Source organism: Geotrypetes seraphini, chromosome 13 (genome assembly GCF_902459505.1).
Source record: "Geotrypetes seraphini chromosome 13, aGeoSer1.1, whole genome shotgun sequence".
Lineage (NCBI taxonomy): Eukaryota > Metazoa > Chordata > Amphibia > Gymnophiona > Dermophiidae > Geotrypetes > Geotrypetes seraphini.
Window position 1 is genome coordinate 12,276,940 of NC_047096.1, and position 518,253 is coordinate 12,795,192.

Below are 518,253 nucleotides of genomic sequence, written 5' to 3' on the forward strand. Positions count from 1 at the left end.
ACCAGAGCAAGGCTGATCAACACTCATTCCTAATCATGCCAGGTCCATTCTCAAAATGGCAGCCACAACCTCTTATTTGAAGTCACAGCAGCCATTTTGACAACAAAGCCTGTGGGGCAGAAGCAAGCAGGAATCACTTTGCCCCAGCTGCATCACCTGACCACCAATGCTTATAAGGTAGCTGTGGGGTGGGGGGAGAGCGCTATAGGTGGTGGTGAGATATAGGCATGAGTAGGGGTTGCATCAATTTCAGGACCACTGCGTAGTTTTGGTTTCAGCTGAAAACACACTTGCTTGTTCGAGCAAAACAAGACCAAATTCAAATTTCAGATAAGTTTTGGCACCTAAAGTAAACCCTTTAGTTTCTTTACGGTCCATGGTAACAGATGACCATTAACTTTCATCAAGCTTGGGAAAAAATGGAAAAGCGCATGTAAAAATTAGGAGTTTCTTTAACACTCAGTACAATCAGTTTTCACAGTCAGAACTTTAGATTCCTGGGTCTCTGCCTCTCCTCCCCCACAACAAAAACAGCATTTTCCCCTGGAGTCCATATGCTTGTGTGTATAAACAGGCTGTAAAGGGTCATGAGAATTAAAGTTCTGTAAGCAGTTTATATCTTCCCAACTTCCCTATTCCCAACAAAAAACAGCATCGGCCCCTGCAGTCCATGTGCTTGGCTGCATCGAAAGGTTATGCAAATTCAAGTCTTGAATGAAGTATGGACTGAATTTTATGCCTTCTGTATCCTTTCATTGGAATGGATTCCGTCCACGCCACGGTCACTGTGTTATAGACATCCCACTTCGTCTCTTTGAATCTTTCCTCGCAATGGGCTTGAAGCTGACAATTTCTTTGTAAATTAATCCTGGAAACAAAAGTGCAGATTTTATATAAAAAAAATAAATAGCCACATGAATGCACTTCACCAAACAGTGAAAACTGGAGACAAGTATTAATACACTTCCCCCTCTCCATTCGCGGTTTCGACTCTCGTGGTTTCACATATTCGTGATTTTTTCGTTCCCGCCTCTCTCTAGCCTTCCGGCATCCTGGCCTTACCTGGTAGTCTAGCAGGCTTTCGGGGCAGGAGCAATCTTCCTACACTCCTGCCCCGTGTAGATTGGCAATAGGAAATGGCTGCCGTGAGCTCCCGCCGTAGTCTCGAGAGACTACGGGAACTCACGGCAGTCATTTCCTATTGGCAATCTGCATGAGGCAGGAGCATAGGAAGATCGCTCCTGCCCCGAAAGCCTGCTAGACCACCAGGTAAGGCCGGGATGCCAGGAGGAAGGCTGGAGAGAGGCAGGGGTGGGTCAGAGCCGGATGAGAAGTTATTCGCGGTTTTTCTCAATTCATGGTCCAGCTCTGCCCCTATCCCCCGTGAATACCAAGGGAGAAGTGTAGAAGGGTTGATTTTAAAAGGAATTAACTAGGTAGGTGTGGCTCCTACCTGGGGAATTCCTGCTCACCAGGTCTAACCTAGATTTTCAGTGACATTTATTCAGAAAGTGTTAGCACCAGGGCAGTCTGGGAGGAGGTGGATGCAGGAATTATCTAGGTACCATCAATATTTAGCAACAGTACCTGGATAGCCAGTGGTGCCGTTCCTGCCCGATACCTATGCCGCACACGCACCCCCGTTCCTCTTAAAATTTTTTCGGCACGAGCAGCATTACAAACTTGCTGCCCGCATTGTGTTGGCTCTCCCTCCGAGGTCATTTCCTAGGCACAGGACCAGAGAGAGAGCTGACAAGGGAGCAAGTTCGTGCTTCTGCTCACGCTGGGAAAATTAAAGCGTTATGAGGGATGGGAAGGGGCACCCCCACCAAGATGCCCCTTACTACGCCACTGTGGATAGCTATCCCATTAGCTACAAACAGGAAACAGGCTATCCTAATTTAGCCAAGTCGATATCTGAGGACTGCTTCTGAATATTGCTGGTAGTCAGGTAATTCATTTAAGCAATGCCCACATCTACTTCCAGTTCCTCTCTGGTCATGGCAGCTGCTTGGTTTGCCTTGGATCTTATAGAGATCATTATCATCATAAAGGCAGGACAAAGTGCTTTGGGCCACAACTCAAATAGTCATATCCATAGCGTCACTAAGAACCCCACTGAGATATATCAGGAGGACCTACCCAGGTTGTTACCCTGAACACAGCATGAAAGACCTTGTTTGAGGTCACAATCCACAGTTTGGGATGCCCTGATGTAGAAGGTAATGGCAGATAAGGAATGTGAGGCCCATATTGAATGCCTGTGTTTTCTAACGATTGTAGAACTATAAAATGTTATTTTATCTGTGGATTTATCCAGGGCTGGTGTTGGGGGGAGTGTGAACAGGACAATTGCCCTGGGCTTCTATGCTATAAAGAGCCTGAAACCCTGATGCTGAAGAAGATATAGCCTGCTAGTGGACTTTGGGGCCCTATTCCAAATTTCTGCCCGGCCCCATGTTTTACACCATCCCTGGATTTACCCTAATTTCTCCAAAACTAAGAATCCTTTCTTCCCTCCATCATCAGTGGGAGAATTCTACCACTCTTTCTACAAATAAACAGTTCTTTATATTTCCCCTTTCCAGCCTCATACCATGATCTGTTACATCTGCTCTACTTCCTACTGCTCTGTTGGACTGCTTCAATTAAATGTTATTTGTTGCCATCCTGGTTCATGGCACGTTTTCTTTTTTGAGTTAGAAAACCAAGGAAAAGTCAGACAGGTCTGAAGATGCTAAAGAAGAGATGGTGGGGAGGGTGGTGTCAAGGAACAAAAGATTGGGTTCATAAGAGGGAAGAGCCCTCACTTTTCCACTCATCCACTGAAAGTTTTTCATTGTCCATGGAATCATCATAGGTCGGTGCCTCGGTCAAATCTTCTGGGTCTCGCAGTTGGTCGAAGTATGGGTGTTCCAGGGTCTCTGCTGCTGTAAGGCGCTTTTCTACATCAAGTTCCAACATTTTCTCTAGCAGGTCGACAGCTGCAGGTCAAGCGGAAAAATGCCATCATTATCACATTCTCATTCGGGACAGCCTCTATTGGCTTACAAAGATGTTACAAAGATGTTCCTTCTAGGAGTCTTGATTTCAATTATGGTGGTCTTTATCTGCTACCAAAATGTTAACCTTAAAAAGCTCCCTTTCTATAGAAGCTCCAAAGCAGTATGCTCCTCGTTGGTCAAAACCAATTACTGATCATTTCCAGAGTTAACCCCCCCCCTCCTGTGGTCAAGGCCCACCCACTTGGGATCACCCCCACCCAGTAGCAGCACATCTGAGGTAGTGGCTGGGAATCCCCAAGTTATGCGGGTGTTGGCCTGATATTCAATCAGGGCCCACATAAGCTCCAGCTGTCTGCCTGCCCATATGGTGCCCAGACATAGCCTGGCACTGAATACTGGCCACAGTAAGAGTTAAAAAAAACCCGCTGACTGCTGCCAGATGAATATTGGCTAAATAGAAACCAACTTAATATATTCACCAATGTTTTTTTTGTTTCTCTTTGAGTAGGGTCTTTGGGCTGCCAGTTAAAGGATTATTGCTAAATTTTCTCTCCTTCAAATGAGCTCATTATTAGTAAAGTCCCTGCCAGTTCATTTTAGGTTTGCCTCAGTAAAACGGAGCAGAAAAGTGCACAAGCCATTATTAAGATGGATAAGGGGATAAGCAGCATGAAATCTTGTTTTATTCTTTTGGGATTTTGCCAGGTACTTGTGTCCTGGATTGGCCACAGTTGGAAGCAGGATGCTGGGCTTAATGGACCCTTGATCTGTCCCAGTATGGCGATGCTTATGTACTTAGGGTGGTTCGAAAGGTTTGGTAAGAAAAGCAAGTTAAACCCCATCCTCTCCATCGAGGGCTATGCCCTTAGGGTTCCTTTTACTAAGGTGCACTAGCGTTTTTAGCGCACGCACAAGATTAGCGCACGCTAGCCGAAAAATTACCGCCTGCTTAAAAGGAGGCGGTAGCGGTTAGCGCACGGTAGCCCTTTCAGGACCAAGGGACATATTTGTCCCATAACTTTAAAATCCTATAAATTTTGATTGGGATAGTCTACAGTTCTAAATTTGATATGTACGGATTCCATATGATACTGCCTTTATGTAAACAAACTGGTTCCGACATTCATTCATTAGCGTCGTTGCCAGATTGACGAGAAGATTCACTTGCCACACTGTCCATAAGCCAGAAGTTTGATTTTTTAAATAAAAATAATGATATTTCACAAAAAAAATCAATTTTTTGGCATCTGCAAGCCCTTTTTACCATAAAAATGTCATCAAAACCACAAAAATTGGCCTACGATCCTTATGGTCCTGAAAGGGTTAAGGCCCTAACGCACCTTTGTAAAAGGAGCCCTTAGTCCAGAGAGTTTCCAGGGTTTTTTTTTCATATAAGCGTATAGCCCTCAACGGAGACCACGATGCTCAACTTGGTTCTTTTTTTACCAAACTTTTCAAACCACCCTCGTATGTACAACTATGAGTATTATTCTGGAGAGGGCTAACGTATTTTAGAATGTGATCAAAATACGGCAGAGAAGAGAAGTAATATATTCCCCCTCCCCCCCTCCCTTTTTACAAAACTGCGCCAGAGGTTTTTAGTCCAGGCTGGTGCACTGAATGCTCTGCATTGCTCCGACGCTATTAGGAATTCTATGACAGTCGGAGCAGTGCAGAGCATTCAGTGCGCCGGCTGGCGTTAAAAACCTCCTGCGCGGTTTTTACTTTATAACATTTTATTGAAGAAATGCAATAAATACACAATAATATATCACAGTAAAATTGTCATTACATTTAAATTGACCATATTAACTTCTAATAAATGTTTATCATTCCTTCAAAATAAATCTAAACTATTTTTTCCCCTTATATCCCCCCTTATTACTTCATATATATATATATATATATATATATAAAAATTCCTGCGTGGTTTTATAAAAGGGGATATTTTTAATTTATTAGGATTTATTTACCCCCCCTTTTTGAAAGGAATTCATGCTTGGCGGTGTACAGCGGGAATATGTATATACACTACATACCCAAAGGACTGGCATTGGGAAACAGCTGCGAGAAATCTTTCCGGGGAATCTTAGGCAGGGACTGAATGTATTTCTTTGCCTGTAGACAAAAGAGTTCAGATCACCACAAGTTACAAAAATGAACCATATCTGCTACTTTCTGGAAGATTCATAGCTCCAAGTTAAGAACATGCAGTCCATTCAGAAGACTACCGATGCGGTTGGGGTTGGTTTCCACATCTACAGTCGTTCATTCCCAAACTGAGGTGCAGTGGAATCGATCTGCATCCTGTGTTTGTTTTTAATTTCTTCAATCCCCCTGGCTCTACCTCCAGCCTCTATTCAAACTGTCCTCTAATCTGCTATAAGCTCTGGAATAGTCAGGGCCTATACAAATCACACTGCAAATAGTAGACATATGTGCAAACTATCTTTACATACAGCCATAGACAAAAGGTAGGCTGAACCTCAAAGGTTTTAGAAGGCTTAAGCTGCTCTTGGTTCCTACTCTGAAATTCACTACTCTCTGGCAAAGTTTGCCTTTACTATTAATAATCATTTCTATAGTGATGTACATGACATTAACCATGAAGAGATTCCTACAATCCAGAACTTACAGAGTTAAAACAAACTAAGAAAAATCCGAGCCATGGTCTAACCCCTGTGGAGTACCTTAAGGATCACCTCTTTCTCCCACACTCTTCAACCTATACATTGCCTCCCTCGGCTCCTACCTACACAAACAAGGTCTAACTTCCTACAGCTATGCAGACAACATCACCATTCTCCTTCCTTCCGATCAGCCAACACCATCCATGGCAGACACAATACACAGAACACTTGAAACAGTGGCAGCATGGATGAAAGACCACAAACTGAAATTGAATCAGGACAAAACAAACTTCATCCTACTCAAAAATAAACCCCAACCGTAACAAACCTTGTCATAAACTCTACAACATACCAAAACCAACCCACTTTAAAACTCCTGGGAGTGCTAATAGACAGAGGCTGTACAATGCAGCCACAAATCAACAAAACAATAAAAAAATCATTCGCAGTCATGAGAAACCTGAGGCAAGTCATAAAATTCTTCAACAGAAAACAATTCCAACTCTTGGTGCAATCCCTAATCCTAGGTCTCATAGACTACTGCAATATACTATATCTCCCCTGTACAGCAACCATGATAAAACAACTACAAACAATACAAAACACAGCCCTAAGATTGCTCTACTCACTGAAGAAATTCGACCACATCACAGAGGCATACCACGACTCATACTGGCTCCCAATACAAGCGAGAGTACACTTCAAATTTTACTGCCTACTATTTAGGTTCAAACAATTTTTATGGATGCAAACAATAGTGCAAAATATAGAACAAAACACAATGATTCAGAATACAAACAGTGATGCATTGATCATATCCAACACAATTCAATGAAATATTGGGAATGGTACAAGAATAAACCCCCCCTCAAAATGACTCATGCCAATGAGGCCAGAGTCGGCAGAAAGGCCCTCCGGGATGGACTCTTATGAGCCCTGAAGGTGCCACTCCACCTCCCACTCATCCCCCATACAGAACCCTGTACCCAGTGCCTGAACCATAGGAACCCCCCTCCCCCCAATTGCCTACTATTTAAAGCAATAAATGGAGACAGCCCAGCTTATTGTAACAATCGATTAATTCAATCCATCTCAACCAGACATAGGAGAATTCACGCACTATTCAAACACCATACAACCAAAAGCATGGATTAGTGAGAGACAACGTGGATTTAGTCAAGAGAAATCTTGTCTCACCAATCTATTACATTTCTTTGAAGGGGTAAATGAACAGCTTGATAAAGGTGAGCCGGTTGATTATCATGTATTTGGATTTTCAAAAGGCATCTAACAAAGTACCTCATGAAAATCAAAGCAGTACAAAAAGCCAAGAAAAAAAAAATATACAGCAAACATCATAACCGATTCCTCCCCCTCCCACAACCCAAAACAGCAAACTGATGTACAGGAACTCTTCAGTACAATGTGCAATAAGACAACCCCAAAAGAAACCCACCCACCCCATCCTCCCCACCCCAGAGGCCAAGATACATAATACAAAAGACAAGAGAATGGATGCAGCAGAGGAAAACCACATTCAACAAATCACAAAAGAGATTAAATAAGCCTCAGGAACCCTAATCCAAACTCAAGGGGAGTGCTGTCGCCAGCGTACATAAGAGTCCCAAATTTTAGAATAAGAAGCAAGTGTATTATGCCTCAATGCTGTCAGTTCATTTGACTTTCTTACCGCCAAATCCTCAAGTTTCTGCACAAATTCGGCTCCAGGAACTCCAGTCACTTTCAGGATCTGTGTCAGCTGGTCTAAGTCTGTCAGGCTGGGTTAAGGTTAGTGAATCCTATGCTTTTTAGATAGTAACAGAGTAAATGCCAGTAGCAATTTGCCCAAGTCAGATGGGAATACAAAAATCCCAATAAGAAATCAAATACTCCTTCTCGCTTCCTTCCTCGCATTTTAGGCTTTAACTGTCACTTGGTACAGGTTACCACAATGCTTTCTCATAAATCCAGAGGAATCATACCATTCCTAATTAGGGTTTAGTATGACTGTGGGAACACCTTCCCCTCTTCTCCTTTCTGATATACTGGTACTCTACTGTGGTTGTCTAAAAGATCGACATCGCCTTGTGACTAATGTGAATCCAGGAACCAAAAAGAAACGGGAAAGTTGTACCCCATGCAGTAGATGCACAAGCAGAAAAAAGTGAGGACGAGAGGATAGTTCTTCCTTAGGAACACACAAACTTTATTGGAGAACCACTTAAGACAGATTACAGCTCAGCTCGAAACGGCCAGTGTTTCGACACATAATATGTCTTCATCAGGAGTCGTTACGAATCCTCTCAAAGGCGTGAGAATGATAAACAGAAGGGAGTAATCCACAAATTGAGCAATAAACCAGAGCAGCAAAAGAAACCCACTTCCATCTTGCATCCTGCTGCTCTGGTGAATTGCTCAGTTTGTGGATTACTCCCTTCTGTTTATCATTCTCTCGCCTTTGAGAGGATTCGTAACAACTCCTGATAAAGACACTTGGAGAAGCATATCAAAAGAACCGTCCAAGTCTGATTCGGATATATGGTGCTAAGCGCCCAAAGTCAGCAGTGGTAAAATGTCCATTCTCGAAAAATATGTTTAGAATGTATATATATTTTAAATTATCCATCTGGACGTCCAGGCCATTGATCGTCCAGATCGCCAGCACGTCTATCTTTATACCACATTTTCGACCAAAAATTTGTCTAAGTCCAAAACACCCAGAATAAGACCATTTGGATGTGGGAGGGGCCAGCATTATGATGGACTAGCCACTTAGGCATGGCAACAGAGCAGTGGGGCACATTACAGGGCACTGTTGTGAACTTCACAAAAAGGGTACCACATAAACATCTCACCAGAACTCCCTTATAGGATATGATGAACTCCCCAAAACCTACTATACCCACCTGTCTATAACCCCAATAGCCCTTATGGATGTAGGTGGCACCTATATGACAGTACAGTTTGGGGGGAGGGGGTTGGTGGACTCATATTTTCCACCGTGAATGTAGTGGTTAGAGTGGCTTATGGGCCTGGGTCCTTCTAAAGTTCACTAGCCCACCCCCCAGGCTATTTAAGAGACCTGCGTGCAGATCTCCTAGGCTTTCCTATAGTAGGTGCTGATGTTCTGGAGACAAGTATATATGTTTTTATGCCGATCTTTGCTGGGGATGTGAGGGGGTCAGTGAACACTGGGGGAGTGTGTGGGGGTCTTTACTTTGTCTCTGCAGTGGTTATCTGGTCACTTTGAATATCTTTTGGGCATATATACCTTCTTTTACATCATCTAAGTTACAATGTTTAAGTTCGGTCCAAGAAGTCTCATAAAACCTTCGATTATCCCTGCAGGACAACTAAGTCTAGGTCGGCCCTCATCCTACCCACACCACTCCAGATACGTCCCTTTTTTCTCTAGGCACACAGCGGCATTCAGAGGCCTAAAAGGTCCCTAGATATGTCCAAAAAAATAGGTTTGATTATCAGTACTTGGACAACCTGTCTTTTAGGTCGTCCAAGTGCCGATTTGGGCAGGTTTTTAGACGGTGTTTAAGTTTTGATTATGAGCCCCATTATTTATGTGTCGAAACACTGGCCGTGTTGAGCTGAGCTGAGCTGAGCTGAGCTGTAATCCATCTTATGTGATTCTCCAATAAAGTCTGTGGACTATCCTCTCATCCACACTTTTTTTTGCAATGTGAATCCAAGTCACAAAGGGTCAAGGGTCATGGATTTGATACATTGCTTTTCTGTGGTACAACCAAAGCAGTTTCCATTTATTATATACGGGTATACCACAGTGGGAATCCATCCCAGCTCTCCAGGTTCTCCACTCACTGCACTAACTATTAAGCTACTTCTCACAAGAAACAAACTCTGAATTCTCCAATGAAAGCTCCAAGCTTTGGTAGTAGTCTTAAGAAAACAACCCCAAAACTTAGGGATTAGATAATCAAAGGACAGGGCTCCTGCCCGGTTAAACCCATCCAAACTAAAACAAGAATTACATTTCAACTTTGAAGTAATAGATTAAACGATGAGATAAAATTTAAAGGGAGAATTATGGGTTTTAGATAATGTTTGGTAACTAGAAAAATTAAAGAGTACTAAGGGTTTATATAATTCGTTGTAATTCGCTTAGTAAATCATGGATAAGCGATTCATCAAATCAATAAATAAACTTGAAATTTGATCTCATTTAGAATATTGTGAACAATTCTGAAGGCAGATATATAAAGGATGGATTTGGTCCAAAGGAAGGCTACCAAAATGGTGCGTGGTCTTCGTCATAAAGCGTATAGGGAAACACTTAAAGATCTCAATCTGTTTACTTTGGAGGAAAGGTGGGAGACGGGAGATATAATAGAGACATTTAAATGCCTACGTGATGTAAATACACACGATTCGAGTCTTTCATTTGAAAGGAAACTCTGCAATGAGAGGGCATAGGATGAAGTTAAAAGGTGATAGGCTCAGGACTGATCTAAGGAAATACTTTTTTGCCGAAAGGGTGGTAGATGCGTGGAACAGTTTCCCTGTAGATGTGGTGGAGACAGAGACTGTGTCTGAATTCATGAAAGCTTGCGATAGGCACGTAGGATCTCTTAGAGAGAGGAAGAGATAATGGTTACTGCGGATGGGCCATTTGGCCTTTATCTGTCATAATGTAACTATGTTTCTATAACCATAAAGTTCTATGACATCACAATGCAGGTGTAAAGAGCCTTAGCCAATAGGGTGAGGAGGAGATAGTGGATGCTGCAGATGGGCCATTTGGCCTTTATCTGTCATAATGTAACTATGTTTCTATAACTATAAAGTTCTATGACATCACAATGCAGGTGTAAAGAGCCTTAGCCAATAGGGAGAGGAGGAGATAGTGGATGCTGCAGATGGGCCATTTGGCCTTTATCTGTCATAATGTAACTATGTTTCTATAACCATAAAGTTCTATGACATCACAATGCAGGTGTAAAGAGCCTTAGCCAATAGGGAGAGGAGGAAATAGTGGATGCTGCAGATGGGTAGACTGGATGGGCCATTTGACCTTTATCTGCCATCACATTTCTATTTTTCTATCAACCCACAAAGCCAGATATATTATGAAAAGGATACAGTCTTTCCCTTTAAAAAGTGTTTTTCCAGTCAGCATCTCTCCCATAATGCAGCCAACAGACCAAATATCCACTGTACAGACAAAAAAGAAGGAAATATTAAGGCTTTATTCTTCTCACACTTCCCCTCATTAGGGGACAAAGGGACAGATATCAAGAAAGATATCTGCAGTTTAGCTGAAGGATTCCCACTGCAGGGTAGAGAAGGACTGGAAGGGAAGCAAAAAGCAACCCTCACACTGACTGCTTCCTGGGACTCACCAGTCTGGTTATAGTGCATCCAGCTAAGAATCACCTCAGGAGCTCGGTACCATCGTGTTACCACATAACCAGTCATCTCCGAGTCAGCATGCCTAGCCAGGCCAAAGTCCAAAATCTGCAAGAGAGAAAAGACAACATAATGCTAGTGGCCTAAGGTGGACCATGAAATGCAACAGAATAATAAAAACACATTAAACCTATCCAGCACTACAATCCTAACCCAACATCCAACACTCTATAAACCCTTAGTACTCTCTAATTTTTCTAGTTACCAAACATTATCTAAAACCCACAATTCTCCTTAAAATTTTATCTCATCGTTTAATCTATTACTTCAAAGTTGAAATGTAATTCTTGTTTTAGTTTGGATGTAATCCGCCTTGAACCGCAAGGTAATGGCGGAATAGAAATCACTAATGTAATGTAATAATATTTCAGCATAGTAGATTACTGCAAATAAGGGAACATGCCCATCCAGTCTACCCAATTCTTCCCATATGACCTGCTCTGACAGGATCTCCCAAGTGTCATCTACACATAATGGACCACCCACAGGAGATCAATTCCTTATCCAAGTTAGTTCTATTCTCTCTCCTTTGGTCCTCTACCATTCTGTGCCTTGTCTCAAGAATTCCTACAGTACTATGATTTCCCCTTCCCCCGGTATTTACATATACTTAGGGCAGGATTAAGGAATAGACAAACTAGACATATGCCTGGGGCCCAAAGTCAAGATATGGTCCACAGATCTATCATGTCTCCAACCTGAGAATGGTAAATATATGACATGAAATAGCCGAGACCAAGAAGCAATTTTTAACTAAGGAAAACCACCGGCTGGCAGAGTCTTTTAATTTGGCAATATAATTGCCTGTATTTATTTACCACAAGTACTTGATATATCCCAGAAGATGCAAAACCATCTCTCAACGGTTTGCCACACTGTCAAACAAAGCATACATCAACACAAAAGAAGGGAAAACAACCAACATGCACAACAAGACAAAACAAAGGACCTACCGTTCCAAAGACCTGGGTACAGGGAGCCATCAGTGAATAGACATCGGCATCCCTAGCAGCAGACATCTACTATGCTCTCCTCTTCCCCTCTGAATGGCTCCATTCCCTCCCCAGACCTCCTAAATCCACATCTTACCTCATTGCCTGCCTATCTACTTTCGTTCTCCTGTTCCTCTTGCCACACCTTCACTATTCCATTCAACAATGTGTCTTATTGCTTTTTTTTTTTTTTTTTTCTACTTAGGTGGAAATACTTATATCAAAATGTCACCTATGTGGTTGATATCATTGAGGACGTATGAGGAAAGACTGGAAGCCCTGAATATGTACACCCTAGATGAAAGGAGGGACAGAGGAGATATGATTCAGACGTTCAAATACTTGAAAGGTATTAACGTAGAACAAAATCTTTTCCAGAAAAAGGAAAATGGTAAAACCAGAGGACATAATTTGAGGTTGAGGGGTGGTAGATTCAGGGGCAATGTTAGGAAATTCTTCTTTACGGAGGAGGGTGGTGAATGCCTGGAATTCGCTCCCGAAAGAGGTGGTGGAGACGAAAATGGTGACAGAGTTCAAAACAGCGTGGGATGAACACTGAGGATCTCGAATCAGAAAATAATAATAAATATTGAAGAACTAAGGCCAGTACTGGGCAGACTTGCACGGTTTGTGTCCGTATATGGCCGTTTGGTTGAGGATGGGCTGGGGAGGGTTTCGATGGCTGGGATGGTTTAGTTGGGCTGGAGTAAGCTTTGACGGAAACTTCAGTAGATGGAGCCTAAGCACAGTACCGGGCAGAGCTTTGGGATCTGGCCCAGCAATAGCTAAGAAGGAAAATTTAAATTAAATCAGTAATTTAAAAAGTGGGTAAGGTTGGGCAGACTGGACGGACCATTCGGGTCTTTATCTGCCGTCATCTACTATCTTATAAGTTTATTTAAAAAGTACATTTCCACACAGCCTTCTTACCCCCTGCTTTTGCACATGACGGGCTCTTTCTTTCCTGCCTCTGAGCGCAGCAGAACCTCACTCTCAGCCTTCAGGTGTGATGGGAACCCCATCCTCTGCTTCCGAGTGCAGAACATTCTCTGCTCTCTACAGCACCGCCATTTCTGATTGTGCCAGGAGGTGCCCTCCTTGCTTTCAACTGTAGCATGCTTTTGATTCATATCCCTGAACATTTCCTCTGTGGCCTCTTTCTTCCCAAAACTTTTACCTCTTACCTTCAGCTCGCAGTCCTCATTCACTGCCAAGTTTCCTGGTTTCAGATCCTGAAAAGAAAAGGAACAAAATAAGGGGGACATCCAGAAGAGGAGAGCTGAAAAAAAAAAAAAAAAGCCCATTGCAAGGTGCGTGGGATATCATTAAGACAAAGAAAGCCAAGAATTAACCTTTTTAAACGGCAGAAAGACCCAAAATATGTCACAATGGTTGTAGTAAGAGCTGGTGCTACTTTTACTCATGATTTCAGTTTAAAATATATATATATGATCTTTCCTGGAAGAATTTCTTTCTTTGTCTCCTCCCTCCTTTATTGAGGACTATGGTTAAAAAAAAAAAGTATGGGTTTCTTCCTTTTTGTTATATTATATTGATCCAATAGGAAAATGGACTTATCTCTGTATTACCTTTTTGACTTATTAAGATTACTAATAGAAATATTGGATGTACTAATATCGTATGTTGCCTGTTAAGCACAATTGTTGTTTATTTCAAAAAATTTAAATAAAGAATTAAAAAAAAAAATATATATATATTTTTTTCTTTGAACAGTATCTTTGGGTCAATCCCTTCCACTGCTTTTATATTTGAACCTTAGTTCTTTTTCTGTAGCCTCCCCCCTCCCCCCCCAGCTCTTTCATATCAAGTTTTCATTATATTACACTGTGTCAACATTTATCCCTTGTATTACCTGCTTGTGAAACCCAGTCATGCAGGAGTGTCATGGAGGAAAGCGGGTGGCCATGATCAGTCAGGCCAAAGATCTTTCATGCCCAGGATCCTGAACCTAACAGGGGCCACTTCAGGTCACTAGGAGGAAAGTCCAAACCAAACCCAAGTCTATCTGGCTAAGAGTCAATTGTGGACCCGTCCTCCAAACCGTTTTAGGTGCTTTCTGCTCGAATGAGAGTGCCTATCACCAACAGCGATGTCATCCGTCCAAAACACAGCACGCATCTTTGGGCCATGCTTCAAGTGCACACTTTCCAGAAGTTCGTCCTGTCCACACACCAAGGGCATGGTGACAGTCCATCATTTTCTCCCCCCCCCCCTCTCCACCCTACTCTTTTGGACAAATGCATAAAAGCAACAGAAGTTTCTGCCAGACTGGAAATCGCACACACTTGGCAGCACAAACTTTACCAACAGCGAGAACGTTATTCTGCTGACTTTCTGTATCATCACGTTCTGACCCTCAGCATCTATTTATTTATTTTTTTTTCTATTTCTCCTCCTTATCTCGCCTCTGATCCTTGCTTTCCTCTGTGCTGCTGGGACCTTTTTTAATATTTCCTTCTTACTATGCAAACTACCCACTCTTTTGGAAAGAAATAACATGATAAATGTCTCGGTACTCACTCGGTGGACGATCCCAGCAGAATGGATATACTAGAAAAATAAGAGAAGAATGTCTGTGAGAAACTTAACTCTCTCCCCCCAGGTCACTTCCATTCCCGCTCTATGAGAAGAATCTAACAACCAAATCACGCAGTATGTGATGTCCATATCAGCTTCTTGATGAAAACCTGCTGTCCAGGGCTTCTCTGTTCCAAAATCTCTCATACTTTACAGAATGACACAGGGGCAAAGTTTGTTCCCCAAACCCGCAGTCTCTGTCTCTGCCCCATCCCCGCGGACCCTGTAATCATGTGCACAAGCCTTGAACACTTATGATTTTATATGTAAATCTTTTTCCTAAAGTATAAAAAGGGACAATATGCTATACAACTGTTTATAAATCACAACTAGAGCCTTTCATTTCTATCTGGTTTTGTTACAACCTTCCCAAAGATTCAGTTGCCTATGTTTTTACATCATCTGGGAAGGTGATTGGATTGTCTTTCAGACATGGGTGCAGATGTAGTGGATGAAGAGGAAAGAAAGTGTCTATTAAATGTTGGAAATGCTCCTTGATATAGTAAATATACTTGTAATTACCCATTTTTTCAGTTTCGCTATAGGGTGATGACACTTCCCCGTGCTTCTACTTTTCTTTTTACATTTGAGCTTTCTTTTTGCTGCCAGGATGTGATCCATAAATGCAAGACTTAACTTGAATGTTGATATGTTGTAAGTTTTCCTGCACATGCTAGAGGGCATGACTTTTGCTTCTGACTCATGCCTCTGCGTGTCAGTTCTCCTTTGGTCACAACTACAATCTATCTTCAAATATGTATATGTTTCATGACCCGTTAGTTTTTTTCCTGTTTGTATAGTTTAATGAAAAACTCAATAAAAAAAAGTTTTAAAAATGGAAATGCTCCTTGATGCCAGCAACGATGGATGAATCTGTTGCAGTAACAGCAAGATGCTTGAGCAACTGGGCACCTGATGGAAGGATGTTGCAGGTGGGAGGAGTCTGATCTGCAGTCAAGACTCTTGTTGCCACATCAAAGGCAGGCAAGACACAAATGATGTATTTTAACATTTAGATCCAAAGGCAGCTTCTGCAGTTTTATTTAATCATTAAATTAAATTCAGTTGCCAGTTTTTACGTATTGACATCTAGTTGGAACAGCCTTTTTAAGGCTAGTCTCGAGACAGGGACAAAGTTTGTCTCTGACCCTGCCCCATCCCTATGGGCTCTGTCCCTATCCCCACCCCGCAGTTATCCGTGAATCTCCATCTCATAGTCAAATGCACCAACAACCAAACAGTCTCACTCCCTATCTGCAATCTTCATACCAGCGTTACTTTCATTTGGTGCCCGAGTCACTGGTCATCTCACCTCTGGCTTTTATTTAGATGGTGTATAACTTTTAAAAATGAATTTCAGGAACCTAAGCAGGGTTCAATACTTGTGGGGGGGATTCTTGAAAAATGTCTAGGTGTGGCAGGATGTTGATGGTCCCGTTGATATTCAGCCAATCCTGTCACAACATCCTCCCATCAAGGGTTAAAGGAATCTGTGCTGCTGACAGAGCTGCTTTTTCATATCTCAGTTCTGTGTCAGAAATGACAGGAAACTTGAGATATTACATTACATTACATTAGTGATTTTTATTCCGCTTGTACCTTGCGGTTCAAAGCGGATTACATAAGAAGAGAACTGGACATTTCCAGAAGGGTACATGACATTGGAGAATACAGATTGAGGGTATAGACTTAATAACAGAATGAGTGTATGCTGGAAGGAGATTCCTGGGAACTCTTAAGAACTCCTTGTTATTTTAAGAAAACATGGAGTGGAACAGGGCTGGAAAGGCCCCTTAATAAGAAAGTAGCATTGCATCCCCAATAGAGAATTTATCCTGCTGTTGACATGACTGAATGCTAAACACAACGGGCTTCCATAGGCAACGTTTCAGCAAAATGCTTGAGTCACAGGGTATCAATATCGATAGTACCAGAAGATTAAGAATCTTTTGTTCGGTGTGAAGCCATCTGCACAGTGCGCAGCAGCCTCGAAAAAAGCCAACAGGATGCTGGGCATCATAAAGAGGGGCATCACAACCAGGACGCGGGAAGTCATCATGCCATTGTATCGAGCGATGGTGCGTCCGCATCTGGAATACTGCGTGCAGTATTGGTCGCCATACCTCAAGAAGGACATGGCGGTGCTTGAGAGAGTCCAAAGGAGAGCGACGAAACTGGTAAGAGGGCTGGAACACTGCCCATACGCCGAGAGGTTGGATAGGCTGGGGCTCTTCTCCCTGGAAAAAAGGAGGCTCAGGGGAGATATGATAGAGACCTTCAGGATCATGAGGGGCATAGAGAGGGTGGATAGGGACAGATTCTTCAGACTGAAGGGGACAACAGGTACGAGGGGGCACTCGGAGAAACTGAAGGGAGATAGGTTCAAAACAAATGCAAGGAAGTTTTTTTTCACCCAAAGGGTCGTGGACACTTGGAATGCGCTACCGGAGGAGGTGGTCGGGCAGAGTACGGTACAGGGATTCAAACAGGGATTGGACGGATTCCTGAGGGATAAAGGGATCGTGGGATACTGAGAGAAGTATCCAGGAAATAAGTATAGAAACCCGACCAGGTCGTGCATGTGCAAAACCGGAGGGTTAGGACTTCGATGGGAAGATAGGACTTAAATGGGAAACCAGGGTGGCAAGGGGGGCCCCTTCTGATGATTCTGACAGGTCGTGACCTGTTTGGGCCGCCGCGGGAGCGGACTGCTGGGCAGGATGGACCTATGGTCTGACCCGGCGGAGGCACTGCTTATGTTCTTATGTTCTTATGTTTCTGAATTGCACTAATAACGGACAGCAAGATGCTTTTTGCACATTTCCCATTGCTTTCAGGTTACTCTTCCTCGGAGAAATTGTTCCTCAGTAAGTGTTTTATTTTGGGGAAGGAATGTATCCTGTGTGGTTGGCTTGCTCCTGAGCCGCCTACCTTTTGGTTTTGGAGAAACAGGCCGCATGAACTCATGGGCTGGGAGGCCCCGGCTGGCATCTTCTTCTCGCCGCCGCAGTAAAGCCTTTGTGGACACCTGGACTCCATATTTGGACACCTTGTCACCGCTGAGTCGTAGTCATGCTCTGAATCGATTGCAATGGTACTCTGCCTTACCTACTTAATGTCTGTACGCTGCCTATGCACATTGATTATCTCTGTTGGGAGAGGGGGGGAGGTTTGGGAGTTCGGGAGGGGGTTTCTATGGGGTAGGGAGGGTGTATTGTTTGTAACCACGGAGGACATAGAAAACATAAAAAAAGATGGCAGATAAGGGCCGCGGCCCATCTAGTCTGCCCACCCCAATGACCCTCCCCTATTTATCTCTGTGCAGAGATCCCACGTGACGATCCCATTTCTTCTTAAAATCAGGCACGCTGCTTGCCTCGATCACCTGAAGTGGAAGTCTATTCTAGCGATCAACCACTCTTTCGGTGAGAAAGTATTTCCTGGTGTCGCCGTGCAATTTCCCGCCCCTGATTTTCCATGGATGTCCTCTTGTCGCCGTCGGACCTATGAAAAAGAAGATATCTTCTTCTACCTCGATACGGCCCGTGAGGTATTTGAACGTCTCGATCATGTCTCCTCTCTCTCTGCGTTCCTCGAGTGAGTATAGCCGCAATTTATCCAGCCATTCCTCGTACGGGAGATCCTTGAGTCCCGAGACCATCCGGGTGGCCATTCGCTGGACTGACTCAAGCCTCAGTACATCCTTGCGGTAATGAGGCCTCCAGAATTGTACGCAGTATTCCAGATGGGGCCTCACCATGGATCTATACAATGGCATAATGACTTCAGGCTTGCGGCTGACGAAACTCCTACGTATACATCCTATGATCTGCCTAGCCTTAGATGAAGCCCGCTCCACTTGATTGGCAGTCTTCATGTCTTCACTGATGATTATCCCCAAGTCCCGTTCTGCAACAGTCCTTGCTAGGATATCGCCATTTAGGGTGTAAGTCTCGCATGGATTTAGACTGCCAAGACATCAGAGAAAAGTCCTCCGCGGAGTCCGCTCTTATTGTTAAACATGGTTTTCGGTTGGTGTTCTTTTTGTAGTGTTCTTTGTTTAATAAAAAAGGATTTCACCTAATAATGGACAGCAAGTTTACTTGGCCTGACGCAAATGGTTGTATAGGCACATTTGCTTTACTAGTGCAATTCAGAAACTCTGAACAGAAGATTCTTAACCTTGTGATACTACCAATATTGACGACTCCTGATGCAGCCTGGCTTCCTGAAATGTACTCAGTCCAGAAACCTGCTCAAGTTAAGCTTCAAAAAACATTTGTCCCTTCTTCTCACATATGCAATTCTACAGCACTTTGGATAAAAAGCCATACTTTATACATAAATAATATTTTCATGAACAATTTATCTTAATTTATTTAAAACTTTTTTATACTGTTAAAAAAAAACCTGAACGGTTTACATCAATTAAAACATACATAAGATAAAAACACCTGGCAAGATCATTCGTGTACATAGCACCTGGAGATATTCTGCAGTGGGCCTTCTTACATTTTGTGAGATCTGCTTCCCGCCCCACACCTCTACCGATACCCAAATTATTCTTCCGCTCTTTCATTCCCAGTACGTCATAGGATAGACTCTGTATAAGCAAGATTGCATTTCATACTAGAGGGCTATATACCCGATTTTGTACAATGAACTGGAGATCCAGGAAAATCTCTCCTCAGCATTAAAGTCCGGATTCTCGTCAGGATGCTGAAAGTTAGGTGGCGGTAGGCGTCCTACCTCTGCCTAACTTAATAGTTTTAATTGGGGCTAAACAACGTGGTAATTGACCATGTCGTTTAAAACCAATGAAAAAGTAATTACAAAAAAAAAAAAAAGGCAGCGCTACGTGGTCTTCGGGACCGGCACCTAGGTTCCTGGCAGCTAGGGGTGCATAGTGAGGCTGAAGCCTGGAAGTGGGCATGGTTAGAGGGCGGTGCCAGCCTTCAGCTTCACTGGACGCAATTCTGACAGGCCTCTAGGGCACTGGAAATGTAGGCCTGTGAAACCCTGGTCCACCTTTCTGGGTCAACAAAGTAAATGCAAGTGCCACCACAGGTTGATACTAATTGATATATAGCCTAAATGGAGGAAAAAAGATCTCAGAATCACCTTTTGGGGATCATAGACTCCTCACCCCAAAATTGTACGGTGACGAGTCTCTATCATTGATCAAAAACCTCCATCCTATCCTACACGATATTCGTTAGATTTTATAAATTAATTTCTTTTATTATCTTTTTAATTTCTCGTTTTCTTATATTTTTTAAATTCTCATGCTATAAATAAATCAATGTAGCTGAAACCAGCAATAAAGTGAATTTAAACACTTATCTGAAGGTGATGGTAAATCAAAGTGTCTTTCTGCAAGGGTAAAATACCCAAAACGGAAAAAGGGTCGTTGCTTTCTCCGACTCTATGCTGGACTCAGTTAAAGTGCTCAGTGCATTATTGATCATCGACGGGTCCCGTTTCACCCCAATATCTGGGCTTTATCAAGAAACGAGTGCACGTATCTGGACGCAATTCTGACAGGACTCTAGGGCACTGAAAATGTAGGCCTGTGAAACCCTGGTCCACCTTTCTGGGTCCCATCAAGCCGCGATTCTGGAAGTAGTGCCTGTCGGTGATTGACACATGGCAGGTGCTGCTTACAGAATCAGCCCCTAAATACCTTAGACCAGGGGGTCTCCAAAGTCCCTCCTTGAGGGCCGAATCCAGTCAGGTTTTCCCCAATGAATATGCATTGAAAGCAGTACATGCACATAGATCTCATGCATATTCATTGGGGAAATCCCGAAAACCTGACTGGATTCGGCCCTCGAGGAGGGACTTTGGAGACCCCTGCCTTAGACTCTGCCTCCTCAGCTATGTCACACTCATATGAATATAACAGGTTTTGTGTGTAATCTAAAAAGTTTGAGCTAAAGGAGGAAGGTGTCTCCATACCCTGTGAGCGAATCAGCAGCGGAAAGACCAGCTCTAGTCTTCTCTTCACCTACCTTTAGGCCAGTTAGCATCTGGTAGACTAGAAATTGAATCTTGTCCTCTGACAGGTTTAACCCCATGATCTTTTGTAAATCTATCTGCATGTAAGGCATGACTAGGTAGCTGAAAGGCAAAGAAGAGAGAGTAGGATGAGCTCCAGATCATGAACTAAGTCCTATGCAGCTTTGCCTGTCCATCAGACCATTTCATAAGCATCTGTATTGCTCCATGCTGCGACCTTTAGTACTGCGTTCAATTCTGGTTGCCTTTATCTCAAAAAAGATATACAAGAACTAGAAAAAGTTAAAAGAGGGACCAAGATGATAAAGGGGATGGAACTCCTCTCGTATGAGGAAAAACTAAAGAGGTTAGGGCTCTACATCTTGGAGAAGAGACAGCTGAGGGGAGATAGGATTGAAGTCTACAAAATCTTGAGTGGTGTAGAATGGGTACAAGTGGGTGGATTTATTATTCCATTAAAAGTTACAAAGACTAGAGGACACTCAATGAAGTTACAGGAGAATAGTTAAGCTCTGGAACGCATTGCCAGAGTATGTGGTAAGAATGGTTAGTGTAGCTGGTTTTAAAAAAGGTTTGGACAAGTTCCTGGAGGAAAAGTCCATAGTCTCCTATTGAGACAGACATGGGGGAAGCCACTGCTTGTCCTGGATCGGCAGCATGGAATGCTGCTACTATTTGGGTTTTTGCCAGGTACTAATGACCTGGATTAGCCACGGGATTCTGGGCTAGATGGACCATTGGTCTGACCCAGTAAGGCTATTAGGATCAGCTGCAAATAAAAAAACAACAGAATCAATTCTTTTTCTCCTCCCTCTCTTCTCCATTCATCATTTTGCTGCATCTGTCCATATGCTTCCTCTGTACTTTCTCTTCCCACCAACTCTCTCAATCTGTCATGATTTTCAGGAGTGGGCACCCCAAAAAACGTTTGGTTTTGTGTGTGTTTGTTTTTTTTAAATCATTGTCAAATGAATGTCATTAAGAGTGTACACTTCCCCCTCCCTATTCGCGGTTTCGATGTTCACGGTTTCGATTATCCGTGTTTTTTCCCCCAGGCCCCCCCCTCAGAATCACTCATTGGCATAGAAAAAAAACAGCCCCGGGACTTGAAGGGAAGCGATCAGAGACGGCCGGGGGGGGGGGGAGGGGGGCAATCGGAGCATGGACCTTACCTGGTGGTGTGACGCGGGGCAGGAGTGATCTTCCTACACTCTTGCACACCAACTGCCAATTTTAAGTGCTACTGTTTACGCCAGCCTTTGACCTGGCGTAAATGCTTGTACCTGCAGTTGGGTGTGCGCATGCTGACTTATACTCTAAATTGCCAATTTTGTACACAATTAGGGGGGGGGGGGAATTCTATAAACAGCGCCTTAACTTAAGCGCCTATGTTAAGAGGGAAACACCATTTAAAACGGTATTAAATAAAAATTCAAAGCTCCGATCAGCACCTCCGCAGGTGCGTTTCACATCAAAGGTAGGTGCCAGAAATGTAGGCCTGGAAAACCCTGGCCTACATTCCCAGCGCTTATCGTCGCCGGAGACGAGATTCCGTCTCGCAATTCACGCACAATCGACGGCCGCTGACGATGCGGCTATAAAATTGGTGCTTAGCAGCCGTATTTTTTTGCACCTAATTTTGGGCGCTCTGTCTTAAAATCTATCCCCATGTACAAACAGTGCACCCTCTTCAAGAAAAGTGTTCAGTAGCCCCCCGAATTCTACAAAGTGCACCTGAAGTTAGGTCCCTACATCTGTGCGCCTAGCTGACGTAGGTGCCTAACTTAACTTATTAATAGGCTAAACCGGCACAGCACCTCCTAATTGGCTTTAATTGGACTTAATTGAAAGTTAGAAAAACCATGATTCTATAAAAAGTATGCGCCTAGTCCAAAGCGCCTTCCTGAAAGTGGCATGGGCATGTTTTGCAGTTAGGCGCCACTGTGCCCCTAACTTAGACAGGCATTTAGGCCAAGAAAACCCTGCCGTAAATACGGCGCCGTAAATACGGATGCCTAGTGACACCTAACGCCGCTTAGGCAGCACTAAGCGCGATTCTATACTGCACGCACTAGTTTGTACTGATTTTTTGGGGCGACTTATACAGAATCGGGGCTTAGGTGCATATGTATACTCAAACCCACTTTACATAAGAATAGCCTTACTGGGTCAGGTCAGTGGTCCATCTAGCCCAGTATCCCGTTTTCACAGTGGCCAGTCCAGTCACACATCTCTTCAACCGCATTGTCTCCTGCCACCCTGTCTCTCTCTCTCCTTTTATCACTTCCCACATTTAATCTTTTCTCCTTCGCCATCCTAAAAGTATTTGATATCTATAAGAATACAAGCTCTAGAGAAAAAAAAACAATCTTACAAGTCCTGGAATCCATGGAGAGAGGTGGCTGACGTGAAGACATCCAGTAGTCCAATGACCTGCAGAAAAGGAAGCCCTTAGGATCAGCGATGTTTGCACAGCACAAAGACTTCCTTTCATTAACTAGTAACAGTCACTTCCACACAAATGAAAGTACCAGGCTCAGTGCCCGACTGCCAGATGAGAACATCCGGATTCTCACTCTCTATTCACCTTAACACAATCCACAAGGACAGCAGGAGACCAAAGCACTCAATAAGATTAGACTTGAATGAATATGAGATTGGCTTCCAGCTTCATTCTGAGAGGCAGGCTGGCACTGCTAGTAAATGAAAAAACCTCGAATTGGAGGTGCCGGAGAAAAAAAAAAAATCACGCTCAAAAAATTAAACAACTCCAGTAAACTATTCTGCTGGGTATAACTGCCTTCACAACTCTACTCCTTGGCCCCTACTCATAGCTCTGGTGCAACGTTCGGCTTCTGAGGCCTTCCCAACTCTAGTATAGCCTGGCAGAAAAGGGTAGAGTTGTGAAGGCAGAATAGTTTACTGGAGTTATTTAATTTTTTGAGACTGCTAGTAAATAAATATAACATAAGGCCTTCCTTTTTTTCCTTTAAGCTTCTGTTTAAAGCAGATCCTCATTTCCCTCCTGGGTATCAGTTCTGTATACCTGCATGGAGGAGGTACGAAGGTGTCTTTATCGATATTAGGTGTTCTGTATTTATTTGGGCTGATGGGAGTATTGCAAGTTCATTGTCTCTATGGTATGTCTACTACTAGTACTACAAGAAAGCATAGAAGAGACGGTCCCTGCTCAAAAGAGCTTACAATCTAGTCAAGACAGACAAACTGGACAAGAAGGTGCATCAGGTGGAAATTACAGAGGGAATGATAAGGCAGATATTGGAGTTAGCAGTCGGGTTGGAGTTTGGAATTGAAAGCAGCTTCGAGTCTGGATTTGAATACTGCCAGAGACGGAGCCTGACGTATTGAGTCGGGCAGTTTGCTCCAGGCATACGGTGCAGCAAAGTAGCAGGGACAGAGTCTGGAGTTGGCTGTAGAGGAGAAGGGTACAGATAAGAGAGACTTATCTAGGGTTACCAGATTTCACATATGTATAATCCCGACCCATAGACCCGTCCCCCAAGCACACCCAGTTCCACCCATTCCTACCCTGTTATGCCAACACCACCCCCAGACTCGCCCTAGCCCCGCCCCCCTCGGTCGGGAAGGCATCCGCGCATGCACGGATGCCCCTCTTGACGCGATCTGCTTTTCAAAAGCCGCCAGACGCCCAGACATGCCCTCTAAAAAGAGGCAATCCGGAAATCTGGTAACCCTAGACTTATCCAATGAGCAGAGTGCCCAGAGGGGAGTGTGGGGAGAGATGAGAGATATGCATTATAATGAAATATGTTTTGTCTTTTGCTGCTCAGGTTACATGCTTGATAAACAAATACACAAATAGGTAGATACATAAGGTGTCACCTCGACTGTTCACTCACATTTTCATGGGCCATGTGCTTTAGCAGGGTCAGCTCTCTGTATGCTCGCTTAGCAAAGATCTCAGACTGGAATGGCCTGCTCAGCTTCTTAATTGCAACCTTCTCACCCGTTTTCATGTCCACGGCTGAGCTGCACAGAGAAGAAAGGAGAAGTGAACAGGAGGGACGAGGTCCTCAGATGTGGAATCAGAAGTTCTCTGGCTTGAGCAGCTATCTGCCTTTTAAGGGAGCTGGGCATAGGCGCCATCTCTGTGGGTGCTAGAGCACCCCCGATATTTTTTTCCAGCACTACCCAGACGTCAGAGCTGAAATCCTCTGGATGTGGAGCTGCAGGAGAATGCAGGAAGTAATAGGAACTAGCAACAAGATATTTTGTAGACTTCTATGCTCCTGGTTAAAATCAATCAGCCGCGCCCCACAACTGAGCAACCCAAGAATCACTGAGTGGGAGATATATTGCTAATTGCACTGGATAAGTTTTGGGTAGCTGCTGGTATCTGCTCTTTTCTTTTCCAGCCTAGCAGTCACTGGGGGTAAATAAGGTACTGTGTTTCATTAGAATGATGGGGAAAGGGGAGAAGGTTCTGGAAGGATGGACTACGATGAAGTGAAAATCTCCCTTTTAAAACTTGCTTTCTCTTGGCAGCTCTGATATTGAGAGGATCTACAATCGGAGATTGAACCAAGTGAGAATGGAGAGTAGCACTGTTCCCATTCCTCACAAAAATCAATCATATTATTACCCCCATTACATTTCACAGGGGGTAGAATGGGGGGGGGGGGTACTGGGCTATGTGAGCCTAAAGAAGCAGCAGGAAGAGTGGCAGGAGACCATTGACAGTGTTGGAGATGGGATTGAAGGGACATCTGTCTCACAAATTGTGCGTTTCCTGGTTTGGTTCCCTGGCTGTCTGCTTGCTTAATTGCTAAAATTCTGCAACCACTTCCCAGGTCTCAACTCAGCTTCTTGAGCTGGATGTTCCTTGACCACTGGAGCAAAATCCTGCAGGCAGCCCAAAACACAATGGCTCAGTGGCACAAAGGCACAGTGACAACCACCTCCCAGGTCTCAACTCAGCTTCTTGAGCTGGATGTTCCTTGACCACTGGAGCAAAATCCTGCAGGCAGCCCAAAACACAATGGCTCAGTGGCACAAAGGCACAGTGACAACCACCTCCCAGGTCTTAACTCAGCTTCTTGAGCTGGATGTTCCTTGTCCACTAGAGCAATATCCTGCAGGCAGCCCAAAACATGGAGGCTCAGTGGTGCATGCTCCTCTGCCCTGGACTGCTAGAACATGTTCTCCCATTCAGCATTTAATTTTTGAGGTGGCTCTTTGAAAATTTGACATTGGAGGGAACTGCTTACATTGTCTATATATAAATGTGGGTCTTCCCACATCAACAGGTATTATCAGAAGGTGATGTGTAAATAGGATGATGCAAATCTTACTATTAAAAATCAGTCAAGAAACTAGTGATGCAGAAAGATAATGGAATGTGAGGATGGCAGGAGATGACAAAGGGGAAGGTGCAATGACAAACAGAGGAGAGGATTACTAGTTAGCAAAAACTGTAGGGATGGGGAGGACAACCAGAGTAATGACACTGTGAACCATTAGCTGCCACTGACATCAGGATATAACCATCAGGCCCAGGCTCTGGAGCTTATGCTACAAAGAGTTGCATGTACTGTACAACCATCCTTTGACAAAGAGTCTGATAAAAGGGATGAACATTTCACTGTAAATGCGGTTGTTCCACAGTAGTCATTTCTGCTTCTACCAATCTATCCTGGACCAGCATTTCTCAATACTTATACTCACGGCCTCTAAAGAGGATATTTTTTTAAATATCTATAATAACTATGCATGAGAGCATTTGTGCACATTTGTTCTAAAACCCAAGTAAACTTGCGTCTATTGCAGGGGTAGGCAATTCCGGTCCTCGAGAGCCGGAGCCAGGTCAGGTTTTGAGGATATCCACAATGAATATGTATGAGATGGATTTGCATGCACTGCCTCCTTGAGATGCAAATCCATCTCATGCATATTTATTGTGGATATCCTGAAAACCTGACCTGGCTCTCGAGGACCAGAATTGCCTACCCCTGGTCTATTGGTTTGGGAAATCTGTCAGTCTGTGGAGGAAAGTTCTCTCAGTCCCGCTAGAAAGACCATGTCAACTCCAGCTATCCTCTGGTTCCTTATTTAAATCTTATCATGTGCTGGGAAATTTCAGGATTACAAAGTAGTATGACTCAACAGTCAAACTTGCAAGGGTTTCCTCTTGTGAAATCCCCTGGATCACTCTGAACCTCAAAAATAAAACAAAAACCCCCCCAATTCTAGTAAGTGGGAGGCAGTACTGTTCTGGTTATGTGGAAGGCCCGTAAACTAAAAGCAGTGTTTCTCAACTCTGTCCCTTGCTAGTCAAGTTTTCAGGATATTCACTATGAATTTGAGTTAGATTTACGTACCATGCAGGTAGTGCGTGCAAATCTATCGCATGTGAATATCCTGAAAACCTGATGGGACTTGGTGTGCCTCAAGGACTGGGTTGAGAAGCACTGTTCTAGAGCTGTGTTTTAGAGAATGACACGATGACAAAATTCATCACCGTTCCAGTCCCCGCGGATAACCGCGGGAAATAATCCCATGTCATTTTCTAGTATCTATTTCAATCTCAATCTTTCTACACCAGCATTCTTCAAAGCAAAGCTTGCGGGTCAGTGGTTGTGGCCATTCATACTCTGATTCTTATGGGATCCAAGGATAATGAAGCCATTGTGACATCTCTGATGTGATTGGCTCTTAGGCACTGGTGGAATGAGGCATTATGACATCACAATCTCTGCTCTGGATACCAGAGACTGTCATTCTGTAGTGTCTGTTTCAACCTCAGTCCTTCTACACCAGCATTCTTCAAAGCAAAGCTTGCGGGTCAGTGGTTGTGGCCATTCATACTCTGATTCTTCCCTCTCTCCTTAAAGAATGACATGAAGATGGTTTCCCTCGGATATCCGCAGGGACGGGAACGGTGATGAATTTTGTCACCGTGTCATTCTCTACTGTGTTTCCCCAAGCCAGACCCGGATCAGCTGAGCTGGCAGGACTCGCCAAAACCGTGGCTTTGGGGAGTCCTGCCGGCTCAGCTGATCGGGGATTCCCCTGCTGCAATCAGCTAATGGCAAGCTGCGGCCCAGTTTCAGGCAAAGATAGGCGGCTGAAATGTAGGCCAGGGTTTTCCAGGCCTACAAAGGCGCTTTAGGCTGCCTAACGCCACTTCCAGCATTGGTCACGCCTACTTTGGGGTTTAGTGGTCTAACGCACCTAAGCAGGCGCAATTCTGGCACCTTTTATTTAGGTGCTGGTTGGTGCCTCAGCCTAACCATTTGTTGCTGGGGTTTTTTCATGCCATTTTACAATTAATTTAGGCATCGATAGGGCACCGGTTTTAGAATTTCCCCCTAAAGGTCTACTCAGTTCAACGATAATGCTATCAGCAATCCACTACCTATGAAAATGCTATCTGTAAATTGCCGTTTCAGAAATATCTGTTAAGGATATCATCTGATTCTGCCATTTATTGTATGTATATAAGTTCTATATAATGTTTATGTTATTTGTAACCCACCTAGAACTCCAATCTGTGAGAATTTGGTGGGATATAAGACTTCATATAACATAACATATGTGCTGGAATATTATTTCACACAGAAATGTATTGCATTATGATGTCAACAATCCTGCACTTTACTATTTATTCCTGAACATCTTCCCCTAAGCTCCTGATCCTCTGCCGTTTTATTTATCTACTAGTCTTTAAGCCCGTTACATTAACGGGTGCTAGAGCAGATGTCTGTCTGTCTGTTTTGTTTTCTTTGTCTCTCTCTCTTTGGACGCTGTCTGTCTGTCTGTCATTCGTTCTGTCTGTGGCTCTCCCTGGCCCCCTTTGTCTGTCTGTCTCTCTCCCTGGCCCCCTTCTGTCTCCCCCCCAAAGCAAACCAAGATTGCTCCCTGCCCCCCAGCACACCCCTCCCCCCTAAAGCAAAGCAAGTTTGTTCCCTGGCCCCCTTTCCCCCACCCCAACTTCCCCGTGCAGCAGCAGCATTTCCCTCCCACCCTTCCCTGTGAAGCCGCAGCATTTCCCTCCCCCCTCCATTTCCCTGTGCAGCAGCATTTCCCTCCCCTCCCCCCACCCCACTTCTCTGTGCAGCAGCATGTTTGTTTCTGGCCGGCTTCCTTATCCTTTCAGCGCACAACAACCAACCTTCCTCTTCCCCGGACCCGATCTTCACGCTCTTGCCCCTGTACCGCGGAACACGTGAAGCGTCCAGCAGGTCAGGCAGTGCCCCATGCCGCCACCTCAGCCAGCAACCAGGCGCAGTACCGCGGGGTCAGCAGCCCGTAAGCTCAACTGTAAGGCGGTCGTCGCCGGGCGCCGTTGAAAGAGCTGCAAAGTCACACGCCTCCAGCTAGCGTAGGTGCCATGAGCACTGGCACAGAAGCACACCTCATGGCGCCAGGAATCTCAAGAGCGCATGCGTGCTCTAGGGATTTATTATTATAGATTCTTTTCAACAGGCCATGGTCCTTCATGCTTGCAGTGAGGATTTATTCTGGTTTTTATTGCAATTTATAAACCATTAATACAATATACTGAGAACAACAAAATAGTCATACTGGGTCAGACCAATGGCCCATCTAACCCAGTTATCCTGTTTCTAACAATGGCCAATCCGGGTCACTGTACCTGACAGAATCCCAAAGAGTAGCAACATTCCATGCTACCGACCCAGGGCAAGCAGTGGCTTCCCCCATGTCTACCTCAATAACAGACTATGGACTTTTCCTCCAGGAATTTGTCCAAACCATTTTTTTAAACCCAGCTATGCTAACCGCTATTACCACAGACAAAGGAACCCAACAATGAAATATCTGGTTTGTTAATAGGCAGCTTTCCCAATGCTCTATGCACCCACTTAAAACTGAAATGGTATTAATGATGAAAGGAAAAGAATAAACGCAAAGGAACTAACCCCCTCCTTTACAATGCCGTGCTAGCATTTTTAGAGCCGGCCATGGCGATAACAGCTCAGACTTATTCATATTGAGATGGCAAGAAATCTATTATCACGAGTGAAATGATGGTCACATGCTCTACTGAGCGTCTCCGTTTTGCTCAAATCTGAGCTTCATCAGATTTGCACACGGACAATATTTTAATTGCTTGCGATTAATTTAATGTTTCAAGTTTATTTAAAATTTCTTATACCGGCCCAATCAGCTCTCACAATCGCACTTATAGCCCGAGTGGTTTACATTCAGGTACTCAAGCAATGTTTCTCATCTGTCCTGGCGGGCTCCCACTTTATCTAATGTACCTGGGGCAATGGGGGATTAACCCCCACTAACAAGATAAAGAAGATGATGAAGTGAGATTCGTTGGAACCATCTACAAAAACAAATCACCCGGCTTCAGAGTGTCCAATATAAGAAAGGAGGGTAAAAGGTCTCAGAAACCCACTTGATGTCAATACATAAATGTATAATATCAAAGTTAAAATGGGTTGAAGTCTTAATCATAGATCCATTTTTTTTTTTGCCACCTCCTCCTTGATGTTTTGCTTGAATCTTAGTGTTACTAATTTGTTAATTAACCAACTTTTAATGAAACATCATAACAGTAAGTATTGTCATGTATCTTTATTGTGCAGAATCACTACCCTGCCCCGATGGGACCCGTTTCGCCATACAAAGGCTTTGTCAAGGGTTCTAAAGCATCCATCATCATTTAGGGGCTAGGATCCTGTTACCACCGCGGCCGGTGCTAAAAACTGCACTATGCTTTTGTAACAGGGGAAGTAAATGGGTTGCCCAGGATCACAAGGAGCAGCCTGGGATTTGAGCTCACAACCATTATACTGTACATATAGCTCTCTCAGGGCACAACAGTCTTGACCTGTAAAATCCCCCATTATTCTAGCACAAATCTTCCCCAAACCCCATCTAAATCACTGTCTATCTAATTTCAGACTTGCAAGTGTGATCCACTGAGCTAAAATGTACCAAAAGTGGGGTAAGTGACCTAATAATACCACAAGTTAGAGGGATATTAACTGCATAATACAGCAAAATGTAGGCCTCAGGACTAATTAGGTCTCCAAAAATTAGAAGCATTTATCAATAAAAAGTATCTAAACCCCCGACCTTCAGGTTTTATAACATTAAAAAACATTTAAGCTGTGTAAACAATTTATATAGTGAGCCTACAGTACCAAAAATTTGCCCCTCTAAGCTTTTCCAGCCTTTGTTATTTTGGTCCCTTTTCACTCAGTCCCTGTTGGGTCATTTCTTCCCTTCCTTTTGAACTTGCTGCCCCTGGAACTGTGGTAGTTGTAGTGCATATTCCCATAATGCAATGGGGGGTCATTTGGAAGCCCCGCCCTCCCCAACAGGGCAGGGGGGGGGGGGTCGCCAAACGTGGTAGCCGTTTCCTGTTGAACTAACCTGCAACCACACACACAAGCAGGAAGTGCCTGGATTGCCACCCCCTCCCCCCCCCCTTCCAGGACTCACCAGACGGTGCCGTAAGCCCCACTTCCCACCGGGCTGATGGAAGCGTAGATTTTGGGGACCTCCCAGACGGTCTTGTTCACCTCCTCCCTGTGGAAGGCTCTCCTCTTCGAGAAGCTCATCCCGATGGGAGCTGTCCGGTCCGGCAGCTTCGTCGGAGCTCTGCAGGTTCCCGGTGGGGTCCGCCCTGCCCCGAGTCGCTCTCCTCCTCCCTGGCCCCGAGGGCGGGCTGTCAGCCGCAGAGGCTCCAATCTCAGGTGGCAGGAGGCTTGCAAAAAGGGCGCCGCTCCTTCCGATTGCGTGCACAAAGGTGAACTTGTTCAGACTTCACCCACCCTTCCTGGAGCTCCAGCACCTGGATTCATTGGAGCCACTCGCAGGTGAGTCCACATCGGGCTTTAGCTACCACTTGCGCTTGAACTGCTTTGTAAGCTGTAGATTTGATCGATTCTCTTTTCCACACCATTCACGAGTCTGTTAAATAACCCCAAACCACCAAAAACTAAAGCTAAAAAACACGCCACTGTGGTTAGAACTACAGCCTCAGCACCCTGAGGTTGTGGGTTCAAATCCCACGCTGCTCCTTGTGACTCTGGGCAAGTCACTTCATCCTCCAGGGCCCCAGGTACAGATAGGGAAAATGTTTGTAAACTGCTTAATATACCTCGTCCAAGCAGTATTTCAAATCCCATTCCCCTCCCCGTCTAGAATCAGTCATTTATGGTATCTAGAATAAGAATAGAACCAAAGGCGAAGGAAGGTCCAACCTTGTCTGCAGTAAAAAAAAAACAACAACAACCAGGAACAAACAAAACAAAACTGCAGATATGGACAACCATATAGGCAAAATTTATTGTGACAACCAAAATATATCTAAAAACTTTTTTACCAAACAAGGGACCCAACACGGTCCGTGTTTCGGACAACCTTCATCAGGGGGTCCTAGAATAAGAATAGCACTCGCCAATCATTTTGGGGCCATGACTATCCACAGCAACATCTGCAACTCTGCCAAGGTGCAGCACAACCTATGCACTTCTGCTCTGGGTCATAACTAGAGGCGTGCATGGGGACAGGGACAACAGGAAACACACAGAAATCAGCAAAAATCCACAATAATGGGGATAAAAAAAAAAGTCGTTACAATCAGGGCAGGGGTAGGGAACTCTGGTCCTCGAGAGACATATTCCAGTCGGGTTTTCAGGATTTCCCCAATGAATATGCAGGAGATCTATTTGCATGCACTGCTTTCAATGCATATTCATTGGGGAAATCCTGAAAACCCGACTGGAATACGGCTCTCGAGGACTGGAGTTCCTTACCCCTGTATCAGGGGAATGAGAGGGGGCAGATTATGTCCCTAAACTGTATACACATTGACTCAGAAACCTGACACCAACACCTCAGCATAACAAAAAAAAATAAAATTGTGAGGAGCACACCTTGATGAATATCCATGTAATATTCAGTAATTTGAGCAACAAGGGGATATCATTGATAAATTGGTGAAAATATTTGTCAATTTGTTTCCAAGCATTTTGGTAGAGTATAATCTCCACCAAGCTAGTCTCATTCACATGTCTGATAATGCAGTTAAAATGAAAGCCAGAAAATGCATCAGGCAAGAAAATAGTACCAAAATGGACAGATTGGAAGGGTATCATGTATTCACTGCTTTGATGAGAGCCGATTTGCATAGGGATAATCCTGTGGCTTTATTACCATCATCTATCCAACAGACACATGTTTGGATTTGGGGTCCAAGATGTCCAGTATAAGGCACTTAAATAGGGCCATATGATTGCCCAAAATTGTTGTATTTGGACAGAAGAGATGGCTGAGGGGAGATAGGATTGAAGTCTACAAAATCCTGAGTGGAGTAGAATGGGTACAAGTGGATAAATTTTTCATTCCGTCAAAAATTACAAAGATTAGGGGATGCTCAATGAAGTTACAGGGAAATACTTTTAAAGCCAATAGGAGGAAATTTTTTTTTCACTCAGGGAATAAAGCTCTGGAACGTGTTGCAGGGGCATAGAACCCTCCAACCACATCATGACCCAATCATTGCTTAATCCTTCATACATTTAAGCCGATTTTAAAAAAAAAAATTTTTTCAAAAAATATTTATGGTGAATATCTCAAATTTATTAAATATGTGCAAAAAGTGACTCAGCTAAAACTTGGTTTCTTGGTTTTCGACATGGCACGTTTCGTTACTCTGTGTCAGGAAACCAACCAGCACTTTAATCAACTGTTCTTGCTAAAGGAGAAGCAATGAACGGTATATTTCTCTCAAAAAAGTTTTGGAATTTTTTTTAATATCAGTTTAAACGCATGAAGGATTAAGCCATACCTGTCACTTCCATTATATGCAAATCCCCCCAGCCAGTCAGGTTTTCAAGATATCCCTAATGAATATGCATGAGAGAGATTTGCATACCTGCCACTTCCATTATATGCAAATCTCTCTCATGCATATTCATTAGGGATATCTTGAAAACCTGACTGGCTGGGGGTCCCCCAGGACAGGTTTGGGGACCACTGGATTAAGCAATGATTGGGTCTACAGACTTGGTAGTCGGATATTCTTTCTAGAATTCCACTCAAAATTGACCAAATCCTCCATGTTCCTTTGATTAGAAGGGGTACAGTGGAAAGGGAATTTGTATATTGCCTTTGGCCTTCAAAGTGGTGTGTATTTGAGGATTTGGTGACTTGCACAGGGTCACAAGGATTCACTGGGATTTGAACTCACAACCTCTGGGTGCAAAGGCAGATCATGATGTGGTTGGAGGGTTCTCCCTCCTTGATGCCCCTGCATGGCTCTGAGCTATCCTATCATATGTAAAGCTGTCATTGATAGATTTCTATTATCTTTTGTGGGTAGTGTTTTTTGTTAATATGAAAGCAGCATTTGAATGAGGTCTGGATAGATTGCACGGGTCATAATCTCAGTCTTGTACTCTCTCACGGACTTCAGCCAGCAAAACCTGAAGTTGATCCTCAGCAATATCACTTACAAAATTGTTAACAAGAAAGGTGGAACAGTGCCATAAACAGACTGCGCACACTGACAGCAAATCAACACAAGTTTGAAAACTAGAAGACTCGGAGGCAGGTTTTTTTTCTTTTCTTAAAGAGCCAGGAAACAGCTTGTGTGATCAAAGTGGATACATACATATGGAGCTCAGACGAGGAATTATGCTTGTCTCTTACTACCTACTGGCATCAAAGGTTCCATGTATGGCCAAAACTGACACATCTTCTATGAGTACCTGACTGGAACACCCGTTATCAGCACATAGGATTAGATTCACTAAGCCCACCGATCCGATCCGATCCGTGGCCGGGCGACTGATTCACAACACATCCTCATGCAAATTATTGCAATCGGAGGTACGTCCCCAAACCAACCACACGGATCGCTGAAGAGCGATCCCAACGCATGCACAGCCCATCTTCTTTGCCTGTAGATGGTCTGTGCATGCTCTCCGCGCAAGGACGAGCTGGAAACCTTTATTGCAGTGAAACTGGGCCATTACATTTAATCTCATTTCTTGATATGACTTGAGTATATTGCTCATTGAAGTACTGGATTCCCTTGTGCACTTTTGCTATAAAACTTTCCTAAGGAGCTGGATATGTAAAGGATGGGAAGAAGTTTGCAATCCCTGTTGCCAGTAAACTTCTACAGTTTTTATGAATTGTGTCTAGTAAGAAGTTTTCCTATCGGCAACATATTCTGCTTGGCATTAATCCCCGGTGGCTGATAATTGATTCTTTTCCTTTTTGCGAGCCCGTGCCACCCCCGATTCTCCTTTCTGCCACCCTTCCCCGCAGTGCAGCCCTGCTTTAAACCTGCGGGCTCGCACTGCGGGTAAGGGCGGCAGAGAACAGGAGATGTGCCTCAGCTGATTCGGTGTCTCAAAGAAAGTTTTCCTGTTTACTGAAGCAACAACAGAAACTCCCCGCTTGATTTCAAACCTTGCAAAGCACATTGGATAGGATATTCCTAACAAATTAAAGGAGAAGAAAATATTCTCTAGTTTTTTTTGTTGGGTTTTTTTTAACTTGCAGCTTGATCTGAATTTCAAAAGTGAGGCAGAAGAGTCGGTAAGGACGTGAGCGACTGGGCCTCAGCAGTCGCTTCTTTTTTGATTGGCCAGCCCAGTCGGTGTTCCTTTTTCAATTTAGTGAATCGCTGCCTTTCTACTTTGCAGGCCATTTCCCCTCATTTGCATGATCGAATCTGGTTGGGGTCGCAAAGTGGTCGGGACACGATCGGTGTCCTTAGTGAATCTCTAGCCCAGGGGTGTCCAACCTTTTGACTTCCCTGGGCCATATTGACCGAAAAAAATGTTTCTGGGGCCGCGGAAGCGCTGCAGCAAAACAGAGGAGGGAGCCGGCAAGACGGTAAACACCGAGGGGCAGCAGAGGAAAACACTGCATCACCCTCGACCGGGGTCGCAGGTTGGACACCCCTGCTCTAGCCCATAATCAGAATGTTCTTTTCAGTTTCAAGACGAACAATCAAGGAATGTAAAAAGGTGCCGAATTCTGGCTCTGTAGATAGATGGTTTATTTATTTTTTTATCATAGTTTGAAATAATTGTTTTCTTACAGTTCATGTTAATAGTATGGTTTTCTTACATATTTAATAAAGTTATGCTTATTCGGTTAAATTTTAATGAGTTATAGGATGTATTTGATATTTTGCTTGAATTTACAAAATCTTTTAAATGTGACTTGGGTATATGATGGGGGACGGGGTGGGGAGAGAGACCAGAGTCACCAAATTACATCTCTCTGCAAAACTCTATTCATAACCCACAGTTTGGGTAGCCCTGATCTAGAAATTTTACTGTCCAAATATGCCCTAATGAGAAATTCACTCCATATTAGAATAACTGAAATCTAAATAAATTAACTACTCAATGAATGTGTGGTAAGCGCTTCTAGACGGTTCAAATTTCTAAGCAGACTTAATAAATTTTGCCAGAAAATGAAGCATGAAGACAAAATAAAAAAAAGCTAGCAGAGCAACCAACTTCATAAGTGTCCCATTGTTTGTGAAAAAAATTGATATTATCATATTATCATTGGTCAGAGATAATTTTGAAGAGCTGGTGTGGTAATGTGTATTTCCCTGATACAGCTTGCCCAGCACAGATAGTGCATGAGCCTACTACTGGGAGAACGAGAGGGCATAGATTCTGTAAAAACGTAAGGAAGTTCTTCTTCACCCAGAGAGTGGTGGAGATCTGGAACGCTCTTCCGGAGTCTGTTGTAGGGGAAAACACCCTCTAGGGATTCAAGACAAAGTTAGACAAGTTCTTGCTAAACTGGGACATACGCAGGTGAGACTGGACTCACTTAGAGCACTGGTCTTTGACCTGGGGGCCGCTGCGTGAACGGTCTGCTGGGCAGGATGGACCACTGGTCTGACCCAGCAGCAGCAATTCTTATGTTCTTATAGCACTGAAAGGGGTACACAGTGCTGTACATTTAATACTGAATAGAAGGTCCTTGCTCATAAGAGCTTACAAACTAATTTGGACAGACAGGACAGCTCAGGGTTGGGGGGGTTTCTGGTAGAAGGAATGATACAATATATATGGGTATCTGACAGTAAATGGGACTTAAGAGTTGAAAGCAACAGGCAGTATGTGCTCACACATATTTTTTAAATAGCTGCGTGCTAATGGCAACATTAGTGCATTGCCAATTAATTATAAAAAGGGCAATTTTTATGGCTGCAGTAAAAATAAATAGCTTTAGAGTGTGTGGGAAACCCCAAGTAAGGGCACACTAAGGCCACTTTTTACCGCAGCTTAGTAAAAGTACCCCTAAGATAATTATTCTTTTTGCTACTAATTTTTAGTGTTCTTGAATGTTTTGAAGACACAAATTTACTGTATTATTAATTATTTTAAGGCACAAACATGGGTGGGTTAAAGGTCTTCTAGTTTTGGTTTTCATATTTGCCTTTTAATCAGTGGAATTTTTCTCTGGCATACAGATAATACATTTTCCCAACATACAACAGGACACTACGAGGAAGCTGGTTGAGATGTTGACTTTGAAGTCTTTTTTTTCCTTCTCTCCACAAAGTTTATTAAATCTAACTAGAAGTTTGGACTTGGTTGGATATTAGAAGACCATCATGGTGTGGAGTATTGCTCATTCTTCATTTAAATAGATAATTTAAATCTCCCATAATAATTGGGTTTCCATATTTAGTAACCTAATTGCCCTTAACATTTCTAAATCGCTTATGCACATGTTCAGGTGGATATTAAAGATGCATTGCTCTACTCCTCCTAGCCTTGTATGGAAATTAAAATTACTCCCTTTCCTGTCTAAGACAAACAAACCCAGCCCTACTAAACTGTTTACAATACTAAACTTCAGTCCATGGAGATTCTAGAATGCAGTTTTCCTTAATTTGTATGCTACTTGATTTATGGAATCCATGACCTTTTAGTGCCACATCACATCGGCACGTTTATCTACAATACATTTTGGTCTCTGGTTCTAAGTGTAGCCCACAAGGTCTCACTTATCATGCAGTCTAACTTTCTTATCTACTCCAGGGCTACTAGAAAACAATAGTTCCATATATACTGCTCAAGATTGGCAAAGGTTGGGGTTTTTTTTGGGGGGAAGGGGGCTCATAATACTTTACCTTTGATATACATGTTGAAAACGGTAGCGGGCAGACTTGGGAAAGGACAAAAGCTCAGTAGTAATAGGAAAGCAGTCAAAAACCAACACCTAGTGTACTGTACTGAGTAATGGTATAGCTTCATCAGCCTTCCGAGACTATGAGGCAAAGTCAAGTAACATGAAAACACACTCCATTATATGCTTTCTATTGTTGTATTGTTTAAATCAGTGTCTCTCAAACTTTTTTTTAGCTCTGGCATACTAAACAAAGCAAATGTTTTTTTACAGCACATAATTGAAATTATAATTGAAAGATTTGGAGGCCATTGACAAATTATTGTAATGATTAGACATCATTTTCCATTGACATTATATTTATACATAGGGGGAGGGGATGGTATAAAGTTCTATTAAAGGTTTAATCAATAGATAAGAATACAATATTTATATGATAATTTTTATTGAAATTTTTGTGGGAAGGATGGGTAGGGAGGGAATAAATTTATGTATTTACGATGACAATAGAAAGAAATTCAAGTAATATGTAAAAGTTTTAAATGATGTAATATTGTGTACTTGATGTAACATGAAAAAATGAATAAAGAATTTAGAAAAAAAAAGAAATTATAAAGTTGCAAAACCGATAAATTAGAAAGTTATTTAAAGTTCTTTAAGCAATGGATAGGTAATTGTAACAATGGTGAAACTAAAGTAGATAGAATTGTTAATCAATGCAGTGATGGATGTGCTTCTTTTTGAGTGCAAATCAACTCAAAATGCAGCTCAATAGTCGATGAGCAAACATGCATTTCTTTTTTTTTTATATATTCTTTATTCATTTTTAAAAACTTTCAATAAGTGCAACATAAGATACAATCACTTTACACTTTAACATCACTTAATATTCCATCAGTCTAATTCACATCAAATGTCCCTTCCCCCCTTATACCCAACAATTATTCTTAAGCATAAGAAAATATAAAATAGAGGAGTGATACTGTACATAGGATAACAGGAGGAGAGGATGGTGAGATGAAGGCAGGGAGATGGGCATAGGGGAAATGCTAGAAACGGAAGTATAGGAGACATAGAGAAGGGAGATGCTGATCATGGGGAACAATACATACACAGAGATAGAAGATGGATGGTGAGCATGGAGAAAGAAGAAATGGCAAATGGTCAGGAGACCCTGGCAAATGAGTTAAGAGAAGACGAAAGAAAACAGAGACCAGCACCTGAGATCAACGTGATTTGAAGAATAAATGACGAGACAACACAAGGTGTTTCTTTAGCTTCCAGCTGGCTTGGGCTCTCTCTGACCAGGGGGCAGTTGCCCTAGTTGCACTCCCCTAACAGTCCTGTTATGTGCGACACTGGTATTCTGTTAGCATGATTTTTCTGTGTAGTATTCTGTAATAATTTGGCTTATTCAGTTTTCTCGATAGGGGGAAGGGATATTTGTGAAGGGGATGGGAGACAGGGGTTTTGTTGATCCTTGCTGTGTATTATTTATGCTTATAAAATGACAATTTTACAAAATATAGTTTCTTTCTTAAGTTTAGTATAATATATCTGAGGCTTGTGCGGATGGTTATCATATGGCTTGCGGGGATGGGGACAAATTTTTTCCCCGTGTCATTCTCTAGTTACTTTATGTGCTCTTTTTGTTTTAGGGATTTATTTTGAGCTCAGCCTTTCAGGTGGTCATATACAAGTGCTTCTGTTTTCTTCTTGGGGCTGTGACTGCTTTTTTAATCAGCAGCCACCCATAACTGAAGAGCAAAGAACCAACAGTGAAACACAGATCTCGTGCTTATTTATATAACAGGTCAAGGTTATCAAGCTAACCTGCATTTTTGGACATTAAGTGGGTGCCAGGACATCACAGTGCAAGAAACATAACTACCACTGTGGATCAAGCAACAACTCCATAAACGAACCATAGTATCAAGGACAAAAATGTAATTCTCTCTTCCTTAAATATTTTGGCTTATGTTTGGAGAGCTCTTCAAAATGACTAAAAATTCAGTAACAGATCTTGGCAGCTTTGGTGAGGCAAATTTTTCAAAATTCTGGGGCAGTTAGGGAGCATATTTGCTCTGCATGCTTAGTGTTTCTTTCAATAAAGTAGAATATCAAATTAAGTTGTTTTCTGATAATTTTGGTGCAACTGGTTAATTTAGTTTCTGTTTTGTTGGGGGTAAGGAAGCCTTAATCATGATAGTGCTAGGAAGAAGTAAAAGGGATAGAAAAAGGGGGGAGGGATCTAGGCATGAGAAGATAAAGGAAAAGAAGATGGAGAAAAATGGTGACGGGATCTCAGAGAGGAGAGAATGGGAATAAGTAGGATACATGGAATCTTTTAAGGAGAGAAGACAGTGGTTGCTGCAGATGAGCAGACTGGATAGGCAAACAAGATGATAGGAATTATTTAAAAAGGGATGGTTAACAAGATTAAAAATATTATAATGCCTCTGTATCGCTCCATGGTGCAACCTCATCTGGAGTATTGCGTCACTAGAAAAGGTTCAAAGAAGAGTGACCAAGATGATAAAGGGGATGGAACTCCTCTCATATGAGGAAAGACTAAAGATGTTAGGGCTCTTCAGCTTGGAAAAGAGAAGGCTGAAAGGAGATATAATTGAAGTCTACAAAATCCTGAGTTGGAGTAGAATGGGTACAAGTAGATCGATTTTTCACTTTGTCAAAAATTACAAAGACTAGGGGACACTCGAAGTTACAGGGAAATACTTTTAAAACCAATAGGAGGAGATATTTTTTCACTCAGAATAATTAAGCTCTGGAACGTGTTGCCAGAGGTTGTGCTAAAAGTGGATAGTGTAGCTGGTTTTAAGAACGGTTTGGACAAATTCCTGGAGGAAAAGTCCATAGTCTGTTATTAAAACACCTCTGCTTGCCCTGGATTGGTAACATGGAATGTTGCTACTCTTTGAATTTTGGCCAGGTACTAGTGACCTGAATTGGCCACCATGAGAATGGGCTACTGGGCTTGATGGACAATTGGTCTGACCCAGTAAGGCTATTCTTATGTTCATTTGGTCTTTATCTGCCGTCATGTTTTTAATGACGCTTCTAAATCAAGAGCAGATCCCCCACCAACACTCCAGACTGGTTGTCTATCCAATAGGTAGAGAAGCATAACCAAGGCATACAATTAAAAGTGCCTAACGGGACATAGGGGAAAGGAGGAGGGACCCGGCCACTCGGGTATGACACCCCCAGGTCTAAAGAGACCCCCCTCAGGCTTCAACCCCAGTCCAACGCACTCTACACAGAATGGCCCCAAGAGGGAAAATTTGATATTTTTTTTGTAAAAACAGATAACCAAACCACTTAGTCTTTAAAAAAAAACAACAACCCTATACCTGAACAGGACTGCAAAAAGCTGGCTGGCTTAAGGGACTGCACAGCAGGCTTATAACTAGGAATCAGTGTTTAGTTATTCTCAGTCTCCACCTTCTGGTTGGAGTGCACGTACCCATCTGTGCTGGTCTGGAAACACTATGGAACTTTTGTTAATCTTATCTACAGTATAGGTACCATCTTTGCTTACACCCTATGTTTTATTGCATATTGTGCTGGCATTGTAATATCGCATACATCATATCTTGCATTATTTAAACATTTTTACTTTACTGCTGTAATTGTCTCTGTTTGACTTATTCTTAACGTATATCGCCTTGAGTGTAGTAAAAAAAAAAAAAAAAAGGGCAGTTGACCTATAGCATCTTCCGGAAAGAACTAAAGACCACTTTAAGAAATTCTTGTGCTAGCCAGACACTCTCCCGCGAACATAACTTCCACACCTTATCCTGAATTTTTTCCTCACACATTCCCTGTCTGCTAAAATGCCCTCTTCATAATTGTATCCTGATATTCGCTGGTGTCAGACTATTTTCAATTGTAAGATGTAAAATAGTTAATTTCTTATAATTTAACCTATGTATAATTTTCCTTTCAACCACCTTGTATTCATCTTCTGTAATTCGCTGATTGTACAGCTCTTCTTCTTTGTGAACCGCCTAGAAGTCGCAAGATTGTGGCGGTACAGAAAAATAAAGTTATTATTAAATAAATCCTAATCAATAAATGGCTAGAGTAAGTCCCAAGGACTGGGTTGAAACCCTCTGTTTTGCATCATTCTTCATGAGCATCAATACCTTTACAATTTTAGCTCTTTTCAAATATTTCTTTCATTAGGAAATTAAAGAGGAAAAAATATACTGTATGCATAAATGCTTTGTTTTGTTTTTCTTTCTAAATAGTTAATGTCAACTACTAGACTAAAGATGAAGACACGTACATGAGCTTAAATTAAGAGACAATTGAGAAAAATTGTGACATAAACCCAATACATTTGAAAAATAATGTTTTATTTAACCAGTGGTATTGTGTAACATCTTGTATCATTACAGAAATGAAAATAGTAAACACCATAGGTACATGAAAATAGCAATTTCTCTCTCCTATATTAATGCATCTTCTCTTAACATTAGACACAATTCAGAAGCATCTCAGTGACAGCAAACAAGTTGGGTATGACAGCACCCAGCTGTGAAGCACCTGGGTGAAAGACAGCAAGCAGTGAATGACAATGGCTGTTATAGTCAGACTTGGAAGATTAAGGGGCCAGGAGGCAACATCACTGGTCCTCATGTTACAGCCTATGGTCAAACTCTCCTGGTTGACTGTGTATGCAGTGAGTCACAATACCCGTCCTGGGATTATATCACACATGCTGGATTAAAAAAAAAAAAAAAATCCTTAGTGACTGCACAAGAGCAGGAAGTGGCAGGGCCTATTCTCCAATTAGTGTCTGCATCTATTTGTAATCCAACAGTCTTACCAATATCTCACACACAGACTTGCACACATCTTCATGCACACACATAAAATACCAATACTAAAATATTGCTTGTGTGGACTCAAGGATGGCATCTATATGGAAAATTACAATGATGTCTAGAACTCAATACATCAACATTTACAGTGGAATACCTTATACTGTGTGTCCCAGAGTAATTTCCCCTATATCTTTCCCATGCTTTGAGAAAGGTAGATCACAGTTTAGCTCTAGAAAACTGTGTGTATCCTCCATTTCTTTGCCTCATCTCCCACACCCATAGTTAATGTTGCACAGTATTTTATAGACATTACATAATCACAAAAGATACTCAATTTTATATACCTTGGAAAGATGAAAAACTGGAATGGCCCTCTCAGTCTATTGCAAATTTTGGGGCAGGGACAGACTCAGGAAGTCACACAATCCAAGGGCCTGAGCCAGATTCTGTTTGCTCTACTCTCCAACCATCTGATATAGATATGCATATTTCAATTCCTGCAGTAAACAAAGAACACTACCACAAATTTGCTTAACATCTCACAAAAAACTGCCAAAAATCTCTTCTTCCTGCACAAAGCAGATGATACTATTAACATGTTACATAAAAAGTGTGTAACACAAATACATTTAAGAGCCACTTAGCTAAATGGAAACACAAAAGGAAATCTCTTGCTTTTCTTTGCAATTTGCTTTCTTCAGTTTGGGATGAAAGTCCACAAACTCCATAATTAAGGTAGACTTTGAAAATCCACTGCTTATCCCTTGGGATAGTCAGCATGGAATCAATTATTTTGGAATCTTGCCAGGTATTTGTGACCTGGATTAGCCACTGTTGGAAGCAGGATATTGGTCTGATCCAGTATGGTAATTTTTTTGTTTTATGTATCTTCTTCAGAAACAATTCTCCTTGGAGGCTCTTTTAGCTCACAAGCCCTCATTGCTTTTTCTGCAGGATAAATTCTCCTCTTCAGATAAGGGAATATTTGAAAGCAAAATATTCAAGACTCCTTTAAAAAGGAAAGAAAACTAACTATAAGTGTTCAATAACAGAAAAATGATAGGTGGGGGCGAAATAGTAGCCTCTAACACTGAGGAGTGTAAAGAAAACTGAATGGGGTAGTAGATCAAATTGCACTGTAATGTTCAAAAGTTGAATTAATTTACAATTGCCTCTGTTAGATATACATGAAAGGTATTGAACTATAATGTTACAATTTTGTTTTGAAATAAATGCTAAATTTAAAAATAAAAAGGTCAGGGAATAAAAAGTGAGGTGGACCTCTGTATTCCATCAAGCATCTGCCATTACAGCTATTAGATCATCTATTTTTTTCCAGATAAAGTGAAGAAAGCAGGTTAGTTAAGTGCACCAAGAGGAGGAAAGGAAGGAAGACTACCTAAGTGCAGTACCGTATCCTGGGACAAGTTGATCCACACAGGCCAAAAGGCAGCAGATGCAACATCTTTTGAAGTGCTGCATAATGAGCCTCCCCTATCTGATAAACAAAACATACATGCTGCTGACAATATACTTTATGAGATGCTAAATAGTGAGCCTCGTCAGCTGATAAACTGAGGAACAGCTCATGGTTACTGCGGCTGGGCCATTTGACCTATATCTGCCATCATGTTTCTATAGAACAGGCACACTTTGGGGCAGTCGTGTCATATTCATAACTCATGATGGTTGGAGTTGGGTCTAGTAGCAGCAATATTCCATCAGTGTAAAGCTGCAGAATCAGCCTTCACACCCTTCCTCCCCTTTCTTTAAGGCACAAATACTGCTAGAGTTTAAGACTTCTCACCAGGCCATCATTCTTAAGAAGCAGGGGACTTCTCAGTCCAGTACTAAGTAACTGTTCATCTTTCCTGCCACACACATTGATCAAAAATTACAGCAAATGCATAGCACACTCCATAAACCAAAAAATATGTATTATTCCCACAATACACATCAAAAGGCAGTCAGATATATGCCTGTAAATGTGTTATCCTATCATGCAGGTGCAAACATTACAGACAATCTTGGCTTGCTTTCTCTGCATGGCAGAAGGTGTCTCAACAGTGATGGTGGTAATGGTGGGGGTGGGCAAGGCAAAATTAGTCCCAGTTCTCTCTTTCACTAGCTGAAGCAAGAAGGCACAAAGTGCCAGAGGATGTAGACAAAAATGAAAGAGGGATGCATGCATGCTGCAGGTTTATATATTGTTTCTATATAAACTCTTTTTTCTATCCTTCCCACACTCCCCCCCAAAAAAAACAAACAAAACCACCCTCTCCCTCAATGCCACCACCAAGGAGAATGGTTGAGAAATGAGGCACTTGAATGAAACAGAACCCAAGCTGGTCCTTAGGACTCCATGTCTGCTGGAGGTTCAAAGCTGAGCACCTCGTCGTAGGTCAAACCTGTAATTAAAGTTCAAGATTAAGAGCAAGTAAGCATGAGAAATGAAGATCCAGGAACAGAAGCAGAAAGGATGATCTATAATTGTGAAAAATCTAGCATGACATTTACAGGGGGTGGGGGGAATCACCAAAAAAATAGGAGATAAGAAAATTAGAAAAGGCATGGAAACCCCCCCCCCTGAGTGCCTTCAACAACAAAAAAGTTAAATAGCAAATTTCCCCTCCATTCCCTTTCAAATAACCAACATGCCCAAAAATTACAATTGTTCAATGTTTAGTGTAGATTCAACATACCAAATTTTATCATAGATAAAAAATGACAGAGAAAGCAGAAGAAATTCAAGCTTCTGAGAAAATGATGCCTCTCCCCCCAAAAAAACAAAACAAAACACGATCAGTTGGAAAAGATAAAAGAAAAGCATTGGTACTTGGTGATACACCTGTTAAAAGTACATTGTTTTATTTTATTTTTTTCTCGTCTGTGACTCACTTTTCCATTCTTCTATCTCCAGATCCCTGCTTTCGAAAGACTGGTCATAGGGGTCTGCCACAGGCTCATCATCTGGGTCATGATACTGTGCAAAGTAGGGATGGGCCAAGGCCTGTGCAGCAGTGATCCGCTTATCTGTGTCCAGCACCAGCATCTTCTCAAGCAGGTCTACAGCTACAATCATATAGTAAAGAGAGAGGAAAAAGGTAGTAAAACAGGCAGCCTGCAAAGTTTGAAGGAACTCCTCCTATGTATTTTCCATTTGAATATTTGAAATCTAAAGAAATCCTAACACCCGTGTTTACAAATCCCCCCTCAAGTCCCTATATAGTGAGTATACAAATAAATTTAGGGCTATGTTTACCATTTGGATTAAAGTTATTTCGTGTTGGTATTAGAATGGCTCAATAATCACTTGTTTAAAGGAGGGAAGGCTATAACCCTGCGCTTACCATGACCTTAATGATGGTTGCTAAACTGGTTCCAGAAGGTTTAGCGTGGCAGTATTTTACCGAAAGATTAGGTTCTTACTTTTAGTTATTTTTTTTCTTGTAAAGCCTCCCTTTATTCCAGGACCATTGGGTTATGCATCCTTTGCCACCAGGCACTGTAGGAAGCCTCAGATGATTGAAGTCTTAACTCCTCCCTTTGCTAGCATATCCTGGAGCATGCCCCTTGGACACCAGTCCATCGTCAAACAGCCAGAAACATCTACAGAAGATAATAATCATGAAAGAGAGGGAAATGTGGAACTCCCTGCTAAAAAAATCAATTTTGCTCATATTAACATCTGCAAAACAGTAACAAGGAAAACTAAAAAACAGGTTATGAAACATTAGAAACCTGAACGACAAAAACAGTGCTATAGGGAGACACAATCTGCACTATCAGAAGGGGGCACTAAACCAGGGACCCCCCTCTCCCAAAAAAATTTAGTGCTAGATCCAGTCAGCTGGCAATCTTATAAAGGCTGTTCTGAAACTTAAATCCTGCTTACCAGTACTTCAAGGCAGGCGATTAGCGAATCAGGAATACAAAGGATGGGTTCCCGGAATAAAGGGAGGATTTACAAGAAGATTAGCAAAGATAAGAACCTAATCTTTTGTTCTTGTACAATCCCCCTTTATTCTGGGACCATTGGGACATAACAGAGCAGTCCTGAAAACATCAAGGTGGGACTCATGAGCTCACTGCCAACACCAAGGCACCAAAAGCGGCATCATGCTTGGCTGCTACATCAAACCTGTAAAACTTGGTGAACATGTGTAAGGGGAACCACGTAGTAGCCCTGCAAATTGCACTCAGAGACACCGCTGAAGACTTGGCCCCTTTAGTAGAATGAGCCCACACCCCGAGAGGGGGCTTCTTTCCAGCCGCTACATAAGCGACAGAAATGGCCACTCTAATCCATCTCTATCTTGTTCACCACGGTTGCCATGAGGTTGAACACTGGTGCCCCCCATTGGTGCACTATGCACTCGAATGCTCTCCGGGAGAGAGACCACTCTCCAGAGTTCAGTGTCTGGCAACTGAGAAAATCTGCCTGAACGTTATCAATGTGAGCCGCAGACAGTGCTACCAGGTGTCTTTCTGCCCAGAAAAAGAGCAACTGAGCCCCATGCTCAAGGAGGGACTCCTCATGCCCCCCTGCTGGTTGACGTAAGCCACTGTTGTAGCATTGTCCGAAATGCAAGAGGGCCAGCCGAATTGCCCTCAGTTGCAGGCGATTGATCGACCACCGGCCCTGCATAGAACAAACATACAGATTGCCTCCCCCCTTGCCAGAGAGACTAGCATCTGTTGAAAGTCACCCAATCTGAAATCTGCAGCGGAAGGTCCCTGGGCAGTGATAAGGGATGCAAGCACCACACCTTGCTGCTGTGCGCTGCCGCCGTAGAAGGCAGGAGGGCAAGCAATGAATCCTGCTGTGGATTCCAGCGGGACAAGAGTCTCCTGCAAGGGACGTAGTCTGGTTCTGGCCCACGGAACTACATCGATATTTGCTACCATGAACCCCAGGACCTGAAGATACTGCCAGGCCATCAGTCTGAGTAACCAAAAGTTCTCCAATGACTTTTGGAATCTGCTTTTGACAGGATATGGGAAGGAACACTTTGTTCTGTCCCGTGTGAAAGTGGACCCCAGGTACTCCAAATCCTAAATGGGCTCCAAGTGACTCTTCTGAAAGTTGTTCACCCAGCCCAGATGCTGCAGCAAGTGAACCACCTGCTAAACTGCCTGGATCCCTCAAGGGGGAGCTCTGGTCAGCCAATCGTCCAGATACGGATGGACCAGGACACCCAGAGAACAGAGATTCGCTGCCACTACCACCATCACCTTGGTGAAAGTCCTGGGTGTCGTTGCCAATACAAAGGGAAGAGCCGCAAACTGAAAGTGCTGCTCCAGGACGTGAAACCACAGAAACTTTCTGTATGCCGGAAAAATGGGGATACGAGATCCAGAAACTCCCCCGGTGCCACCAAGGCAATGACGGAACGTACTGTCTCCATGCAGAAGCGGGGCACTTTCAGTGCCTCATTGACCACTTTGAGATCCAGGATCGGTCTCCAATCTTTGGAGCTTTGCTTTGAAATGATGAAGTATATTGAGTATCTCCCAGAGCCCAAGTCGCCCTCTGGCACGGGCTAGATTGCCGCAAGATCGAACAGTCTGCAGACCATGGCCTGCACGGAAATCTAGAATGTACTCTGAAAGAGGATGGAGAAACTCCAATTTGAGCCTGTCGCGGAGTAACTCTAAGACTCAGCAGTTGGATGTGAAGGTCTCCCGTTCTGCCAGGAAGGCTGACAGCCCCCCTCACAATTCACGGGAGAGGGACCAGAGGCCTGATGTCAGAACTGTTTCTTAGGGGAGAGGACTTCAGACAACTATCCTCCCCCCAAAATGGAGTATGGAGGATGAAGGGTATCTCTGCCCTGAGGAGGGAGGTCTGGGGTACTGGTGAGGATGTTAAAACAAACAAAAATTAGAATGCCCCAAACTCCTGGCAGAACATGACCTTTTCCCGGGCAAAACCTTGGGTTTGCGGTATTGTACACTTGCCATGAGGTCATTCAGACCCTGGGTGAACAGAAGCTGTCCCTTAAAGGACAACTTGCTCAGGGTGGCCTTAGAAGAGGTGTCCCCAGATCACTGCCTAAGCCACAGCATCCTCCGGGTGGACACTGAATAAGCGCCCAGCTTGGCAGCACACCAGGGTCATGGCGTAGTTTGGAGTGGCACACCTGAGCAATGAAGGACGAGGCTGTCGTTGCCTTGACACCGGCCACAGCCAAATCAAAAGAGGTGCTTAAGGATGAAATCCACACGCCTGTCCTGAACATCCTTCAGGACCACCTCTCCGTCAGCCACAGTTGAATCCACCTTTGGAGAAGCAAAGAGCTTAGTAAAACTGACCGCCATGGGATAAAGCCTTGCCATAGCCCGAGTGTATTTTAAGGGACCCTCTGGGTTATTCCAAATCTCTGACAGGATGCGAACCGCATCAGGGTTATCAGGAAAGGAGGCAGTTAGCTACCTCTGATCACTCATGAGAGAGCATTCTGCCTAGACCGGCTGATCTGGCTGCAGCTGTAATTCCTGTGGCTGCAGTTTTAATTCCTGCAGATTCTGTAATGAGGGCCTCTAAACGAGCAGGTTTGAAAAACCTGTGTACTGTGGTTTTTGTCAGCCAGGTCCCGGGACTCACACAGATCCTGATCGTGGAGCTCCGCCAAATTTGCTACATCTGTGGACGCCGCTGAACCTCCCTGCGAAAGCAGAGGGACTGAAAGAGTGCCCGATGCAATCATGGACATCGTTCTTTTCTGCTTCGGGGTCCCTGCTGGTTAACAAAGCAAAAGACTTGGGCCCAGCGGAGGCGTAGTCCCCATTGATGGCCCAGACATTGGTGGGTTGACACACAGGCATTGACTTCTTAACTAAGTATGCCTGATAGAGCATACACAAATTCTGGGGGTAAAATATCTCCTGTGGCAAGAGCTGTCCTGTGCACCTTAGACAGAGTGCTTGAAAGACTTATGAGGGTTTTCTCCGGAACCACGCTTGCATTTTACCGATACGCCACCAGTGCTCTCCCGAGAGTCCTCAGATGTGATTTTCGCGGATATTGGAGCAGAAGACTTGAGGAAGGTCTCCCCAGAGGTGGAAGGCACCGCATCCGTGCAAATTTCACCCCCCTCGTAGGCCGCAGTGCAAGTGGAACATGGCTGCGCATCCACCAGCCATAATGAGGCATGAATCCGTTCTGTCTCGACCTGGGGAGGCCATCTGTGAAGTTTGGAGCAAAACAAAGCTCTTAACTACAAAAAAATATAGTTTTATTCAAATTGGGAAAAATCCAAGATGGCCGCAGTAGGTGCCAATTTTGCAATAAAATGGCCTGGGAAAGAAACAGGAATCCTTAGAAAATGGTGATTTTGGGATTTTAGAGCTGGGGAGGGGTAGGGCATGCAAGGAAACCACCCAAATACCCCTTTGTAAGACCCTCCAAATCGTTAAAACTGTCTGTTTACTCACTGTTCCATTGTGCTGAATGGGAGAAACTAAACTAAACTAAACCTTAAGTTTGTATACCGCATCATCTCCACGGAAGTAGAGCTCGACACGGTTTACAGGAATTACTAAAGAAAGGAACTCCAATGGGAGGAAGGAGGGCTTGGTAAAAAGGAAGGAAGGATGGGGACTAAGTAGAGTGGAGAGGGAGGGAGTGGTTACATTTTAGAGAAAAGCCAAGTTTTCAAATGTTTTCTGAAACGTTGGAGTGAGGGAGAACTTCGAAGAGGGGCAGATAAGCTGTTCCATAGCTCGGTGATCCTGAAGAGGAGGGATGTTCCAAGTCTTCCTGTATGGGAGATGCCCTTCAAAGAGGGGAATGACAGTATGAGTTTTTGAGTGGATCTGGTGGAGTTAGGATTCGGGGAGAGCCAAGATAGTGGAAACAGGGGAGGAAGGATGCCGTGTAGAGACTTGAAGGCAAGGCAGGCGCATTTGTAGTGAACCCTGAGGAGCACTGGGAGCCAGTGAAGCTTAGACAGAAGCGGGGAGACGTGGTCGAATTTGCTTTTTACGAAGATTAATTTAGCCGCGGTGTTCTGAATCCGCTGAAGCCTGAGAAGACTTTTCTTTGTTAGGCTTAAGTAAATGGAGTTGCAGTAGTCCAGTCTAGAAAGAATAATGGATTGAACGAGGATAGCAAAGTGTTGTTGGTGGAAGCAGGATCTGACTTTCCTTAGCATGTGAAGGTTGAAAAAGCATTTTTTTACTAAGGAGTTAAGGTGATCGTTGAAGGACAGTGTAGAGTCGATGATGATTCCCAGAACTTTGCTTGAGTGCTCAAGCTGCAGTTTGGTGCCAGAGGATAATGGGATGACGGTGGGCAGCTGATCCAATTTTGGGCCTAGCCAGAGTAGTTTAGTTTTGGTTTCATTAAGTTTCATTTGAACGGTGAGAGCCCAGGATTGGAGATTCGTTATACAAGAGGAGATGTTGTCAGAGAGGTTGGTGAGGTTGGGATCAGTCTCAAGGAGGACAAGGATGTCGTCGGCGTAAGTGTAAAGTGTCTCAGAGAGGGATAGTTGGAGGAGTTTCAGGGAAGACATATAAACATTGAAAAGAATCGGAGATAGAGGTGAACCCTGAGGAACTCCACAAATCGGTTTCCAAGGGGAGGATGAGGTACCGTTCATGTTAACGAAGTAGGAGCGTGAACGTAGGAACTTCGAGAACCAGTCTAAGACTGTGGAGTGTATGCCAATTTCCGAAAGTTGGAGGATAAGAATGTCATGATGGACAATGTCGAAGGCTGCAGAAAGATCAAATTGAAGAAGGACAGCGAACTTGTTGCAAGAGTGAAGATGTTGGACTTTAGAAATTAAAGAGGCCAGAAGGGATTCAGTGCTAAAGTTGGGTCTGAAGCCATGTTGGTAGGGTAGAAGAATGGAAAATCTCTCAAGATAGGATGAGAGTTGGGTAGCTATGATGGACTCCAGCATCTTGGTCAGAAGAGGAATGTTAGCTATTGGGCGGTAGCTGGACGGTGTGGAGGGGTTTAGCTCAGCTTTTTTCAGTAGGGGGGATAATGCAATGTGTCCCATTTCTACAGAAAAAAGGCCTGAGAGTAGGGCGGAATTTATAAGTTTGGTGAGAGATGAGATGGCTTGTGTGGGAATATTTTCGTATAAGTAGGAGGGGAAGGGATCCAAGGTACAGTTGCAGGATTTTAATTTGAGGCAGAGTTTGGAAACTTGGGAGTCGGAGACGGGATCGAAGGCGGTCCAGGATCTATCGGCTGGGATATGGTTGGCTTCGGATGGATTAGTGTTGGAGGCGGCGAGCACCAGAGAGTTGTAGGAGGGTGTTGGAGGGAAGGAGCATCTTAAGGTGGTGACTTTCTCATTGAAAAATTTAGCTAGTTCATCGGCAGATGGGGAGGAGGGGGGTGTGGCGGGATCGTGTTTGGAGGATATGGAACGCCAAATGTTGAACAGTGTATTGCTTTGGTTGTTGGATCTGGAGATTTTGTTGCCGTAGTAGTTCTTCCTTGATTTTTTTAATTCAGTGTTGTAGAATTTAATATTCACCCTCCAGGTCTGTCTGTCGGAGGGGGATTTAGATTTTTTCCATTTGCGTTCCAGTATTCGACAGTATTCGGAGAAAATGCTGGAACAGCATGTAGGGTAATCTAAAGTCTCAGGACGCTGGAAAGCTGGATTTCAAGTCTTCTGACTGCCCCACCGGCCTGACCACCACGTGGAGGCACACAGACTGGCTCCAATCTCAGTCGTGCCTCCATGGAACCGCTCAGCCTGCACTACACCCACTAGTGGACGAACCTGGGGTGAGCTAGCTCCCGGTCCCAGAGCCTTGATCTGTCCTGCAGGCTGTCCAGGGGACTTATTGCAGTGCAAGGAACCCTCCAGAAACAGAAATTCTATAACAATCTGATCTCCCGCCGCAAGGATGTCCCTGCAGGGAACCTCCAAAGCACAAGGACAAACCCAGGAAGGAAATACCAAAAAAAAAAAAAAAAATACTGAAAACTAGCAAAAGAAACACAAGCAGAAGAGATAAGCTCCTACAGGCTGGCTTGTAGAAAGCAAGCTTGTAGAAAGCAGGATATGCTAGCAGAGGGAGGAGTTAAGACTTCAATCACCTGAGGCTTCCTCTTGTGTCTGGAGGCAAAGGATGCATAAACCCAATGGTCCCAGACTAAAGAGGGATTGTTCAAGAATGATCAATTATCAAGTTTCAAGTTTATTAGGATTTTTATATACCGCCTATCAAGGTTATCTAAGCGGTTTTACAATCAGGTACTCGAGCATTTTCCCTATCTGTCCCGGTGGGCTCACAATCTATCTAACATACCTGGGGCTATCAGAACGGATTCCTAGCAGTCTCTGACTCTGCCATGCAAATGTAATACAAGGTCATTAATATTAAAATAGTAGTAAAATAAACTCATTCATATTTAAATGAGTACTCCGGGTGATTCCCTATCATCACCAGGTGATTCTCTAACCTTGTTGTGCCACATTTGTGGGCAAAATTTTCTGGCAGGGTCTGAGCTGCCATCGTCTTACTTTCTGGTCAGTGCCTGAGCGCTGATTGGCTCAGGCACTGACAGGAAAATAAGGCGATGGCATCTCAGACCCTCCTCTCCCCCCCAAAAAAGAACCCCCAATGATGCCAATGTCCCCCACACCTTTAATTTGAAGGACAGCAGGAGGGATGTCCATTCCCTCCTGTCAATGGGGTCCCTTGACGCCCAAGACGAAGGCCAACACGAGGGATGCCTATTCCCTTCGGAAAGCAGGCCTGCTTCTTTCAAAATGGCTGGCCTTCCTGGTACATTCTGAGATGCACTGGTGAGGGGCCTAAAGCCTCTCCCACTACATCAACTTGCTGGATTGTACCAGTGAGTTTTGAGAATCCGGCCCTGAGATAAAGATGAGTTTACTATTTATTTATTGGGATTTATTAACCGTCTTTTCATGAAAAGTCACCCAAAGTGGTTTACAATACATTGAGTAGTAATCAGGTACTATGCGAGTTAATAGTGGAAATTACCATGTTAGAAATGGATTAACACACAGTAACTAAAGACAAATCAGTATGAACAGGAAGAAAGGAGACTGAGCTAAAAGATCTCAGTAAGCAGCATCACATAGTTAAAATATTTAACAAAATGATCATGGAAATCATTACTTGGAAGCCTAGTCGGCCTTGTGGTCATGGGGGAGGAGCCAGATGTATTCCTGGCTCTTCTGGGAGCTAAAGTAGAGACCAACAGGCCAATGCTCTGAACCTAACTCTGTGGTAGAGACAATTAGCACTGGACTAGTGCCAGCATTAGGCTTCACACAATGTTCAGAGGGCACCAGCGCAGGAACAGCATGGATGATGAAGATCAGCACAAATAATATGTAGATGTAGTGAAACAGATGTAAACAAGGTGTTAGCTATTCCCTCCCACTGCTCAGACAACGGTGCACAAATCAAACCTAACGTTAGCTCGAACCTGGAGTTAGGATACAATTTCCAGGGAACATGTGTGTTTAATAGCTGCAGCTTTAGGGGCCTGTTTAACCAGGCCCTCATCAAAATGTTAGTGGGAATGAACTGATCTTTCTGGGAGAAGAATCACGGCTGCACAGCTGGCAAATGCATTATAGGATTGACTGTCTTCTTCCCAGCTACTTCGTCTAGTGTGCACAGAAGAGCTTTGCTTACCACATAGCTCTTGTGCGCATGTACCAGGAATGTTCACCCTCTTTAACGAAAAATAACTTCCCAAAGCTTAACACTAATAGCGCACATATGAGTTGCAGATTATTAGTGTTTAACACTGGGAAGTTATTTTTCAGCCCTGTTCTCTTGGTATTCTCCTGCACTGTGCAGGAGTTCTGAGCATCAGCCTGCAAGAGAGATCAGGTAAGGATGTTGGGCCTTGGAGCTACCATGCAAAGGGGAGGGGGCACCTTCTGTGCATTGGTTGAAAGCCCTGTAAAACATGTCACAGTGCTGTGGTTCTAGCTGTTCATGGTTATTTTCCCCCCTTTTTTAAATTGAGTGAGGCACTGTTGATGGCTGTGACCAGCATGCTAGCATAGATGAGGTAAAATGACTAACAAAGCAAGAATTTCCTACACATGCACACAAAATTTGAACTTGCTAGGGGAGAGTTCTAGAACTTTGGTCCTCTCAGATGCCACCACCAACTAGTGTGCTTTTGCGTAGAAAGATGTTTTTATTTTCAATTTTTACTAGAGAGCAATAATGACAAAACCTCAGGCGCATGACGTGTAATGTGACCCTTAAATCCAATTACTACTGGCACCCACTTTAAGGCAAGACCAAAAAGATTTGCTATCCCTGATACAAATACTTAGCTCACTGCTGTTAACTACCCCCTCCTCAAATAAATTATGTAATATAGCAATTCCATAAACTAGGCACTCGTATTACATATATCAATTTTTCAAATTACATGTGCATACACACACACACACACAAATATTCTGCTTAACTTGCATAGTGTGTATTTGTAAGACAGCTGTACATAGGGGTGCAGAATAGGCAGGGCTCCCACTTAAGTATGTGTCTTACAGAATACTGCAAATTACATGTGCATCTGCTGCATTTAGGCTCCTGCACTTGTGCCAACTTTATAACTGGTGTGAGTGCCTAGATGTTAGGTGCACTGATACTGGGTTATACTAGTATTCTATAATGCAGGGGTTCTCAAACACACCTTGCCCAGTCTGATTTTCAGGCTATCCCTAAGGAATATGCATGAGATTTGCATGCACCACCTTAACTGTATGCAAAAGCATTTCATATATATTACTGGAGATACCAGACTGGTTAGTTGTGTCCCAAAGACTGGACTGAGAAGCACTGCTATAATGGTATCTGGGCACCTAAGTTCCACTATAGAATAAGCTCCTATTATGTGGCCTTGGGATGCCTAAATGGAGGAATCCAGTTATAGAATTGTTCCCAGAGTTTATATTCTCTTCTCACCCAGAGGTTTTTAGTGTTTAAAGTCTCACCTTGTGGATTAGCTCCAATGAATACATCTTCAAAGTTCATCTTCGGCATGTACGGAAGTGACTGAATATAATTTCTTGCCTATGAAAGGAAAGTGTTTTAGAACTATTTCTGTATATGCTTTGCTAACTCTTCATCCTGCCTCCCAGATCCAAGCCACATGCACCATTTCAGCTGTAAATTCTCTATATTTCTTTTCACGTCAAATGATCATTTAAAAAGATAACCACAGCCTACATATCTGAAATTCACTGATCTTCTTTTTTCCCTACCAGGACTGAAAAACTTGGCCCAGTAAAAGACAATATTCGCAGGCTGTCTGATCAGATCTGAATTGTATATAGTGCAGGCTAGAATGCTTTTCCAAACATGAAACTGACTAGAGCCAATATTAAAACTTAAAATGCTCTTAGATCAGACTGGTGATAAATCTGGTTTAATATATGTGGGCTGCTACAGACTTAAGCAAATATCTGTTTTCTACTAAAGCAAAAAATAAAAAACCAAACCAAAAAATAAACTCTAGCTCCTTTAATTCTGAATTCCTATCACGAGTGTGAATTATTCCATTTCCCACCCTCTAACACATGCAAGGATTCTATTATGTTGCATTTACAAATAATGCATGTTAACAGGGCCAGGTAACTTCCTTGCATGCAGTCTCACCTCATGGCTGGGCATCCTGTTAATAAGATAGGCAGGGGGTGTCCCCGTCAGGCGCAAGATCTGCTGAAGCTGGTTAATATCTTAGGTGCCTTGTCAAGGGCTTTGTTAAAAAAAAAAAAAACAGTGCAAAAAATAAAAACTGCCCCAAACATATGCATACAAAGCATCTCTTCAGCTTATAACATGACCTGCACATTCTACCAAGGTTCACTTCCTGATACTACCTAAATATGTAATATTAGAGTTTGGTCCACTGAAGCATGTGAGCCAGTGACGTTTCCTTTGCTTTGTGGTGCAGTATGCTTTACAATTTAACTTCTTTAGGGCTACAGGTTTGGTATCGTCAGTTCTCAAGGTGAGTATTAGCAACATACTACTTAACTGATCATAAAAGGATTTGATGATTAAAAAATTAGCAAGTTCTGGCTTGCTTTTCCATTCAGGAGTTGCCCTGTCAATATTTAGTAATCTAGTTTGGTTCTTCTATAGTTCTTCCCTTTTTTTCATTTATGAATGCAGAGAGGCTTATGGATAGATGGTAGAAGAGGCAGTACAGCATTAGCCATGCACAACAAATCAGTACTTACCCATGGTGGTTAACACAGGTGGATTATTTTTTTTAAATGTAATGATGAATTAAATCCATGCATGTGTTATGGATACAACCAATTCAAAGGATGAAGTAATGCCCCCTAGTGTGCTGCCCTGGACTTCACTGCACAAGTACATGCACATCTTTTAACCAGTCTAGACCAAGCTTTCAGTAACATTTTTTTTTACCATGTTTGGTTAGATTTGATGTTTTATTATTCTGGCCCAGATTAAATCTGAGAAAAAGATGCAGGAAGGACGAGTAGCAAAGTAGTTCAAATATAATAACAATGCTATTAATACAAAATCCCAACCACCAATATCAGTTTCAGGACACACAAATCGGTTCATAGACAACCCCGCGAAAGACAAAGATGCGCGCCGACAACTGAGCACAAGACGGAGGTGCGCGCCGAAGAAAATGACAGTTTTTGGGGGCTCCGACGGGGGGTTTTGTTGGGGAGCCCCCCCAGTTTACTTAATAGAGATCGCGCCGGCGTTGTGGGGGGTTTTAACCCTCCACATTTTACTGTAAACTTAACTTTTTTCCTAAAAACTGAAAAAGTGAATGTAAAATGTGGGGGGTTACAACCCCCCAACCCCCCCACAAATGCCCCCACAACACGGCGCGATCTCTATTAAGTAAAGTGGGGGGGTTCCCCCCCACGCCCCCCCCGTCGGAGCCCTAAAAACAGTAATTTTCTGCAGCGCGCACCTCCGCACTGCGCTCAATTATCTGCGCGCGCCTTTGTCCCGGTGCGCTTTTGACCTGACACCCACAAATCACTGTGGGCTACTTTTACTAAACAGCAGAAGAGCTTCTCATAGCGGGCTGGTGAGGTAAATGCTCCAATGCTCATTCAATTCCTATGAACGCCAGAGCATTTATCTCATCGGCCTGCAGTAAGCAGCTCTTCTATGATTTAGTAAAATCTAGCGTGTGATCTCTACATAAATAAAAGTCAACAAAAATATATAAGGTGATGCTTATAAGATTAACATATGTTTTTTGGCTAGCTTCTAGGTGCTAGCACTCCCTCAGGTCAGAATGGATTGTTTTCACTAAAGCTAGTAAAGAACATATTATAAAACATATTTCCTTATTTTTATTGTTGATCTTTATTTATGTGCATTCAAGTAGACTAATACAGCAAACACACACTCCTCATGCATTCCAGAACGTTTATTGATAAATATTCAATCAATGGCCATAGAAGACATCTTCTGCAATTTAAATAGTTGCTGGTAGTCTATCAGCAGCAAGTAAGGTAAGTTAGTTATGTCAAGTAAAGGTTGACAAAACTTGTACAGATACAGGAGGGCCTAAGCTAATTTTTGCATGACATAGAACCCCCCTCCCTCCCCCAATATACCAAGGCTCTTCCATACCAATATAGTTAGCAGAAAAAGGTGATGTGTTTTTCTGGGGCTGTAGCAACTACCCTTTATTATAGAGAAGACCTTATTAAAGAGATGAGGAACCAAAATATCTGAATCAGTACTAATCAAGCACAGCCTGGAACTTTTAAGATGATCATTTTAGGTGTAAATCGAGTGTTAACATTTCTAATAGTGAGTTTCAAATTAATTCCAAATGGGGAAATTGCCAAGAGTTTCATGCATTACCCTCTTAACATGGGGAATAAAACAAGTAGGAGAATGGAGAGAAGGCAAGCTAATAGCTAATCAGTCACTTAAGTGAGCCAGAAGGGGTAAAAACAAGCAAGCAAAATGAATTAACCCCCCTCCCCCACTAAAAAAAAAGAGAGCCCAAACCAAAATTTGCTGAGCAGGCAAAGAATACAAGCAAAGAACCAACTCACAGACTCGGAGGAGATTTTCTTCATGAGCTCAGGCCCTGGGGTTCCAACCAGTCTCAAAATGAGCTTCAACTGATCAATATCTATTGTGGAGCATAAAGGAAAATGCTGGGAGAGATTACAATCCATCCAAGCAAAGCTCAAGATGGGAAGGGGGCTCAGCATTGCTTTCACCAGTACATGCCTAGGGGATTCTCCTCCTGCACCGCAGTTAAAACCAAAGCAGAAACATAACCTCTGCAGCCTTAAGCCAATTAGCCACAGCCAAGGTTAAAAGACAAAGCAAGCAAGAGTGCAGATAGCCAGTTCACATAGTGCTGCTTGTGAAATCTCTTGAGGATATATATGGCATCAGACCATGCATGTTTCTAAAAAACATATCCAGGTTTGGAAAAACTTAGTTCAAGGTTTTACCCTAGATTCTGATGATCTCTATACAATTACATGTGAAACCACTACAAATAACTATGGAGAACTAGGGATTGGGGTGGAGGGGGGGGTGTAGATTCAGTCTCAGTGAGTATGTTGGGGGGCAATGGAGGATCCACATGCAAATTTTCTCTAGGAGTCAAACTACACATGGGCAGTTACCTGGCACAGGATTGTGTGAGAATGAGTGGTTTCCATGCAATCAAATCCCCATTTAAGAAACTGCTCATGGTGGCACAGGAAAGCAGTAGTGTTATTTCCACACAAGTGTATATTCTACCTGTAGGCATGTGTCCTGCTACAGTGCAAAATTAAGAGCTATGGTTTTAAAAAGGAAGTTCAGACAGTTTTAAACTTGTACAAAGTAAGAAATCAGAACACAACTACAGAACTTTAATTATGTTCATATTAGCATAATTTTGAGGATTTAGCTAATGTCTTTACAGTAGTAGCTCAAGGCATGTCGCATGCAGGTATTATTTCCCTATCCCCAGAGGACTTACAGTCTAAGGGCCTCTTATCAAGCCTGATAAGACAAGCCGACCTAGCAAATGCACTGAAGCCCATTCAATCCCTATGGGCTTCAGTGACTTTGCTGCATGTCACCCGCTCCCACGGCTTGATATAAGAGGTCCTAAGTGTTGTGACTTACACAAGACCACAAGAAGCATCAGTGGAATTCAAACCTCCTCCCCTCCTCAAAATAGGGAGGATCTTCCACCTTTATCTCAGCCCAGACTGACCAATAGGCTGACAGGTTGGCCCCTGTCCTGGCATCATTGTGCTTTCTTGGAAGCTGGAGAGGGGCGAGAACCAGAGGCTTATTGTTTCCTGCCCCCACTGAACCTTTGCCATGATACCTGAAAGGACCTCTGCGAGAGGATTATGCAGCCAGCCCACTATTAATCTCGGCCAAGTCAGGAAGGATCCAAACAGCTTGTGCTCAAGCTCCTGATAAATAAGGGATGTGACACAGGGGACTGCTCCTGAGTGCCAAAAAATACCAAAGCAGGCTAGCTAACTAGGTGTTCTCGAGGACTGATCCTGCTAGCAGCAGATTTCTGCAACGTAAGTCTGTGTCTTCTCCCAGGAAGAGGTTCCAACTAGTAGGAAATCTGCTGAACACTAACAAAATAATACCCCAAAATAATAAAACCAAAAAGCAGAAACACTTTTGAGAAACTTGCTTACAGCAGAAAACTGAGGGGGCAGGAACAGCTGTTTGGGAGGTTCAAAGATTATTGACAGCATTCTGAAAGCAACTTGTGGGTTCAGATGCATAACCCTACAGTTCAGGACTACTAGATACATTGCACTAGAAAGTGTCATTATTGACAATCTTAGTAGAACAAACATTTGAGACCAATTTCCCAAAGCTTTTCTGAAACATATAAACGTTTATAAATTCATTAATAAGCATACTATTAGAGTGAAGAAAATCAGTTAACAAGCAAGTCATCTTATTGGTTTCAACTGTAAACTGATATGAAAAAAAAAGTTGCAAGAAAATTTATAGATCATACAAAATCAAGTTTGCTTTGCATATTCACAAGTGAAATGGCAGGGATCCAGTGGCCCTCTGTAAAACTTTCTGCTATCCCTAACTCCAGTAGAAGAACATTATTAAAACCCATGTAATAAATATGCCTATCTTTATGGCTTTTTTGTTCTTATTCCCTACCATGTGCTTTGGAACCCCTCTCTTTTTGTTGGTTAGCCTTCTTCTAAACTCCTATCAGTTTTTGAGTTTCTTGTTTTCAAGAGCACTGCTGGATTTGCTGGAAAACATTCCTGCACATAGCTGGCCTTACATTATAATGTACCGTACTCCTAAGTGATACCATAAGAACATAAGAAACGCCTCCACCGGATCAGACCGAGGTCCATCCAGTCCGGTGCTCCACACACGCGGCGGCCCATTTAGGTACTCTTTTTTGGAGACCCGACTTTACCGTATCCCTCAATATGATATGCAAGAAGGTGTGCATCCAACTTGCGCTTGAATCCCAGTACAGTAGTTTCTGCCACAACCTCCTCCGGGAGCGCATTCCAAGCACCCACCACTCGCTGTGTGAAGCAGAACTTCCTGACATTTGTCCTGAACCTGCTGCCACACAGTTTCAGGCTATGACCTCTTGTCCGTGTCACCTCTGAATATGTTAGCAATGCTGCTTCCTGGTCTATTTTATCAAATCCTTTTAATATTTTAAAAGTCTCTATCAAATCCCCTCTCATTCTTCTCTTCTCGAGGGTAAACAGTCCCAGTTTCCTGAGTCGTTCTTTGTAGCTCAAATGCTCCATCCCTTTAACAAGTTTCGTTGCTCGCCTCTGCACTAGGCTTAGCGTTAGAGAGCAAGCTAATGGAGAAAAAATGGCATGCACATCCAATTTAGAAGTGAAGACATACACATAAGAACAAAGCATTTAAGGGTCATTTACCATTGGTTAATGCACACTATCTGCTATGGGGCCCACTGGAATAAGATAGACCCTGCAGCAAATAGAGAGCATTTAGTAAATTACCTTCTTAATGATTACAGATCTGGAAGGTGTGGGGGAAACCACACAACAGATTGATTTCAAAATTATCAGGAAGTTATTGGTGGCAGTTGTGTAAAAATTTTAAGAATTTAGCACATACACTTTATGCACAATAACGCATACTCAAAGCATTCTAAGGTACAGTATAAGGCAGAAATGCACAGAAATGTCATAGCACATAAGTGCCACAGACAGACCACAAATGTAGCAATATTGGCAGGGCTACTAAAATGTAAACTTACAAGATCATGAAGGGCATAGAGAAAGTGGACAGGGACAGATTCTTCAAACTTTCGAAAACTCCAAGAACGAGAGGGCATTCAGAAAAATTAAGAGGGGACAGATTCAGAACCAATGCTAGGAAGTTCTTCTTCACCCGACACCTGGAATGCGTTTCCAGAGAGTGTGATAGGACAGAGTACGGTATTGGGGTTCAAGAAGGGATTGGATGATTTCCTGAAGGAAAAGGGGATAGAAGGGTATAGATAGAGGATTGCTATACAGGTCCTGGACCTGATTGGCCGCCGCGTGAGTGGACTGCTGGGCATGATGGACCTCTGGTTTGACCCAGCAGAGGCACTGCTTATGTTCTTAAACAGATGAAATTTATGTTCAAAATCAGTTTGCGTAGCTTTACTAAACCAATGTGAGAGCTATTTGGAGCCAAGTGTTCAGGAGCAGGCTCAGCAGTTGTAAGCCAAACCTAGTGCTTTTTTCCCCTTCAGTTTTTCTACAACACACAGGAAAAGGAAAGCAAAACTGATAGGCCAAGGCACAGGACATAAAATAGTAGACATGTGCATTTGTTTGAACTAACAATTCCCATATTTCATGTTATTTTTTGTCCAAAATGACAGAAGTACCCCCACAAACTGTTTTTTTTTCTCCTTTGTCCTAGTTTGCACTACTAAAGATATTAATTTCAAAAAAGTTAAAAAAAAAAAAAAGTGAAACAATTTCCATAAACACAGTAAACAAAATAAATTTTTTGGATTCACATACCTATAAAAATTTTCAGCTCATTTCACTCAGTATACAATATTTTATTTAAATTTTAACCTTATATATACTGACATCTGTCAACATTTGCTTATTTCTGATCTGAAAGGGTTACCTTCAAAAGCTAATCATAAAATGCATTGAGTTAGTCCAATAAAAAAGGTATTACCTTATTTTCTTTGTTTTATTTCTATATAACCTACATAGAGAGCAGAATTAATTGGTCACAATTTTTTTTGCTATTCATTATCTCTGACACCCAAATAACAAACAAGCTCATCTGCATGTAGTCACAAGCATCACACAAACATAGAAACATGATGGCAGATAAAGGCCAAATGGCCCATCTAGTCTGCCCATCCGCAGTAACCATTATCTCTTTCTCTGAGAGATCCCATGTGCCTATCTCAGGCCCTCTTGAATTCAGACACAATCTCTGTCTCCACTGTTCCATGCATTTCTGTAAAAAAGTATTTCCTCAGATTACTTCAGAACCCATCACCTCTTAACTTCATCCTATGCCCTCTCACTGCAGTTTCCTTTCAAATGAAAGAGACTCGACTCATGCGCATTTACATTATGTAGTTATTTAAACATCTCCATTATATCTCCCCTTCTCCCGCCTTTCCTCCGAAGTATAGATTGAGATCATTAAGTCTGTCCCCATACGCCTTATGATGAAGACCACATACCATTTTAGTAGTCTTCCTCTGGACCGACTCCATCCTTTATATCTTTTTGATATAAGATGCCACCGGGAGGTTAGAAAAGCAAAAGGGAAATACGAAGAGGGGCTGGCCAAGGAGGCGAAAAACTTCAAGGCATTCTTCAGTTACGTTAAGGGGAAGCGACCAGCGAGAGAGGAAGTAGGGCCGTTGGACGATGGGGACAGGAAGGGAGTGATTAAGGAGGATAAAGAGGTAGCTGAGAGGTTGAACACGTTCTTCTCGTCGGTTTTCACGAGCGAAGACAAATCTAATATACCAGACTCAGAGGAACTCATGAGTGGGGAACAGACTGAAAAATTAGAGCACATAGAGGTAAGTAGGGAGGATGTCCTCAAACAGATAGACAGGTTAAAATGCGGCAAATCACCGGGCCCGGACGGGATCCATCCAAGGGTTCTGAAGGAACTAAGACAGGAAATAGCGGGCACAATACAACATGTTTGCAACCTATCCTTGAAAACTGGTGAGGTGCCGGAGGACTGGAAATTGGCAAATGTCACACCCATCTTCAAGAAAGGATCGAGGGGTGACCCCGGGAACTACAGGCCGGTGAGCCTGACTTCAATTATAGGGAAGATTGTTGAAGCTATGATCAAGGACGGCATTTGCGAGCACATCGAGAGAAATGGCCTACTGAGAACAAGCCAGCACGGATTCTGTAAGGGAAGGTCGTGCCTAACGAACCTTCTGTACTTCTTTGAGGGAATAAGCAGTCGGGTGGACAATGGGGAGCCCATAGACATCATTTACCTCGACTTTCAAAAGGCTTTCGACAAGGTGCCACATGAAAGGCTACTTAAGAAGCTGTGGAACCACGGGGTGGGAGGGGATGTGCACAGATGGATCAAGCACTGGTTGTCGGGAAGACTGCAGAGGGTTGGAGTAAAGGGTCAATATTCTGACTGGCGGGGAGTCACGAGCGGTGTGCCACAGGGATCGGTGCTGGGGCCTTTACTCTTTAACATATTCATCAATGACCTGGAAAAGGAGGCAAAGTGCGAGGTTATAAAATTCGCAGACGATACCAAACTGTGCGGCAGAGTTACGACCAGGGAGGAGTGTGAGGACCTACAAAGGGACCTGGACAAGCTGGAAGACTGGGCAAACAAATGGCAAATGCGCTTCAACGTGGACAAATGCAAGGTCATGCATATAGGGAAAAAGAACCCGTTGTTCAGCTACAAATTAGGGGGGGTATTGTTGGGAGACAGCAGACTCGAGAGAGACTTGGGTGTGCTGGTGGATGCATCACTGAAGCCATCTGCACAGTGCGCAGCAGCCTCGAAAAAAGCCAACAGGATGCTGGGCATCATAAAGAAGGGCATAGCAACCAGAACACGGGAAGTCATCATGCCTTTGTATCGAGCGATGGTACGTCCACATCTGGAGTACTGCGTTCAGTATTGGTCGCCGCACCTCAAGAAGGACATGGCGGTACTTGAGAGAGTCCAAAGGAGAGCAACGAAATTGGTAAGAGGGCTGGAACACTGCTCATATGCCGAGAGGCTGGATAGGCTGGGGCTCTTCTCTCTGGAGAAAAGGAGGCTCAGGGGAGATATGATAGAGACTTTCAAGATCATGAGGGGCATAGAGAAGGTGGATAGGGACAGATTCTTTAGACTGAAGGGGACAGCAAATACGAGGGGACATTCTGAGAAACTGAAGGGAGATAGGTTCAAAACAAATGCAAGGAAGTTTTTTTTCACCCAAAGGGTAGTGGACACTTGGAATGCGCTACCGGAGGAAGTGATCAGACAGAATACGGTACAAGGATTCAAACAGGGATTGGATGGATTCCTGAGGGATAAAGGGATCGTGGGATACTGAGGGAGGAGCTGGGAGGTAACACAAGTATAGGAAGTAAATCAGGTAATGAGTATAAACTAACCTGGTCGTGCATGTGCAAGACCGGAGGGCTAGGACTTCGATAGGAAGGCAGGACTTAAATGGGAAACCAAGGTGGCAAGGGAGCCCCTTCTGATGGTTCAGACAGGTCTTGACCTGTTTTGGGCCGCCGCGGGAGCGGACTGCTGGGCGGGATGGACCTGTGGTCTGACCCGGCGGAGGCACTTCTTATGTTCTTATGTGGCCTCCAGAATTATATACAATATTCTAAATGAGGTCTCACTTAATCTTATACAGGGGCATCAAAACCTCCTTTTTCCGACTGGCCATACCTCTTCCTATGCATCGTAGCATCCTTCTAGCTTTTGCCGTCACCTTTTCAATCTGTTTAGCCACCTTAAAATCATCACATATAATCACACCTAAATCCCGCTCTTCTGTCATGCACATAAGTTCTTCACCCCTACACTATACCATTCCCTCGGGTTTTTGAAGATCATGAAAGGGACAAGCAGCAGGCATAGGTGGACAGAATACATCAGATGGATATAAAGGCATGCTTACCAGTACTGTCAATAGATGCCATACTTACATATGTAAGTATGCACACACAAACTGATACTAAAATTAATAGTGCATCCCATCCCAATAGTTAGAGATCAATATGCATAAATGTATACCAATATGACTTATGCTTTCCTGCTGGTTAACACATCTTTCTTTAATTCTTCTTTAAATGAAAAATCTGACTCCATTCCATCATTCTGGTCTTGCCGGAATCATCTCCATGTGCTTTTATTGCTAGAACATAAATTGGCTAGAACTACCCCTAATAGGAAAAAGCATTTCTTTCTATTTGGATTCCGTATATCCAATCCTTGAGTCTCAGAGCTCGCAGTGACATCTTAAATGTCTTATGATTTGCTGTTTTGCAGCTCTTTTGAGGGGTTCCTGGGGAGCACATGGGAGATGCAGAGGTTGTGTTTGGGGTTTTTTTCTCTCTTCTACTTTCTCTTTTTGCTGTATAGTGGTTGGATATTGTTTTCTCCAGGTATCTTTTCTGTTGTTCTTCGGGTGGGGGGTAAAGTCCTACATTTGGATATTACTACAGACTGTTTTGCAGGGCCCTTTAAACTCCGTCCACAAGGTTTTCCGGGGCCCATAAGAGTCCAGGGTCTTGGAACACTATTTTTTTTACCACTTGGTTATGTATAAGGACACAACTGTTTCTTCACCTGTATTTGTCTCTTCTGCTGACAACCACGTTACTAAGTTCATACAGTAGTTCTTTGACAGGTTTTATCTGTGTTGCTTGTCTATTTTATTGGTTTTCTGGGTGTACTAATTGGCAGAATCTTTTTTTTCCAGTTGTCCGTTTATCCAGGAGAGCTCTTTCTGAGGGGAGGGAGGGTTCATATGCTTTGGGAACTGGTAGGAGTCTACTGTGTACTTACCTTTTTCTTGAATATCTCAACAGACATTAATATTTGATTTTTTTTTTGTTTTGTGGGTGGGGGAGAGAACTTTTTTGGGGGGAGGGGAACTGGATGACCAGAATTGTTATATTCTGTTTATTGTTATTTTTCTGTGCAGTCATCAATAAAATCAGCTACATAAACTTTAGAGAACTGATTCTTGAAGATTTTAGACCCTCAGAAGGAGTGGCCAAGGCAGCACAAACCTGGTGAGCTCTATGCTCTCCTCTCTTGCTTCAGCACCCCATTATGAAAGGGGTAGTGTGGTTGACCTCCTCACCAGAGCAGTGAAGAATGGAGATTCGTCACTGGGACTGCAGCTGGACAAACTGTGGAAGAGGGCTCTATATTGAGGCAATTAGAAGGAGCTGCTACCTCTTTGGGGCATGATGTTTCTTTATCCATCCCCCTACCCCAGGGTTTCTAGTCATTTGCCATGCCTGACATCTACAGTATAGCAGTGAGAATGCATGAATTATAGGCAGCTGCAGGATTGGTGCTGTTGAATACTTTGGGCAAGGGCAGAGTTCCATCTGAGAAATGCCGAGAGTTGGAAATCGTTGAAAGAGCAGATATTTCTGGGTCCCCTGTGGCAATAAAGCACAGTTACTTACCGTAACAGTTGTTATCCAGGGACAGCAGGCAGATATTCTCAACAGTGGGTGACATCACTGACGGAGCCAAGCAGCGGACAGCCAAGCATGCCTTGGCTTTCTACTTGCAACACACTCAACCTCACAGAACAGCCCCACAACTTTTCATCTCCTTCGATCCAAATAAGTTGGGGCATCCTGTCTCTAAGCGAAACATCTCCAACTGGATGGCTGCTTGCATCTCTTTCTGCTATGCTCAGGCTGGTCTCCCTCTGCAGGGTCGAGTCACGGGCCACAAAGTTAGAGCTATGGCGGCATCTGTACTTTCCTCAGATCAACTCCTATTGAAGAAATCTGCAAGGCTGCCACTTGGTCCTCGGTTCATACATTCACCTCTCATTACTGTCTGGATACTTTCTCCAGAAGAGATGGCCATTTTGGCCAATCAGTTTTGCAAAATTTTTTTTCTTAACTTGCCAACTCTCCCTCCATCCCATTATATTTAGCTTGGAGGTCACCCACTGTTGAGAATATACTGCCTGCTTGTCCTGGGATAAAGCACAGTTACTTATCGTAACAGTTGTTATCCAGGGACAGCAGGCAGATATTCTCACAACCCACCCTCCTCCCCTGGTTGGCTTCTTAGCTAGTTATCTGAACTGAGGTTCCTCACAGGAGACGCGCGCCCTAACTCGGGCGGGAAGGCACTTGTACATGCGCAGTGGAGTACTAGGAAGCTCTTACAAAGATCTACAAGCAAGTCTGCTTTCGAGGCTGTCCACTGCTTAAAGCGTGAAGAACAGGTGTAATCGATGAAGGTCGTTCTGGTCGCCCATTGACAAGGAGGATGCCTTGATTAGAGAAGACCGACTGATAACGGTGTCAATTGGCTGCAAATTTGGATATCAGCTATGGATTTGCATTTGCCATAATGCATAATGACTTGGGATATAGGGAAGTCTGTGATGGGTTCCCAAACACCTTATTGATCTGCACAAACAACAGTGTGTGGAGGATGTGACCCAGTTCCTGAGATGGTATGAAGATCATCTGAATATTTTAGAGAGAATTGTCACCAGCAACAAGATATGGATGCATCACTCCAACCCGGAGAGCAAAAGACAAAGCATGATGAAGTAAAGGAAGCGGTGCTCACCTGGCTTCAGGATCAGCCAAAAAACTTCTTGAATGATACAACAAATATGTCATCTTGCATGGAGACTATGTGGAAAAGTGATATGTTCAATTGCTCACAGTTACTTTTACTAAAGCTGTTAAATGTATTTTACCTTTACTTTTTGATTTAAGGGCAGAATGGCTGAGAGCAGGCAGGGTGTGTGTAAGGCAGAGTGGCTGAGGGCAGGTGGGATATGAGTAAGTGAGTGAGAAAGAGAGAGAAGGGCAGAGTGGCCAAGGGTAGGTGGGATGTGAGTGAAGTCACCAATCAGACTTCATGTTTCATTTTCCCAGAGAAAATATGAAAATATATTGGTCACTAATAGCAACTTTTTTGGAGATCTTTCTTTTCTCCTGTTCTTATAAATATGCCCTATTTAAGTGTTATTGATCAGTTTCACTCAGTTTGTAAGATTGGCACACCACCTATCAAGAGGCCAGTTTGTATGAGACTGAAATATAACAGATCATGCCAAGTACGCCTTGATCTGTACACCAGTTGTATTAAACTGTATTTGTATGTGGAGGAGAGTTTGGCGTAGTGGTTAGAGCTACAGCCTCAGCACCCTGAGGTTGTGGATTCAAACTTCAATCTGCTCCCTATGACTCTGGGCAAGTCACTTAAGTCTCCACTGCCCTAGGTACATTAGATAGCTTCGGAACCCACTGCGACAGACAGGAAAAATGCTTGAAGGACCTATATGTAAGCCGCTTTCAGTGTTATCGTAAAACTACAAAAAGGCAAGTCCCAATCCCTCCCTTATGTACGTTGCCTAGTTACTATTTACTGTATATACTCAAATATAAGTCGAGACCCCCTTTTTCCCCGAAAAATGGTTGACTTGAATATAAGTTGGGCGGCTTAATATTCAAGTGCTCTGCCCTGTCAAGCTCTGCACCCAGCTCCCTTTCTGCCAGGCACTGCACCCAGCCCCCTTCCTTCCTTCCCTCCCCTCTCAGACTCTGCACCCAGCACCTTTTCTTCCCTCCCTCCTTCCCCTGTCAGGCACTGCACCCAGCTCCCTTTCTGTCAGGCACTGCATCCAGGACCCTTCCTTCCCTCCCCCGTCAGACTCTGCACCCTTCCTACCTCCCAGGCTCTGTACCCTGCCGCTCTCCCTGTCCTAGCCTCATACCTCTACTGCCGATTGTCGGTGGAGGTGTAGCGGGCAGGAGCGAACTTTCCAAGTTCCTGCCCCACTGTTAACTGGCTGCCGTGAGTGTCTTTGGCCGCTAAGAAGCACAAGCAGGTGCGCAATTTAGCGCTGATGCTCAGTGCGAGAATTTGCAGTAGCCATTAAGGAGGATGCTCAGCACTGAGCAGCAGCGCCAAACTTTTTTAATCTAGGGGTAATTTGGCTTGAAGCAGTTGGGAAACACTGCTCTATAGATTACTCACCAACCTAAATTAACATCACAGTTCTGTACCAAATTCCTTCCCATGAACAATTAGATACCACATGCTCTTATTCTCATGTTATCCATGATTGCATCTTATACATGCTGCTGCTGCTAAGAAAAGTCTAAAGCTTTATTTTTCCCCAATGACTATGATGCAGGAGGATCTGATTGTGCAATGGGAGAAATGGAAGAAAGAGCAAGCAATAAAAAGCTGCAAAACACAGTGAGCAAGGAGTCATGGAAACAAAATGAAAGAACAAGTGAGAAAAGGCAGCAAAAACAAAATTCTTATTTAGATCTATGCATGAATGATCCCATTCACAATAAAAGGATACGGTCAGTACCGGGAAATAAGGTTCGTCCAGTTAACAGCTCGGCCATAATGCATCCCACAGACCAAATATCAACTGGGCAAGAAACCAAAATTAAGAAAAAAAAATGATCAGCTGCAAAAGAAAACTATACAGGTAACCCTCACAGTGACATATCCCACCAGGACCACATAAGGTTGATTGGCTATGTGCTGAAGGGGATCCCTGCTAGCACAATGGATAGCTCTAGAGGTTAGTTTCATAGGTCAAAAGGGACAAATGAGCACCAAAAGTGATAGGAAACTGTACTGTGAGCAAGATCACTGGGATCGAAAGATTAGGTTCTTATCTCTGCTAATCTTCTTTCTTGTACATCCATCCTTTATTCTGAGAACTGGTGGGAAGTATTTATCCCCTATTGCCAGGGACTGTAGGAAACTTCAATCAACAGAATTGAGCCCCTCCCATTGTGCTTTTCTCCTGGATCCCAGTTAGTCGACAGCCAAGAAACTCTATAGTAGTGATAAATCTCTCAGGTTTTAAACGTTATGATAACAAATAAACTATTGTCATCAATTCCTAACATTCACTTTTTTATACGTCTCTATTGATGTTCTTATTCCCTCTCTGGGCAGTTAAACTTGTGGTGGACATATCATAACTATACAGACATCGGGCTTCAGGACCTCTTATGATATATATATCATTTCAAGTTCCTGTCTTGCATATTTTTATAATCATTTATATCCATCAACATTGATGGTGCAGGATCCACCGAATTTCAAGATAAGTTTTCAATTAGAATTAGAAGTTTTTGTTCACACGATTCATGTTTTTAAAGAAAATATTTATGGGTATTATTAATTTAAAAATAAATTGAAGGATTATAAATAAAGATTCAATAGGGATTAGTAGAAGGTGGTGGACATAAATGATTATAAAATTACCAGTGTTTAAGCCGTTACATTAACGGATGCTAGAATAGATGTGTAGACTTTTAGCACAATTGGGGGTTGAGGCGTTTCTTTCTGTCTGTCTTTCTTTCTCTCTCCCTGACCCCTTTCTTTCTTTCTTTCTGTCTGGCTGTCTTTCTCCCTGGCCCCCCATCTGTCTCTCTCCCTGCCCCCCTGTCTTTATGTCTCTCTCCCTGACCCCGTCTGTCTCTTCTCCCTTCCTTTTACCCCCCCATGTCCAGAAGCACCCCTTCCCTGCTCCCCCTGTCCAACAGTAACCCTTCTCCCTTCTTTTTACCTCCCCCCCTGTCCAGCAGCACCCCTTCCCTGCTCCCCCTGTCCAGCAGTAAGCCCTTCTCCCTTCCTTCTACCTCCCCCCTGTCCAGTAGTACCCCTTCTCCCTTCCCTGCTCGTCCTGTCCAGCATCCGCTAGCCCAGGCAGCCTCGGGGCTTTTGCTAGGCTGCACGCTCTACTATGCATGCGGAAACCGTGGGTGAAGCGTTTGAAAGCAGCACACTGAGAAGTCTCCTGGTTTTTGTGGTGGTCTGCAGTGGTTCTGGGCTCGGAAGGCAATGTTTAAACTGCCGCAGGCTCCTAGTGATGGGGAAACCGCCACACGCTCATTCTTGAGATGGGAAAACTGCCGCATGCTCTACTGCGCATGCGGAAACCGCTGAATGAAACAGCCGCACTCTCCTTTTTCTGCCTCCTTCTTCTGCGCATGCGGAGGCATGGACGCACGGAGTTTGAAGTGCGCTTGCATGCTAAGAGTTTTATTATAGCAGATACAAGACAGGAACTTGAAATGATATATACATCATAAGAGGTCCTGAAGCCCGATGTCTGTATAGTTATGATATGTCCACCACAAGTTTAACTGCCCAGAGAGGGAATAAGAACATCAATAGAGACATATAAAAAAGTGAATGTTAGGAATTGATGACAATAGTTTATTTATTATCATAACGTTTAAAACCTGAGAGATTTATCATTAAAATTGTCCATTTTTGATCATCTGGATAACCCCCTTTTTGCTATAAGTCACTTAAACTCACTGGCAGGTTTTTAGGACATTACTGGAAAAATAGCTGTGGTGAAATCAAATGGCTCAATTATGAAAAAAAGTGAAGTAATTTCTACCAAGAGGTAACCTAGACAGAACTCAGACCTAAAAATGACTGTGAAAAAATGAAAGAAAATAACAGGGCCAAAAAGCTAAGAAAAACAGAGTAAGGGTAGAAAACCCTTACAAAACAAAGAAAAATCCCATGCTACTTACAAAACTGAAGAAGCAGGATGGCAAAAACACAAAAGAAAATATTTTTCTGGCTGCCGCAACAAAAGACACATCTCAGCTCTGGAGAATGTGAAACTATTGGCCCCACTTGACTCAAGCAGGCGGTGAGGTACTCATACAGACCTACTGAAGGCTTTTGGAAGAGTTTGGAACTCAGGGGCTCTGTTGGGGGACATCACCCACATTGTTCTCAGAGAATCAATTTGCCATGATGGATCAATGCAGGGAGGAATTGCTGCAATTATATTAAGAACTTCATATGTTCTACTCTGAGAACAAGTTGAAAACCTGAGAGTTTGGTCACCTGTTTGATTGTAATGCATCCAGTTCAGCATAATCTCTGGAGCTCGATACCACCGAGTAGCCACATAACCAGTCATCTCATCATCTGTGTGCCGGGCCAGTCCAAAATCCAGGATCTACAAGAAAGCAGAGAATTGCATTTCCCTTGCAGAAAGGGTTCTTACTGTTGACTGGTCACACAATCTATAAGAGTGGCAAGGTAGAATGATCTTGTGTGGATGGGATGATGTGTGTGGAACAGATCAAGGAGGGGAGCTGAACAGTCCAAATAGGACATGGACATGAAGGAAGAGAATTAAAAATCTAAAATCATAACAGACATGATCAGTTTATGCAAGAGATAGAGACCATGCCTGCTTACTCACCATCCCAAAAATCTAAAAAAACTCATTCATCCACGGCCCTGTACAGAGAATCACACAGTTTGCCAAACCCACAAGTCAAACATGCTGGTGACTTACTGCAAATGCCTCACCTTGAGTTCACAGTCCTCATTTACAGCCAGATTACTAGGTTTCAGATCCTGAGGAGAAAAAAAAAATCCCCATCAGTCATGCATTCCCTGCTAACAGATGCAGTAGGAGCAAAGTCTAAATACTTCTTTGAATATAGCATTTCTAGCTGTTTATGTGATTAACATAAGGCTTTCCCTTCTTTTATAAACAATCTGTATCGTTCTTCATGCCCCAGTATTTGATAATCTATTGCTGTTTTTCTTTCCTCTATACTGTTCCCGTCTCTAGATTCCAGTGCAGTTTCTCCAATTCAGGAAAAAATTTTCAATTCGATTTGATTTTGCCAATTGGATCAATTCTTCAATTCGATTTGATTTGCTTTCTATGATATAGCTTTAAAATTAGCTGGCAAGTTTATTTTGCAGCCTCTTCACCCACCCCACCCCCTTTCTGTCTGCAACCCCACTGTAAAACTAAACAAGCCAGATTAGTACAGATCAATCCTGCACAGTTAATGCCAACAGAAAAGCATGTCTTTTTCTGCACACACAGAACACAGATACACTCTCACCAAGCATAGAATAAGTAACTGCAAACTAAAAATAGACTATGTAGACAACAATGAAACGGCACCTAAGAAGCCAGATTCTGCATACAATACAGCACCACAGAAACAGTGATGCATGTTCCCGAGTACTGTGCAAAATATAAAGACAGCAGATGTAAATTTGAAGACTGATAAATACCAATCACCACACAGAAAACAAAAATGAAAATAAGATACCATATTATTGAACTAATACATTTTTCTATTAGCTTTCAGAGGCCAAAATCTCTTTCCTCAGACCAGTACAATAAAAAATGGTTGCCCGTGGAGGCACAAATTCTTTTAAAATTGGGATGTCTTTATTATAAAGGTACTGATGGGTCTGGTCCCTTCCTACTTGACAGACTTGTTTTGTTACTCTTCTACACATTATTCGCGTACTATTAAAGCTTTCTTTGGTTTTCCACCATTCAAGGGCTTTAAATATAAAAGATGTCCTGATCATGATAAAACACTCTTTTCAGATTGCTTTATGGGACAAAGATTTTAAGCGTCTCTTATTGTCATCTATTTCTTATCTTCACTATAGTAAACATCTCAAGACTTTCTTGTTTTCTAAGCTTCTCGGTTCTTAATATTAACATATCTATCAATTTGAATTATGTTTTGTAGCTAGTCTTTTGTAAACCGCATTGAACTTTATGGTAACTGCGGTTTAGAAATAAATTCTTATGTTATTTATGTACCCAAGCTTTTCTGCCAGCAAATTTACCAAAGCAAAAATTTGCCTTGGGAGCCACTGAATTAATACATCTGAGAGAACCCCTCCTATATATTTAGGCCATAAGCAAGTGGATGGAGTGCATGCAAGGTGAAAGCGACTGGGAGTGTCCAATGGATCCAGTGAAAGCAAGAAAAGGAATCGGCTTCAGGAGGTGGTGTATAACACTGGATCCTCGCTTCCTTCTCCTGATCCTGGAGTGTCTGCTTCCTATACCATAATATCGCCATTTCTTTTAGAAACATGATGGCAGATAAAGGCCAAATAGCCCATCCAGTTTGTCCATCTGCAGCATCCACGATCTTCTCCTCTCCCTAAGAGATCCCATACATCCTTATTCCCCTTCTCTCCTCTCAGATCCCTTCACCATTTTTCTCCATCTTCTTTTTCTTCCCATGCCTAGATTTCTACCCTTTTTTTCCTATCCCATGTATCTCTTCCTATCACTAGCCATTAAGTTTTCCTTACCAATCACCCCAACAAAAAGAGAAACTAAATTAACTAGAAGCACCAAATGGCGTAGTGGTTAGAGCACTGGTTATCCCATGGAAAATTTTATACTGGGGAGACTCTTCATTGGATTGATAGTGTCTTTAGAGAGGAAGTCTGTCTGAACTTAAGACTAAAGCATTCCCACATATTTTGCATTCTTACATCAGTTCTTGAAGATATTTAAATAGTGTGCCATCAGATGAAAAATTAGAACACTTATCCACGCCCTCATCACCTCATGCTTAGACTACTGAAATTCACTACTCTCAGGCCTTCTGCTTAGCCATCTCGATCCCCTTCAATCCATCCAGAATTCGGCTGCATGACTTATATTCCAGGAGAGCCACTATACTCATGTTACCCTTCTCCTAAAGTCACTTCATTGGCTTCCCATCCATTTCCGAATACAATTCATACTCCTCTTACTGACCTACAAATGTACTCACTCAGCTGCCCCTCACTATCTCTCTTCACTTATCTCCCCTTATGATTCCTCCCCCCCCCCCCCCCGTGAGCTCCGCTCAGCTGGCAAGTCCCTCTTCTCAGCTGGCAAGTCCCTCTTCTCTGGGCCCTTCTCTTCAACTGCCAACTCCAGATTCTGTCCCTTCTGCCTTGCTACACAATATGCTTAGAACAAGCTGCCTGAATCCCTATGACCTGTACAATCCCCCCCCTCTCATGCTCACCTTCATCATCCTCGTTGCTTGTAATTCTGATCAATTGTAATTACTTGTTAAATCTTGTTTATTTGTTGTGAAAACTCCCCTCCTCATGCTCACCTTAATATCTTCATTACTTGTAAATCTGGTTAATTGTAATTTCTTATTAAATTTTGTTTAATTGATGTGAACCGCCTAGAACTCCCTGGGTATGGCGGTATACAAAAATAAAGTTATTATTATTATTATTAGCTACAGCCTCAGCACCTTGAGGTTGTAGGTTCAAACCCCGTACTGCTCCTTGTGACCCTGGGCAAGTCACTTAATCCTCCACTGCCCCAGGTACATTAGACAGATTGTGAGTCCGACAGGAATGACAGGAAAAATACTCGAGTACCTGATTTGTAACCTGTTCTGAGCTCCTTTGGGAGGACAGGCTAAAAAAAATTGAATAAATAAGTAAATTGTACTTTATTGAAACAAACACCAAGCATTGAAAGCCAATAAAATTTACACAAATATGCTCCCTAACTGCCCCAGAATTTTGACAATCTGTCCCACTAAAGCTGCCAAGATCTGTTATTGAACTTTTAGTCATTTTAAAGAGCTCTTAACACATAAGAACGTAAGAATTACCAGTAGTCCATCGTGCCCAGCAGTCCACTCATGCGGCGGCCCTTAGGTCATAGACCAGTGCCCTAACTGTGACTAGCCTTATCTGCGTACGTTCTGGTTCAGCAGGAACTTGTCTAACTTTGTCTTGAATCCCTGGAGGGTGTTTTCCCCTATAACAGCCTCCAGAAGAGCGTTCCAGTTTTTTACCACTCTCTAGGTGAAGAAGAACTTCCTTACGTTTGTACAGAATCTATCCCCTTTTAACTTTAGAGAGTGCCCTCTCGTTCTCTCTACCTTGGAGAGGGTGAACAACCTGTCTTTTATCTACTAAGTCTGTTCCCTTCATTATCTTGAATGTTTCAATCAAGTCCCTTTCAGTCTCTTCTTTTCAAGGGAGAAGTGGCCCAGTTTCTCTAATCTCTCACTGTATGGCAACTCCCCCAGCCCCTTAACCATTAGTCGCTCTTCTCTGGACTCTTTCAAGTAGTACTGTGTCCTTCTTCATGTATGGCGACCAGCGCTGGATGCAGTATTCCAGGTGAGGGCATACCATGGCCCGGTACAGCTGCATGATAACCTTCTCCGATCTGTTCATAATCCCCTTCTTAATTATTCCTAGCATTCTGTTCGTCCTTTTCACTGCTGCTGCGCATTGTGCGGACGGCTTCATCGACCAGTACTCCCAAGTCTCTTTCCTGGGGGGGGGGGGGGTCTCTACAAGTAATGCACCAGACATCCTGTATTCGTGTATAAGATTTTTGTTACCGACATATATCACCTTACATTTATCCACATTAAACCTAATTTGCATGTTGCAGCCCATTTCTCGAGCGCGTGTATATCACGTTGCAGGTCTTCGCAATCCTCCCGCATCTTCACTACTCTGAATAACTTCGTATCGTCTGCAAATTTAATCACCTCACTCGTCATACCAATTTCCAGGTCGTTTATAAATATGTTGAAGAGCACGGGTCCAAGCACCAAACCCTGTGGCACTCCACTCGTAATGCTTTCCCAGTCCAAATATTGTCCATTTATCCCCACTCTCTGTTTCCTATCCGCCAGCCAATTTTTAATTCACATGAGTATTTCACCCTCGATTCCATGGCTCGCAATTTTTCAAAGTAGAAGTTCATGTGGAACCTTGTCGAATGCTTTCTGAAAATCCAGATATGCAATGTCGACCGAGTCACCCTTATCTATCTGCTTGTTTACTCCCTCGAAGAAGTGCAGCAAGTTTGTCAAGCAAGATCTTCTTTTGCTGAAGCTGTGCTGGCTGGTCCTTATCAGACTGTGTCCGTCAAGGTGATCAAAGATGTGGTCCTTTATCAGTGCCTCTACCCTCTTTCCCGGTACCGAGGTCAGACTCACTGGTCTGTAGTTTCCCAGATCTCCCCTCAAACCTTTCTTGAAGATCGTCATAACATTTGCCATTTCCAGTCTTCCGGAATCCTTCCCGATTTGATCGACAGATTGGATATTAGTTGACACAGTTCAGCTATAGCCCCTTTCAGTTCCTTGATTAGCCTTGGATGGATGCCATATGGTCTCGGGGATTTATTGTTTTTAAGCCTATCAACCTGCCTGCATACCTCTTCTAGACTGACCGTCAACCCTGTCAGTTTCCCATCTTCGTTTCCTGCATATAGCCTGTTGGCTTCCGGTATGTTGTGTATATCCTCTTCGGTAAATACAGATGCAAAAAATGTGTTCAGGTTGTCGGTGATGGCTTTGTCCTCCTTTAGCACTCCCTTTATTCCATGGTCATCCAACAGCACCACCGCTTCCTTTGCGGGTTGTTTCCCCTTAATATATCTAAAGAATGGCTTGAAGTTTTTTGCCTCCTTGACTATTTTTTCCTCGTAGTCTCTTTTGGCCTCTCTTACCGCCTTATGGCACCTGCTTTGATGTTGTTTGTGCTTTTTTCCAGTTTTTGTCCGTTTCCATTCCTTAAACAAAGTCTTCTTGTCTCTGATCGCTTCCTTCACTGCTACAGTGAGCCACGTCGGTTCTTTGTTCTTTTTCCTCTTGGATCCCAAATATTTAAGGAAGAGAGAATTACATAGATTTTTGTCCTTGTTACTGTGGTTTGTTTATGGAGTTGTTGCTTGGTCCACAGTGGTAGTTATGTTTTTTCCTTACACTGTGATGCCCTGGTGCTTACTTAATTTCCAAAAACAGGCTAGTTTGATGGCCTTGAAATTGTTCAATATAAATACGCATGAGATCTGCATTTCACTGTTGGCTCTTTGTTCTTCAGTTATGGGTGGCTGCTGAATAAAAAGCAGTCAGAGACCCAAGAAGAAAACCAAAAGGCACTTCCTTTTATATGACCACTTGAAGGCTGAGCAAAATCAAAACAACCTACAACAAAAACACCACATAAAATAACATTAAGGAGGGAGGCATTTTCTTTTCTCAGTTATGGTAGAACATTTTAGTACCTGCTTAATTATGGGAGGAAAATTAGGAAGAACATTGAAAGTAGTTATTAAGTCCCAATAATGTAAGTTAAAGGATAAATCTAAGCCACAGAAAAACAAACAAACAAACATGCATATGAAGATCAATTATCAATTTGTATAGCAAGTATTCCTGCTGAGAAGTTTATCTTAAACATAGCTTTAAAAAAAATGAGGATAATTATGTATATTTTCATACCTACCCTGTGAATAATGCCAGCTGAATGGATATACTGCAGACAGGGAAAAGGAGGAGCAGGAAACAAAAAAACAAAAATCACATATTACTAGTAAAAATGCTGAAAGTTATCTAGTTAGAAAATGAAGGGTTTAATGGGAGGGTTTATGATCTTATAATGAATAATGGGCTTAGAGGGAGGGTGGAGGGAGGGTTGCATTTATATTTATAAGATACAATGATAAGATGTTCAAGTGCTCTAATTAATAGTGTTTATTATGAATTCTGTACACTTGATGAAAGTTTAAAAATGAATAAAGAATTAAAAAAAAAAAAAAAGAAAATGAAATTCCTGGTAAAGTTTCCATTCTAAACTTTACTTCTAGTAATCATTTCTATATAGCTACTAGACATATTGAGCACTGTCTCTTTGTTTCACCCAGTGCAACCATGAATGTGTCAGGATGTTTTAGAAAATGTTAAGGGGACAATTCTCCAAGGCTCATGGAAGCCGAGTACTAGCAGCTTTTCCACTCAGATTATTTATAGGCTTGAGCCTGGCGCTGGCAGCAGCTCTAATTCACAGCTTTAATGTGCAATTTTTATTGACTACTGCTTTCAGTAAACTACTATTACCGTATTTCCCAACGATAGGCCGTGGCTTATACACTGATTTTACAAACCTGCCTATGAGTGTGGCTTGCTTAAATGGGGCGGCCTAAACATATGAAAACTCTTTTTAAAATCACATACCTTTTAAAATCACCCCCCCTGTACCTTTTTAAATCCTGGCTCGCTCCTGTCTTTCCCTCGCTGGACGTCTGCCTCCTCCAATCTCACGGCCAGCGGTGCAGAGCAGGAGTGAGCTTTCGTGCTCCAGTGAGGGAGGTATTTAAGGGTGATTTAAAAAGGTATGGGAGGGTTTGATTTAAAAATGTACAGCTACTCCAGTAATGCCGCGGCTAATAACATGGGGCGGCTTATCTAACAGTTTTAAAACATAAATCAGCATTTTCTGCGGCCTATAGAATGGGGCAGCCTATCATGTGGTGTGGCCTAGTGCTACTAGATCTACACAGCGCTGTACATTAAACACATAAGAGACCGTCCTTGTTCGACAGCGCTTACAATCTAATCAAAACAGACAAACAAGGGATTAAGGAATGGTATTTGGTTGATTTTACCCAAAGCAGAGACTGAAAAGTCACCAAGATACAGATAATAAGCTGACAAATTTCTATAGCATTTGCTAGGAAAGCCAACACCAGCACAAGATCCTGGCCTACTAGTGTCTAAAGTCAAAAAAATATATTGTGAGATTTAGCTAAGAGCAGCATGCTGGTCAGCATTTTGAAGGTTAATATTTCAAAAGGCCAGAACAATAAATTAGCATAAAGCTGAAAACTAGTAAACAAAATGAAGAAACTTGCTGGAAGTAATAACAAAGCACACTGACCAATAACTTTCACATCATATAGTTGGTCACCACAGTTAAGAGACAGCAGGTGGATGACAGATTTTCTAACCTCCTATTATCTCTAAATTCCTGCAGTACAGAACAACGGTAGGCTATGATGCACTGCAGTTTGTTTTCACATTCAAGAGTCTAACTCAAAGGATCAGAATCAGACGTCAATAACTAATTATACAAAAAATACTATCCTCCCCTCCCATTAATGGATGGCATTTTGGAACAAGAAACTTATAATGCTCCTGAAGCAACTGCAGTGATAATAAATAGGCTCAAAATAAGGCAGTCTTAATATAGCCCTACAAAGAAATTTTACTGATAAATCTATCACAGTATACTTACTAGCCAGATCTTCCATGAGTATCAATAATACTGTACCTTTAAGCCCCTAAGTATTTGATAGATAAGGAACTGTACATGATCATCAGTAAGTTTCTGACACTTCACAATGTTGTTCAAATCTGCACCCATGAGATGTGTCACCAAGTACCTGAAACACAATATAAGCAGCATCTGGAATCATAGACAACAGAATAGCAGACATCTCAGGATATCATATAGGATGCTACCTACTAAACTGTTTAATAGTAAAGACTAAAAATATTCATAAGATAAATCAACACCAGAGATTCTATAAAGCAAGTTTCCAGCTTAATACAGAGAAAAGACCTCAGTGTTTCCCAGAAACACACCTGAGAAACTTTTTATGGCAAGTATATAGTTGCCATAGAGAAATACATCCTCGGTCCAAGAAAAACTCCGTTTCAAAAACTATATACAGCAGTCAAAAAACTTTTTTTTTTTTTTATAGATTTTCTTAGAACAATAGGAAACCAACACTTATCTTAGATGATCACTCTGTATCCTCTGGTATTGAAAAAATCTCTGCAGTTGAAACAAAACCCCTAGTGCTATATAATTGCAACGCACAGGGGAGTGACTGCCATGAAAAGAGGAGTCACTTTTGATTGGTGGCTTCTTTCCCCTTAGTTGTTTCCTATTGGCTATTAATAACACCAGCAAGTTCTTTTAAGAAGCTTTGGCAGGCCGAGTCGCCATTTTTTTACATGAGAATCTTTTAAGGGAACTATACTTAACATCGTAATTTTAAGTAAATGTTCTAACCAATAAGTTTTTTGAGCATTTTCTTTTGTTTTTTAGATATTTCCCTGATGCAGCATTTATGCAAAACAGGGCCTGTGGGAAATCTAAATCACTCCCTGTGCATTGTAATTATATAGCACATGGGGTTTTGGTTAAACTGTGGAGAGTTTTTCAATACCAGAGGATATAGAGTGATCATCTAAGATAAGTCTTGGTTTCCTATTGTTCTAAGAAAATCTATTAAAAAAAATTTTTTTTTTGACTGCTGTTTATAGTTTCTGAAATGGAGTTTTTCTGGACCGAGGATGTATTTCTCTATGGCAACTGAATACTTGCCATAGAAAGTTTCCCGGATGTGTTTCTGGGAAACACTGAGGTCTTTTCTCCATATTAAGCTGGAAACTTGCTTTATAGAATCTCTGGTGTTGATTTATCTTATGAATATTTTTGGGTGGTTACATATTTAGTATAATATTCAGCTTGTATAAATTTATTTTTGTTAATAGTAAAGACTGACACAGCATAAGAGATCACAGACAATGCTTCTTAAAGAACCTATTTCCTTCCAACCTAACCTCTTCCCATATCAGAAGCACCAATCACAGAATAATCAATGACTTAAATATCTCAAAAGTACAATCTCTAGGTATAGCTCTACAATTGTCTCTCTTGCAATGTGCAAGATGAAAATATAAGGTGTTACATGAGCTCTTTGAAGGATAATGCTTTTAAACCTATAAACTCAATGTTTGCCTTTACTTGTTCTATCCAACAATACCCTGAATGCAAATGCAAAAACACAAATAAAGCACATGCAATATATGATTATACAAATTAAAATGACAAAATTAAATATGCACCAACCACTTGTGAATGCAAAAATGAGGATTGTTTTATAAGCCATCTCTCACAGATGTGTTTTCATTTTAATAAAGCTTTGGCAATTGGCCAATGTGGATCTCACCTCTTCTCTGACTCTTTCTGGTAGCCAATCAGTGCCTCAGAGAACATCAAAGACCATAACCTTTCAAAAGTAAACATCCCAGAAGGTCACACAAACATAACTGTATGTGTAACCTTCTATACATGCAGACTTCGACAAGTCTAAAGTAACTACCAATCCTCCCAAATACTGCAAGAAGATAGAGTGCTCTGTTGTGCTGTGGCTCTATCAGAGTTTACACTTACACATCATTGAACTCCTCTAGCGATTTATCAGGCGTAAAAACGTCCAACAGACCAATCACCTGGAAGACAAAATTGAAATGCAAGCTGAATAAGAAAGCCACAGAGATAAATATTAAGAGTAAGTTGACTGGATCCTCTCCATCTAACCTTGCACCTACTGCACCAGCCCGGACAACAAAGATATTTACCTATAGCAGCTGTTCTCCAATGACAGCAAAACAATAAAAGATTGTGTAAAAGAAAATCGGATGTACCACTTTGTAGTTTAATAAGTGTTAAAAAAAGCCCTTAAAAACAAGTCACAAATGACCCACATAATGAAAACCAAATTATAAAATACAGATGACCCAACACAGGCTGTGTTTCAGCAAAATAAAAATGCTTTCCTCAGGGGTCTTATTGGGTCCTAAAAGATGGAGAGAGAAAAGATTAAAAATTTGTTATTTTTTAACCAAGAATAAGTGATGAAATGATGAAAAAAATGATGGAAAAAGAAGACAAGTTGTGATCATTAAGCCACAAAAAACCCAAAAGAAAAAATAGAGTGGTAATAAGAACTCAAAAAAAAAGTGAAAAACAATACAAAATTATGGAAAACACTCAAGACCCCAATGCACAATGCTCCAACCAAGTTTCCAAGTTTCCAAGTTTTTTAGTTTTTTAATATCCCGACCATCAAGTGAATATCTGGCCGGTTAACAAAGTTTTGTATTGGCTAAAAATATTATAAAATAAAGTGAACATAGAAGACATAGACTAGACAAACTGGATAGTGAGGAAAGTGGGGGGAGGAGGGGAGAAGTTACAAAGTTTAGAGAAAGAGGGGGGGTGGGGAAAGGATAGAACGAAAGGGATAGGGTGGCATTGTTGAGGCAAGTACTTATTCGCAGGGGGAGGTAGAAAAATGGAGAAAGAGAAACAAAAAAGAGAAGATTTGAAAGGAGAAAAAAGTGATTCTAGGTTCAATTGAAAGCATCTTGAAATAAGAATGTCTTTAAGCCTGACTTGAATTTAATTAGATTTTGTTCGTCCCGTAGGAATTGTGGGAGAGAATTCCATAGTGTGGGGGCGGTTACTGCGAAGTTGGTTTTTCGGGTGTAGTAGAATTCTTTTAAAGAAGGAATAAACAGGAGTTTTTGGTCGGTAGATCTTAGTATACGAGGGGAACTTTGTGGAATTAGTAATTTATCGAGGAATAGTGGTTGATGAAAAAGTTTAATTTTGAAAGCGAGTAAAATGATTTTGTAGGTGATGCGATGATTGATGGGGAGCCAATGGGCCTCTTTAAGGAGGGGAGTGACATGTTCATATTTGCCTTTTTTATATATTAGTTTTATTGCGGAATTTTGTATTAATTGCAGTCGTCGTAGTTCTTTTTGAGGGAGTCCGTTAAGGAGGGAGTTACAGTAGTCCAACTGGGAGATGACTAGGGAATGGGTCAAGATGTTGATAGAGTCAGTGTTTTCTCTGTCGAAGATGACGCCGAGGAGTTTGATTTTGGTTAGCATTTGTAGGGGTAAAGATTTGATTGTAATTGTTCCCAACAATGATTCAAATGATTTGATGGGAAGAAGAAGTCCACAGGATTTATCAATGTTGAGTGAGAGTTTGTTTGAATGTAGCCAGTCGCTTATGGTGTTTAATTTATTGTTTATTTCGGTTATGTCTGAAGCGTTAGTAGTATTGATAGGATGAAGGAGTTGAATGTCGTCGGCATAAGCGTAAATAGTAAATCCTATGGATTGAGCCAGAGTAAGAAGTGGGGATAGGAATAAGTTGAAAAGTAGAGGAGATAAGATTGAACCTTGAGGAATTCCAAATGTTTGGGGTATGGTAGGAGCAGTTTCGTTTTTTGCTTGAACTTTAGAGCAACGTTCGTGGAAATAGGATGTAAACCAAGAGAGGGCACTTCCGGTTATACCACAGTCTTTTAATCTGAGGAGAAGAAGGGAGTGATCGATAGTGTCAAAAGCCGCGGACAGGTCGAGGGAAATTAAAATAGTAGATTTCTGATGATCCTGGTAATAGTGTATGGTTGAGATAAGTCCTAAGAGTGATAGTTCTGTGGAGTGTGAAGAGCGAAAACCGGTTTGACATCATCAAGGTGGGAGTGATTTTTCTGTGTCAGGTGATGTTTAGCATGAAGACCATGCAAATTATATGCATGCTATTCTTGCAGAGCAGCCCCATTAAAAGGGGAAGGAACTGTATTTGGCACTTGCTCAGAAGAGCAATCACTAGGCATAGGTCCTCCCCCTGCCGCCATCCCTCAGCTGATGGGGAGTCCCTAAGCTGTGATCAGCTGAACTGCTGTTTTTTGGGGGGTTTTAATGGGCATGTGGGTTTTGTGAGCACAACTATGTCCATTAAAAAAATGAAAAATAGGAGCAAGCCCCCTTTACCCCCTCCTGCAGAGCCCGCCCAAAAACAAAGCCTGGTGGTCTTGTAGCCCCCTCTGATGCCACACCCTCCCACTAAGCCCCTGTCTCCCCACCCCCACTGAGCCCCCAACTGACCCAATACCCGCACCTGCCTGAAGGATGACCCCCCCACCACCCCAGGACAGACGACCCCACCAATACCACCTGTACCTTTTCTCCAAACCGGTAGGAGGGATTCCCACTCCATCCTGCCTGAAGGATACTATCCCACCGGCCCGGGGCCCCGTGACAATGTCCTGCCTACAACCCCATATCTTTTAGATGAAAATCCGGCAGGAGGGATGCCCACTCCCTCTTACTGGCAGGCCCGCCTCTTCAAAATGGCAGGCTTTCCCCTTTCTGGTACATCCTGGCAGGAGCATGGATGGAGGAGGATATGTGGGTTGGAGGAAGAGATTTGGGGGGGGGTCTTTTTTTTTCTAAACAGCAGGGTCTCCTGTCAAAGCCTTACTTTCCTGTCAGTGCCTGAACCAATCAGCATTCAGGCACTGACAGGAAAGTAAGGCTACAACAGCTCAGACTCTGCCATTAAAGTCTACATGAGAAAACAACGCATTTCCCTACTGTGCATTACACGACGTGTTCAATAGAACAGTACTGAGCTCCTTGTAATACATTAGCATGACTGCTACAATAATCGGTAGCAGCCACAGAGACTCCTTTTGTGTATTGGCAGGGCAGCTTTCAGTGCCAGTAAGAGTACTTTAACAACTCTTATTGTCATAAAAGTTTTGAGCACTGGGGCCTCAGTGAAACATGCTCAGTGAAAATAACCCACTGATATAGTGACCAGTGAGACTAATTAAACAGAAAATTAACTGGTGAAGAGAAGAGTTTTAAAGGTTTCTTTTGGACACCTATTAAACTACAAACTGGTACATCCGATTTTCTGTTTCACAATCTTTTTGTTTTGCTGCTTCATTTCCTTTGTGGATTCTTATTGTGCTATTTGCATTCTCATCTGTGGGTAACATCATTCACAGAACCTGGTAGACACTACCAAGGGTCAGATGCTCTAAAATCACAGTTAAAATCCTATGGTTGCTGTATTGCCAGTAAATGGTCCGATTTGAAAGTGGTGACCAATGTAGAAACAATTTCATATGGAAATGAGTTTTGCGGAGGTCCACTGTAATACTATTCTATCAGTTGTTGGAAAGAACAACTGACATGCGCAGGGCCGACAGGGGAAGCCCCAAAGAGCTGGGTGGCAGGGGAACATAAGATTTGCCACTGCTGGGTCAGACCAGTGATCCATCGTGCCCAGCAGTCCGCTCACGCGGCGGCCCTTAGGTCAATGACCAGTGCCCTATTTGAGTCTAGCTCAGTTGTTTGAGGCAAGAAGTGTAGTTTTTTTTTTTTTAATGGACAGAGATGTTGTGCATATTTTACACATGCACAACATCTGTGCCTATTAAAAAAATAAAAATAAAAAAAAGGTGTCTGGGAACCCCCCCGCCCCCCAAAAAAAAAAAATACAAAAAAACAAAACAAAAAAACCCATGGCAAGAGGGAAGCCCACACCCTCCTGCCTTGGTCACCTGGACCCCTCCAAAACCCCACCTTTAAACTGAAGATCGGCAGAAGAGATGCTCATTCCCTCCTGCTGGCAGGATGCACTAGGAGGGGTCTAACTGTTCAAGTAACTCCTAGGAAACTAGTCATAATGTACAGAATTCAAATGTATTCAGGATTTGACAGAAATCAACTTCAACAACAACATCATTCCATTAGTTGAAGATCTGTCCTTAAGCGTTCAGACAGTTCACACAGATCTTACGCATTTGTCAGGTGTTTCAGAATTATTATTCTAAGTTATATGCTGTGCCCCCTGATTTGGGGTTGGAGAGCTCTCAGTATTTAGAGAATATTAACTTGCCGAGGATTGGAGAAGGTGGCCTTGGACAAACTGAATGCTCCGATTACTTCTGGCGAGGTGGAGTGGGCAATCTCTGATAGTGCATTGAGCAAGGCACCGAGGGTGGATGGTCTAAGAGCAGAAACACTCCACAAAAGAACCGCTTCTATGAAGCGACACCCATTCCCTGATGTTTTTCCCCCTCCCCATAAACCTCCATTTATTATTATTTTTACGATGTAATTATAAACTTTCCTTTCCCCCACTCCCTCAAGTCCAGGTATGTCATCGTCTACTTTATGTTTCACCTTTTCTTTTTACCCCATTTTTACATTTACTTTTATGCTTTTAGCTTTGTAAACCGGCCAGATACACGCTGACGGTCGGTATATTAAAATGTAAATAAACTTGGAAACTCTTCAGCTTGGAGAGGTGATGGCTCAGGGGTAATATGATGGAGGACTATGGAATGCTGAGTGAAGTGGAAAATAAGATCGCTAAAAAGTCAAGATGGCTGCCGTCACAAAATTCATGCCAAAATCGCAATATTTTTCACACTTCCCAAATTCTAAAAACAGCAATTTTAGGATTTTTCAGGAGGGGAGGGGAAATAAAAGAGAATATTCCGAAACACTTAAACTCCCACTTTTTCATCCTCCTCTGATGTCTCTCACAGGGTGTCAGCCTGTGTGCTCACACTATGACCTGACAGGATCAATGCTGCAGCCTACTTTCAGTTCTCACAGAAGCTGAATGAGAAATTTCACTGCCACAATGATGGGAATGGTTCAGGAAAGCTGATCTTCGGGCTGTCAGTCAAACTACTATGTCTGACTACACCTCAACCCTGCGGTCCAAAGGATGCTTAACAGTAGGTGGCCCTGATCTCTGGAGAAAACTATGCAGGCTGGCTAACTGGTACCCAGTGGGATCAGCCTGTCAGCTATAGACAGAAGTTTGTGAATTTTCAAGCAAGTAGAGCTTCAAGACCACTCCAAGCACTAAAATATCCGAAAAGGAAACAAAATTACATTGAATTAAAAATAATAAAATGGGGAGAGCAGAGAAAACTCATCTGCAGTCATGCATGCAGAATGAAAGAACTGAAGGTGGAGCTAGAGAGCACAGTGAAATATCTGGAGTGCATTCCTTCTGCAGCATGCAGCTAAAGGGAAATAACCCTACTGTCTAGAATGTCTCACCTATTGCAATAGAATAAGTATTAGGACAAGGGTCCTTTTCCCCTCAGGGCAAAAAAACCCTATCCACTCATATTAACTGTTGTCTCACATTTTTCTATTTTAAAATGCTCCAAGAATAAAGCTACTCATATTACTAACTTGTTTTTAAAACCACCAACAATGTGGTCAAAGCTTTCCTAAGTTTTCAAATCACAGTCCTAGAATTCACAACAAGTTATGAGGCAAGGATGTACTGTTATGGAAAATTATTATTTGTAAGATGTGTCAAAATTTCCAACTCGCTCTTCAAAAACAATGCAGAAAGTCAGCAGATGAATGTTGCCAGAGCCTGGGAAGTAGTGCTGCCCGATTTCCGATTTGAATCGATTCACCGATTCGAATTGGGTGAACCGATTCGCTAAAAAAAAAATAAAAAAATTCTGCCTCCCAATTCGATGACCGACCCTCCTCCCCGTGCCTTCCTAAAGCAGGAGCGGCAGCGTTGCCTGTCTACTGCCGTTGCAGGAGGCAAGGGGGACGGATCAGTCGGGAAGGCCTACCCCTCATCTCCGAAGGCCTGCATCCCCCCCGAAGGCCTGCATGTTCATCCAGCTTTCCCACTCTTACCTTAACATAATATGGCAGCCTGCAGGATTGCTGGTGCTGCAGCGATCCTTACAGCTGCTGTCGTTGTCAGCGGCACGCTCCCTTTGCCGCGATCCTGCCCCTGATGTCAGAGGAGGGGTGGGATCGCGGCAGAGGGAACGTGCTGCTGCTGTTGATGGTAGCTGCAAAGATCGCAACAGCACCAGCAATTCTGCATGCTGCCGTATTATGTTAAGGTAAGAGCGGGGAAGCTGGCTGAACATGCAGGCCTTCGGAGGGGGAGGGCAGGCCTTTTGGGGGGGCAGGCCTGGCCTTCAGGGGAAGCTGGGGGAACGGGCAGGCCTTCAGGGGGGGCAGACCTTTAAAAGAAGCTAGGGGAACATGCAGGCCTTCTGGGGAGGGTGGCCCTGGTGTAGAAGTACACGGAGGGAGGGAACAGGGTGTTCAAAGAGACGTGCATATAATGAAGGGGGGGGGAAATAATGGGTCTAAAACAGAGGAGAGGGAGAGAAATGGTTGGCAATGGGATTTAGGGAAGGAAGGAATAGAAAGGGAGAGAAGTTGGACACAAGGGATGGTGTGGAGGGGGGTAAGAGAGAGATACTGGATTGGAGGGTAGTTGGGAAGAGAAAGGGAGAGCTGGTGGACCCTTGGATGGTGGGGAAGGAGGGAGAGATGCTGGATGAAGGGTAACTGAGAAAAGAAAAGATGGTGGATCTGGGGATGGTGGGGTCTATCGCTGCAACTGCGGGGGGATGGAGATGAAAAAAAAAGGAAAGATGCCAGACTTCTGAGGGAGGGAAGGGAAATGGAAGGGGAAGACAGTGATGGAAGATGGCTGGTTAGCACGGAGAAAGAAGAAAGAAGGAGACCCTGATCAAAAGACAACCAGCGCCTGGGACCAACATTATTTGAATAATGACCAGACAACAAAAGGTAGAAAAAATAATTTTATTTTCTGTTTTGTGATTACAATATGTCAGATTTGAAATGTGTATCCTGCCAGAGCTGGTGTTAGACCATGAACGTGAGCTAGGATTTAACAGAGAGAGGAAAAGTATTTTTTGTTTATTTTGTTTACACCACAGCGCCAGTGTGGGTAGGGGAGGGCAAAGGGCATGAAAAGTCTGTAAAAGGGGCGAAGAGGCTATAAAATAAACCCACCAGGATGTTTGAAAAAACACCCAATTGGGCAGGAAAATCGAATCGAATAAAAATAAAAAAAATCGATTCAGTAGGCTGAATCGAATCAAAATTTTTTTTTTCCTGAATCAGGCAGCACTACTGGGAAGATGCTGGCAGCTGACCTAAAATGCTAAGCACAAAAATTAGGACAAGAAATCTGCTTACTTTGTATTTTGGGACCCACTACAATTAGAACAATTTCTAAAAGACCATGAGAATGTCCAGTCCTGAGTGGAATCAAACTAATTAGTAACATTGATAATCTTTAGGATCTTTTGATTCAGTTATTATTTTAGTGAGATTTGTTTTTCTTTAAATTTAAGAAAGACTCTTTCCTTGACGAGGACTTGATGGATATTCTTTAAAAAAAATTTGTAATTTTTTCTTTGACAGAAGTAATAATGATCTCCATTTTCTTTAGCTTTATGTATAAGATGTTTTGAAAGTTCAATTTAAAAAAAATGAAATCTGCTTACAGCACCTGTTTAGAATCTCTCAACTTTTAAAGGAAGAGGTGGAGCAGCTACATTTAGTTCTTCATTTTCCTTTACTCTGAGCTAAACTTACTCATAAGAAAATATTTGCTATCCTTTACACAAAGGCTCTGATTCTATAAATGATGCCTAAAGTTAGGCAGCTAGATTGGCGCATCTAACTTATTAAAAAAAGTTTAATTGGTGCTGATAATTAAAAATTAGCACAAAGACAGAGCGGAATTGTCCCAATCAGAATGATGCGCACCAAAAAAGTGTCCTTCAACTTATCTGATGAATTCAAATGCCTTTATTCGTGCAAAGTTTCATAAATACATCCATGGACTCAATGAGCCTTTATTCGTTCAAAGTTTCATAAATACATCCATGGACTCAATGAGCCTTTATTCGTTCAAAGTTTCATAAATACCATTTTATACTTCCCAACACCACACTGAAAAGGCAATATAGTGCTCACTGAGAACAAAATATACAAGTCCTAAAACTCATTCAAATACCCATCCAAGTCAAAATTTATGCAACCCTTACATGGAAAAGGCAAATAAATTAGGTGTTTCAAAGAAAAATAACTGCATCAAAAGACAGACAATATGGGCATTTAAAATTCCAAAAACATGATCAACGCAGCACTCAAATTCATGGCATTCTGCCCTGACTTGCAAACTTGCAGGAGCTTGAAAACGCTTTCTATTTGAATGCTGAACAGTGTGTTACAAAGACCTAGCTCTGAAGATCTGTAGCTTACTTAGAAACTCCTACCCCTTGCATTGTCCCCAACTCACATTTTCATGTTTCATATGCTTGAGCAGCCGTAGCTCTCGGTAGGTTCTTTTAGCATGGATGATGGACTGAAATGGTCGGGATAGCTTCTTCACTGCTACCCTAAGACCACTTTTTAGGTCAAAAGCAGAACTGCAAAGGAAAAGAATGAACAAAAACATTTTTTTCAAAATGCAATTTAAAAGAATAGCCAGAGATGTAACCCAAATCTTCAGTCATAGTGATAAACAAAACATAGCCAATTAATCTGTAATTTGTATTTCAGCTAAAAATTAATTATGCATTATTATCACACAAAAAGAGATTATGTACTTACCCTGGTAAGCTCTTTTCCAGTACATAGATGAGACATTCTAGACCAGGGGTGTCAAAGTCCCTCCTTGAGGGCCGCAATCCAGTCAGGTTTTCAGCATTTCCCCAATGAATATGCATGAGATCTATTAGCATACAATGAAAGCAGAGCATGCAAATAGATCTCATGCGTATTCATTGGGGAAATCTTGAAAACCTGACTGAATTGCGGCCCTCAAGGAGGGACTTTTATACTCCTGTTCTAGACAGATGTATTATATCCCCATAGCTGTGTGCATCTGCAAAAGGAATCCACTCTGGATTTTTCCTCTCGTTTCTGCTGTCCATCACTGAGCTCCTTAGTATCACCTACAGTTAGTATCCAAGCACTGAGAGCAACCCAATACATGCAGCTATGGGGATATAACCCATCTGTCTAGAATATCTCACCTATTATACTGGCATCTAGCTGTCCCTTATACCTGGAATAAATTACCCGAGTTTGTCCGCCAAGCCTCTTCCCTTACTTTGTTTAAAAGCAGACTGAAAACCCACCTTTTTGATATAGCCTTCAATCCTTAACCCTACTCCTCTGCCCTCCAACCCAGCCAGCTGATTAACCCTTCCCCTTAACTGTATCCATGACATCCTGTTTCAGTCTTTGGGAAGCTGAGCCGAGATTGTGATGTCATAATGCCTCATTCCACCAATAAAAGTCAACCTCATCAGTGATGTCACAATGGCTTGATTGTCCTGTACTCCCCTCTGCCCTCCAACCCAGCCCACTGATTAACCGTTCCCCTTAACTGTATCCATGACATCCTGTTTGTCTGTCTTGCCTGTTTAGATTGTAAGCTCTTTCAAGCAGGGACTGTTTTCTTACTCTTTGTGACTCTGTACAGCGCTGCATGCATCTGGTAGCACTATAGAAATAATTAATAGTAGTAATAGTAGTAGTAAAATAGTTTTATACTCAGTGTGTACTCTCCCTATTTAGGATATCAGCCAATTATCAATTGTCTGATGATACAAATGATGATAAAAATGTCCCTCCAACAGAATATATACTGCTGTCAATTTCATCGCAGGGACATTTTTTGAGCTACTGAATTGTTTCCAATTCACCATCACAGTTGATCATGATGCTATGAAAGCATCATCTGTTGGATATCAATTGTACCCCTGAGGCAGACTCCCAAGCCAAAACACGGACCGTGTCGGGTCTATGACACACAGTGTAGACTGTTACATTGTTATCTTAATGAATATTATTCTATTTGACCTATTCCGGGTTGATGTGTACATTTCCCAACCCCACTTGATCATTCTTGATATTACCTGCACCATTTGGAGCATTTGCAAAGTATTATTACAATAAACTTTGGCATCAAGTACCTTGTATCCATAGTACTGCTTTTGTTTTTGGTTGTCCACTTCTAGGGCACATTAAAATAGTGGTCCGATATCAGCAGACATACTTAAAATGTTAAAAAAGTAAGTCCTCACAACCACAGCTTAAGGTGTTCTGAACTGAAACACTAGGGGGGGGGGGGGAGAACAAAATACTGTGAACTTTCAGTAGAATTACTACAGTTTTAAGTTTATTTTGTCAGCCAACTATATTGCACAAGAGGTTTTTAATAGCCAGAAACCGTGCATAGCTGCATTTCAACTGCAAAAAGTCTGGAAACAAAGCAAACATCTAGAGAGTCTCAAGACAAAAAGATAGTTTTAGGGGGAGGAGAAGCACATGGTGTATAAATGTTTTGTGGAAGACCTTGGTTTGTTTTCCAAACTAGCAATGCTGCAGAGGAAATATTCATAGGTCCTTTTTGTAAATATTTATTGGCCAGACAAAGGGTCCAAACTAGAGGTCTGCACGGGAATGGGGATCACGGGAATCCTCCCTAACCCACAGGGACCCCCCTCTGGCTCACGGTACTCCCACGGAGACCCCCCTCTAGCCAACGGGACTCCCACAGGGATGGAAGGCTTTGGAAGCAGGGTTCGTCCATATAATATAATGGACACGTCAGCCTTAGTAAAAGAGGGGGTTTATAAGTTAATTACCTAAACAGAAAACAAAAAAAAGGGTTCCACCAAAGAGATTCCACAAGGAAAACAGCAGCGTAAACACAAAAGAAACTGTGGAATTGATGATCCTGTCAGAAGTAATTGCTGCTTTTTATGGGGACGGGCGGGGATAGAGGTAATTCCTTGCGGGGACGGGTGGGGACGGAGAGGATCCTAGCGGGGACGGGCAGGGATGGATGGAATTTCTGTTCCCGTGCAACTCTCTAGTCCAAACTAGCAGGACTGTGGAAGGAGATACTGCTTCTGGTTCGCAGCCAAAGAATTGTCACAATGCCTGGGTTGAATTGGAAAAAGGGTACAAAATAGGGGAAACCCCTAATGTAACTTCAAATGAAGGCTTACGGTGCTGTAGAATGAATGATAATTCTGATAGAACTGAAAGCCCAGAGAAGCAGGAAGAAATTATTGGGGAGGAGGGAGAAGTTTTATTTACAAAAAAATAATATGAAATAGTCCTACAGGCTTTCAAAATGTGCTGAATATCCAGCCTCTGCTGCAGCTATGTATCAATGTAAGCACAGAAAGCACAGCTACTTACTATAACAGGTGTTATCCTGGGACAGCAGGCAGATATTCTCACAAATGGGTGATGTCATCCATGGAGCCCCAGTACGGACAGTGAAAAGTATAGTATCGCTTTAAGCTTTATCCTTAGACAAGCAGGCAGCACATTCTCACAAATGGGACTCCTTAGCTCGAATAAATGGGATGGAGGGAGAGTTTGGTTCCAAAAACTCAGAAAAACTCAAGTTGCCTCATAAACTTAGACCTAATGTCTGATGCGAGATCGCAGAGACAAGGGAAGGAACCTAATGGACAAAATGAAAAAAGGAAACCTATGTTTCACTAGAGATAAACGGAAATATCCGATAAAACCTGTGTGGCATGGAAGTTGAAAGATAATAAATGACCTCCTAGAGTCAGTTGAATCTAAATATATGCGATGGATATCCCCAAAAGATTTACGAACCAAATAAGAGAGGCTACTGGCTAATGCACCTACCTATATGGAGAAGCTGACCCAACGAACAATTGAAATCAGTCCTATCCTTGAGTAGATACGAATGAAAAGGGAAAGGAACTTGTAACCTATTCTGAGCTCTTTGGGGAGAACGGGATTGAAAAGGAATTAAATAAATAAAGGTCATCCAAGCCGTGATTTCTTGTACAGTGGAACCTTGGTTTATGAGCATAATTCGTTCCAGAAGCATGCTCGTAAACCAAATTGCTCGTTTATCAAAGCGAGTTTCCCCATAGAAAGTAAGGGAAACTCACTTGATTCGTTCCAACCCCCCGAGGCCAGCAGCACTGCTCTATCCCCCCGAGAACTGGCATTGCTCTCCCCGCTCAAGAAGGCCCCCCCGCGTGATCCAGAATCCCCCCACGCCACGATCTGGCACCCCCCACCCACCCGAACACTTTGCTTACCCTCCATCTGGCACCCGGCACCGATGCAAAGGACATGCTGGTGCCCGAAGATCTACAGTCCTTTTTGCTGGGCCTTGAGCATCTGCGCATGCTCAAGGCCTTCGAGTTTCCGCTCTCTCCAAAATTAGGCACCCCCATTCTGCCTTTCAACTTGGGTTGATACAATATGGCCCATCGGACCCTTGGTAGTTTTTCAAGCCATATATATATATATATATATATATATATATATAGCACAGTTACTTACCGTAACAGGTGTTATCCAGGGACAGCAGGCAGATATTCTTTACGCATGGGTGACGTCACCGACGGAGCCCACGGTACGGACCTTTTTACTAGAAAGTTCTAGTTGGCCGCACCGCGCGTGCGCGAGTGCCTTCCCGCCCGACGGAGGAGTGCGTGGTCCCCAGTTAGTATAAGCCAGCTAAGAAGCCAACCCGGGGAGGTGGGTGGGACGTAAGAATATCTGCCTGCTGTCCCTGGATAACACCTGTTACGGTAAGTAACTGTGCTTTATCCCAGGACAAGCAGGCAGCATATTCTTTACGCATGGGTGACCTCCAAGCTAACAAAGAGGGAGGAGGGATGGTTGGCCATTAGGAAAACAAATTCTGAAGTACAGATTGGCCGAAGTGCCCATCCCGTCTGGAGAAAGCATCCAGACAGTAGTGAGTAGTGAATGTGTGAACTGAGGACCAGGTGGCCGCCTTGCAGATTTCCTCAATGGGTGTGGAACGGAGGAAAGCAACAGAAGCGGCCATAGCTCTTACCCTGTGGGCCGTGACAGCACCGTCCAGTGACAGACCGGCCCGAGCGTAACAGAACGCGATGCAAGCTGCAAGCCAGTTGGATAGCGTCCGTTTAGAGACCGGTCGACCCAAACGATTCGGGTCGAAGGTCAGGAAGAGCTGAGGGGACAAGCGGTGAGCCCTTGTACGATCAAGATAGTAAGCCAGGGCACGTTTGCAGTCAAGACTGTGCAATGCCTGTTCTCCGGGATGTGAATGAGGTTTCGGGAAGAAAACAGGCAACACAATGGACTGGTTGAGGTGAAAAGCTGAGACCACCTTTGGAAGGAACTTTGGATGGGTGCGTAGAACCACCTTGTCATGGTGAAAAATAGTGAACGGTGGATCGGCAACCAGTGCATGAAGCTCACTAACCCTCCTGGCAGAGGTGACGGCAATGAGGAAAAGAACCTTCCAAGTTAGAAATTTGAGCGAAGTTGTGGCAAGTGGCTCAAAGGGAGGTTTCATGAGGGCAGACAAAACCACATTCAGGTCCCAGACGACCGGAGGAGGCTTCAGAGGTGGTTTGATGTTGAAGAGGCCCCTCATGAATCGGGAAACCAGAGGGTGAGCCGTGAGGGGTTTTCCTAGGACAGGCTCATGAAATGCCGTGATGGCACTGAGATGGACTCTGATTGAGGTAGACTTGAGGCCTGCGTTGGACAGGGAGAGTAAGTAGTCCAGGACAGTTTCCACAGCTAAAGAGGTGGGATTATGATGATGACGGAGGCACCAAGAGGAGAACCTGGTCCACTTCTGATGGTAACATTGGAGGGTGGCCGGTTTCCTGGAGGCGTCCAGAATGAGACGTACAGGCTGAGACAGATTTCCTGAAGAGGTCAGCCCGAGAGAAACCAAGCTGTCAGGTGGAGCGAAGACAGATTGGGATGTAGTAGAGACTGATGTTGCTGTGTAAGTAGAGTAGGAAACACAGGTAGAGGAATGGGCTCCCTGGAGCTGAGCTGAAGTAGAAGGGAGAACCAGTGTTGACGCGGCCACCGGGGAGCTATGAGGATCATGGTGGCTCCGTCCCTGCGGAGTTTGGATAAAGTCCGCAACATCAGAGGTAGCGGAGGAAAGGCATAGAGGAACCGATCCGTCCAGTCGAGAAGGAATGCATCCGGGGCCAGACGATGAGGAGAGAAGAGTCTGGAGCAGAACTGGGGCAGCTGATGGTTGTGAGGAGCTGCGAATAGGTCCACCTGCGGAGTGCTCCAGCGAGCAAAGATGGAGTGGAGCGTGGGAGGATCCAAAGTCCACTCGTGAGGTTGAAGGATGCGGCTGAGATTGTCGGCCAGGGAGTTCTGCTCGCCCTGGATGTAGACAGCCTTGAGGAAGAGACTGCGGGCCGTGGCCCAGGTCCAAATGCGAAGAGCCTCCTGGCAAAGGAGGCGAGATCCGGTGCCGCCCTGTTTGTTGATGTAGTACATGGCAACTTGGTTGTCCGTGCACAGGAGCAGAACCTGAGGGCAAAGAAGGTGCTGGAAGGCCTTGAGAGCATAGAACATGGCTCGTAGTTCCAGGAAATTGATGTGATGAAGGCGCTCCTGCGGGGTCCAAAGACCTTGGGTGCGAAGGTCCCCCAGGTGAGCTCCCCATGCATAGGGGGAGGCATCCGTGGTGATGATCATGGAATGCGGGGGCAGATGAAAAAGAAGGCCCCTGGAAAGATTTGAGGAGTCCAACCACCATTGTAGAGATTGCTGAAGAGACAATGTCACAGAGATGGGATGAGAAAGAAGATTCGAGGTCTGCGACCATTGGTTGGCCAGAGTCCATTGAGGTGTCCTGAGGTGGAGTCGTGCCAGGGGAAGCACATGCACCGTCGAGGCCATGTGGCCCAGGAGGACCATCATCTGTCTGGCAGAAATGGAGTGATGAAGGAGCACCTGACGACACAGGCGGAGCAGGTTCCGCTGACGGTCGGAGGGGAGAAACGCCCTCATTAGTGTGGTGTCGAGAACTGCTCCAATGAACTGAAGGCGCTGCGTGGGAAGCAGATGCGACTTGGGGTAGTTGATCTCGAACCCCAGGAGGTGGAGGAGAGAGATGGTCTGATGAGTGGCTTGTAGCACAAGCGGAGACGTAGGTGCTTTCACCAACCAATCGTCCAAGTAGGGAAACACCTGGAGGTTGTGAGACCTGAGGAAGGCCGCCGCCACAATGAGGCATTTGGTGAACACCCTGGGTGATGAAGCGAGGCCAAAAGGTAGCACTTTGTACTGATAATGGCGATGGTGCACCTGGAATCTTAGGTAGCGACGTGAAGCTGGATTGATTGGTATGTGAGTGTAGGCCTCTTTGAGGTCCAGGGAACATAGCCAGTCGTTCTGAGAGAGATGAGGGTAAAGCGTGGCAAGGGAGAGCATTCTGAACTTCTCCTTGACAAGACATTTGTTGAGGTCCCTGAGATCGAGAATGGGACGTAGGTCTCCTGTCTTTTTTGGAACCAGAAAGTAACGGGAGTAGAATCCCCGGCCCCTTTGTTCCAGAGGTACTTCTTCGATGGCATTGAGGAGAAGGAGGGATTGGACCTCCCTCAGGAGGAGGGGGGTTTGAGTTGAAAGAGAAGCAGACTCTACGGGAGGATTGTCTGGTGGAAGAGTCTGGAAGTTGAGAGAGTAGCCGTGGCGGATGATGTTGAGGACCCACTGGTCCGATGTGATGACCTCCCAACGGCTGAGAAAAATGTGGAGCCTGCCTCCGATTGGTTGAGGGAGAGGCAATGAGGGTGGAAGACTGGCTAAGCCCTGGAGAGAGGAGTCAAAAGGGCTGAGAAGGTTTGGCAGGAGGAAGAGGTTTGGCAGGTTGATTAGACTGTGCACGAGCCTGGTTGTGGTGTTGTTGGCGAGCCCGCCTAGGTTGCTGTGAAGGTGGGTTAAGCGGCCTAGCGGAGAACCTGCGCTGGTATGAAGACTGTGGTTTGTAAGGCCGAGCAGGAGGGGCCTTCTTCTTTGGTTTAATGAGAGTATCCCATCTGGTCTCATGGGCGGAGAGTTTTTGTGTGGTGGTCTCCAGAGACTCTCCGAACAATTCGTCTCCTGTACATGGGGCGTTGGCTAGTCGGTCCTGATGGTTGACATCCAGATCAGAGACCCTGAGCCAGGCCAGGCGGCGCATGGCCACAGCGATGGCAGATGCACGAGAGGTGAGCTCAAAGGAGTCATAGATGGAGCGTACCATAAATTTCCTAAGTTGAAGCAGGCTGGAGATGTGCTGCTGGAATAGTGGGACCTTGTGCTCCGGCATGTACTTTTGCATGGCGGAGAGTTGCATTACCAGATGTTTCAGGTAGAATGAAAAGTGGAAAGAGTAATTGTTTGCCCTGTTGGCAAGCATGGCATTCTGGTAGAGCCGCTTGCCAAACTTGTCCATAGTTTTGCCCTCCCTGCCAGGAGGGGTAGAGGCATATACACTGGAGCCTTGAGTCTTTTTTAAAGTGGACTCAACCAGGAGAGATTCATGGGGCAGCTGGGGTTTATCAAATCCCGGGATTGGAATAACCCTGTAAAGGCTATCCAGTTTACGGGGTGCCCCAGGGACAGTTAATGGATTTTCCCAATTTTTATAAAAAGTTTCCCGTAGGATGTCATGCACGGGTAACTTCAGGAACTCCTTAGGGGGTTGATCGAAATCTAATGCCTCCAGGAAAGCTTGTGATTTCTTGGAATCAGATTCCAGAGGCAAAGATAAGGCCCCCGATAACTCCCTGAGGAATTTCGAAAAAGAAGATTGCTCAGGTTTAGATGTGGTATCGGGGGCCGAGGGCTCTTCGTCCGACGACGATGCATCCTCCTCGGTACCGAGGGGAGATTCCTCCCAGAGGTCCGGGTCTCTGACATCGGTGTGTGCGTGCCGAGAGACTGGAGTGGAAGGCTCGGTATGATGAGCTTTAGACCGAGACTTGCCTGAGCGTACCGAGACGGTACCGGGGGATGAAGACCTGTGTCTGTCTCGGTCCCGGGAAGAACGGTGCCGGTCAGGTTCGCGGGAAGACCGGTGTTCCGCTCGGTCCCGAGGAGGATCGGATGTCGTCAGAGCGACGGCCTCGGCATGGGCATGGATATGCGGTGCCGAGAGAATGGGCATGGATGGGTCCATAGGTACCGATGGCGTGGATACCGGTTGGACGGTGTGGGGCTCGGGCCGGTCTGGTACCGAAAGCAGCGGTGCCAGGATAGAGGGCAAGAGCTGTTTAAGTTGCGTTTGGAGTTGTTCCTGCAACTTATCCTGGAGGATGGCCGCAATGCGGTCATCCAGGGGTGGCACCGGAACCACTTTTTTCTGCTTTGGTTCCATGGGTGCCGCTCTACGCTCCGGCGATGAGGAGGCCGATGACGAGGCACTCACCGATATCGGAGCGGAGCGCTTTTTAGTTCGGCATGGAGCCGAAAGAGCCGGTGTCGCCACCGAGGTGGGAGGGCGCTCAAGGGTGGAAGGCTTCTTAGCCGGCTTACCTGGCGCCGATGTGATGTCAGGCGGTGTCGAGGTGGTCGGTGCCGACTTCGATGGTGCCGCAGTTGAAGAAGTCGAGTCCATAGTCGGGCCGGTGCCGAACAGCAGACTTTGCTGGATTTGGCGATTCTTCAAAGTGCGTTTTTTAAGAGTGGCACAGCGGGTGCACGAGTCCGCCCGATGCTCCGGTCCCAAACACTGTAAACACCAATTGTGTGGGTCAGTGAGGGAGATCGGGCGTGCACACCGCTGGCACTTCTTAAAACCGGGCTGCGGGGGCATGAATGGAAACACGGCCTCCGCAAAATCAAACCCCGAGGCCTGGATCGTGACAACAGGCCCCGCCGGGGCAAAGACAAAAAACGAAACTGGGGACCACGCACTCCTCCGTCGGGCGGGAAGGCACTCGCGCACGCGCGGTGCGGCCAACTAGAACTTTCTAGTAAAAAGGTCCGTACCGTGGGCTCCGTCGGTGACGTCACCCATGCGTAAAGAATATGCTGCCTGCTTGTCCTGGGATAAATATATATATATATATATATATATACAAACACTTTACGTGTCATGGTCCAGAAAAAGACCTTAGAAATCCCGATCGGAAGAGCCATAAACAGGTACAGCAATCATCTTTACTATAGCAATATGGCCCAGCCAACTCAAGGTCAACCCATCCCATTTATCCAAATACCCAAAGAGATGTGTGAGGAGACCTGGGTAATTTGCGGAATATAACTGCAGGATCTGCTGTTAACTGGACTGGTAAATATTTGAGGAAATGTGTTACCCAGTTAAAGGGGAATTGTACTTCTTTTTTAAAAATTCATTTATAACCTATTTTTTTTTACAGAGCGGTTTACAGTAAAAACATATACAGTATTTAAAACACATGTACACAAACTAAACATGGTTAAAACATCAATAAATTAGTGACCAGCGCTTACACTTGCAAAGCTGTTGCATCTGTGTGGGAGAGGTTAACATTAAGAATTTCTGACTTGGACATGTTGACTTTAACACCAGAAGCTGCACAAATAAAATCGCATAATCCACAGAGCGCAACAATTTATACCTCCAGGTTCCCAGTTGTATATCGTAAAACCCACCATGCTCACATATCTGGCAATCTAGAAGTTCAATAGATAGGGCAAATAATAAAAGCAAGAAGGCACAACCCTTTCTAATTCTATGGGGGCGGTGATGCTACCATTTATCTTAAAGGGGGATAAAGGCAAATTATAGAGAAGTAGGAGCCAAGACAGAAACCTGGAAAGGGTGGGAGCCAGCAGGCCTTGAGTATACGCAGACGCTCAAAGCCCTTTAGCCCACCACAGAGCATTGGGACTAAGTAAGTCTGTCTGGGGCAGGGAGGAGTGGATAGTGGAATGGTCAATGAGGGGGGGATAGGAGTGCCAGTCATCGGGGGGGAATAGCATTGTTAGTCATCAGGTGGGGAGGAGAGGAAAAAAAAAAGCAGCAGCTTCCAAAGGAGGCTCGAATATATACAGAGACCCTTATTTCTGGGCCATATTTTTGGCCCCAAAATCTTGGTTTATATTTGAGTATATATGGTATCTGTTTATTTATTTAAATCAATTCATTTTGTATCCCGTTTCCCCTAAAGAGCTCAGAACAGGTTACAGGTTATACATACATAATATGCAATTAACAGGTAATGATTTGCACTGGATTTATCCTAATTTGACACATACTAGAGATCTGATACCAGTATATAGTTTGTTGCTGTTGTTAGGTGCCATTGACTCATGCCCGAGTCCTGGCGACTTGATGAATTGTGGATCTAAAAAGAAATCGGTTTTGTGTTAGTCCAGAAAGGTCCTCCCCATGGTTGTTTTCAAACTTGTCCAGCCATCTGACTGCAGATCACCCTCTTTGCCTGGTTCCTTCGATCTTCCCAAACATGATGTCCTTCTCCAGTGATCTCTCTCTTCTGATGATGTGACCAAAATAAGACACAGTCATAACTTCATTATTTGTAGCTTCAAGTGACATTTGTTAATTCTTCTGGTGGTCCACGGCACAACCCAAATGAATCAATCTTCTTTCTGTCTTGTTTCCTAGTGTCCAACTTTCGCATCCAAAACTGACCACTGAGAAAATGAGTGCATGGACAAGTCTGACTCTGATCTTCGTTTGGAGTGTTAACTCCTTGCCTTTGAATACTTTGTCGAGAGCCTTGTGGAGTATTTCCTCCCTACTAGTTGCTTCTTTGCATACAATTTACAGGTTACAATTTGCTATAATTCCAGTCAAGGTTTTTCAATACAAGTTTTAACCTACTTGACACATACTAGGACCTAATACCAATATACATAATATGCAGTTTACAGGGTAAATTTGACATCATTATAGTGCAAAATTTTATCAAATATAAGTTTTTACCCTATGACAAAATTGATATACAGCAATATTTCTTTGTAATCCATCAGCTTTAGGCAGGGGAGTTAGGTGAAGAGGTTTGTTTTTATTGCTTTTTTAAAACTGAGGAGTCCTTTAAGGGATTTGATCTGTGTAGGCAGTTGATTCTAGTGGCTCGGTATACAGTGGGAGAAGGAACATCGTTTGGCGGTTTGCAGTTGAAGGGCACGACCAGTAGATGTTTTGAGGCCTATTTCATCCTGGGAGTGGAGGGACTTTTTCGGCATGTACAGAGGAAGCTTAGTCATCATGTAGCACAGTGCCATATCATGCAAGGTTTTGAATGCTAGTATAAAGCCCTTGAATACATGACATTTGGCTATGGCAGGGGTGTCAAAGTCCCTCCTCGAAGGCCGCAATCCAGTCGGGTATTCAGGATTTCCCTAATGAATATGCATGAGATCATTTAGCATACAATGAAAGCAGTGCATGCAAATAGATCTCATGCATATTTATTGGAGAAATCCTGAAAACCCGACTGGATTGCGGCTCTCAAGGAGGAACTTTGACACCCCTGGGCTAGGGGTAGCCAGTGAGTCGACGATAGAGCTTGGGAGACAGGGTCGCAGGCATGGGGTTTTTTAGAAGTCCAATTGCCATGTTTTGTACATACTGGAAACATCATATGTTCCTTATTTTTCAAAGTTGACGTAGGTAGTAAAATGATGACGATACCACCTGAGAGATATGGTTGGAAAGCAACAGGTTGGAGTCCAGGAGTTTTGGCTAGGTTGTGTGCTTGGTCCTTCACAGTTATGGTAGTCAAGTTCCAGTGTTGTGAGGGATGGGCACAGTTCCAGTTTTCTTTGTGGATCCAAAGGGGTTCCGTTTTGGAGGTGTTTAGTTGCAATTTGTTGATGGTCATCCAGTTTTTGATTTCTGAGAGGCATTTTCGGGTTTCTCCTAGTGGTAGGTATTACTACTATTTATCCCTTATATAGTGCTGAAAGATGTACACAGCGCTGACATTTATAGACGGTTCCTGCTTGGAAGAGCTTACAATCTAACTTGGTCAGAAAGACATGACATATAGGGTTGGGGATGCAGAACCCAAGGTGAGAGGAGTTAGGAGTCAAAAGCACTCTCAAAGAAGTGGGCTTTTAACTGGGCCTTGAACACTGCCAAGATGGAGCCCGCCGCAGGGATTCGGCCAGCTTGTTCTCAGCAAATGGCACAGCAAGGCAGAAGGGATGGAGTCTGGAGTTGGAAATTGAAGAGAAGGGCACAGATAGGAGGGACTTACCTGCTGAGCGGAGCTCACGGGGGGTGAGGAGGGTAGGGATGGGAGGGGGGGAATCATAGGGGGAGATAAGTGAAGAGAGGTATAGCAGCTAAAACCTCTTTGACCGTAATAGGCTGTGACCTCGCTCTCTGTAAGTACCTCCCATGGCAGGGTATCTAGGTAGGCATCTATCTCTGGGTTCTTAAGTCTGTCCTCCAATTGATACAAGTCTTTGCAGTAAACTCGGAAGGCCTCTCCAATGGTCTGCGGAGTGGTGTAAACAGTACCAGAAGACCTCATAATACAGGTGATGGTATTTCAGGAGTCCTGTTGCTTGAGCTTGTTAGCCAATAGCTTACTTGCCTTGATATTAAATTCAAAATATTCCTGATGCACTCACTGTACAGCCTCCTTGTTAATTCCAAATCTTTTAAAGCGAGACTGAATTGTTGCAGCTGGGTTCTTTTCTTCCAAGGACAGGGCCTACACTTTTGTTTTTCCCTCCAAAGCTATTAATTCTGTTCTAAGATCCTGCCCCTTGACATCTGGAAAATTTGGAGAGGTGGGCTTGCAAAGAAATTATCTTACTAAGCAAGACTGCCTTTAAGGCATCCCATAGCAATAGAGGCTTGATACTAGCCCCATCATTAAGCGTCAAGTAATCCTGGATTTCCATAGCTATAATCTCCAAGGTGGCAGGCTCTACAAGGTGGGTATCAGGGACCTCCATGTGGACTTCAGTTGCTGCTTGGGTACACCTCTAACACTAATATGAGGACATGATCAGAAAGCACACTGGATAAAATGCTACACTCCCTCACTTGTCAAAGGAGCAATACATCCCCCCACTAGAGGTCAATACAAGAATAAAGTTGTGTAAAGGTGAATAAGTATAATCTTGAACAGTGGGTTGAGTGTGCCACCAAAAGGAAAAGGAGGAGAGAAAAATCCCAGCAAGAGACTTAAGATGGAAGAAAGCAGAAACCAGAGAAATAAATGGCCAGAAAACAAAGGCAGAAAAATGTTTTATTTTTAATTCAGGATAGGGTGGTACTTGTTTTTATAAGGGTTAATAAATATTAACAGAAATAGAATTAAGATATCTTTTCATTGGACTAATTTTAATATATTTTTAACCAACTGTCAGAGACCTCCATTGGTTGCAAGACCCTGCAGAAGGCATCAATCACATTCTTTCATCCGCCTCCTTCGTCAGTGGGCTGTGTCCCAGATCCTCAATTCATACCAAAGCAATGTCAAACTCTATAAAAATAAACAAGAAGGAAGGGTATGGGAACCTCCCAGTCTACATCAACTCAGTTCTGCTCTGTAACGATCAGTGAACAAAACACATCAATTTGAAAACGCTTGGTAAATAAGATGGAAACAAGAACCAAGGTGGAATAACAAACAAGCCACCTAGCTAAGCGCAACCTGCACTAATAACTATGGAGCTTTACACTCCCTTATTTGTTTCTTAATAACTTAATTTCATCTCATACTTTGATCCTGTTTGACAGTGAAAAGGCAAACATCTGGCAATGCATGCATGTCTGAGACAGGAAGCAGGCTAGTTGAAAACTGACAGGGCGGGCCTTCAAGACTCAAATGCCTTTTTACTAGAAAGATTATCGAGGTAAAATCCTTATCTTCCCTTCCAGTCTTGAACATCTGGGGCGTACCAGAGCAGTCCCTTGAATCTAAGTTGGGGCAGACAAGCCTGCTAGCACCGAGGACCCAAATATGGTGTCCAATATTGCCACCACGTCCATCCTATAAAACTTTGCAAAGGTATGAAGAGTGGATCAAGTGGCTACCCTATAAATCTCTTCAGGCCCCATAGCCCTGGCCTCTGCACATGAAGAGGCCACACTCCTAGTTGAATGCGCCCACATGGAAACTGGTGATGATTTCCCATACCTGATATACATGGATGAGATTGCCACACGAATCCATCAGGATTTAGAAGCCTGTCTACCCCAGCAACTTGGATTCGCTAGCACAAACAGATGATCAGACAGACAAAATTTCTTCATCACTTCAAGGTAAACCAGAAGAGCTCTTCTGATATCTAGTCTCTTTAGAGATTTATCCTTACTATTCGAGTCTGTAGAACTAAACGCAGGCAGACAAACTTCACAATTGACTTGGAAATCCACAACCACATTTGAAAGGAAGGGACCATGCGCAATGACACACCAGCCTCCGTGAATCTGAGAAAAAGGCTCTCTGAAGGACAAGGCCTATAGTTCTGAAACTCTTCTCACTGAGGCTACAGCGATCAGGAACACTGTTTTGATCATAAGATCCATGAGCAACAACTCCTGCGAAGGCTCATATGGAGTTCTTTTGAAAGCCTGCAACACAATGTTGAGGTTCCACATTGGAAACAGCTGATGCACGGGAGGATGCAGCTGTTAATGCTCCCTTCAGAAATCTGTACACATTTAGATGAAATGCCAAGGAAAATTTCTCCATTTGAACTCTAAAACATGATAGCCCTGTAACTTGTACTTAGAGAGAACCGCTCCGTCTAGGCACGGGTGAGTGTTTTCAATGTCTGTAGTTCAATAGCCTGTTTCCGATGGATGTCATCCAGATATGAAGCTTGAGTTTTGAGGTCTGTAGTGTGGCATGTGCTGCAATTGCTCAGACAGGCAGTCCAAGCCCAGTTGCATTGCTGTTGACATCACCTGGGGAGCTCTTGCAGCGCCGAAAATGAGAAATGACTAACCTCTGCCACCTTGTCATCCAAAGAATGCAGTTGATCTCTGTCTTTTTTTGTTGATTTGGTGGACATATCAACCACTTGTCGAGTTAAGCATTTGTCAATAAACCGCCTTCACCCAGAATATGCAGTTGGGCTCATTGTATTACTTGCTATGTGCAATTATTGAAAGAATGAAGGCTCGGGGCCTGGGAGCTAGGTCAACTCACGTCTACCCCGGCTCACAGCATCACATGATCCTCCTCAAAATAGAGGCTTTTAATTCAAAATTGAGATATCCAAGATGGCCACATCAGTGATATTGCTAAAAAAAAAAAAAAAAAAAAAAAAAAAAAGTAAAAATGGGCCCAGGGGAAGCTAAATCAAAGTTCAAAAAACTGCAAAAAAGGAATTTTTGGAGTGTGGGGGATCTGAATTCTGGACCCAGAAACTACAAAAATGCAATTTTCAGACACCCCCCCCAGACACACATACTTTCCCCCATAGGCTTCTATAACCTGTACTTACTTGTGCCTGCACTGGTGCTGAGCTTCAGGGAAATCTGCCATAAGACGACTCTGCCTCAAACAAGTATGTAGGAAGCTCAGAAGCCTCAGATACCTGTTTCTTCGAGCTGCTAGCCAGACCAAAGCCTGGACTGAACCTCTGACCCTCCCCCAGTTCCTCTCAATGACTGAAGGGGGACGCAGCCGGCACCCACTAGAACTGCAAAGGCCAACTTGAGGCCACACAGCCTGTACTCAAGCTCCAGATGAATCTGTATCAAACAAAGCTCCCAAGGGAATGGTCTCTAAGCCTAAAATCTGACTAATTCAGGCTGGCTAGGCAGGTGCCCTGTACAAGAGGGAATCCTTTGCTCGTAACCTTGGAGTTGTCATCAATTCCAACCTTTTATTTTCTACTCATATCCAAGAGACTGCTAAATAATGTTGCTTCTATCTCTATAACACCACCAAAATTCACCCCTTCCTCTCCGAGCACACTAACAGGGACCCTTGTCTACGCCCTCGTAACTTCATGCTTAGACTACTGCAATCTACTTCTAACGGGTCTCCTGCTGAACCACCTCTCCTCCCTGCAATCTGTACAAAGCTCTACTCCATGATAGAGAATGACAGAGGGACCCATTCCCGCAATAAAACCATGAGGATGGGATAAAAATTGGGCCGTCTAACACAGAAATAGGAGAAAGGCCTTTTACTACCCTGTGGAAACAGTAAAAAGGTCTTGCTCCCCTGGTAAAAAGAAAAGAAAAAATATCACCTGGGTCAGCATCTCAGCGAGTCGGCACATCTAAACCTTCCTCCTCAATTCTCCTCTTGGTCTTTGCCTATTTTACCTTTATTAACCTCAGCCACAAGGGAGAATAATTTTCAATGGCCTGATCCAAGGCCTTCCCTCTGCAGAGTCCCTCATTGATGAAACTTCCTATGCTCCTGCCCTAAAGTTATTCACAATTTTTTTTAATTTGTGGGCGGGTTTTGCCCCTAACCCTCATAAATATGGAGGGGGGGAATATACAGACCCACACATATACATACATCTAAAAACGATATACGAGGGGGTACTGAAAAGTTCTCAGCCCAACAAGAGAATGAGGTGGATATGGTTCAATCAGTGATCTGAAACAATGTCAGATAGAATTTCCTTTCTGCAAATTATAACTTAATGAAACACGATAACACTCTTTTCAGCTACAGTGGCAAAATAATGCTCAATTTTAGAAAGTTGGTTGGTTGGGCTGAGAACTTTTCAACACCCTCTCGTAGATCTATTTTAGCTTTCTGCAATATGTTATACAGGTTAGAAGTTCTTTAGCTTATGCTAAAATTACCTGCTTCAAAGTGCTTTAAGGGAGGTGCTATTCAGGGAGTGGTCTTATTACCTTACAATTTACAAGGACACAACATGTTTTTAATGACACAATCACCAGTGACTCAACTGTATATACATTTCACCTTTATTTAACATATACTGTAAATAAAAACTAAGGGCTCCTTTTACTAAACAGCAGTACAGGACGCTGGCTGGTGAGGTAAATGCTGCAACACTCATAGGAAATCTATGAGCATCTGAGAATTTACCTCGTCGGCCCATGGTGATAGCGATGGGCACATGTACAGAATAAACGTTTAAAAAAGCCCAAAAAACAAACAACCCACCCAACAACAAATCAAGCCATCGAAGTCAAGCAACCCTCCACCTGACATCAGGAGAGATGCCCACTCTCTCCCACCACCAAGCAACATCCCCTCGGCAGCGTGAGAGAGATGTCCACTCTGTCCCACCGTCATGCAACACCCCCCCCTTGTGCCTCCGACGACCCCCACCCTCTCCCTCTTACCTTACTTAGATGGCTGGCCGGAGAGATGCGTACTCTCTCCAGCCAGCAAACCCCCCTCTTCAAAATGGTGGGCTTCCCCTCCCTGGTGCATCCTGGGATGCACCAGAAAAGAGCCTGAGGTTCTGACTGGCCCAGACACATAAGACCCCGCCCATAGGAGGAGCCTTAAACAACCTGGGCCAATCAGGGCCTCATGCTCCGGAAGAGGAAGGTCTACCATTTTGAAGAGGCGGGCCTGCTGTCCAGAGGGGGTAGGCATCTATCTCCCTGGCCAGCCATCTAAGTAAGGTAAGGGGGAAAGGGCGGGGGTCGTCGGAGGCACAAGGGGGGGTGCTTTTTCAATCTTCACATGCTAAGAAAAGTCAGATCCTGCTTCCACCAACAACATTTCGCTGTCCTCGTTCAATCCATTATTCTATCCAGACTAGATTACTGCAACTCCATCTACCTAAGCCTAACAAAGAAAAGCCTTCTCAGACTTCAGCGGATTCAGAACACCGCAGCTAAGCTAATCTTCGCAAAAAGCAAATTCGACCATGTCTCCCCGCTTCTGTCTAAGCTTCACTGGCTCCCAGTCCTCCTCAGGGTCCACTACAAATGTGCCTGTCTAGCCTTCAAATCTCTTCACGGCATCCTTCCTCCCCTCTTTCCACTATCTTGGCTCTCCTCGAATCCTAACTCCACCAGATCCACTCAAAAATTCAAACTATCTTCCCCTCTTTAAAAGGCATATCCCATACAGGAAAATTTGGAACATCCCTCCTCTTCAGGATCACCGAGCTGTGGAACAGCTTTACTGCCCATCTTCGAAGTTCAACCTCCCTCCAACGCTTCAGGAAACATTTGAAAACTTGGCTTTTCTCCAAAATGTAACTACTTCCTCCCTCTCCATTATACTAAGCCCCCTCTTTCCTTCCTTTTTACCAAGCCCTTCTTCTTTCCATTGGAGTTCCTTTCTTTATTAATTCCTGTAAACCGTGTCGAGCTCCACTTCTGTGGAGATGATGCGGTATATAAACTTAAGGTTTAGTTTAGTTGCATGGTGGCAGGAGTGGGCATCTCTCCTGCTGACGAGGGAGGGGGTGTTAGGGATGCGTTGCTTGGTGGCGGAGGGGAGATGCAACATTGGCTTTTAACAAGTGCACATAAGTGCCTTTTCTCCCACAAAAACTACTATAATTCATAAGACATGGCTATAATACTCGCGCTCAAGAAGCATGCTTTTTACCACTCCCCCTATAATTTATGTAATTTTTATTTTGTTACATTAGTCATAGTCAAAACACATGCCACGAGATGCACTTTTAACAGTGCTGGCACTGTACCGGCACTTTGGGGGGGAAGAGTAGGGGGGAGAGAGAAGAGATACTGAAGAGCTACGAAGTAGGTCAGTAAGAGCTATTTGAACTGTATGCGGAAATGGATATGGAGCCAATGAAGTGACTTGAGGAGAGGGGTAATGTGGGCACAGCAATACTGGCGGAATATGAGGCGTGCGGTAGAGTTCTAAACAGATTGAAGGAGAGAGATGGTTTAATAGTTGTACTTGGGAAGCGGAAGATCAGAGAATGAAGAAGAGCAGGGCTGATCAACAGACTTCCAACAAGAGCCAGAAGAGTAGCCAGGTAGCAAATTTACTGTATAAATCCACAAGAACAAATGCATGCAAGTGTGCGCAAAATCTTCTCTCTTATTAAAAACAATTACACATTATAATTACACTCCTTCTGCAATTTCAAAGTGTAAACTTATGTGATCCAGTTTAAAGTGTTTGTTAGATTCTCAGTCAGAACTCCTTGTCCTGCTAGCTAAAAGAATATTCAGTCCCTAAATGAAGGGCTGAACCACCACAATTTATGCAAACATCTCATATACAGTCAGAACACATCACTTGGCAGGAACAGAAAAGCTGCGTCCTGCTGACAATCACCAAGAGGCCAATGAAGAAAGCTACTACAATCTAGCTGCATAGTTACCATGGGTTGTATAAGAACATTACTGACTGAGCAACACAGAAAAGGATTGAATATGGGTGTTAACTCACACAGAAGAGATGGGAACACACAGCATTAAAATGAATAGTAATGAGACCATTAAACATGCAATGCACAAAAACAGTGACTTTTGAAGCATATACAGTTAAATAAATGTTTTCCATGTCTACAGTACAACGTATACAAGGGTTGATTTGAGAGGATTTCATGCCCTATCTGAATTTAAAATGCCTCATTTTAGTTTTTGTTCAGCCAAAACTGGTATCTGCAACTTTAAGTCACTGTCAGGAGGTAAAATTAATGCATGAATGTCTGAATAAAAATGGAAGTGCCTCTGTGGCTATTGTACTGCATACAGAAGTTATTACCGTAACTTTGCAAAAACTATGTGCAAGAAATGTTTGCAAGGTTAATATTTTTGTGCATTACAGCCATTGCTGGCACTTTTATTTTCTTTGAACAAGCACATACTGCTGAACCTATGTTCCCATGACTCAGGCAAGCATCCACTAATTAGTGTGCGAGTTTTGTGTGCATAAAGTTTGCATAGAAATTAGCTTTCTGAATGGTGTGGTTTTAAGCTTGTGGTAGCAGCTGTGTACAGTTCTACTGCATCGCTTTCTTCATCAACCCCTAAATCACTGTTGTACATAGTTTCAAGTTTCTTTATTTTTGATATATCATTTTATCATACAGATATCTAAATGGTTAACAATAAAATAGAATATAAAAATTAAAGAATAAAAATAAAAACATATCTAAGCTAAAAGAAGGGAAGCACTTACGTATTGATGTACATGATACAAAAAGGAGAAAATGGGGAGAGGGAAATTATTAAATACATCGAGATGGAAAATAAAAATAAAAGGAGGAAAGTGGAAAAGGGAAGTACATTTGGGTAGGGGGGTCGCTTCAAAGGAACGCGTTGTGTCAAAGAAGTTCTGCAAAAGAGGAACAATTGTCATGGAAGTCTGGGTTTACAGGGTATAGGCGTCTTTAAAAAGGAAGGTTTTAAGTTTGATTTTAAATTTATCTAAAGAGTTTTCTAATTGAAGGTCGGCAGGAAGGGCATTCTACAGGGTGGGAACTATAACAGAGAAGATGGATTTGCGAGTAGTGTCATAGAAGAGTTCTCATATCGAAGGGATGGTGAATAGATTTTGGTTACTAGATCAAAGAGTCCTACAAAAGATGCATACGGAATTAGAAGTTTATCAATGAAAGCTGGTTGGTGTGAGTTTTTTGTGTAGAAGGCAAGATGTAGTATTTTATAGGTGAGGCGATGTGTGATGGAAAGCCAGTGTGCTTTGCGGAGGAGAGGGGTGACGTGATTGTATTTTTTTGCATGGTAGATTAGTTTTACCGCAGTGTTTTCTATTAATTGGATGCAACAAATTTCCTTCTGGGTTATGCCTTGGTAGAGAGCGTTACAGTAGTCTATGGTCAAAATTACAAGGGAATGGATCAGTATATTAATTGTTGGAGAATCGAGAAGAGAGGAGATAGAGCAGATGAGTCATAGTTTGTGAAAGCATTTTTGTGTTACGGTACTGATTTGCTGATGGAATGCCATCAGTAATGTGGCAGAGTGAAATCCCCGACAGACAAGGCCAAGCAGCCTGTTTAGAGTGCTGCCGGCCCGACGCTGCTTTGGTTGAAGGTAGGGCTTGCTCGCGATCAGTGCGAAGGGAAGGATCGTCAGCAGGGGTTCGGCTGCGCGGTGGGGGCGGTGATCAAGGGTTCTGCTGCACAAGGGATGGGAAGGAAGGATAGAAGCTGGATAAACTTCTGCTGCACAGGGGGATGGGAGGGAGGGAGGAGAGGAAAGATGCTGCACATGTGGGGGAGAAAAAGGAAAGAGGAAGAATTGGGTTGAAGAAGAGGGAGGGAGAAATGATCATGTGCATACCTCGAAAATAAGACCTAGTGCCTTTTTTGGGCCCCAAATGAATATAAGACACTGTCTTATTTTCGGGGAAACATGGTAGTAAGAATGGGCCAAAGATTGAGAAGTGTTTTTTTTGAGTACAATAGGAGGTAAGCTTTCGAAAAGTAGGTCTTGAACATACTAGAGTAGGTCTTGAAGAATATCAGGAAAAACGTTGCCGGCCATGAGCAATGGCTCTTCAGTAAAACTCATATGGAAAAGCAAATATATTCAGAAAAAACACCTATTAGCATACAAGGGCTTTAGTACATTTGGGCTGAATATTTAATCATGCGACTTTTTTTTGCAGGAACTATTAGACTTCAAGAAGCAGCACATAAAGGGGGAAAGGGGATGGGACTTGTATACCGCCTTTATGTGGTAACACATTCAAAGTGGTTTACATATATACAGGTACTTATTTTGTACCTAGGGCAATACATGTCACAAGAAGGATGAGGTTGATCCCTTCAGGGTGATGAGGTACCACTAGGACAGATAAAAGAGTTTTGAAGGCACACATTTCTCCCAAGTACAACTATTAAGATTTATAAATTACTTGCCAAGCTGAACAGTTATACATACAGCAAAACTATTTAATACTTGCACAAATGTTTTATTTTTCAAAGCCGATATTTTTATTTACAGATTTGTATTGGAGAAAACAAAAGGCAGCAACAACTGTATGGGTATACCAGTTCTCCCATGTTTTATATTCTGAAATCATCTGAACATATGCTTCCTTCTCTGTGCACCTGATAATCAGAAGTCTATAGATCAGTGTCTTGCAAACTTTCCGGCTGGCAGCACATTAAATCCAGTGCCCCGGCTGGAAGACACTCGGAAGTGCGTGGAGGTCAATCTGGCTGTGACCCGCTTAAGTGGAGGTATCCGGGAGGTGCGGGGAGAGGAGGAGAGACACCAGCCAGAAGGAGAGTCATCCACACCAGCTGACTTCCTACAGGACGTATCTCTTGCCATAAGAAGCATGTCCTGTAGGTAGTCAGCTGGTATAGATGACTCTCCTCCTCACCGGTGTGTCGTGGCATACCTGAAATCTCAGCAGGCACACAGTTTGCGATACACTGCTGTAGATACAGAGGCATTGTCTATTAAAACTATGCATGAAGGTCTCCCATGCATGGCAGTGTGCTAGAGAATCTCTCAATAGGTTTTCCTTCTATCCCAAATTGCTCAGTTCTCAGGAAAACTATCAAGCATGGCTCCAATTCAGATTACTTGGATAATTGTTTCAGCTTTTAAATTTATACTTGTAAACTTACAGTACATACTAAAAAAGCTACTACAAATGGTATTTTTGCCTCAACATTTTATACCACCTCTATGTTTAAATCATTTTTATTGAACAAAAGAAACAAGCAATGAGAACACAAACACAGCGAATCCAAACCAAGTAACAAGAACAGTGGGTAGCTTGCTCAAACAATTTCAATAGGTAGACACCAAACCAACCCCCCTCCATCCAAAGTCAAGAGAAAGATAGGCAAGGGAGCAAACGAAAGAAAAGAAGCAAAGAAGGAAAAGAGAAAAGGCATGAGAGAGCAGCACTACAAAACGATACGTCACCTAAGGCATACAACAGCTCAGCAGTTTATCAGTCTACTTTTCGCAATGGGGGGAAAAAGTATTCCAGAAGGGTCCCCAAATTTGTAGAAACCGCCGACCAGCTGGAGACTCCAAGGAGCAAAGCTGCGTGCGTTCCATTTTCAAGAAGGTAATCATGTGTTGTCGCCACTGTTGAAGAGTAGGTGGCCTCTGCTCCAACCACAGCACCAGAATGGTCTTTTTGCCCTGAAGCAGCGCCCTCCGCAGGAAAGCAGGATAACCCTTTGGTGTAGGGGATTGCAGGGAAAAAACATCAAACAGAATGTGGGCCTCTAACTTGACTCCACAGTTCCAAAGGGAGGAAAGGGCCCGCAACAAGAGTTCCCAGAAGTGCTGCACCGGAGGGCACTGTTATACCACCTCTATAACCCGATTTTAACAATCCTTTGGAAGCAGGCAAATATTATGAGGAGAACCTGAAAATCAAGTGTTTAATGTATTTTCAGTCCCCATCTACTCACCTCAGCAAAAACTACATTTTACCCTCTCTTACATTCCCTCCCACAGACAATATGTGATAAGGCAAAATAATAACTGGGTGGAAAATGAGCAACCATGCTCAACAGGATCTGCTAGATAGTCTTCATACCAGTATTTGGATTAAGCAAGAAATCCTGCCTCTGCTAGTGGTACCCATTTCTGCGTTTGTTTGTGCTCTTCATGATTTCAAGAAACCTATGTGCTTTCAAAATGGGTGAAAGCTTGGTTCCTGAACTTTATACTGTACTTTTTTTTTTGAGATATAGCCTTCATGGGGCACAAGTGAAAACCTATAAACTTCCTCCTCCCCATTCGCGGTTTCAGCAATCGTGATTTCACATATTCACAATTTTTTGGGGAGGGGAAAAAAAAGAAAAAAACCCCATGGTGGTCTAGCGGACTTTCCTGGCAGGAGCGATCTTCCTACACTCCTGCCCCGTGTAGATCGCCAATAGGAAATGGCTGTGGGGAGTTCCCATCGGAGTCTCGAGAGACTACGGGAACTCACAGTTCTAAATAAATATTCCTTGCATATAAGGTTTCATATGGTGTTAACTGTATGATCACAACAAAGAGAAAAACTGCAGATGCGATGTACAAGGTGAAAAAATCTTTATTGAAAACACAATGTAGCATTCCAAAAAAGAAAAAATGGTTCTCTAATAATAAACAGGACCCAACAGTCCATGTTTCAGAAAACATTCCTTCCTCAGGGGTTATATAGGAAGATTGTGATAAAGAGAATGTAAGATACTGTATATACTCAAATATAAGTCGATCTGAATATAAGTTAAGACAAGAAGACATGCACAGGAAAAAGACAGCAAACTGCTAGAAAAACCAAGTCTGGAGGCATAAAACAAATTAAAATGAGGCAAAACAAAATTATGATAATAAGATAATACTACTAAAATGGAGCAGACAAAAGAAGGTAACAACTAAAAACTATGGTGGTACAAAAAGGGACTAAAAGCCATGATGATAGAGACTTGACACGAGAAAAATAGCATTAAGAGAGAGGAGCAGGCACTGGACAACCAAAGTATTAAGCTTATTGAAGCACTAAAACAAGGTAAAACAAAATAAAATATGATCCACACCTTGAACAAATTGACAACCTAGAGCTCCTGACCAGATGCAACTCAAAAAACTTGCAGAAAGCGAAAGTGAAAGTAAAAAACCTCTGTGGGAAATGGCTGTTTAAAAGAAAGCTGCGATGACGTGTGACGTATGATAGCAAGTGATCTTAAGGAGATTTCCGACTACTGAGTTAATTTATTTGATGGTTTTCTTGTGTTTGATTAGGATTTTGATTTTGAAGAGCCATGTTTTCAGACTTTTCCGGAAGACAATATATTCTGGGATGGCCCAGATTTCTACAGGTAGTGAGTTCTAGGTTTAGCTATGATAGTTGAGTGTTTTGCAGTGGATTGACTTGCATTTTATGTGTTTCATGGTGGGAATGATAAAATCAGGCATTACGACGATTGGTAGATCTTCCTAGTAATTCAGTAAATCTGGGAAAGCTGTTTGGTGTGTGTCTCCCTGCAATGACTTGAAAGCTAGGCAGCATAGCTTGAATTCCATATGTTTTTCTACAGGAAACCAGTGGAGTTCCATGAGAAGTGGTGTAATGAATGCTCAACAAGTCAGAGCACAAAGTATGAAAGCACACTGCACCCATATATTTAACCTCAGTGAACACAACACATCAGAGCACACGAGATCATCATCAAGCCATAGGTGTACTTATATTGCACAATTTCAAAATGATCAAAAGAGAGGGAGAATGAATAAAGTTCAGCAGCCTCTTACTCAACTATCAGGAAAATGGACAGGGTGTGTTGCTTCATTTCCCCCACATAAGCTCCAAACGGTTCCTTAAAGCTGCAGCAGTTACTTCCTTTAAAAAAAGTTATTTTGTACCAGATTTTGAGGGTTTCAGATACAACATGAACCACAGACAGACTTTATAACCAAAGTTCTGATCATAGCCCATTGGCGACACTGATATTTGGAAAGACTAAAGTGGGACAGAGCAGTGAAGTTTAAATCCTTGGGGAGGAGGGACAGACACCCATGTCAGCACAGTAAAGGGACAGTAAGGCACTTTAAGAACTTTTTCACTGTGTCGCTCTGATGCAGCTGCATCAGCTGACTCCCCCCACCATCTCCAACCCCCAGTACCTTTGTCATTGATGGTATTTACAATGAACAAACAAGGCAATTACGTGCACCAACACAATACAACATACTAAACTACTTTATATCAGCTCTCTTACTATTATTTTCTCTCTTATTTCGATGGATTGTAAATTTTAGGACACACCCAGGCAGCTTGGAAGCAGTGCATGCAAATCTCTCTTATATATGGTGGATATCTTGAAAACCTAACTGGCCAAGTGTGGTCTGAGGACCTGGTTAAAAAGTGTTGCACTAACATAGGCCAATGAATTAATAGCCAAACATTGAAACTTCAAAAGACAAGCTTTACACTCTTCTACAGCAGCATAACTAGTAAACAGATAAAACACATGCGATTTGATGTAATAAATTAAAAATTCTTAGCTAAAAATAATATGCCAATATTACATTAAGCAAAAGCACCCCTAGTCTCAAATCAGCAGTTCCCAAAATCACTAATTTCTCTCATGAATATTCATTGTGAATATCATGAAAATTTGACTCACTACAGGTTCTCCAGGATAAGGTTTGTAAAAGAAGCATTAATCCAAACCACTCACAGTTCTGAAAAAATCAGTTCAATGAAAAGTTACTAAATCAATTCACCCAATGTTTTACAGTCAGATTTCTCACAGATCATTTTAATCTCTCAATTTCCTGAACAGCACAATATCGTCACAAGGAAGAGTACTATTAAACAACTCACTTTACAAATTAACATCAGAAGAGAGTTGAGAAAACTGGCCACATTCAGAGAGTTTGTCAGAATATAGAAACAACTACATACAGGGATAGAAATATATTTAAAAACATTAGATATGAGTCCAAGATTTAGGGCTCCTTTTACTAAGGTGCGCTAGTGTTTTTAGCGCATACGCAAGATTAGTGCGCGCTAGCCAAAAAATGACTGCCTGATTAAAAGGAGGCAGTAGCAGCTAGCGCGTGGGGAAAATTAGCACATGCTAAAACCGCTAGCGCACCTTTGTAAAAGGAGTCCTTAGAGCCAAAGAACTATTTTCCTCATTCCTTATTTTATTAAACACTATTTTACCTTTTGTTTTCCTTTTAATCCCCTTACACTACTTTTCTTTATAAACGTGTGTGTATATATATATATATATATATATATATATATATATATATACATACATACATACGACTCCCCCTCCCGATTCGCGGTTTCCCCAATCACGAATTCAGTTATTCGTGATATATTTTTGTGCCTTGATTTTTAATTGAGAAACGCTGCCTCAGACATTTCATTGTATTGTCTACGATGACACCCAGATCCTTTTCTTGGGCGCTAATCCCTAAGGTGGACCCTAGCATCCGGTAATTGTGATTCAGGTTATTCTTCCCAGTGTGCATCACTTTGCATTTGTCCACATTAAATTTTATCTGCCTTTTGGAAGCCCAGGCTTCCAATTTCCTAAGGTCCGCCTGCAATTTTTCACAATCTGCATGCGTTTTAACAACTTTGAACAGTTTAGTGTCATCTGCAAATTTAATCACCTCACTCGTTGTTCCAATTTCCAGATTATTTATATATAAGTTAAATAGCACCATCCCAGTACAGACCCCTGCGGCACTCCATTGTTTTCTTTCCTCCATTGAGAAAAATGACCATTTAACCCTACCCTCTGTTTTCTATTCGATAACCAATTCCTAATCCATAACTGAACTTTGCCACCTATCCCATGACACTTTAATTTTCTCAGGAGCCTCTCGTGAGGAACTTTATCAAAAGCTTTCTGAAAATCTAGATAAACTATATTAACTGGCTCATGTTTATCCACATGTTTATTCACTCCTTCAAAGAAGTCAAGCAAATTGGTGAGGCAAGATCTCCCTCGGGTGAACCCATGCTGACTCTGTCTCATTAAATCATGTTTGTCTACATGTTCCACAATTTTATTTTTTATAATCATTTCTACCATTTTGCCCGGCACTGAAGTGAGGCTTACCGGTCTGTAATTTCCCAGATCTCCCCTGGAGCCCTTTTTAAAAATCGGCGTAACATTGGCCACCCTCCAATCCAATATACACACACACACATCCATACATACCGTATTTTTTACTCCATAAGACGCACTTTTTGCACCCCCAAAAAGGGGGTGGAAAAGTGAGTGCATCTTAAGGAGTGAATATTTAAAAAACAAAACAAAAAAACCCCATCCCCCGTACCTTGTTTTTTGCATCCTGGCTCCCCAACGTGCTTTCCGTGCTCCTGCCTCAGTTCCACTGCTCTCGCGACACAGCGGTGCACGAGGCAGGCATGCCGGCAGTTTTCAAATTCAGCAGTCATTAGAATCGTGAAGTTGCTTAATGTGGGGTTTTGTTTTTCTATAATTGGAGAAGGTGGGGGGGGGGGGGGGTCACGTGATGCTATGATCAGGAGAGGATGCAGAAAATCGCCTCTCCTGCCACCTGCCTGAATAAACCCAATTTTGATGGCTAAAAAGTTCATCTAGCAGTATGGGGAAGCATGGGGACTCCGCATTGCAGCATTATACCACTGAGCCTTTATAGCGACTTATGGCTGCAAAGGCAGTGTGAAAGGACAGTGAGTGGAGCTGAGCTGTGGAGGATAAGATGGTGGCTGTCCTGAGCCCAACGGGCCCCTCTATCGCATCCATGTGGGTGGCAGAGATCACCGCTGAGGTTACAGCGGCCCTAGAATTGTAGCTGATTGACACAAAATTGTAGAAACTTTAAGGGAAGTTAGATGGAGTGGCTGCGACCTTGAACATTTCCAGTAGCGGGTCGGCAAAGTGGAAGACTGTATGACTGAACGGACAGCCCAGACATCAGCGCCCTGAGTTTCAGCAGCACAGAGCACGCCGGCCACAAAGACATCATCCATGGCACCTCCCCTTCAGGGCCCAGATAAGGTACTGCCAAGGGAGAAAAGCCCGACGATGCCACTACAGTTACCGTCAAACAAAATTCAAATGGAACAAGCGGCCAACGGGAAGAAATCTAAACCAGCTTCGTGGCCTAACTCGCCAGCTCCGGTGAAAACAGCGCAAGGCTATCACAAGCAGCCTGTGTCTGCTTCCAGTTGTCGGCAGTCACAGGAGAGGCCTCCTGCGGTCACTGGTACTGCCTCGCAATCCTCATTTCAGACAGCATTGGATACTGCAAGTACTAATTTAGCATCAACTTCTGGCTTAGGGTTGGCTGGGGGCTGTCTGGGGGTTGGCTGGCTGGCTTGGGACTGGCTGGCTGGGGCCTGGCAGGCTTGGGACTGGCTGGGGGCTGGCTGCCAGTACACGTGCCTACCATTAGACGTGCTCACCACTAGACATGCCCTGTACCCTGTCTCGGCCTACCACTAGACCATCAGAGGGGGGACAAGGTACACCATTTGGTTCAGAATTTTTTTTTTTTCTCTTGGTTTTTCCTCCTCTACAGGTGGGTGCGTTTTATGGTCAGGTGCGTCTTACAGAGTGAAAAATATGGTATACACACACAAACACTTTCCTAGTCATTTTCTGGCTCCCGACACGATGTAGCCATATCTAGGACAACAAAGCGGATTTACTGGAGGGGAGGGGGAAGCTTATTTCTGCAAATGTTTGGAATCTAGGGGAAGCAGGACCTTAGTGGGCTATGTACAGGTAGTGTAGCTGCACATGGTGCAAGGGAGGTGGAGGCTCCAAAATTGTGTCCTATCCATTGCTTTTCCTAATTAGCTGTGATGCAGTAGTGGGTGGGACATGAGCTCAGGGGGCCGTAGGTCACACAAGTTCCATTTCCAAAGCAGGATGATCTTGCAGAGGAGGGCTATGGAAAAACTTCCAAATTTAGTGACAAAAAAAAAAAAAAAGTAGCCTGTGGATTTACTAGTCATGCAGTATTTCATTAGTATTTTGCTAACATAATATCTTTTTTTTTTTTTTTAATTCAGTACTGTTAAGTGTATATTTTGACACTGTTTTCTTGGTAGTCCTATTATTGGTTTTCAATTTGCTGTTTTCAAATTTACTTCATTTATTGAATTTATGTTTATATTTAATCATTTTACTATTGTTAAGCTGTTAACATAAATTGTAAGTTTTACATTAAACTGAAACCTGCTGTACACTGCTTTGGGTGAATATCTTCCATAAAGACGGTTAATTAATAAGGTCATCAAACAAAATGGGCCAGAATACTTAAAGAACAAGCTAACCCTTTACAAACCTTTGAGACCTCTGAGGTCCTCTCAAGGAGCATCACTATTTGTACCGTCATCAGAAGAAATTGTACAATGTGATACCTGCCAGCAAACCTTCTCAGAAGTAGCCCCATGCTCTGGAATTCACTCCCAGAGGAAGCAGGTGAAAGCCTGGTTCTTCCCCCAAGCCTTTTAAATAGGTTGAATTTTGTTTCTCCACCGGTTAAATTTAAAAGTCATCATCAACATCTTTTCTCATATCATGGGGTAAAGATCTGGAACAATTACTTATGCTTGCTAATATTTATGGGGAATTAAGGAGACACCTAAAAACATATCTGTTCCTGAAGTACAATCTCTCCCTACAATAACTGATATCTAGAGCTGTTAGTCACTAGTTTTTAACTTGTTAGTTCTACTCAATTTGATGCATTATTATTCATTGTAAACCGCATCGAACTTCACTGTCCTGTGGTATATAAACTGTTAGTATTATTATATACACTCCATTTTGCACCAGGATTAGTTTGCTACACACACTAACTAAATCTGTCCCTTACACCTTGTTTACTGTATAAACAACTTGCCCTGAGTTTAGCTTCTCGTTTATCCCAATGGAGTGGACTCTGTACCACCCATCTTGCCCCTATCTAATATCTGCACCTGGCCCCTAGGCTATATAATAAGCTGTATTGTAGAAAAGCATTAGCGTCATATCTATGCTATTTGAATGTTCTGATGTGTGCTTATTAAGTGTTTCATAAATATTATGCTGGCATTGTATTATACCTTTTTTTCAGTGCTGTTAATATATTTTTCAAACTATTTTATGGTAGCACCATTAAGTTTCAATTTGCTGATTTTGTGTTTACCCCATTCATCGTATTTAAGTTTGTATTTAGTCTTTTTACTACTGTTATGTTTTTACTACTGTTATGTTGTTATCAAAATTGTTATGTTGAATAGTACTTGCTGAACACTGCCTTGGGTGAATCTCTTCATAAAGGTGGTCAATAAATCCTAATAACAAAAACAACAGAGATCCTAGTTTATATATTTACTTCAACATTCTTTCACAAGTAGGAACGACTAATAAATAAAGTAAGGAAGTACTTTTTTTTTTTTTTAAGAGAGAGTGATAGATGCCTGGGATGCCCTCCTGTGGGAGGTGGAGTAGATAAAAATGGTATAACATGATATTTTACGTTTCATTAAGGGTGAACAGTTTAATTAGCATTTGATAATTTTAGCGAGTATATGTGGAAGTATTATGCTAGTTTTAGCTATTATCCGTGGAAGAATAGGATAGGATGCATATATTATATGGAAATCTGGATGAGATGTATATGTAGTAAGATATTCGAGAATGCCATGAATATGTATGTTTTCTACTGTAACCCACTTAGGTGTTAAGCGGGGAAGAAATTTTAAAAATAAATAAATAAAAATGCATGGGATAAATATAAGGAATCCTGTATGGAAAGCATAAAACGAAACAAGTTTAATGAAGATCAGATAGGAACATAAACTTCTCCCTCCGTATTTGCGGTTTCAGCAATTGCGGTTTCTAGCTTGCTGGCTCCTCCCCCCAATTTACATCAGCTTGCATTGAGAAATCGCTGATTTCAAGCGTTTACAGAGAAAATCGCTGATTCACAGCACTTTCTTCACCGTGCTTTGCCTCTCCTTCAGGAACTGGTCAGGTCTCCCACCATGTTATTCACGGTTTCACCATATTCAGGATGGTTTTTAATAGAAAACAGCGAATAACATATGAAAAAGTTATTTGCGGTTTTTTTGTATTTGCGGGTCTGTTAATCCCCTATCACGGAGAATACGGAGGGAGAAGTGTAGTAATATAGAAGCAAAACCAGTGCCAGGCAGACTTCTATGGGTCTGTGCCCCGAACATGAGAAGGACAAGCATATGTAGCATCACATCAAACGTTATGAGTTTATCTTGTTGGGCAGACTAGAGATGGATTGTACAGATCTTTATCTGCTGTCATCTGTTAAGTTAACATTTACATTTAGCATGATTTATTTCATTTTTACTGTACTGTTTCCATCACCTCTTCATGATTAAGTGTGTATTGGGGGAAGGGGGGAGATGTATTTTCTTCTGATAGGCACCAGTAGTGTCGACCCTTGGAGACCCATATCATCATCACTTATTTTTCTGCAAACGGTTTGCTTCTGATGCATTTATAGACACGTTAAAATATGACATATTATATCCTAAGCCTTATTTATTTATTCAATTTTCTATACCGCTCTCCCAAGGGAGCTCGGAACGGTTTACATGAATTTATTCAGGCACTCAAGTATTTTTCCCTGTCTGTCCGGGTGGGCTCACAATCTAACTAAAGTACCTGGGGCAATGGGGGGAATTAAGTGACTTGTCCAGGAGCAGCATGGGTTTGAACCCACAACCCCAGGGTGCTGAGGCCGAGCTTTAACCGCTGCGCCACACACTCCCCCTTATACCCTTTCTATTCTCTAAGTCAGTGGTTCCCAACCCTGCCCTGGGGGGACCAACAGGCCAGTCGGGTTTTCAGGATCGCCCTAATGAATATGCATGGAGCAGATTTGCATGCCTGGCACCTCCATTATATGCAGATCGCTCTCATGCATATTCATTAGGGCGATCCTGAAAACCCAACTGGCCTGGTGGTCCCCCAGGCCAGGACAGGGTTGGGGACCACTGCTCTAAGTTATACATATTAAGTCCTTAAACCTGGTACAACTTTTGTTAAATATCCTGTACCATTTTCTGCATACCTCCAGAGAAGCTTCACCAATTGCCCCTGGACGACCGTGATTTTTTTTTTTTTTCCCCAGGCAAAAGTCTTCCGAGCCATGCACAGAGCAACAACATTCAGATGCCGAGTTGCAGGAAGAGAACCGAAAGACCTGCTCTGCAGCAGCTGCACGGTCTCCTTATGTCTTGATTCCTCAGCAAGCGTGCAACCCCCGAGAGCACCGGCCCGCACCCTCCCCCTCGCTTCGGGCATTAAACGAGGAAGCCAAGCTATTTTACTCACCAGACAGAGCCGTAGGCGCCCGAGCCCACAGGAGACAGGTTCTGGTACCTTTGCGGCACCTCCCAGATAGTCTTGCTTAGGTCCTGCCGATAAAACGTCGGCCTTTCTTGCGACATCCTCCTGGAATTACCGGCGGTGCCGTTGCCTGGCACCCCTTTGCCCCCTTCTCCAGGTGGTTCCCCAAGACGGGAGGTGACCCCGGAACCAGGAAGAAAACAGTAAGAGTCCCCCACCCCCTCCCCACCTGGGGGTCACGTACGTGCACGCACAACCCCCCCTCCTCCTCCTCCCCCCAACTCCCTGCACTCGCGCGGGCTTCTCGCGCTCCCTGCAGAGCGAGGACTCTATGCACGCGCGCGGTGTCTCGCGCCCAGAAAGTTCCGTTGGCTCCAGTCTTCGCGCTAAGCTGCTGTGAAGACAGTAGTCGTCGCCGCTGCTCCCCACGCACGGACGCCGAAAACACCCGAGGGAGACAGCGATAAAGAAAAAAACAACAACGAAAGACAAACCGAAATCGAGGTAATAAGGACTGCAGCTTTGCTCAAACACTAGTACTTCAACTCGACTCTCCTCATCCTCTCTCTCCCTCCCCCCCCCTCCAGCTAGAGCTGAGTAACGCGACTGACGACCGGGTGACGTCACGCCATCCTCCACTCCCGAAGGAACTGCTTAGGCTTATCTCGCGAGATCTCTGGCAGTTTTAGTTGGAGTGGAGGGTGTACCCTGGGTCGAATGTCTTTCTCTTCTCGCGGGAAGTGGCGGTTATGTGGTCAACTTTAGGAGACTTCAGTGCTTGAGGGAGACGCCTGTAGTTCTTGCAGGTGGAACTGGCTTCAAAGCCTAAAAGCGATTGGATAAAGTTATTGCAAGAAAAGGACTTCGGCCCCTTTCTTTGAGGAGTGACAGCTCTTGCATTTATTACTAGACGTTGTGATTTTATTTATTGTAACCTTGGTCTCGCTCATGGATGCTGGCTGAGCTCTTCTGGCCGAATCAAGATATACGAAACAGGGTAGGTTGTTGGGCTGGGCGCAGGCGGGGGCCGGAAGCAATCCCCCTTTTTTTCTCTGGGTATTTCCAACACTTCCACCTTGCAAAAAAAAAAAAAAAAAAGGATCGGTAGACGCAGATGAACTCCAAACTTGTTTTTATTATGGCAAACTCAATAGGCAACAGTTCATAAAACATAGACTTCTATGTACAACTCAGGTAAATGAAAAAGCTATGTACAACTCAGGTAAATGAAAAAGCCAAGTCACATCCAGTGATAGTAAAACACAAGACCTTTACAGCCCTAGGATAATGTCCTCAGGTAGTGTTGGCACAAACTTGTCTGAACTGAGACCCGTCTGTTCTCACTCCTCTCCTGCCACGCATTTCACCTTGATTCCAATTCCCCAAGTAGGAGAACTGTTATGTAGAGTAGACACAATTTTGGTCAATAGTCCTGGTTCCATCTTCTTGCTCCAAGATTCCCCCTTGATGCTACAGGTCTCATCAGGAGCTGGGCAACAAGACGGTATGAAGGGTTGCTAGATACTTTTCTAAAATCCCGCCCATTTACCTTTAAAAAGCAGCAATGTATTTCTTCATATTCCCAACAGTAAATAAGTCTACAATAACTGCAGATAGGTGCCCATGCCATACATTTTTCTATACTTCAATTTTCTGCTAGGTTTCACTGCAGTTTATAACAAATTTAAGATCAGGACATGTACATTGGATGTAGAATTCAGGAATCAAATGGTTCCTGCAATCATTCTGGAGCCCTAAAAAGGTTCAGATCTCTGATAGTTTTCTATGAGCACAGAAAGTACCACAGATCTCACATCTGCTTTCACCCTGCAGGATCTGGCAAGTAAAGATAAGATTGTGAGCCCACCCAGATACATAGGGAAAATGCTTGAGTACCCGATTGTAAAACTGCTTTGATAACCTTGATAGGCGGTATATAAATACCAATAAATAAAGGACCCCTTGTAAAATAGCTGTTTCTTCCCTAGGACTTACTGACATTGTAGACTTAAAATGAGAAACCAGACCAAAAAAACACAATTGCTCAAAATTTCCCACAACCAACTTTGGAAAGCAGCCCAACTGGGCGAGAAAACTGCAGACCTGGCAACACTGTGAGTCACAACACAATCCCTTTTTTCAGTGCAATAGGTGAGACATTCTAGACATGTGGGTTATCGCCCAATGACCGTGTGCCTTTAGTAAGATTTATGGTGAACTAATCAGTTACATAAACAAATACATGCCTATTCGTTTTCTAGGGAAGACCATAATATCTCATCCAGGTTCAGCTAGCTTTACTTACTTACACGACGCAGAGACCCAGGCATTATGAAATACTTTTATTATGAAAATAAAAAAATATAATTCATAAGCCAGCAGCAATAACTAATTATTGTTCACAAAATATCTGAATACATTTATGAAACTCAGTACATAATTATTACAACACACTTGCTAGATAAATAAGTAAAACTAATTCTTATACTCTAAATAATTCCTTATAATAATAATTCCTAATTAGCAGCAAACTGTTACAGTTATTACCAAGAGTAGCTTTACAAATCCTTGTCCTATAGACAATAGAATTCCCTCTCTAACCCAGCTGAAAAGATAGATGAGTTTCTTACTTTCACCATCCAATTAGGCCTTAGCCCGGGAGACAGAATTATTCTTCTCAGCACGAAAGATAGAATCCCCTCGGTACAGGACAAGAGTTCGTCAGCCACTGGTCCAGCTGTAAATTAGGTTGGCAGCAAAGGTTTCCTTTATGTGATGGAATCCAGATCTGTTTAAAGTCTGGTTCTCTCCCTCTCAGGCAGAGAGTCACAAGAGGTAACTTTCAGGTCTTAATTATTATAGAAGATACACAGAGAAACCTATGATAAGATGCAAGTTCACTCACATCCCAGCATAGACTAAAATTAATAATCAGCACATTTCACTTGGATCTCGTCAGATGACCTCTCCAGACCAATCCAGAAACAGAACTTAGATGAATAGCCTTTCTGTATAGAGTCTCACTTAGGCCATGAAACAGAGGCGCCTTCATTAGATAAGAAGCACATGAGTCATAACTCCCCCAAGAATCAAATAGGCAGAGCATGTAGGTATAGCTGGATGTCCTTGACTAGAATACAGTTCTGGTACATACCCAGAATGCATCAGGCAGAAACAGCAAAGATGTATTCTTCTTTCTCTTCTTGCTAGATTTAGGCTGGAATGATTTTTTGCAAACAATGGTTCAGGCTTGATGATGTCAGAGAGGCCTAACCTTCAGGTGCAAATAAGGAAACACCCCTACATGTCATATGCAGAAGGAATCCACTCTGGACTTTTTTCTGTGACTCTGCTCTACTTCACTGGGTGCTCTAGCACCATCTGTAATTTTTCCCTTATGCACGTGTGCCTGAAGGAGTGCTTCTGTTCTGCTCTCCCTTGTTTCTTATTTTATTCGGTGTTTTCGTCCCCTTTTTAGGATTTCTTTGTGCTTGGAGCGATTTTTAAGCTCTGCCTGTGTTGAGAACACACAGACTTCAATCTGCAGCTGACAGGCCAATCCCAGAGGGTATCTGTTAGCCAGCCTGCATTGGTTTCTTAGGAGCTTGGGGCGGTCCCCACTTTTTTTCTCCCACTGCCGAACATTGGTTTGAGTGCAGGCTGTTAGGCATAGGAGACTTAGCGGTGTCTCGCAGGATGCTGGCTGCAGTTTTTTGCCTCTGCCCTTTCCTGAGTATGTCTGTCGGTCTGCAAGAGTGGAGGCACGGTCAGACACTGTTTCTGACTGAAGAGACATTCCCAGCATGAGGCAGTGGTTCTCAGATTCCAGCTACTTTAAGAGGGCTGAGGCAGGCTGCAGTACATTTCCAGCACAGGTCACAGTGAGTAAGACTGTCACAGCCTGTGAGGTGGAGGGGGGTGTCTGAATTTGGCAGTTTTGAAGGTTTCTGCACATCTCCCTATGTTCCCCTACCTGAAAAATCCTAAAATTTGTGTTTTTGTGACTTGCTATATAGGGAAAATATCGTGATTTTGGCTCAAATTTCTTAACGGTGGCAGTCTTGGATTTTTAACTATCTTTTTTCAAAAGCTCCCTGCACTTCCAAAACTACAATCTTTGCCTCAAAACTTGTTGGGATGGAGTCCTTGGGCTCTCCTATTGTGAATTCTTAACATGGTTGCGCAAATTTAGTGCCTCAGGAGCATCCTTGTACTGTGTGGCACGGCTGGAAGAGGCAGCGGTGGCACAAAGCTTAGCCTCTTCCCTGACTGAGCAGGGGACAAGACGTTCAGCTAGCCCATTGAGGCGGCCTTCTCTCTATTCATGGCTTACCAGGGCTGAGGATTCCGCACAACAGAACACGGACCTTCCGCAGCCCAAGAAATGTAAGGTGCAGTCATTTAATGGTGACTCTCTGCCCCAGTATCCACAGGATTTACCACAGGATTTCATGAAATATCTGTGAAATGTGTTTCAGAGCAGCTGTTCTTCTTGTGCACATTCCCACTCCACTGCAGACTTGTTTTTGTCTGGCGTTACTTCTTTAGATATAGCCTCTTCACAGCTGCTGTTCAGGGGCTGGCTGACCCCGGCCTGGGGGATACTGTTGATGATATTGACCAGCTTGTGGACCCCTTGTTTCCCAGCACTATGCTTCCTGAGCCTGTGGATCCAGGGCCGTATGCCAGATCTTCGGATCCCTCAGAGCAGGGCTGCCCAAGTCCGGTCCTCGAGATCTACTAGCAGACCAGGATATCCACAGTGAATATGCATGAGAGAGAGATTTGCATACCAAGAAGGCAGTGCAAGCAAATCTCTCTCATGCATATTCATTGTGGATATCCTGAAAACCTGGCCTGCCAGTAGATCTCGAGGACCGGACTTGGGCAGCCCTGCCTCAGAGGCTTTGAACCTTGGGAAGATCCTATGGTTCTTCATTTATTTAAATCTATGGCTTTGTCCCCTCACCTCGGCATCTTTGCAAAAGTTGAACTTAGTCACTCAGCTGGCTCCTTTTGAACCAATGTCTACGGCTCATCTCAAGTACCTTACTTGGAAAGTGGTCTTTCTCGCTGTTACTTGGTTCTCAGTTCATACATTTACATCACATTACTGTCTGGAATCCTATTCCAGGCGGGATGGTCACTTCAGCCAAGCAGTTTTGCAAAATGTATTTTCCTAATGGCCAACTCTCCTTCCGTCCTATTCTAGTAAGCTAGGGAGTCCCACATGTGAGAATATGCTTCCTGCTTGTCCTGGGATAAAGCACAGTTACTTACCATACAGGTGATATCCAGGGACAGCAGGCAGATAGTCTCACAACCAACCTACCTCCCCTGGTTGGCTTCTTAGCTTGCTTAAGGAAATGAGGAGCTGCGAGCGGTGTCGGGCAGGAAGGCACTTACATATGCGCGATGCAGACAGCTCGCAAACTCTCAAGTTCTTAAAGTGGCGATGCACTTTTAAAGCTGTCTGTACTGGGGCTCCATGAATGACATCACACACATGTGAGAATATCTGCCTGCTGTCCCTGGATAACACCTGTTACGGTAAGTAACTGTGCTTTTCAGCCTAATGATATAGGCTTATTGTTCTAGGCTGGGTGTCTAGAGTTTATCATGATTTTCAGTAAATCTCCTTGTTGGGTAAACCTACATCTGCCATAATTTTTTTCTGCATATTTTGTTATTTGTGGAAATCTTTAAGAAATCCATTACAGACTGTCCCCAGGTTAAGAACAAGTTACGTTTTTAAAACTGTTCTTAAATCAGATTTATATGTAACTCAGAACTTGTAGATTTTAAGATTCTTGCTGCTTACCTCTGCTCCCAGCTGATAAAAGGACCAACTGTCCTTACCAGTGTTCCCTCTAAGGTACAGCATGCGCAACTACACACTGTTATTAATGTGTCCATGCATCATTCCTGAATCTGTAACAGGAGAAGTGTAGGAGTCTATGCCACTGGAAATACTGCTCAGTGAAATCAAATGAAGCCGCAACCGCGTTCTTAAGTACAAATCATACTTAAGTTGAGCGTCTGTAACTTGGGGATTGCCTGTATATTAGATTAATATAATAAATATGATAATGATCTCCTAGAAGCTAATATTGATCATGTGTTTGTGTGAAGGATCAGTGTAACATCATGGAGCAAAGCCCTGAGAGCTCTGCAGTAAAGCCAATTCTGTACAAAGTGAATAGAGAAGTGTACAGCGAAGAGAAGTTTGAGAGAGCACATCCAAGAAGTCCTCCTTTACAAAAGACCATCAAAACTACACTAAAATCATATTTCAGGTAAGGTACAGTGGTCAAAAATGCTTCACTGATAGGCAAGCACTTGAACCATTTGCTTATAATCTAATTTTTTAAATTAAACAGAAATTCCACAGTCTGCAGTAGGGTGGGTGAACCTGATGTGGTGCATTTTTCACTCCTAAACCTTGTACCCAAGGCAGTTAAGGAAGAAGAAGAAAGAGAAGACCTTTAGCCTGAATGTCAGGAGCTGCTGACCATTGTAAAGAGCAAGACACGAACGCATCTGGGGATGATGGAAGACAGTGACACGCAAGCAGAAGAACCCCGCTGACCCCCACCAACCCATCCCCCTGCGCATCTTTCCATCTCTCCCTCCCATCCCTCACGTGCAGCAGAACCCCGATGACCCTGCCAACCCTTCTCCCTGCACAGCACCTTTCCATCTCTCTCTCCCACCCCCCACATGCAGCAGAACCCAGACAACCCCGCCAGCCAATCCCCCTGCGCACCTTTCCATTTCTCCCACCCATCCCCCACATGTAGCAGAACCCCGATGACCCTCCAACCGCGAGGCCCCGCTAACCTCCGTTCTGAAAAGCAGCAACAGCAGCAACACTAAAGAGGCTGCTTTGCTGCTTTCCCCACCAGGGCCTTCCCTCTGCTGCCGCATCACTAATGATGTCATCAGTGATGCGGTAGCAGAGGGAAGGCAGCAATGCAGCCTGTTAAGTGCTGCCGCTGCTGCTGCTTTTCAGAACAGAGGTCAGCATGGTTCTGCTGAGGGATGGAGGATCTCTCGCGGCTCGGCTTTCAGACGGCCACGGCCCGCTAGTGGGCCACGGACTGGAGGTTGGGTCCCCTGATCTATAGTACATTTTATACCCAGTTTCTATATAATTCATGGATAATATCAGCTTAAATAGGCCTTTGTAGATTGATTCCCAACTAGGTAACACCCGCCTGGTCTCCAGATCCTGCTCCCATCGTGCTTTATAGAGGTCTCATGGAGAATCTCTTTGTAACTAAGCTCGATACACCTGAGAAACACCTCCCCTCCAGGACCCAACCCACAAAGCCTATTCCAGCAATGTTTCCCCTAAGGAGAACTCAAACAAACCCTGTTTATATAAAAAGGTATGTAGGCGCATATAGGGAAAGGAGTCTTGCACCTCTAACCTGTACTGTTCTTGTAAAACATCAAAGGGAAGCATTTGTGTCTCCTCCCAAAGTTGTCCCAAGGTACTTAAGCCTGCTTTAATGCAACAGTGGTTAACTACTTTCTCTCTCCCTGGGGAAAAAGCTTTCAATGAAGCTATAGCTATTTGGGAAAAGTATAGGCGTTTCAGGAACATTTGTTTCCGAATTGTATACCAAACATTGAACATGGCCTTTAAAAATGGGTTGGGGAGCTTCATCGCTGCCCATAACTGCTCCACTGGAGCCCAAGGCAATTTCCAAAGGGAAATGTGTGGGATAAACGTCTGCTCAATATGTATACATGGGCGGTTCTCATAAGTTAACTACATTACTATTTCCTGTAAGAGCGCTGCCTTATAGTACAGGTAAAAATTTGGTATCCCCATTCCCCCATCTAATTTAGTCTAATACAATACCGCACAGCAGACCCTGGGGGCTTCTTCCTCCGAATGTATGCAAACACTTTGGATGACAGTTGACAGAAGAAACCGCTCTGGTATGGCAATGGGAAGCACTAAAAAATATATAGTAATTGGGGTAAGATCATCATTTTTATAGTTGAAACTCAGCCTATTCTACTGAGATTCAACCCTTCCCTTCTTTCCAGTTCAGCAAATAACAAAAGGTGCAGGCTCCCGTGTGTCCATTCTTGGACTTACGGTCCTCTCCTGATTTAACTTCTCAACTTATGGCTCCTGCAGGTACCAGTGTAAAACCTAATAAGAGCACTCCTACTTTTTTCTCTCAGGAACCTCTAAATGTTTCTGTCTGCCTATTCTCCAGCCTGAACCTTCTACTCAGAGCTCAGACTCCATGCAGGCTATCTCTATTTTTTTCACACTTCTTTAGAAATTCTTGCAGGATAGTGCTTCTTTGCTTCAGGCTTCTTCCCATCCTCCTCCAGTATTAGAAAGCCAGCAATGTTTAGCCTGTGTTCAACAACCTAAATGTCCAAATCCTGTAGCGACATCTCCAGAGATAACTTGGGCTCCATGTACTGTTTGCTCTTTTCCAATGCAGGACCCTCATTCTCCTCCAGATTGGTCAGAGCCAGATATACTTCCAGCTATGGATCCTGACCTTCCTCCTCCACCATCTCAAGCTAGTCATCTTATTTCTACGGAGGAATTTTCTTATACTAAATTTTTGCAGAAACTGGACTCTCAATACAAAATCATTCCCATTCCTGGTTTCAATTGGCCTCAATTTTCACATCAATTATTCCTAGTAGAATCCACTCTCAAAAAATCTGCTCCTTCTAAAGTCTATGCCACAGTTCCCCCAGGCCGAGAAGGTCGAACAATGGACAGATTTGGGAGACGTCTATACCAGAATTCCATACTGGCTAATAGAGTCGTCAATTATAATTTTTATTTTACCTGTTATCTCAAATATTTGGTAAAATAGATGCCAAATTATTTCAAGTATCTTCCTTCTCATAAGAAGTCAGAGTTCCAACACCTGTTCAATTCTCTCACTCAACTCAGGCAGCAGCAATACAGCATCAATATTCAGGCAACTCAATACAATCAGCATACAATGCCTTTGAACTGTCTTCTAGAGTTTCTTCAAAGTATGTGGCCGTGAGGAGGCTGGCATGGCTAAGGATAGTGGATATGGACGTTAACCTCCAGGATTGCTTGGCTAATATTCCCTGCCTTGGAAATTAGCTTTTTGGAGATACTATTCATAATGCAACTAAAAAACTTTCAGAGCATGAAAAGTCTTTTAACTGACTGCTCAGACCTAAATCTAAGACCTCTGCCTCCAAGTCTTTCATAACATACCGTAACAATCAGCTTATTCAGTTGAATAGAATCAAGATTAAATGACCAGATAATTTAATCTTGATTCTATTCAATTGTATATCTTTTTAGTAAATTTTTGTTAACCGCATAGAACTTCACGGTCCTGCGGTATAAAACAAGTTACTGAAATTTTAATATCCACGTGTATGCAAATTAATTACCCAAGTATTTGGAGAACAAATGTGTTTTTAGATTTCTCCTAAATTCTTCATAGGCATTAGAGGACATTATCAGATGTTCCAAATTCTTACCCCATAAAGTTGCCTGATATGACAAAAGGTGCTGATAGTATTTTTTAAGTTTACAACCTTTAACAGAGGCGTTATACACCAAAGTCTACTCCTCTTTCCAGGCCACAGCGGAAAAATCAGTGTCCACAGCGCCCTCAAAAGCTTCAGACTTCTGCTGCTCCTAAGTCCAATCAACCTTTTTGACCGACTACTCGAGAGCATAATCTCAATCAACATAACTCTGCCTCTGCCTCTCCCTCTCCCTATTGGAGGTCATCTAACACATTACCATGCTCGTTGGCAGTTAATCACCTCTGATCTCTGGGTTCTCAATATCATTCAAGAAGGTTATTCTCTTCATTTCCTTGACGTTCCTCCAGATCATCCTCCAAGAGAGTTTCCTTTCAATCCTCTGCAGTCCTCTCTTTTTCTCCAGGAAGTCAAATTTTTGCTCATTCTCAATGCTATCATAGAAACATGATGGCAGATAAAGGCCAAATGGCCCATCTAGTATACCTATCCATAATAACCATTTTCTCTTTCTCTCTCTGATAGATCCCACGTGCCTATCTCAGGCCCTCTTGAATTCAGACACAGTCTCTGTCTCCACCACCTCTTCTGGGAGACTGTTCCTTTGGACCAGAAAAACACAGGGTTTTATTTCCGGTATTTCCTCATTCCAAAGAAGACGGGAGGTCTTCGCCCGATATTGGACCTCAGAGCTCTCAGCAAATTTCTTGTTAAAAAGAAATTTTGGATTCTGTCTCTGTACCCACTACTGGATCACAATGATTGATTATGTTCTCTGGATCTCAAGGAAGCTTATACTCACATTCCCATTCACTCAGCCTCTCGCAAGTTTCTCAGATTTCGGGTGGAAAATCATCATTACCAATACAAGGTTCTGCTCTTCGGTCTCGCATCATTTCCCAGAGTTTTCACCAAGTTCCTGGTGGTGGTGGCCGCAGCCTTGAGAACTCATGGTTTCCAAGTCTTTCCCTATCTAGACGATTGGCTCATCAAAGATCCTTCATCTCAAGGTGTTACTGTAGCGACACAACAGACTATATTGTTCCTGCAAAATTTGGGATTCAAAATCAACTTTCCCAAATCTCAGTTGCAGCCTTCTCAGACTCTTCAGTTTATCGGAGCTCTCATAGATACTGTTCAACTCAGGGTGTTTCTTCCTCAACAATGTAAAGATGCTTTGATACAGCTTTGCCATTAAGTTGCTCTCCTAACTCACTCTCAGCGAGACACTTGATGGTCCTTGTAGGTCACATGGCCTCTACAGTTCACGTGATTCCTTTTGCCAGACTTTACCTCCGGATCCTTCAGTGGTCACTGGCTTCTCAGTGGTCGCAGGCTCTAGATCCGCTTTCCCAGCACATTATAGTAACATCTTCTCTAGGGCAATCTCTTCAGTGGTGGATGCTCTCTTCCAATCTTTCCAAAGGTTTGCTGTTTCAAACACCTCATCAGAAGGTTTTCACTATAGATTCGTCAACTTACGCATGGGGAGCTCACCTAGATGTTCTCCGTACTCAAGGTCATTGGTCCACCACAGATCGTCATGATCACATAAATCTATTGGAACTCAAAAGCGATTTTCAATGCTCATAGGGCTTTTCAGCATCTTCAAGATCAGGTAATTCTCATTCGTACCGACGATCAAGTAACCATGTACTACGTGAACAAGCAGGGAGGAACAGGATCTCTTCTCCTTTGCCAAGAAGCCCAAAATATCTGGAAATGGGCAATTCTTCACAACATTTTTCTGAAGGCTGTTTACATTAAAGGAGAGAAAAATTCTCTGGCGGACAAACTAAGCCTCATCCTCCAACCTCACGAATGGATGCTCAATTCACCAACTCTTCATCAAATTTTTTCTCAATGGGGGATTCCTCAGGTAGATCTTTTTGCGTCTCCCCACAACAACAAACTACACCAGTTCTGTTCAAGACTATACTCGCCTCATCGCCTGGAGGCAGATGCTTTTCTCCTGGACTGGATGAATAAGTTCCTCTATGCGTTTCCTCCATTTCCACTTATTCTCATGATGCTTGTCAAACTCAAACATGAATCTGCCACCATGATTCTGATAGCTCCTCGGTGGCCCAGACAATCATGGTTCTCCCTTCTACTTCAACTCAGCAGCAAGAAGCCATTTCTTCTGCCGATTTTTCCTTCTCTTCTTACACACAGTCAAGGTTCTCTTCTTCATCCCAACCTGTAGTCTTTACACCTGACAGCTTGGTATCGTTCGGGCTGACTTCATCTGAACTGTTCTTTCAGCCTATCATAGACAGAAAACTAGCCACAAGACAATGTTATACTCAGAAATGGACTCGGTTTTCTGCTTGGTGCATTCTTCATCATGAGGAGCCACAATGCACCTCCTTGTCCTCGATTTTAGATTATGTTTTTCATTTATCCACATCTGTTAGAGTCCATCTCAGTTCATTACGGCTTTTCATCAACCACTGAATGGAAAACCTCTTTCTGCTCATCCTGTGGTTTCCAAATTTATGAAAGGACTACTCAATGTTAAAACATCTCTCAAACCACCTCCAGTAGTTTGGGATCTCAATGTGGTACTTGCTAAACTGATGAAGCCTCCATTTGAACCAATGTCTACGGCTCATCTTAAATACCTCACTTGGAAAGTAGTTTTCCTCATTTCTCTAACGCCTGCTCACAGAGTAAGTGAACTTCAAGCCTTGGTAGCGGATTCACTATTTACAGTATTTCATCATGATAAAGTGGTACTCCGCACCCATCTGAAGTTCTTACCTAAAGTTGTCACTGAGTTTCGTCTCAATCAATCCATTATTCTTCCAGTATTTTTTCCCAAGCCTCATTCTCATTCTGGAAAAACTGCTGTTCATACTCTGGACTGCACACAAGGATTAGCCTATTGTTTGCAACGGATTAAATTGCACAGATCTTCTCTATAACTTTTTGTCTCCTTTGATTCTAACAAGTTGGGACATCCTGTTTCCAAGAGGACAATTTCCAACTGGTTGGTTGCTTACATCTTGTTTTGTTATGCTCAGACTGGGCTGCTACTGAAGGGTCATGTCACAGCCCACAAAGTTAGATCCATGGCAGCTTCAGTAGCTTTCCTACGTTCTACTCCTATAGATGAAATATGAAAAGCTGCTACTAGGTCCTCGGTTCATACCTTCACTTCTCATTACTGTCTGGAATCGTATTCCAGATGGGATGACCATTTTGGCCAAGCAGTATTACAAAATTTATTTTCTTAATGGCCAACTCTCCCACCATCCCATTTTTGGTTAGCTTGGAGGTCACCCACAAGTGAGAATATGCTGCTTGCTTGTCCTGGGATAAAGCACTGTTACTTACCGTAACAGGTGTTATCCAGGGACAGCAGGCAGATATTCTCACAACCCACCCACCTCCCCTGGTTGGCTTCTTAGCTGGCTATCTGAACTGAAGAGCTGCATGCCTATGTCGGGCGGGAAGGCACTCGTGCATGCGCGGTGTGGTCAGTCGTGAACTTTCTAAAGTTCTTAAAGTGCAAGAAGGTAGGTGTAAGAATAGTAACAGGGTGGGAGGGATGGGGAGGGAGGGATTTCTTATTTATGTAAAGAACAATATGATAAGATTTTCAAGTGATTTGTTAATTGTTGTTATAATTTTTGTACACTTGATGAAAGATTAAAAAATGAATAAAGAAAAAAAAAATATGATATATTGTACTTAAAGTATTCATGAAGGAAAATCAAGTGTGTGTTTATAAGATTATATGTATTTTTCTGATACACTTGTTGTAATATGAAAAAATGAATAAAGAAATTAAAAAAAAAAAAATGAATAAAGAATTAAAAAAAAAAAAGTGCAAGAGCACTTTAGCAGCTGTTCGAACCGGGGTTCCGTGGATGACATCACCACATGTGAGAATATCTGCCTGCTGTCCCTGGATAACACCTGTTATGGTAAGTAACTGTTCTTTCTGTGGCAGCCCTTAGTGAAGGAATGTAGTTAGGGTCTTGAATATACAGTGGATTGCAGCAGTTTCTGCTCTTCTTCTTTTGTATATCCATTTTCCATGGAAGTTATCCTTGACTCCTCTTCCCTCTCTGTGGACTATGTATAATAGTGATTTTGATTTTAGGAATTTTGTGCTAATGATTTTAACAACTTTGATTTTTCAGTTATTTCTTTTTTTTTTTTCAGTTTTACCTTAATGTATTCAATAAATTCAAAAAAAGAAAAGGAGCTAAACAACATCTAGAATTGTAAAACCAAAAGGGGAACAAAAGCTCCATATTAAGGGCTCCTTTTACTAAGCGGTGATAGCGGTTTTAGCGCGTGCTTAATTGCCGCGCACACTAGACCCTAACACCAGCATTGAGCTGGCATTAGTTCTAGCCATGTAACGCGGGTTTAGCGCATGCTAAAACTCTGCGTGCGCTAAAAACGCTATCGCAGCTTAGTAAAAGGAGCCCTAAACGTCAATTTTAATAAGAAAAGAAATATATCCTAGATGGTATCTTAAAATAGTGTTTCCCGTGAGTGCAATCATATGAAACCTTCTTTACAAAATAAAAAAAACCTTAATAAATGGCAAATTAAAAATGATAATGAGCTGACCATTTCAAAGCATAAGTCTTTAAAACATATGCAGTATTTAACTGGGAGCCAATGTAATTGAATAAAGATAGGAGTGACATGATTATGCTTCTTTGCATTACATTGTAACCAAATTTGTTGACAGAATGAATGGAAGAAATGCCTCTTTAAACAATATTATAATAGTCAATATATGAAAGTATAAGTGAAGTAGGTCATTTGAAAATTATATGCTGCTATTCTGGCATTCATCACTGTTCTGGAATATTATTTTCCCAAGTGCTGGGATGATTTCTTAAACTCTTGCCTTCTTAAACTAATTCTACAATTATGTGGTGGCCACTGGTATTCAAAAACCTACTGACCACCCTTGGTTGAATATTGATCTGATATTTTTCAAATTGCAAATATTTTCTGATTCTGAAAAAGACAGGGGGATTTCATCTGCTATTAGATTGTCAAGGTATGAACAAGGTCTGACATTTGTAGTGCAAAGACTAAATTTTTAACATTAACAGTTTAAACACTACTCAAAAAATATTTCTTGTTTCTTCCAGGTTTCCTCAGAGGAGATTTTTAGATGGTCTTTATAAGGCATTCCCTTTCTTATACTGGATTAGAAGATATCAGATTAAAAGCTGGTTGCTTGGGGATTTATTTTCTGGCATAAATACAGGGGTTGTACAAATTCCACAAGGTAAGCAAACAAACAAAAAAAGACAACTCTAATAGCCTGTATGTAATTTATTTTCTGCAAGGCTAAGCAACATGAGCAACTGGATTACATCGGCCCAATGGAGTCCATATAGGAATGCTTCCCAATCTATTCTGGAAGCCTTTGGAAGCTTTATACCACATATATATGTACCTTCCTACCTGCTGCTGTCACATGGGACCCTATTAGTCTTTGTTATTCTGGGAAGCAAGACATACATATGTTCAAGTCCTCAGCTTGTGTTTGTTTGGTGTGTGGGAAATGAGGAAGTAATGTCTGTGCTAGCGGAAACAAATATACCATACCTCCCCCTTCTGGCTCTTAATTCTCACTCGCTACTAGTAATGAGGAAATTGAGATATCAGCTCTATTCACGGGGCAGTATATTGTGAGAAGAAAATGAAGAACAAATGGCAAACTTTGGCCACAATATGAACGGTGTTTCTCAGAAACTGTTCGGATGTAATGACCTCTATTTGCACAACTACTAAATTCTGACTTATAGGGCCAGATTCTGCAAACAGTGCAGTTATTGGTGACTGCCTACAAAAGTGGCGCCATTTACAAAATTAAGGCCATGTCAAAAGTAGACACTGAAAATGTAGGCCATGGTTTTAGAGGCCTACATTTACGGCACCTTCCTGTGACAAGAATTGTGTCTACAGAGGTGCCTATCGACACCTAAGTCCACTTCCAGTGCAAACCATGCCTACTTTTAACATATGTGCTAGTAAGCTCCTTTATAGACAGAACTTGGATGGTGTTCTTTGTAGGCTCTTGCAGATGTCTCCATTTTTAAAAAAATTACTTTTTAATTTGTTTTCAATAACACGGTCAATTAAGATAGATGGCGGTAAGGCACCTACCACTACCTAACTTATGCCACGGTTTTGAGAATCAGGCCCATAATGCTTATCTATTCCTATCCTAGCTGAGATAATATTCAACTACCTTTCTTTTTTTTTTTTTTTTTTTATAATTTCTTTATTCATTTTTAAACTTACATCAAGTATACAATAAATATCAACCAAATATAATACAACATCACTTGAAAAATTTTCAATATCATACACCAAGAAGATTTAACCCCCACCCCCCTCCCAAATTCATATACAACTAATATATACCACATGAAAATAATATCTTACGACAATCATCTATATATTCTTAATGGAAAAACAAGAAATCCCCCCCCCTCAAATCCACATGTGTATTAAGATTGGGAAAAGTTAATCTAATAGATGCTTGCACTGTAATCTAGAAGTGGGGACATTGGATCATCTAATTTTTTATTGCCCCTGCATTAGGAATTTTTGGAATTCAATTTGGTCTCAAATAAATTGCTTATTGGAAAATCATGTGGAAATATCATATGATACTGTTCTGTTCGGTATGTCTATGAGGAAAAAAAGTCAATTAGCACATAACAATAAGCTTTTGATGATAAAGACAGGTGTTGCTATGCAACATATTACTAACAACTAGAAAAATTATAGTAATCTCAATTATACATTTTGGTGGAATTCCCTGTGTCATATTTACAAGATGGAAAGAGCAATTGCAATACAGAAAGGAAATTATAAAAATTTTTTAAAGATATGGAGACCGATGGTTGATTTTTGTAGTGAATAGGCATCATTTTTCTTTGATAATATATATAGGGGGGGATTGGAAGATAAGATGTAGCGAAATTGAAATTTTGAAGGAATATGATAGTTTTAATGATTGTATAGAAAGATGGGAGGGGGGAGGGTTTTTAATTAATTTACATATTAAGAATATAATGTATGATGTTCAAGTGTTATATGATAGTATTTCATGTTGTTCTTTTTATAGTGACGGATCTTGATGTCGCTCATACTTCGCTGCCACTATACAGTTTCTTTGTGACTTTTTGTTTTTTTCCCTCTATTTTTATTTTTACCATGGACCCCTGACGAAGGTTTGTCTGAAACACGGACCGTGTCGGGTCCCCTGATTGGTAAAAGGGTTTGCATATAATTTTTTGTCACAAATAAATTTTGCCTGCGTCTTGTACAGATCTGCAGTTTTGTCTTGTTTGCTCTTGGTTGTTTTTTACTGCAGTTTAGGTTGGAACTCTTCTTTTTTGTTTTGTTGCTTTGAAAAAGAATAAAGAAATAAAAAAAAAAAAGATTGGGAAAAGTGTAACTTATTCATTACTATAATTTAATAAAGGTCCCCACACATCCTTAAATTTATTATAATAACCTTTTTGAACAGCCAACGCTCTTTCCATTTTATACACATGACAAACTGAAGACCACCAAAAACAATAATTCAGTCTTTTACAGTCCTTCCAATTATGTGTTATTTGTTGGATGGCAACTCCTGTTAATATCAATAAAAGCTTGTTATACGGATTTTTAAATAAAAAAAAGAAAACAGGTCTTAGGGATATTTGGAGTATTGAGATTGGTCAGACAATTTCTGAATCTCAATGGCCACGATTTTGGTCCTGGAGATTAAGATCTACAAGGTCAGCATCTATGAATCAAACATGGTTGTTTTTATTACATAGAGTGTTCTGGACCCCAACGCGCCTGCAAAAAATAGATAGTACTAGATCTAATAGATGCTGGCATTGTAAATTGGAAATTGGGACGTTAGATCATTTAATCTTTTTCTGTCCCTGTGTAAACGCATTTTGGAATTCAATTTGGCCCCAAATTAATAAGTTACTAGAAAATCATGTAGGACTCTCATATGACACTATATTATTTGGCACTGCAATGAGAACTAAGAGTCCGATTTCAGCAAACAATAATAAGCTATTACTAATATTAACAGGAGTCGCCATGCAACAAATTACTCAAAATTGGAAAGATTATACCAAATTAAATTATACGTTCTGGTGGAATTCTGTCTGTCATATTTATAAAATGGAAAAAATAATAGCGTTACAACAGGGAAATCTTCCTAATTTCAAGAAAATTTGGCAACCATTGACAAATTATTCTAATGATTAGTTTCTTAGCACAATGATAAAAATTATATATGAATGGGGTGGGAATTGATTAATTAATGGAAACATATTATATAAAAAGGGGAAGGGATTTATATTCTATATGTTATTGTATAATCTTTATCATATTATATTTTAAATAATATGAATTATTAATGATAAAATTTTGATATGTAATAATTGATAATATTATATATGAATCAAATATTGTAAGAATGGAAAATTTATAAATAAAAATTAAAAAAAAATAAAATAAAATAAAAGCTTGTTATTATTAGCAGATATTTGACATTTAGCTCTCATAGATATGCCAAATAAAATTGTGTCATGTGACAATGCTACCTTTCTTTAAATTAGGCCCCTTATTTTCTAACTGCTGTTACTCTTTCTTATTTATCTATATGTTCCATTTTTGCTTACACCTTTATGCTATCTATATTTTTTTTATTGTGTATTGTGTTGACATTGTTACGTAGCAACTATAGCATACTTTGTATTGTCACTTGTATGCTATAATTGTCTATTGCCTATGTTTGGCTTATTCTTGCTGTAAACCACCTTGAGTTAATTCCTTCAGAAAGACAGTAAATAAAACAATAAAAAGCCCACTGGGACCAAAGTATCAATCTGCCCTCTTCTCACATTTTATAAGTAAGGCATTTTGAGTATCTAACTCTATCTTTTCTAGGAGTTTACATTAATCTGCTATACAACCTTTTAATGGTTGATATATCATTTCACAGTCCTGGCTGGAATTCTCTTCTCATACAGACTACAAGTTGCCTAGATCCTTAGAACAGTGTTCTTCAACTGCTGGTCCTCATAATTTTCTGCCGGTCCGGCACCTTCATTGGGCCCAAGACAGTGTTCTGCAGCCGCCGGTCCACGGTGCGATCAACGCTGGCTCCCTGAGTACTGCAGTGCACAAAGCCGTGGGAAAAGGCTCCGATGCGCGTCCTGCACCTGAACCGGAAGCCATATCTCTGATGTTGGAACGTTAGAGAGAGGCTTCCAGATGAGGCACGGGATGTGCACGAGGAGCCTCTGCCCACAGCTTTGTGCAATGCAGCACTCGGGGAGCCAGCCCGAAGACGCCGCGTTGATCGCACCATGGGGGCATGTTAGAAGGCAAGGCACAGCATGGAGGGAGAGAGATAACAACGGTAGGGGGAATGCTTTTATTTTTTTTATTTAGTGATTGATTTACATCTGCTGTCTGTTCAGGAAGAAATGCATTTGTTTCTTTTCCTCTGGGGTTGTACTGCTTGCAGAGTCTTGCATCTTAGGGTTTGTTTGTAAATATTAGTACTTTTAGTTTTTGGTCCTGCATTTGCTTGGGGTTATCTGTTTTCTGGTAGGAATGAATGTTGAAAAGCATATAGTGTGCTTTGTGTATTTTAATTTTGTGGTTAACCATTATGTGTTGTTAATACGATTATATTGTGTGTGTGTGTGTGTGTGTGTATATATATGAAAAATGAATGGAAAAAATGGTGTTACAATTAGTACTATTATGGGGGCGGGGTCTGGGGCAGAGATTGGGTGGAGATAGGCAAGACTTATCCCAGTGTTCTTCAACTGCCGGTCCATGGACCAGTGCTGGTCCACAAAATAATTATTTTATTTCCGCCGGTCCATAGGTGTCAAAAGGTTGAAGAACACTGCCTTAGACAGTGAGTCAGGTTGGACCACTGAGGTTCACAGTGTTGCAGAAGGAATGCCAAATTTCAACACAGTGTGCTTCTTCAGAAAGCTCAAGTTTCAAGTTTAATTAATTTTAATATACCGACCATCGACGTGCACCTGGCCAGTTTACAATGCTAAAAATGAAAGGTTAAAATAAATTTTTGTAGGGGGGGGAAATGTGAACATTAAATAGACAAATTACAAATACGAACATGAACTTGAGGGTAAAGGGGGAGGGGAAGTTTATAATTACATCATTAAAAACAAATTAATTAAAGGGAAGGGGGGGAGGATATAACACCAGGAATGGGGGTTGCTTCTTAAAAGCAGTTCGTGTTTATTTTGCAGACCGTTGGAAAGGAAATATTTAGATGCTATGGTATGCATCTTGGAATAAGAACGTTTTTAGTTTAGTCTTGAATTCATAGAGTGAATTTTCGAGGCAGAGTTGAGGTGGCATGGCATGCCATAAAGTTGGAGCTACAATGGAAAAGTTAGTTTTTCTAGTGTAGTAGAATTCTTTGATGGAAAGTATGGTCAGTAAATTCTGATCAGCCAATCTAAGGGTCTGGGGAGGGTAAAAGGAGATGATGAATTTATCAAGAAAAGATGGGAGATGCGAAAGTTTGATTTTAAAGACCAGCATTAAAGTTTTATAGGTGATGCGGTAGATGATGGGTAGCCAGTGAGCTTCTCACAGAAGAGGAGTAACATGATCATATTTACTAACCTTATAGATAAGTTTGATTGTCGTATTTTGAATGAGCTGCAGGGGAAGGGGAATCAATAATCTAAAGAGATGCGGGTTGATATTTAAAGTGATTTAACCGTCCAGGAATGGCTCCTAGCTGGTTAAATTGCCTGTTCAGAGCTAATCGTTAATTTTCTGCAGCATTTAACCGGTTAGTGTTGCTGAAAATATCAAGTTAGCGCCAAACCGAAAGCCAACTATTTTGGGGGTGTTTTGGATGCGGAGTGCTGATATTCAGCCCTTACCAACCAGATTAATGGCATAAATGGGACCACCTATCTTTATGTGGTAACCCATTGCTGATTAAGGGCTAACTCACTTAATAGGTTATATGTTAGCTGGCTTCGCAAACCTGGCTATTCACTGCTGATGACCAGACATGGCCTGGCATTGAATATCTGGGTTTAATGCCAGTGGTGGTCAGCAAAATATTGATCTCGGCTGGTTGAATATCAGGCCCAAGGAAATTTTTCTATTAGTTGTTTGAACTGGTGTATGTTCTTATTTACAGAGATGATAGCAAGCATGTTAATGAAAACTCCACCTATCAATGGAATCTATTCATCTTTTATCAGTTCAGTGATATATGCCCTATTGGGAACCTCTCGACATATCTGCTTGGGTAAGTAGTCTGCAGTCTGCAGGTCATGATTGAGACATGTTTGCAGAGCTGTGCAAGGTTTAGTTTTTTATTTTTCTTGAGGCACCGTATGGATTAAGGACTTTATAGACTGATTTAAGTCAGTGAAATTTAATTAATGAGTACAGGGTGTTTGATCAGTTAAAGGGGACTTATATGCAAATTTATCTCAAGTTCACCAGGGATTATCATCGCAAATAGCACCGCAAAATGCCAGGCAGGAATCACTCACAAACATCATATTAAACACCCTGTGGCCAATCAAATCTATAATAGTAAAAATTTCATTACATATTTAATTTAATGTTTTAAAACGTACTATACCCTGGTGCCTGAATAATTTAATTCAAGAAATCAAAATCACTGTTACAGTATTGCATCATTTGAAAATCATTCCTACAGTGCCAAAATAATTTATCAGTCTTTCAGCAATCAATAAGGCTACTGAAAGAAGGAACTTAACTTAATCAAAAGACCACTATCATTCGTCAGTCAAGGAATGTTTGTATTAGGGAGTGCCAGCTGATCGCCCTACAGAGCCCCTTTTCATGTCCTTCATCAGGGGCAACTCCTGTTGCAATTTGAGTGAAAATGCTGGTTCTCTGCGGCACAGCTTGGCTGTAAATGAAAGCGAGAGTACTTAAGTATTCAGGAGAGCTTCGTGCCCTCGCACTCCAGCCGATCCAGATTCTAACTAAGGCAGAACGGGACTTAAATCTAATATAATAAAACGCTAGGCCGCGCATGCGCATTCCCATCTGCGTGTGCCGATTTTCTGTGAGCTGTAGGGCACCGCAGATAGGAGTGCGCATGCGCGCGAAACTCTCTCTCTCCCTCCCCCCGAGGTGGATGTCGGCCGCGGCGGCTGTTGGCTGCCCTAAGCTCGCGCTCTCTTCCTCCCCCCCCCCCCGAGGCGGATGTCGACCGCGACGGCCCGAGTCGGATGTCGGCCGCGGCGGCTGCTGGTCGCGGCGGCTGTCAGTGGCTGCAGGCCGCGGCAGCCAACCCGGAAAGCATTTTAACATAAGTAGGGCATGGAGTTCAGGAGGAAGGTATGGGGGGAGGAAAATACTGCACAGGGAAGTGGGGTGGGAGGGAAATGCTGCAACACATGGAAATGGAGGGGCAGAAAAGGGGTTGATGGACAGGGGAAGAGGTGCTGATGAACAGGGAGAGGGCAGAAAAATGAAGACAGGCCTACTGCTGGACAGGGGGAGCAGGAAGGAGGTGATGATGGACAGGGGGAGGTAAAACAAAGGAAGAAGGGCTTCTGCTGGATAAGGTGAGCAGTGATGGGGTGGTGGAGGACACAGGGGAGGTAAAAGGAAGGGAGAATGGACAGGGGGAGCAGGCAAGGGGTGGTAGTGGACAGCCAAGGAAAAAAAAAAAAAGACAGACAGAAATACAGAAAGCGGCTAAGGAGAGAGAAAAAAAATAAAGACAGACACACACACATATATTCTAGCACCCGTTAATGTAACGGGCTATAAGACTAGTCAGTCTATAAAGCCCTTAATCCATAAGGTGCCTCAAGAATAAGAGAGCAGGTATTTTATTATTCACTTGAGTATCTTGACCCCCTCTCATTTAGAGTAGGCTTTAAAATTTTTAGTTTTTCATTTACAAGTAATCTAAATGTTTTCCATATTTGAATCAATGTAGCTTGCTATAAAAATATAATGTAAAATGAGAAAGAAGGGATTCCTGCTTACAGATGCTGGTCAAAATTCAACCCCACAATTTTCTAAAACTGATGTAGATACTGTACTGCATGTTTGTTAACTTTGGAAAATCAATAAAGATTTAAACAAATGTCTTACATACACTAGTTACAGGTATTCCTACCTTGGTCCCTTTATTTTCTAAACTTTCAGCTACAGGTCATATAGCTTCAAAAATATATAAGATATTCATTAAATCCCTTCCTTACAAATCACACTTCCTTACAAAAATCTTGGGAACAAGACCTGGACTGCCGTAAACAGGACAGACAATGGTCTGTCATCTGGTCTAAAATCATCAGAGCTATCCTCTCTGCTAACTCGATACAATCCATGTTTTTCTTATATCATAAAACAAATTGGGGCATGGCTTGGAGGTGCACGCGAATGGTTGGGTGAAGAGAGAGCTCCCGCTGAATACAGACATTTCTTAACAAAATAGTGTCGGAAAAGTTTTAAATAGCTGTTTTTATAAAAATAATAGGGTACTATGGCATCTGGGAAGCAAAGCAAAGCAGAAGCCACGATGCTAAGTGCTGGAAAAAGATCGAAACCAGATCCAGAACCGGTAACTCTGTTGAAGGCTACTTTACCAAAAGACTGTAAATGTGATGTGGAAATAATTAAAGAGCTTAAAGCAATTAAAAAAATTGTTTTGATGAACTCAAAAAAATTAAGCGATTTACAAGAGGAAGTCTCTACGCTAAATAAGAGAACGGAGGTAATAGAAATAAAAGTAAGCCAACTGGAAAAGAATGTGGAGAGTTTTGAAAAGGAAAGAAGGCAGTTTAAAGTGGACAGAGAGAAACTTACAATCCTTACCAAGGAGCTGGAAGAGTGTTCAAACAAAATGCGAAGGTCTAATTTACGACTATTAGGTGTACCGGAAGGGGTGGAAAAAGGGAACCCGATTTCCTTTGTGGAAAATTTCATCATGAAAGTCCTGCCTTTAAAAACAAAACATCCAATTGAAATTGAGCGTGCGCATAGGGTGCCTATGAGAAGACCAGAAATATTTGTAGGTCCTCGCCTGATTATTTTTAAGCTTTTCAGATATCAGCACACCTTAGAAATCATACGGCTGGCAAAAGAGAATCAAAACTTAAGGTGCCAAGATGCGAGGATACATATTGTACCGGACTTTGCAAAATCCACTGCAGAAAAAAGGAAACAGTTTTTGGACTTAAGACCATCTTTAAGGGAAATTGAAGCAAGGTACGGTTTACTGTATCCTGCTATCATGAAAGTAACGGTAGACAATAAAACACTTAGTTTTAACCATCCTGATAAACTAAAGATGTTTTTAAATCAACAGGAACAACCTATGAATGAATGAAGATATCTATTATGGTGCGATTTCCTTAGATTTTGTTTATTTGAGCTTATATATTTAAAGTATAAAAGTTGGTATTTCAAAGGATTATATGATTTCTAACGGGTAAAGAATGTTTGCGAGGAACCTGAGGTTAACGGAATTCATTTGGAATCCTAAAGTTTACTAAGTAGAAGATGGAGTTCAATGCAAATATAGGGGCTTTTGTTGAAATACCCCCTAAGGTGACTGAGGTGAAATAAATCTGGCTTGTCAAAATGATCATTCTGTAACATAATAAATGATGAAGCGGCTATTCTAGAAATTAAAGTTTTCAGAATTGAATACAGGTTATACATAATGTAATATGAGTGTCATATTACAGATGGAAAGGGAATGACATCTTCAGCCATGAAATGGTTGTAGCCATCTTCAATTAGTACTTCAGAGGAATGGAAATGTATGCAATCAGTATCAGCCATTCTGGAAGAAGACTCTAGATCAGTTCATTAAAGGCAAGCTGAAGAAGAATCTGAATTCTCACCTAAATCCTAGCATATTGCTGGTTTGCTCTCAGGATATTATTCTGTTTATTCTGCTTTACACTCAGTGTATATCCTAAGATTATTGCTAGATCATCTTCAAGAAAGTGTCGGCATTGGGATAGCATGTCCTGATGGTACAGTTTTATGGTTCCCAAGCCTGGTTGAATATGTGATCAAATGTGATATATCTGCTCTTCAGAAAATTCTATACCATCACATGAAAGCTAAGGGAAGCCTTTTTACAGCTGGCTATGAGAAAGACAAAAAGGGGGAATGGTGGTGCAAAGTCACTAATGATCACCATTATGCAGTTGAGAAAAAATGTAATTATCCTTATATGTTTTCAGCATATTGAGGTAAAGTGATAGCACCCCGCCCCAATAGATTAGAAAAGCTTTGAAGGCTGGGATACAAGGCTGAATGAGATTATGTTATCTGCTGTATTTATGTTTGCTGAAATGGACACAAATGCCTTATTACATTAGGGACTTCTATTCCGCAGTTCAAGGCGGATTACAAAAGAGCTAACTGGACATTTCCAGTGAAGTTACAACAGTTTTGGGTTTTGTTTTGTTTTTTGATTAGAAGGGAGGAGAGGTACCTGGATTAATTCCGGAAGAACTTGCAAATTGGATATTAAATTGACTGTACGTTACTGTGTGATATAACAAATAGATTACAGTTAGAGTACAAATAAGATTATGTTACATTTCAGGGATCTGGTTGGTGTTTTGGGGAGGAAGAGATTATTTAAGTGGAAGTTTTGGGGGAGAATTTATCTAGGAGGAGGGGGAAGGGTTAGGTTAAGATATCTGGATAAATTTTTTGAAAAGTAGGGTTTTGATTTCTTTTCGAAAAGTTTTGAAGTTGCCCGTTGCCATCAATTGAAACTCCATATGGTAAGGAAACTCCATATGGTAAGGAAACTCCATATGGTAAGGAAACTCTATATGGTAAAACCGTTCATCAGGACTTCAATCAAATCAAATTTCCATGCAGTATGTAGTCACTTACTGAGGAGCGTTGGCTCTGTGGAGGTTTGAGAGTACTTAACTCATTCTGGGATGGTGAAGATTCCACGTACAGGTTCTTTGAGATTATCCTTTTTGACCCATTTCACAAAGTCATAAGTCGCAACTTTGATACTCAGTAGTTCACAAAGTCAGTCCACAATCATAGTGAGAAGCGGGACTAGCATTAATTGGCAATGAAGAGCCCTAGCCTTGACAAGTGCCACAAGTTACATATCATCTTTGGTGGTTCATCATGTGCAGTATGGGAAAGACGCAATACCCTACAACTCCATCGATATAGATATTGTCCGGAATTTGATATAATATGAACTATTATCTCTTGACTGAGTTTTTATCTCTGCAGCAGGGTGACAGATAATTTTCAAAATATATGCAATGGTAGAAGATAGTATATGCATATTTGTACACTTGCTTATAATAACCTCAGGTTCACTGGTTATGAGGAAAAGATCTTGAATGAAATGTTTTATATGAAGGGATTTATTTTTTAAGTATTTGAATGTATGTTGTTTTTATTTCTTGGGATATTCAATTTATATTAATTTTATTTAGTTCTCTTGAGTGTGTAAGATCAACTTTTGATTTACATTTTATGTATATTTTTATTTAAGAAAATAGGATAAATGAATTTATTAGGTCAAGTACTAATTGAAGGATATCTATGGAGGAAATATAAAAAGAGAAAGGGAAAAAAGAAAATATATATATATAGTTAAAATTATATACAATAGTATATTTTAGTTACTACAATTATAAGTGATCAATTATTTTGTTATGGTTCTGAGGGGCTGTTATTATCTTATTTACTAAATATAAGTTTCAGTATTGATTGAAAACATAATGATAGTAGATGTCAAGGGCTTTGATTGATTTCATGATATATTACAAATAAGATTGATATAAAATTGATTATTTTAATATATAAATGATTTATTTTTGAGGTCTGTTGGGGATTTATCTTGATTTATCTGATATTATATGTGCGGTTCCAAGTTTTTAAAGTTATTATTAAGGGAGGGTAAGGGTGGGTGGGATGTTAAGAGGGAAGGGATTGATTTGATGAGGTGTTTTATGCAAGAGGGAAGTATATGGAAAATGGTGTATATTCTGATTTTATTAATTGTTTTATTCTATGATAAATGGAAGAGTCTTATTAGAATTATTATATATAATGGAGATTAAATTATTTTTTCTTAATGTTAATGGCCTCAATCACCCAGTAAAAAGAAAAAAAATGCTTACATTCTTGAAAAAACAAAGGGCTGATATATATTATATACAAGAGACGTATCTTTCGGCTATAGAATCGAAGAAACTCGAAGGGGATTGGGTGAAACATTGTTTTTTTGCCCCTGCAGTTGGAAAAAAAGCGGGATTGCCATCTTAATAAATAAAAAATGTTTATCTTCCTTTCAATTGATTGATTTTGATCATTTGGGAAGGTAGATTAATGTAGAAATGAGTATGGGAATTAATACCTTGGCTTTATTTAATGTTTATGCCCCTAACTTGAATCAAATGTAATTTTTTAAGAATTTACAACAATTATTACTTCCACTGGCTGCTTCTAATTTGGTTGTAGCTGGAGATTTTAACGCTGTAATGGATCCTTTTATGGATAAAAAACTAAGTAAAAATATAAAATCATTAGGTTTAGATAATCTGACACAATCTTGTGATTTGAAAGATATATGGCGTATACTTCATTTTAATGATCAGGAATTTTCTTTTTGTTCACAAGTTCTTTTCAAGAATTGATTATATTTTTGTATCAAATTCATTGGTACAAGAAGTGAAGCAAGCTTCCATTGACCCAATTATTTTATCTGATCATGGAGGAGTGTGGATTGATTTTAAACTTTAAGATAAGATTAATAATAGATCGATTTGGAGGTTTGATAATACATTGATTGCAGATTCAATATTTCTTGAGGAATTTAAATGGAAGATAATTGAATTTTTTCAAATAAATACTATAGAGGAGATTAGCAAGGAAATATTATGGGATGCATTTAAAGCCATTATAAGAGGTAATATTATTTCATATTCTGCATATATTAAAAAACAAATTGAAAAACAATTTTCTAATTTGGAAAAATAAATTAAACAATTGGAAGCTAAATTAGTAATTAAATGGAAACAAGATACTTTACAGACTTTTAAAAGCAAAGGGTAAATATAATGAGTTATCCTCAAAATTAGTAAGAAAATATATATTTTCTCAGCAAACACTGTATTATGGAAACTCAAATAAGGTGGGAAGATTACTAGCAAATTATCTTAAAGCAAAGAAAAGAAGAACAAAAATTATAGCAATAAAAGGTGAGAAAGGATATACATACTCTCAGATAGAAAATATATTAAAGCAATTTTTAAATTTTTATAAAGATTTGTATTCTTCCGAGTCTTATGATGATAAAACTAAAGATGGCTTAGAATTTTTAAATCTTATTGAGGGTCTGAGGATTCCTGATCACATAAAAAAAAGTTTAGATGAGCCTATATCATTAAAAGAATTAGAAAACAGCATTGAAGTCTCTTAGAGTTGGATCCGCTCCAGGTGGGGATGGTTTTATAGTGGAATTTTATAAGTTATTTCAAAATTATCTATTATCCCAATTATTAAATTTATATCAGTCTCAACTAAGTAAAGGTTGCATTACAGGTACTATGGCAGAATCCATGACTATTGTTTTGCCAAAGCCAAATAAAGACCCAACTTTGGTTTCAAATTACTATTTCTTTAATCAATGTGGATGGAAAATTATTAGCTAAAGCATTGGCAATGCGGTTGGCTAAGGCTCTCCCTTTCATCATTGATGTGCATCAAACGGGATTTATTGCGAATAGGCATTCTTCTAATAATACCAGATTGGCTTTTCACACATTAAATTTAACAAAAGACATGAATGAACCAGCGTTTATGGTTTCTTTGGATGCAGAGAAAGCCTTCAATAGAGTGGAATGGACATTCATGTATCAAGCAATGGAATGGTTTGGTATAGGTTCAGGATTTATACAAATGATTCAAATACCGACCTCAGCAGTTTACATTCCAAGTTACAGTAAATATAGGCCGAGGCGGTTTATATTCTAAATTATATTCCATATCAAAGAAAAATCAATTCCTAAAGAGAGGAGATGAAAAGAAATGAAAGAAAAGAAATTACAGCTTCCAATATGTAAACAGGTCTATAAATACTGATAGAAATATGTCTATATTATTATAAAATATGAATATAAGAATGATATGTTGTATTTAAAGTGTTACATGAAGGAAAATCAAGTGTGTATTTATAAGATCATATGAATTTTTCTGATACACTTGTTGTAAATATGCAAAACTGAATAAAGAAATTCAAAGCGAAAAAAGAAATATGTCTATACATTTTGAGCATATCAATGTTTCATTTTGCATTTGCATGCTTTTTTGTAGAGGTGCTACACAGATGCATATTCTGCATTTCAAATGCAGCAATTTGAGAAGAGTTTTTGAGGTCCCATTCAACTGGGTCACTGCTTTGCTACATTCCACAGGTCCTAGATTGCTCTGATAAGGATGTTAAGGAAAGCGAAATTAGGTCTTACCTTCTAATTTTCTATCCTTTAGTCCTATAAGGCCATCCAGATTCTCTCTTCAGTATCTCACAAGCTACACCATTCAGGTTCTAGACTGAACTAGGCACTAATTCAGAGAGCATCAGTTAAAGTAGGCCTAACCTTCCTGAGACTAAATAAAGATGGTACGCCCCCACCTGGAATACTTCATCCAACACTGGTCGCCATATATGAAAAAGGACATAGTACTACTCAAAAGGGTCCAGAGAAGAGTGACAAAAATGGTTAAGGGACTGGGGGAGTTGCCATCCAATGAGAGGCTAGAGAAACTGGGCCTCTTCTCGCTTGTAAAGAGGAGACTGAGAGGGGACATGATTGAAACATTCAAGATGTTGAAGGGAATTGACTTAGTAGAGAAAGCGAGATTGTTCACCTCTCCAAGGTGAAGAAAACGAGAGGGCACTCTCTAAAGTTAGAAGGAAAAAGATTCCGTACAAACGTAAGGAAATTCTTCTTCACCCAGAGAGTGGTAGAAATCTGGAACGCTCTTCCGGAGGCTGTTATAGGGGAAAGCACCATTCAGGGATTCAAGAAAAGGTTGGATAAGTTCTTTCTGGAACAGAGCATATGCAGATAAGGCTAGACTCAAATAGGGCACTGGTCTTTGATCTAAGGGCTGCCACGTTTGCGGACTGCTGGGCACGATGGACCACTGGTCTGACCCGGCAGCGGCAAATCTTATGTTCTTAAGATGTCTGCAAGTGAGAAAAATATGTGAAGGCATACTTGGAGGAGTCCAAGTACTTTCCTTCATACTCCTCCCTTGTTTTCCCCTTGTGAAGATTTTCTTGGGGCTGACGATGTAGGCTATTGGTATGATAGTTTACTTGAAAGAAGAAATAATTAGTTCCATTGCTTTTCATTTGAAATACTGATGACAAGATGCTTTTACTTCTCTGTCTCCATCCACCGGTTGATGGACATGACCCATTGATTTGATAGGTAATAATGGTATACAAGAATTCATATTAAATACTCTGGATCATCGGTTTGAGGACACGGCAGGATTAAGGCAAATTAGGTGCACTGGCCATGATTCTATAAAGTCCGCCTAAAGTTAGGTCCTGATATAGGCACTGATTCTATACTTATTTATTTAAAATGATTTATAACCCGCCTGTCCACATGCTTTTTGTAGAGGTGCTACAGATGCATATTCTGCATTTCAAATGTATCCATTATAGAATCACACAGCGTCGCCTAAGTATGCTTAGGTGCCGCTCAGCATCCTAACATTTAGGAGTCCCCAATTTATGCCTAAAATTAGGCACCAATTATCAGAGCCTAACAGCACCTGATTCATAAATAGGTGCCTAACTTGAAAACATGTCCATGAACCACACCTAACCATGCCCACTTTTAGTGTAGGCGCTTTGGGCTAGGCAAATACTTTTTATAGAATTGAGTTTTTCAAGTTAGTTGCTTAACTTTCAATTAACTCCAATTAAAGCTTATAGTGTGGTGTTGAGTGCCAGTATAGGCACTGGGGGTGGATGGGGGGTTATTATTGATAAAGCCTGGGAGTACTTTTAAAGACCCACATTCATATGATGTAATTAGATGGTGTTAATTTATTTGTAGGGGTTTAAAAATGTATATTTATGTTATGCTGGGGCCCACCAAAGGGTTAATCCTGCTCCATAGAAGCCAATCCATCTGTCTTCTACCACATTTGCAGCATTGCACTGCATTATGCAACTGAGGGTAGATGAGAATCACAGCACTCTGTGTAATAGGGGTAGGCAGAAAGAAAATTTTAGATTTTTTTCAGGTTTAACATTTTTTATTGATTTTTTTTTTTCATATAACAAGTGTGTCATAAAGATTCAAACAATTACCTTAAATATACACTTGATATCTCCATAACATACTTTACATACAACATATCTTATACAAACCTACCTTACGAAGCCATTTAAAAGGCCTCTAGCCATCTCCCCCCTCTCCCCCAGTTAATCTTGCATGTTCACTAACTCAAATGTCAACATTTTAAAAATTATTGGGGTTGTCAAACCTAATAAAAATTGTTGCTTCTTCTATATGATGAAAGAGCCTGATCAATATTGGGGATGCTCAGTACCTACAAAGAGCTAGATGCACTAAAAATGATCATTAAGATCTTGCAGGTTGCTATGGGCTGATTTATTTTGGCCGATTTCTAAATGGTGATTGATGTTCAAATGGCTGCCATGCAATTGAATTTTGTGGAGGGCAGTTGTAATCCCATCCGATTGCCCATTTAGAAACCGGCTCTCACACATGTGCAGAGGCAGTTTGGGGAAGTCTGAACAGTTGAGTGGCTGGGGAAGCCCCAAAGCGACCTCCTGTTCAGGACTTTTTTTTAAAAGGCATAGATGTGCATGTGTTACACATGCACAATAACTGCCCCATAAAAAAAAGGCAAGTCGAGCCGCTCCCCCCCTCAATGACTCCCATAAGAAAAATAAAGAGAGGCAGGAGGGATGCCCACTTGTCATGCTGCCGCAACATCCCCCCCAGCCGAGCCGAACCAACCTCCCCTGATAGGACCCCCCTCCCTGTCCCCACTCTGTCATTAGAAAAAATCGGCCTGTGGGATGCCCACTCCCTGCTGCCATCGTATGCCCCATCCGTGGAACTGACCCCCCTGGAATCAACTGACCCCCCCATACCAGGACCCCTTCCCCATTCATACTTTACAAAAAAATTGGCAGGAGGGACACCCACTCCCTCCTGCCACCAGATGCCCCCGGCCCCCCCAAACCATCCCCGTAACTATACGGGAAGCAGACAGCAGGAGGGGATGCCCAGTCCCTCCTGCTTGCAGGCTTGCCACTCCAAATTGGCAGACCTTCTTCCTAGTTCATCCTGGGATGCACAGGAAGGGGTAAGGCTCAGACACCTAAAACCTTTCCCAGGGTAGGGGCCTTGGGCGTCTGAGCCAATCAGGGCCTTAGGCTTCTAGTGTATCCCATGATACACTAGGGCCTAAGGCCCAGATTGGCTCAGATGCCCCTGTGAAGAGCTTTAAGTGTCTGAACCAATCTGGGCCTTAGGCCCCCTCAAAGGGGAAGGCTCGCCATTTCGGTGACCTGTCATTTTTTTCGGGGCAGTATTAGCAATCCGCCTATGACATTGCAATGTTAGACCATCGATCGAATGGCTCATTTTAATATTGATGACCTCATTTTAATAGTAATAAGATCGTTTGCATGCCAGAGTTGGAGAATATATGAACACATGGAAAACCACGCGGTGAGCTGTTTTGAATATTGGGTTGGCAAATTTGGACGGTTGCTAAACCAGTCAAATTGGTTAGCGACCATCAGTATACGATCAGAGCATTTTGTGTATCTAGGCCAGAGTTGGTTTCTGTGATCCCCAAGATTCAAGTGAAGAGGATAGATTCCCGGTTACACCAGTGTTGTAATCCAAAATGTCAATGACATTTTCTATGGCCTTATAAATAAAAGGTCCCTACCACAATCTCTTTCTGTGTATCATTTGTGATGACATACTACTGCAGCTAATGTACAGATCAATCTTATGAAGAACTTTGAATAAAGCTTGGAATCAAGATCATCGTTTCCACAGTTATTATTTTTGTGTTTGCACCTTATGAATAAAGGCACATCCCTTCTGTCTAATAAGATGTACTACCAGGCCATGTATTAGCTAGGCCTGTGGTTCCCAATACTTATCTTGGAAGCACTTCAGCCTTTTGGGTTTTCTGGATATCCACAGTGAATATTCATGAGAGAAATTTTTATTCAGTGGAAGCAGTGCAGGCGAACTGTTCTCATGGATATTCACTGTGGATATCCAGAAAATCTGATTAGCTGAGGTACCTCCAGGACCAGCTTTGGGACCCACTGAGCTACTCTAATACCCTCTTCTACGAAACTGCGCTAGCAGTTTCTAGCGTGGGTAGCCGCGCTGAATGGCCTGTGCTGCTCCCAAAGCCCATAGGAACTCAATGAGCGTCGGGAGCAGCACAGGCCATTCAGCATGGCTCTCTGCGTTAGAAACTGCTATCACAGTTTTGTAGAAGAGGGGGTAAATTTCTATATTTTTGAAAAAGAAGAAAGGCAGAACTGTACATGAAAGTGTAACACTGATGGTATTGATCAGCCCAAATATAAAATACTAAGGCAAGCAAAGTTCAAGAAATTTCTTCACATATAGCAATTAATTTTAGTCCTGAACTACCATACCATCCCTTCTTGTTCTATTGATCACTCTCTCCTCAAAAATGGATTTCCTGTCCTATTAACCCTCTTTCTTCCTCCCCTCTTAAAGTCAATCAATTTGTACCTTGGCTTAATCTTTGTAAACCGCATAGAACTTCACGGTATTGCGGTATATAAGCTGTTGTTATTATTATTATTATTATTACAACAGTAACATCCCCAAACTGCCACCAGTCCTACCCTGCTGGAATCTCTGTTAATTCAGTTATTTTTTGGATTTGAATTTTGAATGTAGCTCAAGGAAAATTTCATTCCGGTACACTAAGTACTTTCCTGGCCCCAGAGAGCTTACAATCTAAGGTCCTTTTTTACAAAGGTGCGCTAAGCATTTTAGCGCATGATTAGTGCACGCAAAATCAATGCATGCGCTAAATGCTAATGCATCCATAAGATAACATGCACGCATTAGCGTTTAGCATGTGTTTAGCGCACGCTAAAAAGCATAGGTCACCTTTGTAAAAGAGGGGGTAAGTTTGTATCTGAGGCAATGGAGGGTTAAATGACGGCCAAGATCTTACAGAGTCGCAGTGAGATTTGGACGAGGCTTCCTTGGTTCTCAATGGAGACTAGTACAATGCTAGGAATTACAATTCAAGTGTTTCTCTGTGGTTTAATCTCTCTCAGGTTCCTACAGCAGCCTGAATATAATGATATCAAATATTCAAAATCATCTGCAGTATGAGGCATATAATAATGTGTCTGGCTACAATTACACAAGCAATGAGCTGGAAGCAATAGCTTTGACTGCAACAACCACTTTCTTGGCTGGAATCATCCAGGTAACATTCCCTAGGCTTCTCTCTAGTACTCCTTGAGAGCTGATGTCTGTTTTAGCTATAAAAGTGGACTTGTGGTGTGTTGGCAGGGAGGGAACCAGGTTAGAATATGTAGTGACTATACATGGAATAAAGACTTGGAGAAGGAAGGTACATGTACTTGTGACTGCAGGAATGAAGTCTGCAGGTATACGTGTGGTGATATAAATTAAATTCTCTGTGAAGAGGAGGATTAAATTTGTCTGATTTTAAAAGATAACAAACAAACTTTACACAGGTTCCAAATGCAATTGTCTAGATACTTTTGAAAAATTCTTAAATTTTTGAGAATTTTTTTAAAATTTTTACTCTTGAATAGGAGGGGAAGACCTCAGAAGCCTGCACCATCAAGAATATCGATTCTCTAATGATAGAGAATCGATATTCTTGATGGTGCAGGCTTCTGAGGTCTTCCCCTCCTATTCAAGAGTAAAAATTTTAAAAAAATTCTCAAAAATTTAAGAATTTTTCAAAAGTATCTAGACAATTGCATTTGGAACCTGTGTAAAGTTTGTTTGTTATCCACAGTGAGGAGGTTCAATTCCATTTCAATCGTATGGTGATTTTAAAAGATACCATTTAGCCTTTAGGTTTGCTCAATGCCTAGGCTGGTTTCAAAACCTGGATAATTGGAGTGCTCCAAGATGGTTGGTATTTGAAAAATTACTAATTTCTCCTATACCTATACATTTACTACCATTTATGGATAAACTTCCATATAATACACCTTTAAGAATCCTCAAATCATCAGCTTTAAACATTCTTACATTTTACAAGTCTATAAATAATAACCAATCAAACGGATATAATTTTAAAGCAATTTCTAAAATTTTATAAGGACCTGTATTCTTCCGAGCCTTATTTGGAGAGGCAAAAAGATGGTAAAAATTTTTTAGATTTAATTATTGGACCTAAGGTTCCTGATCATATAAAACGGAGTTTAGATGAACCTATATCATTAAAAGAATTAGAAACAGCGTTGAGATCTCTTAGAGTTGGATCCGCTCCAGGTGGTGATGGTTATACAGTAGAATTTTATAAAACATTTCAAAATGTCCTTTCCCCATATTTACTTCCCCATATTTACTTCCCCAAATTTATATCAGACACAACTTATAAAAGGTGATATTAAAGGTACTATGGCTGAATCAATAGTAATTGTTTTGCCTAAGCCAAATAAAGATCCTACTTTGGTTTCAAACTACAGGCCTATATCTTTAATAAATGTGGATAATAAACTTTTGGCGAAAATTTTGGCTTTGAGATTAGCCAAAGCTCTCCCACATATTATAGGCACGCATCAGACGGGTTTCGTTGCTAAAAGACATTCCTCTAATAACTCTAGATTATTGTTTCATATGTTAAATTTATCAAAAAAAATGGATGAACCGGCTTTTACAGTTTCCTTGGATGCAGAAAAAGCGTTTGATAGGGTAGAATGGAATTTTATGTATCAGGCTTTAGAATGGTTTGGTATAGGTTCTGGATTTATACAAATGGTAAAAACATTGTATAGCTTCCCGATTGCAAGATTAAATATTAATAATATGATATCTGATGGTTTTCAATTGCAGAGGGGAGTTAGACAAGGTTGTCCTTTATCTCCTTTGTTATTTGATGTTGTATTAGAACCCTTATTGTTAGCAATACAGCAAGCAAGGGGGATACAGGGTATTCCATATTCTGATATGGAATATAAAATTTCGGCTTATGCGGATGATATTTTACTTTATTTGAGGAATCCAGAGTCTACCTTATCTTGTCTATTGGAATTAATTGATATGTTTGGCAAATTTTCAGGTTATAAAATTAATTGGAGTAAGTCTGAACTTATACCTTTAAATGTTCATTGTGTAAAAGGATTATTTGACGCTTTTCCGTTCATATGGAAAGAAGAAGGATTTAAATATCTTGGCATTCAAGTTAAAAATACAATTGAAGATACAGTAAAAGAAAATGAAAAATTTGTATTGAAAAGAGTTACAGAGTTATGTGAGCAACGGAATCCGTTACATCTTTCTTGGTGGGGGAGAGCTGAAACTATTAAAATGATGATCTTGCCTGTAGTTTGCTACCAAATGAGTATGATACCTATTTATTTTCAGGGGTCCTTTTATAAAAAGCTTAATAGCATTTTAACGAAATTTCTTTGGCTTGGTAAAACACATAGAATAGCTTTGGTATCTTTGCAAAAATCAATTAAGGAGGGAGGGGTAAATTTTCCAAATTTTTATAGGTACCATCAAGCCTATATTTTACGTCAGGGTATGTATTGGATCCTCCCAGAACTGATAGATAATGCACCGGATTGGTTATATTTGGAATGGCGCCTTATGTTTCCCCTAAATTTAGTTCATCTTCCAAGTATCAACATGCCTAAAAGATACAGAGAAAATAAGATATTAATGGATACTTGGAAAACGTTGAGGTTTATTAGTAAATTAACACCTGTCCCAATAAACAAGTCAACTAATCAGTCTTTATGGATAAACTCCAAGATTAAAATTGGCGGAGCTCAAATCCTTTGGAAGGACTGGATTATTGCAGGCATTAGATCTCTGAATGATGTTATTTCGGAAGGTAAACTGCTGGAATTTTCACAATTGCAACATAGATTTGGTCTTAGTAAAAAACAAAGTTTTAAATGGTTGCAATTGAAGCAGGCCATTCAGGTTGGGTTCCCTGAATGGAAAACATTGAATAATCAATATAGTTTAGAGTTCTTATGCTTCCAAGCAGACTTCCTAGGACATCAAGCCGCATTGTGGTATAAATTAATATCTGGATATTTGAATAAAAAACCAAAAAATGGTCTAAGAGACATTTGGAGCATTGAGATTAAGCATCAAATTACTGCATCTCAATGGCCACTAATTTGGTCTTGGAGAATGAGATGTACAGTGTCAACATCTATGAGACAAACTTGGTTCTTTTTATTACATAGAGCTTTTTGGACCCCTACACGTTTGCAAAAATTAGATAGTTCTAAGTCCAATAAATGCTGGCACTGTAATCTGGAACCTGGGACGTTGGATCATTTACTATATCATTGTCCCTACATTAAAAGTTTTTGGAATGCAATTTGGCCACAAATTAATAAATTGATGGAAAATCATGTAGCAATATCATATGATACAGTGTTATTTGGAATGATGATGAGAAAAAAAAGTCAAATTTCACCAGAAAATAACAAGCTTTTACTAGTCATGACAGGGGTTGCCATTCAGCATATAACCAATAACTGGAAGAATCATAGTAACCTTAATTATACATTTTGGTGGAATACAATTTGTCATATATTCAAAATGGAAAGAGTAATAGCAATACAAAGAGGGACATATCCTAAATTTATAAAAATATGGGGGCCATTGACAAAGTATTGTACTGAATGAATAGTAGGATTTATCTTCTTCTTTTCTTTTTCTTGTCTTCTTTATGGCACACATGGAGGGGGTAGTGAAAATAATTTTACATAACATGTTATAATATGGTATACAATATGTATAAGGTGATTGGAAAGTACTTGAAGGGTGGGGGGTGGGAGAGGGGATAATAAAAATTTGTTCAGAATATTATGTAATAGATATAAAAGTGATATTGTGTATTCATTAGTTGTAACTCAATATTTTGTACACTTCATGTAAAATATGAAAATGAATAAAGAATTATATATAAAAACAAGTCTATAAATGATAGTTTATGGATTTTGAACATATTTCTTTATGGTTTAACAGTGCTATTGATTCTCATGTTATCTCTGGTATTAAGGAAATATGCCAGTCAAAAAATATATGAGCTATCTCTCAGATAACCTTTTAGGGTGAAATTATGCCAATAAATGACTTGAGTCAAAAAAGATTCAGGGTAAAGGAGTAAAGATACCTCAAAAAGAAAAGAAAACAGGCAGTGAAAAACTTTGTATATAATAATATCAGAGCACTGCCCAAAAAATTACCTAAATAAAGCTATACATATGTAAAGATCAGCTCAGAGACATGGAGGGGCTTTTTCAGAAGGTAAAATCCTCTTATTTTGCCACCTCACCACCCAATCATTGCTGAATCTTTCATACTTTAAAGCAATAAATAGTGCCAAATTCATACCAAATAAATATTAGAAACCAAAAAATTGCTTAACTTAAAGCTTGGTTTCTTGGTTTCAACGTGCACACGTTTCGTGCTCCTGCTTCAGGAAACCAAGCAGCATTAGAATACAGCCACACTCAACTGAATGTACTGGGCAGCAGGGAATACTCTAAAACTTTAAAGCAGCTCAAATCTTCAATCAGACGCTCTCACAAGTCTCTTAACGTCTCCCTCTGTGTCCACCCTCATTCAGCACCCCTCAGTGCTGGTTTTGACCCCATCCCCCACTTTCATCCAAGTGGCCAAGGGTCTCTTGGGACGATGATGATGTTTTGTAAGGGAAACTCTAGGATCCTCTAGGAGGGATGGATGCCGCTGGCAGAGGTTTTTCGGTTCCGCCAGCTGGAGAGGATGCGTCTGTGGTGTGCATTTTTCAGCGGGAAGCGCTCCTGGAGCTTATTCTTCAGACGTCCTCTGTTTTGTGCTTCAAGGAGGATGCAATGAAGCCCCTGTGTGTTGTGGACCCCCTGCTTCGGGGGATCCGCTCGGCCTCTCGCTCTTTTCCTATGCATCAGGATATTCGGGAAATTGTGCTTGCACAGTGGAAGGCGCCAGAAACGCCGTTTCATTTTTCTTGTTCTATGGCTCTACTGTATCCCATCCCGGAGGGGATAAGGATACCTTGCAGGCACTGGTGGTGGATGCGGTGGTTTCGGCCATCACGAAACGGCATACGGTGCTGGTAGAGGGCAGCTCAGCTTTTAGGGACTCTGAGGAGCGTGGGTTGGAGTCTTTAAGCAGAGTTTTGATGTAACTGTCCTAGCTGTCCAGACGATGATGTGTGGCGTTCTGGTGGCTCGGGCTTGTTTTCAGTGGGCCAAGTGTGTCCTTGACCGTGAGTCTGATGACTAGTCCTTGGTGGAACAGGAAGTAGTTAAGATTGAGATGGGTGCTTCCTGTGTCTTGGATGCCATGTATGATCTGTTGCATGCTTCAGCCAAATTCATGGCTCTTGGTGTGGCCGCACCTTGTACTCTGTGGCTCTGGGCTTGGTCGGCGGATGCAGCATATAAGGCTAAGCTTATGAAATTTCCCTTTCGGGGGTCTTTCTTTTTGGCGAGGATTTGGACAAGTTAGTTCAGACCTTGATGGACTCTAATGGACCTTGATGGACTTCCTGAAGACCATGCTTGCCAGCCTGCATGGGGTGGCGTTACTCGGGGGCGTTTGTGTGATTTTTGCAGATACCGCCCTGATCGTGGGGTAGTTTCCTTTCCTTTCTCTGGGTCTCCCCAAGGCCGTTTCTTTCAGTGCATGCAGTCCTTTCAGGGGGCCTGTCGGTGTGGGGGAGCATGATCCCCCCTCTGGTCCCTCTGTCCACCCTGCCCAATGACTCCTTTCCGGCTCTTCCCCTGGTGTGTGTGGTCTCCCGGTTGCGGGAGTTTTACCAGGGTTAGGCCAAGATCACCATGGATCAGTGAGTCCTGGAGGTGATTTGGGATGGTTATGCTCTGGAGTTTTCTCGGCCCTTGCTAGATTGCTTTCACACTTCTCCTTGTCAGGTGAATTGGATTCTCTGAGTTTTGAGGATGGATTTAATTGCTGACAAGAAATCAGGATACGCAATTTTTGATTTATTCCTCTTTGTGAATAACAGTCTGAGTGATGATTTGTTGGTTCACGCCACACCATGGGTACAGCAAAAGGTATCTTCTTCCATTTCCCATTCAACCACTGTGTTAATCTGGAATAGCAGACAGTGCAGCACACATGAAGTGCCCATGCTTTATCTTGGTCGCCAATTTTACAGCCAAAATAATGCTTGTATGCACTTTGAAGTGTGCTGGACAGATTCTTTCACTGATCTTGTGCAGACAACAGAAATTATCAGGATGGTTAACACAACCTTGTCTGTTCATATTAATTATAATATCTTAGACAAAAACAAACAAATTCACAGGTAGAAAAAGCAGTACAATCACTTTTTAGTATAAACTTTCAAATTACTGGTACATGTGATCGATGAGCTGTCCTAAAATGCAATATTATGTTACAGAAATAGTAAAATACCGACGCTTCACAGTAGTGTTATTGACAAAAATGATATAAACACAAACTGACGCATAACTTAAAAACAGGATGTGATAGACGAAAACTGTTTCCAGATTTAGAGTCAACATGTGGCCCTTGTTAAGGTACAGGTAACAGAACTCCAGGGGCAAAATGCTTGTTAACTAGTGTTATTGCAGAAAAATGTCATAAACCTGCCGTAATCCGGCCCAAACCATGCCCCAAAACACCCTCTTGAGATTTAGACACACTGCAGATAAACTACATAGAGAAGCGTTTGAAAATAGTGATTTGGATGGTTTAGCAAGAAAAATGTCCAAATCCACTTTATGCCATATGTTTTGAAAATGAGCTCCATAGTGAGATGGAAATCACCATTTATATTACTAGGTTTGTATTGTCACCACTTGATGCTGATGCAATATTAGTTCATAGTATTTATTGTTATGTTCAATCATTTTATTGTTTTTCTCAGATTATCATTTCAATTCCTATAGGTAATTTTAGGCTGTTTCCATGTTGGTATCCTCACTGCATACCTATCAGAAACATTGATGAGTGCTTACCTCACAGCTGCAGCAATCTTTATCATGGTATCTCAATTCACGATGATTTTTGGAATTCCACTCAGTTTCCATACAGGCCTTTTCGCTATAATCAAAGTGAGTAAAAATGTTTTTGAAAATGGTCTTGTGTGCACATATGGACTGACAAAGAAATCAATGAAGGGTTGGGGGCACATGGAATCCAACCATGGTTTCCAAAGCAAGGCAGTATATATGGTTGAAATAGAAATAATAGACTATTATTTTCTGTGAACAATGTGTTTCCTTCTAAAGAAGGAAGAATGAAGACTCTTGTGCTAAAGCTCATCATTGTCCTGCAGCAGTGTACATGTTTTTCACAGATCCTTACTTTAAAGATTCATCAGTTGCTGTTTGCAATTTTAGTGCAAAGTATTTGGGTTTATTCTTGCCATTATTTGTTTTGTGTTCTTTCCCATATGATTGACTACTTACAAAACATTGCCCCAATTTGAGGGATAGTATTCCATTAGGACAATTTTTACAAGTTAAACGATTATTCTCGTTCTGGAAAACATTTCAAAGGCATGCAAAAGGCTTGGCATATCAATTTAATCTGAGGGGATATCCAGATCAGATAATCAAAAGAGTTTATAAAAGGGCTCGATATATGCACAACCAATGGAATACAAATAATGAGAAAAATAATTAAACCTCCATGGTGTGCATTTTATCATATAGTGTTAATGCATATCTAATTCAAAATGCAATTCGGAAACACTGGTATGTGCTTAGTTTACACCTACAACTGCAGGAGATGCTGAAATTTGCACATACCTTTAATAGGAATCTTGGAGAATTATTAAAAAAATCCTTATCAATATAAGGAGATTAACCCTGGTCATTTTGCATGTGTCCATTGTTTCGCATGTACAATGGCCATTCAAACCAAGGAGATTAAGATTCCTCACTCAAACCAGATGTTTATGTTAAGGTGTCATACTGATTGTACCACGGCATGAGTGGTTTATACCATCATTTGTCCATGTGACCTGTATTACATCAGTCAAACACAACACCCAATTAAGAACAGAATATCAGAACATTTGAACACTATCCGAACTAGAAAAATGGAGGCATCATTAACACAACATTGGGTTCAGGCAAACCACTCATTACACCAACTACGATTTGCGGATATCTCTACAGGAGTTCAAGCCCGAATTTCGGTCTGCATTTACAACATTGCCGCTTGGATGTCTCGCCACCATCTCAAACTGAATATGGCTAAAACTGAACTCCTTATCTTTCCGCATAAACTCACCTGCCCCCTCCCGCTGTTCTCTATTTCTGTGGATAACACTATCCTCCCCCCTGTCTCGTCAGCTCGCAACCAGTCATTAGTAGCAGTATAGAAACTAACAATAAAATATTCTCTGTTTTTAAAAGTGTTTCCATTAATTTACTTACCACAGAAGTCAGACTTACTGGCCTGTAGTTCCCTACCTCTTCCTTACTTCCACTTTTCTGGAGAGGGACCACCTCTGTCATTCAGTCCTCTAGTACCACTCCCTATTCTAGAGAAGCATTAGAAAGGTCAGAACTTCACTAACAGCCTCTTTTACAAAGCCGCGCTAGTGGCCCCGAAGCCCATAGAGATTTAAAGGGCTTCGGGGCTGTTGCCATGCGGCAGCTGCTAGCGCGGCTTTGTAAAAGAGGTCATAAGTTCCTTCAATACCTTTGGAGTATGTCATCCAGCCCCATCGCTTTGTCCACCTTTAGCTAGCTCCTCATGAATTTGTAGGGATGGCTTTGAAAAATTTCCCTTAAATTTTTCACTAATGGTTTGTACTTGCTCTGAATTGCTTGTACATCATATTGTTATCTAATTTAGAAAAACAGAACAAAACTCAAAATAAGTTGCACATTTAGCAACCAGTTAACATATACCGTGTATATTCAAATATAAACTGGGGTAACATAGAAACCACACTTGCAGTGTCTGTTTTCACTGATATATTTTCACAGCTCTTTTGGATGGATGGTAGCATTTTCCCCCCCCCCTTTTTATGGGAAAAATGTTAACTCAAATATAAACCAATGATTTATATTCATGTATAGGTAATCCTCTCTCTCTTTCCTTCTCTGCTTTCCTCCTTCTCCCATGACATCCGCATTCCTGTTTTCCCTCCCTTCCGCAAGGTATTCTGTCCTATCTTATCCATCTCTGCACCCTGCACTCATCTCTTCCCTCGATCCACCACAGGCCTCTTCCTAGAACTAATTTACATCCCTAGTAATCCAGTGGTGAGTCAGAGCAGAAGTGATCTCTTCATTCTCAAAGGTGAGGTGTTGTGTTGTGTCCTGTCCCAGCCAGCTCTGCATTCCAGACCCACTGTAGGCCTCTCTCTGGGATTACCTTATAACCCTAGAGGTCCAGCGATGAGTCAGGGAAGGAGCAATCTTCCTAATCTCCTACTCACGGAGTCTCTCTATGAAAAAGGTCTGCTGCAAGTTTCTGCGGCAGTAGGTTTACCAGATGTCTGGATTAACCCCTGACATGGTCCTGAGGATGAGAACAGGTTGAGGTAGGCGGGACAGGGGGGGGCAAGGCTGGGACAAAACGGGGCATGACTTTGGCAGAACGGGGCAGGGCTGGGTGGAACTGGGCAGGCCTGGGCTATGGGTCTAGATTTTCCAGGAGTAAAATCTGGTAACCCTATGCGGCAGTCATGTGTGGTTGCCACAGGAACTCGCAGCAGCCATTTTTAGTAGAGAGATTGCACAGGCAGGAGAGTAGGAAGATTACTCCTGCCCCAGCTTATCGCTGAACCACCAGGGTTGTAAGGTAGGCTTAGGGAGAGGCCTGCCATGGGGTTCAGAGCCAGCCAGGACAGTATCCTGCTTCCAACAGTGGCCAAACCAAGTCACAAGTACCTGGCAAGAATCGAGGAGTAAAACAGATTATCTCCAGGACAAGCAGGCAGTATATTCTCACAGACGGGTGACATCATCCACAGAGCCCCAGTACAGACAGTGCAAAAGTGTACTGTTGCTTTAAGTTTCTTAGAGGTCTCAAGACCGCCCATACTGCACATGCGCCAGTGCCTCCCACCCATCAGCTCATGGGACCATCGGTTCTTAGTTTTCTGTGGAGCTAAGAAGTCATGGGGGTTTTTTTTGAATCATTCCAAAAGAGCCTAAATATTTTTGTGCCTTCCCCAGTTAATTTTTTTCTAACTTTCTTCAGTTTTAAGAACATAAGAATTGCCGCTGCTGGGTTAGACCAGTGGTCCATCGTGCCCAGCTTCAAGAGGTGTACTCAGTGTAACAGGGCTATCTCAGTCACGGAGCCACACAATTGGTGCCTTCAATGCCATGGTCCTGAACACCAGGTGGACTCTTGCTCTCGCTGCTCAAATCTTCAAGAAAGATCTTTGAAGGCTCGACTGCTTCAGCAAGAAAAGCTGTTTGGAACATCGGGAATATTACAAACATTGACAATGTCCACCACATCAGACACTGAAAAACACCAATCAGCATCGACATTGACACCATCATTGGTGTCCCACTCGACATCGGCTTCTTCAGTACCACCATCAGGATCAACTACTGAACAGGCCATATTTCTCCATCCTAATGTACTTAAGCGGTGTTCCAGGCGTCGACTCCATCTACGAATGCTAAACATCGATGCAAAGAACCACACTATCCATCTTTTACAGCTGGTGTCTCCTTAAAGGCATACCTCCTTATCGAGGTCACTGATGATATCCATGGTACTAGTGCTTTCGATACAGGACCAGATCAGAGAGTTAGTACAAAAGGAGTTAGCTATCGTGCTACAAGCACAAACAGCCCAAGCTCCTGCTTCGACTCCATCGGTACTGGCCGAGCCTGAGCATCACTCTACAAGGCCTTCAGGTACCAGATCATACACTCATCATCACCATGCATCAAGGTTCAGATCATCCAGGCAGCAAATCACTTCCTTTTGTTCGATGTTGGACCGGCATTGAAGAAGATTTAGGAGTACCTCTCGACACGCGCCTCGACACTATAGCTGATGCTCATCCTGAAGTTGCCATTCCTCTAGGGGGCACCACTCCAGATGATCCCCATCTACACCCCCAGGCATTGAGGAGTATGACTCTGACCTCTCTCATCATTTCTTATTCTGACCCAGAACTGTCAGCTCCAGAGTCTTATGGTTTCTCTTCAGACCCATCTCCACCACCTAGAAGGAGATCACTACCGTAGAGCCTTTCTTTTACTAGGTTCATAAGGCAGATGGGACAGGCTCTGCCCATTAAGATGGGATCTGCATCAGACTTCAATGCACTGGACTATGAACAGATTCCTATTTGAAGCTCCCATTTCATAATCTAATGACAGACACTATGTACAAGAATTGGGAGACACCCTTAACAATTCCTGTGGCATCTTGCTCAGTGTCAGCTTCAACAGTACCATCGACTTCATCATCTAAGAAGTGAGCACAAGCTTTTCTCTTGACCCATACATAGGCATCTTCTCACATCAAGTAAGTCTATGCATGCCAAAAGCCAACGTAAAAAGTTGAGGTCTCATTCACTGCAGTTAGTGTCTTCTCAGAGGCTTGCCTCCTCATCAAGGTCACCAACACTTCGACCCACTGCAGCACCAATGGCACCATCTGTACAGACTACATCTACAGTACCAGTGCAATCCTTATAGGAGCAACTTAAAGAGTTTATTTCAAGGAAGTTGGCACGCATGTTGCAGTCGCAACCAGCCCCTGTATCTCCCTCAGCTCCATCGGTACTGTCCCAGCTGAGCATCGCTCTACCAAGGACTCCGGTACCAAGCCTATCATCCATTATAACTATCACAATTATTCATCGCGCTCAATATCGGATCAGTACCAAGACACCGATTGGAGCTGTTCCAGTCACTACAATCATAGGTCTTTGCATCAACACTGATTTAAATCAAAAGATTTCTGCTTTAGATGTGCATTGTTTCATTAAAGAAAACTAATTATGATACAGATCTCTTGGATCCTACATAATTAGATCCAAAACTTTCTACACCAGAATATTACCTCTGATTCTTCTCCTCTATCTCCTTGAGAGTTTGTCATTCACCAGATTCGTATACCAAATGTGGCATACCCTACCAGTGAAAATGGAATCTGAATCTGAACCAAGAAGTGAGTTATTTGATGCCTTGGACTTTGAACAAATCCCTAAGGATTGCTTGAAATTTCCATTTCATCATCTTATGAAAGATACCATGTATAAAAATGGGGGGGGGGGGAGGCGCCTCTACTTGTGCCTGTAACCTCTATGAGGAATTCTATGAGCATCAAAGCTTTTACTGCTACAGTCTGCGATTTTAATAAAACCCTTATGGTTTTTTCTTTTGCGTAGAGCTTTTTGGACCTCTGTTCGTTTACAAAAATTAGATAGCTCTAAGTCTAATAGATGTTGGCATTGTCATCTTGAAGCTGGGACATTAGATCATCTTTTATTCTATTGTCCATTCATATTATTATTTTGGAAATCAATTTGGCCTCAAATAAATAGGATGTTGGAAAATTCGGTAGCCTTGACATATGATACTATTTTCTTCGGCACGGCAATGAGAGCAAAGAGTCAAATTTCGTCAAATAACAGCAAATTTTTATTTATTTAGACTGGAGTAGCAATTCAACAAATAACATACAATTGGAAAAATTATGACAGATTAAATTATAACTTTTGGTGGAATTCTGTATGCCATATATATAAAATGGAACGTACAATAGCAACACAGAAAGGATATTTTGGTAAATTTCAGAAGATCTGGAGACCATTAATAGACTTTTGTAATGAATGATAACATTTTCCCAAAGTAAGATATTTGATAGGAGAAAAGGGTGGGTATTATTTTTACTCATCTCATAATGTATATGAATATATCAATAGTTTCACTGTATTGTATGTAATTTTGTAACAGGAGGGAATGGGATGGGAGGGTTTTCTATTTAATAATAATTGTATAGATATTAGGTGTATTACATAATATTCAAGATATTATAGAATATAAATATGTAATGAAATGTTGTATTTAACGTGTTATATGAAAGTTAATCAAGTGTGTATTTATAAGTTCATATGATTTTATCTAATACACTTGTTGTAATATGCAAAAATGAATAAATAATTTTTTTAAAAAACCCTCAAAAACCCCTTATGCAGCTTGATAAAAGGGGGCTAAAATGAGCCATTTGAAAACTACTCACTCTGAGTATAGGTAAAAATACATATGGTGTGGTAAAATGCATGAACTTTTTTTTACCTGTATTGATGGAAGTATTGTAGGGATGAGAATAGGATTTATGGTCTTTACTTAAAAAAAGGTTTGGACTTTTTTTTCTATTAATTTTGCTCATTCAAATTATTACATTTTTTAATAGTATTAAACATTTCTAACATGCAAAACGCTCTGTGACGGGGCCAGGGGTAAGCCTAGTGCTGGCAATCCGGCTCCCACCCCAGGCACAAGTATTAGCGCTCTTTGGAGGACAACTCTGGAATAAGCACAGCAGTGGGAAAAAAAAACAACAACTTTCCACCAATAATTTCCAGTTCCAAGTTTTATTATCCAGTTCAGTTTGCACTGGTTCTAATACAGCCACACCGGCTGATGGTACTTGGAGGAGATTTATCACAAACAAAAGTTCTCCTTACAGCCACTTTTTGTATCAATCAGAAAAAAGAAAAAAACCCCAAACAAGTCCCTTTTAATCCAGGTTTCTTTCTCACAGTTTGACTGCCATGCTTTGCACAGTTCTGGGCAGCATTCTGGTTTCAAGAACTTATATACAAGAGCCCCTGTGGACCAGCCAGCTCTGGGCTTTAGCTCCACTCTTTTTAGGCTTGGCACAATTATTGTATTGAGCCCCGTTTCTTCAGGAAGTTCTCCCCACCTGTCTACCTGAAGTATAAATACCCCCACTACCCTTCTTATTTCTGGGCAGGAGGCTGGGAACCATCCACTCTTGCTTTAATGGTCTAAGATTCCCCTCCCAAAATTGGCATAAATTGGTTTTAAGAGTGTTAGTTTGATTTGGTGCACAGTACCATCCATGGCGAGCAGCACTGTTGGTATCTGCTTCTGGCGTTAAACTGAGATAGTCAGTTTAACCTATAGTCAATTCCACCTGTAAATAGGATATACTATCTTCCCAAGAAAGCTGATTCTTCATCACAAGACGCACAGGCTGTTGGACCACAACCTTTGGATTTAAATAATTTAACTGACATTTACTAAATTTATATCAAACACAACTCATAAAAGGTGATATTAAAGGTACTATGGCTGAATCAATAATAATAGTTCTGCCTAAGCCAAATAAAGATCCTACTTTGGTTTCGAACTACAGACCTATATCATTAATAAATGTGGATAATAAAATTTTGGCGAAAATTTTGGCTTTGAGATTAGCTAAAGCTCTCCCACATATTATAGATATGCATCAGACGGGTTTCGTTGCTAAAAGACACTCCTCAAATAACTCTAGATTATTGTTTCATATGTTAAATTTATCAAAAAAAATAGATGAACCAACTTTTACAGTTTCCTTAGATGCAGAAAAAGCGTTTGATAGGGTAGAATGGAATTTTATTTATCAAGCTTTAGAATGGTTTGGTATAGGTTCTGGATTTATACAAATGGTAAAAACTTTGTATAGCTTCCCGATTGCAAGATTAAATATTAATAATATGATATCTGATGGTTTTCAATTGCAGAGGGGAGTTAGACAGGGTTGTCCTTTATCTCCTTTGTTATTTGATGTTGTATTAGAACCCTTATTGTTAGCAATACAGCAAGCAAAGGGGATACAGGGTATTCCATATTCTGATATGGAATATAAAATTTCGGCTTATGCTGATGATATTTTGCTTTATTTGAAAAATCCAGAGTCTACCTTATCTTCTTTATTAGAATTAATTAATAAGTTTGGTAAATTTTCAGGATATAAAATTAACTGGAATAAATCTGAAATTATACCCTTAAATGTTCATTGTGCAAAAGGACTATTTAAAAATTTTCCGTTTATATGGAAGGAAGAAGGATTTAAATATCTTGGCATTCAAGTTAAAAATACAATTGAAGATACAGTATAAGAAAATGAAAAATTTGTATTAAAAAAAGTTACGGAGTTGTGTGAGCAATGGAACCCCTTACATATTTCTTGGTGGGGGAGAGTTCAAACTATTAAAATGATGATCTTGCCTGTAGTTTGCTACCAAATGAGTATGATACCTATTTATTTTCAGGGGTCCTTTTATAAAAAGCTTAATAGCATTTTAACGAAATTTCTTTGGCTTGGTAGAACACCTAGAATAGCTTTAGTAACTTTGCAAAAATCAATTAAGGAGGGAGGGGTAAATTTTCCAAATTTTTATAGGTACCATCAAGCCTATATTCTACGTCAGGGTATGTATTGGATCCTCCCAGAACTTATAGATAATGCACCAGATTGGTTATATTTGGAATGGCGCCTTATGTTTCCCCTAAATTTAGTTCACCTTCCAAGTATTAACATGCCTAGAAGATACAGAGAAAATAAAATTTTAATGGATACTTGGAAAACCTTGAGATTTATAAGTAAACTAACACCTATCCCAATAAACAAATCAACTAATCAATCTTTATGGATAAACTCCAAGATCAAAATTGGCGGAGCTCAAATCCTTTGGAAGAACTGGATTATTGCAGGCATTAGATCTTTAGATGACGTTATTTCAGAAGGTAAACTGCTGGATTTTTCACAATTGCAACATAGATTTGGTCTTAATAAAACACAAAGTTTTAAATGGTTGCAATTGAAGCAGGCCATTCAGGTTGGGTTCCCTGAATGGAAAACATTGAATAATCAATATAGTTTAAAGTTCTTATGTTTTCAAGCAGACTTCCTAGGACATCAAGCCGCATTGTGGTATAAATTAATATCTGGATATTTGAATAAAAAACCAAAAAATGGTCTAAGAGATATTTGGAGCATTGAGATTAAGCATCAAATTAATGCATCTCAATGGCCACTAATTTGGTCTTGGAGAATGAGATGTACAGTGTCAGCATCTATGAGACAAACTTGGTTCTTTTTATTACATAGAGCTTTTTGGACCCCTACACGTTTGCAAAAATTAGACAGTTCTAAGTCCAATAAATGCTGGCACTGTAATCTGGAACCAGGGACATTAGATCACTTACTATATCATTGTCCCTACATTAAAAGTTTTTGGAATTCAATTTGGCTACAAATTAATAAATTGATGGAAAATCATATAGCAATATCATATGATACAGTATTATTTGGAATGATGATGAGGAAAAAAAATCAAATTTCACCAGAAAATAACAAGCTTTTATTAATTATGACAGGGGTTGCCATTCAGCACATAACTAATAATTGGAAGAATTACAATAACCTAAATTATACATTTTGGTGGAATACAATATGTCATATATTTAAAATGGAAAGAACAATAGCAACACAAAGAGGGACATATACTAAATTCATAAAAATATGGGGGCCATTGACAAAATATTGCAATGAATAAAAAGTAGAATTTTTCTTCTTCTTTTCTTCTTTTAAATATCTTCTTTGTGACACACATAGAGGGAGGGCAGTAAAAATAATTTTACATAACAGACTATAATATGATATATAATATGTAATGTATGATTGAAAAATAATAGAAGGGTGGGGGGAGGGAGGGGGGATAAAATACATTTAGAATATAATGTATTAGATATAAAAGTGATGTTGTGTATTTATCAATTGTATTTTAATATTTTGTACACTTTATGTAAAATTTGAAAATAAAAAATAATATAGAAAAAAAATAACTGACATTTTGGAAAACTCCCAGGAAGAAATACTGGGTACTTTGATAATATATTTTGTGTTTGAACAAGACCTTAATGCTATATTGAAAATATTCTTCTGACATGTTCAGAGTTTATTCCTGGGTCAGAGAATTTGGATATTCCCTGACGTTACAAAATCTACTCAAGATCGGAGGAAATTGTTTCTATTTATGAGAGAAGAAGTTAAAGCCCTGGGAGCTACCTTTGTACTAAGCTATCCTTGTAAATGTTTAGTAAGATACACTGGAAGTAAATATGTTTTTTTCCTTCCCGAGCACCTTCGAACCTTCTTGGACACTAAGAAAATGCTATAGGGTTGCAGAAAATTAGGGCTGTGAAAAGCACGATAAGCTATTTCTTTTGATAATTGTGATTTTTTTCTTAAGACCTCCTTGTCTTTTCTTAAATTGCTTTCCCAATCTTTTTGAGGGCTAATTAAGAGTTTAAGATTAGAAACTCAGAAACATAGAAAAGGGCCATAGCCCATCAAGTCTGCCCACACTAAAGACCCACCCCCCTAACTTTACCCTCTTAGATATCCCATAGCCCATCAAGTCTGCCCACTCTGATGACCCTCCCCCCAACTTTACCCTCTTAGAGATCCCACATGTGTATCCCATTTATTCTTAAAATCTGGCACGCTGCTGGCCTTAATCACCTGCACTGGAAGTTTATTCCAATGATCGACCACTCTTTCGGTGAAGAAATACTTCCTGGTGTCGCCATGAAATTTCCCGCCCCTGATTTTTAGCGGATGCCCTCTTGTGGCCGAGGGTCCTTTAAGAAAGAAAATATCATCTTCCTCCTCGATACGACCGGTGATATATGATTAACTGTTATATATAATTCTAATTGTGATTAGATTTGAATTCTTTATTAACTTTGGGAACCTTTACTTTTATTGTATACTCTATATTACTGCAACAGGTGGATACTTGTGATTTCATTTGAAAATGATAAATAAATAAAGACCATATCTGAACACTGGCATTAAATATCCATTTTTTTAAAGACAGCTAATGAATGCCTGGTTAACTCGATATTTAGAGCTGACTGGCCATACATTAGTGCATAAAGATAGGACAGCTATTTATGCAGTCCCATTTATGCGCTAACTAGCCAGCTAACTTTGAAAATTGGGAGCTAACTGGATTCTTCCCCTGAAATGTCCCTGAATACCTCCCCCCCTACACACACACACACACCATTTTGGTGCTAACTGTTCATTTTTAGTGAAATAACCAGTTTAGTGCCACTGAAAATGGCTGATTAGTTGCTTACCAATGAATTAAATGCCAGGTAACAAATGCATATCCTTAAGACATTCCCAGGGGAGAGGTTAGGGCAGGGTTTGAAACGATGTACATGATTCTGGTGAAAGAAGGTACCCACAAGAAAAGCAGATGAAGTATCAGTGGGTGCTTTTCCCTTAGGCAATTTTCAAAGTGAAAGAATGTATACTGGAGCAAAAGGTATCTTTGGATTTTGCAGCTCTGCAAGCAGTATGAAAATTGCTATCAGTGTATGAATGATGTGCTTGTTGTAGGGTTCTATGCCTTTCATAATCTTTATGATGTATCCTCTTTCATTTTTCTTCTTTAGAGCATAAGAAGTTATATATCTGCTTTACAAGAATCTAATTCTGCCAACACTCTGATCTTTCTGATCAGTATGCTTCTTCTCTGGTTCAGCAAGTGTTGGAAATTCAACCATAAAGATGTTGCCATTGAATTTCCAATGGAGATTCTGCTAGTAAGTATATTCCATTCTCTGATTTCCTATTTGCCACAGGTTTTAAATGATTTTGGACATATCTTCTCATTTGCTTAAAATAAACTATGTAGACCATCCATACATTATTAGCTTGACCAATGTTCAGAAAATCATAGAAAATGTTGTGCTTGATTTATGCTATAGACTAGCTGATATCCAATTAATTTCTTTGGAGCAGCCTGTTGACACAACTTACATAGAAACATGACGGCAGATAAAGACCCAATATCCAGTTCAGTCTGCCCATCTGTAGCATCCACTATCTCCCACTCTTCCCAAGAGATCCCACGTGCCTGTCCCATGCTTTCTTAAATTCAGACACTGTCTTTGTCTCCGCCACCTTGCCTGGGAGACTATTCCATGCATCTGTAAAAAAGTATTTCATTACATTATTCCTGAGTCTTATCTAATATCATGCAATGAATAGAGGTGTACACTAAGGTTCAGCCCTTAGTGCATTGCTTTTTAATTTGTATAAGTCATCATTAAGCGAGAGGCTTCTCCACCAAATTCTGCACCTCAAACCTTACCATCTCCTACCATTAGCTGTTAACCTTCACGACTTATCACCCTCTTCCCTGACCCCTACCAGTCACTACCCGTACGTTTAGGAACCTTTAGGCTATCTAATATAATAAAGAGCTAGCCGCGCATGCGCATTGCTATTTGCGTGTTCCGTGCGTGTAGGTCTGTGGCTGAAGGAGTGCGCATGCGCGCTAATACGTCACCAGCCGATCGCCTCCACAGGCCGCACCGCAGCCAGACGGACCGCGGGAAGGGAAAGGGGGGAGGAGGGTTTCGAGGGAGTCGGCTGGCCGCATAAATTATTTTCATTTCAAATCTGCCGCCGCCGCCGCCGTGGCTCCTCTCTCATCTTCCGACATAATATAAGTGCAGCTCATGAGAGGAGCCACGGCGGCGGCTTTGAAAACGGCTCCCTTAGTTCTTCGCTGGATTTTTTTTTTTAAGTTTAAAACTGCCACTGTGGCTCCTCTCACAATCCCGGCCTGTTTCAGAGAAGGCTTCTGACGCAGGCCGGATCGTGAGAGGAGCCGCGTAGGCATCTTTAAACTTAAAAAAAAAAATCCAACAAAGAACTAAGGGAGCCGTTTTATCTCCATGCTGCTACGAAGGAACAGGTGAGGGGGAGGGAAATGCTGTTGCTGATGCACAGGGAGCAGGCAGGCATGGCAGGCAAGCAGTGGGAGAGGGAAAGGGGCTGCTTTGGGGGTAGGGGGTGTGCTGGGGGTACACAGCAATCATGGGCAGGGGATCACAGAGCAGGCAGCCATGGCTCAACAAGGGGAGAGGGAAAGGGGGCTGCTTTGGGGTGAGGGGTTTGCTGGGCCAGACAGCAATCATAGGGGGGAAACAGAAGGGGGCCACGGAGCAGGCAGGCATGGCACAAAAGGGGGCAGGGGCATTGGGAAACGGGGCTGCTTTGGGGGGAAGGGTGTGCTGGGGGCACATACCAATCATGCCGGGGAAGAGAAGGGGGCCACAGAGAGATAGGAAAGCATGGCACAATGGAGAAATATAGGCAGGCAGGGCGCAAGACAGAGACACAGACAGAAAGAATGACAGACAGACAGACAGCATCCAAGCACAGAGAGAGAAAGGAAAAAAAACCCAGTCGTCTACTCTAGCACCCGTTGGACAGGGGGAGAACGAAAGAGATGCTGATGGACAGGGGGTTGAAGAAAAGGAACGGAGGACTAATGTTGGACAGGGGGAGAAGGAAAGAGGTGCTGCTGGACAGGGGGGAGGTAAAACAAAGGGACAAGGGCTGCTGCTGCATAAGGAGAGCAGTGAAGGGGTGGTGGTGGACACAGGGGAGGTAAAAGGAAGGGAAAATGGACAGGGGGAGCAGGCAAGGGGTGGTGATGGACAGCCAAGGAAAAAGATAGGCAGAAAGAAAAAAAGCGGCTAAGGAGAGAGAGAGAAAGAAATAAAGACAGACACACACACATATGTTCTAGCACCCGTTAATGTAACGGGCTTAAAGACTAGTTAGAACATAAGAACATAAGCATTGCCTCCGCTGGGTCAGACCCGAGGGCCATCGCGCCCAGCAGTCCGCTCACGCGGTGGCCCAACAGGTCCAGGACCTGCACAGTACTCTTCTATCTATACCCTTCTATCTCCTTTTCTAGTAGGAAAATGTCCAATCCTTTCTTGAACCCCAAAACCGTACTCTGCCCTATTACGTCCTCTGGAAGCGCATTCCAGGTGTCTACCACACATTGAGTAAAGAAGAACTTCCTAGCATTTGTTTTGAATCTGTCCCCTTTCAACTTCTCTGAATGCCCTCTTTTTCTTTTATTTTTCGAAAGTTTAAAGAATCTGTCCCTGTCTACTCTCTCTATGCCCTTCAAGATCTTGTAAGTCTCTATCATATCCCCTCTAAGTCTCCTCTCCCTGATACGCTCTCTACTGCTGTCTCATCTCTCCTTTCTACTACTATGTCGAACGAGTCTGCCAATGAAGCTGTCCTCTGCCTATAACTCCATTCTCTCATCTTCTTTTGATACCCTTGCTCCTTCCACTTCCCGTCCTGTAAGACATGCCAACCCCAGCCCTGGTTGACCCCCAAAATCCATTACCTGCGCTCCTGTGCCCGAGCTGCTGAACGTCTTTGGCTTAAATCCCGCACACTTGCTGACTTCATTCATGCTGACATTCTTCCAATCTACCCTCTCGCTTGCCAAACAGGATTACTACAACCGTTTAACTAACTCTCTTAATGCCAACTCTCGCCGTCTCTTTGCCACGCTCAACTCTCTACTGAAAGTGCCTCACCTCCCATCCCCTCTTTGCTCTTCCCCAGATGATGGCAGAGTTCTTTCACGACAAGATTTGCAAGAGCCACCTTGAATTCTCAACAATATTGCCTTCCCCGCCGCCCCTTCCAACTGCTCTGTCGACCTCCCTTCGACAATCCTTATGACCCTTTCTTCCTTTTCTGAAGTTATGGAAGAGGAAACTGCTCACCTTCTGTCCTCCTCCAACCCCATCACCTGATCCTCTGATCCAATTCCTACCTGCCTACTCAGATCCATCGCTCCCGCTGTGACCCTTCCCATCTGTCACATCCTCAACCTTTCACTCTCCACTGCTATGGTTCCTGATGTCTTCAAATATGCTCTAGTTACTCCCCTCCAACTACCTCCCTACCTCCCTCCTCCCCTTCCTATCCAAACTATAAAACGTGCTGTTCACCGCCATTGTCTGGACTTCCCTTCTTCTCATAATATTCTTGACCTGCTTCAATCAGGCTTTCGCCCTCTCCACTCTACGGAAACTGCCCTTACTAAAGTCTCTTAACGACCTGATCCTGGCCAAATCTAATGGACTCTACTCTATCCTCATTCTTCTCGATTTGTCTGCTGCCTTTGACACTGTTGATCACCGCCTCCTTCTCAACATGTTGTCCTCGCTGGGATTCCGGGGTTCTGCCCTCCTGGTTTTCTTCCTATCTCTCTCATCGTACCTTCAGAGTATGTTACAGTAGATCCTCCTCTGCCGCCATCCTGCTGTCTATTGGCGTACCCCAAGGCTCAGTCCTGGGCCCTCTCCTCATTTCCCTATATACCCTCTCTCTTGGTGCACTGATCTCCTCTCATGATTTTCAATATCACCTCTATGCTGATGACTCCCAGATCTACCTTTCCACACCGGATATCTCTGCGGGAGTTCAGGCCTGAATTTCAGCCTGCCTGTCCGACATTGCCACTTGGATATCTCGCTGCAATCTCAAACTGAATATGGCTAAAACTGAATGCCTTATCTTTCCCCCAAACCTGCCTCCCCTTTCTCGCCGTTCTCTATCTCTGTGGATAACACTATCCTCCTCCCTGTTTCGTCGGCTCGCAACCTTGGGGTAATCTTTGACTCCTCTCTCCTTCTCTGCTCAGATCCAACAGACCGCCTAATCCTGTCGCTTCCTTAGACTACTGCAACGTACTTCTCTTGGGCCTCCTGTGTACCTGTCTCTTGCCTCTTCAATCCATTCAAAATGCTGCTGCATGACTCATATTCTGTGAGAGCCGCTATTTTCACATTACCCCTCTCCTCAAATCACTTCATTGGCTCCCCGTCCATTTCCAAATACAGTTTAAACTCCTCTTGCTGACCTACAAATGCATTCGCTCTGAAGACCCCCGATATCTCTCCTCGCTCATCTCCCCCTATGCTCCCCCCACCCTGTGATCTCCGCTCATCGGGCAAGTCCTTCTTATCTGTACCGTTCTCTTCCACTGACAACTTCAGACTCCGTCCCTTCTTTCTTGCGGTGCCCTATGCCTGGAACAGGTTGACTGAATCAATACGTTGTGCTCCGTCCCTGGCAGTGTTCAAATCCAAGCTAAAGGCCCACTTTTTTGAAACTGTTTTCAACTCTTAACTCCTCCTCACTGCTGTCAGATACCTATACCCACTATAATCTCCCCAACCCTGCTGCTGTCAGATACCTATACCCTCTATAATCTCCCCAACCCTGAAATGTCCTGTTTAAATTAGATTGTAAGCTCTTCTGAGCAGGAAATGTCTATTGCATATTAAAATGTACAGCGCCACATACACCTTTCAGCACTATAGAAATAATAAATAATAGTAGTAGTAGTAGTAGCGGCATATCGTCTTTATGCTGAAGATATCCAACTTTTCTTCCTAATGCAAGATTGGAAAAGTGAGTTGATGAAAGATTGTCTGGATGTATGAAAAGTGTAAATGAGTGGATGATGAAACATAAATTGGTTTTGAATCTTGCAAAATCGGAACTTATGTTGGTTGGGAGAAAAGATGATCCACAATGGCCTAGAGAGATTAAGGTTTGCGACAAGATCTTACTGATACAACGAAAATTGAAAATCTTAAGAGTCTGGTTGGATTCTACCCTCAGGATGAAGGATCAAATTTTGTCTGTAGTTAACGCTGCTTTTTTCCAGTTCGATTATTAAGATGTTTAAAATCAATGATGTCGATATACGATTTTCATATAGTGGTACAAATGATAGTCCTATCAAAACTGGACTATTGTAATGCCCTTTATTTAGGGATTACAATACAGTGTAAAGCCCTGCAAATGATACAAAATGCTGCTGCAAGGTTAATTTGTGATGTTAGAAAGTTTGAACACATAACACCTTGGTTAAGGAAACTCCACTGGCTCCCTGTATGCTCACAGAATTATTTTCAAGACACTTGTACTTGTGTTCAAAGTCATCTATCATGGAATTCCCTGGTATCTGTCACAGGTTATGGCAATCTACTGACCACTTAGAACTTTGAGATCTGAGGGTGCAATGTGACTGTGGGTGATGGACTTCTCAAAAATGCACTATGAGAATACGAGAGCGTCTGCTTTCTCAATCATAGGAGTAACTGTGAGGAATAAATTAACTGGACCACAAAGAGCTCTCACTGATATTCAGAAGTTCAAGAAAATGCTTACAACTACACCCTTTGTAGAAGCATTGTAATGAATGATGATTCTTGTTTACACTGGTCCTGATTGCTATATAACTGCACTGTGGATAAATTGTTCTTACTGAAGGACTTGAAATGTTTATCGACTGTATAAATTTTGTTTTTTGTATGTTTTTAGTTATATATTTTTTTAAATTCTTTATTCATTTTTAAAACTTCAATTGTGCACAAAAGATGATGCATTTACATAAAATATTATCATTACAGCACAATATATTTAATAGAATAAAAACAAGACTTATTTTCTCCCACCCACTATTTTATGAATGTTGCTATTTGTAAGGCATCTAGTAATAGGTGGTTGAGAAATTTGTTAAATAAAATATCACTTATTAACTCATTCTATGCTCTCTCACTGTGGTGTTTCCTTTCAATTGAAAGATACTTGCCTCATGTATTTATGCCACATAAGTATTTAAACGTCTCTATCATATATCCCCTCTCTTTAAAAGTCTGTCCCCGTACACCTTATAGCGTAGAACAGTGGTTCTTAAACCTGTCTTGAGAGACCCTGGTTGAGTTTTCAAGATATTCCTAGTGAATATGCATGAGAGAAATTTGCATGCCTACTACCTACTTTAAAGGCAAATCTTGCTCATGCATATTCATTAAGGATATTTTGAAAATCCGACTGGATGGGGGTCCCCCAGAATCAGTTTAAGAGCCATTGACATAGACCATCAACCATTTTAATTACCTTATTCTGGACCACTCCATCCTGTTTATATCTTTTTAAGAACACAAAAATAGCCTTACTGGGTCAGACCAATGGTCCATCTAACCCAGGATCCTGTTTTCGCGGAGGCCAATCCAAGTCACAAGTACCTGGCAAAAACCCAAATAGTAGCAGCATTCCAAAATTGCACACAATATTCTAAATGTGGTCTCACCAGAGTCTTATACAGGTGCATCAATACCTCCTTTTTCCTACTGGTCATTCTTCTCCCTATACATCCAAGCAACTTGCTTCTAAGTCACCTTTCTTCAGCTTGACCCCATTTCCTCGGTCCTAAACATTTGGTTCTATAACATAACATCGTGCTTTTTAACCGCGTAACCGTAAGTTCAACGTGGTTTACCAAAAATTATAAACAATATCATAAAGAACAAGAAGAGTTATTTGGCCAAGCATTTTGAGAAAAGATAGGTTTTCAACTGAGTTCTAAAATGTTTATAAGAACAAGCTGTAAGCAATAACGTTCAAAATTCTTTATCGTGGGAAGCTGCTTGAAATGCTAAAATATGATCAAGAAATTTCTTGCTTTTACAACCCTGTATAGATGGAAAAGTGAACAGGGCGTGAGATCTTTCTTTTATTTTAAGCAATGCATCCTCCCTATTTGCCCATGTGTATCATGTTGCGTCTGTATTGTAATTGTTTATGCGTTCCCTGTATGTTATATTTGTTTTATATTTTAAACTTTTTAACACTTTGTATTAATTGGAAACCGTTTTGATCATAAAAGCGGTATATCAAGACTTAAATAAACTTGAAACTTGAAACATTGGCCATATAGAACGGAGCAGTGCCATACATAACCTTATAACAGAGACAGCCCAACTTATAAAAAGACATGAGCCTCCATCAGGAGTCAATGCAACTTGCATAAACATAAACTCAAAGGCAACAAACCATTTTGTAAGGAAAGTAAGAAAAAGTAAGAGGAAAAGAAGGCCACTCAAAGGTAGTAGGAGAAGGTAAAGAAAAAGAGGTTAGCCTTCATAAACTACAAAAGATCACAGAAAGAGGAAGATAGGCAAAAATATTTGGAAAAATTAGAGACTGGTCAAGTAGTCAGGAAAGCAAATAAGCAAATGGAAGAAAAAAGAGCTAACATGGCAAAATGGGAGGACAAGACATTTTTTTAGATATATTAGTGATAGGAAGAAGTGCAAAAGTGGCGGGCTCAAAGGTGAAGGGAAGGTATATGTAAAAGCTGATAAAGATAAGGCTGAATTGCTTAATAAATGTTTCTGTTCTATGTTCATAGTGAAGCGCCCGGACCAAAACCGTAGAAGACAAATGCAAGTAGGGATGGAGGTGTGGTAGACCCTGATCGATTTTCAGAGGATTGTGTTCATGAGGAGCTAGCTAAACTAAATACCTGCTACTTCCTTCTGATATTAATATTCTCATCTATTCCTTAGTAATCAGTACACTTGGTTATTATAATTCTCTATATTATGGCATTAGACAAAATGATTTAAATTGTCTACAATTAGTACAAAATACTTCAATAAAAATGATTACAGGAAAAAGGAAATTTGATTATGTTACTCCATTACTTAAGTCAGCGCAACGTCCAGAGCGTCATAGATTTGGCTTTAAACTGAGGAAGAGGGGAAAGCCGACAGTCGATCTGACACATCAGACAAAAGTATCAAGTAAGGATACTGAGCAAGGACATTGTAAAAAAGGGCTCAGGACTGAATGGAAATTTTTGGACAAGGACCTAAGGATGCATTACAGGGGCCCAGAGCCATGGACATGGAGCAAGGACATTGTAAAAAAGGGATCGGGACTGAGAGGGAATTTTTGGAAAAAGAACCTAAGGACGCAATGCAGGGGACACGGGCCAAAGATATTGAGCAAGGACACTGTAAAAGAGAGCTCAGGACTGAGTGGGAACTTTTTGAAAAAGGACCTAAGGGAGAAATGCAGGGGTCTAGTGCACAAATAAAACTGGCAAGCAGCACTAATAGAGAACAATGGATTCCAGAGGGACAACCAAAAACAGGGAAACAAGCTGAGGACGAAACAGACACACCACAGGAGGAGGATGACCGAGACGAGGCTTGGGGTCTGGCTACTCACGAGGGGGACGCCAGGAGCACCAAACCACGAGGAAAAACAGCAAGAAAGGCGAACAAACGGGACTTACTTTGCTTATACACTAATGCTAGGATCCTAAGGGCTAAAATGGGAGAGCTGGAAGACCTAGCCAGCAAAAAGGGACTAGACATAATTGGAGTCACAGAAACGTGGTGGACTGATGACAATAAATGGGATGTGGCTTTACCAGGTTTTAAACTATACAGGAGAGATAGGTCACACAAGAAGGGTGGAGGAATAGCGTTATACATAAAAGAATCCATACCTTCAACCAGGATGGAAACAACAGTAAGGGCGGTGACTTGGAATCACTATGGGTTAAGCTACCAGGAGGAACTGGAGCAGACACAAAATTGGGTCTGTACTATCGCCCACCTGGACAAATGGAAGAAATCAACCAGGATCTGGAGGCTGAACTGAGGCAGGTATGCAAAAGCGGAAGTGTGGTGGTGATGGGAGACTTCAACTTCCCAAACTGGAGTATTGGGCACTCAAACTGCATGAGGGAGACCAAATTCCTGGAGGTCACGAGGGATTGTTTCATGGAACAGCTGGTCACGGAACCAACACGGGATGATGCCACTCTTGACCTAATCCTCAATGGACTAGGGGGACCCGCTAAGGAGGTGGCGGTACTAGCCCCACTAGGAAACAGCGATCACAACACGATCCAGTACAGGCTAGAGATTAGATCATCAAAGGTAAAAAGAACTACCGTATTTTCACGCATATAACGCGCGCGTTATACGCGTTTTTACCTACCGCGCATACCCCTCGCGCGTTATATGCGTGAGCGCGGTATACGAAAGTTTTAAAACATAGTTCCCACCCCGCCCGACGCCCGATTCACCCCCCCCCAGCAGGACCACTCGCACCCCCACCCCGAACGACCACTCGCACGCGCTCCCACCCGCACCCGCATCCACGATCGGAGCAAGAGGGAGCCCAAGCCCTCTTGCCCGGCCGACTCCCCGACGTCCGATACATCCCCCCCCCCGGCAGGACCACTCGCACCCCCACCCCGAAGGACCGCCGACTTCCCGACAATATCGGGCCAGAAGGGAGCCCAAACCCTCCTGGCCACGGCGACCCCCTAACCCCACCCCGCACTACATTACGGGCAGGAGGGATCCCAGGCCCTCCTGCCCTCGACGCAAACCCCCCCCCCCCCCAACGACCGTCCCCCCCCCCCAAGACCCTCCGACCGCCCCCCCAGCCGACCCGCGACCCCCCTGGCCGACCCCCATGACCCCCCCACCCCCCTTCCCCGTACCTTTGGAAGTTGGCCGGACAGACGGGAGCCAAACCCGCCTGTCCGGCAGGCAGCCAACGAAGGAATGAGGCCGGATTGGCCCATCCGTCCTAAAGCTCCGCCTACTGGTGGGGCCTAAGGCGCGTGGGCCAATCAGAATAGGCCCTGGAGCCTTAGGTCCCACCTGGGGGCGCGGCCTGAGGCACATGGTCGGGTTGGGCCCATGTGCCTCAGGCCGCGCCCCCAGGTGGGACCTAAGGCTCCAGGGCCTATTCTGATTGGCCCACGCGCCTTAGGCCCCACCAGTAGGCGGAGCTTTAGGACGGATGGGCCAATCCGGCCTCATTCCTTCGTTGGCTGCCTGCCGGACAGGCGGGTTTGGCTCCCGTCTGTCCGGCCAACTACCAAAGGTACGGGGAAGGGGGGTGGGGGGGTCGTGGGGGTCGCCAGGGGGGTCGCGGGTCGGCTGGGGGGGCGGTCGGAGGTTCTTGGGGGGGGCGGTCGTTGGGGGGGAGGGGGGTTTGCGTCGAGGGCAGGAGGGCCTGGGATCCCTCCTGCCCGTAATGTAGTGCGGGGTGGGGTTAGGGGGTCGCCGTGGCCAGGAGGGTTTGGGCTCCCTTCTGGCCCAACTACCAAAGGTACGGGGAAGGGGGGTGGGGGCGTCGTGGGGGTCGCCAGGGGGGTCGCGGGTCGGCTGGGGGGGCGGTCGGAGGTTCTTGGGGGGGGCGGTCGTTGGGGGGGAGGGGGGTTTGCGTCGAAGGCAGGAGGGCCTGGGATCCCTCCTGCCCGTAATGTAGTGCGGGGTGGGGGTAGGGGGTCGCCGTGGCCAGGAGGGTTTGGGCTCCCTCCTGGCCCGATATTGTCGGGGAGTCGGCGGTCCTTCGGGGTGGGGGTGCGAATGGTCCTGCCGGGGGGGGGATGAATCGGACGTCGGGGGGGGGTGAACGGAGAGTCGGGACAGCGCACGGAGAGGCGGGGCAGTGCACGGAAGTCAGGGGGGTGAACGGAGAGTCGGGACAGCGCACGGAAAGTCAGGGCAGTGCATGGAAGTCAGGGGGGGGTGAACGGAGAGGCGGGGCAGTGCACGGAAGTCAGGGGGGGGGGGTGAACGGAGAGTCGGGACAGCGCACGGAGAGGCGGGGCAGTGCACGGAAGTCAGGGGGGGTGAACGGAGAGGCGGGACAGCGCACGGAAAGTCAGGGCAGTGCACGGAAGTCAGGGGGGGTGAACGGAGAGTCGGGACAGCGCACGGAGAGGCGGGGCAGTGCACGGAAGTCAGGGGGGGTGAACGGAGAGTCGGGACAGCGCACGGAGAGGCGGGGCAGTGCACGGAAGTCAGGGGGGGGGTGAACGGAGAGTCGGGACAGCGCACGGAGAGGCGGGGCAGTGCACGGAAGTCAGGGGGGTGAACGGAGAGTCGGGCAGCATGCGCGGTATAATCGTGAGCGCGTTATACCAAAGTTTTTGTGCTTATCATCGTGATTTCTGCGCGCTATACACGTGTGCGCGTTTTATACGGGTGCGTGTTATTTGCGTGAAAATACGGTACAACGACTGCACTTAACTTCAAAAAAGGGAATTATGACGCCATGAGGAAAATGGTGAGAAAGAAACTCAACGACAGCTCAAGGAAGATGGACTCCGTAGAAAATGCCTGGGCCCTACTCAAGGGCACAGTGCACGAAGCACAGAACCTGTGCATCCCCAAGTACAGGAAAGGGTGCAAAAAAAAAAAAAAAGAACAAAAAACCCAGTGTGGATAACAAATGAAGTAAAAAAGGCGATAAGTGACAAGAAAGCATCATTCAAAAAATGGGAAAAGGACAAAACAGAGGAGAACCAAAAGGAGCATAAAAAACATCAAAAGGAGTGTCACCGAGTGGTTAGGAAAGCAAAAAGAGAATATGAAGAGAGACTGGCGGGGGAAGCAACAAACTTCAAATCATTCTTCAGGTACGTTAAGGGGAAGCAACCAGCAAGGGAGGAAGTGGGACCCTTGGATGATGGGGACAGAAAGGGAGTGGTAAAAGAAGAAAAGGAGATAGCTGACAGGCTAAATAAGTTCTTCACGTCAGTCTTCACGAGGGAGGACACAACCAACATTCCGGAACCTGAGGAGATCGTAAAGGGGGAGCAGGATGAAAATCTGGTTCAACTAGAGGTAAGCAAGGTGGATGTCCTCCAGCAGATAGACAGGCTAAAGAGCGACAAATCACCAGGTCCGGATGGCATTCACCCAAGGGTACTCAAGGAACTAAAGAACGAAATAGCTGAACCACTTCGACAAATATGCAACCTATCCTTAAAAACTGGAGAGATTCCGGTAGACTGGAAAATAGCAAATGTCACGCCCATCTTCAAGAAAGGCTCAAGGGGAGACCCAGGAAACTACAGGCCGGTGAGCTTGACCTCGGTCCCGGGAAAGATGATGGAAGCACTGATTAAAGACAGCATCTGGGAACACATCGACAACTATGGGCAGCTAAATTCGAGCCAGCATGGCTTCTGCAAGGGCAGGTCATGCCTCACAAACTTATTATACTTCTTTGAGGGGGTAACCAGCCAGGAGGATAAAGGGGAATCCATAGATATCATTTACCTTGACTTCCAAAAAGCCTTCGACAAGGTGCCACATGAAAGACTACTAAGGAAGCTATGGAACCACGGGGTGCAAGGGGAGGTCCACCAATGGATCAAAAACTGGTTGGCGGACAGGAAACACAGGGTTGGAGTAAAGGGCCATTACTCAGACTGGCAATGGGTCACGAGCGGAGTTCCATAGGGGTCGGTGCTGGGACCGCTACTTTTCAACATATTCATTAACGACCTGGAGGCAGGAACAAAATGTGAGGTTATTAAATTTGCGGATGACACCAAACTATATCGCAAGGTAAATAACATGGAGGACTGCGAAGATCTCCAAAAAGATCTGACAACACTGGAAGAATGGGCCAAAAAATGTCAAATGAGTTTCAACATAGGGAAGTGCAAAGTCGTACATATAGGGAAAAAACCCCCGATGTTCACTTACAAAATGGGGGGATCAGCGCTAGGGGTGAGCGACCTTGAAAGAGACCTGGGAGTGATGGTAGACACAACATTGAAGGCGTTGGCGCAGTGTGCAACAGCCTCAAGGAAAGCAAACAAAATGTTGGGTATCATTAAGAAGGGTATCACGACCAGAAAGAAGGAAGTCATCCTGCCACTGTTTCGTGCTATGGTGCGCCCGCACCTGGAGTACTGTGTTCAATTCTGGTCGCCGTACCTCAAGAAGGACATGGAGGTACTTGAGAGAGTTCAAAGAAGAGCAACTAAGCTAATAAAGGGTATGGAGGACCACTCATATACTGACAGATTGAAAAGGCTAGGGCTTTTCTCCCTGGAAAAGCGGAGACTTAGAGGAGACATGATAGAAACCTTCAAGATCATGAAGGGCATAGAAAAAATTGACAGGGACAGATTTTTCAAATTAAGGGGATCAACAAGTACAAGGGGGCACTCAGAGAAATTGAAAGGGGAGAAGTTTAGAACAAACGCTAGGAAGTTCTTTTTCACACAGAGGGTGGTGGATACATGGAACGCGCTACCGGAGAATGTGATAAGCAGGAGCACGCTACAGGGGTTCAAAGAAGCTTTGGATAGGTACTTGGAAGACAAAGGGATTGAGGGGTACAGATAAGAGTAGAGGTAGATTATAGGGATGGGATTAGAGGTAAGTTATAAAATTAATCAGGGATCACTGTTCAGGCACTAGGCCTGATGGGCCGCCGCGGGAGCGGACCGCTGAGCAAGATGGACCTCTGGTCTGACTCAGCGGGGGCAACTTCTTATGTTCTTATTAGTTGCCGATTAAACATCATTTAACATATAAGATTCTACTTTTAGTTTTCAAGACATGACGCAAACTAATCAATCTGCTTCCTATCTTGAAAATTATCTGATACCATATTTACCATCTTGTACACTTCATTCTCTTCAGCAGAATCTTATGATTACTTGTACAAGACACATTACATATTAATCTATTAGAGATCACATTTTTTCAGTTAATGGTCCACATCTTTGGAAATGCTCTTCCAAATTATATTTGATTAGAACCTAAACTTGAATGTTTTTAAAAACTCTTTAAAAAACTTTTTTGTTCGTGGATGCATTTGGCTGACAAATTAATAAATTCCTGATCAATGCAGAGCTACGTGAGGATTAATCTGAAATTGGGAGCATTTATTCATCTTTTAATTTTATCTTTTCTTACTTTACTATTAATTATGTAGTTCTATTTCTTATTTTATTTTAATTTTAAAATTATTTTAAACTATTTTTATCATATGTAAACTGTAAAGATGTTTTGCCATTGCGATATATTAAATAATCTTGGAATCTTGGAAACAAAATGATAGGGCTGGATGTTGTTCATCCGAGGGTACTGAAGGAACTTAGGGAATTTCTGGCGGATCCACTGGTTGACCTTTTCAATGCTTCTTTAGAGTCGGGAGTGGTACCAAAGGACTGGAGAAGGGCAGATGTGGTCCCTCTACACAAAATTGGAAGTAAGGAAGAAGTAGAGAACCATAGGCTAGTAAATCTGACTTCAGTGGTAAGTAAATTAATAGAAACACTTTTAAAACAGAGAATAGTGATGTTTCTGGAATTAGGTGGATTACAGGATCCGAAACAACATGGATTCGCAAGAGGAAGGTCTTGTAAGACAAATCTGATCAATTTCTTTGACTGGGTGACTAGAGAATTGAATAGAGTGAGTGTGCTAGATGTGATGCAAGATGTGGTGCAAGATGGACGCTTGAATCTTTCTCTCTTCATCTATCTGTCCTGCAATACTAAATCATACTTTTTTTTCCAACGTCTTCACAACTTAAATCTCAACGACTGACTTCTTGATCATATCCACTTCTAAATCAGCGAAGTTAGATGCCTCAAACAACCTACCATCTGGCCTAAAGTGGACAAAGTACGATCTGCAAACCCCAGAAACAATGACTTCCTCTCCAAACAGCATCATAGAAACATAATGGCAGATAAAGGTCAAATGGCCCATCCAGTCTTCCCATCCACAGCACCCATAATCATGATTTAGGAAATGCGAGCTCTCAGGGATCTTCTTAGCTTTTCGAGACTACTAAAGAACTCAAGACTTGGCAGCAATTAACACATCTTTATCAGCGCTTAAGCTGAGAATTGAATAAATGGAAGCATGTGCTGATAACTCCGTGCTGGAAATAGTGCGATATCAGGAAACCACTGACAGATGCATTAAAAAAATTGGATCAAGATTTGGAAGATCTAGTAAATTGAAAATGGGTGGGAAAATAAGTTTTGTCTTTATTCTATTAAGTATATTGTGCTGTAATGATATTAATTTATGTAAATGCATCATCTTTTGTGCACAATTGAAGTTTTAAAAATGAGTAAAGAATATTAAAAAAAAAAGGATTTGGAAGATCTAGCTAATGGAAGCTGGTGCAACAATATCATGATCATCGGATAAGTTACTCTTTTTACTAAAATGTCTACCAAAAGTGCTAAAACTGGATCTTTCACAGGAATTTGATATAGACTGAGCCCACCAGGTTCCATCTCATCTTCGGCAAAACCAACCCTTTCCTCGCGCAATTGTTGCTAAACTACTAAGATTTCCACAAACTAAAAGTTCTCACAGCGGTCAGAAACCATCCAGGTCTGCGTATCGATGACAGGAAAGTATTAATACTCCCTGATCTCACTAAAACAACCGCAAGGAAACAAAAATCTTTCCTTGCAATGCAACCACGCTTGAAGTCAAGGGGAGCTCGTTTCGGCCTGCAATACCCTGCACAGTTGATGATAACATTAAATAAGTCCACTAAAGTGTTTGATTCTTCTGAAATTTTGCAAAATCATTTGGATCAGCTTCAGTCTCAAGGATGGGCACTTGACTCTCAGGTTGACTGTAGATAACTAAAAGTTTTACTTATTTAATAATGTTTTCAATGAATGGAAGAGCAAATGAAAACCCTTAGGCCCAAGTGTGTAAGTGTATATGAGTGAATTTGGAAGACTGGGAATAATATTTGTAAGGAGTAAAGACGAGAATATATATAACTTTTAAAACTGGTATGTGGAAGAAATTAGCAGTTTGACCTAGTTGACCTTTAGCTTTCCTCTTTGTTCCTTTACTAGTAGGGGGCCTTTGACTTTTGCTTATCTTTATTACCTTTTAGACCACTTGCCATGGAGGCTGTCTGTGGAATGTGGAGGGGATGGGCTATAGAATTTATCTTTCTATCTTTGAAGGCTGCTTTGTTTTAACTTTAAGAAATAACCTTTGATCTCGGTTTAGCGACAATCACTGGCTACCCACCCGATTAACTAAATGGCCAACTGCATGTTTTTCCCCATTGTCCGATCCAACCCATGGAAATTAGTAAAACCCCATGCAAAATAGCCAAGCGATTGATTCACTTACATTTGCTTGGCAATTTTTTGAATCAGGTTTACTATCCTAAAACCCGACTGCTGCAGACCTAAGGCCCGCATTGCATTGCTGGAGGCTGGAGGAGCAGAAGGGACTGAGCACCCCTTGTGCTCCCAACATAAAGGTACCGGCGAGAGGGCCAGACCGATGGAGGTGGTGGGGTTCTGACAGCAGGAGGTAGTGGGCATCCCTCCTGCTGTTTGTTTTTTATTTGGGGTGGGGAAGGAGAGGGGCTGATGGCATGAGGGAGTGGGCATCCCTCCTGCCATATTTTTAAGCATGGGTGTTTGGTGGGCAGGGGGGTGTTCTGCCGGTGAATCAATCGCTGTTTCAAAATCGGCCAGAAAATCGGCCAACAGTGATTGAATCACTATCTTTAGTGAATCTGGGCCTAAGACTAATAGTATTTCAGTTTAGAATATGTTTTATACTTCTTTAGTAAACAATAGGCAGAATGGTAAAGGTAAATTATCTTGACTTATAATCCAGCATTAAGGTTAGAAAGATATGCTGATTCATGAAAGATATTTTCATATATTTTTCTAAGGACAACATTATTGTTTATCTTCAATAATGCATTCTTCCTGGAATCTTTTGAGAATAAGGATCTTTTGCTTTCCTATAAAAAGATACTGTTTAAGGATAAGATATATCATTTCTTTCTAAAAACAAGTTTTGTATTCCTTTGGTAAATTGGTAGCTTTATTACACTAAGATAGTGGTGCTAAGGAGTTTTCCTTTTAAGAGTGCATATTATTATATGATTTTGTATAATTCTAAATACATATTTAGAAAATTTTAGAAATAGTTATAACAGAAATACGTATATTTAACTAATATACTTTATAAACTTTTCTTTAAGCTTTTTATCTTTCAAAGCTTAAGGAATTTTCTTTGAACTAATCCCATCTTCTAAGGCAGACATGGGCAACGAATCCAATCGGGTTTTCAGGATTTCCTCAATGAATATGCATTGAAAGCAATGCACGCAAATAGATCTCATGCATATTCAATGGGGAAATCCTGAAAACCCGATTGGATTCCGGCCCTTGAGGACTGGAGTTGCCCATGTCTGTTCTAAGGGGATGAGCTGATTAAGGATTGGAGCTAGGAGTGATGACGTGTTAGAATTATATAAGCAACTACACATCCCTGATTCTGTAGAGATCTTTCTCTATGTGCATAGACAATTTTGTCTCATGTGTAACAGGTCTCCCTCATGCAAAATATAATTACGGGGTTATGTTTTATGAAAATGCATATAATTAATTGTCATTTTAATATTAATTTTAACCTCAAGTTTAATTTTGATATAAATTGAATAAATATTATTATGAAAATGTATACCTTTGTGTGAGTTATTGGCGTCAAAAGGTACCATATGTTGAGCCAAGATGCAGTAATCGTGCTCACATCGTGGGATCTCTTAGGGAGAGGAGATAGCAGAGGCTATGGATGGGCAGACTGGATGGACCATTTGGCCTTTATCTGCCATCATATTTCTATGTTCTATGTTTCTATAAGATTTTGACCCTTCTGTAATGGCAGTAACTAGCTCAAACCATTGGCATCATTTTTTTTTTTTAAATTTCTTTATTCATTTTATAACTTACATTAAGTATACAGTAAATATCAAACAATTATAATACAACATCACTTGAAAATCTACAATATCATACAACAAGAAGATTTAACCCCCACCCCCCTCCCAAATTCATATATAACTAAAATATACCACATGAAAATAATATCTTATGTCATTCATATATATATTCTTAGTGGAAAACCAAGAAACTCCCCCCACCCCAAATCCACATGTGTATTAAAATTGGGAAAAGTGTAAATTATTCATTTATAATAATTTAATAATGGTCCCCACACATCCTTAAATTTATTATAATAACCTTTTTGAACTGCCAACGCATTTTATATTAGTGACAAACTGAATTCCACCAAAAACAGTAATTCAGTCTTTTACAATCCTTCCAATTATATGTTATTTGTTGGATGGCAACTCCTGTCAATATCATCAAAAGCTTGTTATTATTAACAGATATTTGACATTGGCATCATTTTGTTGATCTTGCTTCACTATCCACTTCTAAATGGGAAGACACCTGCTGTTCCTAGGATTTGGGATAATGTACATGAGATAAATTTTAATAAACTATAAATTTGTGACTCCCATTATTCAGAACATATATGCAAGAGATATGAGTTACAGATGTGCTAATAATACTTACTTATTGCATTCATACTATGGGCCTCTTCTATCAAACTATGCTAGCAGTTTGTAGTGCGGTGAGCCATGTTGAATGGCCCGTGCTAAAAACTGCTAGTGCAGTTTAAAAGAAGAGGCCCTGAGTGTGCAACTCAGGCTTTGTACCCCATTTTGAAAATATTTCTTGTATGTGAACTGTGTGCCCCTTTTCTGATTAGTTGCTATCAACTTAAACTTAAACACTATAACAAACTGAACTTGACACTCACTAAGTCAGCCTGATCTGTTTATCCTGTTTCCTTATATAGATTCTCACCTTTACTTTCCTGTCCAGCAAATTTGAGCTGGGTCATAAACACCAACTAAATATTGCTGGGATGATTTCCATTATGTAAGTAATCTGTTTAATTTCTCTTTTATCATTGTAACAAAGAGTCCATACATAAATGAAGCAATGTGGCCACCAGATTAGTTAATTTTAATACATAAAATAAAGATCAGCAAAGAAATTGTAAAAGTAAGATGACCTATTAATAGAACTGAACTAATACTTTATTTTTTATTTGGGGGGGCAGTAGCAATTTTCAGACTGCCTACACTGTCTACAGGTATATTCGGGGTAAATATTCAGCCAAAAATAGCTATTTTTTTTCACCAGCAGTAGCTTTCTTTCCAAATATTTCAGTGCTGGACCCTAAGTTATGGAACCAGAGACCAATAGTTGCAGCTCTGTAGTCCTTCCTTTACCGATGCAGAGCAAGGACCGGGACTGTATATGTTCCAAGGTGTCATTGCAATTGAGCTGCAGTCAAGTTTCAAGTTTATTATTAGCATTTGATGAATCGCCTATTTGAATTACTAAGCGATGAACAAAATTTAAAAAATAGCATAAATTACATAAAAACAAACCAAATAACAAAATTCTATAATTTAATACAAACATGAGAAGGAAGGGAAGGAGGAAAAGTTACAATTTATCTTAGAAGAAATGGACAAACAAGGAAAATACAAAAGGAATTGGGGGGGGGGGTTGAAACTAGAGCACATTTTAAATTTATGGTAAATTTAAATGTTAAAAGCATCTTTAAAAAGATAAGATTTTAGCGATTTTTTTAAAAATGTAAGTCCAAAGGCTGCAAGCGGTGTACCACCTTAGATGTCACTGCCAATATAGTGCCTGCATCCATGTTGGTGAGAGCACTGTTAGATATGCTGTGCCCTTTTTGAAACTCCCTTTATCCCAGGACAAGCAGGCAGCTATTCTTGACTGATGGGTGACGGCACCGACGGAGCCCCGGTACGGACAATTTTAGAGTGATTGCACTCTAAGAACTTAGAAAGTTCTGGTAGGCCGCACCGCGCACGCGCGAGTGCCTTCCCGCCCGACAGAGGCGCGCGGTCCCCAGTTTCTTAGTTTCCGCGGAGCTAAGAAGACGCGTCTCTCTCAACGGCTGTTGTGAGAGGATTTTTTGTGAACTTCCCGCTCGCGTAAACTTTTTGAGGAATATTATTTCCTTTCCTTTTTTCTTTATTTTCTTTCTTAAAAAAAAAAAAAAAAAAAAAACTTTTTGTTTTTTTGCCTGTTTTTCGGCCTTGCCCCGGCGGGGCCTTTAGCCATCATCGAGGCCTCGGCCTTCGATTTGGCTGAAGCCGTTTTTACATTCATGCCCCCCCAACCCGGCTTCAAAAAGTGCCAGCGGTGTGCACGACCAATTTCACTAACTGATCCTCATAATTGGTGTCTCCAGTGTCTTGGTCCCGACCATCGAGCGTCAACCTGCACCCGCTGTGCAACTTTAAAAAAGAGAACTCTTAAAAATCGAGAGATTCAACAAAAATTATTGTTTGGTGCCGAGATGTCTGATTCTACACCGGCACCGACATCGGCACCGGCGCAGTCGGCACCCACATCATCGACACCACGCGATACCGCGGCGGTGTCGACTCCAGGTAAGCCGGCTAAGAAGCCTTCCCCGTTGGAGCGTCCTCCGGTCTCGATGGCAGCGAGTCCAATTCTGTCGACCTCGAGGCGCCCACGGAAGCGCTCCGCTCCAATAGAGGTGAGCCCCTCGACATCGGGGTCCTCATCCTCGGAGCGTAGAGCGGCACCGAAGGTACCATTAAAGAAAAAGACGGTACCGGTGCCTTCCCTTGAGGAGCGTATAGCTGCTGTTCTGAAGGAACAACTTAAAGAACAGCTACAGCACCTCCTACCTCCAGCCCTGGCATCGAATTTGCCGGTACCAGTCCGGTCTGAGCCACCGGTACCGATAGTGGACCGTCCTATTTTATCGACGTCCACTCTATCGGTACCGGTACAGTCGGTTTCCTCGGTCTCCATGCCGATTCTGGCGCCGGAGCCGAGAGCTCACCATCAAGCTGTACAAACTTCGGCTCCGGTGCGTACTGTAGCATCTCCCGGTACCGAATCGGGCAGGTCAGGGAAGTCTCTTCACAAGTCCCGGCATTTAGAGCCTTCCACTCCAGAGTCTCGAGACCGGAGTTCTCAGGTTCGAGACCCTGACTTATGGGGTGACTCGGAGGATCCTCTTCTTTCGGAGGGAGAATGCTCTTCTGGTGATGAGGACCCGTCTCTTTTAGAAGCCTCCTCTAAACCAGAAGTATCTTCCTTTTCTTCATTTTTGAAGGAAATGTGTGATTCTCTCTCCATTCCTTTGGAGGCTGAGTCAAAGAAATCCAAGGCTTTCCTTGATGCCTTGGACTTTGACCAGCCTCCAAAGGAATACCTTAAACTCCCTCTCCATGATATATTGAGAGAGACGTTTTATAAAAATCTGGAATCTCCTTTAACTATTCCTGGAGCGCCTAGAAAGTTGGATTCCTTGTATAAAGTCATTCCTATTCCTGGGTTTGACAAGCCCCAATTAGCTCATGAGTCCCTTTTGGTTGAGTCCACTTTGAAAAAGTCCAAAGGGGCTAGTGTATATGCCTCAGTCCCTCCTGGCAGAGAGGGCAAATCTATGGACAAGTTTGGTAAAAGGCTATACCAAAATGCTATGTTAGCAAATCGATCAGGAAATTATGCATTCCATTTCTCTTTTTATCTTAAGCACTTAATACAAAATATCACTGCTTTTGAGAAATATCTTCCTGATAGGAAAAAGTCTGCTTTTCACCACACTTGTTCATCTCTTTTACAGCTTCGAAAATTCATGGTAAGATCTATCTATGATACTTTCGAGCTGACCTCCAGAGCCACGGCCATCTCAGTGGCCATGCGAAGGCTAGCCTGGCTTCGTGTTTCAGAACTGGACGTTAATCACCAGGATAGGCTAGCCAATACACCTTGCTTAGGGGATGAGCTGTTTGGAGATTCCATGGACTCCACTACCCAGAAATTATCAGCTCATGAGACCAGATGGGACACGCTTCTTAAACCTAAGAAGCCTCCACCAACTAGGCCCTTTCGTCCACAATCAACCTACCAACGTAGATTTGTGGCTCGCCCTCTGCCTCAAACTGCTCAACAACCTAGGCGTCAGAGGCAACAGCGTCCAGCTGCTAGACAACCTCAGCAACAACAGCAGGTAAAATCTACTCCTGCACAAAAGTCTACTCAACCCTTTTGACTTGGTTCTCCAGAACATAGCCAGTCTTCTCCCTCCTACTCAACTTCCACAGCCTATAGGAGGACGTCTTTCTTATTTCATAAGCCGTTGGGAACTTATCACGTCAGATCAGTGGGTTCTGAACATCATCCACCACGGCTACTCTCTCAACTTTCAAACTCTACCTCCTCCAAGTCAACCAAAAGAGTCTGCTTCGCACAATCAGTCTTTCCTTCTTCTCCAGGAGGTTCAATCCCTTCTCCTTTTGAACGCCATAGAGGAGGTTCCTCTAGATCAAAAGGGACAGGGATTCTACTCCCGTTACTTTTTAGTCCCCAAAAAAACAGGAGATCTCAGACCAATTCTAGATCTCCGCGATCTCAACAAATGTTTGGTCAAAGAAAAGTTCAAAATGCTCTCTCTAGCCACTCTTTATCCTCTTCTAAATCAAGGCGACTGGCTATGTTCTCTCGATCTCAAAGAAGCATACACTCATATACCGGTCAATCTGGCCTCCAGACAATACCTACGCTTCATGATCAATCGTTGTCATTACCAATACAAGGTGCTACCCTTCGGTCTTGCCTCCTCTCCGAGAGTATTCACCAAATGTCTGATTGTGGTGGCTGCCTTCCTGCGATCTCACCACCTTCAGGTCTTTCCTTACCTGGACGATTGGTTGATAAAGGCCAATTCATCTCAGACTGTTCTCCTGGCCACCAACCAAACCATCAGGTTTCTTCAACTTCTGGGGTTCGAGATCAATCTACCCAAATCTCATCTCATCCCCACTCAGAGACTTCAATTCATAGGAGCTGTCTTGGACACAATCCTCATGAGAGCGTTCCTGCCGTCCAATCGTCTTCAAACGCTTCACTCTCTATGTCAGCAGGTGCTTCCACAGCGTTCCATCACAGCAAAGCAAATGATGATTCTCTTGGGTCACATGGCCTCCACAGTTCATGTCACGCCTCTTGCACGTCTTCACCTGCGCACTCCTCAATGGACACTAGCTACCCAGTGGTCCCAAGCGACGGATTCTTGCTCACGTCACATATCTGTGACATCATCTCTTCGTCAGTCTCTACAATGGTGGTTGGTATCCTCAAATCTGTCCAGAGGTCTGCTGTTCCATCAACCTCCTCATCAACTAGTCATCACCACCGATGCCTCCCCTTATGCATGGGGAGCTCATTTGAACGAGTTCCAAACTCAAGGTCTTTGGACTGCCCAGGAAAAGAAGCGTCACATCAATTTCCTGGAACTCAGAGCGATGTTTTATGCCCTCAAGGCCTTCCAACATCTTCTTTTTCCTCAAGTTGTCCTGTTGTGCACAGACAATCAAGTTGCAATGTACTACATCAACAAACAGGGTGGGACGGGCTCTCGCCTCTTATGCCAGGAAGCCCAAAAGATCTGGACTTGGGCCATAAATCACCATCTATTCCTGAAAGCTATTTACATTCAGGGAGAGGAGAATTCCTTAGCGGACAAGCTCAGCAGAGTTCTCCAACCTCACGAATGGACAATCGATCCGGTAACTCTACAATCCATCTTCGCTCAATGGGGCACCCCTCAGATAGACCTCTTTGCAGCTCCGCACAATCATCAGCTGCCCCTATTCTGCTCCAGACTCTACTCACCTCACCGTCTGGCAGCGGATGCTTTTCTCCTCGATTGGTCCAATCTGTTCCTGTACGCTTTCCCTCCTCTGCCTCTCATGTTGAGAACATTATTCAAGCTCAAGAGGGATCAAGCAACCATGATTCTGATTGCTCCGAGGTGGCCCAGGCAACATTGGTTCTCCCTTCTACTTCAACTCAGTTCCAGGGAACCTTTTCTTCTGCCTCTGTATCCTTCTCTGCTTACTCAGCATCAGGAAACTCTCCTACACCCCAACCTACAGTCTCTGCACCTGACAGCTTGGTATCTCTCGGGCTGACTTCTCATGATACACTCTTGTCTCAGCCTGTTCGTTCAATTCTGGATGCCTCCAGGAAACCGGCCACTCTTCAATGTTACCATCAGAAGTGGACACGGTTTTCTTCATGGTGTTTTCTCCATCATTATGATCCCACTTCCCTTGCAGTGGAGACATTGTTGGATTATCTCCTTTCTTTGTCAGACTCTGGCCTCAAGTCCACTTCAATCAGAGTCCATCTTAGTGCTATAGCAGCTTTTCATGAGCCAATCCATGGAAAACTCCTCTCAGCTCATCCCTTAGTGTCCAGGTTCATGCGGGGTCTTTTTAATGTGAAACCACCTCTTAAAGCCCCTCCTGTTATCTGGGATCTTAATGTAGTTCTTTCCGCTTTAATGAAGCCTCCATTTGAACCCTTGGCTACTGCTTCTTTCAAGTTTCTCACTTGGAAGGTGCTTTTTCTTATTGCTCTTACCTCTGCCAGGAGGGTCAGTGAGCTCCATGCACTAGTGTCGGATCCACCTTTTACAGTCTTTCATCATGACAAGGTGGTTCTGCGTACTCATCCAAAGTTTCTCCCGAAGGTTGTCTCTGAATTCCATCTCAACCAATCCATTGTTCTGCCTGTCTTTTTTCCAAAACCTCACTCTCATTCTGGTGAACAGGCTTTACATACTTTGGACTGTAAGAGGGCTCTGGCTTACTATTTAGACCGTACTAAGCCTCACAGATCATTCCCTCAACTCTTTCTGTCCTTTGATCCAAATAAATTGGGACGTCCTGTTTCGAAACGTACGTTGTCTAATTGGCTGGCAGCGTGCATTTCATTCTGTTATGCTCAGACCGGACTGACACTGGAAGGTTCTGTCACAGCCCATAAAGTCCGAGCTATGGCAGCATCTGTAGCTTTCCTCCGATCCACGCCCATTGAGGAAATCTGCAAAGCTGCCACTTGGTCCTCAGTTCATACTTTTACATCTCATTATTGTCTGGACACATTTTCCAGACGGGATGGACACTTCGGCCAATCTGTTTTACAAAATTTGTTTTCCTAATGGCCAACCTTCCCTCCATCCCTCTTTTATTAGCTTGGAGGTCACCCATCAGTCAAGAATAGCTGCCTGCTTGTCCTGGGATAAAGCACAGTTACTTACCGTAACAGGTGTTATCCAGGGACAGCAGGCAGATATTCTTGCGTCCCTCCCTCCTCCCCGGGTTGGCTTCTTAGCTGGCTTATCATAACTGGGGACCGCGCGCCTCTGTCGGGCGGGAAGGCACTCGCGCGTGCGCGGTGCGGCCTACCAGAACTTTCTAAGTTCTTAGAGTGCAATCACTCTAAAATTGTCCGTACCGGGGCTCCGTCGGTGCCGTCACCCATCAGTCAAGAATATCTGCCTGCTGTCCCTGGATAACACCTGTTACGGTAAGTAACTGTGCTTTTTAGTGCCAGATCTGAGCCAAAGAGGGAGGAAGCTATTACTGCCATGTGAAGGAATAATGGTTTCTTTTTCTTTTTTTTTTTTTTTTTAACTTGCATGGCAAAATGAGACTTCCCTTGCACACTAAGGGGCTCATAATAATAAAAAAAAAAGTCTACAAAGTGGCCTAAATGGGTACTTGGACAATCAAAAAGCCTGATCGTCCAAGTACCCATAACCAAAGCTGGTTTTAGACATATCTAACACCAGCTTAGGCCTTTCCTCTGCCTCTAAATTGACGTCGGGGATGATGTATCCTCACAACAGCAGCAACGGGATGTAATTGAATTCAACAGGCGGGCTGGTGGGCTGGGGGGGGCAGAAGAGGACAAACGCTGGAAGGCAGTGAGGGGAACATAGGAGGAAGGAAGGAAGGGACAATTGTTGGGCCTGAGGAAGGAAAGAAAGAAATCACCAGACAACCAAAGGTAGGAGAAATGATTTTATTTTCAATTTAGTGATCAAAATATGTCAGTTATGAGAATTTATATCTGCTGTCTATATTTTGCACTATATTTGTCTATATTTGCACTATATATATATATATATATATATATAGGCACTATATTTGCACTATATTTGTCTATATTTGCACTATATTTGTCTATATTTTGCACTATATTTGTCTGTTTTTCTATAGTTGTTACTGAGGTGACATTACATATTTTAAAAAGTCATCTGCCTTGACATCTGTGCCCTGTCCCTGCCTACCACTAGACCACATGAGGGGGAGACAGGGTACAAAGCCTGGCAGGGAGGGGGGACAGGGTACAAAGCCTGGCAGGGAGGGGGGACAGGGTGCAAAGCCTGGCAAGGAGTGTGGGGTTGTGTGCAGAGTGTGCAGAGTCTGGTTCAGAATGGGTTTTTTTCTTGTTTTCCTCCTCTAAATTTAGGGTGCGTCTTATGATCAGGTGCGTCTTATGGAGTGAAAAATACGGTATATGTTTGACTCAGACCAAGTGAAAACAGGTATAAGTGCCAAAAAAAGGGCCGCTGAGCTGATCGTGGCTGCCGCGATGATCTCAGCAGCCCTGGCAACCTGCCCACCCCCCACCGCAACCATTGCGGCAAGAAAGATGGCTCATCTCCCCTGCCATGACGGTGATCGGTCACCCCTCCCGAACTGCAGCACTTCAGGGATCGTGATCCTCACCTCAAAGTGCTGCTGTTCGGGGGGGGGTGGCCGATTGCCATCATGGCAAGAGAGTTACCCAATCACTCCTGCTGCGATCCACCCCCACCCGACACAATTGGGGCAAGAGGGAGCCCAACCCCTCCAGAACCCCCACACGTGCCCGTGACAAGATCGGGACAGGAGGGAGCCCAACCCCTCCTGCCCTGCCTAAACCCCCACCCACACCTGCGACAAGATCGGGGCAGGAGGGAGCCCAACCCCTCCTGCCCCACCAAAACCCCCACCCACACCTGTGGCAAGATCGGAGGGAGCCCAACCCCTCCTGCCATGCCAAAACCCCTTATCCCCCACTCCCACTAAGATATGGGCAGGAGGGATCCCAGGCCCTGCTGCCCTCGATGCACCCCCCAAGATGGCCCCTCCAAATCCCGTGACTCCCCCAACCTGGCGACCCCCATCCCCAACACCCCCCCCCCTGTAACTTAACAAAGTTGAATGAATGGGCCCCAAGCCTGTTCGTCCGGCAGGCCCGCCATCCTCAGAATGGCAAGCCTTAGGGTTTGATTGGCCCAGGCGCTTCAAGCTCCGCCCACAGATGGGGCCTTAGGTGTCTGGGCAAACCGGAATTGGCCCAATTGCCTTAGGCCCCTTCTGTGGGCAGGGCCTTAGGCACATGGGCCCAAACCAGCCTGATCCTGGCAGGGGGAATCTCATTCAGCTGAGCCAGCAGGAATCCACGAAACTGGCTCAGCTGATGGGGATTTCTCTGCCCTGATCAGACAAGGTAGTTGGGTATGTCTACAAAATTTGCTTTTATGCGTTTTTCACGTGGACGTTTTTATTTTTGAAAATGGCCAAAAAAGATAGATGTTCTAAGGACCAAAACTTATACCTAGGTCATTTTCAAAAATAAAAGATAGACGTCTGGCAGCTTTGAAAATGGACAATTTTTCTCTTGGGTTTGTGGACGTCTTACCCAAAATATCCAACTTTAGACTTATATGTCCTATCGAAAATGCCCCTCCATGCACACTACCAAGCAGAGCTCTGGGTTTCTGGCCCAGAAATAATCTAAGAAAAAGAACCATTTAAATTAAATTATTAATTTTTATAGTGTATATGGTTGGGCGAATTGGACGGACCATTCAGGTCTTTATTTGCTGTCATTTACTATGTTATCCCCCCAAAAAAACAAACAAACAGAGACCAAAGGCAGGCCAAGGCTTGGACTATTATAGCCTTCAGCCAATTATTCCTCAATGGCTCATATCTTGATGATTATTTCTCCCTCCCTCCCCTTCCCCACCCCTATCCCTGCAACCTGTCCTAGTTAATATAAGTACAATATCCAAGGTAGTATACTACTACTGCTACTACTCTTTATCATTTCTATAGCGCTGAAAGGCATACGCAGCGCTATATATTTAACACTCAATAGACAGTCCTGCTATTTAGGTAAACAGGACATTTCAGGTTGTAGAGTTTCTGTCAATAATATTATAGTCCATCTTAAAATTTGTTAAGGGCTAAACTACAGTATACGAGTATGCTGTGGAGATACTCATTCCACACCAATAAAAATATTCTCATGTTTCTTTGGGGACCTCCTCACATCTTGAGATTCCCAAAACATCAAGACATGACATTTGTTCCTCTGGTATCAAAATAAAGGGGCAATCTCCTAAAGCCAATGGTTCAAAATGCATTTTCCCCAAAAATATATGCTTTCTTCACTAATAACTTAGAACCTCTACCTTGTACTCCATAATCAATGTTTGATTGAGAATCACTTCTTTCTACATATTTAGAAGTAATCCTAAATAATCATTAAGTTCAGCCCAGAAAGTTTGAATATAAGGACAACCCCAAAAGGCATTAATCAAAGTGCTTTCTATGAGATTACATTTAGAATAGGATGTAGTACAGGAGAGTCCAACCTTGGCCCTCATGAGGTCGAGTTTTCAGATTCCCTATATGAATATGCATAAGATCTATTTGCACACAATGGAAGCAGTGCATGCAAGTAGAACTCATGCAGATTCATTGGGGAAATCCTGAAAATCCAATTGGATTGCGTCCCTTGAGGACCGACGTTTGACAACCCTAGCGCAGTGAGAGTGTGGTGCAGTGGTTAAAGCTACAGCCTCAGCACCCTGGGGTTGTGGGTTCAAACCCACGCTGATCCTTGTGACCCTGGGCAAGTCACCTAATCCCCCCATTGCCCCAGGTACATTAGCTAGATTGTGAGCCCGCCGGGACAAACAGGGAGAAATGCTTGAGTACCTGAATAAATTCATGTAAAACATTCTGAGCTCTCCTGTGAGAACAATATAAAAAATTGAATTAATAAATAAATAACCTACTCTATGAGCTTGTTTTGGGGAAATATACACTCTACATAAAACTTGATATTGACATTCCTACAATTCAGTACTGAACCTTATTCTAGAAATCTCCCTAATCAATTTCCAAAAATCCACTTGCACCAATTGATATGCTAAGTTCTTAATTCAAGCTTCCAACAAGGGGGAATAGTCACTACAGCGCACAAAAGTGTTCAATGCCTTATGAAGACTGGAAACAGATGTTCTCTCCAATGCATCCCCCTGCAGATTCTATTACCCAAGTGTGAATGCAACCCTTCCTGATCCCACCACATAATGTTTGAATTCAGAATATGTAAATTGATTATCTCAACCAAGAGCCATTGTTTGTTGAAAATCTGGAAATGAGTAAAGTGTCCCATCTTCTTTAAGGAGGTGTTCTAGCAAAAAAATATCCTGATCCTTCCACTTACAAAAGACCACATTATTCAATCCAGGTTTGAAGTCAACATTACCCACAATAGGCAAAAGGTCACTCCCCTCTTAAAGTCAATCAATTTGTACCTTTGCTTAATCTTTGTAAACCGCATAGAACTTCACGTTATTGCGGTATATAAGCTGTTGTTATTATTATTATTATTGGGATTTTGATGCCAATATGCCAGCAGATTCCTCCACAAAGATCTCAAGGGCCTTAATAGGATGCTCCTACTCAATACAGAGTGCAGCTTGTTGGGAGTGGCATGTAGCAAAGAATAAAAATACCAAGGAGCAAAAAAGATATTCCCATGAAGTGGGGTAAAATCTTCCAAATCTAACACCCAATCTTGTAGGTGTTGTAATAAACACGCTTGATTGTATCACTTGAGGCAAGGAACTCCCAAGCCCCCACGGCCTCAAGAATACTAAAAATATCCCATCTTCAATTTACATTTCCTTCCCCACCCCTCCCCTAGCCATCTAGGAAAACCACCATCCAGAAAAGGCTGATTCTACCCATTAAAGAAAGTAGCAAGTTACTTCTGCATTCCAGCTGTTAAGATGTGTCTTTCAACAATTTATCCACATTAAGCTGATACAAGTCTTCTAACTGCATGGTCAGCAGTATTCTAAGATATCTAAAAAAGTTACATGCCCATTGCAGTTCCCCCATTCTTGTCACAGCTCTGTCCTAGACACCAAAGCCTCCGATTTATCTAAGTTTAAATTAAAACCAGGAAAATCATTATATTCCTGTAGGCTCTCCAACAGAGCTGGGACAGAGCTATGGGGAGACTCCACATGTGCCAAGAGATCATCTGCAAATACTGCTATCTTAAAAGTTGCAGTTCCCAAGGAAAATCCTTAAATACCAGGATTAGCCAAAATTTCACAAATAACCGGATCAAGCATCAGCATAAACAACATGGGGGACAAGGGGCAACCTTGTCGTATCCCCTTCCTGGTCAGAAATGGATCAGACAACAACCCATTAACCCAAATCCATGCCCTTGGAGTAAAGTATTATTTATTTATTTAATAAGATTTATTTACCACCTTTTTGAAGGGATTTACTCAAGGCGGTGTACAGCAGGAATGAGTCAAACATAAGCAACAGACAATTACAGTAGTAAAAATATTCAGCTGGAGCTAGTGCAAATTGGACTGTAAACGTGTTCTTGCTTATTACCTGGATCAATCCAAGCTTCATAGAACTTCTACTCAATTGTTCCTGTCATTTGATGCAAACAGACTTGGAACTCTTGCTACCAAGAGAACCATCTCCTTATGGCTGGCGAACTGAATCTTTTTTTTCTATGTTTGGGCTGGAAGGTTGTATCACTGCACAAAAAGTTCAAGTTATGGCCACTTCAGTAGCTTATCTCTTGAAAAACAGCTACATGGTCCTTCATGCATACATTCATATCTCACTACTGTTTGGAGAATCATTCCAGATGGAATAGTTTGGCCAAGCAATTCTACAAAATGAATTCTCTATTTGAATGCAAACTTCCCTCCACCCTTATCCTGAAGCTAGGGAGTCTCACATGTGAGAATATGGTGCGTCTTTGTCCTATCACAGTTACTTATCTGTAACAGTTGTTATCTGAGGACAGCAGGCAGATAGTCTCACAACCCTCTCCTAGTTAGCTTCTTTTTAACTGAGCTGATAGTCCCGTGAGCCGACATTGGGCAGGAAGGCATCGGTGCATGCACGGTAGGGGTGGTCTCAAGACTCAAAAATGTTTTAAAAGTGATAGTCTGTACCGGACTCCGTGGATGACATCATCCACATGTGAGAATATCTGCCTACTGTCCTTGGATAACACCTGTTACAGTTAAGTAACAGTGCTATCTTTCATTAACATGTGTAAAAGCTGCTAATTACTGTATAAGTCAGGATTGTTCTAAAATAATGGCCTTAGTCTCTCTGCTATGGCTTCATCCTCCCTTAATGCCCCTTTTATCCCTTGATCATTTAATAGTCCATCTTACTCCCTCACAAGCTTCTTACTTTGAATGTACAGGCAGTCCCCAAGTTAAGAACGGGTTTTGTTTTTTTAACCGTTCTTAAGTTGAATTTGTATGTAACTCAGGTCCAAGTATTCTTCCTTCTCAACCTTGAGCCCCCTCTTGCATTCCTTTCCATCCCTCCCACTGTTCCCTCTCCACCACCAAATTCAACATTTCTCCTTCTCATCTCTCTCTTCCCCATGCATCTCTACCACACTCCTCTCCCACCACCATGTCCAATAATTCTCTCTCCCTCCCTATGTCCAACAATGCTCCTCTTTCTTCATCTCCCCATGTGAACCATCTCTCTTTCCCTCTCACTCAGACACCTAATTTTCCCTTTCTATTCCCTCCCCCACCTCATCATCTCTTTCCCTCACTCCCTCCATTCTTGCATCCTATTGTCCATGCTCCCCTTCCTCCTTCCTTCCATCCTTTGTCCGAAGTTTGTGTTCCCTTCCTTCTGAGTCTCAACATGCCCCCTCCCTCCCTCCATTCTGTGACCCAAGTATGTGCCTCCCTCCCACAGGTGTTTACCTTCTTCTTGCCTTCTCATCTTCCAGCCACAGTCATTGCTCTGTACAAAGCCGCAGGCAGCAATTCATATGTGTGTCCACAGCTGTGCCCTAAGCCTTCCCTTTGATGTTGGAGGAGCTTCCGACGTCAGAGGGAAGGCTTCTGACTCAGCTGCAGGATGTACGTAGGAGCCGCTGCCTACGGCTTTGTGCAGAGAAATGACTGCAGCTGGAAGGAGGAGGGAGTTGGCCAGAAGAAGGGAAACATCCATGTAAGGGAGGCACATACTTAGGGTACAGAATGAAGGGAGGGAGAGAGAGGGACGCGTTGGGACAGAGGAGGGAGGGAGAGGGAGAGGGGCACGTTGGAACACCGAAGGTAGAAAGAGGACCCCCGTTCATTATGAACATCCGATGTAAGTCGGATGTTCGTAAAATGGGAACTGCCTTACCTGGAATACATTAAAAAATCAAGAAGAGCAATACTGCTCATACAAAACTAAATCATAAAAATACTTAGTACATCATATACTCTATAACCTATTTTATAAAATCATGGCTGGACTTGCCACTAGGCAGAATAGGTATCCACTTAGAACAGAGCTTTTCAGCCTAGTCTATGAAACACACCCAGCTAAGTCAGGTTTTCCAGATACCCACAATGAATATGTTTTCAGAATACCCACAATGAATATGTTAGTTTTTTAAAAGTCTAGAACCTTTGCTTTTGGTCTAGATTTTAAAAAAACTAACTTTTTTTGGATGGGGGATTACATCAAGGAATTGTTATCTAGATGGGAATGTATGGAAGGAGTAGAAAAATGCAGTGGATAAAACTGAAAGGAGTCATTGTAAGGGTGACAGATCTTTTTGTGAGGCAAGTAAGTAAAGGTAAGAGGAAAAGAAGGCCGCTTTGGTTCTCAAAAGTAGTAGCTGAGAAGGTAAGAAATAAGAAGTTAGCTTTCATAAACTACAAAAGATTGCAGAAAGAAGAAGACAAGCAAAAATATCTGGAAAAGTTAAGAGAGGCTAGTTGAGAAGTCAGGAAAGCAAAAATACAAATGGAAGAAAAAATAGCTGACACGGTAAAATGGAGAGAGAAATTAATTTTTAGATATATCAGTGATAGGAAGACGTACAAAAATGGCATTGTGAGATTCAAAAGTGAAGTGGAGAAATATGTAGAAGCTCATCAAGAAAAGGCTGAATTGCTTAACAAATATTTCTGTTCTGTGTTCACAGCTGAAGATCCGGGAGTGGGACAGCAGAAGACAAATGTGAATAGGGATGGTGGAGTGATAGACCCCGATCAATTTTCAGAGGGTTCTGTTCATGAGGAGCTAGCTAAATTAAAGGTAGATAAAGCCAGATGGAGCCAGATGGTGTACATCTGAGGGTGCTGAAGGAGCTTAGAGAAGTTCTGGTGGATCCACTGACTGACCTTTTCAATGCATCTCTAGAGTCGGGAGTGGGACTGGAGGACTGGAGAAAGGCAGAAGTAAAGAAGAAGTAGGGAATTACAGGCTAGTAAGTCTGACTTCTGTGGTAAGCAAATTAATGAAATGTTTCTAAAAGAGAATAGTGAAGTTTCTGGAATCCTGTGGATTACAGGACCAGAGACAACATGGATTTAGTAGAGGTAGGTCTTGTCAGACAAATCTGATCAATCTCTTTGACTGGGTGACTAGAGAATTGGGTAGAGGGAATGCACTACATGTAGTGTATTTAGATTTAGCAAAGCCTTTTACAGTTTACCACACAGACATCTAATAAATAAACTGAGTGCTCTTGGGATGGGCCCCAAAGTGATGGGCTGGGTCAGGAACCAGTTAAGTGGAAGATGACAGAGGGTAATGGTCAATGGAGATTGCTCTGAGAAAAGGGATGTTACCAGTTGTGTGGCTCAAGGTTCTGTTCTTGGACCTTTTCTTTTTAACATTTTTATACGCGATATTGCTAAAGTGCTGTCGGGTAAGATTTGCCTCTTTTTGGATGATACCAAAATCTGCAATAGTTTAGACATCCCGGATGGTGTGAATAACATGAAGAAAGACCTGGCGAAGCTTGAAGAAAGGTCTGAAATTTGGTGGCTAAAATTTAATGCTAAGAAATGCAAAGTCATGCATTTGGGCTGCAAAAACCCAAAGGAACGGTACAGTTAAGAGCAGACATGGACAAACTACAGCCCACGGGCCATATCCGGCCTGCTGAATTTGTCAGGCTGACACAGCGGGTAAAGGGTCATGAGCCGGAGTGGCTCGCACCTGGCATGCTCCTGCCGGTTGCCATGCCGACAGCCCCTCGCACTGAGAACAAGGGGTCCCGCTGCCAAAAGGAAAGGCTCCAGAACCTGCGCATGGCTGAGCTGGGCTGGTCCGCTGGGAGGGAGAAGGGCAACGCTGGGGGTGTGGTGTGTAGCACAAGACACGCTCTTGATTGGCTGAGCCCCAGCACTTTAAACTACAATTCTCAGTGTGCCCACACAGGAAGTGGTAGCAGCCCCAATCACACAGGAAATCTGGCAGCGTGGTTTTCGGGGGAAATTCTGGGTTGGGTTACGCCTGCTAGGTGCTGTGGTAGCAGGCTATGGAGAAGGAGGAAGCCAGATCAGAGATGGAGGTGCTGTTTGCCCACGTGAGTACCGGAAAACTGCCTGCTGGCCTGGATCCCTGCATCCTCTGCTGTCTCAGCTGCTCCTTCACCTTCCCTGTGTTTTTTTTTTTAATTGCTAGTGTTCTAAGCTAGTGAAAGCTGTGCGAGCTTGGTGGTTGTGGCTGGGATTTAGAAGAGTCCCCTCGCCTCCATCTTTTTTTTCCCTTTCATTTTCTTTGAAGACACCCCCCATGATTTAGAAGAGCCCTCTCTCCACCTTTTTTTCTCTTTCATTTTCTTTGAAGACCCCCCCTTTCTGATTTAGAAGAGCCCTCTCTCCTCCACCTTTTTTTCCCTTTAATTTTTTTTGTATATTCACTGTGAACTAGATAATTAGACTAGCTGACCTAGTGGGGAGGGGTGGCATGGCAGAAGAGCATCCTTTCTCCCATTCCTTCCCCTGGTCCCATATCCAGCATCTTCAGCCCCTCCCCTTCTCTATTTTGCCACTATAACACTATCAGGGCTGCTTCAAAAATATATTGCACATCATAGAGAGAACATAGGTAGTAATAATTTCTTTTTAATCATGAAATGTCCAAAAGGATCATCATTCAAATAAAAATCACTGATCCATATCAAAAAATCATAAATGGAAAAGATCTTCTAGATGACTAAATATTAATCACAACAAAAAAATTCTTAATAAGCACCCAAAGGGGAGAAGCATCAGAATCTCGATTAGAAAGGGATCATGGGGCCTCTTATAGCTCCTGCTATTGCAGTACCCACTTCACCAATCCTCATCAATTGTAATCATATGCTTCTACCCCCAACCTTACAATTGTAAATAAACTTTATTCAAAAAAACTATTTTAAAATTCCCTTAGAAATGTTGCAGAAAATGCAAGACTAATTTATGTAGAAACCCTTCTTCAACAATAATCACATTATCAACATGTAAGGTTTCACTTATCTGGTCTCTAGATTACTTCATATGGTAGGTGACATCAATATTTTTAAGATTTAGGATCTTTCATATTTCCTGTTTTGCTATCAAAAATATATTGCACCAGCATGGGGTCTTTCAGTAGAATCCCAAGCTCAAGTGCTGCTGTGCCCCAACTTCCCCCTGACAAGAAATGTATCAGTGGAGAGAAGGATATAACAGCACTTGTGTTGGCCTCTACTGGAAAATGCCATGTAAGTGCAGAGCACTTTTGGAGTGGTCCATGTAAAAAGGAAGAAGGAGAAGAGCTAGACCCAGGAGCAGGAGAAGGAATGGAAGATGATATACTGGATGGGAGGTGGGAGGGGATAGGAAGATGAAGGGGAAATGCTTGACCTGGGGATGGATAGGGAAGGGAAAGGGGATTGCAGACCATTTAAGGAGGGAAAGAAAGGGGAGATGCTAGTCACCGTAGAGAGGTGGGTGACCACTGTGGGAAAGCAGGTAAAGGGGGGATGCTAGCTATCTGGGAGGAGGAATATAGAGGGGAAGGGGATATACTGGACATGGGAGGGTGTATGGCCTTGAGCTGCCCATGGAGGCAAAACAGGTGGGGTGCATGACTGAAGGTTTGTCTAGGGCAGTACATACCCTTGGGTTAGCCCTGTATAAAATCTACTAGAAGCAATTCTGCTTTTGTATTTCAACCTGCTTCAGCATTCATGCTTTCTTAAATATCTTGTGTATTAAGTGTACTAACATTTTATTGTCCTTTTAGGCCTGTAGCTCCTATGATACCACAGTTTACCAGCTTACATCTTGTCTTTATTGATGCTATTGCTTTGGCCTTGGTGAGCTACTCCATTCTTCTTTGCATGGGGAGATTGTTTGCCTTCAAATATGGTTATGGCATCAACAGCAGCCAGGTCAGCACCAAAATGTGCCTGGGTATCTAAAAAAACAACAACAATGTGCCCAGAAAAATGTATACACACTTCAATCCCTGTGGACACTGCAGTCAGTGTTTGTGTCTGGATGCTAATGATGACCACTTTAAGCACCTAGAGTCATGTGAAAAAATTAGGACACCCCATGAAATATTCAGTTTTTTCTTAAGAAATGTTCACATATCAATGTCAAATCTTTTTTTTTAATTTATCTCTGGAAAAGAAAGTGATGTAATTGCAGGTAAACGACAAATATTTTCCTTGATTTACTCATGAAAAAAGATATCCACAAAAATGTGTATTCTAACTGAGGAATAAATTAGGAAACCCTACACACTAATAGTTAGTATTACCCCCTTTGGCTGAAATAACTGCAGTGAGACACTTCTTGTAGCCATCTCGATGTCTCTGACATCGGTCTGAGGAAAGTTTGGCCCACTCCTCAATGCAGAATTCTTTCAAATGTGAGATGTTTGAGCGGATTTTTTGCATGTATAGCCCGATTCAAATCACCCCACAGCATCTCAGTGGGATTAAGGTCAGGGCTTTAATTCAGCCACTCCAGGACTCTCCATTTCTTAGTTTTCAGCTAGTCCTTGGTGGATTTACTGGTATGTTTTGGGTCATTGTCATGTTGCAGGGTCCAGTTCCGCTTCAGCTTTAATTTTCTTACAGATGGTCTCACATGTTCCTCAAGCACCGTATGATACATGGTAGAATTCATGGTGGATTCTGTGATGGTGAGCTGGCCAGGTCCTGCTACAGCAAAGCATCCCCAAACCATGACACTTCCATTTCCCTGCTTCACAGTTGGTATGAGGTTCTTTTCCTGGAATGCTGTATTTGCTGTACGCCAAACATGTCCTCTTCTGGTGTCCAGATAATCCATAGAACACTATTCCAAAAGTCCTGGTGTTCTCTCTGGCAAACTTCAGTCTGGCCTTGATGTTTCTCTTAGAGAGCAAAGGTTTTCTCTTTGCAAGTTAAATTAGTGCAGTCTCTTTCTGATTGTAGAGGCATGCACTTTCACATCAACAGTAGTAAGAGCCTGCTGTAGGTCCTGTGATGACATTTTAGGATTTTGGAGGCTTCTTTTAGCATCTTGCTGTCTGCTCTGGGGATCAACTTGCTTGGATAGCCAGACCTGGGCATGTTGGCAGTTATTTGGAAAGTCCTCCACTTGAACACTATTTTCCGGACCATGGAATGGCTGATGTCAAATTCTTTCGAGATCTTTTAAAATCCCTTACCAGACTTATAAGCTGCTACAATCTTCTTTCTGAAGGCCTTATACAGCCCTTTTGATCTCACCATGGTGTTCACTCTCACCACAGCAGTCATGACCACACCAAACTAAATGTCTGAGGTTTAAGAAGGGCAAATCTCCTTCAAAATACTGAGTAATGATGTTCTAATCATGTGCACCTGATGTGATATACCTGTGTGTGTGATTTGAGTCACTTTAAGTGGGAGGATATGTGGGTATGTCCTAATTTATTCCTCAGTTAGAATATACATTTTTGTGGATAACTTTTGTTTCATGAGTAAATTAATGAAAATTTTTGTTGTTTACCTGCAATTACATCATTTTCTTTTCCAGAGATAAATAAAAAAAGATTTGACATCGATATGTGAACATTTCTTAAGAAAGAACTGAAAATTTCATGGGGTGTCCTAATTTTTTCACATGACTGTAATATGATGTCTATATAAATCTAGTAATAAAGCTTTTATGCAGATATTTTTTATGTTGAAGTGTGTATACATTTAATAGGCCCCTCTGTATATATGTATGTTCATATCTATATCAATAGAGGGAGATACAGCATATTTTACTATTATTCTGAATACGAATAATGAAATATATTATTTGGCCGAATAGAAATAATGGTCATTGAGCTTTAACATAAATAATTAAAGAAGCAACGTGAAATCAGAGATCATGTGTTTATTTCAATAGGATTTAGCACAGTTGATCCCCAGATTTGTCAATCAAAACATGGACCATGTTGAGTCCCTGTTCCATCATAACAAAGGTGTACTACTTTAAAATGATGTTGTGTTGGAAATAAAGACTTGGCATCATATATATTGCTTCTTCAGTAATTCTTGGTTTTCCGTTGCTCTACATTTACTGATTTACTGCAGCTCTGTTGGATTCTTTTTGTTGTGCTTCCCTCTTTATTACAAATTGTGGTTATAAACTCAAGATTTGTTCTGCCATTCTTGCAAAGTATATATTACCCAGTGTTGGTTTGATTTGAAATCAAGTAAATTAAAATTACAATTTAAAATAATTTTGTATGATTTTTTATTTTTATTTGAAATCACTCTTTTATCCTGATTTTGATTTTAGACTTGAAATCATATATTCAAGTAAATTAATATCTTTTTTCGTTATTAAATCAAAAATCATTTGCTGATGAATGTTCATTTAATCTTAGGGTTCATAGATTTATTACTATGATGGTCAATAACATCAGCAAGGTCTAAACTCTAAGCTACCAAAGTCCATAAGCCCTATTTATATATTCATTCTTGCCATACTTGTATATGGAAGTACAAGCTGATCAACATTGACGGATTAGTCTATAATCCTGTCTCATGACAATTACATTTAATAGTAGTACCTTTCTGTGCCGATTTTTGATTTGAAACCATTTGTGGACTGATTTCAATTTGAAATCACAATGGCTTACTGATTTTGATTTCAGATTTGTTTTGTACTTAGTGATTTTGATTTTAGTTTGAAATACTTGTCAAAATAATTTTACCCAATACTGATACACAATTTCTGTAATAAATCTTACCCTCCCCTTTTATAAAACTGCGCAAGAGGTTTTTATGGCATGCTGAATTCTCTGCGCTTCTCTGACACTCATAGGAACTCTATGACCGTTGCACTCAATGCTCTGCATTGCTCCATCAACTGGCGTTAAAAACCTCTTGCACAGTTTTGCAAAAGGGGGGAGTTAAAGAGGAACCACTGCTTGGCATCACAAAGAGCTACTTGGAATAAAGAAAAAAATTACTTATTTTCTTAACTAGTAGATTTGTTTTGCAGGAACTGATAGTTCTAGGGCTATGCAATATAACTGGTGCCTTTTTCAGAAGCTTTATAATCAGCTGTAGCATTTCCAGAACGATAATCCAGGAGAAGTCAGGTGGAAGTACACAGGTCAGTGAATTTTCCTAACATGGCAGAGAGTCAGCCACAGCAGATGATGGAAGGTTAACCAGATGAATAATGTAGAAATGTGATGAAAAGAGCAATTTAAAAAAAATATTAACTTCCCTCCTCAAATGTGACTAAATTTATACACAAATTACATAGAATACAACACTGTGGTATATAGTGCAGGATCTCACTAGGGAAGTAGTATTTGCTAATTTTTAAGTCAGGGGTATTTTGGGTCCAATATCTTCTTACTTGAGGCCATGACACCAATAACACTTCTTGACATTCATTCCTACCAGAACACCTGGCCTTGGTCACACATGCAGAATAAAAATAAACCTTATGTAAATATAGGACCACAAACTAAAAGTATTAATGTGCACAAATGAAGCCCTAAGATGTCAGACTGCATGCAGTATAGCACCAGAGAAATAGAAAGAAATGCATTTCTTCCTGAACAATGCAAAATATAGACAGCAGATGTAATTTCTCAAAACTGACATATTTCAATCACTAAATTGAAATAAAATCATTTTTATTGTCTGATGATTTTATTTCTATAATCATATTTTCCCAGTCTCTGGTTGCTCTTTCTTTTGTCTATGCTCTTAACTATTTCCAGGGCCTCTACAAATCTCCGCAAAGGCAACAATTCCAGTCCGTCCCCATCTATCAACAAAGCCACCAGGCGCAAAGGAAGGCATGGGCAGCTGCCCAACCGAAGAAACCCACGTAGCATTTTTTCAAATTGATGCTCCACACTCCTTGAGAAGGTCAGGAGCAGCATTTGGTAAACATACAATCATTGAGGAAGTATCATCATATTATAAAGAGCAATGCACCCCATCAAGGAAACAGGAAAATGCTACCAAGTCAGCAAGCGTGATTTGGTCATGTCCATCAAAGGATGTATATTAAAATCATGTAGTTGGGTGATATCGTGCAGAATTCTAATTCCCAAATATACAACTTTCCCAGGGACCCAGGTTAATGGAAAGGGACCATTCCATTGTGCTGGCAAAGTCAGTTTGAATGGGAGGGCTACTGATTGATGATAGTTCAACAAGAAACCAAAGTGAAAACCATACTCAACCAAGGCATCAAGCAGATGAGGCAAAGAACGTTCTGGATTTGTCAAGATAAGCATCAAGTGATGTATTCAATTTCAAATGTCATTTATTGATACACTTATTGTAAGCTGTAAAATTGAATAAAGATAAAAAAAAAAAAAGATAAGCATCAAATCATCTGCAAATGCTAAGGCTTTCAACTCATAATCAGCAATATGGATGCCAGTGATGTGGACATCTCGTTTCAAGATTCTCAATAAAGGTTCTAGATATAAAAGAAACAGTAACGGGTCCCCTGGGAGATACGAAGGAGGAGGAACGAGTCCCTTTGATAAGTATTGACGCACAAAGGCTAGCCTATAAAGTGTGCAAACTATCCAAAAACCAACCAGATATTCCCATGTGAGACATCGCAGGGAAGAGGAAAGACCATTCCACCCAGTTGAAGGCCTTGTCTGCATCCAGACTGGCCAACAACCCGGGTGTTGCAGTCGCCTGGCCTGTCACCAGCGCAGTCAAAACTTTACGCACATTCAGTACGGACTGGCGGCCACGCACAAAACCAACTTGCTCCTCCTCTATAAGCAGGGGTAAATAGGATGCCAATCTATCCACCAACACCTGCACAAAAATCTTAAGGTCAATGTTGAGCAGGGAAATAGAGCGATAAGATTCGACATACAGAGGATCTTTTCCTGGTTTTGGAATTAGAGTAATAAGGGAATCTGTAGCACCTGGAGGAAATCAAGCATCATCCACACAAGCATTGAAGTAATGCACCAGTGCACCAGGAAGATGATAAAGAAGTAATTTATAATATTCTGCGGTAAACCTGTCTGGTCCTGGCACCTTGCAAGTGGACAAAAACTTAATAACCTGTTAAATTTTCACCACTGTCAAGTGTGCATTCAACGAGTCTAATATCTGTGGGGTTAAACGCAGTAAAGAGGTGTCACCCAGATGCGCCTGTACCAAAAAGGGCTGAGAGGGCGAATCAGCTGTATACAGATGGGAAAAATAATCACAAAAGGATATGGAGATCCTATCAGTAGATGAATGAAGTGAACCAACTGAGGTCTACTTCAAGACTTAGTAAGTTGAGCAAGAAAGCACCAGGGACAGTTCCCAAAACAAAAGAATCTAAATTTGCTATAGATTGTGCCACGCTTAGCCCATTCAAGCAGCAGAGTGTTTAAAGCTACCTGCGTGGTCAGCATAAATTTCTTATGCGCGGGTGTAGGACGACGGAGATAGGTCTTCTTGGCACATTGAAACTCGTGTTCGAGGGAAATAATTTTATCAGCAATACGGCGGTTCCGCACAGCGATGTAAGCAATGACATCCCCATGTAGTACCGCCTTAGAGGCTTCCCAGTAAAGGACTGAGTCAGCAGCATGCTCAGCATTAAAATGTGCATAATTTGCCCACCATTCCACTAAATATTGTTGAAAATGAGGATCATCGTTCAGATAAGCAGGAAAGCGCCAACCTCCACCTCTGCGATTCCCTACCTCCATATGTACAAGCACCATGGCATGATCAGAAATTGCCTATGGAACAATAACAGAGGAAGAACCTAGGAGAGAATAATGACTGAGATACGAGAACGTAATCTATATGGGACCAAGTAGAATGGAAGCGGGAGAGATGCGTATAATCTCTATCTGTGGGGTGTAACAATCTCCAACTAAATCCAGAGTAGAACATAAGTATGGGACCCCCCCCCCCCCTTATGAGAATTTGAAGGCTGCTGACCTGGGGAAGACCTGTCTAGGGAAGGATTAAGCACTTGATTCAAATCCCCTGCCAACATCAGGGGGCCTGCATCTGATCCCAAAGCAGTCTTAACAAGGGATTGAAAGAAGGCATGCTCATAGGTAGTTGGAGCATGCACTACTAATAGATTAAAACTAAATGCACTCAAAGTCACCTGCAGGAGCACAAAGTGGCCATAAGTATCTTTGTCATGCAGTTTAGTTCGGGACTGTAGACATTTACTAATAAGAACTGCTACCCCACCTTTCTTGCAAGTAGTAGAGGGGGCTGGAGGAGTTGCCGTACAGTGAGAGATTGGAGAAACTGGGCCTCTTCTCCCTTGAAAAGAGGAGACTGAGAGGAGACATGATCGAAATATTCAAAATACTGAAGTAGATAAAGACAGACTGTTCACACTCTCCAAGGTAGGGAGAACGAGAGGGCACTCTCTAAAGTTGAAAGGGGATAGATTCCGTACAAACATAAGGAAGTTCTTCTTCACCCAGGGATTCAAGACTAAGCTGGACAAGTTCCTGCTAAACTGGAATGTACGCAGGTGAGGCTGGACTCATTTAGAGCATTGGTCTTTGACCTGGGGGCCTCCATGTGAGCAGACTGCTGGGCAGGATGGACCACTGGTCTGACCCAGCATCATCAATTCTTATGTTCTTAAGTATATCTCTCCCACCAATCCAGGTTTTAGTTTCATATGTTCTACATCAGACAATTTGGTTTCATGTAAACAAGCAATATCCACTTCTTGTCGGCATAGGTAAGATAGTAATTTAGCCTGTTTAATAGGAGAATTCACACCTGACACATTCCAGGTTGCTACTCTCAGCGACAAAGGAGATTAGCCCCAATTATCCCAGATAGAAAAAAGAACAAGGTTTCCCTGAATGGAAAAATCTTAATAATCAATATAGTTTGGAGTTCTTATGCTTTCAGGTGGACTTCTTGGGACACCAGGCTGCACAGTGGTATAAATTGATAATCTGGATTTATGAATAAAAAACCAAAAACTGGACTTCGGAATATTTGGAGTATTGAGATTAAGCATCAAATTACTGCATCTCAATGGCCACGAATTTGGTCTTGGACGATGAGATGTACAGTATCTGCATCTATGAGACAAACTTTGTTTTTTCTGTTACATAGAGCATTTTGGACCCCTGTTCGTTTACAAAAATTAGATCACTCTAAGTCTAATAGATGTTGGCATTGTCATCTCGAAGCTGGGACTTTAGATCATCTATTATTCTATTGTCCATTTATTTTGGCTTTTTGGAAATCTATATGGGGCCAAATAAATAGGTTATTAGAAAATCTGGTGGCTTTAACATATGATACTATTTTATTTGGCATGTCAATGAGAGTGAAGAGTCAGATTTCTTCAAAAAACAATAAACTTTTACTTATTATGACAGGAGTTGCCATTCAACAGATTACATTTAATTGGAAAAATTGGAGCAGATTAAATTACAGTTTTTGGTGGAATTCTTTATGTCATCTATATAAAATGGAAAGAACATTAGCCACACAGAAAGGATATTTTAGTAAATTTCAAGATGTTTGGGGACCATTAACAGATTATTGTAATGAGTAGTTAACATTTTCCCTTAATAATACAATTGAAATGATGGGATAAGGATGGGGGGGTTTCTGATTCTTTATTAAATGTTTGGATTAATAGGAAAGATTATATTGTATAATATATGTGAATGCATATGATATGGGAGGGATAGGAGGGAGGGGGTTATAATTTCATTAATTTAAGTTGATTGTAATAGAATATCAAGTGATGTTTTTAAGTTCAAATGTTATTTCTTGATACACTTGTTGTAAGATAAAAAAATGAATAAAGATTAAAAAAAAAAAAAAAAGAACAAGGTGCAATAAATCAATTAAGGGACACCCGGGTGCCCAGCCTTCACCACAGGTATCCAACAGTTCTGCAGCCAAGCCTGAAAAGTGTAACATAATACAAAGCCCCATACATTCACAACCATACCGTCCCTCACATTCCCACCCTATCCACTATCCCCAACCTCGAAAGAACCCCATTCTAAAACCTTGATCGATTTTTCAGATCGTCAATTTTTGTCATGGCATCCTGCACTTGTTTCTATAGCTGGGCAACCTCTGACCGAGAAGTTTGAGATAAGTCCTCCAGGTCAGAGACCCGCACCTCCAGCTCAGAAGTGCGCTTAGCAATATCAGAACACACTCCATGGAGAGAGATGAGTTGTTCCATAAGTGATTGAAAGCGGGAGTCCAATGCACCCACAACTGTAGCGGTATTTTCATCTTTTAAAGTAGACAAAGTACTGTCCAGTTTTTGAGGGGAGTTAGGCACCAGCTTATCTTCTGCGGCCTTTAGGTGCGCAGACATCCTTTTTAGAGATTCTAGACACCATCAATTCTGGAGATTTGATTATATATCTGTCCATAGGTCCAAAGCACACATTGCTAAGGTGTTGAAAACTCCAGAATCATAAAGGATGGAGGATGATTGGGGATTCTGGGGGGTCCTCTAGGCAGCACTGGGTGGACATGTCCTGCTCTGCTTAAGGCATCATGTGGACTCCCTCCACTTTCTATTTTAATTTTATTTTCAACAGTTGTTTTGAATGAAAGACGTAAAACATCTACAAAACAGTTTAGTTTACATATTTAGATAAACCAAAATACCCTCATCTCCCCTCCACTCTAACCACCCCAACCTCAATCCCTTTCCCTCCGCAGCATTAGTCTAAGATTGATATAGCAAAATATAATAAAGTCATTGTATAATCTAATACTTCAATGGATTATCGCAAATTCCAAAAATTTTCCCTTCCCCTACTTTATCTCTCCCAGTGTTTGCTGAAAACAAATCCCAGCATTTGCAGGAAGTTTGCACTCCTATAACTTCTCATAGCTCATATTGCTTTATTTCCTTCCTTGTCTCCCCTCGTCCTCCCTATAAATCTCTCCTAATCCAAGTGCCAGAGAGGATTCTCTTTTTATTAGCATTTATTAAAACAGCTACCATACTAGTTTATCTTAAACTAAAAATAAAATATTTTTTTCTACTTTCCTTGTCTGGCCAGTTGTGTTGATTCCAGGCTCTGATTTCTGCTTTCTTCATCTTCTCTTAACTCTCATGCCAGAATTACCTGTGTATTTGTCATTTTTCTCTCCTCTTTTTATTTTCTACCTTTGTCCAGATTTAATTCTCTTTCTATCTAGTTCTCAATTACCCTTTTTTTTTTTTTTTTTACTATGTCTACCTACCTTTTTCCCTCACTGTGGCTCTCCTATTTCACTTTGCCATCTCTTTCCCTCACTCCAGCTTTTTTATTTCACTTTGTCTTATTCCCTAGTCTCTCATTTATAACTCTATCTTCTTCTCCCCCCTCATCTAGTATCTGCCTCTCATTTTCTTCTTTCACCCATCTGCCATCTTTTCTTCTCCCTTTTCCATTCAGTGAGTCTCTTTCTCTCCCTCCTATTTGTTCAGTGTCCTATTTGTTTCATCCCCCATTCAGAAACTCTTTCATCCCTCCATCCAACATCTTCCCCCTCTTTCCACCTACTTTCATCCTGCATCTGCCCCCTTCCCCTTCTTTCATCCAGTGTCTGCCCCTTTCCATCCAGTGTGTTTTCTCTTGCCCATCCAGCATCTGTCTTTTCTCCCCCCTTCCATCCAGTGTCTCCCCTCTTTCTCTGCTCCCTTCCATCCAGGGTTTGCTTTTCTATCACCAGCTTCCATCCTATGTCTTCCCCTTTCTCTCAGCCTCTTCCATTCAGTGTCTATCTTTCTCCCCCACTTCGATCAAGCCTCTGCCCTTTCTCTCTGCCCCTTCTATTCAGTTTATGCTCCCTTTTCCCAATCAGAGCTTTAGGCTCCTCCCCGGTGTATCCCAGGATGCACTGGAAAGGGGACGGCTGGCCAGTATGAAAGATATGGGCCTGGCGGCTGGAGGGAGTAGGCATCCCTCCAGCCGGCCAAACTACAGAAGGTACTGGGGGAAGTCGGGATGGGTTTTCGGGTGCCGGGGTGGGAGTTCGGGTCAGAGGGGTGTCATAGGTTCGGGGAGGTCTCTTGGCAGGAGGGAGTGGGCATCCCTCCTGCCTATCAAGGGTGTGGGGTTTGTTTTGGGGGTTCCGGCAGGAGGGGAGTAGGCATCCCTCTTTCCGGGGGACTATGGGGGGAGGGGGTTTGGGGTGCCAGCGTGAGGGATTGGGCATCCCTCCTGTCGCGGACAGTGTCAGGGGTTCAGGGGTGATAGGCAGGAGTGGGCATTCCTCCTGATGGCTGACTTGCAGTGGGGTTCAGTGGTTCCCTACTGTGGCCGCTCAGCTGATTGTGGTAGGGAGATTTTCTTGCGGCGATCAGCTTAGCAGCCATGTCTAGTTGAAATGTAGACCAGCATTTTAATGGCCTACATTTCAGGCACCTATCGTGGCCCTAGGGAGATGCCTAGGGCCGCATAAACTCGCCCAAGGCAACTTCTGGGTGAAACAATGCCCACACTCAGCCTTGGGCAAGCTTAAGCATCCCTAGGTTCCTCCCTGCACCTGTGACTGATATCTATATTGTAGGCAGCCTGCCTCAAGATTTTTTTTTTAGAAAATGTACATCCCAATTGGCTGGTCAGGCAGCGGTAGAACGCCTACTGCTGCCTACAATCGGTATGACGTTTATAGAATTTGCCCCAATGTGTGCACATACATCATATATGTACCATTATTTTAATGATTTATGCATGTAATCAGTGCAAAACTGTTACGTGCTTTATAGAATTATTCTCATGGTATTAATCTGAAGTGAAATGGCTGGTTGACATTGATGTGATCAGTGCTTTCTTGCAGATTGCTGGACTACTCGCAGCAAGCTTAATGCTGGTGGTGCTGATGAAAGTGGGACATATGGTGCAGTTTCTGCCCCAGGTAACTATAGGTGACAAACTATAAGCATCCAATCAATCAACGAAGTACCAGATTACACATCAGGGTCAATAATTACACTATGAAACAAAATTTTCTTTTTTTTGTTCTTTCTTAATTGCCTATGCCACAAAAAATATAGAAGATGGTTATCATTCAGCTCAAACTTTGCTTTTGTTTGTTTTTTGGGGGTATTTTTGTTTCAAATTTTTTTTTTTTTTGAAATTATGCCACTTACAAACAGCAAAATAGGCACATCAACAAAGACAACTAACCCCCCCCCCCAACATCCCAACTCAGCAAAATGTTGTACAGTAACTCTTTAGTACAATGCTTAATAACACAACTTATAGAAGCATCCCCCTCCCCACCCCTACCCCAGGGCCATTGTCACAAGCATAAAATATGTGGGTATGGATGCAACAATCTTAAACCAAGCTAAACATAACTCAAGAAGGACTCTATCCATCGTACATATGGGTCCCACACTTTAAGAAAGGGCGTAATACAATTATGCAATAAAGCTGTTAATTTAGACATATGAAAAATAAAATCCAATTTACCCAACAATTATCTCCAAACCAGAAGATGAGCAGCCAGTAAAAGTCTACTAGCAATAAAAATATAGCAGGCCTGCTTATGGGCTTTACTTGAAAGCGCCCCTATAGGAAGATGCAAAAGAGCACCACCCATAGATATGAGGACTTTGCGATGTAATAGTTCTGACTGTATTTCAAAAACCATATCCCAATACGGAATCACCCTCTGGCAATCCCACCAAAGGTGAAAAAAAGAGCCCTTCTGTTCACAGTTTCTCCAGCATAAATCAGAAACCTGAGTATACATTTTATGGAGCCGCTGCAGGGTAAGATACCACTGGTACAGCATTTTATATCCGTTTTCCACCAAAGAACTCGCTATAGAGGTTTGTAACATTTGGAGAAATAATCGCTCCCAGTTTATGGCCAGCACGGAATGAATCAAAAGCTCCTCCCAAAGCGCAATAAATTTAATAGGGGGGGGGCATTTTGTTGAATAAGAGCCTTATAAAACCGAGACACACATCCCCCCTACCACTACTACCTATAAGAGCCCAATTAAGAGAGAGGTAATGTGATCAAAATTTTTTGCTTTGAATAGAAGTTTGACAGTGATGTTCTGGATTATTTTGAGAGCAGGGCAGCAGAGAGCAGGGTGCTTTTTGCACAAGGGAGATGTTTTATTTTGATGGTTGCAGGGCTGGGATTTCAGTGCAGCAGAGAGCAGGACAGTTGTCAAGGACGTAAGGGACTGGTCCTCAGCAGTCGTTTCTTTTTGGATCGGTAAGCCCAATCGGTGTGTCTTCTTCTGTTTAGTGAATCACTGCCTTCCTACTTATGCAGGCAATTTCCTCTCATTTGCTTGTGTGGATCAGATCAGGTGTGGATTGAATCGGGCAGAAGGTTAGTGAATCCGGTCAGGGTTGAGGAACGCTCGCAAACTGGTCGGGATACAATTGGTGAGCTTAGTGAATCTAGCCCTTTGTTGGGAGGTGAGGGTTGAGATGGGTCTGGACCTGTGAGGGAGTGGAAAGGGGATATAAACCTTGCTGGGGGGGGGCCTAGCCTTTTTGGAGATGGGAAGGGTTCTGGGCCTCACTGGGTGGGGGATTATTGTGAACGGAACACTGAGAGGGGGAAAAGATCGAAGGAACACAGGACACCTTTTTTATTATATGTAGGTCCTGACCAATATTCAACCTGGGCCTGCTTAACTGTCTTATGTGGGCCCTAGCTGAATATTGGTTGAGACCTACATTTTCTCCAGTGGCAAATGAATGCTCAATTAGACCCAGCTATTCAGTGCTAGTGCCTGGACATGGCCCAACACTGAATATCTAGGGCTAATTCTGCCTATTTTGCTCTGGTTCCATGATCACAAGTATTTGCATTGTTCACAGTGGAGCATAAGCTTGCAGGGATTTGAAGTCCAACCCATTCTCAGGACTGCTTTACTGCATCCCACAGGTTCTTGGTGAGGACACCAAGGAAGGAGAAATTAGATCTTATTTTTCTAATTTTCTTTTCTTTAGTCTCAACAGATTGTATCAATGGGGTCTTTAAGTCAGTAGGCACTAGTTAAGCAAGTCCTAAACTTCCTCTCTGCATATAAAGGCAAGGAAGCAATAGAGGAGAATACATGGAATAATTCTTCAAAAAAATCCCTTACCCCCTTATTTCCCATGCTGGGAGTTTTTTTGGGTAGAGATTATCTTTATTTACTCTAGGGTAGAGGCATTTCATGGGATAGAGATGTGTTCTATTAACGTTTTGTTTCATGTGAAGGAGAAATCATGTGATCATTGCTTTGTCATTTGAAATATCAATGAGCTTATGCTGCACAATGCCCTTACAGGGCAAAGCACACAGAACTCGTTTACTTCTCTGTCTCCATCTGCTGGTTAGTGGACACAACACCCACAGGTTCTGGACTGGACTAGTGGAACCATAGGAAAAAAATTAGCAGGTAAGATCTAATTTCTCCTTTATGGTGCAAATAAGTTTAGACAAGTGCCCTACCCATATTTAAACCAAACAATTCCATTGTGTCATACAATTGGTTACATTTAGAAATAAAGGCCTTTGTTTTACATTCTTACAGAAATCACAAAAATATTAAACCTTCTCTTATTTCTTCATCTGCAGGCTGTATTGTCAGCCATTGTCTTTGTCAACATCCAGCCATTATTAGAAAGTTTTAGAGGCATTCCAGACCTGTGGAGACAGGATAAATATGATTTTGTAAGTTTGGAAGTTATAGCATGCATATAATGTTACTTTATACAGACTAAAACCTGTATGTCATAGTGGAGGGGAGGAGTTACTACGAAATGGCAAAGTAGAAATAACGGATAAAGGAAGGATGAGGGTGGCCCAGACCTACATGTGTAACCCTGCTGAAATCTCTTACAGTGCACTTGAATCCTGAAATCACAGCTTTCCCTACACACCTTGCAGTGTTCCCTAATATTTCATATATTTACTTTATGAGCCATTATTCACCCCTTCCAATGCAGCTCAGCTCTGATCTACATCAGCTCTTCCTGCTTGTCAGTAACTGTTCAACAACTTTATCTTGATTATGTACATGGCAACATTGGAAAGGGCCAAAGGGGAAAGATAGCAATGTAATGATGGAAGCGATCTTTCAGGAGGGAAAATCGTCAGCTATTTGGTCAAAGAAAAGGGTGGCTCTCTGTCTGGTTTCCTCTCCCGAAAAAGATGGTGATCAGGCTGCCCTCATCCTTTCTATTTGATCTCAGAACTGACTTGCCAAAAAAATCAACCAATAGTGTATTCACACGGTTGTAATGACCATGTTTTGTGCATCTAGCCCTTAGGAAATCATTCCACAACTGAGATGCCTCTACAGAAAAAGTGCATATCTATGCTTGCTCTTCTTCTTGTGAGATTCAAATATTTATTTATTAGGATTTATTTAATACCCTTTTGAAGAAATTCACCCAAAATGGTGGGCAGCAAGTACAGTAAAACCTTGGATTGTAAGTAACTTGTTTTGCAAGACAAGCAAAACATTTTATTAAATTTTAACTTGATATACAAGCGATGTCTTGCAATACAAGTACACACACTATACACACATCATAACTGAGCCGATGGTTTTTCTCTCTCTGACACTGCAAGAGTGTAGTGACTGTTCTAAACAAGCAATGACTTGCAATACGAGTACATACAGTATACATGCGTCACATCATCACAACTGAGCCGATGGTTCTTCTCTGTCTGACACTGCAGGAGTATAGTGACTGTTCTAAATGAGCGAGGTCTTGCAGTACAAGTATGTATTGTATTTTGTATTCAAGTTCATGGGTTGTGGAACAAATCATCTGTTTACATTATTTCTTATGGGGAAATTCGCATTGATATACATCAGTTTTGGATTACAAACATGTGTTTGGAACGAATTATGCTCGTAAACTAAGGTTTTACTGTATTATGTCTTAGGCCACAATACATATTTTCATCCTCATGCTAAAAGCCTTGTTGAAAATCAAAAATAGTAAAATGGATCTCTTTTAACTATATCCAACCCACAATGTAATAATCCTGTATCAAAGAAAGGGGGTCTTAGTTTATAATGAAAGTAATGACATTAAATATATATATTTTTTTAATATTTATATGATTTTTTGATTAAAATATTTGTGGGAAGGGTGGGAGGAGAGGGTATAAATGTATGTTTTAAAGATGATGTTAAATATCTTGTGAAGTGACAGCGACCATGATTCATAGGGGGGGTCCTTCGGACAGCTCGAGTGTCCCATAGTGTGATCCTGTTTGAAATGAATTACAAATTTTTGCACAGGTTGTACAGATCTACTGCATACCAATTTCGGGCAAAGATGTGTTTGTCCGACCGTTGCCTTAAATGCTCTCAATCTCCATCTACTCTTGGGCATCAGTTTTGGGCTTGCACTCGGATACGCACCTTTTGGCATCAGCTGTGTACTCATATTTGCACTATGTGGAATTACAAATTTACCTTGGACCAAAGGATGTTGTTTACACTGGATCACATTCCTTTGTCCGCCCCGAAGGGGTTTCGGAGCTTTCTTTCTCGCTCCGTGCTCTTGGGGAAGAAGGCGATTCTAATATGCTGGATTACTTCGGACTACCCGACCCTTTCTCGTTGGCGGACTCTGATGATACATCAAGCATCCATGGAGCGCCTGTGTTTCACTTCTATGGACTCTGCCTTGGGCCGGTTATTTTGTCTTTGCTGGACACCATTTTGGGACACTTTAACACCAAGAGCTCGTAGTCACTTGATGAATGTCTGATTTGTTTGTGGGGACTGCACTGGAGTGGTTTTTTATTGATCTTAGTTTGGGTTGCGGGATGGGATTGGGGGGTGGCTCGGATATCTGGTGAATTTGGGTAGTGTTTTGGTATCCATGTTTTTACGTTGTACACCATGTATATTTGAGTGTGTTCTCATTCTTTTGAAAAAATTTAATAAAATATATTTCTGAAAAAAAAAAAAAAGATGATGTTAAAAGAAATACAAGTGATGTTTACAAGGTTTAAATGATGTAATATTGTGTTCTTGATGTAAGATGAAAAAATGAGATTAAAAAGTCAAATTTCATCAAATAATAATAAACTTTTATTAATAATGACTGGAGTCGCCATTTAACATATCACTAAAAATTGGAAAAATTATACTAGATTAAACTACACCTTCTGGTAGAATTCATTGTGCCATATATACAAAATGGAAAGAGTAATTGCCTTACAAAAAGGGAATTATAATATTTTTAAAAAGATTTGGGGGCCATTGATAACTTATTGTAATGATTAGACGCCTTTTTACACTGAAAGTATAATTATAAGTATGGGAAGGGGGTGGTTTATAATTATATTATAGATTTTATCAATTTTTATGAATACATTATATGTATGGTTTGGGATTTTTTTGGTTAGGATATTGTGAAAAGGGTGGGTGAGGGAGGGAGATATTTTATGAATTTAAGATGGTATATAGGAAATTTCAAGTAATGTATATGATCTAATTGATATAATACGATATACTTGATGTAAGATGAAAAAATGAATAAAAATTTGGGAAATTTTTTAAAAAAATATTCTTTATTCATTTTTTCATCTAACAACAAGTGCAACAGAAAATAACAGTTAAACTTATACAATATCACTTGAGTATCTATTCTTAGTAATTTCACAATTAAAAATAAAAATATTCAGGTTGAAATCCCCTTGACAAAATAGAGCGGTGAGGGATGCCAAAAAGGACTATGAGGAGAAAATAGTGCAAGAAGCCAAAAACTTCAAGCCCTTCTTTAGATACGTAAAAGAAAAAAAAAATGCAAAAGAGGCGGTGGGACCACTGGACGACCAGGGAAGAAAAGGGTACATCAAGGAAGACAAACAGATTGCAGACTGGCTAAATTCCTTCTTCGCGTCCGTCTATACAAAGGAGGAAACTACAACGATACCAGAAGCAGTGGAAGTGTTTAAAGGAGTAATAGAAGACAGCCTCACCACAGTAGAAGTGGACCTGGATCAGATATACTATTAGATCGACAAACTTAAAAGTGACAAATTCCCTGGACCGGATGGAATTCACCCGAGAGTCCTAAAAGAATTGAAGGTTGAAATCGGAGAGCTATTGCAAAAACTTGTCAACCTAACAATTAAAACTGGGCAGATACAGGACGGCTGGAAGATAGCAAATATCACGCCAATTTTCAAAAAAGGATCGAGAGGGGAACCGGGCAACTACAGACCTGTGAGCCTTATGTCTGTCCCTGGAAAGATGGTTGAAGCACTGATTAAAGATAGCATAGTCCAGCACTTGGATACACACAACCTGATGAAAGCCAGTCAACATGGCTTCAGGAAAGGGAAATCATGTTTAACGAATTTACTTCAATTTTTTGAGACCGTGAACGAACAAATTGATAGTGGAGAACCAGTGGACATAATATACTTAGACTTCCAGAAAGCTTTCGACAAAGTTCCACACGTAAGACTTCTCAGGAAACTACAAAGCCATGGAATAGAGGGGGATATACAAAGATGGATAGGCAAATGGCTGGAGAACAGAAAACAGAGAGTGAGCATCAATGGGAAGTTCTCCAATTGGGAGAAAGTGACTAGTGGTGTACCCCAGGGCTCGGTACTTGGGCCGATCTTATTTAATATTTATATCAATGACCTAGAAGAAGGAACATCCAGTGAGATCATCAAGTTTGCAGATGACACCAAGCTATGCCGGGCGATCAGATCGCAGAAGGATAGCGAGGAACTCCAGAGCGACTTGTGTCATTTAGAGAAATGGGCGGAGAAATGGCAGATGAAGTTTAATGTGGAGAAATGCAAAGTAATGCATTTAGGCAGAAAAAATAAGGAATAGAAACATAGAAACATAGAAAGATGACGGCAGAAAAGGGCCAAGGCCCATCAAGTCTGCCCACTATAGACCCTGTGAATACGAGTACAGAATGTCAGGTGCAACTCTGGGTAAGAGCGAACAAGAAAAGGACCTGGGTGCTGATAGATAGGACCCTGAAACCATCGGCACAATGTGCGGCGGTGGCAAAGAAAGCAAATAGGATGTTAGGCATAATAAAGAATGGAATCATGAGTAGATTGGAGAGGGTCATAATGCCGCTTTATAGAGCAATGGTCAGACCCCACTTGGAATACTGCATTCAACATTGGTCTCCCAACCTAAAGAAAGATATAAAACTGCTGGAGAGGGTGCAGAGATGAGCAACGAAACTAGTAAATGGTATGGAGAAACTGGAATACGAGGATAGACTTAAGAGACTGGGATTGTTCTCCCTTGAGAAAAGGAGACTGCGAGGGGATATGATCGAGACCTTCAAAATACTGAAAGGAATCGACAAAATAGAGCAGAAAAAATTATTTACATTGTCCAATTTGACACGGACAAAAGGACACAGAATGAAGCTAAGGGGGGACAAGTTCAGGACAAATATCAGGAAGTTCTGCTTCACGCAGAGAGTGGTTGACACCTGGAATGCTCTCCCAGAGGAGGTTATTGCGGAATCAACTGTCCTAGGATTCAAAAGCAAACTAGATGCACATCTCCTTATGAGAGGCATAGAAGGATATGGGTGACTAAAAATTACGCCAGGTGTACGCCTGGCAGGGCCTCCGCGTGTGCGGACCGCCGGACTTGATAGACCGAAGGTCTGATCCGGAGATGGCGCTTCTTATGTTCTTATGAGCATCAGGTGTTCGATTAAAACTCATACCAACGTTGGACCTGGCAATTTGGCCATTTAGATAAGTGTTGCTGTTCCCCTTTACTTCAGATGTTTTTTTTAGCTAATTTATAAATAAAAAAATGAAAGTTTCAATTGAAGTTGTTTAAGGGTGGGAAGGAGGTTTGACGTAGATGATTATCAGGCATTCACTATTCAGGATAAGGACCTGAAATAACATAAATGTTATAAGAGGTTCTATGCTCTGAGGCTTTGTGCCCAATTATGATACTTCAACCTCCTAGTTGATATATTACTTAGAAGAGTTCTTTGATTATCTGGGGTGCTGTTTTAACAGCTTGAGCAGGATGCAATACAGTTATGTGATGATATATATGTGAGCCTTTGACATTGATTTGTTAAAAAAAAATTTTTTAATGTCATTACTTTCATTATCCACTAAGACCCCCTTTTTTTCATACAGGACTATCTCCTTTTGTGACAGATATTATTCAGCAAAACTTATGGTATATACAGTTTTTTTCCAATATTCACTTTCTATAGGTCAAAATATAAGTGAATGAATCCTTGTATTTTAATTTAAGGAACATTGTCACCTTCTAAAACTAATAGTGTCTTTCTTCTCTCCTGTTCTGTCTTTTCTGCAATTCCATATATTTAGGGCTCCTTTTACTAAGCTGTGATAGCATTTTTAGCGCACGCTATACCCGTGCTACGCGGCTAGAACTAACACCAGCTCAATGCTGGCGTTAGCATCTAGCGCGCAGGGCAATTCAGCGTGCGCTAAGTGCGCGCTAAAACCGCTATCGCAGCTTTGTAAAAGGAGCCCTTAGTTCCTTTATCTCCTGTTTTATTTTTCCCTTTCTTTCCTTATCTGCTGTTTCTTAACCAAACTGTCTTGCTTTTTTTCTCCTCTTCTCTTTTCATTTGAAGGCTATCTGGATTTGTACATTTACAACCTGTATGTTGCTCGGACTAGATCTTGGTTTAGCAGTGACTATTGGCTTTTCCATTTTAACAGTCGGCATCAGGACTCACAGGTACAATTCTGTTATGAAAAGTGAGTATTTGAAGAGCAATCATTATTATTGTTCATAAATACAGAATAATATATTGTATTTACAGTGGTACATGAAAGGAATTCAAGTGTATGTTTTATGAGATCATTTTAAATTTCTATGTTACACTTGTGGATGTATGAAAATGAATAAAAAATTTAAACTGGAAACTGAAGAGCAATCATGAAGTACCTCTAAACAGGCATAACAATTTTATCAATTTTCAGAATGAAGATTTTGACCCTGGGCCAAATCCCAAAAACAAATATTTACATGAGTGTCGCTGAATACAGAGAGGTACGAGACATATAAAATTGGTTAGTGTTTTATCTCCCCTGTTTTTCCACTCTTTCCTTCTTTAGATATAATTATTAACCTGTTAATCTATTAGTCTTGTATCCTGCATTTCAGACCTGACAAAGAAAAGGCAAGTTTAGTTTCATAAAACATTAATTTGGACACATCTAAACTATTTTTTATTTCACTGTTTATATGTTTCTACCCACTTAAGCCTCATATATTTTTTACCATTTTCCCTACTTTTCTATGTTCACATATTTCTGTTACCTTTTTTAATTAAAAAGAGCATGGGATAGGCTCGTGGGATCTCTCAGAAAGGAAGAGATAATGGTTACTGTGGATGGGCAGATAAATGGGCCATTTGGCCTTTATCTGCCTTCTTGTTTGTATAATGCCTCTGTATCACTCCTTGGTGTGACCTCACCTAGAGTATTGTGTTCCAATCTTGGTCGCCTTATTTCAAGAAAGATATAGCAGAACTAGAAAAGGTTCAAAGAAGAGCGACTAAGATGATAAAGGGGACGGAACTCTTCTCATTTGAGGAAAGACTAAAAAAGTTAGAGCTCTTTAGATTGGAAAAGAGACAGCAGAGGAGAGATATGATTGAAGTCTACAAATTGCTGAGTGATGTAGAACAAGTACAAGTGGATTGATTTTTTGTTTTATTCCATCAAAAATTACAAAGACTAGGGGATACTCAAAGTTACAGGGAAATATTTTTTCACTCAGAGCATAGCTAATCTCTGGAACGCATTACAGAGCTTGTGGTAAGAGTGATTAACGAAGCTGGTTTTAAGAAGGGTTTGGACAATTTCCTGGAGAAAAAGGCCATACTATTATTGAGACAGACATAGGGGAAGCCACTGCTTGCCCTGGATCGATAGCATGGAATGTTGCTACTATTTGGGTTTTTGCCAGGTACTAGTGATCTGGATTGGCCATTGTGAGGACAGCTACTGGGGTCGGTAGCATGGAATGTTGCTACTTTTTTCAGTTTTGCTAGGTACTGGGCTACATGGACCATTGGTCTGACTCAGTAAAGCTATTCTTATGTCTTTCCAAGGTAAAACATTATGAGACAGTCTTATCAAATAGAAACCTCTCTATTTTAGAGGAATAAAAAAAAAATAACATACTGTTTCCCATGCCAAGAAATTAATCACTTATATGGGGAAAAAAACCTTTGTCTTTAAATCCAGAAACATTTTCTTTCCCAGCTAATGTATGTGGCAAGAGCCACATCAGGGAACATCTGAGTTTGTTGACCACAAAAGAAATGTCTTTTTTCTTGAAAATTATGTTACCTTATAGACAACTTAAATTGTATTCCCTTTTGGGAAGAAAACTATTAATTGTACTTGAATATTTAACTTACTTTGATCTTGGATTTGAAAAAGCAATTATTAAATCTAACCTAATCATTATAAGTATGCAGAGCCTCTGTAAACTATCTTTTTCACTCACTAGCACAATTTTTCACTTTTAGGCCCTAGAGTTCAGTGGTGTGAAGATTTTTCAGTGCAGCACCTCCATCTATTTTGGAAATATGGAAACTTTCCGAGATATGTTAGTGAGCATGGTAAAGGCTATTTATCAGATCATCTAGCATTTTGAACAATTATACTGAAGTCGATTCTGTTAATGATAAAACTTGATTATTCTGTTGTCTTCTTCAGTTAGCAGTAGATCCAGAAATTATAGAGGAATGTAAAATTCGAGCTTTAATGAAACTGGATTTATCAAGCTGCCAAGGTCAAGAAGTTGACAATGATCTCTGTGCATGCTGCAGACTCTGTGCTAAGACTGATCTTCAGCTCACGGTTAGACCTTTCCTCATTTTACTGTCCCACATATGTTTATTACTTAGTTTCAGAGAACTTCATTCTGAAAACCAACAGATATTCTGCACAATGAAATTAAGATTTCTGTTTTGTTCCTTCCAGATTCCATACACTAGGGGCTCCTTTTACTAAGGTGCGCTAGCGTTTTTAACGCACGCACAAAATTACAGCGTGCTAAACTGTGCGGTATGCTTCTAGAATAATGCCAGCTCAATGCTGGCGTTAAGGTATAGCGTGCGCTATTCCGCTCATTAAGGCCCTAATGCACCTTAGTAAAAGGAGCCCTAGGTGTTCAATCCCAACCCACAATCTGGAAGTTGCAGAAAGCCATAAACCTTTCTGAGCACAAAATATATATCTCTAAAAGAAAAAGACGATATTTAAATGAACATCTAAATACTTCAAAATGTAATAATATCTTAATGAATGTGCTCAGTACCCCAACACATACCGGTCATAATAAATAAAGACCAATGAGTTAGAACAGTGTTCTTCAACCTTTTGACACCTATGGACCGGCGGAAATAAAATAATTATTTTGTGGACGGGCACCGGTCCACGGACCAGCAGTTGAAGAACACTGGGCTAAGTCGTGCCCATCTCCACTCAATCTCTGCCCCAGATCCCGCCCCAATAATAGTACTAATTGCAACACCATTTTTTCCATTCATTTTTCATATATGCACACAATATAATTGTATTAACAACACATAATGGTTAACCACAAAATTAAAATACACAAAGCACACTGTATGCTTTTTAACATTCATTCCTACCAGAAAACAGATAACCCCATGCAAATGCAGGACCAAAAACTAAAAGTACTAATATTTACAAACAAAGCCTAAGATGCAAGACTGCAACCCCAGAGGAAAAAAAACAAATGCATTTCTTCCTAAACAGACAAATAAATCACTAAATAAAAAAAACAGACAAATAAATCACTAAATAAAAAAAATAAAAGCATTTCCCCTACTGTTGTTGTGTCCCTCCATGTGCCTTGCCTTCTGGCCTGCCCCCCGATGTTATCTTTGGGCTGCATTGCACAAAGCAGTGGGCAGCGGCTCCTCGTCCGCGTCCCATGCCTCATCTGGAAGCCTTCCCTCTGACATCAGAGAGAAGGCTTCCGGTTCAGGCACAGATTGCGCGTAGGAGCCTTTTCCCATGGCTTTGTGCACTGCAGCACTCAGGGAGCCAGCCTGAAGACGCCGCGTTGATCGCACTGTGGACAGGCGGCTGAAGAACACTGTCTTGGGCCCAATGAACGTGCCAGCCTTGTGGACCGGCAGAAAATTTCTGCAGACCAGCACCGGTCCACGGACTGGCAGTTGAAGAAAACTGAGTTAGAGAACCATCATGGCAGCATTCTGTTCTCACTAATACCACCAACAAGCCAGCAATGTAACTTAGCAAAGCAATATATTCAATATGATCCAGCGACATTAGAACTTGGCAACAATGTTTCAATTATGTTTTAATGTATTTACTAGAATACTGATCATAAACAGAAACAATTGCAGAATACAACAAGAATAGCACAAGCAGAACCCCCTCCCCCACCCCTACAAACACAACCCTAGATAGGTCACTTCAAAAGTACTCCCAGATCAGACAAAAGTGATTGGTTGCACAAGAGTCAATGTCCACAAATTGCCTACTTTCCAATGAAGCTTGTACAATCATTGTCGATCTCCACTGGCTATAAGTTGGGGGCTCACCGGATAGCCAAGTGGACAAGATTGCTTTTTTGCCCATAAGCATGACAATGTTTCAATTATATACTTGCAATAACAATGTGAAGCATTCTATTTTCAATGTTATTAGGCCAAGATGACATATTCTTCAATGGTGCAAAATAACCAGTAGACGGTAGTAAATAAAGACAATCACTTATCTGAATGCTGGATGCTGTCACATGAAGATTCCTTTGATTTCAGTGTCTCAAACCAAAAAATGAAAAAGAAGAAAAAACAAAAAAACACACAATCCTTTCAGACTCCAAAAATCAAAATCAAATATAGACTGTAGCGTTTATATTTTATTTTTTTTTTTTTTTAAATTTTTATTTATAAATTTTCCATTCTTACAATATTTGATTCATATATAATATTATCAATTATTACATATCAATATTTTATCATTAATAATTCATATTATTTAAAATATAATATGATAAAGATTATACAATAACATATATAATATAAATCCCTTCCCCTTTTTATATAATATGTTTCCATTAATTAATCAATTCCCACCCCATTCATATATAATTTTTATCATTGTGCTAAGAAACTAATCATTAGAATAATTTGTCAATGGTTGCCAAATTTTCTTGAAATTAGGAAGATTTCCCTGTTGTAACGCTATTATTTTTTCCATTTTATAAATATGACAGACAGAATTCCACCAGAACGTATAATTTAATTTGGTATAATCTTTCCAATTTTGAGTAATTTGTTGCATGGCGACTCCTGTTAATATTAGTAATAGCTTATTATTGTTTGCTGAAATCGGACTCTTAGTTCTCATTGCAGTGCCAAATAATATAGTGTCATATGAGAGTCCTACATGATTTTCTAGTAACTTATTAATTTGGGGCCAAATTGAATTCCAAAATGCGTTTACACAGGGACAGAAAAAGATTAAATGATCTAACGTCCCAATTTCCAATTTACAATGCCAGCATCTATTAGATCTAGTACTATCTATTTTTTGCAGGCGCGTTGGGGTCCAGAACACTCTATGTAATAAAAACAACCATGTTTGATTCATAGATGCTGACCTTGTAGATCTTAATCTCCAGGACCAAAATCGTGGCCATTGAGATTCAGAAATTGTCTGACCAATCTCAATACTCCAAATATCCCTAAGACCTGTTTTCTTTTTTTTATTTAAAAATCCGTATATTAATTTGTACCATTTTGCGGCTTGGTGACCCAAAAAATCCGTCTGGAAACATAGAACCTGTAGACTATATTGATTATTTAGATTTTTCCATTCAGGGAACCCTTCCTGAATGGCCTGCTTCAATTGCATCCATTTAAAATATTGTGTTTTATTTAATCCAAATTTATTTTGCAATTGTGAAAAACTAAGCAGTGATCCTTCTGATATAACATCATTCAATGTTCTTATTCCTGCATTTATCCATTGTTTCCAGACGATTTTAATTCCGCCAATTCTGATCCTGGAGTTTATCCATATTGATTGATTTAGAGATTTAGCAATAGGTTCTGGTGATAAATTACTGATATATCTCAATGTTTTCCAAGTGTCAAATAAAATTCTGTGGTCTTTGTATCTTTTAGGCATTGTTATAGTTATTAACTGTTCTGGATATAAAGGGAACAGGAGCCGCCATTCTAAATACAGCCAATCTGGTACATTTTCTAAAAGATCTGGGAGGATCCAATACATACCCTGTCTTAAGATATAGGCTTGATGATACCTATAAAAATTTGGAAAATTTACCCCCCCTTCCACAATTGGTCTTTGTAATGATACTAATGCGATTCTTGGTCTTTTCCCACACCAAACAAATTTTGTAAGAACATTGTTAAGTTTTTTATAAAATGACCCCTGAAAAAATATTGGAATCATACTCAATTGGTAACAAACCACAGGCAATATCATCATTTTAATTGTTTGAATTCTTCCCCACCAAGAAAGATGTAATGGATTCCATTGCTCACACATTTCTGTTATTTTTTTCAATAAAAGTTTTTCATTCTCTTTGAGTGTGTCTTCAATTGTATTTTTGATCATAATTCCTAAGTATTTTATACCATCATCTTTCAAATAAATGAATATGGTTCAAATAATCCTTTGGTACAATGAACATTTATTGGGAGAATTTCTGATTTATTCCAATTAATTTTATATCCAGAAAAAGTACCATATTTTTCTATTAAATTAAGTATACATGGAATAGTAGTTTCCGGTTCTCTTAAATATAATAATATATCATCTGCATATGCAGATAATTTAAATTCAAAACTGGTAAATGATATTCCCTTTATCTCCTTAGTTTTGTTTATTGCAATTAATAAAGGTTCTAGGACAATATCAAAAAGTAAAGGAGACAGAGGGCATCCTTGTCTAACTCCCCTATGCAAGTTAAATCTATTTGATAAATTATTGTTAATATATAATCTTGCTCCAGGAGAGCTATACAATGTCTGAATCATTTTAATAAAACCGGATCCTATACCAAACCATTGTAAAGCTTGGTATATAAAATTCCATTCCACTCTGTCAAAGGCTTTTTCTGCATCTAAAGATATTAAAAAAACTGGATCATTTATATTTTTTGCTAAATTTAATGAGTGGAATGCTAATCTAGTATTATTTGATGAATGTCTTTTAGCAATAAATCCTGTTTGATGTACATCAATAATGAAAGGGAGAGCTTTTGCCAATCTTAATGCTAATACTTTTGCCATTAATTTATTATCCACATTCAATAATGAAATAGGCCTGTAGTTTGAAACCAGAGTAGGATCTTTGTTTGGTTTTGGTAAGACTATAATTATCGATTCTGCCATAGTACCAGAAATATTTTCATTCTTTATTTGATATTGATACAAATTTAACAGATGTGGTAATATGATATTTTGATTTTTGGAGTATGAAAGGGATGTGTGTTTTTTTTGTTTTTTTCTTTTTCATTTTTTGGACACTATTTAATGACACTTTGCACTATTAATACACACTATAGTAGAGCATTTGCGCTTGGAGACCAATTGAAATAATTATACTGTTTGAAGCAGTGCGTTTGCCTTTTGACGACATTGAAATGCATCACTTGGTGCATTATCCCCCAAGTCTGATTTAAAAAAATACTGATATACTTCTATTCAAGAATCTTCAATACTAGCACATATTCTCAGCCAGCTAGGTGTCTCTATAATTTCATATCACTATACCTCTCACTTTTCTGATTTGTATATTCAAAAGAATGAAAGAAACACTTTTGAGAGATCTTCAAAAAGTTTCTGCAGTTTTATTTTTTTAAACACTATTTATGAAATATCTCAAAAGCAAATGATATCACTACCTGCAAGGTGAGCCGGCTTGCCTGACTGAATAGTCACATGACATTCTATGACACGCCTTCTTATCACTTTTCCCACCTCAACCATTTCCCATGAAAGTGTGGAAACTTTTTGAAGAGCCGTTGTAATTGGAATTCTGCACTGTATCTTTTATAAGTGAAATGAATATACATAAGCAGTTGTGTAGTAAGGGGAGGCGGGGGGCAGTCTGCCTGGGTGCCGTCTTGGTGGGGATGTTGGCATCTGTCCTCTCCGCCCCCTCCCCCATTCCTTCCCCACCCCCCCACTACCGCGTGCTCCTTCCCTTCCCTCATACCTCTTTAACATTCCCGGCGCGAACAGTAATTCCAACCTGCTGCTCGTGCCAGCGTTGTTTGTTTATTTCTCATTCACCCTTATCCAGGGTGAGCTACATATTAACATACAAAATAAAAGATTTACAATTATCGTACAAAACACTTCAGAGGCACACTATAACAAATTACATACTTACATATCAAATCAAAATACATATAACATACACATCGCATCAACAACAAAACCCCACACATACATCAAAATATAAAATTTCATAAGGCATACAAGATGCCTCAATAACAGACACTTCTGAACCTTCACTTAGGAAGTGAATTAGAGGAAGAGCCAACGCTGGCACAAGCAGCAGGTTGGGGTTGCTGCTCATGCTGGGAAAATTAAAGAGGTATAGGAAAAGGGCTTAGCTCTGCCTAAGCTCTGCCTGTCCGCAGTGGACAGCCTCGAAAGCAAACTTGCTTGAAGATCTTTGTAAGAGCTTCCGAGTGCTGCACTGCGCATGCGCGAATGCCTTCCCGCCCGAGTTAGGTATCTCAGTTCATCGTTTTCCGTGGAGCTGAGAAGTCCACTTCTTTTCAGCTCTGCAGCCTTCGTTGCCTTTTCTCACCGCGGCTTTTTATTATTTTTATTATTAAGTCGCTGTGCTCATGTTTCCATTCGTTTCTTTTATATTTTTTTTAAAAAACCCACAACAACTTTTATTTGGTTTTTCTTTTTTTCTTTCCGGTCAGCAGCCTTTTGGACTTTTACCGGGTTCAAAAAGTGTAGCCAGTGCAACAAGACCATTTCAATCACCGATCCCCCATAGTCGGTGTATTGTTTGTTTGGGTCCTGAACATTGCCCTGACGCTTGCTTGCGCTGTGCTACCCTTCAACCTCGAGCCCTTTGTCGACGCTGTGCCAAGCTTCTCCAACTTTTTGGCACTATGGACAAATCGCCTGAGAAGGTCTCGACTTCGGCTTCGGGGATGGCCTCGACATCTAAGTCCTCCACCTCAACGCCAGCTTCTGCCTCCGCCAAGGCCTCGACCTCGACATCGTCGGTCTCAAAGGCCTCGATGGCAACTCCTCTGAAGTCGTCCTAGACAGGGAAGTCTCCTGTCTCTCCTTCAGGTACCATTCCTAAGAAGCCTCCAGAGTCTCAAGCATCCCAGGCCGTTTCCGCGGTCCTGCCAGTCTCTTCAAGACCTCCAGCTAAGCATGCTTCCAAGCATCGGGAATACTCATCCTCGAGGTCGCCCTCCTTGGAGAGCACCTGCTGCACTGCTGATCCCTTTGTCTCGGTGCCTATGTTCGAGGACATGTTAAAAGCCATTCTGACCACTCAGATTTCCTCGGTCGTGGCTCAACTCCTTCCGTCCTCGACCCTGCTTCCTACGAGCCAGCCTGAGCAGCAGTCTGAGACTCCTATAGCAGCACCTCGGGGCAAGCCTTGGAAGTCTCGCCGGTTCTTATCTAGTGATTCTTCACCTACTCCTCGGACAGTCTCCTCCACCTCGACCGAAGCATGGCTCGAGGCATTCGAGGCATTTCATTTCCAAGCTTCCTCACGAGACATCCTTACAACAGAAACCCTAGCCTTCTCTGGATACTGAGACTTCTATGCCTCGTTTATCCAAGGCTACTGAGACTTCTTCCAAATCTAAACATAAGTCTTGCAAAGCTATTACACCGGCTGCTTCTCCTTGAAGTCCATTGAGGTCGAGGACTCCTCCATCGAGACCGCCTCCGAGGGAGCCTTCTCCTCCTGCCTCGATGGTTTTGAAGCGCAAACACTCACTGACTCCTCCTCAAGCAGGTAGTGCAGCTTCCTCAATCACTGTACGCCTGGACTCTGTGCCTCTGTCTCAGTATTCCAGAGGGGCTTTTTCGTCCTACTCAGTAGTCCCTTCTCCTGAAGGTGCCTCGACCTCGAAGTCTGCCTCTTTTGCCAGGTTTGTCTTCGATATGGGAAAAGCTCTTCAACTGGATCTCCACTTTGATTCCAAGTATACACCTGAATACTTGGCCGACATGGAGTTGCCTCATCCACCCAAGGAGACCTTGAGGCTTCCTATGACTCCTGTATTGAAGCAAACTTTCTTAAGGAATATGGAAACTCCTTATTCCATCACTGCCATTCTATCCAAGCTGGAATCCAGATATCGCACAGTACCTTGCAAAGGCTTCGAAAAATCTCAATTGTCCCATCAGTCTTTGGTGGTGGAATCTTCTTTAAAGAAAGCTCATCCATCTAAGCTTTACGCTGTGGCCCCTCCAGGCAGGGAGGGCCGTACCATGGACAAGTTTGGCCGCAGATTATATCAGAATTCCATGATGGCTAACAGAATTCTCAATTACAACTACATTTTTACGGCTTATTTTAATTATTTCCTCAAATTGATGCCTAAATTTTACTCGGCTCTTGAGGAACAAAGTCTTCCAGAATTCAAACAGATCATCAGAACTCTGTCTCAACTTCGACACTTCATGCTACAAGCCACATACGATGCTTTTGAGCTCTCTTCTAGAGTTTCTGCCTTTGCAGTAGCCATGCGCTGTCTCGCCTGGCTCCGCATTGTTGATATGGATCCCAATCTGCAGGACCGTCTAGCGAACTTGCCTTGCCAGGGAAATGAACTCTTTGATGACTGTACTGAAGCTGCTACAAAGCGCCTCTCTGAACATGAGCACTCTTTTGCTTCCTTGATTCGGCCGAAGCCTAAGACTCCTCCTGCTCAGCCATACAAGCAACCATCACGTCGTTATCCCCAAAAAATGACACCAGCTTTCTCCAGGCCTCCACCTAGAAGGCCTCCACAGCAACAATGACAGCAGAAGGCTCAGACTCCTGCTGCGACTAAACCTGCTCCGTCTTTTTGACATTTCCAGTCTGAACATGCCAACCTTTTTGCATCAAAATTCTCTTCTGCCCATAGGCACTTTTATCACCAGTGGGAGATGATCACCTCAGATCTCTGGGTTCTCACCATCCTTCGGGAGGGATACTCACTTCACTTTCTTCAGGTGCCTCCAGATCGCCCTCCAAGAGAGTGTCCTTCCAATTTGTCGCAACTTCCCCTTCTTCTTCAGGAAGCTCAGGCTTTTCTTCGCCTTCGAGCTGTCGAGGAGGTTCCTCTGAGCCAACGGGACATGGGCTTTTATTCCCGTTATTTTCTATTCCCAAAGAAGACGGGGGATTTGCAACCCATTTTGGACCTCAGAGCCCTTAACAAATTTCTAGTCAAAGAGAAATTTCGGATGCTTTCTTTACCAACCTTATATTCCCTGATGGATCAGGGAGATTGGCTCTCTGGATCTCAAAGAGGCTTATACTCATATCCCGATTCATCCAGCCTCTCGCAAATATCTTTGATTCCGGGTGGGGAATCTTCTTCTACAATACCGAGTTCTTTCTTTTGGACTCACCTCATCCCCCAAATTCTTCACGAAATGTCTGGTGGTGTTGGCTGCAGCACTCCGTGCCCAGGGTCTTCAAGTTTTTCCATACCTGGACAACTGGCTCATCAAGGCCTCCTCTCATCAAGGGGTTATTGCAGCGACCCAACAGACTATTATGTTCCTCCAATGTCTGGGGTTCGAAGTCAACTTTCCAAAATCCCAGTTGACCCCCATCTCAGTCTCTTCAGTTCATTGGGACCACTCTGGACACTGTCCAACTCAGAGCGTTTCTACCTCCACCACGTCGGGATACCCTCATTCGCCTTTGCCATCAAGTGTCTCATCTCATATCAATTTCAGCAAGACAAATGATGGTTCTTCTCGGTCACATGGCTTCTACAGTTCACGTGACACCTTTTGCCAGACTTCACCTTCGCATACCTCAGTGGACCCTGGTATCTCAGTGGCAACAAGCTACCGATCTACATTCTCAACAAATTACAGTAACTCCTTTGTTGAAGCAGTCTCTCCACTGGTGGATGCTCTCTTCCAATCTTTCCAGAGGTTTGCTGTTCCACACTCTCCCTCATCAGAAGGTTCTCACAACAGACTCGTCAACCTACGCATAGGGAGCCAATCTAGACGGTATCTGTACCCAAGGTCATTGGTCTCCTGCGGACCGTCTTTCTCACATCAATCTGTTGGAACTCAGAGCGATTTTCAATGTTCTCAAAGCTTCTCAACACCTTCTTCACGACCAAGTAGTCCTTGTCCAGACGGACAACCAAGTCGCCATGTACTAAGTCAACAAACAGGGAGGTACATGGGATCTCATTCCCTTTGTCAAGAAGCTCTGAAGCTAATTCTGTATCATCCATCTAGAACATTAAGATCCAATGAACAACATCTTTTAACCATTCCCTTGCTTAAGATGATTAATACTAGACGGCAGTTTATCTTTTCTGTGACCGCCCCACAGACTTGGAATTCCCTCCCAATTATTTACGAATGGAGCAGGACCTAGGAAAATGTAAAAGTAACTTAAAAACCTTTCTTTTTAAAGATGCTTTTAGTAACCCCTAGGCCATAGATTACATATTATTAAATTATGTTTTAATTTGTCTTCCTATTGTACTTTTCCTTTGTATTGCTTTACTATTCCTAGTTGTATTTCGCAATCCCTTCCTTCCCTATGTTCCTTAAATGATGTCTTAGTTTTTAACCCAATGTTATTATTTAAAGTTTGTATTGTATTGTTCATTCTGTATTTTTTAATGAATGTATTTTAAATTGTTCATCGCTTTGAAATTTGACTAAGCGATCAATCAAGAGATCTATTAAACTTGAAATTTGAATCCATCACAACATCTTTCTCAGAGCTGTCTACATTCAAGGTCAGCACAACTGTCTGGTGGACAAATTGAGTTGTCTAATGCAACCACATGAATGGACACTCAATTCCTCGCCTCTACGTCAGGTGTTTGCTCGCTGGGGGACTCCTCAAATAGACCTCTTTGCCTCCCCCCTCAACAACAAGCTGCCTCAGTTCTGCTCTCAAATATACTCTCCCCAGCGTCTCGAGGCAGATGCTTTCCTCCTAGATTGGACGGGTCAGTTTCTCTATGCCTTCCCTCCATTCCTTCTGATTCTCAAGACTTGTCAAACTCAAGACAGAACATGCCACCATGATTCTGATAGCTTCTCTGTGGCCCAGACAACCGTGGTACTCCCTTCTACTTCAGCTCAGCATCAGGGAGCCTCTGCTTCTACCAGTTTTTCCCTCTCTGCTTACTCAGAGTCAAGGGTCCTTGCTACATCCCAACCTGCAGTCTCTACACTTAACAGCTTGGTACCTTTCAACCTAACAGACTCTACAGTTCTCTCAGTCTGTACAGGATATTTTGGTAGCTTCCAGAAAGCCGTCCACTAGGCAGTGTTACGGCCAGAAATGGACTAGATTTTCCACTTGGTATTCCACTCGCCATATGGAGCCAATGTCTACCTCCTTGGCTTCTGTTTTGGATTATTTACTTCACTTATCACAATCTGGACTGCAGTCTACATCTATCCGAGTCCATCTCAGTGCGACTGCTGCTTTTCATCAGCCTCTTGATGGGAAACCTCTGTCTGCACACCCTGTGGTTTCCCGCTTTATGAAAGGACTTTTTAATGTTCATCCACCACTCAAACCACCTCCAGTGGTCTGGGATCTCAATGTTGTCTTGGCTCAATTGATGAAGCCTCCATTTGAACCAATTGATAAGGCTCATCTCAAGTACCTTACTTGGAAAGTAGTTTTCCTGATTGCCCTCACGTCTGCTCGAAGAGTCAGTGAGTTACAAGCTTTGGTTGCGGATTCACCTTTCACAGTTTTCCACCATGACAAAGTGGTCCTCCATACTCATCCCAAATTCTTGCCTAAAGTTGTGTCAGAATTTCACATCAATCAATCTATTGTTCTTCCAGTATTTTTTCCAAAGCCTCATTCTCACCCTGGAGAAATGGCTCTCCATACTTTGGACTGCAAGCGAGCCTTGGCTTTCTACTTGCAACGCACTCAACCTCACAGAACAGCCCCACAACTTTTCAAATTCTTTGATCCAAATAAGTTGGGGCATCCTCTCTAGAAGCGAACCATCTCCAACGGGATGGCTGCTTGCATCTCTTTCTGCTATGCTCAAGCTGGTCTCCCTCTGCAGGGTCGAGTCACGGGCCACAGAGTTAGAGCAATGGCGGTGTCTGTAGCTCTCCTCAGATCAACTCCTATTGAGGAAATCTGCAAGGCTGCCACTTGGTCCTCGGTTCATACATTCACCTCTCATTACTGTCTGGATACTTTCTCCAGAAGGGATGGCCATTTTGGCCAATCTGTTTTGCAAAATCTCTTTTCTTAACTTGCCAACTCTCACTCCATCCCATTATGCTTAGCTTGGAGGTCACCCAATGTTGAGAATATCTGCCTGCTTGTCCAGGGATAAAGCACAGTTACTTACCTTAACAGTTATTATCCAGGGACAGCAGGCAGATATTCTCACAACCCACCCTCCTCCCCTGGTTGGCTTCTTAGCTAGGTATCTGAACTGAGGTACCTCACAGGAGACGCGCACCCTAACTCGGGTGGGAAGGCACTCGCGCATGCGCAGTGCAGCACTCGGAAGCTCTTACAAAAATCTTCAAGCAAGTCTGCTTTCGAGGCTGTCCGCTGCGGGGCTCCGTCGGTGATGTCACCCACTGTTGAGAATATCTGCCTGCTGTCCCTGGATAACAACTGTTACGGTAAGTAACTGTGCTTTACCAGTCCCCTGAGGAAGGCATTCTAGCATGCCAAAACTGGGATCCTAGACAGGATTTTTAAGATATGATCTCTTAGTCAAGCCAAGATATTGAGACATTTACTGCTAATAAATGCAACTGTTGGTGGATATAGACATCTCGCTTGCCTTTTTTCATGTTTGTCATATATTGAGGCAAGTTTCTTATTTTGCCCTTTTCTGTGATCCAACATAAAAATGTATCATCTCAGCACCTAAACAGTGAAACAAAAAATGTACCCCCCCCCCCCCGAGTCTTTTGTTGTTTTCTCAGCAATCACTTGGGATTTCAACATGACATTTTACAACTTTATTTGTTGTTACTATCTATGTCAGTGGTCTCAAATCCTTTGCAGGGCCACATTTTGGATTTGTAGAAACTTGGAGGGCCTCAGAAAAAATAGTTAATGTCTTATTAAAGAAATGACAATTTTGCATGAGGTAAAAATCTTTATAGTTTATAAAACTTTCCTTTTGGCTAAGTCTTAATAATAAAATTGTCATTTATAGCTAAAGAGACATAAGATCAAGAAACTCTTTTATTTTACTTTTGTGATTATGATAAACATACTGAGGGCCTCAAAATAGTACCTGGCGAGCCGCGAGTTTGAGACTATTGATCTATGTGTATGTGCTGAGTAGAATGAAATTATCTTTAAACACAGTGAAGTTACAGATTTTTTTTAGCATGACTAACACTAAAACGCATAGTTCAGTTTGTAGTCCAAAGTAATCCCCAACCCTTCCTCTTATTTTTAAAGGACCAGAAATGTTACTTTGGACTACTATGGGCCCTTTAAACACAAAGGGGAGACCTTGCAGAGAATTTGGCAAAACATTAGCTTGCTAATGCCCATATTAACTATTTTGTTAAAAACTGTGGTATATAATAACTATAAGAGGAAGGGTTGGGGATTACTTTGGACCACAAATTGAATTGTATTACTAATACAAATCACGTGTATTAATAGTCATAAGCCATTCTGCACAAATTTTCATGTTAAGGTTTGGATTTGTTTTTGTTGGGGTGTTTTTTTGTGTTAATAGTAATATAAACATGTATATTGTTATAAATGTAGGTGTTTAATGTACATTAATCCATTAACACACTTTGGTAAATAGGCCCCTTAGTGCAGACTTTTGATGTGTAACTTCTTTCTTAAAATGACCTTTTATAGGTACCCCTTGCAGAGTATCTTAGGAGGAGAATCCCAAGTGAGAATACTATTTCTGGAATAAACACACCTGGCACAAGAAGTGGGTTAATATTACGATCAAATGATCAAGTGGATTTCATTCACCCTCACCTTTGGCCCACAGCCATTGCAAATATACTTGAGAGTGGAGAGTACAGAGAGGTGCCCAATAGATACCTTCCTTCACAGTACAAAAATACTCCTTGGCTAAGTAAGCAAGATATATCTACACCTTTGTCCTGGTCAAGAAGTGTTTCTCCAGTGCTGCCTCCATCACAACTGCATGGAGAAAGTTCACATGTCCATCCAACATTTATATCTGAACCAAAGAAGTCACCACAACTACATACCGTAATCCTAGACTTCACAATGGTAAATTTCATAGATTCAGAGGCTGCAAGACTACTCAGTGAGGTATATTTCATCTTTTATGCGTTATTTCTAAGTGAAAGTGTACAGTGTAATTAAATTAATATTAGCTTTACTCTGCCAAGATGAATGTTTTTTGCATTCATATACTTATCAGGTTCAATTTAGTAATATACATTCTAGTAAATGGAGTAATCCTTGTGGTGTTCCCCAGGGGTCCCCCCTTTCTCTTTTACTCCTTAATGTTTATTTGGCTTTTTTGGGGGTATAGATTAGCTAACTTAGGTGTTAGACTCTATAGTTTGCTAATGACATAACTATTGTGATTCCTATTGTTTCTTCTTTTTCTCAAGCTATTCAGTCATTTTCTACCACATTCATAACCATTGAATTGTGGATGAATGAATTCAAGTTAAAATTAAATTCAAATAAAACAAAATTTTCTATGATACACTATGCAAGAAGAAAACTGAACTTTATTCCCGATCCTAGGGTTTTTTTTATATGCTGTGGAAATTACAAACCATTGGACCATACTTTGATATTTCTTCTTTCAGACTACTTGTACAATTTATAATTTTGAGTTATTCTAGATTACTGCAATATTATCTATTTTGCACGTTATCAAATAAATATTTGTAAATTGTGTATTATTCAAAATACAGCTGTCTGATTTTAATTTTTAAAAAATCGGATTGCATTTCTTCTTATCATAAATGACATTGGCTCCCAGTTGAGGCTAGAATAATTCTCAAATTTGGCTGTTTTCTTGTGGATCATTTTCTATTCACAAATTCAAGATGTTCACAGTGTATTCACAATCTATTTGCTTTTCCATCTGTAAAGGGCTGTCTATATAAAAGTTATTTTCAATGGCTCTTATCATTTTAGGCGGCTTCCTGGGATAGAGAGTTAAGTTGTCTGATAGCAAGTTCTATCACTTAGCAGCATTTTAAGAAAATGTTGAAGACATTTGTTTACAAACTTTTTGAATCTTGTTGTTATTGCTTAGTTTTCTTTTGAAAACTGCATAGAACTTCTAAGGTACTATGGTATATAAATAAAAATGTTATGTTATGCTAACCACCTGAGCATTATGTATAAGATGCACCTTCTTGTCTTATAAGCAAGGACTGCCTGTCCTATGTTTTGAAGTAACTGCATATATCTAGTAGCACTATAGAAATGATAAGTACTAGTAGTAGTACCATGGTTATTAACCCCCCCCCTCCCCGCAGAAGCGGTGTGTAGTGCAGGCCGGTACACTCAATGCTCTGCGCTGCTCCTGACGCTCATAGGAACTGTATGAGCGTCGGGAGCAGCTCAGAGCATTCAGCGTGCCAGCCTGGGCTTAAAACCATTTTTGTGGTTTTGTAAAAGAGGGGGGAGGGGGTAAGGTAGTTAACAATAACTGCCACCACTAAAAGGAAAAATGGATAGTTGATGTGTCACTGTGGGATTACACATCTAGAATCACTTACATTAATTGGCCAAAGAACACCACCACAGCTTCAGACAAATCTAGGCTGCATATTAATTTGGAAAGAAAGATGTTCTGCTGAGTTTGCAGGCATTGGGAGTCTAGTTAATCCCTCAAAGCACTAAGTTCTTGTCATCAATTTATATCTTGATTTTCCTCAACAGGTCTGGTATACCTTTGAGGAAATTGAAATTAAAATTCTCATAGCTGGGTGTAATCGTAAGTATATTAAGTCTGTGTTGAGTTTATGGTTCTGTTAGCTGTCTGAATAGAATAGTTGTACTACTATTTAACTTAATGATATGACTGGTATTGTACCTGGATCGCCATCTATCTTCAGCTAAACTTGGTTGGAGCAATATTCAAAGCAAATTATAAAGCTGTTGGCAAACATATAGGGGTCCTTTTACTAAAGCGCGCTAACCAATTTAGAGCGCCATAGTAAAAGGACCCCATGAGATAATTTGCTTATCTCATATAGATTTTAAAAAATACTGTATCTAATATAATAAAATGATAGGCCGCGCATGTGCACTAAAAAAACGTGTTCCCTGGTCCGTTGCGGAAACACGAGTGCGCATGCGTGCCTACAACGTCACCACAGCCTGCTCTCCACCTCGCGCCGCTGCATGCCCCACACTCGCAACTCACACATCCGCTGCAGCCTAGCAACTCCGACCACAATCTTCCCCCCTCAGCCGCCTATGCCGGCTCAGGCTCCCGCCGCAGTGGAGGGACGAAAAAGCCTATGACCCCCATCTTCAAGGTTTGTCTCCAGCGCCTCTTATTTGCTCTCCGCTCACCTCTCTTCCGTTGACTCCGAGAGGGCCGCAGTGCGACCTTCTGGAAGGAGTGTGGGAGGAGCGAATGGTAAGGTCGGATGGGAAGGGAAGCAATGGTAACGGCTCCTCTCTCGAACTGCACCAGGATCGAGAGATGAGCTGCAGCGCCGGCTTTCAACTTAAAACAAACAAACAAAAAAACCCCCAACTGCAGATCGCCGCTCTCACCCGACTCCCACTGCATGGTACCGGCTCCTCTCTCGAACTGCACCAGGATCGAGAGAGGAGCTGCAGCGCCGGCTTTCAACTTAAAACTCCTGGGCCTGCCTCAATCTTGACAATGATACAGGAAGTGCTACCACTTTTATTAGGCCTCTTCCACTCTCCTCAAGCATTCTTTTCACTGTGCTCAAGTTCTTCCAGTGGGCCCATGTTGCCATAGTAACATCAGTGCAAGATCTGTGGGTGGAGACGGGTCAAGAACTGGCCACCTCCCTCCGTGGCTTTGGCCTGCCAGTCAGTGTGGTGGTTGCTATGGAGAAAAATCCCAGAGGGGCTCAGGAAGCTCTAAAACACATCCAGAGGGCCTACAAAGTAAGATGTAGGATGGGAAGAGAGTAACCATATGGGGTTGCCTCACCAGTCACTATATTACCTCTATACTTAGGGCCAATCTATGCGGAACATACCATGGGGTGGGGGAGGGGGGGGTCATTTCACCAGTCACTGAACTGTTTTGCTTTTATACATAGACCTGAGATTCATATTCATAGGGCTCCAAGAAAAGGAGTATGGATTGAAACATCTGGGTTTTACTTTTATTGGAAGTAAAAACCTGGATGTCTCAATCTATTCTCTTTTTTTCTGGAGCCATATAGTAACCTTTATAGAGAATGGATGGATTATGCCACTGAGTCATGACATCACAAACTGTAAGGAATCCACCCTGTGATGTTTTGTGACAAGGTACAGGAGTGGTTTGCCATTGCCTTCTCCTGTGCAGTGTGTGGCTCCACTATATCACTGCTTCCCAATTTGAGGTCTCTCAGCCTATAGCACCTGGTATTCCCAGGTGGTCTCCCATCCAGGTGCAACAGTCTTCACACGCTGATTCGGGCCCTTCTCCTGCCCTGATTTGCTCAGCCGCGTCTCTGATGATGTCATCAGAGACGCGACAGAGCAAATAAGGGCAGTAGAAGGACCCGAAGCAGCGTGTGGAGACTGCTGCACACACGCTGCTGGAATCACCAGGTTTGTATTTTAGCCCGCGGGAAGGGAAAGTGGGGTACAGGAAACGCTAATGCTGCTGCACAGGGAAATGGTGTGGGGGGAGGGAAATGGAGGGGGAGGGAATGCTGCTTTGGACAGACAGACAGACAGAGGGAGGAAGGGAGACAGAAAGAAAAGAAGAAAGACACAGGGCCAGGGAGATACATAGAAAGACAGACAGACAAAGGGGGCCAGGGACAGAGACAGAAATAAAGACAGCGGGAGTTGCGTCGGGGGAGGGGGGGTGCGGGATGTGGCAGAGGGAACTTTTCCAATGGGTGCAACTGGGCGGCTGTCGAGAACCTATGATCATGGGCAGAGCAAGGTAAGTGTATCATAGGGATAAGAAGGAGGAGGGGGGAGAAAAAGGAAGGGATGCCTACTACTGGATAGGGGGAGAAGGAAAGAGCTGCTGATGGACAGGGGGGTGACGAAAAAGGAACAGAGGCCTAATGTTGGACAGGGGGAGAAGGAAAGAGGTGCTGCTGGACAGGGGGGAGGTAAAACAAAGGGAGAAGGGCTGCTGCTGCATAAGGAGAGCTGTGAAGGGGTAGTGGTGCAGGGGAGGTAAAAGGAAGGGAGAATGGACAGGGGGAGCAGGCAAGGGGTGATGATGGGCAGCCAAGGAAAAAGAAAGACATAAAGAAAGAAAGCGGCTAAGGAGAGAGAGAAAGAAATAAAGACAGACACACACACATATATTCTAGCACCCGTTAATGTAACGGGCTTAACGACTAGTATATATATATATATATATGATTTGGGGCTATTTAAATTGCTAAAAAGCCCAATACTATTTACCTAAATGTGGGCTGAGTTATGAGTAGGGCAGATGCAACCTTTAAAATTATGTGCAGAAGAATAGGAAAGTAGAATTGAACGGATTGCAGGACCCAAGATAGCAGGGTTTTTCTAGAGGCAGGTCTTGTCAGATAAATCTGATTAATTTATTTGATTGGATGACCAAACAGTTGGATTTAAGGGGAGCACTAGATGTGGTGTACTTAGATTTTAGCAGCGCCATTTTTTTTTTTTCAAATTCTTTAATCATTTTTCCATTTTACACCAAGAACACAATATTACATCATTTAAACATTTAGCAGCGCCTTTGACATGGTTCCGCATAGATGGGCTCTAAAGTGACTAACTGTTAGAAATGGGTTAAGTGGGAGGAGACAGAGGGTAGTGATAAATGGAGTTTGCTCTGATGAAAAGGAGTGGAGTGCCGCAGGGATCTGTCCTTGGGCCAGCTCTTTTTAACATATTTATTTATTTATTTTTTTAAATTCTTTATTCATTTTACATCTTACAACAAGTGTATCATAAAATAACATTTAAACTTATACAATACTAGTCTTTAAGCCTGTTACATTAACGGGTGCTAGAATAGATGTGTCTATCTGTCTGTGTTTCTTTATCTCTCTCCTTGGCCGCTGTCTATATCCTTCTTTCTCCCCCTCCCCCCCCCCGAGCAAAGCTGTCTGCCCCCAGCACCCACCTCCCCCCCAAATGTCTCTCCATGTCCCTCTTCTGTCTTCCCCCCCCAGAGCAAAGCTGTCTGTCCCCAGCACACCTCCCCCCAAAGCAGCCCCCTTTCCCTATCTCTCCATGGCCCCTTCTGTCTCCCCCAGCACACCCCTCGCCCCAAAGCAGCCCCCTTTCCCTCTCCCTGTCTCTCCATGGCCCCTTCTGTCTTCCCCCCCAGAGCAAAGCTGTTTGCCCCAAGCACACCCCTCCCCCCAAAGCAGCCCCCTTTCCCTCTCCCGCTGACTCTCTCTCTGGCCCCCTTTCTCTGTCTTTCTGTCCCTCTCCCTGCCCCTGTGTCTTTCTTTCTTTCTGTCTCCCTCCCTCCGCTGTCTCTGTCTGTCATTTTTCCCCATTTCCCTGTGCAGCAGCATTTCCATCCCACTTCCCTATGCAGCAGCAACAGCATTTCCCTCCTATCCCCCCCCTTTCCTGTGCAGAAGCAGTAGCAGAATTTCCCCCACCCTCCTTTCCCTTCTCTTCCCTGCTCCATTCGGCCCCTCCCCCTTCTTTTACTGCCGTTGTCCTGCTCGATCTGGCCTGCTCCTGACCCTCCCACCGCTGACAAACCTTGGGGCTCCAGCCGTGTAGGCAGCACTTTAAACACGCTGCTTCGCGGCCTTCTACTGCCAATTTCCTCTGCTGCGTCTGTCTCCGATGATGTCATCAGAGACGCGGCAGAGGAAACTGGCAGAGAAGGGCGCGAAGCAGCGTGTTTATAGTGCTGCCTACGCAGCTGGAGCCAGGAGGTTTGTGAAGGGTCAACGGCCGGAGGGGGCTGCTGTCCACCATTGCTGCCACTGGTGCTGCCTAGTCCGCTGGAGCCGGGAGGTATATAGAGAGCACTGTCGCAGCATGCGCCTCCAGCCCATGCAAGCGCGGTGAGGTGTCAATTAGAATGTTGCCACCTCATGGCGCAGTGAGAGGAAACGGCGAGTGAGGGCGGGCGGTGACGCACCAAGGACAGGGAGAAAGAACAGTCGCGCGCCTTCAGCCCCCGCATGCGCCGTGAGGTTAGAATGTTGCCACAGAAGCACACCTCACGGCGCCAGGACTCATGAATTTTCAAGAGCACATGCGCACTCTAGCGTTTTATTATTATTGATCACTTGATTCTCTATCAATTTAACTTAAATCATAATATTTAAACCCTCCCTCCCAACCCTACTAATTCATATGTAGTACATATATCATATAATATATTATATATTCTGTTTTATTAATCTAATAATTTAATATCAAATCAGAAATCCCACCCCCCATACTTTGCAATTATACCTATTAGGAAAAAATGATAATCCAATAATTACTCATTACAATATTCTATTAATGGCCTCCAAACCTCCTGAAAGTTATTAAAATTACCTTTCTGCAAGGCTTACATTCTTTCCATCTTGTACATATGACATAATGAATTCCACCAAAAACTATAATTTAATCTATTCCAATTTTTCCAATTAAATGTAATCTGCTGAATGGCAACTCCTGTCATAATAAGTAATAGCTTTTTATTCTTTGCAGAAATTTGACTTTTCTTCCTCATTGACATTCCAAATAATATAGTATCATAGGATTTTCCAACAAACAATTTATTTGGCCCCAAATTGATTTCCAAAAAGCCAAAATGAATGGACAATAGAACAATAAATGATCTAAAGTCCCCGCTTCGAGATGACAATGCCAACATCAATTAGACTTAGAGCTATCTAATTTTTGTAAACGAACAGGGATCCAGAAAGCTCGGTGCAACAGAAAAAACCAAGTTTGTCTCATATTTATTTATTTTAAAAGTTTCTATACCATTTAAAACTAAATGGTTTACAGAATTACATAAGTAATTTAAAAACAAAATCATCATAACATAGATATACAAATAATCCTCAAAAATCATATCTACAAACTAAAACCATGTTAAAAAAGGTTGTGAACAGTTCATCAGCTTTGCCAGGGAGGGCAATTATTAACTAGAAAAAGGCATCTACAAATAGTTGCGTCTTGAGTAGTTTCCTGAACGTGCCCTTTTCACGACAATTTCATATTTGGCCCACAAGGGAGTTCCATATTTTAACTCCTGTGCAGCAGAAAGTCTTCAGTAAACTAGATTTTCAGAACATAATGATCTGTTTGGTGTATAACTGAGCATATTAGTTTTAAACAATTTTGGAATGTTTCCATACAAGAATTGATGGCAGATCTTTATGAGTGATATCGTTAAAGGACTTTTTGGGGTTTTGCTGGTACTTGTGAACTGAATTGGCCACTGTGGAAACAGGATACAGGACTAGATGGACCATTGATCTAACACAGTATGGCTATTCTTATGTTCTTATGACTGTCTGGTAGGGTTTGTCTGTTTGCTGATTATATCAAACACTCTAATCCTTGTGGTGTTCCTTGAGTGGGAGGGGTGATTTTGAGCCAATCAGGGCCTTCAGCCCCTCCCACTGCATCCCGAGATGCATTGGGGGGGGGGGGGAGGAAGCCTCATTTGCAGCACGCGGCCCTGTAGGCAAGAGGGAGTGCTCTTCCGAAGGTACAGGGAGAGGGTTCTGGGGATTTAGGAGGGGGGCCCAGGAACATTGGAGGGATGTAGGAGGGGTGAAGATGTCGGGGCATGTCAAGGAGGACTTGGATGTCAGCAGGATATCGGGGCTGTCAGGAGGATGTGGGGAATGTCAGCAAAATGTCAGGGGAAGGTCCGGGATGTTAGGGGATGTTGGGGATTCCCCCTGCCAGGATCAGCTGAGCCTTACACCCTTCCCCCCAGCAGCTGAGTTGCCAGGAATCCCTGAAACTGGCTCAGCTGATGAGGATTCCTTCTGCCATGATGGGAAGCCTACGGGGCTTGTTTTGCATTGGGGATGTTTATCAATTAAAACCTAAGACCTGTTTATGACTGAACATCTTCATGTGTCTCTGCAATTGTTCTGTTCTGTTACAGCTTCTGTTGTTCATGATTTGGAAAGAAATAATTTCTTCAACAAGAACATCACAAAAGAAAGCCTATTCCTTACTGTTCATGATGCTGTGCTGTTTATGTCACAAAGAAAAGAGATTAACACTAGGAGAGAGACTTCTGAAGATGAGGTAAGGTGCATCTCTATTGAGCAGGACCCATAAGGGGCTCTTCCCTAATGCTGCCCACTTTTTTTACTAGTGGTCAAAGGCAAAATTCAACAGCATTGCTTAGTTTAGGGCTGCTCAATATCAAGAGGTAGGCAGCCACAGGTGATTTAAGCAGAAAGGAGCCTCTCCTGCCCACTTACTTTAAACATCATCCAGTATGTTTATAAAATAGTGCTTAAATGCACTTAAGCATGTAACTACAAATTTGTGCCAATTAACACCACTTAAGGACTATTATTATTACTTAACGCCAATTGGTATCTAATTTAAGTTGTTAAGTGTACAACTTGTGCTATGCTATAACTTGCATGCTAATTAGAAATCTGGGTGCCCAACTTTATAAAATCAGGAGGTAAGGGCATAAGCCTAATATCCTCTTACCAACAGTGGCCAGTCCAGGTCACAAGAAGGAGTGGCCTAGTGGTTAGAGCTGCTGTCTAAGCATCCTGAGGTTGTGAAATTTAATACTAGTACAGCTTCTTGTGACCCTGGCAAAGTCACTTGACCCTCAATTGCCCCAAATACCATAGTTAGATTGTAAGCCCGCCAAGACAGATAAGGAAAATACTTAGAGTACCTGATAGAAAAAATTGTACATTGTTTTAAACTTCTCCAAAGATAGGGTGATACTGTATATCAAATGCCAATAAACATACCTAGCAATATCTCAAAATAATAAATTAAGGAGGAAAGCAGACAGGGAAGAAGTGCAAAAGTGGCATTGTGAGACTCAAAGGTGAAGTGAGAAATATGTAGAAGTTGATAAAGAAAAGGCTGAATTGCATAACAAATATTTTTGTGCTGTGTTCATGGCTAGAGTGCAGGGAGCAGGACCGCAGAAGACTAAAGTAAATAGGGATGGAGGAATGGTAGACCCTGATCGATTTTCAGAGGGTTGTATTTGTGAGGAGCTAGCTAAAAGAAAAGTAGACAAAGCGATGGAGCCGAGGGTGCTGAAGGAACTTAGGGGAGTTCTGGTGGCTCTGCTGACTGACCTTTTCAATAAGTCTCTTGATTCGGGAGTGGTACCGGAGAACTGGAGAAGGGCAGATGTGGTCCCTCTCCATAAAAGTGTAAGTAAGGAAGAAGTAGAGAATTACAGGCCAGTAAGTCTGACTTCTGTAGTAAGCAAATTAATGGAAACGCTTTTAAAGAGAAAGGTGAAGTTTCTGGAATCCTGTGGATTACATAGTAACATACATAGTAACATAGTAGATGATGGCAGATAAAGATCCGAACAGGACCGGAGGCAACATGGATTCACTAGAGTGAATCTGATCAGTTTCTTTGACTGGGTGACCAGAGAATTGGATAGAGGATGTGCGCTAGATATGGTATATTTAGATTTTAGAAAAGCCTTTGATAGTGTGCCACACAAATGTCTAATAAATAAACTGAGTGCCCTTGAGATGGGTCCCAAAGTGATGGGCTGGGTCAGGAACCAGTTAAGTGGAAGATGACAGAGGGTAGTGGTCAATGGAGATTGCTCTGAGAAAAGGGATGTTATCAATGGTGTGCCTCAAGGTTCTGATCTTGGGCCTGTTCTTTTTAACATTTGTATACTTTTGTATAAAGAGGCAAATCTTACCTGACAGCCCTTCATTGTATACTTGATATTGCTGAAGGGCTGTCAGGTAAGATTTGCCTCTTTGTGGATGATACCAAAATCTGCAATATAGTAGACACTCAGGATGGTGTGAATAACATGTAGAAAACTTGAAGAATGTTCTGAAATTTTGCAGCTGAAATTTAATGCTAAGAAATGCAAGGTCAATGGTACAGTTTAGGGGGTGAAGAACTTGTGCACAACAGAAGAGCGGGATTTGGGTGTAATTGTTTGTGATGATCTTAAGGAGGCCAAACGGGTTGAAAAGGTGATGGCGAAAGCTAGAAGGATGCTAGGGTGTATAGGGAGAGGTATGGCCAGAAGAAAAAAGGAGGTATTGATGCCCTTTTATAAGACTTTGGTGAGACCTCATTTAGAATATTGTGTACAATTCTGGAGGCCTCACCTTAAAAAAATATATAAAAATGATGGAGTCGGTCCAGAGGAAGGCTACTAAAATGGTGCGTGTTCTTCATCATAAGGCATATGGGAACAGACCATATTTTTCGCTCCATAAGATGCACCCTAGATTTAGAGGAGGAAAACAAGAAAAAAAACCATTCTGAACCAAATTGTATACTAATATATACCTGGCACCTTTAAATTCCATCCCTGCCCCCCTCCCCCCTCCATCAATCATCACTTTTAACATAACATAAAACTTTATATGTTAAAAGAATGAAAGATAAAATAAAAAAATAACAAGTAGAAAAGCAAAATACCTGAGAGGGAGGTATAATAGAGAGTGACAGTCATTCGATCTTAGAAGACGGGAGGGCAGGCCAGCCACAGAAGATCTCCCAAGGTTGGGCCCCATAGACTCCAGGCTCCTGATGAGAGGGAGTAGAGTCAAGACTGCCATTGCTGGCAAAGGAACAGCTTCAGGGTGAAATGGCCAACCACTCCCCATGGAGCCGATTTGCTGGGGGCTCTGCTTTCGCTTTGTCTCGGTTTCGGTTCTTTCCGTCATGAGCCCAACGTTGAGGAAACAATGCCACCATCAGGCAGAGGCCAAAGAGTCGAAGCAGGACACCACACAGCAGGAGACCAGAGCCAAAAGGACTCTCCTCACACTGTACAGCTCCGTCCCTGCGCACGTGGCCATCCCTGCTGCCAATGCTATTTCCTCCCCCACCACTTTTTGCTACATGAAAAGGGGCGGGATGGAGCGCACTGAACGTTCTGTTCACATTCCAAACATTCAGTGCTGATAGGATTGACAGCTGGAACGGGAAAGATGGAGTTTTCTGCCTAGTAGCTTTCGGCCATTGCTGGAGCCATTTAGGAAGGAAAGTCAACCCCATCCTCCCTCCTAACGCCCACACACTCTAGGACCCGGAAATAAGGAGACAAATCAGAGGCTTGGCAATGATCTCATTTTCCCCTATCTGAAAACACCATCCCTAGCTGTCAGGTGTTTTGCCTGGACGCCTGGCGCTCATCCTCCTCCTTCCCGGACTGGAGGTGAGAGGCGGGCCCCTACTGAACAAGGCACCTGGAGTGGAGAGGGCGGAGCTCAAGCTTTATGTCCGTGAGCGCCGCGTCCTTACCTCCCTCCCATCACTACCTGCTCATCTCAAGTTTCAAGTTTAATAATTGTTTTGATTAATCGCTTAATCGTATTTCAAAGCGATGAATAAATTAAAATTACAATTTTGGGAAACAATACATGACAGAACAATACATATTAACATACAAAATTAAAAAAATTACCATTACAAACTTATAAACACAAGGAAGGTGGGGAGATGAAATACAAAATCATTATAGAAAAATAGGACAAAAAAAGGAGAGATACAAAATGAGTAACAAAAAAAAACAGTATAATATAGTACAGTAAAATAATCTGAGCTGCAGTGAGTTTCGTTAATTATCAAAAGCGTCTTTAAAGAGAAATGTTTTTAAGTTACTTTTGAATTTCTCAAGATTCTGCTCTTCCCTTAAATAAATTGGAAGGGCGTTCCATAGCTGAGGTGCAGTAACGGAAAAAAATGAATTGTCTTGTATTGATGACCTTAAGGGATGGAATAGTTAATAAATTCTGCTCATTGGATCTCAGGGTTCTGATTGGAGAATATGGAATCAATAATTTGTAAATAAATGCTGGGGTTTTATTAAGAAGGGTTTTGAAGGTGAGTATGCATAGCTTGTATGTTATCCGATGGGAGACTGGAAGCCAGTGCGCGTCTTTTAAAAGGGGTGTTACGTGATCAAATTGCAGGAGTGGAGGTAAACATCGGGAGGATTGATGACAGAAATCGCCTTGCAGAAAGGAAAGTAGAAAATAGGGGGGTTGCATTCGTTTCATAAGATGCACCCTTATTTCCACCCACTTTTGGGGGGGGGGGGGAAAGTGCATCTTATGGAGTGAAAAATACGGTACTTTGGAGGAAAGGCATGAGAGGGGAAATATGATAGAGACGTTTAAATACCTACATGATGTAAATGCGCATGAGTTGAATCTCTTTCATTTGAAAGGAAGCTCTGGAATGAGAGGGCATAGGATGATGTTAAGAGGTGATAGATGCCCCAAATCAGTTCAGCAGGTGTCAGCATTATGCAGTGGCTAGGACTTCCTCCCTTAGATGCCTGTGAACACCATCTTTGTAGAATCCTTTATCCTTTTACCAGAACAAGTTTGAGGCCAGAATTTAGTGTACTGACTCAGTAGTTAACATTGCTTACATTCAGGTGGATGATTTAAGCAAAAGGAATACGTACATTAGAAGACATTTTGTCGAATGGTAAGTTTCTTGAGTTTACACAGTTGCAACATAAATTTGTTCTTAGTAAATCACAAAGTTTTAGATGGTTGCAACTGAAGCAGGTCATTCAGGTAGGGTTCCCTGAATGGAAAAATCTCACTATATATAGCTTGGAATTCTTATGCTTTCAGGTGGACTTTCTGGGGCACCAGGCCGCACAGTGGTATAAATTAATATCTGGATATATGATTAAAAAATCAAAAACTTTTGGAAATCAATTTGGTCTCAAATAAATTGTTTATTAGAAAACCATGTAGCTTTATGATATGTTCGGTATGTCAATGAGAACAAAAAGTCAAATTTCATCAAGCAATAACAAACTTCTATTGATTATGACAGGAGTCGCCATGCAACATATCACCAGTAATTGGAAAAATTACTATAATCTTAGTTATACATTCTGGTGGAATTCGTTGTGCCACATTTACAAAATGGAAAGAATAATTGCTTTGCAGAGAGGGAATTATAATAATTTTTAAAAGATCTGGGGGCCATTGGCAAATTATTGTAATGATTAGACATCATTTTCCACTGACAGTATATTTATACATAGGGGGAGGGGGATGGTATAAAGTTCTATTTAAAGGTTAATCAATAAATAAGAATACAATATATGATATTTTTGATTGAAATATTTGAGGGAAGGGTTGGTGGGGAGGGAATAAATTTATGTATTTACGATGACAATAGAAAGAAATTCAAGTGATGTGTAAAAGTTTTAAATGATGTAATATTGTGTACTTGTTGTAAGATGAAAAAATGAATATAGAATTTGAAAAAAAATTAAAAACTGGTCTTCGGGACATTTGGAGCATTGAGATTAAGCATCAAATTACTGCATCTCAATGGTCACGAATTTGGTCTTGGAGGATGAGATATAGAGTATCTGCATCTATCAGACAAATTGTTTTTTTCTGTTATGTAGAGCTTTCTGGACCCCTGTTCGTTTACAAAAATTAGATAGCTCTAAGTCTAATAGATGTTGGCATTGTCATCTCGAAGCTGGGACTTTAGATCATTTATTATTATATTGTCCATGTATTTTGGCTTTTTGGAAATCAATTTGGGGCCAAATAAATAGGTTGTTAGAAAATCCAGTAGCTTAGACATATGATACTATTTTATTTGGCATGTCAATGTGAGCGAAAAGTCAGATTTCTTCAAAAAACAATAAGCTTCTACTTATTCTGACTGGAATTGCCATTCAACATATTACATTCAATTGGAAAAGTCAGAGTATATTAAATTACAGTTGATGATAATAATAGTAATACAAGTGATATTTTTTCAATTCAAATGTTATTTCTTGATACACTTGATGTAAGTTGTAAAATGAATAAAAATTATAAAATAAAAAGAACAAACTTTTTGGTATCTTTTTAGGGTTGTATATTTTTTTCAAACATTTTAAATACGAATAGAGCAGTAAAATTAAACTTAGCTGAGAAACCCTCTTCCTTTGACTGCAAGTGTTGCAGGAGTGATTTCTAGAAGATGTGAATGCATGTAGCTTTCAGGTGGACATGACAAAAAAAACTGCTTCTGTATTTCAGAATAATGAAGAGGCTTTACTTCAGAAAAAGGAAGAGATAAGAGTGACACCTGATGTTCGATTCAAAGAAATGGTCAGACAGAGGGAACTGGAATCTTACCAAACAACTTTCAGCTACAGAGACCATAGTAACTAGCTGTAAACCAATCTCCACTATCTTAGCAACACATGAGATGCTCCTTTGCCAAGAAAGTGGCATCAACTTTTCATTGATCAATGAGCAGTTGCTAGGAAACCCCAAATCCTCCCTTGTTGATAGCATGAACTATAAATGCAATGGAAACCTTCATGACATTCTCATACATATCATTCATATGGACTCTGACAGTTGACAAGTTTTCTCTCCATGGCACAGAAAATTAGTCTGCCACAAAGCTCCTTGCATATTTTTGTTTAGGACTAGCCTTCTCATGATGCTCATAGGGTCCAGGACTGACCAGTTATGGCTGTTGATTGCATGAACAGATATAATTTTTCTCACAAATATTAAACTATTTCTGCAGTGCTAGAGGTCTCTGTGCAATGGAGATTTTTAATCAATGTGTGTTCTTGTAATTGTAGCTTCTAAGTTAGATCTTCCCAGTCTTCTGCATTAAACCATCTTTTCAGTTAAAGTTGTCGTGCCTAATTCAACATGTTTTTCCCATTCATGACATCAATTAATTATTTGCTGATGACATGAGAAAGGAAAACAAAGTCTGAGTGGAAGAAGTACCATTATTTGCCCTATTATGAGGGTTGATGCCGCCACATTGGGAAAGTAAAGTGGGTCAGCTCTCCTAGAACTCAGAAACTTCTAGAAAGTTTTCTGAGTTTGTGCAGGTGTTCCTGTGTCCCACAACACATCATTCCCTGTAATTCATGTTTTAAGCAAGCTTAGAACATGGTATGGGTAGGTGGGAATGTGTAGCTGTTCTATCCTGCAGTCTATGGAGAGCTGTGATTATGGGTTACGTAGTTACGCTTTCTCCATTGACAAGTATGATCACTACAGTCACACAAGTGGTGACCTCATAGAAGAGGCCTGGAATAAAGTCCTCTGCTTGCACTTTTACATTTTGTGCAGCCTGAGAAAACAAATTGTAGTTTATTTGCTTGATTATAACAGAAAGAAATATACTCAGAAATCCAGATAAGAGTTCTTTTGATAACTGGAATACCCAATGTATCAGGAGTGTAAGATAGAAACAGCTGAGATGATCTATTGGAAGAACTTATTTGCTGAAGACATATTTGTAATATTCTTTTGCATACTACCGTGTTTTCCCGAAAATAAGCCCTACCCCGAAAATAAGCCCTAGCATGATTTTTGGGGTAGGTCTTAATATAAGCCCTACCCCCGAAAATAAGCCCTAGTCATTGGTGGCAGCAGCGCTCTCCCCGCGACCCTTTCATCTCTCCTATCCATCTGAACCCCGACCGAAATACAGTACCTTATAACAAACTGTATTGTCAGCTCTCATGCCTGGGCGTTCCTCTGCTGTGTTGCTGATGAAAGGGTCAGCAGGGAGAGTGGGGGTGCGTGGTGGCGGCGATGGGAGGGATTAAAAAATGCTCCATGGTGAGAATGGGAGGCAGGGAGGGATATAAGCTGCAAGGGTTCTGCTGCACAAGGGATGGGAAAGAGAGAGGAATAGAAGCTGCAAGGGTTCTGCTGCACAAGGGGGAGGGAGGGATATAGGCTGCAAGGGTTCTTCTGCACAGGGGGATGGGAGAGATGGAAAGATGTTGCGCAAGGGGATGGGTTGGCGGGGTTATTGGGGTTCTGCAAGCTCAGGGTTCCCACTGATTTTGCATTATAGTAAGTTGTATAATTTATATTACAATATTATAACTTAATAATCGAAATGTATTGTGTATATAACTGCCTTATGAATCTGCTCCAAATCCCCTCACCCCCTTTACTGGTCCCTGGAAAAATTTGCTTCTATAAAAGCGGTCCTTGGTGTCAAAAAGGTAGAAGACCACTGGTTTTGAGGTACTGCTTTTAATTTGCTTAGCTTGTCTAAATATTACTCCTGCTCAGATTATCTCTCTCTCTTAGCCATAAGCAGTGGTTAAAGGTTCAGGTCAATCACAATCAAATTACTTTCATAGATAAATCCGATATGTAAATTTTAGCAAGACAGTTATATTGAATACTGTATTTGGGTATGAAATATATCTAATTTGATAAATCAGTCTCTCTCACCAACCCAGATCCCTTCGTCTATCGTGTATGTGTGCAACTTCCACGCCACACTACTTTTTAAAGCCACGCCCATCGTAAGGGAATTTTTTCCTGGACGTCACTGAGGGGCGTGGTTTGTAGCTAATCCCTGCGTTTCCGGTCTTAAAATTGACCTGTTTGAAGGGGGAGGGAAAGGTTGCGTGCACGCGTGTGCGCGCTGGTGGGCGGAGATTTAGGGGGGGGGGTCCTCTTCCCGCCTCCGGAGGGTGGGCGGGCTCGGCGCCTCGCGGGAGGGAATTGCTTGTCCGTTTCTGGGCGACTCCGGCGTGGCGCAGACTTACCGGCTCGCCATGGAGAGGAAAGGTAATGGGCCTCCGAGACGAGACTCGGCCTTCTCTACGCGTGTTACCCGACCGAAAGGTCCCCTTTAAAAGCCCGCGTTTGAGCTTGTTCACGAGGGGGTGGGGGGGAGGGTGTTCGGCCTCAGCGGTCTTTCCGGCCTCAGCGGTCTTTCCGGCCTCTTGGCCGCTCCTGGTTCCACAAACGACCGTTGTCGCCGACTTTCCTCGTCTGAGGCCTCTCGACGTTGCTGTCGGGCCTTTCCTGTTCTGCTCTCACTGGCTTTTTTTTTTCTCGCCCCCCCCCCCCCTCTTCAGTTCTAGCGCTGCAAGCTCGAAAGAAACGGACCAAAGTAAAGAAGTTCCCGAGGAAGTAAGTACCGGGGGATGGTGGGGCCTGCGCTTTTCGACGCGGGGGACTGCCTGCCAGACTCTTCGTAGACAATGGCGGTAGGCCTTAGGGGCCCGATCCCGAGCGCTGTCTGCTTCTCGTGGTAATTATGTAGTCATCGGTGCTTGCTGCAGTACAACGTTTGTCCCTGGAGCTTAAGCTTGTTCCAGGCTCTGTGCTGGGAAGTGAAGCTGCTGCTCTACATCTAACTCTCTGGTTTTGTTTTTTTTCTTCTCCCCCCTCCCCCCACGGGTGGTATAACGTTAACGGTGCACGCTGGCAGCTATGAACCTCGTTTCTATGCCAGTGCGCTTTGTTCATACTCGCAAGGGAATGTGGCTCCCTGTCCCAACCCTGCAGGCTGGTATCTTTCTTCTTCCCCCTCCCCTCCACCTGGGATCCGGTGTCTCCCTCCTCTTGCTAGACCAGTTAAGGCACTGGCTCAGGACACTGATAATAAAAGGTGCCAAAATCCCAGTCTGGCATTCCTCTATAAGTTTTTGGCATTGGTGCCCTGGGCCTTCATACTCCTATATTGTATTGCTGGTTAACTGTAGGCTTTCAGACTTTAAGTTTGCTCATCTCTTCACACATCCTGTAAGTTAGTTTGCTTTATTAAGAGACATTGGATGGAAAAAAACCCATATTTCCAAATTCTGTTTCAGTACTCTGACCACATAATAGATGATACTGCTGCATTCCTATATAATGACATTTTTCTTAGCTTTAGCCTATTTTTTTCCACTCTAATTTCTGTGTTATGCCACTGAATAGATTTTTCTTATATGAGAATGTATATAGAAGAATATTTTGGATTTGTTGTTCAGTAAATTCAGGTATGTATAGATAAGTATAGAATGGGGGAACTTAATTTGTGTTTGCTGAAGAGGATATTTACAGGTTTACATTACTGAAAATAATCCTGTACGAATCAACTTTCTCACTTAAATATAGAGCATAGTGGTACATCTAATTGCATATGAGAGGATGGGATTTCAATAATGGGAGCTATAAATCTCATGAAGCCTGGCCAGTTTACTCCCATTTAAGATACCAGTTGATCTGGAGCCTTCACTAGTCCTTTGTAACTAAGGATCCTCTGTATTTCTCATGCACTTTTGAAATTTCACTTTTTGTGCTTCCTCGTTCAGGAGACTTTTTCAAAGAAATAATTTTGTATTTGTTGAACAAAATACAGTACTAGCACCTCAAAGGTCAAGTTTGCCAGCTTCACTTGTAATGGCAACATAGACTAAGTAATTGATCAATTTAAATGTCATATGCATGTCAAGATTATTTTACAGGTATCCTAGACTTAGATTTATTCTTTGAATAACTTGGTTCAGGGACATTGGCTTCTCTCAAATTTTTTTAAATGAGATGTGCTTTCTTGGTAAGTCTTAAATGTAATTGATGTTAATGGTTGATAGTTTATTAAAACTTAATGTTTTCAAAGTGAGAACTTCTTTGTATTTCTAAAACTTATTTTTTTCCCTTCAAATTACAGATAATTTTTACTTAATGCCATTACAAGTGGTTTCAAAACAAGTATTGTACCATGTGTGTCCTAAGTTCATGTAGGAAAAAAATTTGTTAAGGATTAATACATCTAAATATGAGGGACCCCCTCCCCAAACACCAGCTTGAACTGTGCTTATATTCAAATGTTTTACCTGCTTAGGCTCATGAAGAGCCATTCAAACAATTTCTATTAGGTCTGGAAAAACTTTGAACAATAATGCTATTGGGTCTCAAATGTTCTTCCCCCACCCCCAGCTGTAGGTTTAGTTGGGAACACTAATTTCCACCCTACCTAGAATTGTAGCAGTATAGATGCTGAAGGCTGAAAAATAATAGGGTTAAAAGGGTTAGTGAAAGAACAGTCACACAACTGCGTTCTACTGCATGTGATACTGTTATTTAATAGACTTATGAGTGGGTACCTATACAGACTTAAAACCTGGTGTGTCTTGAGAACTCTTAAAGGATGGAAATATTTTCCCACCTAGCTAGAATTTTTAGAAGACTAAGACATTTAAAATTAGTGTAACATAGAAAAATAAATTAATCTGTTTGTCTTTGCGCTTGCTTTTTTTTCACTTTTTCCTGGTCTTTCCTTGTGTATCACTGTTAATATTTTCACATGTTTTTAATTTTAGTGTGCCCAAATCCAAACGAATGGGAAAACTGAGTTTTGCACTGTTCTGCCAGAGAAAATACTTCAAACCAAAAACTAGAACAAACCAAGCAGTTTTTTTTACATTGGTACATGGGTACCCCTCTGAGCACAGATGATTAGTGTAAAATGTACCAATGAAAAAAAGCTGCCTGGTTGGTTTGTACTAGTTTTGTTTTAATTTTAGTGTGTACATACTTGGTGCAGACTTACTGCAGCGTCCATTCAGATTTGTTAGGTGCCATCAACTTGTGTTCGAGTCCTAGCGACTTGAACATCATCAAGGTTTTGTGGCAGTAGATTAAAGTAGATTGCTGGTCTTTTTGTGCAGTATAAATTTGATGTTGCTGCTGTTGGATCAAATGTGATCCTCCGCCTCCAATGCTGCCCAGATGGTACATAGTGGTACATCCGTTAGTCTGACATCTCTGCTGAAACCTGTACACTTTGAAAAGCCCTCCTGGTAGTGAAACAACCAGTGGCATAGCTTTCAGCTTCTCGGATGTGCCACTGCACAAGCCCCAGTGGCATGACAAGCGCATGTATCATGACTGGGGCCATTCAAATTAGAAATGGGCATTTTACATTAATCCTGGAGGGTATGATTTCACTATGCATGTAGTTTTGCCCCTGTTGGTGCCATGACCCAGAATCTCACTCCACTCAGGCTTCAGTTCTCACCCCCCTCTTTCCTCCCACTGTTTTTGTCTGTTTTGATTAGATTGTGAGCTCTATCAAGCAGGGGATTGCCTCTTATATGTTTTTTTTTTTTTTTTTTTTTTTTTTTTTTTTTATTATTTATTTATAATTTTATACATTATTCCCAAGCATAAACATCTTGTACAGTAAGATTGTTTTAAATACACATAAAGAAAAAGAAAACAAATTACAATACGATATAGAAGATATTAAATATCATAACATCTTCTCCTTATAAAGACAATCTCTAGTCCACAATAATTGGATCCTAGACTTCAATAGGGTGGATTAAAACAAAAAGATCATAAGATTAATCTTATACTTAAGAAAATCTAAATGGATGAAATCGCGGGGAGCTAATCATGTATTTCTGTTGTTACTTCTATTTTTTCACCTTTCTCAAGACGTTTCAATGCCACAAATTTGGTTAGGTGTGTCGGATCAAAGAAAACATATTTATCAGAACCATAATGAACAATACATTTACAAGGAAATCTAAGGAAAAATTTCCCTCCCACTGAAATTACACCAGATTTTAATAACAAAAACTGCTTTCTTCGTTTTTGAGTCTCTTTGGTAACATCAGAAAAAATTTGTACTTTCTGACCCAGGAACTCTTTAGTTCTATTTTTAAAGAACATTTTCATAATCCAGTTCTTGTCTGGCATCAATACAACTGTTACCAGTAATGTCGCAGGTTTAACTAATTCTTTCATTGAACTTTCCAGTAATGTAGTAATGTCCAATTTTGATTCCTGTTGTTGCTCGTTGATCAATTGCTGATCCAATTTTCTATCAGGCAGGTAAAATACTTGTGTAAATGGTGGAATTAATTCTTCTGAAACTGAGAAAATCTCCAAGAAGTATTTTTTTAACATTTCCCTAGGAGACATAGAAGGTATCCTGGGAAAGTTTAGGAACCGCAAATTATTGGCTCGTTGGCCATTTTCAATCATTTCCAGTTTCATCCTGATATTTGTACTATCTCTAATCATAGTTTCTTGTACTTGTTTGACCCCTACTATCTCATTTTTATTTTTGTCTGAGGTAGCTTTGACTATAGTCAATTCTGATTGCATTTGAGTCAATTCTTGTTCCTGCTTATCAACTTTCATTTCTAGTGCTTTAAGTTGTGGAGTCAGTGAATTTCCCAGTTTGACTACTAAGTCCCAGAGAGACTCCATTGTAATTTCAGTGGGTTTTTCAACCAAAAAGAAGGAAGTCTCACCTGCCATACTTGCAGTAATCAAGTCTTGTTGTGTCTCCCTTTCCTTTGATGTTCCAGCCGCAGTATCTCTCTCCAGACTTAAAAAGTCTTTTGATAGTTCTAATACATCGCTCAAAGGTGAACCAGCCTCCTGGGCTACCGGCACTGCCTCTATGGACGTGCCTTGTGCCTGCGGTGAGCTAGTATGCTGCGGTTGGGGGGGAGTATCTCTTTCTTCCGGGCTCAGCGTAACCTCTAGCCCCTGGATTCTGGCGGCGTCACCCCGTACCGCCAAGTCCTGCGGGCGATTCCCCGAAGTTGCAGGCTCCCTCTGAAGCCGCGTCAATAGGCGCTCAATAGTGAGAGGAGGAGGAATTACAGAACGCCGCGAGGCTCCGGCGGCACTTCTCCCTCTCCTCTTAGGCATGAGGAAATCTTCAGAGCAAGCTGAATATCCAGACAAGGTAAATTATAATATCTACCGAACGCTCAGGAGACGCTCCGAAATTCAACCACTCGCGGCCATCTTGGATCCCGAGTGCAAGCCAAGCGCCTCTTATATGTTTAATGTACAGCACTGCATACATCTGGCAGCACTATAGAAATTAGTTGTAGTAGCTGCTAATTATGGTGATAAATCTGTGAAAGATGCTTGTAATTATTGAATGATCCAAAATAGAACAGAGAAGATGAATATAGAATGTATACTGGGATAGCAAGTCTTTATAAATATTAATGCATAATGTTGCTGTGTGCCATGATTAATAGGCATATATGGTCTGTAAGGAGAGAGATAAACACTGAATTGGTCAGTCAACGCCCTCTGTTTTATGGTGCCATTTTTATTAGGTTAAATTTTTTTAACAGTTTATCAATTGTATTTTAAATTGTAGTATTAACCGTCATATGTATCTGTGAAACTGTATTTTAAATAAGTTGTATTATTTGCTGTATTAGATATTAGATGCAGAGTGTATGAGATTGTATTTTTTAACTGTAATGTCTCAGTTTTTCTGTTGTGAACCGCCTAGAATAGTGGTCTCAAACTGGCAGCCTGGGGGCCACATGGGCCCGCCAGGTACTATTTTGAGGCCCTCGGTATGTTTATCATAATCACAAAAGTAAAAAAGTTTCTTGATCATATTCCTCTTTAGCTATAAATTACAATATTATTATTAAGACTTTTAGCGTCCTTCTCCACCCCTTTGTCTTCCCCAGTGCTTTCAGCGTCCTTCTTCCCCCTCAGTTTTACCCATTTCCCTTAAGCGTCTTTTCTTCTCCACTCCACCTTTCCTCCCTTTCTCCCTCCCTGCCCCTTACCTTTGTGGCGCTTCCCCACCTGACCGACAACAGAACAGGCCCGGTCGGACAAACCTCCCTGCCCTGTAGCCGCGGATCTAAATTACCTTCTTACAGCAGCTGGAGTATTGAAGCTGCTGTAAGAAAGTAATTTAGATTCGCGGCTACAGGGCAGGGAGGTTTGTCTGCCAGGCCTGTTGTCGGTCGATCGGGGGACCTGACCGGCTGTGCACACTTCTCCCCCCCCCATGGCTGCACCCGGGGCAGACCACCCCCTGCTTTGGTACACCACTGCCTTCTTCCTACCTTCCCTGCCGCACACAGCCGACCGGAAGTCTTCCCGATGTCAGCGCTGACGTTGGAGGAAGGGAGGGCTTTGCTTAAGCCCTCCCTCCGACGTCAGCGCTGACATCGGGGAAGGCTTCCAATTGGCTATGTGTGCTGCAGCAGGGCAGGAAGAAAATGGAAGACAAGGCCTTGCAGCAGGCTAGGTAGGAACGGCATTGAACCCTGCGGGATCCCCGAGAGCCCGAGGGGCGTCTCCACGGTCCCCGCGACCCTAGGGGGCGTCCCCACGGGATCCCCGTGACCCGAAGGGGGAACTCGTGGGTCCCGCGGGATTCCCGTCGTCCCTGTTCCTGTGCTGCTTTCTAGACTGAATACTCAGCAGACATGTTTTATGGTATATATTCTGATCGTTTGCTTCCTCAACAATGCACATATAAAGCAGAGGGGGCAAGCTTTGCCCATCATAAAGGAAACAGGAAGAACCTCATTCTGAACTTGATTTTGAAGCCACCACCAAACGAATATATTAAATTACTGTTACACAAGGCTATGAAAGATTGCTTTATTTAAAAACTTGGACACTCCCCTATCTGTCTAAGTAGCTCCTAGAAAGATATAAAATATACAGAAATAAAACGTGTCGAGATTTGATAGAACTCAACTTCGCCATTCATTAGTTGTAGAATATGCCCTTAAGTGTATTCGTAGCTCCTGGTCTTATGCTTCTGCTCCTCCTGGCAGATAAGCTTGGAGAAAGGCCTTCCATAAATTGTAGTTTTTTAAAAATTACAAGAGTGCTTATTTTAATACTCATCTTTACTCAATTTTTATTCCTTTTTCAATTTGAATCCCAGTTTGGTCTCCCATCAGCAGTGCTCAGCGCTTTGCTTCTAGCTGCATTAGGGGTTGCAGACCATGCATATACTTTTCTCCCCTTCCCCCCAAAAAAAAGAAAACTAAGCATTTCTGAATAAATATTAACCCAAAGACATAAAAATGTAATATGTAAAAAAAAATTGTGCTTACAAAATCTCAATCGATTGCAGATTTCAGAGACTCTCCCTAACATATAGGAATTTGATACTTCCTTTTTTGGTGTAATTTCCTGTAAATTTCTTCTTAGTAAAAATTTTATTCACAATTGTTGGATCCTAAATTTCTAAAAAGGAACTAATGCTGCTTTTCTGTCTCTAAATTCAGGTGATTTGGTTCTTTTGTACCCAATGTAAACATCCATTGTTTTCAACATAACAAACAAGCTTAGGGGTTTTTTTCTAACCCAGTGATATATTTAATTTTATAGCTATGATTTAAATGTATTAATAGTTGTACTGATCTACCTGTATTAAAAACCCTATTAAATGTTCATGTCAAACTGTCTGATAACTGACCCAACCTCTTATAATGTAATCTGACCTTGAACTGAATAGGTAAAGGCAGAAGAGAGAACCTGATATAACATACTTGACAGTGTATATGGAATGAGAGATGTCTGTCATTTATACTTCAAGGGGAAATAACAAGAGAAGCTTTGATGTTAGAACTGTGCTTTCAGAATGTGAGAACGTTACTAAACAAGATTGTTTTCACAGCTTTCCGGAAGGCTAATAGGCTGTCAATTAATCTAATGTGAGGGGGCAGTTGATTCCATAGCTTTGCCATATGGAAATATATTCACTTGCGAGCACCTTCCAGTTGGAGAAGTTAGGCAGGGGGAATGCCGAGTCAATTTTCTTGTTGTGATTGAAGTGGCTGTTTAGGGCGATATATGCGACGCTTTGCCATCATATAGTGGGGGGCCTTACTGTGGAAGAGCTTGAAGGCTATCACGAGATTCTTGAATATAATTTGCCTTTTGATAGGAAGTTAGTGTACTTCACATAGCACAGCTGAGATGTGATTGAAAGGGTTGAGATTTTTCAGAAGTCTTACAGCTGCATTCTGTACTCTTTGTAGACATCATTGGTCTTTTTGTCTGATATTCCAATAAATAATGAAACGAAAAATTGACCCTGGTGGCTGCACAGAATGAAGGTCCAACAACAACAAAAGACACTCTGGAGAGTGATGTTCCAGATGTACATTTTATTGAGAGTTCAATGTCATAATCCACATAAAAACATCTAGGACCCAATCCACTGGGATCTTGAACCCAACATGGTCCATGTTTCGACAATGACAATATCTTCCTCAGGGGTCCCTGTGGTCCTAAAATAGAGATTCGTGGATTATGGATCAGTTCTAATGAACAGGTCTTGCAGTGGCTCCGTGTAAGTGAAGGGCTCGTCAGAACGAGTGAGAAAAACAAACACGGAGCCACTGAGAGTGATATTCCAGATGTAGACTTTATTGAGAGTTCAATGTCATAATCCACATAAAAACATCTAGGACCCAATCCACTGGGATCCTGAACCCAACACGGTTTGTGTTTCTACAATGTCTTCCTAAGTGGTCCCTGTGCTCCTAAAATAGAGATTCGTGGATTATGGATCAGTCCTAATGAACAGGTCCTGCAGTGGCTTCGTGTAAGTCAGGGATGTCAAACTCCCTCCTTGAGGGCCTCAATCCAGTCGGGTTTTCAGGATTTACTCAATGACTATGCATGAGATCTATTAGCATACAATGAAAGCAGTGCATGCAAATAGATCTCATGCATAGTCATTGGGGAAATCCTGAAAACCCAACTGGATTGCAGCCCTCAAGGAGGGACTTTTGACACCCCTGGTGTAAGTGAAGGGCTCATAAGAACGAGTGAGAAAAACAAACAAACACGGAGCCACTGCAGGACCTGTTCATTAGGACTGATCCACAAGTCTATTTTAGGACCACAGGGACCCTTGAGGAAGATATTATTGTCGAAACACGGACCGTATTTGGTTCAGGATCCAAGTGCATTGGATCCTAGATGTTTTTATGTGGATTATGACATTGAACTCTCGAAGTCCACATCTGGAACATCACTCTCCACAGATTCCAACTAATAAGCCATTATAGTAGTTGAGTGAAGTCGTTTTCAGAAAAATACCTTCAAAATTTGCTTAGTTGACGCGTGTAGTAGAAGGAGGTAGCTATTACTTTGGAAATATGAGATGTTAATGTTAGCCCGGCATCCAGTGTAACTCCTAGACTGCGGACCTTGTCCTTAGGTTCCCGAATCACGGTATCCCATTTTAGCGAGTGAACTGGCATGTAGGTGTGTCTGCATATCCATAGCAACTCCATTTTTGTAGAATTGAGCTGCAATTTGTTGATACACATCTAGGCTTTGATCTGATACACAGCTGGAGAATCTAATGCTGTGTCATCCTGGTAAGTATCCAATGGGATATACAGTTGGAGATCATCATCAAATGAGTGTATATGCATACCAAATTTCAAACCAGTCTCTGTTAAAAAGAAGTGGTGACAACAATGCTCCTTGAGCGTGGGCGGTTTTCAGTATTGGTCCACTTGACATGGAATGACCCTTATAATACTTCTAAACTAGGGGGGAAACGAGAGGATACTGCAGTACTTCCCAACTGATGGGGAGGAGGGTTGGGCCCTGAATTGGCGAGGCCGATTTAAAAAAAAAAAAAAATATCGATTCGGAAATCGGGCATCACTATTGTGTGGTCCATCCAGTCTGCCCAACAGTCACTTTCATTTTTGAGGCAATGTTAAACCAACAATCCAGTAAATTATTCATTTTACTTGCTAAGTTCCACAATTAGATTTTTTTTCCCCTTCTCTGAGATATGCAAGATCTGTACTCTGACTGTATGAATGTGGTAAAAATGTGCATTCTTGCTCTGGACATAGGCCGTAGGAGTCCGGCCACCATCGGCCACACTGCCTCACCCCTGGAGTAGCCATCCAAGTTAACTAGCCTATCCTGATCTTTTTTTGCCATATACTTGATCCAGCTTCTGTCCCCTTTTCACCCTCCTCCCACATCCTACAGATGTGCAATTCTTAACTTTTCCAGTTTGTCACATTTCTTGTTGTGGCTGGTGTGGTGTAAAACTGCTGCTGTGCTTCAGAAATAGATGGGTAGTGAGCCCTTTTTGTGGTAGGAATGGGGCCACCTTGGTAAGATTCCCACAAGGGACCTCTCTCAAGGTTTCTGAGACTACTGTATTATATACTAAGCAGAAAAATTATTTTCCTTTCCAGAGCACTATATGGACCAACAATGGCAATCCATGTAGGTTTTTTTGTTTGTTTTTATAGCATGACTTGGTATTGACTAGTTAAAGTAATGAACTTGCAAGTATTTGCTGCAGCTTTTATGTTTTGGAATATTTTGAAAAATATGCTGTGGAAAAGTCTTTTGCTTTTGAATTTTATTATTTTTTTTTCCCCTGATGGTAAAAATGAATCTGAGGATTGACTGTAAACAGTGGTTATAGCAGATCAACTCGGTAGAACCTAAACAAGGATGCTTAGATGGTTAATTTAAAAATGCAGGGGAAACAAATAAAATATCATCTTTTAGTTATGAAGAGAAATTGGCCAGTCTAGGGAAGTGACTGCTTTCAGACCAGAATGTTGATGAAATGTAGTGAGGAAAGCAAATGAGCTGAACAGCTTCCTTAGTCTTATTTGAGGCCCTTCACCTGCAATGCAGTACTGTGTATCTGCAGCTAGGTGGTAGAAGCAGATTTTTATCTCCTTTACAAACAGGATTTTCTGGGCTTTGGGAGAATCGGCACTGCAGTGTGTGCACTTCAGCAGCTCAGTCTGCCATTCCCTTTTTAATGGCTCTTTCTAAAACTGTTGGTCTGTTTTTGGGAGCATCTCCACCAATGGGGATCCGAGCTTCATGCAGGTACTGTTACCTTCTGTTCTGCAGCATCATCATCCTTTACCTGTCCTTAAGCAAAAGTGGTTTTATCATTTATTCTTAAATATGGGTCTGCTTATATTCTATAGCCTACACAGGATGCATATTGTTTTCCTTTGAATATAATTTTGCCATATTGTAGGCTACATATCTGACTTGACTCTACCCATTTCCTCTCGGTGCATACTAATAGGAAGAAGGCATGGGTGGGAGCACAGGAATATTTTTGAGTATAGTGGTCTTTTGTATTAGTAAACTTCCATCTAGTGTTGCTGTGAAGATTTCAGGAATTTTTGTTTCTCTGCTAAACATATCTTTTGGCTTAACAGCATTTGGTTGAACTATTAGCTGACAGAGCGAAATTTACTTTTATTTTAAATAAATTGTGATGATTTTATTTATATGAACTCTTAAATCTTGTTTAATGTTAACACCTGAGTGATTCTTTACAGTGTTTATGATTTGTGTAGTCGGGTCATTTTATGACAAGAGTGGTGAAATTAATGGCTAGAATTTTGCTTTTTGGTTTAAGAAATTTTGAATATTGAAATTTCAGTAAGTTTTTCTTTTTTCTGTGAAAGTATAATTACTCTTATGTTTTTCTTTGTAGTAATGTATATACTCAAATATAAACCGATCTGAAACCTAGGTGACTCCTCCCTCTCCCCTAAAAGGAGAAGAGGTTGACTCGAAATATAAACTGAGATTAAAAATTTAGGTGATCCTGGTGATAGTCTACAAAGACTAGACATCCTTGCCATAAGATTTTTCAGTACTTCCACTTTCTTGAGAAGTCAGAGGGTTGCTACCATGTTTCCCCGAAAATAAGACAGTGTCTTGTATTAATTTTAGGCCCAAAAAAGGCACTAGGTCTTATTTTTGGGGTATGTACATGATCATCTCTCCCTTCATCTTCTTCACCCCAATTCTTCCTCTTTTTTTCCTTTTTCTCCCCCACATGTATAGCATCTTTCCTCCCCCTCCCTCCCATCCCTCGTGCAGCAGGACCCTTGAGTGAGCACCCCCTGAGTACCCGCCCCTCAGCCGAAGTCTATCCTTCCCCCACCACCCCCTATCAGAACCCCGCCGCGAGCCCTACTTAGCTCCCTAAGCAGTGTCGGGCCGGCAGCACTCTTAACAGCGTGATGCAGGCTGAAGTGAGGGGCGTCCATGAAGGATAGTGGAGGGTGTATGGTGAACAGCCACACCAGTGTTTATTGCGGTGGCTTGGGAGGGGGCACGCACATGAAGACTACAGTCTTGGTGGTCTTCGGGGTTGAGTGGAAGGCTCGAATATAACCCCTGACCCCATTTTTGGGGTATTGCCCCCCCAAAAAATTGAGTATATAAAATACCCCTTTCTGTTATGTCTATGCTGACGACTGAGGTGAAGTGCTAACTCATTTGCGTTCATGAAAACTTCAAAAATAATTTGAAGAGAACTACTGAGATTTAATTTCACTTGAATTTTCTACCATGAAGATTTAATTTACCTAGTGTTTGACATAGTTAGTTGTGTTTTGTTTTTTAAATCTAGTATGTTAGCCATTATAATTAAGTTTGGCCAAATGAAGGGATTTTGATTTAGATCTCAGAAGTTCAAGGCAAGTTACATTCAGGTATAGTAGGTATTCTCTAATTTCTGGAAGGGATAATCTGAATTTATCCATGAATGCCTTGCCTAAGATCACAAGGAGCTGCAGTAGGATTTGAACCTGGCCTCCCTAATTCTCAGCTTGCTGCTTTTAAGGCTGCTACTCCACTCTAAATGAAATGTAGTCCAGCTTTTTGTGAAAACAGCATCACTTTATGTGGAAATCTTAGGTGGGGGAGGGAGTTGATTACTGTTTTGAGAGTAGCTGGGAAATTTTTAATTGCTGTCCAGTAGCTTCAGGGAGAGATGAGTAGCTGTTCAGCTTGCTGAATGGGAACTTCATTGTTCTCAGGCCCGAGACTCAGCACAGAGGCACCACCCGTGAATCTGAGAATGATCTTCCTGAACATGAGGATGAAGAAGAGGAAGAAATATTGGGATCCGATGATGATGAGCAAGAAGACCCCAATGATTACTGCAAAGGTAAGGTGATACTTCACATAAATGTAGTCAGTTTATTGCTTCTGGGATTTCTCCAACACTATCAGTCTCTAAAGTAACACAAGCCATTGGACTGAGATGTTAGGGTTGATGTTTTATACTCCAGAAAGAGCATGGTGGTTGGAGATCGTAGGGCCTTATTTAGAAGGGATAGGAGTTAATTGGAAACACATACCTGCCAGAAGAGAAGACTTTTTTTTCTTTAGTTCTACAGTACTTTTATTTAGCTTTTGTGTTCTATTTTGCTTTTTCTGTTCTTTTTCTGTGTTCCACCATCTCTAATTTGTTATATCTTTGCCCTTAATCTCACCATTAACCTTCTAACCAGTTGGCAGTGGTGGTGGTTTCTCTAGTCATATAGCAGCTTTTATGCTTTGCAATCTCTTCAGGGGCCTATGGCAGACATAATCAATGGCTCATCACTTCTTCAGGCCTACAATAGAGAATTGTACTGGGCTGAGATGGTGGATTTGATGGTATGGGAGCATAGAAACTATTGTAGAAATAACTTCTAGCCAGTGAGGTGCCCAGGAACCTTTTGACCTTTAAGGAGAATTCTTGTACCAGTCTCATTTTTAAAGTTGAGCCAGGATTTCATCAAGTCAATCACCACACTAGCATGGTTATGGAGGGGAGGCTTGATGATTTTAGTTGTATATTGTCCTATTATACCTGATGGCTTTCATGGTCATATTTTGCAGTAGGCCTTTCATATGACTGAGCTTTTAATGTTTTTGGTTTTGCTCCAATCCACTGCTGACCTGTATGTCGAGGTACAAGGCACTAAACTGACTATTTGTGTTTTAAGGATACAACTTTCAATTCATTCAGTACTATTGACTAGTGGATGTTTGTAGAGCAGTTTCTTATGCCAAAAATCATTCCAAACATGTTCTCACTTTTTTTGTCCTAGGTGGCTATCATCATGTGAAGATAGGAGACCTATTCAATGGAAGATACCATGTCATTCGAAAGTTGGGCTGGGGCCATTTTTCTACTGTATGGCTGTCCTGGGATATTCAGTCAGTATTTGTTTTCATTATGAGCTGTTAGACCTTGCAGTTCTGATTAATCAGTCTTATTCTTGCTCCTTCACAGGAAACTGGGTTGGTTATATAATTGTAGCTTTCTCCTGTCCTGCCAGAATGCCTTTAAATTGGACCTTTTTCATATTTTAAATTTAAGTTCTAGGCTTGCATGAAAAGCATGCAGTAAGATGTTCATGTGATGAAAGTATTGCTGAAGAATGGACTTGTTTAGTTTCTCAAGCTTGTATACAATTGCTTTTATGTTAATATACAGTAGTCTCTGTTAACTGGGACTCTCACTCAACCGGTGTAAAAAGTTGCTGCAAATCCTCCCTCCCGTCCCGAAACATCAGCGTAGCAGAAGCAGGTGTCCTGGGCTGGCTGTGAGCAGCCTGTTTTGAGGCTGCCTTCTGACTGCTGCGCTTTGGGTAAAGGAGGGAGCTCGTGGTTCAGGACCGCCACCTCCTTCTTCCACTTCGGGGCTTAAGGAAGGAGGGCTTTGCATCTCAGGACTGCTGGTGCTTCAGAATGGGAGGGGGGAGGGATTGTGTGTGTTGGACAAGGTTTCTAACACTCTCAATTAACCAGAAATACAGTGATCTGGTATTCTCTTCCCATCCCTCCCCTCATGCCCTGGAATCTCTCTCCTCTCCTATGTCTCCCTCTGCTTCCTTGCTCTGGCACCTTTCTTTCCTTTCCCTCTGGTCTGGCATTTGTCTCCTTAGTTTCCCTTCCCTCCCCTCCCCCATGCCCTGGCATCTCACTCCTCTCCCCTACCCCCTCCATTATCTTGCATCTCCACTCCTTCTTTTCTCTCCCTCCTTCCTTCCTTCCCCTGGTCTGGCATCTGTCTCCTTCCCACCCCCCATAGTCTGGTATCTCCTTTCTTTTCCCTCCCTCCTATGGTCTTGGCATCTCTTTCCTCTCCTCTCCTTTCCATGGTCTTCCTCCCCCCTGCCCCCCATTGGGTGCAGCAGCAGCATTTCTCTCCCCCTAATTGGGTGCAGCAGTAACAGCATTTCTCTCCCCCCATCACTTCTCCCCCCCCCCCCCGCCTCGGTCGGCAGATTCGCTACAGGCTAAGGCAGGAGAAAGGTCAGCGACGGAGGTAAGCTTACAACTTGGAGCTCTTCCTTGCTTCGGGCCTTCCTCGCTGCTGGGTCCTGCCTTCATGGAAACAGAAAGTAGGCAGGACCCGGCAGCGAGGAAGACCCGAAGCAAGCAAGAACACCAAGTTGTAAGCTTTCCTCCCTGCCCTATCTCCCGCCTTAGCCTGTAGCGAATCTATTTCTCGGACCTACTTCATTTTTCTTAGGTACCTTCTCCCTCCCTTAGCCAGCAGCAGTTACTGAAGCACGCAGCTGCGAGCTTCCGCCTTTCCTCTTTCCGATTGGTTTCGCTTTGTGCAGGAGCGTCTTGTGAGATAAGCTGCAGATTAGTGCAGAACAAAAGTAAACACGACGTCGGGGTTCTTCCTGTTTGTGCACTGGGTCATAATGAGCCTGCAGCCCCTGTCTCCAACTGCGACTGTAAAAATCGACCAGCAGTAGGAAAATTGTTTAAAAAAGTAAAGCTGAAAACCCTTTTTCTGGCGCTTAAAAAAAAAAAAAAAAGTCAGGCGGAGGCGAATTTGCAGCCAAGATGACAGCCGGGCACTCACCTAATCTAGCCGGGCAGGGCGCCCGGCTGAAAGGCGCTAGGGAGAACACTGCACAGACTGGGTTTAGGGATTTTAGAGGTTATAAAAGAAAACTGCATGATAATGCAGTTCTCCAAACTACACAAATTTTTATTTACAGTCTGATATGCCTAGCTTTGTACAATATTTTTTCTTAGTTGTAGTAACTATTAGCACTAGTTTAAATTGATTAAACCTCAATGGTTTAATCATTGTAAAGCCAGCCTTTATTGGTTTAGCTTTTGTAACCTGTGTAATTTACCTAAAGGACTATTCAGCTAGCCTGCTGTGTTTTTATTTAGGGGGAAGAAGTTTGTGGCTATGAAAGTGGTGAAAAGTGCTGAACATTACACAGAAACAGCACTGGATGAAATCAAACTGTTGAAATCGGTGAGTATTGTTGGTGCATATGTTTGTCCCTTTGTGATCTGAAGCATCTCTATAGGGAAAACCAAGCATTCATCACTTCCCTGACTGGTAGCCACTCATTCCCTAAGAGAAAAATTCTGATCTATGCCTGTCAACCTCATACTAGTTTCATTGCTTGCCTCTTCCCTCCATTATAGCACATTTGTATGTGAATACCTCGTATGGTTGTGTGGTACTCATGCATTTTTAAAATTTATGATAGTAGTTTTCTTTTGTTAAAGAGCAAAAGAGTGTTACAAGTATAGTATACACAAATTTAAACTGGCATCTTGGACAATCAAACACATGTTTTTGGGTTGTGTTTTATTTTTTTTAGAGGGGGGGGGGCTGACTGCACTGTCCTGTAGCACGGAGAAACCAAAGGCAGAATCCTCTCAAGCCAGAACGTCCACCCTGTAAAACTTTGCAAAGGTGTGTAGTGTGGACAAAGTTGCCACTCTGCAAATCTCCTGTGGAGAGACCACTCGAGCCTCGTCCCATGACAAAGCTACACTTCTGGCTGAATGCACCTTAACAGGAACAGGAGGCTGTTTCCCCACAGACAAAGTAGGCTGAAGAAATGGCCTTATGGACCCATCTGGAGATCGTGGCCTTGGCAGCAGGAGAGCCTTGTTAGTGACATCGAGAAGCGCTCTTCTCACGTCCAACTTCATCAAAATGTGGTCCTGCTTCTGAGAACCTGAAGGTTGAAATACAGGCAAATGGATCCTCCTGATTCACAGGAAACGCTGAAACCACCTTCTGCAGGGACAGTGTGCAAGGGGAACTCCAGTTTCTGAAATCCTGAGGAAAAGCTCTTGATAAGAGAGCACCTAAAGCTCCGAAATATGCCACATGAATGTCACTGCAATGAGGAAAACCATCTTAAGCGTCACATCCATTAGGGATGTTACTTCTAAAGGCTTGGGCAGAGCTTTGTTGAGGCCTTTGAGAACCACGTTGAGGCCCCATGAAGGCAATGGTGGCTTAAGTGGAGGTCTAATGTGAAGAGCACCCTTCAGAAATCTGGCAGTGTCCAGATGAGATGCTAGAAAAGAACCACAGTCCCAAGCCCTGAAACAAGAGAGCCCGGTAATCTAGACCCGAAAGGAAGCCATGGTGAGGCCCTTGTCAAGCCTGCGTGGAGAAAAGCCAGTACCACCAAGATCAGAGCCGAGAAGAGCTCCACCCATTCTTGGACACACCAATGCTGGAAAGTTTCCAAGCCTTAGCGTAGGCATAAACAGTAGTCAACTACTTAGACTTGAAAAGGGTGGCAATGACCATGTTTGAATTTCCTTTATGCTCTAATGCTTCATGTTCAATAATCATGCCATAAGAGCAAAGTGATCCAGATCCTCCAGGCAGATAGGACCCGATGAGAGCAGGTCCAGAAGCATCTTCAATCTGAGGCCTTGGCTTGATCAAAGCTATATCAGATCTATATATCATAGCCTGCGAGGCCAATCTGGAGCTATCAAAATGACTTTTCCACCGAATGTCCTGGCCTATCATGGGCCAGGGAAGAAAGACATGCAACAGGACTCCCTGAGGCCATGACTTGACTAACGCTTCCAACCCGTTGCTTCGTTAACTGAAGAAGTGATCTTCTGCCTTGTTCTTTGCTATTGCCATGTGGTCTAAGTGAGGATGACCCCAGAGTTGAACAGTGGCATTGAAACACTGCCAGACACATTTGCCCAGATCCAGAGTCTGTCTATTGAGGAAGTCTGCCTGCACATTGTCCACTCCGACATGCATGACCAAGAGAGCCTGGAGAAGGCTCTCTGCCCGGTGGAAGAGCAAATGGCTTCCAGACACAGAAATGCACTCCTGGTGCCTCCCTGGCTATTGACATATGCCACCACTGTGGTATTGTTGGAGAAGATTCTGACCACTTGACCCTCGAGAGTCTTCTTCATTTTCACCAGAGTCAACCAAATGGCACGCAGTTCCAGCCAGTTGATCGACCACTTATTTTTGAGAGGGTGTCTTTAGTGCCCCTGAATTGGATGATTGTTGCAGTGGACTCCCCAGCCTTGGAGACTGGCATCTGTTGTCACAACCTCCCAGGAGGCAATCCGTAGAAGCATTCCCCTGGATAGTGACGGAGGTTGGAGACACCAATCCAGGATGGGATGGGGGAACATGGGGGAAGATATAGAAGCACTCAAAAAAAAAAAAACACCCTAATTCAGACCTCCCTCAATTCAGTCCTAAACATGTGCTGCAGCCTGCCTTAGCAGCTGAGAATGCCTTTTTCATGCTGATCTTTGGGTTTCTAGCCACACATGGAACCTGACATATTCCCACTCCTGCGGATGACTGATGCACTTACAGAAGAGGGGGAGGCAAAAAATGCAACTGGATACCCTATGAGACACCGCTGAACTTCCTAAGGGTGCCCCACAGCCTGCGCTTGAACCCCTGAAATTCAGTATATGAGCAAAAAACGCAGGGATTACCTTGAGCTCCAGAAATACTTGTGCAGACTGGCTTACAGGTACCACAAGGGATTGGCCTGTCAGCTGCAGACTGGAGTCTTCTGCTTCTCTACACAGGCAGAGCTGTAACCAAGGTGAAAGCTCCAAGCACAGAAAACAGGTCAAAAACACAGAATAAAATAAGGGAGAGAGCAGAATAGAACACTCCTGGCTCACCTGCAAAAGGGAAAAACTTCAGGTGGCAGTAGAGCTCACAGTGAAGTACGAGGGACACAGAAAAAATCGAGTGGATTCCTTCTGCAGATGGCTCGCGGTCATGGGGAGATAAACCTGCTTGTCTAGAATGACACACCTATTGCACTGGAATATATTTTTATTGTGGGTATCCTGGAAATCCAGCTGACTTGTGTCTTACAGAATTGGTTAAGGAACAGTTATTCTTTAGCACTCTCCAGACCAGTAGAGGTTAACTTTACGAATGGGTATATATCTAATCATGACCAGCAGGTGGAGACTGAAAACAAAACTTTGAGACAGTATATACTATCCTCCCTTCTCTATTTCCCTCAGTCTTCTTTCAGTCTCCAGCAGGTGTTGAGTGATCTGTACCCATCTCTCTTGGTAGGGCTGTTGGAATTTGTTTAGGGGTTTATTGTCCCTGTTTTTGGCCGGACGGAGCTTGGTCGGGCCCTGTTTGGGGGTCCGTCCGACCTCGGGGGTGTCAAACCCGGCGGGTCACGAGCGGGGTCCCTCCCCCCACTTCCTCCACCTCCCCACATTTTTTTAGAGGAGCCTCAGCAGTAAGCCTTGCCCCCTAAGTCAAGCAAGGCATATTGCTTCGAGAGCCTGTGGAGTCTGTTCTGTAAAAAAAAAAAAAAAAAAAAAATCCTGAGGTAGTGCTGGTCTGAAGGGTTGTTTCCCTTTAAGAAAACTGTATTTTACTGTATTTTTTCATGTAACCAGCACTTTTTTATAGCTAGGTCGCGTCTGGAGCAATTGTGCCCTTCTCCGGGGGAGTAGGCCACAATTTTAGTCCAGCCGCGAGGCACTCGCGGCCGGCCTGAACTCGGCGGTTTGGGTCGGTGAGGTGGTGGAGCTCCGTCGGCAGCGGCTGCAGGCGCCCAGAGCTCCCCGCCGATGGTGCCTCGCGAGTCGGCTTGGAGCAGTGGGGAAGCCCGGTCTTCCACAACCGCCCACGGAGGGATTCCCCGAAGGATTCCCTCTCAGCTGATTTTTTGACAGCTGATGCCGACTTGCCTGTCTTAGCGGCTGGGACTGTTCAGTCTTCTCAGCCGCTACAGGCCATGGAGGGAGCATTTTTGGCGGGAACTTCGCCATTTTCTTTGTCTGGCCCCTCCATTTTGTCTGCAACCTCAGGTGACCTTCCCCCTGTATGGCGAACACAGGGGCAGGTTTCAGCATGGAGTCCCTGGGGACCCCCAGGGGTTTTTTGCCCCCAATTTATTTTCTTTCTTTGTGCGGACTTTTGGGGGTCCCACGTGCGCCTGGGGGGTTTCGGGGGGGGTTTCCCTCCGCGCCCCCTATGGCTTTGCCTCCCTCTTTTCGTTTGGCGTCCCCTCTTCCTCCTCCCTCATCCAAGCGCCCGCGGGGGGGCTTGGATTGCGAATTGGTGGGCGGAGGAGCGTGTTGGCCTGGTTGAGGACCTGGCTGCTTTGGCGGGCTTCCAGGATCCTCTAGAGGGGACGCCTGTTGGCAGCGGGGCGGCGGGTTTCCCGTCTTCCAGAGCAGATGCGTCCGTGGTGCGCTTTTTTATTCAGAGGGATGAGCTTTTAGACCTGTGTAGCAGGTCTCCTTGGTGCTGCATTTTTGCAGTGGCGCCGCCGGAGACCCCGCGTATGGGGGCCCCTCTGCTTCAGGGGGTCTGTCCTGGTTCCCGCTCTTTTCCTGTGCGTCAGGATTTGCGGGATTTTGTGTTGGCGCAGTGGCCTATGGGCGCAGTTTCGTTTGGTGTGCGCCTTGGCTCTTGGGTATCCCGTCCCGGAGGGAGGTAGGGCTACCTTAATTTCGCCAATGGGGAACGCGGTGGTCTCGGCACTTCCTAAGCGGCATACCGTGCCTGTTATGGACGGTTCTGCTCTTAGGGTCTCGGAGGCGCGTGCGTTAGAGACTCTTCTTAAGTAGGATTTTGATGTCTCTGCCTTTGGGGTCCAGGCGGCTGTTTGTGGGGAGCTAGTCGCTCGCGCCGTGTTTCGGTGGGCTGAGCGTGTCCTGGATCGGGAGTCTGATGACTGGTCTCTAGTGGATCAGGAGGTAGCGAAGATTGCGATGGCTGCCTCGTTCCTCTCAGATGCTCTTTATGACTTGGTGCGGATTTCGGCTAAGTCTATGGCATGGCCGCGCGGCGTATTTTGTGGCTGCGCGCTTGGGCGGCGGATTCTGCGTCCAAAGCTAAGTTTACTAAAGTTCCCTTTAGGGGGTCTTTTTGTTTGGAGAGGAATTAGATGAGTTGATTCAGACTCTGACGGACTCGAAGGTGCCCCGTCTGCCTGAGGACCGTGCCCGCCCTGCGTCTAGGTGTGGGGCTGCCCGGGGGCGTTTGCGGGAATTTCGCAAGTATCGCCCGGGGCGTGGGGCTGCTTCTTTCCCGGCTCAGGGTTTTTCCCGGGGTCGGTTCTTCCAGCGCATGCAGCCCTTTCGGGGGGCCCGTCGGGGGGCAGGGAATCCCTCCGCCGGTTCCCCCGCTTCCCGTCCTGCGCAATGACTCCTTGCCGGCGCCCCCTTTGGTTCCGGTGGGGGCCCGGCTGCGCAAATTTTTCCCCAAATGGGCCGAGATCGCGTCCGATCAGTGGGTCCTTGAGGTGGTGCGGGACGGTTACGCTCTGGAGTTTACCCGCTCTCTGCCGGACCTTTTCCTCGCTTCTCCATGTCAGACTCCATGGAAGACGCAGGCTTTTCGTCAGACCCTTCAGCGTTTGCTAGATCTCGAGGCAGTGGTGCCGGTGTCCCCTACGGAGTGGGGCACCGGCAGGTACTCCATTTACTTTGTGGTGGCCATAAAGGAGGGGACCTTTCGGCCCATCCTGGATGTCTCTCGATCTGACGGAGGCCTACTTGCAGGTTCCAATTCGGGCCTCTCATCAGCACTTCCTTCGCTTTGCGATCTTGGGGTGGCACTTTCAGTTCTGTGCGCTTCCCTTTGGTCTGGCCACGGCTCCTCGGACGTTCACCACGGTAATGGTGGTCGTCGCGGCAGCCTTGCGGTCGGTGGGCATCCTGGTTCTCCCCTACCTGGACGACTGGTTGATTCGGGCAAAGTCGTTGCAGGAGAGCTCCCGGGTTACGGCTCGGGTGGTGGAGTTTCTCCGGTCGCTGGGCTGGGTGGTCAACCTTTCCAAGAGTCGGTTGGTCCCGGCTCAGCGTCTGGAGTGCCTTGGGGTTATGTTCGACATCTCCTTGGGGAAGGTCTTCCTTCCAGAGGCCCGGGTGAGCAAATTGCAATCTCAGATTCGCCTGCTTTTGGCGTCCCGGGGTCCTCGGGCGCGAGATTTCCTCTAAGTCCTGGGGTCAATGGCGGCGTCCCTGGACGTGGTGAGGTGGGCGCGGGCCCACATGCGTCCTCTTCAGTATGCTCTGCTCCGGAGGTGGTCTCCCCGGAGGCAAGATTTGGATGTTCCGGTTCCCCTGCGAGGCTTGGCGCGCTGCAGTCTGCGCTGGTGGCTCCGGGCCCCTCACCTGGTTCAGGGGGTGGGTCTGGATCTCCCGCAGTGGACGGTGCTCCTTACGGATGCGAGTCTCCTCGGTTGGGGGGCTCAGTTTATGGGCCACTCAGCTCGGGGCACCTGGTCCGCGGAGGAGGCCTCCTGGTCGATCAACGAGTTGGAGACCAGAGCGGTCAGGCTGGCGCTGTTAGCTTTCCACTCCCTTTTGCTGGGCAAGTCGGTCAGAGTCCTGTCGGACAATGCCACGGCGGTGGCTTATGTCAATCGTCAGGGGGGCACCAAGAGCACTCCTGTGGCGCAGGAGGCGGCTCGGCTCATGGTTTGGGCGGAGTCCCATCTTCTGGACCTCTCGGCTTCTCATATAGCCGGGGTAGAAAATGTTCAGGCAGACTTCCTCAGTCGTCACTTCCTGGATCCAGGAGAGTGGTTTCTCGGCGCCGGAGCGTTTCGGTTGATAGTGCAAGATTGGGGGCAGCCCCTGATGGACCTGATGGCCACGAGTGGCAACGCCAAAGTGCCCCGCTTCTTCAGTCGTCGCAGGGAAGGGCTGGCCGAGGGTCTGGATGCTCTGGTCCAGCCGTGGCCAACGGAGGGGCTGTTGTATGTGTTCCCTCCTTAGCCGCTGGTGGGCAGAGTGCTTCTTCGCATTGTTCACCATCCGGGTTTGGTGGTGCTGGTGGCTCCGGATTGGCCTCGACGTCCGTGGTATGCGGATCTGGTGAGACACCTGGTGGCGGTTCCTCTTCCTCTGCCTCTCTCGGACGACCTTCTGATGCAGGGTCCCATTCCCTTGTTCGACCCGTCTCTCTTCTGTCTTACGGCGTGGCTCTTGAAAGGGGTCGCCTTAGCAAGAAGGGATATTCAGACAAGGTGATCGCTACACTGTTGGGGTCCCGGAGGCTTTCTACCTCTCGGGCTTATGTGCGGGTTTGGCGTCTCTTTGAGGAATGGTGTCGGGCGCGGGGAGTGACCTCTTTTCGCGCTTCTCTGCCTAACATTCTAGAGTTCTTGCAGGATGGCCTGGATAGAGGCCTGGCTTGGTCTTCTCTCCGGGTTCATCTTGCGGCCCTGTCGACCTTTCGAGGGTTGGTGTCAGGTCAGCGTTTATCGGCTCTTCCTGATGTGATTCGGTTTCTGCGGGCGGCCAAGTTGCTTAGGCCTCCCCTACGGCCCTCGGTTCCCTCTTGGGATCTTAATCTGGTTCTCTCTGTTTTGGTGCGCCCGCCTTTCGAGCCCTTGGACGACTGTTCTTTGAAGGACCTTACTTTGAAGGCGGTCTTTTTAGTGGCCATTACTTCTGCTAGGAGTATTTCTGAGCTGCAGGCTTTCTCTTGTAGGGCTCCCTTCTTGGAGTTGTCTAGGGAGCGGGTCGTCTTGCGGCCTGTTCCTTCCTTTCTGCCGAAGGTTGTTTCTCCTTTTCATGTCAATCAATCGGTGGTTCTCCCGGTCTTGGGTGGTCGGGAGGGCTCTTCTGAGCAACGGCAGCTGCGCAAGTTGGATGTCGGTCGGGTCCTTCGCTCTGATGTGCAGCGGACCCAGGAATTCCGGAAGTCCGATCATCTCTTTGTCCTCCTGGCTGGTCCTCGTCGGGGAGCTGGCGCTTCTAAGGCTACTATTGCGCGCTGGATCAAGGAGATGATTGCTTCCGCTTATCTTCTGAAACAGCAGCCTGTTCCGGAGTTTCTCAAGGCTCATTCCACTCGGGGTCAGGCGGCTTCTTGGGCTGAGTCGTCGCTCGTGCCTCCGGTGGATATTTGTAAGGCTGCGGTTTGGTCCTCCTTGTATTCTTTTGTTAGACATTATCGGGTAGATGTTCAGGCGCGTCGGGACGCGGTGTTCGGTGAGCGTGTTCTGGTATCGGCCCTTCGGGGGTCCCGCCCGTGAGAGGGACTGCTTTGGTACGTCCCATTCGTAAAGTTAACCTCTACTGGTCTGGAGAGTGCTAAAGAAGGAGAAATTAGGTTCTTACCTGCTAATTTACTTTCTTTTAGCTTCTCCAGACCAGTAGAGGTCCCCACCCTGTCTGTTGTTGTTGTTGTTGTTGGGGCTGTTTTCGCGGGCAGTTTTTGTTTTTTGCTGCGGGTTCTAGTATTTTTCTAGGGCCGGGGAGAATTAAAGAACAGCGGCTGTGGCTCGGCTGGCTTAGCTGGCGAGCTGTGGGGACATTTTCCTTCGGGTATTTCTCCTCTGCATTTTCCAACAGCATTTGGGTATGTTATTTGTTACTCCTGTTCGGAGTATTGTTTTCTTCCTGTTTTCCAGTTCTTGGTTCTGCTTGGCTATTCGGCAGACTGAGGGAAATAGAGAAGGGAGGATAGTATATACTGTCTCAAAGTTTTGTTTTCAGTCTCCACCTGCTGGTCATGATTAGATATATACCCATTCGTAAAGTTAACCTCTACTGGTCTGGAGAAGCTAAAAGAAAGTAAATTAGCAGGTAAGAACCTAATTTCTCCATCTATATCAGTGTTCTTCAACCACCGGTCCATGGACCAGTGCTGGTCCACAGAAATTTCCTGCCAGTCCACAGGGCCAGCACGTGCATCAGGAACAAAACAGTGTTCTTCAACCGTCGGTCCACGGTGCGATCGATGCGGCGTTATCTTTGAGCCAGCTCCCTCTTCCTAACTGATTCAGTGCACAAAGCCACAGGCAGTGGCTCCTACGGGCATCCTGCGCCTGAACCGGAAGCCTTCTCTCTGACGTTGCAACATCAGAAGGAAGGCTTCCAGATGAGGCACTAGAAGTGCAAGGTGCAATTAGTACTATTATGGGGGCAGGGTCTGGGGTGGAGATTGGGTAGAGATGGGTGGGATCTGGCCCACGACTTAGCCCAGTGTTCTTCAACCACCGGTCCACAGACCGATGCCGGTCCACAGAATAATTCTTTTATTTCTGCCGGTTCATAGGTGTAAAAAGGTTGAAAAACACTGATCTATATGATCTACCCCAGAGTTACTACAGGAAATGGGCAGCTTTACTTCCTTTATCTGTTAACATCTTCCAACAACATTTGCAAGTTTCCATTAATGGAAGGACCAAAAAGTTGAAGATTTTAGTTTGAAAATAACACTTTGTACAGCTTTCCATTATTTTCCCTTCTAAGCACAGATATAACCTTGCACAATGTAACCATCTCTTGGAAAAGGTGAATAAAGTAATCAGAAACAAAGGTGAATAAAGTAATCAGAAACAAAGAAGAAATGGTTTTAATGAAATATATTAGGGCAAACAATCTGTAATACAACAGTCCAAACCCCATTCTTTTATATATAAAAAAGTTACATGATGAGCTTATTGATCCATTTGGTATCATGTTCTATTGTACTGTTACATGCATAAGTTCATACAAGTGTTTCACATTTGTGACCATCTCTAGATCCACTACTTTAGTCCCTTTCTCAGAGTATCATGTACTATTGTACTGTTACTTGTAAATCATTTATGAATATTCATTGTTGATATCCTGAAAACCTGGCTGACTAGGGAGTTCCTAGCACATATTTGGGAACCACTGCTCTAGTTGGTAGCTGAATATAAAATCTATCATTATTAGCTTTTACCCTGTACTCCCTTTCTCCCATGTCCTGCTATAATGTTCTATCATAATCAAACATAATCAATACAGAACAGTCTTTTCAGCATCCAACCAGCTAGGTCTGGTTGCATGGAGCCCTGCCCAGTTGAAACAGAGTGTATAGCCTGCTGGACTGGCTTACATGAGTGTTTGTTTTATCCTATTTTAGGAAGGCCTGGTAGTCTAGTGGAGTTTTAAGGGTCGGGAGCAAACCCCATTTGTTCCTGTCCTGTGCTGCTACCCCACTTGTAATGACTACCAAGACTTCCTGGGGGTTAGGGGAGGTGTTGGCTTAGCTTGGAAGGCAATTTTTTGATCAGGAGTGGGAGGGGAGTTTCATTTTCTGGTTTCGCCTTTTTGCTAAAACAGAGTAGCCAATTTTGGTCGCAGATTTGGTTTCAGTAGAAACCACATATCCTGGATTGGTTAGGCTCTAATCCATTCTCATGCCAAATGTGAACATTTTATTTATTTCAATGTTTTTCCTCTACAGGTTCGTCACACAGACCCAGAAGATCCAAAGAGAGAGACGGTAGTTCAACTGTTAGATGACTTCAAAATTTCTGGTGTAAATGGCACACGTATCCTTTAAGGAAAGAGATCACCTAAGCAGTTTTGTAGTGGTGTATAATTTTAAATTGGTGGGAGGGGAGTGGATTAAAGGGTAGTTAATCTTTGTAGACTAACACTGTCTCCATTTCATACTTAATTTCTGCTACAGTGTTATGCGATGACTCTTACTAGTAAGGACTTAGTCTGTTGTGCTTAAATCTGAGAAACAATAATTCTTCAGTGTCTCTCCAGACCTGCACAACTCACTGATGGGTAATAGCTCACCATGACCAGCAGGTGGAGACTGAGACAAACTTTTGGCTGTAGTACAAGTGGGCTGTGCAGTCCCTAATACACTGCTCTCAGTCTCCAGCAGGTGGTGATAAGCTGTTGCAGCCTTTCCTGGTTTAGTGTAAGGCTGTTGGAAGTTTAATGGCCTTCTTGTCCCCGTCTGCTGCCGGACTGAGTTTGGGGTGACTCTTTTGGAGGTCCTTCCAACCTCGGGGGGAGGGTGGTGTCACACTTGATGGGTCGAATCCCTCCCCCATTTCCTCCACCTCCCCAAAATTACTTTTTGTTGAGGTGCCTCAGCTGTAAGCCTTGCCACCGATAACGGCAAGGCATATGGCTTAGAGTCTGTTTAAAAGAAAATAAAATTCCTGAAGCAGTGCTGGTCTGAAGCGAAGCCTACAATTGATTCTAATTGCTAATGGACATTTTTCGTTTAGCTTAATCACGTTTTGCGCAATGAGCACTTTTAAAGGGAAAAAGTGCTCCAGAGGTCAATGCGGCCTGTGCTCGCGGTGTGCCGGCCGCTGCGAAGGGGAATCCTTGTCGACTTCAGGTGCCGGTGTCCAGGGATCCCTTTTGTGAGTGCCTTGCGTGCCAGCAGCAGGCAATGGAGAAGCCCACACAGGGATTCCCCCAGCAACCGATGGTCAGGGAAATAAGGTTTCCCTTACCGCCGATAGTGCTGGGAACTCCCTTACTGCTGCTACCATCATGCCTTCTTTATCAGTTGGGCAGTTCAGGCCTCTTTGCTGCTGCAGGCCTTGGGGGGTGGTATTTCAGCGGGTTTTGCACTGGTTTGGGTGGGAAGCTCCTCCATCTTGTCTGCAGTCTCAGGTGACCTTCCCCCTAGCTATAGCAGAGTCTCGATAATCCGGGTCTCAGTTAACCAGCACTCTCGCACAACCAGCAAAAAAAAACACTGGTGGTTTAAAAAAAAAAAAAAAAATCCCCCAAAGCACCAGCAGCAGCGTCCTGAGCCACAAAGCCCTCCCTCCCTTCCCTCTCTGTTTCTTACCCAAAGTGCAGCAGGCAGCAGTCCTGAGCCATGAACTAATTCCCGCCCCCTCTGTTCCTTACCCAAAGTGCAGTGGTCAGCAGGAGGTCCTGCCAGGGCTGGCTGCGTGCAGCCTGTTTTTGAGGCTGCCTCTTGCTGACTGCTGTGTTTTGGGTAAGGAAGGGAGGGAGCAAGGGAGTTCACAGCTCAGGACCGCTGCCTGCTTCTGCCACTTGGGAGGGAGGAGGGCTTTGCGGCTCAGCACCACTGCCCCACTGGTGCTTTGGGGGAGGGAGGAATTTAGTGTAACACACTCTCAATTAACCAGAAAAAATCTGATATCCACCAATCCCTGTGGGTGCTGGATAACAAGATTCTACTGTATATAGTTTGTTTTGCTTTCTAGCATACTTGTATATGGTTTCCTGTTCTGTGAGATTGCTCTTAGCTTTTCTACAATTGCTGGAAGACCAGTTTAATTTAACTGGGATTTTGTGCCGAGGCTGACTTGTTTTTAAAGATACAGATTTTGGGGATTTTTTTTTGGGGGGGGAGGGGGCTATCTCTTCGCTTTGTCTTAATCATTGATAAAATATAATGAAAGGAAAGGGGGGGATTTATTCTTTATGCATTGTTATTGATTATGATAAGTGTTTAACCTGCTGATTAATGTATATATACGTTTCTGCACTTTTGTTGACCTTAAAAATCAATAAAGATTTATGGGACTACTAAGTAGTTTCCTCAACTAGTATAATGGAGAGCTTAATGTCCTTATGAATAAACTTAAAGCAAAGGAATGCACCTACTTTACTTATATAAAATAAGGCATCACTTGGGTACATACAGCTCCACAGAAGATATAGGAACGCTGAGATGCAGTTTTTGAGTAATCATGCTGTCTATACCTAGATTATTTTTCTCCTTGACATACTTCCCTTGTAGATGTCTGTATGGTATTTGAAGTTTTGGGACATCATCTTCTCAAGTGGATAATAAAGTCAAACTACCAGGGTTTGCCCCTTCCCTGTGTCAAGAGTATCATTTTTCAGGTACTTAAGCACTATGGAAGCCTCCTTGACTCCAGCTGGATGGAAGAGGCCTGTTTGTCTCACCATTTTTGTTGATGCCACTGCTAGAAAAATGTAGTTTCATTCATAAAGCAGGTTTGTTTTTTTTTCTATTAAAGAGTCAAAATTTTCAGACAATTCCTAAAGATTACTTTTTTAAAATTAAGAACATGTTATTTCAAAATATTGATAAAAAATGTAAACTGTAGGGTGTGAATGGAAGATAAAATCTGTTCCTGAAACTGAGCTGCTGACTCTGGTGGTGCAGGACAGTCACACGAACAACTGGGACTGAATTGAGTGCTAATCGAAGAAACATATTGTTCTTTCTTTAAAGTATAAGCTAAGTATAAGCTAAGTGGAGACCTGTGAAGAAACAGGCTCCACACTGATGAAAGAGTTTTCTTTCGATCACTGCAAAGTTTGACTATGTTTGTGCAGTTCCTCTTACTGGGCACCCAGTCCTACATTGGTACAGCCCTTTATCTTCCATTCACATCTGCAAGGTAGAATGGCACAATAAAAATAGGCGAACGGACATGAATTGAGATTTTACTATTAAGACTCCGACAGTGAAGACTACTAAACAAATAAGATAAGTTTTTGTGGTCGAGTTTTTCAAATTTTGATATTACACACAGTATTTGATGCAGATTTTTTGAATAAGCATTACGTATTTAAAACCACATCTTAAATATTGAGTGATGTAGGGTTTATAGTATAAAATAGCGACTAAAAAATAGCACTTAAAAAATAGTTTAAAGGCCAATGATTGGAGCAGGAGTATTTCTACTACGCGGATTGTTTCAGTTTGTGACTGCATTACCGTGCGTAGGCTCCATTTCTGAGGCCGTATAGGATGCCTTGATAAGGCTTGATGAAGGCTTGATAAGGCTTGATGAAGGATGCCTTGATGAAGGCTTGACAATACTGTTGTGTATTGTTTGATATTGTGGTATTCTTTTGTATTTGTGTTATATACCATTGGGTTATATTACAATAAAATTAGAACATGTGATTCGGAAATGAGCTAAGTTGAAGTTCACATTACAAAATATATTAAGAAATTTTGAAGAAATCAACATTTTTTATGAATACATGCTATCTGTTCAGAAATATTCATATTGTTAACTAGCGTCAAAAATCATTTGAAATAACTTTATATAAACTCAGGATGGAGCAATGATAGACATTGAAACACATCTCAGGATTTTCCCTGTTCGTGATTTCTATACCAGCTAAAGGTTCTGAGCTCCTCTTGTAAATTTATAAAGTATTATTTATGATTTATTGAGTGCCCCTTGTTTTTTTTTTTTTTTGAGTGGTTCATCACTTTGGGACCCTATTTAGAATTTGCTACTACTCAGCAGCTCCTTGTGGGTAAATATATCAGGGGATGCTGGGGAGATAAAATTCCTTGATGAAAGCAAGGAGGGCTTTATGGAGCAGCTGGTTCAGAAACCGACAAGAGGTGAAACAATTCTAGATCTGGTTCTTAGCGGAGCCCATGAATTGGTGCTGGGACCACTTGATAACAGTGATCATAACATGATCAGATTTGATATAATCCCTGGAATCAGTTTACACAGCAAATCTAATACAACAGCATTTCACTTTAGACAATGATAACATGAGGAAAATGGAATTAAAAAAAAAACCCACAAAACTTAAAGGTGCCGCTGCAAAGATCAACAATATACATCAGGCATGGATGTTTAAAAAAGCCCAAACTAGATTTATTCCATGTATTAAGATATTGCTAACTGTGCTTTTTGGCATTTGTATTATCTTATTATAAATATAGTCCCATAAGTTCTTTCTTTTTTTTTTTATAATTTCTTTATTCATTTTTTCATATTACAACAAGTGTATCAGAAAAATTTATATGATCTTATAAATACACACTTGATTTACCTTCATGAACACTTTAACTACAACATATATTTATATACTTATTTTATAATGTTCTAAATAATATGTAATTCATTTAATATGTATGACCAATATAAATAAAATAAACCCCCCCCCTCCCAATCCCTCTCTACCTATTTCAGAAAATCTAACCTAATCCTTTAAAATGTATTAATTAATTCATACATAAGTTCTGATTTTGTAACCATTTAAAATCGCGGAGTGTTTTTGTGGACACCCTGTATATGTAAGCATGGATTAATGAGAGAAAATCAACATGGATTTAGTCAAGGGAAATCTTGCCTCACCAATCGACTGCATTTCTTTGAAGAGGTGAATGAATATGTGGATAAAGGTAAACCGGTTTATATTGTGTATTTGGATTTTCAAAAGGCATTTGACAAAGTACCTCATGAAAGACTTCTGGGGAAATTAGAAAGTCATGGAATAGGAGGTAATGTGTTACTATGTTACTATTATGGATTAAGAACTGGTTGAAAGACAGAAAACAGAGTAGGTTTAAATGGTCAATCACAATGGAGAAGTGTAAATAGTGGGGTCCCCCATGGGTCTGTGCTGGGACTGATTTTAACATATTTATCAATAATCTAGAGATGGGAATAACTAGTGAGATAATTAAATTTGATGACACAAAGTTGTTAAATCATAAGAGGATTGTGAAAAATTGCAAGAGGACATTGTGAGACTGGAAGACTGGGCATCAAAATGGTAAATGGCGTTTAGTTCAAAATGATGTTTGTGGGAACTATAGTTACCATATATCCTCAAATATAGGATGAGATTTTTGGGCCAAAAAAAATGGCCCAAAAATGGGGGTCTCATCCTATATTCGGGTCATCACCCAGTGTCCACCTGATCCCCTCCCGGACTTGCTGCAGCCTGGTGTAGGCCTGGACAGGAGGAATCTCCCCCATCTTGGATGATTTTTAACACATTTATTTACACACACACACTTATTTTCATATCCCCGGCGCTCCATACATGCACACTTTTTTTCATATCTCTGGCGGTCCAGCATTGTATGGGCAGGAGTGAGCCCCTCCCTCATATCTCACAGCCAGCATGCAGGAGCAAGCCTTTCGAGTTCCCGTCTGGCCCTGCGCCACTCCTGAATGGCTGCTGCTAGAAGAACACACGTCGGGATGCTGTGGAGCTAAACAAAAGGGGGAACCCGTTCTTGAAAAAGTCTTCGGGCAAAACTTGTTGAACCTTAAGGTCCTTCCTGAGGTTTGAATGAAGAAATAGCTAAAGCTAAGTACATAAGTTTTAAAGTTGTATGAGAAAAGTTTATTGATTTGCACAAAACATAGAGTATAGATCACAAGCACTTTAAAAAACGAAGGTCTGATGATGAATAAAAGCCAGAAAGAGAAACAAACCTTCAAATAGTTTGGCTGGTGGTTGGCTGGAACTGAAGACCATAGAGGTACTTAGAAATGCATTATCTAAAAAAAAGTTTGCTTAGAAATTAGGCACTTTGAAGTTTACTATATGCTGTTGTGGACTGATGGTGTTTTTGTAGTCTGCCATATTAAAGAATAGAGGGGTGTAGTCAAATTGGGAGAAATTTTGGGGGCAATAATAAGAATAGAAAGAGCAGAGTATCTGTGTAGTTGCTGAGTCAGATAAAACAGACTGGCAAATAAGAAGACCGACTGGACACTAGGAGACCTTTGCACATGCCCAGAGAATGCTCCAGATTTTTCTGGTTTCTTGTGGAGCAGATCTGATTAAGTATCATCAGGTGATGACATTCACTTGTGTTGATGCTGCTGCTTACCAGGCTTGTTCATGGAGAAATCCCCATTCATCCGTTTGAAGGTTATTTGGCTTACTAACGTTGAATATGGTTCTTTTGTAGTAATATCTCCAAATAAGTTTTGTGCAGACCATGATAGTAAAGAACCTCACTCTTAAGCCAGGGTATATGGAGTATGGTCCAGTGTCTCAAATTTGCTTCCTGCTGCCAATATTTACTGTAGTACTACATGCCATAGAGTACTTCCTTCTAAAGTTCATAAGATGTACACTGTAATATGTTTAGACAGTGTATCAAAGTGTGCATGGAAGTTGCTTTTAATTGGACTTGTTATCCAATACAGTGGAAATTAATGTATTTTTCTTTATGCTACATTTTCTTGGTTTCTTAACTGCTTGTTTGGTAATTAGAGGATCATCTTTCCCATACAATTCTCCTTTTTATCCCAGGACAAGCAGGCACCATATTCTTGACTGATGGGTGACGGCACCGACGGAGCCCCGGTATGGACAATTTTAGAGTGATTGCACTCTAAGAACTTGGAAAGTTCTAGCAGGCCGCACCGTGCACGCACGAGTGCCTTCCCGCCCGACGGAGGCGCGCGGTGCCCAGTTTCTTAGTTTCCGCGGAGCTAAGAAGAAGCACTTTCAACGGCTGTTAAACTTTTTTCTCATTTGCCTTCCCGCTCGCGTAAACCTTTTCGGAATTTGTATTCCCCTTTTTTCTTTTCTTTTTTTATAATTTAAAAAAAAATAAATTTTTTTTTATTTTTTCCCCTCTCTTTTTCGGGTTCGCCCCGGCGGGGCCTGCTGCCACCATCGAGGCCTCGGCCTTCGATTTGGCAAAAGCCGTTTTCATGTTCATGCCCCCCCAACCCGGTTTTAAGAAGTGCCAGCGGTGTGCAAGGGCCATTTCCCTCACTGATCCGCACAACTGGTGCTTACAGTGCCTGGGTCCTGACCATCGGGCGTCCACCTGCACCCGCTGTGCCACTCTAAAAAAGAGAATGTTAAAAAACCGCCAGATCCAACAGCAACTTTTATTTGGTACCGAGATGTCTGATTCGGCGGCACCGGTCCTGACTTTGGCCCCGACGCAGTCGGCACCTACCTCATCGACGCCGCGCGACACCGTGCCGGGGTCGCATCCCTCAGGTAAGCCGGCTAAGAAGCCTTCCCCGCTGGAGCGTCCTCCGGTCTCAGTGGCAGCGAGCCCAATCCTGCCGACCTCGAGGCGCCCGCGGAAGCGCTCCGCTCCGATTGAGGTTAGCCCTTCGACCTCGGGTTCCTCTTCGGAGTGTAGAGCGGCACCAAAGGTACCGCAGAAGAAAAAAGTGGTACCGGTGCCTTCGCTGGACGAGCGAATTGCCGCCGTCCTGCAAGTACAGCTTAAAGAGCAATTGCAGCAGCTCCTGCCTGCTCTTCTGACACCGAGCCTTCCAGTCCCGGTCCGGTCTGAGCTACCGGTACCGGCAGTGGAACAGCCTCTTTTATCGGCATCCACTTTGTCGGTACCGGTACAAACAGCTTCCTCGGTATCCATGCCAGTTTTAGCTCCGGAACCGAGGTCTTTACACAGGTGGTGCAAACTTCGGCACCAGCACGCCCGATGACATCTCCCGGTACCGTTTCTCAGAGGTCTGGTAAGTCGACTCACAAAACTCGACACCTAGAACCTTCCACACCGGAGTCACGGGACCGTAGCTTTCAAGTGAGGGACCCTGATCTGTGGGGTGATTCAGAGGAGCCTTTCCTCTCTGAGGGAGAGTGTTCGTCAGGGGACGAGGATCCTTCTGGTTTAGATCCATCCTCCAAACCTGATGCAACTTCTTTCACCTCTTTTCTCAAAGAGATGTGCGACTCTCTCTCTATTCCCTTGGAGGCTGAATCCAAAAAATCCAAGGCATTTCTCGATGCACTGCACTTTGACCAGCCTCCAAGGGAATTCTTAAAATTGCCTCTTCATGATATTTTGCGAGAGACTTTCTATAAAAATCTAGAGACACCTTTGACCATTCCAGGAGCTCCTCGCAAACTGGACTCCTTATATAAGGTCATACCTATTCCGGGCTTTGACAAACCGCAACTCCCCCATGAGTCTTTACTGGTAGAATCTACTTTAAAGAAATCCACGGGGGCTAGTGTGTACGCCTCTGTCCCTCCTGGCAGAGAAGGTAAGGCCATGGATAAGTTTGGCAAACGGTTGTATCAGAATGCAATGCTAGCTAATAGATCTGGGAACTATGCTTTCCATTTTTCGTTCTACCTTAAGCATCTCATTCAAACTTTGTCAACTTTTGAGAAATACCTCCCTGACCGTAAAAGATCTGCCTTTCGCCAAACTTCTTCATCGCTCTTACAACTTCGTAAGTTCATGGTCAGATCAATCTATGATACCTTTGAGCTGACCTCTAGGGCCACGGCTATGTCAGTGGCCATGCGGCGACTGGCCTGGCTTAGAGTTTCAGAACTCGATGTCAATCACCAAGATCGCCTGGCCAATGCACCTTGCTTGGGGGATGAGCTGTTTGGAGAATCCATGGACTCCACTACCCAAAAGCTCTCGGCTCATGAGACTCGGTGGGACACTCTCCTTAAAACGAAAAAGAAAACTCCACCTACCAGGCCTTTTCGCCAACAGTCGGCCTACCAGCGTAGATTTGTGGCTCGTCCTTTACCACAGGCCCCGCAGCAACCCAGGCGTCAGAGGCAGCAACAGAGGCAAGCTGCTAGACCAGCACAGCAGCAACAACAGGTGAAGCCTCCCCTTTCACAAAAATCCACTCAACCCTTTTGACTTGGTTCTCCAGGACATAGCCAGTCTCCATCCTGCCGCCCACCTTCCGCAGCCCATAGGAGGACCCCTTACTCTTTTCATAAGCCATTGGGAAACCATCATCTCGGATCAGTGGGTCCTCAACATCATTCGCCACGGCTACTCTCTCAACTTTCAGACACTTCCTGCCCAAAGTCTGCCAAGAGAGTCTGCTTTGAACACTCCTCAGGTTTCACTCCTTCTTCAGGAAGTTCAATCCCTCCTCCTTCTGAACGCCATAGAGGAAGTTCCTCTAGATCAAACAGGAGATCTCAGACCCATCCTAGATCTTCGCGATCTCAACAAATGCTTGGTCAAAGAGAAATTCAGAATGCTCTCTTTAGCCACTCTTTACCCTCTTCTCAATCAAGGCGACTGGCTATGTTCCCTCGATCTCAAAGAAGCATACACTCACATACCGATCAATCTGGCCTCCAGACAGTACCTACGCTTCATGATCAATCGTTGTCATTACCAGTACAAGGTGCTACCCTTCGGTCTTGCCTCCTCTCCAAGAGTGTTTACCAAATGTCTGATTGTGGTGGCTGCTTTTCTACGTTCCCACCACCTTCAGGTGTTTCCTTACCTGGACGATTGGTTGATAAAGGCCAATTCATCTCAGACAGTACTCCAGGCCACCAACCAGACCATTCTATTTCTACGTTTGCTGGGGTTCGAGATCAATCTACCCAAATCTCATCTCATCCCCACTCAGAGACTTCAATTCATTGGAGCAATCTTGGACACAGTCCTCATGAGACCGTTCCTGCCGTCCAACCGTCTTCAAACGCTTCAATCTCTATGTCAGCAGGTGCTTCCACAACGTTCCATCTCTGCCAAGCAAATGATGATACTCTTGGGTCACATGGCCTCCACAGTTCATGTCACACCACTTGCACGTCTTCACCTGCGCACTCCTCAATGGACCCTAGCTACCCAGTGGTCCCAAGCGATGGATCCTTGCTCACGTCACATATCTGTAACATCATCTCTTCGTCAGTCTCTACAATGGTGGTTGATATCCTCAAATCTCTCCAGAGGTCTTCTGTTCCATTTACCTCCTCATCAACTTGTCATCACCACCGACGCCTCCCCTTATGCCTGGGGAGCTCATTTGAACGAGTTCCAAACTCAAGGTCTTTGGACAGCTCAGGAAATGAAGCATCACATCAATTTCCTGGAACTCAGAGCAATGTTTTATGCCCTCAAGGCCTTCCAGCATCTTCTCTTTCCTCAAGTCCTCCTGCTGTGCACAGACAATCAAGTTGCGATGTACTACATCAACAAGCAGGGTGGGACAGGCTCTCGCCTCTTGTGCCAAGAAGCCCAGAAGATTTGGGCTTGGGCCACAGATCACCATCTATTCCTGAAAGCTATCTACATTCAGGGAGAACAGAATTCCTTGGCGGACAAGCTCAGCAGAATTCTCCAGCCTCACGAGTGGATACTCGATCCTTTAACTCTGCAGTCCATCTTCGCTCAGTGGGACACTCCTCAGATAGACCTCTTTGCAGCTCCTCACAATCACCAGCTGCCCCTATTCTGCTCCAGACTCTCCTCACCGTCTGGCAGCGGATGCATTTCTCCTCGATTGGTCCAATCTGTTCCTGTATGCTTTCCCTCCTCTGCCTCTCATGTTAAGAACCTTGTTCAAGCTCAAGAGGGAATAAGCCACCATGATTCTGATTGCTCCACGGTGGCCCAGGCAACATTGGTTCTCCCTTCTACTTCAGCTCAGTTCCAGGGAACCCTTTCTTCTTCCACTGTTTCCTTCTCTGCTTACACAACATCAGGAGACCCTTCTACATCCCAACCTCCAGTCTCTGCACCTGACAGCTTGGTATCTCTCGGGCTGACTTCGACTGATATTCTTTTGTCTCAGCCCGTTCGCTCCATTCTGGACGCATCCAGGAAACCGGCCCCCAGTGGAGACGTTGTTGGATTATCTTCTTTCTTTGTCTGACTCTGGCCTCAAGTCTACTTCCATCAGAGTCCACCTCAGTGCTATTGCTGCTTTTCATGAGCCAGTCCATGGAAAACTCCTCTCAGCTCATCTCTTGGTGTCCAGATTCATGCGGGGTCTTTTCAATGTGAAACCACCTCTTAAAGCCCCTCCTGTTATCTGGGATCTCAATGTAGTTCTTTCCGCCTTAATGAAGCCTCCATTTGAACCTTTGGCTACCGCTTCTTTCAAGTTTCTCACTTGGAAGGTACTTTTCCTTATTGCTCTTACCTCTGCCAGGAGGGTCAGTGAGCTACATGCACTAGTTGCGGATCCACCTTTTACAGTCTTCCATCATGACAAGGTGGTTCTGCGTACACATCCAAAGTTTCTCCCTAAGGTTGTCTCTGAATTCCATCTCAACCAATCTATTGTTCTGCCTGTCTTCTTTCCGAAACCTCACTCACATTCTGGAGAACAAGCTCTGCATACTTTGGACTGTAAGCGGGCTCTAGATTACTATTTAGAGCGTACTAAGCCCCACAGATCATCTCCCCAACTCTTTCTGTCCTTTGATCCGAATAAATTAGGATGTCCTGTTACTAAACGTACGTTGTCAAATTGGCTTGCAGCGTGCATTTCATTTTGTTATGCTCAGTCCGGACTGACACTGGAAGGTTCTGTCACGGCCCATAAAGTTTTAGCTATGGCAGCATCTGTAGCTTTCCTCCGTTCCACTCCTATTGAGGAAATCTGCAAGGCTGCTACTTGGTCCTCAGTTCATACTTTTACATCTCATTATTGTCTGGATGCATTCTCCAGACGGGATGGACACTTCGGCCAATCTGTTTTGCAAAATTTGTTTTCCTAATGGCCAATCTTCCCTCCATCCCTCTTTTTGTTAGCTTGGAGGTCACCCATCAGTCAAGAATATGCTGCCTGCTTGTCCTGGGATAAAGCACAGTTACTTACCATAACAGGTGTTATCCAGGGACAGCAGGCAGATATTCTTGCGTCCCACCCACCTCCCCGGATTGGCTTCTTAGTTGGCTTATCCTAACTGGGGACCGCGCGCCTCCGTCGGGCGGGAAGGCACTTGCGCGGTGCGGCCTGCTAGAACTTTCCAAGTTCTTAGAGTGCAATCACTCTAAAATTGTCCATACCGGGGCTCCGTCGGTGCCGTCAAGAATATCTGCCTGCTGTCCCTGGATAACACCTGTTACGGTAAGTAACTGTGCTATATGGGGTTAAATCAGGGGTCTCAAAGTCTCTCCTTGAGGCAATCCAGTTGGTTTTTCAGGATTTCCCCAATGAATATGCATGAGATCTATCTGCATGCACTGCTTTCAATGCATATTCATTGGGGAAACCAACTGAATTGCGGCCCTCAAGGAGGGACTTTTGAGAACCCTGGGCTAAATGATATGTGAACTTGGCTGACAGGTTAGAAGTAGCTTGTCTATGGATTGGAGCATTCATATCTTGAGGAGGTGGCTTTTTAGTAGGAGAATCACAGGGTACATCTCAGCTTCTGTGTGCCTCCCCCCCTCTATTTGTCAAACTCCAATCACTACCTATTCCTAATTACATTTTTTTTGCTCATTTTTGCAGGTGTTACAAGGTCTAGATTACTTGCATTCAAAGTGCCAGATAATTCACACAGACATAAAGCCAGAAAACATTCTCCTATGTGTGAATGAGCAGTATGTGCGCAGGCTTGCTGCAGAAGCCACTGAATGGCAGCGTTCTGGAGCTCCTCCGCCATCTGGTTCTGCAGGTGAATTTTTATTTGTTGTTTGTTTAAATAGGTACTAATGATATGCAGAATACAGTATAATACAAAAATCTAAGGAAAATTCAGAACTTTAGCAAATCTCCCTTCCTTCAGCATGACCTCACATGTGGGTGATATCCAAACAAACCCGGTATGGACACTGCCAAGTGCACTGTCACTTAATCTTTTTGGCAGTGCCCATACCATGTGTGTGCCAATGCCTTCCTGCCTGATGTTGGCTCATGGGACCATCAGTTCTTAGTTTTCCACAGAGCCAAGAAGCTGTCTCTTCTGTTTCTGCTCGGTGTAATAGATGTCATTCTAGACAAGCAGGTTATCTCCCTGTGGCCGTGAGCCTTTACAGAAGGAATCCACTCCGAATTTTTTTTGTATCTCTCCTACTTAACTGAAAGCTCTACTGTCGCCTACAGTTTTTCCTTTCTGCATGCGAGCCGGAAGGAGTGTTCTGCTCTGCTTTTTTCTTTATTTTATTATGAGTTATTTTTGCATTTCTTCAGATTTTCTGTGCTTGAGCTTCCTTGTTTCTGGGTCCAGCTTTGCCTTTGTGAAGAAGAAACAGTGGTCTGCAGCTGACATGCCAATTACATGTAATACTTCTTGGCCACTGTTGTACTAATCACCTTTGTTTTACTTCAAGCACTAATTTCAACACAAGGCTGATGTGGTTAAGTGAACACTCAGACCCACAGCTGAGGTCCGGTGAAACAAGTTCACGGGGCAGCTGTTAAGGAGACCATCATAGTTGTTCACAGTCTCCTCCACCAAACAAAGACTAAATAACAGAAAATAAAACTTAAATAAAAATAAAATCATAAATTTCACAACAACTTAACTTTGAATGGTGTAGATGGTACACATAACTGCTCCGGGCTCCTCCGTTTATTCACAATACCGACCCCCCAACCTAGGTTTCACCCGCTGGCTTCTTCAGGAGGGGTACTACAATTACAAGATAACTCAAATCAACACTGCACCACATAGCTTGCTAACTTAATAAACACTACATTTGAAATACTCAATGTACACACTCTCTCTACAACTTACCGGCACAAACACTCCATACTGCTCACACACGCACTACTGACAAGAAGAACTTCCCAGCAGGCCACGCTTTAAATACACTCCCCTTTTACTACCTACTACATCATCACTTCTGACATCATGATTGATTATAATTGAAACCATTCAATATCATTGTTTAATCCTGTGGGGGCCAAGGTATGCCATTGGAATATAAACTTCTGCTTCAAATAAAGAAGATGTTGAGTGATATTTCCAGATTCTTTATAAGCACACATAAGAACAGTATATTGTAATTCCTCAATAGAGTGTTGTTGCTCAATCCAATGGCTCACCAGGGGGGCAGTTACACGTTTGCATCTTATATTGCTCAAGTGTTCGGCAATGTGGATTTTAATAGCACGCCGGGTATGTCCTATGTAATACAGCCTACAAGGGCAAATAATGCAATATATTACTGCAGATGACAAACAATTAGTGCCTGTTCTTAAATAAAATTTCTTACCCCCTGTTTGAGGAATTACCACTTGGTCAGTGTTGAGGACATGAGGGCAATACACACACTGATGACAACGTACGTGAGGACCCTCTCTGTTCTGTTGGACAGGGTCACGATGTTTCAAAATCTGACCTAAATTCCGGCCCCTAGTATGGGCAAATAAAGGGCTGTTGTTCAAGCTCTCATGTACCTGCAGCACTGGCCAGTGTTTCAAAATGATTTTTCTAATTTGTTGACTTCGATTGGAATAAGGCAATACACATACCACGGCTCCACTATTCTCCCTTTGTTGGGGACGAAATAGCCACTCCCGCTGACAGTTACGGGCTCTCTTCCATGTCCGTTTAACTACCCGGGGAGGATAACCTCTCTCCATAAACTTTGTGTATAAAAGCATGGCCTGCTGCTGAAAATCCCACTCGTCAGAGCAGATCCTCCGCAACCTTAAAAATTGTCCCACCGGGATACTATCCCTAAGGGGTTTTGGATGATAACTGTGATAATGTAGGAGAGTGTTCCGATCGGACGGTTTCCTATAAAGGGTAGTATCGTAACACACTTGAGAGTTGATCTGAGATTTTACTACTTGGATATCCAAAAAGGATACCTTATCACTACTTACTTCATGAGTAAGAGTTATGTTGGGATCTGCCTGATTCAACTCATTTAGGAATTCCCCCAATTCGTCACACTCCCCATTCCACAAAAAGAAGATATCGTCTATATACCTTCTCCATAGACCAACTTTACTAAACCATCTAGAAGTGTAGACATGTTTATCTTCGTATTCAGACATGTAGAGGCAGGCGACGGACGGGGCCACCGTGGCCCCCATGGCCACCCCCTTAGTCTGAAAGAAGAACCTATTTGCGAATTGAAAAAAATTTTGACACACCACGAATTCAGCTAAAGTTCCTACTAACTCCTTCTTTTGAACTGAAATATTGGATTTACTGACTACCTGCTTGATAATTGCCAGGGCCGCCGATTGTGGCACGTTGGTATACAGGGCGGAAACGTCTGCAGTTACTAACAGTTTACAATCTTGACCCTCACATCTCTGCAAACATTGCAGGAAGTGAGAAGAGTCCCTTACATAGGACTGAACAGTACCAACATGTTTATAGATAAAACTATCTATAAACCTTGACAGAGGTTCCAGCACTGAACCAATTCCAGCCACAATCGGACGGCCCGGAGGGCACGTGAGAGACTTATGGATTTTGGGGATGAAGTATATATATGGGATTTCATGGAATTCCACATTCAAACATTTAAACTCTTTAACTGTGATAACCTCAGCTTGACGCGCTGTATTTAGTATGATATCAATTGCATTCTTGATATCCTTAGTGGGATCAATATCGACTTCCCTACAGAAGCTTACATCTAATAATTGCCTTAAAGCTTCCATACAGTATCATGGTCCTGTATCACTATCCCACCGCCTTTATCGGCGCGTTGGATAATGATAGTAGGATCCTGCTGTAATGACCGTAGCATGCTGAACTGCTGCAAAGATAAATTAGAACCACATTTTAATTGTGATTTTTCAGCAAGATCAACGTCCCTCAATATTGCTCTCTCGAAGGCTGCTACAGAGACATCAGGCGCTCCTGGAGGAATCCACTTAGATTTTAATTGATAACCTGATTTCTTTTCTCTTCTCTTTCAGTGAGTACTGCCCCCCAGCCCAAACAAGTAAGTATGCAAAAATGGTAAGTGTTTGGGAGGGGGTTTGAAGTTTTTTATTTTTAATATTAAGTGGGAGTGAGGACAGAGGAAAAGCCCATCTTGTTTTATTATAGTCAAATCCAAAGTTTTAGGCTTCAACTAGTTGATTCAAGCCCCCACTACCACAATATGATATAGCATCCCATTTCTTCCTCATACTTGTTTAGTTAAGCCTTAGTTAAGACAAAAGCCCCAACTGAACTTTTTGGAGAGTTTTATTTTCTTCTGGAATTTGACACTTATGCTTTTTGGGTTGTTTGATTTCATTGTCAGTACTTTGTTAGCTTTATAATGCGTAATCATCACTGAAATGCTTCTAGCTATTACTGTATTTGTGTGGGTGTCTACTTATTTTTCCATTTTGTCTGCTGCAGACAACTAAAATGTCCAAGAATAAAAAGAAGAAATTGAAAAAAAAGCAGAAGCGTCAGGCAGAACTGCTAGAAAAGCGCATCCAAGAGATTGAGGAGATGGAAAAAGAATCTAGCCCTATCCAGCAGGAACAGGAAGAAACAGATAGCCCTCTTGCTACGCCTGAACCACATTGCCCCCAAATCAAGATAGCAGTAGAGATTGTAGGTATGAATCTGGGGAACTGGCATTTGAATCTGGCTTTAACCAAGTAGTGGTTGAACTAAAATCTGAGGAGCCTTTATCCTTTTTTTCACTCCTCTCTTTAAAAAAAATAATAAAATTCTTGAGGTATTAGTTAAAACTCAGGCATTACAAGAGAAATGCAAACAAAAGTATAGAAGAATTCAGAGTTAAATACACAGTTGTGAAAATATTCCCATTAATACTTCATCATTTTTAAGAAATGTTTTACATTCAAAGAAACCCAATTAATTCCCCCAATCCCTCCTACCCCACAGTCCTCAATGCAAACATGAGCCACTGAGTGGAATACAGTAAAATAAATGAATATATTATCCTCTTCTCCCCCCTTTTTAGTGCTGAAATTGTGAAAAGGGTGCACATGACTAGGTGGTTAACTAAGTTGGCAGTATAAATCAGAAGAAAGCACAGGAGCCTTCAAAAATTGAATTAAGTACTTTATCCCATAGATCAGCTATGTGGTTTTGAATCTGATTTTTTTTTTTTTACATATAAATTACCAGAATTTTCAATTATTGTGAAGGACAGTTCCTGTTTACTGATGAACTAAACTTCTTATCTTAGCCCGTTCTCTTTCTATTATATTATTTAACTATTTCTGTCCTTTTCCTAGCAAATCTAGTGATGGAGGGTAATCCAGAGGGATGCAAGATGGAAACGAATTGTAATGGACTGGAAAGCAATATCTGTTCAGACTGTAAAAAGCAAGTAGCGGAGCAGAAGGATGAGGATCATCACAATGCAAATGATACCGATATACTTCCCCTCTACCCAGAGCAAGGTGATCACATTGGCTGTAATTACAACCAGTGGAATGGAGACTCCCAGACCACACCAGAGGAAGAAACAAACCCATGTGAACACCTAATTTCAGAGGGACCAGAGTCTGCGGTTTGTCAGTCATCTCCCATTGAAGCTCAAGCATTTAATAACGAGAACATCAACCAGTTACAAGATAGTATCCAAGCAGAAATTCCTTCTGAGGATGAACATAGTTCTGAGACAAAAGGTATTGGAAGAGTGCTGCTGTACCTTATTAGGACTCTTGATTTCTGACTTTAAAAAAAAAATGCAGGCAAGCGGTGATCTTATTCTTTAGAGCCTGGGATGCTAATGCTTGTCTTATTGCTTTATATAAGTCTGCCATAGAATACCTTGAAGATATTTATCTGCTTTAGAGGGCCCTATCTGCCAGAAGTTATTTCTTGGAGTTTACTTTGACTTGTGTTTACAACTCTTGCTAGGATTTAAAGAAACAGATTTCAAACTCAAACTGATTTTGAGTTCAGGTAACCACAGCTTCTTTAGCAACTCTCCAGACTGGCCCATTTTACTGATGGGTAATAGCTCACCATGACCAGCAGGTGGAGACTGAGACAAAAACTTTTGGCTGTAATAAAAGTAGCTGTGTTTCTCCCTAATATAGTCTGTTATCAGTCTCCAAGCAGGTGTGAGTAAGCTGTTGCCAGACTTCCCTGGGTTAGTGTAGGCCTGTTGGAAGTTGTTTAGTGGCCGCCTTGTCTCCATCTGGTGCTGGACTGAGATTGGTGGGACCTTTTCGGGGTCCATCTGACCTCAGGGGTGTCGCACTCGACGGGTCACGAGTTGAATCCCTCCTCCCCTTTCCTCCACCTCCCCCAAGCCTCAGCTGTAAGCCTTGCCACCAATACCGGCAAGGCATATGGATTAGACAGCCAGTGGTGTCTGTTCTGACAAAAAATATAAAAAAAATCCTGAGGCAGTGCCAGTCTGAAGGGAAGTCTTCAATTGACAGTACTTGATTTTCATTGTTAACTGGCACTCTTTCCTTAGCTAGGTCACATATTGTGCAATGAGCACTTTTAAAAGGAAAGTGCTCATTCTGTGTCTGATAGACCGGTATAGTTCAGTCTTCACAGATGGGTTATATTCACTGTGACCAGCAGGTGGAGACTGAGACAAAAACTTGGTTGTAGTATATTAGCCAACCCAGTCTTTTCTCAGTCTCCAGCAATGTGGTAAGACTAACTTGGCTCCCCCTGTTAGGCCTGTTGGTATTTATTTTAGGATTCCTGGTTCCCCTTTTGTGCAGGATGGAGCTTGGACAGGTCTTGTTTGGGGATCCGTCAGACCTCGGAGGGGTGTCAAATATGGGGGTCTCATGCTGGGTCCCTCTTCCCCTTCCTCCACCTCCCCACATTTTTGTAGAGGTACCTCATCTTATAGCCTGTCCACCGATACCAGACAGGCCTCCAGCTTTGAGAGCCGAGGAGTCTGTTCTGAAAGGGGGAAAAAAAATCCTGAGGCTTTGCCGGTCTAAAGGGCTCTTTCTCTTTAAATTTATTGTGTTTTACTGTCTCTTTCTGCTAACCAGCTCTTTTTTCTCTAGCTAGGTCACGTCTGGAGTAATGAGCACTTTTGCAAGGGGAAAAGTGCTCATTGTAATCCAGCCTTGAGGCATTTGCGGCCGGCCTGTTTGAGCAAGGCAGGCCACTACGAAGGGAAATCTTAATCAGTATCGGGTGCCGGCGGCCAGGGATCCCCTTCGCGAGTGCCTCGTGATCGGCAGGTGTTTGCGGGGATGCCCGGCTTCCCCCGCTACCCACCCGAGAGGTTCCCCAGCCACCGATGGTCAGGCAGAAAGGATTCCCTTACCACGAAGCGGCTAGAGACTCTTAACAGCTGATGCCAGTTTTTCCTGCTTAGTGGCTGGGACGGTTTAGGCCGCTGCAGGTCTATGGAGCTTCTTTTTTTGGCAGAAAGCATCTCCATTTTTTTTTTTTTTTTTTAATTCTTTATTCCTTTTTAATCTTTCAACAAGTGTACAATAAAAATCATACATAGGCTCCATTTTTACTTAGCCTCAGGTGACCTTGCTCCTGTTTGGTGACACAGGTGGCTGCTCGTTGTACTGTGGCTCTGGGCTTGGTCAGCGGATGCAGCAACTAAGGCTAAACTAACAAAATTTCCCTTTAGGTCTTTGTTTGGCGAGGATTTAGACAAGTTGGTTCAGACCTTAACGAACTGTAAAGGTTCCCAGTCTTCCTTTGCTTAAGCCCTCTCTCCTTTCGTCAGCGCTGACATCGGGAAGACTTCCGTTCGGCTGTGTGCTGTGGCAGGGCAGGTAAGGAGAAGGAGACTAGCCTCGCGGCTCGAGTGCCATCCAACCCCGCAGGAACCCCGCATCCCTAGAGGGTGTCCCCACGGGATCCCTGCGACCCTAGGGGGTGTCCCCACGGGATCCCCATGACCCAAAGGGGAAACCCGCGGGATTCCCGTCGTCCCCATTCCCATTTAGCTCTCTACTCTGACTGTGGAAGATTGCAGACTTTTCCAAAAAGTCTGCTTTCAGAGGGTTGGTTGCTTGTTAGTGCATCCCCTGGACAACCTGCACTTCTTATTGGGGCTCCGGGACCATTCCCTTGGGAGCTTTCTCACCCCAAGTTCGACTGCTAGTGGGTTGAGTGCAGGCTGTATGGCTCCTTGGAGGTGTTTCCAGGATCGGGGACAGACTGCATTCCTCCACCAGGTGTGTGCATGGCATGTCCGAGGGTGGCGGAAGTCCCGGCTGTGGCTGTTCAGTCAATGGGGCACTCAAAAGATCGGAAGTCCAATTTTCCTGCTTCTTAAGGCAGAGGGATCTCCCTGTCTGCAGATTCAGCAATTGGGAGGGGGGGTCCTATTGAAAGAGGTTTTGGGAGGTTTCTTGATGTGCCCTAGCCCTCCCCATCCATAAAATCTCAAATTCGCCATTTTTTTTGCTGGGTTCCTGTGCTTTTCCAGGGCAATTTTAGAGTAAAATCAGCACCTGTGGTGGCCATCTTGGATTTTCACAATTTTTTTTTTTTTTTAGTTATTTCTAGCCTATGCAAGCTTCATTTTTGCAGGGCAGGATTCGGTGGACTCGGGTCCCATTTGTGGCAGATCACTGTCCAGTGTGAAGCTGTTTTCCACGTGCACTGCGGTGTGTGAAGGGGTGAAATTTGTTAGAATCCAGTGCCCTTGATCTCTGAAGGGTGTCTTGCTGCCTTTTCTGTCCAGGAGTCTGAAAAAAAGTGTCAGAGGTCCCCATAGAGCACGCAGTTGATGCTCCGGGTAAACGCAAGCACCTTTCTGGGAAAAAGTCTCAAGTCTTCCAAGAGTTCCAAGAAGGGTCCATAGGAGGAGGCTTCTGCCCCAGATAATGGTTTTTCCACTGATTTTTAATGATTTATTTAGCTAAGAAATCAATGCCACTCATCCTTCCGCAAGCATCCTACCCAGTCTTAGGGTCCCCTCCTCCCCAGTTCCTGGGGTCCCTAGTATGCTGGCAGTGCCTGTAGCTGGCTCTGATGCCTTTACAGCGGATACCATTGCTGTGGGTGATGCTGTAGCCCTTGTGGATTTCTAGAATCCAGATCCAGGTTCAGCCCCGGATCTGAGGGAGGATCCCACGGTGCACAGACTTTTCAAGCCCATGCATCTGCAGGATTTGATCTCTTGAAGCACTCCAGGGAGTTGAAACTGGAGGCTGGACAGTGTCATTACGGAATATGCCGCAATTTGCCACCATTCCTAATCATTCTGACATAGTTCGGATTTTCATGGACATTTGGGGAGGAGGGTGCCTGAGGGCCCCTTGAAATGTGCCAGGGCCATGTCTAGGCTCTTTGATATGGCGGACACTTTTAATCAATGTTTTGCTTCCCTGAAGATGGATTCTTCAGTGGCACAGGTTACTAAGCGCACTTCTCTCCCCAATGATGGGTGTGGGGGTCTTGAAGGATGTTCAAGACTGTAGAGTCGATTTCATTCTTAAGCGCCTGTTTGACTTGATGGCCATTGGAATAAAGGCAGTGACGTCGCCTCCTTTTACCAGGGCTTGCCGTTCTAAGCTACGCCATAATCCTGACACTATTGTGCGCAGGGACATTGATTTCCTGGTTTCGAGGGTGGATTAAATGGCAGATGCTCTGTATGAAATGTTGAAAGTCTTCTTTTAAGCTTTACTTCTATTCCATTTCAGTACGCTGGATTCTGTGGATCAGACAGTGCGCGACCTTAGAATTACAGGGTTCTAAGTGACAATTTTCAGTATTTTTAACTCCGATGACTTCCAGGTTCTATCTGACATGTAGATGTTACAACACTCGCGAGGATTTTTTGCAACTTAACCGTTCCTTCATTTCATAAGAAATTACATGGTTCTATGTACAGAAACTAGTCTATGCACGGGATTACAAGGTTCTAACTGCGAGCCAACTTTCGGTACAGTTAGAACCATGTAATTCTAAGGTCGCAGGTGGTCTGGTGACTTGTCCTCAAAAGAGACTTTGAGCAGGTTGCCCTTCCAGGGAAACCTTCTGTTTGGCAAGGGTCTGGATGATCTCATGGTTAGTGTGCAGACCGTAGGCCCAAGTCATTGCCTGTCAACAGGCCCTGATCTCCAGGGGCTCGGGGCACCATACTTTTTCTCCCTTCAGATGTTCCCATCAGCACTCAGGGTTGCCTCTAGCTAGCATTTTTCCTTGTCTTTTTGACCGCAGTTTGGGGTTTTCAGTGCCAACCATCCATGAAGAGCTGTCTGGCGGTGCTTGCTAAGAAGCAATTCTGACGCCAGACCTGTGCCCACCCTCCTGCGCATAGGGGGATGGCTGTTGGCCTTCCGGAAGGTATGGCAGGCTATCACCTCGGGCCGTTGGATCCTGGAGGTCCTAAGGGATAGCTTCAGGTTGATTATTTTCTGGATTTCCCTGTGGGAAGGCCAGAAAAGGCTTCAGTGGAGATTACTATATCTACAGGTTGCTGGACATATAGTGGCCATAGAGCCCATTCCGGAGCCCAACTTAGGCTCCAGGAGATACTCAATAAACTTCATCATTCCAGAGAGGCTTCAAAGATTGGAGGCCGATCCTGGACCTCAAGGCAGTGTTGAGTGCCTCGTTGCTGCTCGGACACTGTACAGTTGATGATCGCCTCAGTGACCTCAGAAATTTTTGGCCTCCCTGGATTTGACGGAGGAATATCTCCATATTCCCATCTTAACAGACCATAGGAGGTACTTGAGGTTTCATCTTTTGCAGCAGCATTACCAATTTGTGGCACTGCCCTTTGGGTTGGCGACAGCACCCAGGATCTTCACCAAAGTGATGTTGGTGGTAGCAACCATCTATGTGCCTTGGAAGTTTTTGGTTCATTCTTATCTGAACAACTGGTTGATCAATCCCATCGGCATCCGAGGGGTGTCAGACCATTTACCAAGTGGTTCAGTTGCTGCAGCACCTGGGCTGGGTGATCAACTTCAGGAAGAGTCACCTTGACCCGATGCAAGATCTGGAATACCTGAGAGTTTGCTTACACATGAGTAGGAACCAGGTGTTATACCCATGTCTTGTCAGGAGAAACTCCAACAGGTCACTGGGGACTTCCTGGCCATCCCGATTCCCATAGAGCTGGCTGTATCTCCAGGTTCTGGGGTACATGGTGGCGACGGTCGATGTGGTCCCTTGGGTCAGAGACCATTTGCATCTGATGCAGGATGCTTTGATTTCGTGCTGGAGTCCGGAACAGGATCCATTACATGCTCAACTGCCCTGGACGACTGTGGCCCAGAACTGTCTATCCTGGTAGCTGCACCCTCTCCAGGGGTGGTGCTGCGCATGGCTTCCTCTTGTCTTTCCAAAGTGGTATCTGTTTTCCATGTCAATCAGGAAATCAGGCTTCCTGCTTTTGCTTCCTCTGGTTCAAGAGAGCAGGACCGGGTATTATGGTCCCTGGATGTGTATAAGATCCTGTTGTGGTACCTGGAGGTTACAAACTATTAATCTCTCCAACCATATTTTTGTTTTGGCAGGTCCTACCCGCATGGGCGGGTGGGCAGGCTTTCAAAGCTACCATTTCCAGATGGATCCACTTTTCTTCTGCTTACATAGTGGCCGGTAAGAAGCCCTCCCATCCACCTCATGGTGAGGGCTCATTCTACCAAAGGTATCGTCCTCTTGGGTAGCGTCATCAGCGATCTCTTTGGAGGAAACTTGCAGGGCTGCTACCTGGGCATCTTTGCATACGTTCACCAAGTTTTACAGGATCAGTGTGGCAGCCAAGCAGGATTTTGCTTTTCCTTTGTTTTGGCAGCATGCTCATCAGTCCCACCCTTACTCTCTGGGACTGCTCTATGTCACAATAGTCCAGGAATAGAGTGGGATTGTACAAGAATGAAAGATTAGGTTCTTTTCTTTGCTAATTTTCTTTCTTGTAAATCTGCACTCTGTTCCTGGAACCTGTCCTGGAAACTGCTGACTCGCCGATTGTCTGCCTTTACAAGTACTGGTAAGCTGGATTTCTGTTTTCTGACCTGCCTTTATAACAGTGTCATCAGAATGTTTAGTACTTAGTTTTGGGGGTCCTTAGTTCAGGCATCCCCTTCTGACAGTGCAGGCTGTCTCCTTATAGCACTGGTTTTTGTCGTTCAGATTCCTTATGTTTAATGACCTGTTTCAATTGTTGCTGTTTCTTATAAATTTCTTGTTAGATGGCAAACTCAAGTCTTTTGCACAGTTGCGAGACGAGTTTGATCTCCCACCCACTGATTATTTTGCTTATATACAGATCCAACATTATATTTCCTCCTTACCTTCTAGTTCTTTACAGGCCTCATGCCAAGAGCTGTTATCTACGGCTTTTACCATTGGTTCTCAACTTCCCGTCCCTCTTAAGTTCCATCATCGCCATTTGAAAGATGAGTCCCCGTTGTTTGACCATTCCAAGTTGCGTGATGCTTGGGCTCATGATCTCGCTGTGGAGTTACCATCTGATGCCCTTTTGCAGGCTGTCAGTCAGCTACCTGCCTTTAGGAAATACACCACATTTTGGGAGCAACATTACGAGTTGGTCTTTCGTTTGTATATCTCTCCGAAAAGGGCTTACTTAGCACACTTCCGTGAAACTGCTCTCTGCCTTCGCTGCCGGGCCCCTGATGCGGGCTTGGGACACATGTTTTGGTCCTGCCCTAATGTTCAAGACTTTTGGACTGATATTTTTGTTTTCATGGAGAGAATTTGGGACATTACCATTCGCCGTTCCCCATTGCTATTATTTGGGGTTGTCCCCCATTATTTTCCTCGCCTGAAGGGAGTGGCAGCCTTCCTCAAGTGGACTGTACTTGTAGCTCTGAAATGTATCTTGTTGAAATGGCTTGAGGCAGATGCTCCGGTTTACTCACTCTGGCGTTGCTGGATGATTACTCTCATGATGTGGGAAAGGAGGGATGTGCAGGATCTTTCTACTCTCCCAGGCCGTGTTTTTCAGCGAACCTGGGAACCATTTTGGACGACCCTGACTCCTTTGGCTCGCAGTAGGGTGCTGAACTGTTGAATTTAATTCTATGCCTAATTTTGTTCTGACTGGTAAACCTGTTCTTTTGTGTGTTTTCTTGATGCTGAATTTTTGAAGGAGGACCCAGGGGGGGGGGGTGCAGTTTGTTTGGGTTTCTTTCGGGAGGGGGGGGATGTTGGGAAGGGTTGCGATCTTTGGGGGTTGGTTTTGTTTGCCTACAATGTTGAGCAGTTTTTTGTTGGTTTTTTTTTTTTTTTTTTGCATCATTGCTTTGTATCAGTTTTTCACTTGCTCAATAAAAATATCCTTACCATAAATTTCTTGTTATGAGCAGATTAGACTTTTGTCAGGGAGTGTCCCCGTACCCCTCTTTTGCCTTTGTCTTCTACAGATGTTCCTGGCTGCTTTAACAAACTGATTCCTGGGGGGACAGTCATGAGGTAAGAGGGGAGTGGCTTAAGTCTCTGAATAATGAGGCTTCCTATAAGTTCTGGCAAGTATAGAAAAATGACCCAATAGTCCTGGAATAGTGTTGATTTACAAGAAAGAAGTTTAGCAAAGGTAAGAACCTAATCTTGCGTTCCCTTTTAACAGATTAATAGTGGTTTAATGTGTTATCAGACAGATTTTTTTCCATATAACTGAAAATATGAGCACACAAGTATGCATTTGCTACCTGCTTGCAGATATGTAATTCCATTTGTATAGGAGACCCTCTGTTGTAGTAAGCTGCATACAAAAAAGTAGGAGTAGACCTAAAGGCATACATTGAAAACAGAGTCATCAGAGATGTGTGTTTGGGTTTTGGGTTTTTTTAAATGCTAAGGTTTATTGGCATAAAGATATGCAAGAGCCAATGAAGGGTCCAAAATAGGCCAAATGTTCAAAAAAAGGGTTAATAAGCAGTGTTCAAAGAACTCCAAGGTGCTGCGTTTTGACATAAACCACCTGCTTCGGGAGTCACAGTTGAAAGTTTTGAGCACAACAACAAATTACTCCAACAACGTGAAACCAGATTGCAACAGATACAATATACTGACACTTTTCGAAGTCTTGCAAGAGGCTTCCTGTTCAAACTAGTTTCACGTTGGGAATGATTTGTCTACATGTAACTGCTCAAAATCTTAAGATGTTTGACTCCTGACACAGGTGATCATGCTGAAACATGGTACTGTGTTGAGTTCTTTGAGTATTGCCTTTTGACCCACCCTTTTTTGTTGTTCGATCCATAGGGGTAACTTTTTTTGTGTGTGTGTATGTGGTAGTAGGTTGCGTATCATTTGTTTAGCTGCTGGAGTAAGAGAAGGTACTTGAAATCCACATAACTTTAAAATAGTATAGTGTTGCTTCCCTGTAACCTAAAGAAATTAAAAAGGAACTTTTAATAGACAACTATTTTACTTCAAATTGTCAAGTATATTTCTAGTACAGAAATAAAATTCACAAAGTTTGATAGAATAAAATGATCTATAGTAGAATGTCTGTATGAATTCTGGAGTCACAGGGGAGGCGATATAGATAGGTTGCAGCACTAGCCTTCATTTATTGTACCTGTAGCACTTGTGATCAGTTATTTGCTTGGTATTCTTTGCAGGAAAATCCAGCGCTGGAAATTTTCTTCTGAATCCTTTAGATCCGTTGAATGCAGATAAATTGAAAGTCAAGATAGCAGACCTTGGAAATGCATGCTGGGTGGTAAGCCCCCACTTATATCAAACTGAAGGTAGTATAACTGTGTTCAAAATGGAATAGAGGAGGATGAGTGTGACTAGAGGCTAGATGAAAAACTTGTTAATTTTCTTTCCTTGAGTCCAACTGGCCAGTTCAGAACATACAAGTTTTGCCCATCAGCCAGCAGATGGAGATAGACATAAGCAAATGTGAACTGTCAATATGAAAATAATCCTTATCAACATCCAGAGAAGAGAATTCAAGGCTGCAGAGCAAGAAATCACATTCTCAGGGTATCAGAGCTGCTGACTCCTCTATTGATCACACAGGACAGCAAAGTAGCCAGAATTGCTCCAAGAATCTCTTCTCTGTTTACATGGTAGGTCTTTGGTCTGGTGTGTTTGGACTTGAAGAAAGAAAACTAGCAGGTAATAACCACATTTTTGTTTCCTTTTTGTCCTAATCAGACAACTCAGAATGTGTGCAGTGTACCAATGCAATCCATTACACTGAGTGGGAGTAACAGCATAGTTATTGTCCTTGTAATCCAAGGACAGCAGGCAGATATTCACATTTGTACATATGAGAGTGGTGTCATCCGTGGAACCCAGTATGGGCAATGCAAAAGTGCATTGTCACTTTAAACCTTTTGCAAGTCTACACATACTGCACCTGTGCCAGTGCCTTTCTGCCAGACGTTGGCTCACAGGACCATCAGTTCAGTAAAAAAAAAAAAAAAGCTAAGAAGCCAACTAGGGGAAGTGGGAGGGTTGTGAGAATATCTGCCTACCTATCCTAGGACAAACGGACAGTATATTCTCACATGTGGGGCTCCCTAGCTATCAAGATAATACTTAAAATCTTAGTGAAACCAAAAGAGCTGGAGGGAAGTTGGCATTTCAGTGGAGAATAAATTCTGTAGAACAGTCTATGCCATCTGGAATGATTCTCCAAACAATAGCGGGATAGGAATGCATGAATTGAGGACCAGGTGGCTGATTTACAGATGGTCTAAAATGGGAATGGAACATAAGTGAGCTACTGAAGTCTCTATTGCTTTAATTTTATGCGCAGTAATATGGCTATCTAGTATCAGCCCAAGCTCAGCAAAAGGAAATATACTCTGCTAGACAAAGTGAGATGATTCTCTTGGTGACAGGAGATCCAAGTCTGTTTGTATTGAATGAATGAAATAGTTGAGTGAATGTTCTATGAGGTTTGATGTGATCCAAATAATATGCAAGAGCATGTTTACAGTCCGATGTATGGCGTGCTGCTTCACCAGGGTAAGAATGTGGTCTTGGAAAGAAGACAAGAACAACTATGGATTGATTCAGATGAAATTCTGAGATGACTTTTTGGAAGGAAATTGGAATGTGTGCAAAGAACCACCTTGTCATGGTGTGTGTTAGATGCCTTCGATTCGTATTTGAGTCCTAGTTTTCTTATTTTTTTATTTTTTTTGGACTCTGTGCAGCGCTGCATGTGTCTGGCAGCTATATAGAAATAACTAATAGTAGTAGAAGTAGCTTGATGAACATGGTTTTTTCATGTCAGAATACAGAAGTAGATTGTCGGGCCTGCCTTCTACGCAGTATAAAGTCAGTATCACATCAAACATGATCCTCTGCCTCCAACATTGCTCATCTGTTAGTGCAGAAAACAAAAGGAATTGACCCCAAAATATCCACAAAGAAGAAAATCCAGAGAAAACCAAAAAAACTCTGTGGAGTGACGATGTTCCTAAATGTTCCTATTTGAAAGTATCAAAGTTCCAAAGGTACACTAATCATCCACATAAAATAATTCCATCCACATAAAAGTAAATCATCCACATAAGAGCCTTAAAGGATCTAGTCCGCTAGGGATACAGGACCCAACACGGTCCGCGTTTCGACAAAAAGTCGTCTTCAGGGGTCCCTGGGGGTCCTATAAAGGTGAGTACGTGGGAAACAATTGTATGGTGAGCCGGAAGTGAGACACTGCTTGCATTTGCAATGGAAAGCTTGAGGTTTTGAAGACTTTGAGGATGACAATGTGGTCACAAGTCTTCATGCCTCTTTATTTATTGGGGGGCCTCCTCAATCTTTTCTCCAAGCAATTCACCTCCCAGCCATGGTATATTGGCCAATTGGTCTTGGATATTGGTATATAGGTTTGACATTCATAGCCTGGTTGTCTCAGAGCAGTCGAGAGTAGTGATGCATGTGAGGACATCAAATGTGTCAAAAACAGAATGTGCCATATATTTTTGTTTCTAAGAGGTCATTAGAAACATGTTGAAAAGCATTCAGTTGATCCTCAGGAATGTACTGTTTATAGTGGGTTCTCTTTTGAAGAAGAGACTTCAAATAAAAACTCTCTCCAAAATGTTTTCAAATTGGAGCTGATGATCCTTTAGTGATCTCTTCTGCAATTTAGAACAGCAAAAATAAGGTCAGTGGTGAGGACCTAGACACTGGGTACACCAGTTGTGTGGGTCAGTAACTGAAATGGTCCTGTTGCACCGAGTGCACTCCTTGAAGCTACTAGAAGGCTTGGCCTTCAAGAGGAACACCACCGATGCAAAATTGAAGGACTCAATTGTGCAGGGAGGTCGAGTAGATGTAATAACGGAAAAAGCTCAATGTTCCTGGCCTGTAAACAGGCTGAGGTGAGCCTGAAGGTTCCAAAAATGAAAAAATTGGTAAAAATTTGAAAAATTTACCAAGGGGAAGGAAAAATAAAAGAAAATTTAGAAACTGTAGTAAAATTCAAACAGGAAGGCACTACAAAAGCAGTCTGATGCACAGGAGATAAAAAATACACAGCTGCTCAGCTGCATAGAAAACTGAGAACTGCATTATCCTGCGAGCCGACGTCAGGCAGGAAGGCACTAGTACAGGTATTTTTGAGCCATTTTTTTGGCACCAGAATGCTGCTGTGTTGGCCATCTTCAAATCACCTCATTTTGCCTCAAAACTGGTAGGGATAACATCCTCAGCATCTTTTTTTTTTTTTTACCCCTAATTCATGTTCATGCCAGTTTGCGTTGGATGGATGCCGGAAGAGTGCCCTTGTGCTACATGCCACACAGCATGTGAAGGGGAGTCTGGAATGTCAGGCTTAACCTCCCCTTTGGTCTAGGACTGAGAAACCTCTGGAGGTCCTGCCCACTGAGTTGGATGCTTCTTATCTCTCCGATGGGCTTGGTCGGCGGATGTGGCCTCAAAGGCTCAGCTGACAAAATTTCCCTTTTGGGGGTCTTTCTTGTTTGAGGATTTGGACAAGTTGGTTCAGACCTTAACAGACTCTAAGGTGTCTTGTCTTCCTGAGTACCGTGCCCGCCTTCATAAGATGGCGTTGCTTGGGGTATTTTGCATGATTTCTGAAGATACCCTATTTCTTTTCTGGCCACCGGATCCTCTCAGTCGTTTCTTTCAGCACATGCAGTCCTTTCGTGGGGCCCATCGGGGAGGGGGGACGTGATACTTTCCCCACCGCCTATCCTGCCCAATGATTCCTTGCCAGCGCCTCCCCTGTTCTGGTGAGTGCCCGGTTGTGAGATTTTTACCAGATGTTGGAAGTGATCACGACAGATAACATAAGAACCTAAGCAATGCCTCTGCTGGGTCAGACCTGAGGTCCATCGCGCCCAGCAGCCCGCTCACGCGGCAGCCCAACAGGTTCAGGACCTGCATAGTAATCTTCTATCTATACCCTTCTATCCCCTTTTCCAGCAGGAAATTGTCCAATCCTTTCTTGAACCCCAGTACCGTACTCTGCCCTATTACGCTCTGTGGAAGCGCATTCCAGATGTCCACCACACTTTGGGTAAAGAAGAACTTCCTAGCATTCGTTTTGAATCTGTCCCCTTTCAGCTTTTCTGAATGCCCTCTTGTTCTTTTATTTTCCAAAAGTTTGAAGAATCTGTCCCTCTCCACTCTCTCTATGCCCTTCATGATCTTGTAAGTCTCTATCATATCCCCTCTAAGTCTCCTCTTCTCCAGGGAAAAGAGACCCAGTTTCTCTAATCTCTCAGCGTATGAAAGGTTTTCCATCCCTTTTATCAGACGTGTCGCTCTCCTCTGAACCCTCTCAAATAACGCCATGTCTTTCTTAAGGTACGGAGACCAATATTGGACGCAGTACTTCAGATGCGGGCGCACCATCGCCCGATACAACGGCAGGATAACTTCTTTCGTTCTGGTAGTAATACCCTTCTTGATTATACCTAGCATTCTATTCGCTCTCTTAGCGGCCGCTGCACACTGCGCCGTCTGTTTCATTATCATGTCCACCATTACCCCCAAGTCCCTTTCCTAGGTACTCTCTTTCAATAAGATCCCTCCCATTGTATAGTTGTACCTCAGGTTTCTGCTTCCCACATGCAATACTTTACATTTCTCAATGTTGAACTTCATATGCCATCTCGTCACCCATTCCCCTAGTTTGTTCAGGTCCCTTTGCAATTTACACAGTCTTCCTTAGTCCGAGCTCCACTAAATAGTTTGGTGTCGTACACAAATTTTATTATCTCACACTTCGTCCCTGTTTCTAGATCATTTATGAATATATTAAACAGCAGCGGCCCGAGCACCGAGCCCTGCGGAACACCACTCGTGACCCTCCTCCAGTCCGAGTAGTGGCCCTTCACCCCTACCCTCTGTTTCCTACCCGCCAACCAGTTTCTGATCAGTGGGTCCTGGAGGTGATTCGGGATGGTTATGCTCTGGAGTTTGCCTGCTTATTGCCAGGTCATTTTCTCACTTCTCCTTGTCATGCGGCATGGAAGAAGGGGGTTTTTCACCAGACGCTTCGAAGATTGCTAGATCTCAAAGCGGTAGTTCCAGTGCCCTCTCAGGAGTGTTGCACCGGCAGGTATTCCATTTACTTCGTGGTGCCCAAGACAGAGGGGACTTTTCAGCCCATCTGGGATCTGAAGGGGGGTCAACAGGGCTCTCCGAGTTCCGGGGTTTTTTTGCATGGAGACCCTGAGATCTGTCATTTTGGCAATTCAGCCACGGGAATTCCTGGCTTAACTTGATTTGACAGAGGCCTACTTTTATATTCCGATTCAGGCCTCCCATCAGCGGTTCCTTTGCTTTGCTATCTTGGGACAGCACTATTAATTTTCTGCACTTCATTTTGGTCTTGCCACGGCTCTGTGGATGTTCATCAAAATTATTGTGGTCGTGGTGACGGCTTTGCGCAAGGAGGGCATTCTGGTTCATCCCTATCTGGACAACTGGTTGATCCAAGCAAAGTATTTTCAGGAGATCTCCCGGATTACAGCTCAGGTTGTAGAGTTCTTACAGTCACTGGGAAGGGTAGTCAACCTGTCCAAGAGTCAGTTGACTCCGTCTTGGCGCCTGGAGTACCTTGGGATTCTCTTTGACACCTCCTTGGGGGTTTCCATAATCAGGAAGATGTCTTGGTTATTGTCTGTGATGAGGTCACTTAGAATGGCATCTTTGTTTACGGATCTTGCATGTGCAAGGGCAATTCTGAGGCTTTTTTGTGCAGGTAATGCGGGGGGAGGGGAGGGGGAGGGACAGGCTTAAGATAGCAAGATCTGTGTGCTAGGGGTTTGTTGCAGGGGAGGTGGTTTAGCTCTGCCCTGGCCTCTGATTACTGGGATGGGTGAATACATGTTGGTCAGGAGAGATGTTGTCCAGAAGTAGAAGTGGGGTTGTGTTAAGCAGGTAATGGGAGACTATATCTGTGTTGTAACCAACTGCCTGCACAGATCAGATCACTGAACTCATTGATGAGCTTCTGAACAGTAAAAACCTTCCTCTTCATCTGAACTACCTCCAGCAAACAGTTCCCCTATACTCTCTTCTTCCGATGAACGCTGTTATACAATCAGCAGGTAACACCTCCTGACTACTATAAACATCTCTCTGCATCCTGTCATGTCCTATGCTACCATGGCTGTCCTATGTAATGTTCCATGAATGTCTAATAACTGACTGTCTACTGTAAGCTTCTGTGAACATACTTTTGTAACCCGTTCTGAGCTCACGGGAGCACGGGTTATAAATCTAAATAAATAAATGAATTTGTAGAGCTATGCTCTATACCATTGTTTTTCAACCTTTTTACACCCGTTTACCGGCAGAAATAAAATAATTATTTTGTGGACCAGCAAACTACTAAGACTGAAAAAAACAAACACATTTCCGCCCCGTCTCCGCAAGCTTGGTCCCCGCAAACCATCTGATCCCATCCGCACAAGCCTCAGTTATGATTTTATGTTGAACGTATTTTATTAAAGTATAAAAAGAAACAATATTCTGTACAATTGTCATTTTATAAATACAAATATACAGAGCAAGGACCAACAAAACCCTTATCTCCCCTCACCTTCACATATATCCCCTCTACTATCAAGAAAACTGAACAAGCCAAATTATTATAGAATGCTACACAGAAATATCATGCTAACAGAATACTGCAGTCACACATGACAGGAATAGAGTTAGGGGAGTGCCCCCTAGTCAGAGAGAGAGCCCTAAGCCAGCTGGAAGCTAAAGAAGCACTGCCTGGGCTTTGCAGTCCCCAGTTATGTCTCTAGCAGGATATATATTTCAAATCTGATATATTCTAATGACAAAATAGAAATAAAATGATTTATTTCTACCTTTTGTTGTCTCTGGTTTCTGCTTTTATCTTCTTTTCACTCTTTTCCTTCCAGCGTCTGCCCCTTCCAGAAACTGTCTGTCTTCTCCTGCCATATCTCCTGTAGACTCCCCCCCCCCTTGGTCTGGCATCAGTCATCTTCCCTCTGTTCCCTCATGGTCTGGCATCTTTCTCCTTTCATCTCTCGCTCCCCCTATGGTTTTTAGCATCTCTCTCTTCTCCGCTCAGATTTGATATCTGTCTCCTTCCCCGTTCTCTGGCATCTCTTTCTCCTCTCTCTCTTCCCTAGTCCTCCTTTATTTTCTGCCTCCATCTAAATTAAATTATTTCTTACTATGCAGTCCTCAGTTTCCCTCTTTTCACTGTGTCTATTCACAGCATGCCACCCCTTTTCTTCACCCCTACACTATCTCACTAACTATCTTCTTCCCAGCATATGTCCTTTTTCTTTATCCCTCCTTCCATCAAGTATGTGTTCTCTTTCTTCACTTCCATTGAGCATTTGCTCTCCCTTCTCCCCACTTCCATCAACTGCCCCCTTCTCTCAATCTCTCCATCCACCACAGGCCCATCTCTCTCCCTTCCTCTCACCTTTCTTTCCAATTTTGGCAACAAGATCGGCAACAGGACTCCTTTTCCTCCCCCGTCATCAACAGCACTTCAGATCGTCAACGCGATGCTCAGTCCAAAGCTTTCCTCTGACTTGAACTGCCTGGGCAGAAACAGGAAGCGGAGTCAGAGGGAAGCTTTGGGCTGAGCACTGCAATGATGATCTGAAGTGGCAATGACGATCTGAAGTGCCGTTGATGCCGGGGGGAAAATGAGTCCCGTTGCCAAACTTGAGTGCCGTCGTGGGAGGGGGGTGGGGCCCGTTGCCGATATTGAATTGCGTCATGGGGGTGGAGCCTCCGATGCAGCTCATCACTGTTGCAGCCCAGACGCTGCTGATGGCCCCAATCCGATCTTGCTGGCCTTTTGCGGACCGGCAGGAATTTTCTGTTGACTGGCACTGGAATGCGGACTGGCGGTTGAAGGACAGTGCTCTATACTGTATACTCTATACCAGGGGTGGGCAAACTTTTTGACTCATGGGCCACAATGATTTCTTAAATTTTGACAGGGGCCAGGCGACCGGGGGTGGGGGGGGGGGGGAAGAGAGAGGGACCCACGGTGTGCGAGGAGTTGCTATGATACTGTCATTTCTGCGAGCTTCTCTCTCTCTCTCCCCGCGCCTCACTATACCTCTATCTCTGTAGTTCCTAAAATTCTTTTAATGTTAAACCTTCCCAAACTTTCACTTATATTCCAATCTTATCTTATTTAAAACACATTGGCATAATTTCTCAACATCAACTGACTTAATTCATTTATTACTTCATGCAGTTTACAAAACTGTGAATGTTGTGAAAATATGATTGACATTGTTTATGAATGGGGCATGGGGTTTGGATTGAATACTGCATCTTCTCTTCTTTCCCTTCCAAGCATAAACACTTCACAGAGGATATTCAAACAAGGCAGTACCGATCCCTGGAGGTCCTGATTGGCTCTGGATACAGCACACCAGCTGATATTTGGAGCACAGCTTGTATGGTGAGTGTTTGCATCAAGCTGTTTATACATCTAAGAAACTAAAGTGCATTTATGTTGCACCCTAAGACTTTTGACTACTTTTTGGAGTGTTTTTCTTGATTTCTGAATTTCTAAGTGTCAAACTTTTTTAGCTCTGGCACTCTAAACGGAGCAAATGTTTATCATGGCACATTATAATTGAAATTAAAAAACTGCAAAACTAACAAAAAAATTAAATTTGAGTTATTTATTTAAAGTTATTTAAGCTATGTATGGGTAATTGTAATAATGGTGAAACTAAAGTAGATAGAATTGCTAATCATCGACATTGTTATTTGTATTGGGAGGAGAGGGAAGGAAGGGTTTTAAATTTTAGCAACAAGTGTTATACATATTATGTAATACATACATTTTCAGTTATTATTGTACATGAATTTAGAATGATATATTGTATTTACAGTGGTACATGAAAGAAAATCAAGTGTATATTTTATGAGATCGTTTAAATTTCTATGTTACACTTGTTGTAGTATGAAAAATGAATAAAAATTTTAAAACGAAAAGAATTGCTAATCATTGCGATGAATGTGCTTGTTTTTGAGTGCAAATTAACTCAAAATGCGGCTGCATAGTTGACAAGCAAACAGGCATTTCACCATCCACCATCTGCAGTCATTCTTTTTTCCCTGATTTAATTTGTCAAAGCTGAAAATCCAAGTTTGCAAAGATAAGCAGATCCAAAATGCTGCTGCATGCCTTATTGTTCATGCTTCGAAATTCTGTGTGATGCTTAAGGCGCTTCAGTATAATTGTCTGTCGAGTGTTCCCGCTCTCCTGAAGTGGCATTGCCGCTTGCGTGAGCTAAGGTCTTCAGACAGTTTGAGTTTAAAAGTTCCGTCATTAGCAGCTGAGAGTCCGTGCTTTCTGTGCAGGGCCTGGTGCTGTGGAACGCCTTACCTCTGTCTTTACGCTAATCTAACATGCTGTGGCAATTTAGAAAAGAAATGAAAACTGTGCTGTTTGAGCGCTTCTTTGGTGTGAGCCCTGTGACAGCTTGAGCAATGGTAGTTCTCTTTTATGCTGTTTACAATTTGGTGTTTTGTAATTGTATATATTGTTTTGTATATTTGGGGTTTTTTTGTTCTCCGCTTAGATTTGTGAATAGGTGGGTTATAAATAATTTTAAATAAATAAAATTGAATAAGGATAAAACTAAATTATGTTTATTAAATCATCCTAATATGAATTGTGAAACTAAAATATTAACCATAAATAAGATGGATTATCCACTGACTAAAGTAATAAGAATATTAGGAGTTCATTTTGATCACAGCCTTTCACTTTTACCTCAGGTCAACTTGTTAATAAAAAGGTCTTTTCTGGAAACTTGGATTAGAAAGTACTTAGATAATTATCAATTCCACCTATTAGTATAATCTGTAGTTTTGTCTCAGCTGGGCTACTGAAGTGTCATCTTTTTAGATTGCCTTAAATTTATAATTTAAAAACTCCAAACACTACAGAATACAGCCATTAGATTAATCTTAGATTGAAAAAAAAAGTGATAAGATTACACCTTATTTATGTGAATTACTCTGACTACCTATAGAAGGGAGAATACTTTATAAATTTTATTTTATTTAAAACACGGTTTGGAGACACTCCTGATTATATGGCACATCTCGTTAAATTTTCTAATCCATCTTTGAACCTAAAACAATGATACTTTTCGGTATCCAGTCATTAGGAACATTAGATACAATAGAACTTTTACTCCACATAGGCATATCAAGCAGCAAAACTGTGGGAGAGTGTGGCGCAGTGGTTAAAGCTACAGCCTCAGCACTCTGAAGTTGTGGGTTCAAACCTACGCTGATCCTTGTAACCCTGGGCAAGTCACTTAATCCCCCCATTGCCCCAGGTACATTAGATAGTTTGTGAGCCCACTGAGACAGAGAGGGAAAAATGCTCGAGTACCTGAATAAATTATATAAACCATTCTGCGCTTTCCTGGGAGAACGGTATAGAAAATTAAAATAAATAAAACTAATATTAACCAGCAATCTAATTATAAATGTTTCAAAAAAGACTGAAAGACTATCTATTTCATGAATTTTACTAATTCCTAAATATTGTAAACACTAGTTTTTAATTTGGTTTTACCATAATTACTTATGTAAACCACTGTGAACTTCATGAAGGTATTGACGGTATAAAAATTGTATTATATCTGCCTGCTGTCCTTGGATAACACCTGTTACAGGTAAATAACTGCTATGTTGTAGAGCCAAGTGTAACTGGGTAAGCATGCTAATTCCTCTAATGCTTTACAGGCCTTTGAATTGGCAACAGGAGACTACCTTTTTGAACCACACTCGGGGGAGGATTATTCCCGCGATGAAGGTGAGTGTGATTTTAGCTTATGTTAGAGATAACTCTGTGTGCAGCATTGGATATGGTGTTAAATATTCTGACACATGTCCTTGTTCCAAAGCTTGCAGTTTAAGTGGCACTGTAATGTTTTTGTTCACAGTTTATCTCTGCTATGGTCAGAAATTTCTAATTTTAATCTTACTAGAAGGTTTGGGAAATTGGATTTCTTCAATAAGTTAGTAACATTTCTAGGTATTCATATTTGGATTCTGGTTTAGATTCAGATTAGGGGATGTTAGGCTCAGAAATGTTCCATAACCAGAATGTAGTATTTTTTCTTTTTTTTTTTTTTCCAAATCTTTATTCATTTTAACATATACATCAAGTGTACATTAAAATATGAACACAACATATTACATTATCACTTGATAATTCCATAACAATATATACCTAAAAGATTTATATCCCACCCCATCTCATATCTATACATGAATAATATAATTCCTATGTATATTAATCAATTAAATTATGCACATATATATTAAATTATCATAACCCACCCATCCCCCATTCTGTCAATTATCATATAAGGAAAAAGAATAATAAATTAACATTAATCATTATAATAATTTATTATTGTAGTATTTTTTCTAAGTAAAATCAAGCTTGTGTAGCAGTAATGTAAACAATCTCTTAACATTTTAGGTCAAGATCATGTCAGGTTTGATAGTAATTGAAATGCTATCAAAAGTTCTTAATAGGGTAAAATTGTTTTGCTTTCAAACACTTCTACACTGAATCAGGCATGCATCTTGGTTAGAACCTGGTTTATTGTACTATTTTAAATGTAAAGCTAGCTAGTAATTGAACAGGCTAAATATTGATGCTTAATTTTATTTAGAAATTCCAAGTTCTGAAATATTAATGTCTACATAATTAGCAGGCATTCCTAATCTTGAAGACTGGTTTGTTTGGATTTTTTTTTTTTTGCAGCTCTAAGGAGTTGCTTAATATTCTAGTGCAACAGACACACTATTCCTGAACCTGTGGGTAGTCAATCCCTTCTTGTGAGAATTCTTGTAGAGAGCCTCATTAGCATTATTTTGCTCTGCCTTCCATCTCTCTGGGCTATCCTCCAATTCCTCAGTTGTCTCTTTACAAGTGAGATGGTAAGAACCAATTATTCAGTACTATGGACATTGAAAAGACCTCGCAACCATTGATGTCGAAGACTCAAGCATCGACATCGGTATCGGGAGATCTTGCACCATCAGGTAAGCCAGCTAAGAAGCCACCAGCTTCCCAATGGGTGTCGCAGGTCATTGAAGCATAGAGTCCCTCGAAGGCCAAGCGGCAATGCTCCCCCCCCCCCCCATTGCAGCTTGCCTTGTCTTCGAGGTGTGCATCCTTGTCAAGGTCACCCTGTCCAAGGCACCGTCGGTACTGACAGATAAGCCACAGGTACCAGCGCTTTCCTGCAGTACGGGGTCCTCCCGTTCGGGCTTGCTTCCTCCCACGAGTCTTCACGAAGTGCCTCGTGGTGGTGGCGGCGGCTCTGCGGTCGATTGGCCTTCAGGTCTTTCCGTACCTCGACGACTGGTTAATCAAGGCCTTGATGAAAAAGGAGGTTATTTCAGCGACCTGTCAGACTATTACCTTCCTTCAGAGTCTGGGGTTCGAGGTGAACTTCTCAAAGTCTCAGTTGTGCCCCTCTCAGTCCCTCCAATTTATCGGGGCCATGCTGGACACGGTTCACCTCCGGTCATTCCTGCCCCCCCCCCCCCCTAAGCAGGCTGAGCCAGCAGGTTTCCCTGCGGACTTCGGTCTCGGCCAAGCAGATGATGGTCCTTTTGGGACACATGGCCTCCAGCGTGCATGTCGCACCATTCGAGGCTGCATCTAAGGGTCCCTCAGTGGACTCTGGCCTCTCAGTGGCGGCAGGATCGGGATCCCATTTCTCATCGCATTGCGGTGACTCCTTCCTTGAAACGCTCGCTCCGTTGGTGGACCAGCTCTTCTAATTTTTCCAGAGGGTTGCTCTTTCTCGCTCCTCAGCTTCACAAGGTCCTGACGACGGACTCCTTGGCGTATGCTTGGGGGGCACATCTCGACGATCTGCGTACGCAGGGCCTTTGGTCGAGTGTGGACCGTCGTTGTCACATCAACTTGTTGGAGCTTCGGGCCATTTACAATGCCATGGTGGCCTTCCGCCATTTGCTTCGGGATCGGGTGGTCCTGGTACGCACAGACAACCAGGTAGCGATGTATTACGTCAACAAGCAGGGGGGTACGGGTTCCCTGTCTCTCTGCAAGGAGGCTCTTCGCCTTTGGAATTGGGCGTTCCACCACAACATCTTTCTTCGTGCGGTTTACATCCAGAACGAACACAACTGCCTGGTGGACAAGTTAAGCCGCCTTCTGCAGCCGCACGAATGGTCTCTCCATTCCCAGACTCTGCGTCAGGTGTTTCTTTGGTGGGGGACTCCGCAGATAGATCTCTTCGCCTCGCTCCTCAATCACAAGTTGCCTCTTTTCTGCTCTAGGGTGTTCTCCCCGGATCGTCTCGAGGCCGATGCGTTCCTTTTGGATTGGACGGGCAGGTTCCTGTATGCGTTTCCTCCCTTCCCGTTGATTCTGAGGACGCTTGTCCATCTCAAGTCTGCCCGCGCCTCCATGATTCTGATCACTCCTCGGTGGCCTCGGTAGCGGTGGTTTTCCCTGCTTCTTCAACTCAGTGTCAGGGATCCTCTGCTTCTGCCTGTGTTTCCTTCTCTGCTGTCTCAGAGTTGGGGTTCGCTGTTGCATCCCAATCTGCAGTCTCTACATCTGACGGCTTGGTTCCTTTCCACCTGACTCCTTCCCTTGAGTTGTCCCAATCGGTGAGGGATGTTTTGGAAGCTTCTTGGAAAGCTTCTACTAGGCAGTGTTATGCCCAGAAGTGGACTAGATTCGCCACGTGGTGTGCTTTGAATCAGGTGGAACCTTTGTCTGCTTCTTTATCTTCGGTTTTGGATTATTTGCTTCATTTGTCTCGGTCTGGCCTCAAGACCAATTCTGTTCGTGTACATCTTAGTGCGATTGCTGCCTTCCATCGGCAGCTTGATGGGAAGTCGCTTTCTGTCCACCCCTTGGTTTCTCGTTTCATGAGGGGTCTCTTGAATGTCCATCCTCCTCTCAAGCCTCCCCCTGTGGTTTGGGATCTCAATGTGGTTCTCGCTTGATTGATGAAACCCCCCATTTGAGCCCATGAGCCCCTTTGAGCCCTCATCTGAAGTTCCTTACTTGGAAGGTGATCTTCCTGCTTGCCCTCGCGTCTGCTCGCAGGGTTAGTGAGCTGCAAGCTTTGGTTGCGGACCCACCTTTCTTCACTGTTTTTCATCATGACAAGGTCTTGCGCACTCATCCCAAGTTCTTGCCTAAGGTGGTGTCAGATTTTCACCTTAATCAGTCTATTGTTCTTCCGGTGTTTTTTCCTAAACCCCATTCTCAACCTGGTGAGGTGGCGCTTCATACTCTTGACTGTAAGAGGGCGTTGGCGTTCTATCTCCAACGCAGCCAGTCTCATCGGAAGGTTCCTCAATTGTTCTTGTCTTTTGATCCTAATCGGTTGGGACGTCCTGTTTCCAAGCGCACCTTGTCCAACTGGTTGGCTGCTTGTATTTCCTTCTGCTACGCTCAGGCTGGTCTCTCGCTGCATGGTCGGGTCCGAGCGATGGCGGCTTCTGTCGCTTTCCTCAGGTCCATGCCAATTGAGGAGATCTGCAAGGCTGCCACTTGCTCTTCGGTTCATACCTTCACCTTTCACTACTGTCTGGATACTTTGTCCAGGAGCGACGGCCGGTTTGGCCAATCGGTTTTGTGTAATCTGTTTTCCTAAATTGCCAACTTCCCTCCGTCCCTTTTTTGGTTAGCTTGGAGATCACCCTCATGTAGAGAATATGCTGCCTGCTTGTCCTGGGATAAAGCACAGTTACTTACCGTAACAGGTGTTATCCAGGGACAGCAGGCAGATATTCTCGCAACCCTCCCACCTCCCCGGGGTTGACTTCTTTGCTAGCTATTTGAACTGAAGACCACGAGGAGGGGATGCGCCCTCTAGTGGAGCGGGAAGGCGCACACATGCATGGTGCAGCACAAGCAAACTTGAAATCGTCAATCAAGTTTGCTTGAAAAGCTGTCCGCGTCGGGGCTCCATGGATGACGTCACCCACATGTAGAGAATATCTGCCTGCTGTCCCTGGATAACACCTGTTACGGTAAGTAACTGTGCTTTTTGGACCCCAGTTAGATTACAAAAGTTAGATAGCTCTAAGTCTAATAGATGCTGGCATTGTAATCTGGAAGCAGGGACTTTAAATCATTTAATATTCTATTGTCCCTGTATCATGGCCTTTTGGAAATCAATTTGAAAACCATGTAGCATTATCATATGATACAATTCTGTTCGACATGTCAATAAGAACAAAAAGTCAAATTTCATCAAGCAATAATAAACTTATTGATTATGACAGAAGTGTTATATGAGAATAAATCAAGTGTGTATTTATAAGTTCATATGAGTTTATCTGCTACACTTGTTGTAATGAGCAAAAATGAATAAAGAATTTAAAACAGACAGGAGTTGCCTTACAACATATCACCAGTAATTGGAAAAATTACAGTAGACTTAACTAAACCTTCTGGTAGAATTCGCTGTGCCACATTTACAAAATGGAAAGAACAATTGCCATACAAAAAGAGAATTATAATAATTTTAAATTGATTTGGGGTCCATTGACAAATTATTGCAATGATTAGACACCATTTTCCATTGAAAGTAAATTTATACATGGGGGAGGGGGATGGTATAAAGCTCTATTATAGGTTTAATCAAAAGATAAAAATATAATATTTATGATATTTTTGTTTAAAATATTTGTGGGAAGGGTGGTGGGGAGGGAATAAATTTATGTATTTAAGATGATAATAGAAAGAAATTCAAGTGATATGTACAAGTTTTAAATGATATAATATGTACTTGATGTAAGATGGAAAAATGAATAAAGAATTTGAAAAAAACAAAAACAATTTTTATGTAAAAGAGTTCAGGGGTCTCTTTTCATAGCTGTTTTGTACTACTATACTAATATTTGATTTGCTAGATTGACTTTAACCTTTCAACAAGTGGTGAACAGGAGGCAGAGGTGCGCAAGAAGCACAAGGCTCATCAATGGATGCAGAGTTGGGAGGCAAATAATAAAAGAAATATAAAAAAAGAATAAAGTCAAGAGGATAGGCAGTGAACATAGATATCTGAATGGGCATTTTGCAAAGCCAGGGTGTAGGTCCAAAAAGCATTAGAATAGAAGAAAGCATCCCCCCAGCACTTAGGTCTGCCAACCTAAAGGACAAAAAACTCAAGAGATGTTGTTTTCACTCTGTCTTAAACCATGCTTCAATGAGAGATGAGCAGTGGTGGTGAGTGTTTATTAAAGAATCCTTTTTCCTTATTGAGTGGGCATAAAGAAAGCTTGTCTTTAGAGTTGAGTTGATGAGAAATAGGGAGTAGACATAAAGGCCTGGATTCTGTAAATGGTGTCCCAATTGCAGGCAGCAGTAGGCATCCTACCGCTATATAACCAGCCAATTGGGATGCACGTTTTTTTTAAAAAAAGCTCCTGAGACAGGCCATCTACATTGGCGGTGCCTGCGAGAACCTAGGATGGCCCTCATGCCCACCTAAGCTCCCTTAAGGCTAGGCATGGGCGTGGTTTGCCCTGGAAGTAGCCTTAGGCGAGCCTAGGCGGCCGTACGCATCTCCCTCGGCCAGCAGGAGACGTGTGCAAAATGCTGGCCTATAATGTAAGTAGAAGCGGCCGCTAAGCTTATTGCGGCAAGGGATCTCCCTGATACGATAAGTTTAGCGGCTGCAGTTGCCAGTCCCCCCTCCCCCACCGAATAAACGTGGCAGGAGGGATGCCTAATACCTCTTGCCCAGAACACCCCCCGAACGAATGCGGCAGGAGGGATGCCCAATCCCACCTCCCGGAAACCCCCACCCCTGAATGAAACCGGCAGAAGGGTGCTCAATCCCTCATGCTGGAACCCCCATCATAGATTCCATAGGGCCTACCGAAGATTTCAGTTGGCCCAGATGCCTAAGGCCCTGTTCATGGGAGGGTCCTTAGGTGCGTGGGCCAATCAGGCCTTGGGCCCCTCCCCGGTGCATCCCCGCCTCATTCCAACGTCAGTTAAAGAATCGGGTTTAATTTCGGCAGCCTTAGGCCTGATTCTCTATAGGACGCCTGTCGGCTTCTGAGATCTAGCGTACCATACAGAATCCGGGCCAAAATGTCTCCCTCTGAGTTATCCAGAAAGGCAAATTTTCTCTTCTGGTTCTTCAGAGAGATCGTTCATGGTGTCACAAACCAAACTAATATCCCTAAGTTGTGTGTAATAATGCTGGGAAAAAATATATTTTATTCAGCATTGATATCGGGTATTTAAAAAAGAAAAAGAACCTCCAGCAACTACTGGTTTGTTTTGTTTTTTTAAATTGCTGATCGCTGTAGGATGAATATGGAGAGATAATTTGTAAGACCCTCTTATGCAGAATGTTATGTGCAGATGATATAGGGGCAGAATAGAGCTGAAATTGGTGTAGGAATAATTGTCTTATGTTGCTGATCCTATTGCATACTGAAAACTGATTACATTCAGAACTTCTAGTCCTTTGACTGTAGAGTCATAGTTCTAGAGAGTTGCCAGACTTTGCAAGGCAAAATGCTCATTGCTTTAGAAATCTACTTTTTGCCTAATTTTTCATCTCTTGTGTTTTATTATATTCTCTCATTATTTTAAACCAGTGGTTCTCTGCTATATCCTAAATGAACCTAGCCAATTGAGTTTTCAAGATATCCAAATACTTCATTACATAGAAGCCAACTTTTCAAAATGATTTATGATGAGTTCAGTGCTCACGATCACCTGTCCCTGTATGTAGTGAAGACATTTCCTTAATTTTGTGGGTGCTCAGGCATCCAGAGCTAGCATGTAGACTTCATGATATACAGATCTCATTTAGATTTGTTGTGGTAATCCTGAAAACAAAACAGCCTAAGCTGAGAACCAGCACAGCATCCGTATTAGTGCTCTTCACCAATCCCTTCTTGGACCAGAGTTGAATTTAATCAAAATTTCAGAACTGGAAGCATCTAGCATTGGCATGTTTATGAACTTAGTCTTGGTATGTGCTGCTCTGCTAATATCCTGTACACGGTCTTCTCCTGTATACTGTATATTAATACCACTGTTATATTTTGTATTTTGGAAATTTGTAACATGCAGATCACATTGCATTGATCATAGAACTTCTGGGGAAAATACCGCGCAAGCTCATTATGGCAGGAAAATACTCTAAGGAGTTTTTCACCAAAAAAGGTAAAAACTACTAAACCAGTTCTCTTTGTAAAGCTTTAATTCTTGATCTCCTTGATTGACTTTGGGGTTATGTTATAGAGTTGCAGTGTGTTATGGACTTCCAGTGAAGGATGTGTGTGTTCCTGGTTTCTTGAGGGACAAAGGACAAAAAAAATTCCAGGAACGTAGTTTTAAAACCAATAAACATAGGATATTTTCTTTACTTCTGTACCATTCCTGATGAGCAAATATATTCGCTCCTAGTAAAAGATGGGGAGACTGAGAACTGAGTGTCATTGTATAGGGAGTTGGGCAGCCCTGAGCTAGCCAGTATTTCTGGCCTCATCAGTAGATAGTTGGTGGGTTGAATTGTGGAGGGGGGGGGTGTTCCTTGAACAACAGACTTTATATTAAAAAAACAACTCGGACCAGTCTTGTTACTATATTAGTATTAATCTAATCTAATCTATTTTTGTGTCGCTCAAGGCAACTTATAGGGAAATGAAGAGATAGGGAGAGGGAAGGGGGGAAGGAGGCCAGGTTGGAGAGGAGGTAGAGGAGTTAGAAAGAAAAAGAGGGGATATCTGGAGATTAGGTTTCGAAGAGATGAGTTTTCAGTTTTTTTTCTGGAATATGGTGTGGCTAGGTTCCGTTCTGGTCGTTTCATGTCCTTCCAGGTTTTTACTCCTAGGAAGGTAAGCATGGATTGGAAGACATGTTTGTATTGAAGATTTTTTGTGGATGGGAAGTTCGGTAGTATCCTGTTGAGGGTTCTGCGGGAGGTGGACCATGCCATCAAGAATAGCTGGGTGAGTGGAGCCGCTGAGTTTCCATGAAGTATGTGGTGGATGATGCATGATATTTTGAATGTTATTCGTGATGAGATGGGTAGCCAGTGTAGCTGCTTGATGTAGGCTGAGACCGAGTCGTATTTTCTTAGATTGAAGATTAGTCTTACAGCAGTATTAGGGTCTGAAACATGGAAATATGATGGCAGATAAAGTTCAGATGGCCCATCTAGTCTTCCCATCCACCATCTCCTCCTCCTCCATAAGAGATCTCATGTGACTGTCCCAGCTTTGTTGAATTCAGACAGTCTGTCTCCACCACCTCTATCAGGAGACTTTTCCATGCATCTACCACCTTCCTTCTTTGCAGGAGCTGAAAATTTAGTCACTCAGCTGGCTCCGTCCACTACTTCTCCTGGTTTTGTGGCATGTGCGCATAGTCTACCGTTTCCTGGCAGTATGTCTCTCCAGAAAGGTGCTCTTAAGATTGCAAGGGTCATGCCTCTCTTGTATCCTCTGGCAAAGGAGTGCCAGCAGCTTCTGGGTCAGGCTAGGGTGGATTCTTTGGTTGCGCAGGTGACTAAATGCACCTCTCTTCCCAGTGAAAATGGTGTGCTTAAAGATATACAGGTCTGTCATATGGATGTGGTCCTCTGGAGACTGATGCAGCTGCTTTAGGTATAAAGGCTGTTTCAGCAGCATCCTTTGTCACACACACCTCTCTCTTTAGACTGCACATGCTAGAAGTGAGACTGTGGATCCCTCCTCCCTAACTTCTTTTGATTGGGTAAGACTATGTTGCTGACGCATTGTGTGACATGTGGGTTTTGGTAAAGGTGTCTGCATACTCCATTTCTGCCCACAGGATGCTCTGGATCAGACAATGAGCTGGTGATTCCACAGCCAAAGCTACTTTGGCTAGACTTTCCTTTAAGGGGCATTTATTTGGGATGAATTCTGTGGTGGACCATTGCCTTAAGACCCTGGCTGATAGCAGACCAAGGACCTGTAGAGGTTCTGGTCAATCTAATTTTCATGGCTCCAGGCAATCCCGCTCGTATGTGAGTGCCACGTTGCAGAGATTTTCCCAGGGCTCCTGGCAGTGGTATGTCAGCTACAGTTGATACCGGCCCTCCGCCTCACATTCAGCGCCCTCTGCCAAAAAGGCGCAATGATGCCAGGCCAAGGGATGCCCTCTACAGGAAGGGGGCAGATTCTCAGCATTCCTGCCCACCTGGGTTCGCATTTTATTCGACCAGCGGTCCTGGACATTTGGTCAGGCTACAAGCTGGAATTTGCCTGGCCTCTGATGGATTGGTTTGTGAACTCTTCCGCAGATCAGACGGACAAAGCACTCGATTTTCAGGCTAATATTCTATGCTTTTTGGATATTCAAGCTATAAAGTTGGTGCCGCCCAACCTTGTGGGCTCAGGCAGATACTCTATATACTTTATCATGCCAAAAAGAGGCTCTGAAGATTGGAAGCCTCTTCTGGATCTTTAGCTCATGAATGCAGCTCTCAAAATTCCATTCTTTCGCATGGAGAGTACGATTGGTCATTGCAGTAGTGGCCCTGGGAGAGTTCCTCACCTCTTTTGGATCTCAGAAGCTTACTGCACATTCCGGCCCACTGCAAATACTTGCGGTTTCATGTTTTGCAAAATCATTATAGTTCTTGGCTCTGCCTTTTGGGCTGGCAACAGCTCTCTGTACTTTCACCAAGGTGATGGTGGTCATGGCAGCTTACTTATGGAAAACGAATCTACAGGTACACCCTTGCTTGGATGCCTGGCTGATTTGGGCTCTCTTGTTTGCCGAGGGTCGGCGCACTGTGGATCAGGTGATCCAGGTGCTGGAGGACCTGGACTGGATTGTGAACTACTGAAAGAACAATATGATACTCACACAGTCTTTGGAATAACTGCGAGTTCTCTTCAACATAATTGTGGGCCATATCTGTTTTCCAGAAGCATGCAGACAGAAACTATGTGCCAAGACTTCTTCACTTCTGGAACAGCCAGCTCCTTTGGTGAGGGACTATCTTCAGGTCCTGGGATCCATGGTTGCCACGTTGAATGTGGTTCCTTGGGTAAGGGTGCACATGCATCCTCTCCTGCATTCCTTGCTGTCTCACTGAGCTGTACACAAGAATGCATTACAGACTTGTCTTCCCTGGACTCTAGAGATTCAGGGCAGTATGGATTGGTAGCTTCTCACACAGTCACTCTGCAGGGGCGTTCCCCTGGATTTTAGTGATGACAGATGGTCAGCCTTTGGGGTTGGGGAGCCATCTGCAATTGTTGTCCCATCCAGGGGTGTTGGATTCTTTCTTAGAGAAAATGGTCAATCAACCGGTTGGAGCTGAGATCCATTTGGCTGTGTCTGGTATGATTGCAGATGACTCTAGAGGGCCAAGTGGTCAGGGTCTTCTCTGACAATGCGACAGCAGTAGCCTATGTCAATCACCAGAGAGGGTCCAAGAGCACCCCTCTGGCTCAGGAAGCCATACAAGTACATCCGTATCTGGACAATTGGTTAATAACTGCCCAGTCCGAATCTGAAAGCAGACTAAAGGTTCAAAGAGTGATTCAGCCCAAGAAGTCTACCTGAAAGCATAAGAACGCCAGACTATACTGATTATTTCAGGTGGACTTCTTGGGTCACCAGGCCGCACAGTGGTATAAATTGATAAATGGATTTATACATAAAAAAATCTAAAAACGGACTTAAACATCTGGAGCATTGAGATAAAGCATCAAATTACGGCATCTTGGAGAATGAGATCTACTGTGTCTGCATCTATGAGACAAACTAGTTTTTTTCTTTTGCATGTAGAGCATTTTGGACCCCAGTTAGATTACAGAAGTTGGAAAGCTCTAAGTCTAATAGATGCTGGCATTGTAATCTGGAAGCAGGGACTTCAGATCATTTAATATTCTATTGTCCCTGAATCATGGCATTTTGGAAATCAATCTGGTCTCAAATTAATTGTTTATTAGAAAACCATGTAGCATTATCATATGATACAATAATGTTCGGTATGTCAATGAGAACAAAAAGTCAAATTTCATCAAGCAGTAATAAACTTATTGATCATGACAGGAGTTGCCATACAACATATTACCATGATACAAATTGAAAAAAAATTCAAACTTCACAGATCACTCATATGTAAAATGACAGCAAGAAATAACAAAATACATTTAAAAGGTCCTTTAGTAATTAGACACATCCTGTCAGAAATCTAAGATATACATAGACATATATCTAGGCAGTCTACCCTAAATAGAGAGATACAGTAAAACTTTGGATTGCAAGTAACTTGGCATGCAAGTGTTTTGCAAGACAAGCAAAACATTTTATTAAATTTTAACATGATAAACGAGCAAGGTCTTGTGTGTATACAGTATGTGTGTGTATGTATATACATATATATATATATATATATATATATATATATATATATATATATATATATATATATATATATATATACATACACACACATACTGTATACACACATCACATCATCACAACTGAGCCGATGATTCTCTTTCTGACGCTGGTGTGTAGTGACTATTCTAAACGAGCGAAATCTTGCATTACAAGTACATATAGTATTTTGTATTAAAGTTTTGGGGTTGTGGAACGAGTGAGTTTCCATTATTTCTTTTGGGGAAATTCGCTTTGATATATTAGTGTTTTGGATTACAAGCATGTCTTCAGAACAAATTATGCTCGCAAACCAAGGTTTTACTGTAGATCCTTTGGACCAAATATATTAAAAATGCGTGTGACCATATTTTTTATAATAAACATCAAAATAATATATGTATAAAATCAACGATAATAAACTATATATAGTAACACCGCTACAGAAGCCCCTGTAACTCTGTATAGAGCCCATGTATTGTAGCACCTCGCAGAAGCTTTTTGTAACTCTGTATTATAACACTCCACAGAAGCTCAAGTATTGTAACACCTTTTACATAAGCTCATGCCAACCGCTCTGAATTGACATCCCAGTCATTAGTAGTGGTATAGAAGCTCACAATAAACAATATATACACCAAGCCATATTCTGACCATAATTGAAATCTAAGCATTAAAAGGTTAAAGCATGCTTTATTTTTAAGATGCCCACGAAATTACTTTGGAAAAAGATCTGAAAAAAAACTTTGAAACATACCTCTATTATTTATAACTGGATTAGGAGGCTAGCAGCGATTCTTATGTGATCTGAAGAGATATTAAATATGAAAACATACACTTGGAAAAGGAGGAAGAGGGGGGGAAAAGACTGGAAGAAGAAAACCCCAAAAAACTAAAGAATCCAAGTTTGATTGAAAATCAGTTTTATAGTCCTGATGCAGGCCATGAGGCCGAAACATGTTTGCGTCGTTTTTTTGAAGAATAAAAGCAATCTAGATTGTTCCTGGATCTTCTGCATGTGAATGCAGTGCTCGAGGTCCAGCGCTTTCACGTGGAGACGGTGCAGTCTGTTGTAGCAGTGATGGTCCCGGAACAGTTCCTTGCCTCTGGTTATCACAGGGGCTTCCTTGCATATTTTCATTTCTAAGGTGTCCTGGAATTTCTCTGGTTTCATGTTCTGGAAAATCTTTACCAGTTTTCACCTTTTGGCGACAGTGCCTCGTACTTCTACCAAGGTGATGGTGGTCGTGACAGCTTTCTTGAAGAAGATGGGGTTGCAGGTGGGCCCCTACTTGGCCAATAAACTAATCCGTTCCCCATTGTTGGCCGAAGGTGGTGCCCGGTGGATCGAGTGGTCTGGGTCCGGAAAGGCATGGACTGGTTGGTGAATTGCCACAAAAGAAAAAAGCTATGCACTTCCATCCCATTGCAGTCCCTAGTATATCTAGGGGTCTTGTTCGACGTGGCAACTGGCCGAGCTTCTCATCCAGAGGTGTGAAAACAGCTGTGCTTTCATGTTTGTTGTCTTCTGGATAAAGCTGTTCCGTATGCGTGCTATCTCCGGGTCCTGGAGTCCCTGTTGTCCTCAAATGCTCTGGTCCCTTAGACGGAGGCACATGTATGTCCTCTGCAGCTTGCATTGCTCTACCTCAGGGTTCCCCAGTGACAGCGTTGCAAGCAGCTCTTCTTTGAACTCTGGAGGCCCAGGCCAGCATGAATTGGTGGCTTTTTTATAGTCCCTTTCCAGGGGCATGCCGCTGCGGATTACGTCTTGGGTAATTGTGATGATAGATGCCAGTCTCCACAGCTGGGGAGCCCATTGCAACCTTGTTGTCCAATTAAGGGGCATTGAACACCCTCTCCAGTTACACGGTCATTCCGTTGTTTGGAACTGTGGACCATTCGCTTTGTTTTGGCGAACTTGTAGACGATGGGAGGGCCAAGTAGTCCATGTCTTCTCTTGACAATGCAATTGCTGTGGCATATGTCAAGTCGCTGGTGAGGAACCGAGCCCACCTGCTCTTTCACAAGCAGAGTGTTATCTCCAGGCCCTTTCAGCAGTGCATGTGGCAGGAGTTGACATTGTTCTAGCAGACTTCCTCAGCAGCCAGACCGTGGATCTGGATGCTGTCCTCGGCAGTGTTTCAACCATTGTACGGTGCTGAGGTCAGCTTCCCTTTGACCTCATGGCCACAGCAAAGAACGCGAAAGCTAAACACTTCTCCAGTTGAAGCTCAGAGCCTGGGAGTGAGGGCTTAGATGCTCTAGTACAGCTATGGCTGCAGGGACTCCTGCTGTGCATTTTTCCTCCCTGGTCAAGTCGTCCGCCGGATTGCGACCCATCAGGGAAGAGTTGTTCTGGTGGCTCCAGTCTGGCCTCGCAGACCATGGTATGCAGATCTACATATTCACATAGGTCACAGCCTGCAGTTGCAGTCTTTTCCAGACCACCTCTTTCAGGGTCCAGTCTGCTCTTATTTCAAGGCTATTGAGCATGCAGCATTACAGCGCAAAGGCTATTCTGATTTGGTCATTGCTACTCTTCTGGACTCTTAAGGAGTTGATTACTCTGTCTTGCCTATGCTAAGGTGCGGAAGACTTTCTCGCATTGGTGTGATCAGGAAAATGTAGAATTTCTGTGGTGCTAGCTTTTATACAGGCAGGCCTGGATAAGGGCCTCACCATGGCTTCTTTTTGGGTCAAAGTCCCTGGGCTCTTTTGTTTCAGAGCTTGGCACCTTAGTCCTTGCTTGCATCTCGCCCTGATGTGGCCAAATTTCTGGAAGGTGCTCTTCACATCAAACCTCTAATCAAACCGCCGTTCCCTTTGTGGGATCTTAACTTAATTTTGTCTGGCCTCACCAAGGCTCTGTTTGAGCGTCTGAAAATGCTTCTCTCTTGTACCCGACCCTGGAGGCAGTTTTTTCTGGTTGCCATTACCTCAGCAAGAGGTGTCGTGGGACTCCAGGCTATCTTGTAGAGCAGGGATCTCAAAGTCCCTCCTCGAGGGCCGCAATCCAGTCGGGTTTGCAGGATTTCCCCAATGAATATGCATTGAAAGCAGTGCATGCACATAGATCTCATGCATATTCATTGGGGAAATCCTGAAAACACGACTGGACTGGACTGGACAGACTTTAAGAATAAATGGGATACCCATGTGGGATCCCTACCAGGGTCAAGATAAGGAAATTGGGTCATTAGGGCATAGACAGGGGGTGGGTAAGCAGAGTGGGCAGACTTGATGGGCTGTAGCCCTTTTCTGCCGTCATCTTCTATGTTTCTATGGATTGCGGCCCTCAAGGAGGGACTTTGAGATCCCTGTTGTAGAGGATCCTGGAGACAGGGATCTCGTTCTACATGGTTCCTTCATTTCTACCGAAGGTAGTGTCGGCCCTCCATGTTAATCAGAAAGTGTTTGCCTATTTTTCAGCCTACGGGTTCTAAGATGCAGGACTGCTTTTTGCAAAAATTGGATGTCCGAAGAGTTCTTTTATGTGGAGATCACTAATGAGTTTTGCCTCTCTGACCGTCTTTTTGTACTGCCTCATTCTTCTAAGCAGGGCGCTGCCATTTCCAGGTGGATACGTGAGGTCATTTTATCAGCCTATGTTCTTTGCAGTAAACAGTCTGCTAGGTCGAGGCACATTCTACCAGAGGCATGGCCTCCTCGTGGGCCAAGGCTAAAGCGATCTCCCCTGTGGAGATCTGTAGGGCAGCTACTTGGTCTACTCTGCACACGTTTGCCAAATTCTATAGAGTGGATGTGGCGACGAGACAGGACTCCACCTTTGGATCCTCGGTCTTAAGGGTCAGTGCAGTCAGCCCACCCTAGCTTTTTGGAACTGCTTTTGTACATCCCATTTGTCTAGAATGTCTCATCTATTGCACTGGAAAAAAGAGATTATGTATTTACCCTGGTAAGCTCTTTTCCAGTAGATAGGCGAGACATTCTAGATCCTTGCCTACCGTCTGTTTATGCTTCTCCAAGTTGATTCTTGGATGTCGGTCAACCCTTGGGATGGGAAGAATCTGTATATATGTTCTTGTTTTATGCAGGAGTCATTTCTAAGCTCCTTTGATACATTTTTTTTGGCTGTTTGCAGTTAATGTTCTCATTCATCTTGAACAGAGCTGTTTATTGACTTAATTGCCATTAATGTCTCTACTTCCCATTTTGTGATGTGGCTCTCGGTGCTTGGGTACTAACTGAGGGTGGAGCCTGAGAGCACAGTAAAGTAGAGCAGAATCACAAAAGAAAAATCAGGAGTGGATTCCTTCTACATATGGCATGCAACCATTGGGATACAACCCACTTGTCTAGCATGTGTCTCGCCTATCTACTGGAAAAGAGCTTACAAGGTAAGTACTTAATCTCTCTTTAATCATAATTTTTGTTTAATTCATTTGCCATCTCTTATCAAATTTTTAAATTAAGAAATTGATAATCAAAATTTGATATGAGATGTGAAATTTTAATATAATTTACCAGGAATTATAACTAAAGTACAGGTTCAGAAAATTAAAATTATTGCAGTAATTTGGTCTGTATTTTAGTTTTTCTATTTACTTTTCAATTTAAGTGTTAATGGTATTTTTATAGAATAAACTTATGAAGATTTTACTCAGTTGGCAATTAGCTTAATAAAATTAATAAGCGCTTTTATATTAACAATTTATGGACTCCTGACACAGGCACCCAACTGAAAAACTCCATGTTGGGCTGTTAGACATTTTCTTCAATAAAATTATTGTTCCTTGTTACATGATTTCTTTTTTAAATACTTGATGGTCCTTTTACTATACATTTTAGCACACACTAATGAGTTGGTGTGCATTAATCCCTAGATATACAAGGGCTGTATGGCATTTAGCACGGACTATCTTAGCGCATTTTAATAAAAAGACTTCTTGATCTTTTAGGCTTTTTTTTTAGAGAGGGAAGCGGAACTATTGTAGCACTCATGAAGAACAAGCAAAGCTGCAGTTGTAAGAAGCATACATGGTAGGATGGGCATTGTTGAGAAACATTAATACTAGGAAAACATGAGGTGTTAACAGCGGTGAAATATTTTAAGATGGATGAAGGATGATGATGCTATAGTGAACCTCTGCATAACACATAAATGGAAAGGGCAAAAAGGAGGAAGGGTGCAGAAAAAAATACAGCTAGTTGGGGATACTTCTGCGTTAGTTGTAGTTATAGGAACAATTTTTTGAGAGGTTGGGGGGGGGAGTAATTCTTACAGACAGCTGAATGGGGTAGGCCACTGTGCCCATGACGCTTTAAAGTAGGACCAGAGATCGAGGAGTTTGACGCCCCTGAGCTAGAGGCACCAAAGTCCCTCCTCGAGGGCCACAATCCAGGATTTCCCCAATGAATATGCATGAGATCTATTTGCATGCACTGCTTTCATTGTATGCTAATAGATCTCATGCATATCATTGGGGAAATCCTGAAAACCTGACAATTGCGGCCCTCGAGGAGGGACTTTGACACTCCTGCTCTAGCTGAAAAGATAAGAACATAAGCAATGTTCCTTTGTCCTTGCTCCTATTAGTTACTAGTTATTTATTGTCTTCCTTTGTTCTACAGGTGAACTGAAACACATTACCAAGTTAAAACCCTGGGGGCTTTTTGAAGTTCTTGTGGAGAAATACGAGTGGTCCCAGGAGGAAGCATCTGAATTCACAGACTTCCTTATACCAATGTTGGAGCTGATTCCTGAGAGACGAGCTACAGCAGCAGAATGTCTTCGACATCCCTGGCTCAGTTCATAAAGGCTTAATAAGTGTTGCTCTGTTTCTCTGGCTTGTAGCAGAGTGCACACATCTGCCAGCTGTTAGTCTCCTACTTTCCAGGATTTTCGGCTTTTTGTATTTTCACAGCAAGAAGCTTGATTTTTGAAGACTGCCTAGTGTGGCCCACTTGGGTCTAGTTAGTTAACAACATAGACATCACAGCCCTTGTTGGACTCTGCATTGTTTTTGTTTAAATTGGATTCTGCCAAAGATGAACAGCAGACTGGGCTAAAAAACAAAACTGTCTCATGCCCCTTCTTGAGGTGAAATTGTTGCTCTCTTTGGAACTGATTCTAGTTAGTATACATTCCCTTTCTATAACAAAGCAGCAAATATCATTGGAGAGTAAAGAGAGGGGGCCCACTTTCCAATCCCATGATATTGCATTGCTTGATTGGCAGTGTACTGTTAGTGGAATTGAGGGATTCTTTGGGGAGTATTAAGTGCAGGAAGTGCTGAGCACCAGGCCCAAACTTTTTTTGCCCTCCTCCCCTTTTTAAATTTACTTGTCTCCTTTTATTTTCAGTCATGTTATAAATAGCTGTAGTCTGAGATGAGCTGTGCTGCCGTGTCTTTTCATAGTCCTTGAAACCTGCTCAACTTTGAGGAGCTGAAACAGACCAAAATAAAATTGACTACATGATTACAAACGAGAGCTATAACATAACCTGTGCAGTAAGAGAGAGGTTTTGTGCTCTTGTGGCAAAGACTTAAGGGCATTAACCTGAAAACTGACTGGCACAGTTGGTTCCTGACAGCACAAAAATGAATTTTTAGAGAATCAAGTTAATGAAAGGTTATCCCACTTGTGATGTGGGGAAGGAGAATTTCAGTTTTCTCAGTACTAGTTCCAAATGTGAACGATTTAAAAAAAAAAAAAAAAGTCAGTTTTGTTAAGATTTCCTTCCTTGTTTACCCTTTATTTTTATCTTAGAGGCTTGTCCTATTCTACAATTTGAGGAAATGTTTGGGGGGGGGGGTTCTGTTGATTGCTTCTTGGTTGTCATTGCTGTTTGTTTTGTACTGCCCTGTGTCTTCACTACCTATCATTGTGTGTGAGGGTATGTGACTTGTAGAATATTTCATTTTAGAAGTTAGCCTTGTGTAAATTGATCTGCTGTAGACTTGCCCTTGTCTCTTGAATTATATTAAGGTAAGGTTAGGGTTATAAAGTACTTCTCCATAATGGACCAAATAAGTCTTTGGATCCTGCAGCTCAGGAGAAATCCCCTATGATTCTGCAACCAAAAGTTGTCTGTATCATTTGTATAAAGGAACCAGGGCATTGCTACTTACAAATGCAATTTTATTGGGGTTTTTTGTGCTTTTGTTATTTTTCACTCTGGTCTGGCAAGGCATTTAAGATGTAATGTATATTGTTCATAAATAAATTTTTATTAGGTTCTTTTTGCACAGTATAAAAATAACATTGTGTGCAGAAGAAATATGAAAATAGTTTGCCAGTTCGTGGCTCTTTTAGCTACTGGCAACACTGATCTTGTGCTGCTTATAAAATGGGTTACAATGCAAAGACCAGTGTTAGTCACCCCCCCCCCCTTATTTTATTTTTCAAAGGCTTCAGGTAATGGGCAAGAACTTTGAATACTATTCATGTCACCCCACATAATGCAACTGAGATGGAAATTTTTCTGATAGCACTAAGTGTACATAGACCTGGCACAATTTTGGAAGTGTCCCCTCTTGTCTTGCTAACCCCACCCCCGCCCCCACACAAAAAAACCTGGTGCTTTGTAAATTAAATTCTTTCCCAGGAGGCAATTGAAATATGCCTGCACATTCTCCCAACTTCTGGTTTTATTGACCTTCAGGACTGCCTCCTAAGTGACTAAAGGATTTTGTATTTACAATGTCAGTCTCAAAAGCAGAAGGAAATACATTTTTTTATTCTATTTGGGTGCATTTTCTCTTATTTGTAAATGCAGTTCAATAAACTTATTTAATAACCAGCATGTGCTTAAGATGTTTCTCTCGTAACAAAAACAACCACACTCTCAAAATGTTTGCAGCACAGTAAACACACGCCACGTGAATGCTAAGGAGTAATTCACAAACAGTATCTCAAAACCCTAAATAGAAACAAAATAGGGATTAACAAGTACAGACCAACCGGCTTGGTATTGTGAAAATTATCACGAGGTAGGAAAAAGCCTCATATCCAACAATAATATAACATTCCAACAATATATAACAATTTTAGATAAATAGGAGGCTTTATAGGGGTTAGTATAATCACTGACATAAAAAACCTCCTCTATAATGTTTCACTAAATGAAAGCCTTGTGCAATGCAATGAAATCCCTAAGTTGTTTATATTACATTGAGAGACTACAAAATGATAAAGCAACTAATGCTTCATCAGAGCGATACTAAATAAATCTGGAAGAGATATACCACCCGTCGACGATGGCCAGTGTTTCGCTTCAAAAAAGCTGCCTCAGGACGTACAGGTAACCAATCTCTTAGTGAAGCTCTGAATCAAAAAACATGGTGGCTTCTCAGACCATAACAGACACAGCTTATCCAGGACTTGTAGCTCTGCTTGCAAGTTTAAAGGTGATCTTCTCTGTATCGTTCCAATTTTAGTATATGTGCTGCCGAAGCGATGGTTATATACACTGAAATATTTGAGAACCTGATTGCAATGTGTACCATAAGTCAGTGCTAGAGAGGTGTGTGGCTAAGTCATGCCATAAATAGAGTTAAGTTAAAATTATTATTTTAGGTTACATACTTCTTGCTGCTAATATTTAGCAGTTATCCAAAAGTGAGCACTAGTAATAGAACCATGCAAGGCCATGGACTTGTTCCCATGTTAAAGGAGCTTCTCATATATTGTAGACAAAGGGACCTGAACAAGCTAGGGGAGTGGACGACGAGATGGCAGATGAAGTTCAATGTAGAGAAATGTAAAGTATTGCATGTAGGAAGCAAAAGCCCCGAGGCACAGCTATACGATGGGAGGGCTGTTATTGAGTGAGAGTTCCCAAGAAAGGGACTTGGTGGACATGACAATGAAGCCGTCGGCACAGTGCGCAGCGGCTGCTAAAAAAGCGAATAGGTATAATCAAGAAGGGTATTACAACCAGAATGAAAGAAGTTATCCTGCTGTATCAGGCGATGGTGCGTCCGCATCTGGAGTACTGCGTCCAATATTGGTCGCCATATCTTAAGAAGGATATGGCGATACTCGAGAGGGTTCAGAGGAGAGTGACACGTTTGATAAAGGGTATGGAAAGCCTTTCATACACTGAGAGACTGGAGAAACTGGGTCTCTTCCCTGGAGAAGAGGAGAATTAGAGGGGATATGATAGATACTTACAAGATCATGAAGGGCATAGAGAAAGTAGAGAAGGACAGGTTCTTCAAACTCAAAAAATACAAGAATGAGAGGGCATTCGGAAAAGTTGAAAGGGGACAGATTCAAAACCAATGCTAGTAAGTTTTTCTTCACCCAACAGGTTGTGGACACCTGGAATGCGCTTCCAGAGGGCGTGATAGGACAGAGTACAGTATTAGGGTTCAAGAAGGGATTGGACAATTTTCTGAAGGAAAAGGGGATAGAGGGGTACAGATAGACGACTACTACACAGGTCCTGGACCTGTTGGGCCGCCGCGTGAGCGGACTGCTGGGCACAATGGACTTCTGGTCTGACCCAGCAGAGGCACTTATGTAGAATATACTGAGTTCATGTACCACTGACACTGGATGTCTAAAATATGGTTCCAAATTGTATATGTTTTAAAAAAAAAATTTTTGGCTTGCAATCCTTTTTGTGTTTCTTTACTCAAAAGAAGTCAAATCTTATCTCACATGGCTCCACACAGTTTGAAACAGGTAAGTTCTTTCTTAGATGGAGCTTCGTTTAGCTTAATTGAGAGGACTTGTCCATTCTCACCTCAGTGTCCCTTAGGGTTAGTGTCAAGTTTCCTAAGGATCCAACTTGAACCTTAAAGGATGCAGAAGGTTCATGTCCTTTGAGTAGTATTTCCAGCGCAATAGGTGACCCATTCTAGACAAGTGGGTTGTGTCCCAATGGCTGCGTGCCTTATGCAGAAGGAATCCAATCTGGATCTTTTTCTGTGACTTTGCTCTATTTCAGTGTGCTCTCCAGCTCCATCTCTAGTTTTTCCCTTCTGCACGCATGCCAGCAAGAGGGTTTGCTTTGCGCTCTCCTTTTTATTATTTTATTAGGTGTTTGCATCCCTTTTTCCGGGATTTCTTATACTCTGAGCAGTTCTTCCACTCTGCCTGCATGGAGAACCCAACTTCGGTTGAGCAATTCTTCCACTCTGCCTGCATGGGTACCTTTTAGCCTGCATCATCTTCTAAGGAGTTCAGGCCTCTTCTACTGCTGGACAAAATTTGGCACAGGCTGTTGGGCATACTTTGGAGACTTGGGCAGTGTCTCGTAGGATGCTGGCTGTGTTCTGCACTTCCTCCCATTCCTGAACACACCTGGCGGTCCACAGGGGTGGAGGTGCAGTCAGGCAATGAGTCTGACTGGCAGCTCGAAGATCAGTATCGAGGCATTCCCAACGTGAGGCAGTGGTTCTCTGATTCCAGCTACTGTAAGAGAGCTGTGGCAGACTGCAACACATTTCCAGCACAGGTCACAGTAAGTAAAGGCTGTCACAAGTCTGTGAGGTGAATGGGGGAGGGGTGGTTCTGAATTTCGATGTTTTGAAGGTTTCTGCATGTCCCCCTCAAAAATCCTAAAATCAGTTTTTGGAATTTGTTTAATGTGAAAAATATCATAATTTGGGCATAAATGTCTTAGTGGTGGCCATTTTGGATTTTTAGCAATCTTTTTTTTTTTTTTTTCTTTTTCTAGAGCTCCCTGCTTCAAAACTATAGTTTTCGCTTCAAACCTTGTTGGGATGGTATCCTTGGGCTCTCCTAATATGAATTCTTGCCAGGATTGTGCAAATGTAGCACTTTTGGAGCATCCTTGCACCACATGGCACAGCTTGGAGGGGCAGCAGTGCAAGGTCTAGCCTCTCCTCTGGTTAAGCGGATGACTAAATGCTTGGCTAGTTCGGTGGGGCAGCCTATTTTATTTTCAAGGTTCAGCATGGCTGTTGGTTCCAAGCACAAGGCTGCGGACCTTCCACAGCGTAAGAAACACATGCTTCAGTCATCTCTGGGTGACTCTAACCCAGGAGGCTCCAGGACTTGAGAGGTTTTCTCAGACTTTGACATATTTGTGGAATTAGTTTTGCAGTAGGCATTCTTCCTCTGCGTCCCACTCTACCTGTGATCTGTCTTAAGTGGCGTTTCTTCTATAGGCACTTCATCTTCTTAGTTCGCTGCTGTTCAGTACTGCCTGATCCTGATCTGAGTGATGCTTTGGATGATGTCCAGCTTGCTAGCTCTTTATTCTACAGCCAGTGCCTTCCTGGCAAGGGAGATCAGGGACTCTTCTGACTCCTTAGGGAGTGGCTTTGCCTGATGTTTTGAGTCTGCAGGAGTTGATTTTGGTCATTCAGCCGGCTCTGTCCACTTTTTCCTCCTGACTTTGAAGTGCGCTCCCAGTCTTCCGCCTTTTCTTTGCACCTTACTTTGAGCAATTTAATCTCAGTGCAGTATGTCTCTCTGGAAGGGGTTCTTAAGATAGAGTGGACCGTGCCTTGCTTTCATCTGCTGGCACAGGAGTGCCAGTAGCTTCTAGGTCAGCTTAGAGTGGATTCTTTTGTTGCACAGGTGATTTCATGCACCTCTCATCCCAGTGTAGGTAGTGTGTGGTGCTTAAACATATGCAGGACTGCCACGTGGATGTTGTTTTCCAGAGGCTTTTTGATGATTTGGGCATTAAGACTGCTTTGGCGGTGTCCTTTGTCACTTGCACCTGTTTTTCAACCATGCGTGCTGGAGTCTGATCTGTGGAGCCACCTCCTCAACTACTTTTTGGCTTATGTTTTTCTGTGAGTACTGCCTAAGGTGACAGCATACTCCATTTCTGCTTGCAGGATGCTCTGAATCTGATAATGGACTGGTGATTCTACTACCAAGGCTCCTTTGGCTAGACTTTCAGGGGCAGTTATTGTTTGGCAAGTGCCTGGATGACCTGAAGTCTGTGATGGACCTTCGCCTTAAGTCCTGGCCTGATAGCAGACCCAGAACTGCTAAAGATTCTGAACACCCTAATTATAGTGGCTCCAGGCGATCCTGCCCATATACAACTGCCAGAGATTTCCCAGAGCTTCCGGCAGCAGTACTCCAGCTACAGGTAAACCCAGCCTCCTATTCCACACAAAAGACACAATGACACTAGGCTGAGGAATGCCCTTCTATAGATAGAAGGCAGTCGCTCTGTTTTCCTGCCAGCCAGCCTGCCACATTTCATCCAACCGGTGGGTCTTGGACATTTTTCGGTCAGGCTACAAATCTGAATACAGAATGGCTGTGTAAAGAGTGATTCAACTACTGCAGGGGCTGGGTGGTTAACTTTTAAAAAAAAGTCACCTAGAGCTGATGCAGATCTGGAGTATCTGGGAGTCCGGTTTGACTTAGAGGAGAACAAGGTGTTTCTCCTGGAAGCCCACAGATCTGAGAATTTTGGAGTGACATGGCCCTGACAGCCTGGAATTACTTACAGGTGCTGGGATCAATAGTAATAGCCATGGATGTGGTTCCCTGGGCAGTGGTGCATTTGCATCCCCTTCAGAATACACTCCTCTTCCGATGGTGTCCGCAGAGGGATGCATTGCAGCAGCAGATACCTTAGACAGTGGAAGCATATTGCAGTTTAGCCTGGTGGTTGGAGCCTCAGATAGCCAGAGGAGAGTTCCCCTTCATATTTCCACATGGGTGATCCTGATGCCAGATGCTAGCCTATACAGCTGAGGTGCACATTTCAAAGTGTGTCCTATTCAGGGATGTTGATCCCTTTCTCAGAGGAAGTGGGACTTCGAGCTGCCTGGTGCTAGGGAGCACGCTGCAGAGCAAAGTGGTACAAGTATTCTCAGACAACGCAATGGCAGTAGTCTATGTCGAACACCAGGGGGCACCAAGAGTGCTTCCCTATACTTAGTTGGAAGCCCAAATGCTGTTTTGGTGGAGTACCATCTCTTGGCACATATGGCAGGAGTGGACAATGCAAGTGGATTTCCTCAGCTGGGAGACTGGATCCCAGGGAGTGGTCACTCTCAGGAAGTCTTCACCTGCAGTGTGAGTCAGTGGGGGCACCTGACTTTTGCTCTGATGGCATCTGCAGCCAACAAGAAGGCGGCTTGGATCTTCAGTTGAAGATACGAACCAGGAAGCAAAGGGCCACCCTGGTGCAGCCTTGGTGCAGTCTTCCCTCCAGGGCCCATGATAGACCTCTATGCAGGATCATGACTCACCAAGGCCTGGTGATTCTAGTAGTCCTAGACTGGCCGAGGCTTCCGTGGTATGTAGATCTGATCTCCGTGCCCAGACGGAATCCACCCGAGAATCCTAAAAGAGCTTAGAGACGAAATAGCGGAGTTACTACAGCAGATTTGCAACCTATCCTTGAAAACAGGGGTAATCAGGAAGACTGGAGGATAGCGAATGTTACACCTATCTTCAAGAAAGGATCCAGAGGCGACCCAGGGAATTATAGACCAGCCAGCTTTAACCTCAGTTCTGGGGAAGATGGCCGAATCATTAATCAAGGACAGTATCAATGAGCATATAGAAAGAAATAAGCTGATGAGAGCAAGCCAGCATGGTTTCTGTAATGGAAGATCATGCCAAACGAACCTACTGCACTTCTTTGAGGGGATAAGCGAACAATTGGACAAAGGTGACCCTATAGACATAGTATACCTGGACTTCCAGAAAGCCTTGGACTTCCAAAAAGTCTTCGACAAGGTACCTCACGAGCGCCTACTAAGGAAACTGTGGAACCACGGGGTAGAAGGGGACATACACAGATGGATCAGAAACTGGCTGGTGGACAGGAAACAGAGGGTAGGAGTAAAGGGACACTATTCTGACTGGAAAGGAGTTACGAGTACCGTATTTTCACGCAAATAACACGCACCCGTATAAAACGCGCACACGTGTATAGCGCGCAGAAATCACGATGATAAGCACAAAAACTTTGGTATAACGCGCTCACGATTATACCGCGCATGCTGCCCGACTCTCCGTTCACCCCCCTGACTTCCGTGCACTGCCCCGCCTCTCCGTGCGCTGTCCCGACTCTCCGTTCACCCCCCCTGACTTCCGTGCACTGCCCCGACTTTCCGTGCGCTGTCCCGACTCTCCGTTCACCCCCCCTGACTTCCGTGCACTGCCCTGACTTTCCGTGCGCTGTCCCGACTCTCCGTTCACCCCCCCTGACTTCCGTGCACTGTCCCCCCTTGAAGGTCTGTCCCCATCCTGAAAGCCTGATGCCCCCCCCCCGACGTCCGATACATCCCTCCCCCCGAAGGACCGCCGATTCCCCAACAATATCGGGCCAGGAGGGAGCCCAAATCCTCCTGGCCACGGCGACCCCCTAACCCCACCCCGCACTACATTACGGGCAGGAGGGATCCCAGGCCCTCCTGCCCTCGACGCAAACCCCCCTCCCCCCAACGACCGCCCCCCCAGCCGACCCGCGACCACCCTGACGACCCCCCCACCCCCCTTCCCCGTACCTTTGGTAGTTGGGCCAGAAGGGAGCCCAAACCCTCCTGGCCACGGCGACCCCCTAACCCCACCCCGCACTACATTACGGGCAGGAGGGATCCCAGGCCCTCCTGCCCTCGACGCAAACCCCCCTCCCCCCCAACGACCGCCCCCCCCCAAGAACCTCCGACCGCCCCCCCAGCCGACCCGCGACCCCCCTGGCGACCCCCACGACCCCCCCACCCCCCTTCCCCGTACCTTTGGTAGTTGGCCGGACAGACGGGAGCCAAACCCGCCTGTCCGGCAGGCAGCCAACGAAGGAATGAGGCCGGATTGGCCCATCCATCCTAAAGCTCCGCCTACTGGTGGGGCCTAAGGCGCGTGGGCCAATCAGAATAGGCCCTGGAGCCTTAGGTCCCACCTGGGGGCGCGGCCTGAGGCACATGGTCGGGTTGGGCCCATGTGCCTCAGGCCGCGCCCCCAGGTGGGACCTAAGGCTCCAGGGCCTATTCTGATTGGCCCACGCGCCTTAGGCCCCACCAGTAGGCGGAGCTTTAGGATGGATGGGCCAATCCGGCCTCATTCCTTCGTTGGCTGCCTGCCGGACAGGCGGGTTTGGCTCCCGTCTGTCCGGCCAACTACCAAAGGTACGGGGAAGGGGGGTGGGGGGGTCGTGGGGGTCGCCAGGGGGATCGCGGGTCGGCTGGGGGGCGGTCGGAGGTTCTTGGGGGGGGGGCGGTCGGTGGGGGGGAGGGGGGGTTGCGTCGAGGGCAGGAGGGCCTGGGATCCCTCCTGCCCGTAATGTAGTGCGGGGTGGGGTTAGGGGGTCGCCGTGGCCAGGAGGGTTTGGGCTCCCTTCTGGCCCGATATTGTCGGGAAGTCGGCGGTCCTTCGAGGTGGGGGTGCGAGTGGTCCTGCCGGGGGGGGGGATGTATCGGACGTCGGGGAGTCGGCCGGGCAAGAGGGCTTGGGCTCCCTCTTGCTCCGATCGTGGATGCGGGTGCGGGTGGGAGCGCGTGCGAGCGGTCGTTCGGGGTGGGGGTGCGAGTGGTCCTGCCGGGGGGGGGATGTATCGGACGTCGGGGAGTCGGCCGGGCAAGAGGGCTTGGGCTCCCTCTTGCTCCGATCGTGGATGCGGGTGCGGGTGGGAGCGCGTGCGAGTGGTCGTTCGGGGTGGGGGTGCGAGTGGTCCTGCTGGGAGGGTGAATCGGGCGTCGGGCGGGGTGGGAACTATGTTTTAAAACTTTTGTATACCGCGCTCACGCATATAACGCGCGAGGGGTATGCGCGGTAGGTAAAAACGCGTATAACGCGCGTGTTATATGCGTGAAAATACGGTAGTCCGCAAGGGTCAGTGCTGGGACTACTGCTGTTCAATATATTTATTAATGACCTGGAAACAGGGACGAAGTGCGAAGTTATAAAATTTGCGGATGACACAAAACTCTCTGGTACGGTTAGATCTGTTGAGGAATGTAAAGAACTTCAAAGGGACCTGAACAAACTGCAGTGCACCCCTCTCCAGTATAAATTCAGACAGGACTACCCTTTCTCCAGCGCGTCCTTCCAGAATAAGTGCAATTCAAGTGCTACAGGCCCAAAGAAGGAATTATGTTAAAGTTAAACTTTCTTACAACAACCATCACTTTCTCTTATATTCAACCTGCCTACTCTAGTGCAATCAAAACTCTCTCGTACTTTCATCAGCAAATAGGTCTTCTGAACACTAGAGCAATAAGTTCTAAGAAATGCCATCTTCATGTTTTAACCCTAGATTGGAATCTCAATTGCCTTTGACAGAATCACCTTCTTGTAGCCACGTTTCAATCTCCCCAATGCAAATTTGCCCCTCAGGCTACCATTACATCTCACAAACCAGAGACATGAAATGAGGTGGAGGTCTAGTTCTTATTTTAAAAAGCCACTACAAGTTTTATAAAAGACAGGCTATGATTGTCCAATAGCCAATTGAATATCTACTAATTACCTCCGATATTCTGCACACATTTCTTTTAGTATACCCCTTCCCCTCCCTCCTGCATGCCATTCATCTGTAAATCTCTTATTGGAGTTGATTTTACAATACACTGCAAAATTTTCTAACCTAGTTATACTAGGTGACTTCAACCTCGCAAGCTACACAGGCTCAATTCTCAGACCCAGTTTCTTGAAACAATGCAAGATCTAGGCTTTAGCCAGCATGTCACTATCCCAACACATGGGTAGGGAAACATCCTTGATATGGTATTCATATTGAAAACTCTATCTCAAAACTGGAAGATCAAAGAAGTTACCCCAGTTGGTTATACCATTTCTTCTTTCTCTGCGAATCTGCTCAAGTCAAGATAAAGAGACAGCTTTCCATCCATCCCCATCAAAGTCAGCAGAATCAAAGAAAATACATCAGACTCTAAAATCACAAATATTCAATCTCTTACTGTTTTATTCAACTGTTTAGATCTTACAACCAGCATCTCTGAGCTCGCAAACTCCATACTTGTAACTAAGTGGATTACCATCAGTGCCAAGCCAAGAAATAGTTGGTTTCATCTAGACTTGTCTCTCCTAAGAAGCCAGTTGAAACATCTGGTGTGTAGGTGCAAGAAAAACCTAACGGAGGATCTACGTCTTAAATGCAGGCAACACAGTAAACTCCATTGTAGTGAAATCTTGAAGAGTAGGGAACATCCCCCATAAGAATGGATAAAATTGTCTGAAAGTACATTCCAAATGTTATCACCTCTGACAACTAAAACAGTGAATTACAGCCACTTGATCAATCTTTTTCTCCTTACATGGACAGCTCCCGCTTGTACAAAGGAGGCTGCTGTAACTCCTGTCATTAAAAAAAGGTAAAATCAGTAAAGGAGGTTGTCAATTTCCATCCCATCTCTAATCTGCTTTTATTGGCAAAAACTTTACAAAAAACAGTCTTGGGGTAGCTCACAGAATACCTAGAAGATAATAAAATTTTCTACTCTCACCAATCTGAATTCAGAAGTTACCATAATACAGAGTCTCTTTGCTAAATCTAACTGATGAAATCCTATTCAAAGCTGAATTGGACATTGACGCTTTATGAATCTGACTCGACTTGAGTGCAGCTTTTGATAGTCTTGCATCTGAACCGCCTTCAAAGACTTAAGGAGTTTGGTTTGTGTTCCACTGTATTACAGTGGTTTTCCTCTTCACTAATCATTCCTGTTCAGTTCACTTGAATAATGAAAGGTCGGAAAAGACACGTCAAATCGGGTTTTCCACAGGGGTCCTTAAGATTGCCAATTCTTTTCAATTTGTATCTGGTCCTTTTAGTTAAGTTGTTAGTCCTAGAACATCAAATTCTACATCTATGCAGATGATATACAGCTATTAATATTTGCGGGTAACAGCCAAGAAGTAATTTCTGACCTCAATAGAAAGTTGAAGGATCTTAACATCTGGATAGCAGATAACAATCTAATTGTAAATGCAGACAAATCCATAGCTATGTGCCTGTCATGCAGCCAATCCGCCCTACGTATACTTCCAGAACTAGGTGGCAAATCCATCCAACTTATCATATTTTTCACTCTATAAGACACACTTTTTTCCCACCTAAAATTGGGTGGAAATGTTAGTGTCTTATACAGTGAAAATACAAATTTTTGCCATCCCTCCCCCCGTACCTTTTAGTGTAAAGCAATTTTTTATTGAAGCAAAAAGAACACTGCAACAATACAATCATGTGGAAAGAGTAACAAATCCCCCCACACACCCCCACCCCAAACCCTACTCCTCCCCAACCCACCCCCAACCAAAACCATCCAAGCAGGAGAAGGAAGAAGCATGAAAATGCCAGCCCAGAACCAGCAGCATCCCAACCCCGTGCTACTGGGGAGGCCCAAGCATCAAAGGCCAAAACATCATGCAAACAGAGCTCTGTACTCTGATGAGCCCTGAGAGGAACACTAGCCCCCCTACATCCACTCCCATTAAAACACGGAGAAACAAAAATTAAATAAAAAAAATAAAAATAAAAATTAATAAATAAAGAAATTTGAAAATAACAACCATGGCCGGGGAGAGGCATCCACGGGTCCACGCATCCACCGCCTAGAACCGCTCAAATCTGCAACCTATTAAGAATTAAGCTCCGACTTCTTGGGGACAGTGAATAAACCCCCGTACCTTTTAAAAACACCCCGCCCCCCCCCCCCCCCCATACCTTTATGTACATACCCAGCCTGTCCGCCCTCCCTGTCCTACCTTTTAAAAACACTCCCCCGCCTGCCCCATCATACCTTTCAAAAACAGCCTGGTGGTCCAGTGTGTATCGGCACGGGCAGGAACCAGCTTTCTGTATTGCTGCCTGGGCCCGCTCTTCTTCCTGAATGGCTGCCATCAGTTCTTGTGGAAAGCTGGTTCCTGCCTGTGCTGATACACACTGGACCACCAGGCTATGATAGTGTTTTTGAAAAGTACGACGGGGCAGGCGAGGGAGTGTTTTTTAAAAGGTTTGAAGGGGCTGCGTAGAGGGGGTGTTTTTAAAAGGTAGGATGGGGGGGTTTAAAAGAATCAGGGGGTCTAACTTCTCTCTGGTTTGGGGATTTCCTCCTTGGTGAGCTGGGAGGGGTTCTTTGACAGCCTGGTTGCTTCCCCCTATTTGAACAAAACATTTTCTCTCTCCTCTTTCTTCTAGGGTTTGTTTTGGGTGAGTGATTGGTGTTGGGGGGGGGGGGGGGTTATTAGCTGCAGTTTGCTTACTAGGTTGACAGTAGGAGGATACTAAATGGTTGTGCTTTATTCCCTTTTCTTTCCGGGCCTATCAGACACAAGGGCCTTGGGCTATTGGTTAGTTCCTTTCTGCTGGTACTGTTTGGAGTTGTTGGGAGGGAGGGCACCAAAGTGTGGGGGGGGGGGGAGTGTAATGTAATATTTGATGATGAGGATGATTTTCTTTGTTTACAGCTATTGCTCATTTCTTTGTTCAAATGCTGCCTGTTACCTATTGTTGTATTCACTCTCATCAATAAAATGATTTATACATAAAAGGTATGGGGGGGATTTAAAAAGGTACTGGGGGGAGACAGGGTGCAGAGCCTGGCAGGGAGTGAGAGGGGCTGGGTGCAGAACCTGGGTTCAGAATGTTGTTTTCCTCTAAAGCTAGGGTGCGTCTTATGGAGCAAAAAATACGGTAAATCTGAAATCCTGACACTGGGAGTGTGCTGCAACTTTGACCTAAGCTTCAGACCTCAAATAAGCCAAGTAGTAAAAATGTGCTTCTACCACCTAAAACTACTGTGGCAATTAAAACCTGTGCTGACTACAGGTAATCTAGCAAAACTAATTCATGCTTTTATTACTAAAGTGGGCTAGATTACTGTAACATATTATTTTTAGGGTCAAGCATAGCCAACCTCTCCTGCTTACAGCTAATCCAAAACACTGCAGCCAGGCTTCTAACAGGCACCTGCAGTACTGACCACATTATACAAGTACTATTGGCACTGGCTGCCAATAACCAAATGAATTGAATTTAAGCAGCTTTGTCTAATCTAATCTAATCCTTAGGTTTGTATACCGCATCGTCTCCACGTTTGTAGAGCTTGGCGCGGTTTACAGTAGATGAAATAGGATGGAACCACAACAGAGGGTTAGAGGTAGAAGTGTGAAGAATATTTAGAGGACTTGGGATGCCAAGATATAAGAGTTTTCTTGATTCCTAAGTTGGAGAGAGGCTTACATTTTTGAGAAAAGCCAGGTTTTCAGATGTTTGCGGAAAACTTGGAGAGAGCTCAAGTTCCGAAGAGGGGAGGTTAAGGTTGTTCCAGAGCTCAGTGATTTTGTCTTCAAAGCCTGGCCTCTTCATCTTCAAGAGTGTACAAGAAACTGGCCAGATATCAACTTAATGGAGCTCTATCATTGCAACATGACTGATTTGACATCCCAGGCCTGAGAGATATAAAACTACCATCAGCTAGAAAGAAATCCATTTCATATGCGGGTCCTAATCTATAGAATTCCATACTTCATTGAGGAAATCCCTTACCTTTCCTTCCGGAAGCAATTGTTCCACCCACACTATGGAACCTTATGCGATTACTCGCCATAGTCTTATGTTGCCTTTTTGTTTGCCTATAGCAATCACAGTACACCTCTTCTCTTATTTCTCTAGCAAGTATTTAAATACTTCTTACATAAATACTATAATTAGATGGTGAGCCCACTGGGAAAGCGAGGGAAAATTTTCTAATGATTGAAAATGTAATCCTCATCTCTAATGTATTAGTATTGTGAACCGCTTAATACTCATGTACAAGCAGTATATCAAATACAGTGCTCCCCTGCAAGTTTGTGGTCGGCGATTCGCGGGCACGGTCATTCGCGGTATTTTCTGATCGCGATTAACTGGGCAGAAGAGGGCAGCCAGAGCGCCAGTGAGTAAAGGAAATCACTCGCTGTATGCTCCAACCGCCTCTTCCTGTACTGAAGTCGGGCCTCACCAAGCAGGAGCTGCGTGAGGCCCGACCTTAGTACTGGAAGAGGTGGTCGGAATATACAGTGAGTGATTTTCCTTTATTCGCCGGTGCTCTGGCTGCCTTCTCCTGTTTCCCCTGCCTAAAAACCATATTTGCGGTTTTTCAAAATTCACGGGGGTTCCTGGAATGTAACCCCCGTGAATTTCGGGGGAGTACTGAATAATAAATCCAATCCAATGGGAGGTGGAGCAAAAGAATGCTAATGACTACATGAATTCTCCCAGGAATAGATTGACCGATTACCCACAAGGTTCAGGAATAATGTGTCTGTCTACTAGAATGAAGATAAATTGAATTAAGAACCTAATCTTTCCTTTGTTCCCCCTCCAAGAAGGAAAGTAGGTTTCTAGCTTTAGTAATGAATTTAGACCCACATTTTCCTTTTAGTCATTAGAGTTGAAAATATTTAAAGCCAATATTTTAATGCAACAATGTCTTTTTTACAGTGAACTAGGTAAAAACCAAAACTGATGACTTTGTGCTTCTTCTGTGGTTCTCAGCCATTGCTGCCTTCTGGAAGAGAGAAAGAGAACAGTCTGTGAGTGCAAGTGGCTTTCATATGGTGGAGTTTTGTATAAAGCAACAGAACCAAAAGAAGGGAGGTCCAACCTCGTCTGCAGTGAAAAAACCAGCCAGGAACAAACAAACCAAAACTGCAGATATGTACAACGATGTAGGTGAATTTTAGAGTCTAGCGATTTTTACTATTTGCAGAGACTCTCGGCCTGACACATCATCTGTTTGGTTTTATATTATCTTTTTCAATATTTGTTGTGACATATGTTTTTTCCTTTATCTACCATGGACCCCTGATGAAGGTTGTCCGAAACACGGACCGTGTTGGGTCCCCTGTTTGGTAAAAAGGTTTTAATATATAGTTTGCTTGTCACAATAAAATTCGCCTACATCGTTGTACATAGCTGCAGTTTTGGTTTGTTTGTTCCTGGAGTTTTGTATAATCCCTGAGCAAACATTTTACATGGCTACATACTGATAGGTACTATTTTCTGTTGCACGGATGCTGTTCACTTAGTGCAGGGGTGTCCAATGTCGGTCCTCGAGGGCCGCAGTCCAGTCGGGTTTTCAGGATTTCCCCAATGAATATGCATTGAAAGCAGTGCATGCAAATAGATCTCATGCATATTCATTGGGGAAATCCTGAAAACCTGACTGGACTGCGGCCCTCGAGGACCGACATTGGACACCCCTGACTTAGTGGATTGGAAAGTGAGATGGACCTTGCTTGTCCTTTGTCACCTGCTAGTTTGTATTTTGTGATTAAAGAGAAATACTGTAAATGCTACACTGAACTTGTATGTTAAAAAAAAAGGCAGTTGATTGCAAGGCTAGGATAATGGCCAGCTGCAAATATGTTTTATTCTAGTGCCCATTTAGTGTATTTAGCTAGAACAAAATTGACTTCAAACCTTTGTTTTCAATCTTAAAGTCATCTGGAAGGAGATTGTCTTGCCGATTCCCAAGGACAAAAGCCAGAAACGACAGGATGAGAGCATCTAGGATTCCGATAATGGCCAAAATGTAAGCCCAGCGCACTGTGCATGCTCCCAGCGTGTATTTATCAGCTTTATCCCCACACATCCTTTTCACTTCAGCAGAGTCCCATCCATCAGGGTATATCATGCAGCCAATCATCAGCCCAGCAGCTGCGGACCAGGGAAAGAAAACAGCAGATTAGGAAACAAATCTGATCTCAAGCCAAAACAAATTGTGCTCCAGTGAAATGGCCTGGAAATGAAGGATGGGTTTAGGGTGGTTTGTACCTGTCAGCATGTCTGTTCCTATCATGAAAGTTTGCTTTCATAGTATCAACCTTGGAGAGAACAGAACTGACAACTTCTCTACCTCATTTAAAGTTTACCTGCTTTTCTAACATGTCCATAAGTTAGGTGTGGTAAAATCTAGACTGTGTTCTAACATTGGACTTTCCTATGCACTTATGTTCCCATTCAAACCTCAAAATAATTAACGCAGAAGCACTTATTGCCTCCTACTAACTGGATAATGCATTAGAGCTCAGGTTCTGTTCAACCCAAGTTGTGCATGCAACTTAGGGCTGGATTCACTGGATCGGTTTGCGATCAGATTTCCCTCCGGCTCGATTCACTAACGTCTCCTGTGATCTGCTTACAATCCGTGCAGGTAAATGAGGGGAAACGCATGCAAAGAAATTTTTGAAACCGACTGGGCTGGCCGATCAAGCTGGGGACCAGTTGAAAACATCTTTCTGACTTTCCAGTTCCATTGAATTCCTGCTCCCAGCACGCCCTGCTCTCTGCTGCTTCAAATCTCTCCTGCCTGCTGTGCCCCGAATTGCCACCCTGCTCTTCCCCGAATCTCTCCTGCCCTTCCCCACACTACGAGTCCATGGTTTTAACCCGCTGGGCAACAAAAAAAAGTCACGGCTCCTACAAATCCCAAAATGTGGCCCTGTAAAGGGTTTGAGTTTGAGACCACTGTTCTAGAGGATCAAAATCTAGTAAATAGCCTGAATTTACTCCCCCCCAACCCCACCTCTGTTTCTTACTACTAGAGCAGGGATTTCCCCAATGAATATGCATGAGATCTATTAGCATACAATGAAAGCAGTGCATGCAAAAAGATCTCATGCATATTCATTGGGAAAATCCTGAAAACCCGACTGGATTGCGGCCCTCAAGGAGGGACTTTGAGACCTCTGGAGTGAAAGTGAGGACATTTTATTGGCCAATTCATTTGGGTAAATTTTTGTAAAATCAGTGGTTCCCAACCCTGTCCTGGAGGACCACCAGGCCAGTCAGGTTTTCAGGCTAGCCCTAATGAATATGCATGGGGCAGATTTGCATGCCTGAAATCTCCATTAGATGCAAATTTCTCTCATGCATATTCATTAGGGTTATCCTGAAAACCTGTCTGGCCTGGTGGTCCTCCAGGACAGGGTTGGGAACCACTGGTGTAAATGTTTTGAAAATTGCCCTTAATCTTAGATTAAGCCCCTCTATCTCTCCTCGAGTCCAAAGCAGTCTGTTTTTCCATTATGCTAAGGATTGGAAGCAGTGAAACGAAGGAGTGAAGAAAGTGCATAATGCATAGTACTTTGGACTAGTTAATTGTCTTAAAATCATACTGCCAGCATTTTGATCAATCCGATTCTCCTTGCTGCTCCTACCTAATTGGCTTCACCAGGCCAATAAACCCTATAACTCAGCTACTGCAGCCTAGCATTTAACATTTTTTTTTCTATTTTAATCTTGTTTATTTCTCTTATATCTGTTGTCTTTTTTCAATAAATAGATAAATATTTTATAATAAATATACTTTCAGTATGTTTAAAAAAAACAATTGATTTATGTGAAGTACAGCTTAGCTTTAATTTGTAGTTTATATCAGTGGTTCCCAACCCTGTCCTGGAGGAACACCAGGCCATTTGGGTTTTCAGGCTAGCCCTAATGAATATGCATGAAGCAAATTTGCATGCCTATCACTTCCATCATATGCAAATCTCTCTCATGCATATTCATTAGGGCTAGCCTGAAAACCCGATTGGCCTGGTGTTCCTCCAGGACAGGGTTGGGAATCACTGCTTTATATCCCCTTGCCACTACAAATTAAAGCTAAGTTGTGCTTCACATAAATCAATTTTTTTAAACATAATGAAAGTATATTTATTATAAAATATTTATCTATTTATTGAAAAAAGACAACAGATACAAGAGAAAAAAAATAAGATTAAAATATAAAAAAATGTTAAAATGCTTTAAATGCCCATCTCAATGCTATAGCTCTCACTTTCTTGTTATTATTACTGTTTTTTTATATAATTTCGCCAAGCTTCTTTAACTCTTGGATCTTAATTTGTGGACTTGAGCATAAATAGTATATTTGTTAACTTAGGAATTATATTACTATTGTATTTGATATCTATTCTATTCTTGCTTTCTGTACAAGTGTAATACTTGAAATTTAAGTTGAAAATAATAAAAAAAAAAAAAAAATGCTTTAAATGCTAGGCTGGGAATAATAAGGTTATGTTACTTAGGTGGATGTCTGAAAATCCCCAGAATGCCTAAGCATTGAGGTGTCTCAATGATATATAGCACTAGCATCATACTACCACCTGTGGAAGTTATAGGGTTTATTGGCCTGGTGAAGTGAAGAAGAAATATAGTATATTATCACAATGGCTCATATGCCTACCTCATTGGAGTATGAGCTTACCTGCTGCCAGTTGCATCCATGCGCAGATTTTGTATACAGTGGCGGAATTGCAGAAGAAAAAGAGACTGAAGCACAGCATTGAGCCAACGATGAGAAACATGGAGATGCCAACAAAGAACATGGCGGTCTTGAAAGCTCCTGAAGGAATGGTCTCAAAATCTAGGGCACTGCCTCGACAGATGAGCTCTGAAGTGAGGGCATTGCCAATGCAGTAGCTGAAGAGGCCAAAGTAGCCAGCTTGAGGTGTGTTGATGCTGTCGCCGATCCAGTAGGGTTGGATGAAGACTACTACCATAATGACAGCAAAGCAAATGGTGTAGGTGGCCCACAATACCCCAATGGCCCGTGCATTCCTTACATAGTTTGTGTGGTAGATTTTGGCCGCCTCTTGGGCTGGCAACATCTCTGTCATGGTGCTGTGGTTTTAAAGTTTCCTCCGTGAGTATTTCAGATCCAATTAGTCTTCCACCAAGTTGAGTTGGTTGTTTGAATTGTCGGTTCTAATCTGGAGTATATTCCACTTTTAAGGCTGTGCTTTAGCAGCTTTCACATGCACTATTCCCCTTTTTGAGCTTCAATTTGTATAAATAAATTGTACTGAAAGATGCTAGTGAGCATGCATGTTCATCTCAATGCTTTAAAACTATTAGATGAGTTAACAAGTTCTTCAAGTATTTCCGGCATTAGGTTTTATTTTGCTGGTTTGCTAGTCCATGTTTAGTTGACATGTGCAAACTATTAGCTTTGCTCCACAGGAGCCCTCCTCTCTTAAGCTCTGTTCTTTACCTCAGCAATAAAATACCAGGGTTAAGTTTAGCAATTCAAAACCTGATGAAATATTTACTGCTTTCATTGTTGTGGTTTAATTTGCTGGAGTGCTCAGTGTTTGAGCTTTTAGATTCAGGCAGGCAGCTGCTGCTGCTGCCTAAATCCTCAATTGCACAGAAAGATGCTTTGGGGATTCATCTAATCCTAACTGGTTTAATTTGAATTAAATCTCAGGATGAGTGCTATTTGGGTGCTGGAAAAAGCTGCCCTTTAAGGTGATATGGAGGACTCGAGTACATTCTGAAACAGCTAACACCTTTGTACCCTACTTATGGTTTTCAAAACATGTTTCATTCCTTAGTCAAGCAGGGGTGTCAAAGTCCCTCCTCGAGGGCCGGAATCCAGTCGGGTTTTCTGGATTTCCCCAATGAATATGCATTGAAAGCAGTGCATGCAAATAGATCTCATGCAGATTCATTGGGGAAATCCTGAAAACCCGACTGGATTCTGGCCCTCGAGGACCGACTTTGACACCTGTGCCTTAGTGCTTCTCAACCATTCTTTGGAGCACACTCAAGTCAGTCCGGTCTTCAGGATATCCACAATGAATATACATGAACATTTGTTTACCAAGGAAGCAGTGCATGCAAATTTATATCATGAATATTCATTGTGGATACTACTAGTTATCATTTCTGGAGCGCTGAAAGGTGTATGCATTTCTCAGTCAAGTCAGCCTTTGTATTCTTCATTAATTTTTCTTTATTCCGTTAAGTTAAATCTTAGAATCCATTAATTGGGGACTAGAGCTAAGTTTAAGCATATATTTCTTTATTTAAATAATTTTCATAATATTATTATTTCATGCTTAAAGCTTTCTGTACAAGTTTATGCTTGATTGTTTAAATATGAAAATGATAAAAAAAGAAAGGTGTATGCATTTGACATTCAATAGGCAGTCCCTGCTAAGAAGAGCTTACAATCTAATTTGAACAGACAGACAGGACATCTCGGGGTTGGGGAGTTTTTGGTAGGAGGAATGATGCGATGGGTATAAGTATCTGACAGCAGCTTCAAAAAAAGTGGGCTTTTAGCTTGGATTTGAATTCTGCTAGAGACAGAGCATGACCTATTGACTCTGGCAGCCTGTTCAGGCATAAAGCGATGCAAGAAAGAAGGGACGGAGTCTGGAGCTGGCAGTGGGAAAAGGGTGCAGATAAGAGGGACTTACTGATGAACGGAGTTCACGGCGGAGGCGTAAGGGAAGATAAGTAAGGAGAGAGATTGAGGGGCTACAGAGTGAATGCGCTTGTAATTCAGAAAGAGGAGTTTGAACTGTATTCGGAAACAGATGGGGAGCCAATGAAGTGAATTAAGGAGAGGGGTAATGTGAGCGTGGCAACTCACATGGAATATGATACCCTAAAAACCCCACTGACTGAGTTCAAAACAACTTCCCTAGCCTATAGTGCTAACTGCAAAGAATTTAAAAAAAAAAACTTTTTGCATGATTGTCTAGTAATAAAATATATGAATATGCTGCAAGTCGACATGTGCTTCAGTAGACAAAAAGTGTTTTGTACAAAGAGGGTCCTGGTTGTTTCTTATGGCAGATGGGCTGTTGTCCGAACTGTGCTGGCAGGTTTTAGTTCTTCCAGCTGGCACTGCTTTACCTAAACCTTTCAGGCAGTGCTTAGGAAGCGGGAAAGTTGGTCAAAAATAAATCCCTCAAGCTTTTTAGCTTTAAAAAGTGACAGCCACAACATGTGAAAGATATTTCTAAACCTCATTTTTTGATACAAAGATGAAGCTGCCTGAAAGCTTAATGCTGCAGTTTTTTTTAAAGTGGGAACTTTAATTAGTCAGGTGATTGTTGGCTGTGAGAAGTGTTCCTAATACAATGAATCAGTATGAATGGCCTTTCCCAATCTGCAGGGGGGAGGGGGCGGTCCACTCCAGGTGCATGCCCTAAGGGGGTGCACAGCCCATCGGGTCCGGAACCGTCCTCCCTATTCTGCCGCTGCTGCTTTCCTTAACCAGGAGCAGCAGTAGTAAACATTAAAGCAGGGGTGTCCAACCCGTGACCCAGCTTCTGCTCCCTCTCGAGTCCCAACACAACCTTCTCCCTTCCTTCCTTCTGTGCCTCACTCTGGCAGGTGTTTAGCTTCTGGCCGGCTCCCTTGGTGCAGTTGTTTTTCTGTTCAAAGCCGTGGGCGGCAGCTAAGGAGGAAGCGTTCCTTCTGACGTCACGAGTCTGGTTTCTTGGCAGTTCAGTTTAACTTTTGTCTACATATTTCTATTTTTAGTTTGAGATTATTCCATATTGGGTGAGGGTATATCTCTGTTCTGTGTGTATGAAAAGGACATAGTTTTCAGTTGGCATTGACTACGGGATCAATTGACTGTGTGGGATCTGGCTTGTTAATTTTACAATGTATGTGTTGGTGTTCTAGTGCTCACTGCAGTGTTTAAGATGCTGCCTTTTCCTAGGTACACACTTGTTGTGTGACATGTGGATTGTTTCTAAAAATCATGTTTTTCATATAGATGAGGGGGGTGTCAAAATATGATGGGCCCCAGGTGTCACATATGCTAGGTACGCCACTGCAGCTACAATACTACTTTATCCTAAATCAATAAAATAGACATTTTTTTCTACCTTTGTCTTCTCTGGTTTCTGCTTTCCTCATCTTCCTGTTACTCTCTTCCTTCCATCCACTATCTACCCTCTCTATATGACATCTTCTCTCCTCCTTTCAGAAATTGTCTGCTTCCCCCTTCCATCTCTTCCTCCACCCCCATTGGTCTGACATCAATCTTCTTCCCTTCCCTCCCCTCCCCAATGGTCTGGCATCTCTCTCCTCTCCTTCCTTTCCCTCTCCTACACCCCTATGGTCTGGCATTCCACTCTCTCCTTTCCTTCCCTTCCCTTGTCTTCCTTCTCAATTTATTTGTTGCATCTGTCTAGATTAAATTCTTACCACCCAGTCAATTTCCCTTTTCACAGTGGCTACAGCTTGCCACCTCTTTCCTTTACCTCCTCCAGTATTTCACTAACTCTATCTTCTTCCCCCCATCAAGCATCTGCTCTTTTTTTATTTAGCCCCTCCTTCCATCATGTGCCCTCTTTCTCTACCCCTTCCATCCAGCACTTCTCCTCTGTCAACTTCCAGTGCATGCTCTCCTCTTTCTCTCCTCCCTACTTCCATCCTGCATCTGCTCCCCTATTTCTCTCTTCCATCCAGCATAGGCTCCCCCTCCCTACTAATATCCAATGTATGCCCTTTCTCTCTTTCCATCCACCCCTCTTCCATCAGCATCTGCTCCCTTTCTCTCCCTCCATCACCCTTCCATACCAGTCTCCTGCTCCGTTCTTCCTCCCTCCACCCCAAAGCCATTCAGTATCTTGCCCCCTCACCTCCCCACTGTAAACTTAAATGCAGTCATCGCGGGACCTTGCTGCATCTCCCCGCGGCTGCTGATTGCTCTGGAACAAGAAAGCGACATCGGAGGGGGTGGACCAGCAGTCACAGAGAGATTCAGAAAGGTCATAGAAACATAGAAGATGACAGCAGAAAAGGGCTACAACCCATCAAGTCTGCCCACTCTGCTTACCCACCCCCTGTCTATGCCCTAATGACCCAATTTTCTTATCTTGACCCTCGTAGGGATCCCACATGGGTATCCCATTTAATCTTAAAGTCTGGCACGCTGTCTGCCTCGATCACCTGCACTGGAAGCTTGTTCCAATGATCAACTACTGCGATGACTGAATTTAATATTTACTGCCACTGCTGCTGGGTCAGGCAAGCAGCAGCGGCAGAATAGGGTGGGAGGTTCCAGATCTGGTGTGCTGGCTGTGCACCCCCACTTAGGGTGGACTGCTCCTCCGGCACCCCTTTGGTTTGCCACTGCATTAAGAACAGTGTGTGGTTGTGCATGCTGTACCTTACAGCAAACACTGGTAGGGGCAGTTTGCCCTTTTGTCAGCTGGGAGCAGAGGGAAGCAGCAAGAACCTTAAAATCTACAAATTCTGAGTTACATACAAATCTGACTTAAAAACAGCTTTAAAAATGTAACTCGTTCTTAACCTGTGGACTGCCTGTACTCTTTTATGCCAGCACATCTGCTGCATTCCCATGTACGCTAAGACAACTTAATGGAATTTTTAAACTGTGAGTTTGTTGTTGTTTTTTAATAAACACCTGCGCTGGCAGATTTGTGTCTATGCAATGGCACACAAGACAAAATGAGATATTCACAGTATATTCCCCGCAACTATGGAACTCTATGCCTTCTCCCCTTAGAAGTGTGCCGTCTCTGGACAAATTCAAGAGTTCCCTTAAAGCTTTCTTATATAAAGATGCTTTTGAAGTCTAAGATCTTTGCTTGACTCTTTCTAAAGGATAAATACCTTAAAATTTGAAGTAAAAGAGGCCATAGCTATTTCCAGGCATCCACCACCCTCTCCGTAAAGAAGAATTTCCTTACATTGCTCTTGAGTCTCTCACCCCTCAATCTCAAATTATGTCCTCTGGTTTTACCATTTTCTTTTCTCTGGAAAAGATAGCTGTTTGTCTTTGCTGAAGCCTTTGCAGCCCCTCAGGTTAAAGGACCGGCAATATTCCTGGTAAAAGACAGGACCATTTGTATAAATTGGTGAAATCTGTCTTGTATTAAGAAATTGTATAACTTCAGCAGAAAATGCTATTTTCTTTTTTTAAGTTCAATATTTTTAATTGATTTTAAGTATACAAAAAGATAAATCAATACACATTCATGTTGTGTTTTATGAATCACAGGTTTGAGGGTATAATGTTTGATACCTGCAAACACACTTCACTCTACACAACCCCACACAAACAACCCGAAACAAAAACATCTTCGCCTATCCTAATATACTGGCTGCAAATACAAATCCTACCTTGACAGAACCTTCATGTTCCAAGTAGAGAATGACACGGTGACAAAATTCATCACCGTTCCCGTCCCCGCGGATAACCGCGGGAAATAATCCCATGTCATTTTCTAGTGTCTATTTCAACCTCAATCCTTCTAAACCAGCATTCTTCAAAGCAAAGCTTGCGGGTCAGTGGTTGTGGTCATTCATACTCTGATTCTTATGTGAGCCAAGGATAATGAAGCCATTGTGACATCACTGATGTGATTGGCTCTTAGGCACTGGTGGAATGAGGCATTATGACATCACAATATCTGCTCTGGATACCAGAGACTGTCATTCTTCAGTGTCTATCTCAACCTCAGTCCTTCTACACCAGCATTCTTCAAAGCAAAGCTTGCGGGTCAGTGGTTGTGGCCATTCATACTCTGATTCTTCCCTCTCTCCTTAAAGAATGACATGAAGATGGTTTCCCGCGGTTATCCGCGGGAATGGGGAAGGTGATGAATTTTGTCACCGTGTCATTCTCTCGTTCCAAGCTAACTGACAACAATCCTGGCTGGGAAACTACATAAATAAAACCAGACAAACCTACCATGCATTCCGAAAATCTATCAAAACTGCTCTGTTTGACAAATTCATCACCTAAACAGACCATTCCGCGCTCTCTACGCTTTTTCCCCCTTCAAACCCCTAAGCAATTCTTCAGGCAATTCCTCCCCCCCCTTACTTTCCCTCCCCTATAACCCTTTTCTCCTGTAACTTTCCCCTCATGCATTTGTAATTCGCTGAATGTCCAGCCTTCTCTTGATGTGAACCGCCTAGAAGTCGACTGACTATGGCGGTATAGAAAAATAAAGTTATTATTATTATTATTCACAGCAATTTTCAAGAAAGATGTAAATAAAGTTGGAGTGGTGTCCTTGGGACATGAATTCCGGAAGTGCACTTTCTGTGAGTGACCTATTTAAAGCAATTATAACCTTGTGTAAATGAAAGCTTGTATATTTTGCAGACCTTGTTCTCCCTATGACATTATCTTATCAATTCTCTTCCTTTTTCTTTTTATTTCTCCTTAGGAAGAATCAGGAGTAAGACCTTCATGAAAATGTAGGTGCAGACCTCTATGAGACCCCAAAAGCTATATTTTGAAGAGAGACATTGTGCCATTGAATTCTAGTTTCTGGCCAATCATATTTCTCCCTGTCAGCAAGAAACAAGAAGGTCTTACTCCTGATTCTTCCTCATTCCCCATTAGCACTTCATTCCCTCATTACAGCTTTTACCTCTTACTCTCCCATCTTATTCCTCGTTGCGGCCTCCTAGCCTTCCCAAGTCCACTTGCCACTGTTTTTACGTTCCGTGATCTCCCCTCAACACACTTATCCCTTGGCACCTTTCCGCCTTTCCTTGTGGTTTCCTGCCCTCTCCTCTGTCCGTCCCTTCTTCCTCTTCTCTTCTTATTTCTTCCCTCCAGGAATAAGGTTTCTATTAAGGAGCAGAATTAAGTACAAAATAACTACAGTTTCTTAAGCACTTCATTCTCCAATAATTGTGATTTGCGGAGAAACAAGAAAAAGGAGAATCTATCATTCTCCCTTTCCAGCCGAAACTTTACGTCACCGAAAGCTATTTAAGTGTTATCAAGACTGTAGACACAAAGTAGAAGGGGTTCCCTGATTGGCAAAATCTTAAAAATCAGTATAGTTTGCCGGTCCTTTGCTTCCAGACAGATTTCCTGGGACACCAGGCTGCTCAGTGGTACAAATTAATATTTGAATTTTTGAATAAGAAACTAAAGACTGGTCTTCGTGACATTTGGAGCATTGAGATAAAGCATCAGATTACTGCATCTCAATAGCCACGAATCTGGACTTGGAGGATGAGATGGACGGTGTCTGCATCTATGAGACAAACATTGTTTTTCTTGTTACATATTGCATTTTGGACCCCTGTTCAATTACAGAAATTAGATATTTCCAAGTCTAATAGATGCTGGCACTGTCATCTCGAAGTTGGGATGCTGGATCATCTATTGTACTTGATGTCCCTTGATACTTAAATTTTGGAGATCCATCTGGGATCAAGTGAACAAAATATTGGAAAATTCAGTGGCATTGATGTACGATGCCATCCTATTTGGAATAACAAACTTCTTTTTATTATGACAGGGGTTGCCATATAACTGATTTTGAGGAACTGGAAAAACTGGGATCGGTTAAATTATACTTTTTGGTGGGAATCTCTGTGTCATAAGAACATAAGCAGTGCCTCTGCTGGGTCAGACCACAGTCCATCACGCCCAGCAGTCCGCTCCCGCGGCGGCCCAACAGGTCATGACCTGTCTGAATCACCCCTTGGTTTCTCATCGAAGTCCTATCTTCCCATCCAATTCTTGACCCTTTGTCCCCGCACCCCTTTCAGTACCCTACGATCCCTTTGTCCCTCAGGAATCCGTCCAATCCCTGTTTGAATCCCTGTACTGTATTCTGCCTGATCACTTCCTCCGGGAGCGCATTCCATGTGTCCACGACCCTTTGGGTGAAGAAAAACTTCCTTGCATTTGTCTTGAACCTATCCCCCTTCAGTTTCTCCGAGTGCCACCTCATACCCGTTGTCCCTCTCAGTCTGAAGAACCTGTCCCTATCCACCCTCTCTATGCCTCTCAGGATTTTGAAGGTCTCTATCATATCTCCCCTGAGCCCATATCTCTTTTCCAGAGAGAAGAGACCCAGCTTATCCAGCCTCTCGGCGTATGGGCAGTTTTCCAGCCCTCTTACCAGCTTCGTTGCTCTCCTTTGGACTCTCTCAAGTACCGCCATGTCCTTCTTGAGGTGCGGCGACCAATACTGAACGCAGTATTCCAGATGCGGGCGCACCATCGCCCGATATAGTGGCATGATGACTTCCCGCGTCCTGGTTGTGATACCTTTCTTTATGACGCCCAGCATCCTGTTGGCTTTTTTTCGCTGCTGCTGCACACTGTGCGGATGGTTTCATTGATGCATCCACTAGCACACCCAAGTCTCTCTCAAGTCCGCTGTCTCCCAGCAGTGCCCCCCCCCCCCCATTTTGTAGTTGAACGACGGGTTCTTATTTCCTATATGCATGACCTTGCATTTCTCAACGTTAAAGCGCATTTGCCATTTGTTTGCCCAGTCTTCCAGCTTGTACAGGTCCCTTTGCAGGTCCTCACACTCCTCCCTGGTCCTAACTCTGCCGCAGAGTTTGGTATCGTCCGCAAATTTTATAACCTCGCATTTTGCCTCCGTTTCCAGGTCATTGATAAATATGTTGAAGAGTAGCGGCCCCAGCACCGATCCCTGCGGCACACCACTCCCCGCCAGTCAGAAAAATGCAAAAAATACTTTTAAAATGCAACGTATACATTATAAGAAGTTTATGGATATTTGGGAGCCATTGACAAAATTCTGTAAGGAGTGATTGTTGATTTTGCCCTTTGATAGGGTGGGTGGGAAGATATTTTTAATTTTGAGTGCAATTTTTGGTTATGTTGCACTTTTTTGGCTTTAAAATGAATAAAGATATTTTTTTTTAAAAAAAGACTGTAAACAAAAAAATGAATCAAACTTCTTTAAAAAATTCACAAAGTTTAAACCACACAACTCATCAAAACCATGATAAAAAGCAGAGTTTAATGTTTATCTGTACACATGAAATATGTGAAAATAAATGGTTGAAAGTTCTGGAGCCTCTTTGTGTTTGAATGGCTGTCTGGATCTAATGTTTTACTGAGATAGGGACAGCAAAAAGCAGCAATTCAGAAGCTGCCGTCCTTTGGAGGGACACAGCAGATCTGCTAGTGTGGGTTCTGGGCTTTGCACTTATGCTAGATGAGTTTGGAACGAGTCAGTTTCCTGGTCTTTTCAGGATATGGGCAAAGATGTCCAACCAAGTAAAACACAACCTGAAAGTTCTGTGCTAGAGCCTGAGGCATGAAATTCACTCAGCAGTGTGCAAATAATCACAGCTTGTACTTGGTATTAAAACAAAACAAACCACCACCCTACACTAGGAATGCTATGGCTAGAGTTACCAGATTTTCTGTTTGGCAAAATCAAGAAAAACGTCCGCCTGTTCAAGAGGAAGCGGTAGTGGCTAGTGCACGCGGGATTTTAGCGTGCGCTATTCCGTGCGTTAAGGCTCGAACGCACCTTTGTAAAAGGAGCCCATAATGCCTCATTCCATCAATGCCTAAGAGCCAACCTCATCAGTGATGTCCCAATGGCTTGGTTGTCTCACTTTTGCTACCTTTTGATTTCTAGAGTGGTGCAGTGGTTAAAGCTACAGCCTCAGCACCCTGAGGTTGTGGGTTCAAACCCACGCTGCTCCTTGTGACCCTGGGCAAGTCACTTAATTCCCCCCCCCCCAATTGTCTCAGGTACATTAGATAGATTGTGAGCCTGCCAGGACAGACAGGGAAAAGGCTTGAGTATCTGAATAATTTCATATAAACTGTTCTGAGCTCCCTTAGTAGAACGGTATAGAAAATTGAATAAATAAAAACAGCACCATAAGTATCAGCAGCTCAGTCACTTTTGAAATCAAACGGAGCTATAATGGCTTTTGCACTCATAGATGCTATAGTTTGTGCTTCTCTAGCTGATTCTGGAGTATCCTCTAGCTCAGGGGTAGGGAACTCCGGACCTCGAGAGCCGTATTCCAGTCGGGTTTTCAGGATTTCCCCAATGAATATGCATGAGATCTATTTGCATGCACTGCTTTCAATGCATATTCATTGGGGAAATCCTGAAAACCCGACTGGAATACGGCTCTCGAGGACCGGAGTTCCCTACCCCTGTGATAGAGCAGTGTTTCCCAACCCTGTCCTGGAGGAACACCAGGCCAATCGGGTTTTTAGGCTAGCCCTAATGAATATGCATGAGAGAGATTTGCATATAATGGAAGTGAGAGGCATGCAAATCTGCTCCATACATATTCATTAGGGCTAGCCTGAAAACCCGATTGGCCTGGTGTTCCTCCAGGACAGGGTTGGGAAACACTGCTCTAGCTTCTTGGTCTTCACTCTCAGTCTTCAAGGACCACAGACAGGTTAGGTTTTCAGGATATCCTTTCATGAATATGCATGAGAGAGATTTGCATGGTTACTGCTGCAAATATGAAGGCTGTGGCTATTCTGAGTTTTTTCACAATACATTTCCATACTTTTTCCTTACAGAGACCGATAACAGCGAATATAGTTTTCTGTATTTCTTCAGAATAATTTTTTTTCAGTAAGGTTTATAATTACTCTTCCCTAGTAACACCTCTGTCATCTTTACATGAAAAGTGAGTCTTGTGTGACCATTTAAATGTCAGGTAGTATTAATGGTATTTTTAAGCACAGATTGCTGTGAATATCTGGACTAGGAGACGTGTGCCTGCGGGAATGGCTGGGATTTGGTCACATGACACAAAAGATGAGCTATATAGATCTAGGCATGAACTAATGTCCAGCATTAGATCCCAGATCAGGTTCCGACTTGGAGGACAGTGAGTGTAACAAATGGACCACACCATGAGAAGAGCTTTGTTCCTTCTTCTGCTCACTTTGACTGTGATCAAGGCAGCCTGGATTGTCACACTGGTAGGTATAAACCAAGAAAGTGATCAAGTCTGTGAAATCTGATTAGTCAATACCAAAAAATCTCATTCACTTAGCAGGATCTGCTAACCCGACAAGCCCTGGCGGGTCCAATATTTAGCGGCATTATCCAGTGTGAACAGAGGAAATGGCAGGCTATAATTTTTAATAATAACAATAGCAGCTGAATATCAATATTAACTGGGTAGCCACAACATTGATCACAACCTCCTGTTACTCAACAACAGCCATTGTCTGGGAATGGCTGCTAAATATTATATTACATTGGTATTAGTAGAGAAACTGGGCCTCTTCTCCCTCGAACAGAGGAGATTGAGAGGGGACATGATCAAAACATTCAAGGTACTGAAGGGGATAGACTTAGTAGATAAGGACAGGTTGTTCACCTTCTCCAAGGAAGGGAGAACGAGAGGGCACTCTCTAAAATTGAAAGGGGATAGATTCGGTACAAACGTAAGGAAGTTCTTCTTCACCCAGAGAGTTGTAGAAAACTGGAATGCTCTTCTGGAGGCTTTTATAGGGGAAAACACCGTCCAGGGATTCAAGACAAAGTTAGACAAGTTCCTGCTGAACAAGGACGTATGCTGGTAGGGCTAGTCTCAGTTAGGGCGCTGGTCTATGACCTAAGGGCCGCCGTGGACCTATGGGCTTGATGAACCATTGGTCTGACCCAGCAGTGGCAATTCTTATGTTCTTATTTATGGATTGCTAATATGCCCCAGAAGGAACTCAATTTTATTTACAATTTAGAAGAGCCTGGCCATGTCCAGGATTTACATTATTTCATTAGGGTTCATGACATAAATATTTTGAAAAAAATTTTCAACTTATCTTCAGCTGATCGGTACACCCAGATTTTGAAGTGGGATGCAGGCAACACATTCAGTGTTCAGCTGAAGATAAGTTGAAAAATTTTTCATCTATCTTTTTGAGTTTTTTCACAGCACAGCACAGAGCTTTTCAACTTTGAGGAAGGTTTTTTGTCAATGAGGTGACTGTTCAACCACCGTCCTATAATAAGCCACCTTTGTGGACGTGGGAGGGCCCTTTTCTGAGGCTTTTTCCATCCATTTAATGGGTTGTGGAGCCTGTGTTCTGGCATTATACAATTTGACATCATGCATTAATTCTATTGTCAGAGAAGGGGCGGGACCGCGGCAGAGGAAGCAGCGCAGGGCTCAGAGAAGGGGCGGGACCGCCGGCATAGGAAGCAGCAGGGCTCACTGGCATCGCGAACCCATGGTAGGCTGCTTCTCCACCGCAAACGGGGCGGGGCGGGGCTGGGGGATGAATCGGACGTCGGGGGGGGTGCAAGATGTCCTTCAGGGTGGGGGGGGCAGCAGTCCTTCGGGGTGGGGCATCAGGCTTTCAGGGCTGAATCAGACGTCGGGGGGGGGGTAACCATCAAAGTAAAAAAAAAAATTGTAAACGCGCTCATGCATAATACGCGCATGGTTATGCTCGGTTTGTAAAATCGTGTATAACGCGTGCGTTATATGCGTGAAAATAGGGTACTTTATGCTGATCATTCTTCTGATCCTTCTCCATTCATTTCTGTGCTGTATGTTCTGTTTGTTAGAAATCCTAGCTAGGTTTCCATATTTGTGATGGGGAAAAAAAGAGTGACCCCCGCCCCTGGCCCCCCCACACCCCAGCCCTAGCCGCCCACATTACGTAATGGGAGCACAAAGCTATGTGCAAAGCCTCCCTCTCTGCACCCCCCCCCCCACAGAACGGATCCGTAAGCTCACCCAGTTTGGCAGGGCCGGCTTAAATGTCTTTGCCACTCCTTCCACAGCTTTAAAGTTTCAAAATGTAGCCTCACCATCATCCTAGATTTCCCAACAACCCTGCTAACATACCTACAATAAATAATTGTCTATATACGGAGCATTCGATGGTCAGGTCATATTACCTGATCAATCTTTGGCTTTAAGACCGCTATCTTCTCGTTTGCTATAGGTGTGAAAATCAGATCAAGCACCATGAATAGCCAGATTATTATTATTTATTATTTTATTTCTTATATACCGCTATACCGTGAGGTTCAAAGCGGTTTACAATGAAGATAGATTAAAAATACATTAAAATAAAATAAATAAAAATGGTACTTTGGATTTCCCTAGCTGTCCCGAAGGCTCACAATCTAGCTAAAGTACCTGAGAAAACAATAAATAAAAATAAAATAAATGAAATAAAGTAAATTCCAGTCAGACAATAGGTTCTGATGTTAGAAGTTCATAAAGACGATATGCCAAGGAGCGAAAGCTGGTATGCTCCTTGAGCCCTGACGTATGCAGCCAAGCCAACACACAAAATTTCAGCCATGAGGTTTCCCAGGAAGTAGTAATGAGTGCCAAAATACAGGCTAGTCATTTAGATCAGAGTCAATGCAATGCTAAAATGCAGGCACGTCATTTGGATCAGATGACCTCTGCAACAGCCAGACAACCGCCACTATCATCTCGGTGCATCAGCTGCATTAAACGGTCAACTGCCACCATTCTCAGATCCGATATCTAGTATGGTATAGAACCCTGCTGGATCGGGGGAGGGGCGGAGCTGTGCTCTTAAGTCTCTGCCACTGCTTCTGCTGCCTGCCGCTGGTTTTGGTGTGGCTCCGGCGTCTCCTTGTGCTCACCGTTATCCCCTGCTGGATCAGGGGAGGAGCGGAGCTGTGCTCATTAAGTCCCTGCTGCTGATTCTGCTGCCTGCTGCTGGTTTTGGTGCGGCCCCACCGTCTCCTCGTGCTGAACAATCTGCTCCAAATTCTTAAAATGTGAATAAACAAATGATTCTTTCATACCTGTAATACATCAATTAGCACACCTCAGGACTATATAATCAGTTCAATTCAAATTAAATCAAAACAATATAGCAATCCTACACAATCCTGTATACCAAAAGACTTTTCAAAAATATTTTTGGTTATAACAAATAAAGACCTAAAGGGGAATTCTATAAAATGGCGCCAAATTGTAGGCATGGCAAAGAAGTGCATAGTGCAAATTCTCTAATGGTGATAAGACGTGCCTAACCTGTTATAGTAGTGTAAAGCTGATATGACACACCAAAACATAGGTACAACAGCTTACGCCAAGTCAATGGTAGGCAGAACCTGGGGTACCTAAGTCCGCCTTGCAATGTGCGAATCCGAGGCTATTCTAAAAGTTGTGCCCGTTGCTAGGCAGAACGCCCATGACAAATTTGTGCTACGCCCATTTGCTGTTCTACGCCAGGTAACTGCATGCCACTTTTATAGAATAGCACCTACCTGTGTATAAAGCGTGCCCATTCAATAAATTAGTATGGGCTTTATAGAATTTCCTTTGCATGTTTTAGCCTCATGGGCAACGATGCTAAGCTGGTTCTGCTGTACCTTTGTTGTAGAATGACAATGATTTCTGCTCATCTCTTGAAGTGTGTGCAAGTAGATGTTGCACGCTACTGCAAGACGAAACTATTCCTGTCTGTCTACCCGCTGACCAATGTCCAGGGTAAGTTTCAGTACCAGTTACTTGTTCGACATTTTCATTTTAACAATGCAGCTCAAGGCTCTCTGGTCTGAGAGGGATCCCAATTTTTTTTTTTTTTTTTACTCTTCATTTTATTTTTATTTAAAAATTTTCAATGGCAATACAACAAACATAACAGATCAGCTATAGATAGATAAATCTTTAATAAAGAAAGCTTATTTTTATGTTCAAATCTGTTTTATTATAAACAAAAGAGATAATAAAAACAAAGGCGAGATGAATCAAGAAACGGTCAACCCCTTCCCCCCAAAACCACCCCAGCAAAACAAAGCAACCCCCCTCCCATGAGAGCAGTAAAGGTGGCTACCCGTAGGTGTCAAAAACGCCAGAGGCCCATACTCTTGTGGCCTCTGGGTCGTCCAAAAGGTTTGTCAAAAAAAAAAAGGGAGCTGTGTCTGGTCCCGAACTAGAGCTCAATAACCAGCAGACCGCCTATGAGATTGTGTTCAAAATGAGGCTCCGCCCCCCTCGAGGACATAGAAACAAGATAAGCGCCCCAAATGAGTAAAAAAATGGCTACGCCTGTGCGGGATGTGCATCGGAGATCTCCATCCCCAAAAGGAAGGTGGCTCGGACACCGTCCATGACTGTAAGATACATTTACGAGCAAGGAGACACACCTTACGACACCAGATGGAACCCCCTTTAGATAGACCCCTGAAAATTCTGTGGTGATAGACTCCTAATTTTTCCCGATGTGCCCAGGGTAACTCAATTAAAAAGAAAAGCATTTTTGGCCCTGGAAGCCACATTTTATCTTAAGTTTCCATGTAAATGTATTTTGAAATTTAAAGATTGTGAATATATATTTTGGGACTCTGTACAGCTGAAACAGTTTTTGCAGCTTCATGAATCTAGTAATTAGTCCCATTTGACTTAAATAGAATTGGAGTTCAGAAAGAATTTTATGCACCATTGATAGTTGATTCTAAATCATGATTATTTTTTTTGTGTTATTTCCTTAACTATGATCAGGATTACTTCTCCCATGATGTGGGCTAGAGGATAAAGTGACCAATTTGGTGTTAACTAAACTAAACCTTAAGCTTATATACCGCATCTTCTCTATAAGGATAGAGCTCGACACGGTTTACATGAGTTAAGAAAGGAAAATATAATAAGAATTAGTGGTTATATAGAGAGCAGCGGAAATTACCGTACATTTTTGAAAATAGGCACGTTTTCAGATGTTTTCGAAATAATTGGGAAGAGCCCAAAATTATTTTCCTTATTCCTTTGTTTGTAAAATCCTTTCATTGTTATTATTTGTATCATGATAATGTTTAAATTCAATAAAGAAAATAGAAAAAAAAAAAGAAATATATAAGTCTGTAATGAAATCTTCAGGCGGTACCCATTGACGAGACACCCAAGGAATAGACCTGGGATCATGAGACAGTGCAGCAGTCAATCTTGAAGTGTCAAAATGAGTGGAACCTTGGCAGGTATGTTTTGAAGAATTCAGTCGGATTGGTGAACCCTATGTGCAGAGAAAGGCACGTGTACACCTGTGAACTGCTCATGGGGGAGCCAGTGCTCAGAAACCCAATCCAAGATGGTACACCACCTAAGTGGGCCAATGACTTGACTGGACTGTTGTTCAATTAGAGACGGTTTTGGTTTTCATGCATACACAATGCCTATTTAAATGTGTGCTGCTTAAAGTTTTGCATTTAGGTTCAAGGTTGGGTGTCCCCACTTTGGAGTTCAACAATAAAGACGTTTGGACATTTTGGGGAAGATGTTCAGAAATCCAGTAGAGAAAATGTCTATTCTCAAAACAGCACGATGTCTGTCTGTTTTCTTTTTAATGACCTATGTTGACATTTTGGTCCTTAGTAGGTCTGTCTTTTTAGGCCATTCTCAAATATACAGATGTCCACATGAAAACCGCACAAAATATAGCTTTTTGGACATTCAAGCAGCCAGCATTCTTAGCAAACTGGCCATATAGACATCTGAGCAGATTAGAGGGGCACTTTAAGGAGTCCTGCAGTGAATGTCACATTTAAAAGTCCCAGGTACACATGTCACTATAACCTGTTTATATTGTATGGTGAGTCCTACAAAACCCACCCAAAACTTACTGCACCCACTTGTACACCACCATGGTGTCAGGTCAAAAGCACGCCGGGACAAAGGCGCGCGCAGACAATTGAGCGCAGCGTGGAGGGGCGCGCCGCAGAAAATTACTGTTTTTATGGCTCCGACGGGGGGGGGGGGGTGTGGGGGGGAACCCCCCACTTTACTTAATAGAGATCGCGCCGCGTTGTGGGGGGTGTGGGGGGTTGTAACCAGTGTTCCCTCTAAGCTGCGCTGGCGTGCGCTGGCGCACAAAATATTACATCGCAGCGCACAAGTTTCACGTCACAGCGCACGGCGTACGGCAGATGGCAGGGCGGCGAGAGGAGAATCGGGCGAGTTGGCTCATAACTTGCTGGCGCCTAGCGCACAGCGAAAAAAATTTTGCTCACAACACCCGCCCGCTTAGAGGGAGCACTGGTTGTAACCCCCCACATTTTACTGAAAACTTCACTTTTTCCCTGTTTTTAGGGAAAAAGTTAAGTTTACAGTAAAATGTGGAGGGTTACAACCCCCCAAACCCCCCACAACGCCGGCGCGATCTCTATTAAGTAAACTGGGGGGGTTCCCCAACAAAACCCCCCGTCGGAGCCCCTAAAAACTGTAATTTTCTTCGGCGCACGCCTTCGTCTTGTGCTCAGTTGTCGGCACGCGCCTTTGTCTTTCGCGGGGTTGTCTATGAACCCACCACCATAATAGTCCTTATGCCTGTCGGTGCCATCTTTATGTAAGTACAGTAGTTTTTGGAGGGTGCACTATACAATCAAAGAAGGTTATAGTGACATGTGTACCTGGGACTTTAAAATGTGACATTCATTGCAGTACCCCCTAGAGTGCCCCTCTGCTCTCTGCCTTGCTCAGCTGTCTGTGTGGCCATAGGAAGCTGTAAGAGGGGGTGCTGAAAAGTTCTCAGCCCAACCCAGAGAAAGACGTGGATATGATTCAATGATCTGAAACAATGTCAAAACACAGAGTTTTGTTTCTGCAAATTGGCACAATAACACTCTTTTCAGCTACAGTGGCAGAATAATGCTCAGAAGTTGGTTGGTTGGGCTGAGAACCTTTAAGCACCCCCTCGTAATACAGGCTAGATTACAGGGGTGGGCAACTCCGGTCCTCGAGGGCCGGAATCCAGTTGGGTTTTTAGGATTTCTCCAGTGAATATGCATTGAAAGCAGTGCATGCAAATAGATCTCATGCATATTCATTGGGGAAATCCTGAAACCCCCAACTGGATTCTGGCCCTTGAGGACTGGAATTGCTCACCCCTGGGCTAGAATGGACTTTTTTTCACACCTTTGGGTGGTGGGAGCGGGTCAGTGACCATTGGGGGAGTAAGGAGGGGTCATGCCTTAATCTCTCCAGTGGGTTTCTGGTCAGTTTGACCCATATTCCTTTTTAAAACAGGTCTACCGTAGTTCCAAATATCTAAAAATAAAAATCCCTGGATGTTTAGTTAAAGGTTTATCATTGCAAAACGTCCAAGTCCTAAGCCCAACCAAAACACACCTCTAACATGCCTCCTTAAGATTTAGATGCACTGGAGACATAACCAGAAGATGTCTAGAAAGTCTGTTTTGAGAATTCTCACTTGGATGTTTTGACTAGTAAGAGGTCCAACTGCTGGTTTAGGCTGTCTTTCGGACATCTATCCTTTTTGAAAATAAGCCCCTTCCTCAGGGGACACTATTAAGAAGTATATAACACATAAAAACATTTAAAATCGTAAGACATATATCATAGGCATATACGTATAATAAATAAAAGACAGCTTTAAAACATATAATAAACCAAATCAAAGAAAATAGCATCATTATACAAACTATATTATTAATAAAACATATGGTCAAATAAAACAAATATTGTCATAAAACAGAAACAGAATAGGCAAACCATGAATAAACACTAAAATAAAGCAATTGTGTTGGCTAATAATTTCTTTTGGCTTGTATACATTGTCAATTTGTGTTTTAACTATGGCATTTTTTATTTTATTTGAAATGGGTTCATTTTAGTGTTTATTCATGGTTTGCCTATTCTGTTTCTGTTTTATGACAATATTTGTTTTATTTGATTATATGTTTATTAATATGTATTGTATGATGATGCCATTTTCTTTGATTCCCACCCTCCCTGTACATCGCAGGCGGGAGGGATGCCCAATTGCTTCTGCTGGAAACCCCCCCCCCCCCAATGATCGCCGCAGGAGAGAAGCCAATCCGTCCTTCCGACACCCTGTGAATCCTCCAAAGTTCACCCCCACCAGGACCCCCCAGACCCACCTAACCTGATTTCATTGGCTGGCTGGACGGCTCCTGCCTACGTCTGGCCAGCAGGCCCGCCTTCGAAGGAATGATGGGCCTGCCCCTTCCCAGTGCATCTTGAGAGGGGCCTTAGGCACCTGGGCCAACTGGAATGTTAGGCCCATCTCCCAGTGCATTCTGGGATGCACTGGGAGTGGCCTAAGATCCCCTAGGCCCCTCCTATGGAGGGTAGGCTAAGGCAGTGGTTCCCAACCCTGTCTTGGAGGAACACCAGGCCAATTGGGTTTTCAGGCTAGCCCTAATGAATATGCATGAAGCAAATTTGCATGCCTATCACTTCCATCATATGCAAATCTCTCTCATGCATATTCATTAGGGCTAGCCTGAAAACCCGACTGGCCTGGTGTTCCTCCAGGACAGGGTTGGGAATCACTGGGCTAAGGGATATGGCTAATTGGAATCTTAGGCCACTCCCAGTGCATCCCAGAAGTTAAAAGTTGTCGCTATGGTTCTCTTTCCTTTCGGTACTCCTACCTCAACCTTGAATTTGATCATATTATGATCGCTGTTTCTCAACGGTCCCACTACTTCTACTTCCTTTGCAGGTCCCCTTAACCCATTTAGGATTAGATCCAGAGTGGCATTTCCTCTCGTCGGTTCTCTAACAAGCTGCTCCATGAAGCAATCCTGTGTAGCCTCCAGGAATTCTGTCTCTCTAGCGCATTTTGAAAACAGGTTGGGGGGGGTCCAGGTGGGGGTGAATTTTCAGGGTGTGGATGAACTTTCAGAGGGGGTGGGGGGTTCTGGCCAATAGAACATTGCTAGAGTATGCAATTTGTAATTGGATCCTAGTGAAGCAATTGTAATCTAATTGGAAGATGTACCAATTACATATGTTTAATAATCATGTATTCATGTATTTACAAAGGCTTTCTCAAGGAGAAATCTCTCCTGTTGCCTGACATGTCATATAAACATAGTAACATAGTAAATGACAGCAGATAAAGACCCGAGTGGTCCATCCAGTCTGCCTAACCAAACATGCTCCATAAATTAATTATTTAGTTTAAATGGTTCTTTTTCTTAGATATTTCAGGGCCAGAAACCTTGTGCCCTGCCCAGTAGTTTGCTTAGGTTCCATCTACTGGAGCCTCCATCAAAGCTCATTCTGAAAACCTGACTGGCTGATGGTCTTCCAGGACAGGATTGGGAACCACCAATCTAGAAGGATAACATTGTGGGATTCAAGAAAATTTGGACAAGTTCCTTGAAGAAAAGTCCATAAAAATGATTAGCCACTGCATATACCTAGAATGAGCTCTGAAAAGTATGAGCTAGGGTTTGGGGACTGCTGGGTACTTGTGCCCCAGACTGACCAATGTCAGGAACAGAATGCTGAGCTTGATGGACCTTGGCCTGAATTTTCTTACGTTCTTAGCTTCTCTCTTTTCTAATCCTGTTCCTTATGTTTCCTATAGATTCAATCCACAAGAATGAGGTTGACAGAACCAGCAGTGACTTTGGCATCATCATTAAGGATCCAAATGACCTTCACCTGTAAAGCCGGAATTTCAGCTGTCGATTCCAAGCTTTTGTCTAATTGACAAACAATAGATTAGTTTCCATGCTGTTCAACCTAAATGTAGACCTATCCAGCTCCCTCTTCAAACCACATGCAGCTTCCAAACATACAGCAGTTCACCTACCACAGCTTTCGCCAGCCCATATCTTTATGTTAGCTCTCTATTCTCCGTGCTCTACAAGGACCAGCTACACTTCTCCGGCTATCTCTTTACAAGGGATAGCCAGGCCAAAAATGTTTCTTTTGTTTCATTTCCTATGTCTTTTGCAGCATTGTTCCTTTAATTTTGCTTTGATTAGTCTTCATTTTCACTCGGTGAGCAATGGCATTAAGAATGTGCCCTCCATGCTAATAATGCACACTGTTAGCAACAAACCCCAAAAAATAGAATATGTTGTTGTCATTTTCTGTTTCATTGCAAACAACATCTCATCTCTGCTCTTTTTCCAAAAGCACTCATTGAAAACTCTGCAACCATCCTTTTCCTCTTTGCCACTGGTCTTTACTCTTCTTCCCTTCTGTTTATGTATGCTGTTATGCACACCACTTGGTCCAGCAGGAGGCGTTCAAACCGTGGACCCTGGTGTCTCCCTAGGGGCATAGAGCTGCATTATAGTATATTAGCATTTATCGAGAAAGATGAAATATACGTTTATATATTTAGGTATGTGTAGTTTATAGTTTTTTCTTTTTTGGTTTCAATTAATACTCCCCCTGAGGAAGCCTTACATGGTGAAACTCAGGTCTGAGTAGGGGAGCACCTATGGCATAAGGAAGAGCACTGAAGTTTATGTTTCACTATCATTCAATATTTTGTCTTTGCTTCTGAATCAGATAAGTGCTGGTTTATTACACTTAAGCATGGTGTTTAATAAAGCACAAGATGATCACTCTGAGGGACAGAGAGATGATATGATGGTCCCGAATATGTTTTCTAAGCAGTTCAGCTGCAGGAAATATGGACACTGAGCACTCTCTACAAAACTAAATAACACTTATCACTTATTGGTTTATTTAATCAAAATATTTATGAGTGTTGACTCTATCTGTTGTGAAGTTTGCTGTTATACGTACCCAGACTCCTAACACCTCTCCACATATTGATACCACCTGAATTTGTACTGAGTTAAACTATTTCCATTAATTGTGAATCATTTCTGTTCTTCCATTGCATTCTGTCGTAAAATATTAAAAAAGGAAAATATTGCAATAAAAATAAAGAGAAAAAATTGTAAGTACAGAAAGAAATGTCCCTATTGAATAAACATACTTAATAGGAGCTTTCTCAAACTCAATAAACTGAAGACTGGTCTTCTGGTTCAGAAACTACAACTTCTAACCTTATACAGAACTGATTCTGGTAACTGGAGAATAACTCAAAATCAAGAAAACATCAAAGGTGTTGGATGTAGTTATATACTCAAATCTTATCTTTGCTGACCAGATCAATTCACTGGATAGGAAATTTTTCTTCAGACTGAGGCAACTGAGAGCAATCAGATCTGTTCTGCTCAAGCCAACTTCAGGACAATTGTGCAGGCAGTTCCCTTAAACTACTGCAATTCCTTGTATTGTGGTATTACTGACAAAGAATGTGTGAGATTGCAGCTACTCCAAAATATGTCTGCTAGACCAGTGGTTCCCAACCCTGTCCTGGAGGAACACCAGGCCAATTGGGTTTTCAAGCTAGCCCTAATGAATATGCATGAAGCAAATTTGCATGCCTATCACTTCCATCATATGCAAATCTCTCTCATGCATATTCATTAGGGCTAGCCTGAAAACCCGATTGGCCTGGTGTTCCTCCAGGACAGGGTTGGGAATCACTGTGCTAGACTAATCTACTGGTGGAGCAAATTTGAGAGAGTTACCCTGCTCTTAAGAGAACTATATTGGCTGCCCATAAGGAAAATAATTCAATACAAAATTGTGTGCATGTCTAGAAAGCCATTTATGGAGATAATTCCAAAGGACTAATCTCAGACATCATTGTTACAAGATTGACGCAACTCAAGAGCAACGCAACGCTTTAAAATGACCTTCCCTTCACCTCTGCGTGTACTCCAAAAGAGACTACATGAATCCATCTTCACATTCCAAGGGCCCAAAATTTGGAATGACCTCCCATGGCACCTGCGTCAACTGGACACATATTACAACTTTAGGAAAATGCTAAAGACCCATTTCTTCTTTCTGAGCCAATAGCTCGAAGAGCATAGACAATCTATCCTTAATCTATATCAGTGTCTTGCAAACTTTGTTGAGCTGTGGCAAATTAAACATAGCGGCCACAGCTCGGGGCATCCGGATGAGCGTAGATGTTGATGCAATGACGTTACATGCATGCGTGATATCACATCGTCCTCTGCACATGCGCAAAGGTCCTCCAAACTGGCCCTGAGTGCGGAGAGGAGGCGCTAGCGCTGGCTGATTGCCTACAAGATGCACCTCTTGCCACATCCTGTAGGCAGTCAACCAGCGTCTCTCCTCCTCCCCAGCGTCTCGCAGCACACTTGAAATCTCAGGAGGCACACAGTTTGCGATACACTGATCTATATCTCACTGTTCTTGATCACTGATTAGAAATCTTATTGTAAAGTGCATTGAATCGTTGATGTATAGAAGAAAATGTATGGTTTGATAATAGTTTTTGTTTATGCTATGCTGTTACATAGAGTCTCATTATATTAGAATTTTTTATTGCATATTATTATGACATCTTTTCACTCTTCTATCATGGCTAGTTTTAACTCTTTAGTGCTGCAAAGTGGGGAAGGAGGTTCTCAGATGGTGGAAAGGAGTCTCTGCCAAAGACGGGTCATGTTATGCCACCTGATTCCTGTCTAGAGCTGTCCAGCCTAAGCAGCTAAACCACCTCCTTAAAGGTGCAGGGGTGAGCCTAGGTAATTCTACAATCCTCCTTATATCACCATCCAGTTCCCATGCCTTTAAGGGGGTGGGTCCTCAGGGAATCCCAAGTTAGTCTGGTTTTCTACATAGCCACAATGAATATGCACGAGATATATAATATTTGCAAACAACGGAGCCAGTGCTCAGGTTGAGTAGTACAGTAGAATCTCAGCTATCCGGCACCCACAGGGATTGGTGAATACCAGATAACTGTTTTCCTGGTTAATCGAGAGTATGTTAGAAACCTTGTCTAACACACTCTCAGTTCACCCCCCTCCCCCCTCCCGCCCCGAAGCACCAGCAAGGCAGCGGTCCTGAGCCGCAAAACCCTCCTCCCGCCCTTCCTCAAGGCCCGTAGTGGCAGAAGCAGGTGGCAGTCCTGAGCCGCGAACCCTGTTGCTCCTCCCTCCCTCTCTTCCTTTTCCGAAGTGCAATGGTCAGCAGGAGGCAGCCTCAAAACAGGTAAGGGAGAGAGGGAGCAAAGGAGTTAGCGGCTCAGGATTACCACCTTCTTCTTCCACTACAGGACAGTGATTGCCAGAAAAGTCCTATTTAAATGTTTTTTTGAAAAGATTCTTTGCACAAAGTAATTTGGTGGATAAATAACTAAAGATTGTTTTAAATGTGCATTTTTAGAAATATTGGGACAGGTAACCCATTATTAATACATTCTCCAGAAGTGGCAGTGCCTCTGAGCTGCCACCAGCTGCAGAGCTTGATGAGGAAGAGGAAGAGCTTCCTTGGCCCAGCATGTTCTCCCTCTTCTCTCAGTGCTGGTCCAGTGTCGCCCTCCTGTTTCGCTGGAAAAAATACGCCAGCCTTGGCAGTAATTCAGAAACATTGCCCAAGGCTCTCCTTACTTTCCATCTGCCGCGGTCTGTTCCCCAATGATGCAACGTCCTGTTTCTGCCCAGGTGGACTGCAGCAGATGGAAATCAGGAAGGAGAGTCCCGCGAGAACTGATGGCAAAGCAATGTAGGAAGCAGCGCGGGAGGTAACGGGGAGGGTGATGATTTTAAAAACCAGTCTAGGCTGCCCCAGTTAAGCAAGCCACACCCACTGGGCAGGCTTGCAAAACCCATATATAGGCTGCGGCCTATATATGGGGAAATACGGTAGTCATAAATGTATTACAATTAGTCCAATAAAAGGATCACCTTATTTCCATTTTCTGTTTATAAATATTTATCAAGATCACTATCACTTGGCTATAATACACAAGGGAGTCCAACTCATACATACAACAAACTATTTCCCCCCTACTCACTCCTCAGTTTTAGCATGAGTGTTATTTCAAATCTCAAAAGGATCCCTAGTTGGCTGTTCAGCAGGTGTTCATATGAATGCGTCACAAGCCACTATCGTCACTGGATCTCTGCACCATTAGCCGTGACGTAATTATTTTTCCTTTTTAATTTCTTTTTTTTTTTTTCTTCTAAACTTTTCCATACAAGCTTTAATATTATTTCAAAACTTTTTCCATACAGGCTTTAATATTATTTATTTATATTCAAACAAAGCATTTACCTGCATCTGCTTCTCCCTCTCTCTCTCTTCCCCACTTTCATCCAGCATAGGCTCCCCCTCCCCACTAATATCCAATGTCTTCCCTTTCTCTCCCTCCATACACCTCTCTTCCATCAGCATCTGCCCCAATTTCATCCAGTATCCTTCCCCCTTCTCTCTCTCCCTCTCCCTGCATACCAATTTCGATCAGCATCCGCTCCCTTTCTTTCCCTTAATCACCCTTTTTTTCCCCTTTATTAATAATTAAATGCATTTAAAAACAACTGTCGTGTATAATCACGCAATAAACAATATATTAAATCATTATATGCTTCATTTCTTAATACATACTGAGAATATCAAAGTTTCTATAAGCTTTCCATAGGCCAGGGGTAGGCAATTCCGGTCCTCGAGAGCTGGAGCCAGGTCAGGTTTTCAGGATATTCACAATGAATATGTATGAGATGGATTTGCATGCACTGCCTCCTTGAGATGTAGTTCAGGAATGTTGAGGGATGTAAAGAAGTACAAAGAGACCTGAACAAACTGAGTGAGTGGGCAAAAAAATGGCAGATGAGCTTCAATGTAGAGAAATGTAAAGTCTTGCACATAGGGAAAGAGAACCCGATGTATAGCTATACGATGGGAGGGATGGAAATTGGGGGAAGGCAACCTAGAAAAGGACTTGGGGGTATTGGTGGATATAACAGTGAAGCCGGCGGCACAATGTGCAACGGCCTCAAAGAAGGCGAGCAGAATGTTGGGCATTATCAAAAAAGGTATCACGACCAGAACGAAGGAAGTTATCCTGCCACTGTATCGGGCGATGGCGCGCCCGCATCTGGAGTACTGCGTCCAATACTGGTCGCCGTACCTTAAGAAGGATATGGCGACACTTGAGAGGGTCCAGAGAAGAGCAACAAGGATGATAAAAGACATCGAAAACCTTTCATATGCTGAAAGGCTAGAGAAGCTGGGGCTCTTTTCCCTGGAAAAGCTGAGACTTTAGAGGGGACGTGATAGAGACTTATAAGATCATGAAAGGCATGGAGAAGGTAGGGAGGGACAGATTCTTCAGACTAACAGGGACAACAAAAACAAGAGGGCATTCAGAAAAATTGAAAGGAGACAGATTCAGAACAAATGCTAGGAAGTTCTTCTTCACTCAGAGGGTGGTGGACACCTGTAATGCGCTTCCAGAAGAGGTGATAGGACAGAGTACGATATTGGGTTTCAAAAAGGGATTGGATGATTTCCTGAAGGAGAAGGGGATTGAAGGGTATAGATAGAGGGTTACTATACAGGATATTAAATAAGAACATAAGAACATAAGAACATAAGAAATGCCTCTACTGGGTCAGACCTGAGGTCCATCGTGCCCAGCAGTCCGCTCACGCGGTGGCCCAACAGGTATAGGACCTGTGCAGTAATCCTCTATCTATACCCCTCTATTCCCTTTTCCAGGAGAAAGTTGTCCAATTCCCTCTTGAACCCCAGTACCGTACTCTGCCCTATCACGCCCTCTGGAAGCGCATTCCAGGTGTCCACCACACGCTGGGTAAAGAACTTCCTAGCATTCATTCTGAATCTATCTCCTTTCAACTTTTCTGAATGCCCTCTTGTTCTTTTATTTTTTGAAAGTGTGAAGAATCTGTCCCTCTCTACTCTCTCTATGCCCTTCATGATCTTGTAAGTCTCTATCATATCCCCTCTAAGTCTTCTCTTCTCCAGGGTAAAAAGTCCCAGTTTTTCCAATCTCTCAGCGTATGAAAGGTTTTCCATCCCTTTTATCAGACGTGTCGCTCTCCTCTGAACCCTTTCGAGTATCGCCATATCCTTCCTAAGGTACGGCGATTAGGGAATAAAAGATTTAGGTAAAGGATCACTTACAGGTCATGGACCTGGGGGGCCACCACGGGAGCGGATTGCTGGGCACGATGGACCCCTGGTCTGACCCGGCAGAGGCAATGCTTATGTTCTTATGAGGGGGGTGGACCGGCAGTCACAGGGAGGTGGAGGACGGTCCTTTAATGACTGAATTTAAATTTTACTGTCCCTACTGGTTTAGGAAAGCAGCGGCGGCAGAGTAGGGCTCGGTGGGCTGGCTGTGCACCCCTTTAGAGCATGCACTCAGGGTTGACCACCCCTCCAGCACCCCTTTGGCACACCACTCCATTAAGAACGGTGTGTTTGTGTGCATGTTGTACCTTAGAGGGACAGTTGGCCCTTTTGTCAGCTGGGAGTAGAGGTAAGCAGCAAGAATCTTACAATCTACAAGTTCTAAGTTACATACAAATCTGACTTAAGAACAGCTGTAAAAACATAACTCGTTCTTAACCCAGGGACTGCCTGTATAGGAATAATCAAGCCACTGTGACATCACCGTTGAAGCTGGCTCTTAGCCACTGGTGGAATGAGGCATTATGACATCACAATATGAGCTCTGGAATGTTGCTACTTAAGAACGTGGTTATGGTTTCATTTGATTTCACTGAGCAGTAAAGTATTTCCAGTGGCATAGATTCCTTCCTACACGTCTCCTGTAGCAGATTTCATTAAGGACAGTGTGTGGTTGTGCATGGTGTACCTTAAAGGTCCAGTTGGCCTTTTGTCAGCTGGGAACAGAGGGAAGCAGAAAGAATCTTAAAATCTACAAGTTCTGAGTTACATACAAACCTGACTTAAGAACAGCTTTAAAAATATAACTCATTTACCATATTACTATGTATATGTTAACCTGTGGACCTGTACTCTCTTATGCCAGCACATCTGCTGCATTCCCATGAATGCTAAGACAACATAATGGAATTTTTAAACTGTGTTTTTTGTGATAAACACCTGCACTGGTATATTATCTGCCTATGCAAGTGGACAAGGTCAGGCCACCAGTCGCAGAAGATTAGATATATAAGTTAGTAGCATCAGCTGGAAACACAGTGCAGACTCCGGGCAAAAGAGTGAGTGCAACAAAACGCCTCCCGCCATGACAAGAGTGTTCCTCCTGCTTCTGTTGGTCTTTGCTCTAACTTTTGCAGCCCCTCAGGAAAAAGGACTGCTGTTAAACCTGGTAAAAAAAAAAAATAATAAATATAACAGGACCATTTGTTTAAATCAGTGAAATCTGTCTTGTATTAAGAAATTGTATAACTTTAGCAGAAAATGTCATTTTCTTTAAGTTCAACATTTTTTTAAAATTGATTTTTAAGTATAGAAACAGATAATTCAATACACATTCATATTCACGTTTATATTGTGTTTTATGAATCACAGGTTTGAGGGTATAATGTTTGATAAGTTTGTACCAATTAGACGTTTGTTGCATATTCACAGCAATTTTTAAGAAAGATGTAAATAAAGTTGGAGTGGTGTCCTTGGGACATGAATTCCGGAAGTGCACTTTCTATGAGTGACCTATTTAAAGCAATTATAACCTTGTGTAAATGAAAGCTTGTATATTTTGTGGACCTTGTTAAAGGACAGCAAAGAGCAGTTTTCATACAACTGGCCATCTGTAAGAATACCTTTTGAGGCCCAAGACGATCAAAATGGTTTCAACTGTTCAACTTACACATTCTTTTTTTTTTTTTAATATTCTTTATTCATTTTCAAAATTACATTAAGTGTAAAATATATTCATTCACAGTAACAATAAATATATCACTTATAAACAATCTGGAAAAAAGGAGGCTCAGGGGAGATATGATAGAGACCTTCAAGATCATGAGGGGCATAGAGAGGGTGGATAGGGACAGATTCTTCAGGCTGAAGGGGTCAACAGGCACGAGGGGGCATTCGGAGAAACTGAAGGGAGATAGGTTCAGAACAAATGCAAGGAAGTTTTTTTTCACCCAAAGGGTCGTGGACACTTGGAATGCGCTACCGGAGGAAGTGATCAGGCAGAGTACGGTACAAGGATTCAAACAGGGATTGGACGGATTCCTGAGGGATAGGGGGATCGTGGGATACTGAGAGAGGTGCTGAGATGTAACACAGGTATAGAAAGCTAACCAGGTAATAAGTATAGAAATCCAACCAGGTCGTGCATGTGCAAGACCAGAGGGTTAGGACGACGATGGGAAGATAGGACTCAATGGGAAACCAAGGTGGCAAGGGGGCCCCTTCTGGTGACTCAGACAGGCCGTGACCTGTTCGGGCCGCCGCAGGAGCGGACTGCTGGGCGGGATGGACCTATGGTCTGACCCGGCGGAGGCACTGCTTATGTTCTTATGTTATGTTCTTATATTATATAAATTTTTATCCCTTCCCCTTTCCCATCCCTCTCATCCATATCTTCCATTATTATATAATATATGTAATAAGAAAAATACCCCCCTCCCTATATCCTGAACCGATAATTAAAAGGGAAATAATTTTACTTAATCCTTACAATATTTTGTTAATGGTTTCCACACATCCTGAAATTTCTTAAAGTATCCCCTTTGTAAAGCAATAAATCTTTCCATTTTATAGATATGGCATAAAGAATTCCACCAAAAGTTATATTTTTGATCGTCTTGGGCCTCAACTTACACATTCTAATGATATAATTGAACAGTTTAAACATTTGTATGGCATATTCTATACCTCGGAAAGCCCAGCTGATCAAGATGAATTCATCACCAGCATCGCTCTTCCTAATCTATCAACTAATGAATAAATGGATTTAGAAAAGGACATAACTGTTGAGGAAATAATATCTAGCTTTTCTGATTTGCAAAAAGGTAAAACGCCAGGTATGGATGGTCTAACTACTGAATTTTATGTTCAAACAGTCATTAGCTCCTATTCTTTTAACCATCTAATCAGAATTTCTAAAATCTAAGCGTGTCAATTGCACTTGGCTAAATCCCTGATGATCGTAATACTTAAGGAAGGACGTGACCCCACTGAGGTCTCTAACTATAAACCTCTCTTGCTTATCACTATTGATGGTAAATATATATGCCAAATTAATAGCCACTCGTTTATCCAAATATATGTTATCTAATAAATCATAATCAAATTGGATTTATAACTAAGAGACATTCTGCTAATAAGAACATAAGAACATAAGCAGTGCCTCCGCTGGGTCAGACCACAGGTCCATCTTGCCCAGCAGTCCGCTCCCGCGGCGGCCCGAACAGGTCACGGCCTGTCTGATTCACCAGAAGGGGCCCCCTTGCCACCTTGGTTTCCCATTGAGTCTTATCTTCCCATCGAAGTCCTAACCCTCCGGTCTTGCACATGCACGACCTGGTTGGATTTCTATACTTATTACTTGGTTTGCTTTCTATACCTGTGTTACATCCCAGCACCTCTCTCAGTATCCCACTTTGTCAGACTTTGCCTTCAATTAATGCAAACATCCAAACAGCTCTAGGCGCCTGCCTTCCTGATTTCACTTGATACTGAAAGAGCATTTGACAGAATTGAATGATGTTGTATGTTCAAAGTTTTGGAATTATTCAGATTTGATCCTAAGTTTTATAATACGATCAAGGCATTGTCCCAAAGCTAGACTGCATTTGAACAATATATTGGCTGACTCTTTTGATCTGCACCGTAGCACTAGACAAAGTTGCCCATTGCCTCCTGTCATTTGACCTTGCATTGGAGCCTCTTTTGATAGCCATGCAACATATTCATGGAATTTGTCACAAAAATGACCAGTATAAATTTTCAGCCTATGCGAATGATGTCATGCTTTACTTAACCACACCTAGCATTATACGGCCTAATTTCCTTAATATCATCAATAAATTTGACAGTTTTTCAGGTTGCAAGATAAGCTGGTTCGAGTCCGAAATACTTCCACGAAACAAATTTACGCTTAAAGGAATATTTACAACCTATCCTTTTAAATGGCAAAGTCAGAGTATGAAATGCCTAGGTTTTCAAGACACAATTGCTGTCAATCAGTAAATTGTTACATTTAAAGTTAAGGACTTATGTCAGAAATGGAAACTGAAGTGGTTCTCATGGTGGGGCTATCAAAATGTCTATTGTACCTTGCATTTTATTCATACGTAGTACGCTCCCTTGTTTCTTTCGTCACTTCTTCTACAAAGCTTTGCATGATGTGCTATTTGATTTCTTATGGAATGGCAAACCGCATAAAAGAGCGAAAATTAAATTATTTCAACCTAAGGAATGAAGTAGGCCGCTGTCTAGGCCTACCTCGTAATGGAGACTCCACACACTATATACTGGTTTCAATAGGTATACATTTATTAACAAATCAGTAACAGCTTACAATTTCAAATAATTCAGCATATAATGGAACAGATGTGATCCTCAGATCTGAGGGTCCTCTGATGTCTGTTCTGCTTACTTCTGCTTATAGGCCTGGTTTTATACATTTCTTGGTGGTCAATACCACGTTAGCCTAAATCACATGATACATCTTTATTGGTTATTTTTCTTATACGTCAATACATACGTAGATTCATTTATTGGCTTATCTATTTGTGTCATCTTATACGTCTGTTCAGTTTGCCGTAAGGCCTAACCTTTTCCTGCAAATGCCCTTTTCCCTTTACCATATATGCAATTCTGAGTCCAAAATTCCTTCTCTGCTGTGGTAACACATGATATATCTTGCTAAATAATGTTCTTGAGTACTCTGTTTTTCTGACCATGAGCTGTGTTCCTCTTTGCATAATATCCGGCCAGGTGCCATGCATCGGAATTTAAGTCTTGTTTCTTACAAGTTTTTGCTTACCATAGCTAACTCAGAAACAGAACATTTCTCAATCACTATAGGCCAGCTGGCAAGTGGGTTATGAAATATCTTTTACAGTTCATATACTGATTTATTAGAGCAAGAGGGAGGGGAGGGGGGTTTTCTCTTATGAGGTCTGGTTACTTCACCTTTATCCAAAGGACTTGTTTTGCTTCACCTGTATCACACCAGGTCTTCTTCTTCTTCATCTCATCCTCTTTTCCCTCTCAGGAATATGGAGGAGTTAACTTTCCTAAGTTATATAATTATCACTGGGCCTATATTTTGAGACAGGGTGTGTCCTCGATGATTAAACATTCTCTCAATGAGGGATTGAAGGGTACAGATAAGAGTAGAGGTAGATTATAGGGATGGGATTAGAGGTAAAATTATAAAATTAATCAGGGATCACTGTTCAGGCACTAGGCCTGATGGGCCGCCGCGGGAGCGGACCGCTGAGCAAGATGGACCTCTGGTCTGACTCAGCGGGGGCAACTTCTTATGTTCTTATGTCCCTGGAATGCTGAAAACTCAAAGAGTTATAATACAGTGAAAAATGTTAACCCACATAAACACAGATCCTCACAAGGTTATCTCGATAATTTAAATGCCTAAAAGAAGGAAAATATCTCAGAGTACTCCCCCCCCCCCCCCGCCAACAACCATATTGCTATTCTCCTTTGGTTATTCGTTGGTAGAGGGTATATTTCATCGATCAAAAACTTTCACATTTGTTAGACTGTAAAAATTTAATCAATCTTTTAATATACTTATACTACTCCATTGTTTAATCTTTTTTTTTTTTTTTAATAATTTTTTGGGTTTTTAAAAAAATCTTAACACCACTATATAGGTGTCTCACCTAACATTTTAAGTTATAGATGCAAAAAACAGAAAAGCTTCACTTACGCTTAGTGTGTTTCTGTCTGGTTTGCCAGAATTGTGCAAGCCGTGTATTTAAAGCCTCCCAAAATCTATTAGGATTGTTATTGTTACCACCAATAGAGATTTTGGGTGGCTTTAAGTCCAACAAATGTGAAGGATTTTGATCGATGAAAGATACCCTCTACCGCCGAATAACCAAAGGAGAACAACAATGTGATCCTGAGGTCTTTTCTTTCACTTAGGCATTTAAATTATTAAGTTAACCTTGTGAGGATCTGTATCCCTGGAATGCAACATGCTGGCTTCTATGTCTCTAACATATTTAATTGATGTAAAAGTTCTGACAGTAATATTACAAAATCCCGTTTGTCAATTTACACAAAAGGCATTAACTATAATGAATAATTTCATGGAAGTTAAGATCCAAGATTCTACTCATTGGTCTTTATGGAGAAATCCAAAAACCAAAATTGAAGAAAATGTCATTTTCTGTAGGGCAGATGTAGAAATTTACTACTGGGTTTCTTATTTTTTTAAAACTAAGTATCGGGCTTCAGTTTCTACTGTAAGCCCCCCCTAAAATGGGATCTTTTCTTCCAACCCTGAGTCCTGTCTTTTAAAGAAACAAATTAATTTTGCTGTGAAACACCTGTGGTATCTGAATGCAGCTTGCTTTCAGCTTGAACTGTCTGAGAAGGCGTGGATTCAATCTAAAATCACTTTTTTATTTTCATTCTATGTATGAATTGCTTTTCATTAGTCTCAGTGATATACATCATATCATAAAACCATACTTTTTTTCTGGCAAGCTCCATATGGTAGCTGTAATAAAATCTGTATAGTGGGATCTGGGGGAAAAAACCTCCACCCTACATCCAATACCTTTCTCAAAATATTTTTATATATTTAACACAAATTCATTGAACTTTTTCAGCATGAACCTTTTAATGCCATAGTGAGGGGGTAAGATAGTACGCTGCTATACTGGTCCGGAGCCCTGACACAGCTTGTGGGCGAAACGGCAGCTAGCTTGACGTCGGCAAGGGCTGGCGAGGATGCAGTAACATTTTAAAAAAACTATTAATCTACCCTACCTGCAGCTAAGTAGCTTGAATTTTGTTTTCTTGTTGTTCTGAATTCAGTGCGGTTGTAGAAGTTAGCAACGCACAGGGATCTGAGGCTCTCCCCTTATTGTTTGAAAGATTTGAACACATTAAAAGGTTCATGCTGAAAAAAGTTCAATGAATTTGTGTTAAATATATAAAAATATTTTGAGAAAGATATTGGATGTATAATTTGATTTTTTCTTTCTCATTCCTGTATATGGTTTTTTGAAAAAAAACTCCACCCCCCAACCCTGAAAGATTTTGTCTGGACTGTAGAATTATTTGCCAGTATCATTCTGCTGGGTCTGATTTGAGTAGCTGAGGTGTTCCCTTTTGTATTAATATGTGATCCACTGCTCTCTCTCATTCAGTGTTCTGAAAGTTCTCCTTAAAACAAAACTATAAAACTATAAAATTGATGCACAATGATCTTGGGCTTGTGTAAACTAATTTGCGATTGCGGCCAACGCACTGTTTCTGTTCTGGATGGCTTTGGAACTTTCAATAGAAGTAAAACCCGGATGTCTCAAACTATCCTCCTTTTTCTGGAGTCATTTGGTAGCCGCACTTGAAAATGTTTACCTACCTTTACCAGAGAATTATGGCCATGAACGAAGGAAGTCATCTTGCCGCTGTATCGTGCGATGGTGCGCCCGCATCTGGAGTACTGTGTCCAATATTGGTCACCGTACCTAAAGAAGGACATGGCGATACTTGAGAGGGTTCAGAGAAGAGCGACAAAAATGATAAAAGGTATGGAAAACCTTCCATATGCAGACAGGTTGGAAAGGCTGGGGCTCTTCTCCCTGGAGAAGCGGAGACTCAGAGGAGACATGATAGAGACATACAAGATCATGAAAGGCATAGAGAAGGTGGAGAGGGACAGATTCTTCAGCCTATCGGGAACCATAAGAACAAGGGGACACTCGGAGAAATTGAAAGAGGACAGGTTCAGAACAAATGCTAGGAAATTCTTTTTCACCCAGAGGGTGGTGGACACCTGGAATGTGCTTCCGGAGGTTGTGATAGGAGAGAGTACATTATGGGGTTTCAAAGAGGGATTGGATAAATTCCTGAAGGATTCGGGGATTGAGGGATACAGATAGAGGTAGAAATAGGACTATGAAAGGTTAATAGATAGAAGGAAAAAGGGGAATGAAGGGTTTCAGACAAAGGATCACTTTACAAGTCATGGACCTGATGGGCCGCTGCGGGGCTGCTGGGCGCGATGGACCTCTGGTCTGACCCAGCGGAGGCAACATCTTATGTTCTTAATATTTTATATGGATGTGGAACATTGTTGTAGTTATGCTTTTCATTGGACCTGTTTTTGAAGTTTCTAAGAACTCCTGATGTAGGCATTCCCCAAAACAGTGGAGTCAGGTCACTTGCCGTATTATACTCAAATATTAATTAAGATTTTTAGGCAAAAAAAAAGGCCCAAAAATGGGGGTCTCGGTTTATATTCGGGTCAGCGCTGAACCCCTCCTCCCCGAACCTGTTGCAGGCCTCTGCCTGCAGTGAGACCTCGTGGTTAAACAGTGGGCCGGGACAGGAGGGATCCCTTCTGTCTCATGTCCTGGCCGACTCTACTAACTTTTACCTCCCTCTCCCTCCCTGGTGTACCTTTTACATCACTGATGGTCCGGTGGTGGGTTGGGACAGCAGGGTTCGCTTCCACCCCTTTCCTAGTCAATTCTAAGAATTTATACCTTCCTCCCACCTCCCCCGCATACCTTTAGAATCCCTGGTGGTCCAGCGGTGAACCATGGCAGGAGTGACCTTACTTCGCTCTTGCCCATGCAGAGCTGCTAGCTGATTGGATGTCGCAAGCTCTCGCTTGGTCTCTAAACATTAATCAAAAATGTATTAAAATTAGTCCAATAAAAAGATTATCACATTACTTCCATTTCCATTATATATTAATCAGCTACCACTACTACTTTATCCTAAACTAAAAATAAAATTCATTTTTTCTACCTTTGTTGTATGGTCAATTACTTTTTCTAAATATGTTGGTCCCAGTCTCTGGTTTCTGCTTTCCTAGTTTTCCTCTTAACTCTCTTGCCCTGCATTGTTGTCAATTTGTCATTTTCTTTTCCACTCAGCATTCTTCAATTTATTTTTCTGCCTCTGTCTAGATTTAATTATTTCCTAGTATACATATTTCCCCCCCCCTTTTTTTTATTTTTTTTTTATTTTTTACTGTGCCTACCTACAGCTTTCCCTCATGCTGGCTCTCCTATTTCATTTCATCTTATTTCTCAATCTCTCACTAACTCCTGCTTTTCCCTCATCCAACATATGATCCTGCCTCCCACTTCCATCCAGCATCTGCCCCCTGCTCTCTCTTCTCCTTCTCCTCTTCTCCCCCTTCTTGCCAGCGTCTGCATCCTCTCAGTCTCACCCTTTCACCCAGCATATGTCCCCTCTCTCCCTGCATCCAGCATCTGCTCCTTCCCTTTCTTCACTCCCATCCAGTGTCTGTCCCTTCTTTCTCTCCTCCTTCCATCCAGCATCTGCCCCCTCTCATCCCTTCCATCCAGCATTTACCCCCTCTTCCTTTCCATTCAGCATCTGCTTCCTCGCCCTCTTCCATCCAGAGTCTGCAGCACCCTCTCTCTCTCTCTCCTCCCATCCAGTGAATGACCCCTCTGTCTCCCCTCCCCTTCCATCCAGTGCCTGACCTCTTCTCTCCTCCTTCCATTCAGCATCTGCATCCTCGCCTCTCTTTTATTCAACGCCTGCTTCCTCTCCCTATTCTATCCAGCATCAGTCCCCTCTCTCTGTCTCCTTGCCATCCAGCATCTGCAGCTTCCTCTCTTCCATTCAGCATCTGCTTCCTCCCCCCTTCTATCAAGTGGAGAGAGTGTGGCGCAGTGGCTAAAAGCTACAGCCTCAGCACCCTGAGGTTTTGGCTGGATCCTTGTGACCCTGGGCAAGTCACCTAATCCCCCCATTGCCCCAGGTACATTTGACAGATTGTGAGCCCACTGGGACAGACAGGGAAAAATGCTCAAGTACCTGAATAAACTCATGTAAATCGTTCTGAGCCCTCCTGGGAGAACGGTATAGAAAATTGAATAAATAAATAAAAATATCTGTCCCCTTTCTCCCCTTCCATCCAGTGTTTGTATCCTCTCTCTCTCCCCCCTTCCATCCAGCACCTGACTTTATCCCCTCTCCTTCCCAACAGTATGTCTCTCCCCCTCTCTCCAACAAAAGCAAACCAAATCTAAAGGTGTCGCTGCTCTCTTCATTCTTGGGGCTGCTGGCCCCGCCCCCTTCTGACATCAGAGCCGGCAGCCACAAGGAATCGGGATGAAGAGAGTGGCCCTGCGATGCCTGTTTTGCCACTTCCAAAACTGCAGCAGCGGTAGCAGGGTGGGTGGAGATTTGGGGGAGGCCATGGTCCCTGTGCCTCCCTCCTTCCCACAGTTCCGGCATCAAGGCACCACTATATAAGAACATAAGATATTGTATATGCTGGGAGGAGAGAAGCTGATATGCACGGACGGGGAGAGGGACCTCAGGGGTGATAGTGTCCGAAGATCTAAAGGCGAAAAAACAGTGTGACAAGGCAGTGGCTGCTGCCAGAAGGATTCTGGGCTGTATAAAGAGAGGCATAGCCAGTAGAAGGAAGAAGGTGTTGATGCCCCTGTACAGGTCATTGGTGAGGCCCCACTTGGAGTATTGTGTTCAGTTTTGGAGACCGTATCTGGCAAAGGACGTAAGAAGACTTGAGGCGGTCCAGAGGAGGGCGACGAAAATGATAGGAGGCTTGCGCCAGAAGACGTATGAGGAGAGACTGGAAGCCCTGAATATGTCTACCCTAGAGGAAAGGAGAGACAGGGGAGATATGATTCAGACGTTCAAATACTTAAAGGGTATTAACGTAGAACAAAATCTTTTCCAGAGAAAGGAAAATGGTAAAACCAGAGGACATAATTTGAGGTTGAGGGGTGGTAGATTCAGGGGCAATGTTAGGAAATTCTACTTTACGGAGAGGGTGGTGGATGCCTGGAATGCACTCCCGAGAGAGGTGGTGGAGAGTAAAGCTGTAACTGAGTTCAAAGAAGCGTGGGATGAACACAGAAGATTTAGAATCAGAAAATAATATTAAATATTGAACTAAGGCCAGTTACTGGGCAGATTTGCACGGTCTGTGTCTGTATATGGCCGTTTGGTGGAGGATGGGCTGGGGAGGGCTTCAATGGCTGGGAGGGTGTAGATGGGCTGGAGTAAGTCTTAACAGAAATTTCGGCAGTTGGAACCCAAGCACAGTACAGGGTAAAGCTTTGGATTCTTGCCCAGAAATAGCTAAGAAGATAAAATTAAAAAAATAAAATAATAATTTTAAATTGAATCAGGTTGGGCAGACTGGTGGGCCATTCGGGTCTTTATCTGCCGTCATCTACTATGTTACTATGTTATGTAGTGGGTGAGATCAGAAATCCATCAAGCTTAACCTCCATCCTACAGTAGCACAGGCAAGATTCCAAAGAACAGGTTCGGTATTTGCTCAGACTCAAAGAAACTACTGAACTATTAGAATAAATGAGTGTTTTTAGGTTTGTGACCACAGAGGTCAGATATTTATAAAGAAGAGACTCTGATGCCTAGAAGACTCATTGATTGATTTACACAGGGCTATAGCAGTGGTCTCAAACTTGCGGCCCGCCAGATACTATTTTGAGGCCCTCAGAATGTTTCTCATAATCACAAAAGTAAAATAAAACAGTTTCTTGATCATATTTCACTTTAGCTATAAATTACAATATTATTATTAAGACTTAGCCAAAAAGAAAGATTTATAAACTATAAAGAGTTTAAAATTGTCATTTCTTTAATAAGACATTAACTATTTTTCTGAGGCCCTACAAGTACCTACAAAACCCAAATGTGTTCCTGCAAAGGGTTTGAGTTGGACACCGCTGGGTTAGAGGATATAGCCAGTTTTTCCTGTACAATGTTTAATCTGCTGTCATTTTAAGCAAAGGCAAATAATTTTGTGCTTTGTTCCAGGACAATGGGGAGCTCTGCTTCAACAGCTTTCAGTGTAAGAGCGGATGCTGTTTCAGGAACAAAGGAAGTGTTTTCGCTCGTTGTGCTCCAAAGTCTCCTGAATCCCAGAAATGTTCACCCATGGTATGTATCTATTCTTTGCCCATCTCAGCCGAGTGCTGCATCTTCTACGCCAGTGGTATTCAATCCAGTCCTTGGAGACCACCTGGCCAGTTGGGTTTTCAAAATCTCTGCCATTCATATTCATCGTGGATATCCCGAAAAACCGACTGGGTTGAATATCACTTTCCCTAACAGCAATAAAAATTATTACAAATTCAAAAAAATATGATCACGTCACACCACTCTTATAAGCTGCACACTGGGTACCTATTACACATAGAATAATGTTTAAAATCATATTACTAACATTTAAAATTCAACAAATACAAGTGCCGATATTCTTGGATCGACTTTTGATACCTTACTCTCCATTTAGGCCACTCAGATCAATACAACAAAACTTACTAACTATTCCTTCTTTGAAAATAATTGGGACCAGGAGACCAACCATCTTCTCAGTAGTAGCTCCCCAGCAGTGGAATAATTTTCCAATATACTTACGTGGCAAACCATCCTTAGACAAATTCAAGCGCTCCTTAAAAAGCTTTCTATATAAAGATGCATTCAATATATAGACAGATTAATCAATTAAATATAATATCTTCAGATCCTAATGAATTTAATGAATAGGTAATCATATTAGAAAATTTAAGCGCTCATTAAAAAGCTTTCTATATAACGATGCTTTTAACACATAGACTGTTTAATTAATCAAAAATCAATTTCCTCAGATCCTAATGAATTTAATGAACGGGTTATTAAATTATCTTCATTCTGTTATTTTACTCCTTTTCCTATGTGATCCCATCCTTTGTGTTTTTCCTTAAATGTTTCTTTTTTCTCTTATAAATTGTATTTCCTCCCATTATCCAGTTGTACCAGTTTGTATTAGAAAATAAATAATTCGTATGTAATGTCTTATTTTGTCCACCCTTTTTTTTTTTTAAATGTAATGGAAACTTGTTATATGCATTGAAATATATGACATTGCATAAAAATCAAATTCTATTAAACTTGAAACTTGAAACTTTTCTAAGCTGTCCAGCGAGTTGGTGGTTCTCAGCCCAGTAGGGTTACCAGATTTTTGGGAACAAAAATCCAGACCCATGGCCCTGTCCCCAGGCCCGCCCTGTTCCAGCCCCCCCCCCCCCAATCTGGTCATTTGTCGGGAGCTCATCGGCGCTTGCGCTGGTGTGACGCAATGACGTCAGAAGCATGCACGTGACTTCACAGTGTTGCATCTTCGCATGCGTAGATGTTGTCCTGATGTCGCTGCCAGCTGGAAGTGTTTCAAAACCCGGAAAAAGTGCTGGGTTTTGAAAAGCCGTGCGGAGCCCCGGACATGTCCTCGAAAAGGAAGACATGTCTGGGGAAATCCGGACATCTTGTAACCCTATCAGCCCAGTCCTCAGAACATAGTCAGTCTGGTTTTCAGGCTTACCACAGTAGATAAACAAATGAGATTTCCATGCCCTGCCTCCATTGTATTCAAATCTATGTTGTGCATATTATGAAACTTTTTATGAGAGGGCATAGGATGAAGTTAAGAGGTGATAGGCTCAGAAGTAATCTAAGGAAATACTTTCTTACAGAAAGGGTGATAGATGTGTGGAATAGTCTCAGGGGTATGGGTGGTAGAGACAAAGACAGTGTCTGAATTCAAGAAAGTGTGGTACAGGCAAGAGGGATCTCTTAGGGAGAGGAGAAGATAGTGGATGCTGCAGATGGGCCATTTGGCCTTTATCTGTCATAATATTTCTATAACCATAAAGCTTTATGACCTCACAATGCAGGTGTAAAGAGCCTTAGCCTATAGGAAGAGGAGATGCAAATGTTAAGAGCCTTAGCCAATAGGGAGAGAAGGACAAAGTGAATGCTGCAGATGGTCCATTTGGCCTTTATCGGCCATCATATTTCAATAACCATAAAGTTCTATGACCTCACAATACAGGTGTAAAGAGCCTTAGCCTATAGGAAGAGGAGATGCAAATGTTAAGAGCCTTAGCCAATAGGGAGAAAAGGAGATAGTGGATGCTGCAGATGGGCAGACTGGATGGGCCATTTGGCCTTTATCTGCTGTCATGTTTCTATAACCATAAAACTCTATGACCTCATGATGCAAGTACTGTATTAAGAGCCTTGTTTCTATGTTTAAATAAAGTTGCCAAGAAACAAATAAAAATATAACATAGCATAGTAAAATCAAGAACCCCAGAAGCCCCAGGGCTAACAAATACAACTACATAGTCCCTTTAACAAAGATCAAAATTGAATCCTCTATATTTATTTATGTATTTGTTCGTTTTTATAGCCCATTCTCCCCAGGAGCCCAGAACGGGTTACAATAAAGTAAAAATTAGGTACATCGACCTATTGACCAAACAAATCTAATTGAGCCCAAATCTTTCTAAACCCTGAAAAACTCTGTCCCTTAACTGCAGCACTTTCTTTGTACTTCCTAGTGAGACATACAGTATTCCAGCTGCGTTTATTGACAAGACTGTATTGTCTTTCCACTCAATCAATATAGTCCATATATCTATGGCCATAAGTGAATCAAATAGCACAGCTGCTCCTTACTTGATAGATGAGATATGCGACTGTTGTACATTATTTTTAGGCTACCTGAAAACCTCACCGGCTGGGTATGTTCTAAGGACTGGTTCAGAACCACAGAGTAAGCGATTGGAGGGAACTCTCTGCTCCTAACTGTCCTTCCTCCTCACTACTGGGGAGCTTCACAAAGTAGCAGCATTCCCACTCACCAGTTTCAAATTGCATAGAGGCTATTTGCAGTAGACATGGAAGTGAGCCAAAGTGCTGTGTAGGCCCTTGAGTAGATTAATGTTCCTATTTGGAGTCTCATGGAAGTAGCAGTAGGGCCTGTGTTAATGGGTCCCCTTGAACCATTCTTCGTTATGATATACTGTACATTTTCCTTTTGCTATGCTGTCCTCGATTATACCAACTATCTACTTTTGTTTTATTAATAATAATAATAATAACAGTTTATATACTGCAATACCGTGAAGTTCTATGCGGTTTACAAAAGATTATAAGAGGTACAAAATGAGTGAACTTAATGTAATGTAATATGTAATGTAATTTATTTCTTGTATACCGCTACATCCGTTAGGTTCTAAGCGGTTTGCAGAAAAATATACATTAATATTATGAATATGAAGTAAGAAAGGTACTTAAAAAATTCCCTTACTGTCCCGAAGGCTCACAATCTAACTTAAGAGAGAAGAGAGTGAGTAATAGGTCAAGAAAACCGTTAATGAGAATGGTGTGTGGGTCAGTTGTCTAGATACTTCAGGAATAGGTATGTTTTTAGGCGCTTCCTGAATTCCTCTTAAGTGGTGGGCAATAGGAATGCGACCTATAGAATTTAGATTATCATTGGCATTTTTAATTTCTGATTTCATGCTTACTATTAATGTTAATCATATTTAGGGCTCTGGAGGTCGGACACAACCCACAATCCCTCAGAATATTCTTCGAGGTTGTATTTTCCCACTTGTGCCTCCTTTGATTCCAGTATTTATGTCTCCTGCAGAGTTTCCTTGGAGTGTATAAAGCATGTCCCTGTGAGAGCGGCCTGACGTGCGTGGCTGACAAAAACATTGTGGGCTCCATCACCAACAGCGACTTTGGCGTCTGTAAGGACCAGAATAACCGTGTTCAATGAGATCAGGACCGCTGCCACTGTTTGCAAGTCTCAGAATAACAAACTGCATATCACCCATCAGAATACACCTTCCAAACATCTTTTCACACACTTACTGCAGACATTAATTCACACATTGTGGTGCTCAATCTCCTGCCTATTTACGTACAAATATCAACCAGTACACACCAAAACAGTTGTTACATGACTCTTTGAAACAAGGCCAACAAAAAAGCAAGAAAATGTACTAGAAGCTCCGCCATGTCACTCCCCCCCCCTCCCCCAGGTACTGGATGCAGAGCAAAAGAATTGTGCAAAGAAACATAATCAACATCCCCTCTGAGCAGTCCAGTCAATATACGGCTTCCACCGCAACAAGAACCGACACAGTCTACGATGCTTCAATGGAGTCAATTTGGACATACGAAAAACATAGTCCATTTTATTGACCACTTGTGCATGAGATGGAGTCGTATCCTGACGCCATGCAGCCACCAGCACCAGACGTGCCGCCGTGACGGTCACTATAATAACGGAGAACCTGGAGGGGACTCCAGACGGGAGTCAAGTTCAAAAGGGCACAGCCCAACTCTTTAACCATGATCACCCCACAGATATCTGATAGGAGAGAGAATACCATATCCCAAAAGGGACCCACCTTTGGGCAGGACCGCCAAATATGCTCAAAGGTTCCCAGAGCCCCACACCTTCTCCAACACTCATCAGGGATGTTAGGATTAATCCTTGTGCTCATTTTCCACGAGAATACTGGCAATGTATATTTTAAATAAGGAGCTCAGTATAGACTTCCACTGTGCCACAGTAGAGGTTTGATGCAATAAAGTCTCTGCATCAAACTTTTAACTTCATATATACTTTTACTTTTAACTTCATACATATTTGTTTACTTTTATCCATTTGTATATGGATACATATCTTCGTTGTTAAATCCATGGTTTTTCCACCCCACTCATTAATCAATTGCGTGCCCTTAAGATTATTATTATTATTATTATTATTAAGTTCTTATATACCGCCATACCCAAAGAGTTCTAGGCAGTTCACATCAATTAAATTAGGATCCGGTCTGAACACGGATTTACAAAATTTTGTCGGAATTACAAGCAACGAGGAAGGAAGTATTGGGGTTTTAGCAGATGTTTATCATAGTTGGATTGGAAGAGAAAAGGGAGGGAGAGGGAACCAAGAGAGGGGAGGGGGAGAGAAAGGAAGGGGTGGGCTTGTAGCGGGGAAAAAGGGTTAAGGGTCCTGTTCGCGGAAGAGGTGTGTTTTGAGAAGTTTTCTGAAGTTGAGGTAGGTCGGGGCCGCTAGCATCATTTGGGCTAGCCAAGGGTTCAGCTTGGCCGCCTGGAAGGCGAAGGTTTTGTCGAGGAATCTTTTGAGCTGGCATAATTTTAAGGAGGGGAAGGCAAACATCTGAATTCTGCGGGATTTCTTATTGGTGCAATACATAGTGAAATGGGGGGAGAGGTATTTTGGTGAAAGACCAAATGCTGTTTTGTAGCAGATGCAGGCGAACTTGAAAAGGACTCGGGATTCGAAAGGTAGCCAATGCAGTTGGTGGTAGAAGGGAGTGATGTGTTCTTCACAATATAGTGCCATCATTTCCACCCAAATTATCTTATCGATTCTCTTCAGTTTCCTTTTTTTTTTCTCCCCATCAGCACTTCATACCCTTATTACCCCCCTCCTTTTACAAAACCATGGCACACTTTTTAGCGAGGGTCACACCGGCAACAGCTCTGACGCTCATAGGAATTCTATGAGCATCAGATCTGTTACCTCTGTGGCTGGCGCTAAAAATTGCATTACGGTTTTGTAAAAAAAAAAAAAAAAGGGGGGGGTTACATCTTATGCCTCTTACTCTCCTGTCTCCCGTCTTACTTCCCATCATGGAATCCTAGCCTTCCCTCTCTGTATCATTCTTATCCAGCTCTTTCCCTTAACTCCTCCCAGCCTTCTAGTTCTGTCTCCTCCTCCCTCTTCCACTCTCTGTCTTTCACCACTTCCTCCCCTGTTATAGTAACATAGTAGATGGCACAGATGAAGACTTGAATAGTCCAGCCAGTCTACCCAACGGTCACATTCATTATCACTGTGGCACGACAAAATTTTGGAAAGTCAAAATTCGAGCACGTTACACCATTGTTTAAGAACTTACACTGGCTCCCATTTCATTACAGAGTTCAGTTTAAATGTGCTTATATTGTTTATAAAATTATTCATGGATTGTTTGACTCTCTGATACCCTTATTGTTAAACTCTTCAAATATTTTGGGTTGCACAACTATTCATATACATAAATTATCTTTTCCTTCAGTCAAAGGTTCTCGATCAACCATCAAAATTGCTCAGCCTTTTTCCTTCCTATTGACTACACTATGGAATGACCTTCCCGTTCAGATACAATCATGTATTTCTTTTCAGGTTTTTCATAAAATTTTTAAAACTACGATGTTTCAATGTTTTTTTTAGAATATGATACCTAATGATCTATCTTAAAACCAACACATCTATGTAAACATATTTTTATTGTAAACCGAGTCAAGCCCTATATCTTTAGGGATGATCCGGTATATAAATCTAAGATTAAGATTAGATTAGAATTCATGATTAAACCAACCATGAATACGGTATAAAATACATATAATTGAACTTGATCTGTCTTGCCATATATGCGGCATGGACTGTAGAAATCCGCCTGGCACTGTCCTTATGTTCCTGCTACTGGAGTTGCTGTTGAAATCCACACTCCAGCCAGAGGCGTAGTTAGCTGTGATGTGAGTGGAGTGGCCACTCCCTCAAATGGACTTCAAAAGAAAATGGCACCTATGTATTTTTCATGCTGGTGCCTATTTTTTATTTTTTTTTTCACTGTCCACTCCCCCTGATGCCAAATTCTGGCTACGCCTCTGACTCCGGCCTATCCTGATCTGTTTTATACAGGACACAGAACATGGAAGTCTACCTGGCAGGGTCCTTAAATCCCAACTTCAGTACTGTGATCTCCTCCTCTCTACCCTCCCCCTTGTCCCTTAGCACCTTTCCTTGTGGTTTCCTGCCCGCTCCTCTGTCCGTCCCTTCTTTCCCTTCTGTTCCTATGCCTTCCCTCCAGGGTTGTCAGTAAGATTGTTGTTAAGGAGCAGAATTAAGTAAAAAAAAAGAACTACAGTTTGTTAAGCTCTTCGATCTCCAATAACTGTGACTTGCAGAGTTGCAAGAGACAGGGGAGCCTATGGTCCTATTCTCCCTTTCCAGCAGAAATTTTACTTCACCATCTAGGAACAAAGTAGGAAGCTACTTAAGTGTGATCAAGTCCTTAGACACAAAGTGGATCAAACCTCTTAAAAAAATTCACAAAGTTTAAACCACACAACTTAAAGTTTACACAAGAAATATGTGAAAATAAATGGTTGAAAGTGCTGGTGTCTCTTTGTGTTTGTGCAGCTGAGTGGATCTAATGTTTTAATGTGATAGGTGAGTGATGTTCTTTGCCGCCCCTCAGAAGCTGCTGTCCTCTGCCGCTGCACAGTTTCCAGATGTTCGAGCGTGGGCTCTGGGCTTTGCCTTTAAGCTGGATGAGTTTTGGAACCAGTCTGTTTTTCTGGTCTTTGCAAGATATGGGCAAAGCTGTCCAGTCAAGTAAAACACAACCTGAATTTATTTAAAAACATTTATATTCCGCCTTTGGCCAAAGCAGTTCACAATTAACGTACACAATCTTTAAGTACACATAAAGTCTTAAAAAGTCATGTCACAGACAAGAGCAAAAGGAGACGTTATGTTTACATTTAGATTTTTATCATCCACGCTGTAATAACTGATTAGATATTCAAAGAATGTTCTGTTCTGGAGTCTGAGGCATGAAATTCCCTCAGTAGAGAGCAAATGATCATGTACTTGACATAATAAAAAAAATCACCCTAAAGTAGGGCTTCCTCAGCTATGAATTGAGACCCTGAATTGTATTGCATATGTTTATTTGGGGTTGTGACCCTGGCTGGAAGTACATAGGTGCATGATTCTGGCATGCTGCAGTGGGATCATTGAGAATGCTTCGGATGCAGTGATTTTCAACCCACCCAGTCCTTGGAGACCATATATATAGGGCCAGTTGGCTTTTCAGTCTAGATTTGCTTACACTGTCTTCTTGGTATGTCACTTTAGCAAAAATCTGAGCATCATTCATAAGAACATAAGAAATGCCTGCACCGGATCAGACCTTGGGTCCATCTAGTCCGGGGATCCGCACATGCGGAGGCCCAGCCAGGCCTACCCTGGCGAATACCTCAGTTATTCGTATCCCTCAATGTGGCTTTCAAGAAGATGTGCATCCAACTTGCCCTTAAAACCTTGAATGGTGGTTTCCCCCACAACCTCTTCCAGAAGAGCGTTCCAAGCGTTCACCACTCGCTGTGTGAAGCAGAACTTTCTGACATTTGTCCTGGCCCTGTTCCCCCTCAGCTTCAGTCCATTACCTCTTGTCCGAGTCACCTTTGACATTGTGAATAAAGTTGTTCTCTGCTTTATTTTGTCGAATCCTTTCACTATTTTAAAAGTCTCTTTCAGATCCCCTTGCAGTCTCCTCTTCTCGAGAGTGAATAATCCTAGTTTTCTGAGGCGATCCTTGTAGCTCAAGTTCTCCATACCTTTTACAAGCTTCGTCGCTCGCCTCTGCACCCTCTCCAGTAGTACTATATCCTTTATTAGGTAGGGAGACCAATGTTGGACACAGTATTCCAAGTGTGGTCTTACCATCGCTCTGTAAAGCGGCATTATGACATCCTCAGATCTACTCGTGATACCCTTCTTGATCATGCCCAACATCGTGTTTGCTTTTTTTGCCGCCGCTGTGCATTGAGCTGACGGCTTCAGGGTCCTGTCTATCAATACCCCCAGGTCCTTTTCTTGTACGCTTTTGCCCAAAGCTACATTAAACAAGATATACTGGTGCTCCTTGTTTTTCCTGCCCAGGTGCATCACTTTACATTTTTCTACATTAAACTTCATTTGCCACTTTTCTGCCCATTTTTCTAGTTGTCTCAAATCTCTCTGGAGTTCCTCGCTGTCCGTCTGTGACCTGATTGCCCTACACAGCTTTGTGTCATCAGCAAACTTGATGATTTCACTGGTCGTTTCTTCTTCCAGGTCTTTTACGAAAATATTGAATAAGATGGGCCCAAGAACCGAACCTTGAGGCACTCCGCTAGTTACTTTCTCCCAGTCCGAGAACTTCCCTTTTACGCTCACCCTCTGTCTTCTGTCTTCCAGCCATTTTCCTATCCATCTTAGTATGTCCCCTTCTATTCCATGACTTTGTAGTTTTCTGAGAAGTCTCTCATGTGGAACTTTGTCGAACGCCTTCTGGAAGTCCAAGTATATTATATCCACCGGTTCTCCACTATCAACATGTTTGTTCACAGTCTCGAAAAACTGAAGTAAATTAGTCAAACATGACTTCCCTTTCCTGAAGCCATGTTGACTAGCTCTCATTAGGTCATGGGTATCCAGATGTTGGACTATGCTATCCTTAATCAATGCTTCAACCATCTTCTCAGGGACCGATGTAAGACTCACAGGTCTATAGTTTCCGGGTTCTCCTCTTGAAGATTGGGATGACGTTTGCTATCTTCCAGTCTTCTGGTATCTTTCCAGTTCTAATTGACATGTTAGCGAGGGATTGCAGTAGTTCTCCAATTTCTACCTTAACTCCTTTAATACTCTCGGGTGAATTTCATCCGGGCCTGGAGATTTGTCGCTTTTTAGTTTGTTGATCTGATAGTAAATCTGGTCCAGATCCACAATTACTGTGTTGAGGCTCTCCTCTGTTATTCCCTTGAATACTTTCTGTGTTTCGGGTACAGATGTGGTGTCCTCTTTGGTAAAGACCGACGCAAAGAAGGAATTTAACCTATCTGCAATCTGTTTGTCTTGATATATCCTTTTCTTCCTTGATTGTCGAGAGGGCCCACTGCCTCCTTGGCAGGTTTCTTCTAAAGAAAGGTTTGAAGTTTTTGGCCTCCTGCGCTATCCCTTCCTCATAGTTCCTTTTGGCGTCCCTCACTGCCTTGTGACATTTCTTCTGGTCGTCTTTGTGTCTGTTCCAAGCCTCGTTTGTTTTCTTGTGTTTCATTCTTTAAATGAGTTCTTCTTTTCCCTTATTGCATCCTTCACTTCTTTGGTTAGCCAAGCTGGTTCTCCCTTGCCTTTATTTTTCCTTCCCTTGGCTATCAGCGGAATATATAAATTCTGCGCTTCGGTGATAGTATTTTTTAGAAGGGATCATACCTGCTCTACCGTTTTGATTTCAGCTATCTTATTCTTGAGCCGTTTTCTTACCATGGCTCTCATGTTGTCGTATCTTCCTTTTCTAAAGTTAAAGGCTGTGGATTGTGTCTTGATTCGCTTTCCTTTCCCAATGTCTAGTTTAAAGTTGATCGTGCTATGATCGCTTGTCCCCAGCGGGACCGTGACTACTATATCTTTTGTGTGTCCAGTTATGCTGTTCAGGACCAAGTCTAATGTGGCGTTCCCTCTTGTCGGTTCCTCTACCATTTGCTCAAGGAAGCAGTCTCCTATCATATCCAGGAACTTTGTTTCTTTGCCGCAGCTTGTGGTTCCTAGGTTCCAGTCTATCCCCGGGAAGTTGAAGTCTCCCATGATCGTTAATTGCCTGTTTTACATCCTTGCCTTATTTCTTCAGTCATTTCTGCGTCTGTTTCCTCCGTCTGTCCTGGGGGTCTATAGTAGAGGCCAATTTTTGTGCCTGCTCCGTTCTGTCTGGGAATCCTTATCCAGAGCGACTCCAGTTTCTCTTTCCCCTCTGTGTTCCCTTCTCTGATCGCTTCTATTCCCTCTTGGACGTAAAGGGCAATGCCTCCCCCTTTCTGCCCAATTCTGTCCCTTCTGAATCCCTGCAGTACTGTGTCCCATTCATTATCCTTGTTCCACCATGTTTCTGTTATGCCAATAATATCTATTTTTTCGTGTCTTGCTAGTGCCTCTAACTCCCCCATTTTGTTTCCCAGGCTTCTGGCATTTGTATACATACATTTAAGATTTCTTTGTGCTCCCTTCTTGGGTTTTCTGGGCTTTCCAGTCCTTATTGTGTCTTTCACAGTATCTATTTGCACTCCTTTTGTGTCTTCTTCATTTGCTTCAAGCTCTTCCCCCTTATCTGGGCAGATATCTGTAGTGCCCTCATTTGGACCTCCTGTAGCCCGGGCCATCGACTGGTTGTCGACTGTCGGCTTTCCCCTGATCTTTAGTTTAAAGCCTTCTCAATGGCCTTCTTCATGTTATCAGCCAGTATTCTTGCTCCTTCCTTGGTGAGGTGTAGTCCGTCCTTCCTGTAGTACCTGCTTCTTCCTCAGAATGCCGTCCAGTTGCGCACAAAGTCGAAGCCTTCTTCTTCGCACCATCATCTCATCCAGGCGTTGATTGCTCGTAGTTCATCTTGCCTTCTTGCATCTGCTCTCGGTACTGGTAGGATCTCAGAGAAGGCCACTTTCACCTCCCTGACCTTCGGTTTTTTTCCAAGTGAGCGGAGCTGGTTCTTCATTTCTTCCCTGTTATACTTCCTTCCGCTCACATCGTTAGTTCCCACATGGATAATTACAGCAGTCTCCTCTCCTCCTGCGCTGTCTATGATCCTGGTGGTAACATCCTTTACTCTTGCTCCAGGCAGGCAGGTGACCAGTCTATCTTCTCTTCTTCCTGCGGTATGGCTGTCCACATTTCGTATTCACATTCAGCCAATGTGATTTAACTAGGTTGGAGTCTCTCTTGCCTGGTTAAAATCATTTATAATATTAATCCAATAGTTTCTTCAGTTTGTTATAAACCTGGTGACCACAATTGCACATAGTACTCAAGAGCGTGAGAAATTCCACTGTTTATCTTACGATCTCAACGGAATCTCTACGGAGCTGGTTCAAAGGTTAGGGGAAAAAAAACAAACTATGATGGCAGCATAACTCGATCCTCCCCTCAACCAGTATAGCACCAAAGCAAAGTTAATAGAAAACAAACCAATATCACCGGATAAAATCACGAAACTTAAACTGAAGCTCTAGCAATGTCACTTCCAGGGTGGGCAGACCCTAATGTCAGATGCTGGCAGATGGTAAGGGTGAGTCTGAAGCTGGGTGCAGATGCTGTCTGGAAACAGGGTCTGATACTGGGACAGGGAAAAAGGGGGCTCAGAGCTAACAAACTGAGGATGAGGGTGAGAGTAGGGGTCTAATACTGGGCCTGAAAGAAGGAGGCTGGGGTCGTGAAAATTAAGAGGACTGATATTGGGAGTAGGGGAGATGCAAGGCCTTATGGAAGAGAAGATGAAGATGGAGGGGCAGAGAGATGGGTACTCGGGTTAAAGTGGAGGAAAGATAAATACTGGATATTCTTAATGAATAACCATGAGAGAAATTTGCATGGCCACCACTGCAAATCTCCTCAAGCATTAGTTAGGGGTATCCTGACAACCTAACCTGTTGGCAGCCTTCAAGGACTGGGAGAGAAGATGAAGGCTATAGCTAGTTTGACTTTTCAGGATCTTCACAATACATTTGCATGCAGATTTGGATATTTTTCCATCTAGGAGACTGGTAACAGTGGATATCATTTTCTGTATTTCTTCAGAATAATTTTTTTTCAGTATGGTTTATAATTACTCTTCCCTAGTAACACCTCTGTCATCTTTACATGAAAAGTGAGTCTTGTGTGCCCATTTAAATGTCAGGTAGTATTAATGGTATTTTAAAGCACAGATTGCTGTGAATATCTGGACTAGAAACGTGTGCCTGCAGGAATGGCTGGGATTTGGTCACATGACACAAAAAATGAGCTATATAGATCTAGGCATGAACTAATGTCCAGCATTAGATCCCAGATCAGGTTCCGACTTAGAGGACAGTGAGTGTAAGAAATGGACCACACCATGAGAAGAGCTTTGTTCCTCCTGCTGTTCACCCTTACCTGGATCAGGGCTTCCAGTACAAATATGTTTATCAACCTGGTAGGTATAAACTGGAAAACCCATCAAGTTCATGAAATCCGATAACCAATTTTAACCACTATGGGGCTTATTTTCAAAAGAAAAAAATTTTCAAAAAAATGTCATAAACCCATACTTGGATGTCTTGTAGGGATAATCAAAGCTTTTTCAAGACATTCAAGGTTTCATTTAGACGTTCGGAGTTAGACCCGTTTTAAAAGTGAATAAAGGACAAGTAGGTACCCAAACTGACCAGAAGACCAATGGAGAGATGAAAGTATGCCCCCCCCTCCCATCCCTAACATTGTAAATGAAACAGTACATATCTGTCTCTAGAACAGCAGCATTTGGTATGGGAAAGCCAGGTCGAGGAGCAGACAGAGGCCTTAAGTAGCCTGGTGGGTGGGCCAGTGAACCACAGAAAAGAGGACCCAGGCCCATAAGCCACTCTAACCACTATGTTTTTGGTGGAAAGTGTGAGCTCAGCAAAACTTACTGTATTGCCATATAGGGAGGGGGGTGGGTTTATATACTGCTGCACATGCTGTATTAAGCTGTTTACAATCAGGTACTCAAGCATTTTTCCCTATCTGTCACAGTCTATCTTAATGTACCTGGGGCAGTGGAGGATTAAGTGACTTGCCCAGGGTCACAAGGAGCAGTGTGAGATTTGAACCCACAACCTCAGAATGCTGAGGCTGTAGTGGAAACCACTACACCACACTCTCTTCCAGGAGATGACATCTGCAGCCATAAGGGATAGTCCAATACAATAGGTGAGACATAAAAGGTAGCAAAGCATGAAAATGTAAGGCTTATTGTACAAAACGAATGTACAATGATCATCTCTCCCTTCCTCTCCTTCACCCCAATTCTTCCTCTTTCCTTTCTCTCACCACATGTGCAGCATCTTTCCTCCCCTCTAACACATCCCAGAGGGCTTGGAGGTTGGGGCTCTTGCTCAAGGAGCCCTAATGGAAAATTCTGGGGCAAATCCATCCTTGTGGGAAGGTCATGACCAGAGAGCAAGTTCCCAAAAAACTCTACAGAATGGTGAGCACTTTACTACTACACAAGCTTTAGTTTCGCTGCTTAAACCACCTGAGATAACCCTAGACTCCTTGTGGGATCTTATGGCTAGCTTTGGGAAGACTTTAAGCCCTAATTTTCAACACATTGAAGAGATAATTAAGGAACATCCTAAAGAGCGTAAGGACTTGAAAACGGACATGACTGTCTGTAGATCATCTATTCAGAAAATTGAACAGGAAATATGTACATCTAAACAACTCCAAGAGACTTTATTTAAGAACAATATTAATTTGAGGAAAAAAATTGAAATGCTTGAAAATAATTCTCGTAGTAATAATTCAAGGTATTGAAGGGAATAGACTTAGTAGATAAGGACAGGTTCTCCCTACCTCTCCAAGGTAGGGAGAATGAGAGAGCACTCTCTAAAGTTGAAACGAAATAGATTCCGTACGAACGTAAGGAAGTTCTTCTTCACCCAGAGAGTAGTAGAAATCTGGAATGCTCTTCTGGAGTCTGTTATAGGGGAAAACACCCTCCAGGGATTCAAGACAAAGTTAGACAAGATCCTACTGAACCGGAACGTACGCAGGTAAGGCTAGTCTCAGTTAGGACGCTGGTCTTTGACCAGAGGGCCGCCCCGTGAGCGGACTGTTGGGCATGACGGACCACTGGTCTGTCCTAGCAGCGGCAATTCTTATGTTCTTAATTTAAGGCTGATCAACTTTCATAGGCTTACGACGGTAACTCCTAGGGAAATGCATAAGAGATATTTAGTGGAAATCTTAGAGGTTACCACCATTTTCACGTGTCTATTATTTATCTGATAAAAATTGTAATCAACAGCAAAAAAGATCTTTAGATCAAGAGCCAATGAATGTATCAGAATTATTAGAGAAGTCTGAAAAAGAGATACCACTTCCTGCCACACCGATAATAACCATAACTCTTCCAATACATAAAGTATGGATGCTAAAACTCTTCTTTAAAAAAAGACAAAAAGTTTTTCTTGGTCAAAAAATACAGATCTTTCCTGATCTTTCACGGGAGACGCAAAAGCGCCGCTGTGAATTTCTTCTTTTGAAACCTGGGGTTATATCCTTGGGAGCTACTTTCTATCTGAGACATCCTTGCAAGTGTATTGTGTGTCGCCGTACTGTTAAATATGTTTTCTTTGAACCTTATCAATGGACAACTTTTGTGGCAATGTCCCGTCTGGAGGGAGAAAAATCTTGAGCCCTATAGAATTTGATTTAAATATGGAAACTTGTTCTCAGCGCTATAGGCTACAGCATCCTTTAATATACATTTGTGTGTTTTTCTTTTTCTTATTTTCGCTGTTTCTAAAATCTTGGATCTTAAGGAGGGCTTGAACATAAATAATTAAAATTTATTTTCTTTATTCAATGGTTGTAAAATCAATTTATGTACACTATTATTGCTTTCTGTACAAGAGTAATACTTGAGATTTAAGTTTGAAAATAAATAAATAAATAGATATTATGGGCTCCGTTTTCTAAGGTGCGCTAGGGCTTTAACACGCGGAATAGCGGGTGCTACATTGTCCCGCGCGCTAGACCTTAACTCCAGCATTGAACTGGCATTAGTTCTAGAAGTGTTTTTTGGTGGAAAGTGTGAGCTCAGCAAAACTTACTGTACTGCCATATAGGAGGGGGGGGGGTTATATACTGCTGCACATGCTGTATTAAGCTGTTTACAATCAGGTACTCAAGCATTTTTCCCTATCTGTGTGTCACCATACCGTTAAATATGTTTTCTTTGAACCTTATCAATTGACATAAGAACATAAGAAGTTGCCTCCGCTGAGGCAGACCAGAGGTCCATCTCGCCCAGCGGTCCGCTCCCGCGGCGGCCCATCAGGCCCATTGCCTGAGCAATGGTCCCAGACTATCCCTATAACCTACCGCTACTCCTATCTGTACCCCTCAATCCCTTTATCCTCTAGGAACCTATCCAAACCTTCTTTGAAGCCTTGTAAGGTGCTCCGGCCTATCACAGCATCTTTTGTAGCAATGTCCCGTCTGGAGGGAGAAAAATTTTGAGCCCTATAGAATTTGATTTAAATATGGAACCTTGTTCTCAGCGCTATAGGCTATAGCATCCTTTAATATACATTTGTGTGTTTTTCTTTTTCTTATTTTCGCTGTTTCTAAAATCTTGAATCTTAAGGAGGGCTTGAGCATAAATAAATAGATATTATGGGCTCCGTTTTCTAAGGTGCGCTAGGGCTTTAACACGCGGAATAGCGGGTGCTACATTGCCCCGCGCGCTAGACCTTAACTCCAGCATTGAACTGGCATTAGTTCTAGAAGTGTAGCGCCCGGTAATTTCTGCGTGCGTTAAAAACGCTCGCGCACCTTAGTAAAAGGAGCCCTAAGCCTTTTGCTCTTGCATTAGATAAGTACTGAACGCTTTGAGGGGCATAATCGAAAGGGACGTCTAAGTCGTCCAAAGTCAAAAAGAGCCTAAGTCACATTTTCGAAAGAGACGTCCAACTTCTTCTGACTTTCAAAAATCGTCCATTTATACGTCCTGCAGATCTGATCGTCCAAGCCGCTAAATCGTCTATCTTTATACCACATTTCCGTCCAAGTCCAAAATGCCTAAAACAAGCCCTGTTGGACGTGGGAGGGGTCTGCAAAGTGATGGACAGAACACCCAGACAGGGCACCTAAATAGTGGGGTACCTTACAGGGCACTGCTGTGAACTTCACAAAAACGGTGCCATGCCTTCTCCTCACTACAGCTCCCTTATAGGTGACGGTGAGCTCCCCAAACCACCTCCAGAATCTCCTAGACCCACTTATCTACCACCCCAATAGCCCTTATGGCTGCAGGAGCCACTTATATGCCAGGAAAAAAGGGGTTTGGGGGTGTATAGGGCAGTACACATGTTTCAGTATCAATGCAGTGATTACAGGGGCTTATGGGCATGGGTCCTGCTCTCTATGGGTCCCAAACCCACCCCCAAGACGACTTAAGCTGCCTCTGGGCTGGACGATTAGGCTTTCCTATGCTAGGCGGATAGATGATGATGGTCTGGAGGCTGAAATTTAAAGTTATGATTAATATTTTTATGGGGGGGGGTGATCACTCAGGTAGTGTGTGGGGGTCTATGTTATGTGTTTTCAGTGATTATCTGGTGAGTTTAGGTGGGTTTTTGTGACTTAGACCATGTTTGAAATGGTCTAAGTCAAAACGTCCAAGTTTCGTCTAGGCTCTGTTGTTTAACTTTCGGTTATACATGCTGTTCGACTAAGTCTAAGCCGGCCCCCGGCCCACCCAACTCCCGCCCTTGACACGCCTCACGAATCGCCCCATTTAGCTTTGGACGTTGAGCGGCACTATGAAGGCCTAGGTCATTTTTAAACACGTCCAAAACCCGTTTTGATTATCAGCACTTGGACGTTTTTGAGAAATGTTCGTCCAAGTGCCGACTTAGGACAGTTTTTGGACGTTTTTCTCTTTCGATTATGAACCTCTTTGCATTTTTCCGACTTATGTAACTCACCCTGAGGACTTCCAAATCACGAAATTATTATTTATAGTGATATAATTGTGCGAGTGAATTCTGTATCTCCCTCAGTGCGCACTTGACGAACTATTACAGAATTTGATTTAGCGGTAAGAAAGCAGCATCGCAAAGGCAGCAACAATATTGCAGAGTGAAAGGGAGATGCTGGACGTGGGGAGGGGGCAGAGGAAGGAAGTGGAAATGCTGGATGGTGAAGCTGGGAGTGTGCACTGGTGCAGTGGTTAGAGCTACAGCCTCGGCACCATGAGGTTGTGGATTTGAATCCCGCACTGCTCCTTGTGACCCTGGGCAAGTCACTTAATCCCCATTGTCCTGGTACATTAGATAGAGTGGGAGCCCACTGGGACAGTTAGGGAATAATGCTTGAGTACCTAACTAATTTCTAATCTGCATAGAATTGTAGGATATGCAGAATATAAATTATTAAAAGAAAGAAGACTAGGAAAGGGAATGGGAGATACTGGATAGGGGGATGAAAGATGCTGACCAAAGGGTCTAAAGGAGGAAAAGAGAGATGCTGGACTAGGGGACAAAAGAGGAGATACTATTAATGGGGAGGGAACTGGGTAGGGTCTTAAGTCATTTTTGAGGGGCACACAGCTGAAGGTTTGCCTGGAGTGTCAGATACACTTGGGCCATCCCTGCTTCCAGGAGGACGTTTTAGCCTCTCTGTCAAAATTGCTAGGAAGATTTTGCTATTTTGTTTTCCAGAAAGAAGGAGTTTGGTGTCAAAATGATTATGTGTGTAATAGTGGATGCTGCCACAGAGTGGGCAATAGTTGGTTTTCCCACTGCATAAAGTGTCCTGACACGTAAGTAGCATTTCTTAGTTTGGCCTTCATATATGAGCAATGCACGCTCTAGAGCAGTGGTCTCAAACTCGCGGCCTGCCAGGTACTATTTTGAGGCCCTCAGTATGTTTATCATAATCACAAAAGTAAAATAAAACAGTTTCTTGATCATATGTCTCTTTAGCTATAAATTAGAATATTATTATTAAGACTTAGCCAAAAGGAAAGATTTGTAAACTATGAAGAGTTTTACCTCATGCAAAATTGTCATTCCTTTAATATGACATTAACTATTTTTTCTGAGGCCCTCAAAGTACCTCCAAATCCAAAATGTGGCCCTGCAAAGGGTTTGAGTTGGAGACCACTGCCTTAAATGTATCCATGACATCCTGTTTGTCTTTGGGAAGCAGAGCCGAGATTGTGATGTCATAATGCCTCATTCCACCAATAAGAGCCAACCTCATCAGTGATGTCACAATGTCCTGTTCACCCCTCTGCCCTCCAACCCAGCCAGCAGATTAACCGTTCCCCTTAACACAGTGGTCTCAAACTCGCGACCTGCCAGGTACTATTTTGAGGCCCTGGGTATGTTGATCATAATCACAAAAGTAAAACAAAACAGTTTCTTCATCATACGTCTCTCTAGCTATAAATGACAATATTATTATTAAGACTTAGCCAAAAGGAAAGATTTATAAACTATAAAGAGTTTTACCTCATGCAAAGTTGTCATTTCTTTAATAAGACATTATTTTTTCTGAGGCCCTCCAAGTACCTACAAATCCAAAATGTGGCCCTGCAAAGGGTTTGAGTTTGAGACCACTGGGCTAGAGCTATAGAGTTCAATCTGAGAGGATTCCAAGCTTTAGTGACGATTGTAGATTTTAATTCATTTTCTAGCCCTAAGATGTCCAAAAAACGGCATATATCAGCACTTGGATGGTTTTCATGCAAAAACATCCAAGTGCCGATTTACAATGACAACTTTCTGGATGTCTTGCTAGGCTTCAAGAGGGCATATTGGAGGCATGTTATAGATGGGCTTTGGGTAAGCTTAACACTTGGATTTCATGTGGTAATCAAACATTTCCCAAAATGGTCTAGGACAGAACTTAGATATCCAGAGCTAGACCTGTTTTAAAAGCATCTAAGTGCCAAAAAGGAACTCAGACTGACCAGACGACCATTGAAGAGATTAAGTAATGACCCCCTTCCATCAAATTCCCCCAGTGGCCACTTATCCCTCCCACCCCACAAAGATCTGAATGAAATAGTACATACCTGTCTCTAGAACAGGAGAACCCGGTAGGGGAAACCCTAGTAGAGCGGCACACAGGTGTCTGAAGTAATCTGGTGGTTTTGGTGAGATGTACTTCTGGCATCCTTTATGTGAAGTTCACAGCACTGCCCTCTAAGGTGCCCCATTGCTCTGTTGGCATATCTGTATGGCCCCTCCCATGTCCAAATGGTCTGGATATGGATGTTTTGAACTTGTATGTTTTTGTGGTCAAAAATGGCGAACAGAGTTAGGCATCCTAAGGTTGTATGTCCTGACAGCCAAGATGTCCAAATAGGTCATTAAAAAAAAAAAAAAAAAAAAAAAGTTTGGATATCTCCTCGCCCCAACTTTTGGACATCTTGTGGGAAAAGATCAGACTTAGACGTTCTATCAGAAATTCCATAGTACTATTTATCATTTCTACAGCACTGAAAGGTGTGCGCAGCACTGTATATTTAACATGCAATAGTAGGTCCCTGCCCAGAAGAGCTTACAATCTAATTTGGACAGACAGACAGGACATCTCACAATTAATCCACCAGTATCTCTCTTGGAGAGCAACATAATCTAGACATCCTTTAATCCTGGTCTTTATTTCTCCTGTAGTGCAAAAGAGGTGCAGTGATGTCCTGAGATGAGCCTGACTTGAGAGGTTGACAGAACCCGAAGTGACTTCAGCATCTGCAGAAATTCAACTCATCTTTAATTATCACTTCCAAGATTGTGCACAGATGGCTTAGTGTGTAGGAAGAAGGCTTCACCTCATCCTTGAAACCATGCTTAGTTTCTCAGCATCTTTTCAGTCACATTCACCCTTATAGCTTTCCCCAGGCCCTGTCTAGCCACTCCTAGTTGTCTCTCCCATTTATCATATAGCTTTCCCAGCCCCTGTCTAGTCACTCCTAGTTGTCTATCCCATTTATCGTATAGCTTTCCCAGCCCCTGTCTAGTCACTCCTAGTTGTCTATCCCATTTATCGTATAGCTTTCCCAGCCCCTGTCTAGTCACTCCTAGTTGTCTATCCCATTTATCGTATAGCTTTCCACAGCTCCTGTCTAGTCACTCCTAGTTGTCTATCCCATTTATCTTTTATACATGAATGAACCTAAGAACTCTCCAACCAATGAACAAGCATTTGATAAATTTCCATTCACCCCTCCATTTTCAGTTTCAGGACAGTAGCACAGTCTGTCCTAATCCTTTACCTGGACTATTGCAACTCATTATACTGTGGTATTACAGATAAAGAACACAAGAGACTCCAACTACTACATAACACGGCCTCAAGACCAATTCTCAAAAGGAATCGATATGAGAGGGCAAGTCCACTATTAGAACAACTGCATTGGCTACCGATGAACGAGAGGATCCAATTCAAGTTAACCTGCACAGCCCATAAAGCGACCTATGGAGAAAACTCGGAGGGACTAACTTCCGACATTTAAGTTCCACACTCCTCCTTCAATTCATGTGTATCGTAATGCTTCAAACTTCACCTTGACAAGTACGGCGGAAGAAGATGTTTGAGGCTACTTTTGAATACCAAGGTCCCCTCATTTGGAACAAATTGCCAACACACCTAAGACAATCCACCACATACCTTAACTTCAGGAAGAAACTTAAGACATATCTCTTCGCCCTATAATCACTCTCTTATCTTCCACCCCTTCCTCAACAACCACCTCTCATTCTAACAATGTAGCTTCCAAAACTTATTGTAAACCGCATAGATTCCTTGCAGAAAATTGAGCTTTATAAAACACTGCTTTGTACTGTATCTATGTCATGCATATTCATTGTGGGTGCTCTGAAAGTCTAACTGGCTGGGTATGTCCCGAGCATTAGGTTGGGAATCATTGATGTAGACCATCACATGCATCCTAATCCTCAGAACCTCTCCATATGTCCACAGTACCAGAACTTGCACTGTCAACAATCCCAACCCACAGTTCCTCTCCAATTGTGTACTGTACCTGAACTTACACTGTCATGCACTTTCTCTTACACTGCAACACTTTTATACATGTCTAGACTCCATCACACATAGGCTGACCCCCAGCACCTCTCCACATGTTGCCACCTACTCCTATTCTGTTACCAGAACCCCACCCCCAAGGACCTCTATATATGTAATGTAATGTAATGTAATTTATTTCTTACATACCGCTAAACTCCGTTAGGATTCTAAGCGGTTTACAGAAAATAGACAATAGGGTGCATTAAAATTATAAGTAAAATAGGTACTTAGAAATTCCATTCTACCTGCACTTACACGATTCCCAGTGAGTTAGTCTTCTGTCTAGAGTTAAATTATGTTCATGTATGGAATGTAGTCATTTTTTTTTTTTTTAAATTATTCACTGCTTTCCCTAACAATAATTTCAAGGAGGTTTGCATCATCATGCGAATCGGCTTTTTCTATCTTAAAAGTTTATAAATACTTTGTCATTTCTGTTTATATTGCGCTATAATGTACAGCCGTGGAGGGGCATAATCAAAAAAAGTCTAAGTCCCCTTTTGGCCTAAGGCCCTAAACTCTGAAAGTAGCAGCAGGGAAAATGTCCATTCTCCCAAAAAACGTCCAAAATGAGGGTTTTTATTGAGAATGGCCTACCTCTACGTTCAGCAGTTTAAACGCCCAGACCACCACTACATCTAAACTTAAAACACATTATCAACCAAAAAATAGCCTAAGTCCCAAACGCCCAAAACAAGACCTATTAGGCAAAGGAGGGGCCAGTCCTTCCCCTAAAAGCTGGATTCTGTAATCGGTGTCTATCAAAAACAAGACCGGTTTCAGAATCCACCCCCCCCTCCCCGTGCAACGATCGCAGCAGGAGAGATGGCTCATCTCCGCTGCTGTGATTGCGATCACCTGCCCCTGAACTGCCACGGTTCGTAGAAGTTTGGGGGATGAAGGGATCACGATCGCAGCAGGAGAGATGTCCAATCTCTCCTACCGCAATCGCGATCCACCCCCACTCCCGACACAATACCGGCAGGAGGGAGCCCAACCCCTCCTGCCAAGGCGTGACCCCCATCCCCCTTAAAATATGGATAGGAGGGAGCCCAACAACTCCTGCCCACAGCGACCCCCCCTAAAATACGGGCAAGAGGGACTTCTCCTGCCCATGGCGCATCCCCCGTGACCGCACCTCAAACCCCCGATCATCCCCCAACCCCCGATCAGCCCCCCAAAAACCAGCGACCCCCCGATCACCACCCCTACTCCCAACACCCCCCTTGACTTATGGTAAGTTGGCCGGACCGACGGGTCCTAAGCCCGTCCACCTGGCAGGCCTAACATCCTTCGAATGGCGGGCCTTAGGGCCTGATTGGGCCAGACGCCTAAGGCCCCACCCACAGGTGGGGCCTTAGGCGCCTCGGCCAACCGGAATTGGCCCAGTTGCCTTAGGCCCCTCCAATGGGCGGGGCCTTAGCCACATGGGACCAACACAATCCATGTGCCTAAGGCTCCGCCCACATGTACCTCGGAGAGGTACATTCAGGGTCGGAACAAGGGGCAGAATGGGGCGGGGCCAGGTGTCCTCTTTTTTTTATGATCAAATCTGTTTTTTATTGGTAGACAAAGACATATATTGTAAAGACAACACAACATAACTCGCAACAAATGCAGGTCACAAAACCACAAAGCACATACAGCTTCTCCACGAGTTTCAAACTTTAACCTTGCCCCCTCTCCCCCTTCCAAAGAACAACCAAAGCAGCCCCGAAAAACTACTGCAGAAAATCTACAAATGACAAAGAATAGAGCAATTAGAGGATATTCGAGAGCCAAGGCTAAGAATAGATAACTATAAGAATGCTGGTCCTCATTTTTTTAAAGAGGAAATCTGGCAACCCTAGATGCATGAGGCAGCAAGTAGACTGGATGTAGGTTGCAGGTAGATGAGACCCAGAGAGAGAGAGAGACTGGCTGGGAGGGGAGGACATGACACACTAGATTTGACGAAGCATATGGCAAAATACAACGGTGCATGTTTTGGCCCTCCGAATGTTAGACAATATAAAATGTGGACCCTGATAGAAAAAGGTTGGACAAGCCTGCTCTAGAACAATGGTTCTCAACCCTGTCCTGGAGGACCACCAGGCCAATCGGGTTTTCAGGCTAGCCCTAATGAATATGCATGGAGCAGATTTGCATGCCTGTCACTTCCATTATATGCAAATCTCTCTCATGTATATTCATTAGGGCTAGCCTGAAAACCCGATTGGCCTGGTGGTCCTCCAGGATAGGGTTGGGAACCACTATTCCATACCGCCCCCCCCCCCGAGACTGACAGTGGGCTCCTTTTCGTTCATGGATTGTGCTTCATTTGCCATAGCTCCCAATTGCCTATCAGTGCATAAACCAGTTTACCACACGACACCAGCACCCAGTTCCAGGTTTCCCAACCTGCTAGACAGCCTTCAGTGTAGCATTAGTCCAGGGGTAGGCAATTCCGGTCCTCGAGAGCCAGAGCCAGGTCAGGTTTTCAGGATATCCACAATGAATATGTATGAGTTGGATTTGCATGCAATGCCTCCCTGAGATGCAAATCTATCTCATGCATATTTATTGTGAATATCCTGAAAACCTGACCTTGCTCCGGCTCTCAAGGACCGGAATTGCCTACCCCTGTTAATTAGTCTAACTAAACCGGTCTTATTTCCAGTCATGTCTCCCTCCTCTTTGCCTCCTTCGCTTTCTTTTCCCATCTCCTCTGTTTATTCCATCTCTTATTTCCTTCCCCCTTCAACTTGTTTTCTGCATTGACTCCCATGTGCCTTGCATCCTCTCCCTAGGCTACACAGTTCACTGGGAATCTGCTCAGTGGAAGATGCGTACGAGTCTATGCCATGCACTGTTCTGACGGCTGTGGCAGAGGTCCGATAGCCGGGGGTATGATGCCAAGTTCTTACTAGGGGATCTCTTCAGCTCTAATCCAGCACATCGCTGGTAGAGAATGATACGGGGTAAATTTTTTTCACCATCCCCCCCAGGAATTCAATTTCCCCATCCCTAGGGTTACCAGATTTTCCGTTGGGAAAATCCAGACCCCTTAGACCTGTCTCCTGCCCGCCTAGTTCCACCCTTCCCCGCTCCATCACACACCAGACCTGCCCTAGCCCTGCTACCTGCTCTGGTCGGGCAGGAGGGTATGCGTGTATGCGATGCGAAGAGAATCATGTCTACAGAGGCACCGTTTAATTGGTTTTTAATCGGCGCAGTCAATTACTGTGTTGATTGAACCAATTGAAACATAGAAACATGATGGCAGATAAAGACCAAATGTCCCATCTGCAGCATCCGCTATCTCCTCCTCTCCCTATTGGCTAAGGCTTTTAACATTTGCATCTTCTCTCCCTATTGGCTAAGGCTCTTTACACCTGCATTGTGATGTCATAGAACTTTATGGTTATAGAAACATAGTAACATGATGACAGATAAAGGCCAAATGGCCCATCTGCAGCATCCACTATCTCCTCCTTTCCCTATTGGCTAAGGCTCTTAATGATTGCATCTCCTCTTCTTATAGGCTAAGGCTCTTTACACCTGCATTGTGATGTCATAGAACTTTATTGTTATAGAAACATAGTCCAAAACCCCAAAAACACCCTCCAAAGCACAGGTCTACGTATCAAAGTTATATCAAAAAAGGAGAAAAGACCTCAGTGTCCAATAGGGGTCTTACAAAGCTACCCACATAGACAAGCTGGTTTCAAACAGAATTTGAGACCAGCAGACACATCCTCGGTCAAAAAACTCCCAAAAAAGGAGAGTTAATATATATACTCCCTTTCAAAGCTCTCTTTGCAAATTCAATTTTTCACATTATATACTAAATTTTAATTGTTTTTTTTCAATTTTTTTCATTAAAGTCACTTATCTGAACATATTGCTGTTTGAATGTAGTCCTGGGGTTAGAAAGCAGGAAAAAATTTCTCCGTGGGAAGAAAGTTGAAAGCTATTCAAGCATGTCCATTGTCACACTTCCACATAATCCAACAGGGCTCCCTGTTTCTCTACAACGCTTCTTCAGGGATTTGCTGTAGAAAACAGAACAAACTAGTTGCAAAGAACTTCAAAGCAACAAAAAATCAAAATGCTACTTAACCCTGCTAATGAGAATGATCAAGATAGTAATAGGCAAGCAGTGAGGTTTCATTTATCCTCTGACTCATCATCTGCAAGTGATGGACAGTCTAGACATTTTTTAGGGAGAGGATGGCAGAGAAAGAGAGGTCAGAGAAGAAACAGGGGGAGATTTGCAAACAACACCCGACCAGTAACAAGGTCTCAGCAGCAGACCACAACGTAGTAGTGAACATTTCACAATAGAGATGGATGTGTTAGCCAAGGGTCTTACTTTTGTACCTGAGAAAAGAGCAGACCCGTTTGAATTTAGAGTCCACCTAGAAAGATTCTTTAGAAAGCTTCAATTACGTTTATTTTTTTCGGATAAAGAGTCTGGGAAAGTTAGGTCAATAGTTAGGGATAAATCTTCTTGGACCCCATCAGGTCCTTTGAACCTGGCACTGCAGACTTATAAGAATTTAGTCTTGCAGGATATTGAATTTAAACAAAAAAAACATTTCTTCCCAGCTTGGAATCTATCTCTAGCTGAGAAGAATGCCCTGAAGAAATTGCAAGGGTATGATCAAATAGTTATACGCCGGGCTGATAAAGGTGGTGCAGTTGTTGTACAAGATAGGGTGCAATATGTAGCTGAGATTTCTAGGCAGCTTCAAGATGCATCTGTGTATAATCCACTATTAGAAGATCCCACAAATAATATCAGAGAGCAGATCTTGGAAGTGGTAGGGAAGGGGTTGCAGCTAGGTTTTCTTACTCAAAATGAGTTTTTGTTTTTGACACCAAAATATTCTCGTCTCCCTTTTCTATATACCCTCCCAAAGATTCATAAAAATCTTTCCTGTCCTCCTGGAAGGCCCATTGTATCTGCCAAAGGGTCTTTGTTGGAGCGTGTGAATCAATATGTGGACCTATTTTTGAATCCGCTTGTTCCTTCTGCTAAATCATTCATACAGGACACTACTCACTTTTTGAATATTTTGCAACAATATCATCCCACTAATTCTACCATTCTAGTAACCCTTGATGTACAATCATTGTACACGAATATACCATAGGATGAAGCTTTGACAGTTTTAAGTATGGCATTGGAGTCCCGTCCACGTCCACATTTGGTCCCTTCAGCATTCATCATTCAACTCTTATCGATCTCTCTGAAACAACATTTTTTTGTGTTTCAGAATGTGTTCTACCAACAATGTAGTGGGACAGCAATGGGGGCATCCTGTGCCCCTGCGTTAGCTAATCTATTTATGTCTCACTTTGAAACTACACATGTTTATCCATCAAGTTGGTTCCTGAATACCAAACTATGGTGCCGGTACATTGATGATATTTTTATGCTCTGGGAAGGGTCAGTTGAAGACCTTTTGCATGTTGTAGATGAGTTGAATAGTTATATATTCAAGCAGAACATGAGTTGAAATTAGCAGGAGAAATATATCAATTGGAGTCTCAGCTTTCGGAACCTTTACCTCTTAACTCTGTAGGATTGGTTTTACCCTGATCTTCTGCTGCATTAAAGGGTATATTTATAATTCCTGGAGTGATAGATGCTGATTACACAGAAAAAAATAAAGATACAAACTTGGACTAACATTCCTCAAACTGTGTGTGCAGGAGAATCATTTGCACAGTTAATCTTGTTACCATTTCTCTCACCTGCAGGAGAAAAAGAGGTGGTTGGTGTGAATCAAGGATTTGGTTCTACTACAAAGCAAGTATTATCTTACACAAATAATAGGTAACAGTCATTCTTTTGTGAATGTCTATCTCAATAACATTTTGTTTGAAGGGTTATTAGATACGGGAGCAGATGTCACAATGATAGCTTCAAATCAATGGCCGTCAGAGTGGCCAATTGATCAAGTGAAGCAAGTTTGGGGTATTGGAGGAGGGCAGGAAGCGAAGCAAAGTAAATACTGGCTAACAGTTAATTTAGAAGGAACAGAACAGACTGCCATCTTACCAGTCCATCTAAATCTCTTGGGGAGGGATTTGTTATCACAATTCAACACTGTGCTGCAGATACAATAATGAATCACATGGCCCTACCCTTAAAATGGCTTACAGAAACTCCACAATGGATAGAGCAATGGCCATTAACGCAACCAAAGTTAGAAGCTTTACATCAATTAGTTAATGAACAATTGAATACTAAACATATAGAGTCTACGACCAGCCCCTGGAACTCTCCAGTATTTGTAATTAAGAAAACATCAGGTAAATGGAGATTGCTGCATGATCTTAGGAAAATAAATCAGTGCATTCAACCAATGGGCCCTTTATAGTATGGAACTCCAAATCCTAACATAATTCCGATAAATTGGGAGGTTTTCGTTATTGACCTTAAAGACTGTTTCTTTACCATTCCTCTGCATCCAGATGATAGAGAAAAATTTGCATTTGCTGTGCCTGTTCTTAATCATAGTCAAACGACTCAGAGGTATCAGTGAACAGTGTTGCCACAAGGGATGTTAAACAGTCCCACTCTGTGTCAGGTAATTCCTAACAAAGAAGTTCTGTGGAGTGACATTGACGGAAGCCAGTTTGATTGGGATGTAAAACATTAGTTTTCTCAACAAAATCAGAAAGTTGGTGAAAGACTATTTTTTCGGTTAGTTTGGCCCAAAATGGTATATTTGCTATGGGACAGTAGTTGGATAGATCTTGAATACTGATGTTTTGGTCTTTGATGATTGGATAGATGACTGATTAGATATTCAATGAATGTTCTGTTCTGGAGTCTGAGGCATGAAATTCCCTCAGTAGAGAGCAAATGATCATGCACTTGGCATTAAAAAAATAAAAAAATCATCCTAAAGTAGGGCTTCCTCAGCTGTGAATTGAGACCCTGAATTGTATTGCATATGTTTATTTGGGGTTGTGACACTGGCTGGAAGTACATAGGTGCATGATTCTGGCATGCTGCAGTGGGATCACTGAGAATGCTTCGGATGCAGTGATTTTCAACCCACCCAGTCCTTGGAGACCATATATATAGGGCCAGTTGGCTTTTCAGAGTAGATTTGCTTACACTGTCTTCTTGGTATGCCACTACAGCAAAAATCTGAGCATCATTCAGCCAATGTGATTTAACCAGGTCAGAGTCTCTCTTGCCTGGTTAAATCATTTATAATATTAATCCAATAGTTTCTTCAGTTTGTTATAAACCTAGTGACCACAATTGCACATAGTACTCAAGAGCGTGAGAAATTCCACTGTTTATCTTACGATCTCAACGGAATCTCTACGGAGCTGGTTCAAAGGTTAGGGAAAAAAAACCAAACTGTAATGGCAGCATAACTCGATCCTCCCCTCAACCAGTATACCACCAAAGCAAAGTTAATAGAAAACAAACCAATATCACCGGATAAAATCATGAAACTTAAACTGAAGCTCTTTAGCGATGTCACTTCCAGGGTGGGCAGACCCTAATGTCAGATGCTGGCAGATGGTAAGGGTGAATCTGATGCTGGGTGCAAATGCTGCCTGGAAACAGGGTCTGATACAAGGACAGGGAAAAAGGGGGCTCAGAGCTAACAAACTGAGGATGAGGGTGAGAGAAGGGGGTCTAATACTGGGCCTGAAAGAAGGAGGCTGGGGTCGTGAAAATTAAAAGGACTGATATTGGGAGTGGGGGAGATGCAAGGCCTTATGGAAGAGAAGATGAAGATGGAGGGGCAGAGAGATGGATACTCGGGTTAAAGTGGAGGAAAGATAAATACTGGACATTCTTAATGAATATCCATGAGAAAAATTTGCATGGCCACCACTGCAAATCTCTCTCAAGCATTAGTTAGGGGTATCCTGACAACCTAACCTGTTGGCAGCCTTCAAGGACTGGGAGAGAAGATGAAGGCTATAGCTAGTTTGACTTTTCAGGATCTTCACAATACATTTGCATGCAGATTTGGATATTTTTCCATCTAGGAGACTGGTAACAGTGGATATCGTTTTCTGCATTTCTTCAGAATAATTTTTTTTCAGCATGATTTATAATTACTCTTCCCTAATAACACCTCTGTCATCTTTACATGAAAAGTGAGTCTTGTGTGACCATTTAAATGTCAGGTAGTATTAATGGTATTTTAAAGCACAGATTGCTGTGAATATCTGGACTAGAAACGTGTGCCTGCAGGAATGGCTGGGATTTGGTCACATGACACAAAAGATGAGCTATATAGATCTAGGCATGAACTAATGTCCAGCATTAGATCCCAGATCAGGTTCCGACTTGGAGGACAGTGAGTGTAAGAAATGGACCGCACCATGAGAAGAGCTTTGTTCCTCCTGCTGTTCACCCTTACCTGGATCAGGGCTTCCAGTTGGAGTACAAATATGTTTACCAACCTGGTAGGTATAAACTGGAAAACCCATCAAGTTCATGAAATCCGATAACCAATTTTAAAAGCCTTATCTAATTAGCCGCAGTGCTGACCGCAAACTTTAGGTATTCAGCAGCACCCACTGTCTGGGAACGGCTGCTAAATATTTGGATTTTTTTTTTTTTTAACCTGCAGTGGCTGGTGTTTAAAATATGTTGACAATATGGGGCTTATTTTACTTGGATGTCTTGTAGGGATAATCGAAGCTTTTTCAAGACATTCAAGGTTTCATTTAGACGTTCGGAGTTAGACCCGTTTTAAAAATGAATAAGGGACAAAAAGGTACCCAAACTGACCAGAAGACCAATGGAGAGATGAAAGTATGCCCCCCCCTCCCATCCCTAACATTGTAAATGAAACAGTACATATCTGTCTCTAGAACAGCAGCATTTGGTATGGGAAAGCCAGGTCGAGGAGCAGACAGAGGCCTTAAGTAGCCTGGTGGGTGGGCCAGTGAACCACAGAAAAGAGGACCCAGGCCCATAAGCCACTCTAACCACTATGTTTTTGGTGGAAAGTGTGAGCTCAGCAAAACTTACTGTACTGCTAGGAGGGGGAAATAATCCGATGTCATTTTCTAGTGTCTATTTCAACCTCGGTCCTTCTACACCAGCATTCTTCAAAGCAAAGCTTGTGGCCATTCCTACTCTGATTCTTATGTGAGCCAAGGATAATGAAGCCATTGTGACATCACTGATGTGATTGGCTCTTAGGCACTGGTGGAATGAGGCATTATGACATCACAATATCTGCTCTGGAGGGGGGGGGGTTATATACTGCTGCACGTGCTGTATTAAGCTGTTTACAATCAGGTACTCAAGCATTTTTTCCTATCTGTCACAGTCTATCTTAAGCGCGCTAAGTGCACCCTAAAACTGCTCATGCGCCATTGTAAAAGGAGCCCTATATTTATATTATTATTTGAGTGGGTTTACACCCTTCACTATTATTATTGCGCACTCAGGAAGATCCTGTGATGGTGTACTGCATTAGGGGCTCCTTTTACTAAGGTGCACTAGGGCTTTAACGTGTGGAATAGCACATTCTACGTTGCTCCGCGCGCTAGACCTTAACGCCAGCATTGAACTGGCGTTAGTTCTAGAAGCATAGCGCACGGTAATTTCCTACGTGCGCTAAAAACGCTAGCGCACCTTAGTAAAAGGAGCCCTAAGCCTTTTGCTCTTGCATGAGATAAGTACTGAACGCTTTGCGTTTTTCCGACTTATGCAACTCACCCTCAGGACTTCCAAATCACAAAATTATTATTTATAGTGATATAATTGTGCGAGTGGATTCTGTATCTCCCTCAGTGCGCACTTGACAAACTATTACAGAATTTGATTTAGCGGTAAGAAAGCAGCATCGCAAAGGCAGCAACAATATTGCAGAGTGAAAGGGAGATGCTGGACGTGGGGAGGGGGCAGAGGAAGGAAGTGGAAATGCTGGATGGTGAAGCTGGGAGTGTGCACTGGTGCAGTGGTTAGAGCTACAGCCTCAGCACCATGAGGTTGTGGGTTTGAATCCCGCACTGCTCCTTGTGACCCTGGGCAAGTCACTTAATCCCCATTGTCCCAGGTACATTAGATAGAGTGGGAGCCTGCTGGGACAGTTAGGGAATAATGTTTGAGTACCTGACTAATTTCTAATCCGCATAGAATTGTAGGATATGCGGAATATAAATTATTAAAAGAAAGAAGACTAGGAAAGGGAATGGGAGATACTGGATAGGGGAATGAAAGATGCTGACCAAAGGGTCTAAAGGAGAGATGCTGAACTAGGGGACAAAAGAGGAGATATTATTAATGGGGAGGGAACTGGGTAGGGTCTTAAGTCATTATTGAGAGGCACACAGCTGAAGATTTGCCTGGAGTATCAGATACACTTGGGCCATCCCTGCTTCCAGGAGGACGTTTTAGCCTCTTTGTCAAAATTGCTAGGAAGATTTTGCTATTTTGTTTTCCAGGCAGACGGAGATCTCTGTGTTTCTGATGCTATGTGTAAGAGTCAATGCTGCAAGAAAGTGGACGATTATTGGTTTTCCTTTTGCTCAGAGTACAAGAAATGTTATATGATGTAAGTAGCATTTCTTAGTTTGGCCTTCAAATAAGAGCAATGCACGCTCTAGAGCAGTGGTCTCAAACTTGTGGCCCGCTAGGTACTATTTTGAGTTGGAGACCGCTGGGCTAAAGCTATAGAGTTCAATCTGAGAGGATGCCAAGCTCCTAAAAATCCTTCCCCATCACTGCTAGGAGATTCCTGGCCAATAATGGTCAGAGCTGCAGGTAGGTAGGTACCCAGTTTATACTAACAGATATGGAAACAAGCACAGCAGCTGGCAAGGAGCAAATGGCCAAAGACAGTTCCAGGTCCACATATAGAGAAGTATTCTCATTAAGAGTATGTTAGTTAATAGGGGCACTCCCTCCTGTCCCACAAAACTCCCTCACACTGACCCCCCCCCTCGACTCCCTTAACTGACCCCCTTCCCTTCTTCAAAAATTGGCAGGAGTGATGCCCACTCCTTCCTGCCATTGTAAACCAACCTCGCCCGCACTGACAACCCCTTCACCATGCCCCCACTACCGAGTTGGCCCCTTCCCCGCTCCCCTTCCTAAAATAAAATCAGGAGATATGCCCACTTCCTCTTGCCACCAGATGCCTCCCGGCCCCACCTGCCATAACCCTCAAACCTCCTTCATACCTTAAAAATAGATAGCAGGAGGGATGCCAAGAGCCTCTTGCTCTCCAGGCCCACCACTGCAAAATGGCAGGTCTTTCCCTTCCCAGTGCATCCTGGGACACATGGGGAGGGGCCCAAGGCCCTGATTGGCTCAGATGCCAAAAGGCCCCTCCCAGGGGAGGGGCTTAGACAATTGAGCCCACCTATGGCCCTACACTGGGAGAGGCCTTAGGCATCTGAGCCAATCAGTGTCTTAGGCTCCTCTGTCTGTATATCAGGATACAGAGGGAGAGAGGAACCTAAGGCCCTGATTGGCTTGACAGAGTCAATCAGGGCATTGGGCTCCTCCCTCTGTATCCCTAGTTTTAATATTAATGACCTTATTTGCATACCAGAATCAGAGAATGTATGACCGCATGGAAAACCACGCAGTTTGATGCTTTGTGCATCAGGTCAGCAAATACAATCGGTCACTAAACCAGTCACATAAGTTTAGTGACGATTGGAGACTTTAGTTCATCTTCTAGCCCTAAGATGTCCAAAAAACGGCATATATCGGCACTTGGATGTTTTTCATGCAAAAACATCCAAGTGCCGATTTACAAAGTCAACTTTCTGGATGTCTTGCTAGGCTTCAAGAGGGCATATTGGAGGCATGTTATGGGTGGGCTTTGGGCAAGCTTAGAACTTGGATTTCATGTGGTAATCAAACATTTCTCAAAATGTCTAGGACAGAACTTAGATATCCAGTTTTAAAAGCATCTAAGTGCCAAAAAGGAACTCAGACTGACCAGACGACCACTGGAGAGATTAAGTAATGACCCCCTCCCATCACATTCCCCCAGTGGCTACTTATCCCTCCCACCCCACAAAGATCTGAATGAAACATTACATACCTGTGTCTAGAACAGGAGAACCCGGTAGGGGAAACCCTAATAGAGCGGCACACAGGTGTCTGAAGTAATCTGGTGGTTTTGATGAGATGTACATCTGGCATCCTTTATGTGAAGTTCACAGCACTGCCCTCTAAGGTGCCCCATTGCTCTGTTGGCATATCTGTATGGCCCCTCCCATGTCCAAATGGTCTGGATATGGATGTTTTGAACTTGTATGTTTTTGTGGTCAAAAATGGCGAACAGAGTTAGGCATCCTAAGGTTGTATGTCCTGACAGCCAAGATGTCCAAATAGGTCATTTAAAAAAAAAAAAAAAAAGTTTGGATATCTCCTTGCCCCAACTTTTGGACATCTTGAGAGAAAAGATCAGACTTAGACGTTCTATCAGAAATTTCATACTACTATTTATCATTTCTACAGCACTGAAAGGTGTGCGCAGCACTGTACATTTAACATGCAATAGATGGTCCCTGCTCAGAAGAGCTTACAATCTAATTTGGACAGACAGACAGGACATCTCACAATTAATCCACCAGCATCTCTCTCGGAGAGCAACATAATCTAAACATCCTTTAATCCTGGTTTTTATTTCTCCTGTAGTCCAAAAGAGGTGGCAAAAGCGAAGCCCTGAGATGTGCTTGACATGAGAGGTTGACAGAACCCGCAGTGACTTCAGCATCTACAGAGATTCAACTCATCTTTAACTATCACTTCCAAGATTGTGCACAGATAGCTTACTGTGTAGGAAGAAGGCTTCACCTCATCCTTGAAACCACGCCTAGTTTCTCAGCATCTTTTCAGTCACATTCACCCTTATAGCTTTCCCCAGCCCCTGTGTAGTCACTCCTAGTTGTCTATCCCATTTATCGTATAACTTTCCCCAGCTCCTGTCTAGTCACTCCTAGTTGTCTATCCCATTTATCGTATAGCTTTCCCCAGCCCCTGTCTAGTCACTCCTAGTTGTCTATCCCATTTATCGTATAACTTTCCCCAGCCCCTGTCTAGTCACTCCTAGTTGTCTATCCCATTTATCGTATAGCTTTCCCCAGCTCCTGTCTAGTCACTCCTAGTTGTCTATCCCATTTATCTTTTATACATGAATGAACCTAAGAACTCTCCAACCAATGAACAAGCATTTGATAAATTTGCATTCACCCCTCCATTTTCAGTTTCAGGACAGTAGCACAGTCTGTCCTAATCCTTTACCTGGACTATTGCAACTCATTATACTGTGGTATTACAGAAAAAGAACACAAGAGACTCCAACTACTACACAACACGGCCACAAGACCAATTCTCAAAAGGAATTGATATGAGAGGGCAAGTCCACTATTAGAACAACTGCATTGGCTACCGATGAACGAGAGGATCCAATTCAAGTTAGCCTGCATAGCCCACAAAGCGACCTATGGAGAAAACTCGGAGGGACTAACTTCCGACATTTAAGTTCCACACTCCTCCTTCAATTAATGTGTATCGTAATGCTTCAAACTTCACCTTGACAAGTACGGCGGAAGAAGATGTTTGAGGCTACTTTTGAATACCAAGGTCCCCTCATTTGGAACAAATTGTCAACACACCTAAGACAATCCACCACATACCTTAACTTCAGGAAGAAACTTAAGACATATCTCTTCGCCCTATAATCACCTCTTTTATCTTCCACCCCTTCCTCAACAACCATCTCTCATTCTAACAATGTAGCTTCCAAAACTTATTGTAAACCGTAAGATTCCTTGCAGAAAATTGAGCTTTATAAAACACTGCTATATACTGTATCTATGTCATGCATATTCATTGTGGGTGCTCTGAAAGTCTAATTGGCTGGGTATGTCCCGAGCATTAGGTTGGGAATCATTGATGTAGACCATCACATGCATCCTAATCCTCAGAACCTCTCCATATGTCCACAGTACCAGAACTTGCACTGGCAACAATCCCAACCCACAGTTCCTCTCCAATTGTGTACTGTACCTGAACTTACACTATCATGCACTTTCTCTTACACTGCAACACTTTTATACATGTCTAGACTCCATCACACATAGGCTGACCCCCAGCACCTCTCCACATGTTGCCACCTACTCCTATTCTGTTACCAGAACCCCACCCCCAAGGACCTCTATATATGTAATGTAATGTAATGTAATTTATTTCTTACATACCGCTAAACTCCGTTAGGATTCTAAGCGGTTTACAGAAAATAGACAATAGGGTGCATTAAAATTATAAGTAAAATAGGTACTTAGAAATTCCATTCTACCTGCACTTACACGATTCCCAGTGAGTTAGTCTTCTGTCTAGAGTTAAATTATGTTCATGTATGGAATGTAGTCATTTTTTTTTTTTTTTAAATTATTCACTGCTTTCCCTAACAATAATTTCAAGGAGGTTTGCATCATCATGCGAATCGGCTTTTTCTATCTTAAAAGTTTATAAATACTTTGTCATTTCTGTTTATATTGCGCTATAATGTACAGCCGTGGAGGGGCATAATCAAAAAAAAGTCTAAGTCCCCTTTTGGCCTAAGGCCCTAAACTCTGAAAGTAGCAGCAGGGAAAATGTCCATTCTCCCAAAAAACGTCCAAAATGAGGGTTTTTATTGAGAATGGCCTACCTCTACGTTCAGCAGTTTCAACACCCAGACCACCACTACATCTAAACTTAAAACACATTATCAACCAAAAAATAGCCTAAGTCCCAAACGCCCAAAACAAGACCTAGTAGGCAAAGGAGGGGCCAGTCCTTCCCCTAAAAGCTAGATTCTGTAATCGGTGTCTATCAAAAACAAGACCGGTTTCAGAATCCACCCCCCCCCTCCCCGTGCAATGATCGCAGCAGGAGAGATGGCTCATCTCCGCTGCTGTGATTGCGATCACCTGCCCCTGAACTGCCACGGTTCGTAGCAGTTTGGGGGATGAAGGGATCACGATTGCAGCAGGAGAGATGTCCAATCTCTCCTACCGCAATCGCGATCCACCCCCACTCCCGACACAATACCGGCAGGAGGGAGCCCAACCCCTCCTGCCAAGGCGTGACCCCCACCCCCCTTAAAATATGGATAGGAGGGAACCCAACCCCTCCTGCCTACAGCGACCCCCCACCCCACCCCTAAAATATGGGAAGAAGGGAGCTCAACCACTCCTGCCCATGGTGACCCCCACCCCCTAAGAAACGGGCAAGAGGGACCCCTCCTGCCCATGGTGCATCCCCCCGTGACCGCACCTCAAAACCACGATCGGCACCCAAACCCCTATCAGCCCCCCCAAAACCTGCGACACCTCGATCACCACCCCTACCCCCGACACTCCCCTTGACTTATGGTAAGTTGACCGGACCGACGGGTCCTAAGCCCGTCCACCCGGCAGGCCTACCATCCTTCGAATGGCGGGCCTTAGGGCCTGATTGGGCCAGGCGCCTAAGTACCCGTCCACAGGTGGGGCATTAGGCGCCTCGGAAAACCAGAATTGACCCAGTTACCTTAGGCCCCTCCAATGGGCGTGGCCTTAGGCACATGGGGACAACACAGTCCATGTGCCTAAGGCTCCGCCCACATTTACCTCAGAGAGATACATGCAGGGTCGGAACAAAGGGCAGAATGGGGCGGGGCCAGGTGTCCTCTTTTTTTATGATTAAATCTGTTTTTTATTGGTAGACAAAGACATATATTGCAAAGACAACACAACATAACTCGCAACAAATGCAGGTCACAAAACCACAAAGCGCATACAGCTTCTCCACGAGTACCAAACTTTAACCTTGCCACCTCTCCCCCTTCCAAAGAACAACCAAAGCAGCCCCGAAAAACTACTGCAGAAAATCTACAAATGACAAAGAATAGAGCAATTAGAGGATATTCGAGAGCCAAGGCTAAGAATAGATAACTATAAGAATGCTGGTCCTCATTTTTTTAAAGAGGAAATCTGGCAACCCTAGGTGCATGAGGCAGCAAGTAGACTGGATGTAGGTTGCAGGTAGATGAGACCCAGAGAGAGAGAGAGACTGGCTGGGAGGGGAGGACATGACACACTAGATTTGACGAAGCATATGGCAAAATACAACGGTGCATGTTTTGGCCCTCCGAATGTTAGACAATATAAAATGTGGACCCTGATAGAAAAAGGTTGGACAAGCCTGCTCTAGAACAATGGTTCCCAACCCTGTCCTGGAGGACCACCAGGCCAATCGGGTTTTCAGGCTAGCCCTAATGAATATGCATGGAGCAGATTTGCATGCCTGTCACTTCCATTATATGCAAATCTCTCTCATGTATATTCATTAGGGCTAGCCTGAAAACCCGATTGGCCTGGTGGTCCTCCAGGACAGGGTTGGGAACCACTGCTCCAAACCCCCCCCCCCCCCCGAGACTGACAGTGGGCTCCTTTACATTCATGGATTGTGCTTCTTTTGCCATAGCTCCCAATTGCCTATCAGTGCATAAACCAGTTTACCACACGACACCAGCACCCAGTTCCAGGTTTCCCAACCTGCTAGACAGCCTTCAGTGTAGCATTAGTCCAGGGGTAGGCAATTCCGGTCCTTGAGAGCCAGAGCCAGGTCAGGTTTTCAGGATATCCACAATGAATATGTATGAGTTGGATTTGCATGCACTGCCTCCCTGAGATGCAAATCTATCTCATGCATATTTATTGTGAATATCCTGAAAACCTGACCTGGCTCCGGCTCTCAAGGACCGGAATTGCCTACCCCTGTTAATTAGTCTAACTAAACCGGTCTTATTTCCAGTCATGTCTCCCTCCTCTTTGCCTCCTTCGCTTTCTTTTCCCATCTCCTCTGTTTATTCCATCTCTTATTTCCTTCCCCCTTGAACTTGTTTTCTGCATTGACTCCCATGTGCTTTGCATCCTCTCCCTAGGCTACACAGTTCACTGGGAATCTGCTCAGTGGAAGATGCGTACGAGTCTATGCCATGCACTGTTCTGACGGTTGTGGCAGAGGTCCGATAGCTGGGAGTATGATGCCAAGTTCTTAGTAAGGGGATCTCTTCAGCTCTAATCCAGCACATTGCTGGTAGAGAATGATACGGGGTAAATTTTTTTCACCATCCCCCCCTCCCCCCCCAGGAACTCAATTTCCCCATCCCTAGGGTTACCAGATTTTCCGTTGGGAAAATCCAGACCCCTTAGATCCGTCCCCTGCCCGCCTAGTTCCACCCTTCTCCGCTCCATCACACACCAGTCCTGCCCTAGCCCTGCCACCTGCTCTGTTCGGGCAGGAGGGTATGCGTGTATGCGATGCGAAGAGAATCATGTCTACAGAGGCACCGTTTAATTGGTTTTTAATCGGCGCAGTCAATTACTGTGTTGATTGAACCAATTGAAACATAGAAACATGATGGCAGATAAAGACCAAATGTCCCATCTGCAGCATCCGCTATCTCCTCCTCTCCCTATTGGCTAAGGCTTTTAACATTTGCATCTTCTCTCCCTATTGGCTAAGGCTCTTTACACCTGCATTGTGATGTCATAGAACTTTATGGTTATAGAAACATAGTAACATGATGACAGATAAAGGCCAAATGGCCCATCTGCAGCATCCACTATCTCCTCCTTTCCCTATTGGCTAAGGCTCTTAATGATTGCATCTCCTCTTCTTATAGGCTAAGGCTCTTTACACCTGCATTGTGATGTCATAGAACTTTATGGTTATAGAAACATAGTAACATGATTACAGATAAAGGACAAATGGCCCATCTGCAGCATCCACTATCTCCTCCTCTCCCTATTGGCTAAGGCTCTTAACATTTGCATCTCCTCTCCCTATTGGCTAAGGCTCTTAACATTTGCATCTTCTCTCCCTATTGGCTAAGGGGCTCATAATTGAAAGAGAAAAACATCCAAAAACCGGCCTAAGTTGGCACTTGGATGAACATTTCTCAAAAACGTCCAAGTGCCGAAAATAAAAACGGGTTTTAGATGTATTTCTAAACGACCTAGGCCTCCATAGTGCCGCTCAACATCCAAAGCTAAACAGGGTGGTTCGGGAGGCGTGTCGAGGGCGGGAGTTGGGCAGGACATAGGCTGGCTTAGACTTAGTCGTACAGCATTTATAACCGAAAGTTTTACAACAGAGTCTAGACGGAACTTGGACGTTGTGACTTTGACCATGTAAAACATGGTCTAAGTCACAAAAACCCACCTAAACTCACCAGATAAGCACTGCAAACACATAACCCAGACCCCCACACAGTACCCCAGTGATCACCAACCCCCCCATAAAAATTTTATTCACAACTGTAAATTTCAGCCTCCAGACCATCATCACCTGGCCGTCTAGCATAGGAAAGCCTAGTCGTCCAGCACAGAGACAGCTTAAGCTGTCTTGGGGGTGGGTTAGGGACCATGGAGAGGAGGACCCATGCCCATAAGCCCCTGTAATCACTGCATTGATACTTAAACATGTGCACTCCCTTATACACCACCAAAACCCTTTTTTACTGTCTTGACCAAAGAGAGCTTCATATAGGGACTCCTCATTGTACTCCCAGCTTACAGACTGGTACTGTGGATTGTTTATGCCCACATTCAGGCACTGTACCAGTATCAGCATATGACAGAGGACATTCCCGGGTAACTGGGTGCTGAAGAGATTGAGGAAGTCTGGGAACACCTGGCAAACAGAAGTGAGGTGTTAAACAATGTTTTCCTGAACATGGCAACCAACAGAACCCGGGACTTTCCCCCTCTCCAGCACCTATTTCTCAGAACTGAGGAAAAGGAGACACAACAGATTATATCTAGAATTGTCAGATGACTTGAGTTAGCCCCGCCAAAAACTAAGCCAGTTCTAGTTTTGCCTCACTGCATTCATGCACTTCTAGTCCTGCTTTTCTAAAGGAAATCAGAACTACATCTGCATGCCTACACATCTAGATCAATCTTTGGTTGACCAGACTCAGTTAAAAAAAACTTGTAATTAATAAGTGAAGAGAAAACAGAGTTGAGCAACCAATCACTCTTTTTATGGAAGAGCAGTGAAGTAAATGCCATTTATTTTACCTCATTGGAATGACTACAAGACGGCATTGTATTTTCCAAAACAGACAATATTTTTATTGTTAGTATAAAGACTTACAAAATTATAGCAGCAAAGACATAGCAGAAGAAATATATTGTCAGTTCAGAATATGCAATGGAGAGTAGAACTTACTGATATGCCGAACAGGGGGCTAGCACATCCTGCTGGCATACGCAAGTGAATCTCTCTGGTTTTACCTGTGATGCATGGGGTTTTTTATACAGAGAAATTCTTTCTTTGTTCCAAAAAGCATATCCCCGAACTCTGGTCATGTACCTCCCTATTGGTACAAAAATATATACCTAACTATTCCCCCCCAGTCCACGCCTCTCTCACCCACCCCCAGGAGAGGGGCCCGAGCAGAAACAGAGAATTCTTCATGAACTTTCTTCCTCCAGCTCTGCGATCCTTATCACCTTGCAGATGCTGATTTGTGGTTTTACAATGCTGTACATCTTCAGGATGGCGACCTTGTAGATAGTCTTATGCAGAAAGTTGGCAAGTGACCTTCTAGCACCCCAGCTGTGCCTGGTTCCCATAACTTGCTTCAGAGACAGGCAGAAAATGTCCAGCCTAGTTAAAAGTTCTGTCTTGGTACCAGGCTTCTTCATCTCTACTCCCCCATCATCCTGCAAGGATTGTTGCTTGTTATAAATGTTTTATGGCTTTTCAGGGTGCCTTGCATATGTCATACAGGACTGATAACGGCTCAGCACAAATGAACAATGGCCACAGAACCTTGGAGAAGTATCCTCCCAGCAGGGAATGGAGACAAGAACTTTGCAGCAAAGGCCAGCTGGGTTAGCATTTCAAAGGATACATATGTTCACAGACAGCAAGGCACAGGCTGTTCCATCTGGTTAGCTTGTAAAGGAAAGCTGGTTTAGACCGTGAAAAAAAAAATATGTTAAAAATGTCTATAGTGTCCAGCATACACAAGTGAGGCCAGCATGTCCAGGTTATCCATCTCAGCAGTTCCACATTTTTCCATGACGATTTTCTATTTTTCTGCCATAACTTCATCCCCCCATCACTAAATCTGAGCAAATGCATTTCAGTTATGATATGTTCCTCATTCCTACCCACACCTGGTCCTAAAAGTAGGGTTACCAGATTTCTGTTTCCTTAGACTCGCCCACAGGCTCGCCCTGTCCCACCCATCCCTGCCTCATCACATCCTCAATCCTACCCCAGCCCCACCCCCTGCTGCCGACTCTGGTCAGGCAGGAGGGCATCCGTGCATGCACATGCTTGCGACATCATCATGTTGCCCTCCTGCCCGACAACGATTTTGAGGGAAGCTTTTCAAAACCCGGATAAACTGAAATTGCAAGAGGAGCCCAACATGACTCTTGTATTACAGGTGGAGTGTCAGTGCTATACGTGTCACCCCCCAAAACATTGTTTTGCTGCAGACCTGATATTCCTTGCACTTATCAGCCCATAAGATCTGTCCTTGCTGCTGCATCTGTTTCCTCCGAGAAAACGTACGCAAGCATGGTGTTATCCTATGATTCTTCCGACAAACCAGTGCAGATTACTCAATATTCCAGATCTTAATCTGAGTGGTGTGAGGAGAGCCTCCGCATATATCAGACTTTAAAAGAGATATGAGTGAAATTCTGAAGAGTATCAGCCCCTGAGGAAACTTGCCAGGCCACAAGTTAAGTGCTCTTGTTACTATAAGTTATATCACCACATAGGTAAATTTGGGTTTTGCCTGCACTAAAAAAATAATTTCAAAACGAAACCAATGATGAACACTTCACCTCAGTAAGGACACAAAATACATTTGAGTAGCGTCTTGGGTGTTTTTCAAGTCTTGAATATTGAGTAATCTGCACCGGTTTGTTTGCAGCAAGTTGTCAGTTGATTCATAAGTTGAACAAACTGGTTTTCCACTGATAGTCTGGACTAGGGGTGTCAAAGTCCCTCCTCGACGGCCGCAATCCAGTCGGGTTTTCAGGATTTCCCCAATGAACATGCATGAGATCTATTAGCATACAATGAAAGCAGTGCATGCAAATAGATCTCATGCATATTCATTGGGGGAATTCTGAAAACCCGACTGGATTGTGGCCCTCAAAGAGGGACTTTGATACCCCTGCTCTACGCCCTCCTTACTTCCATTGCTTTCAGTGGAAGTAAAACCTGGATATCTCAATCCGTCTTCTTTCTTTCTGGAGTCATAGGGTAACCCTACCCATCCCGCCCCATATAGTCCTTGCATACAGAGGTAGAACTCGGGGGTAGGCAAATCCAGTTTTCGAGAGCCGGCGCCAGGTCAGGTTTTCAGGATATCCCCAATGAATATGCATGAGATCCATTAGCATACAATGAAAGCAGTGCATGCAAATAGATCTCATGCATATTCATTGGGGAAATTCTGGAAATCCGACTGGATTGCGGCCCTCGAGGAGGGACTTTGACACCCCTGGTCTGGACTGTCCTTTGATTCTTGTACGGCAGGGGTTGGCAACAATGAATTTCAGGCAGACTGCAAGCAGATCTCCCTTCTCGCTTCTGGTTCTAAGGGACTGAAGAAAAAGTACCTAGCTCGGCCGAGACCCAATTCCTCTCTCTGTCTCCCCTCTTCCCCAGTTCCAAACATCACCCCTTGGGTCTCTCTTTCTCAATTCACTGCAAGGTTCGCAAACAGCTCTCCATCCAGGTTCCGCGTGACTGATGAAAATGCTCCTGTCTCAGCACACGACAATGGCGCCCCGTCAATTGCGCTAGTGTTAGGGTAAGGTTTAGATGAAGATTATGTTTCCACAATCCTCATCTAAACCTTACCCTAACACTAGATAGCAAGTGAATATTTTAAGTGTAGTGTGGGGGGGGTGTTTCCTCCCACAACCCTCAAAAAGACAAGTTGTATCCGTTGTATGGAGCGCATTTTTCGGGGCACAAATGTCCTTGCGTGCATTTGAAATGCATGCATTTGTCAGGGCGCAATTGTCGTGCGTGCATTTGACCGGTCACCGTAGGGACATGACCAGCCAAAGCTCCTCTGCACTGAAGAAACTGTTTTGGTCACACAGAACCTGAACAGAGAGGGTGGTATCTGCTTACGAGCCTTGTGGTGCGTGAGGGAGAAAGTTACAAAGGGAGGGGAGTGTGGCCTACTGGTTAGAGCTGCTGACTCAGGTTGAAAGCTCAAGCCCAGCTTGCACCTAACTCAGTGGTTCCCAACCCTATCCTGGAGGACCCCCAGGCCAATTGGGTTTTCAGGATAGCCCTAATGAATATGCATGGAGCAGATTTGCATGTCTATCACTTCTATTATATGCAAATCTCTCTCAAGCATATTTATTAGGGCTATCCTGAAAACCCAATTGGCCTGGGGATTTCCAGGACAGGGTTGGGAACCACTGACCTAACTCACTACTGTACCAGGTAGCACAGTCAGATTGTGAGCCTACCAGTAAATAGGGAAAATACTCGAGTAATTGATTACTATTCAATGTATTGTAAACCACTTTGAGTGAATCTCTTCATGAAAAGGCAGTTAAAACAATCCAGTAATAAACGGCAACAGATCAGGTACGCAGCCTAGGAGTAACCTTAGATGGACACCTATCCCTATCTGCCCACATATCCCAAGTAATCTCCACCTCCTTCTACTACCTCCGCCAACTGAAAAGGATCAAACCCTACATCTCCACACCTGACCTCGCCCAACTCCTCTACGCATATGTCCTCTCCAGAATGGATTACTGTAACTCCCTATTTAATGGACTAACCAAAAATAATCTCAAACGCCTCCAATGTGTCCAAAATGCAGCTATCCGCCTCCTACACAACCTCAACTACCATGATCCCGTCTCCCCAGCACTCCGCGCTGAACACTGGCTCCCAATTAGCCAGCGCTGTGCTTTCAAGGCCCTAGCAGTAGCCCACAAGAGAATTTATGCCACCACCCCCTCCTACATAAAATCTAAGCTTCCCATCTACACCCCCACTCGCACCCTCCGCTCAAAATCGGAAATACGCCTATGCATTCCCCCTGGAAGGTCCCTCCTCTCAGAAACTGCCCGCAAACGATCCTACAGCCACTTCATCCCACATCTCTGGAATAAACTCCCCCCCCAACTCAGGCAACAGAACTCTTTATTGACATTCCGTAAAATGGTAAAGACCCTCCTCTTCAACTAAAGGTCTCCCTCAGTCTACACCCCCCCTTAAACCCCACCTCTCTCTTCTCTCCCCTATTTAACTTCTCCTAAATTTCAGTATAGTCCTCTCTTAGTCTGTACTCTGATAAATTGTCTGTACTCTGAAAAATTGTCTGTAGCCTGATAAATACTGCACAATCTTGTATGTCCAAGCATCTAAACCTATTGCACATTTATTTGCCTAACTACTTCTACTGTGTATGTTTACTTGTAGACCGTTCTGAGCTACTGGGAGAACGGGATATAAATCTAAATAAATAAATAAATAAATAAATAAATTGGGAGGGGAGAAAGAGAGAGGAATTGTAGCTAGGCCAGGGGTGGGCAGGGGGCAGGGCTGGTAACACTACCTTGTTGCCTAGTTCCAAACATCGCTTCTTGTCTCTTTCGCCTTCACTCACTGCAAAGCTCACAAGCAGATCTCTCCATTCTAGTCCTGCAGGGCTGGAGAAAAGTACCTGTCAGCCTAGCTCAGGGGTGGGCAACTCCAGTCCTTGAAGACTGGAATCCAGTTGGGTTTTCAGGATTTCCCCAAAGATTATGCATGAGATCTATTTGCAAGATCATTGGGGAAATCCTGAAAACCCAACTGGATTCTGTCCCTCGAGGACTGGAGTTGCCCACCCCTGAGCTAAGCTGACAGGTACTATTCTCCAGCCCTGCAGGACTAGAATGGAGAGATCTGCTTGTGAGCTTTGCAGTGAGTGATGGCGAAAGAATCAAGGAGTGATGTTTGGAACTGGGGAACAAGGTAGGGTTACCACCCCTGGCCCCTGCCCACCCCTGGCCTAGCTACAATTCCTCTCTCTTTCTCTCCTCCCAACATTGCCCTTTATTACTGGAACAAGGTAGGGTTACCAGAGTTTTACTTCCAAAAATGAGGATATATGGCCCTGCACCATTCTTCCCCTAGACCAGGGGTAGGCAATTCCAGTCCTTGAGAGCCGGAGCCAAGCCATTCTAAAACAGGGCGAGATCAGCACACTGATTTCCTGAGACCCCGTGAAAGAACGCAGACTCCTTCCCTCTCTCCCCCCTTACCTGGCACAAATTAACCCTCATCTTAATTTGATTATTCCTTAGTTGGAAAGGACATCAGACAGGTATTGCATACGTGCAGAGAATCAGGTTTTGTCTAAGTGTTAATCAGGATATGCCTACGTGCAGAGTTGAGGGTGACACGATGTAAAAGCATGTACCTTTGTCTCAACCAATCATTAGAGGGGAGTTACTATGATGTCATTAGCCTAGAAGCATAATAAAAGGGTCTAGGAGCTAGCTACTGGCAACGCCTCCTTCCTTACTCGTATCCCGTGTGTGTGTTTGCTGTGTTCGCGTCTCAACAAATGGCACCTGAACAGGAACCCTACGCCCTGCTTGATCCATCTGACGATAAGACTAGGTGCACCTCATGCTCTGGGATCCTCTCGAGTAAGTATGGGAAGCTCCCTGACAGATTTACAGCGTGCTCATGTGAATGAATTGAAATATATTCTGAGACATACAGATAGAAAGGTATCTGATTCACAGTTAAAATGTTTAGTACAGGAAATAAGAGAGCACTGCCTCTGGTATCCAGAAGAGGGATTTCTTTAATTAGAAGATTTAGAGTCAGGAAAAGTTTGTATGCTGCGCCTCAGGCGTCGGCAGCCATATTAAACATATGGCAGAAGTGCAAATGTGCCTTGGAGAAGGTAGGGACTGAGGCGTCCTTCAAGGTGTCAACTGTCTCAGTGACTGTTCCCCCCTGACTATTCAAGTCAGAACACATATCCAAAAATCATACCTCCAGCACAGGTATCCCCAGCTCCTTTAGGGGCAAAAAAGGAAGAAACAGCGCAACTTTTAAGTGCGTTTCAAGCATTGAAAAAAAAGGCCAGAGAGTAAGGGCAATTAGAAGCAGAGGACATGAAAGATTTAATTCAAGCCTACCCAGTCAGATATGCCCCAGATCCTAATGGTCCAGGACAGATAGTTACTTATCAACCATTATCTTTTGCAATGTTGCGAGAAATTTGATATGCTGCGCGCCTACACTGACAATGGCACGCAAACATATCAAATGAGCCTTTTGGCCGCTGCAGTACAAAAGTTTCACTCCAATAGGTACTTGTTATGGTTGTGGGAAACCAGGACACTTCAAACAAAACTGCAAGGCAAATATTAATAAACCGCCCATAACAATGTTTTTTCAAGCTACGTATGATACGTTCGATTTCAAAATTTCTTGAGCCCAAATCTATCAATATATTAATCCACTCACTGGTCATCGCCAAGCTCGACTACTGCAACTCTTTAAGAACATAAGAAGTTGCCCCCGCTGAGTCAGACCAGAGGTCCATCTTGCTCAGCGGTCCGCTCCCACGGCGGCCCATCAGGCCTAGTGCCTGAACAGTGGTCCCTGATTAATTTTATAACTTACCTTTAATCCCATCCCTATAATCTACCTCTACTCTTATTTGTACCCCTCAATCCCTTTGTCCTCCAAGTACCTATCCAAAGCTTCTTTGAACCCCTGTAGCGTGCTCCTGTTTATCACATCCTCCGGTAGCACATTCCATGTATCCACCACCCTCTGTGTGAAAAAGAACTTCTTGGCGTTTGTTCTAAACCTCTCCCCTTTCATTTTCTCTGAGTGCCCCCTTGTATTTGTTGATCCCCATAATTTGAAAAACCTGTCCCTGTCTATTTTTTCTATGCCCTTCATGATCTTGAAGGTTTCTATCATGTCTCCTCTAAGTCTCCGCAAAAGGAAAAAAAGACACCTTCAAATTATACAAAACACTGCAGTTAAACTCATACACAATGGGAAAAAATTTGATCATGTCACCCCCTTATTGATTAACTCCCATTGGCTCCCAATCAGCCATCGTATTACTTATAAAATATTACTTCTAACATACAAAACCTTAACTTTTAAAGAACCTCTTTTTATCAACCGAATGCTTATCCCCTACAACACTTCCCGATCTCTTCGATCGACAGCTCAATACCTCCTAACTGTTCCTTCCTTAACTAGAAGACATGATATGTTCTCAGTATTGGCCCCCCCAATTATGGAACGCTCTTCCCCAACATATCAGAGAAGAAAAAGACTTCGGTCAATTCAAAAAAACTACTAAAAAGCTATCTTTTTAAAGATGCATTCAATCTCTAGCTTTTTTTCTATTAGATGCAGATACTAGGGCTCAGTTCTATTACCCCATCCTATTGTTTCATTCTTTGTTTTGTTTCTTTTCTTAAGCTGTGATGATGTAACTTTACCCTTCTTTCCTTCTCGTTTCGTGTATGTCTCAAGTGTTAGTTTTAAATTATTGTGATTACTTATGTAAACCTGTTTTATGAAGTTGTAAATCGCTTAGTAACTGGAATAAGCGATTCATCAAATATAAATAAAAACTTGAAAATAAAAACCTATTGAACAAAGGGCGACCACCTAGTATTTGTCCAAAATGTAAGAAGGGATATCATTGGGCTAACCAATGTCGCTTGGAAACAGCGAGACATAATCCTTCGGGAAACTTCCCATCGTGCAGGTCTCTGGCCCTGGTCCAAACAGAGACTACAATAACATGCCCCTTGAAATTTCAAGCACACAGCCCTCTGTGTTAAATGCAAAATCTGAAACAGCTCAAAGTGCAGGAATAGACTTATATATTCAAGCAGAACATGAGTTGAAATTAGCAGGAGAAATAGATCAATTGGAGTCTCAGCTTTCGGAACCTTTACCTCTTAACTCTGTAGGATTGGTATTACCCTGATCTTCTGCTGCATTAAAGGGTATATTTATAATTCCTGGAGTGATAGATGCTGATTACACAGAAAAGAATAAAGATACAAACTTGGACTAACATTCCTCAAACTGTGTGTGCAGGAGAATCATTTGCACCATTTCTCTCACCTGCAGGAGAAAAAGAGGTGGTTGGTGTGAATCAAGGATTTGGTTCTACTACAAAGCAAGTATATTATCTTACACAAATAATAGGTAACAGTCATTCTTTTGTGAATGTCTATCTCAATAACATTTTGTTTGAAGGGTTATTAGATACGGGAGCAGAAGTCACAATGATAGCTTCAAATCAATGGCCGTCAGAGTGGCCAATTGATCAAGTGAAGCAAGTTTGGGGTATTGGAGGAGGGCAGGAAGCGAAGCAAAGTAAATACTGGCTAACAGTTAATTTAGAAGGAACAGAACAGACTGCCATCTTACCAGTCCATCTAAATCTCTTGGGGAGGGATTTGTTATCACAATTCAACACTGTGCTGCAGATACAATAATGAATCACATGGCTGTACCCTTAAAATGGCTTACAGAAACTCCACAATGGATAGAGCAATGGCCATTAACGCAACCAAAGTTAGAAGCTTTACATCAATTAGTTAATGAACAATTGAATACTAAACATATAGAGTCTACGACCAGCCCCTGGAACTCTCCAGTATTTGTAATTAAGAAAACATCAGGTAAATGGAGATTGCTGCATGATCTTAGGAAAATAAATCAGTGCATTCAACCAATGGGCCCTTTACAGTGTGGAACTCCTAATCCTAACATAATTCCGATAAATTGGGAGATTTTCGTTATTGACCTTAAAGACTGTTTCTTTACCATTCCTCTGCATCCAGATGATAGTGAAAAATTTGCATTTGCTGTGCCTGTTCTTAATCAAAGTCAACCGACTCAGAGGTATCAGTGAACAGTGTTGCCACAAGGGATGTTAAACAGTCCCACTCTGTGTCAGATATATGTTTCTCAAGCACTGCAAAGTTTCAGAGCAAATACACCTGAAGCATTAATATATCATTACATGGATGATATCTTAATAGCAGCCCCGAAAATAAAAACAGAATGGATTTCTGAGTTGACCACACATTTAAAACATTACGGATTGCGCATTACACCTGAAAAAGTTCAGAAGCAGCATTCTTATATCTATTTGGGTCACAAATTACTGCAATCATATGCAGTTCCTACAACTATTACTTTAAAATTTAATTCTACCATCACGTAGGTTGAACTGCAACAAATCCTGGGCACTCTTAATTGGGTGCGCCCATATTTTAATATTCCTACTGATCTTCTCAGCCCCTTATTTCATCTTTTGACAAAAGGCTAACGACCTCCAGATTTTATTTATATAACACCAGACATTAAAAAAGCGATAACGATTATTAACCAGCATTTATTAACGCAATGGATAGGATTCAGGACAATGTAGCACTTTCCTTATTAATCTTTCCACAGAATCGCCAGCCTGTTGCGGTTCTAGGCCAAGTAACACCCGATAATCGTTTACATATAGTGGAATGGATCTATTTATCACATACGCCCCCTAAGAATATCAGCTCTACTCAATACATATATAATTCACTAATATGTAAAGCAAGAAATAGAGTCCTAGATATCATGGGATTAGACTTGGGGGCGATTCAGCAGCGCCAAATCCTCAGCAGCCGCGTGGAGGAGAAAGTGCAGCAGTGGCTGAGGAGGCAGGCTAAGCAAGGAGGAAGCCGGAGGAGGTCGGAGGAAGCAGGGGATAGCGGCGGTGAGGAGCGGGTAGCGGCAAGAGTTAGCTCCGCCCACCCGCACCGCATCATCAGCAGCATCGGAGCCCGGACTCCCCCTTAAAAGGGGGCGTGCCAACGGCGCGCAGCCGAGCGGCAAAGGCGCTCGCCTTAGCGAGAGCGCCTTTGCGAAGAGCCTTAAGAAGAGCCAAATCTAGGGCAACAGGACACTGTAGGGCAAATCCTTCATTCTAAACACCCTACTGCTCAGATCTCTCTGACACCCTAACTTGTCAAATCTACCCTTCAGAGGCCCTAACCTCACATACTCTCATACTATCTCATACTATCTCTCTCTCATTTTACTCTCTTTTCTTGTTAACAGGCAGACCTCATATATTACCCGAATATGGCAGGGCGAACAAGAAGTGTGAAAACTACAAGCAAAATCGGCATTCCCTACACTGAGGTGATCCAAGAGGTGACCTCAGCCTGCACACAGATGAAGGAGAACACAGCAACAGGAAAGGATGTCTCCGTGCAGAATGAGGCCATCCCACAGCAGTACATTACGGCCTCTACACAGACAGAGGAGGTTGGCTAGCAGGATGATGACATCATGCAGGAACTAAGGAACCTCAGGGAGGAGGTGAAACGCGTGAGAGGCATTAGAGAAGATGAGGCCTATATCGATGAAATAGTGCAGGAACTATCCCAAATCACAGAACAGGCCCGTGACAGATCCCCCATGGTGACACCAGGGCCATCGACACTGAAACCAACTGTTGGAGTTCAGGAGATGGATGCAGACACTGACTCCTGGCAGTTAGTGATCTCCTCCACAGGTAAACGTAGGAGACCCCCCCTCCATTTACAATCTCTTCACCTTCTTACTCTTTCTCTCACCAGGGCAGCTCCACATCGACTCCACATCTTAACCTGAAGAACAGATTTCAGGTCTTGCAGGAAGAGACTACCGACGTGAGGCGGGAAGAGACTACCGATGTGGAGCAGGACCAGGATCAACACACATCTTCATAGCTGGGGACAACGGATCGACCACCCCAAAAGAAGCGCAGAGTAATAGCCATCAGGGACTCCATGTTGAGGGGCACCGAGGGACCAATATGCAGACCAGATATGCAGTCGAGGGAGATCTGCTGTCTGCCTGGAGCCAGAATACGAGATGTGACCGCCTGTCTTGATAGACTTCTCAGGCCCCAGGACCACTTCCCCATGCTGCTCATCCACATCGGAACGAATGACACTGCCAAGAACACCCTGGAGGGCATAGCTAGAGACTTCGGAGCTCTGGGGGAGAGGCTGAAGCAGACAGGAGCACAGGTAGTATTCAATTCTTCCTGTTAGGGGGCAAAGGAAGGGACAGGGATGAATATATCCTGAAGACGAATGAGTGGCTACAACGATGGTGCCGGGAAATGAACTTCGGATTCCTGAATCACGGAGAGGCACTACAGGGACTCCAGGGACCAGACGGGCTCCACCTGACCAACAGAGGTAAGAACGTCTTCGGAGCCATTGATAAAATTCTGTAAGGAGTGATTGTTGATTTTGCCCTTTGATAATACACATCCAAGGTGGGTGGGAAGATATTTTTAATCTTGAGTGAAATTTTTGGTTATGTTGCACTTTTTTTGGCTTTAAAATGAATAAAGATATTAAAAAAAAAGACTATAGACAAAAAAATGGATCAAACCTCTTTAAAAAATTCACAAAGTTTAAACCACACAACTCATCAAAACCATGATAAAAAGCAGAGTTTAATGTTTATCTGTACACATGAAATATGTGAAAATAAATGGTTGAAAGTTCTGGAGCCTCTTTGTGTTTGAGTGGCTGTCTGGATCTAATGTTTTACTGAGATAGGGACAGCAAAAAGCAGCAATTCAGAAGCTGCCGTCCTTTGGAGGGACACAGCAGATCTGCTAGTGTGGGTTCTGGGCTTGGCACTTAGGCTGGATGAGTTTGGAACGAGTCAGTTTCCTGGTCTTTTCAGGATATGGGCAAAGATGTCCAACCAAGTAAAACACGACCTGAATTTGTTTATTAAAAACATTTATATTCCGCCTTTGGCCAAAGCAGTTCACAATTAACATACACAATCTTTAAGTACACATAAAGTCTTAAAAAGTCATGTCACAGACAAGAGCAAAAGGAGACGTTATGTTTACATTTAGAATAGATCTTTATCATCCACGCTCTAATAACTGATTAGATATTCAATGAATGTTCTGTTCTGGAGTCTGAGGCATGAAATTCCCTCAGTAGAGAGCAAATGATCATGTACTTGACATTAAAAAAGAAAAAAAAAAAAATCACCCTAAAGTAGGGCTTCCTCAGCTATGAATTGAGACCCTGAATTGTCTGGATCTAATGTTTTACTGAGATAGGGACGGCAAAAATCAGCAATTCAGAAGCTGCCGTCCTTTGGAGGGACACAGCAGATCTGCTAGTGTGGGTTCTGGGCTTGGCACTTAGGCTGGATGAGTTTGGAATGAGTCGGTTTCCTGGTCTTTTCAGGATATGGGCAAAGATGTCCAACCAAGTAAAACACAACCTGAATGTTCTGTGCTGGAGCCTGAGGCATGAAATTGCATATGTATATTTGGGATTGTGACCCTGGCTGGAAGTACATAGGTGCAAAGCAACAGAACAAAAAAAACCAAAGGTCCAACTTCGTCTGCAGTAAAAAACAAACCAGAGCAAACAAACCAAAAACTGCAGGCTTGTACACGATGCAGGCAAATTTTATTATGACAAATAAATCTTAACTAAAAACCTTTTACCATACAGGGGACCCAACATGGTCCGTGTTTCGGACAACCTTCATCAGGGGTCCATGGTGATAAAGGAAGAAAAAAGGAAAATGTCACAAAAACAAGGCCTGGAAAGATAGCGTTTGGTGGACTTTTACTGCACTTGGCGATTTTTTGGCGTGCCACCAAACGCTATCTTTCCAGGCCTTGTTTTTGTGACATTTTCCTTTTTTCTTCCTTTATCACCATGGACCCCTGATGAAGGTTGTCCGAAACACGGACCGTGTTGGGTCCCCTGTCTGGTAAAAGGTTTTTAGTTAAGATTTATTTGTCATAATAAAATTTGCCTGCATCGTGTACAAGCCTGCAGTTTTTGGTTTGTTTGCTCTGGAAGTACATAGGTGGAGGAAAGATGTGGGCATCACGTGACCACTTCCAAGATGGCTGCTTAGCCTTTCTCTCCACTTCAACCTGCACTTGAAAGATCATTTTCAGCCCCTTTACTGTGCTTGTTCAGGTCAGTGACTCTTGTTAAAGTGCCTCGAAATGACTTCCAAAGCTAATAAAATGGAAAGCTCCTCTGCCGCTGGTGTTTCCGTGCCACACACCGCGTCTAAATGCTGTAAACATGAACCACCCTCACCTGCTAAGGCCTGCTTGCCGGGCTCCGCGAATCATGGCGAATCTATCTCCCAAAACCTCCAAATTTTAAGAGGCCTGATGCAAGAAAATTTGACGGCCACAGCTGATATCAAGTCGGAGATCAGTAACATCATGATGCAATTGAAACAGCATAACGCCCGGATCGATCTCGCCGAAGAGCGCCTCGCGGCTCATGACGCTCAATACTTAGAGACGCAGCGTGATCTTCGCAAACTATCCCTGCTGCAGCATGATTTTGAGGATCTCTCAAATAGAATGTGTCGTAACAACGTGCATCTGATCGGATTACCTGAAAATGAGGAGGGGAAGGATGCTTTGACTTATCTTACCAACTTTATACCACAAATTTGAAGATCCAATTCTCACCTCTGCTCGAAATCGAACGAGCACACAGGGTGTCCTCTGGCTCATCAGACCCCTCTAAACCTCCGAGACAGATTGTTTTCAAAGTGCTGCATTATCCTCAGGCCTTACAAATTTTGCAAATGGGTAAGTCAATCCTCTCGCTAATGGTTGGTGGCAAAAAGATCTTGTTTGTCCCTGATCTATCTAAGACCTCAGCGCAGAAACGTAAGGCCTTCCTTGCCATGCGGCCTTGATTAAAATCTATTGGTGCACAATATGGGTTGTTTTACCCAGCAAGGATGCGAATAACTTACCGCAACACTACAAAAAACTTTGATGACCCTCTGGAGCTTCAGAAATATCTGGATGATAACGTTGGAGATATGACCTAAACCGCTACATACACCTGTTTGGTTTATTTTATTACCTTGGGGCTGAGCTTAATTGCCTGTTCTTTTACACTGGGGAGAACGGATGCTGAGCGCCTCTTGTTGGCATGCGACCCCATTTTGGGTCCTCTGTTTTTTCTCTACTACCTAGTCGTTTCCAGCATGAATCTTTTTGTTTGATTTTTCTATTTTTGACCTTTCTTTATACTGGAGCTTGCTTTTATCACTCATTTTCTCTTCATCTCTGAAAGGATGCCCTTATTTCTCATTTTTCTGTTTTTAAGAATATGGAGTTTTTTCTTCATCTCTCCTATATTTTTTTCGATCACATGGTTAATATTCACCTAGTCTCACTTAATGTTAAAGGAATCAGTAGCCCCATTAAGAGGAAAAAGATTCTCCACTACTTTAAACACCTCAAGGCGGACATTTGCCTTCTTCAGGAATCCCACATCAGTGTTGAAGAAGCACAGAAACTCTCCAGAGGGTGGGTACAGCACTGCTTTGCTGCTCCAGCGAAAGGCAAGAAGAACGGAGTTATAACCTTGCTCAATAAATCTCTCAATTTTCAGCTCTCATCTCACAAATTTGACCCAGATGGTCGTTGGTCTTATATTGAGGGCTCCTTTGAAGGGAGACCTTTGCAACTTTTCAACATCTATGCCCCAAATGCAAATGATCCTTCCTTTTTCCAATCCTTCCAAACTGTTTGTAGTTCTCCCTTGACCTCAAATACCATTTTTGCAGGAGATTTCAATTTCCCTTTGGACCCATTCATTGACCGGACCTCAACCTGCCGACCTGCCAAACTAAGAGTCCGATCCTCTGTTTCCAATCTGTTGAAGCTTTATGGCTGGTCTGATATTTGGAGGCTTTTTTACTCCACTTCCAAAGATTTTACTTTTTACTCTGCAGTACACCATTCTTTTTCTAGGATTGATTACATTTTGGGATCCAAAGATATTATACCCCTCGTTTCTTCTACCAAGATCCATGACATCACTATCTCTGACCATGCGGCTGTCTCTGTACCTTTCTGATTTATATGTATAACTCTCGACACCTGGTTCATCTGTTTAACAATGCTTTCTTTTTTATGTATAAAAATTTTATATCTTAAATAAACCTTGACTTAAAAAAAAAAAAAAAAAAAAAAGTGGAGGAAAGATAAATACTGGATATTCTTAATGAATATCCATGAGAGAAATTTGCATGGCCTGTACTGCAAATCTCTCTCAAGCATTAGTTAGGGGTATCCTGACAACCTAACCTGTTGGCAGCCTTCAAGGACTGGGAGAGAAGATGAAGGCTATAGCTAGTTTGACTTTTCAGAATCTTCACAATGCATTTGCATGCAGATTTGGATATTTTTCCATCTAGGAGACTGGTAGCAGTGGATGTCGTTTTCTATATTTCATCAGAATAATTTTTTTTTCAGCATGGTTTATAATTACTCTTCCCTAGTAACACCTCTGTCATCTTTACATGAAAAGTGAGTCTTGTGTGACCATTTAAATGTCAGGTAGTATTAATGGTATTTTAAAGCACAGATTGCTGTGAATATCTGGACTAGAAACGTGTGCCTGCAGGAATGGCTGGGATTTGGTCACATGACACAAAAGATGAGCTATATAGATCTAGGCATGAACTAATGTCCAGCATTAGATCCCAGATCAGGTTCCGACTTGGAGGACAGTGAGTGTAAGAAACGGACCACACCATGAGAGGAGCTTTGTTCCTCCTGCTGTTCATCCTTACCTGTATCAGGGCTTCCAATTGGGGTTCAATGGTGGAGAAAATGGAAATCCTGGTAGGTATAAACTGGGAAACCCATCAAGTTCATGAAATCCGATAACCAATTGTTTCCCTTATATTTATCAGTTTAAGGGGTGGGGAGGGAGATATTTTATTATTGCATATTTTATATGATAATGGAATATGAGATTGGGAGGGATGGGAAAGGGGAAGGGATAAAAATTTATGTAATGTACCAATGAATGTTTTTAAGTGATGTATTTATTGTTAATGTGTATGATTATATTTAACATTTAATGTAATTTTGAAAATGAATAAAGAATTAAAAAAAAAAAAGTCTTATCTAATTTTAGAAGCCCAAATTGTGCTCGACACCCCCATCTACCTTGACTTCAGAAAAAAACTCAAAACACACTTATTCCACGGACAGAACCCTTAATTCACCCTCTTCTTCTTCTCCAACTCCCTTCAATGCACGTGAATCTCCTACTCCTTCTTATTGTACTCTCCTAACCTCTTAACTTCAAGGACCTGTATTTTCCTGTAAACAAATAGTACCGTCCTATTGACCACTCTTGTATATTCCTGTCAACTTCAATGAACTGTACATTCCTAAACTGTTAACTCCAATAACTTCATTGTTTGTAACCTTAATTAATTGATGTGAACCGCCTAGAACTCCCTGGGTATGGCGGTATACAAAATAAAGTTATTATTATTATTATTAATTAGCCGCATTGCTGACCGCAAACTTTAGGTATTCAGCAGCACCCACTGTCTGGGAACGGCTGCTAAATATTTGGTGTTTAAAATATGTTGACCACTATGGGGCTCATTTTCAAAAGAGAAAAATGTCCAAAAAATGTCACAAACTGATACTTGGACGTCTTGCAGGGATAATCGAAGCTTTTTCAAGACATTCAAGGTATCATTTAGACCAGGGGTAAGGAACTCTAGTCCTTGAGAGCCATATTCCAGTCGGGTTTTCAGGATTTCCCCAATGAATATGCAATGAAAGCAGTGCATGCAAATAGATCTCATGCATATTCATTGGGGAAATCCTGAAAACCTGACTGGGATACAGCTCTCGAGGATCAGAATTCCCTACCCCTGATTTAGATGTTTGGAGTTAGACCCGTTTTAAAAGTGAATAAGGGACTAAAAGGTACCCAAACTGACCAGAAGACCAATGGAGAGATGAAAGTATGCCCCCCCTCCCATCCCTAACATTGTAAATGAAACAGTACATATCTGTCTCTAGAACAGCAGCATTTGGTATGGGAAAGCCAGGTCGAGGAGCAGACAGAGGCCTTAAGTAGCCTGGTGGGTGGGCCAGTGAACCACAGAAAAGAGGACCCAGGCCCATAAGCCACTCTAACCACTATGTTTTTGGTGGAAAGTGTGAGCTCAGCAAAACTTACTGTACTGCAATATAGGAGGGGGGGGGGGGTTATATACTGCTGCACATACTGTATTAAGCTGTTTACAATCAGGTACTCAAGCATTTTTCCCTATCTGTCACAGTCTATCTTAATGTACCTGGGGCAGCGGAAGATTAAGTGACTTGCCCAGAGTCACTAGGAGCAGTGTGAGATTTGAACCCACAACCTCAGAGTGCTGAGGCTGTAGTGGAAACCACTACACCACACTCTCTTCCAGGAGATGACATCTGCAGTCATAAGGGATAGTCCAATACAATAGGTGAGACATAATAGGTTGCAAAGTATGTACAGCATCTTTTCTCCCCTCTCACCCATCCCCTTGTGCCTTCCCTCTGCAGTATCTTTCTATCCCTCCCTCCCATCCCCCTGTGCAGCAAAACTCTTGTCCAGCTTCTATCCTTCCCTTCCTCCCTCCCATCCCCCTGTGCAGCAGAACCCTTGCCCAGCTTCTATCCTTCCTTCCTTCCTTCCCTCCCATCCCTCGTGTAGCAGAACCCTTGCCCAGCTTCCATCCTTCCCTGCCTCCCATCCCTTGTGCAGCAAAACCCTTGAGCATCCTCCCCTGCCATGCAGCTGTACCCCTGCTGATCCTCCATCCTTCCCTCCCATCTGAACCCACCTACCACGAGCCCTATATACCTCCCTCCAGCGCAGCATCAGGCCAACAGCACTGTAAACAGGCTGCTTCGCGGCCTTCTCTCGTCGGGGCCTTCCGTTACTGATGACATCATCAGTGATGCGGCAGAGGGAATTCGGGGGAGGTTGGAAAAGTTTGGTTTTGAATGTGTCTGAATGTCCCCGTATGTTCCTCCTCCTGAAAAATCCTAAAATCACCATTTATAGAGTTTGGGAAGTTTGAAAAATATTGCAATTTTGACGCAATTTTGTGACTGGCCATCATGGATTTTTAGCACTTTTATTTTCTAAAGCTCTCTGCTTCTTCAAAACTGCAAATTTTGCCAGGAAACTTGCTGGGATGGAGTCCTTGGGTTTTCCTCATGTAGATTCTTGCCAGGATTGAACAAATTGAGCGCTTTTAGAGCATTTTTGCGCCACATGCCGCGTGGTGCAATCGGGAGGAGGCACAGTGTCCAGCTTAGCCTCTCCCATGCTGAAGCAGGGGAGCAAATGCTCAGGGCAGCCTTCGTGGTTTTTGGAGCTCGGCACGTCTGGTAATTCTATCTGCTAGGCTGTAGACCCTTCACAGCCTCAGAAACACACAGTTTAGCCACCTTAGAGTGACCCAGGAGCAGGACACCTTTTCGGGACTTTTGCGCTCTGGATTTCGGACCAATGTGTTCTCCCCCTTTACAGTCCCAATCCGCCTCTATGGCGTCTCTCAGTGGTGTTTCTCCTTTGGACACATCCTAGATTCACCCTCCTACTATGCTTGCGCTGCCTGACCCTGATCTGGGGGATGTGGACGATTTGCTTGCTGACCCCTTATTTACAGGTGCAACGCTTCTCAGGGCAGGAGATCAGGAACTGTGTGCTGGATCTGTGGATCCCTTTCGGATGTTGGGAACCTGCGTCTATTTGAGTCTGCGGCTTTGCCAAACCTTCTTTATGAATCTTTACAGGAGGTCCTTTTGGTCCTCAGCTGGCTCCGTCCACTTCTTCCTCCTGGCTTTGTGGTGTGTTCAGGCAGTCTGCTACCTTCCCCTGGCACCCTGATATGTGCGTTCTGGTCTCAGAGCAGTTTGACCCTTCGGAAGGTGCTCTGAAAATATCTAGAGCTACGTCATGCTGGTATTTTCTGGCAGTTTGGAATTCTTATGCTTTCAGGTAGACTTCCTGGGACACCAGGCCACACAATGGTATAAATTGATATTTGGATTTATGAATAAAAAACCAAAAACTGGTCTGAAGGACATTTGGAGCATTGAGATAAAGCATCAAATTGCTGCATCTCAATGGCCACGAATTTGGTCTTGGATGATGAGATATACAATATCAGCATCTATGAGAGAAATTTGTTTTTTTCTGTTACATAGAGCATTCTGGACCCCTGTTCGTTTACAAAAATTAGATAGCTCTAAGTCTAATAGATGGCATTGTCATCTCGAGGCGGGGACTCCAGATCATTTATTATTCTATTGTCCATTCATTTTGGCTTTTTGGAAATCGATATGGGGCCAAATAAACTGTTTATTAGAAAATCTGGTGGCTTTATCATATGATACTATATTATTTGGAATGTCAATGAGGAAAAAAAGTCAAATTTCCTCAAATAATAAGTTATTACTTATTATGACAGGAGTAGCCATTCAACAAATTACATTTAATTGGAACAATTGGAGCAGACTTAATTACAGTTTCTGGTGGATCTCTCCGTGTCATATATTTAAAAGAACTTTAGCCACACAAAAAGGAAATTTTAACAAATTTCAGGAGGTTTGGAGTCCTTTAATAGAATATTGTGATGAGTGAATATCATTTTTCTCATATTGGTACAATTCTAAAGTGAGGGGGGGGGGGTGTTATTAAACGTTTAGGTACATAAGAACATAAGAAGTGCCAACTCCGGAACAGACCCTAGGTCCATCATGTCCAATCATCCGCACACGCAGAGGCCCCTTCAGGTGTACCCTGACATAGTTTTAGTCCTCATATTACTCTAAGCTTCTCATAAAGAGAAGTGCATCTAGCTTACCCTTACCCATGTCACTGGATTCTGCAATTACCTCTTCTGGGAGAGCATTCCAGGTGTTCATCACTCGTTGCGTGAAGCAGAACTTCCTGATATTTGTCCTGAACTTGTCCCCCCTTAGCTTCAGTCCATATCCTCTTGTCCGTGTCACATTGGACATTGTAAATAATGTGTTTTCCTGCTCTATTTTGTCGATTCCGTTCAGTATTTTGAAAGTCTCGATCATATTCCCTGGCAGTCTCCTTTTCTTAAGGGACAACAACCCCTGTCTCTTAAGTCGTTCCTCGTAATCCAGGTTCTCCATACCTTTCACAAGCTTTGTTGCTCGTCTCTGCACCCTCTCTAGTAGTTTTATATCCTTCTTTAGGTAAGGAGACCAATGTTGGAAGCAGTATTTCAAGTGTGGTCTGACCATCGCTCTATAAAGCGGAATTATAACTTTCTCCGATCTACTTGTGATTCCCTTCTTTATCATGCCTAGCATTCTATTCGCGTTCTTCGCTGCCGCCGCGCATTGTGCCAACGGCTTCAGAGTCCTATCGATTAATACTCTCAGGTCTTTTTCCTGTTCGGTTTTTCCCAGAGTTGCATCTGACATACTATACTTGTGTTCCTTATTTTTTCTGCCTAAGTGCATCACTTTGCATTTTTCACATTAAACTTCATCTGCCATTTATCTGCCCAATTCTCCAATCACTCTGAAGTCACTCTGAAGTTCCTCACTGTTCTTCTGCGATTTAATGGCCCGGCATAGCTTTGTGTCATCTGCAAACTTGATGATCTCACTGGATGTCCCATCCTCTAGGTCATTGATGAAAATATTAAATAAGATGGGCCCAAGTACCGAGCCCTGGGGCACACCGCTAGTCACAATTTCCCAGTCTGAGAAGTTCTCATTTATGCCCACTCTCTGCCTTCTGTTCTCCAGCCATTTGCCTATCCATCTTAGTATATCTCCTTCTATTCCATGGCCCTGCAGATTCCTGAGGAGTCTTACATGTGGAACTTTGTCGAATGCTTTCTGAAAATCCAAGTATATAATATCCACCGATTCTCCATTATACAATATGTTATGAGATATATGTAATCACATTTGAAATAGTGGGGATGGGAGGGTGGGTTTAAATATTATAATTTAAGTTGTATATGAAAGTTAATCAAGTGATATTGTATAAGTTTAAATGATATTGTCTGATACACTTGTAAGATGGAAAATGAATTAAGAATTAAGAAAAAAAAAAAGAGCTACGTCATGCTGGTATTTTCTGGTGACTTTTGGATCAGTCTAGGGTGGACTTTTTATGTGGTTCAGGTGACAAAATGCATCTTTCTCCTCAATGTGGGTGGTTTAGTGTTAGAAGATATGCAGGACCACTGTGTGGAGGTGATCCTCAGAAAACTTTGACGCAGCTGCTTTAGGCATTAAAGCTGCTTCGGTGACGTCTTTTGTCTCAGTTAGGGTGCTGGTCTTTGAACAGAGGGCCGCCGCGTGAGTGGACTGCTGGGCATGATGGGCAACTAGTCTGACCCAGCAGCGGCATTTCTTATGTTCTTATGTAACACGTGCCTGTCACGCTCCAAAGTGCACTCTGGAGAGTGAGGTGGTGGCTCCCTTTCCTCAACTTTTTTGTTTGGCGGGGACAGCTTATATGCTGGATGCATTGTATGCGCTTAGGCAAGTTTGATGAAGGATCTGGAGTGCTCCATCTCTGGCCGCAGAATGCTTTCGTTTGGACAAGTAAGTAGAACCCGGGAGCTGCAAATTTACTTATGGTAACATTTTCTTTAACAAGACAAGTTTTACACTTTTAAACCCTTAGCAGGTTGTACAGTGTTGTAGCACTTTTGAGATTGATCTCCACTCATTCCAATATTATTTCCTTGTTTATATTCTATTTATATCTCCAAGGGGTAGGGAAACCCCGGAGCCCATGGTGTTCTCTCCTCTTGGGGCAAGAATTGATCCTCCAGAGGGCTTGGAGGTTGGGGCTCTTGCTCAAGGAGCCCTAATGGAAATTTCTGGGGCAAATCCATCTTTGCGGGAAGGTCATGACCAGAGAGCAAGTTCCCAAAAAATTCTACAGAACGGTGAGCACTTTACTACTACACAAGCTTTAATTTCGCTGGTTAAACCACCTGCGGTAACTTTAGACTCCTTGTGGGATCTCATGGCTAGCTTTGCGAAGGCTATAAGCCCTAATTTTCAACACATTGAAGAGATAATAAGGGGAACATCCTAAAGAGCTTAAGGACTTGAAAACGGACATGACTGACTCTAGATCATCTATTCAGAAAATTGAACGGGAAATATGTACATCTAAACAACTCCGAGAGATTTTAGTTAAGAACAATATTAATTTGAGGAAAAAAATTGAAATGCTTGAAAATAATTCTCGTAGTAATAATTCAAGGTACTGAAGGGAATAGACTTAGTAGATAAGGACAGGTTGTTCACCCTCTCCAATGTAGGGAGAACGAGAGGGCACTCTCTAAAATTGAAAGGGGATAGATTCCGTACAAATGTAAGGAAGTTCTTCTTCACCCAGAGAGTGGTAGAAAACTGGAACGCTCTTCCGGAGTCTGTCATAGGGGAAAACACCCTCCAGGGATTCAAGACAAAGTTAGACAAGTTCTTGCTGAACCAGAACGTACACAAGTAGGGCTAGTTTCAGTTAGGGCGCTGGTCTTTGACCAGAGGGCCGCCGCGTGAGCGGACTGCTGGGTACGACGGACCACTGGTCTGACCCACCAGTGGCAATTCTTATGTTCTTAATTTAAGGCTAATCAACTTTCTTAGGCTTATGACGGTAACTCCTAAGGAAATGCATGAGATATTTAGTGGAAATCTTAGAGGTTACCACCATTTTCACGTATCTATTATTTACCTGATAAAAATTGTAATCAACAGCAAAAAAAGATCTTTAGATCAAGAGCCAATGAATGTATCAGAATTATTAGAGAAGTCTGAAAAAGAGGTACCACTGCCTGCCACACTGATAATAACCGTAACTCTTCCAATAGATAAAGTATGGATAACATAAGAACATAAGAAATGCCTTCACCGGATCAGACCGAGGTCCATCAAGTCCGGCGATCCGCTCACGCGGCGGCCCATTTAGGTTCTCTATTATGAAAACCTGAAATTACCGTATCCCTCAATATGATTTGCAAGAAGGTGTATATCCAACTTGTGCTTGAAACCCCGAAGAGTAGTCTCCGCCACAACACCCTCAGGAAGAGAATTCTAAGCGCCCACCACTCGTTGTGAGAAACAGAACTTTCTGGCATTCGTCCTGAACCTGCTGCCACCCAATTTCAAGCTATGACCTCTTGTCCGTGTCACATCTGAAAATCTTAGTAATGCTGCTTCTTGGTCTATTTCATCAAATTCTTTTAATATTTTAAAAGTCTCTATCAAATCGCCTCTCAGTCTTCTCCTCTCGAGTATGAACAGTCCCATTTTCCTGAGGCGTTCTTCATAGCTCAAATTTTTCATTCCTTTGACTAGTTTCGTGGCTCGCCTTTGCACCTTCTCCAACAGAGTTATGTCCTTCTTAAGATAAGGAGACCAGTGTTGGACACAGTACTCCAAGTGTGGTCTGACCATTGCTCTATAAATGCTAAAACTCTTCTTTAAAAATAGACAAAAAGTTTTTCTTGGACAAAAAATACAGATTTTTCCTGATCGCTAGGCCAGCTAAAGCAGAGGAGCAGGAGCAAGCACGAGGAGAGCAGGTGCATGTGGAGAGTGGTGCTTGTAAGGAGCGGAGCGGAGAGGGCTGAGACAGTGGAGTGGAGCGGATAAGCAGTCGGGAGGTGGAGGAAGCTGGTAAGAGGAGCGGAGAGGAGAGGAAAGGCAGTCGGGAGGCAGAGGACGCTGGAAAGGGGAGCGGAGAGGAGCACAGCGAGCAGTAGAGAGGGAGGCGATCGGGACACGGAGTGGGGAAGAGGCGGGTAGTAACTCCGCCCACCCCCTGACGTCACATCCGATCTCCCCCCATAAAAGGGGACGAGCCAATGGCGCGCAGCCGTTCGGCGTGCGGCATTAGCGAGAGCACCTTTGCGAAGAGCCTTATGAAGAGCCAAGTTGCAGACGACAGGACACCTTAGGGCAGCAAGAAGACCTTTCTAGCCCACTCAGACGGAGGAGGACCCAGGACCCAGGACGGTGGACAGAGGTCTCTGTGCAGACCGAGGCTATCCCCCAGCAGTACGTTACAGTCTCTACGCAGACAGAGGGTGTGGGCCAGCTGGACGGAGATATCTTGCAGGAACTGAGGAGCCTGAGGGAGGAGGTGAAGCGCTTGAGAGGATGAGGCCTACATCGACAAAGTCATCCAGGAGCTGTCCCAGATCACCAAGCAGGCGCATGACAAGTCCTTCCTCAAGACGTCCAAACCCTCAGCTTTGAAATCAACAACTGGGGTACAGGATATGACTAGAGACACTGATTCCTGGCAGCTGGTAACCTCCTTTTCAGGCAAGCATAGAAGACCTTTTTCAGTTTCTTCTTTTTCTCACACACAGGGCAGTTTCACATCCACCCCACAACTCACCTTGAGGAACAGATTCCAGATCTTACAGGAAGGAACAGCCGACGAGGAACAGGAAGATGCCCAACACATGGCTCCAGTTCCGGGGACAAATAATCGACCCCCCCCCCGAAGAAGCGCAGAGTAATAGTCATTGGGGCCTCCATGCTGAGGCGCACCGAGGGACCAATTTGCAGACCGGATATGCAATCAAGGGAGGCTTGCTTTCTGGCTGGAGCCAGGATCCGAGAAGTCACCGCCTGCCTAGATAGACTTCTTAAGCCCCGAGACCACTTCCCCATGCTTCTCACCCACGTCAGAACGAATGACACTGCCAGGAACACCCCGGAGGATATACCCAAAGACTTTGGAGCCCTGGGTGAGAAGCTGAGGCGGTCGGGAGTGCAGGTGGTCTTCTCCTCGATCCTCCCAGTTAGAGGCAAGGGTAGAGCCAGGGATGAGCGTATCCAGAGGACTGAGTGGCTACATGGATGGTGCAGGGAGATAAACTTCGGATTCCTAAACCATGGAGAGGCACTGCAGAGACTTCAGGGACCAGACGGACTACACCTGACCAGTAGAGATAAGAAAGTCTTCGAACATCGACTAGCCCGCCTACTTCGTAGGGCTTTAAACTAGGTAAGTTGGGGGAGAGTATCCACTCACATACCAGCGCAATAAGTAACTATCTTGAGGAGGTAAGTCACAACTCCACTTCTGAGTCCGAGGTAAGTACCCACATTGCGAACAATGCCTTAAGAGTCACACTAACTCAGGTGGAAAAATCCCCACAGGGTCTTAGCAAACATAAGGTATGGAGGGCTATGTATGTTAATGCACACAGTTTAGGCAACAAAATTCTAGAATTGGAGACGGAAATAATGAACGCCGATCTAGACATGGTGGCGATATCCGAGACTTGGTTCACGGACTCTCATGAGTGGGATATGGCCATACCGGGTTATAACTTACTTCGTTGAGACAGAGAAGGCAAGTTAGAAGGAGGGGTAGCGCTATACACTAAAGAGGATATCAAAATTATCAGAATCACAAATGTCAAGTACACCGGAGAATCCCTTTGGGTGAACCTGGCCAGGGGTACCGAAAAATGCCTGTATCTTGGTGTAGTATACAGACCTCCAAAACAACTGGAAGACAAGGACATAGAATTAATCGAGGACATAGAGAATATCACTTTACGTGGGGACACTGTACTGTTAAGAGACTTCAATATGCCCGATGCAGATTGGAACACACTATCAGCGACAACCAGTGGCGGCAGGAGGCTATTAACCTCCGTAAAAGGAGCGCGACTCAAACAATTGGTATTGGAGTTCACCAGGGATCAGGCGATACTGGACCTAGTACTTACAAACGGAGAAAGCGTTTCGGAAGTTTCGGTAGACAATATGTTAGCCTCCAGCGATCACAACATGGTGTGGTTCAACCACAGGAAAGGTTCCACTAAATCAAACACGTCAACAAAGGTACTCAACTTTCGAGGCACTGACTTTGAACTCATGCCAGATTTCGTCCATCGGGCACTGCAAAACCAAGCCGTAACTGATAATGTGGAGGCAATGTGGTCAACTCTGAAATCTACCCTACACGAAGCAACAAACCGCTACATAAAAACAGTGAGCAAACAGCGATGAAACAATAGACCTCAATGGTTCACTGCGGAGATCTCGGACCTCATTAAAGAAAGGAAAAGAGCATTTATTTCCTACAAACAATCGGGGAAAAGGGAAGCTAAATCAGACTATACAGCCAGGTCTAAAGCAGGCAAAATGGCTGTCAGAGAGGCCAAGCTTCGAATAGAGGAAAATCTAGCGAAGATAGTATGCCTTAGAAAGCCAGACGGGAATTATGTAGAATCAGACTCCAATAAAGCAGAACTTCTAAATGAATACTTCTGCTCAGTCTTCACTTGCGAGGCGCCGGGGTCCGGTCCACAATTGCAAGCAAGGCAAAGCTCAGAAGACCCGTTTCGGAATTTTGAGTTCACACCCAGCGATGTCTATCGCGAATTATCAAGTCTCAAGGTGAACAAGGCCATCTACATCCCAGGGTGCTCAGAGAGTTGTGTGATGTCCTAGCTGAACCATTATCAGTGCTGTTCAATCTATCACTGAGTACAGGGAGAGTCCCCCTGGACTGGAAAACAGCTAATGTCACTCCACTGCACAAAAAGGGTTGCAGGGTAGAAACTGCGCATTACAGACCAGTGAGTCTCATATCGATAGTGAGTAAACTCATGGAAACACTACTTAAACATGAATTAGATACAATCCTGAGCGAGGAGAATCTACGGGATCCCCACCAACATGGATTTACCAAGTGTAGGTCCTGCCAATCCAATCTAATTAGCTTCTTTGACTGGGTCACAAGAAAACTAGATCTGGGAGAGTCCTTGGACGTCGTGTACTTGGACTTCAGTAAAGCTTTTGATAGCGTTCCACACCATAGGTTATTGAGCAAGATGAAATCGATGGGATTAGGAGAAACACTAACTACATGGGTCAAAAATTGGCTAAGTGGTAGACTTCAGAGGGTAGTGGTTAACGGTACCCTCTCCAAAGCGTCGGAGGTAACCAGTGGAGTGCCGCAGAGCTCGGTCTTAGGCCCGATCCTCTTCAACATATTCATAGGAGACCTGACTAAGGGGCTTCAAGGTAAAATAACATTATTTGCCGATGACGCCAAACTATGTAACATAGTAAGTAATAGCAATTTGCCTGACGGTATGACACAGGACATACTTCTGTTGGAATACTGGTCCTCGACTTGGCAACTTAACTTCAACACTAAGAAATGTAAGGTCATGCACCTTGGCAGTAGAAATCCGTGCAGAAATTACACCCTAAATGGTGAGACTTAACTAGGACTGCAGCAGAGCGTGATTTAGGAGTAATCATTAGTGAAGACATGAAAGCTGCTAATCAAGTGGAGAAGGCTTCATCCAAGGCTAGACAAATGTTGGGGTGTATCCGTAGAAGTTTCGTTAGCAGGAAGCCCGAGCCGTTGTACAGATCCATGGTGAGACCTCATCTGGAATACTGTATACAATTCTGGAGGCCACATTACAGAAAAGATGTGCTGAGAGCTGATTCGGTTCAACGAATGGCCACCAGGATGGTCTTGGGGCTCAAGGATCTCTCATACGAGGAGAGGCTGACTAAATTGCGGTTGTACTCTCTCGAAGAACGTAGGGAGAGGGGAGACACGATTGAGACGTTTAAATATATCACTGGTCGTATCGAGGAGGAAGATGATATTTTCTTTCTTAAAGGACCCTCGGCAACAAGAGGGCATCCGCTAAAAATCAGGGGCGGGAAATTTCATGGCAACACCAGGAAGTATTTGTTCACCGAAAGAGTGGTTGATCATTGGAATTAACTTCCAATGCAGGTGGTTGAGGCCAGCAGCAAGCCAGATTTTAAGAAAAAATGGGATGCACATGTGGCATCTCTAAGAGGGTAAATTGTGGGAGGGCGATTAGAGCGGGCAGACTTGATGGGCTATGGGATGTCTAAGAGGGTAAAGTTAGGGGGTAGGTCATTAGTATGGGCAGACTTGATGGGCTTTGGCCCTTTTCTGCCGTCATTTTCTATGTTTCTATGATCTTTCACGGGAGACGCAAAAGCGCCGCTGTGAATTTCTTCTTTTGAAACCTGGGGTTATATCCTTGGGAGCTACTTTCTCTCTGAGACATCCTTGCAAGTGTATTGTGTGTCGCCGTACCGTTAAATATGTTTTCTTTGAACCTTATCAATGGACAACTTTTGTGGCAATGTCCCGTCTGGAGGGAGAAAAATCTTGAGCCCTATAGAATTTGATTTAAATATGGAACCTTGTTCTCAGCGCTATAGGCTACAGCATCCTTTAATATACATTTGTGTGTTTTTCTTTTTCTTATTTTCGCTGTTTCTAAAATCTTGGATCTTAAGGAGGGCTTGAGCATAAATAATTAAAATTTATTTTCTTTATTCAATGGTTGTAAAATCAATTTATGTGCACTATTATTGCTTTCTGTACAAGAGTAATACTTGAGATTTAAGTTTGAAAATAAATAAATAGATATTATGGGCTCCGTTTTCTAAGGTGCGCTAGGGCTTTAACACACAGAATAGCGGGTGCTACATTGTCCCGCGCGCAAGACCTTAACTCCAGCATTGAACTGGCATTAGTTCTAGAAGTGCAGCACACGGTAATTTCTGCGTGCGTTAAAAACGCTAGCGCACCTTAGTAAAAGGAGCCCTAAGCCTTTTGCTCTTGCATTAGATAAGTACTGAACGCTTTGAGGAGCATAATCGAAAGGGACGTCTAAGTCATCCAAAGTCAAAAAGAGCCTAAGTCACATTTTCAAAAGAGACGTCCAACTTCTTCTGACTTTCAAAAATCGTCCAATTATACGTCCTGCAGATCTGATCGTCCAAGCCGCTAAATCGTCTATCTTTATACCACATTTTCGTCCAAATTTCCGTCCAAGTCCAAAATGCCTAGAACAAACCATGTTGGACGTGGGAGGGGTCTGCAAAGTGATGGACAGAACACCCAGACAGGGCACCTAAATAGTGGGGTACCTTACATAGCACTGCTGTGAACTTCACAAAAAGGGTGCCATGGCTTCTCCTCACTACAGCTCCCTTATAGGTGACGGTGAGCTCCCCAAACCACCTCCAGAATCTCCTAGACCCATTTATCTACCACCCCAATAGCCCTTATGGCTGCAGGAGCCACTTATATGCCAGTAAAAAAGGGGTTTGGGGGTGTATAGGGCAGTGCACATGTTTTAGTATCAATGCAGTGATTACAGGGGCTTATGGGCATGGGTCCTGCTCTCTATGGGTCCTAAACCCACCCCCCAGACGACTTAAGCTGCCTCTGGGCTGGACGACTAGGCTTTCCTATGCTAGGCGGCCAGATAATGATGGTCTGGAGGCTGAAATTTAAAGTTATGATTAATATTTTTATGGGGGTGGGGGGGTGTTGGTGATCACTCATGTAGTGTGTGGGGGTCTGTGTTATGTGTTTTCAGTGATTATCTGGTGAGTTTAGGTGGGTTTTTGTGACTTAGACCATGTTTGAAATGGTCTAAGTCAAAATATCCAAGTTTCGTCTGGGCTCTGTTGTTCAACTTTCGGTTATACATGCCGTATGACTAAGACTAAGCCGGCCCCCGGCCCACCCAACACCCGCTCTTGACAAGCCTCCCGAAACGCTCCTTTTTAGCTTTGGACGTTGAGCGGCACTATGAAGGCCTAGGTCGTTTTTAAACACGTCCAAAACCCATTTTGATTATCGGCACTTGGACGTTTTTGAGAAATGTTCGTCCAAGTGCCGACTTAGGCCAGTTTTTGGACGTTTTTCTCTTTCGATTATGAACCTCTTTGCATTTTTCCGACTTATGTAACTCACCCTAAGGACTTCCAAATCACGAAATTATTATTTATAGTGATATAATTGTGCGAGTGAATTCTGTATCTTCCTCAGTGCGCACTTGACGAACTATTACAGAATTTGATTTAGTGGTAAGAAAGCAGCATTGCAAATACCAATATTGCAGATGAAAGGGAGATGCTGGTCATGGAGAGGGGGCAGAGGAAGGAAATGGAAATGCTGGATGGTGAAGCTGGGAGTGTGTGGTGCAGTGGTTAGAGCTGCAACCTCGGCACCATGAGGTTGTGGATTTGAATCCCGCACTGCTTCTTGTGACCCTGGGCAAGTCACTTAATCCCCATTGTCTCGGTACATTAGATAGAGTGGGAGCCCACTGGGACAGTTAGGGAATAATGCTTGAGTACCTGACTAATTTCTAATCCGCATAGAATTGTAGGATATGCGGAATATAAATTATTAAAAAAGAAAGAAGACTAGGAAAGGGAATGGGAGATACTGGATAGGGGGATGAAAGATGCTGACCAAAGGGTCTAAAGGAGGGAAGGAGAGATGCTGGACTAGGGGACAAAAGAGGAGATACTATTAATGGGGAGGGAACTGGGTAGGGTCTTAAGTCATTTTTGAGGGGCACACAGCTGAAGGTTTGCCTGGAGTGTCAGATACACTTGGGCCATCCCTGCTTCCAGGAGGACATTTTAGCCTCTTTGTCAAAATTGCTAGAAAGATTTTGCTATTTTGTTTTCCAGAAAGAAGGAATTTGGTGTTTTACTGATTATTTGTGTGCGAGTGGATGCTGCGACAATCTGGACAATAGTTGGTTTAACTACTGCATAAAGTGTCCTGACACGTAAGTAGCATTTCTTAGTTTGGCCTTCATATATGAGCAATGCACGCTCTAGAGCAGTGGTCTCAAACTCGCGGCCCGCCAGGTACTATTTTGAGGCCCTCGGTATGTTTATCATAATTACAAAAGTAAAATAAAACAGTTTCATGATCATATGTCTCTTTAGCTATAAATTAGAATATTATTATTAAGACTTAGCCAAAAGGAAAGATTTATAAACTATGAAGAGTTTTACCTCATGCAAAATTGTCATTCCTTTAATATGACATTAACTATTTTTTCTGAGGCCCTCAAAGTACCTCCAAATCCAAAATGTGGCCCTGCAAAGGGTTTGAGTTGGAGACCACTGCCTTAAATGTATCCATGACATCCTGTTTGTCTTTGGGAAGCAGAGCCGAGATTGTGATGTCATAATGCTTCATTCCACCAATAAGAGCCAACCTCATCAGTGATGTCACAATGTCCTGTTCTCCCCTCTGCCCTCCAACCCAGCCAGCAGATTAACCGTTCCCCTTAACACAGTGGTCTCAAAATCGCGACCTGCCAGGTACTATTTTGAGGCCCTGGGTATGTTTATCATAATCACAAAAGTAAAATAAAACAGTTTCTTCATCATACGTCTCTCTAGCTATAAATGACAATATTATTATTAAGACTTAGCCAAAAGGAAAGATTTATAAACTATAAAGAGTTTTACCTCATTCAAAATTAACATTTCTTTAATAAGATATTAACTATTTTTTTCTGAGGCCCTCCAAGTACCGAAAAATCCAAAATGTGGCCCTGAAAAGGGTTTGAGTTTGAGACCACTGGGCTAGAGCTATAGAGTTCAATCTGAGAGGATGCCAAGCTTTAGTGACGATTGGAGATTTTAATTCATCTTCTAGCCCTAAGATGTCCAGAAAATGGCATATATCTTTTTCATGCAAAAACATCCACATGCCGATTTACAAAGTCAACTTTCTGGATGTCTTGCTAGGCTTCAAGAGGGCATATTGGAGGCATGTTATGGGTGGGATTTGGGCAAGCTTAGCACTTGGATTTCATGTGGTAATCAAACATTTCTCAAAATGTCTAGGACAGAACTTAGATATCCAGAGCTAGACCTGTTTTAAAAGCATCTAAGTGCCAAAAAGGAACTCAGACTGAGCAGACGACAACTGAAGAGATTAAGTAATGACCCCCTTCCATCACATTCCCCCAGTGGCCACTTATCCCTCCCACCCCACAAAGATCTGAATGAAACATTATATACCTGTCTCTAGAACAGGAGAACCCGGTAGGGGAAACCCTAGTAGAGCGGCACACAGGTGTCTGAAGTAATCTGGTGGTTTTGGTGAGATATACTTCTGGCATCCTTTATGTGAAGTTCACAGCACTGCCCTCTAAGGTGCCCCATTGCTCTGTTGGCATATCTGTATGGCCCCTCCCATGTCCAAATGGTCTGGATATGGACGTTTTGAACTTGTATGTTTTTGTGGTCAAAAATGGCGAACAGAGTTAGGCATCCTAAGGTTGTATGTCCTGACAGCCAAGATGTCCAAATAGGTCATTTAAAAAAAAAAAAAAAAAGTTTGGATATCTCCTTGCCCCAACTTTTGGACATCTTGTTGGAAAAGATCAGACTTAGACGTTCTATCAGAAATTCCATAGTACTATTTATCATTTCTACAGCACTGAAAGGTGTGCGCAGCACTGTACATTTAACATGCAATAGATGGTCCCTTCTCAGAAGAGCTTACAATCTAATTTGGACAGACAGACAGGACATCTCACAATTAATCCACCAGCATCTCTCTCGGAGAGCAACATAATCTAGACATCCTTTAATCCTGTTCTTTATTTCTCCTGTAGTGAAGAAGAAGAAGAAGAACAAGAAGAAGAACAAGAACAAGAAGAACAAGAACAAGAAGAAGAAGAAGAACAAGAAGAAGAACAAGAACAAGAAGAAGAAGAAGAACAAGAAGAAGAACAAGAACAAGAAGAAGAAGAAGAAGAACAAGAAGAAGAACAAGAACAAGAAGAAGAACAAGAACAAGAAGAAGAAGAAGAGGAGCCTGAGATGAGCCTGACGTGAGAGGTTGACAGAACCCGAAGTGACTTCAGCATCTGCAGAAATTCAACTCATCTTTAACTATCACTTCCAAGATTTTGCACAGATGGCTTGGTGTGTAGGAAGAAGGCTTCACCTCATCCTTGAAACCATGCTTAGTTTCTCAGCATCTTTTCAGTCACATTCACTCTTATAGCTTTCCCCAGCCCCTGTCTAGTCACTTCTAGTTGCCTATCCCATTTATCTTTTAAAATGAATGAACCTAATCAGTGACCAACTAGACTTCACAAAAACATGTATTTCATCCATAGATCTCTCCAACCAATGAACAAGCATTTGATAAATTTGCATTCACCCCTCCATTTTCAGTTTCAGGACAGTAGCACAGTCTGTCCTAATCCTTTACCTGGACTATTGCAACTCATTATACTGTGGTATTACAGATAAAGAACACAAGAGACTCCAACTACTACACAACACGGCCTCAAGACCAATTCTCAAAAGGAATCGATATGAGAGGGCAAGTCCACTATTAGAACAACTGCATTGGCTACCGATGAACAAGAGAATCCAGTTCAAGTTAACCTGCATAGCCCACAAAGCGACCTATGGAGAAAACACGGAGGGACTAACTTCCGACATTTAAGTTCCACACTCCTCCTTCAATTCATGTGTATCGTAATGCTTCAAACTTCACCTTGACAAGTACGGCGGAAGATGTTTGAGGCTACTTTTGAATACCAAGGTCCCCTCATTTGGAACAAATTGCCAACACACCTAAGACAACCCACCACATACCTTAACTTCAGGAAGAAACTTAAGATATATCTCTTTGCCCTATAATCACTCTCTTATCTTCCACCCCTTCCTCAACAACCACCTCTCATTCTAACAATGTAGCTTCCAAAACTTATTGTAAACCGCATAGATTCCTTGCAGAAAATTGAGCTTTATAAAACACTGCTTTATACTGTATCTATGTCATGCATATTCATTGTGGGTGCTCTGAAAGTCTAACTGGCTGGGTATGTCCCGAGCATTAGGTTGGGAATCATTGATGTAGACCATCACATGCATCCTAATCCTCAGAACCTCTCCATATGTCCACAGTACCAGAACTTGCACTGTCAACAATCCCAACCCACAGTTCCTCTCCAATTGTGTACTGTACCTAAACTTACACTATCATGCACTTTCTCTTACACTGCAACACTTTTATACATGTCTAGACTCCATCACACATAGGCTGACCCCCAGCACCTCTCCACATGTTGCCACCTACTCCTAAACTGTTACCAGAACCCCACCCCAAGGACCTCTACATATATCCATTCCACCTGCACTTACACGATTCCCAGTGAGTTAGTCTTCTGTCTAGAGTTAAATTATGTTCATGTATGGAATGTAGTCATTTTTTTAAAATTATTCACTGCTTTCCCTAACAATAATTTCAAGGAGGTTTGCATCATCATGCGAATCGGCTTTTTCTATCTTAAAAGTTTATAAATACTTTGTCATTTCTGTTTATATTGCGCTATAATGTACAGCCGTGGAGGGGCATAATCAAAAAAAAGTCTAAGTCCCCTTTTGGCCTAAGGCCCTAAACGCTGAAAGTAGCAGCAGGGAAAATGTCCATTCTCCCAAAAAACGTCCAAAATGAGGGTTTTTATTGAGAATGGCCTACCTCTACGTTCAGCAGTTTCAACACCCAGACCACCACTACATCTAAACTTAAAACACATTATCAACCAAAAAATAGCCTAAGTCCCAAACGCCCAAAACAAGACCTATTAGGCAAAGGAGGGGCCAGTCCTTCCCCTAAAAGCTGGATTCTGTAATCGGTGTCTATCAAAAACAAGACCGGTTTCAGAATCCACCACTCCCCCTGCAACGATCGCAGCAGGAGAGATGGCTCATCTCCGCTGCTGTGATTGCGATCACTCGCCCCTGAACTGCCACGGTTCGTAGCAGTTTGGGGGATGGAGGGATCACGATCGCGGCAGGAGATGTCCAATCTCTCCTACCGCAATCGCGATCCACCCCCGACTCCCGACACAATACCGGCAGGAGGGAGCCCAACCCCTCCAGCCCACAGCGACCCCCCACCCCACCCCTAAAATATGGGCAGAAGGGAGCTCAACCCCTCCTGCCCATGGTGACCCCCACCCCATAAAATACAGGCAGGAGGGAGCCCAACCCCTCCTGTCCACTGCGACCCCCCCACCCCCCTAAAATACAGGCAAGAGGGACCCCTCCTGCCCATGGCGCATCCCCCCGTGACCACACCTCAAACCCCCGATCAGACCCCCCAAACCCTGCAACCCCCAATCACCACCACTACCCCCCGACACCCCCTTGACTTATGGTAAGTTGGCCGGACCGACGGGTCCTAAGCCCGTCCACCCAGCAGGCTCACCATCCTCCGAATGGCTGGGCCTTAAGGCCTGATTGGGCCAGGCGCCAAAGGCCCCGCCCACAGGTGGGGCCTTAGGTGCCTCAGAAAACCGGAATTTGCCCAGTTACCTTAGGCCCCTCCAATGGGCGTGGCCTTAGGCACATGGGGCCAACACAGTCCATGTGCCTAAGGCTCCGCCCACATGTACCTCAGAGAGGTACATGCAGGGTCGGAACCAGGGGCAGAATGGGGCGGGGCCAGGTGTCCTCTTTTTTTATGATCAAATCTGTTTTTTATTGGTAGACAAAGACATATATTGCAAAGACAACACAACATAACTTGCAACAAATGCAGGTCACAAAACCACAAAGCACATACAGCTTCTCCACGAGTACCAAACTTTAACCTTGCCCCCTCTCCCCCTTCCAAAGAACAACCAAAGCAGCCCCGAAAAACTACTGCAGAAATTCTACAAATGACTAAGAATAGAGCAATTAGAGGATATTCGAGAGCCAAGGCTAAGAATAGATAACTATAAGAATGCTGGTCCTCATTTTTTTAAAGAGGAAATCTGGCAACCCTAGGTACATGAGGCAGCAAGTAGACTGGATGTAGGTTGCAGGTAGATGAGACCCAGAGAGAGAGAGAGACTGGCTGGGAGGGGAGGACATGACACACTAGATTTGACGAAGCATATGGCAAAATACAACGGTGCATGTTTTGGCCCTCCGAATGTTAGACAATATAAAATGTGGACCCTGATAGAAAAAGGTTGGACAAGCCTGCTCTAGAACAATGGTTCCCACCCCTGTCCTGGAGGACCACCAAGCCAATCGGGTTTTCAGGCTAGCCCTAATGAATATGCATGGAGCAGATTTGCATGCCTGTCACTTCCATTATATGCAAATCTCTCTCATGTATATTCATTAGGGCTAGCCTGAAAACCCGATTGGCCTAGTGGTCCTCCAGGACAGGGTTGGGAACCACTGCTCCATACCCCCCCTGAGACTTACAGTGGGCTCCTTTTCGTTCATGGATTGTGCTTCATTTGCCATAGCTCCCAATTGCCTATCAGTGTGTAAACCAGTTTACCACACTACACCAGCACCCAGTTCCAGGTTTCCCAACCTGCTAGACAGCCTTCAGTGTAGCATTAGTCCAGGGGTAGGCAATTCCGGTCCTCGAGAGCCGGAGCCAGGTCAGGTTTTCAGGATATCCACAATGAATATGTATGAGTTGGATTTGCATGCACTGCCTCCCTGAGATGCAAATCTATCTCATGCATATTTATTGTGAATATCCTGAAAACCTGACCTGGCTCCGGCTCTCTAGGACCGGAATTGCCTACCCCTGTTAAACCGGTCTTTTTTCCAGTCATGTCTCCCTCCTCTTTGCCTCCTTCGCTTTCTTTTCCCATCTCCTCTGTTTATTCCATCTCTTATTTCCTTCCCCCTTCAACTTGTTTTCTGCATTGACTCCCATGTGCCTTGCATCCTCTCCCTAGGCTACACAGTTCACTGGGAATCTGCTCAGTGGAAGATGCATACGAGTCTATGCCATGCACTGTTATGACCGCTGTGGCAGAGGACCGATAGCTGGGGGTATGATGCCAAGTTCTTAGCTAGGGGATCGCTTCAGCTCTAATCCAGCACATCGCTGGTAGAGAATGATACGGGGTAAATTTTTTTCACCATCCCCCCCAGGAACTCAATTTCCCCATCCCTAGGGTTACCAGATTTTCCGTTGGGAAAATCCAGACCCCTTAGACACGTCCCCTGCCCGCCTAGTTCCACCTTTCACCGCTCCATCACACACCAGTCCTGCCCTAGCCCTGCCACCTGCTCTGGTCGGGCAGGAGGGCATGCTTGCATGCGATGCGAAGAGAATCATGTCTACAGAGGCACCGTTTAATTGGTTTTTAATCGGCGCAGTCAATTACTGTGTTGATTGAACCAATTGAAACATAGAAACATGATGGCAGATAAAGACCAAATGTCCCATCTGCAGCATCCACTGTCTCCTCCTCTCCCTATTGGCTAAGGCTTTTAACATTTGCATCTTCTCTCCCTATTGGCTAAGGCTCTTTACACTTGCATTGTGATGTCATAGAACTTTATGGTTATAGAAATATAGTCCAAAACCCAGAAAACATCCTCCAGAGCACAGGTCTTCGTATCAGTTATATCAAAAAAGGAGAAAAGACCTCAGTATCCAATAGGGGCTCTTACATAGCTACCCACATAGACAAGCTGGTTTCAAACAGAATTTGAGACCAGCAGACACATCCTCGGTCAAAAAACTCCCAAAAAAGGAGAGTTAAAATATATACTCCCTTTCAAAGCTCTCTTTGCAAATTCAATTTTTCACATTATATACTAAATTTTAATTGTTTTTTTCAATTTTTTTTCATTAAAGTCACTTATCTGAACATATTGCTTTTTGAACGTAGTCCTGGGGGTTAGAAAGCACGAAAAAATTTCTCCATGGGAAGAAAGTTGAAAGCTATTCAAGCATGTCCATTGTCACACTTCCACATAATTCAACAGGGCTCCCTGTTTCGCTACAACGCTTCTTCAGGGATTTGCTCTAGAAAACAGAACAAACTAGTTGCAAAGAACTTCAAAGCAACAAAAAATCAAAATGCTACTTAACCCTGCTAATGAGAATGATCAAGATAGTAATAGGCAAGCAGTGAGGTTTCATTTATCCTCTGACTCATCATCTGCAAGTGATGGACAGTCTAGACATTTTTTAGGAAGAGGAGGTCAGAGAAAGAGAGGTCAGAGAAGAAACAGGGGGAGATTTGCAAACAACACCCGACCAGTAACAAGGTCTCAGCAGCAGACCACAAAGTAGTAGTGAACATTTCACAATAGAGATGGATGTGTTTGCCAAGGGTCTTACATTTGTACCTGAGAAAAGAGCAGACCCGTTTGAATTTAGAATCCATCTAGAAAGATTCTTTAGAAAGCTTCAATTACGTTTATTTTTTTCGGATAAAGAGTCTGGGAAAGATAGGTCAATAGTTAGGGATAAATCTTCTTGGACCCGGCACTGCAGACTTATAAGAATTTAGTCTTGCAGGATATTGAATTTAAACAGAAAAAACATTTCTTCCCAGCTTGGAATCTATCTCTAGCTAAGAAGAATGCCCTGAAGAAATTGCAAGGGTATGATCAAATAGTTATACGCCGGGCTGATAAAGGTGGTGCAGTTGTTGTACAAGATAGGGTGCAATATGTAGCTGAGATTTCTAGGCAGCTTCAAGATGCATCTGTGTATAATCCACTATTAGAAGATCCCACAAATAATATCAGAGAGCAGATCTTGGAAGTGGTAGGGAAGGGGTTGCAGCTAGGTTTTCTTACTCAAAATGAGTTTTTGTTTTTGACACCAAAATATTCTCGTCTCCCTTTTCTATATACCCTCCCAAAGATTCATAAAAATCTTTCCTGTCCTCCTGGAAGGCCCATTGTATCTGCCAAAGGGTCTTTGTTGGAGCGTGTGAATCAATATGTGGACCTATTTTTGAATCCGCTTGTTCCTTCTGCTAAATCATTCATACAGGACACTACTCACTTTTTGAATATTTTGCAACAATATCATCCCACTAATTCTACCATTCTAGTAACCCTTGATGTACAATCATTGTACACGAATATACCACAGGATGAAGCTTTGACAGTTTTAAGTATGGCATTGGAGTCCCGTCCACGTCCACATTTGGTCCCTTCAGCATTCATCATTCAACTCTTATCGATCTCTCTGAAACAAAATTTTTTTGTGTTTCAGAATGTGTTCTACCAACAATGTAGTGGGACAGCAATGGGGGCATCCTGTGCCCCTGCGTTAGCTAATCTATTTATGTCTCACTTTTACTTGTGCACCTTTCTGATTGGACAATTCCACCCCTTTTTTTGCTCACTTTGAAACTACACATGTTTATCCATCAAGTTTGTTCCTGAATACCAAACTATTGTGCTGGTACATTGATGATATTTTTATGCTCTGGGAAGGGTCAGTTGAAGACCTTTTGCATGTTGTAGATGAGTTGAATAGTTATGCTCGGACCATTAAATTTACCTGCTCATTTGATCTGAAACAAATTGCGTTCCTGGATGTTCTGGTAGAGATTAGAGACTCAACTTTTTTTACTACTGTCTACTGTAAAAACACTGATCGAAATACCTTTCTGCATTTTTCAAGTTCTCACCCTAAGCATTTAAAGGAAAGTTTACCTCATTCTCAATTTTTGAGATATCGAAGAATCTGTTCCACTAAGGATGAGTTCAGACGTCAGTCAACTATGCTGAAACAAAAATTATATAGCAGAGGGTATCCTGAAAAGTGCGTGAAAAATGCGTATACCAGAGCATTATATAATCCTAGGGAATGTCTTTTGGAATATTCTAAGCCTCAAGATGTGGATTCTAGGATTACATGTGTGTTACCCTACTCTCAACAGGCGAGTGCATATGTTCGTAGTTTGAAGAAATACTGGAAATGTTTGTCAGTGCATCCCTGTTTTCGGGAATGTTCAATGATGTTTGCTTTTTCACGAAATAAATCTATTCAAGATGAGCTCTGTCCTACTAGTAAAGTGGTGATAGAGGGTGTGAATGAGCAGGTAGATGAGTTGGCTGGAAGAGGACATGATAAATGTGGACACTGCTCTGTATGTAGTGTGATGGAGACATGTTCATCCTTTGTGAACCCAGCAGATCAAAAATTGTATATTCTACACCATACCACAGATTGTGTCAGCAGTGGAATTATATATATCATTAGATTTCCTGAGACCCCGTGAAAGAACACAGACTCCTTCCCTCTCTCCCCCTTACCTGGCACAAATTAACCCTTATCTTAATTTGATTAGTCCTTAGTTGGAAAGGACATCAGACAGGCATTGCATACGTGCAGAGAATCAGGTTTTGTCTAAGTGTTAATCAGGATATGCCTACGTGCAGAGTTGAGGGTGACACGATGTAAAAGCATGTACCTTTGTCTCAACCAATCATTAGAGGGGAGTTACTATGATGTCATTAGCCTAGAAGCATAATAAAAGGGTCTAGGAGCTAGCTACTGGCAATGCCTCCTTCCCGACTCGTATCCTGTATGTGTGTTTGCTGTGTTCGCATCCCAACAAATGGCACCTGAACAGGGACCCTACGCCCTGCTTGATCCATCTGACGATAAGACTAGGTGCACCTCATCATCCGGGATCCTCTCGAGTAAGTATGGGAAGCTCCCTGTCAGATTTACAGCGTGCTCATGTGAATGAATTGAAATATATTCTGAGACATACAGATAGAAAGATATCTGATTTGCAGTTAAAATGTTTAGTACAGGAAATAGGAGAGCACTGCCCCTGGTATCCAGAAGAGGGATCTCTTAAATTAGAAGACTAGAGTCGGGAAAGTTTTGTATGCTGCGCCTCTGGTTCAGTGAAACAAAATAAAGTCATTGCTGGATCATCAAGAAATGTAATTTGTACATTCAAGAGACTTATTCTATACTTAGAACTCTGCTCAGAGACATGAAGGCTGATTACGCCGCCTCACCACCCAATCATTGCAGTGTTCAAAACAAAAATAAAAAATAAAAAAAAGCTCTAAAAAACTTTCAATAAATAAAGTGCTAGCTTTAATAGCTATGCTATGCTATTAGCATAGCTGTTAAAGCTAGCACTTTATTTATTGAAAGTTTCTTAGAGCTTTTTTTTTGTTGTTGAACACTGCAATGATTGGGTGGTGAGGCGGAGTAATCAGCCTTCATGTCTCTGAGCAGAGTTCTAAGTATAGAATAAGTCTCTTGAATGTACAAATTACATTTCTTGATGATCCAGCAGTGACTTTATTTTGTTTCACTGACCACTTTAGTCACTCCATAATACCTATGGTTTGAATTGGTCACCCTGTATATATTTTGCGCCTCAGGCGTCGGCAGCCATATTAATCGTATGGCAGAAGTGCAAATGTGCTTTGGAGAAGGTAGGGACTGAGGTGTTCTTCAAGGTATCAACAGTCTCACTGACCGTTCCCCCCCTGACTATTCAAGTCAGAACACATATCCAAAAATCATACCTCCAGGACAGGTATCCCCAGCTCCTTTAAGGGCAAAAAAGGAAGAAACATTAGCGCAACTTTTAAGTGTGTTTCAAACAATGATAAAAAAGGCCAGAGAGGAAGGGCAATTAGAAGCAGAGGACATGAAAGATTTAATTCAAGCCTACCCAGTCACATATGCCCCAGATCCTAATGGTCCAGGACAGATGTAAAAGCATGTACCTTTGTCTCAACCAATCATTAGAGGGGAGTTACTATGATGTCATTAGCCTAGAAGCATAATAAAAGTTTTCAAGTTTTCAAGTTTATTTTTGACTTATTGGATCACTTATTTAATTTACTAAGCGATTTACAAATAAAAATGTATATAACAGGTTAATTAAAATTAATACATTATTATAAAATCTAACAATAAAATCATACAGACTAACGGACACATAAGGAAAGAACGGGTAGAACTACAATTGTATAAATTAAAAAGTATGGTAATGGTAAAAAACATGGGGTAAGGGAAATAAAAGAGAAATAAGAAATTAGAAAGGAATTGATAAAATTAGTTTCATACATTAAATGCGTCTTTAAAAAGGAAACTTTTTAAGCTACTTTTAAACTGTTTCAAATTCTTTTCTACTCTAAGATACTGGGGCAAGTTATTCCATAATTGTGGGGCTATAACTGAAAAAATGTCGGTGCGCCGAGTTCCAATAATTTTTAGTGATGGAACTGTTAAAAGATTTTGATTAGTTGATCTTAAAGAGCGTGGAGTATTATATGGAATGAGTAATCTGTTGATGAATTGAGGTTCAAAGAGACTAGGAGCTAGCTACTTGCAACGCCTCCTTCCCGACACGTATCCTGTATGTGTGTTTGCTGTGTTTGCATCCCAACAAATGGAACCTGAACAGGGGCCTTACGCCCTGCTTAATCCATCTGATGATAAGACTAGGTGCACCTCATGCTCTGGGATCCTCTCGAGTAAGTATGGGAAGCTCCCTGTCAGATTTACAGCGTGCTCATGTGAATGAATTGAAATATATTCTGAGACATACAGATAGAAAGGTATCTGATTCACAGTTAAAATGTTTAGTACAGGAAATAGGAGAGCACTGCCCCTGGTATCCAGAAGAGGGATTTCTTAAATTAGAAGATTAGAGTCGGGAAAATTTTGTATGCTGCGCCTCAGACGTCGGCAGCCATATTAAATCGTATGGCAGAAATGCAAATGTGCCTTGGAAAAGGTAGGGACTGAGGCGTCCTTCAAGGTGTCAACGGTCTCACTGACCGTTCCCCCCTGACTATTCAAGTCAGAACACATATCCAAAAATCATACCTCCAGCACAGGTATCCCTAGATCCTTTAAGAGCAAAAAAGGAAGAAACATTAGCGCAACTTTTAAGTGCGTTTAAAGCAATGATAAAAAAGGCCAGAGAAGAAGGGCAATTAGAAGCAGAGGACATGAAAGATTTAATTCAAGCCTACCCAGTCACGTATGCACCAGATCCTAATGGTCCAGGACAGATAGTTACTTATCAACCATTATCTTTTGCAATGTTGCGAGAAATTTGATATGCTGCGCACCTGCACTGACATTGGCACGCAAATATATCAAATGAGCCTTTTGGCCGCTGCAGTACAAAAAGTTTCACTCCAATAGGTACTTGTTATGGCTGTGGGAAACTAGCACAATAGAGAACCCTAAATGGATAATAGCCAATAATATCCAAAAAATAATGATGATGTGGGAAACTAGGACACTTCAAACAAAACTGCAAGGCAAATATTAATAAACCGTCCATAACAATGTTTTTTCAAACTACGTATGATACGTTCGATTTCAAAATTTCTTGAGCCCAAATCTATCAATGTATTAACCAACCTCTGGTCATCGCTAAGCTCGACTACTGCAACTCTTTATTAATCAATATTACGCGAAAAGAAAAAAGACGCCTTCAAATTATACAAAACACTGCGGTTAAACTCATACACAATGGGAAAAAATTAGATCATGTCACCCCCTTATTGATTAACTCCCATTGGCTCCCAATCAGCCATCGTATTACTTATAAAATATTACTACTAACATACATAACCTTATCTTTTAAAGAACCTCTTTTTATCAACCGAATGCTTATCCCCCATAACACTTCCCGATCTCTTCGATTGACAGCTCAATACCTCCTAACTGTTCCTTCCTTAAAAATTATTGGTACTAGAAGATGAAACGAATAAGACCCGTTTCTTGGTCCCGAAACTGCCCTGCAAAACACCCTGTCATCTGTTCAGACGTCTGGAGGCAATTCCCCTTAGAAAGAAAGAATACGCAGATAGTGTTCTAAAGGGATAGCCTGCTTTATTATCAGTCTGCATTCATTTATATATCTTTCACATGGGTCAGTGGTAACCATCACAGGAAAAGGGGGATGGACAAGAGAGGGGAGGGGTGCGTGAGCAGGATATGTACATGGCAGGGGGGTTAAGCCTTTATTGTCTCAAAGAGCTAACTTCGTTAACATGATTAAATGACCTCTTCCCAAACCATCAAGAGAGTAAACACGAACATTCTGCATTTGATTACTTCCAGCATAGACAGAGACAGAAAACTTATCCTTTAAAATGTGTCCTTTCAATCCCCTCTTACGTCATGAAAATGACGTCATAAATGCACAGCATGAGCGTGGAGGGACAGATATTCTAGATATGTCTCTTGAGGAGGGGTTTTAGGGGCTGTAATATGAGTCAAACAGTGCAGGAACAGTCTAAAAATTACATAAGCAACAAGAGTGCAGATAATAATAAGGATTATAACAATAAGAAGGTCTTTCACCCACCCCTGCATCCAACTAAAATACAGATCCCAAGGATTAGATAAACCAGAATTACGTTTAAGTTCAGCAGAGAGGTCTTCTAATTTTTTAATGGCTATAGTAACCTTACCCGTGGGACCTGCATTGTCAGGAATAAAGGTGCAACAGGATAAAGTACTGGGGAGAATTTTACAGACACCCAACAAAGCGTTGCTGACTATAATAAATGTAATTAATCCAATCAACATTCTTATTGATAGTAATAAGGGGAATAAGGGACTCAAACCTAGACTTAACTTGGTCTCGGGCCTTGAATTCATCTGGGACCCCTCTTAGGAACCCTATCTCATCTATGTATAGCTAAAGCGCACTGGCCTATCTACTGGCTGGGTAGTTTAACACGGAGCTGGAGGTCTCCACAGAGCCAGTAAATATCACCTAAAGCAAAATCTGATGCTGCAATAGTGAAGCATACCTATAATTTCAAAAAAAGAATACTAGGCTGTAGTTAAATTTCCAGTATGCCTCGGACAATAGTTTCTGATTAATACATTAACACATTTTAGCTAATCATGATTTAATCATGACTACTTGAAACCGTCTTCCTGCCCTCAGGGTCTATCTGCATTCCCATGCCAGAGTCAGATTGATATAATTTCCCATAGGCCTTGGCTGACACCAGCTATGCCAACTGAAAATGCTGAACGCCTGCAACAGCTATGCTGACATCTTCCATATTCTTTGAAATGAAAGCAAACTTGTGGTACCCTTAGCCAGCTTGCCTCGCTTATGCCTTGCCAATCTCTAACAGTATATCAGCACGTCCCCTGTCCTCCAAGCTATGAAGATGAACAGTTCCCATTATGAGTTCAAACCTCTGTCTTAGGTTGCATAGGTCGTATCTATATCTTACCCGTCGTTGAGCGAATGAGCAGTGCATAAGGGATGCAGGAAACTTTCTCAGGAGGCCCAGGCAAAAAGGTACAAAGATGTCATAAGAGAGTATGTAAGTATGGGATATGGGATAATATTATCTCTGACCCTGGTAATGGTAATGCAATAGGCCATGCCAAATTAAAACCAAATTAGAACCAAATTAGCAAGTGTCAGAGAAGATACTGGAAATTCATGTATAACTGCCTTAAAAGCTAGAAGGAACTATGATATGCGTTGTAAAGAAATGTACATGTGTTTCACTTTACAGCAAAGGAAAATCATAATAATACATAGCAAAATTTGTCCAATCATTAAGATAATGATAGGGTGAATTAAAACATTAAATACATGGTTTGCAGTGGGCGAATATTCAAAGTAAAGTTCCCAAACTTGAGACATGAGCATCTCGGAGCAAATTTTGTGCAATCTGTTCATTTTCAAAAGTGATAGTATGATTCACATCTTTGGAGGTTTTCTTAAGTTGTTCAATGTAGGCATGGAGTTCAGTAAAGTTCAGCAGCTTGTAGAATGTCTCATTCCCCATACCAAGAGGTAGTGGATACACAGCATATGAAATAAAGTCTGGAATGTCCATAGAATAGGTTAAATAGGTGGAATTGTACAGCAAAGCATTCTTAGGAAGGTGGCTATATCCGATGAACAGGAAACATTGTGTAAAAGTCTTTGCAGTCAGGGTGCAGGAAGATGAATTACAGTCTCTTTAAACTGGTGAGATGCACGCTTGGGATGAAATGATGTTTGCACAGGATCTGTCAGTCACTGGAAACTAGTGGTGTTCACCCTTGAGATGAAATGATGTCTGTGCATACAGGGAGGGATTTGAAAAGAGTCCCGATATCATTCAGCAGCTGTACTCCAGTGTGATCCAGTGTGTTGCCTGTACTGAATGTATAGAGAGAGAGAAAGAGAGAGACCAGGTTGCCTGTACTGAATGTGGCAACATGTGACAATATTAATACATTTACTTGTTATAGTTATGGCAAAAGAGAGACAATATTCAAGTACTTAAGGTTCTTAATCAGACATTCCAAAAAGATATGTTTTTGTGTGCTGCATATAGCCATTATGGCAATTCAGAGAGACCATAATTCTGTACTGAATGTATTTAAAAAAAATTATGTCAGAAATGTGTACTGAATGCACCATAGAATAAACACTGTATAGATATAGAGTAAAACCTTTTCTTAAAAATACAACCCCTAACTAAGCTACATTTAGCATATGCAAACTATAGGAAAAAAAAAACATTGCGCATTTGGGCTAGTAAAAGGTGGGAAAAGAGCTAGCTCTAGAAATGGCCAATATTATGTATCCTGGGGTACCCCTCAAACTAAAACAAGTAGACAAAACACAGACCACATGGCACAGACAAAACACGAAACACATAGCTCTATGCTGGAAACTATTCTTCCATCAGTCAAGTGTTCAGAGCTGAACTTATCTCTGGAAATAAACACATTGTTATAGAAAAACAAAACAAAGATGAACACATGAGTAAAGTATATTGTGAGCCTGCCGGTGCCGGGTTTTGCAAATGGCCACCGACCAGGGCTCAACAAACACCGACCTCGACGTGCCTTCAAAGGAAGTTGAAGGTCCTGCTGGTTCTTAAGAGTAAAATAAAGCAAAAGGTCAGGAACAATAAAGTTTTTCAATAAAACTGAGTCCAACTTTATTTCCCAAGTAGCAAATTGCCACAATTTGGGCTACGAATTCAAAAACAAACATAAACAGAAAACTTGGGACTGGCTAAAAGACAGCCCACACCTTTCTTGCAGGTAAGTGTCCACAGTTCTGTTGCAGCTCTTTCTTACAGTCCCCACCATTCAAAAAGGGAAAGATAAGAGCTACAAAAACGGCCCAGCCTTTATACTGGCTCTTCACTATATCTCTTCAGTTCTCTTAGCACTTGCTGATTAGGCCTGGCTTTTAACAGGCCTTCCCCAGCCAACTTAACAAGCTGGTGGGGGAGGGGAGTAATCGAATCCACTATACTTTTTTAACTTGCCAAAAATTGGCCCCCACAATCCCACCCTGAGGATCTTGTGTGGATTCTCCCCACTACTATCCCTACACACGACCAGCAATACAGTCCCAAACCAACAGCAAAAAGGCAAAAGTAAAAATGCAGAAAAGCACACTTCTTTCAATGTCCCAAAAATAAGGCTCTAAATCCAGCCGTGAGCCTAGCACTGCTCACCCTTGTGCTTTCAGACAGTCCAAAAGAAAACTTCAAAAATTCAAAGCACAAACAGTCAGGAAATTCCACTTAACTCTCGTCCATGTGGATTTCATCAGGTTCCATGGAGGTATCCATCAGCTCTATGGCATCCTGGCTGGCTGGCTGGTTTGCCTCAGGGACAGTAGTTACATCTGCCATTTCAATGTCCTGGTTGTGTTGGGATTCAGGAGCCCAGTCCCTCGAGCCTCCTTCCTGGGCTGACCCAGGGTAGACTGAATTGTTTCTCCTCAGTTCAGCCTCTAAAGCCCTGAGCTGGACACGCCCTAACCTGTAAGGGGGAGGGACAACCTGTTACTTCTGCTGAGTTTTCTGATTAGCCTTAATTGGGCCCAGCAGTTGTGCCGTAGCTGAGCTGTGAGCCTGCCTCTTAGGCTGTTCTTTTTTGTAAGGCACCTCCTGCTGCTCCAGGCTGTTCTCACCCTCATCTTCCCCTCCCCAGGATTCTGTAACCTGGTGGTTCAATGGGAACTCAGACCCTATCTGTTTGTCTGAGCTTAGCCTGTCACTCTGATTAGCCCTTTTAAGGGTAAGGCCTGGGTTTTGAGGAGATTTACCTGGCACAAGCTTAGCCTTAAGACTGGGGTTGTGACAATATGGACAAATAATGCATAGCATAACCATCTTATATTTAGAAAAGCTAATGTCTCTTTGGATCGTCTTTATCTCTGCAGTGACAAAGAGGATCCCTGGAAAACACCAGAAATATCCTTGTGCCAAAACTGAGATGGCCATGTATATATCCGAACTGCTGCTAAGAAAAAGAAAAGAAAAACACATTTTAATTTTGCAACATCCTAATTTCAGCTAAAACAATAGGAAGGAATTTTTTTCCATTCACAAATGTGCCAGCTGTGGTTTTCCAGATTTTATTTTTAATAGTCCTGTTCATGCGTTCGACAATACCGGAACTCTGTGGGTGATATGGGAGATGAAATTTCCACTCAATGCATAGTGCGATAGCTAAATCTTTGCATACTCTGGCAGTGAAAGCAGGACCATTATCTGAGTTGATGTGTGTGGGACATCCCCACCTAGGGATGATTTCGCGAAGTAAAATGTTCACCATAGTCTGAGCAGTTTCATTTGTAGTGGGGAAAAAACTTCAGGTTATCGGGAGAACATGTCAACAATAACAAGGGCAGCTGGTATACAGGGTTTCCCCTCTTTGCACCAAAGTCCGTCCGAAGGGCGGCTTTGGGCACCGGCCAGATGGGCATTGATTAAGCCAGTGACCAGGGTCTCCGCAATTAAAACATCCAGTACTTCTGGATGGATTATTACCACCTCGATCGGAGGCAGGGGCCCGCCCCCTATGAAACCCGTGACCCCCTCTTCCGCGAGGAGCGGACAGGCGTGGTCCCCAGGTAGGTAGCTAGCCCTGATAATGCAGGATTTCCTGAGGCTTAGAGATCTCAAAGCGTAGGAGAGTGTTGCACAGTAGTTAGCGCTACAGCCTAAGGAACCTGAGGCTTGGGGGTTCAAACCCTGCACTGCTCCTTTTTCTAATCTGAAATTCTGCATGAGAACTAGTGGGCCATTCTGAAATCATTTGTTTGACCAGAATCTGCAAAGGAGAACGGAGGTTAGAAAGGAAAGTCTGAATAAGTAGGGAATCCATATTTGCATGGGCACTAAGACCTACCTCTTGGGTCCAGGTTTCATTAAACCTCTTCCACACCTATCAAGCTCTGTCTGCAATCCTGATCGAATCACATTGGATTCCTCTTACTCATCGCATTACCTTTAAAATCCTACTTTTAGTTTTTTTTAAAACACTGTCTTTGAACGAACCCCAATTCATTAATAACTACTTATTCCCCATAGTATATCACGTTCTTTAAGATCCATTAATCAAAAACTCTTAACAATTCCATCACTGAAAGTTATCGAAACTCGTCGTCATGATATCTTCTCTGCAATGGCCCCACAATTATGGAACACCTTACCTCAGCATGTAAGAGAAGAAAATGACCTAAACCATTTTAAAGGCAATCTGAAGAGCTTCCTTTTTAAAGATGCCTTTAATTTATTTATTCCCCATTCCTATTGTTTTCACCATTCATGTCTTCTTTTGTGCTTTATTAATACAATTGTAGTTCTGCCCTTTTTTCCTTATGTATCTGTTAGTTTGTATGTCAATATGTCAGACTCATGTAATTTACTATAAATAAGCTTATGTGTACACCTTTTGTTTTTATTTGTAAATCGCTTAGCAAATTAAATTAAGCTATTCAATAAGTTAAAAAATAAACTTGAAACTTGAATCTCACAAATTTCCATATTTTTTTTTTTCTTGCTCTATCTGTATAACTGATTCTGGCCCCTGTATTAATTAAAGTTAATTTATCCTGACTCTCTTTGGTAGTATTAACATCGGGGCAGCCACAAGTGCCCAAAATCAAAGGTGCCACATACCTCAAGCTGAATTCAGAGTCTGACTTCTTTCCCTTATCCTGCGTCTCCAAAAGTGAGTCCACAGGAAAGTGAAGGTTTGAGTGACCTTGGTATTTAGATACAGAAAGTCAGGACATCCCTTGAGCACGGAAATTGGATGCCTGCGCACTCATAAAGCTCAAGGTGTGAAAAATAACAAAAAACATGCTAAATGACACTAAATGCAAAGGTTTTGTTAATCAATCATGATACCAAAAGAATAAAGCATAATTGCGTTAGCAGTTGCATTAGCAGGAGAACGTTATAGTTGCCAAAATGCTGGCCTTCTGATAACGTACTCAGTTCAATATTTCTAAACACTCCTATCATATACTTTTGGCTCAGCGTGACATCATCAGCCTGACAGCCAATAAAACTTGACAAAGGAGGTGTTTAAAAGTTAGACAAAGAAGTTCCTCTATGTTTAAAAGTTGAAATCATATTTGTTCTGTCCACATTCATTTCTGAATATACATTAACATTTTATAACATTTCCAATATTCTTTTATCATTCTTAAAACTTACTTCAGACAATTTGTCTATGTATCAAACAAGCTGCTGAAAAGTTCTCAGCCTGCCTGCCAGCTGCTCCATGCCACCCACAAACAGTGCTGAAAACTAGTCAGCCTGCCTGTCACTACAACAAAGGAGAAGGAGGACGAGAAGGAGGGGCTGCCCACCCCCTCTCCCCGCCAAAGACTGCCACAGAATCAGAATCAGATCTCCAACTCCAACTCAACCACTTCACCTCAAGCACCACAAATTCACCCATACCACACATCCATAACCCGGTTCACTCACATTCAATTCATATTAAGCCTTACAGGGTTCACCACTTTCACCTACCCTATTCAACATTTACATATCCTCTCTAGGACATCCACTGCAAAAACCAAACCTGATCTAGTACATATATGCAGATGACATCTCCATCCTAATCCCAGTGAACAGCATAACAAATGAAACCTCAAAATACATTACTCATATAATGACCGAAATAGAACATTGGACAAGCAACTTCAAACTGAAACTTAACACAGAAAAAAACAAAAATCTTCCTTGCAAGCCCAACGGATAAAATTACCAATTCAACGCTACATATAAAAGACCATGATTACCCAATTACCAACACAATAAAAATATTGGGAGTCACATTGGACACACAAACCTCACTATGATTGAACACACGAATATTGTGGCAACAAAATGTTTCACGATGCTATGGAGATTAAAGACCATCAAAAAATATTTCGACCCACTATCGTTTAGATTACTAGTGCAATCACTAGTGCTTTCTACCCTGGACTATTGTAATATCGTTTATTTGGGTATCATTCAGAACTCAGCTGTCCGCTTGATATATGGATTAAAAAAGAATGACCATGTCATCCCCCACCACAAACCACTGTGTCAGTGGAGGCAAGAATATTATTCAAGTTCTCCTGCATATGTTTCAAGCTAGTTTGGGGACTAGCACCTACGTATCTACAAACCCACTTCGTATTCTACAACCCAATAAGACAAACCAGAAACAGCTATCTTTTTGCATACCCAAGCATAACTAATTGTAAATACAAAACCTGTCTGGACAGAACCTTCATGCTCCAAGCAAATAAACAACAACATTGGCTAGACAGTCACATTAATAAAGCTGAACTGACCTACAATGCCTTTTAGAAAACTCATAAAAACTACCCTATTCGACAGATACATCACCTAAACAGAACCTCACCAAGTACTCGGTTTCTTTTCACAATGCTCTCTGAAATCCTAATTCTTGCTGTTTCTGAATCTCTAAACAAACTGTACATTTCCCTTTTTGGAGCCTTCATTGTCTCAGACAGCTAACTTCGTTAACATGATTAAATGACCTCTTACCAAACATCAAGTTTTTGATTACACCCAGCATAGACAGAGACAGAAAACTTATCCTTTCAAATGTGTCCTTTCACGCCCTTCTTTCTTTCTCTCTCCATGCCCCCTTTCTTTCTCTATGTCTGTCTTTCTCTCTCTTTCCCCATGCCCCATTTTTTTTTCTTTCTTTCACCCTGCCCCCTTTCTTTCTTTCTGGCTCCCTGGCTTCCCCCTTTCTTTCTTTCTCCCTGGCTCCCCCCTTTCTTTCTTTCTCTCTTCCCTCCCCCATGCCACCGCCATGCCACCCACCACAACCATGCTGCCACCACCGCCGGGGAAAGGCTGCCACTGGCCATTGGAAACAGGCCGGCGCCGAATTCATCCTGCTTGTTTCCCGCGGGCTGACCAACTCTGGCTGTCCGACGTCAATTCTAACGTCGGGGAGGACATTCCAGGCCAGCCAGGCAGCGATTGGCTGGCCCAGAACGTCCTCTCCGACGTCAGAATTGACGTCAGACGGCTAGAGTTGCTCGGCTCGGGGAAGAGAAGCAGCAGGGAGGGAGAATTCAGCGCCGGCTTCTTTCTGATGACGGCAATGGCAGCCTTTCCCCGGCGGCAGCATATTCCCCGGTAAATGGCCATCTGAACACCCCCTCGGGCCTTGCACCCGGGGTGGACCGCCCCCCCTTGGTACGCCACTGACTCTGGTTAATATGCATTCTCATAAGATTGAATTTAATGCTGCTGAATTATCTGTAATAAAAGGCATGAATGATGAACGTACATTTATGCATCCCATGAGCAGTGGCGTACCAAGAGGGGGGCGGGGTGGGGGTGGGGCATTCCGCCCCGGGTGCAGCCTTAGGAGGAGTGCACAGCTGGCCAGGTCCGGAAAATTCTACCAGGCTGATCAGCCTGCCTCTCCCCGACGTCAATTCTGCTGTCGGATAGGAAGTTCGGGCCAGCCAATTGCTGCCTAGCTGGGCGGAACTTCCTCTCCTACGGCAGAATTGACATCAGGGAGAGGAATGCTGGTCGGCCCGATGTAGGGAAGACGCAGGGAAGGAGAGCTTGGGGCAGCAGCGGCTTTGGAGTATGTTCCCCGATGGCGGTGACATGGGGGGCTGTTCCCCGATGGCAGCGGCAATGGCTTGGGGGAGGGCAGGGAGAAAGAAAGAAAGGGGGCAGGCAGGGAGACAGAAGGAAAGAAGGGAAACAGAGAAAAAGAAAGGGAGCATGAAGAGAGAAAAAAGAAAGGGAGGCAGGGAGAGAGGAAGAAAAAGTTGGGGGAGGGAATGAGGTCTGGAGGAGAGGAAGCATACAGGCTGAAAGAAGGGAAGAAAGATTGGATGCACAGTCAGAAGAAGAAAGTGCAACCAGAGACTCATGAAATCACCAGACAACAAGGTAGAAAAAATGATTTTATTTTAAATTTAGTGATCAAAATGTGTCTGAATTTATATCTGCTGTCTATATTTTGCACTATGGCTCCCCTTTTACTAAACCACAATAGCGGTTTTTAGCGCAGGGAGCCTATGAGCCTCGAGAGCAGCCCTGGGCATTCAGCGCAGCTCCCTGCGCTAAAAACTGCTATTGTGCTTTAGTAAAAAGGGAGGGGGGTATTTGTCTATTTTTGTATGGTTGTTACTGAGGTGACAGTGCATAGAGTCATCTGCCTTGACCTCTTTGAAAAACCCCCAGAATAGGAATGATAATTAACATTTTCTCAGCGTACAGTGTGCTTTGTGTGTTTTTTAAAATTTTATTGTTGATAGATCATTTTGACTTGGTCATTTTAAAAGTAGCTTGCAAGCCCAAAAAGTGTGGGCACCCTTGAGCTAGAGTGTTGAAGCTGCGTGTTTCTGCCGTAAAGATCATCTCTGACGCAACCGGAAGTTGCATCAGAGACGACCTTTACGGCAGCCATATGCAACTACAACGCTCCGGCTACTGTAAGAAGGCAGTTTAGACATCGCCGGCCACAGGGCAGGGAGGTTTGTCGGACCAGGCCTGTTGTCCGGGCCTGGGGGGGGGAGAAAGCGCCATGAAGGTAAGGGGCAGGGAGGGAGAAAGGGAGAAAAGGTGGGGTGGAGAGGAAAACAGGGTAAAATAGAGGGGGGAGAAGGACGCTGAATGCACATGGGGAAGACAGAGTGGGAAGAAGATGCTGAATGGAAATGGGGAACAGTGAGTGGGGAGAAGATGCTGAAGGGAAATGAGGAACAGAGAGTGGGGAGAAGACGCTGGCAGGGAAGAAGACAGAGATACCAGACATGTGCAGCTAGCATTTTATTATTATAGATGAAAAAATTATATAACTTTAGCAGAAAATGTCCTTTTCTTTTTTAAGTTCAATATTTTTTATTGGTTTTAAGTATACAAACAGATAAATCAATACACATTCATATTCACATTCATATTGTGTTTTATGAATCACAGGTTTGAGGGTATAATGTTTGATAAGTTTGTACCAATTAGACGTTTGTTGCGTATTCACAGCAATTTTTAAGAAAAATGTAAATAAAGTTGGAGTGGTGTCCTTGGCAGTGGCGTACCTAGGGTATGTGGCACCCGGGGCCCATAATTTTTTGACACCCCCCCCCATGTAAAAAAATATTTTTTGTAATAACCATGAAACTGAATAAATGGTAATAATAGAAACAGGCAGTGAAAATTTTCTTTTATTGAACCTCATATGTGTAACCATTATTCCAAACATACCATAACATAACATAAATTATGTCTGAATTGTCATGACATCAGAAGTACATATGGAGTAGTTGCAGGTGATGCTTGGGACAGTTCTGATTGTGTTAGTTCGGTTTTTTGAATAGAAGGGTTTTTATTTCTTTTTTGAAGGTTTTGTAGTTTGTGGTCGAGGTCAATAGGTTGTAGAGTTGGGGGTCGAGTGTTGCAGCTCGAATGGCTAGGAGGTTGTCAAACTGTTTTTTTCTTTTGACGTTTTTGGTTGGAGGGTGTGTGAATGGTGCGTGAGTTTTCCTATGTCTGGTAGAGGTGGATTGAATTATTTAGCTGAAGAAATTAGTTACCCCCCCATTCCACACACATTAATTCTCTTTCATTTTTGTTCCCATTATAAAAAAAATACTGATAAGTTCTCAGAAAAAAAATACATTAAAATAAGAAGTGAAAACAAAGGCCCCTACAGATGAGAACATAACATAAGAATAGCCTAACTGGGTCAGACCAATGGTCCATCATGCCCAGTAACCCATTCTCATGGAAGCCAATCCAGGTCACTAGTACCTGGTCAAACCCAAAGAGTAGCAACATTCCATGCTACCGATCCAGGACAAGCAGATGTTTCCCCCATGTCTTAATAACAGACTATGGACTTTTCCTCCAGGAATTTGTCCAAACCTTTCTTAAAACCAGCTACGCTATCTGCTTTTACCATAACTTCTGGCCACTTCATTTTTAAGCTGAGATATTTCCTTCCAAACAGAGACTTTGCTAGATGTCAAATACAGCACAAGGTAACTTCACACGGACTTAGCTGTGCAGGAAATGTGAATCTCCTCATACACCCACCATATAGTGCAAAAATGTGCAAAGGTCTGGTTTTTTCTTTCGATCATTACATAGACTAATGCCACACAAGCAGCGCTGTTACAAACATATTCTGTAGGTCAGTGCTAAGGAGATACTGACAAACCACTGGAAGAGATCCCAAAACAACTACCCAGGAACAACACCCAAAGACCCACTCAGTGTGTGAACCAGTTGAGTGGAGTGGACTAACTGGGGGGTGGAAATGGGCCCGGAGTTTACTCAGCAGAATTTCCCAGATCATCTCTTCCTCTCATCACATTGATACGCTGCCACCACCACCACTAGGAACACCTCACCGGGTAGGCCAGCAATGCTATAAACTTTATAAAACACATTATTATATTTTCTTATAAAGCACATATTTTAACTGAACTCTCTGACATTTTCAGCCTTTCCATTCACAAAAATAGAAGGAAGAAAAGTTCCCATTTCCTACTGTCTCATGTCCCCGGCCTATACATTTATATATATATTTTTCTTCTGCAGAGTGCAGACCCTTCAAAAATCTGACCAAATCCTCATTTCACTTGCATTATAAAATACTGAGGATGCCATCTCTCCCCAATCCCAGGTCCTAAAGTCTAAGACAGTAGCGCAAACTAATGCTGCCAGATTCAGGAAAAAAAAATTTCGATTCGATTCAGCCTATTGAATTGGTTTATCAATTCAATTTTCCTGCCCAATTGGGTTATTTTTTCAAACATCCTGGTGGGTTTATTTTATAGCTTTTTCACCCCCCTTTGGCTTCTCCTAACCACACTGGCGCTGTGGTGTAAATAAAATAAAGAAACAAAAAGGACTTTTCCTCTCTCTGTTAAATCCTAGCTCACATTTGCAGTCTAACACCAGCTCTGGCAGGATACACATTTCAAATCTGACATATTGTAATCACAAAACAGAAAATAAAATTAGTTTTTCTACCTTTTTGTTGTCTGGTTATTTTTAAAATCTTGTTGGTCCAAGGCTCTGGTTGTCTTCTGATAACTTGCTTGCCAGGGTCTCCTTCTTTCTTCTTTCTCCGTGCTAACCATCCATCTGTCATCTCTGTCCTCCCCTTCCGTTTCCTTTCTCTCCCCCGGATGTCTGGCATCTTTCCTTTTTTTGTCTCCCTCCACAGATCCACCTTTTCTTAACTACCCTTTCATCCAGCAGCTCTCCCTCCTTCCCCACCACCCCAGGGTCCACCATCTCTCCCTTTCTTTTCCCAACTACCCTCCTAACTAGTATCTCTATCCTCCCCTCCACACCATCCCTTGTGTCCAACTTCTCTCCCTTTCTGTTCCTTCCCTCCCTAAAACCCATGTCCATCATCTCTCTCTTTCTCTCCTCTATTTTCAGACCCATTATTTCTTCCCACCCAAAGTCCGGCATATGCACGTCTCTTTAAACCCCTCCCCCTTCCCTCCGTGTACTTCTACACCTGGGCCCCCCCTCCCCTGAAGGCCTGTCCTCCCCTTAAAGGTCTGCATCCCACCTCTGAAGGCCTGCCCTCCCTGAAGGCCTGTCCCCCCCTTGAAAGCCTGCACCCCCCCCGAAGGCCTGTCCCCCCCCTTGAAGGCCTGCCTGCCTGTTCCCCTTGAAGGCCTGTTCCCCTTGAAGGCCTGCCCCCCCTGAAGGCCTGCCCCCCCTTGAAGGCCTGCACCCCCCCTCGAAGGCCTGTCCCCCCCTTGAAGGCCTGCCTGCCTGTTCCCCTTGAAGGCCTGCCCCCCTGAAGGCCTGCCCCCCCCTTGAAGGCCTGCACCCCCCCGAAGGCCTGCACTCCCCCGAAGGTCTACACCCCCCTCGAAGGAATGTCCCCCCCTTGAAGGCCTGCCTGCCTATTCCCCTTGAAGGCCTGCCCCTCCCTGAAGGCCTGCATCCATCCAGAAGGCCTATACCCCCCTCGAAGGCCTGTCCCCCCTTGAAGGCCTGTCTCCCCCCTTGAAGGCCTGCCTGCTTGTTCCCCTTGAAGGCCTGCCCCCCCCTGAAGGCCTGTCCCCCCCTTGAAGGCCTGCACCCCCCCGAAGGCCTACACCCCCCTCGAAGGCCTGCCCCCCCTTGAAGGCCTGCACCACCCCTAAGGCCTACACCCCCCTTGAAGGCCTGCCCCCCGTAAAGGTCTGTGCCCTCCCTTGAAAGCCTGTCCCCCCCCCGAAGGCCTGCACCCCCCCCGACGGCCTGTCACCCCTTCCCGAAGGCCTGCACCCCCCCCCCCGAAGGCTTGTCCCCCCTTTGAAGGCTTATCTGCCTGTTCTTCATGAAGACCTGTCCCCCTGAAAGCCTGTCTCCCCCCCTCAACAAGGTCTGCCTGCCCGCCCCACCCTGAAGGCCTGCTGCCCCCCCCCCCCACACTACCTCGAAGGACCGCTCGGCTCGGCCCCACCATCACCACCACGAAGCACTGCTGATTCCCCTGGCCTCCACGCTTCATTTCCCTGGGGAAACAGCCTGCAGCAAGATCGCGCGATGCCAGCGATCTTTGCTTGCTTTGGCTGTTTCCTCCGCCGCGGCCCCGACCCTCCTCTGACGTCAGAGGAGGGGCGGGACCGTGGTGGAGGAAACAGCCGAAGCAGGCAAAGATCGCTAGCATTGCGATCTTGCTGCAGGCTGTTTCCAAACGCGACACCCGGCGCAGGGGTGGGGAGAACAGGACCGGACCAGGAGCACCCCCTCAGGGCTTGGCACCCGGGGCGGACCGCACCCCACGTCCCCCTCCCTTGGTACGCCACTGGTCCTTGGGACATGAATTCCGGAAGTGCACTTTCTATGAGTGACCTATTTAAAGCAATTATAACCTTGTGTAAATGAAAGCTTGTATATTTTGTGGACCTTGTTCTCCCTATGACATTATCTTATCAATTCTCTTCCTTTTTCTTTTTATTTCTCCTTAGGAAGAATCAGGAGTAAGACCTTCATGAAAATGTAGGTGCAGACCTCTATGAGACCCCAAAATCTATATTTTGAAGAGAGACATTGTGCCATTGAATTCTAGTTTCTGGCCAATCATATTTCTCCCTGTCAGCAAGAAACAAGAAAGTCTTACTCCTGATTCTTCCTCATTCCCCATTAGCACTTCATTCCCTCATTACAGCCAAATATCTGCTCAGAATAACAAACCTCTTTTTTATTATGACAGGGTTTGCCTTATAACTTATTTTGAGGAACTGGAAAAACTGGGATCGGTTAAATTATACTTTTTGGTGGGAATCTCTATGCCATATTTTTAAAATGCAACGTATACATTATGAGAAGTTTATGGATATTTGGGAACCATTGATAAAATTCTGTAAGGAGTGATTGTTGATTTTCCCCTTTGATAATACACATCCAAGGTGTGTGGGAAGATATTTTTAATCTTGAGTGCAATTTTTGGTTATGTTGCACTTTTTTTGGCTTTAAAATGAATAAAGATATTTTAAAAAAAAAAGACTATAGACAAAAAAATGGATCAAACCTCTTTAAAAAATTCACAAAGTTTAAACCACACAACTCATCAAAACCATGATAAAAAGCACATGAAATATGTGAAAATAAATGGTTGAAAGTCCTGGAGACTCTTTGTGTTTGAGTGGCTGTCTGGATCTAATGTTTTCCTGAGATAGGGACAGCAAAAAGCAGCAATTCAGAAGCTGCCGTCCTTTGGAGGGACACAGCAGATCTGCTAGTGTGGGTTCTGGGCTTGGCACTTAGGCTGGATGAGTTTGGAACGAGTCGGTTTCCTGGTCTTTTCAGGATATGGGCAAAGATGTCCAACCAAGTAAAACACAACCTGAATGTTCTGTGCTGGAGCCTGAGGCATGAAATTGCATATGTATATTTGGGATTGTGACCCTGGCTGGAAGTACATAGGTGCAAAGCAACAGAACAAAAAAAACCCAAAGGTCCAACTTTGTCTGCAGTAAAAAACAAACCAGAGCAAACAAACCAAAAACTGCAGGCTTGTACACGATGCAGGCAAATTTTATTATGACAAATAAATCTTAACTAAAAACCTTTTACCAGACAGGGGACCCAACACGGTCCGTGTTTCGGACAACCTTCATCAGGGGTCCATGGTGATAAAGGAACAAAAAAGGAAAATGTCACAAAAACAAGGCCTGGAAAGATAGCGTTTGGTGGCACGCCAAAAAATCGCCAAGTGCAGTAGAAGTCCACCAAACGCTATCTCTCCAGGCCTTGTTTTTGTGACATTTTCCTTTTTTCTTCCTTTATCACCATGGACCCCTGATGAAGGTTGTCCGAAACACGGACCGTGTTGGGTCCCCTGTCTGGTAAAAGGTTTTTAGTTAAGATTTATTTGTCATAATAAAATTTGCCTGCATCGTGTACAAGCCTGCAGTTTTTGGTTTGTTTGCTCTGGAAGTACATAGGTGCATGATTCTGGCATGATGCAGTGGGATCACTGAGGATGCTTCGGCTGCAGTGATTTTCAACCCACCCAGTCCTTGGAGACCATATATATATAGGGCCAGTTGGCTTTTCAGGCTAGATTTGCTTGCACTGTCTTCTTGGTATGCCACTACAGCAAACATCTGAGTATCATTCAGCCAATGTGATTTAACCAGGTCGGAGTCTCTCTTGCCTGGTTAAATCATCTAATATAATAAAACCCTAAGCTGCGCATGCGCACTCTTAACTGCGTGCTCCCGTTTTCCGTGCGCTGTAGGTCCCCGCAGGTAGGCGTGCACATGCGTGGCTTAGGGTTTTATTGGCTTCAGGCGGCGCGGAGGCTGTCGGCCGAGGCGGCTGTTGGCGTCTGCAAGCTGCGGCGGCTGTCGGCACCTGCAGGCCGCGGCGGCTGTCGGCGGAAGGCAGAAAGCACATGATGAACTGGGGTGGGGCCTAAGGTCCGCAGTTCATCAGAGGAGAAAGAGGGACTGAGCACCCCTCCTGCTTCCAACTTTTAGAGGTAAGGGGAGGGGAAGCGGGGGTCCGTGTCCAGTGGCAGGAGGGAATGGGCATCCCTCCTGTGTTGGGGGTTTTTTTTTGAGGGGGGGGAGGAAAGGAGTTGGCCTGATGGCAGGAGGAAGTCGGCATCCCTCCTGCCATATTTTAGAGCGCTGTGGGGGGGGCACTGATGGTAGGAGAGAGTCAGCATTCCTTCTGCAATTTTTTGGAGGGAACGGAGGGAGCGCTTTGTCTGGGGAGGCCTACTGCTGGACAGGGGGACAGGAAAGAGGTGCTGCTGGATAGGGGGGAGATTTAAAAAAAGGGAGAAGGGCTGCTGCTGGATAAGGGGAGCAGTGAAGGGATGGTGATGGACACAGGGAAGATAAAAGGAAGGGAGAATGGGTGGACAGCCAAGGAAAACGAAAGACAGAAAGATAGAAATGCAGAAAGCGGCTAAGGAGAGAGAGAGAGAGAAAGAAATAAAGATAGACACACACACATATTCTAGCACCCATTAATGTAACGAGTTATAAGACTAGTTTATAATATTAATCCAATAGTTTCTTCAGTTTGTTATAAACCTGGTGACCACAATTTCATATAGTACTCAAGAGTGTGAGAAATTCCCGTTTATCTTCCGATCTCAACGAAATCTCTACAGAGCTGGTTCAAAGGTTAGGGAAAAAAAAACAATCTGTGATGGCAGCATAACTCGATCCTCCCCTCAACCAGTATAACACCAAAGCAAAGTTAATAGAAAACAAACCAATATCACCGGATAAAATCACGAAACTTAAACTGAAGCTCTTTAGCGATGTCACTTCCAGGGTGGACAGACCCTAATGTCAGATGCTGGCAGATGGTAAGGGTGAGTCTGAAGCTGGGTGCAGATGCTGCCTGGAAACAGGGTCTGATACTGGGACAGGGAAAAAGGGGGCTCAGAGCTAACAAACTGAGGATGAGGGTGAGAGTAGGGGTCAAATACTGGGCCTGAAAGAAGGAGGCTGGGGACATGAAAATTAAGAGGACTGATATTGGGAGTGGGGGAGATGCAAGGCCTTATGGAAGAGAAGATGAAGATGGAGGGGCAGAGAGATGGGTACTCGGGTTAAAGTGGAGGAAAGATGGGAGTGTCACGTGACCACTTCCAAGATGGCTGCTTAGCCTTTCTCTCCGCTTCAACCCGCACTTGAAAGATCATTTTCAGCCCCTTTACTGTGCTTGTTCAGGTCAGTGACTCTTGTTAGTGCCTCGAAATGACTTCCAAAGCTAATAAACCGAAAGCTCCTCTGCCACTGGTGTTTCCGTGCCACACACCGCGTCTAAATGCTCTAAACATGAACCACCCTCACCTGCTAAGGCCTGCTCGCTGGGCTCCGCGGATCATGGCGAATCTATCTCCCAAGACCTCCAAATTTTAAGAGGCCTGATGCAAGAAAATTTGACGGCCACAGCTGATATCAAGTCGGAGATCAGTAACATCATGATGCAATTGAAACAGCATAACGCCCGGATCGATCTCACCGAAGAGCGCCTCGCGGCTCATGACGCTCAATACTTAGAGACGCAGCGTGATCTTCGCAAACTATCCCTGCTGCAGCATGATTTTGAGGATCTCTCAAATAGAATGTGTCGTAACAACGTGCATCTGATCGGATTACCTGAAAATGAGGAAGGGAAGGATGCTTTGACTTATCTTACCAACTTTATACCACAAATTTGAAGATCCAATTCTCACCTCCGCTCGAAATCGAACGAGCACACAGGGTGTCCTCTGGCTCATCAGACCCCTCTAAACCTCCGAGACCGATTGTTTTCAAAGTGCTGCGTTATCCTCAGGCCTTACAAATTTTGCAAATGGGTAAGTCAATCCTCTCGCTAATGGTTGGTGGCAAAAAGATATTGTTTGTCCCTGACCTCAGCGCAGAAACGTAAGGCCTTCCTTGCCATGCGGCCTCGATTAAAATCTATTGGTGCACAATATGGGTTGTTTTACCCAGCAAGGATGCGAATAACTTACCGCAACACTACAAAAAACTTTGATGACCCTCTGGAGCTTCAGAAATATCTGGATGATAACGTTGGAGATATGACCTAAACCGCTACATACACCTGTTTGGTTTATTTTATTACCTTGGGGCTGAGCTTAATTGCCTGTTCTTTTACACTGGGGAGAACGGATGCTGAGCGTCTCTTGTTGGCATGCGACCCCATTTTGGGTCCTCTGTTTTTTCTCTACTACCTAGTCGTTTCCAGCATGAATCTTTTTGTTTGATTTTTCTATTTTTGACCCTTTCTTTATACTGGAGCTTGCTTTTTATCACTCATTTTCTCTTCATCTCTGAGAGGATGCCCTTATTTCTCATTTTTCTGTTTTTAAGAATATGGAGTTTCTTCTTCATCTCTCCTATATTTTTTCGATCACATGGTTAATATTCACCTAGTCTCACTTAATGTTAAAGGAATCAGTAGCCCCATTAAGAGGAAAAAGATTCTCCACTACTTTAAACACCTCAAGGCGGACATTTGCCTTCTTCAGGAATCCCACATCAGTGTTGAAGAAGCACAGAAACTCTCTAGAGGGTAGGAACAGCACTTTTTTGCTGCTCCAGCGAAAGGCAAGAAGAACGGAGTTATAACCTTGCTCAATAAATCTCTCAATTTTCAGCTCTCATCTCACAAATTTGACCCAGATGGTCGTTGGTCTTATGTTGAGGGCTCCATTGAAGGGAGACCTTTGCAACTTTTCAACATCTATGCCCCAAATGCAGATGATCCTTCCTTTTTCCAATCCTTCCAAACTGTTTGTAGTTCTCCCTTGACCTCAAATACCATTTTTGCAGGAGATTTCAATTTCCCTTTGGACCCATTCATTGACCGGACCTCAACTTGCCGACCTGCCAAACTAAGAGTCCGATCCTCTGTTTCCAATCTGATGCAGCTTTATGGCTGGTCTGATATTTGGAGGCTTTTTTACTCCACTTCCAAAGATTTTACTTTTTACTCTGCAGTACACCATTCTTTTTCTAGGATTGATTACATTTTGGGATCCAAATATATTATACCCCTCGTTTCTTCTACCAAGATCCATGACATCACTATCTCTGACCATGCGGCTGTCTCTGTACCTTTCTGATTTATATGTATAACTCTCCATACCTGGTTCATCTGTTTAACCATGCTTTCTTTTTTATGTATAAAAATTTTATATCTTAAATAAACTTTGACTTAAAAAAAAAAAGTGGAGGAAAGATAAATCCTGGATATTCTTAATGAATATCCATGAGAGAAATTTGCATGGCCACCACTGCAAATCTCTCTCAAGCATTAGTTAGAGGTATCCTGACAACCTAACCTGTTGGCAGCCTTCAAGGACAGGGAGAGAAGATGAAGGCTATAGCTAGTTTGACTTTTCAGGATCTTCACAATACATTTGCATGCAGATTTGGATATTTTTCCATCTAGGAGACTGGTAACAGTGGATATCGTTTTCTATATTTCATCAGAATAATTTTTTTTTCAGCATGGTTTATAATTACTCTTCCCTAGTAACACCTCTGTCACCTTTACATGAAAAGTGAGTCTTGTGTGACCATTTAAATGTCAGGTAGTATTAATGGTATTTTAAAGCACAGATTGCTGTGAATATCTGGACTAGAAACGTGTGCCTGCAGGAATGGCTGGGATTTGGTCACATGACACAAAAGATGAGCTATATAGATCTAGCCATGAACTAATGTCCAGCATTAGATCCTAGATCAGGTTCCAACTTGGAGGACAGTGAGTGTAAGAAACGGACCACACCATGAGAGGAGCTTTGTTCCTCCTGCTGTTCACCCTTACCTGGATCAGGGCTTCCAGTTGGGGTTCAATAATACAGAGGATGAGAAACCTGGTAGGTATAAACTGGGAAACCCATCAAGTTCGTGAAATCCGATAACCAATTTTAAAAGCCTTATCTAATTTTAAAAGCCCAAATTGTGCTCGACACCCCCATCTACCTTGACTTCAGAAAAAAAACTCTAAACACACTTATTCCACGGACAGAACCCTTAACTTGACTAGATGTTCAATGCTATACTCTGTAATTCGCTGTCTGTACAGTTTCTCTTCATTGTAAACAGCCTAGAAGTCGCAAGATTGTTGGCGGTATATAAGAATAAAGTTATTATTATTATTATTATTAACTCACCCTCTTCTTCTTCTCCAACTCCCTTCAATGCACGTGAATCTCCTACTCCTTCTTATTGTACTCTCCTAACCTCTTAACTTCAAGGACCTTTATTTTCCTGTAAACAAATAGTACCGTCCTATTGACCACTCTTGTATATTCCTGTCAACTTCAATGACCTGTACATTCCTAAACTGTTAACTCCAATAGTAACCTTAATTAATTGATGTGAACCACCAAGAACTCCCTGGGTATGGCGGTATACAAAATAAAGTTATTATTATTATTATTATTATTATTAATTAGCCGCATTGCTGACCGCAAACTTTAGGTATTCAGCAGCACCCACTGTCTGGGAACGGCTGCTAAATATTTGGTGTTTAAAATATGTTGACCACTATGGGACTCATTTTCAAAAGAGAAAAATGTCCAAAAAATGTCACAAACTGATACTTGGATGTCTTCAGGGATAATTGAAGCTTTTTCAGACATTCAAGGTATCATTTAGACCAGGGGTAAGGAACTCTAGTCCTTGAGAGCCATATTCCAGTCGGGTTTTCAGGATTTCCCCAATGAATATGCATTGAAAGCAGTGCATGCAAATAGATCTCATGCATATTCATTGGGGAAATCCTGAAAACCTGACTGGGATACGGCTCTCGAGGACCAGAATTCCCTACCCCTGATTTAGATGTTCGGAGTTAGACCCGTTTTAAAAGTGAATAAGGAACTAAAAGGTACCCAAACTGACCAGAAGACCAATGGAGAGATGAAAGTATGCCCCCCCTCCCATCCCTAACATTGTAAATGAAACAATACATATCTGTCTCTAGAACAGCAGCATTTGGTATGGGAAAGCCAGGTCGAGGAGCAGACAGAGGCCTTAAATAGCCTGGTGGGTGGGCCAGTGAACCACAGAAAAGAGGACCCAGGCCCATAAGCCATTCTAACCACTATGTTTTTGGTGGAAAGTGTGAGCTCAGCAAAACTTACTGTACTGCCATATAGGAGGGGGGGGGGGTTATATACTGCTGCACATGCTGTATTAAGCTGTTTACAATCAGGTACTCAAGCATTTTTCCCTATCTGTGTGTCACCATACCGTTAAATATGTTTTCTTTGAACCTTATCAATTGACATAAGAACATAAGAAGTTGCCTCCGCTGAGGCAGACCAGAGGTCCATCTCGCCCAGCGGTCCGCTCCCGCGGCGGCCCATCAGGCCCATTGCCTGAGCAATGGTCCCAGACTATCCCTATAACCTACCGCTACTCCTATCTGTACCCCTCAATCCCTTTATCCTCTAGGAACCTATCCAAACCTTCTTTGAAGCCTTGTAAGGTGCTCCGGCCTATCATAGCATCTTTTGTAGCAATGTCCCGTCTGGAGGGAGAAAAATTTTGAGCCCTATAGAATTTGATTTAAATATGGAACCTTGTTCTCAGCGCTATAGGCTATAGCATCCTTTAATATACATTTGTGTGTTTTTCTTTTTCTTATTTTCGCTGTTTCTAAAATCTTGAATCTTAAGGAGGGCTTGAGCATAAATAAATAGATATTATGGGCTCCGTTTTCTAAGGTGCGCTAGGGCTTTAACACGCGGAATAGCGGGTGCTACATTGCCCCGCGCGCTAGACCTTAACTCCAGCATTGAACTGGCATTAGTTCTAGAAGTGTAGCGCCCGGTAATTTCTGCGTGCGTTAAAAACGCTCGCGCACCTTAGTAAAAGGAGCCCTAAGCCTTTTGCTCTTGCATTAGATAAGTACTGAACGCTTTGAGGGGCATAATCGAAAGGGACGTCTAAGTCGTCCAAAGTCAAAAAGAGCCTAAGTCACATTTTCGAAAGAGACGTCCAACTTCTTCTGACTTTCAAAAATCGTCCATTTATACGTCCTGCAGATCTGATCGGCCAAGCCGCTAAATCGTCTATCTTTATACCACATTTCCGTCCAAATTTCCGTCCAAGTTCAAAACGCCTAGAACAAGCCCTGTTGGACGTGGGAGGGGTCTGCAAAGTGATGGACAGAACACCCAGACAGGGCACCTAAATAGAGGGGTACCTTACAGGGCACTGCTGTGAACTTCACAAAAATGGTGCCATGCCTTCTCCTCACTACAGCTCCCTTATAGGTGACGGTGAGCCCCCCAAACCACCTCCAGAATCCCCTAGACCCACTTATCTACCACCCCAATAGCCCTTATGGCTGTAGGAGCCACTTATATGCCAGTAAAAAAGGGGTTTGGGGGTGTATAGGGCAGTAAACATGTTTCAGTATCAATGCAGTGATTACAGGGGCTTATGGGCATGGGTCCTGCTCTCTATGGGTCCCAAACCCACCCCCAAGACGACTTAAGCTGCCTCTGTCCTGGATGACTAGGCTTTCCTATGCTAGGTGGCCAGGTGATAATGGTCTGGAGGCTGAAATTTAAAGTTATGATTAATATTTATATGGGGATGGGGGGGGTGTTGGTGATCACTCAGGTAGTGTGTGGGGGTCTGTGTTATGTGTTTTCAGTGATTATCTGGTGAGTTTAGGTGGGTTTTTGTGACTTAGACCATGTTTGAAATGGTCTAAGTCAAAACTTCCAAGTTTCGTCTAGGCTCTGTTGTTTAACTTTTGGTTATACATGCTGTTCGACTAAGTCTACGCCGGTCCCCGGCCCACCCAACTCCCGCCCTTGACACGCCTCCCGAAACACCCCGTTTAGCTTTGGACGTTGAGCGGCACTATGAAGGCCTAGGTCGTTTTTAAACACGTCCAAAACCCATTTTGATTATTGGCACTTAGACGTTTTTGAGAAATGTTCGTCCAAGTGCCGACTTAGGCCAGTTTTTGGACGTTTTTCTCTTTCGATTATGAACCTCTTTGCATTTTTCCGACTTATGTAACTCACCCTGAGGACTTCCAAATCACGAAATTATTATTTATAGTTATATAATTGTGCGAGTGGATTCTGTATCTCCCTCAGTGCGCACTTGACAAACTATTACAGAATTTGATTTAGCGGTAAGAAAGCAGCATTGCAAAGGCAGCAACAATATTGCAGAGTGAAAGGGAGATACTGGACGTGGGGAGGGGGCAGAGGAAGGAAGTGGAAATGCTGGATGGTGAAGCTGGGAGTGTGCACTGGTGCAGTGGTTAGAGCTACAGCCTCAGCACCATGAGGTTGTGGGTTTGAATCCCGCACTGCTCCTTGTGACCCTGGGCAAGTCGCTTAATCCCCATTGTCCCAGGTACATTAGATAGAGTGGGAGCCTGCTGGGACAGTTAGGGAATAATGTTTGAGTACCTGACTAATTTCTAATCCGCATAGAATTGTAGGATATGCGGAATATAAATTATTAAAAAAGAAAGAAGACTAGGAAAGGGAATGGGAGATACTGGATAGGGGGATGAAAGATGCTGACCAAAGGGTCTAAAGGAGGCAAGGAGAGATGCTGGACTAGGGGACAAAAGAGGAGATACTATTAATTGGGAGGGAACTGGGTAGGGTCTTAAGTCATTTTTGAGGGGCACACAGCTGAAGGTTTGCCTGGAGTGTCAGATACACTTGGGCCATCCCTGCTTCCAGGAGGACGTTTTAGCCTCTTTGTCAAAATTGCTAGGAAGATTTTGCTATTTTGTTTTCCAGAAAGAAGGAATGTGGTGTATTAGTGATTATATGTGTGACAGTAAATGCTGCGACAAAGTTGACAATAGTTGGCATTCCTACTGCATAAACTGTACTGACACGTAAGTAGCATTTCTTAGTTTGGCCTTCATATATGAGCAATGCACGCTCTAGAGCAGTGGTCTCAAACTCGCGGCCCGCCAGGTACTATTTTGAAGCCCTCTGTATGTTTATCATAATCACAACAGTAAAATAAAAGTTTCTTGATTATATGTCTCTTTAGCTATAAATTAGAATATTATTATTAAGACTTAGCCAAAAAGAAAGATTTATAAACTATGAAGAGTTTTACCTCATGCAAAATTGTCATTCCTTTAATATGACATTAACTATTTTTTCTGAGGCCCTCAAAGTACCTCCAAATCCAAAATGTGGCCATGCAAAGGGTTTGAGTTGGAGACCACTGCCTTAAATGTATCCATGACATCCTGTTTGTCTTTGGGAAGCAGAGCCGAGATTGTGATGTCATAATGCTTCATTCCACCAATAAAAGCCAACCTCATCAGTGATGTCACAATGTCCTGTTCTCCCCTCTGCCCTCCAACCCAGCCAGCAGATTAACCGTTCCCCTTAACACAGTGGTCTCAAACTCACGACCTGCCAGGTATTATTTTGAGGCCCTCAGTATGTTTATCATAATCACAAAAGTAAAATAAAACAGTTTCTTCATCATACGTCTCTCTAGCTATAAATGACAATATTATTATTAAGACTTAGCCAAAAGGAAAGATTTGTAAACTATGAAGAGTTTTACCTCATGCAAAATTGTCATTCCTTTAATATGACATTAACTATTTTTTCTGAGGCCCTCAAAGTACCTCCAAATCCAAAATGTGGCCATGCAAAGGGTTTGAGTTGGAGACCACTGCCTTAAATGTATCCATGACATCCTGTTTGTCTTTGGGAAGCAGAGCCGAGATTGTGATGTCATAATGCCTCATTCCACCAATAAGAGCCAACCTCATCAGTGATGTCACAATGTCCTGTTCTCCCCTCTGCCCTCCCACCCAGCCAGAAGATTAACCGTTCCTCTTAACACAACGGTCTCAAACTCGTGGCCCGCCAGGTACTATTTTGAGGCCCTCAGTATGTTTATCATAATCACAAAAGTAAAATAAAACAGTTTCTTCATCATACGTCTCTCTAGCTATAAATGACAATATTATTATTAAGACTTAGCCAAAAGGAAAGATTTATAAACTATAAAGAGTTTTACCTCATTCAAAATTAACATTTCTTTAATAAGACATTAACTATTTTTTTCTGAGGCCCTCCAAGTACCGAAAAATCCAAAATGTGGCCCTGAAAAGGGTTTGGGTTTGAGACCGCTGGGCTAGAGCTATAGAGTTCAATCTGAGAGGATGCCAAGCTTTAGTGACGATTGGAGATTTTAATTCATCTTCTAGCCCTAAGATGTCCAAAAAATGGCATATATCTTTTTCATGCAAAAACATCCACGTGCCGATTTACAAAGTCAACTTTCTGGATGTCTTGCTAGGCTTCAAGAGGGCATATTGGAGGCATGTTATGGGTGGGATTTGGGCAAGCTTAGCACTTGGATTTCATGTGGTAATCAAACATTTCTCAAAATGTCTAGGACAGAACTTAGATATCCAGAGCTAGACCTGTTTTAAAAGCATCTAAGTGCCAAAAAGGAACTCAGACTGACCAGACAACAACTGAAGAGATTAAGTAATGACCCCCTTCCATCACATTCCCCCAGTGGCCACTTATCCCTCCCACCCCACAAAGATCTGAATGAAATAGTACATACCTGTCTCTAGAACAGGAGAACCCGGTAGGGGAAACCCTAGTAGAGCGGCACACAGGTGTCTGAAGTAATCTGGTGGTTTTGGTGAGATATACTTCTGGCATCCTTTATGTGAAGTTCACAGCACTGCCCTCTAAGGTGCCCCATTGCTCTGTTGGCATATCTGTATGGCCCCTCTCATGTCCAAATGGTCTGGATATGGACGTTTTGAACTTGTATGTTTTTCTGGTCAAAAATGGCGAACAGAGTTAGGCATCCTAAGGTTGTATGTCCTGACAACCAAGATGTCCAAATAGGTCATTTAAAAAAAAAAAAAAAGTTTGGATATCTCCTCGCCCCAACTTTTGGACATCTTGTGGGAAAAGATCAGACTTAGACGTTCTATCAGAAATTCCATAGTACTATTTATCATTTCTACAGCACTGAAAGGTGTGCACAGCACTGTACATTTAACATGCAATAGATGGTCCCTGCCCAGAAGAGCTTACAATCTAATTTGGACAGACAGACAGGACATCTCACAATTAATCCACCAGTATCTCTCTTGGAGAGCAACATAATCTAGACATCCTTTAATCCTGGTCTTTATTTCTCCTGTAGTGCAAAAGAGGTGAAGTGATGTCCTGAGATGAGCCTGACGTGAGAGGTTGACAGAACCCGAAGTGACTTCAGCATCTGCAGAAATTCAACTCATCTTTAATTATCACTTCCAAGATTGTGCACAGATGGCTTAGTGTGTAGGAAGAAGGCTTCACCTCATCCTTGAAACCATGCTTAGTTTCTCAGCATCTTTTCAGTCACATTCACCCTTATAACTTTCCCCAGGCCCTGTCTAGTCACTCCTAGTTGTCTCTCCCATTTATCGTATAGCTTTCCCTAGCCCCTGTCTAGTCACTCCTAGTTGTCTCTCCCATTTATCGTATAGCTTTCCCCAGCCCCTGTCTAGTCACTCCTAGTTTTCTATCCCATTTATCATATAGCTTTCCCCAGCCCTGTCTAGTCACTCCTAGTTGTTTCTCCCATTTATTGTATAGCTTTCCCCAGCCCCTGTCTAGTCACTCCTAGTTTTCTATCCCATTTATCGTATAGCTTTCCCCAGCCCCTGTCTAGTCACTCCTAGTTTTCTATCCCATTTATCGTATAGCTTTCCCCAGCCCCTGTCTAGTCACTCCTAGTTTTCTATCCCATTTATCGTATAGCTTTCCCCAGCCCCTGTCTAGTCACTCCTAGTTTTCTATCCCATTTATCGTATAGCTTTCCCCAGCCCCTGTCTACTCACTCCTAGTTGTCTCTCCCATTTATCGTATAGCTTTCCCCAGCCCCTGTCTAGTCACTCCTAGTTGTCTCTCCCATTTATCGTATAGCTTTCCCTAGCCCCTGTCTAGTCACTCCTAGTTGTCTCTCCCATTTATCGTATAGCTTTCCCCAGCCCCTGTCTAGTCACTCCTAGTTGTCTATCCCATTTATCGTATAGCTTTCCCCAGCCCCTGTCTAGTCACTCCTAGTTTTCTATCCCATTTATCGTATAGCTTTCCCCACCCCCTGTCTAGTCACTCCTAGTTGTCTATCCCATTTATCGTATAGCTTTCCCCAGCTCCTGTCTAGTCACTCCTAGTTGTCTATCCCATTTATCGTATAGCTTTCCCAGCCCCTGTCTAGTCACTCCTAGTTGTCTATCCCATTTATCGTATAGCTTTCCCAGCCCCTGTCTAGTCACTCCTAGTTGTCTATCTCATTTATCTTTTATACATGAATGAACCTAATCAGTGACCAACTAGACTTCACAAAACTATGTATTTCATCCACAGAACTCTCCAACCAATGAACAAGCATTTGATAAATTTGCATTCACCCCTCCATTTTCAGTTTCAGGACAGTAGTACAGTCTGTCCTAATCCTTTACCTGGACTATTGCAACTCATTATACTGTGGTATTACAGATAAAGAACACAAGAGACTCCAACTACTACACAACACGGCCTCAAGACCAATTCTCAAAAGGAATCGATATGAGAGGGCAAGTCCACTATTAGAACAACTGCATTGGCTACCGATGAACAAGAAAATCCAGTTCAAGTTATCCTGCATAGCCCACAAAGCGACCTATGGAGAAAACTCGGAGGGACTAACTTCCGACATTTAAGTTCCACACTCCTCCTTCAATTCATGTGTATCGTAATGCTTCAAACTTCACCTTGACAAGTACGGCGGAAGAAGATGTTTGAGGCTACTTTTGAATACCAAGGTCCCCTCATTTGGAACAAATTGCCAACACACCTAAGACAATCCACCACATACCTTAACTTCAGGAAGAAACTTAAGACATATCTCTTCGCCCTATAATCACTCTCTTATCTTCCACCCCTTCCTCAACAACCACCTCTCATTCTAACAATGTAGCTTCTAAAACTTATTGTAAACCGCAAAGATTTCTTGCAGAAAATTGAGCTTTATAAAACACTGCTTTGTACTGTATCTATCTCATGCATATTCATTGTGGGTATTCCAAAAGCCTAACTGGAACTGGGTTGGGAATCATTGATGTAGACCGTCACATGCATCCTAATCCTCAGAACCTCTCCATATGTCCACAGTACCAGAACTTGTACTGTCAACAATCCCAACCCACAGTTCCTCTCCAATTGTGTACTGTACCTGAAATTACACTATCATGCACTTTCTCTTACACTGCAACACTTTTATACATGTCTAGACTCCATCACACATAGGCCGACCCCCAGCACCTCTCAACATGTTGCCACCTGCTCCTATTCTGTTATCATAACCCCACCCCAAGCACCTCTATATATGTCCATACCACCTGCACTCACAAGGTTCCCAGTGAGTTAGTCTTCTGTGTAGAGTTAAATTATGTTCATGTATGGAATGTAGTAATTTATTTTTTTTTTAAATTATTCACTGCTTTCCCTAACAATAATTTCAAGGAGGTTTGCATCATCATGCGAATCGGCTTTTTCTATCTTAAAAGTTTATAAATACTTTGTCATTTCTGTTTATATTGCGCTATAATGTACAGCCGTGGAGGGGCATAATCAAAAAAAAGTCTAAGTCCCCTTTTGGCCTAAGGCCCTAAACTCTGAAAGTAGCAGCAGGGAAAATGTCCATTCTCCCAAAAAACGTCCAAAATGAGGGTTTTTATTGAGAATGGCCTACCTCTACGTTCAGCAGTTTCAACGCCCAGACCACCACTACATCTAAACTTAAAACACATTATCAACCAAAAAATAGCCTAAGTCCCAAACGCCCAAGACAAGACATTTTAGGCAAAGGAGGGGCCAGTCCTTCCCCTAAAAGCTGAATTCTGTAACAGATGTCAGTCAAAACCAACACCGGTTACAGAATCCACCCCCCTCCCCCTGCAACAATCGCGGCAGGAGAGATGGCTCATCTCCGCTGCCGCGATTGCGATCGCCCGCCCCCGAACTGCCTTGGTTCGTAGCAGTTTGGGGGGTGGGGGGATCCCGATTACGGCAGGAGAGATGTCCAATCTCTCCTACTGCAATTGAGATCCACCCCCATTCCCGACACAATACCAGCAGGAGGGCGCCCAACTCCTCCTACCGAGGTGCGACCTCCCCACCCCATTTAAAATATGGGCAGGAGTGAGCTCAACCCCTCCTGTCCACGGCGACCCCCCCCTAAAATAGGGGCAGGAGGGAGCCCAACCCCTCCTCCCCATGGTGACCCCACCCCCTAAAACACAGGCAGGAGGGAGCCCAACCCCTCCTGCCCAATGCGACCCCCCCCCCCCCCCTAAAATACGGGCACCAGGGATCCCAAGCCCTCCTGCCCACGACGCACCCCCCTGTGACCACACCCCAAACCCCCGATTGGCCCCCCAAACCCCGATCAGCCCCCCAAACCCTGCGTCCCCTCAAACACCACCCCCATCCTCAACACCCCTCTTGACTTATGGTAAGTTGGCCGGATGGACAAGTCCCAAGCCCATCCACCCAGCAGGCCCACAATCCTTCGAATGGCAGGCCTTAGGGCCTGATTGGGCCAGGCGCCTAAGGCCCCGCCCACAGTAGGGGCTTAGGCGCCTGGGCCAGC

The 518,253-nt window shown here is 42.9% G+C and overlaps 6 protein-coding genes across 20 annotated transcripts; 3 read left to right on the forward strand and 3 right to left on the reverse strand.

Moving 5' to 3' along the window:
- Positions 1-432: 432 nt before the first annotated feature.
- Positions 433-31,296, reverse strand: MAPK13 (mitogen-activated protein kinase 13). Of its 2 annotated transcripts, none has more exons than XM_033917333.1 (12): positions 31,144-31,296; positions 24,564-24,693; positions 23,057-23,115; positions 20,676-20,784; positions 14,608-14,637; positions 13,251-13,298; positions 11,008-11,122; positions 10,748-10,819; positions 7,326-7,405; positions 5,045-5,123; positions 2,811-2,984; positions 433-868 (listed from the first exon to the last, which is right to left on the reverse strand). In XM_033917333.1, exons 1-12 carry the CDS (start codon positions 31,260-31,262, stop codon positions 783-785), a joined length of 1,101 nt encoding a protein of 366 aa, XP_033773224.1. In that variant the 5' UTR covers positions 31,263-31,296; the 3' UTR covers positions 433-782. The 2 variants fall into 2 exon arrangements, with proteins under 2 accessions (XP_033773224.1, XP_033773225.1); XM_033917334.1 differs by lacking the exon at positions 31,144-31,296 and adding an exon at positions 30,843-30,974.
- Positions 31,297-42,182: 10,886 nt separating this feature from the next.
- MAPK14 (mitogen-activated protein kinase 14) lies at positions 42,183-124,707 on the reverse strand. Of its 2 annotated transcripts, none has more exons than XM_033917336.1 (12): positions 124,469-124,707; positions 91,272-91,401; positions 82,725-82,783; positions 80,811-80,922; positions 78,987-79,016; positions 73,248-73,295; positions 72,774-72,888; positions 70,243-70,314; positions 56,310-56,389; positions 55,646-55,724; positions 45,573-45,746; positions 42,183-45,082 (listed from the first exon to the last, which is right to left on the reverse strand). In XM_033917336.1, exons 1-12 carry the CDS (start codon positions 124,582-124,584, stop codon positions 45,027-45,029), a joined length of 1,071 nt encoding a protein of 356 aa, XP_033773227.1. In that variant the 5' UTR covers positions 124,585-124,707; the 3' UTR covers positions 42,183-45,026. The 2 variants fall into 2 exon arrangements, with proteins under 2 accessions (XP_033773227.1, XP_033773226.1); XM_033917335.1 differs by lacking the exon at positions 56,310-56,389 and adding an exon at positions 58,724-58,803 and having other exon boundaries at positions 124,469-124,706.
- Positions 124,708-124,774: 67 nt separating this feature from the next.
- SLC26A8 (solute carrier family 26 member 8) lies at positions 124,775-263,308 on the forward strand. 10 transcript variants are annotated; one of them, XM_033917323.1, is made up of 20 exons: positions 124,775-124,987; positions 130,616-130,779; positions 139,132-139,271; positions 145,221-145,331; positions 158,433-158,587; positions 165,276-165,440; positions 176,808-176,957; positions 195,552-195,634; positions 212,998-213,145; positions 216,231-216,344; positions 224,027-224,104; positions 226,786-226,881; positions 232,806-232,912; positions 233,158-233,227; positions 234,717-234,809; positions 234,907-235,050; positions 248,308-248,739; positions 250,339-250,393; positions 256,691-256,836; positions 262,800-263,308. In XM_033917323.1, the coding sequence occupies exons 2-20, from the start codon at positions 130,631-130,633 to the stop codon at positions 262,932-262,934; spliced, it is 2,571 nt and encodes an 856-aa protein (XP_033773214.1). In that variant the 5' UTR covers positions 124,775-124,987; positions 130,616-130,630; the 3' UTR covers positions 262,935-263,308. The 10 variants fall into 10 exon arrangements, with proteins under 10 accessions (XP_033773214.1, XP_033773213.1, XP_033773215.1 ...); XM_033917322.1 differs by lacking the exon at positions 124,775-124,987 and adding an exon at positions 125,178-125,480; XM_033917324.1 differs by lacking the exon at positions 124,775-124,987 and adding an exon at positions 125,178-125,480 and having other exon boundaries at positions 212,998-213,070.
- Positions 263,309-265,183: 1,875 nt separating this feature from the next.
- SRPK1 (SRSF protein kinase 1) lies at positions 265,184-348,038 on the forward strand. 2 transcript variants are annotated; one of them, XM_033917541.1, is made up of 16 exons: positions 265,184-265,331; positions 265,625-265,679; positions 278,138-278,268; positions 279,200-279,308; positions 281,295-281,382; positions 291,595-291,682; positions 293,884-293,990; positions 304,067-304,232; positions 307,445-307,470; positions 307,878-308,082; positions 308,732-309,127; positions 318,005-318,105; positions 326,191-326,298; positions 328,611-328,680; positions 335,977-336,069; positions 345,865-348,038. In XM_033917541.1, exons 1-16 carry the CDS (start codon positions 265,319-265,321, stop codon positions 346,047-346,049), a joined length of 1,941 nt encoding a protein of 646 aa, XP_033773432.1. In that variant the 5' UTR covers positions 265,184-265,318; the 3' UTR covers positions 346,050-348,038. The 2 variants fall into 2 exon arrangements, with proteins under 2 accessions (XP_033773432.1, XP_033773433.1); XM_033917542.1 differs by lacking the exon at positions 278,138-278,268 and having other exon boundaries at positions 265,235-265,331.
- Positions 348,039-361,415: 13,377 nt separating this feature from the next.
- Positions 361,416-366,330, reverse strand: LHFPL5 (LHFPL tetraspan subfamily member 5). The gene is made up of 3 exons (XM_033919224.1): positions 365,406-366,330; positions 362,618-362,854; positions 361,416-361,703 (listed from the first exon to the last, which is right to left on the reverse strand). Exons 1-3 carry the CDS (start codon positions 365,815-365,817, stop codon positions 361,687-361,689), a joined length of 666 nt encoding a protein of 221 aa, XP_033775115.1. The 5' UTR covers positions 365,818-366,330; the 3' UTR covers positions 361,416-361,686.
- Positions 366,331-433,127: 66,797 nt separating this feature from the next.
- Positions 433,128-439,562, forward strand: LOC117347042 (colipase-like). 3 transcript variants are annotated; one of them, XR_004536709.1, is made up of 3 exons: positions 433,128-433,299; positions 436,188-436,297; positions 438,400-439,562. XR_004536709.1 is itself a non-coding variant. In XM_033917349.1 (3 exons), exons 1-3 carry the CDS (start codon positions 434,097-434,099, stop codon positions 438,428-438,430), a joined length of 237 nt encoding a protein of 78 aa, XP_033773240.1. In that variant the 5' UTR covers positions 433,510-434,096; the 3' UTR covers positions 438,431-439,562. The 3 variants fall into 3 exon arrangements, 1 of the variants encoding a protein (XP_033773240.1); XR_004536708.1 differs by having other exon boundaries at positions 433,128-433,293; XM_033917349.1 differs by lacking the exon at positions 433,128-433,299 and adding an exon at positions 433,510-434,192.
- The last annotated feature ends 78,691 nt before the right edge of the window (positions 439,563-518,253 follow it).

What these genes read in the sequence shown, in the direction of transcription:
- MAPK13 (XM_033917333.1), bottom strand. Translation starts at nt 31,262, where the DNA reads ATGAGCTTCTCGAAGAGGAGAGCCTTCCACAGGGAGGAGGTGAACAAG. An exon ending in ATGAGGACTGCGAGCTGAAG is followed by an intron (nt 11,123 to 13,250) that starts GTAAGAGGTAAA and finishes TCTCTCTTGCAG; the next exon opens with ATTTTGGACTTTGGCCTGGC. An exon ending in ACTTTTTAAAGGGAAAGACT is followed by an intron (nt 7,406 to 10,747) that starts GTATCCTTTTCA and finishes CCAGCCTGACAG; the next exon opens with ACTTAGACCAGCTGACACAG.
- MAPK14 (XM_033917336.1), bottom strand. Translation starts at nt 124,584, where the DNA reads ATGTCGCAAGAAAGGCCGACGTTTTATCGGCAGGACCTAAGCAAGACT. An exon ending in CTAGAGGAGTTCAATGATGT is followed by an intron (nt 80,923 to 82,724) that starts GTAAGTGTAAAC and finishes ATTGTGTTTCAG; the next exon opens with GTACTTGGTGACACATCTCA. An exon ending in CAGCTGGCATTATTCACAGG is followed by an intron (nt 73,296 to 78,986) that starts GTAGGTATGAAA and finishes TTTTCTCCTCAG; the next exon opens with GATCTGAAACCTAGTAATCT.
- SLC26A8 (XM_033917322.1), top strand. Translation starts at nt 125,436, where the DNA reads ATGCTGGCTGAGCTCTTCTGGCCGAATCAAGATATACGAAACAGG. An exon ending in TTCCAATGGAGATTCTGCTA is followed by an intron (nt 176,958 to 195,551) that starts GTAAGTATATTC and finishes TTCCTTATATAG; the next exon opens with ATTCTCACCTTTACTTTCCT. An exon ending in GTCGGCATCAGGACTCACAG is followed by an intron (nt 232,913 to 233,157) that starts GTACAATTCTGT and finishes ATCAATTTTCAG; the next exon opens with AATGAAGATTTTGACCCTGG.
- SRPK1 (XM_033917541.1), top strand. An exon ending in TTCTGGTGTAAATGGCACAC is followed by an intron (nt 291,683 to 293,883) that starts GTATCCTTTAAG and finishes CTTCCCTTGTAG; the next exon opens with ATGTCTGTATGGTATTTGAA. An exon ending in GATAGCAGTAGAGATTGTAG is followed by an intron (nt 308,083 to 308,731) that starts GTATGAATCTGG and finishes TCCTTTTCCTAG; the next exon opens with CAAATCTAGTGATGGAGGGT.
- LHFPL5 (XM_033919224.1), bottom strand. Translation starts at nt 365,817, where the DNA reads ATGACAGAGATGTTGCCAGCCCAAGAGGCGGCCAAAATCTACCACACA. An exon ending in ATGGATGCAACTGGCAGCAG is followed by an intron (nt 362,855 to 365,405) that starts GTAAGCTCATAC and finishes CCTGGTCCGCAG; the next exon opens with CTGCTGGGCTGATGATTGGC.
- LOC117347042 (XM_033917349.1), top strand. Translation starts at nt 434,097, where the DNA reads ATGGACCGCACCATGAGAAGAGCTTTGTTCCTCCTGCTGTTCACCCTT. An exon ending in CAAATATGTTTACCAACCTG is followed by an intron (nt 434,193 to 436,187) that starts GTAGGTATAAAC and finishes TTTGTTTTCCAG; the next exon opens with GCAGACGGAGATCTCTGTGT. An exon ending in TACAAGAAATGTTATATGAT is followed by an intron (nt 436,298 to 438,399) that starts GTAAGTAGCATT and finishes TTTCTCCTGTAG; the next exon opens with TCCAAAAGAGGTGGCAAAAG.